General features: G+C 38.7%; 2 protein-coding genes and 2 long non-coding RNA genes across 4 annotated transcripts; 2 read left to right on the top strand and 2 right to left on the bottom strand.

Annotated features, from left to right (window-relative positions):
• The first annotated feature begins 46,333 nt into the window (after positions 1–46,333).
• On the top strand, positions 46,334–46,729 carry LOC118663594 (intraflagellar transport protein 20 homolog). The gene has a single exon (XM_036323385.1). It carries the CDS (start codon positions 46,334–46,336, stop codon positions 46,727–46,729), a length of 396 nt encoding a protein of 131 aa, XP_036179278.1.
• Positions 46,730–172,910: 126,181 nt separating this feature from the next.
• On the bottom strand, positions 172,911–450,815 carry LOC118664949. The gene is made up of 4 exons (XR_004970469.1): positions 450,676–450,815; positions 440,625–440,679; positions 419,224–419,288; positions 172,911–173,038 (listed from the first exon to the last, which is right to left on the bottom strand). It is a non-coding gene; the product is annotated as an uncharacterized LOC118664949 (long non-coding RNA).
• LOC118664948 (splicing regulator RBM11-like) lies at positions 375,423–376,294 on the top strand. Its single transcript, XM_036325701.1, is given in 2 exon segments — positions 375,423–375,762; positions 375,765–376,294. Coding segments are annotated over 2 exon segments (729 nt in total). The 5' UTR covers positions 375,423–375,489; the 3' UTR covers positions 376,221–376,294.
• Positions 450,816–555,862: 105,047 nt separating the features above from the next.
• Positions 555,863–562,596, bottom strand: LOC118663587. Its single transcript, XR_004970091.1, has 3 exons — positions 562,461–562,596; positions 561,978–562,119; positions 555,863–555,897 (listed from the first exon to the last, which is right to left on the bottom strand). It is a non-coding gene; the product is annotated as an uncharacterized LOC118663587 (long non-coding RNA).
• Between the last annotated feature and the right edge of the window lie 14,120 nt (positions 562,597–576,716).

Below are 576,716 nucleotides of genomic sequence, written 5' to 3'. Positions count from 1 at the left end.
GTACCTGTTAGCCTAGAAAATAATTTCTCATCAATGTATAGACAAGGAAGAAATTAGTTCTAGTCTTTTGTCTTTCTTGAGTGCTTGCTCTGTGGAAAGTAATTTACTAAAAGATGCGGTCTATGACTTCTTGGTCTCAAAGTAGCATGGGCTATAGTAGAAAAAGGGTCTGAGGGAAATGATGTGAAAAATGAAAAACAATTCATTCCACTTGAGAAAATTCAGAAAAAAAGGAGCCACATTTGACATGACAGTTGAGTAGATATTTGCTGGCACTGGACTGGGTACATCAACTTGGTACAGACCAGAACAGTGCTGAAATATATTATCCATCCCTACCTGGTTTTGTGCCTAACTGAATCCAATGATTTTCATGGGATCTGGAGCCTCCTGGCAAAGAACTTATGAATTTCAGCCCATTCATACATGGGGGTCAGGGATACCTGAACATGTATGGAGACCTATGGGGGTGGAGAAATGAGGACACAAGTACAGAAGGCTCAGGAGAGAATTCATCCAGCCTAAGCAAAGCAAAGCAAAGTTTTAGCTCAGTGAGCCAGAGTCTGCAATAGAGCCTGAAGGTCCTGTGGGAAAAGTGGCTTTAGGCATAAGTGCATTGTTTTTGTATCTGAAACCAGTTAGAATCAACCATCTGAGTAGTGTGTATGCTTTCTAGGAGAGGGAAGCATTGTATCTATTAATATTAAAATATTTGTAACACCTAGATGCTCAAGCCAGCTGGCTGTGGGAAAATGAGCAGAGCAGTGAGATCCAGGGGAAAAAAGGAGAGATGTGTGCTCAAGTAGACTGGAGAAAGGTGAGCATCGGAGGTGTCATAATTAGAGGTGACATTGATGCCAGCAGCAGCCAAAGGAAATGTTAGTGTCCTGGAAATGGGAAACTGCATGAGTAGGTGCCATGATGATGAGAAATTTCTTTCCAGAGGAAGGCACACAGCAATGCTTCAAGAAAAGATGCAAGAAGGAGCCTGGGCTGAGCACTGGAAGTTGGGCAACTAAGCATAACAATCGCCCAGGTCTGAGAAGTTTTTCAGAGTCAGGGACTTCTGTGCTAAACTGGGGGAGTCCTGGGCAAGTTGTTTGCCCTCACCAGAAGGATTTGTAAAAATATGTAATACCAGTGGAAACTAATACTTTATTGGAGGCAGATGACCTCAAATAATTGAGGGGCATGCGTGTGGCTGAGAGGCAGCCATTCTGCAGGTAGAAAATATCAAACTAATGAAGGCCAGATACACATGAAGTGTGACCTAATATATATAGTGTAAATTCTAGGATTATTGAGTTTCAAACACAATCTACCTTCAGTTTTCTTCTTCCAAAATATAAAAGTTGGTCCAGTGACTGGGCTGAGGATATACTTCTGTGGGACCAGAGTTGATGAATAGTATTATTACCTGACCATGAAAAACACTGGTCGAGAAACCAGGCCAAGACAGAATTGGTTAAGAAGACTAGAAGCCCAGTTGTTATGGGTAGGTGAGCATGAGGTCGAATCTGAAGCTGTGAAACCATGGATTCAAGATTGAGGACACAGAGATATGACCTTGACCTAGGGGAACAAGATAAATAGCAAACAGGTAGAAACCAATTGTCATAGAAGGAAGGGTCTGTCATGGGAAGAGTGTTGATAAATTACAGACTACCAGTTTTTATTTAAGTCTCTTTAAATAGGTCAGTAGTGGGTGGTAAATGAATAGGCTACCTTGATATAAAGAGCCAGAGGAAAATTCTGCAAGTACTAGCACAGTGTTAGGAATGTAATAGGCTCTTAGCAAGTAATGACTTTCTCTCTTCATTCTTCCTGAATATGAGGGAGAGCATAATATTTTCTTGAATTGGATGCCTTGCAACTAGCTGATCTGATTCTAATCCATTCTTCCTGCTGCTTCTAGAACTACCATGTTCTAAAAATAACATTCACCTTTTAAAAATCACTAGGTATTAATTGGAGTTTAAAGAGTAACACTCACTAAAAAAAATCAAACTTGTAAAAAAAAAAAGTGAGAGTAAAATGATGGTCATCAGGGGATAGGAGATGGGAAGAAAAGATTGATAGTATTTTTTAACATAATAAGTGGTAAATAAGCCATAAAGTCTAAAGCAAAGTATAAGGAGTATAGACAATAATATTGTGCTATAATTATAATTATATAATGTGATAAATATCACTGCAATGGCAATCATATTATAATACTAGTATGTAGATATAGCAAAGTAATGCTATATACTTTAAATTTATACAGTGTTATATGTTAATAAAATTAAGTTTAATGTAATTTTAAAATGAGAAAAAAAAATAAGATTCAAAATTTATAGCATTCAAACTTTTTAAAACTTGACCTCAGCCATAAGGAGTGAATCCAGCCACTCTGTGTCATGCACAGACATACCAACTCTCTCCTCTTTCAAAAATAAAAACCCCTGTCATATATTTAAAACACCCCATTGTGGGGAAAGAATAAATAAGGATGAAACAATGAAAAACAAACACAAATGAATAAACTTGACAAATAATATGGAACTTCTACATGAAGAAAACAAAAATACTACCAGGAGACCCAAAATACAAACAAATAAAATTAGAACCATATTCTTGTAAGAAATCAAATAATAATGCTAACCATTCATATTTTTATTTGGTCTATACATTTAATGTGATATCAAAACTATTTCATACATTGTTTTCTTACTGGATAAATTTAATACGAAAAAAATAAACAACAATGTCCAGGACACCATTGGCTTGATTATGGGAGGGGATAGTCCTACTACATATTAAAACACATTATAAAGCTAGAATAATTAAAAAAGTATGGTACTCTTACATATTAGACCAATCAATGGGATATCACAGAAATAGCAGAAATAGTGCCAAGTCTATATGAGATTTTAAGTATGTGGTAAATGTGACATTGGTGAGGAAATGATAGGTTGATTATTCAATAAATGCTGGACTACATGGGCAGTTACCTATAAAATAAAATTGGATTCATAGTTCACACCTAAATAAACTACAGATTTAAACATGAAATATGATCTGCTAAAAATATTGGTCAAAAACATGGAGAATAATTTTAAAAATTCTTTTTTAGTATGACACAAAGCCCAAAGGTAAAAGGAAAAGAATAAATTCCACCAGAAAGGTGGTTGAAATTTATATTAGAAAAACACAATAAGTAAAGTCATAAGACAAACATGAAATTCTGGGAAGCATTTGCTAATCTCATCACTTGAAAAATGGCTGCAAGCTCTATAAATCTGTAAGAAATGGGCTAACTGTTCAATAAATAAGCAGGCAAAGGAAATGAACAAAGAGTTCACAGAAAAGGAAATATAACTGGCTCTTAAACATATAAAAACCTGTTTGACATCACACATCACAAAAGCAATGTAAACCAAAACTACACGAGTCTTCATATTTTTCTCTGGGATTGGCAAAGGTCAAAAAGTTTGACCTGTCTTCTCATAATTCGCTAGCAGAAGTGTAACTTGGTATAACCTGTGTAAAGAAAAAAAAAAGGCAATCTGTATCAAATTCTATTGCTTAATAAATACCTCCCAGTTTACTAAAAGGAACACCTTGCAACACTCCTTTGACTGTCACCCAAGTCAATAGGTGTGATTTCCTTTGGCATTGCTTAATGACATACTAACAGGGGAGTCCGAGGTAGGGCAGGCTGGAGAGTTAGCCACGTGGGGAGCACCAGGAGGTATAATTGATGAGTTGAATTTTTCCGTCTTAATTCTGGCCACAGCATTTCATCAGCATCAACACATGGAGAATGCCAAATTTGTGTATCCTGACAGCCAATGCCAGATGAGTAGGGGTCATTGCAGGAACATGTTCCCTAACCATATTTAGAAACAAATTAAGACTAGTGACTTTGCATATAAAGTCATTACAAGATAAAAACAAAAGCAACCATAGGAAGGCTGTTCCTCACACGTGGACTTCAGAGCCCTGTGCTTCCATAGTTCAGTGCCATTTCCCCTGCTGCAGGTGCATGTGGTCCCTTTGCTCTTTTACAGCTTGACATCTTCGACTGAAGGCTGTGAACATTGCTCTAGCAGGAGGCCCAGTATTAGAATTGATCTTCAGTGGCTGTCTATTCCCTGGGGAAGGAAAGATATCATGCTTGCTACACAATTCAGAGGCATAACTAGAACACAAGGCTCTGTGCCTTTTCCCTAGACTCTGGAAGAATATGGTTTATTTATTAAGAGAAAAAGTTACTTTAGATAAATTGAATGTTTCTAATTCAATTTTTAAGTGTTGAATAATTCTATAATAATTACAAGCAATTTAGAATGATTACATTGTATTCAGTTACATTTATATATAAACCAGTGGAATCAATGGAAAGCAGAAGAGGGCAGGGTGGTTTTAAAAAGCCACAGAAATTGGATAGAGTCATAGGCACATTCAAATCTCTGTCCCCCAAAGTTGGGAGCAATGATTCATGCTGGAGGAACTACATCAATTATCAAATTTGAAGGGTGGGTAGAGACAAAAACATCAGCAACCCGGTGAGTGTGGAGAGAGGTTAACAAGGACCAAGGCAGAAGGCAGTGAGAACTGGGCCCAAACTTGACCAATTTGGAGCTCTTTTTGTGGCTGGCGTTGGTAGAGGGGTAAGATGTAGAATTGGAGCAGAGACCTTTGGCCTTGGGTCTTTCACTGTTCTCAAACATTGTACCATTCTATAAACTTCATCACTAACATCTGAAAAAATGAAGTAACAAAGCCCCGATCAACTTTGAACAGCCACAATCTATAACTCATTCACACCATTGACCATGATCTATTCTGACTTTTCATTGCTTCACCTCATTCTGAAAGACACTGAGGCAGAGCCAACCAAGATCAGTCATTCCTCTTTTGTATCTGTTTGCCCTTTAAGAAGTATCTAGAATTTCCTAGAGAGTGTAATGCCCAACAGAACTCCTGCCACAGCATTAAGAGCTAGACCTAGAACCCCTCAAGTTCTCCACAGTGTAGAATATTAAAAAGTGGAAACTTTTAGAAATTTCTCCATCTTCAGGGAAACTTCTGAATATCGGAGCTCTTTATTGCTAATTGCAAATGTCCATTCTACTACTCCAGGCACTACACTTGATAGATCATCTATCTCTGTGTCTATAAACTGGGGAGGACCATGTTTATAAGCCATAAAGAATATTTTTGTGCAGGCTACCTATAAATCCCTGAGAGAGGTGAGTCCTGATGGCTAGAATGGAAATGAGAAAGCACAGGGAGAAATGCTTCTGGTGAGAGAGACATGGAGCTCATAACCAAGTGACAATCAATAACGGTGAATGTACCAATGAGCATTTCTTGTTGCCTTAGCATGAATTATTCCTGCAGAGAGTGAAAGAAATGGTCTAGTTAGTACCATGTAGTATTAAATTAAAAAGGACATATGACATAATACAGACTTAAATGAATGAAGGTCAAACAAGCCTGGCTCCATGCATAGCTGATTTTGATACCCCTGGCTCTAAGACTGTGTGCTTAGCACTATTTAATTCACTCACTGCACGTTGCATTCCAGAGAACTATGCCAGAAATTCTTTTTAATAGCTGACAATCAGTATTTCTTTTTGGGATGGAGATGGAGGGTGAAATCTATTCAAGCAAATTCATCTTCCTTAACAAGCTATTAGCTGATGTCTGGGCCTTCGATTCTCCCTCGGATTTTAGACATTCTAAAGTGAAATTGACAGTTGCCCAAGTGGGAGTCCCCATCCCCCTTCCTCTGCAAAAGCCCTGTGGGTCACTTTGAATTTCCTTACTGCTGGCTAGTTCCACATGATGTTCTAGGAAACATCTTTCCTGCCACATCATGTTACCCCCTGCTCACATTTTGTGGCCACATTCAACAGTCGTTATTTCCTGGGGAAATAAATTCATCATAAGCCTCTTGCAATATACCTCCAGTCCATGACACATTTGGAATGGCATCTATTTATAGACTGACTATAAATAGACAGCAATTTACACTCAAATAGATGTAGAGGGAAATCTGGGGTTGTAAGAAAATTTCCATTCACTCAGTATGCAGTCTGTGTGATGACTGAATAACTATGTAACTGCCATTTGTTAAGGTCTCACCTTATGTAATTTCCACTCAGACACTCCTAATTTGTGTAGAGCCAAGGGAATGACTTAAGACAGGGTAATTAATCAGAGCGTAGCAACTTTGTGGGGGGGGGGGGAAACTATTTTATTTCTTTTCTTTTTAAAAAATGTCTGAATAGTGAGACCATATTTTTTCTCCTTTAGCCCCCCACCCCTGAGATTGCAGTCTTCTTATTAAATTAAAAACATTGAGGATGTGTTTTCCCTACTAAGAAAATATGATCTAAATCATAAACTGCATGCATACTTTGGTCACCCCTAAGAATCATAAATTAGTTTCAACCTGGGCTGGGTAATATGAGCTTGTGGTTTTGGGAATGGGAGAGAAGGCAGGTAATAGTCGATGGGGGACTTTGATTGTAGAGTCTACTAGTAATCACTTCTGTTCAAAAAAATTTCATCTAAAATGTGATTGTTTCATCTCTAAGCTTCCACAGGAATTTACAGTGATTAGTTCAAATGAATCAAAATTGCTAAGAATTGACTATTATGAGAAGAAATCTACAGAGAGTTTTATTAAACTAATGCAATGAATGCTGTTATTTAGCTCAAACAGAGAAGGGGAACATTTACTTAACGCAGTAGTTTCAGATAGAATTACGCACATATCTATCATGTGCATTTTTTTGTGTGTTGGAAGAATTAAAATGAAAAAAGAATTGCTCAAATGGTACTGAACCTAGTATCATCATGCCAAAAACATTTTGAGATCTTGTAGAACAGTACTTTTCAAATTGTAATGTTATGAATCACCAGGGGATCTTGTTAAACTGAAGATTCTGCTGGATTCAGATTTGCTGGTTTTGTACCAATGATGCTTTAAGTAGTGAAATTGTAGGGCATCTGGTTTATGATCATGAAAACTAATTACCACTGTATGGGGATAAGCTAGTGAATACTCTGTGCTGATTTATGTAATGCCATATAACTAGTAATATAATATAATCACTGATTTTTTTTTAAAAAGAAAATGGTTTAAAAAGGTAAAGAATGCCCAGCTGGTGTGGCTCAGTGGTTGAACACTGACCTATGAACCAAGAGGTCATGGTTCAATTCCCGGTCAGTGCATATGCCTGGATTTTGGGCTCGATCCCCAGTGTGGTGCTTGCAGGAAGCAGCCAATCAATGATTCTCTCTCCTTCTCTCTCTCTCTCTCTCTCTCTCTCTCTCTCTCTCTCTCTCTCTCTCTTCCTTTCTGAAATAAAGAAAAATATTTTTAAAATATTTTAAATAAATAAAATAAAAATTTAAAGCACTAGGACATAGCAGAGACTTGTGTTCTCAACTTGCCTCTACTACTAATAACAATTGCAAATATGTGTGCAGTACTTTACATTTTACAAAGTAATTTCCCATAGCTTATGTCACATAGTTTTATATTGATCTTCTCAACAACCCTATGAAGTAAGTCAAGCAGGCATTTTATTTTCATTTTCCTTATGAATATCCTGAAACTTAGAGTCGGTGTCATTTGTCCAATTTCACACTATTACTCAACAAGAAAGACACATATCAAACCAATATCTCTGATCTTAAGTTGAGTCTTCTTTCTACTAACAGTGATTTTGGGTGGATCACATAACTTCTCTAGTCCTCTCACTTATAAAATGGGTGATTCAGGTTCAACTAGATCAATGATCATCAGCCCTCATTCTGTGGCCAAATTACCCTGAGAATACGATAATAGTGGTGACTAGTCCCATCCCAGAGTAAGTAAACTAGTACCTCTAGAAGTGAAACCAGAATACCATTTATTTTACTCCAGGCTGATTCTGATGCCTACAGAAGATTGAGAACCAATAATATTAGATATCCATTAAAGCACCTTTAAGTGCAGGAATTATACCTTCTATAAAGATAGGTTTTGTCCCTACGTTCTCCAGGAAAATCTCAGTGGAACCTAGATAAATAAATATAAATAAGTCAATTGTTAAAAACATTAAATTATGATTTAACAAGCTTTTACTATTTCTTGTTGCACAGGCCTTGAAATTTTAGGTAGATTTTACTTGATACTTAAAAAAAATCACTTTTACTCAAGTGAATATTTTAGTTTACTCCCTGTATCCATACTTTATGCAAATCAGTATTTCTGAGTTTCCTATTTGTTCTTAGAACCTGGCTCTGAATATTTAGGATTTTTGAGGCTTTTTTTAAAAAAAATGTATTTTTTAGTGATTTCAGAGAGGAAGGGAGAAGGAGAGAGAGATAGAAACATCAATGATGAGAGAGAATTATTGATTGGCTGCCTCCTGCATGCCCTATATTGGGGAATGAGCCCTGATCGGGAATCAAACCCATGATTTCCTGATTCATAGGTCAACACTTAACCACTGAGCCACGCCAGCTGGGCTTGAGGCTTTCTTTGGAGTGGATTTCTAAACCCTTCTGATTGTGTTCTGGCATGACCCCTGCTTTCTCTTGTGTCTTTTGTGACCTCATGATGATTTGGACACAGAGTTTGCTTAATTAGTTACTAGATTACATAAGATTTCTGTGTCATAAATTGATCATGCAAATTTTAACCCTTCTAACAGTTAAAATTTCATTATTAAATTCACTAATATTAATTTTGGGAAGGTTCAGGTTGTTGGAAACAGATGGTTCTGTTTTATTGTATAGAATATTTTGCTTTTTATAATTGTCATAAGATCAAAAAGACATAATTGGTCAATGGTTTACTCTAGTAGATTCTGTTCTGCTGATTATTTTTCAAAGTTGAATAAACAGGAGGAAAATAAAGGCTTTGAACCCTTAGGAGGATCCAATGAGAATTTTGGCATTTCTGGGGTAATCCTTGAATGTTTGATCACCTGTAAGCTACCCCTTCTGGAAGCATCCTAAATCTATGTGATTTCACTGGGTCAATGATGAGTCTCCAAGGTCCTTTAAAGGGATCAGAGTTGGAAACCTAACAGAAATATAACTCATTTAATTTTGGTAGAGAAAATTCAAATATATAGTATCTTTGAATGGATATATTATAATCCATGTCTTGATTCCCAGACTTTCTGACTTGGATTTTATGTAACTAGACAGTTTATTCAGTAAGGAAATAAAATGGAGACTGCTCTAAAGAAGATCACAATATTGACTTATTAGGGGAGCAGGTGCAGAATGGTCTTTTTGACAGCAGATCATCAATACTAGTTCCTTGATTTTTAGCCGGATCTCCTAATCTTTATTACACCATATGTTTGAAGGTATTTATGGGGTCTAGAGATGTTTTTCTCATTCAGTTCTTCTGTGAGCTCTGTAGGCCCTGTGGAGAATTTGCTGGTTGTCATTATAAAATACATTTTTATTCACTCCCAGCAAAATACTCCTGTAACACCCCATTGCTTTTGTTAATGTCTAGATTTCCCCACTCATTTTTACAGTGCCTTTAATAACATCACTCCTAGACTCCATGGACCTCACAGTGAGAAGATTCTATTTTGTTTGGGAGATCCAGGTGTATTTCCTTCATCTCCTTCCCCAATAAACAGCTTTGTCTAAATCCAACTGTGCCTGGCCTCCCAGAAAACATTTGCCTACCATTGTTCTTGGGAGATGACTACTCTATTCACAAGATATTAGAAATTTCTTTTGCTACATTAACTCCCCTATTTGAATCTTGGAACTTTATTTTCTAGTGGCCTATTTATGTAACTTGTAAATGTTTCCCAACAGGGCAAAGTTTGGAGTAACCATCTGACATTAAATAATAAGTGTCAGGAAAGCAATTAGTCTCGTTTGGAATTAGTAATTTTTTATTTAACTTTCAAATATACCTTACAACACTATTAACTAAAGTCATCAGGTTGTACATTACATCCCTAGTACTTACTTATCTTACATGCTTTTGATAACCTTCGTTCAGTTCCTCCTCCCATCACCCCTTACTCTGGTATCCACAAATCTGATTTTTTATGCGTTTTTTTTAATTCCACATATAAGTAAGACCATATAGTGTTTTGTCTCTCTCAGTCTGACTTATTTCACCTAGCATGATGATGCCCTCAGGATCCATCTATGTTGTTGCACTCATAAACTATTTCAGAGTATTTCCTTTTCAGGAAAAGTCCTTAATAGAAATGGTACTGATAATGATGAGGGTGTTGCTGTTAATAGGTGCCAGCATATGCCACTTTCTCATCCAATTAGTAGGAGACTGTGTAATCATGTGCCAAATAGTAACCTTTCCTGAGCTGACACTGTGTCACCAATAATTTTACATAATTAGGTTATAAATAGTCCTCTAGTGGAATTAGGACAAAGAGTAAAGTTTAAAGGTATAGGAATATGTGCATAAAGTTCTTTCACAGAAATTAGTTCTAAACAAAAAGGAAGAAAGATAACTGGAGATATATATATATATATATGCCTAAGCGACCGTTCAACTCTTTGACCAGTAGCTATGACATGCACTGACCACCAGGGGGCAGACGCTCAATGCACAGGCATGAAAACATGGAACAGACTGATGAATCTCAGAGGGAAGGGGGAAGGGGAGAGGGTGGGAAGAGATTAACCAAAGATCTTATATGTATACTAGAGACCTGGTACATGGATTTGTGCACCGGTGGGGTCCCTCGGCCTGGCCTGTGGGGATCAGGCTGAAACCCGCAGTCTGACATCCCTCAGGGGTTCCAAATTGTGGGATAGCCCAAGCCAGGCCAAGGGACCCCACCTGAATCTGTGCACCGAGCCTCCGACATCCCCTGAGGGGACCCAGATTGCAAGAGGGTGCAGGCCAGGCCAAGGGACCCCACTGGTACATGAATCCGTGCATGGGGCCTCTAGTAAATATATAAGAAATGTGATTCTCAGAAGAAAATTATCAAGTCTATCTAGAATTCCTTTAATGAAGGGAATGAATGCTAGGCATGGAAAGGCATAGATTTTAGACTTCAGAGAATAGGTCCTGTCAATAAGAGTAACTTAATTTAGCCAAACTTTCTGACCCCAACACACAGAGGGAACAAGACATGAAAGCTAAGGTCCACGGTTTTACTGTGAGAGAAATCAGGAAATAAATGTTCCTCCCCTTCATCAGCTGCACTTTTGCTGGGACATCAGTTCTTGCTCAGGTTATAAAATGGATTGTTTTAAAACATTCTAATTTAGAGTGTGTATCTTCTTTTATTATTTTTTAAATCTTCTCTCTATGGAAATGCAGAGAAAAGTAAATCTTGGCGCAGTGTTGCAAAATTCTACAGAGAGGTTATTTAGCTGTTCCCATTTCTGCATCTCTAGGTAGCATAATAGACATCCATACAGGAGTTTTTGCAGTGGCAAGATGTGAATTCTGTATGAAATTTAAAGTGCCTCTCTGCACCGAGGGGAAAGAGCTGTTCCAGATAATCACTGCTGCCGGGTACTGGGAAGCAGATCAGCATCATGGAGCAATAGATGTGAGAGTGGTTTTCTGCGAGTCAAATGTGGAACAGAGCTTTTCTTCATCTACCAGCATGGCCTAGCCCCTCCCTCACAGGCCACTAACAATTCACTTAATTTTTCATAATGTACAAATATCTCCTCTAATGGGTGAGGCTCTTGTATGAAAGTTAGTTGTTTTACCTGAAAAGATTTTGTCCATTTCTGTCTTAGTTTGGGCTGCTATAGCAGAATATCATAGACCGGGTGGCTTATAAATAATGGAAATGTATTCCTCTCAGTCCTGAAGGCTGGGATATCCAAGACCAAGGTGCCAGCAGGTTCTGGTTCAAAGATGGCCATCTTCTCCCTCTGCCCTTACAGAGCAAGGGGCAAGAGAGTTCTTTGGGGTCTTTTTATAAAAGCACTAATCTCATTCATAAGGGCTTCACCCTCTTGACCTGATCATCTCCAAGAGACTCCACCACCTAATACCATCACCTTGGGGGTTAGAATTCCAGCATATGAATTGTGGGTCCAAATATTTAGTCTATAATAGTCCTAATTTCCTAAAAGCACCTAGCTGTCATTAAGGTCTTAACTTCAAATGTTTCTGAGGAGTCCATCATCCTAAACAAAGTTAAGTTCTTTTTTTGCATACAGTCATGTGTCTTACGTTTCTGTTTTAAGCAATTTACTCGATTTGTAAATAAATCATTATTCATATTACTTTTAATTTCTTGTATTTTGCTTCTGCCCAACAGTTAGGTGTCATGAGGGCAACATCTGGGTCTTATTTAACACCTGAACTACAATAAGTGCTCCACAAACATTTTGTAATGAAAATAGTTTAATGGCATTTACCAGCTCAGTGGCAGGCAGGGACCTGCTTCCTTGGCAGATGTGCAGTAAATGGAAGTAGAAAGAGGATTTGGTCTGAAATTGAATCTTTTGGGTTCAAGTTCTGGCTCTTCAACTGTAACATCATGACACTTCTTTTCAAACAGACAATTCCTGTTTTTAAAAATGATTTAGAAACTCTAATATGTAGGCAAGGCTTTTAAATTTTCTTTTCCTAATTTTTACTGAGGTATAATTGATAAATAAAATTATATGTAGGTATCATAAAAAATGTATACACACTGAATAATTCTAAAGGCAGTATTTATTAAAATACATTTCATTTTCAAAATGTAATAGAATCAGTTAGTAAAGTATATTTGAGTGTACAATGTGAAGTTTTGATGAACATAGATCTTGCAAAATGATTACTGCAGTCAAGTTAATTAACACAGGTACCACCTCACATATCTACCTCTCATTGTAAACTTTAATTTTAGAAAATGTCAAGTATATAATACAGTATTATTAACTCTAGTCACCATGCTGTACATTAGATATCAGAATTGATTCATATTGTGACTAAACATTTATACCCTTTGACCAATATCTCCCTAGGTCTCTTATGCCCCAACTCCTGGCAACTACCATTCTAATCTCTGTTTTTGTGAGTTTGACATTTTTTTAAGATTCAAGGGTTTACAATGGAAAATCATAGTATATCATGTAGTACAATATTGCCCATACAGGCAGTGACCTACACAGTTTGGCAAATATTTTTTAATGTTCCTAGTGTCACTGACTAAAATATAAGAAGAAATGATGAAATTTTGCTATCTTAAAAACTGACTAAAATGCTTAACAAAGAGATCATAATAGTCAAAAAAACCTTCAAAATTCACAGTAGCTTCTCGTTGCGCTTAACAAAATTTTAGAAAGAATGCTGCTTTTTTTTAGGAGGTTTTGAGCTTCTTTGTCTTCCTGGCTTGTTGTACACAACGCCAATACTGAAGCCAGAGATTAAAATTAGGTTTTATCTGAGATAACATGATGAATTTCATCTATTTCAAAAAAACAATTCTTCAGTATTGCATGCATTATTCTGTGTGAGATGGTAAAGAAGATAGTGAAGCCCTGGCCAGAGTGGCTCAGTGGTTGAGCATCGACCTATGAACCAGGAGGTCACAGTTCGATTCCCAGTCAGGGCACATGCCCAAGTTGTGGGCTCCATCCCCAATGTGTTGTGTACAGGAGGCGACCAATCAATGATTCTCTCTCACCATTGATGTTTCTATCTCTCTCTCCCTCTCCCTTCCTCTTTAAAATCCATATATATATATATATATATGTATATATATATATATATACATATATATATATATATGTATGTATATATGTATATACATATTTTTTGAAGAAGATAGTGAAAACATGTAACAGAAAATACTTTGAAAAATATCAATTTATAATAATGATACAGAAACAGCCATGAATTAGATAGAGGCTCCTTTGCTCTGCAAGATAATGAGCCCATCTCTGCCCATAGAGCAGCCTCGGAGAACTTTGCCGCCTCTGAGAGTGAAGATATTGCAATGGCATCGGTGGAAACCAGATGATATTGGGCTCCCAGCTCTAGAGACTAACCCGCCTTTTCTTTCCATCTGCTCTTGATCAGAACTTACTTGACAAATCTTGCTTCCTCACAGGATGCTATTTCAAGACAGTTTATCAGTTCAGCTGAAACAGGATTTGAAAATGATGGCTTTTGGGGAAAACACTTATCTGTTTGGTTTCATTCTGTGAGTGTCAAAAGTAATGAATTTGGTGGGCAGAGAATACATTCTCAAGTTCACATTTCCCACTGTTCTCTACTATTACTGCCCACAGCTTTATGCATTTGTTACCTGCCTTGTTCCTAAGCCAAGTATTGCTTTTCCTGAGAAATATACTCAATTTTAAGTGACTTTCTTTTATTTATTTATTTATTTATTGTTAATCCTCACCCAAGGATATTTTTGCATTGATTTTTTTTAAAGAGTAGAACTGAGGGGGATAGACAGAGAGAGAGAAATAGCGATATAAGAGAGACACATCAATTTGTTGCCTCTGGGACTGAGCCTGCAACCAAAATACGTATGTGGCCTTGACTGGAATCCAACTTGAGACCCTTCAACCCACAAGCTGACACTCTATCCACTGAGCCAAACCGGCTAGGGCAACAGTGACTTTCTATTAAAAGAGGGAAAAGCCTTAATCAAACGAGTGTAAATTAAAAGGCAGAAATAAATTTCAGTGGTTTATTGATTAGGTATGTATTTTTGACTTGAAATAACATTTTTATACTCAAACATCAATAATATGTCAGATCTAAAGAAATATTTTATGAAAATCTGAATGAATAGGATGTAGGAAGTCAAGCAACAATATAAGCTTAGACTCATTGCTTTTTGGTAGATTTATGAATAATAATGGACATTTATAAGCCACTTCAGAGATCATAAAAACATGAATGTTATTTTTATGTTTTTAAATATTTTATTTATTTAAAAATATTTTATTTAATTTATATATTTCATTTTGACAAAAATTTGTATGGCTTCAAAACTAATTTAGAGGATGGTGAACACACAGTACAATACACAGATGATGTGATGTAGAATTCTCTACCTGAAATCTATACAATTTTATTAACCAATGTCACCTCCAAAAATTCAAGAAAACAAAAGGAAAAAAGAAACTTAGAAACATCTGTATTCTGAGCCTAAAATTGGCAAGGGTTGCTATTTTGGTATATTTAATTCATTTTTATTAGTAAATTAAATATTTTAGTATTTTAACAACAACCATTTAGAAATTCATTTGCAACATGATTAATATGAAGCAGGCATCACAAATATAGCAGTATGCTAAAGGACAGGATTATTATTGTTAGATGAAAGCTCCCAGGGAAGACATGCTCCAGATCATAGACTGGCTTCGGGTTCCTTGGCAGATTGTAAGAGCTCCTGGAAGAGTTAGTAGTGGAGTTCTGATGAAGCTTGGGAGCATGAAGCTGTCTGGGTCAGGTCCATGGGGTGGGCTAAATACTGGACACCGGAAAGGAATCTGAGAAGGGAAGATGGGCTCCTCAGTATTTTTACCTTCTAACCTTTCCTTGACCCACCTCAAAAATCCTTAGGAAGATAAATATGTACAGCATAGGAAATACAGTCAATAATACTATGATAATTATGTATGGTGCCACATGGGTACTAGACTTATCAGGGTAACCACTTTATAAGGCATCTACACTAATAAAAGAGAAAAATGGTAATTGGCCTACAGCGCTACCCTTTTCATTGGCTAATCAGGGCTATATGCAAATTAACTGCCAACTAAGATGGCAGTTAACTGCCAACGAAGATGGCGGCTAATTTGCATATGTAGGCACAATGCAGGGAGGCGAAAGGGAAAGCAGGAAGAAGCCCCCTGCCACTGACAGTGATCCGAAACCCAGGGGGGAGCTAAGAGGTGGGGGGCCGTCTTTGCCCTGCCCCCCACCCATGATTGGAGAATCAGGTGCCTTTGCCACCATGGCCAGTGATAGCAGGAAGTAGGGGTGGAGCCAGCAATGGGAGCTGGGCACGGTCGAAGCTGGCAGTCCTGGGAGCTAGGGGTCCCTTGCCTGGGCCTAAAGCGGAGCCCACGATCTCGGGACCGCTGCAGCTGCGGGTCCCCGCTGCCCGGGCCGGATGCCTCGGCCAGAGGCGTTAGGCCTGGTCAGGGGCGGAGCCTGCAACCGCGGGGAGCTGGGGGTCCCCTACCCAGGCCTAATGCCTTGGCCAGAGGCGTTAGGCCTGGGCAGGGGCGGAGCCTGCAACCACGGGGAGCTGGGGATCCCCTGCCCAGGCCTGACACCTCTGCCGGAGGCCTCAGGCCTGGTCAAGGGGCCGATCTGGTGATTGGTGATCGGAGGGTGATGAGGGTCAACTCCTCTGGCCGAGGCATCAGGCCTGGGCGGGGGGCTGGGGGTCCCCTGCCCAGGCCTGATGCCTGGGCCAGAGGCATCAGGCCTGGGTGCGGGGCGGAGCCGGGGATTGGAGGGATATGGTGGTCCCCTTGCCCAGGCCTGAAGCCTGGGTCAGAGGCATCAGGCTTGGGCGGGGGGTGGAGCAAGCGATCAGAGGGAGATGGGGGTCCCCTGCCCAGGCATGATTCCTGGGCCAGAGGCCTCAGGCCTGGGCGGGGGTCAAAGCCAGTGATCTAGGGGAGATGGGGGTCCCCTGTCCAAGCCTGACACCTCTGGTGGAGGCGTCAGGCCTGGGCAAGGGGCCGATCAGGCGATCGGAGGGTGATGGGGGTCTACGCCTCTGGCCGAGGCATCAGGCCTGGGCAAGGGGCAGAGCCAGCAATCGGAGGGGTCTGGGGGTCACCTGCCCAGGCCTGATGCCTGGGCCAGGGGCATCAGGCCTGGGCTGGGGGCAGAACCAATGATGGGGGGAAATGAGGGTCCCCTGCCCAGGCCTGACGCCTCTGTCAGAGGCGTCAGGCCTGGGCAAGGGGCCAATCCTGCGATTGGAGGGTGATGGGGGTCAACGCCTGAGGGCTCACAGTATGTGAGAGGGGGCAGGGTGGGGTGAGGGACACTCCCCCCCACCCACACACACACCCAGTGCACGAATTTCGTGCACCAGGCCCCTAGTATTAATATCAAATCACTATGTTGTACACCTGACACTAATATAATACTGTATGTCAACCATAATTGAAAAGCAAATTTAAAAAAAGATAAATATGAGACATTTCTTTTGGGTCAAAGGAGTGCCCATGACTGATCCAGAAAGGAGGGTCTAGAATCGATAGCAGGACCTTCATCCCCATATGATGAGTGTAGATGAGAATCTGGATGAGGATCACGTTGATATTCTATCACCAAGTTTTAAAAACAATATGAACCCAGGCAAAAACCAGTGCACCATGTTTGTAACAGCTTTATTTATAATTGCCAAAACTTGGAAGCAGCCAAGATGTCTTTCAGTACATGAGTAGATAACTAAACTGTGGTACATGCAAACAATGTAAAATTATTCAGTCCTAAAAAGAAATGGGTTACCAAGCCATGAAAAGACAGGGAGGAACCTTTAGTGAAATAAGCCAATCTGAAAGGCTATGTACTGTATGGATCCAGCTATATGATATTCTAGAGAGAGGAAAATTATGGAAACAGTAAAAAGATCAGTGGTTACTGGAGGGTAGAAAGAGTGGAGTGTGATGAATAGGCAGAATACAGAGGATTTTTAGAGCAGTGAAAATAATCTGTCTGATATTATAATTATAGATATATGTCATCATACATTTGTTCGTACAACACCAGGAGTGAACCTTAAGGTAAACTATGGACTTGGAGTGATCATTGTGGCAATGTAGTTCATTCTTGATAACAAGCGTAGCACTCTGGTGAGTGATGCTGATCATGGGGAAGCTAGGCATGTGGGGGGGGGGGGGTATATGGGAAATCTCTGTATCTTTCTCATTTTTTGTTGTAAATGTAAAACTGCTCTTTTTAAAAAAGTCTTTTAAAATATATGAGTGATGAAAACAAAAGAGTGATGACAACCCTCTGTATGCACCCGTACTTCATTCACTCTGCCGTGAGGGATATTGATCAAGATTAATATCCCCATTTTCCAATGGAGAGACATGCTGTGGATGGTTCAGTGGTTTCCCTGGCATCGTGCACATGTTTGTGAATGCTGACTCCCTGACTGCCTTCCCAAGGCTCTGTATATCAGTGTGCACTGCGAATGCAGTTAGACACCACAGCCAGTTCTTCAAGGCAAGTCCATGACTGCAAATACTGTTTAAGATAATTGAATCACAGCCTTTCTTGGCATTTTGTTTTATTTAATTATTTAGTTATTTATCAAGACTTCATTATAAAAAGTGCCTTTTAGTATTTAATTTTGTCTTTGCATCACAAGTAACCTACGTTGTAGCACGCAATGACATTGAGTCTTCTTTGGTGGAGTGCTGACTTGCCTACATGGATCTTCATGTGTACAGAGCCAAGTTCACTCTGAGAACTGGGATGATCAGAAAACACACAAGTTGAGACTCAGGGTCAGGATGGCATTAGGGTGAGTTTAGGCATGAACTTCACTATCAACTGTAAATACAACAGGAAAATCAAGTTTTTAAAGAACAGGAACATGATTAAGATATGGAAAGCTCAAGCCAAGGAAAATATATTAACAGAACAGAAAGGCAATAGAAAATCACAGCAGTAATTTAGTAATCAGGGGCTGGAGCCGGGGCCTGCTGGGCTCTGGGATTGTATACAGCTAGGATTTGCCTCCTGCCGAGTAATGGGGACAGAAGAGCTCCATGTGCCTGCAGGAGACTAGTCAAGTAAATTGCATGAAACCCTGGGCAGGTGCAGGGCTCACTAGCCTATAAAACATGGTCAAAAGAAAGTTATGTGTACTGCCTGGGACTATGGCTTACGTAAACGTGCGTACCTGAAATGTCAAAGGATGCAGACCAAGTCTTATCCACAGGATCTAAAATGAAGCTACCCTACATTTATTGACTGGTTTTGAGAAAAGCCAGAACTTGAGCCATTATCTAAACAGGTGGGATCTCTGTGGCAACCAGAAAGCAGGTTCTCCAAGATTGGGGAAGGAGGGATGGAAAGAGGCTGATCCAGATGTGAGGCCTTTTCCCCAGGCAGAATCCTAGGGTTGTGACATGACCACATACAAATGAGTTCTTAGATAGGCTGTAGATATTTCTAGGTCTCCATCTGTATTATGGACATAGCAGAGAAGATCTTCCAGACCTTCAGAAGCCAAAAAGACAAAGGTGACCTTGAGATCAGTGGTAGATAATCAATATGGATGATGGACATCTCCAGAAATTCTGATGAATACTTTTGTCCCCACTCCCCTACACACCTTGCCTTGGAATGAGGTAAACCCCTTAGACACACTCTAATACAAAAGGAAGACTACAATTAGATTGACATTATTTTTTTGCTGCTCTGAGAAATTGTGAGTTTAAAATAGAAATTCTGTTGGATTACAGAAAAATGTTATCTCCCTGGCCTACTAAGAGTTATATCATATTCTAATCCAAACAATTCAGCCAAGGCTGTATTACTATGAGATTAGTGAAATGAACAGAGAATCCTAATGAGCTAACCAAGCAGGAGCACCAGTTGTCCAGCTAATCCATTCAAGGGCATTTCTGTCCTGGCTGGAGTTCTGCACCATTTATTGCTAGTTGTTGCTCTGGCTTAAACTTTGGGAAGAATACTTTGGTCTATGGGCTGGCCGAATTTTCCAGAGTAGCAGAAATTCTGGTTATGCCTCCCTTATGGGATCCCTTTTTGTTTTTTAGGGAACCATTTTTATTTATTTACTAGAGGCCCATTGCAGGACAATTCCTACAAGAATAGGGCTTCCTCAGGTCTATTCCTGCAAGAATAGGTTTCCTGTGGCTGGAGCGAAGCAGAGAAGGGAGTGAAGCCCACCGAGGCAGGCTTCGCTCCCTTCTCTGCTGCCTCAGCTCCACTCTCCTCTCCGCCGCTTCACTCCCTTCTGCAGTGCCTGGCTTCCTTCTATGCTGTCTGCAGTCTTCGCTCTGTGCCTTCGTATGCAAATTAACTGCCATCTTTGGTGGGTTAATTTACATACTTGCTCTGATTGGCTGGTGGGCATGTCAGAGGGATGGTCAATTTGCAAGTTTCTCTTTTATTAGTGTAGATTTATTTATTTGTTTGTTTGTTTTGCATTATATTTCCCAAGGACTCAGAGACTTCCTTCAGGTTAGCCCTTCTCTCATCATCTTTCCTGAGGTGGTATACTAGTAAGAAGAATAATCAACTTAAATACAAATCTGTGTTATTATGGACACTTTCCTTAGTACCTAAGTACTAGTAGCACTTTATTTATGAAAGCTGCAACTCAGATATAGCTGAGAGCTCTCTCTTCTAAGTCCCTTTGTCACCCTAAACATAAAAGATGCCAGGTATGAAACCCTTAAAGGGCCAATAATTTCCTGGGGTGCTCTTCTCATTTTAACAAAAAAGGAAGACACTGATTAAAGGCCACTAAGAAGACTTGACACAGTTTTCTACTTCACCTTTCAGCCTAAATCCAGAATCCCTCTGCCCATGTCCAAGTTTTCCCGGAAGAAAGACAACATTGTCCTCCTGAGGGGGCTTCGACAATTGTAATTTAACAAACCAGCAAGCAATATGAGGATCAAAGGCACGCAGTGAGACTTTTAAAAATCTCGAGTCACCACATGATCTCACTCATTCATGGATAACAGAGACCATTATAAACTTTTGAACAATAATAGATACAGAGGCAGAGCTGCCTCAAACAGATTGTCAAACTGCAGCGGGAAGACCGGGGAGGGTTGGGGGACAGGAGTTAGGGGGGTAAGAGATCAACCAAAGGATTTGTATGCATGCATATAAGCATAACCAATGGACATAAGACACTGGGGAATAGGGGAGGCTAGGGGACTGTCTAGGGCGGGGGGGGGGGGGGATGGACACATATGTAATACCCTTTGTATTACTTTAAGCAATAAAAAAAATAAAAAATAAAATAAAATAAATCAAAAAAAAATCTCGAGTCAACTTATATTTCCATTTTCATAGCAGAATGCTCAAATAATTAATGAGAAACAAATCTTTAACATATGTCAGAAGTTGAACTTTTAAGAAAAATAATTACCTTGTGTTTTTTACTTTTCCTTGTGCTGTTAACTCACCAGGGCAGAATCAACCTTTTTTTTTTAAATCCCTATATTCTGAAAAAGAATAAAAACAAAGCATTAGTGTATTTTTAAAGCCTGAGCAGGTGTGCATATGGGAGAGGGGAGCAAAATATTTTGCGTTTCAGGCTCAAAGAATGAATGTAAGTTCAATTGATCAGAAAGGTACGGGGTAAAGGCTGTTGTTGGAGTTGGGGCTACAATGAAAGTTTTTGCTTCCCTAGCTTGTCAGGTAGGGAGAAGGGTATCAGGTATTTGAATGGTCCATGTGCACCAGGGCATATCAGAAGTGAGCATGATGGACTGAAGACCAGAGGTCCAGTTCCAAATGTTCAGGAAGGGTGAGCCCTAAGATGCCTGGGCAGTCCTGGCAATGGAGAGGTATTCACCAAGAATGTCTGGTGTGAATGACTTGTCAAGTTTGGCAAGCAGGGGCAGAAAGCTGCATTTGGAAAAATAGATTTAGATTTAGGAAGATAAAGAAACATAAATATCTATGTGCAAATATATCTAGGATAAGCAGAAAATATTAAGTATACAGTTATGAATGTCTACTGATAAATTATATTTTTTTTCTGAAAATAAGATTTTATAGCTATAATTTTTATTTCCATGAAATGTTGATTTCTCAGCTTTCAGTTTCTTGGAAAAGTGGAGCTTTTTAGAGCTTAACATTTTATCTCTGATTTAACCTCCTTCATTCATACTTATTTTTATTTCTGTAATATTGTTTCTGTATGTATTTTAAAATCCTCATATTTCCTAAACATTTTTGAAGTCTTAAAATCGACTAATAAGCTATCCAGGGTAACCGCATGATCATAGTGTCTTCCATGCTAAAATCTTTATACATGTGTTTTTGTTGTTGTTGTTGTTAAATCTCACCCGAGGATATTTTTCCATTGATTTTTAGGAAGAGTGGAAGAGACAGGGAGAGACAGAAACATTGATGTGAGAGAAACACATGGATTGGTTGCCTCCTGCATGAGCCCCAACCAGAGCCCTGGCCCAGGAGGCGCCTGCAACCAAGGTATGTGTCCTGACTGGAATCGAACCTGGGACCCTTCGGTCCTCAGGCTGATGCTCTATCCATGGAGCCAAACCAGCTAGGACTCTTTATATGTGTTTTTTAAAAATTGATACCATGTCTCAAAATTGTAAAACTCTTAAAAGAAAACAAGGAAAAATCTTCATGACATTGATCTTAGCAATAATTTCTTGGGTTTGACACCAAAAGTACTGATAACAAAAGCAAAAGTAGATAGTGGGACTCCGTCAAACTAAAAAGCTTTTTACAACAAAGGAAACAACAACATGAAAAGACAGTTTCTAAATAAATTTAATATGATCCAGCAATCTTACGTCTAGGTACTTTCCCCAAGAATCAAAAGCAAGATCTCAAAGAGATATTTATACACTCCTATTCTTTGCAGCATTATTCACAATAGACAAGATGTGAAAACAACTTAAAAGTCCATCAACAGAAGAATGGATAAAGAAAATGCAATATGTACAAACAACAAATATTATTCAGCCTTAAAAAGAAGGAATTATTATCCTAGTTGACATGTATGAACCTTGAGGACATTAGGTGAATGATGAGCACCCATAAATGATATTGTTATGTTATTGGTTATATTCTATAATATTAATTTGACCAGTTACAAACAGACTACTTTGATAAAATATGGTATCAATTCCTAGCATCAATGTATTTGGGACACAACCCCATCATTGCAAGTAGTGGTCAGTCCTGCTCTTTATAATTATTGCCAACCTCATAAAAAGGTATCCAATTATTGCTTTATTTTTCTTTTTTTTACAATAATTAATATTGAGCACTTTAGCCCATATTTTCTGGATACTTTTATTTTTTCTTCTGTACATTGCCTATTTGTCTACAATGACAACTTTATCATAAGGTTGTTTGTCCTTTTTGACTCACTGGAAGAAGTTTTTCAAACAGTGAGTATAATAACTTTTTGTCATGTATTTTTACTGTAAACATTTTTTCAATGCCTTTTATTTTTCTTACAACCATTATAAGACAGAAATAAGGTATATTTCTGAATATCTACATATGTATTGGTTCTAGATGTACTGTCATAGCTAAAAAGAGCTCCCACCAGTAAGTTATCATACAAAATCTATTTGCTATAAACTACACAGTTCTATTTTGGCTTAAATTATTTTAATTATGTATTTTCACATTTCATAATCAATGTATGTGGTTTTCACATTTTCTATATGATGTGAAGAAGAAAATCAAGCTTTATTTTCTTTCCAGTGAAAAGTCATTTATTCTAGCAAAATTTATAAATCTTCCTTCTTCCAAGGATTTAAACTGCCATCTTTGTCACATATTGTTTTCATATCTACTTGATTCTATGTGCTAATTCTGAATCTGTTACAACAATCTACTAATCTCGTTCTAAGCCAATATCACTTGATTTTGAATTTAAGGCAATCATCTAGTTCATGTGGTATCAAAAAGCACATCCTTTCTTAGCATTCTTTCTTTCCTTCAATGCTCTTGGATATTTGAGGATGTTTACCTTTCCATGTTAACTCTGAATCAAAATTCTAAAATAATTGAATTCTGTGCATTTACTTATATTTTTGAAACAATACATTTAAAAGACAGCCAGCTCTTACAGGGCCTTGTAAATTTTTTCTTGAGGTCAATGAATGTTAAGTGCATTTGTTGAGATCCAAAAGGAAAATCTCTGAGAAACAGAGAAAAGACGGTCATATATAAAATTTAGAGTAACCACTTGTTTACAGGGTGAGGCGTGGTTGAAATAAAGGGGGCACGATCTGAGATAGGAAGCTCAGTAAAGCAGCTGTTGTTAATTTCAGGTGAAATAAAGGAAGAGAAAGTGGTCAAATGAGGGATACAATTATAAGGATAGATAAATGGTCAGATTTTAACGACAGTGGAACTCAGTTGAGCAGGGAATGAATGAAGCATTAAGATTTATAAATTTCATGACTTGATTACCACATCCTGTGATTAAAATGTAATGCAGCCCTGGCCAGGTAGCTCAGTTGATCACAGAATTGTCCCGATATGCCAAGGTTGTAGGTTCCACCCCTGACCAGGGCACAAACAAGAATCAATCAGTGAATACATAAATAAGTGGAAGAACAAATCGATGTTTCTCTCTCTCTCTTTCTCTCTAAAAAAATCAGCTAAAATGTAATACAATATCTGTACTCCATGACATATAATGTAACCACAAAGCACAAAATAATATGTCAATATATTTTTGACAGAATACGACATTCAAAAGGCAGAAAGCCAAATATCATAAATAAAATAAGTACAGTATGTAACCAAAATAATATAAAACAATATATAAAAAATTAAGAAAATATATGAAAGACTCCCATTAATGAAAGATAAAAATTTTTATTTTAATATCTAGTCCATTGTTTTACAGAAAATAATGAAATGTGACAATTTTAATATTTCCCATAATAATTTTTAAAAAAATTTTTATTGAGAGAAAGAGAGACACACAGAAAGGGAAAGAGAGAAACATCAACGTGAGAGAGAAACAGCAATCGATTGCCTCCTTTACACACCCCAAATGGGGATTAAACCTGAAACCTGGGTAGGTGCCTTGACCAGGAATTGAACTGCCACCTTTTGGTATATGGGACGATGCTCCAACCAACTGAGCCACACTGGCCAGGCCAGTAATACTTATTTTTAAAATATATTATTTCTTGGGCATTTTTTTAATGTGGCTGCCTCTGTGTTTAACAACTACAAGTTTTATTTCATTTACCCCTCACAGGCATCCTTTTAAGTAAGATGGCTATTAGTCTCCTCTTTTTAATTTATTTTCTTATGAGTTGAGGAAGCTGCCTCTTGCAATATAAATTACCTAATGAAAGTCATTTATGCACTAACAAGTGACAGAACCAGAACTAATGAGCAAGCTAACAGGGAATAACTTTCGCATTTCTTTTCTCTTGTGTTCCTCACTGTGCTGTGTACATATTCAGCACCAATGAATGTCAGTTAATAAATGCCATCTCTTGGTGCCTCCGAGAAGAGACCGCAATTACTGAAGGATAAAGAAAAGATATTTTTAAAAATACACAAAAGCAAAATACATTCTTTAGAAACTAAAAAAGTAAAACACAACATTATTTATAAGGCTGTGCACTTTAAAGAAGTCATAACTGCTATCATTAACAAAAGCATCTGAAAGCCAGTGGAGGTTCAAGGGAAATTTCATGATTATATACATATATAAAAATCTATGAACCTACACTGGTATTCATGTTTGAACTACCACTATCAGTAAAAATCATGCTCATTTTGGTCATAAAAAATTTAGTGATGAATCCATTGTTTTGTTTGGGGTGATTGGGTTCTGTGGAGAATGTGAAGTCAAAGAAATCGCAGCTCTTTCATTCATGATTTTTTGTGTAATTCTGAACGGCATTCAACCGGATGTTCTCCACTCTAAGTGAGCCTCCCAAATTGATTCTAATATTATGTTTAGTGATCTCTTTCTCCCTTTTCAATAAACATGGACGAAATTGATTTTAGGCAACTGAGTTATTCAGGGAAGCAAACGTGTTGAATATAGCAAAGAGTATGATCATAAGTCTGGGAAATTGAGACAATCATCCAGTTCAGACAAATTTACATGAAACAAGGCCCTATAGTCTGCCTTTGGATTAGAATGAGCTAAAAGTCGAAGTTGTGCAGATACTGTCAGCACAATTAGCATTTGGATTTTCAGTGGTCCAGTCCCCATGAGTAGTGCCAGCATCATTTAGGATGAGCCTGCTAGTCCATTGGTGTGAAAAATAGTTAACTGAAGAAGAGCAATTTCTCTTCTGTCTTTGACATGCAGTCACATACCTTCTCATACAGGATGATGGGTTTTGGGCAGGAGAGCAATAAGAGAAAAATGCTCCATGTTGAGGGTCTTTCAATTGGGTCAGCAGGTGGGAGAAAAGAAAAGGGATTGTTACAATACAGAGGGAACCAGGGATGGTGACAGAAGGATTCCAGACTCCATAGAATGGTTCTATACTTCAATTCCATCTCTGCCTCTTCTTAGCCAAAGAGCAAGTTTTTAAACCTAATTTAGATTCAGTTTCCCCATCAGAAAGTGGGGTTAAAACACAATACCTCAGAGAGTTATTGTAAAGAACATGCCAACACAGTACCTGCACATGTGCCAATAGCATTGGCCTCCCTTTCTCTTCGTTCTTCTTGCCGCCCCCTCATTACCCTTTTCTCACCAATTGATTATATTCTTGAAGCAAGAAAAATTACATTCAGAAGGTACCGTGTACATCATTTCTCTTTCTCTTGCTCTGTGGGCTGGCTTCTTTCTTTCTCAGCAAACTCTGCTCACATTCCCCTCCTCCATCTACTCTGTCATTTGCTACCAATGATATTTTCCAAAAATCGATCATCTCATGATAATCTTCTTGCCCTGGTCTCTATTCTCAACTAATCCTTTTTTTTTCAGATAAATTATTCAGTGCCACAATACAATAAAAAGTTTACATTTTGACCATGGCCTTTAGGAAATAATTCCTTAACTCAAAAGCTCTGAAGAGTACTGTCCTCCTTGCTCTTGCCTTCTGGGACTAGGAAAGCTTTGAAGTGTCAAGAGCATGCTTGTCAATTCCCAAATTCATAAGGCTGGGAAACTCCCAGCTGAAGAGGAAAGAACAGGAAGAGTGAATGGCATGTTTTCATGGCTGACAAATATTGAGGGTGCAAGATGGGAAAAGATCTAGAATAGCTATTAAGTGTTGGAAGCTCTAGCCTTCACTCTGCCCACATTTCACTGTGACCTGAGTAAGACAGTTTTCTTCCAAGAGAAAAAAATAGGTACATTTGGATTTAAGGATTCTTAAGAAAACAATATATGTTTTTATGATTCCATAAATAATGTTCTCAGGGATTAAATTTATCTTATATAAAAACAGAACTTGTCATTGTTTTAAACACTCTATAAAATTATGAACTTAGCCGAAACCGGTTTGGCTCAGTGGATAGAGCGTCGGCCTGCGGACTGAAAGGTCCCAGGTTCGATTCCGGTCAAGGGCATGTACCTGGGTTGCGGGCACATCTCCAGTAGGAGATGTGCAGGAGGCGGCTGATCGATGTTTCTCTCTCATCGATGTTTCTAACTCTCTATCTCTCTCCCTTCCTCTCTGTAAAAAATCAATAAAATATATATTTAAAAAAATTATGAACTTAACCTGCAGAATGGCTCTATAAAGTAGGCGCTATAATTATCTCAGTACAGATGAAGAAACTGAGGCCCTGAGAAGTGTAGTAACTTGACCTAAGTCACACAGCTTTTAGGAGGTGGAACCAGGATTAAAAAACACCAGGTTGGCTCCAGCATTTAACCACTATATGTAGCTGCACTTAAAAGAATGTATTTGTAAAGAGGGTATTTATATATATATATCTGTACTTGATTTTAGATATGTATTCTAATCACTTTGCTGTATGACCGTAAAAAGGAACGTATTTTGAGTCAATTCTGTCACCTGCCTACCACTTTTGTGTATGGAGCTGTGGCTGACCTTAGGTAATCATCAACTCTAAAGAGGAACATTTGTGATCTTTCGCTGTTCTAGTCATTCCATATCTCTGAGCCTCATTCTTCTTTGCTAAAAAGTGGGAGGAAGCTTAACATACAAAAAAATATTTAGCCTGTCTTTTCCAAGATGACACAGGTCAATTTGGGCTGATAGTTAAGTGCTTTTTTCAGCACAATCTTAGAGAGCAAAGCACATTTTAAAAATGTCTCTGAAATTAATTTTAATGGTAGATGTTTCTCCTTCAAAGAAACTCTTTTTTAAGGTTTTTCCATGAAGCAGACACACTGCTTGGCTTTTAACTCTTGGGAGAACGTTGCCCCCTATGTCAACAAGAACCAAGGTTATCCTGTCATAGTCATGTAGTGGCTCTCAATCAAGAACTTAACTTTAATGTGATCTTTAAATCCTTATACAGCATCCAAAGGAATTCTCTTGTTCTGCTCCTAAGCATGTTTAAAACATGACTATGAAAGAGAAGAGAGAGCATAGCATCATACAAGGACCCTGAGCTCAATATTATTACTTCAAGAACCTCTCTGACTCTCAATTTCCTGACTTTTAAAATTCTGAATAATGATCCTCACAACTCAAAGAGTTGCTCTGAGGAAGAGAAGGGATTACATATGTAAACAGTTTGGTGCAGTATCTGAAACATAGTCCAGTGATGCAGTAAATATTGATTTCTTTCTACTATCATCTGGGACTGACCAAGATTTGCATATATTGTTTATGCAATGGAATACCATGATTGGGCCCAGATTCTGCATCTATAACTTAGCTTTATTTTTTCCCATTTGTTATAACACTAGATTTTTTATTATCAAGTCAAGTTTTATTATCGAGCATCTACTATACTCTTCACTGTGCTATTTGCTGAAGAGAATATTAAATTTGTAAAATCCACCCTAGCTGGTTTGGCTTCATGGATAGAGCATTGGCCTGTGGACTGAAAGGTCCCAGGTTCAATTCCAGTCAAGGGCATGTACCTGGATTGCAGGCTCGATCCCTGGCCCTGGTTGGGGCTTGTGAGGAAGGCAACTAATCAGTGTAACTCACATTAATGTTTCTCTCTGTGTGCCTCTCTTACTCTCTTCCATTCTCTTTAAAAATCAATGGGGAAAAAATATCCTCAGGAGAGGATTAACAACAACAACAACAACAAAAATGTAAAATCCATGTAATACCCTAAAAGAGCCAAGAATCCTATTGAATAACAAGGTTACCACTTTCTGTTCACTCCCCATCCCTCACTGAAACGTACACACACACACACACACACACACACACACAAACACACACACCATAAATATCAGAGCACTGACTAGGGACACAGGTGATTTAGGAAAAAGAGTTGCGCAATGAGATAATGTGGAGTAGTTGATCTTGATTACAATGATTGGCAGTGTTTTCATCGAGAAAGTGGATTGTAACTTGAGCTTTGAAGGTTGGATTTGGAGGGGCAAAGAGGAGCAAGGGGAATCTTTAGATTAGAGAAACATCATCAGCTATAAATATGGAGACCAAAATATGCAGGATAGTATATAATCAAGAGGTTGAACAGAATAAAAGGGGTAGAGTCATAACTGAGAGGCATAGGGTCAAAGGTGTAAGAGAGAGAAGTTAGAAATAGATCCACTGGAGAAATAGTAGATCCCTTTGCTATGACATTCTTTGGGTTTTTAGGCTTTCATTCTGCAAATCTAGACTCAAATACAGAGGATTAATTTGGTAAATCGCAACATGAAGACTACATTTTGTGAAATGATGATTATATTACTAGGATTTCCTTTGGATACCTTCTGAATTTGGGAGGCATACTCCACCTGGTCATCCATTTGGTCTCCATGACTCCTCCATTTGCTTATACAGTCCTGTGGACACAACACTGTTTTAGTCTGGGAAAGTTGTTGGGATAGAATTGAGTTCAGCAGCATCTGAGAAAGTGGAGTCAACTGGGACATGGTCTTGGTTGCATTCTTAAAGGCTGAGGAGTCCCATGCTGTTCTTACAGCAATAATTTCTATTCAGTGGAGCAGAAAAGATGATGCCTGACTTTTCCTGCTACTAGGTGTGGAGACTGTATTCATTTCCTAGGGTTTCCATAACAAAGCACTACAACCAGATGGCTTAACACAACAGCAGTTTATTGTCTCACTGTTCTGGAGGCTACATGTCTGAAGTCAAGGTACTGACAGTGCCATACTCCTTCTGAAACTGTGGGGGAGCTTCCTGCCTTGACTTTAAAAAAAAAAAAAATATATATATATATATATATTATTGATTTTTTACAGAGAGGAAGGGAGGACAGAGAGTCAGAAACATCGATGAGAGAGAAACATCGATCAGCTGCCTCCTGCACACCCCCTACAGGGGATGTGCCTGCAACCAAGGTACATGACCTTGACCGGAACGATCCTGGGAACTTTCATTCTGCAGGCCGATGCTCTATCCACTGAGCCAAACCGGTTAGGGCCTGCCTTGAGTTTTTTTAATTTCTGGTGTTTGCCAGCAATACTTGGTGTTCCTTGGCTTGTAGATGCATCACTCCAGGCTCTGCCTCCATTGTCAGATGGCTCCCTTCTTCCTATATGCCTGTCTCTGTGACTCCTCTCTTATAAAGATACTATTCGCATTAGTTGGAGGACCCACCCTACTCCAGGATGACCTCATCATAACTTCAATATATCTGCAAAGATCCTATTTCTAAAAAAATTCACATTCACAGATACCAGGGGTAAGAACTTCAACAAAGCTATTCTGGGAGGCAAATTCCAACTCTTAACAGAGATCATTACCTAGAGATGGGAATGAGCCCTTTGTAGATAAATGCTTTACCTAACACAGCATGCTTTACTTAATGCTAAGGCATCCAGTGTTGCTTAAAAACTCTGAAACTTCCATCCTAAGCTCTCACTATTATTTTTATTTTAAAGAATGAGTTTTACTAATAAAGTATATTGCTAGAATAAAAAATGAACACATTTATATGCAGATTTAAACTTGTGCAACAGTTTCATATTCAATACCACATTTGACTCTCACAACAGAACTGTCCATCTAAAGTATTAATTATTTTTAAAGAGTTTAAACAGAACTTTTCTTGCACACCAGAATATGAAATATTTAAAAATAAAAACTCTAAGCAGGTCTGTACACATTGCTTTATCATCTTCATTATTGGCCTTGAAGAATATTCTCAAGTGTCTTAACACTGACTGCCTTACCCACCTGCCTCTTTCACAAATCCTTCCTGAAAAGAAAAGAGGAGCTGAATAGAGCAGGTTCAGATTGTCCTCCATAAATTTACCAATCCATGAAGCAAAACAAATGAGGCAGAGAGAAGCCAGAATTGTTACATTCTGTTCCCTTCACCTGGAGGGAAATATCAGAAGCAGTAAAGAAACATTTGCTCACAACATTTATTACCCACATCACTTTTCAGATTAGAAAAATGAGGCTCAAGGAGATAATACAATTTATTTAAGTTTTTTGGGCTATTTCCAAATTCTATAACTATATGCACCATAGTTGTCTTCTTTCTGTAATCATACTTTTTAAACATAACCTGGTCTCTTTACACTTATGGTATGGATTCTAACAGATGCAACTCTTATACCAGCAAAACCTGGTATGTCAGATGATATAATTAACTGATGGAAATTATGCTTTGCCATATTTTCACAGTCAAAATGTATCAGATTGGCATTCTGAACTGCATTTGAACTCTTTAGCACTAAAAATAACTCGCTGGAGAAGACAAACCCTTTATCTGAAGCACAAAAGTTGAATTTACTCATAAGAACTTAAGGATATTGAGTTGTCCCTTTAAAATAGGAATCTAAATGTAGCCAATGATCAATACTGATCCTCTGCATACTACAGTGATTTAGTCTCACTGGTTAGTAAGTTAGCAGTGATCTGAGGGTTGTTGGAACTTTGTGATGATCAAGGGCAAGAGCTCTCATAGCAATTTCTAAGAATTCGCTTTCTTTGCGTATGGATAGCTTCTTGTGAAGGTAGCCTGCTGTCTTCTGTAGATCATTCCTCTAACAGCTTCTGTGACCTCCCACCTTGCAGAAGTCCCCTTGTATAGGGGATTGTTCTCATTCCCATTTCAGCCCACTGCCCACAAGCATTTGGCCGTACCACTTTCTGCAGGTACCCACTTTTCTTAAAATGACCTCTTTTATCTTGCTGTCCTTGGCAATATATAAAAACTCACTGCTGGTTGAGGATTTAATCTTTGTGTTACACCGTCAGACCTGCCCACCAGACACAACATCATTATAAAATATCTTGCTGTCAAGAGGTAACATTTTATAGCTTCTTAAGTCTTTCCCAAAGTTCTATCTAGCATATTTGTTTGCCCTTGAAACTTTCAGTGAGTGATAAATATCATCCTAGAATAACCAGTCAACATGCAAATATCTCACCAGGCAAAGAGAAAATATCAGTTCACTCACTATGGGACCCATGATGTTAGGGGGTCACTGGTTCCTAAGATCTAAAATACAGGAATAGGGAAGGTGAGCGCAGACCTCCTAGGCTGGGCCTAGAGCTCTACACAGAATTCTGTCTCCTCTTTCTTTTTCCTCTTCTTCCTTCTTTTTCATTTTCACTATCTTTTTTTTTTTCCTTCTGGCTATAGTTGGAGGCGTTCACAGGATAAACATAAGCTAGGAACATAAATTCAGGTCTTCAGTAGATGAATTTTAAAATCACAAGGAACAAGGAAAAATGCCAGCAGAGGAAGACCCAAAACAGAGCTTGCAATTTCCAAAGGTTTTCAATTATGTTCTTACCAGTCTTAGCAGTTTCACTCACTGCCCCTACTAGTTTGCTATTGACTATATTTGAAGGCCATTTTTCTTATCATCATTTAAAAGGCTTTAAAAGGCAATCTCTTTGCCTCTGAAGATAATAATCCTAGTTGATTTTATAAAGAGCAGTACATTTTGTTTGCCTCATAGCATATTTAGATCCCTTATCCCATTTGACCCTCACATGACCCTTTATGGTAGGTAGGACAGGAAATTTTGTTCCAATGTTCCTAATAACACTTGGAGAAGCTAAGTGACTTATGTAAGGCTATGGAGCTAATAAGGACCACAGCTGCTCTTTGTTCAGTTCACACGCCATGTGTTCTAGGGACACTCGAGGGGATTCCCACACAGCTCTGTAAAGTGCTGTTAATGTCCAGATAAGCATCAAGGGAGCCATGGTCTCATAGATTGGTAGGGGTTTCTGTATCTGAGAGTCTGGAAGAGTCTGATACTTTGGGTAAAGCATGGTAGCACTGCTCATTTTTATAATCCTGCAACACCAGGTAATATCTGCAGCTGACCCACCCACACAGTGGGTTACTATAAAGCTACAACAGATAGTGGGTAATTAAATAATGTGATTTTTTTATATTTCTTGTTAAATACAAAAAAAGTGAAAAAATCAATATGTTACATATATTTAATGTTAGCTATTATGTAAGAAAAAAAAGGGCATTAAAATATTTTTTTCCTAATTTTTCAAAAACATAAAACACTATCACAGACAATACATGGAAAATAAACCAGAAACTAGTTTTTTATTATCATTACAGCATGTTTGAAAGTGAAGTAGAAGTGGTTAGAGCAAAGGCCTGTTACTCTTCTATCTTTTTATATAATTCTAATTTCAGAGTCCTGTTATTATTTTGTATTCTCAAAATATAAATAAATCAACAAAGATGTAGGGGAAAACTTAAATGGGATAGAAACAAACTCATAAACTTCATTATGTTTCAAATGAATAACATAACTACACTTAATGAGGGTGTAACAGTTCATTCAAAAGTTAACCTTTGAACATTGGCCCTGATCGCCCTGCTAGTCTCCCCACAGATCGGTCCTGATTGCCACCCAGGCCTAGGGACCCTACCCGTGCACAAATTTCATGCACCAGGCCTCTAGTAGTCAATAATATAGTATGTACTAGAGGCCCGGTGCATGAAAACTTGTGCACTAGGTGGGGGGTGGGGGGCGCTTCAGACCAGCCTGTGCCCTCTCACAGTCTAGGAGTCTTCAGGGGATGTCTGACTGATGGCTTTGGCCCACTCCTGGAGTGGGCCCACTCCAAGCCGCAGTCTGGCCTCCCTCTGCAGGAGGTGACTGAGCGGCCAGCCCCGCACCCTGCTGCCACCACAGCTGCCACTGGTGGCTTCCCTCTGAGGGAGGCAACTGAGTGGGTCGATCAGGGGATGGCGCCAGCCAGCGAGCGGTCGACCCTGTCACCCCCCCATCACCTGTCTGTGGCAGCTGGTCACCGCTTCCCCCCCATCACCATCCCCTCTCTCTGCCTGCTGGCACATGCTTTGGCTGGCCTGATGTCGCCTGTTTGCTGGCCCCACTCCCTGCCAACTGGTCATTCCACCTTTTAGTCGATTTGCATATTACACTTTTATTATATAGGATGGTGCCTGGTGACTACGTGAAATAACAGAGGGATCACTTTGTAAAGTGTATGATTGTCTAACCACTATGCTTTAGACATGAAATTTATACAAAATAATGTTGATGTAATTGAAAACAATAAAATTTAAAAAATAATAATGACATTAGATACATAAAAATAGAATACTAAGAATTCGATATATATTTATTTCATTTTCCCACAACTCTGTTATATATGTTGCTATTTGAGCTTTATAAACCTAAGTCCCATGATTAAAACTTGTGTATGTACTTACTTCTACTAAACTGTACACTTAAAAATGGTTAAGATGATAAATGTTATATTATGTGTATTTTACTATAATAAAAAAGAAAATTATAATTTGTCAATGATCACAGTAAGAATTGAGTTAGGGAAAAATTATCAACCTACTGGGTAATATTTGCTATGGAACAGGATTTACATATACTCAAAGTATCTTCTCAAAGGTTACTTATTAATTACAAGGGGAAAATTTAGTAACTTTGCCATGGAGTTCTGGCAGACATCCCCTTAACCAAGCCATTAAATTTACTGGCATTAATGGGACAAACCAAAATTATGTGACTCCAGGTATGATACACTAAGAAGGTCACTTCACCATTTTTATAATATTCCTGCCAAAAATGAGTTCCCTAAATCTTATCACAAGGAAGCATCAGCCAAGCCCAAACTGAGAGACATTCTAAAAAATAACTGTCCTGTACTTTTCAAAAATGTTAATTTATGTAAGGCAAAGAAATTCTGAAAAACAATGCCTGCTCCTGGGTTGGGTCCTGGAACAGCAATAAAGGACATTAATTCTGGAGATTGGTAAAATTTGAGTAAGATCTGTTAGTTATATCAGAGATTGTGCTACTACTGGTTACATTATTTAGCCAGTTGTTCTTTGGTTATATAAGAGAATATCTTGTTTGTAGAGAATGCATACCAAATATTTAGCAGTAAAATAGAATTATGACTGCAACATTCTTCCAAATTATTCAGGAAAAAATATTACCCACAAACACACATACACACACACACACACACACACACACACACACACACACAATGATGAATCAGTGTTACAAAATGCTAACAACTGCAAATGCTGGATGACAGTACTATACAGTTCATTGCACTATCCTTACAGCTTTTCTGTGAGACAAATTATTTGAATGCAGGAAGTTACAATAACACACCAAACGGAACAGATTAAGATGATATTGAAGCCTTCCAGAAAAGAGCACTCTTCTTTCACTCCAGGTTCCTAAAACTTGAGTTTTAGCCTCAAATACAGTACCCAGAAGTGAAAGGAAAAAACACACACTAATGCCTGGTGTGATGAGAAGGGTGAGATCATGCCCTGCCTCCTTAATCACTGCCTTTCTTCAGGCTATTTTATTAGGACTGGGAGAGAGCCAGCCTACTCTCAGATAGAGGTCTATTAAAGGCAGACTGGGTCTCAGAATTGCTTGCTCGTCAGCCTCCCACATCATGGTGGCCATGGCTCGTGACAGAGTTGGAAGCTGTATCAGCTGAAGGAGGATCTGATTGTTGTCTAATCACCCCATGTAATATTTACCGTGCCCTTCACTTGGTGCTCACTCGGGAGCCACCTGTTTATAATCACACAGTACAGACTGGGAAAGGTTGAGTCATGGTTTTCTATGAGAAATCTCAGTAGGCCAGCATGTTTAGAGGGCTATGTGTCTGGGGCTCTTTGTGCATTTTTTAAAAAAAATCTTTATTGTTGAAAGTATTACATATGTCCCTTTTTCCCCCATTGACCTCTCCCATCCTGCCCCTGCCCCCCAGGCCTTTACCACCCTATTGTCTGTGTCCATGGGTTATGCATATATGCATATGAGTTCATAGTTGATCTCTTCCCCCTCACCCCTACCTTGTCTTTGAGGTTTGACAGTCTGTTCGATGCTTCTATGTCTCTGGGTCTATTTTTGTTCATCTTTGAAGGCGCCCCAGAATTATCATAGTTCTAATACACAGAGACTACCTAAATAGGATCTATTGGGGCCTTGCCCCAGGCTGAGTTTTGGACCCTAAACCAGGACAAGATTAAGAGCTTTACCACTTTAAATGTTAAAGCTATAAAAGTATCCAGGCCACCTGGCCACCTGAGTGTATTTCAAAATGAAGACAAAATTATATTGTAAAATTAGACATCAAACCGAGCCCTAATGTTTTAAAGATTACCATGTTAATGCTTTTAATTTTAGTTATCAATCATTGCATAGTTAATTTTGTTACTTTATACGTGTGCCCATGCTCATCATTCACCTAAATTTTGGGTTAGGCTACCTGTTCATCAGACAGCATATACCACCTGGGAGCACACAGCTCCAGAGAAACGATTCTCCACACGGAGCTGGGGAAGGAAAGAATGCTGCTCATTTCTCTAAGATGTACCAGGATCATCTGGAGTGCTGCTTCAACCCAAACATGCCTTTCAGAGACCCTGATGCACACCAGCCAGCCAGATGACTATTTCCAGCCCGCCCACTCTCTGCTAACACTGCAAATTTGAAGCACTCTTATCAATGGGTTTACATGTGATTTCTCAGCTGTGTATATGCTAAAGGATAGGATGGATTGGGGGAAAGGTTTAGATGTGTTGTTCTAAAGACACTTCTTTAACGCCAGGGAGCGTGTAGCTGTGCGTTCTTAGAGAATAATTTCTTTGTGGGACTTCCAGTCAAGTCATAAAATATGACAATGCAGGTGATACCTGAGTGCTTTCAAAGAACCTGTATATAGAATAAAAGAAGGTGAGGCTGTTTAAGAGTCAGGATGCTTGGAAACAAAAGTGTATACCAGTACTTAGGCTTTAGTGATAAAACCCCTCTAAGTTCTCTCTGCCCAGTGCCAACCTTCTTCTACAGCCTATTGTTTCTGCCAGGCTTGTGCTTGGCCTTTGACCCCCAGTAACCCCAAGGCTGGCTTCCTGCCCCTTCTATGCCTATCCTGATTTTTAAGCTTGCATGGAAATATGGTTTTTGAAAATAGGAAATAAATGGCTAGACATTTACTAGGCTAAAGTTCATTATTTGTCTTTCTGAATAAGCACCCCTTAACCTGAAGTAAAAAAAAAAAAAAAAAAAGACAATTTCCCCTAAATTTCTTTGCATATTTTTCTTGATGTTAAATAAAGAATCCCATGGATATCCTTAAAGAATCCCATGGATATCCTCTTTTAGAAAACAGAAAATGTTGATAGTTACAATGGATATATATTAATGAAGACCATAGTTAACATTCCCATATCAATTAAAATAACTATTGATTATGATTATAGGCAGGGAGTTTCTATTAAATTCATTGATCAACTGATTCACTAGATTGTACTCTTTCAGATTTCTTTTTTTTTATTCTCTAAAGTTTTACTATGTCTCCTTTTTCCCTGATTGACAACCTCCCCCCCACCCCCTCACTGCCATTCCCACTCCTGAGGGCAAGCCCCCACCACACCAGTGTCCATGTCCATTGGTTATGCTAATATGCATGCAAACAAGTCCTTTGGTTGGTTTCTATCCTCCCACTTCTTCTGCCATTTGTCTCTGGATCTATTTTGGTTCATCAGTTTATGTTGATTATCATATCTCATATATGAGTGAGATCATGTGATATTTATCTTTCTCTAACTGAATTATTTCACTTAGCATAATGCTCTCCATGTCCATCCATGCTGTTGCAAATGGTAAAAGTTCCTTCTTTTTTACAGCAGCATAGTATCCCATTGTGTAGATGTGCCACAGTTTTTTAGTCCACTCATCTGCTGATGGGCACTTAGGCTGTTTCCAAATCTTAGCTATGGTAAATTATGCTGCTATGAACATAGGGGTGCATTTATCTTTTCTGATTGGTGTTTCTGGTTTCTTGGAATATAGTCCTAGAAGAGGGATTACTGGGTCAAATGGGAGTTCCATTTTTAACGTTTTTGAGGAAACTCCATACTGTCTTCCACAGTGGCTGCACCAGTCTGCATTCCCACCAGCAGTACACAAGGGTTCCTTTTTCTCCACATCCTTGCCAGCACTTGTCATTTGTTGATTTGTTGATGATAGCCATTCTGACAGGTGTGAGATGGTACTGCATTGTCGTTTTGATTTGCATCTCTCAGGTGATTAGTGACTTTGAGCATGTTTTCACTCTTCTTTCAAAAAGTGTTTATTTAGCTCTTTCAGATTTCATAACATTTTATCTTACTACCTAAACTCACAATGGTACAATGTTTTTTATTGTCTGTGACATTCTCTTTATCTGTAGTATTAAAATCATAAGTTCTGGAATAAGATTGATCTAAGATTATAGTATAAGTGAACTTGAGCTTTTGAATCTTCTGAACTTCTGTTTCCACTTCTGTAAAACAGTGGTAATAATACTTATTTGAAGATAAATATGATGATGTACATAAAGTATTTACACATTCTGAGGCCATAGAAAAATAATAAATGTTGCCCTACTTTGTAACATTATTAGTAAGTGGTGCTAATTAACTTTACAGTTAATATATAGTAATGTGTTGCTTTCCTTCCAGCCAATCTTTATCCCCACGTATGATATCTCCGCAATCCCCCATTGCCGTGCACGTAGTAGTTGTACAATATTTTTTTTTCATAATCATCAGCCCACAAACAAGGCCTTCCTTCACTTTTACTCTCTGTCTCTTCCAGTCCCTCCTCCTGAGTGAAATTGTTAATTAGCAGTGAAATGTCCAGAGTGGGGATTCAGAGAAGAGAAGCCCAGGGTTTGGGGTAAGACGTTGCAGAGGAGACATCCCCAAGTGATTCACAACTGGGCTTGTTTCTAATATGACTCAGCTTCTATTTTATTTATTGACTGAGCTAGGGTAAAATTCTACCTCAGGAGAAATACTTCAACTTTTAAGGATAAAGTGGTAGTATATATTTTTCCTTCAGCCTCAATATTAGACCTAAGGGGTAAATTCTATTTTCTACCGTGAAGAGAAGACAACAGAAGCTCTGCTGGCATGTCATAGATCATGGGCAATGTTTTTGCAAGTCTAGTATCTGTAGTCAGAGATTGAGGTCCAATTAGAGAATAAAACCACAAAAAAAAGAAGGATCTGAGAATTTTTGTTTGAATTAAACTGCCATGTAGTTGCTAGCAAAAGAAATTTAAATTCATATTTTAAAAGCCACCTAGTTAGATTTTTATTTAAAAGGAGGCAGAAAGAGATAGTGTTAAAGGCAGTTTGGCAACCTGCTATTTTTCTCCTATAAAGTCATAAAGCTTAATTCAAAAATTTCCTGGAATTTATAGTGCTGGAGGCTAAGCTAAAAATAATTTTCCCTCATTAGATCTGTAGTTTAACCTCTGAAATGGAAGGTTTCTAACAGCTGCATCAAGACTCCAACTCACAAAAGCACCATTCAAAGAGGAGAATAGAGGCGCCGCATCTATTAAATGACCCATAGAGAATTGAGGAGACAAAGAAGCCTATTTCTGCATCTTTCTGGGCCCAAGCATAGGGTTGCTGGGCTACTCCAGTGGATCACTTCTGTCAGCTCTGAAGGTATCATGTGCTAAATGAGCATGAAATTCTATCTGGGAGCAAAGCATTGGAAGTTAAACTTGACTACACAATGACAGAAATCAGAGAGGAAAGAAAGAAGCAGAAGGTATGCTCAGTAACCCCAGTAAAAATTAATAATCAGTTATTGTCTCCACATCATCTTTCCCAAACCCTGAACAAAGCTTTTATATTATGCCGGTAGAATGGAGAAAAACGAAGCTACAAAGATTTAAACCATAAGCGACTCTTGAAATCTGAGACTAAGGTAGAGGGTTGGGTTATATTCTTGAAATCAAGACTTCTGGATTTAAATTATATTTTTTCCTTATTTCATTATACAACAAGATAAATGCTTATTACATTATTCCAGTCTCTCCATTGTTATTGGAGAACATATTCTAATATTCTGTATTATCTTCTCGGTCATAGTTGTGATCATGTCACTAATAGGGAAAGAAGAGAAGAGGACCAATAGATGAGTTAAATTCAATCAATTCATTTGGGGTGCTGTAGAATAAGGGAATATAATATTTTGTGGATTAGACCATCCACAATTGTGAGAGCTTGTGAAAAAGTCTATGGAAAATGCCTCTGTGTTTGGTGGGAGCCTAAAAATTAACAGTCCACAGAATAAGTTGTTAGGAGGAAAACCTGGACATAAAATCCAGGAGAAGAGTGAGGGCAGATTGGAATCCATGAGGACATAATGGAGCTAGCATCTGTCTCAACACCTTCAACCTTGATGATGTGTACAAATTGTAGAAGACACTTGCTCCCTTGCACCTGGCCCGCAACTCAGAAAAACTGGAAGAGAGACCTAGTGGAAGCTGAGGGAGCTGTGGGTCCTTGTGCTGCCCTGCACCGACCAGGTGAGCCAGCAGATTGATAAGGACGTGTGTCATCTGAAAGAGCTCCTGGCCCTACGTTTCTGTTCAGAACAAAATGGCTGCTCCTTCACATCTGCCTCCCAAATATTATGGAGATTTCTTCTGGAGCCAACCATTCCATGAACCACATAAGCAAGGAGATCCCAGGACACCTACGTCTGGTTTAGCTACGTAGACACCATTTGAAAACCACCAAAACCCTGATTTATTCAATATCATGTTTTCCAGGCACTGTACCAACTTCTATCCCATTTATCTCATATTAAAATAGTCCTCTGAGAAAGTATTGCACCCTTGAGAAAACTGAAGTTCAGAGAGGTCAAGGAACTTCTCTAACATGTCTAGAAACTTGCAGAAATAAGATTCAAATTAAGAGCAAGTATTTTGATTTCAGTTAATGATTAGTTCTTATATTTGCCTTTATTAATATTGTACTATCCACAATTAAATCCTTTTTACACTCTGTATCAGTCAGGGTTGCAGCAGGAAGCACATGCCACACTCATCATCAGTCGTTAAAGAGAGTTCATTAAAGGAACTATTTAGAAAGGTTTGTCAGCAGGGATTAAGGAAATCAGTGAAGGATTGTAAATTCCCTGATACTAGCAATAGCAGAAAGCCATTTCAATCCCTAAATCTAAAGATGGAAGGACAGGAAGCAGTTATAGCTACCTGAAGGGGGTAGCAGTGTGGAGAAGCCCCCCAAACAGGAGCTGGAGCCTTTAGTAAAAGGAAACAGCTAACCTGTGGTGCTTAGAAAGAAGGGAACAGAGAGAATAAGTACCCTGACCCCACTATCTTTCAGCCTTCTTTTTCCTGTGCTCTCCATTCACTAACCTCTGTTCATTCAATCCAACTTGAAACCAATGAGCTAAGAAATCCTTTTATGCAATCAACAGAAGTCAGTATTCTGCGGGATGGATAGATCAGGTTGGAGGTTGATCCAGAGGAGCAAATGGAAAATATGTAGCATAACATTGATTATTCTAAGAGTAAAACATTAGTAAAGATTTTAGGAAAATATTTTGCTTTTACACAGACTCATAAGTACCCATCAAAATATTTTTCAAAGTAATGCCTAAACTTTTCTTAGATACTAGCTAATAAAACATTTCTATACTTTTCATAGTGGACTGTGTTTTTCAAAATTTGAATATACAATGAGCTGGTGATAAGCCCCAAATAAGGTCAAACCTTCACCAGAGTTTCAGCTTCTAGTGGAGATGGTTGGCAAGGGGTGTGGGCAAATTGACTGTGATCTCTGGGACCATGAGTAGATCTTCAAAGAACTTGCTTCTGTAATAAAACAACAAAGGGTGCTGCATGTGGTATGGCATTTCTCAGAGTAAAACTAAAGTGAACTTGGTTGTAGGCTGGGGAGGAGCCTGCAACCAAGGTACATGCCCTTTACTGTAAACAAAACAGGGACCTTTTGTTCTGCAGGCCAACACTCTATCCACTGAGCCAAACTGGCTAGGGCAGGAAACTGAAGCTTTTAAGTCTGGGTCCAGTATTTACTAGCTGAACAACTTGGGAAAAATTGTTGAACTTATTAAAACTTTTTTTTAAAGTAATGAAAAGTGAATGTTTCTTAAAAATTCTATGAAGTGATAAAATTTGTTATTCCATGAAAATTTATGGCTGTAAGTGCCTACATTATTAAATATGAAAGATTAAAAATAAATGACTTCAGTTCTCTGTTAAGAAATTAGACAATGACACATGATTATGATATAACAAATGGTTATAAACCAAAGTTAAGTAAGAAGAATTAATTGTTAGAAACAAAATCTGATATTAATGAAATTGGGGAAAATATTCCTTGGGGGCCTACTCATCTTTTTTCAGTCATATGCTCTATTTGTAGAATCTGACCCTGTTGGAAATATTTGAAGATGAAATTAGGGGTAACTTTAATGTATCGAGCATTGGCAAACCCAAACCCTTTGGATGGATCTAAGAGATGTTATTGTACTAATGGGCTGAATATTTTTTTCATGTGTTTATAATGTTTATCAGACAGGAATGCAGGCTAGGACTTTGTGCTGAAGAGACTACATTCATGTAGTATAACATAATTAATATAAGCTTTTAGCTCAAACTACTTAAGGTCAGACATAAATAGGCCTTTCTAGATTAGTTGATTCAAATTCTGTTCTTTCTATTTGATGTTTTGAAAAAGTCTTCAGGGATAGATGGGGAAACTGTGTGGGCCTTATGCTTGATGAATTTCTGTAATATGTGCCTGTGTGCGTGTGTGTGTGTGTGTGTGTGTGTGTGTGTGTGTGTGTGTGTGTTTATGCTTTAGTGCCTTCAAAACTCAACAAGCATATGCAGCATTGAGACAATGATTTAGTTGACTTATTCATCGCAAAGAAGAAATAGAAGCCCCCCTATTATAAATTTGATACATAGAGCTGAGGATAAAAAACGACCCAATGAATTCATTAAATACTCAAGGTAGATAGTCAAAAAAGGCCTGTGCCTATAGTGCTATCTCTGGGAATCATACTTCTTCAGAACTTAATGAATCTAGAGAGTTTTGAAAAACATGCTTTAATTTTATCTCAGAGTAGAAGCAGTGAATGATAGAAAGTAAAACAAATAAAACCAATTGATTTAGTGAAAGAAGATAATTCCTTAAAAATGGAAATATTAGAAGCCAAACTAATGGTCTATGAAAGGAAAAATGAATCTTATAGTTCGTGACAGACAGACATTGAAAGGGAAGAAGGAAGGAAAAAATTAGTTCAGACTTGAAAAAGGCAGACAAAAGATTGACATGAACTATCAAAGCAATGTTAGATGGGATTTTATAACATGGTTACTATAAATGGAGGTTGAATAATTGTCTCTCCCTAAAAGAACACACTCATGAAAGTTACAGAATTAGGGCACTAAGGAAAGTCACAGCAAATCAGAAATATGGCAATTCTGGAGAGCTAAGCAATGCAGTTCTAAAGCTGATGTTAGAAGCCTCCAGAATAAGGTTATCCACGTGAGGGAGTAAAGAATGACATGATTTGTTTGAACAGAATTAATTAATTTCATAGACCTTACTATGGGAGACTACAGATTTCAAAGTTGAAAGGAATATTTTAAAAACAAACACCTAACCCCCCTCCCCCCGAAAACAACAACAAATAACAACAGCAGCAACAACAACAAACAACAACAACAACAAGGGAAAGTAAAGAAAGGGCCTTGAGTTTCAGCAAACAATTTTGAGTTGTAGCTAAGTTCGAGGAGAAATGGAACCAAATGAAGAAGCATATTAAGCTGATAAAATTGAATTAGGACCTCTCTGAAAGGAACAGGAGAATAGACTGTCCTCTTGCCAAATGGGATATAGCAGAACAAATGCTACTACAGGCACATGACATCAATAGCTGAGCTAAGCAATTGAAGTAAGTGTCTTTGTGAGTTCGTGCCAGATGTATTACTCTTCAGGAGGTGACAGAAATACAGATTTTGGGAGCAACTTCAGATTTAGTTCAAGAATCTGTGAAGAGTGCTTCTCTAGTGGAAACAAATAAAGAGGTGATGGTAAGGTCCCCTAAAGAACTAGTTTTATAGACCTAACAATTCCAAATTAAATGACAGTGTCAGTAGGTACTGTAGCAACCAAGCAAAAATCCTTGCTCACTGGGGAAGGAAGAAGCCATCTGTATTAGTCAGGATGAGCTAGATTATGCAGTGCTAACGAATTAACTCCTGCATCTCAGTGCCTAAAACTAAAACAGTTGTATTAATAATACTAGTATACCATGGGACCCAGCTGGTGCATCTCAGTGGTTGAGCATTGACCCATGAACCAGGAGGCCACTGTTTGATTCCCAGTCAGGGCACATGCCTGGGTTGTAGGCTTGATCCCCAATAAGGGATCGTGCAGGAGGCAGCTGATCTATGATTCTCTCTCAAAATTGATGTTTCTATCTCTCGCTCCCTTCCTCTCTGAAATCAATAAAAGACATACTTTAAAATAATAATAATATACCATGGAAAGGGCCTTGTTTTTGACACAGACATTCAAGGAGCCTAGCTGTTGCTGGAGTTTTGGTGATATTGCACTGTGTCAGCCTGGGAAGGACTCACATCAGTTTTCATTGCCCGCATTTTCTTGGCCAGATCTAGTCACATGACTCCTCTTAACTACAAGGTAACTAGAAAGCATTAGTGTCCATGCCTTCAGGAAGGAGAAGAAAGTTCTGGTGAACACTGGGAACATTTGGCACATCATATTGTTAGGACCATCCCATACCAATGCAGCACTGGTGAGCCAGAATCACAGAACTTAAGGGGGAATGCCAATTAAGGAACTTTGAATATGGTGGATGGGAAATAAAAGACACATTAATAAATAATCCTGGTGATGAAGTCTATCAACACTACATATCCTCAAAAGGCACTCTCTGAAAAAGGAGAAAAATCCCCTCCACTCCCAACAGCCATACAGGTAAACACATTCTGCCAAAATGAACTCTTGACCAATTTAATTTAAATTTACAGATGATGGACTCTACCCAACTATCATAGATGACAGACATCATGCATGGGAAGGTGAAAATCAAGACCAGTCTCTGCTTTTCCCTCACCACCCAGTAATGAACCACTCCTCTGGCCTTTGTGAACATCCTGGATAAGGCTCAAAAAATGTAATTTTGCCCAGGATCAGGGCTTGATTCATTTTAAATAGTTTTATTGTTATGGTATTAGTGGCATAAACTCTTTGGATTCTTTAACAAATGAGACATGTAAAAGATTTTCAGCTGTACTAACTCAGTTGGGAGTGGCTAAAATAACCATGAACTTTTTAGGAGTGCTCACTTCAGACTGCAGCTTCTGAAGAAGTTAGGTCTATTGAGGCATAAAGAACTTTTTCGACTGAGATGGAACAGAATAAGGAAATAGGTAAAATGTTACATTTTCTTCAGTAATATGTCATAAGAGTAGTTGACTTCAGCCCAGCCAGCATCGCTCAATGGTTGAGCATCAACCTATGAACCAAGAGGTCACAATTCGATTCTTGGTCAGAGAACCTGCCCAGGTTGCAAGCTCGGTCCCCACTGGTGTGCAGGAAGCAGCCAATCAGTGATTCTCTCTCATCATTTATGTTTCTATCTCTCTCTCGCTCCCTCTCCCTTCCTCTCTGAAATCAATAAATATAAAAAAAGAGTAGTTGACTTCATATTACATCACATCAGATGGAACATATATTGTCAAGTATTTTAATAATTAGTGATGCTAAATTTGGTCACTTGTTTAAGGAGGTGGCAACCAAACTCCTTCATTATAAAAGTATTTTGCTCCATTGCAATTATTAAAGTAATCTGTGTGGTGATATTTTGGCAGTATGCATATATCCTATCTCATCAATTTTTGCCTCCTTTTAGTATCCTCTATCATCTTTTCCTGACAATTACTTTATTTCATATCCAAATGGTACTTTAAACATACTATCATAGTTTATTAGCTTTCACACTTTAGTTATTTTTAAAGTTTTATTTTCAACCGTTAATTAACTGTATTTCCTCATAAAAAGGCAGTGTTAATTATTTTTCTTCAAGATATATTCATGAGTGACGTTATGCGCACACAGGTCCTGTAGCCGTGGCAGCGGCTGAGGCTGGCAGGCCAGGTACTGCTGCTGTGGATTGAGAGAGAAGCTATATGCCAACCTCAGCCTGGGCTGCTGCCCGCCACCACTGCGGGGTCAGAAGCTATGGCCAAGGACATCCTGGGTGCTGGCTTGCACTTTGATGAGCTGAACAAGCTGCAGGTGTTGGACCCAGAGGTTACCCAGCAGACCATAGAGCTCAAGGAAGAGAGCAAGGACTTAGTGGACAAAATTGGCCAATTTCAGAAAATAGTTGGTGGTTTACTTGAGCTTGTTGACCAACTTGCAAAAGAAGCAGAAAATGAGAAGAGGAAGGCCACTGGTGCTTGCAATTTGCTCAAATCTATCATAAAACAGAGAGAAGCCCAACAGAGGCAACTCCAAGCACTAATAGCAGAAAAGAAAATGCAGCTCGAAAGGTATCGGGTTGAATATGAAGCTTTGTGTAAAGTAGAAGCAGAACAAAATGAATTTGTTGACCAATTTATTTTTCCGAAATGAACTGAAATTTCATGATATAGCAGGAGGGCAGAAAAACATAAAAAGCCTCTGTACTATTCCATTGACTTTGACTAATGACCCAGGTATATCATGTGAGATGGTATGTGAAGGATGCATCATCTCTGAAGGTAATAAAACACATCTAGGGGGAGAGGAAGGCTTGTTTCAGATGTCAGTGCATATCTGGTAAACACCCTGTGACCACGGTGGCCCAGGTTCTCACCTCTTGTATTTTCATTCTTAAATAAGCAGTCTGTAAATTTTGATTTTTTTTTTTGTAAATTCACAAAGCTTTGGAGGAAAAGGCAATAAATTATTGTTTTCAGGAGATGAAAGATGGCGGCGGTATAGGCAGACGCGTCCCAGGTCGTGTCCCTGAGCAAATGGAGTGAGCAGCTGAAACTAGTAACATCCACCCCGAATTGGCGAAATTCCTCAGCTGGCGAGACGGTTTGCAGCCGGGAAGAGCAGAACTCCCCTGGAAAGCAGATCCAAGCAACAGCAACCTCCTGAGCACCACACCCTCTGCTGAGGAACAGCAGCTGTACGTGAAACCTCGCCCCACCAGCCAGAAGAGCCACCACAGCTGTGAACAGCACCCACCAGAGGAGTTGCTGCCAACTGAAGAGCAGCTGCTACCGCAACCGCCCGAAGAGCAACCGCAGACCAAGAAGTCACTGCCACCAAGGGAGCAGCCACTGAACGACTCAACGTCTAGGTATGTCAGTGAGATCAAACATGGGTAGACAAAGAAACCCCCAAAGGAAAGAGAAGGAGGACTCTCCAGAAAAGCAGCTAAGTAATACAGAGGCATGCAACATGACAGAAAAAGAATTCAGAATAAGGGTCCTAGAGTGCATAAACCGGATGGAGGAAAAAATCGACAACCTCAGCAAGAAGCTAGAAGAAACAGATGAAAAAATCAACAACTTAAGTAAGACCCAAGTAGAAATGAAGAGTGATATAGCTGCAATGAAAAACTCCATTGAAAGTATCAACAGTAGACTAGGAGAAGCGGAGGACCGAATTAGTGATTTAGAAGACAAGGAAGCAAAACACACCCAAAACGTACTGCAATTGGAGAAAAAAATAAAAAGACAGGAGGAGAGCCTAAGGGAGCTTTGGGACAACATGAAACGAAACAACATACGAATAATAGGGGTACCAGAACAACAGAAGGATGAACAAGGATTAGAAAACCTATTAGAAGAAATAATATCAGAAAACTTCCCTGAGGTGGGGAAGAAAAAAGTCACACAAGCCCAGAGAGTCCCAAACAAGGTGAACCCAAAAAGACCCACACCAAGACACATCATAATTACCATGGCAAATGTTCAGGACAAAGAGAGAATCTTACAGGCTGCAAGAGAGAGACGGAAAGTTACATACAAGGGATCTCCCATTAGATTGTCAAATGATTTCTCAACAGAAACATATCAGGCCAGAAAAGAATGGACGGAAATTTACAAAGTGATGCAAAGCAAAGGACTGAATCCAAGAATACTCTATCCAGCAAGGCTATCATTCAAACTTGAAGGGGAAATAAGAAGCTTCACAGACAAAAAAAGGCTAAGGGAGTTTATCACCACCAAGCCAGCAATGCAAGGAATGCTAAAGGGACTGGTATAAAAATAAGAAATAAAAAGCTCAGAAAGAAAACAGCCACACAAAAACAGAAATGCCTACAAACAAGTACCTTTCAATAATAACTTTAAATGTAAACGGACTAAATGCTCCAAACAAAAGACATCGAGTGGCTGAATGGATAAAAAAACATGACCCATACATCTGCTGTCTACAAGAAACCCACCTCATTAGAAGGGACTCACACAGACTGAAAGTGAAAGGATGGAAAAATATCTTTCAGGCAAATGGAAAGGAAAAGAAAGCTGGGGTAGCAATACTTATATCGGACAAAATAGACCTCAAAGTGAAGGCCATAACAAGAGATAAGGAAGGCCACTTCAGAATACTAAAGGGATCAATACAACAAGAAGATATAATCCTGGTAAACATATATGCACCCAATGCAGGAGCACCCAAATTCATAAAAAAACTCCTGGAAGATATCAAAGGAGACATCGACAACAATACAATCATAGTAGGGGACTTTAATACACCACTGACAGCACTGGATAAGTCCTCTAGACAAATAATCAGCAAAGATACAGCAATCCTAAATGACTCACTAGATCAGATGGACTTAATAGACATCTTCAGAACACTTCACCCGAAAGCCAGGGAATATACATTCTACTCAAATGCTCATAGGACATATTCAAAAATAGACCATATATTGGGTCACAAGCAAAGTGTCCCCAAATTCAAGAAAATTGAAATCATAAAAAGCATTTTCGCAGACCACGATGGCATAATATTAGAAATAAACTACAATAAAAACAACCCAAAATACTCAAACACCTGGAAGCTGAATAGCATGCTATTAAATATTGATTGGGTTACCAATGAAATCAAAGAAAAAATTCGAAACATCCTGGAAACTAATGACAATGAAAACACAACAATCCAAAACCTATGGGACACAATGAAAGCAGTCCTGAGAGGGAAGTTTATAGCTCTACAGGCCTATCTCAAAAAACAAGAAAAAATGGTAGTAAATCATCTAACTCTACAACTCAAAGAATTAGAAAGAGAGCAACAAGAAAACCCCAGAGTGAGCAGAAGGAAGGAGATAATAAAGATTAGAGCAGAAATAAATGACATAGAGACCAAAAAAAACAATACAGAAAATCAATGAAACCAAGAGCTGGTTCTTTGAAAGGATAAACAAGATTGACAAACCTCTAGCCAGACTCACCAAGAAGCAAAGAGAGAGGACCCAAATAAACAAAATCAGAAACGATAGAGGCGAAATAACAACAGACCCCACAGAAATACAAATGATTGTTAAAAAATACTATGGACAGCTCTACTCCAACAAACTAGACAACCTGGAGGAAATGGACAAATTCCTAGAAAAATACAACATTCCAAAACTCAATCAGGAAGAATCTAAAAATCTCAACAGCCCAATAACTATGGAAGAAATTGAAGCAGTCATTAAAAAGCTTCCAACAAACAAAAGCCCAGGACCAGACGGCTTCACAGGGGAGTTTTACCAAACATTCAAGGAAGAACTAAAACCTATCCTCCTCAGACTACTACAAAAAATTCAAGAGGAAGGAACACTTCCAAGCTCATTCTATGAAGCCAGCATCACCCTAATACCAAAACCAGGTAAAGACAACACAATGAAAGAGAATTACAGGCCAATATCCCTCATGAACATAGATGCCAAAATCCTCAACAAAATCTTAGCAAATCGGATCCAGCAGTACATCAGAAAGATCATACACCATGACCAAGTAGGATTTATCCCAGGAATGCAAGGATGGTACAATATCCGCAAATCAATAAACGTGATACATCACATAAACAAATTGAAAGAAAAAAACCACATGGTCATATCAATTGATGCAGAAAAAGCATTTGACAAAATTCAACACCCATTTTTGATAAAAGCTCTCAGCAAGGTGGGAGTAGAAGGATCATACCTCAACATAATAAAAGCCATATATGACAGGCCCACAGCCAACATCATACTCAATGGACAAAAACTAACACCATTTCCCCTAAGAACAGGAACAAGACAGGGATGCCCCCTCTCACCACTCCTGTTCAACATAGTACTGGAAGTGTTAGCCATTGCAATTCGGCAAGAAGAAGAAATAAAAGGCATCCAAATTGGAAAAGAGGAAGTAAAACTGTCCTTATTTGCAGACGACATGATATTATACATACAAAACCCTAGATACTCTATCAAAAAGCTACTGGACTTAATACATGAATTTGGCAATGTAGCAGGATACAAAATTAACCCCAAGAAATCCGAGGCATTTCTATACACCAATAGTGAACTTTCAGAAAGAGAGATTATAAAAACAATCCCGTTTACCATCGCACCAAAAAAATTAAGCTACCTAGGAATAAACTTAACTAAAGAGGTAAAAGACCTCTACTCAGAAAACTACAGGACGTTGAAAAAAGATATAGAGGAAGACATAAACAGATGGAAGAACATACCGTGTTCATGGATTGGTAGAATCAACATCATTAAAATGTCCATACTACCCAAAGCAATCTATAAATTCAACGCACTTCCCATTAAAATACCAACGGCATACTTCAGAGATCTAGAACGAACTCTCCAAAAATTCATCTGGAATAAAAAAAGACCTCGAATAGCTGCAGCAATCCTGAAAAAGACCAAAGTAGGTGGGATCTCAATACCAGATATCAAGATGTATTACAAAGCCACTGTTCTCAAAACTGCCTGGTACTGGCACAAGAATAGGCATATAGATCAATGGAATAGAATAGAGAGCCCAGAAATCGGCCCGAACCAATATGCTCAATTAATATTTGACAAAGGAGGCAAGAACATACAATGGAGCCAAGATAGTCTCTTCAATAAATGGTGCTGGGAAAATTGGACAGATATATGCAAGAAAATGAAACTAGACCACCAACTTACACCATACACAAAAATAAACTCAAAATGGATAAAGGACTTAAATGTACGACAGGAAACCATAAAAATTCTAGAAGAATCCAAAGGCAACAAAATCTCAGACATGTGCCGAAGCAATTTCTTCACTGATACAGCTCCTAGGGCACTTGAAACGAAAGAGAAAATGAACAAATGGGACTACATCAAAATAAAAAGCTTCTGCACAGCAAAAGAAACCATGAACAAAACAACGAGAAAACCCACTGTGTGGGAAAACATATTTGCCAATGTCATATCTGATAAGGGCCTAATCTCCAAAATTTATAGGGAACTCATACAACTTAACAAAAGGAAGATAAACAATCCAATCAAAAAATGGGCAAAGGACCTAAATAGACACCTTTCAAAAGAGGACATTCAGAAAGCCAAGAGACATATGAAAACATGCTCAAAGTCACTAATCATCCGAGAGATGCAAATCAAAACAACAATGAGGTACCATCTCACACCTGTCAGACTGGCTATCATCAACAAATCAACAAACGACAAGTGCTGGAGAGGATGTGGAGAAAAAGGAACACTTGTGCACTGCTGGTGGGAATGCAGACTGGTGCAGCCACTATGGAAGACAGTATGGAGTTTCCTTAAAAAACTGAAAATGGAACTCCCATTTGACCCTGTGATCCCACTTCTAGGAATATATCCCAAGAAACCAGAAACACCAATCAGAAAGGATATATGCACCCCTATGTTCATAGCAGCACAATTCACCATAGCTAAGATCTGGAAACAGCCTAAGTGCCCATCAGTAGATGAATGGATTAGAAAACTGTGGTACATCTACACGATGGAATACTATGCTGCTCTAAAAAGGAAGGAACTCTTACCATTTGCAACGTCATGGATGGAACTGGAGAGCATTATGCTAAGTGAAATAAGCCAGTCAATGAAGGAAAAATACCACATGATCTCACTCATTCATGGATAATAGAGACCATTATAAACTTTTGAACAATAATAGATACAGAGGCAGAGCTGCCTCGAACAGATTGTCAAACTGCAGCAGGAAGGCCGGGGAGGGTTGCGGGGCAGGAGGTAGTGGGGTAAGAGATCAACTAAAGGACTTGTATGCATGCATAGAAGCATGGCCAGTGGACATAAGACATTGGGGGATAGGGGAGGCTAGGGGACTGTCTAGGGCGGGGGGATAAAATGGACACATATGTAATACCCTTTGTAATACTTTAAGCAATAAAAAAAAAAAGAAAAAAAATAATAAATTATTGTTTTCAAATGGCTTTAAAAAAACCTAGTCACATTTCTTTTAATTTTATTTTTTTATTTTTAGAGAGAGAAAGGGAGGGAGAGAAAGAAACATCAATATGAGAAACATCAATGGACCGTCTCCTGCACGCCCCTACCAGGGATCCAGCCCACAACCTGGATATGTGCTCTGACCTGGAATCGAACTGGCAACCTTTCAGTGCACAGGACGACACCCTATAAACTGAGCCACACTGGCCAGGGTTATTCTCATTTCTCTTAGAAAGTTAAAAAAGATAAGCATCTTATAAAAATTACCCATAATCTAGGGATAGTTTCTGTAAAACTTTTATTTACCTTTCCCAGATGTCCCACTATGTGTGTATGAGATGTGTGTGTGTAATTTCACATTTTCTTGTGTACTTTGGTCCCAGTAGCTGATGTTTCATAGTTGCTGTATCTCCAGTAGAGTTTTCCTCTGTTGACTTGTGCCTGCTAAAGAGAAGGCCTCCAAAGGTCAAGAACTAATTCAGCTAATGAGCTGTGAATATTGGTAGATTGACATTTCAAAGGGTGATGGCATTCAGTGATGCTCTAAAACTCACCATCTCTGTGAATTAATATGTGCGTGTGGGAAAATCTAAATTTTCCCTTATGCTAAACCACATTGGAATTTACTGATTTTCCTCATTTGCCTCTTCCCTATCTCTTTACCTCTCAGAGTCTTTTTCTTTTCTTTAACAAATGAGGAATTAAACTGTTGCTTTATTTGATTTGGTTAATAGACTCATTTCTAAATGTAAAAAATAGATACTTTATCATTTAAAGTACTTTACAATGTACAAAAATGTATAATTTTTAAGTTATGTATAAGTAGTCCTATACAGAGTGATATTTATCACACTTCCTCAAAGCATAACCAGCATTTTAAATTCACTATCAGCTAAATTAGATTTTCCATATTTGTGTGATCTTCATGTGTTGGTCTTTGTGCTCTGACTATAGTCTTAATCTGCCTTGTTTTGGGATTCTTGCTATAAGGCAACTGCTCTATAAATGGTTCGAACAGTTTATGCAGTAGCTCCTTGTCTAATAGAGAAAAAGTAAATGGTAGGTGTTAAAAGAAATGGTCTATTTGAAATATTAATTAACAAAGCAAATCTAAGAATTCTGTGTTTATGCCAGGGCAGACACATCGCATGTGACTGGAAGATGATTAGCAGAAGGCACGTTAGAGACCAGCTCTTTCAAGACCAGCCCCCATTTGATAAATGAGGAAATTAAAACTCAACAAGATAAACTAAATACCTCTTGTTACTAATGTTGCTAATAATAAAACAGAACTGTAATCTCATTTTCTTAATTCCCAGTTCAATAATATTTCCACTATACTACATTGGCAGCTCTAATTACAGTATCACAGGTCTGTCTTCTATTCTGTTTGCACCATTGGGAAATTTGGGCTATAAAACCAGCCATAGTCATTCATTTAACAACAAACTATTGTCAGATGGATTTGAAATTCCACCAAAGAAGACAGAAGAGGGACGGGGGAGAGAGTATGTGAAGTTCATGTAATAGGTGGCTGAAGAAGCAACCATTTGTACATTGTCTATGCATCTTTCCTGGAAATCTCAGTAGCTAATGATTTGATGACCAAAAAAAATGCAATATTCCCAGTACCGGATGAAAATAACCAGAATGAAAAATGGGATGGTAACGAAGTAGCCTTTTTAGAAAACATATTCACTAGGGGAGAGTCTGCAGCATGTTATCTATGGGGACTGCCCTAAAGCTAAATTTCAGCATAGTGCCTAGTAGATTCTGAGTTAAGCCATGTAACCAGATTCTACTTAATTTATCAATGAGACAACATCAAGACAGATAATTCATAGATAATCTCTGTTCCCCAAAATGTAAATGCTATTTGCTGCAACTTTATTTAAATTTCTTCCAAAATGCTACCATTGAAATTAATTTTTTAAAGCCAAAAAATCCAAACTTTATTTCTGCTCATTTAACCACAAATTTTCTTGAAACAAGGGGATGTTGTGATTATAAGGTTATACTGCAATAGTCATTATGGTTAGAGAACAAGTATGAACTAACTAATGATCCATTGCAGACTGAATAAAATAAAAGATTCAATCCTGAGAATCATAAACGAGAAAGAAAAATGAAAGTTACCACTGAGGGGAAAAGGAAATGTGTAAAAGTGCGTTCCATACGGTGCTGAAACACCTGGAATACAAGGTACTAACTCTGGTTGAACATCTGGATCCTGGACCTGTTCTGTGCCAAACGTCTGTACACTTCCCATTTGTGCAGCTGTTTTGGCATGTTCTGACAAGGAACTAAGTGTCTTCTCAAAGTATTACATTACAGATTCTTTTTTTTTTTCCTTCTAATTTTACCACGGAATGGAGAGATGATTGCTGCACACCCAAAGTGCTCTCTTTGGCTCTCCTGCCATGTTCCTCAGTTGTGATATGAGTGTTTTCAAGACGTGATGAACATGTGCTGTAAATGCAGTCTCCAGTCAGGGGGGAATCTGTGGGGGTTGTCTTTGTGCCTTATGGATGTATGGCTAAAATGAAGCTCAAGTGACAGTAAGCAACCTCTGAGGTGATCTTTAGCCATCCTCAATTATCACTCATTTTGTCTGGGAGGAAGAGGATGAGGAGAAGGAGAAAGGAGGAAGGTAGGGGAGGGGAGGAGAGGAAACAGATCCCATGAGAGTTTTTGTTCAACCTACAGAAGAATAATGAGTGAGACTGCATTGCCTAAAAGTCAGATTTTCAGAAAAGAAGGTTGGTTCAAGCAAAGACCTTAGAATCAGGGAATCTCAAGGTCCATTTGATCCAGCAGTGAATCACAACAATCAAGTGCAGGGTGTGTACTAAAGAGTAGGAACAGTGGGGCTCGTATTAGGCACAGATCATGCAGAAAACAGAGCCCACTCCAGTTCTTTAAGCAGCAAAGGATCTAATGTAGATAAATATGTGCTTACAAAATTATTGAGAGGGCTGAAGTAGCAGGAATCTTGGGTAGTATACATAAAGTTCAAGAACACACTGCCTTGGGAAAACTGAAATGCTGCCGTCACTGCGGGTACCACCACTTGACTGCCTTTGAACACCCAGACTTTGTGAATAGACCTTACACGGTAGAGTCTGTGCTCTGTAATTTCCTCTGAGCATTCATTCCCAGCCACTTCGATTGCCTGCACAACCAGCAGTGGCAGGATGACAACCTTTGCAATAATCTACATTCCGAATCTGGCACATGTGCATCTCATCAGTAGAAACTGTTTTGCAGCCAGAAGAGTAGTTACAGTAAGTCTAGGAAATGTGTTGATAGCCAGTCAGCCTCTGAATTAAAGGGAAGCATCCTGAAAGGCAGATGGAATAGGGGCTGACTGAGCCAGCATATAGCATCTACCTCAGAGCTCTAAGTATTTAAAGTTATGTGGCTTAGGGCTTGAATGCCAAACAAAAGGTGATAAGTAATATCACCATTCATGTACATCTGAGCAGCTGACAACCCCACCAGGACACAGCTTAGAGGCTGTGATCCTTTGTCCTTTGGCTTATCATTGAATTTAGCCAATGAGGTGCAAGCAGGAGGTTAGAGGGCAGGGAAATAGAAAAGTGGGGGTATTTATTTTCTTGGCTTCCTTCCTGCCCTGGCTCAGGCTGATACAGGCTGCCTTTCTTCAAGAGAGGGACATAGCTTCCATGGAGCAACCCTTCCTTAGAGCAGCAGGCCCCACCTTCCTCCAGTCCCCCTCCCTCTCCTTGCATCAGCAGTAGTAGTGACTTCCAGATGTTGTTAATCTGCCACCGTCTATTATCCCTAATTTGATTTCCTTTGCCCTGCCCACACCTTTGTAAACAATCCTTTCTCTTCAGTAATCTGTTCTGAATGAGCCATCTCATTCCTGCCCGTGCTCTGACCTCTATAATGTGCCTAATTGTTTCCCATAGCATTGTATGCTGTTTAATTAAATGCTTATCTATATTATAAAAGGCCTGTGGCCCTAATGCCGTAACCACCGAAGACCTGCGTGGGTGGGCGAGGTGCACGCTGGTGGGCGGGGCCACGCAATTTCACACGCTGGGCTTCTAGTATAACATAAGCATGTAACTGAGAGAAACAAAATGTAACCTCGTTTCTGTAACAAGCTGGGGACAATCAAAGGTCCTGGGTGAGGCAGCACACTTCTTTCTTCCTTTTGTTCTCCCAGTGTCTTCATGCAGCTCTCTGGGTGCCAGTCTCCACCCTCATCATTCACTGCATCACAGTGATCACCCCCCATGGCCCAGAGAGCCATGCTTCAATATTATAACAAGAGCAATGCTGTGCTCACACCTACTGAAGATTCACAAGACAAGACACTTCTAAGGGTTTTACAAGTATTAACCCAATTAATCCTTACAACAACCCTTGAGGTAAACACTGGTGTTGTTACCCATTTTTACAGATGAATACACTTGTGCCCAGGGCAGATAAGTAGGTTTTACAGTCACACCCTTAGAAATGGAGGAGTTGGGATTCCAACCCAGGTACTATGGCTCCAGGGTCTCTATTCTTTACCATTATGCTCTACTAACTCTTTTTTTTTTAAATGTGTACAACAGGATGATTTAATGTTCATATACATTGTGGAATAGTTACCACAGTCAAGTCAATTAATACATCCATCTTCTTACATAATTACCTTTCTTATGTGTGGTGAGAACACTTAATTTCAAGTATACGATATAGTACTACTAACCATAGTCAACCTGCTACACAATAGATCTCCAGAACTAATTCATCTTATAACTGAAAGCTTGTACCCTTTGATCAATGTCTCCCACTTCCCCCATCTCTCCAGCCCCTGCACCACCATTCTACTCTCTGGTTCCAGGAGTTTGACTTTCTTAGATTCCACATATAAGTAAAACCATACAGTATTTCTCTTTCTGTGTCTGGTGTTTTGCTTATGCTATACTAAGTCCTTTTTAAAAATGTATTCTTCAATTGCAATTGACATACAATGCTATAGTAGTTTCAGGTATATAACATAGTAGTTAGATATTTACATACCTTATGAAGTGATCATCTGGATAAAGCTAGTATCCATCTGCCATCATACATAGTTATTACAATATTACTGATTATATCCCTATGCTTTATATCCCAACGACTATTTTAATAACTGACAATTTTTGGTTCTTAATCCTTTCACCTTTTCACCCATCACCACTCCCCTACCCCCGACACACACACAATTTGGTGGTATACTAACTCTTACCATGAACATATTTATTTATAATTCCCTGTTTAAATTGTGTTTTTTATTTTTGAATTTTCAAAAATTATAGGCCCATAGTCTCAGGGAAAGCAACATGGAGAGATGTGTAGAATAATCTATCTCACTGTAACTTTTGAAAAGTCATCCAACCTCTGTGGCCCTAAATTGTTCACCTGCTAAGCAAAAGGGTGGCATTAAACCTATTAAGAAAAGAGAACAGGACTAAAGCATGCATAAGACAGTCAGTAGATAAGGATAAAGTTGAAGAAAATTAGTAGCGGATTATTCCATCTAAAGTAAGAAATTTAAGAGAAAATTAATGACACTAAAGAATTTCAAGTTAAATTAGAAACAGCAACATATAAAAACAGCAGTTCAGAAATTGGAATTTGACTTTAAGCATGATAGATAAAAATAATTTTTAAAAAATAAATAAAGAACTGGACAGACAATAGAGATCCAAAATATAATTAATGAGAACCAAACAAATGAAACACAGAAAATGTCCAAATTTATACACAGTTTCTCCAAATAAATAAAAAGAAGACAAAAACCTAGAAAATAAAAAGACTCATTGATTTCCAGAAAAGAATCAAACAAGTGTAGAAAATGAGTAAAATATATCCTCAGGTTCTTAAACTTCAAATAAAAAGAAACTTCAAAATAAAAGAATTCTGTAAGGGTGCAGAGGACAGAAGCTCCTATTATAGAAGAATATATAAATAATCAGATAAAACATGCCACTTTAAACATATAATTAAACAAGAAGAAAAATTAATAAATGCAACATTTTATTTAAAATTAAGGGGGAAAATACAATCCTATCTAATAAAGAGGGAATATGCTAATTGACCCTCACACCATCACAAAGATGGTGGCACCCACAGCCAATAAGGCGGAATATGCAAATTGACTGCCACACCATCACAAAGATGGCAGCACCCACAGCCACAAGATGGCAGCGCCCAGTCACTGCAGCCCTGCCAGGGTGGCAGGCATGAGGCAAGGCCAGGCCTGCCCCAGGTGGGCCCAGCCGCTCCATGCGCCTGCTTCCAGAGTCCCCAAGTCCCTTCAGCCCCCCAGCCACCCAGGGCAGGCCCAAGGCACAGGTAACCAGGGCTGGCCGAGGCTTGTGCTGCCGGCAGTGGCAGCAGCAAAGGTGTGATGGGGTGTCACCTTCCCCTGATTGCCAGGTCGCCTCCCGCCCCTGAGTGCTCCTGGACTGTGAGAGGGGGCAGGCCAGGCTGAGGGAACCCCCTCCAGTGCATGAATTTTCACGCACCAGGCCTCTAGTATAATTGAAAAAACCAATGGTATTAACTAAAAGTGTTTTGAAAAAAGTAGTGAACTATAGGTAATTGGTTATATAATCAATACATAGAAAATAATTTTTAAGAAAAAATATTAATATTAAAAACTATGGGTAACTTCTGTAATTTTAAATGATTTTTTTATTGACTTTAGAGAGGAAAGGAGAGGCAGAGAGAGATAGAAATATCAAAGATGAGAGAGAATCATTGATAGGCTGCCTCTTGCAGGACCCACACTAGTGATTAAACCCACAACTTAGCATGTGCCTGATGGAGAATCAAACCGTGACACCCTGATTCATAGGTGGATACTCAACCACTGAGCCACACCAGCCAGGCAGATTTTTAAACGTTTTAAAATGAATTTTATAAACTTCATTACAAAAATGAGTTCATTTTATAATAATAACAGAAGAAAATTATTTTAATAATACCATTTGCATATTTATGGTAAGACAAGTTTTTGGATCATGAAGACATACCTAGGATACCACTCATTGTATTGTGAAAATTTATTTATATTGTTGGAAAACTACATTCTTGTGGAAACTGGCTATAAAAGTCTAGCTCTGCAGACACAAGCCAACTGAAAACAAATGCTTCATACAATATTTGAGAACTTCTGTGTTCTAAAATGCCCTTAATGTACGTGTCTTGTTCTATACAGAATGTATGCAGTTGGAAATCTCAAAATTAATAGGTGTAATCTTATAAACAAAATGTCTCCTTAGAATTGGCTGATGAACTTGTCACTCATATCAGTGAGGAGAGTTTCTGACAAATGAGCATCATTTCTTTACCTGAAATACTGTTATGGAATGTTACTTGCCTGCTTGTTTCAAAGCGTTATTTTTTTTCTTTCTTTCTTTTTTTCTTTTTTTCTTTCTTTTTTCATTCTTTTTTTTTTTTTTTGTTGTTGTTAAAGGAAGGGAGAGGGATAGAGAGTTAGAAACATTGATGAGAGAGAAACATCGATCAGCTGCCTCCTGCACACCCCCTACTGGGGATGTGCCCGCAACCAACGTACATGCCCTTGACTGGAATCGAACCTGGGACCCTTCAGTCCACAGGCCGATGCTCTATCCACTGAGCCAAACCGGTTAGGGCTCAAAGCATTTTTAATTAGTCTTTCCCCCCCAGACCTTCTGAACTGTGGCTGTCAGTAAGTGATCACAATCACTGACAAAAACTGCCAGCTCTCAGCACTCATGCATGTACTTGTCAGCCCTCTCACCAGTGAATGGAGCACTTTAGCAGTCCATTTTGAGAGGACAATTTTTTTTTTATCTTTCCAGAATCAGTCTCCCATGCCCCATTTTCTTTAGGGAGCAACTTCTCCCTCACACCCAAGTGTTCCCTGGTAGGTTTAGCAATCTCCATGTATCATCCCCTGTCACCATAGAGACATTTCTAATTGTGGGTACATGACCAAAAACAAGCCATGGTAGCCTCCTTTTGGGATTTGTCCTAAGTTCCCTTTTCTCCCTGGAGATGGAATTATAAGAATAGGGGCTCTAAGTGAATAAAAAGACAACAGAGGGGGGAAGAGAAACCAGAGGAGAAGAAAGAGACATGGTGAAGCCAATTCTAATTCAGACAACCCCTAAAGCAGCATTGCTTCTTCCTATGATTATGCTAATCCAGAGCTAGTTTTCAAGAAACTACTTCTTATGTCTTAAAGTATTCATTCATTCAGTCAGTCAGTCAGTCAGTCAGTCAGTCAGTCAGTCACTGTTACAGTCGAGAGCTATTATTCTGTGTGTAATAGGTTTATTGAATGGGCTCGATCTGACAGGATAGATTCGCATTAACTTTTACTTTTTTCTTTTCTCTCACCATTAAACTTACTCTATGGACTTGCTCTTCTCTACATCCAGACAAAGACTTGGGCGGATCCAAAAGCCTTCCCAGTGACGATTAAATAATGAAGTGTCCAGTCCAAATTTAAAGCGGCTCCATGTTTGAGCTGATTCAGGTGTGAAAGCCTGCAATGGGCTAGTGGAAAGTAATTTGTTTTATTTTTTTCCATGCTTCATGTCTGACTGCCCATCTTTCTAACAGCTATTTCTGATACTGTCAGTGTTGGGTTAGAGAAGGATATGATTAAAGGGAAAAGTTGTGGTCTTAACCTGGCCATGCTTTAGACATATGATACTGGTATTTTTTGAAGATGAAAGCAACACAGTCAATACTTTTTGATGTTGTTGTTTGCGTTGTTTATATAGGTTTTTCAGAATGCTCTTTAGAATTTAGGTACTTCCACCCACATTTGCCTTCTTCTAGATTATGCCTCCTCAGCCTCCCTGATTCTGATTTCCTCATCAGCTTCTGTAAGTGCATATATTCTTGTTGAGGTCCCTCTGCTTCTTCAGGGCATTGTCTTGAGAGGTTCATTTTAAGACAAGCCCTGGCTGGTGCGGCTAAGTGGTTAGAGTGCTGGCCCATGCACCAAAGGGTCACGGGTTCCATACCCAGTCAAGGGCATGTGCCTCTGTTGGGGGTTTTGCTCCCCACCCCCACCCCCCGTTGAGGCATGTGTGGGAGACAACCAATTGATGTGTCTCTCTCACATTGATGTTTGTCTCTCTCCCCTCATTCCTCCCTCCCTTCCATTCTCTCTGAAAAGCAGTGAAAAAATAATCCTCAAGTGAGGATTAACAACAACAAAAAGACAAAAGCTGCCATTCCCTTCCAGGACACCTACACACACACACACACACACACACACACACACACACACGCACAGCCTTTGGTGGCAGTACAGTTACCACTCTGCTATATTTGCCAACAGGGACTGTTCCAGTCCCACCCTCTTACTTTTAGGTATTTGCAAGAAGTTTTACATATCAGCACAACTGCTCCCTAAACATCAAGGAGCTACATGATGAGAGGAGGCAAATGAAACCCAAAGACACTGCTGCATATGACAGTGCTTAGCAAGCTCACTGCGCTCCTGCAATCAATGTACAGCAATACACATAGAATAATGTTGTTTTGTTCAATGTCATCCTATCTAATAAAAGAGAAACATGGTAATTAGCCGTACATCTGCTACCCTTCCCATTGGCTAATCAGGGTGATATGCAAATTAACTGCCAGCCAAGATGGCCGCCGGCAGCCAGGCAGCTTGAAGCTAACATGAGGCTTGCTTGCTTCAGTGATGGAGGACTCCAACATTCCCCACCTGCCTTGCCAGCATCTGAGCTTGCAGTTTGAAACATTGTAACAAATATAGAAGCTAAACAAAACCCCAGAAACCTGCTTTCAGCCAGCTGGGATCTCAGAGCTGGAGTTGATACAGTGTTTTGATTATAGAACCCAAACAAACCAGATACCTGCTTTCAGCAGCAGAGGCCTCAGAGCTGGAGCCAGAGCTAAAGCTGGCCCAGAATAAAAGAAAAAAAAAAGAAAAAAAGGAGAGTTGGGAGCTTCAGTCACCCACAAGCCTGAAAACAGCCCTCAGCCCCTCACCCAGGCTGGCCAGGCACCCCAGTGGGGACCCCCACCCTGGTCCAGGACACCCTTCAGGGCAAACCAGCTGGCCCCCACTCATGCAGCAGGCCTCTATCCTATATAGTAAAAGGGTAATATGCCTCCCAGCACTGGGATCAGAGGAGCTGCGAGGCCTCCCGGCACCGGGATCAGCATGACAGAGGGCAGCGCCCAAACCCCCTGATCACCCTGTGGCTCTGTGTGTGACAGGGGGCGCGGCCACAACCTCCCTATCCGCCCTGCTCTGTTCGTGACAGCGGAAGGCGCCCCAACCCCCTGATCAGCCCTGCTCTGTGCCTGATAGGGGGGAGCTCCCCAACCCCCTGATTGCCCTGCGGCTCTGTGTGTGACAGGGTGCGGTGCCCCAACCCCCCGCCCCCCACAGGTTCTGCTCTCTGTGTGACAGGGTAGAGCCATAACCTCCCCATTGGCCCTGCCCTGAGTGTGAGAGTGGCAGTGCCCCAACCCCCTGATCGGCCCTGTTCTGTGGGTGATAGAGGGCGGTGCCCCAACCCCCCCCCCCCCCATGGGCCCTGCTCTGTGTGTGATGGGGTAGAGCCATAACCTCCCCATAGGCCCTGCCCTGAGTGTGACAGTGGTGGTGCCCCAACCCCCTGATAGGCCCTGCTCTGTGGGTGATAGAGGGCGGTGCCCCAACCCCCTGATCCGCCCTGCTCTGTGTGTGACAGGGGGGAGCTCCCCAACGCCCTAATTGGCCCTGCTCTGTGCGTGACAGAGGGTGGCGCCGCAGCCTCCCCATCGACCCTGCCTTGAGTGTGACAGGGGGCGGTGCCCCAACCCCCCAATCAGACCTACCCTGAGTGTAACTGAGGGTGGCATCACAACCTCCCAATCTGCCCTGCTCTGTGCATCACAGGGGGCAGCGCCCCAACTCCCCAATTGGCCCTGCTCTGAGCCCAACCAGGGGCTGCACCTAAGGATTGGGCCTGCCCTCTGCCACCCGGGAGCAGGCCTAAGCCAGCAGGTCGTTATCTCCCGAGGGGTCCCAGACTGCGAGAGGGCACAGGCCGGGCTGAAGGACCCCTCCTCCCCCCCCCCCCCCGGCCCGAGTGCACAAATATTTGTGCACCGAGCCTCTAGTTTCATTATAAAGTTGATGAGAAAAAAGTTATTGCTGGCAAGGACCACTGTCTATGTGGAGTGTGCTCATTCTCCTGATGTCTGCGTGGGCTTTCTCTGGGCTCTCCCGATCTTTGAAGAGGTAAGCTTACCTCTTCAAAGATCGGGGCCTTTATTCTTATATGCTTTGTCTTTGGTTGACTTGAACAATCTGGAAAAATAATATTTATTCTAATGGAATTTCATTTGATCAGTTCATTCAGGTGCAACAAGCCATGTCCTAACACTGCTTCTGGATTAAAATAGGAGAGAGAAGCAGGGGGACATAAGCAGTTCTTAGTAGCCAAAGAGCCCAACGTGATCATCTGAGGAACGAAAGCACTTGGCAATTGAGTGGCTCACAACAAGTACCCAGGTCAAGCTAATCACGTGGATTCTGCCCCAGATTCAGCCACTAAGGCATGTCGGTATGGGATGACTGTTCTACACTGGGGAATTGTTAGAAAGAAATCTGTTGGTTTTCAAACTGGAAGATTGAATTTTTTAAAAAAACAAACAACTTTTCCAATAGATTCCCTTTAACAGAGTGATGACCTAATTTATGTAGAGGAAGCCTGCATTGAAATCCACTTTTCCCCAAGAATCCCCACATTTTAATATGCATATGTCTCACTAACAGCTCCTTGAATGCTATCAACTTGATAAACCTATAACTGCTTTCTTCTTACAGTAAATGGCTTCTTGTTTCAAAGTGAAAGTCTCATTTCAACCTCACTGTTCATGAAATATTTCATGAACAAATGATAGAATAGAAAAACATTAAGTTTCAAACTATTAAACCTCCCAACCATGCCTGGTGTAAGAAAGATTGACTAATAATCCTTACGGTGCTTCTGGTGGAATTATTGAATAATTCAAATAGGAGATTACTTAAAGCAATGCTGCTGAAAGGAGGAGGCTGATGAGTGACTTGTTGATTCATTAGCCTGTGGTTTCTCCTTGCTGCATATGAAAATAGTGAAGCAAGAATGATGCTATTTTATAATCTCTGGAGGAGAGGTTCTTTTTTAGGAGATGTCACCCAAAGGCGTTAACAACTGGAGTTCTTTGCCTTGTTGTGTTGGTAGATTGCCTTGTGATAATTTCATTGTTAAAGAAACAAGTCATCACTCAAGATTTTATCAGAGGAAGGGCATGAAAGTTTGTGGAATTTTTGTCATCTCAACTATAGAAAGCCTCTGTGATGCCATTTGATGTTCCCATGTTCTCTACAAGGTTACCATCCTACTAATAACCGTGATTATCTTCTTCACATGCAACGTGTTTGCCATTTTTAAAGAACCTTCCTGAGCATTATTCTATTTAGCTTGCCTGCCTCCTTTTCAAAAGGGACCTCTGGCTCTAACTTCCAGTTACCCTTACAAAGTAGAGTTCAGGCATTTCCAACACTTTTCTACAGCTAGTTAAAAAGTAAAGGTGGTCTTTACTCTTGGCATGATCACGGCAGAACTGTTATTAGACATAGAGTGAGTTGTATGTATTATGAAAAGTCTTGCTGTGGTAGGACTCTCTTTTTATGACAAGTCAAGTCATAGCAAAACACTATTAAATGTTAGGGCTTTAGAGTTTTAAAAAACATTTCCTAAGTTCCTACTTACGGTAGGCACTGTGTTAAGTCCTTTAAAAAAAAAATACATTTTTATTGATTTCACAGAGGGAGAGGGAGAGAGAGACAGAAACATCAATGAGAGAGAATCATCGATTGGCTGCCTCCCACACGCCCCCTACTGGGGATCAAGCCCACAACCCAGGTATGTGCCCTTGACTGGAATTGAACTTGGGACCCTTCAGTCCGCAGGCCAACACTGTATCCACTGAGCCAAACCAGCTAGGGCTGTGTTAAGTCCTTTGAAATCATTATTTTATTAAGCTTCTCAAAAATCACATGAGGAAGATACTATTATTATTTTCATTTTCAAATGAGAAAACTGAAGACCACAACGAAATAAGTAGCATCTTCATTTAGAAGTGATTCAAGAATTATATAAATAAGAAAAGGAGGTTGCTTTCTGATGTTTTTAATATAAAACCAACACACAATGAATGAGAGCTGAGAATGTCTTGTCAAGAAAGAGTTGCTCTTGCCCTGGCTGGTTGTTCAGTGGTTAGAGTATTGGCCTGCGGAACAAGTCTTAGGTTCTATTCCAGTCAAGGGCACATAGCTCAGTTGCAGGTTCGATCCCTGGCCTGGTCAGGGCTCATGCAGGAGGCAATCAATCAATGTGTCACTCTCACATGGATGTTTTTCTCTCTCCCTTCCATTCTCTCTAAAAATCAATGGAAAAAATATCCATGGGTGAAGATTTAAAAAAAAAAAAGAGTTGCTCTTAGCAAGCAAAAAAACTGACTACTGACTGAAAACACCAACATTTGTGAGGGGAAAGAGATCAATCTGCCAGTAGGTTGCCCATAAAAGTTTAGTGATAGAAGCAAGTAAATGCAATATTTATAGTAACCCATCAACATTCTGAGGAAATGGAAAATTAGACAATGAAATGTAAGCATTCCAGTGTTTTTAACCAGACCACCCATGTTGTGGAGATGACTTTATTAAACTACATAAAACTCATGGTAATTACAATTCGGATTCTACAGAGCATTCTAATTATGATTTTTTTGTTTCCTGTGATGTCTGCCAGCAGAGATAAAATAAAAAGCACTCACATGCTTCAAACCGCAATTATGTTTTAAGCAGAAAATTAAGAAATTAGCATTCTGATTTTACCTGCCAGCATCGTACATTTTGTTAATGTGATTTTCCCTGAGAAAACGTATCTGCTCTCTCAGTTTAGTTTATTGAGCTAGTATGCTTGAGGGGTAAACGTTAAGCACTGCAAAGCTCACAAAGGTGAAAAATTAATGACTTCCAGATAAAATTTTCACTGGAAACTATGGAGAAGACATCCTGAAATTGTCTTCCCTACTGAATTCCTTTAAATAATAATATTTGAGTACCTAATATGTTCCAGGAATTGTGCCAGACACTCAACATGCGTTATTACTCATCTAAATTTCAGATGAACCCTGGTTGAAATGTGTTATACTATTATTTTATAAACAAAGAAATTCAATATTAGAAATATCAGGATGATTTAATTTCTTATGTCTTAAAGTACATCTGAGTTATGGTGCCTCAGTCCTACACTTCAAATCAATTATAGTTTCATCCTAACACTTTAGTGTTTCTCTGCTCTTCCAAACCACTGCATTCTCAAATCCATGAATCTGTCATAAAAATTTTGCCTTTGGTAAAAAAGTAAGAGGAAAAAAAGGTGGAGGAAATGATTAAAAATTATGCAGCAATTATAAGTACATTAGAAAAGTTATTTTAAATGTCAATAGCTGATGTAGGCAAGGAAGGACAAAGCTGATGTAGGATAGGCATGTGCAACTCACTGAGTCAGAGAGTCAGAATTGGTTAGTTTAGAGCCAAGAGAGATGATTATAAATATAATTAACATAATTAGAACTTCAAGGTTGTAAGTGATAAGATAGGGAGTGATAGTGAGTGATCAGTCCGGGAGATGACATACTATCAAGGCCACCAATATCGCTTGAAGGCTGGAGACACTGTTTTATGTGTATGAATAACTCAAAATTTATGGTTTTAAGATTTCAAAACCTGACCCCAAACCTTGGCATTCAAACTTGAAAGCTTATATAGTTGCAAAACTTTCTGAGAAAAATATTATGTTAGCAAGGGAATTGAAGTACACTTTTAAAAAGAGAAACATACGGTTTTGGTGTTTTTATGTGATACATCATTAGTAGAGCTACTAGTAGTTATATTTATAAAAAGTGATGACTTTTTTTGAAGAATGACAGTTATTTTACCACAGATATTGCTTGATGAGGAAATGGCTTTCTTGAGATTAGAAAATGGATTACCTATATGCAAAAATCAGATAAGAATATCTGCTTTCAAATACATATTAAGAATCCTACAACTTTTCCAAAACTTTGCCCAAATAATCTATCCTCTATTTTAAAGAAATAACCTCTGACATTGAAGAGAGTTTTAAACTCCAAGATGTCTATTATAACAGGGGGGGACTTTAAACCACTCACTGTAGAACAATAGTATAATAGTAACACAGTGGTGCTTAAGTTTGTTATTATGGCCTGTAAACTAGTGGAATAGAGAGTTTGAAGGAAGGACAGTTATTAGAAATCATTACAAAAGAGTGCTTGGGGATGAAGCTGGTAACAAACTAATCCTACGGAGAAAGCACCACATATCCCAGCCTTCACTCTGTAGGAAAGCCTTCAGGACAAAGAAAGGGGTAATTTTAAATCTGTCACTTGGGGATATTATCAGCTCTGTCTGTGTTCCCAGGAAGAGAATCATTAGTAAAAAACAAAACAAAACAAAAACACACAAAAAGGCTAATTTATCTCTTTAGCATCAGGGCACAGCCAACATTAGTATAGTGCAAGAAATGACACTCCTTTCCACTCTGTGTAGGTCACTCTCGTATTGATGGTGGCTTTACGGAATCCATGGTACACCCTGGTAGGCTACTTGTGCACCTGGGAAGAGGCAAAACTAGAAGTCACATCACGTAGTAGAAGCTATAGTATTTGCCAAAAAGCAGTGATGCCCTACAAATGTGAGGGAAATGTCCTCTATTCCTCCAAATATTCTGGAACCCAGTAGGAATGATGGTAGCACTGCCTGGTGAGCACCATGGTGGCCAGAGAATGCTAGTGCCCATGGCACTCACATGGATGCACTCAGATCCATGTTCATGAGAACATGTGGGATACTAGTGACCACTGGGGGACTCTCCAAAATACTTTCCAGGTTCTGGGGACTTACATAAGAAGGCCATGTCCTGAGCCAGTGAAAGTTGGATAAGTAGTGCAAATATGGTCCCATGTATACCCACAGGTCTTGAGAAACTGAGGTAACTGATATGTAAAAAATTATATATTCTTATGATTATATTAAAAATAATGTTCAGAAAGAACTTTATATAAAGGAAAAGACTTTTTGCAATCATATATGTAAACTAGAGGCCTGATGCACAAAATTCGTGCAAGAGTAGGCCTTCCTTCCCCCGCCTGCCGGCACCGGCTTCCTTCCGGCACCCGGGACCCAGGCTTCCCTCGCAGCCATGGATTCATCTGGACGGACATCCAGAAGGACGTCCAGTCTAATTAGCATATTATGCTTTTATTATTATAGAAGATATACAAGTACCTCTTGGTATGATTTTTTTGTATTGTTAATCCTCATTTGAAGATATTTTTCCAATAAATTTTTTAGAGAGAGTGGAAGGGAGAGGGAAAGACAGAGAGAGAGAGAAACATTGATGTGAGGGAGATACATCACCTGATTACTTCCTACACACTCCCCGATGGATTGAGCCTGCAACTGAAGTATATGCCATTGACCAGAAATGAACCCAAAACCCTTCAGTCTGTAGGCCAATGCTCTATTCACTGAGCCAAACTGGCCAAGGCTGATTTTTTCCTGCCTATAATTATGGCAGGCTAAAATGCTAAGTGGATTTTAACCATATCTAAAAGTTATAACCTAAAATATAGGCTTGTGGAGTACATGAAATTAACTTGGAATGGCTATATGTAGCTCACCAAATACTTTGTTATTTTGTACAGTATTATAACATCCATATTTTAAACATCTCAATGAGTAAAGTTCAGGAATTTGTTAATTTAATTATCTTAATTAATTTAATTGAGTTTTTTGGTGGGGGCTGAGGACTCCAAATGCTAATTAAATTTTTAAAGATAATTTGTTTATTTATTCAACATATCCTTATTATGTGATTAGCCACACTTGTTGTGGATGATGCAATAAATTTTTAAAAATTAGTATAATATCATATAGTAACAAATTTTCTGATAAAAAATAAAGTAAGGTGATAGAGAATTATAAGGATGGTCAGTGTAATCCTCTCTAAGAACAAGAAGATGCTTTTAAAATAATTTTTTTGTTTTTATTTAAACTTCAGCATGTTTATGCCAAATAGCTACCCTGAAAGCAAACAAATTTGGTTCTAGTAGTTCTTAGTTCTACAAGCTGAAGAACTAAAAGAGTTGAGAAAGTTTGAACTTCAGAAAGAAACATTGTGTATATCATGTGCATATGTCTATTTCAATATATATTTGAAAGCGTATGTAACAAATGAAACCAGCCATCCTGAAAAGCACAAAAAATCTATATTAAACCTTATATTCATGATCTAAGTGAACAACAAACTATCAGAAAAAAAATTAAGAAAATGATCCCATCTAAAATAACATCAAAAAGAATAACACTTAGGAATAAATATAACCAAGGACATGAAAGATCTATACATTGGAAACTGTAAGACATTGATGAAAGAAATTGAAAATGACACAAATATATGGAAAGGTATTCCATGCTCATGGATTGGAATTAATATTCCAAGTGATCTACCAATTTAGGGAAATCCCTATCAAATTAAACAGCAAAGGAAACCATAAACAAAATGAAAAAGCAACCTAGTGAATGGGAGAAATTATTGCCAACCACATATCCAATAAGGACTTAGTATCCAAAACACAATAGTAATTCATACAACTCAGTAACAAAAAGACAATTAGAAAATGGGCAAAGGATATGAATAGACATTTTTCCAAATAAATACATATGTTCATTTTGTACATAAGAAGGTGCTCAGCATTACTAATCATCAGGGAAATGCAAATCAAAACCACAATGAGATATCATCTCATAGTACTTTTTGGGATGTGAATTATCAAAAAGACAAAAAATAACAAAGCTGGCAATGATGTGGAGAAATGGGCACTCTTGTGCACTGTTGGTGACTATAGTTGATCACATTGTATCATTGTATTTGTTAAAGTGGTAGAATTTAAATGTTCACACACAAAAAAGTAAATGTGTGAGCTGATAGATGCATTAATTAACTCAATGGAGGAAACCCTTTCAATCTATATATATAAAAGCCTAAGTAACCATCACAACCGAACGGACGACCAAACAGGCTTCATGGGGAAACCAGGCCAGCAGGGGCGTTAGTGAGAGGCAACCAAACAACCGAACAGCAGGCTGTGTGGAGTGACCAGGCCAGCAGGGAGGTTAATGTGGGATGACCCAATGACGGAGCAGCAGGCTGTGTGGGATAACCAGGCCTGCAGGGGGGGCAGTGAGGGGTTACCAGGCCAGTGGGGGTGGCAGTTGGGGGTAACCAGGTCAGTGGGGGTGGCAGTTAGGGGCAACCAGGCTGGCGGGGGGGGGGGGCAGTAAGGGGCGACCAGACGAGCAGGAGGGGTAGTTAGGGCCAACTAAGCCAGCACGGGGGCGGGGGGGGGCAGTTAGGGGTTACCAGGCCAGCAGGGGGGGAAGTTAGGGGTGATCAGGCAGGCAAGCAGGTGAGTAGGTAGGAGACAGTGGTCCCAGATTGTGAGAGGGATGTCTGACTGCCGATTTAAATGGTCAGTAGGCCATCCCCCAAGGGGTCCCAGATTGGAGAGGGTACAGACTAGGCTGAGGAGACCCCCACCCCCATGCACAAATTTCATGCACCGGGCCTCTACTGTGTGTGTATACACACACACACACACACACACACACACACACACACACACACACACATTGAAGAAACATGTCTGAAATGTCCTAAATTTTGCTCAGATAACTGCTTAAATATTCATTATGAAAAAAAAAGGCTCTTATGAAGACACATGGAAGTGTTGTATAATGGAACAAATGTCTAGTGATCTTTCTGAAGAATTCTGTTCATTAAGCATAACTGAAGTTGCTGCCTGGCAGGGTGTTTGAGCAACAAAAGAGATGTTGGTTGTTTTCCAAGAAATGATGAAAAGGTCCATGGGCAGTGGTGTGCAGCCAATCATGAACATTTCTTCCCAAGAGCAAATTCTCCCTCCCTCCCTTCCTCCCTCCCTCCCTCTCTCCCTTTTTTCCCTCCCTCCGTCCTTCTTCAGTTGTTAAATGCTTACTAGTGCATCACCACCTATTGCTGCCAATTGGAAGCAGCAGGAGATTTTACTGGAATTGCATCTAAACTCAAATAAAGTATATGTAACTTCAGATATGGAGAGTCATGACATATATATTAAATCTTTGTGGACAGAAGTGACAAACAGTTGTTTCAAATATAAACTTCAAGTCAAATACACTCAGGAATATAACTTAGATTCAATGTCTATATCTGAAATGAAAAGAGGAGCCTAAAAGTATAAGCTATATCAATGGAATGCTCATATTAAAGTTTGGTATTAATTCAGTAAAGCCATAAAAATCCTTAATGGAGATAGTACATTAAAAAAAAAAAAAGGTAGAGAAGGTTGAAAATACATTAAAATAAAGGACAAGAGTGGAGAGGAATAAGCATTTGCTAGGTGTACAGGTTAATAATGATGGATTTTGTAATCAAAGAAAACACAATAATCTCTGTATATAAAAAGCCAGAGACCATAATGCCATAACAACGTAACTACCAGTTGCTATGATGCCCACTATGGCCAGCAAAATGACCCAATAAGGGGGTGGGATGGTCTGGCCAACCTCCCACAGCCCCTCCCCCCTGGCCAGCCTGCCCCTGATCAGATGCTCCCACCCTGATCAAGGGTGGGGCCAGCCAGCCAAACCCCCCTCCCTCAATCCCCCTCGCCAGCCCCACCGCTGATCCTGCCCCTGATCGCCCCCCGCACCTCAATAGGGAGCAGGCTGGCCGGTCAACCTCCTGCAGCCTCTTCCCCCAGCCAGCTGAGCCATCTATGTGACCCCACCACCCTATAGGCCTGCAGCTGTTCCCCCCACCCCCCACCAGCCCTGCCCCTGATCACCCCTCCACCCCAATAGAAGGCAGGGCTGGCTGACCAACCTCCTGCAGCCTCTCTTCCACCTGGCCCCACCCCAGATCACCCCCCCCCCCATCAGGGGCAGGGCCGGCCGGCCAACCACCCATGGTCCCTCCCCCAGGATGCTGGCTCCGGATTGGCACCCCGGCCAAACCCCACCCATGCACAAATTTGTGCACTGGGACTCTAGTTTCAAGAGAAACATCAAAAGTGCTTTATGCAAAGAAATGTCCATCACTAGCTACACATTACCCCCATCTTTCAGATAACTTGTGAATACCATCCCAATAGAACTTTTCTTGTTTTGAGGCAAATCACTCAGAGACCCAATTTTACACTTCTTCATATGTTTTGAAGTGCTGCTCAGAAAGTGTGTGTACCATTGATCAGAACAAGTGGTAATCTGAAGGAGCAAGGTCTGGTGAATACGGCAGGTGGGTTAATACTGCCCAGGCAAGATTTTTTAACATGTCTTTAACTGGTTTTGAAGTGTATGATGGTGCGTCATCATGAAGCAAAGTTACTTTGCCATGTCTTTTGGCCCATTCTGGTCATTTCACAATCAAAGCGTGGTTCAAATTGATTATTTGTTGTCAGAAGCGATCAGTATTAATGGTTTCACCTGGTTTTAGAAGCTCATAATACACCACACCTTCCTGATCCCACCAAACGCAGAGCATTGTCTTCTTTCCGAAGCAAGTTGGCCTTGCAGTCGATGTTGATGTTTGACGTGGATCAACCCATGATTTTGTGCATTTGGGATTCTCAAAATAAATCCACTTTTCATTGCCAATCACAATTCGATGCAAAAAAGTATTTTGTACCTTTGAAGCAACATTTTACTGATGACTTCTCCGTTTTCCATTTGTCTTTTGTGCAGTTGATCTGGAACCCATTTTCCTTCCTTTAAAATCTTTCCCATTGCTTGTAAATGGTCAGAAATTGTTTGTTGAGCAACGTTTAATCTTTCTGCAAGTTGTTTTTGAGTTTGACATGCATCTTCATCCAATAATGCTTTTAATTGTTGGTCTTCAAACTTTTTCGGTTGACTTGGACATTCTTTGTCTTCCACATGGAAATCATCACTTTTTAAAGCAGTTATACCAGCATTTACAAGTATCTTGAGATGGAGCATGTTCACCATAAGCTTCCTGAGGTATATGATAACTTTTCTTCAAAATAAAGTAATGAATTAAAACTTCCCGCAAATGCTCCTTTTTTGGCATGAAATTCGACATTTTTAAGCGTAAAAATATCTATTATGTTAACATCTTCAGCAAATTTGACATATGAAGTTTTGAAGCTTGCTATCAATACAACAAACTGGCATACATATCAAATCGCATATATATCAGCATTTGTGTAACTCCATCTATTGAAAAGAATCCACATTATTAACCGGTACACCTAGTATATGCCGCATATCACATCACTTTAATTTATCTGCTATTACTGATGAGCATCTTATTTGTCATTACTAATGGTAAATCCCACTTGCCACTCCATATTATAAGCATTGATCTGTAATTGAGTTGATTTTCCTGAGACAACTGTATGCACCGTGCTTCAGGGTGACTGACAGCAAGCATTAAATCACAAAAGTCTCTGGAAGAATAATAATTATGGCATAAAACAGAATTAGTTACAAAGGACAAGATATTTACTGTTCTGAATTATTATAATTATAGAAAATTATTGCAAATCTCACTATTTGTTTCTATTAAGTGTTCCAGATGGTTAATAATTATCTTAAGCAAGGTTGGCTAATGCTCCTAATATTAGGTATGAATAGATGAAGTCAGAATTATGCCTGTATCACAATTACATCTTTATTAAAGTTCATTAAAAACTTTAATAAAGATGTAACTGTGATACATACATAAAGTCACCCCATGTCTTACCTCTTATTTTTCCCAAATGTGTCAGCTGTTTACCTAGGACTATGGTTCCAGGGTTGGAAGCTTCTGTGAGCCTTCAGCCGTATCTGCATTTTTTATGATCGTTGCTCAGGGCACTAGCAACTGAAGGTAAAAATAAATACATTGCTCACATTCCTTTAGCTAAGGCTTCTCTGGATTTATGCAATAAATGGAACATAATGTATACAGTCTGGCTGCCACTTAGAAGGTGGATATGATCATCGCAGCCAAATTAATCACAGAACCTTCCCTCTGATGCATTTAATCTGAAGCTACTTTCAGCTGTCTGTTCACTCCAAATGAAACAAAGCATATAATTTGAATCCTTTATGTTAAAAAGATGGGGTTAAGTGGAGCTTTTTAGGATAGGCATTGTGATTCATTTAAAGAATCCGGAGGAAAGAAAAGGCAATCACCATTATGGCAAACACTATGCTAGTTATCCTATATAATAAAGAGCTAATATGCTAATTAGACCAGACAGGGGAATGACCTTCCGGAACAACCTCCGGAATGACCAGTGGGTGGAGGGTGGGGCCAGCCATGGTGGTCCTGGCTCCCCCCGCTTCCACAGAGGCAGCAGGAAAGGTGGTGGTGCAGGCCTGGTCCTGGCACCCCCCCACTTCTGTAGAGGCCCTCCCTTGGCCGGCCCAGTCCCCCATTGGGCAGGGGGTGGGGCCAGTGCTAAGGAGCAGTGAGTCCAGCTTCTGGCAACACACCCCACCACTGAGCCAGAAGCCAGGCTCATGACTAGTGAGCACAGCAGTGGTGGTGGGAGCCTCTCCCACCTCTGCGACAGGTGGGCAGGTGGTAAGGAGCCAGGACTGTAAGAGGACTGCAATAGGGATGTCTGAGTTGCCAACTTAGACCTCCTGAAGGGTCCCAGACTGCAAGAGGGCACAGGCTGGGCTGAGGGTGCCCCCCTCCAGTGCAGGAATTTTGTGCACCAGGCCTCTAGTTTTATATAATAAAATAACAACAACCACTTTGCTATAACCATGTTAGAAAGGTATTATTTTCTTGATTGTATAATTAGGAAATGTAATCAGAGATTATTTGACAGGACAGTGACAAAAGTAAAATTTATACTGACTGGCTTTCTATTTTTAATTTTTAAAATTTAAAGATCCATAGTCTTTTCATGCTGGAGGAAAGACTAGGAAAGTGATTGGCATGATAACAATTGTCTCCATATATTCCCCTACAGGATAAAAAGTAAGTGACATATGAAAACAACCCTGTGTCCCTTTTTTTTTTTCTCCTATTGTCTTTTTCATAAATCAAGAGGACCAGTTTCTCTTTGAACCTTCCTGAAACTCCTGTTTGTAAGAACTCAGTTATCTAGGGCAGAAGAATCTAAAGAGAAACTCCTTTTCAGAGCATAAAAGAAAATATCACCTTCATTTAGAAATGGTTTCCAGAAGATCCAAAAAACGTGTCTAAATGAGATTCAAAAGAGTAAGAGACTTCTCTTAGATGGCAATAGTCAATTTTCTATCTGTAGATTAACCAAAGGAACTGTAGCATGTGGGAAGAACAAATACAACAAAGTCAGAACTTGACTCAAATTGAGAGTCCATTACGTGTTGGGTGCACAATCTGTACATTTGGCTAAACTGTAATAATATCTACTTACAAGACATAGAATAAAATGATTGAGAAGGCAATGGTAGATGCTTGATAAATGTGTTTCCCATGATAATCAGAAAAGATAAGCCCTTCCATCCTATGAAGATAGTGGTTGCAGAAAAGACTGTTGTTAGAGACTAAATTAAGTTTTTTAAGCAGCCGGAGAAGTCGTCTATCTAACAGTCAGAGGACTCATTTATATCTTGAACAACCTGGTTTGATCAACCAGGATAGGCTACATTATGCCACAGTAACAACCCCCCTCCCCGCAAATTTCAGTGGCTTTGAACAACAAAGGCTTATGTATTGCACGTTTTATGTCTGTCAGTATTTGAGCAGGGCCTCAGCTCAATATCTCCTCACAGGCTGTTAGAGCAGCTACTGTTGTCAGTGTTCTGTGTGGCCATGGCAATGGAAAAGAGACAGCAAGGAAAACCATCCTCTGGCTTTTAAAATATTTCAATTCTAATGGCACTTGCCTCCTTTGCTTACATTTCCTTGGCTAAAACAAGTCTCATGTAGCCACATTCAACCACAGTGGGGCACGGAAGTTGAAGTCTACGTTAAGAAAGCTCGGAGCCAAGGAGTAGAATTAGTGACTGTAATACTGGCTGTACTTTTGATTTTATTATAATGAATAATATGTGCCTAAACTTGCTCTAAAATTTAAGAAGATTCATGACTTCCATAAATGATCATTTGTCGGGTATTTATCACTGAGGTTTCTATGGAACAATAGGCACAGTACCCAAAGCATTCACAATGTGTGATTCACCGACATGCTACGCTGGCTCCACTGAAACTTCCAATAGTCCCAATGGTTTGGCGAGAAAGAACATGTGGAAGAACATAATTAGCACAGCAGAGAGAACGTTTTGCTAATGAGACATGCACTTGAGAGCTGAGAGGTCACCCGCACTGCTCAGGAAGATTCACACATTCAGGCTGATGGGTGAAAATGGGGCAAGAGAAGCAGCAAGTTCATTAGTTGGGAATCCTCTGATCTGGTAGACATCTCACTGAGAGAAAGTCTCTATGTGGAGACCTCCAAATTTTAAAAGCATCTTTATTAGGAGCTGGAGAAGCAACAGGTAGCTGGATCTGTTGTGCCCTTAATTTTCCATATATCTATTTTGTTGCTTACAGAATGAAGGAAGAGTAGGACCCAAGGAAAGTGAGCTCAGTGTTTGTTGTCATTTCCAACAATTTTTGTATTTGGACCAACCTTTCTGGTCTGGCTTAGCTTACCATGTTTCCCCTTGAAACTATCCTGATTTAGACTCTTTGTTCAAAAATGAACTTTTCTTGCATTTTCTATTACTCTTGATTTTTCATTCAGTCATAAGCAATTTCTTCTTGTTTTTCAGCTTTATTGAGGTATAGTTAACAAAATTGTAATGTATTTAAAGTATACGTCATGGTGATTTATATATATATATATATATATATATATATATATATATATATATATATATATATATATACATATACAGTGTGGAAGGATTCTGCCCATCTAGTTAATTAAATCCATCACCTTGCACTTATCTTTTTTTCCTCTTTTTTTAAAAAAAATATATTTTTATTGATTTCAGAGAGGAAGGGAGAGGGAGATAGAAACATCAATGATGAGGGAGAATCATTGATTGGCTGTCCCCTGCATGCCCCACACTGGGGAATCCAGCCTGCAACCCAGGCATATGTCCTGACCAGGAATCAAACTGTGATCTTCTGGTTCACAGGTTGACACTAAACCTCTGATCCATGCCAAGAAGGCCTTTTCTCCCTCTTCTTTTTTCTTCTTTTTTTTGTGAGAACATTTAAGTTCTTTATTGGCAAATTTCAATTATACAATACAGTATTATCAACTATAGTCAACATATTTTACATTAGACCTTTAGATCTTATCTTACAGTTGAAATATTGTATGTTTTTATTAACCTCTACCTCTTTCCCCCATTCCCAGCCTACGTTTCTACTATCTGTTTCTATGATTTTTAATTCAGTTTTTTAGAATCCACATATAAGTGATACTATGCAGTAATTTTCTTTCTCTGCCTGGCTTGTTTCACTTAATACCCTCAAGTCCCATCCATGCTATCACAAATGGTAGAATTTCCTTTTTCTCATGGCTGAATAATATTTTATTCTATATGTTCTATATAATAAAAGCCTAATATGCTAAGTGTCCAGTTGACCAGTTGGCCGTTCAACCAGTCAAAGCATAATATGCTAATGATATGCTCAACTGCTCACTATGACATGCATTGACCACCAGGGGGAAGACGCTCCAACCAGTAGGTTAGCTTGCTGCTGGGGTCTGGCTGATCAGGACTAGAGCCCTGAGCCCTCCCACAGTGCCTCCCTGTTTGGCCAATCTCCTGCATCTCTCCCCGGCTCCAATCATGCACCTGTGGGGTCCCTCAGACTGGCCTGCGCCCTCTCGCAATCAGGAACTCCTTGGGGGGTGTCGGAGAGCCAGTTTTAACCCGATCCCATAGGGGGAGTGCTGCTCAGCCAGAAGCTGGACTCACAGCTGGCGAGCACAGTGGTGGTGGTGGGATCCTCTCCCACCTTTGCAGTAGTGCTAAAGATGTTTGACTGCCAACTTAGGCCCTCTCCATATATAGTTTTCCCTGGGGAGCAGGCCTAAGCCATCAGTCAGACATCCCCTGAGGGCTCCCGGACTGTGAGAGGATGCAGGCAAGGCTGAGGCTCCCCCAAGTGCACGAATTTCATGCACCATGCCTTATTTATCTATTCATTTGTTGATGGACACAGACACTTAGGTTGTTTTCATATCTTAGCTGTTGTGAAATATAGACAGTGACTTCTTTGCTTAAAATAAAAATTCCCTCAAATTAGAATAAATCTAGTTGCTTATTTAACACAGATGAATATGTCATCATGAGCAAAATTTATTGAGCTCATATCTGCCTTGAAGCTTTATCTTGTCTGCCAAAATATAAAAAAATAAATCAACTCTAACTCTAAAAAGCTGTGAGTAGCGTGGGCCTTGTTAAAGATTCCACAGGAGGTAAGGAAAAGGCTTTGCTTGCTACAAGGTAAAGTAAACAAAATCCTCATGAGATGTATATGTTCTTTTCTCAATGTTCCTTTCTATTTTGCAAACAAATGTATTTCCTATCTCTTTCTCACTCACCATTTTCATTAGTTTTCTAGGGTCACCATCCAAAATACCACAGGCTGAGAATCTTAAACAACAGAAATTTATTATCTCACAATTTTGTAAGCTAGAAGTCCAAGATCAAGGTGTCAACAGACTTGGTTTCTCCTGTGGCCTCTCCATTTGGCTTGCAGATTACAATTTTCTCACTGTGTCCTCACATGGCCCTTCCCCATGTGCCTGCATTTTTAATATCTCTTTTCTTATAAGGACTCTGGTCATCTATATATATAAAAGCCCAGCAACCAGAATGGCAGCATGACTAGAATGACCAGAACAACCAGTGGCTATGACGTGCACTGTGGCAGCCAACTAACCTGGGCCCCAATTGCCCCCCCTCTCTGGGCTGGCCTGGCTCCCAATTGACCCTCAAACCCTGATCAGGGCAGCGCTGGCTGACCAACCACCCGTGGCCCCGCCCCCAGCTGACCCCCCCATCTGCCCCCCCAACCCCAATCGGGGGTAGGGCCAGCTGGCTGACCTCACAGCCCCTCCCCCCACAAGCCCGGCCCAATGGGCCCCCATCAGGCCAGGCCAGCCGACTCCACCCGTGCATGAATTTGTGTACTGGCCTCTAGTATTGGATAAGGGCCCAACCCTATTGACCTCATTTTAATCAGATTACTTACTTAAAGAACTCGGCTCCAAATTCAGTTACATGGATAAGGTCCCTTCCATACGACCTGGTTTAACTTTGATTCCCTCTTTAAAGGACCTATCTCCAAATACCATTGCCTTCTTATGTGCTGAGGACTGGGATTCAAAGCATGAATTTTCAGGGGACACAATTTAGCCCATAACATTATCTTTCCAATCTTTTCTATGTTAAGAAATTCAGCTTTGAATTTGTCTTTCCATTCAGCAAAACAAAACCCCTACAATTAACCAAACACACCATCTTAATTAAGAAAGTTTATAAGAATCCATGGGTAGTTACCACAGTAAATCCTTGAAAGAAAAAAAAAAACCTGGCTTAAAATCCATATATAGTTTCCCAGGAGGACTCTTTGCATAGTCCCAGCTCCAAATCCAATAGATATATCAATAATGTTTACCCATCTTCCTAAGGTGGATGTCATTGCTAAGATTTTTTTTTCTTAGAGTTTTAAACTTCTCTGAAAAACATATTACTGTCTTTGGAAAGTCTATTAAAAGTTTTCTCTGCAAAGTATAGGTATAGAGAATCTTATATAATTATGAGCTAATATGCTAATTAGACCAGACGGCAGAATCACTTTTCAGAACAACCTTCCAGACCAGAGGACTTTCTGAAATGACCAGTGGGTGGGGCCATGGGGCCACGAGGCAGCCAGGGCTGTGATGGGCTGAGGCTGGGGTTGCGATGGGCCGAGGCAGTCGAGACTGCAAGGGCAGAGCCCCTTGCATAAATTTCCTGCATCGGGCCTCTAGTATAAATATAGTATTGTATGGATCTCTTTCAAATTAAGGTCTCAAATTCCCCTGTCCCTGATCTTTCTCCCTTTCTTTCAACCACTTATTGAATAAACCCCTAGAACTCCTTATATTACCTAGGAAATTTACCACCTTTAAAAATTCTTACTAGGTCCCATCATGATTCCCCTGGACTCTTAAAATCACCTCCTAGGTCAGTGATGGCGAACCTATGACACGCGTGTCAGAGGTGACACGCGAACTCATTTTTTTGGTTGATTTTTCTTTGTTAAATGGCATTTAAATATATAAAATAAATATCAAAAATATAAGTCTTTGTTTTACTATGGTTGCAAATATCAAAAAATTTCTATATGTGACACAGCACCAGAGTTAAGTTAGGGTTTTTCAAATGCTGACACGCCGAGCTCAAAAGGTTCGCCATCACTCTCCTAGGTGATGACCTCAGAATTCCAATCTTTTAATCCTCCAAATTATAACTTTACACTGTTGTTAGAACTTATTTCCTTAAACAAAAGTTAAACACTTCTGCTCAAAAAACTGCTGTCCATATTTATTAGAAAATAAACCAAAAAAACAATCAAACTATGCTGCATAAAATTCAAACCCCTCCAATATCTGACAAATCACTAATCGGCTGCCTCTTGCATGCCCCCACCAGGATGGATCCTGTAAGCTGAGCTTGTGCCCTGACCAGAAATCAAACTGTGACCCCTTGGATCATAGGTCGAGCCATGCTGGCCAAGCGACAATTTAATTTTTATTTCATTCTTAATTTAGCTAGATGTCATTGCACCATTCAAATTTGGTTCTATTATTACTAATCTATGCCTTCTTTCTGTGTTCTGGGCTTCTCTGCTCTGTACCTCAGCTTATGCCAGTGCTTCTTGAAGTGTGAGACAATGACTGTTCAACATCCCCCAGACACTTCCCTCAAGGTCATAATAATATTTAGATATCACTTGCCTTTCTAAACGGCTTTCTCACATGGGTGTAAAGGGGGAGTTTCCAGAGGCCTATAATAAGTTTATTATTTTATTTTAAACATAAACCAGTAAGTGAATGTTTTATAACCTTATCCATTTCCATATGTAATATGGAAATATTAATAAATATGATGCACATTTTTTTAAAAGCCCCTTTGGGTGCTAGGTAATTTTTCTAAGTGTGAAGTGCTTCCAGGACCTAAAAGTTTGAGGCCAGCTGACTAACACCATTCCCTCTCATTAAAATGTTTTTCCTTCTTTTTCTTGTTGCTGGAATTCTATATGCCCTTTAAAGATCAAATCAAATATTACTTCCCAACACTCTGATAAAGCTCCCTGCCACCCTTGACTATCTATTTACTTTATTGATCAGTTCTAGTGCACATACATAGTGATTTCAGAATTGTTTACCCATTTCTTTCTGGGAAACAACATTATCAATTACAGCATAGAGTGTGTGTAGAGTGGCTTCTGCCTTTAGTATGGCAGATCCATTCATTCCAAACTTACTTAGCTCAGCACTTTTACCGCCTCTTCTCTCAGTGAGGTGATTTCATACATCTGTAACAATTAGATTCTTTTGTCACAGTCTGCATTCCATCCTGAGACCCCTTAGCCTTCAAATAAATTGTTTAAACTGTATGGATTAAAATTTGTCAGTAGTATTGTAATATTTTATCAATTTTGACAAATGCATAGTGTCTTATACCCACTGTTACAGCATCATCTATAATAATAAAAGCATAATATGCTAATTAGACTGGACATCCTTCCAGACAATCTTCTGGATGAAGCCAGGGCTGTGAGGGAAGCCTGGGACTTGGGTGCCTGCCGGAGGCCAGAGGGAAGTCCGGGTTCCAGGTGCCAGAGGGAAGCCAGTGCCAGTAGCCAGGGGAAGGAAGGCCTACTCTTGCAAAAATTTTGTGCATCGGGCCTCTAGTACAGAATAATTTCACAGTGCTAAAAATCATCTCTGTGTTTCCACTATTCAACCCTCCCTCACAAACATACCACCTTGAACTCCTGGTGATCATGGATCTGTTTATCATCTCTATAGTTCTGCTTTTACCAAAATGTCATATAGACGGATCAGAATTCCTTTGTGTGGCTGTGCACAATTTGTTTTTCTGTTCATCTATTGAAGAAGGTCTTGCATGCCCCTATTTCTCAGGAAATTGTTAATAAAACTACCAAAAACATTTTCATGCAAGCTTTTGTGTAGACACAGATTTTAAAATTAGTTGCATTGATACCTAAGAGTACACTTGCTGGGCGGTATAGTAAGACTATACTTAGATTTGTAAGAAACTGTAGAACTATCTTCCACAATGGCTGCACCATTTGTATTTCTAACTACAATGAATTGGAGTTCCTGCTGCTCCACATCCTTACTAGCAATTAATATTGTCAGGTTTTTTCCTGTTTTATCTTTTTTTAAAAGTGTGTAGTGGTATCTCCATACATTTTTAATATATGTTCATTTTATAATCTTCATACATTTTAATATATGTTCCTTTTATTGTCATTTTATAGTTTTAACTTTTGAAAAGTATTGACAATGTTATTCTAGTCTTCCTTTGGTCTCTACATCCCTTTTATGAATGACATGATAAATAGTAACAATATGCAATTATATGATCTTTTGAAAAGAATATGAATATATACTATTTGTGTGATGTTGATATTAAGCTGTTTTTTTTTTCATATTCAGTTAACTCAAATAGTAGGTATATGGATTTAATTAAGGTGATTTTAGTTTGCTTTATTTTTGTCTGACATCTACCAGTTAGAAGAGGTGACAGTGAAGATTAATTCACTAAATCATTGGTATTGACTCATTTTATTTTCTTACAAAGTCTTAGAATAGTACATGCTCTACAAAATTATTGAAGTTGATGTGCTAAGTTGCTGCTGAATCTGAGATACTTGACAATAACAGAATAAAGAGAAAACTCAGTGTGCTTTGTGATTTGTGCTGAGATAAGTTCACATATTTCCATATCCCTTTCATTTCATATGCTATTTCAGATATATATAATTTGATAAAACACTGTAGAGGGCTTATAGATTCACTTGAAATACATATAGTTTAATTTATGGTGAAAATCATCAAGATATTATAGGTACACAAGAAGTTTTCAGGCTGATAATTATAGAATTAGGAAGATAGGTATTCAAATGGAGAGTGATTAGAGTAAACATGTTATTGAGGAAAGTAGGGTTAAGCCATTATGAGATTTACACGAAGCCCTCAGTCCTTTGATTAATGTTTCACTATTCCCTTATGAGCGTTAGCACTAAGATACGAATAAAGTAATTCTATAATTTTTTCACCAGAAGAGTCTGGGATGTATTTAATAAAATAAGCACAGTCTCAGGCTGCATTTGTTATAAAAATACTTTTTCAAAAGTTAACTACTTCTTAAGGAATTGGTCCATTATGATGCTAGGTAGGAGAGGGCAGGGTGATTATACTCAGTATGAGGCCAATCTGGCCAACATGTCCCAGTAAGACCAGCAAAGGCTGGCTCCATTTTTTTTACCTCCGCCTCAAACTCCTCAATACCTTGATAGTCTCTGCATCCTTTTCCTCTTGTTTGTTGAGCTGATTACACTTGAGTTATTATGTAAGCTGTTGAGTATCTATTTCAGCAGTTCTCAACCTGTGGGTCACGACCTCTTTGGTGGTCGAATGACCCTTTCACAGGGGTCGCCTAAGAACATCCTGCATATCAGATATTTACATTACAATTCATAACAGTAGCAACATTACAGTTATGAAGTAGCAACGAAAATAATTTTATGGTTGGGTCACAACATGAGGAACTGTATTTAAAGGGACAGGAGGTTGAGAACCACTGATCTATTTGATTTTAAACATCTTAATAATATGATAGTTATACCTTATAATTTATACATTATACCTCACATCTATCAAAAGCTGAAGAGAGAAAAAGGAATGCAATCTGTAACATTTGGGCTTTGTGCTCAGAGACAAGAGTTTGAATCATGCTCTGCTGCTCATTTTTCTTTTTCTTTTTTTGATTAATTAAATCTTTATTGTTCAGATTCTTACATTTATTCCTCTTTTTCCCCCCCATAACTCCCCTCCACCCAGCTCCCACCCCACCCACCTCCCTCACTCCCCACCCACTGTCCTCATCCATAGGTGCACGATTTTTGTCCAGTCTCTTCACACATCCCCCACACCCCTTTCCCCCGCAAGAATAGTCAGTCCACTCCCTTTCTATGCCCCTGATTCTATTATGATCACCAGTTCATTCTGTTCATCAGATTATTCACTTGATTTTCAGATTCACTTGTTGATAGAAGCGTATTTGTTGTTCATAATTTGTATCTTTACCATTTTCTTCTTCTTCCTCTTCTTAAAGGATACCTTTCAGCATTTCATATAATACTGGTTTGGTGGTGATGAACTCCTTTAGCTTTTTCTTATCTGTGAAGCTCTTTATCTGACCTTCGATTCTGAATGATAGCTTTGCTGGATAAAGTAATCTTGGTTGTAGGTTCTTGGCATTCATCACTTTGAATATTTCTTGCCATTCCCTTCTTGCCTGCAAAGTTTCTGTTGAGAAATCAGCTGACAGTCTTATGGGTACTCCCTTGCAGGTAACTGAGTTTCTTTCTCTTGCTGCTTTTAAGATTCTCTCTTTGTCTTTTGCTCTTGGCATTTTAATTATGATGTATCTTGGTGTGGTCCTCTTTGGATTCCTTTTGTTTGGGGTTCTCTGCGCTTCCTGGACTTGTATGTCTATTTCTTTCACCAGGTAGGGGAAGTTTTCTGTCATTATTTCTTCAAGTAGGTTTTCAATATCTTGCTCTCTCTCTTCTTCTGGCACCCCTATAATCTGGATGTTGGTACTCTTGAAGCTATCCCAGAGGCTCCTTACACTATCTTCGTATTTTTGGATTCTTTTTTCATTTTGCTTTTCTGGTTGGGTGTTTTTTGCTTCTTCGTATTTCAAATCGTTGACTTGATTCTTGCGATCCTCTAGTCTGCTGTTGGGAGTCTGTATAATATTCTTTATTTCAGTCAGTGTATGCTTAATTTCTAGTTGGTCCTTTATCACAACCTCGAGGGTCTCATTAGATTTCTTGTAGGACTCATTAAGTTTATCAGCAGTTTCTAGAAAATTCTTGAAAAACCTTAAAAGTGTGGTTTTGAGCTCTATATCCAGTAGTTTGCTTTCCTCCATTTCTGTCATTTGTGTCCTTTTTCTTTGTCTCCGCATTTTTTATGCTTCCCTGTGTTGATAAAGTGGTTTTCTGTGCTAAGTGTCCTCTAGGCCCCAGTGGTTCAGCCTCCCCAATTACCTGAGGAGGACACTCTTGGTGCACCCCCTTGTGGTCTTTGTGCACAGTCTTGTTGTAGTTAAGCCTTGATTGTTGTAAGTATCACTTGGGAGGAAATTGACCTCCAGGCCAATTGGCTGTGAGAATCAGCTGTGTCTGCAGTGGGAGAACGTCTGTGCTGGAGACACCCCTCCGGGGCAAGACTTGCTTCAATGGGGCTTTGGTGCTCACTGAGTCTGCCCCCTGAGTGTGTCCTTTATGGTTCCACGGAGCTGCAAACTGGATGGTCTCACCCTGACCTCTGGGTACACTGGCTCCTGGATCTCTAGGGTGGTGCTAATCTAGCCTCTGCCTTAGGCTATCCAGCAAAAGCCTCCTTGCAGGGCTTGGGTGGGGTGTGGCGGGTCCCACGGGATCAGCAGGGCGGGACTAGCAGTTATGGCTGCTCTCAGAGGCCCCACTGCTTCTCAGTGTCTTGGCAATTGCTGCTAGTCCCTCTGAGAGAAAGCTGCCCTTGAGTTCCAACTGATGCCAGACAGTCCCGTTTCTCCCGTATGAGTCTGGGTACCCAGAGACTTGCCTGGAACTGGAGCTCAGAGCCTGAGACTCCCTCCCGATTGAAAACGGCAACCGTGCCCTCAGCCGCCAGCCTGCTCTGCATGCGCCTCCACACCTTAGTATTTTGCTTCCGCACTGAGCCTCCTCTGAGTCTCGGTATGATTTCCTCTTTCCTTCTAGTTGTAGAATTTCCACTCAGCCAGCCTTCCTGTGGTTCTGGATGATGTTCATTCTGTCTTTTAGTTGTATTTTTGAAGTGGTTGTTGGAGGCAGCAAACTCCAGTGTTTACCTATGTCGCCATCTTGGTTTCTTCTCATTTTTCTTGAGAAAGTTATGTAACTCCTTAGAACTTCATTTTGTTCACCTGTAAAATGGAGATGGTAATATTTACCTAATTGAGTTTTCCTTAGAATTAAAATGGAAGGGTTAGATTTTTATAATCACTTAAAATAGATTCCCTTCTTCTCCTTTTTGATAATTACTCAGATTAATAATCTTAGTAGGTAGTAGTAATCATGAGACAAAATTGTTATAAATTGAATGTAATTAGAATTAGTACTTTGGTAAGGCATCAGTTTTTCTGATGATGGGGAAAGCACAGCAATGCAGCTCTACCCTCTCCATTCTGACTTTGAATGTGGATGTGATGCCTGGAGCTTCACTAGCCATATTTCAACCATGAGGGAAAGGTGAAGAGAATTCCAGAGATGCTGGTCTTGATATTGTTGATCTGCTGAATAAATGCCAATGAAGACCAGCAAAGGCTAGCTCCATATTTCCTACTACCTACCATCCTACATTTCTTAATAAGTAAGAAAAAATAAACTCATATTTATTTAAGCTCTTGCATTTTTGAGTGTCCTATTACTCACAGTTAGATGCATCCCTAGCCTATATTTTATCTATAAAAATCTATATATGAAAGCCTAAGCAACCATTGAGACTGAACGACTGGAATGACCAGAACAACCAGTTGCTATGACACTCACTGACCATCAGGGAGCAGACGCTCAATGCAGGAGCTGCCCCCTGGTGGTCAGTGTGCTCCCACAGGGGGAGCGCTGCTCAGCCAGAACCCTGCCTCACATCTGGCGAGCACAGTTGTGGCTATGAGATCCTCTCCTGACCCTGCAGCAGCTCTCCCAAACAACTGCGACAGGCACAGAAGGCCAGGATAAGCATAAGCGGTGTGGTGCCTGGCCCCAGCTCAGGCTCCTTCCTGGCCGCCTGCTACTTGGCACACTGTTATATCCCCATAGGGGTCCTAGATTGTGAGAGGAGACAGGCCAGGCTGAGGGACCCCCTCCCCCTGTGCACAAATCCATGAACCAAGCCTCTAGTCCTAATATATAAAAACTCTGGATCCATCACGACCAGAGGCTCAACCAATCAGAAGTCAATCCTGCAGTCAGCGCTGGGTTGCTGTGGTGACCCAGCACTGACTGCTGTGGCTGCAGGCATGGGGACCCAGCACTGACTGGTGAGGGGCTGCAAATAAGGCCTGGAGAGAGGCCTGAAGAGAGAAGCAGGGTCTGATACATAGCCTCTGTGGCAGCTGTTGATCAGCACTTGACTCTCTCTTTCTCTCCAGCAACTGTGCCTCCATTTCTCTCCAGGCCTCCACCAGGGCTGCTGATCAGCCCCATCTTTCTGATCAGGCCCTGTTGACAGGCCCAGAAATGCTGGTTGGCATAGAAACCAACCAATCATAACCAAATCTGGGTCAACTGTGAGGAGCCAATGGCTGCCTAGGAGGCAAAGCTTTTGACACTGACTGGCCTAGAAACTGACCAATCAGAACCAAATTGGCCAGCAGAGGAGGGCAGTTGGAGGCAAGATCAGGCCTGCAAAGGAAAGCAGTTGGGGGGTGAGATCAGGCCGGCAGGAGAGCAGTTGGGTGTTAATCAGGCTGGCAGGGGAGTGGTTAGGGGGTTATCACGCTGGCAGGCAGTAGCAGTTAGGGGCAATCAGGCAGGCAGGCAGGCGAGAGGTTAAGAGCCAGCAGTCCCAGATTGTGAGAGGGATATCCAACTGCCAGTGGGATCAGGCCTAAACCAGCAGTCAGACATCCCCTGAAGGGTCCCGGATTGGAGAAGGTGCAGGCTGGGAAAGGGACAACACCCCCCCCCCCCATGCACAAATTTTGTGCACCGGGCCACTAGTAGTTATAATAAAGAAAAGAAAAAATAAAATCAAGGATGGCTTCCTTAAGAAAGACACAGTTTAATTTGTTTTTGGATTTTAACTGGAAGTGTCCAGGTGGATAAGGGTAGAAAACTTTATCTGGACACATAAATACAAAACAGCACAATATATGAGCAGATGCTTCATTACATTAAAACAAAGACATTTTACATAGCTCCTTCTTGCCTCAGAAATTTCAGTATACATCTTACAGTTGAAAAGTAAGTGAAATAAATAAAACCTAATGTTTTTTACCCTCTTCCTAATGGCATTGGGCTCTTAGAAGAGCCATATTCAGTGAATATTACATCATTGATATTGGAAGAGTGCTCTGGAGAGAAACATTAAGAACCAGAAACTGTTGGTAAGGCCAATGGATGATTAGCTAAAATGTAAATGAGGGAAAATTAGTTAAGGGCCAGCTATAATCAATAGTTTAGAACGCATAATTGTAATGTTTACATATATACTATCAGTTCTTCCTGCATCAAAAACATAGCTAAATTTCTTATCTTAGTCTTCCACTGATCCCAGATATACCTTCAGAATCCTTATCAACACAGGACTTCAGCTCTTCACTATTTTCAATTAGAATTGCTATGTGAGGGAGAAAAAACTTACTTGCAATCAAGATCATGGGATATTATCATTAATCTGGGACTTGAAAATGAAAATCTCAGAGTAATGCTAAAATTTCAGGTCAATATAAAAACATAAGGAATGATTGGGGTAAAAGCAATCTTAATTTGGGAAAGATACAGTCTTTTGCTTTTGATAGTTATGAGTTTGAATTCTGGATGTTGGTCATAAGATTTATCTCTAAGTCTATACTCTCTAAAAATATGGGTTAAATACTTAACTAATAGATATATTTTAAGTTTAAATGAGTTCATTATACAGTATTTGTGATGATGATGAGGATGAGGCTGATGCTGATGATAATGATGAGTCTTGGAGTCTCCTGTGGTTGAATTCAAGGGGGAAAAAAAGTTGTGAATATCAGCCCTAATTGGTTTGGCTCAATGGATAGAGCGTCGGCCTGCGGACTGAAGGGTCCCGGGTTTGATTCTGGTCAAGGACATGTACCTTGGTTGCAGGCACATCCCCAGTAGGGCATGTGCAGGAGGCAGCTGATTGATGTTTCTCTCTCATCGATGTTTCTAACTCTCTATCCCTCTCCCTTCCTCTCTGTAAAAAATCAATAAAATATATTTTTTTTAAAAAAGTTGTGAATATCAAATGCGAATTTTATCAAATGGAAATTCTTGGGCCATTTCTAGTTCAGAATGGCATTTAAAAATATAGCTGAGAGTTACTCAAAAGAATGGCAAGACAGAAAAACAACTCAAAACTGCAAAACATAAATACCACGTTCTTTTCAAAAGACTGTTTTAAGGATAGAGTCACTGTCTTGAAAATGCATAGTTATTTTGCAGGAAAGGTTCAATGTGCCTTTCTTCACTCTGAATTTCTAACATTTACATTTTTTAGGTAGGCATATGACCAGCAATCCCTTCAACTTTCTTCAAACTTGTCCCACTCAGGGACAGAACCTGCTTTACAGTTTGTGTGCCTTTCTTTGAGAAAAGGGATGCAAAATTACAACTATAAAGTTAGATTTGGAAATGAATATCCATGTAAAATCAGAAAAGAAATCACAGTAAGTTACTGTAGACTAAATGGCTCAGGTCTCTTTTCCTTTAGGAAATTTCTTTAGGTGATTTGCAAGCAATTCTTAGAGATGCTTTCTGTGGCTACCTGACCTACCTACCTGAACACTGCACAACTCTGAGCAACTCCCAACTCTCACAGGGGCAGAAGCAAGTGGGGACACTTAAGTTTCATCAAGTTCACAGTAAATCCAACCCTGATTCTACTCCAAGTCATTCTAGGTCATATTGAACTAGCAAAGCAATAGCAAATTCAGTCCTTATTGCATTTTAAAGTGTTTCGTCCAGTACTATGCATTGACAACCAAATCTACAATAAATGCCTACTTTACTTTTCAGTAACTTAGTGCTCCTAGAAAAGTGGTTTTTAACACTAGCCTTGCTTCAGAATGATTCAGGGCACTGTTGAAAAACACCAGTGCCTGGGCCTCATTCCAAGAGATTCTGATTTAATTGGTCCTTGCTGGGGCCTAAGCATCAGTATTTAAAAGCTCTGTCATTCTAATGTGTAGGCAGAATTAAGACTCACTGGCCTAGGGAGTTGGAAGGTTTTAAAATATTTATTACATTTGGTTAATAAAATCTGCATCCTTACTGGGGCTTGAAAATTAAATATATGTCTTCATTTCAGAGTGCTGAAGGCATCAAACTATATCCAGATACTAAGTGCCCACTTAAGAATGTGCCAAGCAGAAGAGAGAGGAGGTGCAGAAAGGGAATTTGAAAATTTTCAACTTTCTTTTTCCTAGAAAAATAGGTATCAGACAAATAAGAGCATGATACACATTGATACACTTTTGTCGACTATAATAACAAGCCAAAAAAGGGAAAAAAAACTAAAAATAATTTTAAAAGAAAAGCACCAAGCAAGGTAAGGAATATGAGTAGATATTAAATATTCCTGGATGACTCAAAATTGCTGGTTGTAGCACATCTGTAGGTGGGTTTGTCTTTTTTTTTTCAGACATCAAATTAAAGATTCTGACAGCATGACATGTTATGACATGATAGGTTCTGTCATTTTGATTTTTCTTTCTTCCTTCTCTATCAGTTTTATTTAATAGCAAACATGAATTTTCCTGGACACTAATTGTAGCAATTATTAGTCAACAATTCAATCTACCAAGAGGAAGACAGAGTGGCAAAATAAATAAATAAAGCAAAACTATAATTCCATATAAGGTAAGAAAAAAAATCATTTGTCTCACACATTAAAAAAATTAAAAGTGTCAGCTTAGGGAAGAATTAAAATACCTCATATTTTTGAGGTTCAATAAAACTCCATTTAGCTCCAGAGTTCGCAAAGACTTAAAGAAAAAATGGTGTCTATACAGATCAAAATAAGTAGAGAGTCAAAAAAATAACCTAATTTGTCCCCCCCTTTTTTTATTTTTGCTCTGCAATCCCTTATTCCCCCCAAAATCTTACTCAGAAGCTCCATATGGAAAGCAGAAATAGTAGAGCTAGCCTAGGTGGAAAGAAAGTTGGAGAATTTCAGACAGAACTCTCAATGGGTTAGGGTGAAAGTGACTCATGACTTTTCTTTTATACTTTCAGCAACCCTTGTAACACATCATCAGAATACCAAGAGGGATGTGGAAAACAGTTTAAAAGCCACTAGTCCAGGAGATTCAGGTCTCAGGTTCTGTTGCTAACAGAAGAAAAAAAAAATTAAAGAGAACATGATCTTTTCCACTGGTATCAATAGATATGTGCAAATAGTGCTTTGTTTTGTTTTCTGACTTACTAATGTGCCAACTGTATGACTCTAAAATAAGCCATTGAAATTATTTTCATTGTAATTAGCTTGTTTATTAAATATCAACTAGAGGCCCAGTGCATGAAATTTGTGCATGGGAAGGGTCCCTAGGCCTGGCCAGTGGTCAGGGCTGATCAGGTTCCCCGCCTCCCCACCTCCCTGCCTCCTCCTTCCCTTGCTCCCTCAGCACCCCACTGCCGCTGGTCACCCGCCATGTTCTGCGCCACCCCCTGGTGGTCAGCGCACATCATATCGAGTGATTGAACTCCGGTCTCCTGGTCAAACTCCCGAGGGGACACTTTGCATATTAGCCATATATATATTAGAATGAGAGCAAAGGGGAGGCCAGACATTATAAGCATGTTCATTTAGGCAACTTCACCAGGAAGTTACAGCTTCATGCTCCCCAGGGAACCACCTGACCACTCCCTGTAGATCACTAGGGGAAAGGATTGAACAAAGGGGGAGATGGATGCATGGGAAGTCAAGTTGGGGCTTGTCTGTAAGTCTAGCTCGAGGGACAATGGATTGGCTACATCAGAAGCACACAAAGTGTAGAAGAACTAATCGGTTAGTTTGAAGAAGATCCTGGTTAAAATCTGCAGACAAAGAGTTCCCTTTTTCTTGTTCACCCTCTTTCACTCTTGTTCTCTCTTGGTCCATGACGAGCACTCCCCCATGTACTCGCGTGTTCTCTCTCCATAGGCATGTGAACTTAATTAGCTGCATGGGGACCCCACCCGCAATGGACTGCAGCTGGGAACACAAGCTAAGCTAGCCAACTCCTGAGGGGACTGGACTGGACTGGACTGGACTTCAATATGAAGCAGAAACTATGAGCAGTGGCATTCATGCTGGCCCTGCTGAAGACACAGTTGGACTTTTTCCATGGCGAGATGGACACAGATGGGACCTGGGATGTTTCATTTGTTTTTACTTTTCACAGTAACATTGGTTGTTACTTTTCACAGCATTTACCACCAGAATATAGATGCAACAGAAGGCAAAGGTGAATTAATAAGGCTAATAATTTGACAGAGAAGGAAGATTGTTATGGTTGCTATTTTAACTTTGTGATTGAAAAAACAAGTCATGAGAAGTAGAAAGAACTCTATTTTGTTGAACACTTACTGTTATGTGTCCAGTGCTTTTTATATCTGATCCTCTTTCACCCTCAAAAGTGCATCTGGCCCTGGTCGGTTTGGCTCAGTGGATAGAGCATCGGCCTGCAGACTGAAGGGTCCCGGGTTTGATTCCAGTCAAGGGCATGTACCTTGGTTGCGGGCACATCCCCTGTAGGAGGTGTGCAGGAGGCAGCTGGTGGATGTTTCTCTCTCATCGATGTTTCTAACTCTCTATCCCTCTCCCTTCCTCTCTGTAAAAAAAATCAATAAAATATTTTTTTTAAAAAGTGCATCTGGGCTATGGGCTCAGTGTTTTCATTTTGCAGGTAAGGGAGATGAGACCCTAAGAAGTGAAATGACCTTCCAGAAGTCACATAATCGTGTGGTGCAGGGCCTAAAGCCCTGCGATCATTAAGCCTATGCCTTTTCTCTTTGTGTCACACTCTTTCTCTAGATGTTTGGCTTTAGGGCCACACTATAAATTCAATGAAAAAAACAATGTTAAAGGTTTCTTTTATGTAAATGCAAATGTATGGAAAATTTAAAGTCAAGTAAATAACTGCAGTACTGATTGAGCCTGGAGCAACAAAAGGTTACCTGAGATCCTATGGTGAAGGGCTCTGAGGCTTCAGTCAGGAAACAAAAATGCAAGAAGGTCCTGGAAGACATGAAGAATTGCTGAAATAAGCCCAACCTCTGCACCAAAAAGGTCACCATAACATGGAAAGAAAACCACTTCTCATTAGAGGTATTACAATACTTCCTAAGCAGTTGACTTGTTTTTCACACTCCTTTCTAGGAAATAGCTCTAGAAGCACCAAAGTTGTTCTGATTCTAAATGCATTTATTCTAATAAAGCCACTTTTTAAATGAACTTGGAGAACAGTCAGTTCTGAGAGACAGAGCCTGCTCTGTGAACGCCCTGCAATTCACAACAAAGCCTAGCAGTAAATTGATCATTCAGAGAAGGTGTAAAAATAGAACCTTGGATCCTTCCTGGGCATTAGTACCAATTTTTTTTTTTCCTAAAGAAGAAAGGGACTTTCGGTTACTCATAGTTTCTCCATCGGCAGCTAAGTGGAGAAGCCTCTGGAATTGGATAAAAAGTTAAGTGATAGACACATACTTCTTTTACGTAGGTGGGTGCAGAATAGTTAACAGTCAACAATTAACTCACTAACAATGAGGGGATTTGTGGTCTCCACAGAGCAGTTCCTGTGCTTTGAGGGAAAAAGGAAAATTACTTTGACATTCCAAAGATATGTTATCATAGATGCAAAGACAATAGACAAGCTCAGTTAAGGTAAAGATTGACCTTTGTCAGGGAAGATATGGGCCTAGGACAGTGGTCGGCAAACTCATTAGTCAACACAGCCAAATATCAACAGTACAACGATTGAAATGTCTTTTGAGAGCCAAATTTTTTAAACTTAAGCTATATAGGTAGGTACATTGTTATTAACTTAATTAGGGCACTCCTAAGGCTTAGGAAGAGCCACACTCAAGGGGCCAAAGAGCCGCATGTGATTCGCGAGCCGCAGTTTGGGGACCACGGGCCTAGGACATGACTACCCCCACCCCACCCCACCTTAAACTGCTTTTAGTTTTAAAAATTTCAGACCATCCTTTGTGGTAACTTTAGGTTTCTGAGTTTTCAAGGCTGCCATGTAGGCCTTCCCTGAGCTTGTCAGGTTAGCATGTGGCACCTTTTCATCCACAATCTGACCCAGATTACTATATAAAGTATATTCTACATTTCCATCTCTTTGAGTCCTAAATAAAACTCCTTTATCTCTCTTGAATTTTCCTTAGGAGTAGGAATCTATCTTTATTTTAATTTTTTTAATATATGTTTTTTTATTGATTTCTGAGAGGAAGGGAGAGGGAGCGATAGAAACATCAATGATGAGAGAGAATCATTGATTGGCTTCTTCCTGCACGCCCCACGCTGGGGATGGAGACTGCAGCCTGGGCATGTGCCCCAACTGGGAATTGAACCGTGACCTCCCTCCTGGTTCACAGATCGGCGTTCAACCACTGAGCCATGCTAGCCGGGCTATCTTTATTTTATAGGTTCACTTTCACATTACTTTTTTTTTTTCTTTTTGGTTCCATTTTAAGCAGTTCATTCTCTTAAGATAACAGAGATAACAGAACCAATAATCCCCAAGGATATATCCCAAGTCAGGAGCAGAGGAAATTAGGAAATTTTTCCTGATTAATTTCAGTGAAAATGTCATTGTCATTCATATTGTTATTGAACTGCTGATTGACTCAAGCTTGTTAGATGCTTCATTTCTACTCTCAATCCACAGGAAATTATTTAACAAAGTGGAGAAGGAATGGCTTCCCAGAAGGAAATAGGTTTATTAAAGAGGGTTAGAATGAATGGATATTAGAACGCAAAAATAGATAGCAACAACATCATAGGCTTCTATAAAGCTTATATAACACACTATGTGTAAAATAGTCAGCACAATGTGTGGCACAGGGGGGTAACTGAGCCACTTAAATCACAGTATTACTTTTTTACAAGTGTACAATGTTTAAGTGTACTCCAATCTATTGTTAAGTCCCAACCACTCACATCAAAGACAAAAAGGTATGCTAAAATTGTGTCACAATGATAAGACATTAAGCCTTCCATGCACAAAGTGAGGTGGAAAAGATAAGTCTTGTGTGACCATGAAGAATGGCCCACCTGATTCTTCTTTTTCACACTTCTCTTTGGAATATCACACTCTTGTCTGTTTTCTCATGTGGCTGGTATAGTGAGAGGGGTCTGGGGTCCATTCTCCCTTCCTATCTTGGAATTCTGTCTTGGAAACTGAAACGACCCTCTTTACCCCAGGGAGATGCCTGGGGTAAAGAGGTCTGTGTCAGTCTGCTTGTCTTTCCTACTTAAGAGAAAATGTTCCTGTGGCTTCCAGATTGTCTCTTTCATTTGAGTAGGAGACTCTGTTGGGAAAAAGGAAAATTACTTTGACATTACAAAGATATGTTATCATAGATGCAAAAAGACAATAGACAAGCTCAGTTAAGGTAAAGATTGACCTTTGTCAGGGAAGATATGGGCCTAGGACAGTGGTCGGCAAACTCATAAAAGTGTACTCCAATCTATTGTTAAGTCCCAACCACTCACATCAAAGACAAAAAGGTATGCTAAAATTGTGTCACAATGATAAGGCATTAAGCCTTCCATGCACAAAGTGAGGTGGAAAAGATAAAAGTCTTGTGTGACCATGAAGAATGATCACATTTTCAGCTATAAGTATAGTATTCATACAACTGAAATGTCATTTTGGCCTCTCTTTTAGGTTTTCCGCATTTTTGAGACTGTGGTCATTATTCAGAAATTATAGATTTGTCCCTTATAGAAATGGCCATTTTGCTTCCATGGACACATTAAGATTCACACATCAAGCATGGAGGCAGACAATGGCTCTTTTCTTATGTTCTTGGGCTTTACTTTTAACTCCCCAGTTACTTTGTGGCCCCAGTGCTGATCCGAGCAAGTAAGGGAGGTCCTGGCAGTGTCTATCTGATTCCAGCCAATGAAATGAGGCAGGAAGATACTGTCTTGTAAACTTGAAATTTGCTGAGGGCAGGTCTTAAGTGTTCTCATCACATACAAAAAATAACTATGTGAGGTAATGGATATTTTAGTTAGCTTGATTATAGTAATCATTTTGCAATATACATGACTATCACATCATCATGTTGTACAACTTTATTTAATATGTAAAGTTTTATACCTTAATAAAACTGAAAAACAAACTGGAAATCAGGAGAATAGTTGCTATTTCATATGGTTGTCATGAAAATTAAATGAATTTATTTATATTAGTTTTCTATTGCTGCATAGCAAATTACTAAAAATTTAGCATCTGCAAACAGCACCTAGTTATTATTCACAGTTTTTGTAGGTCAGAGATACCACAAGGCTAAAATCAAACTGTAGGCAAAACTAAGTTAGAGTCTAAAGGTTCTGGGGGGAAATCTATTTCCAAATTTATTCTTGCTGCTGACAGAATTCGGTTTCCTTTTTATAGTGTTTGGGTCTGCATTTCCTTGCTGGCTACCATGTGAGGCCACTCAGCATCTACAAGCCACCCTATTTCTTTATGCAGACCTGCACCATCTCTAAGCCAACAATGGCACATCAAATACACCTCAAGCTTCAAGTCCTTAACTTCCTTCAGTTACCAGCCAGAGAGAACTTTCTGCTTTTAAAGGGTTCAGGTGATTGGGTCAGCATACCCAGAAAAGCTCTCTTTTTGAAGGCCAACTGTGCCATGTAGTTAATCACACGGGTAAAATCCATCAGATTTACAGTTCATGGGATCATGTCGGACATGTACCGGTACACAAGGGGATAGAAAATCTTGGGGACCATCCTAGACTTCCACTTACCATAGGATGCTTGTAATGCCCTTAGAAAATTCACCATTCACATAGGCACTTAAAAAGTATTTAATACGGCCCTACCCAGTTTGGCTCGGTGGATAGAGCATTGGCCTGCGGACTGAAAGGTCCCAGATTCAATTCCAGTCAAGGGCATGTACCTTGGTTGCGGGCACATCCCCAGTAGGAGGTGTGCAGGAGGCAGCTGGTCGATGTTTCTCTCTCATCGATGTTTCTAACTCTCTATCCCTCTCCCTTCCTCTCTGTAAAAAATTGATAAAATTTATTTTTAAAAAGTATTTGATATGTTATTTTATACATAAAGGCTCAATATACTCCATAATATACGGAATCATCAGAATTTGGGATGATCACTTTATAGTAAAACTGAAACTTACCTACATGTTTTCATTATTTTGTTAGGGAAAATTCTGAATGAAGACTAAAACCTTCAATGGAAGTTTCGCAAAGTTTAAGATATGGTCTAAAAGGCAACTTTACATAACAGACTCCAGAGTGGCTGGATGGATATTTTCAACCACGTGCATCTTCTGCCTCCTTCTGGTACTTTGGAGCATGGCATGAGCATATTTTTTCTTTCATAAGGGAGACGTCTTAAAAGGTGCTGATTTTCTGTATGAATATGGTAGAATCTTTGTTCGCCTTAATTGTAGAGTACTCGTTTAGAATTTGTAGTGTTACTAGCCACATTTATCTTAGGGAATATGTTTAAATATAAAGAGAATATGATTCCTTATGCAACTCATTTTCTTGGGTAGCCTGTGGCTAAAAGGCCCACCTGATTGTAGAATTGATTTACTCCTATTGCTATGGTGCCTATTTTAAGGCACATTGGCTGGGTAAATAAATGGGCATGGAATGGTTCAATCAACACAGTAGGCCCATTGGTCTTCAAGAGGGTAGTGAATGTCCAAAGAAAGTCAAGTCTTTTCAGAGAGGTTCAGAAACTTTCTGCAATGAAATTAAGTTTCATTCCCTCATAACTATTCTTGCAGTTATGATTTTCTATGTTGGCTCTGTTGGATGTAGGTGGATTTAAATAGCTAAATTTGCATAGCTGTCTCAAATCACTCCTTCCTGACATTTCAACCCAATGTATTTCTTTGTAATGTGATCATTGGATTACCCTTCCCTCAGTACCTTTTTCTCCTTTCCAATCTGAGATTAAGAATCCTTCAACATGTTAACTTCAAGCTCTAAAAGGAGACCTACCATAAAAGGGACATTGTCAAGATACTGTAATCACAGCACTACAAGAAAGGAAAACAACCTTGGATTCTCAAGTTCTCATCAGAAATGAGAAAACCAAGCATCAGAAATTAGTATGTGCCCTAACCACTTTGGCTCAGTGGATAGAGCGTTGGCCCGAGTACTGAAGAGTCCCAGGTTCAGTTCTGGTCAAGGGCACGTACCTTGGTTGTAGGCTCAATCCCCAGTAGGGGTTGTGTAGGAGGCAGCTGATCGATGTTTCTCTCTCATTGATGTTTCTAATTCTCCATCCCTCTCCCTTCCTCTCTGTAAAAAATCAATAAAATACATTTTTTTTTAAAAAAAATTAGGATGCTATGTCTCAGATCAAATAGCCAGTCATCCAGGATATTTCTCTCTGTTAAATTCTTTAACTTCCTTGGGTTCCGGTGGGCAGTTTTTGTTTTCTTTGTTTGTAGGTAACTGAGTTTATGCTCAGGCGCTGTCTCTTAATAGGTTCCTATTCATTGTATGGTCCTGACCATATTTTGGATCATTGCTCCTAAGGATTCAAAGAAGTTCAAGACAGATAATATCTACTTCCTTACAATCCAGTCTGGTTGTAAGGCTCTCAGCTGAAATATTCACTCCTTGTACCAGGAAGCCAGTGATTTGAAAGTACAGAGAAAATAGATGTGGGGTACAGGAGGAGGAGTCCACCTGGGGAAGAGGATCCCAAGGACAGTCCTTTTCATGAGATCTGTCTCTCTTAAGTAACTGCTACATTATCATGAAACTTTTTTCTTTGATTTCTTTCGAGGAATAGGCACCCTTAAGCAAATACCACTTTGTAATAAGTTTTCCTTTCTTCAGTCAACAGATTGTCCCCAACAGTGATCTGTGTGTTAACTGAAAAAGCCAATGTAAATTCATTAGGTTATAAGTAGTGTGTACTTACATTCCAGTCCCAGGATTTAAACATAAAGTGTGATGGGTGTGGTATGCCTATGAATATATTTATTATGTAGCAAGGGAATTTTAAGGGTGATAATCAGCTAACCTTAAGATAGGGAAATTATAATTCATTATCTGGTTAGGCTCAATGTAATCCAATGGACCCTTCAAAGTGGAAGAGGGAGGCAGAAGACTCAGTGAGAGAGAGAGAGGAAGTCGAAAATGAAGGATGAAAGATTTGAAGCATGAGAGGGACTCACCATTGCTGGCTTTGAGGACAAAGGCGGGCATAAGCCAAGGAAGGCAGGCAGCTTTCAGAAGATGAGAACTGCCCTGCCCCCATGACAGCCAGCAAGGAAACAGGGACCTCAGTGCTACAACTGCATGGAGCTGAATTCTGCCAGCGACTTAAATGATCCTGGAAGCAGACTGTTCCCTAGAGCCTTCAGTAAGGGACACAGCGCTGCAGGCATCTTGATTTGGACTTTGTAAGACTTGAGGCACAGAAGCAAGCTGAGCCTATCAGTCTCTGACCTGTAAAACTGTAGTGTTAAATGTGTGGTGAATCATTAAATAGGCTTAGAAAACAAATAGTCAGATTTCAGGGATTTCTCTTAAGGGGGTCAGTAGATTGCTTTTGTATGGGCATCCCTGTCGCTCCATGCTTAGCCTTACATGGTAAGGATCCGTATGTCCCATAGCTGGTTGTGTAAAAGGAAAGCATGGTGATTTGTTCTCTGGGAGATAGATGAAAGCACTGGATGCAAGCCTGGTCTCTGAATTTTCTTCCACCTCTGAAAATTGTTGTTCAGAGTGCGTTTTCCACCCCAAGCAGATAAGGACAAGCCCAGTTTCTAGGTCAATAACAAATTGTCCTTTTGATTCTGTCCCACTCCCCTCTGTTATCCACATATGCCAATCCCTTTGTGTATTGATTCTAACACCTCATGTTTGATCTTGGCTAAGAATCTTTTCTTTTTTCTCCTTGCAAATCTCAAGAAGAGAGGAAACATTTGGGCTTGATTGTGTTATACTCCATTACCTGAGACTGTGTCTTTGGGGAAAAGCCCAATTAGGCAGAAATTGAAAATTCTGATTATAATCTGAATCCAGAAAGTAAGTTCTTAATGAGATGGATAGACTCTATGGGCTGCTATGAATATAAATTGTTATAGTAGAGTGTATATACACAATATAATTGTGTTTAATCATTTGGGCAGCCATATAAATTAGGTATTAATATATTCACTTTTGTTTTTTAAAGTATTATTTATTCTCATTTTAATAATTAATAGACTTCCTTTTGTAAAGCTTTAGAATAACAGAAAAATTGAGCAGATAGGACAGGGTTCCATATATCCACCCCCTTTACCAACTCCCTTCCCATAGGAACACATCAGTTTCCTTATTATTAATTTACTAAAGGCCCAGTGCATGGGATTCATGCACTCAGGAGAGCAGGGGTGGGTGGTCCCTCAGGCTGGCCTGTGCCCTCTCACAGTCTGGAAGCCCTCTGGGAGCTGGCCTAAGCCATCAGTTGGACATCCTTAGTGCTGCTGTGGAGGTAGGAGAGGCTCCCACCACCGCCACTGCACTCACCAGGCTTGAGCCCAGCTTCTGGCTGAGTGTCTGCCCCCTGGTGGTCAGTGTGTGTCATAGCAACCAGCCATTCTGCCATTTGGTCTATTTGCATATTAGCCTTTTATTATATAGAATTTACTTATTGCATTAGTTATAATGAATCAATCAATATCAAAACATTGTCATTAACAAAAATCTTATTATACATTAGTGCTTACTCTTGCTTTGTACAGTTCTATGGGTTTAGACCAGCCATGGGCAAACTACGGCCTGCAGGCCGGATCCGGCCCGTTTGAAATGAATAAAACTATTGAAAAAAAAGACTGTACCCTTTTATGTAATGATGTTTACTTTGAATTTATATTAGTTCACACAAACACTCCATCCATGCTTTTGTTCCAGCCCTCCGGTCCAGTTTAAGAACCCATTGTGGCCCTCGAGTCAAAAAGTTTGCCCACCCCTGGTTTAGACAAATGAATAATGTCAAATGCATAATGATACTGCCATTATAGTATCATACAGAATTATTTCATCACCCAAATGATTCCTGTCCTTCATTGATCATTCTCTTCTCTTTCTCCAGCTGAACATTCTGACAACCACTGATATTTTAATTTTCTCTGTAGTTTTCCTTTTCCAAATGCTGTATAGTCAAAATCATGCATCATGTAACCTTTACAGACTGACTTCTTTCACGTGTAGCATGCATTTAACAGTTCCTTCACGTCTTTTCATGGCTTACTAGTTCATTTCTTACTATCATTGAACTAGAGCCCCAATGCAAAAAAATTGTGCATGGGAAGGGTCCCTAGACCTGGGCAACAATCAGGGCCAATCAGGGCCTTCCTGCTGCCAGCTAGAACCTCCCTTCCCCAGCTGCTGGTTGCTGGCCTGGGACTTCCTTCATTCTGCGCTGCCTCCTGGTGGTCAGCACACGTCATAGCAAGCGATTGAACTCCTGGTCTCCCGATCAAACTGCCGAGGGGACACTTTGCATATTAGGCTTTACATATATATATATAGGCTTTACATATATATATATATATATAGAGAGAGAGAGAGAGAGAGAGGAGAGAGAGAGAGAGAGAGAGAGAGGAGAGAGAGAGAGAGAGAGAGAGAGAGAGAGAGTAGAGGCCTGGTGCACAAAAATTTGTGCACTCGGGGGGGGGGGCGCATCCCTCAGCCCGGCCTGTGCCCTCTCTCAGTCTGGAACCCCTTGGGGGATGACCACCTTCTGGCTTAGGCCCACTCCCCAGGGGATTGGTCCTAAGCTGGCAGTCAGACATCCCCCTGGCAGCCCGGGAGCCTTCGGGGGATGTCTACTTGCCAGCGGGAAGCAGGCCTAAGCTGCAGTCGGACATCCTTAGCGCTGCTGAGGAGGCAGGAGAGGCTCCCACCACCACCACTGTACTGGCAGCTGTCAGCCTGGCTTGTGGCTGAGCAGAGCTCCCCCTGTGAGAGTGCACTGACCACCAGAGGACAGCTCCTGCATTGAGCATCTGCCCCCGGTGGTCAGTGTGTGTCATAGTGACCAGTCATTCCAAGTTGTTCTGCTGTTAGGGTCAATTTGCATATTGCCCTTTTATTATATAGGAGTGCCTGGCCAGCCTGGGTGAGGGGCTGATGGCTGTTTGTAGGCTGGCCACAGCCCCTTCAGGGTGGGGGTCCCTACTGCGATGCCTAGCCAGCCTGGGTGAGTGGCTGATGGCTGTTTGAAGGCTGGCCAACGCTCCTTCAAGGTAGGGGTCCCCACTGGGGTGCCTGGCCATCCTGGGTGAAGGGCTGAGGGCCATTTGCAGCCTGGCCACAGGCCCTTCAGGGTGGGGGGGTCCTGCTGGGGTGCCTGGCCAGTCTGGGTGAAGGGTTGAGGGCTGTTTTCAGGCTGGCTAAGCCCCCCAGCAGGGACCCTCACCCCATGAGGGTGTGACCAGCCTGGGTGAGGGTCTGGTGGCTGTTTTTTGGCTGGCCACAGCCCCCAGCCACCCAAGCTCCCAGTGGAGGATGGCTGGAAGCAGGTATCTGGGTTTTATTTATCTTCTATAATTGAAACTTTGTTTCCATGAGCGAAGGCCACAGCCAGCTCAGGGCAGGCGGGAAGCTTGGCTTCCTCCATCACCCGGGCAACCAAGCCTTCTGCTTGCTCCAGCTCCATGGCTGCCGGCCGCCATCTTGGTTGGGTTAATTTGCATATAGTCACTCTGATTGGCTGGTGGGTGTGGCATTGCAAAGTTACGGTCAATTAGCATCTTTGTCTGTTATTAGTGTAGATAGATACCCCATTGTATGGATATACCATAATTTGTATATCCATTCACCTATTGAAGCACATCTTAGTGTGCTTCCTGCTTGTGGCTATCTAAATAAAACTGCTATAAACATGTGTGCTCAGGTTTTTGTGTGGAGAATGTGGTTTGGGTGTGGACATTACCAGAGATGGCACTGCATTGTTGGGAGGAATGGTTTCTCATAGCAGCAGAGCTAAAAATTACATCTCAGTTGTTCAGACTTTAACATCTGTACTCATTCTACCAAACCATCCTTTTCCAAACTACTTTCCACACTAGTTCTGATGGTTATTTATGGTTACTACTTGGAAAGGCGAAGGGAGGAGGAATTTTTATATTCAAATAAGCTTTGTAGAGTTGGGTTAGATAAAGGTAAGCTGGCTTATTTTCAGCATGTTCATTTTCTAAGAAAAATATATATAGTGTACAATTTTTCTTAAACTTATATGGCCGTGGAGCTCCCTCAAAGAGTATTTCATGGGGCTAATGTTCCATGAAGTACTCTAGCAATCACTTCATTTGGACAAGGAGTTCTGGGTGCTCCAGTATGTAGAGTGTGGTTCAAAGGGGGGGAAAACAGTTTTTGTGGGCATGTGCCCTGGACCCTGGGGACCTCCTGACCTGTGAGAAGAGAATACAGTTGAAGGTGGGACAGAATGAGGTCTCCACATTGGGTTTAAAGCAGGGATCCCGCTTGTCTGGGTAAAGGGTATAGTTAACCTTGGTTGAGTACTTCCACTCTTCCAGCTTCACATCTTTTTAAACTCTCACAACACTGAAATTACATATTCTGTTAGTATTCCCACTTTATAAAGAAGAAAGTTATAGGTATGAGTAAGTTATTTGTTCAAGGCCACATTAGTAATAACTGATAGAACTGGAATTGGGGCCCAAGGTGTTTGGTTCCAGAGACTATACTTATAGATTTTATAAACTAAAAATTTAAGAGGCACTATCTAGTTTTCTATCAAATATCCAAATATAGTCACTAAAGAGCCAGGGATCCCATACTGGGTACAACTTAATATCATTGTAAAATGGGAATTCAGGAGTTTTGGTGTAAAAATCTAGTTTTTGATTTAAAGAAATTAGAGAATATAGCTTAGAAATTTTAATAATTATAGAAGAAATATTACCCTTACCTCTAGGGAGCATCTACATTAGAATCTGCACACATTAGAATCTTGTCTGTTGCTCTATTCTAAAACTCCTTTAACTTCTGAGTTTTCAGGTCAGTATTCACTTCAAAAGGCATTGTTTTGTCCACATCACCATTTCTGTGATACAGGAGCCACCTCATCTACAGAAACACTTTAAAGCAGTGTTTCCTATGGCCTATGCCACAGAGGATCCTTACAGGATGAGGATAGGCAACGTGCAGATGAGGAAGTCAGTGGCCAACATGCTGAGTTAAACAATGTTAAGGATGCTTTCTTATGTCAGGACTTTTTAGAGCCTTTACTATGATACTTTGCTATTTCAATCTCCTGAGAAGGAACAAAGAATAAAATATTTTCCAATAATGTTTGTAAGAGGAGTTGTTTTTTTTGTTTTTTTTTTACTTTATTTCTTACTAAATGATCTTTGTCAAAAAGTATGGGAAAATGTTTTTCTTTGTGGCAAAATGAACTTTCCTCTTAGCAGTACCATATATTTTCATCTTTATTTTTCAAAAGGAAAATGAATTGAAACTCAGTTGTAGCAGCTTTTAACATTGTGCCATAAGAGATCATTTGGCCTTGATTGCAAATGGTCCTGTTCTTAAACGATTTCTCTTATGGAGCCACTTTGGACTTGGGAAGTTGTTCTGCCTCCAGAGATATGAAGAAATGAAAGTTGCATTGGAAGCTATGATTGACAGATGCACTGAGAGCAGCAATTTGGGAATAATGCTCAACCACAGACTCTCTTTCAAGATGCCTCCATAACTGAGAGGTCAGAAGAGAAGGAAAGTAAAGGCATCATTTTACAGCCCTGCTGATGTATTCGAATCTGACTCTGTGCTATTTACATCCTAAGTGAATTGCAAATTTATTTACAGAAGCTACTGGGCACTTTACAATGTATTTTACTGCTTGCCAATATCATTGTTCATTTTCTGCAACTAGCTCTAGGAACTGGTTTAATAAAACCCAGCATCAATTCTCTTTCAAGTTAACTCATTGAGGTTATATCTGAAGTAGGCAAAGGTTTTTGAACCTTGTAAGAAGGATTCTCCCCTTTTAAATAAAAATCATTTATAGCATGTCAGAGGGATTATTAAATAGGAAGGGCAAACTGAAGCAGATAAAAGGTAGAAAGGAAATGCATTAGGACTTAGTCTTAAATATTTGTGTTTAATACCATCAGGCTTAAATAGTCTTAAATACCTTGCATGCATGTTCATTATCAATATGGAGTAGACCATAATCATTTTCTGCATCAGTTACTGGTGTGGGATGCCAAAGATCCATGATGTCTTCATTCTATGATTTTGCTCAAGCTTTAGCATAAACTGCCTTACACAAAGAGGCTGTGTGTGGAGACAAGTCACTTAGGTTCTCAATGAGTCAGCCTGGTTCTTCTCCCCTCCACTAACGAACATGAAGAGTGTGGGAGGCTGAATAATGCACCCCTTAATATATCCACAAGCTAATCCCTGGGGCCTGTGAAAGTTACTTTTTATTGAAAAACAGACTTTGCAGAAGTGATTAAATGAAGGGCTTTGAGATGGAGAGACTATGCTGGATTTTCTGGGCTGGCCTGGTGTTATCACTAAGGTCTCTGTAAGAGGGACATAGGGAATACATCCTATGGTTGATGTTGCTCAATGGTTGAGCATTGGCCCATGAAGGTCATGGTTAGATTCCTGGTTGAACATTCACCCATGAACCAGGAGGTCATGGTTAGATTCCTGGTTGAGGCACATACCCAGGTTGTGGGCTGATCCCTAGTAGGGCGTGCAGGAGGCAGGTGGTCAATGGTTCTCTTTCATCATTGATGTTTCTATCTCTCTCGCCCTCTCCTTTCTCTCTGAAATCAACTTTAAAAAAAAATGTAAAAAAGAGGGACACAGGAGTAACCAGGGTCAGAGGGGGAAGTGATGTGATGTTGGAATTAGATGCACTTTGGAGTCACAGCTGAAGAACACAGGTGGCCAACAAAAGTGGAAAAGGGAAAGGGGAAAAATTCCTCCCTCAGAGCCTCCAGACAGAACCAGCTCTGTCTACACCTTGATTTTAACCCAGAGAAACTGATTCAGACTTCTAAGTCTATTTTTAGGGCACTGGTAATTTTTTTGAAGGTTTTAAGTGAAAGACTGGCATGATAGGGATTATATTTTAAAACGAGAGGCCAGGTGCATGAAAATTCATGCACTGGAGGGGGGTCCCTCAGCCCGGCCTGCCCCCACTCACAGTCCGTGAGCCCTCGGGGCAGGAAGTGACCCAGCGATCAGGGGAAAGCAATGCCTCATCACAACTCTGCTGCTGCCACTGCTGACAGTGCAAGCCTTGGTCGGCCCTGGTTACCTGAGCCTCAGTGGCCCTGGGTAGCTGGGCAGCCGACATCCGAGGCTTGCCTGTGCCTTGGGCCGGGGGCAGCTGGCGGGCTGAGGGGACTGGGGGACTCCAGAGGCAGGCGTGTGGAGCAGCTGGGTCCACCTGGGGATGGGCCCGGCCTTTCCGTGCACCTGCCATCCCGGCAGGGCTAAGGGGACTGGGCACCACGATCTTGTGGCTGTGGGCTCCGCCATCTTTGCAACAGTGTGAGGGTCAATTAGCATATTCCCTCTTTATTAGATAGGATATTACTCTGGTTAACATATGGAGCATAGGTTGCAGGAGGTCCAGATATGTGGCTTTTGAAGTCCTCTGCATGAGAGATAAGGATGGCCCAGATGGTAATGGTAGCCATGAAGTTGGAAATACATGGGAACTTTTGCAATGTTTTTGGAGGTAGAGTCAAAGCATTTCCGGTGGATTGGATGGAGAGTGAGAGGATGAGAGAGAGATAATTATGGCTCCTACATGTTTGGATTAAGCAATAAGGAGAATGTTGGCTTCATATTTTTTTTTTTCTTTTTGAGATGGGAAGAGTGTGGGAAGTATCAGGTTTAGGGGAGGGAAATAGAGTTTTGTGGTAAAGTGTGAGGTAGACATCCAAAGGGGACTGTTGAGCAGGGCATTCTGTATATGTGCCTGAAGTTCACAGTATTGATATTTAATCTGTAAATAATAAGAATTTAGACACTTGTTCATGTATTTCATTGGGAACCAAGTTAAATAAATTCTTACTCTTACTAGACATTTTGCTGAGGTAGCGATAAGCTGACTCTAATGAGTTAGAAATTGTTTGTTTTAATTATTGTGTCCTTTAAGCATTACTTTTTTATTGTGTTTTTGTGGCACTGGTGGTTGTGGTATTTTCATTCTCCAAAGTGCTGCCTATTGTTGCAAAAAAAGCCTTTTGAAAAGCAGAAAACTAAGGCACACTAAGGCAGCTATTATTTAATTTCTGCTGCCACCTAGTGGCAGTATTTGAAATTAAAAAGTTAAACTTGAAAATCAAAATTGTGTTAGTACTAGTAGAACTCTACAGAGCAGCTACTTACTAGATCCCACCTCATTTTCCAGAGGAGGAAAGTAAGGCTCGGAGGAGGGCAGTGTCTTGTCCTAGGTCTCACCATTACAGGCTTGGACTCTGTCGCTGAAATCTCAGTTCAGGAGGTTTTGCCCTACAGGGCGCAGATGCTTCTCTCAGCTGGGGTGCTCGTCATAGGTCCTCCTTTGCCAGCTCTCTTTGAGATTATTTTTCTATTCTTTTACTCGAAAAGGGTCTTATTTCTAATTTCTGTTACTCCACTTTGATAGTCTTAGCTGCTGGTGACTAGAGATTCCTAGAGCTTAGTACCAAGTAGATTTCGATCAATGTTGTATTCTTATCAGTTACAGAACTAGTTTCTTAAGAGATGATGAATCAAATTGCCTTTTCATATTTATTTTAATGATTTCATAAAAAGATATATTTTAAAATACAGGTGTTGTTATTAGTTAGGTGTGGCAAGTTCAGCAGATCAGTAGACAGCTGCCATTGAAAAGACTGCTTGTTATACTCACAGATTCCAAGAGGGAGGGGCACACTCTGCCATGGGAGCCAGGAGGGAGCACCAGGTCAGTCAGGAGGCAGAGGGAGTGAGCATAAATGTAGGCAAGAGACTTTATTGTAGTTTCCCTGGGACGGAATGGGCAAGACAAGGTCAGAGGTTTAGAATTGCCCATTTTGAATAATTTCAGTGGGCTCTCGGGTATAGGAACCGTCCCTATGTATCTAGTGCTTGGAGCTGGGGTGATTAATGGTGTGTGCACATGTGTGTGTGTGTGTGTGTGTGTGCGTGTGTGTGTGTAATGGCCCTGACTCTAAATGCTTGACAAAGGAGGTGGCTGGGAGTTTGTGCTCTGGTTGGTTTGCACCTGAAAGGCATGCTCACAAGTAATTCACTTGCTACCTTGAGGAATTCACTAGCCCTGGGAGGGGCAGTCCCTCCAGAGTCAGCAAAGCCCCAGATGTCAAAGCATCAGAAACACTTGTTTAACATTAGGTTTCTCTCATGGGGACCTGGAATACATGGAAGCCACAATCATGATAATGCAAAGATAGATATGGCATGATGCCTCATCTTAAAGATGTCACAGTCTCCTCTGCTCGGGGTGTGTGCAGGAGGCAACCAATCGAGGTGTCTCTCTCACATTGATGTTTCTCTCTGTCTCTCCCTTCCTCCTTTCCACTCTCTCTAAAAATACGAAATAAAAAATACAAAATAAAAAATCAATGGAAAGATATCCTCAAGTGAGGATTAACAACAACAAAAAGAACTTCAGCTCCGCGTAGCCTGAGGAGAAGATGTGGGAGAAGGAAGGGTGCTGGGTGCAGACAGTGGTGAGCAAGCTGTACTAGCAGTGCTCACTGCTGTGCACTGGGGCTGGAGGACCAAGGGGACTCCATGCAGTGTAGCATGGAGGCCTGTAAACTGCCCCATTCCTCTCTCCACAGATTCAGTTAAAGAGGCTACCCAGCACCTCCATGGCTTTCAAGAGCGCTGACTACAGATTAACCAAAGAGCTTAAGCTTTACAAGGCTCCGGGGGCGTCGGGGGGTCAGGAGGAGAGGCTGGCTGGCCCTCGCTGTTAGATCTGCCTCTCCACCTCAACTGGGAGGAATTGCATACTGAACGGGTTTGGTTTTTCCTAGGGCACTTCTCTCCTACCTACCCATCTCCATCTTTTTCCGTGTTTTTTGAGGACTGGAGATGGTTCTGTAGAAATGAACGCAGTGCATATGGAAACAGGCTGTCTATTCAAAGCTTATGATAGCAAGGGAGTCAGCCACCATCACTGTCCCTGGCAGAGATCCCAATGCAGGCAGGGGAGTGGGAAAGCTTTATGAAGAAATAAACGGGGGATAGCTTTAGGTGTGCCTGATTCGTAGTGGTTGGCATGGGGAAGCTGGACCCAGGCTGACCAGATGAGGGGTCTCCTCATGTGATTGGTTTGGGGAGCACCTTTGGCTCTCTGAGAGTCCTCCCTGAACCCCTGGGAAGAGAAAGGGAATCAATGTATAGCCGGGGGTGGGGGGAGGCACTGGAGAGGGGAGGTGCTGGTCCTGACATGGATTTGACAGTCTTCAAAAGTGACAGCAAAGTGGCACCCCTTTTATGAAAAGCATTGTAGTGCTTCTTTTTTTTTTCCTTAAAAAGAACTCCGCTGGTTAAAAGTAATACACCACTGCCACTACCACTTGTTTAAGAGCTCTGTGGTTGGAATTGATATTTTTTCCCAGTACCATACACATAAAATAAAAGTGAGCCCATATAATCTAAAGAGAATTTACAGCAAATTCTTTAGCAATCAGGTCCCAAATTAAAATGTAAGTGAATTTATGACACTCCTGAAACAAATCCCAATTTTCCTCAGAGTGAAAGTCAAGAATGTGTGATGGCCAGCACAGCTCTACGGTCTTCCTGTGTCACCTCTTTGACCTCACGTCTTAGGTTCTCCCTCTCTCAGCCAGTTCCAGCCATGCTCACCTCCTGCTGGTCCTTAAGGCTCCAGGGTTTTCTCCACAGGCTAGCTTTTGTACTGACTGTTCCCTCTCCCTTTCCCCACAAATCCACATGGCCAACTTCTTCAGCCTCTGAGCCCGGGTCATCTTCTCTATGGGTACTGCTTGGACTATTCTATTGATAAACCTATTCACCTAATACAAGCTCCTCTTTTATAAATACCCTATCACCTTCTAATACTAGTAGATTATACAATTTACTTATTCATTTTGTGTGGGGGGTTTTTTGTTTTGCTTGTTTTTTTGTCTCCCTACTTCCTAACTCCTACCAGAATGGAAGCTCCACAAGGGCAGAAATCTAATTCTTCTTTTTAATATCTTTGTACTAGAGCTGGGTGCACAAAATTCTTGCACTTGGAGGAGGGGCGGTCCTTCAGCCTGGGCTGCGCCCTCTCGCAGTCCAGGAGCCCTAGGGGAATGTCCGACTTCCACGGAGGCGGGAGAGGCTACCGCCCCTGCCACTGTGCTCACCAGCCATGAGCCCGGCTTCTGGCTGAGTGGTGCTCCCCTTGTGGGAGTGTGCTGACCACCAGGGGGCAGCTCCTGCATTGGGCATCTGCCCCCCCCGGTGGTCAGTGCATGTCATAGCAACCAGTCATTCTGCCTTTGGGCTGAAATCAGCTCTCTGACATCCCCCGAGGGGTCCCAGATTCAAGAGGGCACAGGCTAGGCCAAGGGACCCCACTTGTACATGATCGGTCCAGGGAGGGATTTGGGAGGTTGGCTGGCTGGGGAGGGACTGCAGGAGGGCTCCAGGGCATGTCCAGTCCATCTCGCTCAATCCCGATCAGCTGGACCCCAGTAGCAAGCTAACTTACTGATTGGCGCATCTGCCCCCTGGTGGTCAGTGCACATCATAGCGAGCGGTTGAGTGACCTTAGCATATCATTAGCATATTATGCTTTGATTGGTTGAACAAATGACTGGATGACCAGACACTTGGCATATTAGGCTTTCATTATATAGGATTGATTTCAGAGAGGAAGGAAGAGAGAGAGAAGAAAGAAACATCAATGATGGGAGAGAATCCTTGATCAGTTGCCTCCTGCACACCCCCTACTAGAGATTGAACCCACAAGCTAGGCATGTGACCTGAATGGGAATTGAATCATGGCCTCCTGGTTCATACGCTGAAGGTCAATTACTGAGCCAAGCCGGCTGGGCTCTAATTCTTCTTTAGTCACTGATGTATGCCAAGGACTCAGAAGGGTGCCTCACCAGCAGCAGGTGTCTGATAAATATGTGTTGAAATGAAATGAGGTTTCGGATCCAGGGTATTTTCTATGACCCGCTGCCTGTACTGATAATGAGGATGACGGTGATACAAATCATCACAACAGTAGCTGAATACCCTCCGTTTGCATCCCATTTTTCCATAAATCGTCTAAGTAGGTCAGAAACTGTGCAGCTTGGCTCTGCCAGGTTATTTTTAAAATGCAAGCGATCCAACTGGAACACCAAGTGTTAATGGAGCAGAGCCTGGCTTTTGCAGCAACAAGCTATATAAACTCTGAAGCTACGAAATGAGGAGCAACACTCTCATTCTCGGGAGTTCTAGATACATTAGGAACCTGTAATTACCGACTCCATCTGCCCACTCTGTCTCGAGCTTAATTATGGATTTCAGAGGACCGTTTTTCATGTTTTCATGTTTTGTATATATAAATATTTAGCTACATCGCTTATCATTTTCTGCCTCCCTTTCCCTCTGCTTTTGCCATTTACCATCTCCTGAGCTATTTTTACTACCAAATGGCAATGTCTTTCCGCGGCATCAACATGAGAAGAACTGGAGCCAAGAAATTTAGCTCTACCCATGTCTCCACAGGATGTTTGAAGACGCTTCTCAAGTCCCAGACACGTCTGTACAAATGGTGGGGGAAGGGAAGGGCAGTTTTAGTATCTTTTTTGAATCAAAATATGCAAAAAAATGCAATCTCTACAGTTAATGTGCAGGTGCTTCCTGAGAGGGTGGAGGTGTGGATAAAATCAGAAAACAATGGGGTAAGTAATGTTTAATAGGATTCTTTACATTAGAATTTAGGATAGTCTTTAACATATGAATGTGCCTCTCTAAGGGGCGGAGAGCAGCAGACACTGTGTCCTAAAAAGACAAACTTTTGGGGGGGACAAGACACCTATTAGTATATCCCCCCAAATATTTTGGAAACAGGTGATCTAGTGAAATGTATTTTCTTTAATGACATAAGCATATAGAAGTATTGGTTGGTATTAGCTGGATCTGTAATAATTTCAATCTTCCTTTTACTCTAATAAAACACTAAGGAGAACTACAAATATAGGTTAAAGTGTGGTAAGAAAATATACAGAGAAATTAATTTCTAACTCCTTCTTCCTGAAAGACAGAAAAAAAAGAAAAAAGAAAAACAAAGGTGATTTTATTTTTCATTCTCTCCCATGGTCACCCTCCAGGCCAGCTCAGCCTTTATGCACTATTTCTTTAAATTCCTCTTTACACACCCTCAACAGCCTCCACCCATGTCTTGAAGGAAACTCCACCCAGGTCTGTGTTTAGAAAACTCAAGGACGGAGTTGTCCTGGCAGGCAGGGGTGTGTGCCAGTGCTTGGACATGGAAAGGAGCATCAAACCCAGGAGCAGTGGCTGGTGGCCCTAAAATCACTGAACCGTTGATCATTTAGTTTTGCGTGGGGAGAGAAGTGTGTTCAATAGGTGATGGAGATGAGTAGCTGCTTACATCCCTGCCCCACGTGAAGGCACAGCTGTGTCCTGTCCAGGTAAGGATGGGAGGGTACCTTACCCTATGTAGTAATAAAGGTAATAGATCTTACCCTCCCCAGTGGGTCAAGGGTAGAGGAAGTGGCATTAAACCTGGCTTAGGTAGAGAAACAGCTCTGGTTCCACCTTCAGGACTAGAAAATTCACATATAGGTAGACCAGAACACCACTGATTTCAAGTTAACTTTATTATTATTTTTTTTAATCCTCACCTAAGAATATTGTTTATTGATTTGAGAAAGAGAGGAACAAAGAGAGAGAGAGAGAGAGAGAGAGAGAGAGAGAGAGAGAGAGAGAGGTGACAGAGAAATATCGATCTGTTGCCTCCTGTAAGTGAAGTATGGCACTATCTGCTATGATCCTTAAAGTCCTCTGTAGTATTTGTAATATGATTTGTACAAAGACACTAATTTGGAATTCTAGGTCAGGATAATAAATATTAATCAGCAGCAGGAGTGGGATTCCTACTGCATTCCGTAATAGGGACATTAGTTACTGGCCTTGGGAGTCTAGTGGAGTTGGGTTGGCATGTCCCCTGGCCTAAGGGCATTAGTGTGAGAGGGGCCTGGGCACACCTGGCTGTGGAAACTAGTAGGGAGACGAACCAGAGGTGAGGTCCTGGTGGCAGGAACGTAAGAAGAGAGAATGATGCATAAACAATGTTTTTTCATCCAAAGATTATAAATGACTTGGGTAGTCATATATTCTGCACTACTTTTATGTTTAGGTATAATTATCATTTGCTATATTCTGATTTGAATACCTTTTCTAGAAAATGGATTTGTCTTATAATTTAGAACCTAGGAAAGCTATTTGCTATGTGCAGGAGCCTGATCCTAGAGTACAAGAAACATTCTTCTCATCTAACATGGGAATCAGAAAACAGCTCTGGCAAGGTAAAATATTTGGATTTTTTTTTCAAATATGTAAAACTGTTTTATAATGTAAAACATACCCCTAACATCCAAGGGTGATCATTACCACCCTGGGCTCCTGCCAGTTGGCTCCTCAGCAGGCTCCGGGGACAGTCAGGTCCCAGGTGGGCCTGAGTTGGAATGTCTGCAGGCAGCCACTCTCTAAGTCCAAGAGGGAGGCCCAGGTGCTGAAGCCAGAGCTGGAGTTGGAGAGCACTGATGGCCAGAGCATTTTTACAAAACCTCCTTCATTCGGATGTCTCTGTCCAGGTTCAGGGCCCCTTCAAGGAGAAGTCTGACTCCATCAGACAGTGATGCTGAATAGGTCTCACCTTAGCTGCCAACTCTCAGCTGGTGAGAGTGGCCCCTGGCAGGAAGGTGCTTAGTATTGTCCCAAGGCTCTCTCCGGCACAGCAGCAAAGTCTGCGGGCACAACACAGAAGGGGTTCAACAAAGACCAAGCTTTCTCTATCCATTATTTACTTTTGCTTTCAGAGAATCAGTGAGGCCCTGAGGAAAGGGTGTGAAGTTAGTAAGGGAGAGAAATTCGAAACCCAGACAGCCCTGTGAGCCAAGTCCTGCTGGTTCTGTGATCCTGGTGATGGTATCCTCTGGCCTCAGCTTCCACATTTGTAAAGGGGAACCACAATCCACCTCACTTGGCTTTTTAAGTGGATAAAGTGAAGCAATTCGTATCCTTGCTTTTTGCAAATTCCCAAAGCTAATAAATTGTTACTGCAACAGAGATAGCAGCTGAGGCTCCCTACCCATTGAAAGAAGGGATAAAATTGGCTCCAAAGTCAGTTCTCCATTCTGTGGAAAGTCAAACACTCCAAGGTTTTGTCACGTTCTGAAAAGTCGTATTTCTCCGCAGTTCTGGCTCTGGTTGCTGGCGTCTGCATCTTGCACCTGTTCCTCTGTTTCTGCTTTGTCATTGACTCAGATGGCAAAAGCAGCACCCATTTCGGGAGCCCTTTCTCACAAATTTATGCCGTAGGAGGCGGGCATGCACAGGAAACTTACTGGGGATGTGAGGGTACAAGGTCGGAGCTTACCATGACACACAGTAAATAATTTTAATATCAGTTTCAAGAGATACAATTTTTTGGCAATTACTCCAAATTTTAGCTCTCAATGCTCATCCGTTCACGTTCCCATTTCCTCTTGCCCTTCTTATTTCCTGCACATCTAAATGTTCGCTCTTCAGGATTTCATTTGTTGTTGTTGTTTATCCTCACCCTAGGATATTTTTTCCCGTTGATTTTTTAAAGAGAGAATTGAAAGGGGGGGGGGGGAGAGATGAGAGAAGAGAGAGAGAGAGAGAGAGAGAGAGAGAGAGAGAGAAAGAGAGAGAGAAATATCAATGTGAGAGACACATCGATCCGTTTGCCTCCTGCAATGATGGGGGCTGGGGATTGAACCTGCAACCCAGGTGCATGCCCTTGATCAAGAATCAAACCTGTAGCCTTTGGTGTGAGGCCCACACTCTACTGAGCCACAACGGCCAGGGCAAGATTTCACTTTTTATTCTTCATGTACTTCCTCCCATATAATCATCTTAATATTAAGGAGTAGCTTCTAGGCAGTTGGAAAGGGAAAATTCTTAGTCATGGGTTCCGGATATTTAGAGAGTCCTCTTTCAGACTTCTCTGGTTACATGGACCCTAGAAAACTGTAGCAAATAGTTGAAGGTGTGTGTATCTGTTTCCTCCTGAGAAGAGAATTTGTAGCTTTTAAAGGATTTTCAAGTGAATCTCTAGTCCAGTGAATTTCAATGCTATCTGGTTGTAAACATTATTATTATTTTAACTGTGTTTTTAAAATGCAGGAAATCACAACAAAGCCCTATTCAAGAGAGTAATCAAAGCATACAACTCTGTAACGTGTGTGAGAGGTAAGCCTCATCAATAAAGGTAAGACCGCACACAATTACTTGTGTCCGTGAAAAAGATAAAATGGAGCGTGGTTTCAATAAACTGGAAATCATTGTGGCTTCCCTTTAGGATTTATTTAAAGACTTATTTTCTTTGGGTGAGAAACATTTATTTGTGGAACATCTTAGTCAGTTTGGCTGCCCTGGCAAACTGTCAGGGACTAGGTGCATTATAAACAACAGAAATGTGCTTCTCGCAGTTTGAGAGGCTGGGAAGTACAAGTGCATGGTGCGGGCAGATTTGGTGTCTAGTGAGGACGTGCTTCCTCATTCTTAGGCCACGCTTTTGCTGTGTCCTCACAAGGCGAAAGAGGCAGGTTGTTCTCTTGGGTCTCTTTTGTAAAACATGAAAAATTTCCTCTTTGTGGACCCTCTCCCCAGTGCCATCACACTGGGGAGCAGGCTTCAAAGTCTGACTTTGGGGGGAACATAAACATTTAGACTACAGCATAGATCAATAAGTAATTGCAGAGTTTGAAGAAAGGGGAGAACAGTGGAATCAGTAATGTACCAGGTGCTCATATTTAAAATCTACCAGCCGAGACCGGTTTGGCTCAGTGGATAGAGCGTCGGCCTGCGGACTGAAAGGTCCCGGGTTCGATTCCGGTCGGGGGCATGTACCTGGGTTGCGGGCATATCCCCAGTGGGGGATGTGCAGGAGGCAGCTGGTCGATGTTTCTCTCTCATCGATGTTTCTAACTCTCTATCTCTCTCCCTTCCTCTCTGTAAAAAATCAATAAAATATATTAAAAAAAAAAAAATCTACCAGAAAGCAGTGTGTTACATGCTACAGGACAGAACATTTGGAGGCATGAGTTGTTGTGATCTAGAATAAGTCACCTTAACTCTCTGGGTCAGGGACCACCATCTGCAGGTTGACAAAGTACAAAGTAAATTAAGTGCCAATGATGATTTGAAATGAAAATAAAGTTCAACAGGAACATAGATTTTTATTTACATGGGACTTTGATGCAATTCGCAGAGGAGGTGGTACAGCTCTGCTCACCTACAAAGACACTGGGCTCTGAGGCAGAGTTGACATTTTGGCGCCTTCCATGAAAGCTTGCTGCTGGCTGCTCAATGCTCTATATCCAGGTTTCTTGGATAGATCATGAGCCCCACCTGAGCCTGAATTCCTGCATAGATCATGAACCCCTGAATTTTCCCTCTGGTTAACCTGTGGCTCAGTGGGTGAGCATCAACCTATGAACCAGGAGGTCACGGTTTGGGATGTTACATAACTGATGTTTCTATCTCTCTCGCCCTCTCCTTTCTTCTCTGAAATAAAAAAAAAATATATCCGGGACATCCCTCTCACAATCCTGGACCGCTGGCTCCTAATCACCCACCTGCCTGCCTGCCTGGTTGCCCCTAACTTCCCCCCCCCCCCGCCAGTCTGATTGCCCCCAACTACCTCTGGGTGCCAGCCTGATCACCCCTCACTGCCCCCCGCCCCTGCCAGCCTGATCACCTCCAACTGTACCCCCCACCCCCACCAGACTGGTTACATCTTACTGCCTCCCTGCCAGCCTGGTTGCCCCCAAATGCCCCCCTGCTGGCCTGGTCACCCCACGCAGCCTGCTTATTTAGTCATTTGGTCATCCCTCACTAACACCGCTACCGGCCTGGTCGTAGGCAGCCATATTGTGAGGCTGTGAGGGTGAATTTGCATATTATTTCTTTATTATATAGGACTAGAGGCCCGGTGCACAAAAATCTGTGCACTCGGAGGGGCGGGGAGGGTTCCACAGCCCAGCCTGTGCCCTCTCGCAGTCTGGGACCCCTCGGGAGATAACGACCTGCTGGCTTAGGCCTGCTCCTGGGTGGCAGAGGGAAGGCCCAATCCCTAGGTGCAGCCCCTGGTTGGGCTCAGAGCAGGGCCGAATGGGGAGTTGGGGCGCCTTCCCCTGTCATGCACAGAGCAGGGCAGACTGGGAGGTTGCGATGCCGCCCTCAGTCACACTCAGGGTAGGGCCGATTGGGGGGTTGGGGCACCGCCCCATCACACTCAAGGCAGGGTCGATGGGGAGGTTGCGGCGCCACCCCGTGTCACACACAGAGCAGGGCCCATCAGGGGGGTTGGGGCTCCATACCCTGTCACGCACAGAGCAGGGCCCATCAGGGGGGTTGGGGCTCCGTACCCTGTCATGCACAGAGCAGGGTCAATCAAGGGGTTGGGGAGCTCCCCCATCATGCACAGAGCAGGGCCGATCAGAGGGTTGAGGAGCTCCCCCCTGTCACTCACAGAGTAGGGCCAATAGGGGAATTGGGGCACTGCCCCCTGTCACACTCAGGGCGGGGCGGATCAGGGGGTTGGGGTGCTGCCCTCTATCACCCACAGAGCAGGGCCGATCAGGGGGTTGGGGCGCCGCCACTGTCACACTCAGGGCAGGGCCGATGGGGAGGTTATGGCTCTACCCCATCACACACAGAGCAGGGCTGATCAGGGGGTTGAGGTGCTGCACCCTGTCACACACAGAGCCGCAGGGCGATCAGGGGGTTGGGGAGTTCCCCCCATCAGGCACAGAGCAGGGCTGATCAGGGGGTTGGGGCGCCTTCCCCTGTCACGAACAGAGCAGGGCAGATAGGGAAGTTGTGGCCCCACCCCCTGTCACACACAGAGCCGCAGGGCGATCAGGGGGTTTGGGCGCTGCCCCCTGTCACACTGATCCCGGTGCCGGGAGGCCTCTCGGCTCCGCTGATCCTGGTGCTGGGAGGCATATTACCCTTTTACTATATAGGGTAGTGGCCTTGTGCATGGGTGGGGCTGGCTGGTTTGCCCTGAAGGGTGTCCTGGATCAGGGTGGGGGTCCCCACTGGGGTGCCTGGCCAGCCTGGGTGAAGGGATGATGGCTGTTTGCAGCTGGTCACACACCCTTCAGGGTGGGGGTCCCCACTGGGGTGCCTGGCCAGTCTGGGTGAGGGGCTGAGGGCTGTTTTCAGGCTGACTGAAGCTCCCAACTGCTCTTTTTTTTCTTTTTTTTTTTTTTTATTCTGGGCCAGCTTTAGCTCTGGCTCCAGCTCTGAGGCTTCTGCTGCTGAAAGAAGGTATCTGGTTTGTTTCAGTTCTATAATCGAAACACTGTATAACTCCAGCTCTGAGATCCCGGGCTCGCTGAAAGCAGGTTTCTGGGGTTTTGTTTAGCTCCTATATTTGTTACAATGTTTCTTAAACTGCAGGCTCAGAGACCGGCAAGGCAGGCGGGGAACATTGGTTTCCTCCATCACTGAAGCAAGCAAGCCTCATGTTAGTTTCAAGCTGCCTGGCTGCCGGCCGCCATCTTGGCTGGCAGTTAATTTGCATATCTCGCTGATTAGCCAATGGGAAGAGTAGCGGTCGTACGCCAATTACCATGTTTCTCTTTTATTAGATAGGATAATACAAATGACAATGTCCACATTCTCTTCCTGGGCAGTTTTAGAAAATTATTGTTAGCTGGGCACTTTATCAAACATGAGGAGTGGGGAGAAGCCTTGATTTTGGGGGGCTTGAGCATACAAATTATACTTTGGAGACTACATTTGTAGTAGTGTACCATGGCTAAGCTGCTTCTGCAGTCCAGCATAGGCACACCCAGGGAACCACAACAAAAAGGGTGAATATTTTCTCAGCATTCTAAACTGTGAGGCTCAATGCAATTTAGGAACTTTATATGGACACTAGGGGCCCAGTGCACAAAATTCATGCATGCGGGGGGGAGGGGTGTTGCTCAGCCCAGCCTGCACCCTTTCTAATCTGGGACCCCTCGAGAGATCGGGTCTAAACTGGCAGTCCGACATCCCTCTTGCAATTCAGGACCACTGGCTCCTAACCACTCACCTGCCTGCCTGCCTAATGCCCCCAACTGCCCTCCCCTACAGTCCTGGTCACCCCCAACAGCCCTCCCCTGCAGGCCAGTTTGCCCCCAACCACCAGCCTGATCTCGCCCCCAACTGCCTTCTCCTGCCATCCTGATCTCGCCCCTAACCCCCTGCCAGCCTGATCTTGCCCCTAACCCCCTGCCAGCCTGATCTCGCCCCTAACTGCTCTCTTCTACCAGCCTGATCTCACCTCTAACTGCCTCTGCCTTGGCCTCCACCACCATGGCTTTGTCCGGAAGGAAGTCGGATGTCCGGAAGACAGCCGGTTGACCCAGTCTAATTAGCATATTACCCTTTTATTAGTATAGATAGATTATATAGGATAGGATTGCTTAAATGGGGGGGAGCCTTTTTCACTAGTTGGATATGCTTTTGGCAAACAAAAATACATAACCCCTATATCTGGACTGATAGCCAGCCATATGCACTATACTGCCAAACCTGTTATTAAAAAATTGAACTGCTTTCTTACACCTTACACCAAACAGCTGTTTCCCTTAAAACCCCTCCTCAGCCCCCACCTTAGGTTCTGCCTTCGCATTTACCCAGATTAAGTTCTGATTGGTTGGTTCCTATGCCAATCAGTGTCAAAAGCTCCACCTCCTAGGCCGCCATTGAATCCTCTCAGTTCACCCAAATTTGGTTCTGATTGGTTGGTTTCTATGCCAGTCAGTGTCAAAAGCTCTGCCTCCTAGGCAACCATTGGCTCTTCTGGGAAATCCAGAATGGCCCCACTGACAGCTGTCTCTCTCTCCAGGCCTATCCCTGGGCTTGATATGCAGCCTCTGTGGCAGCTGCTGATCAGGCCCTCCCTCTCTCTCTCTGGGGCTATTTCCGGGCCTGATATGTAGCCTCCACAGCAGCTGCGGTTCAGGCCCTTCCTCTCTTGCTGCGCCCACCTTGCCCCGCCCACCCACCTGCCCACCAGCCACCAGCCTTGCTGTGATAGGAGCCTGTGGGCCATGGGGGAGGGACCGAGAGGTGCTTCATGCACTTTCTGGTGACCATTCATTTGATCGTTTTGGTCATCACAGCCATTGGCCTTTTATTATATAGATAGACTGTGACACAGAGAGGCCTGGGACCCTATGGTGTTGGCTTCCTTCCTAAATACCTGGTGAGACACCTATAGGAACAGAGAGATTGAAGGTGTACATGATGGGATGAAAATAAGATTCCAAAGGATTTAAAACATCTAACTTGTCAGTCTCTTTTGACTGCCTATGACACTTTGAGAGGAAGCTACTGTAAAAATGCTATTATGAACAACCTGATGTGGAATACTTCATCGGTTTGTTAACATGTGATTTAGGAAGGCCCACCCCTAACATTTAACAAGGTCAGAGGAATGAGTACTAAAAAAGACCAACATACCATATATCTAAATATTTTAAAGTCATAAACTAGGAACTATTAAAATAAAATACAGCCCTAACTGGTTTGGCTCAGTGGATAGAGCATCGACCTGTGGACTGAAGGGTCCCAAGTTCGATTCCAGTCAAGGGCATGTACCTTGGTTGTGGGCACATCCCCAGTGGGGGGTGTGCAGGAGGCAGCTGATTGATGTTTCTCCCTCGTCGATATTTCTAACTCTCCCTTCCTCTCTGTAAAAAATCAATAAAATATATTTTTTAAAAAATACAGTGAGCTGCTTTAGTGAACTTCCATAAATTAGGTGCACGCTAAGCAACATTGCCAAATAGAGCTTTGTAGCAACATCAAAGGCCAGATCCAAACTTAGAATTCTCAAATGTGTCTGTTATTCATCTGCACTTTCCTTTTCCTTCCAACTGCAGTTCCATCGCACTGAGTGGGGAATCTTGTCTGCACGTGTGTGGACACTCCAGCCCTCATGTCCAAGTCCTATTCATACTCCACCACAAACAGCCACCCCATCAATGATGGGGTCCATTCTTGGGCACAAGGACTTGAGAAGATGTACAAGCCCTGGGCCATTTGGGTGAAAAATTATTAGGTGGCAGTTACCAGGAATGTGGACCTGAGGACCTGTGGGAAGGGGGACCAATAGAAAGGATCAGAGACTCAAATAGGAGGAGGTTCAATTGCAGGCTCTGCTATATCTAAAGTGACACTGGGCATTTTTCTTAATTCTTCTGTTCTTCATTCTCCTCACCTACACAGTGATGTAATGATCACTATTAATGCTTATTATCATAGTGTTGTGGAGGGTATTAAATGACTTGGTGTCATATAGTAGCATCCCAGAAATAGTAGCTAATAATTATCATCATTACTATTAATCATCATCATTAAAATAGCATGTGTCTCATTCATTACTAGACACAGGTAGATTCAGTAAAGAGCGAGACAAGATTCTCGGAGGAATTCATAAGACCCAAGGATATCATGGAAGGTAGCTGAGAGAATACTATTTACACAAACCTTCAAGTGTTAGTCACTGACCAAAGCCAGAAAGCGAGGCAAGCTTCAAATATGTCTCTTCCACTAGGCAGTGGGGGGAAGGAGGGGTACAGACTACGTGGGGAGACAGAACCACAAACAGAGAATCAGAGCTACTGCAGAGCAGAGAGAAAGGAATGAATTAATACAGTGCTTCAGGAGTGCGGGAGCACAGAGGTAGGCCTCAGGTCAGTCTGCAGAAACTGGTGAAGAGTTCTTAAAACTGGCATTTTTGAGCCACACCATATAGTGTGTGCAGTCAAAAGGAACAGCGTGGCAAAAGTGTGGCAGTGGAAAGCAGACTGTTTGGAGAACGGAGGGTGGTTCTGTGGTTCATCTGAGGGCTGCATCTCCTAGTGTGTGGAGGACAGCACGGGAGGTGATTGGTGAGGGACAGGCTGGAATGGATTGTGGAGGTTCTATAGGCAATGCCAGCAAGTTTGGATTTTATTTTTGGGGTAATTGAAAGAGTTGTAGGCCATTGAGAGACAATAATCTTATCTGTGCTCTGGAAAAATCACACTATTGCACTTATGGAGAACAGAAAACCAACAGAGAAATTGGAAGCAAGAACCAGCAGGAGGCTAAGGCTAGAGGGCATGAATAGACGAACATAGGAAAGATTTGAAAAATATGAAGGAGATGCAATTAACAGGATTGGATTGAAGGACTAAAGGTATAGACAGAATTGGGGATGGCAGGGTTTTGGCTTGCGTGATGGGGTGAGTCACATATAATGTATTAAAAATGAAAAAAAAAATGACAGAGAGGAAGAAGATATAAGGGTAAGTGTAACCCTAGTCCTTTCCAGTGCACAAATATGGGAAATCAAGCAAGGATGTAAAGCAGAAGATTTGATATGAGCTTGCCCTATGTTTTCTCATTAAGCAAGTCTTACTGGGATGGTTGATGGTCCTTTAAACTGGTTAAGGTACAGATTTGGGTGTAGTAAGCCTAGTGAAGAATCTTAATAGGATTGCTTTCCACATAGAGGGAACACTGCTCAAGTCGCACTGCCTAGGGCCCTGTTATGGACAAGAGAGTAATAAGGGATGTTACTGGAGTCCTTATGTGGGAAAGACTACGGGTGCCAAGGAAGAGAGTTTCCACTTACTTAAGATGATGTCAAAATTAGATTTGTTAGTTGCAAACAATTGCATCCACACTGGTTAGTAAAAGTGGACCAGGGATTTATTAAGGAGAATGAGATAATTTACAGAATATCCAAGAGGTAAGAGAGCCAGATACTGAGCTCCAGAGTCAAAATCATTGCCCAAGCCAACTTTAGGTTAAGAGCATAACACGTGTTATATCCAAGACTGGAGACCACTGCCATTAACATCCATGAAGAATTAGGCTCATTCAGCATTTTGCTTTCCTGAAGTTCAATGTCCTAGACAGATGGCCTCCTGGAATATTTAATTCTCAATATCATGCACAAGTGAATTTATTGGTAGAGTCTAGATCAGATTTTTCTAGTTTCTTCCTTAGGGAAGGCCCATCTTATAATTTGGAAAATGCTAAAGAAATGGAGGATTTTCAAAGATGGTGAGTGGACTCAAATGAAAACATTGCCCTAGTATAGATCAGCAGAAGTCATATGATACCTATTGCACATCATTAATTTGTATGTGTTTTTTTTTAAATTGTCAATATAGTGAATGGAAAATAAAAGTCTATCTGAATCTTTGGCAAAATGAAGATTGAATCTACAAATGGGGGTTTCTTTGAATTGGGTAGCAGTATAGCCTGAAACAAGTCAGGAGTTGGAATTTAAATTTTCACTCCATCCATTAGTCATTGGGTCATCTTCATTGATTTCTTTATCGCATCTTCTTCATCTGGACGATGGGGACAATAACAGAAGTCTCTGCAGTGCTATTGTCAGAATGAAATGAAATAGTGCATGCGAAGTACCTAGAAGAGAATTACCAGGAGGCGGATCCTCAGGTTTCTTACTCAGGACTCTGCGCCTCTGATTTAGTTCCAGGATGATTTCCCATGACTGTGAACATCAAAAGCCCTGGTTTGGTCCCACCTCCTTTCTTTCAGCTTCCTGTCTCTAGGGACAACAATCAACCAGTTACGGGAGCCCAATTAGGCATGCACAACTCCTGCCTGTTTTATCTTAATCCTGCCAGTAATAGAACAGCAACAGAACAAGAGAGATTGTGAGTGAGGAGCACAGACGGTGCTCCCATTGATCTCAATTACTGTCATGCAATTGAGTCTTCTGTCGGACATCTAAATTTAATGCTTCCTTTTCCCTGAGGATCTGTCCCTCTTTGTTGCATTCTGTTGTATCCGTTGTTGGGTTGTTGGCCTGTTACCGTCCACATTGCACTCTTCATCAGAATGATGGGATTGTTTGCATTTACCTAGGATCTCCTCTCTGTGCTGTTTGCTTCCCAGATCCATACTCTAGTCTTCTGACATTCATATCCGAATCTTTCCCATTTTCTCTAGTTCAACACCTGGGCAAGAACTCTGCTGTGTTTTGGCATAAAGAATTGATTTCCATTTACGAGCAAGAAGACGATTTTTCAAAACCTAAACAAGATCTGTGTAGGCTTTGCCCAAAGGGTGGAAACATATTCTGAAGTGAATTATTTCCCTCTTTATTTGGGTGCAATTAGGAAAGTTAATGATGGGTAATTTTCAGCATGCATATGCTTTTGCTTTGCTGATTTATAAGTAGGCATAAACATAATTAGGTGTGCGTATGCATGCTCACACTTTAATGGGCCCTGCATCCCTGGTAATTAGGAGGCTCAGCGTGAGGTTTATGTGTCATTTTTCAGGCTAAGGTATAGAAAGCTTTTCAGATGGACTGTCCCCAGGAAATTCTATGGAAATGCAAGGTATATAGTTCTATGAGAAATAATGGCATCTTAGGATGCATTTACCATCTGTTTTTATTCTTAAATAGATTCAGTAGATTTAGAAAATGTGTCTTCCTAAAATAGGAGTTCCTTTTTTTAAAAAGTTGCAAATTTCTCTGTATTTACAAATCAATAGATTTGTAGTATTTTATTTTATTTTTAAAATATATTTTATTGATTTTTTACAGAGAGGAAGGGAGAGGGATAGAGTGTTAGAAACATTGATGAGAGAGAAACATCGACCAGCTGCCTCCTGCACACCCCCCACTGGGGATGTGCCCATAACCAAGGTACATGCCCTTGACTGGAATTGAACCTGGGACCCTTCAGTGCGCAGGCCAACGCTCTATCCACTGAGCCAAACCAGCTAGGGCAGATTTATAGTATTTTAGAATTTGAAGTACACAAGAGAGCATCCAGGATGAGGTTGCTACAGGTTCAATGAACTAAAGTGATTTTCCCAAGGTTACATATTTATTAGAAGTCTATCAATGGTTTACCTGAAGATGGAAGAAAGATAAATTTCGATTGCACATATGGCATCCTCACCTCCCTGGAATCTCAATTTTTAATTGAGGTGTTTCTCTTTTCCCATTTTATGATTGAACTCTCCTTTCAATCAGGCCTAAGATAGAAAAAATTCTGTTTCAGCTGTAAAAGATAAAATATAGTCAAATATCACTGTTATGAGAAGGGCTCATCTCTCCTTTAACACTCTGAAATACTTTGTTTTGTCTTTATATTTGCTGAAACCCTCTGCCTGACCTGACCTTCCAAGCCTAGTTGAATCGTAATGTTAATGTAAAAACATTCAAACCTGTAAAGAATTTTTGTGAGTTTATTTGATCCAAACTGTTGACAATTGCCGGGAAGCAGAATCTCAGTGGGTTGGGATAATGCTATGGAGAATGGTGGTTTTTCACCTTCTTTTATACATTCATTCAAAGCAGGTAGGTTACATGAAATCCATTGGTGATAGATGAGGGAGGCGGGAGAAAGCAAAGAGGGAAACCTCTGAGACTGGATAAAAAGTAAAATGATAGACACATACTTCTTTTACTTAGGTGGGTACAGGATAGTTAACAGTCAACAATTAACATGATAACAATAACAATGAAGGAATTTATGGTCTCTGTCCTGGCGCCCAGGCGCATTTGGTTGTGCCCTGAGGGATCTGGAAAAAAAAAAGGAAAGTTATAAGTTACCCTGACATTTCAATGATATGTTGTCCTAGATGCAAAAAGACAAAAGCTCAGTTAAGGTAAAGATGGGGACCTTGTTGGGGAAGATACCGGCCTAGGAGGTGACTACTCACCATAACTGCTTTTAGTTAAAGTTTAATTTCAGACCATCTTTTGTGGTTACTTTAGGTTTTTGAGTTTGCAAGACCGCCATACAGACCTTCCCTGAGCTTGTCAGGTTAGCATGTGGCCCTTTTCGACCACATTACCAATCCTTTCACACTTAAATCGATGTTTATCCAGAGTGACTACTGTTATGCCCAGAATTCAAGATCCTCAAGAAACCACGCCAGGGAGCCAGTCCGATGCAAAAGCAGAAGGTCCTTTATTGAGTTAGCTAACCCGACCCGGGCCTCCAGTCGACGCAGCGACCAGAAACCGAGTGCCACCCATGAGAAAATCAGGGCTTTAATAGTGAGGGGAGGGGAGCTGACTGTGGGCCCTGCCGATTGGCCAGGTGCAAGTCGGGTCTTGTTACACAGGATGTGGTCATCTCTATGGCGCGCACATCCCTTGCTTGTAAGATGGAGGGCATAGCCCTCGCCCTTTCAACTACCTCAGTCCTGGAACATTTGCTGATTACACTATTCAGTGAAACTCATTGAGAAGTGGCTCACTACTTTTTCCTGAATGGGCCTTATGAAAAATTGCTTGCTCTATTTTTCTTTTCATTTGGTATCTTTAGCTAGATTACAACCTCTCTGAGAGAAACTCTTGGGTCCATTCTCTATGACAGACACTGATTTTCACCTTTTTTGAAACTTCATAGCAGTCATATAAGGTGCTTATAACTACTGGCCCCATTTTTCTAAAGTGGAAATCATGGCTCAGAGAGGTCAACTAACTTGCCCAAGATCACACAGCTAAGTCAGGGATGGAGAGAGGTATCACAGCCAGAACCATTTGACTCCAGCACATTATGCTCTTGTATCACCGTCTTCCCACGCTTAGCATGGGACTTCCCTAGACTAAGCAGCTAAGTACACGCTTAGCAATTTGATTTGTTATTTATCCAGGAGCAGCAAAATACAGATAACTTCAAAGCCGTAATTCATACCAGCATTACCTCCTCTTTAGAGGTCGCTAAAAATTGCTGGCCATGTCAGCTCACTTCTGAGACTAGAAATGATTTTACCATTTTCTATAAAAATATTGAGATGTGCACAGGCACCAAACCAAAAGAGGTTGTTATATCCCATTTTCTAAAATTGCAGCAAAGAGAGTGAGCGCTCCCTTCAGATACCAAATTGTCTATTTTTGTGTGTGTGTTCTTTCTTTATTTTTATTTTTTTTTTAGTGTCATTTCAGCTCAGAAAAACTGGTTATCTTTCACAATAGATTTCCTCTGGCGGTAGAATGCTCTGAGCTCTGGATGTTGATGAGTTGGATGTTATCATTGTAGAAATAAGAAATGAGCAGGGCCATGGACTAGTGCAGAATAGGCTGGGTGATTTGGAGGCAGGATTTTTAGTGCTGCATCAGTAACAGGTCGTAAGTGCTGGGAGGTGTGATCCTATTGGATATTCTCTACATCACAGGATTTATCTCATTTCCATAGAGAATTTGAGCTTTTCACTTACTATATATAATTGGAGGGAACTGACCGAGTGGGGATACGTGGCACTGTCCCGAAGGATACACACCACATGTGCTTCAGATAACCGATAAGGAGTTAGCAGAAAGAAATAGGGTACAGCTGAAGGAGCACCAGGGTCAAATAAGGGATTTTCGCTTTTGAGTCAGGATAGGGGAGAAGTGTGGTGCATATTTGAAAGTAGAGGGAAGGAGCCTCAGATGATGGAGAGGCTGTTTCTTCTAATTATGGGCAAAATAATCCCTAAAACGCGGGAAATCCCTCAAAAGCCAAGGGGTAAATGAATCTAAGCCTCTCATGCAGTACTGGAGGAAATGCAAGCTACTATAATCCTTCTGAAAATAAATTTGGTAGCAGGTATTGAGTTAAATATGGTCAGATCCTTTGATCCAGTAATTTTATTTACAGGAAACTTGCCTACAGAAAGGAATAGAAAGGTGTGCTCAGATCTGTAGCCAAGGCTGTGCATTACATCAAAACTTAAGAGTAGTGAAAACTGGAACCAATCCAGATTCTTAAATGTGTGTATAACTAGTAAGTGGATGTCATTCATTTTTATGGAATATTGTGCTTTCAATATGGTTTAATGGCCTGGGAAAACTCTTGAATATTAAGTGACATAAATGTATTAAAAATGATATAGACAATGTGATTGGAACTATGATAAACACACATACAGTGAAGTAGAAGGGAAAAAGTTCATAGTAGTTTTCTCTGGCTTGTGTGATTATAGATGATAATTACATTCTTTAGTTTAGTTTCCTGTATTTTTTTATATTCATTTTATATTAAAATAATATTAGAAACATAGGCTTTAGTTCCAGTTCTGTTATTTTTTACATTTGAAGTTACTTAATCTTTCTTACATGCAGGGAGTTTATTCAGTCATTCACAGACTCCGATTTTATCCTCCCAGAGTATAAATTTCAAAGTCCTGGTTCAGCAATTTTGTGATTTAAAAGTCCGCCTATCCTCTTTCTACCGTGGTTCCTTCTTCTATAAAAAAAGAGTTAATAATAGTACCTATTTTGTTGGTGTATTAATGAAGTTAAATAATGTAATGAGTATACAGAACAGTGGCTGACATAGAATAATTCCTCAACATTCAATATTAACATGAATACATTTAAAACAGGTACATCTACCTCAGTGAGCTGTGGGAATTAAATGAATGCATTTTAAAACATCTCCACCAGGCTCTGACGCACTAGAGACCTTCAAGAAATGCACCCTTACCTTCATTCTCCTTTCTGCCCTGCCTTCCTCCTTTTTCCTTCCAGAGGGGCAAGCTCTCCAAACCAGCAGGCAGGAAGCCAGGTGTAGAGTGTGCTGCCACCTAGTGGACTACTATTGTTCACAAAGGCAGCCGGCTGTCTTTTTTTTCTTTTCTTTTTTTTTTTTTTGTAAATTTTTTTATTGATTAGAGAGGAAGGGAGAGGGAGAGAGAATCATTGATTGACTGCCTCCTGCTTGCCCCTTACTGGGGATCGAGCCCGCAACCTGGGTATGTGTCCTTGACTGGAATAGAACCTGGGACTCTTCAGTTCCACAGGCTCCTGCTCTATCCACTGAGCCAAACCGGCCAGGGCTCTTTTTAAGGCCTCAGGAAATCACATAAACCTATTTGTCACAGACACAGGATTTCTGCTGTCCTTGCCCTCTGCAAGATTGAGTTGCTTTTTCTTCCTAATGCTACTTTGTGGAAGGTTTTGATTTGTGAGGCAGCTGAGTCAGAACCAATTGTATTTCTTTGTAAAGGACGAGGAATGGAAAGCCACGTCAGTGTTCTTTAACCCACTCTTTGCAGAGAGTCCTGGTCAACCCAGGTGAAAAATGAACAAGATTCTGAACAAGGAGGGTGGCCACAGAGGCACCTCAGGCCCTGCTGGGGCACAAGGGCTCCAGAGAGGAGAGCTGCCCTTCTGGGTTTTCATCTTTTATCTGGACCTCTGAGGTGACAGGTGAACTTGTTTTCCCTCGACTCAGGGGAGAGGGCAGAGAAAGACAAGAGCAGTGCATAGCACTGTGCAGAATGGGCTTCTCCTCCCCGCTCCTTTGAAAAATACATTTGTATTGATTTCAGAGAGGAAGGGAGAGGGAGAAAGAGAGAGAGAATCATCAATGATGAGAGAAAATAATTGATCGGCTGCCTCCTGCATGCCTCCCACTGGGGACTGAGCCAGCAACTCAAGCATGTGCCCTGACCAGGAATCAAATCGTGACTTCCTGGTTCATAAGTCAATGCTCAACCACTGAGCTATGCTGGCTGGGCTCCTCTCCCCCTTTTTTTCTGGAATCTAAGGACTTGTTCAGGGTGGGCTAGCAACTGTGTCGGTTAGTAAAAAGTTCTCCCATCTCCAATGAACCCATTTCTCAATGTTGCATGGAGGGAAGCATGGGGCAGAGATGCAGCTGGACCTTAAATCCTGTCTTAGGCCCTCCTTAGTACTGTGACACTTGGGAACTTATTTCACATCTCTGGGCTCCAGTTTCTCCAATTTCAAGTTGAGAATTATAATGACCATGACATAACTTTTTAGGGTGTCATGAAATAATGTGCATGAACATGTGAGATAATAAAACCACAGGCCACAGTGTTTGATACCTGCTGGGATATATATATATATATATCGTGTTCCAGGGCTCCCAGAGTTTATCATTTGAATCAGCTTCTATGATTAAGTCATCAAGCCTAGAAAAGCAGCCCAGGCTCTGGGCTGCAGGTAGGCAAATTTAAAAGTGCCAATCAATTACTTGAGGTCCACTGTGGGTTATTCTTGGTTAACATGGTTGGCTAGGAATCAATGGACCTGGGCTCCAAGCCCAGTTCTTTCATTACCTCCCAGTGTGCCCTTGAGTAAGCATATACCTTAGTCATTTATTCCTGTGTCCAGAGAGATGAAGTGACTTGTTCAGTTTTACTTACCCTGTCGGGGCTAGATTTCAAACCCTTCACCTGTTTGATTCTAAATCCTGATCCACTGATTACAGATATTTTGAAGCCAAGTACCCATTTAAGTCACTTTGAAGATGAATGCCTGCCCACTCTGTCTATCATAGAGCTAGCCCTGCCAACACTAATACCTTCACACAGCTAAAAAATCAAGGCAGTTTTTAGAGAATTTGTTGGTTTAAAATGAGGTGATTCTAAAAGTTCAGAAATCGCCTACAACCTTTGAGTTTTGATCACTCTTTATTTGGGACTTTTCCTTTTGCATGCGTGTTCTGGGGTCAATATGGTTTAGTGATAGGTGAAAATTTGAACATTTACCTTCTCAACACTCTTGCATCTTCTCATTCCACTACCCTCGCCCCCACCTGTTCATATAGAACAGCTCACATTTATACATACCCTTTGCATTTTCTCCAAACAGTCATGGAATAGAAATTTAGAGTCATGAACGTGGCCTGAAGTCACTTACTGAACATGTAAGTCAGGAAAGCCACTTTACTCTTTGATCTTCAGTGTTTTCATCTACAAAGTGAGGATAATGTCATCCACACTGTACAGATTAAATCAATCCTGGGACAGGCATCCCAGTTTATGAGAAGTTGTTCTACTTTCAGTTCTAAGTGCTTCCAAGCAACCTCTAAACCAGTGGTTCTCAACCTTGGCTGCACATTAGAATCACCTGGGAATCTTTCTAAAATCCTGATTTCTGGGCCTCGTCCTCCGGAAATTCTGTTTCTTTGTTATGGGGTGGGGCCACAACATTAGTAACAAAGAAACAGAATTTCCGGAGGATGAGGTCCAGAAATCAGGATTTTAAAACGATTCCCAGGTGATTCTAATGTGCAGCCAAGGTTGAGAACCACTGCTCTAGACCTTGTTCTGAGGCCCCACGCTTTCTACCTTTTGAGGAATGGTAAACAAATTTGGGGTAGTAGATAATGTGTATGTTTAGTTTCTAGTAAAGCTGAATCTTCTAGATTTGCCTGTCCGGTTGTGGGTCTCTTGGGAAGCAGGTACACTGTGCAATCTACATGAAAGAGGTATATTGCCTCTTGAGTAATTTGTTGTATAATGATGCCACTTAATCTGAGTAAATTAAAATAGTTGTTGAGTGTGAGAAAAGCAAACCGCAATGGGTTGGGATTTACTTTTACATTGACTAGAGTTTAAAAATCATTTTGAGGGACGAAGAAGAGAAAACTGTAACACAGCGAAAGAGTCAGCCGTGATGTGGGAATACGGAGATGCAGCCACAGTAACATGCACACATACACATTCAAACAAATAAGGGGCTATTAAAGTCCTCATAAAAATGAAGATCTTATACCATTTAATGTTATACCATGTTAGGTTATAACAATAATACAAACTTAATCTAAAAAGTAATGAAAGCAAAACAGAAAAAATTCCAAGGATATGTAATCCATAATCCTATAACCGAAAGACAGCTTCTATTTACATGTTTGAGAATTTTCTTCAAATAATAAAGGGTTTTTATAAACATGCAAGCATAATTTGAGCTCAGGATTTAAAGACACAGAACCAGTGTCTTGCAGTAACTCATTTAAGAATGTTTTGCTCTCAATGTCTTTTTAAAATATCTTAAAAATAAAATATATATATTATTGATTTTTTACAGAGAGGAAGGGAGAAGAATAGAGAGTTAGAAACATCAATGAGAGAGAAACATTGATCAGCTGCCTCCTGCACACTACCTACTGGGTATGTGTCCGCAACCAAGTTACATGCCCTTGACCGGAATCAAACCTGGGACCCTTGAGTCCACAGGCCGACACTCTATCCACTGAGCCAAACCAGTTGGGGTGCTCTCAATGTCTTTTATAAATTCCTGCACAGCCCATTTGGTCTCAGAACAAGGTGAGTGTATCCAGAAAAGAGGGTATCTGATAGGCTTTCTGGTGCCTGACTCAGAGGACAGAAAAGGATGCCTGAAAGGCCTTAAGACTTATGAAGAATTCAGCATCTATTACAATGGAGGGGAGGAGGTCCTAACACTAACAAGCAATTCTCAGACCACAAAATTCAATGGAATTTTGACACTATCTGGAGATAGCATCACATTCCACAAGGTAAGGGCTCGGGTCCCACAACATTAGCTCTCTCTTCACCACCACCCCTCTCCCTCACACAAACACACTTTAGAGGCCTGTTGCAAGTCCAGGTTGTCACCTGTGCTTCTGAATGGCCAAGTATAGATTGAAGGTTTCAAGGACCCTCTCCTTGGCTTTGATTAATTTCATAGAGTGGTTCTCAGGGAACCATTTTGTTCACCAGATCGCTGGTTTATTATAAAAGGACGTTACTCAGAACAGCCAGATGAAAGAGATGCATAGGATAGAAGAAGGAATAGGAGGGATAAATGGAGAGAAAAAAAAAAAGTGAGCAAGGGCACAAGCTTCCAGGGTCTCCCCATGTGCACCACTCTCCCCACATTTCCATACATTCACCAACGCCAAAGCTCTTTCTCTGTCCTTTAGGATTTTATGTATGACTAGAGGGCTGGTGCACAAAATTCGTGCATGGTGGGAGTCCCCTCAGCCCAGCCTACATCCTCTCCAAACTGGGACCCCTCAGGACCTCAGGGATTGGGCCTAAACCATCAGTCAGACATCTTTCTCACAATCCTGGACTGCTGGCTCCTAAATGCTCACCTACCTCCTGCCTGGTGACCCCTAACTGCCTCCCCTGCTGGCCTGGTTGCCACTAACTGCACCGCCCCCCCCCCCCGCCAGCTTGATTGCCCCTAACTTCCCTCTCCTGCCGGCCTGGTTGCCCTATGCAGCCTTCTTGTTCAGTCCTTTGGTCCTCCCTCACTAATCCCCCTGCCGGCCTGGTTTTTAGGCAGCCATCTTGTGAGGGCATGGCAGTCAATTTGCATATTACCTCATTATTATATAGGATTCCTTACATATATAAAATCAGTAGCCATTGGTAATTGAACTCAATTTCCAGCCTTTCCCCATTCCCAAAGGTCAGGGGATGGGACTGAAAGTTCCAACCTTCTAATCACATGCTTCTTTATCTTGGCAACCAGCCCTATCCTTAGGTGAAGCCTAACTACCACCTCATTAACATAACAAAGGAACCTTTATCTCAGCACTCAGGAAAGTCCAAGGGTCTTCAAATTTTGGCCTTTTGAAGCATGGGGCACCCAAACTTGGGTTTGGTAACAGAATCTATTCACATGTATTTGTTGCTTTCATTCAAATTGATTCATCTTAAATGGTTGGAGAACGGGGATGAGAGTAAGATGAGGGGAAAGGACTAAAAAGAATCTATAAGCTGCTTTGGCAACCTCCAGCTGTTACCAGACCTCTTCTGCACCAGGGACTGATCCTACCAGGCAAAGTCTTGGACCATTCCAGTGTCAGGCAGCCTCCAGGTTCTTGACTCACCCCAGAAACTTCAAGGACGAGTCAGAATGAGAACAAAGCAAGTTTTACTTGGGTGGAGAAAAAGAAAGAGGCCAGAGAGCAGGTGCCACTGTGAATGAAGCAAAAAGTACATGCCTGAGTGGACCTGGGCCAGCTCACCAGTGAGTTGCACATGTGGTCAGTTATTTCTTGGGACTTTATGTGTTTCCAAGGAGTTGTCTCCAAACTTTGTGGCACCAAATTCTGACTCTATCTTCTCATTGGTGGGCTAGGGGGAGTGTCTTGTTTCTAATATGATCCATTTAGAAAGTGGCATGGCATTTGTCCTGCTTAGTCCCCCTTCTGCTTGTGGTGTCGATTTTCATTTTAATGAGGGTATAATGAGCTTTAGGGTCATTCTCTGGTCAATTGTTTTCTCCATCTTGGATTGTTCTGGATCTAACTTTTGTTATCTGTTCCCTGACTATGGTGATTTAAACCACCTGCTTTTAGGCATCTTCAATTAGGGAGGATAGAGTCTTGTGATTTATCAGCTGGCTGTTAATTGCTCAGCCATTCCAGTCCTTTGTTCAACCATTTGTCTCAGTTCCTGCATTCCACCTGCCTCACAACCATCTGAAGTTCAATAATTGTAAGAATGTGGTGCCTAGTTTCTTACTGGCACATCAGAATAAATTCAGAAAGAAAGAGAAACCATTTAACTTGTTAAAATTTAAGGTATTTTATTGCCCCTATAACATTAGAATCTGAAGTTTTCTAATCCAAACCTAAATCCAAAAGAGAAATATTTATAATGAGTTTTTAACCTTCGCAAAGTCAGTAACTTCTCATCTTTCAAATTCAAATTCACATCAACACACACAGTGATTACTCATACCCATGGGGTAAAGAGCAGGAAGGACAATCTATTGTAACCATCACCCTTTGTCTGGAAGGCCTAATGTCATGCTTTAATTTTCCAAAGATTCCCTGCCAGGCTACTTGTTATCCCATGCTAACTCTTAAAAAAATTGACATTCTTAATTTCGTATCCAGGAAACTTATTGTCCTAGTCTTCCTTTTATATAGATTGACATGCTGCTGTCCAAAGTGTGTTGAAAGACTGTTCAGCCGACATATTCTGAACCTTGGGTCAGGTAAAGGAGACCCTCTATTGCACGTGTCTGATCAATAAATCCATCTTGCCTTCAAGAATTTTGTCAGAGATGGGGAAAGTTAATTTCCAAGTCTGTTTCAAGAATTAAATCCCTGTGTACTTATTATTCTACTTCAACAAATTCAAGGAAGGTATCCAAGGATGGTTCTAAGAAAGCAGTATTGAGCATCAAGTCGAGAGTATGATATGCAATAAAGTTGAAGATGAGAAAGTCAGTGACGAGGCCACTACTCAGAAATTAAATAAGTTTGAGATTAGATCCTGAGGACAGTGAGTTGAGCCAGCAAAAGGAGTTTGTCTGTAAATCTATCCTGTTGTATGGGGTTTCACCAGGGGAAGCTTAGAAAGAGCTAGACAAGGATAAAACCAGGGACCTCCTCCTTTCCATAAGTGTGGGAGAAGACATTTCAGGCACATTTACTGCTCAAAGCCTACCTGGTAGTATAATCATTATGAAAGTCTTATCAAGGTCTCTCATCTCCAAGGCAGTGCAGAGCCTGGATCAGAGCTGTCCTTCATCTGGATGCGTTGGGAGGACTCTAAAAGGCAGCACAGGTGCCTCACATCCAGTCACATTAAAGTCCAGCCCTCCTGTGCCCTGTGTTTTAGTCCTAGTGACGAAGTTAACACTCGGCTCCTGGGAACATGACACCATTTTGTATACCATGCCTAAACCGAGGCCCAATTTTAATCCTCACCTCCAAACATATCCTGACAAGACTAAAGCCTGTTGTTGCCAATCCTATTTATTTCCCAAGTGGTACTCCTGTGATTTGTGCTCAGCAGTCTCCATGTTGCCTTCCAGATCCCCAGTGCTGAGTATATTATTTCTCCATGGCCATGGTCAACCCACTTGCAGGAACAGCTCTTTATTTTTCCAGTTTTCAGTAATGCCCATTCAAAGCTGGCTCTAGATCAGTGATGGCAAACCTTTTGAGCTTGGCGTGTCAGCATTTTGAAAAACCCTAACTTAACTCTGGTGCCATGTCACATATAGAAATATTTTTATATTTGCAACCATAGTAAAACAAAGACTTATATTTTTGATATTTATTTTATATATTTAAATGCCATTTAACAAAGAAAAATCAACCAAAAAAAGGAGTTCGTGTGTCACCTCTGACACACGTGTCATAGGTTTGCCATCACTGCTCTAGATGGACTCCCTGAGAGCTAGCTACTTTTCTCTTTCAGAGCTACCTGGGATGTTATTACCTGCCTTCCCCAGAACACAGATGTTGGAGGGGAATTCCCAGTGTAATTTACCTTACATCTTAAATATAGATACCTCTGTGTATTGGAGTATTGTTTTAGGATTGTCTCTATTGCAACACCCTCTGTAGTAGTCTAGGTTCTCCATAGACATAGAACTAATTATACATATATTAGAGGCCCAGTGCAGGAATTCATGCACCAGTGGGGTTCCTCGGCCTGGCCTGTGGGATCAGGCAGAAACCAGCTCTCCAACATCCCCAGAGGGGGCCTGGATTGCCAAGAGGGTGCAGGCCAGGCTGAGGGGCCCCAGTGGTGCATGATAGGGGCCAGGAAGAGATGCAGAAGGTTGGCCGGCTGGGGAGGGACTGCGGGAGGGCTCCAGAGCCTGTCCGGCCCATCTTGCTCAGTCTCAATTGGCCAGAACCCAGCAGCGAGCTAATCTACTGGTTGGAGCATTTTCCCCCTGGTGGTCAGTGCACGTCATAGCAACTAGTTGAGCAGCCTTAGAATATCATTAGCATATTATGTTTTGATTTGTTGAATGGCCGACAGGTCAACCGGACACTTAGCATATTAGGCTTTTATTATATCGGAGATATATATGTATATGTGTATACATATACATATATATCTCCTATATATCTCCATATATATATATGGAATTGACCCTTGTGGTGTGGTTATGGAAGCTGAGAAGTCCCAAATTCTGCAGCAAGCTGGAGACCCAGAAAGGCTAACAGTATAGTTCTAGTCCAAGTCCACATGCCAGGTAACCAGGAATGTCAATAGTGTAAGTTCCAGTCTCAGTTTGAGTCTAAAGGCAGGAGGAAACCAATGTGCCAGAGACAGTCTGATAGAATTTCCCGTCAGCTCTTTTCTTCTATTCCAGGCTTCCAGCAGACTGGATTAGGCCCACTCACCCTGCAGAGGGCAATCTGCTCTACTCTGTGAATTCAAATGTTAATCTCATCCAAAAACACCTCCCCAGACACACCCAGAATAATATCTAATCCGTTATGGGAGCCCCTCAGACCCAGTCAGGTTGACAGATAAAATCACCCTTTCCTCTTTTATTCTAGTGATCAAAATCATACCTTCCCCCACCATAATCACTAAACTCAGGGTCATCAACCTTAAATATGAAGCTCCAGGAGCAAACTTTCAATGCTCAGCCTTGGAGAAGAAGTTGTTTAAGGAGAAGAGGTCCTTTTGTTATTGTTTTATGGTTTCTGGTCTCCATCCCCTCAGATGTGTTCACTAGACACCCAGGGACCCTCTTACCAGACTCTTTCCCCACCTATCCCACAGCCCCCACCCCTGCCAGATCCATGGCATAGGTTTGGCTCCCTGTCTTCAGGTTCTACCCCTATGAGAGCCAGCTGCATTCTTACCTTATTCTTTGCTGAAAACAAATTCCCAAATACACTGTAGTAGCTACAACTGTCTTCTCCTGTGTATTCACTGTGCTTCCTGTGTGCTGTATTTTACCTATATCAGCATGCTAAATCCTACAAACAATTCTGTGAAAGACAATTTCTATTTTGCAGATATTACTGAAATGCAAAAGGATTACAAACTTGCTCAAGGCCACACAGCTATGAAAGGGAACACCACAGTTTAAGCACACCATCATTATGCATTGTCTTGCCTGCATCCTGCCTCCCCCAATTGTTTCCCAAAAGGCCGAGTAGCTGGCTCAAAAGAAAGTTTTCACCCCGTTTCAGTCTGGTAGCTCCAATAGATCCAGATACAGTGAGATTTTCCAAGCATTGGCATAAGCAGGAGGTTGAAAATCCGATGTGACTTCTCTGTGAGCAGTTAAGGGACTGTGTTCTATAGCATGCCATTCACATCCACTGCTCATCATCACAAACCTCCAGGCACACCGAAGGTCACCATGGAAAACACAGTTATTTTAAGAGAGGGCATTGTTCTCAGAAAGACACAGTAGGGCCACTGCAGAATGACTTTAACTCAGATCTATATTAGGAGATGAATTCTTCTTTCAGCTCAAATGACGCAGATTTGTTGGTTGGGCTGTGAGTAGGAAGTGAGGAGATAAAAAGTGGGGAGGCAAATACTCATTTTTATCCATCTCTTGCTCTCCTATTGATAGTTGCTTACTTCCCCTCTACTTGGTACACTCAAATTCCTTGCTTTGACCTGGCCTCCCATTTCATTCATTTGTCAAGGAATATTTCTCCATAGGGCAAACTTTTAAGGAGATTTGAAAACTATAAATAACAGGGGCAGAAAGAGCATATTGGGAACCAGCTATAATCATAAGCTCTGTTAACTGTGATTGTTTTGTTCTGATGAAAGAAGGCACATTCTCACGCGGAGTTGCACCTGAGACCTAGGAGCTCACCTGGAAATGCAGCCCATCCTTCCTTTCGGGGAGCTGCCCATTATCATGGAAAGATGAACAACCTTGTTGCAGAAACCAGAGTCGCCAAAGAGCCCTAGCTTCTGCAAATCCCCAGCCCGTATTACCTGTAACCATTTGGCATACTTTTTGACAATCTTTTTTTAATATATTTTATTGATATTTTACAGAGAGGAGGGGAGAGGGATAGAGAGTTAGAAACATCGATGAGAGAGAAACATCGATCAGCTGCCTCCTGCACACCTCCTGTTGGGGATGTGCCTGCAACCAAGGTACATGCCCTTGACCGGAATCGAACCTGGGACCTTTCAGTCTGCAGGCTGATGCTCTATCCAGTGAGCCAAACTGGTTAGGGCTCCTTTGACAATCTTTGTCCTTCTGCCTAATATAAGCAGCTGGCTTATGGTGGGGGGAGAGCAGATTTTTGTGGCTGACCTGCTGCTCTCCCATACTGCTGGCAGTATTAGAATAAATTCTCGTATTGATTCAACCCTGTCTCTGCTTAATTGGCCCAAGTAGTGACAGGTAGCCTGGACCCCTTGGTTGTCCAGTTACTTAATCACCTGCATAATGAAATGTTTTTGCAAAAGAGGCAACGTTTTGCTTGTCATGTATTCCTCCAAATAGGTGGTGGGAATATGTTAAAAGCACCTGCACCTTTGTCCTGAAATGTTGCTTTATGCTCAAACACTTTCTCTACTCCCATAATTAATGACCACCGAAGACCTGAAGATCTGGGGCCCCAAGGTGTAGGGGGGAAACTACCATGTACATAAATAATGAATAATATTTAGCAGTTGATTGAGCTAAGACCCATAACTCAATGGGTCTTAATCCTCTACTTTTCTATAGAAACATTATATATTCATCCTCTTGCCCTTTGGGAATGTTATATATTTCCATCTCTTGCCTTTCAGTTTGTTCATGTGACTTGGTTAGACAGTTGGTTTTTGGCAGATGTGTCATGAGTACAGGCTGGTATCCTGGCACTAGTGCCATCCCCATGAGAAGAGCAGGTCATGACAACTCGCTGGTCCCAGAATCCACAGAGGCCCATGGAGCAGAGCTGAAATGAATCTCCTAGATCCAGCTAGATCCAGCCCCATCCAGCCCCAGTTACTAGAATCCAGGCTTTGTGAAAATGCAGCATGAGACCTACAGCACATTTTCATTCCTTCTTTCAAGAAATAAATGTTCAGCCTGGCCAGTGTTGCTCAGTGGCTGGGCATCGACCTATGAACCAGGAGGTCACGGTTCGATTCCCGGTCAGACCACATGCCCGGGTTGCGGGCTCCATCCCCAGTTGGGGGTGTGCAGGAGGCAGCTGATCAATGATTCTCTCTCATCATTGATGTTTCTGTATCTCTCTCCCTCTGTTTTCTTCTCTGAAATCAATAAAAATATTTTTAAAAAAGAAAGAAAAGAAATAAATATTTATTTTTGCCAGACACCGAATTTGGCAGTGGTTTGTTATGTCACATTTTTATGAAAATAGCTGACAGATGTACAAATCAAATCAGGAATAAGAAAATCACTGGAAAGGAGCTCACAACACAGAGCTACATGATATGCAACATCTGGTTCTGCCAGTACTCACTACGTGCCAGCATGGTGCTGGTCTTTTTTTTAACTTTATTTTTATTATTGACATTGTTACAGATGCCCCCCTTCCCTCCCACTGTGCCCACCACACTGCTGTCTGTGTCTAGCGGTTATTTACGTTCTCTCATTTAGATTTTACAACTACCATGTGAGATAGGTGTATGCACTAAGTTTCTGAAGGTTTAGAGAAATGAAATGACTTTCTTAAGCCGCCCTGGTCAAGAGCTACACCTGAGTTTGAGAGTTTTTACTAGACCTGCTTCTGCTTTGTAAAAACATTTTTTCTTTTCTCGCCTTAGTCCTTTTGGTTGAATTTGTGCATATTTCCAAAGTAGGATGGAGAAAAATAGTAAGACTACTTTTAACATTGATTAAATTTAGTGGTTCACAGCTGATTCACATACTTCTCTTCCCCTTCCCGCTCCCCCCCTCCCCCCACCCCCATTGTCCATATTCTCACTTACAGATAAGGATGCTTGAAATTACTGTCATTTTATAGACTGGGAGACTGGTTCACCATGACTTTAATGTTCCCCTTTGACCTCACTAAACTTGAGACAAGTTTCTTCCTGACTTTAGGCCCCTACCTCTATTTTTAAAGGTTGTTTACTCTATAAAACTTGCAATGACGCATTCTTTCTCTGCTCCTTGGAGACGTAAATTTTCTCCTGGTCTTTGCCAGTTTTATGACCTACGGCTGTGCTGTCTTTTTCAAGGATGTGGGACCCATCCCTTTCAAATGTAATCATCAGTATTGAGCCCCTATCTCCCAGTCGCTGTGGGAGGGTATAAACCTGACTTCAATTAGCAAACACAGATGGTCTAATGACACTGATCAACCCTCCACCCCTCAAGTCCTCCAGTACTTTCCACTAGCTCTTGACCCCCATTGCAATAGTCTTAAGTGATGTCTTCCTTGCCTGTCCAACTCCACCTGGTACAGTTTTTCTTTGACTTGAATAAGGGAATATTTCCTTTAAGAACACACAGTAAATGATTGCCAGAGCTTAAATTCGGACACTTGGTTTCAAATACAATTCCTTCTTCTATCCTTTCCCTTCCACTTATGCTCATTTATCATGGAGATGTGGGTCTCTTGCCCCTTCTCCTTTTCTCTAGTCTAACCTTTTCATCATTGTGAACTTTTCATCATTTTTACTTGATTTGTGAGATTGGATGACGGAGACCAGGTTCAGAGCCTGGCTTTTCGATTGTGTAACAGAGGTTTGGCCTCGGGTCGTAGAGACTGTTAGTCTCAGAGGATTGCTTTGTTTAAAACTCTAGAAAATGCCCCAAAGCCTGTTATTTGAAACTCTAAAGTGGACTCCAAGATATTTTAATTAAACGTGCATTGTATGAAGCCAACCTTTGGCCACCTGTAAGTTCCATGCAGTTCTTGCAGCTTGTTCACCGGGATGAAATTTTCTCCTTTGCTCCACAAGATGGCAGTAGAGGTTAATGTTGAACCTCACCATACACTTCCCTTCAAAATCCCACAGTGGGGTTTTGTTCAGAATTGGCACTCAACTCTCCTCTTCTCCACATGCCCTCAGTCTCCTGCAAGCCGGGCTCTAAACATTTCTCACTTCCCCCTTTTCTGAACAAAACAAAAGCAGCCTCTTCAGTTCAAAAAGGACATTTATGAATGAAGATGTATACAATACCCCAGCTCCTTTGTAAAAGACCCCAGACACAGGAGGCTGGGGTTCAACTGCCCGCAAAACCACATGCGACGAAGCCTTGTTCTGGGGCTGGTGAGTAGTTGATTATAAATAGCAATGGTCAGTTACACACTGTCAGCAACCTGACCTAATCGCTGTTAATCAATGAAGTCATTGAAGTGTAACAGCCTCATTGGCAGAAGATTGGCCTGGGTCCAGGCTGGAAGGAAGCAGTCTTGTGAGTAGACGGGTGGTAATTATTTAATCAGGTCTGCGTGGCCTCCAGTAGATCCACTACCGAGAATGACTACAAAACCGTATCTGAGGTATCTTTCCTATCCTCAAGAAAGGTGAAGTAAGGCAAGTAAAATCTGTGACATTGGGACAATTGGGGACCGCTTGCAGACTTTAAGAAGCACAGAACAAGGCTATTCCTTGTACAAATAATTAGAACAACATTCATGCTACTCCTCAAAAGGGGGTAATTTTTAAAAAGCTACCTTTTCTTCTTACCTCTTTAAATAGTAAGGCAAGCTTTTCAGGTACATAGGTCTGGTATTACACTCTCCTGGGTGAAACAGCCACCTTACACCTTAAGCTTCTTCAATTCTCATAGTAATAAGTTTTCAAAACTGAGAATCAACCAAGAAAAAGGGAGGAAATAACTAGAAAGGTGTCTTTTGAGAGCCTTCTTTGTATTCTTCCCTGTATTCTTTATAATATTCCCTTTCCTTTAGTCCTTTTTAAAAATGGTACCATAAATTATTGAAAAGTGATTGCCACCTCTGCTCTCCATCTTCCAAGGTGCTCAGCACAGTTTTATGACAGGCTCTCTATAACTATGCATTGGTTAACTCCTTAACAAGCCTAAAACTTCATCAAGGCCAAAGCAAATACCAACGCTCTATAAAATCACTGCTCAGACTTCTTCAATACAATTGTAAAAAAAAAAAATTAAAAAAAATGGAATCTCCTAAAATTACCCTGGAAAGACCTAGAAATTGACTTAAAAAAGCAAAACAGTGATGTTTAACTTTAGCCTCTTTTTTTTTTTCAGGAAATAGAGGAACATTATTGGAGTATTATATGATAGAAGCAATTTTTCTAATATTATGTTACAAATCTCAACTGTGTGCCTTGTAGGCTTGAGGAAAATAATGTATTTTTGAGTGCAACTGGAGAGGTTTAACAAAGAAAGCCTTTTCTGGTCCCCATGGGGGGAAAATCGGCTTTAGACTGTTAGCAAACACATCTAAAAGTTCAATGAACTTCAGTTAGTTGCTATGCCAACCAGCAGAAGACCTGTCCAGATATGAATTGATCACACAAATAAAATCTCCCCGAAGATGATGCTTGTTTGGCTTACGGGCATAGTCTTTGTAACAACCCTTGAAAAAGCATAGGTCTGTCCATTTGGAGGATTTATTTGGGCCACAGTCCAAATTTCCTCAGTGTATTAAAAAATACTTACATTTTTTAAAATAAAAAATTGAACAGTTGTTTCTGGGGTGGGCAGTGGGGGGATGCTCCCCCCCCACCCCCCGCCTTTTTTCCTTTTTCAAGTGTAAAAGTAGCAAATACAGAGAGAGTTACACATAGATTCTGATTTTGAGAAAGAAAAATGGCTAAAACTAAGGCAGTAAATATTGGGGATGTTTTTTAATATCACCTTGTGATAAGAAGTCTGGCATTTACCTTCACTTCTTAATGCCATGCCTCCCACATCCTGCTGTGGATGGGGTCCCTAGGCATGCCATTTAAAAAGCCCCTGATGAATGTCTTTTGAAGAATTTTTTTCATAGGCTTTGCGTTTTGTGTGCTTCATATCCAGAGTGAACTGATTTGAGACTAAATAAATATGCAATTTGTGTAACATAGTAATTGACATCAACTTATAAGAAGAGGCTGGAGGAGAAAAAAAAAGATGCTATCATATTTTTTCCATTTATATTCCACTAGAGGCCCGGTGCATGACATTTGTGCCCTGTGTGTGTGTGTGTGTGTGTGTGTGTGTGTAGGAAGGTCCTCAGCCCAGCCTGAGCCCTCTCGCAGTCTTGGACCCCTTGGGGGATGTCAGACTGCTGTCCTTAGCGCTGCCGCCACCGCCGCTGCGCTCGCCAGCTATGAGTCCAGCTTCTGGCTGAGCAGTGCTCCCCCTGTGGGAATGCACTGAGCACCAGGGGGCAGCTCCTGCGTTGAGCATCTGCCTCTTGGTAGTCAGTGTGCATCATAGCCACAGGTCGTTCTGCCGTTTGGTTGATTTGCATATTAGCCTTTTATTATATAGAATTATTGTCCCCCTGGAAATTTAGTATAGGTGATTTTTCCCCTGTTGTTAGAATCCCTCTTCAGGCATATAAGGTGAGTCTAATCTAAGGAACAGAAAAGAATGCACCAAACATTTGGGAATTTTTATGACATATTATAGGTGTATTCACATCAATATATGTGCCTAGCAACACAAAAGTATGAAACAGAGTCAGCAAGCATTTATTATGTCTGTTTTGTATGTGACCTTGACCTACTTTAATTGAGCATCCCTGCATTTGTTCAGAAAACTTTTTAACTTTAATTTTCCAATGTGCATACTATGTTCACTTCTTGAATCCACACAAAAATTGGATTCTCTAATGTTGATCCTTGGTAATATTGGCAGGATTGACTTTTGTAAGAAGTACTGGTTTTTACCTCTGGATTGTCCTGCTCATTCCTAACTTCTGAATCTATACTTTACCTTGGCTAATTTTGCCCTTGGTCTCTTTGAGAGAGCCTTGAATTCCCCAATATACTATGAAATAGATATTATAAATACTAATGATATTAGATCAGGGTCTTCCTATAGTACAGATTAAAGAACAGATTCTTGACAATGGGTATAGGGACTAATGCAAATTCCCAGAGAAGGAATATTGACTATCTGAACTATGCACAAAGAAATTAATATTCAGTCTACCCAAATAAGAAAACAGCAAGCCGGCGGCCCGAGGGGGGGGGGGGCAGGGTGTATGGGAGATACCTGTAATATTATCAACAATAAAAATATATTTTAAAAATCATTAAAAATTTACATCAGAGGGAGAGAGAGAGAGAGAGAGAGAGAGAGAGAGAGAGAGAGAGAGAACAACAAGCCAAAAGTGAAGGGGTACTTTCCTTTCCAGTGGGGCTCTTTATGTCTAAAATCTCCTTTACCTTGTTGGTGCATCCATGACAAAGGTGCACCTGCCTGTAATATGATTAGCCTGTTTACCCTTGATGGTCAAAGTGGATCATATCTTCAACAGTAAAATCATGGGGCTGTTCTTCTTTGTTTCCTATCCCATGGGGATTAATACAACTCTCTGCAGCCTGAAATGAGTTGATGCTAGATTTATATCCCAAAGCAAGCCCAGATCAGGAATACAGAACCTTGCGCCTTTCTGCTTTTGAGCAATGGTTTATATTCAAGAACTGGCTTGGAAAGAAAAGGAGAAATATCTACATTAGCTAAATATTCACACAATTACATATTCCCTAGGTAGCTCCCTAAAAGCTGTGACTTAGAAAACCTGCAAATTGATGACAATTCTTAATCTGCCTTCTCTCTCTCTGCTCTATAATAATCCAGTGTTGCGCTATTGAAGGAAAGGAATCTTGAGTTACATGGTATGGTTTAAAAGTATTCCCAAATTAATAATTACAATTGTTTGGGATAAGTAATATATTATGTGTCAATAAAAAGGATCTGCTTTGTAGTTGCGAAGAGGTTGGCAGAAAGCAGGGTGGTGATGGCAGTCTCAGTGCTCTACTCCCAAACAGTTGAAGAACCATGCTATTCAGAAGATCCTCCTGAAGCAGTATTGATGTTTATACCATTCCCATAGCTCACGGGCCAGTCCTGGGAAACAATGTTTGCCATTACGTGTTATCTTCCCAAGAAAAATACATAGTCTTCTCATCACCCTCACCCAAAGGAAAAGAATGGTAAGGTGCGAAAGAGTCATTTTGTAGGAAATGAAACTTAAGGCTGAGGTGGAACAACTGGAGAGAGATGTCTGGATGATGAACAGAACCTACTGAGAAGCTGTGGAGCTGGTGGCCATTAGCGGAGAGCTAAAGGGACAGCAGTCATACTAATGACTGCTTTGGTTTTCCAAGTGCTCTGTGACGGCTTGGGGGTTTTGTTGAGGTGGTTCCTGTATCTCCCATGGGGTTTCATGGGGAATGAGGAAGAACAGGGGAGCTGATCTTACCCAACCTTCATTTTAATTAGAGCTGCTTTATTTTGATCCGTTTTATATATTGGGATTCTGTGAGGGAGTTCATTTGAAGAATTAGTTCTCCTTCAAAAAATAAAAGAATTACCAACAATAAAAACCTGTTGTGCAGTGGGGAGCTCTGAAAGAATGTTTGGGTCTTGTTAAGTCAGTAAAAGATACAAAAAGGGAGACTCTGGATTCCCCAGTCAGAGGTGTACAAAGTACAGTTTCTTAGTCAACAGCATCAGTATCTCTCAGGAAGTTGTTATAAATGCAAATTCTTGGACCCTACCTAGACCCACCCGAAGCAGAAATCCCAAGGGTAGGCCCCGGAAATCTGTATTTTAACAGGCCTCCAGTTGATTCTGATTCAAGCTCAAGTTTGAGAACTGCCATAGAACCTAACTTAGTTTACCAAGTCAAATAAATGAGGTAAAATGAACAGAAAGAAGCTATCAGTGCAGTTTCTAAGGAAAACCTGTTTCAAGTAGAGAAGACTGGTATCAGTTTCAGCGACAGGAAACTGCATCTATTCTTCCTACTCCTTAAATCCCACAAATATCATTTCAAAATATAGCACTATCCTTACAAGTTAAAGCCATTGAGCTCAACTTCAACAACCCAACCTCACCCAAAAGTGTTTATGTGAAAATGGGTAGAATTATGTAGGAGTCAAAAGTAAAGTCATCAGCAGATTTGAATTTTACTGGCCAGATGATATCTTAAATTTTATGGATTTGTTCTTTAAAACAACTTTATTTATAAATTCAACCCATCTAAGTCACTGGATGATAGGCCTCTTGGAATAGTGCTAGAGGAAGCTGTAGTCAGAGGGAATGAGGCAGAGGGAGAGGATGTCTGTTGCCTTCCCAGACTCAGTCATCTGCAGCTGGAGCTGTCTTCCTGAAATGAATGAGTCCTCTGTGTGAGGTTGTTCCCAGAGACAGGCAGATTCCACTGGAGTTACAAATGGGCTCTCTCTCAAGTCTAAACCCGGCTCTTCTCAACGTTTTACTTCAATGGCGTTACACCACTAGATGGCTCTAGAGCGTCTATCCTGCTTCTGAAAGGCTAGAGGTTTGAAAAAAACGGAGTGTACTCTGTGAGCCATCCCCAGACATCGTCCTCCGCTACTGACTCCCACTCAACCAAAAGTGATGTCTCATTTTCTCTCCTCCATCTTCCAAGAGCAGCCCAGTAATGGTGTCTCCAAAGGAAAAAAAAAATGAAAAGTGTCTCAGGCCAGGAAAGTGCTTGTCTTCTCCACATTTCAAGTGTTCAAACCCAGGCAGCTATGTGTATCCTGAAAGTGTGAAGCAACAGTCTGTTCTTAAATTTTACAGCCTTTCATAACTTAGGTGGTTGGGACCACCAAGGAATGCAAGAGCACCAAAACAGACCAAGGATCCCCAATGTGTGAGTCTTGCTTGACCTGGGAAGTCTTAAGATAAGTTGTTCAGCATGATCTTTACCCATGTTGCCCTTTTATATCCTTCCTAGAGGTGTGGCTGGTTAGAGTGAAAATTCGATTTGCTGTTTTGCTGAGTTTTAAAAATTATTGTAGTTATCCTCTTACATTTTTAATCTATGACGTGAACTCGGTTTCGTCTAGGCCCAGCTTTTTCTTCTATATTGATCTAACTTGATGACAATCCTTAAAGTGGGCAGTTGGGTTTACGGAAATCTCCCAGTGTGGTCATAAATTGTTTCCGGGGTGCACATTTGAACCAAGAGAAAAGCCACCACAAACTAAAATTTCTCTTCTAGATGTTTAAAAGAGAACTTGAACCAAGAGACAGAAAGCCTCAGTTCAGAAGGCAGAGGGATCTGGGGGTTGAAAAGTCACTGTGTGTCGAAGTAGAAGGCTCACAGACTAACCAAAGCCGTAAGTTGAAGTCATGGCGATGCTGATGCTATGAGCAAGCCGACAAAGTCAGTCTGCAGAGGAGAATGGAACACGTGTGAAGAAAATATCAGATAGGAGAGAAAATGTAGACTCAGAAGGATATACAGTGTAACTATTTGAAACATTCCCCATGGGCACTGCTTTATTTGCTTCTACCAAATTCTACATGTGATTCTCGAAGTCTTTTCAACCATTCCCGCTAATTGGCAAAGATCCTTGGACAGGTTCTTTGTTCCCTGCAAACAAAAATCAGCTCCACATACTAAATTTTTGATAGCTGAATTTACAAAATAGAGGGAATTTCTGACTTAAAAGAACCCTAAAACTTTCTGAGAAAAAATCGAGACAAACATGACTCAATTCTGGGAGAGGCTTAATATTCAGTTTCCACATAGGCAAATGGAAACTCTTTACAAAACTTAAAATAAGCCGACAAAGAATATAAGATAGACAAATAATTTTTTTTAAAAAAATCTATGGGAGGATTAATTAAAAGGGAAGTTGAGTTACCCCTCTTTTTTTCATGGCAAAGAAAAGCACATTAGTTCTTGGGCAGTAGAATTCAATTTAACTTCATTTTTCTGAGCATCAAGCAGCAAGAAACATTTTGAAAAAACTTTTTTTTCATCACAAATCAGCTCCACATACTAAATTTTTGATAGTTGAGTTTACAAAATAGAGAGAATTTCTGACTTAAAAGAACCCTAAAACTTTCTGAGAAAAAAAAAAAAGTTTTTTCAAAATGTTTCTTGCTGCTTGCTACTCATTTGGTACAACTTGCCAAGACAGTCCTTAGGCTTGTGGCCAGAAATGCACCCCACCTTTTCCCCATCGCTGTCCACAGTAATGCTACCTGTGGAGACCAAAGAACTGATTAAAAAGAAAATTCTGTCTCTAAATCCTTAGCCCCAGTAGATGATAGATGTTTGGTTCTTTGTCACCACCATCTCTGGAAGGGATGACAGAATTGGTCCTTAAATTGGGTCTCTGACATGGATTCTTATTATTCTCTACCCTCCCATAAGGGTGGAATTTTCTAAGTATCAATCAGAATTTTTTTTATGCTTTGACCTAAGTCACCTTACTTATGAGAAAAAATTTAATGAAATAAATAAAATACCTTAGTATGGCCCTCAAGGTCCTTGTTTAAAACCCTTTTTCTCTCTCCAACTTCCTCTCAGAATTCCGTTCTCTTCATTTCCTAATGCATATTTCGTGTGTGTGTGTTTATATGTGTGAATGTAAGTCTGGTACAGTGTGTCTATTTAGCATTGTATGGTTCCTGAAAAGCCTTATATTTTGGAAGCAAATATAAAAAACATTCAATTGAAGAATGTTTTATTATAATCAACAATCTCAGGGACACATCCATTTTTATGAATTGATGTTTTACTTGAAGGATGGAATGAGCATAAAATACATGACAAGCATACAACTGAAGGATGTAGGCAGTGGAGTTGGGAATTCTAGGCTAGTTCAAGGTTTTAGGGGAGACTTGGTCCTTATCAAGGTAAATTTAGATTCACATTCCTTCTATTTCCTGGATATCCTTGGTGTTTTTCCCAGTAACTACCAAAAATCTGCCCACCAGGATAACTTCAAACCATATGAAAAGCAGTATAGACATTGCCTGCAACTTATAAAAATTAAAAACATATATTTTCATTACTTTTATGAAAAAAATGCTCAAGGACAGTATTTTTAAAAATTGGAAAAACATAAGAACAAGGAAAAAGAATCCTCTTTGTTTTCATTCAATTATCTTGAGTTGAATTCATAAAAACTTAAGAGAGTATGTTAAATTTACTATTTTCCATGCTGTTTTCCTTTTATTTCATTTTGATCTATTAAGACTCCTTATTTAAAAAAATCATCAATAAAAGTACAGGTCTGTAGATAGTTATTCCCTCACCACCCTCAGAATTCAAATTTCATAAAAATTTCTTCCGCTGCCCCATACTTGAAGGTGCAATTTGGCATTTCCTCTTCTAAAAGCTCAGTGCCAATATCACTGTATGTCAGACACAGGTATTGTTGGATGCCTCCTTCCTTTTGGGAAATCCACCTCCTTTGACCTAGTTGGGCGAATTATGGCTTCACTATTCACTCTTCCTTTCAGTGCTTTTGGGATTTATAATGCTACATCAAACTACACGAGATCATATAAAGCTGCCAATGTTTGACAGATCTGTCATACAAAAATGTCAATTTCATGTGGTTCAACCTAATATAGCAATAACTAACATTTACTGGACTATTACTATATTTCAAACATTTTATAAATACTTTGTATACATTATTTGATTTAAATTCCTCATTTTACAAACTCGGAAGTTAAATATCAGAGAAGTTAAAATTAAACTATGCAAAGTCAAATCTCTATTAAGAGTGCCATGGAGATTTAAACCTAGATCCACCCACTCCAAAGTCCAAGCAGTTAACCATGACACTGTCTTTGTAGGGTGATTTCTGATATTTAAAAATGTTTTGACAATGTTTAGGATATCATTATTGAAAACTTCTTTCCAGGGGAAGCTATCAATAACTCAGATAAAAGTGATAATTTCACCAAAAATCTCCATGGTTCATTTAGGCAAAGCTGAATATAATGTGCTTTGAAGGAGCTATACTTAGATGAATATCCAGATGTTTCCAAACAGCTAACCAGTAAGTTGCAATTTTCACTTTTCATTGGAATGGTTTTTCATTTTGTAGATAAAATATTGTATGTGTTCCTAAAGCAATCTATTTTCTTAAAAACTCAGTGATCTAAAAACAGGGTTCAATACCTAACAACTGAAAACATACTGACTTCCCCTAGTTGTCACTGAAAGAGAATATAAATATCGGGGGAAAAGAACCATTTATACCGTATCACTTGCCTTCACAAATCATCCAAGAAATAAATGTGTCTTCTGCCTGCTAGAAGCATTTCAGAAGTCTTTAAAAGTCATTTTTAATTACTGAGGATGGGGTCTATATGTGGCTTTAATACCATTTTTTTTAAAGTGCGGAAACTGTAAGTTCAAAACCAAAATCAAATGTGCTTTGTAAGCTTTAGAACATGGGATTGTGCAGCCATCTGGCCCCCAGGCCATCTCTGCATATAAGACATTAATAACATTTTTAATTTAAGTAATAGATAAATCTGTTGCAAGTGCCTCAGCATCCATTCTCAACATTGCCTGCAGATCTGTTGATCCTAAATAATATGTTCAAGCTGTGGTAAGGTTATTGGTGTTCTGAAGCAATCTGGAAATACCAAGTTCTTATGCCAGGAAATGGGTCAAACTGTAATCTCTTCATGTTACTGTTTTGATTTTCAAAAATAGCTCTGTCCTTCACACACTAGGAGCCTCTACACTCTACCCTTCTCATGGATTTGATTACAGCTGCCATCCTGTGTTTCAATGAAAACTTTATTAAATATCTACTTTTAATTAACCTCTCTGGCACTGCAACATCTCCACAACCTCCATCTATTTTTAGCCTCTCAGAATAGTTTCACTTTTCTCCTTAAAGAGTCACTCTATATGTCATCCTCTAGTAATTATTATAGAAAATAGCACCATACTTGCTCAGCCAAGAGAAACAGCATGCGTGTTAGAGTCAGAGAGATTTACATTTGGATCTTAGCTCTGCCACCTGGGACTGTGTGAACCTGGGCAAGTTATACTCTTTTCTGACAACCTCATTGGTGAAATGGAGACCTCATGGGGCTGTTAGGAGGACCTCACTATAAAAGCAATATCGAGTGCCATCAGTGGCAATAATTAGCTTTAGATGCTAATTTCTTTCATTTCTGTCCAGTGTGTACACACATTTCCTAGAGAAATAGAAGAAATAATTCTGTCCTTTTATTCCCTTGTTTTCTTTACTTTTGGAAGAAGCTGGTATTTCTTCTGTCACTGATGAGCTGTTTCCTTTGAGAACTGTGCAAAGTCCATTTTGCCCAGTTCCATTTTTTTTAGAGATACAGATGCTTCTTTCTCATGTTATTTTCATGAGAGTGGGCCAAGCATATGCATGTTCTCCATAAGCATCTCTATCATTTGGATACCTGACAGCATTTGTAGCTTTCTTTTTGGCTTCTCTCCTCATGACACTGGTGGGAACTAAGGATCAGGATCCAGAGATGAGGAGGAACCACAACCCTCTGAAAAAGGAGGGCTATTGTCCAAGCAGCAAAATAAATTAAGAACCCTCGACTCTTTTGTTTTTTTTTTTTTAATAAATGACACAACAAAGTCTCTGGCCAATACCAGACTTGCCATATTCACATTTACTCCAGGGGTTTTTATAAAAATAGAAAGTAAGACCCAAGAGAGCAACCCAAGGAGCTCTTGATAGCTTAGAGGGAAGGGTTACTCTCAATTGCAGAAAGAAGATGGATATATCTAAAAAATGTCCCACACTGTTAGAATTTCAATTTGACCTTAAAATATTATCTTGCCCAGGTGAAGTGACTCAGTGGTTGAGCATCAACCTATGAACCAGGAGGTCTCAGTTTAATTACCTGTTGGGGCACATGCCCTGTTTGTGGGCTTGGTCCTAGGTGGGGAGCATGCAGGAGCCAACTGATCAGTGATTCTTTCTCATCATTGATCTTTCTATCTCTCTCTATCCCTGTCCCTTTCTCTCTGAAATAAAAAATCCTATCTAATAATAGAAAAGCATGGTAATTAACCATACCTCCGACACACTTCCCATTGGCTAATCAGGGTGATATGCAAATTAATGGCCAACCAAGATGGGGGCCGGCAGCCAGGCAGCTGAAGCGAACAGGAGGCTTGCTTGCTCCAGTGATGGAGGAAGACAAGGTTCCCTGCCTGCCGCTGCTGGGCTCTGAGGAGCACTCTAAGAAACATTGTTACAATTATAGAAGCTAAACAAATCCCAGAAACCTGCTTTCAGCCAGCCGGGCCTCAGAGTTGGAGCTGCAACTTTGTTTCAATTATAGAAGCCAAACAAACCCAGGTACCTGCTTTCAGCAGCCAAGGTCACAGAGCTGGAGCTGAGCCTCAGAGCTAAAGCTGGCTCTCAGTTCCAGTGACAGTCATAGAAGGTAAATAAATCCCAGAATAAAAAAAAAAGAAAAAAAGGAGAGGTTGGGAGCTTCAGTCGCCCGCCAGCCTGAAAATAGCCCTCAGCCCCTCACCCAGACTGGCCAGGCACCCCAGTGGAGACCCCCAACCCTGAAGGGGGTGTGACCAGCTGGAAACAGCCATCATCCCCTCATCCAGGCTGGCCAGGCACCCAAACGGGACCCCCACCCTGATCCGGGACACCCTTCAGGGCAAACCAGTAGGCCCCCGCCCATGCACCAGGCCTCTATCCTATATAGTAAAAGGGTAATATGCAAACTGACCCTAACAGCAGAAGGACTAGGAATGACTGGTCACTATGACACACACTGACCACCAGGGGGCAGACGCTCAATGCAGGAGCTGCCCTCTGGTGGTCAGGACGCTTTCACATGGGAAGAGCTCTGCTCAGCCACAAGCCAGGCTGATGGCTGCTAGTACAGCAGTGGTGGTGGGAGCCTCTCCTGCCTCCTCAGCAGCGCTAAGGATGTCCGACTGCAGTTTAGGCCTGCTCCCCGCTGGTAAGTGGACATCCCCAAGGGTTGCTGGGCTGCCAGAGGGATGTCTGATTGCCATCTTAGGCCCAATCCCCCGGGGAGCGGGCCTAAGCCAAAAGTGGTCATACCCTGAGAGGTCCCAGACTGTGAGAGGGCACAGGCCAGGCTGAGGGACCCCCTCCCCCCCGAGTGCACAAATTTTTGTGCACCGGGCCTCTAATATATATATATATATATATATATATATATATATATATATATATATTTAACAAAAAACACATTATCTTGAAAACTGCCTAGGAGTTGTTCCGAAGTAGTGATAAGGTTGAAGGATTAGCTGAAAGGGTACTCCCACCTAGGTGAGTTGTCTTATTGTTATGTTTGCAGAGCAAGCTATGCTCTTTTATTTATATGGTGGGCTACTGCCCAACTAGTTATAGGCCCAGTGGTGCAGTTAGAAATAGAATGCCAGAGTATCTATATCTGACATTATAAACAGTGATACATGTTAAGAAGAGCATTCTTAACTCTTGACATGATCTGTCCCCCAGCCACATTGAATAAATATACTGAGTCTGTGACTCTGATCTACTCTGATCAAGCAGATGTGTCATTTTAATGGACTGATTATGACTTCAAATTCAGTTTATAGCTCCATAAAACAGAAGGGCCATTAGAGTCCTGTCCCTTGCTTGCATCCGTGATGCTGTGTCCCTTTGAACTGTGTATTTGCAGGTTGAGTACTTAAATGTGAACAACCTCATAATAAGCAGAGTGTTCCTCATCAGTCTCCCAACCTGCATTTGTGGTTTCTGTCAATTTAGAAAGTGTGTTTATTTGAGCTCTCTATGGGAACCAATGGATAATATGGGTGATTATGCAGGGGCTCATTGGAGCCACTACTTGGTGTGTTGGCACTACCTTTCAAGATGGGTAGGTTCTGAAAAAAATCATCTGTGGGAAGAGCAGAATAAGCAACTAACAATATATCAAAGAGATGACACATTTGAAGGAGAGAGTGGGCGGTAAAGCTGGAAAGGGAGTGTAGTGATATCCTAGAAGGCCTTGAATATCAACCCAGGGGAAAAAAAAGAATTGATTTCATGATCTTGTCAATCAGAAGTCTCTGAAAGGTTAGTGAATATATATGGAGTCATCTGGTCTTAACGAAGAGAACAGAGCTGTGCTTTGGAAAAATAAACCCAGAATCATGGACGGGGTGGAGGGGGAACAACAACAACAAAAGCAGCTCATTTCATCTAGTAAGAGCGTAGCAATTTCTTATTCAAATGAGAGATTCTCATGTTGTTCTCCAAACTCATTTTATATTGATAGTACATACTTAAATGAAATGTAAGTCTTTGGAACAAACTTTTATTTCACTAAATACCTGTCAGGTACAGCTTATTTGCAAAGTCAGATGATTTATACACATAACGTACAAGAGACAAGAGTTGATAGAATTAGGCTTATTTTCATAGTTGTTTCCATGGTGTAGTAGTATTTAAAATTTTTGTTTTTGTTTTCTTCATCTTAAAGCTTCAGCTCTGCTAGGTAGCTTTAATATTTTTTCAAAATAGATGATTTGTAGGTTATTATTCAAATGATTTAATCAGTGGGTTGAATTGGCAGTTTTCGATATAGTAATTGCTTTAATGACTGGTTTTCAAACAAATACTTTGTTCAATAGCAAAATTGCATGAAAGGTATTATTGCCACTCCTATTATGTAAAGCCCTGACATAACAATCTAACATAATGACTCTCAGTTATGTCTTGGCGAGGACTGATGAGGTTGTGGGCTTGCTGGTGGATGCTGTGAGTCATAGATCTGCTTCAGAATGGAGCATAAGCCTGAAGATTTATCATTGGATCAAATACTGGTTGAGAATAACAGAGTTTCAAAGCTGCTCTTTAGATGGATTTGTTGATTATGAAGCTTATTTAAAAAGATTGTTTTGTTTCCCTCCACCCTCCTTGTCTCTTTTTCTATCTCTTTATTTGTTATGGCTACAACAGGCCTGGACAAATAGTAGACATTCATTAAATAAAGATATACTTAAAAACAAAAAGACTTCTCATCGTTTGTTAGGATGTGGGAAGAGGTGCCTGCTTCAAGGGGGACCTCTGCAGCCATGGCATGTCTTTAGTGTCCCTCAGACCTCATTCCTCAACTCCTATTCTCCCTTTACTTTAGGAAAAAAGGGGATGTGATTCATATTAATTAATTAAAATCCAGCTCTGGCACTTGAGTGATGAGATCATGGGCAAGTTGTTTCCCTTCTTTGAATATCACCTTATTTCATCCTTAAAATGGGATAATAACATGCCAGGGCTGAAATTCATATCTAATGGAATGAACATACATATATAGTACTCAGTTCAATGTCCTGGCTATAAAGGTACCCAACAGATAATTCAGTGTCTTAGTAAAACCATGTTTAAGACTAAAATATATGGGTCCCTGACTCTATATCTTTATTCCATTTTACATTCACAATTCACACTTAGAGCGTGAGATCAACCAGCCTTCTTCATCCAAAGGCGCTGACATTGTCGTAGATGTCCAGGTTGATCTACTCTAAAAATGGTCAGAAAGGCACAATACCCCAGATCTCCTCACATATACTAGATATTATTTTGTTATACCTAAAACTACATAAATAATCTGGTATTTCTGATGGCTTACCAAATGTTTGCTACTTCTCTCTATGAATGTTTAACAAATCATCCTGAGCCTCCTTCTCAGAAGCTTTTCATCAGAAGCATCTCTAGCGGTACAGGAAGAGAAGAGTCCCCCAGGTGACGTTACCTTGTGAAGAGTGTTGCCTATTTGTGCTTGGGTTGAAGTGGTGCTATTGCCACAGGGAGACAGAGATATTTACAGGACCTTATGGTGCATCCTCATCTCTTACAAACTTTAGGGTGCGGTCTATAATGGGTGGCCTGGTAATGGCCCAAACTACAGCCTTCCTATAGGCTTTACAAAGACTTGAAGGTTTCTTCCCATCACACCTAAAGACATTTCTCAGTCTTGTCTGTACATGAACATAATGCCATGCATTTTCCTTCATACCAAAATAATGTCATATGCCATTCTCAGAAATAAGTATCTACTCTCAGATGGCTCTGCAGAACTAGGGATGAGCATGTTCTCATTTTTGGCACATTTGTCATAAACTCAAAAGCATATGTTTCAAAGATGTAGTCTAGAACTTTGGGATTTGTGTTTTTGCCACACAAAATTGAGTGAGTCAATAGGAATCACACTCATCATTTAGGCATAAAAAGAATAAGAAGAAGCATTTATTGTGTTAAAACTAGATACCAAAATCAGTATTAAGTACCTAATGTGAATTACTTTGATTAATTTTCATATTAAGACCGAAAAGTACATTCCGTTTCCCCTGTTTTTCAGATGTGAAGATTGGGTTTCAAAGACATCAAGTCCATAACTTGTGAAGGGCTAACTTCAACCGAGGTCATTTAAATTCTAAAGCCCACAGTATAAAGCAACATTACAACTTCTGATTTCCATGAAGGTTGGGCAGAGTACACCGAGGCATCCTGTAAACTTCCCAACTCTGAGTCCATTCCCAACACACAGAGGGGGCTATGATGACTGTGTATTTCTATAGGGAGCCCTATAATTCAGGAGCCTTCCCAGGGTGTGGTTACATTGGTCTATGAGCAGTTACGTGGTTACTGGTCAGCTGGCTTGGCTAAGAACCTTCCTGTAGAATTCTCAGCCCAGAGTGCTGCAGCTGAAGGACTCCTCCCCAGCTACACAAAGGCAATTATTTCTAAACCAGCCCACTCACCTTAAACTCTTGTATGAACATAATAAAAGACAAAGGAATTTGAATTATCTACAGTACATCTGCAGAACTTGAGGAAACTTTGCCACAAGACAGAACAGACAAAGCCAACCCGAATCCCTGATTAAAAGTGATTTCTGCTTTAATTGAAATGATCGTGACAAGCAGGTGCCAGGTGAATTGGGTGAGCGTGGTGAGAGGCAACTATGAACGCCTTCACATCTGAGACCAGACTCATTTGTATTTATTTATTTCTCCTTGGTGGGGACAAAGGAAAGGAAGCATATATTGCAGAGTAATTTATTGAACCAATGAAAATGTCATGAAAACATTTCAGAATTGGACTGTGTGGGAGACAAACATGACTCGATTCTGGGAGAGGCTTAATATTCAGTTTCCACATAGGCAAATGGAAATTCTTTAAAAAACTTAAAATAAGCAGACAAAGAATATAAGATAGACAGATCATTTTTTTAAAAAAAAATCTATGGGAGGATTAATTAAAGGGGAAGTTGAGTTACCCCCCTTTTTTTTCATGGCAAAGAAAAGCACATTAATTCTTGGGCAGTAGAACTCAACTTAGCTTCATTTTTCTTAGCTTGAAGGGGTAATACAAACTATGAATAGCCACAGAAGTCATCTCATCTGACTCTCATTTTCTTTTTAAAAATAATTTTAAATTAGTTTTAGGTGTACAACCCAGTGATTAACCATTTATATAACTTATAAAATGATCACCTTGACAAATCTTGTACCCATCTGACACCGTACATAGGTATTACAATATTATTGACTATATTCTCTATGCTGTACTTTACATCCCCATCACTACTCTGTAACTACCAGTTTGTACTTCTTAATCCCTTCACCTTTTTCACCTATCTCCTAATGCCCCTCCCATCTGGCAACTGTGAAAATGTTTTCTGTATCTATGACTCTGTTTCTGTCCTGTTTGTTTGTTTATTTATATATATATATTTTAATATTTCACATATAAGTGAAATCATATGGCATTAGTCTTTCTCTGTCTGACTTATTTCACTCAGCACAATACCTTCCAGGTCCATCCATGTTGTTGCACATAGCGAGATTTCATTCTTTTTAATGCCTGAGTCATATAACATTACACATATGTATCACTTCTTTATCCATTTATCTATTGATGGACACTTAGGCTGCTCCTATATCTTTGACCCTGTCATTTAATAGAAGAGAAAATTGAGATTCCCAGAGGAAACAAGAGATGTGTTCATTTGTATAAATCTTGGTAAAATAAGGAGGAAAACATATTACATGGACTGAGCCAACTGAGATGATTTTTCCTGGATCACCATGGTGAATTTATATGTGCCCTGGTGTTCTTGCTATTCTTCAGTTAATTTGCCGCTTGGGAATTATGCTGCCTCATTGTGCACAATTCCATTGTTTCTCCAGTCTAAGAGACAAAGAGTAGCCAATCTGGATTAGTTATTTTTTGTTTTGTCTCATGTAGATTTAGAATCTGTATTCCTTATTTTACTACTTAATGTTTACAGGTTAATGACTTAGGATTTCATTGCTTTTGATGAAGCAGAAACACTGGAAGAGTAAGCATTAAGTTTCAATTAGAATATAATTATGATTATAGTTAATAGTTGGCATTTATTGAGGGTTTACTATGTTCTGGGCATTGTATCAAGTATATCATACATATTAATTATTTAAATCCTCACAGCAACTTTATAATGTACATGTGATTGTTCTCTGCATTTTGTAGTTAAGGGACCCAAGGCACAGAGAGGTTTGGCAACTTGGCCTCAGACACACAGCAGTTATTAATGGTAGTTCAATTTATGCAATTTTGCTGCAAAGCTTGCATTTTTAACAAGTTTTTTGTTTCTCCAGTGTGAACTCATTTTACAAAAGAAAATAAATGATATAAGAAATGAAATCACTTGCCAAGGACACAGAGCCAGGAAGTAGTGGGGCAGAGATACGAATGCTGATCTGTCTCTTAAACATAATGCTGATCATAAGCTACTAGGAGCATCTGATGTTGAAATAGAGTAGACAGAACAAAAGAGAGAAGCCAGCAAGATGCAAGGTGAGCCTCTACAAGATGTATTTTAACAGGAGTTTCTTCAAGTGAAGATATAGTTCTGGCATGGAAATTTAGTTCCAGATGTTGTTACTGGACCACCATTGCATTGTTATAGACTTGGGAAGGCACAAATAGGCTCTAATCTAACCTGAGTTCATTTAATTTTACAGGACAGGAGGTTCAGCATGTATCCCATCTTTATCTCAAGGGAAGGCCTGTGACCACCTGAATTCACAGATATAGGGCGAGCATGGCTGTCTCGGTTAAGAGCCAAGAAGTGTATGGGTTATTTTGACTCAGACAAACTGCTTCTTAATTTTCAAGCAATCTTCTATATTTCTATTTGCATAGGCCCAAGGCCCACAAGCCGAATCCCAGCTGCCTCAATCCAGGTGTAGTTCCACACGGCAGATGAGGCAGACCCAACATTTCACATTTATCTTAACTCTGTAGTTTCCAAGGAAACAGTGCAGTGAGGAGAGAGACACTGAGCTCCCAATTCTGTATCAGCCCAGGCCCAATTTAACCCTTTACACATAGGTAAGAAGCCCAAAGTAATAGCTAGGCACAGTGCTGGCACCTAGTAGGCATTCCAGAAATATATGAAAAATTAATAAATGCATATACTGGTGAATATCACATGCCTATTTTCATCTCAAAGTAACAGAACTCAAAGAACTGATTAAGAATTGATTAATGTAGTAGAGGGATATTTCTGGCAGTTGACTCAACTCTTGGTATCTCACAGGATAGTCTCACTTGTTATGTATATTAATCAAGACCAAATTCCAGATCAGAAGGTCTCTGGGTCACCAGGAAACTAAATCAAACAATAACAGAAAAAATTTACACTTAGTCAGTCATTCCCATCAATTTTTAAATTCTAGTGTTTCCTTATACATTTCTATACATGTAGAAGGCAATTAAAATCCTCAAATAACATTGCTTCATTCAATGTGTTCTCATTATAATGTTGATGAGATGTCATAGGAACTTCACTCTTGCTTCTGTCAATTAACCTATGGTAAAGCTGGTATCATTATACATCATTTCACTCCAAGTAGCAGAATCTATCGATGATGTTAAGTGAGGACTTATTGTATATCTTATTCTCTGAACAATATTGGAGTATTATTAGCAATTTATTCTTTTTAGGTCTCCTACTTTATGTAGAAAAAGTTAGTCACTTATTCATTAAGTCAATACTAGTAAATCCTTATTGGTTCCTTCAGTAAGCCAGGCACACTGCTATACCGCAGGGATGCAGAGATTAGCAAGACCATTCAGAGCCTCTGCCATCATGGGGCTTACTGTCTAGTGCAGCCGTGGGCAAACTATGGCCCGCAGGCTGGATCCGGCCTGTTTGAAATGAATAAAACTTAAAAAAAAAGACCGTACCCTTTTATGTAATGATGTTTACTTTGAATTTATATTAGTTCACACAAACACTCCATCCATGCTATTGTTCTGGCCCTCCGGTCCACTTTAAGAACCCATTGTGGCCCTCGAGTAAAAGAGTTTGCCCACCCCTGGTCTAGTGGGACAAAAATACATTAAATAAACATTCACACAATGATATTTACAATCCTTAAGGTTATAAGTGTCGTGAAAAAGGTTAGTGGGCATACAGGGCACGAACCAGGAGGATCTGGACTTGTCAGTTGTCAAGGAAGGGTGCCTGAGGAAGTACTACATCACCACATGTTGGAATTGCCACCATAATTAATACACTGGGGAGCATTCCAGGCTTGAGGAATAGCACACACAAAAGTCTTGTGGCAGGAGAGAAAATACAGTGCATTCACTAAAAGTCACTCATTATAATACGACATTGTAATTTATGTGTAGCACTTCTAAGATAATACATTTTACATGTAAAATTTCAATCATTCATTCAAGAGTTTATGTTTTCAATCGAGACCATACTATGTATCAAGCACTGTGCCAAGGACACAAGGATCAAACAAAATAGTACATTTCTTAAAAGCATATTATAATGGAAAATCAAACCAACACGGTGATGGTAACTATTGGGGATCATAGAAGCATAAATAAAAGGCAGATGATCCAGATGGTGAAATGTTAGTAAAGTCTAAGAGGAAGTGACATTTCAGTTGGGATGTGAATGTAGATTAAACACTCAGCATCAGAGAAGTTCCCCAAAACTCCTGCATAGGCTTGGGCAGAACCGTAATCTTTTTAAAAATATATATATTTATATTGATTTCAGAGAGGAAGGGAGAGGGAGAGATAGAACATCAATGATGACAGAAAATCATTGATTGGCTGGTTCCTGCATGCCCCCCATTGGGGATTGAGCCCACAACCTGGGCATGTGCCCTGACCGGGAATCTGACCATGACATTCTGGTTCATGGGTTGTTGCTCAACCCCTGAGCCATGTCAGTCAGGCCAGAACTCTACTCTTATTAACAGTATTTCAAACCACATTTTAGGTAGAACTTTTGATTGGATTTCCCCAGTGAATATTTTTATAAAGTTAATTTTATGAACGTAGTGTTGATTTTTGATAGCTTTAGGCTTGGCTAGAGATATTTTTCTTGTTTGGTCTCTAAAAAATGTAGCCTATAATTTTCTACTTACTGACACATTTCTAAAACACATTTCAATCCACATAAAGTCTTTTTAAAAAAGTCAAAACTTCATTTTGGAAATGTGGCCTGACTGCTGGTTAGTGGCCAAGCCAAGACTAGAACACTTGGTCAGGTGTTGCCACTGCCTGTCTTAACAGGAAAACAGAGGCCCCCTTGAAAGAATTGCTGTCAGCTGGGTCTTTTCTTTGAATCTCATAGAGACTGAAGTTCCTAGCTGAGATGTTACAAAGGATTTGCTGGAATGAACTTTGGTGAGATTTTCTTGGGAGAGATTTTGCAGCATATTTAATCAGGCGACCAAGAAACAACAGCTGCTTGTGTATGAAGCATCAGTAAAGCTGCTAAGATTTATATAATCTTTAGTGTGCAACAGATTGCTAGCATTTATAGGACAGTCAATGCATTCCTATGCTCATATGCAGTCATATATGCCGCCTCTCCCTCAGCCTCTGAACAGAGGGGCTTCCTAACAGGGATGTGCTTTGGAAAGAGATGGAATAAGGACTCGATGACAGAAGACTTGCTGATCAACTTCCTGGAATTTGGCCATAAAAACCTTTGCCCCAAAGAAGGCAATGATGGCTGTACCCACTTTTAATGGAAAACAAGTTATTTAATTTAGCCTATAGATGGGTTCACATCTATCCCTATAGCAGCAGATTCTTTCTGCATTGCTGTCAAATCAGTGTCAAAATATCTGTATGTTCTGATCTGAGTATGGGGACATGTTTAACTCTATGATTATTCTCCATCGCTTTAAAAAGCTGACGATTGTCAAATCTCACTGGTTCTAATTCTCCCCTAATAGCATCACTAACAAATTCACACAAAATAACTTTGAGATGTAGATTTGAAGAACCACAGCTGGGAAGGGATCTTAGAGATGATTCAGGCTACAGCCCACACTTCAACAAGGAGGTTGTTATGGTCCGCAGAGATGAAGCTACTGACAACAGCATGACACATTTCAGTGTTATTGACTCTTGGTCCAGTGCTTTCTCTACCATTTTCCAGTGTCTCAAACCTAAGTTCATCAGTCTGGCATTGAGATTATTAAGAAAATAGCTCCTCTTCCATTCTAATCTTATATTCTGTGGTTCCTCAATATATATCTCTCCTCCTCAAATAGGTCACTCTCATGTCCACCTTAAGGCTGCATTTATACAGCTTCCTTTTCTTTTTATTGACAGTTTTCCACCTGCTCCCCCATTCATTTCAAGATCAAAGTCAAAGCCCACCGACAATCATGAGCCGGAGTTGAAAATGAAAACTACTTCATCGTGAGCTTATAAGATATGTAAAGTGTGAGTCACCGCATGCCAGCAGTGGTTTTACATTGCTTATTAAAAGCAATATGATCGAGTGTAGCCAGGTGATTATACATTTTTATATTTAACTCTACCCTTTGCCCACTGGATATTATATATAAGTATATGAATAAGGACAGGCTCCGCTCTTCTGTACTAGTAAATAAATCCTGAATCTCGGTGATTTATTTCTCACTCATACCAAGTCCAAGGTGGGTTAGGGAGCCTTGAGGCTCAGAAACCTCTTATAAACAATGACTCAGGTATGAAGGTGGTTTCTGTCCTGTGACTCTGCCATCTTCATATGTGGTCTCCATGTTCGTTTAGAAGAGAAAAAGATGTGGAGGTGTCATACAAACTATAACGGCCTTGTCCGGAAAGTAGCCCTTTTCATTTCTGTTCATATTTCATTGGCTAGAACTGGTTGTATGACTCTGCCTGAATTCAATGCACCTGGGAACTAGAGTATTCCTGTGAACCAGGGAGGAAATGAGAACTGGATATGGGTGATCCCTAAAGATCTCTCTTGCAATAGTCATTTCACTTTGTTAATATGTCCCTGATTGTTTTGGTCACAAAAAATGTGAGATAATACATTGTAAAATGCTGGTATCTGGCACACTGAAGTTCAATAAATGATCATTGATCTAATTTCTTCTAAGAGAGCTTAGGACCCTATACATCTTTTCTTGTTTCTCTTTAGTACTGAGCACATGCCTTACTGAATATCACTAAGTTTGTGAATTAAAACAGGACCATCATCTGGGAATGCCTCCCTGGTGCCAATCCTTGACTTGGTCTCATCTTCTCTTCAAACTTCTGTTGCTTCTTTCCAAGACATGACATCTGATTTTGAGGTGCTCTACTTAATGACTGTTGTGCAGCCTTGTTTGTGGTGAAAAATATCTTCTTAAAACTGAGTACATAATTAGGCAGTTTCAGTATCTATGCATTTATTCTTAGCGGCTTACATTGGAAACCACAGTTTCAGGTGGGTTATTCTTTGTTTACAACATTGACGATAAATTCCCTAGGGTTGCAGTCTCCTAATTATGCTATCTTCTCTGTCCTTGTATTATACATACCTGGTACTATGCATGCTTTATGTTATATATGTCTATGTAATATCCCATCTATATATATAAAAGGCTAAGCAACTGTTACAACTAGTTGACCAATGCAGGAGCTACCCCCTGGTGGTCAGTGCACTCTCACAGCCAATCTTCTGTGGTTCTGCCCCCTGGCCAGCCCTGATTGGCCCCTCCCATATTCAGCCCCCTCCCTCCACTGGCCCTGATTGACCCCGATTGGGCCAGCCAGCCAACTTCCCATGATCTCTCCCCCGCTGGCCTGCCAGCCCTGATTGGGCCCTTCACATGCTCCCCAGCTGCCTCCCCACCTCAAGCCAGTCGGCCGGCCCCGAACACCCTGATAGAGACTGGGTGAAATGGCCCTAATTGGCCCTGATTGCCAGCCAGGCTGAGGGACCCCACCCGTGCATGAATTTGTGCACTGAGCCTCTAGTTAATTATAAATCCACTTCCTTGTACTAAATTTAAACTATCTACCTATATATATAAAAGCCAAGTAACCATAATGACCGGAATGAACGGTCATTATGATGCATACTGTGGCCGGCCAATTGGCCTAATTGGGGGTGGGGCTGGCTGGCCAACCTCCTGAGGCACCTCCCTCTGGCCAGCCATGCCCCCGATAGGCTGCCCCACCCCGATTGGGGGAAGGGCCGGCTGGCCAGACCCCACCTGTGCACGAATTCATGCACTGGGCTTCTAGTATTCAATAATAAATGGGGTCCCATTGACATGTATTCCTCGGTATAGTGATTCAGTTCGACCTAAAGTATAATGATAAGGGCAGAAAAGAAAATTTAAATTAAAAATTCACCAATAATTCCTCCATTCTGCTACAACTGTTTTACAATTATTAATAATTTTTAATTTTCCTTGTTTCCAGTTTCTATTTCTAAGAAGAAATAGCTTTACATTCTGATCAGAAAGGGGGAGTGGCTCATGGCGAACTTGGAATCCAAGGAAGTTAGAATAACACTGTGCTTATCGCTTCTCCTTTCCTTTCTTGCTGTCTTTCCTTTTCCATCTATGGATCCCACTTCATCCTTCTTTTGAGAAACTCTTCAGTTAGAGAAGGACTTGGAAATGTCCTGGCTCTTCCCTATCTCTAAAAGAGGGACTGAGTATCCATTTTAAGTGGAACCCTTCCTGGCCTTCACTTCATCTTTCTTTCCTCTTTTATCCTTTACTGCCATAATCTCCCTACCACTTTCTCCCTTTTCCCACTCATTTAAATTTTTCCTTTCTTCCTCAGCATCTATGCTTCAGACAACATAAAGCACAGCACCAAAGACTTATACTTCAGGTATTTTACTGTTACAGTATGGACTGAACACAAGTCCATTTGGAGGAAGTCATTCCTAGCCATGAAGGGATATATGTCTCCATTTGGGCCAACAGATAAGGACATTTTCTTAGCTTAGAGAAATTGCTCTGAGGCTTTTCAGGAAACACACCAAAATAAAAGACATTAACACAGGAAGTGTAGTGAGAAAAATTGCCAGTATTTCTGCAGAATAAAGAGCTCTTGGGCTTGAATCATATCAGTGAGCATCACATGGGTGCCCTCAGTTAAGAGTAGCTGAGAGGTAACTGATGGGTCATGCCAGAAACTGGGACTCTGAGCTGTGTCAACAAAGCCAGTGTAGTTTATTTCAACGTTTTTCTCTATGGGAAGGCTATTTGGTCCAGATTCTTCACGAACAGAGAATCCCTAAAGCACTTACAAAAATGACTCCTAATATTTCCTTAGAAATACTGTTGAGGGCAGGTGAAAGTTCTGCTGAGAATTTTCTGACTCTGACATTCAGAATTGCTTGACCTGATGGAAGGTTGCCCAACCTTTTGTGCTTCTGACTTTAGAGAAAACATTAAGCCTTCTCAATAAGGTGGATACCTACTTATTTCAATACCATAAATAACTCAGGTCACATGGTTCTCTGGAAGAGATCCCTCCAAAGGCTCTGAAAAGTGCATGCAGTCTCTTTACCAGATTCTGAAGGTTGCACATTATCTGGGCCCTTCTTACCTCACTAAACTCACCTGCCACCACTAGGTTCACTCTTTATGCACGCTGATTGAGGTGGCTTTCCAAGTAGGATGGCCAACTGACACCTGTTTTCCTGGACTTTTTGTTGTAGTATCTCTGGAATCCTCAGCCCAACAACAGGTCATTTCACTTCTAAGCCTTCTTGAAATGTTTCTTGTCCTTTCTCGGGGGCTTTGCATTTTTTATTCTCTCTGACTTGATTGGTATTCCCTCATATCTCCAGGTGTCATGTGCTCTCACTTTTTATGAACTTTCCTTCCTTACCAGGGTATCTTAGAATAGCCTTTGTTCCTGTCACTTGCTATCCCCCAGTTCTGCCCCATCTTGAACTTTGGAACACCCATTGCTATCTGAAGTTGTGCTCTCTTCATCTTTATTTGTGGATGGTTTCCTCTATCAGAAAACAAGTCCTACGACCTCAGAGAGTTAGTGTATTTCATTCACCTCTGTGTCCCTCGTGCCTAGAAAAGTGCTTTGAACTGAGTAGGTACTCAACAAATATTAGTTGAAAGAAAAAGTGAATAAAATTGAGAAGAAATATAATTTGCAATTTAGTAACAAAAATAGTTCCTTGTGCTAAATACTTCGTTGTAAATATGGATAAATTGTATACTTTGCAACGAATAGAGAACTAGACCTAGTCCACAGAACAATACGTACAACTCCTTAACAATTTCAGAATGTAAGGCATTCACACATTTCTTACATGTATTTTTTTTCTCCAAAGTATTTGTCATGCGAGTAGAATGAATGATCTTTATTGTATGGTATTTCTGAGATCATAAATGGCAAGAGTGAAGCCATATAAGGCTTTGATGGTGTACCCATCGTAGGTCACCCATTCTGAGTCATCTTTTGACCAGCAAGTGTAAAAAAATAAAAGTAAAAGAATAAATGAAAGCCATGCTAATTGTACATAGCTCACTGGGTAGAAGGGCCTGGAGGACAGGATTAGTGAAAAGAAAATTATATACGGATACTTTTGTACTAAGTGCCTTGGCAAATTTCCTTTCATTGCAAAGCTGGGATCCTGATAAATTGATTTTTAAAATGTGGTAATGGTAGTGATTAATCTCTTCCTCCCCATGGTCCACAGCACTGGGAGTATGCCTTTATCAGAGCACTTAATCTATCTTGAATGAGAGATACTGATGAGAGGGTCTCCCTCATCCAGTAGATTGTGCAGCCCAGAAAACCAACAGGGATCTGACTCACTGGGTTTTTATTTGTTGGTTTGTTTTTTAACATTATATGTATTTTTTGCTATGACAATTATAATTGAGAGGCTGTAAGTAGTCAGTAAAGGTTGGTTGAGTTGATAGGAGACATCAGAATCTATGAGAAAGAATGGCATCTTTATAAAAAAGAGAAGGATGCTTCTTATATGCCCCTCTTATTTTCTTTCGTCTCTCATTTGGAAAGAGATAAAAACAAAACAAAAAACATGAGCTTTTGAGCCTCTGGGTTCACAGGCAACATTCAAAAGAAAGTGGCAGGGGAGTTGAGTCATTCAATAAATGGCTTCAAAAAGTATTCACCTATTACCCTGGGGTGTATGATACATTGTCCTACATCTTTGTTGATATTCCATGTTGGCAATCTTTAAAACTTTTTTATTTGTTAGTCGTGTAAAAACATCCTCTCTCTCTCAGTTTGGAATTCCCTGATTATCCATAAGGTTAAGTCTCCTCACCTTTACTTGTCTTCATTTTTCTTTTTCTATAAGCTATATTTTCATATATTTTGTCCTCTGGAGGCTTGTCTTTTTTTTTTTAATGATTTGAAGGAACTCTATATATTCTGGATATTCATGCAAGAAGTTAATAGGAAGCTATGTTCGCCTATTTTAAAAAAAAATATTTGTATTCATTTTTATGAGAGTGGAGGGGTTAATTGATTTCTTAGACTTTCTTGATGCTGTAATTTTTTAAATATATATTTTATTTATTTTCCCTACAGACAGGAAGAGAGAGGGACAGAGAGTCAGAACCATCGATGAGAGAGAAACATAGATCAGCTGCCCCCCGCACACCTCCCACTGGGGATGTGCCCGCAACCAAGGTACATGCCCTCGAATGGAACCGAACCCGGGACCCTTCAGTCCACAGGCTGACGCTCCATCCACTGAGCCAAACCAGTCAGAGCTATTTTTTTTTTTTAACGAAGCTATTCTCTACTACAAAGTATATGATATTTTCCTACATTTTTTACAATATTTTAGCTCTTTGATCCATCAAAACTTTAACTTAATGTATGTCTGTAGTACAGTTTTACTTTTTAAATATTAAATAGCCAATTATTTGAAAATAATTTATTTAATAGTCAGACTTTTCCTAAGAGACTTGAAATACCATTCCTGTACTAAATATCATATATTTAACCTTTAGTAGAACATTTAGTAGGAGGGTAATGAATATATTTAAATATTTTTCTTCAATGTGAAGTTGAAATACATTGTCAAATCCTATGAAATTTTTTAATATTTTGATTAAAATCACAATTTCTTTGGGAAAATTTTTCTGTCTCTGATAATAAATCCTCTTGTTTATGAACTTGGTATGCTACTCACTTTATTTATGATGTCATGTTTGATATTTTTCTTCATGTAAGCCTTGAATCTTTCATATTAGGTGTATTTCTAGGCATTTTATTCTGTCTTTTCATATTCCAATTTGGGTCCATTTATGTCCATGAGTTTATTTTTATATTTGGTCACTTTTGAAATATATAAAATTGTTAGTTATATATATATATTTAGCAAGACTCTTTTTTCCTTACTGAATCTCTCATTAGTTCTTACATCTCTCTTTAGGTGACTTTCTGGATTTCATATGTACATAGATAATCGTATTACATGCAAATAGTCACTGTAGTCCTTTCTATTAATTATGGCTCATTTCTTTTCCTGGTCCTCTTGCTTTGACTTGGACATTCAATATATACTGAGGAGTAGCAGTGATAGCCAGCCAACTTGACCTGTCCCTGTCATTAGTGATAAAGTGCCACCTATTCAGTAATATTTATTGAACGCCTATGTGCCAGAAACTGTTCTAGTTACTATTTAAATAAAACAATAGAACTTTTATATATTAATGGAACTTCTATTCTCGTGGGAGCGATGCACAATGCATAATAAAAATAATAAATACATAAATTACATACAATGTTAGAAGGTGAAATTGCTATAGTTAGGGGAAAAGCAGCAGAGTAAATAAATCAGGAGGGGTGGGAGCATCAGGTGGTCTTGGGGTGGTGCAGGGTAAACCTCACTGGGAACTGATACTGAAAAGGATCCAAAGGTGGTAAGAGAGTTAGCCATGTCCGTATCTGGGGAAAGAGCATTCATTGCAGGTGGAGGAAATGCCAGGGTGGGATGGGCATGGTCCATTTGCAGAGCCGGCAGCAGGCCCATGTGGCTGGAGCAGAGTGAACAACGGAGAGAGAAGGAGATGAGTCAGGCAGGTCATGGGGGCAGACCACACAAAGCCACAAAGAGGAGGACTTTGGCTGTAATTTTGTGAGAGACGTGACAGTGTTTGGAGGGAATAGAGACATAATATGACTTACATTTTAAAAAGGCCACTCTGCGCTTTGAGGATTAGGTGATAGGGGAGAAAGGTATTATAAGATCAGGGAGACCACTGAGGAGATTATTTCAATAATGCAAGCAGAGACTTTGTAGGTTCAGGCCACAGTGGTGACAGTGAAAGTACGGAGAAGTAGCCGGAGTATGGATGTACAGTAGTCTTTCCTTATTCATGGTTTCTCTTGCTGCAGTTTTAGTTCAAAACACTAAATGGAAAATTCCACCTCAGTTCATGTCATTCCCTAGACACTGTATCATCTCACAACATCCCAAGAAACATATGTTATCATCATAATTAGCTAGTTATTAATATTAATAATAAAAAGAGAGCAAAGGGGAGGCCAGATATTATAAGCTTGGTTATCTGGGCAGCTTCAACAGGAAGCTATAGCTTCACGCTCCCCAGGAAACCACTGGTCCATTTCCCACTGGGGGAAGGGTTCGAACCAAGGGGGAGATGGACACATGCACAATGAAATTGGGGTGACATAGGGAAGATGCTTGCTTGTCAGTCTAATCTGGGAAAAAGATAACTAGCTAAAGGGGTGTGAAGCCACTGCAAGCAGGTGAAAACTTGAAGGGTCCATCAATTAATCTCCTAGTTATAATCCTCAAAGAGTTCTCTCTCTCTTCCTCCTCCCTTGAGTGCTTGGTCCTCTCTTGCCCTGTGACCCGCATTCACCCGCCATGTGGCCTTAAGCAGCTGCATGACCCATGGCTGTGAGGAACCTAAGCACAATGAACTGCAGCTGGGAACACAAGCTAAGCTAGCCAGTTGCTAGACTGGGCTGTACTTGAATATAGAGCGGAGACTGGGCAATGGCCTTCATTCTAGCCCTGCTGAGACAAGGCTGGACTTCTTCCATGGTGGGACAGAGGGAAATGGAATGTTGGAAACCCAGAGGCTTAAATCCACATAAATAAAGATTACTCATACTACCATGCAGGTCTCAGGCAATTCCATTTCTTGCAACATCACGAGAACGCCATTTCTACCAGTAACAGGTGGAGATGCAAAGGCACCCACTGGTAACAAGTACAGTACAATGAGATATTTTGAGAGAGACCACATAACTCTTTGACACTTATATTAAGTATATTGTTATAATTGCTCTATTATTACTAATTATTGTTAAACTCTTACTGTGCCTAATTTATAAACGTATGTATAGGAAAAACATAATATATATGTAGGGTTTGGTATTATTTGTGGGTTCATGCTTCCTTGGGGGGTCTTGGAACTTATTACATGTACTTTGAGGGTGGAGTGCACAGAAGTCTGCTGATTCAACAGTGAAATGTGGAAGAGAGGCCTCAAAGCTAGAATCCTATTGTCATTCCCCGCCCGTGCGACCCCCCTCCCGCCCCCAACTGAAGGCTGGAGTTTCAATCAGCTGAGATTATGTAAATCTGGAGATGTTCAGATTTTCATGTGGTTAACTTGTAATCATTGTGGAGAGCTCACAAAATTGTCAGGTAAGCAGTTGAATACATGGGTCTGGATTATAGCTGGGGATACAAAATTGGGAGTCATCAGTACAGCTGGTACTTAGAACTGCATGAATGGACTCTTCAAGGAAGTGCAGGTAGGAAAGCGAAGTGACCCTAGGAATGAGGTATGAAGCATTCTAATGAGCAAAAGGGACCAAGAGGAAGTGACCAGTGAGGTAGGAGGAAAACCAACAGATGTGGTATCCTGGAGCAAAATGAAGGAAATGTATCAGTGAGCAGGGAGATCAAGGGTGTCCAATATGTTTGATTTAAGACGTGTTGAAAATTTAAAATCCCCATTTCAAAAGAAACTTTACCTTTTTTCCCCACAGAAACTTCTCATGGCACAGAAAGTGCTGGCAGCCAGATGAAGACACCTGTCCCTCTCTGCCTGTGGAGTCATAAGCAGTCATTTTCCAACTTGGCAGTGATCCTCCGAGTGACATTTCCAACACCACCTAGAGGACCAGGAAGTTCAGTCAGGCTGCAGCGCCGGTGGGGGCCTGATCAAATCCCTCCTGGCAAATTTTTATTCAAGAAATAAGAGAAAATGGACGATCCTGGGCATACATCCCGAGATACTATAGAGAATTCTTTGGAGTTAACTGCTGATTACGCAAATAGGCAAAGTTTTCAAGCTTTGAATTCTTTGGATTGGGGGGGGGGGGATGCTTATTCCTTTTCTACTGTAACTACCCACACAGAATAAAGAAGAAATTAATTTTAATGATTCAAAACTCTCTCCTTTAGAAACATATTTTCTCCATTATATGAGTCTTTCAAATAATCAGATCCAAACATGGCTTCTAGTTCTCTCTCTTTTCATGGTGGCATAGCTTTCCTCTCTGAATTCTTTCCTTTCTCCCCTCCCTATTTCCTTCTTTCCTTTCTTCCTTCTTCCCTTCCTTTCTTCACTCCTTCTCTATCTTTTCTCTTCCTTTCTTCCTCCCACCCCCCAACAAATAATTAATGAATAAATGGAATATTCCAGATCTTTAGGATACATCAGTAAATTTTACAGACATGGTCCTTTCCTCATAGAAATTAGTCTGGTTGGAGGATCAGGCATTATATTAAAACTTAGACAAAGTGTTATAGAAAATGAAAATAGCCTATGTGAAGTCATAGAAAAATGAACCAAGTTATCTGTAATATATTCTAGTTTTAGACTCACATCCAGCAATTTTCCTGTTGGAATCCTATTCCCAAAGAAAAGGATATGCTGTTAAACACCACCAAACAGGTCGGTGATATAAATAAATAAACCAAATGTATTTTTGCCCTAAATATTAGATGACCTATAAGCCAAAAGAGCAAAAATGATGAACAATCCCCAAAGAGGCATTAACATGGCTACATTAAAAAACATCTGCTTCAATTTATATTATGTAAACATGATTCTATTCGGTCCAAAAAATTATTATTTGCACCCGTAATGCAGAAGTATACTTGTTAGGTTATAAGTTTGACTACCGTGATGGAGACTCAAAGCACCAGAAGCTTAAACATAGAAGTGTGATTTTCTTTCATCTAACAGTCTCAGTGTAAGCATACCAGAACTGGAGGGTGGCTCCATAGTGTTGGGGACACAATCTCTTTATAGCATGTTGCCCCTTGTTCCCAAGAATGTTGCCTTGATCTGCATGTTTCAAGATTACTTGTAAGGAAGGGGAAAGAAGTAGGAGAAAATTGTACCATTTCCCTATAAGAGGAACAATCCAGAAATTTCTTATGTGATTCCTGCTCTTAAATCAGTACTTAGATGAAATTTGCCACAAGGCCACATCTAAATTGGGAAATGCAGTCATTATACTGGGCAGGCATATGCCCAAGTGAAAAATATAAGAAAGGAAGAAAAAAAAGGCAGATACAGTCGGTCCTCCGTATCTGCGGGTTTCCTATCAGCTGATCCAAGCAATCTCGGATCAAAAATATTAAAAAAAAAAATCCCAGAAAGTTCCAAAAACCAAAAGCTGAATTTTCCACTGGCCTAACACTACACTGAATCCACGAGGATGAGATGCTATGTAGGCATACACTGCTTTGGCCTATATGCCGTAGCCTATTTTATATGAGGGACTTGAGCATTTTGGTATTGGGTGTTCCTAGAATCAATCCCCCACGAATACTGAGGGATGGCTTCCATTGGGGAAAGCTAACATTCACCACCACAATGAGAAAGGATGAAAGCACTCGGATAACCCAAAGGATACAAGAATGAGTGAGAGTAGGTTCCTGACCTCAGGGTGCCAGGATCCAATGGGTCGGCAGCGTAGACGTTGTAGAAGACAGACAATTTTGGGGGTTGAGAAGAGGTTATAAACTGAATCTGTTTGGGGAATTATCTTTATAGAAAAGGTAACAGCTGAGCTGGACACTGAAGCATGTGTCAGATTTCAATAGGAAGAAGGGGGTAAGGACCTTTCAGAAAGAGGAAACGATGTTTAGCAACTTCCTTAATGGATCTACATGTGCTTAATGTGCTTAGCTATATCCACACTTAGTCTGTAGTGAATTTATTCAATTGAGTCATGATATTTTAAAGGATAATCTTAGCTACAAGTTTCAGTCAGAGTAATCAGCTTATCCATCTTAATGTGAAAGTGAATTCTCCCAAGTTTTTGAATAACAACTAGTGCATTCCTGAGTGGTGAGTTCCCACTTAATTGACCTAACAGAAAAGATAAAGCTAAGATTCTTCTTAGAACCATTAATCCACAAAGTATGTAGCCATAAACATAACTTTTCCTTTTATATTCTAAAGACATCCTCAGAGTAAGGTAAACAGTGAAGCAGTATCTGTAAAATAATCCATCTCAAGAACATCACAACTTATGAAAATTGAATTAACGAAACTCTGGCAAGATGAGAACATAGTAGTCATAATTTTCATTAGTATACAATTAAATGTTTTTAAATGTATATTTTATATACATTGTTAGTTTACCCTTAACAAGTTTTTGATGTAGACACAGTTAGTATTGTTATTTCCAAATCTAAAAGACATTACAAAGTCAATATCAGATATGAAGATTTTCATAGACGAGATTCAAACTTATGACATAGAAAGGACATAATATATTCACTGTGTGGGAAAACAAAATGGCCTATTCCTGTTTTCCCTGGTGGAGGACAAAAATCAAAACTAAAGATAAAAAGTTAAATGCTGATCATCTAAATGTAGTCCACATTAACCCTTTCACAATCTGACCATACTAAAAGACATCTAAACTTTCTTTTGCTCTTATTAACATTGGTGAAAGAGTTATTTAAGCAAAACAATGTAGTTCCTGGGAATTCTAGAAAAGTGGGAACACTCTTTTGTCTCAATTTATCTATATAATTTTTTATAGGAATGGAATGCTAGAATATTCTGATATGAGATTTATCCTAGAATGATACAATTTAACAATTCATTCAATTGATCATAATATTTTAAAAATTGTGTTGATACAAAAGTCTATTGTTAGAAATGTAGTAATAATTAATTGAAACACTGTAAGGTCAGATTAATTACAGATGGCTATTTTGGTCAATTAGTTCAAAGTCTGAATTTAGAACATTTTAGTAAAATATATCTTCTTTAACATTTAGAAAATAACAATGTACAATCTAATTAGAAATACTGCTGGGTATATATTAAAAATGTTTTTAATTTGCAGCACATACAACCAATGCCTAAAGGGTTATTAAATCAATCTTCTATATTTTGATTTAAAATATCCATTTTCTCAGAAATCAATATTTTTCAGACTTGTAATCACTGAAAAGACAAACTTTAGTCAAGGCAAATGTTTATAATTTAAATTACTGGAATAAGTAAAGTTGTCATGTATATACATATATAATAATGCCTTTGAAGCATGTGTGATTTCTAGTGGTAATAGTTACTGTCATATGCTCCCCCACATACATCTCTACAAGTACATGTGTTTGTGTACATATACCAACTTCATGGCTACACTGAAATGTGGGTTTTATCATTCCCACTTACAGATGTCTGTGCTGAGGGTCAAAGAGGTTAAATGACTTGGCTGAATTTACACAGTTTATAAGTGAGGAAAACAAAATTAATCCCAGGTCTGTGTGATTTTAGAATCTCTGTCTTTTCTACTATATCACAATTTCTTCCTACATATGTGTGTGACTATTTTGAAGAAAAGCTGTACCCTCACAGGGAAATCTGGGTTGATTATAGTGTCATATTTCTTGAGTATTAATCACACAATTGTCTGAATTACAACTATTATTCTGTACTTTTTTTAGTTTTGCTTTTTCACTTCTCTGTGAAATACAATTTCACAATAAAATCGTAAACTACATATTGCATCTTTTAAAGCAAGATCTTTGTGAAAAAGCAACTTATAAATCAACTGGGTTTGGGAAATAATTGGCTCTTAAGTAAACAGGCAAGGGTCTCAATTTTATAGCAAGTCATTGCCTATGGGGAAAAAGCAGAATATTGTGGGAAGATCTCATTATGTTAACTGAGGAGATGGAGATAGGAAAAAAAAATTATTGATTGTCAATCAGATATAGCTTGGTGCCTAGGTGCATTGCTGGTCATTTGCTCCAAAAACAACCATTAACAGTAGTTATAAGAAGCCTGTCATTAGAGGATTTCAGTATATTTTTCACAACTAAGTGGCTTTATTTCGATTTACTTATAGATCTATCTTGATAATCAAGTCTAAATAGTTATTGAGGGAGCAAGGACTGAAGAGTAGAGAGTAGTCAAATAAAGTGACCGTGGTGGGCACTGGTCACTGGTCCCAAGGCATCCACACTGCATTCATTCCTTTCTGAGATTTTACCTACCAGCGACCCAAAAACCTATTATCTGGAGTGGCAAAGTGGGATTAAAACAACACCAATGGCAGAAATGTTGGCTGAAAAATGATGCCAAAGGAAAAACAGTCATCTGCATGTGGGCTGCCACTAACATGAGGGGGAATATATTGGTGGTTTGGGTAAATTATGTTCTATAACAAGCTCTGTGTCCAATCCTTGTGTCATATCAATTAACTTCCTAACACTTTGATTCTTCTTTATGTAAGAACAGGTGAGGATACTCTGAACAATGTAAAGATCTTTATGAACACTAAACATTGTTATTTTGGGATTACAATGCCCAATTTGCAGCCATTAACTACACCACAGCTTTTTTTCATTGAGTTTCATTTCACTTGGGACTTCAGTTTTATTGAAGACTAGGGGCTCAGCGTGAAAAATTCTGTGTGCGGTAGCCCGCCACTGCTCGCAGCCCCGCCCACCAGCCCGCTGCCCTACTGTGCTCAAAAATATACCTTCTCCCCCAGCATCAGAGACGGGCAGCAAAAAATAGAAAACATCCCTCCCTATTGTACATGGACCCTATATACAGGCCCACCTGGCCCAGACTGGGGGGATGCTTGGCACATTCTCAGATCCCTCCTCAGGGGCAGGAGGGGTGACTGGTGGCAGCACACGTGAGAGGGGACCTCCAAGTGACCACTCTGGTCCTGGCTACTGGTCCTGGCACTTTCGGGTCCTCGATTCCTTCCTGGTCCTGCCTGCAGCCCTGGTCCCCCAACCTGGCTCAGCCTCCCTCTCTCCATCCTGGCCTCAGATGGCCCTCTTTGATCCTGGGGACTCTGTCCTCCCCTCTAAGCTTGGAGGTCCTGAGGGAAGGTTATGGCTCCTCAGAGACTCCCCAGCAGCCCTATCACCTGTGTTCACACAGGGGGAGGGGTGCGTGTGGCAGAAGCAGCTGGATAAATGTGGGTGCAGGGGCAAGTCCTCCAGGGTCACTTGAACAGTTTGCTGATAATGCAGATCAGGGCTGCATTCTTGTCCTTAAGGCGCGGGTTGTCATCCCAGAGGTTGGACAGGCCCTTCAGGTCCTCTTTCAGCTCAGTGGTATGTGCTCCAGGGCCCTGCACTCAAATTTCTCCAGCTCTAGGAGGGCCAGCCTCTCTGCAAAGTGCTCCTGCATCTGCGTGGTACGCTCCAGCTCCACCTTGAGCTGTGCCAGCCGCAGCGTGGTTTCGGTCAGGGCCTCATAAAGTCTCTCGTTCTCAACACGTAGCTCTGCGTAGAGCTTCCTGAAGCCTCCCTCGGGCTCTTCTGATTCGGACTGGGGTTCTGGGTTGAGGGCTGCTGCCTCCGGTGGGAAGGGCTGGATTCTGGGCTGATGTCCACTGGCTTCGCTTCCTCCCTTCTCCACAGGCCCTCTGCTCTCCTTGCCAACTCTGCGGTGCTCCCTGGAGGCCTGTGGTTCCTCTCTCTACCCATCAGGTGCCTCTACTCTCTGGGCAGGGCCATCAGAATGCTCAACCCCAGGGACTCGAGGCTGCCAGGAAGGGTCCATGCTCTGTGCAGCCCGCTCTTGATCGGAATGAGAGAGTCCGATCAGGAGCAGGTCATGGGGGGGAGGGGCCTTGAGGTTGGCTGGCCCCACCCCCTGATTGGGCTGGTTTGCTGGCTACAGTGGGTGATGGTGGTTCACTGGAGGCAGCTGGGAGCCACCAGTGCCCACGGGAGGTGGGAGTAAGAGGCAGAAGTGAGCCACTGCCTCTTGCAGGAGGCAGAAAGGAACCCCCGGTGCCTGCAGGAGGCAGGAGCGAGCCACCGCCACCCTTAGGAGGTGGGAGCGAGCTTCCACCACCCACGGGAGGTGGGAAGGAGCCGTTGTGGCCCATGGGAGGTAGGAGGGAGCTCCCAGCGCCCACGGGAGTTGGGGGGAGGGACCAAGAGGTCAGAAGTTCAGCCCGTTCGCCAGTCAATGCCACCTCATGACGACAGCTCATTTGGTCGTTTTGGTCATCATGGGCCCTGGCTTTTTACATATTGGGACTAGAGGCCTGTTGCATGAAGAGATTTGTGCAATAGGCTTTCCCTTCCCTTGGCTGCTGGCACCAGTTTGCCTGTGGCACCCGGGACCCAGGCCTTTGCTCTGGCCGGGCTCCGGCTGCAGCCAGCCCTGGAGCCATCAGGCTTTGCTGCTCCAGCTCCAGGGCCGTCAGGCTTCGCTCCACCACTTGGAGTCTACGTATGCAAATTAACCGCCATCTTTGTTGGGTTAATTTGCATACTCTCCTGATTGGCTGGTTAGTGTAGCAAAGGTATGGACAATTTACATGTTTGTCTATTATTAGGTAAGATAATAAGGAAAATATGGCTTGCAGTATCTGACTTAGCTTTGGAGTAATCTTGCTGAAATGCACACACTGGTTAAAATAAAGAGTGGAAATCTAACACCTGAAAGCTAAATTTCTGATTGTGTATCCAGCCCATTTGATGCCATTGAGGTTTTCTGAGATTTAATTTGGGGAGAAAAATTTTGGATAAAAATCCATCATAATTTGTACTACAATCTCTACATCTCTGACCTATTCTTGTTCATAATTTTTCTTACTGGAATAGGATCAGTATTCATTACTTATTATTTCTCAGTGTATTCCAGAAAGGATGTAAATAGACTTCCCAGAATATAAAATGATGGGGGAAAAAATATGTAGCCACCACCTTAATTCTAACTGAAACAAATCTCTACAAAAGTGGTTATGTTGTTTTCCACTTTATTCTGACTCAGTGCCTATGGAGAATAACCTTGCACTATGACTAAGATGTGAAATAAAGTTTAGAAAGTTACTTGTTCAAAACACTGACAACTGGACAGTAAGCTGAGGCCATAAAGCAGAGATACCTGCAGAACAAATTTGCTTTCTGAATCAGAAACCAGCATCCAAATACACTGGGCCCTCTGAAGTATCTCGAATATTTACACAGTAATCAGACTTAGAAGCATCCTTATTTTTCCATTTTCCACTGATTTAGTCACTTATTGGCAACTTCATGAGCTCCAACAGAGGGTCAGGAACCCACCAAAGCAATTTGTGCTGAAATCACGGAGAATCAAGATGGGAAGACTTCATTGATGTGGCCAGTGCACGTCTGGGGAAGCAGACAGTTGGCCATGATGTACTTTCTATTCCCCTGTGCAACCTGGGTTCATATGCCTCCTGGGAGGCTAGCTGAATCACTTTCTTGGAAGGAGTCATCATTTTGGTAGACTTTCCTGCCAGGAAGTTTTCTTTTCAACCAACATTTTGTTTTCTTCATTTTCTGGTTAAGTCACATTTGATTATTGGGGGGGCGGGGGGATGCTGCACAAAGAGGCTGATATTTTTAATGGTTATCCCTTCTATATAGATCTCAGTTCAGATTTGGAATCATATTGGCTCTTCATGGACTCCAAACTATTTGCACACATTTTCTGGGTAGAATGTCTTTCCTTTAGTTTGGGACTTGAGAGTTGTCCTCTGGGAAATCAATTTCATTAGTCTTTTAAATGAAACCCAAGCTTTCTTGAACTTGGTACTGTTTCCTTAATGGGGTGGCCTTTGTGACAACAGACCCTGGGACTAACTGCCTGGTCATACATTAAAAGTCCCTTCTTACCTCTTGTACATCTCCATTATTGCTTTTGCTCCAGACATGCCCTTCGTTAGGATTTTCTATTCCTAAGGAACACCATCATAATTAATTTAAACAAATAAACCATTGGTAATAAATTGATAAGCCTTTTCACTATTAAAATGTTTCCAAGATGATGAATATTAATAAAACGGAAGATGATTCATGACTTTTGGATAGAAGCTCAGAGAAAGAGCAGAGAAGAAGAGCTAATCTATAGAGAGCTCCCACTGTGTGCCAAACATAGGGAACTGGGGAGAAAGTCCTTGACAGCCCCAAGGGATTGGGGATGTGGCAGTGAAGAAGACTGACAGAGTCCCATGTCATGTAATCCCTATGATAATTTAAGCTAGTTATTATTATCATTGTTCTCCATTCTCTCCATTTCATAGCTGAGAAAAATTAAGCCATTTGTGCAAGACCATTTATTTGAAATGGTAGGTTGGATCCCATATCTGCCTTATTCCAAAGACAGTTATTTCTGTTATATCACATAGTGTTGTGTCTCCTTTCACTTCTAGGTCAGCAAAGCTGGAATGGCCTATGTCTCTGACCTTCTATGGGTGCCACATGTTCATCCATATTAAAATTTCTTCATCTCCCCATATGCTTGGAGAAGCTCCTATGCAATCATTGTGCCCAGGTGTTGTGTGCTGCTCCTAGGTCCCTGGCTGTCTTGTGTTCCTTCCAACACTTCAGATTAGTCACAAAAGTAACACAAAAATTTTCAGGGGAAATCACTCCAGGATTTTGGATTTATATCTTAAGGATAAATCGTGGCTTATACTCTTTGCGAGGATGATTCAGAACACCCACTTCTACCAGCTCGAACAGAGATGAGGATTAGCTAGTAAGCACTGGTCAGCAAATGTGGATCTCTGGGCTCTACATCTAAGTGGGTGACTAGGAAAGCCCCTTCACTTCACTTAGTCTCAGATGATCTTGGGAATCTTTGATTACCTTGGGAATAATCCTACACATTCTCCTGTCTACCCCTGTGATCCTATACCTGAATCCATAATGCAGGAAGCTCAGTCAGAACATTTTATTGAGGCCAACAGATTTACCAAGTGACATGAAAGGAAACACAAAAAAGTAGAATAGAAATGGCATGGATGGAGATTCCTTATCATTTTGGCACAAAACTATCTCCTTTCCTTTTGCCTGGAGCTTTGCAAGCACAGCTCCCCTCCACAGCTCTTAAAGCAACAGCCCCTACCACGTCAGCCACTCTGGGATTGGGAACCAAAGAGGAAACAGAAGAAAATAGTTCTTGTGATTCCTCATTTGTTCTGGGTAAGAATATCTTCTGAACTAAGAACACATTTGGGCTTTTTGCTACCTTTGTCAATTTCATCACTTTGTTATTCAGTTATTGTGTGCATTTTTTTTGTATCATAAAAGACTTGGGTGAGGGGATTTTGTAAAATCAGGGACCTAGTTTTAATTTAAACCCAGTCAAATCAAATTTCTCAAAATAGAGATGTGTTTCTGCCAACATCTTTTTCTAACTTGGATTCTTTATTATGTGTAGAGAGAATGAAAAAAAAAAAATAGACCAGTTTGGTAAAACAGTCACGATCCCAGGTAGATAGAGAGGGATCAACTCTGCTTTCTCACTACAACACTCAAGTCTTCTTTCACATATATTATGAGAGGGAGAATTTACATAGGACTGGGAAGGGTTACCAGGAATTCGTTAGTGGATCTCAGTGCCTGCTTTAAATTGTTTTGCTTCAACATATGGAAAGCCATGGAAAATTTGGTTATATGTAGATAGAAACATAGACAAATACAAATGCATCTCTATGTATTTACCTACCTCTATCAGTCAAATAGTCAAAGAAAATGTGTTTCTGTTATAAAAGGCTTGGGCCAAATTTGTCACACTGAGGGCTTTTTTTGTTCTTTGAATCATCGCTGTCTGACTTGTGTGCAAATTATAAAACCCTAAAGAGTTAAACGTGTTTGTTTCACAGGAAATTGGAAGAAATTTATGTGCGCAAGTAAAGCTGAAAGGTCGAGTGTGTGACTCACATCTATTGACAGATGGAATGAGCATAACATAAGCAGACAGTGACTAGAAAACAAGCCGGTTGTGTGAAAGTATTTTTAGAGACTAATTTCTACCCAGCTGTGTCATCTATGAATGGGAGAAGTTTGAGAAAGTTACCTAGGGGTATCTGAGCTCAATCAGATGAAAGGTAAAGATACTGATTGGGATGAAACATTAACTTCGAACTTTGATGTACAAATGGAGCTGGTAGTTGAACTAATTTTCAGGGGTCTCTGGTCTCCTTAAATCTGTGTAGGCCTATGTCTATGGTGAAAGTGACACCATGTGACTATGTCATATAAGGAGATAAGTTTCTGCCTAGAAGCTCACTCTTAGAAGCCAGTCACAGGCTGTGAAGAGTAAGAAAGATGACATGGAAAAGCCACATGTAGCTCTTCTGACTGAGGCCACTGAGGTCCAGCCACAGCTGGCATCATTGTCCAGACTTGCGAATGGGGGAGCTCTTAGACGATTACAATCCTAGTCTTTGAGTAGCCTCAATTCTTTGAGTCTTTTCAGCTGAGACCTCAGACATAATCGAGCAGAGATAAGCCTGTGCCTTTTCCAAATTCCTCACCCACAGAATATAGGAGCATAATAAAAGAATTTTTGTTTAATACAATTGCATTTAGTTTTGTAGTTATGCAGCAATAACTGACTGTAACAACTGCCAACTTCAGTCTACTTTCAAAATATTACAAATTGCGAGGACTTCAAAAATAATACTGAGTGTGTAAGATAAGAATTACCATTTTGAATAAAACTTTAGGACTAGAGCATACATAACCTGACTAAGGCCCACCATTAATGATAAAATATTCCTTTTCAGATGTAAAATCTTCTCATTTGAATTATCCAATTATCTTGAAAGGACCTCATAGGTTTCCCAGAAAAATGAAATGATAGAGACAATGGGGCACATGTAATGTGTGGTGGAAGAGTTAATACATAGCCAGGTTTATTGCTAGAAATAAAATGTTTGTATATCCATGTGGTCCTGGTATGCACCTCTAAGAACAATCGGTTAATTCAAAATCAAGAAACTGTCTATATAGGTTTCAACACATAACCATTATTAACTTAATAATGGTGTGGGTTTGATTGTATAAGGACTTAGGCTGTGCCTGTCTTATTTTCAGCTACATGCTTAGTAACGAACACAATATATATTTATTGGATGAATGAGGAAAATATGGCTTGAAGCTACCCACAAACCATTCTTCCCTCTCCCCCAGCACTATCTTGTTCCTTCAAGGAAGTGGAACATAAATGAAATGCAAGTTTAATTATAAGAATGAAAATGCTTAATCATTTCTATGAGTATAAATGATTCTTAAAGAAAGAAGGGTATCTTTCTAAAAAGTGAGTAGGTTTTCTTAACGATAGCTCTATAAACACAAGTCTTACTTAATTTCAGTGGTTACTAGATTTATTTTACTTTATGTTACTTTGCTTGGTGTTATCTTCTCTATAAAAAGTAATCAATAAGCATCATTTTGACATCTACATATCCTCAGGAAAATAATCATAGCTTAATCCTTGTGACTCCAACATTTAACATTGCTACTTTATTTTTTAAAACATCATAAATTTGATAGTAATTTTGTATATAATGATTTATATGTATAAACATTCACTTTCAAAATGAACAGAAATCATAAAGCACTCTATTTTATTATTGCAGTATCTGTACAGCCTCTGGTGTTTTTAGCTCTTAATTCCCGCTATGCAAATATATTGTACTTTTTCTTTATGTTGAAGAATATTTTTGAATATGATGGGAAATATGAAAACACAAGATGTTGCATTACAGAAATACTCTATTTAAAGCATCTCTGTGGATTTAAATACTGTACTCACTGTACGGTTTGCATGTTAAAAACTCCTGCTTATAGCAACTGTACCAGGCTATTTTAACAACCGCATTTCCTTTTCCTTTTCCTTCCTGAGTCTTTGAGATACTTAGTATCGAGTATCAAATGATCTTTAAAAAGGGGTAAACAGAATAAGTCAATCAGAGAAAGATAAATACTATATGATTTCTCTTATATTTGAATTTAAATAATGATATAAATGAACAAACAAAACAAAAACAGATTCATATATACAGAGAACAGACTGATAGTTGCTAGAAGGGAGGTGGGTTGAGGGACTGAATATAAAAGGTGAAGAAATAAGAAGTACAGATTGGTAGCTACAAAACCATCACGGGGATGTAAAGTACTGTATAAGGAATATAGTCAATAATATTATAATAACTATGTATGGTGTCATGTGGGTACTGGAAATATTGGGAGAAACACTTTATAAACTATAACCATTATGCTGTACACCTGACATGAATACAAAATCATTTTGAATGTAAACTGTAATTAAAAAGCAAAACTTAAAGAAAGGGATGTGTGTACCTGACCCCAAGCAGCTTAATTTTAAAAGTAATTATCTGGCATTGCATGTTCAGATGCATGCTGACCTAATGCATATTTATAATTTGTATGGCATTGTTGAATGGAGGAAACTGCCTCATAAATTTCCCAGAATAGGTTAGTGGGAAAATAAACTTTCAAAATGGTACAGTATAAAAGTTCCATATATAACAGGGGAAGTGAATAACAAAAATATTCTGTTTCTAAAGGCCAGGGAGGTGGAAGATGAGCAGGACATAGGGAAGGACATGCTTTGAATAGTAGCTTACTTCTCTGAGGGAAAGTTTAACACCTCCCTAGATGTGGGAGGAGACAGATGATGGGGTGGCAGAGACTATAGGCATGCCTACCACCCCAGATAAGAGATGGGCTGTGGGACCTCAGGTCAGTAGGGGAGTTTGTGTGAGGGTCACCTCAGGACCACCTTACAGCAGCACTTTTAAGGAGGAAGATGGCTAGGACTGGAAGCTGACAATAGCACCATTGGTCATAAAAAATGACAGTCTTCAGTCTCCTCCATAGGTAAATCCCTGAAAGCAGATTGTTCCGAAATTAGTCAAACTGAAATCCCTGTATTTTACTGGTGGAAGTTTTGAGGCAATTAAAATCTAATTTAGAAGGGGAAAAAGGTATCTTTGCATCTTTTGATTGTGAACTAAATTTCATACTTGTTCATATATTCATACACATATCTACATCTATATCCCTCTGCAAATATGATACAGAGGTAGATAGGTAGATAGATAGATAGATAGATAGATAGATAGATAGATAGATAGATAGATAATAGATATCCCTGACCTTGGGTATTCAAAATGTAGGTCGTTATTACTTTAATGATTCTTCAGAACATAAAGTACATAAAATATTTCAGCTGATAAACCTGATCATTTTTCTTACTGTGGTTGCTAGTTCATTTTCACCACAACAAAACTACATGTCTTTAGATTCATTTTAATATAGAGTAAGGAATGCTACTTATTGCCAGCTCAACAGTCTCAAAGTAATTGTCCCTGTAATTTTATTGTTCTGAGGGAACTATAAGTCCTATAAAAGCTACCAATAAATTAAAATTTAAATATCATGTCAAATGTACAAACATAAGATCATTCTGATGATTAATATATGTATCATATTTCAGCATAGCATAAATATGTTTTTTAAACTCTGGTTTAGAGAAGAACTTAAAGACTTTTTTGTGTGTGATTTTTCCCCCTCACTAGAATGTCTTATATAGGAGTGAGTTGATATAAAATTATTCTACTTTTAAAGAGAATAAATTCTTCTTCACATTTCTAGATTGTTCAAAATGCAGGGACCCATTTTATAATAACAAACACTGACATTCTTCTACCTAGCTCCTTACAACTCTTACTTTTCGCATGTGCATTCTTCAAACACCGGAGGCTTTATGCACCCAAAATTGGGATTTCCACAGGTCAATTCCAAAATGAGCATTTCATAAATATAGATGCTCTTTTTCGGGGCAACAAAACAACTTGACCAGTTTCACCATCCTTTGCTATGGTGTCTCCAATTATTTAAATGCTTCACTCATGTTTTTCTCTTAAATTAAAAACAATTTACAAAGGAAGAAAGAAGGCTGAGGCTAGTGATAAAACTATAGTTTTCCTTAACCTGATGAAACAGAAACAAAGGTAATATGATTAGGCTTCTAGAAAGAGGTGCTTCTTTAGCCTCAATTCAACTCTCATTGAACTCAAGCTGGTTGCTGCTGACTATTCAGTTTTTTTTTTGAGGTGGGGGGGAAGACAAATGATAGCACATGTTTGAAAAAATGGTTGCTAAATGTTGAAGTAGAGATTCTACATTTTAACCTTATGGACATAGGAATTCTCTAATAATGTGTAAGTCTTTTACCCATTTGACGTTACCACGAGCTTTTGAGACATGGGAAAAATAGAAGCTGTGTTTCTCAATGTATCTTTCTTAACCTCATATGTGCAGTGTAGACAGCATGGGCTTGGAAGTCAGTAAATTACTTATCTGCAAGTCCTGACCCCTCTACTGATGGGTAACCTTGACCATCCTAGAGTGTCTCATACAAACTTTGCAAAGAGTTGTGAAGATGAAAGAAACATTTTAAAGTGGCCTCTGTGGTGCTTCCTTGTGGGTCAAAAACAGTATCCTCTTTGCACTTCAGTCTAACCTGTGTACCACTGTGTATAGGGTATCTTCCTTTTCCCTTTCTGCCTGTTTCAATGGTATACATTTTGAAGGGCTTTGAGATCACCCCATCTCAGTTTTAAAATACATGTCAGACTACACACACACACACACACACACACACACACACACACACATCTTATAAATGTATATATTTGTATATATATGAGATATATATTTTTGTTATTTATTTTTCCAGCTTTTTGAGATATAATTGACATATATAACATTCAGTAAGTAGAAGGTATCTAACATGTTGATTTGATACGCTTATATCTTGCAAAGGTACCTAACAGCTCTATAAGGTCAGAACATTAAAGATCTACTCTCTGAGCAACTTTCAAGAATACAATACGTTATTGCCAATTATAATCACTATGCTGCACATTAGATCCCCAAAACCCATTTGTCTTATAACTGGATATTTGTACTCTTTGATCAACAATATAGTTGTATTTTAAAAAAAATTATTCTTGAGATACTTACAACTTTGTCTATATACTCACCTTGATTCCCCCTTATAAACTTGATTCACCCTATTTCATTGTTATGTTTGAAAGTTGTATGTTTACTTAATTTATCTTACCAAAAAGGCTATTAGTTCTGTGAGGACAGTGACTGTGTCTTAGCCAATGACTTGTCTTAGGCACGTTGGCTGACTAAGCCAGCATTAAACATCGTAGTCAGACACTGCAGACAGCTCTTCAGGGACACAAGGACTTGCTTCAGGAGGTGGAGGAAAAGGTGTTCTGTGTACACAGACTGTTACTCACCCAATAGTAGTGATTTGGCCAGATGGGCATGTAGATCATTCCATGCATTCATTACTGAGGACTCCTTGGAGTGTGCTGACTATCATCTTGGGAATAGTTCTTCCCCAATCTAGATACCAACCAGGATAGCTCAGGAGAAAGAAAAGAAGGGCTAGAGGATGACTTGGCTAATTCAGTGGGGGAAAATTACAGTAAGAAAACCCTTTTCAAAAATTTTTAATTTCCTGCTTTATTTACCCACACAGCCAAATGTTCATAGGAGACGCTGCTACGAGGCCATTTCACCTGCACCATCCAGGGAGCTGGACAAGGAGGTAGGGACGTGAGTTTAGATCTTATTTTCCTATGACTCAGCCCCAACTCAACCTTGGCTTTTGTGGTGATGCCTGAGTGACTCATCTTTTTGGCACTGCTTTTTTAACTCCTGGGATCAGAAGAAGTGTCCTGTTTACATAGCCTCACATATGGATGCTCACTCGTTTTTGTTTTGTTTTGTTTTGTTTTGTTTTAAAGGAGATGGGAGATGTCTGCTTCATTGGTGCTAATCACTGACCGGAAAAATGACTTGGTTGTGCTCCCTCCCACTCAATGTCTTATCCTCTTTCTGTCAAGGAGCCAACCCTTGCCCATAGCTTTTCCCATCATCTCTCAAGGTAAAGTATTTCTTGTTCCCCTTCAGAGACAGTGATGAAAGCCCGAATTGTTGACATTAGCTCTTGTAGCCTGTTTTTAGTATATAACCATTTCCTAAGATATAGGAGTGGATTTTACCACAATTTCCAATTCCATAGACTGAACAGCTTATTTTTTTTTTTAAATGATTCTTAGGCTTCAATTCAGATGTCACATAAACTGGGGACCTCTCCTAAGGCAATATTCATCTGGAAATGAATAATAGGCTGGGGGTCTCTAAGGACAGCATCAGCAAAGACTCTAGTCAGAAAGTAATGAGAACCCCTCCCCCCCACACACAACGTGCTCTCCTGAAAGCCTTGGGAATGTACAGTGCCTTGCCCCCACACACAGCCGTGGGAACAGAAAGACAATGACAAGCAGAAAGGTACTCAGCGGCCCGCCCAGCTCTAGCTAACTGCCTCTGATCATTCTAGCTCAGCCTCATCCCACACTGGTCCATGGGGACTTGCTCCCTCTTGCAATGTCATTATTTGGGCCCCTTGTCGCAGCGTTTCTAAGGTAAAGAATAGCTTTCTCCCTGATGTTTTGGACAGGCTGTCCTGATTCAGCAGGAGAAATCTGAAAATCGTGATGTTTGTGCACTTCCTAATCCATTATTCAAATCCGTAGACACTCCTAGCATTCAGTGAGGAGCCTCCTCCCGCACCCTCTAGAGAGAATCCCTCATTCAAGTGACTGATGTAGAAATCAATCCTTTCACTCTTTTTAAAAGATGTCACTTCCCCCTCCCCTCTCGGCTTCCTTTGCATTCTGATGGTTGCCAACTGCAGTGCATAGAGGATATAACTTAAACAGCATGATGTGTTTGTGGCTATGGGATACCTTGACATTCAAAATCAACTCTCTGCCCTCCCCTCCCTCCACCACCCCACCCCACCGCTGCCATTAGTGGACCTTTAATAAAAATGCTCTTTCAAAATAAGAGAGTGCAAATGTTAATGACAGCCTGGTTTCAGTATTACAATCTGAGCAATAAAGCTACAAATTTGTGATCACACAGCAACTCTAAACAAACCCTGCATGGTAAAAGGAAAAAGGTTATTTATCAAAATCAGGTTTCTGATTAGTCTTCTCTGAGGATATCGCCCTCATAGAAGGCGGTACAATGTCATTGTCAGAGTGTTCACAGGCAGGTAAATCTCACACACACAGGCGCTCGCAGACATATGCACACAGATTTGGCAATTGCTAGGATACCGGCTGGTGTGCTTTAAAGAATTAAAAAACGAAGAAACGGGGAAACACAGTTACACTCCTACCTAGTCATCAAAAATACCACCTGCCTAATTAACGTGAAACCAGGGGGTGTGTTTCTTTGGTGTGAATCTAGAGTGAGCCATCTTTGTCTCCGCCAGCCCAGCTCCCACAGGAGAAGGACCCTGAGACCTGGAGTTAGAGCAGGCATAAACAAGACCTCCTGCTTAAAAATCAGTGCCAGGACTTTGTTTCCCTTCCCTGTACCCTGACCACTAGTGTTGCTGGAAAAGATTATACTTCTCTAAATAACTGATGGGCAGTCACATGACGGTGCCTTTGCAGACCTGCTGGTGCTTCCTCCCCGATTCATTTGTTCATATTTTTATTAGATGACCAGCTTTTGCTGGAGGAGTACTACCTGCTTAGCTAATAGTATTTCCTTTCTATCCTTTGCCGCCCCCCTCTCCTGGTGCAATAATTAAATGTCTTGCTCTTACTCCACTGACAAGCACTACTGAGAGCTGAATGGGCAGGGCACATGCTCTGCCTCGCTCGGGGCTACGCCCAAGGGAAGGAAAAGCTTACATGTAATATTTATTTTCTGAGTACAGAGAATTCTGTAGTTGGCTCTTCATTTCACACGCAAGGCTTTGTTGAAATAAAACAATCTTATTTTCTGCAGAGGGAAATGAAGACAGTGATAAGATTAGAATGTCATAATTATATCCACTCGATAAAGGGCTCCTTTGCAGTGATCTAGAGAAAACTGAAATGTAAATGTACAGGCTGCTTCGTGGAATGAACATGGGTCTAGTGAGAATGTGCAAAGTGAGGGAGTATGAGTGTAAAAACAGACACAAGCAGCCCTAGCCGGTTTGGCTCAGTGGATAGAGTGCTGGCCTGCAGATGGACTCTTCCCAGGTTCATTTCTGGTCAAGGGCACATGCCTGGGTTGCAGGCTTGATCCCCAGTAGGGGGCATGCAGGAGGCAGCCAAATCAATGATTCTCTCATCAATGATGTTTCTCTCTCTCACTTCCTCTCTGAAATCAAGAAAAATATTTTTAAAAGACTAAAAAAAAAAAAAAAAAGGCAGGCACCTGCATAGTCTTGTGCTTCATAAGCCACTGTGTATATTCGTCCGTTTTTGTAGCTGTGGGTTTATTCCCCCAATAGCAGCTGAATATCAGTGTCAGCTTGCTCAGCTAACTAGGTCCTGCTTATAAGGCTGAGTAGATGTATCATTATTTCTGTCACTAAATTTTTGCAATCAGATAATTCAATGCATTCCTTTTCTTTCATTCTTTTTAAGTGTTTCATCCACTTGACTATTAGTCAAACCTAAACCTAATGTAGAATTTTCTCATTTTTTATCCTAATATCTCGCCACAGCATTATCTTTCATATCTGATTGTGAATTTAATTCTGATCTAACCAGCTAATTTTGCTAACCAAAATTTTAAATTTTGAATATATATATATATATATATATATATATATATATATATATTTGGCACACACACGCCATACCCACACATACACACAATTCCCTGATTTTTTTCCCATACCATCAAAGTGGCTAAAAAATCACAGTTATGAACATTGTAAAATCACTTAGCTAAGTTAAGCATCTCTTTGTGGTAATTTTCTTCTCAGGAATTTTGCAAGCTCCCCTCTTCCCTGCATTTCTCTTGTCTTCTAGGCTGATTGGGAGGTGAGCTGTGTTTCTTACTAATCACATTTTCCATATTAACATTTCTTTTATTTAAAGGGAATAAAAACAGGATAGCAAAGACAAGGTCTTAAGGAAATTGGCCAGAAATGATATTTGAAAAGTTAAGCAATCACTTTAGAAATGGTTAAACAGCTAAGCCTGGCAATGGTGTAGGAAATGGGCAGTCTCATACCTTGCTAATGAGAATGGAAATTGTTACAGCATTTCTGAAGAAAAGCGTGGCATTATATTATCAGTGTATTTGAATTTGACTCAGCAATTCCTTCTCTAGGAATTAATGATAAAGGGGGAAAGGCCTTTTGGTATACAGAGACATGGCTATTAGAATCTTACAGTTTAATCTTAGAATCTTACAGTTTAATGCAATAATGAAAAGAAACTTAGTATCTAGCCACAGAAAATTAGTTATTTAAATTACAGCAGTTCCATATCATGCAACATTAGAGCCTTTGAAAATTATTCTATGAAAAATATGTGATGATATGGAAAGATAAATACAATATATCTTCCAGAAAAAAAGACTTTATCAGATAATATTGCTATTTAATCCTGTTTTGTTGGTACAAAAGGTTACATTCACATAAAGCATGTAATAAAATGATATAAGCCAAAACAAAATGTTAGTGATGGCTATTTTTCAATAATATATGTACAGATAATTTTTTCTTGTGTGTTTATACTTTTAAATTTCTAAATAAATAATTCATGTTACAATTATAATAATGAAATGTTATTTTTTGAAAAGTAACTAGTTGGATAGCAAAAACGGTTTATAAGTTTAGCTTTTTCAGACAATTATTTGTTATAATAGCAGAGTTGTCACTTTTTCATCATATGCATACATGTGATTATTTCAATTGCAGTAATTGTACTCTCTGCTACATAGCGTCACAATATATGAACATACATTTAAATGTATTATTTAAATAATAAAGGATAAAATAAAGATATAACATCATTTACTAGCACTTGACCTTAACTGGGCATTAGAGGTGCTCCACAAATATTGCATGTATTTATGTATATTTTTAAATTTGAAATAAATTTCTAAGTCCCCTGTCCCTTAAAAGAAGTGGCTGTAAAAGTTTACCAATTTCTTACAACTATTTTATATCCACTCATATAACTGTGAGTATATTTTTTAGATATAGCTTTCCATTTTATTTGCTCAGTGGTTAGCATCCCAAGCAATGGAAAATTTTATATAAGATTTGAAGACATGAAAACTTCCTATCCTGACTTAGGAAACAATATCCAATTTATAGTGTTTGGATTTATGGTTAATGTGGGATATGGTAAAGGTAGAGACTGAAGGAGGATCAGGAGGAGTTATATCATGTAGCTTTAGTAAGCCTTTCTGAATTTGACTCTTCTGAAGGTAATGGGTTTTAAGCATAGAGTCATAAGATCATATTTATGTTCTAGAAATTATCATTCTGCATATAGCAAGGAGAATCCTTTGATGACTGAACTGAGGAAAACCTAGAAGGCTATTAAGTAAATATAACTTAGAAATGAGGGGACCCATTTAAGGCAGAGTTAAAAGAAATGAATAATGATCTGCTTTTGCCTCCTTCTGATGTAAGGTGATGAAGGGGAAGAAGTTTAGTAATAATTGCAAGCTTTCAGGCTTAGATAAATAGCTTGGGTAGATGGGAAATTTTCTCATAGTCTAACTATTTTATAAATAAAAATTTAAAAAGGATTTAGGGTTGCATATCCTTTTGATTTTCTACTGCTCCTTGTGCTAATACCAAGAGGTGTGTAAATCCCACTGCCTACTTTTTCCATGAAGAAAGTTGTAAAGTAGGCCAACTGATTGCACAATGTTTGTGCTCCATAAAATATCTGGGACATCACTGCTTCTCTAAAAGCATGTGACATACCTCATTCACTTTAGCATGGTAGATACTCCAAACTTTCCCTGCTTCCCTCAAGTTGCTAACCCAGAATTTTTCAAATTGCTTTCCATATAATACAAATTTCACAGAATGCATTGAAACAAAAGGGTTCTGTGGTAAAGATAAGTTTGAGAAACAGTACATATGGTGACATGCATAATAACTTTTGGAGATATTCCTATGTTACAAATATTCGCTTATCCTAATGTCTTAGCAAGTCAACTTAATAGTCGGGAGTTTGGGGACATGATGTGGTTCTCAGTTCTTCATTTATAAATTAAGAAGAGTGAGGATTCTCCCACAAGGACTCCTTTCATTTATTTAGAAGATCTGGCTATACAGTATATGGTCGTCAACTATTGGCCACTTAAGCAACTCATTTCTTCTTCTGAGGCTTTAGTAATTTTATCAGTGAAACTAGGGAATGTGATCTTGAAGACTTGTGCTAGTTTCAGAAGTCCAAGAGAATAGCACAGAGAGACACGTCTTGATTATCAAGCATTCTCAACAGAAATAGCTTGTTCTTCAAGAAGACATTCAGCGATGTCCAGAGACATTGTGGACAATTGTCACTACAAGGGGTGGGGAGAGGATGGAGGATGCTACTGGCATCTAGTGGGTAGAGGACAAGGATGCTGCTAAACAGCCTACAGTGCACAAGGTAGTCCCAACAACAATTATTCAGCCCTCAATGTGAATACTGTTGAGGTTGAGAACCTCAGGTTAGAGGGCTCTGCATAGGGCATGTTGACAATGTCTAAAGCAAATTTGATTTAGCAAATCTGTAATAAATTCCTATTGGTGTAGTTTCCAAATCCAAGAAGATGGATGAATCTTGACTCCAGTTGGAGTTCAGTCCATTTCCAGGCTTTCTCTTCAAACAGCAGAGCTTCACTATCTGCCATCAGGAAGGCTGGGGGTAGTGTGTGAAGATATATTAACTGAGTCCTCTTTATGTTCTCATTAATTTGTGAATGAAGCAGATGGAAACCAACAAGGTAGAAAATGGTTGTAAATGTAAATGCCAATGTGCTTAATGATCCGGGGAAACAAGTTCAATTGGCGCTTGACAGATGAAAATTATTCTGCTGGTTGACCTGTCCACAGACACAGTGAGGCTGAGAGACTGTGGAAGACGGGCCAAATACCAAAACCAGATGAAGAATGACTTAATTAAATGGATGAAGGAAAATCCAGAGTAATGAATCAATCTCTGCTCATTCCCTGGTCTGGGAAGCAAATGTGGAGTTACTCTAAGCAGAACTTTCTTGGAAGAGCTACCGGCTTTGGATGTGTCTTCCAGCACAAGGACAAAGGACCTCTGTTTGAATTCTACCTTCACTAACCTCCAACTTCACTTTTCTCACCATAAAATGAGGTTAACTATGTGCAATATCACACAGGGTCATTGTAAATATTAAAGGATGTAATATATATAGAATGCAGCACTTTTCATGTCCCTGGCACCTAAGTAAGAATTAAGTAAATAATGTCTCACACAAACTAGGGGCCTGATCAACATTAGCTCTACCCTTCTCTCTTAGACACCTTGCTTCCTCAGGTCTCAAATTATTAATTAAAAAAATTTTTTTTTATTTATTTCAGAGAGGAAGGGAGAGGGAGAGATTGAAACAACAATGATGAGAGAGAATCATTGATCAGCTGCCTTTGCACGCCCCCTATGGGGGATAGAGCCCACAACCCGGGCATATGCCCTTGATCAAAATTGAACCTAGGACCCTTCAGTCCAAAAGCCGACAATCTATCCACTGAGCCAAACTGGCCAGGGTTCAAATTATTAATTTAAGATTTAGAAGATTTTCAGCCTTCTAAATTAAGCTAGAGTAAGTGACACATTGAAATACTGTCATTCATAGTCATTTTTATTTCATCTATTGAGGAATATATGCATTTTGTACACCTACAATGTATCTAAAAGATCTTTAGGAAACGATTGAAAAATAAATGTTTCTTAAATATAGTTCTTGAGCAATCTCAGGAACATGATTTTACAGCATTGTGTTGGCTGTACAGAGTAGTTTTGAAGTTCCACAGATGAAATATTAAATCCAATTCCACATTTAATTAATTATTGCAGATAATTCTTTATGGTCTTAAATTTTTCATTTGTAAATTATGGATAACATCTACATCAAAGTGTAATTTTCAACAAGTGTTCAACAACTATTAATTCCTTTTTTCTCCTCATGTCTAGATATTATTTAAAGCATGCTATAATAATTCTACCTACTTCAAGTACTCTACAAGATGGAAATCAATCTATAGCTGGGTTTATACTGCATCAATGTGACCAACTCATAGATTTGGTGAATCCAGAGATAGGACTAAACAAATCCAAAAATGAAGACAATGTATTTACTCAAGAGCCATTAATTATCTAACCATTTCCCATGCAGCCAGATGTTTTTAGCATCCTATTGACCCAGAGGAGCATTTTTAGTTTTGTTTAATATTGGGGATTTTTAGCCTTTCATTCACTTTATAACACTGGCATGAATGTGATTTCTTTTCTTTTTGAGACTTGAAAAAACCAACAAACCTGGAACTAAACAAATCAAGGGCCAAGTAAGTAAGTAGGTAAGTAAAGCCACATATAAACCAGCAGTATCCCACAAGAGAACCCCGCAGAATTCCAAATGCCTCATACGTGAGAACGAGAAAATACAGGGGGAAAGCTTTTAAATGTTTACATTATATTCCCTGAGTATCTTAACAAGCCCAGTTTATTCAGAGACAGAGGAAAGCATGATGTTTTAGACAATAGCAACCAAATACTGAAATATTGAATCATTGGAAACTTGAGAGAGTCTGCAAGGAGCCAGTGGTCCTATACTGGCCAACAAGAGAGGTGTAAAACAGACGATGGGACAGTTGCAATGAGCTTTTAGGGGAGCAAAGCACCAATTATGCCAGAGGAGGCCTAAAACACATCATGTGTAAATAGATCAGGTTTTTTGTTCTCTCCCTCTTTCTCTATTTTTCTCCCTTTCCCCCCTTTCTTTTCTAGTCTGAGGCTGGGAAGAGGGTACACAATCTGTCCCAGCATCTGTCACCCTGCCTCCCCTTTGTTCATTGTTTTTCTGTTTTCCTGTAACCTTGTGAGATGTAAAGCAGTTTTTGCATCCTTTCTCAATCCGGGAAATGATTTTTTTTTATGCACCCACTGTATTTATGTTAAGAATAGAGCCTCAGCAAGATGCCTTTACTTCCTATCTCTTCCCTCTTATTAGGACATATTGAGAATGAGATCGGGTAAGGATGGCTGTGCTCTGAATCACCAAATGGAGTTACATGACTTTAGAACCAAACAGATCTGGTTGGAAACTCTGACTTTATCACTTAATAGCTGTGTGATAAGCAACTTTCTTAACCAACCAGAGATTTGTTTTCATTGTCAGTCATCTGGTGGCAATAGTTCTTATGTCTCATTTTAGTATAAAGAATGAAAAAAAAAGAATGCAAATGGTCTTTCTTTGTACATATAATAAAGAAGATGTCTACTGAAATATGATCCTCTTTAACTGATAATAAGTGGCCAATATTTTATTTACTTTATTAAAATATATTTTTATTTATTTCAGAGAGGAGTGGAAAGGGAGAGAAAGATAAAATCATCAACAATGATAATCATTGATTGGCTGCCTCCTGAATGCCCCCTACAGGGGATCAAGCCTGCAACATAGGCATGTTCCCTTGACTGGAATCGAGCCCAGGACCCTCTAGTCCATAGGCTGACATTCTATCCACTGAGCTAAACCTGCTAGGGCTAAGTTTTTATCTTTAAGTAAATAAAAATGTTTTTATTTCAACTGATAGTAGAGCTGGTTTCTGAGGAGTTGAGAAAGTTAATGGCAATGGTATCTAGGTGTATAAACATTAAGGAATCAACAACCCAGGTATATTTATTTTTAGGTGACGTTACATGTCTTAGCATTTTATTATCTGTCTATGTTGGTTTGATTATCTGGCCTAAGTGGAGATGCAAGTCTTATTCTCTGTTTCAATTCTGCACACCCCTCCTTGAAAAAATTTCTACGGATGAATAGCAGATTTTCTTTAAATTAATTATGCTATCAATTGGCACAATATTACATTTGGGGGAAGGAAATGTCTTTGGCTAAGTGAGTTTGGATGTTGAACTGAGATTTTAGGGGCATAATACTAAAAGCTATTTTGAAGACTATATTTAAAGTTCTCTGTATAATAAATATACTTAAGATTTAGGAAGGAGAAGGTGAACAAGAAGAAATGTGAGAGTGTCCAGTGGAAACCAACAGCAAGACAGGTGGATAACCCTACAAATAAAGAGAGCCAATAACAAAATTTCTGGTGGTAGATTGATTGCAGGATGTCTATTAAAAAGAACTTAATATTTAATTTTAAATTCTTTTCATTGCTTAAGGGAAGCTCTTTAAGTCATGTCAAAACCTTAGTAACATCTTTTATGTACCCCATGCCTTTCCTCAGAGATTTGCACAAATATCACAATGGGGCTAATTTTTACATTTTAGTTGACATTAATAAAAAAGAAGTAAGAGATAACTCATGGAAGTGAAAGAATCCAAAAGAGTCACTGGCTAAAATATAGTCAATAGCATGAGAACTCCTGGAGAAGGCGTTAGAATTCTCAGACAGAATGAAATAGGGGTTCAAGTCATTTTAATTTAAAACTGGAAAACACAGAGAAACCCTTAGCTGGCATCCAAAACATAGACAAAATTCTTGAAAAGATGGTGCCCAATGGGGAGTGAATACTCCATATTCAGATGAAGAGATGTACAGTGGAAAGAGTCTTTTTTTATTTTCAACATTAAAACCACAAATCTAATAGAAATTATTATTTTCATAAAAAAGTAATTCAATGAGTCAGAAACATTGTTTTAACTCTGTCAAGTTCTTGAAAATTCACTAAATCTAAAGTCTTCTTTCAAAGGGGAATACCATTCCATACTGTCAAATGGGAATAATTATAATACATAAATCCAGGACTATGAACAAAATTATTTCTGTAAAATGTTTAGCATGATACCTGGCCTAGAGTAAAGGTTTAATAAGTTTTCATTTAGAAGAGATGGCCATTTTTAGTTTTGTCTTAACAAATGATATCCAAACCCATCTTACGGAGGAACTTGTACATATTTTAAATTATATCTTGATAACATTCTAGAAGTAGGAAATGAGATCTGTAGGACATGGGAGCCTCAAATAAACACAATTAGAGACTGTAGTGACAGAGTTGGATAATTCAGCAGCTCCATAAAGTCATCAGAGACCCAGATTTTTCCCATTTTTCTTCAAGGCAACCTCAGAATGTTTGCCATTTCCTTAGGTTACATAATGGTTATTACTTTTTATCAAATATTAAAACGCCCTTTTATGTTCCTACACCCGGAAAAGAGATCTGCACCCATTGTGTTTTCTTTGAAGCAACATTTAATTTAAATTGAAAAGTCTAATTATGAAAGTGTAATAACTGAAGAGTTTATTTTTTCATGTTAAAATGATTACTTTTTGGTGCCATTTATTCCAATTTGAAAACATGAGATTAAAACGTTTCTCTGTATCTATGAAACCTCCAAAATGTTACATCTCCTTTCCCAAAGCTGAAGGTCAAAATCAAGGAAATTATGTGTCTCATTCTCTGGAAATGACTAAATTTGGTTGTAACCCACGGCAGGAAGATTTTAATTCAGCGTCTTCTCAAGACAGCAAATGACAAGACAAAAACACAAAACAAAGAGCAACCTGACAGCGCATTGCTATTCACAGTAATAAGGCCAAAGGAACATCATAGGAAACACCCCTGCAGCTTAGTCAATGACCGGGCCTTGCACATAAGTCAAAGATTCGCTCAATTGCTCCAAATTAGGAATAACTGACGTCAAGAACTGGCTTGATTTCTTACTGGCTTCACACCCTGTTGCCTGCAGTGGCAAAGTAATAACAAATTCTGTCCCTCCCCATACACAAAATTTGTTATCCTTTTTCTACTTGTATGCTTCCCTAATTTATGCCAAAGGCAAACAAATACATCCAGAGAGACTTTGACAGCAAGGTCAATCTCCATGTTGATATTAGCTAGAGATGACAATAGCGAAGTAATTAATCTGGTATCATCCCATCCCTGTTCTCTACAGAACTTGGAATACATGGTGTCTTATATACTACCACAAAGGAAAAATAGTTATTTTATATAAAAGTGAGCCAAGAGCATATACCTTTAGTTCTTAGTTTCTTGATCTCTGGATTCTTTTGTAATAGAAATGCCCATATCTTTGGATATAGCAGCTATAAAAAAATGAAATAATTATTTCTACAATTTGAACTTTGGGAACAGTCTTTTAGTGATCACAAATGATGAGAATTGGGCAGGTTGGGTGAGGTCCACTGATTTTTGCATTAAGAAGGAAAGAATGATAGTTTTTAATTTTAAATATTTGTTCAAAATTGCATATGAGAATGAATGCTTTCTCCTTGTCCCACATGTAATACACAAGGAATAAATATATGTAAAAACACTAATTCCCACAATGATATATCACCTAACACTTCCAGAATGGTTATTATCAAAAAGACAACAAAGAACAAGTGCTTGTGAGGATGTGTATAAAAATGCAACTCTCATGCACTCTTGGTGAGGTGGTAAATTGGTGCAGCCACTAGAAAAACAGTATGGAGATTTCTCAAAAACTTAAAAAAAAGAATTACCATATGGTAATATGTCTACATATCCAAAGAAAACAAAAACACTAATTTGAAAAGTAGTATGTACTCCTATGTTCACTACAGCATTATTCACCATAGTCAAGATATGGCACCTAGGTGTCCACTGATAGATGAAGGATAAAGAAGGATACTAGTGCCTAACTGGTTTGGCTCAGTGGCTAAAGCATTGGCCTGTGGATTGAAGGGTCCCAGGTTCGATTCCAGTCAAAGGCATGTACCTTGGTTGCAGGCACATCCCCAGCAGGGAGTGTGCAGGAGGCAGCTGATCAATGTTTCTCTCTCATCGATGTTTCTAACTCTCTATCCCTCTCCCTTCCTCTCTGTAAAAAAAAATCAATAAAATATATTTTTTTTAAAAAAGAAAGATACTATTATATACATTACTCAGTCATAAAGAAATGAAATCTTGCCATTTGCAACACAGATGGGGCTAGAAGAAATTATGCTTAAGTGAAATAAGTAAGAGAGAAAGGGGAAGGGGATTAAGAGGTACAGATTTCTAGTTACAAAATAAGTCATGATAATATAATGTACAGCATAGGTTTATATAGCTAATAACTTTTTATGGTTACAAATGATGACTAGACTTATCACAGTGATCACTTCATAAGATATATAAATGTTAAATCACTAAGTTACACACCTAAATCTAATATAACATTGACTGTCAACTACAATTAAGAATAAACATATAAAATTTAAAAAATAAACTAAAAACCACTACCAATTTGACCTCCACAAACAATGGGTATGTAGTCAGGAATATCGCATGTTAGGGAAGAGAGACAGAATAATTCTGTATTTATTTTATAGTTATTTCTTTAATATTTTCTCAAATTGCTGACCAGTATTGACCACAATGGAGGAACATGTGTATTTTGTTCTTCAGAGTAGCAAGGAAAACTGTTTCAGGAGAGAAGTTGTTGTGAATTGAATGGAAATAGAGTAGTCCCTGTAAACCATCCAGTCATTTATCTTCTTACTTCCCACTTTCCACCTATGGAACTTAATTTAGAAGCCCAGAAATCTTATAATGGAATTTTTTAAAAAATATATATATTTTTATAGATTTCAGAGATAAAGGGAGAGGTAGAGAGAGAGATAGAAACATCAATGATGAGAGAGAATCATTGATTGGCTGTCTCCTGCACTCTCCCCGCCCCCCCCAACTGGGGATTGGACCCATAACCCAGACATGTGCTCTTGACCAGAATTGAACCTAGGACCGATGAATGCACAGGGTGACACTCTTATCTACTGAGCCAAACTAGCTAGGACTTATAATTGGATTTTTAAAAATATATTTATAAGGAAAATCATGTTCCATAATTTTTAAAAAAGTCTTAAAGAAGACTTTTTTGAGAAAAAGCAGGAGCTAGAACACAATCTTACTTGAGAGTGTGATGCAGTGCTTCTGAGAAACTTTCTAAAATAGAGCTTCTGGGATATCTATTAGTTGGAAAATGCTACCAACTTCATTCTCTATGTTTTCCATATGCTGATTATTGATACTCTCAAAACACTGAATGATTCCATGTTGTCAAACCAATTTGTGTTGCCATTATACGTGTCTTTTGTTTATACTCCTACCAAATTGTGAATTACTTGACAACAGATCTATCTTGTTTGTAGTTCTATATCCCCAAGTAACTACCATTCTGCATGAAACATAGCTAAATAATAAATATTTGTTGATTGAATATATGCTTGAATTAAAAGGGAAAAGTTTGATTATGTTAAACAGAACTTTCCTATTCTTGGAAGATTGGAAAGCCTTATATAACAGAAGTGGCAACCCTGTCAAAATCTTGACTAACCAGGGTGCACCATTGCCTTGCCAGAGAACAGAGTTAGAGTTTACAAACTGGTGGCCCACATGCCACAATTGGCCAACACACATGATTTGTTTGGCCTAGAGAAGGATTTTTAAAATTTCAAAATAGTTTCCAACATGTAAAAACTGTTATTTTTCACATTTGAAAGACCCAGATTTCCAACTTCTGGAGAAATCAGAGTAGCTGGCAGTTCTGGGCTACCTTTCTACACAGCATTAATTGTGGCGAGCCATGGGTACCAAACACTTAACATAGGTCATGAAACACTGAGTTCTCCACAACCTTCTGCTGGCAAGCACTCATTATTTTTCTAGGTTACCTCCCTGTTTACTATAGGCATCAGTTTGAAAATCCCTCAGGTAAAGACTGTATATCTTCGGTATATCTTACATAAAAAATGAAAAGTGGTAGTGGAGAAAGGAAGAAAAGAATGGAAGGACATTTTTTAATCCTGTTGTATCATTGAAAAGTCTAATCCAACATGTATTTGAACTGTTTTGTTTAGGGATATACATATACATATATATCCTATATAATAAAAGGCTAATATGCAAATTGCCCCCTTGGGAGCTTGACCAGGTGTTGAATTGTGTGCTATGACATGTGCTAACCACCAGGGGGTGTTGCGGAACATGGTGGGAGACCAGTGGTGGTGGCACTTGGGTGGTAAGGAAAGGAGGAGACAGCGGGCTGGGGAGGTAGGGAACCTGATCAGCCCTGATTGTTGGCCAGGCCTAGGGACCCTATCCTTGCACAAATTTCATGCACTGGGCCTCGAGTACACACACACACACACACACACACACACACACACACACACACACACATATATATATGTTCATTTCATTTCTCATTACTTCTAATTTAGTGAAGTTCTGTATATTTAGCTTGAGTTATACAGAAATCTTCTAGCTGGAGTTTCTACTCCCTGTTTCTTCCCTCTACAGCCTCTTGTATAAGATAGATCTTCCCAAAGTCCCTGAGAGATTTGCCATTGCTGACTTAACACATTGTTTGCGGGTAGTTTTTATCACACACTAACAGGTGGCGTGGGCCATTTTTGCTAATTTTTTGCTCAAATGGCAACGTTCAGTAAAATTACGATAACTTTAGTTTATGTATTTATACGTTACCCGCATTCTACCGCTAGTCTATAAAAAACGTATTAATACGTGTCTCGCGCTTTACTACACTGGGAGAACATATAAATACGTAAAACGTATAAATAAGTTTCCCGCATACAATGTGTTAATAACGTTTATAAAGGCTTGCTATTCAAGTTCTTTCGTAATCTGTCTTAAGTTAATGAATGACCAAACAAATAGCCAAACAAATAAATAAACATCTAAAAAACTTTGAGTCCCTATAGTCTGGGTGAGCTAGAATGGCAAGTTAGACTAAGTATTTTAACTTTTAAAAGTTTGACCCTCACATTTCATTGCTGATTTCCTAATTTTCAGTGATATAAGAAGATTGTTATAGAAAGGTTACATCTTTGTTGGCTTTTAACCTCTAGCTTAGATTTGATGCCTATTTGTGTGTGTGTATGAAGGTTTTGAACAGTTTGGAGGGTCTGCTGTCTCTACAGTATCAGATTAATTATTCACAGCTACTACAGGCACAGGACTATGTCACATAATTTTTTCAGAAGAAATTCTAGTTAGTAGGTAAAGACGGTTAAGTAAATAATACATATCAAACTTTGCTGGCAAAAGTTCAGCATAAAAAAGAAAATCTCAATAGTCAAGAATATTTAGTATCCTTGTTAACCAACTCCCTGATGTAAGGCAGGCTTAGCAAAGGGAGTATCAAAAGTAATATCATGAAAAGACAGAGTCTGATGTGTACATAATATAAGTCCTTCTAACAGTAAACTTATAACTGGCTACTTAGAATGCCAACTTAAGAATACATTTTAGACTTTGGAAGATCTTAGTCCAATATAAATATCCTAATAGATAGTTGAGCCAATTTTAATGATTAACAGATTATAAATGAATGGTTCATAAAAGAGGGATTGGTTTGGTTCAAAGGTATTTAAACATATTGGTCTTGACTGAAGTAACACTCAAGTTAGGAGGATGGGTATCATGAAGACAAGGGATATTTTATTTAAGGAATGCTACAAAGTGGAGAAAACCAGAAAGAATGCCAAAGGCAAGTCTGATTTTCCAATTTTATGCAAGTTAAGACTCCATAGGAAAGATAGTGTACCCAAAGGCTGTGGTGGTTTGCATGTAAGCAAGTTGATTTTTATCTTTCCTACTGTCTTTGCCTCACATAGACTTCAGTTACACAAAAAAGTAGATTCTATCTCTGTGAACTGAAAAATATTAATATTTTTAATAGAAATTTATTATTACTATTTTTTTCCTGGATTCATATATGAGCTCACATCTCACATATCTTGTTCTTTCCCTAACTTCCAAGTCATTTCTAATCATCCAGATAGAAGCCCATCATCACCTGAGTGCCTGCATTTTACAAAATGTGTATATAGTACACTCATGGTTCTTTCTGTTATTTATTTATTTATTTTTTTGCTGGAACTTTCCTGAAGACTAACAGAGAGCTTGGGGGATTTATCCTGAGTGATAAAATGGTTGCCTTTTAATCACAGATTCAAATGCTGCCCATTCTCTGGGGAAGGGCAAATCAACAGGAACAGATACCATTTCCATTCTACTCATTCCAGTTTTGACACAATGGTGCAGACATTTTTGACACAATGGTGCAGAATGCCCTAAATGTTAACCATTACCTCACCTTCTTTCGATATTAATGGTAGGAACAGCAGACTCCAATCTGTATTGAGCAATCTTTTGTGTAAACTAGGTTCCCACCCTCTTCAATAGGAGAGAGAAAAATCTTCATGTCTTACATTGCAATGGTCTTTCCTTAGAATTCTATCAGGTTCAACTCAATGCAAACCTATCTTTAAGATTTGAAATCAGCATGTAGAAACATAGTTATACTGCATTTGTAATTAAATCCAAGTGAAAAATCAAAGGACATGAATAAATTTGTGTAAGAAAATAAGACAATCCCACAGTCACGGGGATCTAATATGATAGTATGTCGGACATATTCTATTTTTGTCTTCCGTTTCTATTCTCCATACTTCCTCACCATGCTATATGCCCCAGGAGGCTAACCCTCATGGATTAAATCAGTGGATTCATTTGTCTTCTGGCTTTTGCTTGAGGTTAGCTAATAAGAAGTATAGGTGTGGGATTAGAGTATTGGAAGATACTATTGCCACTGGAATTACCTCTGCTTGTTTGCCATGGGATGGCTACATCCCTCTCCCCAAATAATATTTGTTAGATAATGGCTATCTTTATGCAATAAAAACTTTTCCTTCTATTAAGTTGTATGCACCTTTGTCTGATAACCTTGTCTTCATCTAGCTGTTTCATTGGAAAGTTATATAACAAACTAATAAATTACTCACCTGTAATGTCAAAATCCTTATGCTCAGTTAACGTTGGGAAGTCTCATTTTCTCAAGTGTAGAATTTAGGAGTAGGATGGAAGTTCTCTAGACCATCTAGCATTAAGATTATAGGGTTGTTGTTTACACCCTATGCATTCACCTAATATGAGCCCATGCACCATGCTAAAGCTATCAGACAAGAAGGACAAAGCCCGGGTATTACCATAAGAGTTTCTTATTACATGCAGAATACGAGGAAGAATTCCTGGGAACGTTTGTCTATTTTGGGGTATTATTTGGGGGGCTTGGGAACAGTTAGTTAAGGCCATTTCTTGGTGAGAGTTACTGTTGGACTTAACTTCACAGATATTTTTCAAACATACCAGATGAAATTAATTTGAGTGCATCATAATCCAATTTGATTATTACATTTTGGAGCCAGTGGCAAAATGTGCTATTTTATCAGAAAAAGATAGTCCAGGTTTTTTAGGAATTCATAGTAATCCTTGCTATAAAATTGGCTCATAAAGTTGGGTTTTGCATAGGTTACACAAATTTAATTTTATAATAAAGCATGATATTGGTCCTTTGCCTAAAATAGATATGCTACAAGATATGTTGGAAAACACTCAAGTTGTATTTATTGGTTTATGTAAAGATTTTGGCAAATGGTTTTTAATTAAAACAAAACAAAATAGCATTTGTGACATTGAAACACATTATAAGTATTTCCCTTTTAACTGAAAGGTTTAATTATGCCTTTCAAAAGTTGAATTTAAGCCGAATTTGTGGAAGTAGAGATGTTTCTTGATAATAGTATATTAGGAATAAAACCTTTTTCATAGTAATTTTAGGCAATAATTATTCTAGTATTGAAGCCCCTTCTATATTATTTCTGCTCAATAATTACATACTAAAAGTTTGTATTGGTCAAGATTGAAGAGAGTTCAAAACCAAATGTCCAGTGATTAATTCTTTTAGTGGAATACAGATGAATTTCTATAAAATCAATGCAGATTCAATGAAGAACGTAAGTTGATGATAATTTGATGCATGCCAATTTGCTCTTCTTGATTGGGACAAAAACATTGCGAAGGAAACATGAAGGAAATATACATACTTGCTGCTCTGGAGAAGTGTCTATACATGTTATTCAAGTGAGTAAATGTCTGTAAGATAAATACTTTATATTCTTATAAATTAAATAAGAATACATTTGTCATTTCCTAGCATCAATTTATCATATTCACTTCAGACTGGACTAATTGTTTGATCATGTTTTAAAACCAAAGCATAAATCCAACCATTTTTGGAGGCATATCTTATCCAAATTGACAATATTGGGCTCAGATTTAGACATATTTTTAGATATAATATCTTAAACCCCTTCTTCCACATTCTTGCCCAATTACCTTGGTCAGATTTCAGAAACTCCTTAAGCTTTAGTTACACCTTCTGTGAGATTGCCACATCAATAGTAGCTACTTGACAGAATATTCTGAAGTTTAATTAAGAAAATGTACATGAGCTCAAACAATCACAACACTTAGCACATTATAAATACAAAATATTGATTGTTGTTGCTCTTTTGTTCCTGTTAATCTGGTCCTAATAATAGAGACATATTTTTAGAAATTAAAAATGGCCATTACCTTACTAGTCTACAAAACCAAGATTATTAAAACTTTTTAGTAACTCAACATTTTATACTGAATAGAGTGGTTTTCTTACTTGCCAGGAGAAATGTAACATATTCTGTAATATATCTTAGGGGAAAATTAGTTTCAAGGGAAAGATCTGTCTTTTATGCATAAAGAAGTTCTGGCCAGCATTTGGGATCTTTGTAAAATGGGTTCGTATATCTTTAGCTAGGCTAAAGACTAGGGAAAATGTTAATAGCAAGCTGCAAGGTCATGGAAACTTCAGGATTTGTGCATCAATATGCAGAATGTTCCTAAAAGACAAACTTTGGTGTGTTCAGTTTTTAAGAGCAAGAAAAAATGTAAATATCTTTATACTTTGCAGTGGGCCTTGGGAATTTGATTTCTGCTGCTAGAAAAAGGTAGTGATAGGATTAGACTTTTCTCTATTGATCACTTTTGTTTAATTAGACTGCTCAAAAGATTCCTTCTCTATGAAGCTTTAGTATCCCTTAGGAGCCACTGAGGTTTCTAGAGAAAAATAAACTCGAGATGGTGTTAAGTAATTTACCTTAAATTCAGAAAGAATTAAAGAGCTCTATTGTGTAAAAATGAAAAAATATCATTATAGGAATAAAGTATTGATCTTCTAATTTTGGAAGGATTATAGGCATTTCAGATTTTGTTCCTTGAGTAGAGGGATAGCTAGATGATGCAATTCACATGAGCTTCTCTCATGAACAAAGAAAGCAGAGAAAGGAATAAACTTACTCTATTGCCTGTGCTGGGATCTGAGATATGTAATATTATCTCATTTAAACCTGTAAATGATCCTGTAGGGTAGCTCCTCTTGTTGTCACTGGAAGTTAGGCTCTACCATGAGATCATGTGGAAAGAATTCCAAGGACCCACTCATGAGAGTTGGGGTGTGGTGGCAAGGTTATTTATTTATGATGGCTGCCCCTGGGCTTCCAATATCTCATATCCCTCTGTCCTGCCATGGAGAATATATAATGGCAACATTAATACACTCAGAAGTGAAACCTTTATCACAGAATAATAAACTAGCAAATAAATACAGAATCCTGAAATCATCCTCAAATTTAGGAAGCCTAGTTGGCTGGAATTCTTTTTCTAAAACATGATGATCAACGAAGTCACATTTATTGCTAATTTTGAATTTTTAAAATTCTAATTTCATCATAGACATAATTTAAGTTTAAAAATCTTAAATGTTCAGAAAAGTTAAATGAAAAATTATGAACATTTGCTATCTTACCATTTCAGCAATAAGCATTGCTAATAGTTTAGTATATTTTATAATGCACTTTTAAATATATTTTTACAAAGAAGTTTCCATCATATTTATTTTTTATTAACTTAATTACATTTTAACCATTTCCCGGAAAAATAAAATATTTAAAAAAAATTTTTGTTGCAATTTGTCTCTTTTTTAGATCATTACATTCTCAACAACACAGAACTTACTCTGAATTGGTAAAACTATTCTTCTAAGGGCCAGACAGTATTGTCACTTATAATAGGATATGATGATAATGCCACCAAAGGGCAGTTTAGTTTTTACATATGAGCCTTTAAAAAAAATAATCTAATCGTTAGATTGTTTTTCATCTTAGCAACAGGGTGGATTCACCTAAGAAATATTAATTTTCACTCACAACTCCCATGAAGTATGAAAACAATTAAATTGTGGATAATAATTTCCATGATCATTTGAAATATCGCATAATTTAGTAATCAGGAAATAGTTTCTGGATTAAGTTGGGTACTATGAACTCATTCAAATAACAACCCACAGATATTTTCAGAACTGCATTCTGTCTAAAAGAGTTTTTTAGGCAATTATTTGATAGACTGCACTTCATTGAGACATCCAGAATGAAGTAACCATTATCAAGACAATTTAAGAGTTCCACTACTTTTTCCTACCTCACTCTAATTCTTTGCTCCATCCTGTGCCCAGGCTCTGCTTCTTGCAAGTAAAATATTAGAAATATTTCTAGAATTTCAGCACCTTTATATCGATTAAAAAAAAGTTCGAGTTTCTAATGAAAATATTTAGTTCTGCCTTGATTCTCAGATTGATTCTAGCCATGAGTTATGAAAACTGCTTTCGAGCAAAGTAAAATTAAATGCTGTAATATGTTATCCATGTATTTTTATGACACTGATCTCATTTCATCTTGCACTGTTGCTGTTTCCTCTAATTTTATCTTCCTGCTTGCCTGTGAGCTACTTTAAGGCAGCCCTGAAGTCTTAGTTACATGCTTATCCCTGACAGTGTTTTGCAATTAAGATAGCATTTGTTAAATTAATTGAGATCAGGGGAAGAAAACACATCACAAAAAAATAACTTAAATATATTCATGATTCTACATCTGGTCTTTAAGAGTGATTAACAGATCGACTCCATCTAAAAGCTCAACATTTAGCTTGCCAGATTTATTTCTTAAGATCCCTTCCACATTATTTTAATTAAAAACATAAACTACACCAACTTTTGAAAAAAGAATTTGAGAACATTTAAAATAAGACTGCTAATTATACTATATATGACTTTAACTTCCAATCATAATGAAGTTATAAAGATTGAATTTATTCTTGAAAACAGGAATACAACAGAGGAAATCAATGTCAATAAAAGCTGGTTCTTTGAAAAGATCAATGAAATAGATAAATCTTAAACCAGACTGATGAAAAACAAGCAAACAGACAAAGAAAACAAGTCCAATTACTACTATCAGAAATAAAAGAATAAGGCACTACATATAATGAACAACTTTCTGCCATATATAAAAGTAGACAAATTCCGTGAAAGATACAAATGATCAAATTTCATTAAAGAAAAAGGAGATAGAATAGTTTAATACTGTTTGAAATAAATTCGTAGTTTAAAACTTTTATATATAGAAAACTCTGGGGACAGATGGTTTCACTGGAGATTTTTCCCAGAATTTTAAGTAACTATTTCAATTTTATATAAATTCTTCCAGAAAAATAAAAAAGAAGACATTCCATTTACCTTATAAAGCCAGGACTTCCCTGATACATAAATTAGACAATGATATTACAAGAAAGTAAATCCACAGATCAGTATCTGTCACAATCCCAGACACAAAAATACTTCGCAAATTGAATTCAGCAATATAATAGTATGCTAACAAAATAAGGAAGAAACTATATGTATTTTCAATAAATGCAGAACTAGAATTTGTCAAATTCAATACCCTTTGCAATAATAATAAAAATCTCTCAAAGTCAGAATAATAGGAAGTTTTATAAAATTGTTTAAGGACATCTAGGAAAAATATATACCTAATACCATACTTAAAAGAATAGTTTCCTACAAGATCATAAATATAGCAAACTTAAAGTAATAACAACAACTAAGATTGTTTAGGAGGTCTTAGCCAATACAATAAATAAAGAAATAGAGATATTCAGATTAGAAAGTAAGAATAAAGTTATAATATGCAGAGATGACAATTGCCTATATAGAAGAAATCTACAAAAATGTTTCTAGAACTAAAAATATTTAACAAAGTTATAAGAGGTTATAATGGTACTGTATTCAAAATATATAAAGAGCTCATAAAATTAAAGAAGAAAGCAAGTGTGCAATTTAAAAAAATGGGTAAAAGATTCTAACATATACTTTAACAAAGAGGGTATAAAAAGTGGGAAAAAGATTCTAACAAATACTTTACCAAAGAGGGGATAACTAAGTGTATGAAAAAAGACTTAACATTGTTAGTGACTACAAAAATATAAATGAAAGCATAATGAGGTCTCATTGCACATTCTAGGATGACTTTTTTTAAAAAATTGACAGAAACAAGTGCTGAAATAGTTGTCCAAATCTGAAACTTCATAATTGCTGGTGGGAATGCAAAGTGTTATGGCCACTTGGAAAAATAATTTGACAGTTTCTTTCCTATATATTTAAATATACACCTACAAGATGACTTAGTAATTGCACTCCTAGGCATTTACCCAAGGGAAATGAAAATATTTGTCCACATAAAAATATGTGCTCAAGTGTTTATAGCAGCTTATTTATAATTGCCAAAAGCAACCTAAATACCCTACAACTGGTGAGTAGAAAAACAAATTATGATATATCCATACAGTGGATTACTACACAGCATTACGAATTTATTAACAACCAATATAAAAAAATGTCAAAATATCATAAAGATCAAAGCGAAAACCAGATACAAAAGATTGCATATTCTACAACTGCATTTATATATCATTTTAGACAAGTTAAATGGTAAGGACAGATCAGTGGTGGCTAGAGTTGGGTTTAGGGGTAGAGATCGGCTGTGGGAGTATAGTAAGGAAATCCTTTGGAGTGATGGAATATTCTGTATCTTGATTATGGTTATATGTCTATAAATATTTGCTGAAGTTTACTGTATTACATACATAAAGTTAAGAAATATTATCTTCTACAATTATACTCCTCTGAGATTATCTTAAAAACATCAAAAAGATTGATAAAGAATATTATCAGCCACCTCATCTAATAAAGTGACCATGATAGAACATAAAATTGATCTCTGAGCTTCTTAGCACCCAATGGAAAATAAAAAGCAAATTATGTTATTACCTAGTGTCTCCTATAAGACTGTATCTTACCCATGAAACTAAGTTATGAAAGAAATGTATCACATTAGTGTGTTCTTTAAACTATCTGGACAATTTTACATAAACATTCTTCATGCCATCTATTAACCCTTGATAAAAACAAAGGGTATATAATTAACAGATAACCTCCCACTTTTCCCAGTTCACTAGAGAACTGGAATAGCTTTGGATTCTTTAAGCTGCTGGAATTTCCAGAAGTAAATTTTGTCTCTGAACACATAGAGTGATCAGCGGGAAGTTATTCCTCAGAGTCTGTTCTAGGTGAGTATGTGACATAGTGTTTTTGGGTGCAATTCCATCTTTAATGAAGTGGCTTTCGTGTTTCTGACTATCAGAGGTAGCTGTGGAGTGTTCAGCACCAACTGTCCTCCCCGATTCATCTTGTGAATGGCAGAGTCTTAGGAAGGAGACCCCAACATGCACTTTCACACTCACACCAATTGCTCATTAAAAGAGGCTATTTCCAAGGTCAATCATATCTGAGTTTTGTCTGCTGAGGAAAGAGTTTCAAGCTTGATTAAGAGCCCCTGAATAAGACTCATAAAAATTATTGTGACAATTTTCAAGACAAAGAGCAAATTTTGTGCTACACTTGGATAATTGCTTCCACCTATGACCCTGATTTCATTAGTAAGCTCTACATAGGCCTCCTCTAATAGCCAGTTCTCTTGTCTTGTTCCAACCAGACATTGTCTTTGTTGGAAAGAAAAAGGAGGACCCAAGTTTGACCCTAACTTTCCTTTTCAAATTCCACTAGTTGGTTTTCAATTTATTGTCTATTTCTTATCACTTTGTGTAAATAAAATTAACCAAACAAATACTTTTCACTCTTGGGAGGAAATTTCACCTGTATTCTTTCTTGCACCTCTTGTTGTTCTGGCCTCTTTTCAGTTAGCATTCCTGAACAGTCACAGAATTATATGTAAAGTTGTGCTGTTGATTCCTGATTCCTGCATTTGGTAATTATGTGTTGAAATTCCTTGCTCTATGCTCTAGTCAAAGATAAATAAGAGCCAGCCCCAATCCCTGAGAACTTTGTAATACAGAAATGAAAATATACATGGAAATAAATTGTATACACACACACACACACACACACACACACACACACACGGTTCTATGTTTTTTTTAAGAATACTGACTAATGATAATAATAATTGGGGAGAAAATAAGAGGCAAAAATAATGATATTTGGATCTCCAACACACCAATGAAAAGTTTTATTTTTATCTGTTTACTATGCTGGTAAATACTTTTTGATAAAAATTTGTCTTGGCCGAAACCGGTTTGGCTCAGTGGATAGAGCGTCGGCCTGCGGACTGAAAGGTCCCAGGTTCGATTCTGGTCAAGGGCATGTACCTGGGTTGCGGGCACATCCCCAGTAGGAGATGTGCAGGAGGCAGCTGATCGATGTTTCTCTCTCATTGATGTTTCTATTTCTCTATCTCTCTCCCTTCCTGTCTGTAAAAAATCAATAAAATATATTTTAAAAAAAATTTGTCTTAAAAATGTTTTAGACACTTGGGTAGATGATAACTCCTACAAGTTCTAGTTTTGTTATGTTGCATACGGTTATGTCATTGAACAGAAGCATATTGGGCATAGCTGGCAGAGAAGTTGACTTTGGTTTTGAACATTATGACATCCAATAGCGTATTACTGTAGTGTAGAGGAATGTGCAATGAAGAATATCACTAGATATCCTAATACAATATTATTGAGGTGGTTTTTCCAGAAGTTCCCATGCCTTATCGTTGGGATGAGAACATAAATGGAGGTAATGGAAGATAATTACATCAAATCCAATGGAGGAAATGCTTTTATTCTGACTCCTCTTTTCTAATTATTGACACTTTGACCCCAAGCTCCCAAAGTAACTTAAGCACATGTCTGCCACAATTAGTCAATGTTTTAATCTTGTTAGTTGAAATTAACAAATTTATTATGATGCAAATAGAAAAGTAGAGGATGAAAAACAAAGGAATGGAAGAAACATTTGGAAATTAATCAGAATATGCATCTCATAATACCAAGGTACGAAAACACAGCCTTGGGGAATTTTGCAAGGGGTCAGGCTTATTCAGAAAATATTCTCACAAGAGAGGAATGAAGTGGTTTGTTCTCAAGTGATTTGGGAAAGAAGAGGTGGAGTGATGGGTAGGCTCTAAGATGCTGCCAACATTTCCAATGACTTTGTATATTAAACATTTACCAAGAATGGCCCTTCAGAGGAACCATTTGGAAATAGGGATTTAAGTAGGTTTCAATATTCAGCCATATGCATTTATTTTGTATAATATTGTTTAAGTCAAAATGAAATCTGAGTCCTCCTATATCACCTAGTAGTCATTTTTCCCAACCAGCGTGGCTCAGAGGTTGAGGGTCAACCTATGAAACAGGAGGTCAGGGGTTTGATTCCCAGTCAGGGTACATGCCCAGGTTGCAGGCTTGATCCCCAGTCGAGGGCGTGCAGAAGGCAGCTGATCAATGACTCTCTCTTATCATTGATGTTTCTATCTCTCTCTCTCTCCCTCTCTCTTCCTCTCTTAAATCAATACTATTTCAATATATATACATATATATTAAAAAACTGTACATTTTAAACAGGTGTACAGGGAGATATAGAGACACATGGATTGGTTGCTTCCTGCATGCACCCCGACTAGAGCCGGGAGCTTGCAGCCTATGTAAATGCCCTTGGCCAAAATCGAACCTGGGACCCTTTAGTTCACAGGCCAATGCTCTATCAACTGAGCCAAACTAGGCTAGTAGTCATTTTGTGATAGCAACAGTGGTGGCTTTAGACTATGACTGTATGTTAGAGTCACCTGGGGAGCTAAAACAAACCAATAAAAACACACACATAAAAATGTTCCTGGGCCCAACTCCAGAGCTTTGAGGTGCGCACAGCTCCCCAGGTACTGCTAATCTGCCACCAGGTTTGGAAACAACTGGCCACCAAAGCAACTCCTCCAGTGACTTATCAGAATGTGCCGGATGTTTGGCTGGTTTGGTTGCAGCTGCTCTCTATTTATTACTTCCACTGTTAATGACAAGGCAAAGATTCACCCAATTTTATTAGGGATTGGGGAGTAGGGAAGGCACAGATGGACAATCAACCTTTAAAACCTTTGGTGAGTTCCCTTCATGATTACAAACCTAAAAATCCAAATGCCAGCCCCATTAATACCTCCGCAATTCAGGCCAGTGAATATTTTGGTGTCTTATATGCACAGATGTGGCATGAAGCAAGCAGAGAGAACAGACTCAGACAGAAGGGATGTCTCATAGCCTTTTGAGACCTGGATTTTCATTTCCAAGGTTAGAGGCAATTTCCCTCAGTTGGCCCACTTCCTCCCAATCCAGATGACAGCTGATGCCCACTAACTTAGAACATGTTCTTTGATATCTGGCATTTGTGGAATGGATGTGATTGAAACAAAGACAATACAGCTACAAATGATTAAGTTATTAGTGGTATACTTCCTTTGGGAATTTTTTCTTTTTTGCAACAGGAAGAACAATGTCATCTTCCTCCTATTTAAATATGATCTGACACCCATAACTTCCATGATTTAATTTCCTACCACTCTCCCCCTCATGCTCCAGGTATACTGCCCTCCTTGCTATTTCTCAAACATGGTTATATCTCCATGTCTTTACATGTCTCCATTTAGAATTACTCCATCCTGATGCCTTTATCTTCAAGACTTTATCCTACCCCCTTCTTCGGATATCTCTGCTCAAAAGTCACCTTATTGGAGATTATTTCCTGGACAATACTATGTCAAATAGTAATTCACCATTCCTTTTCCCCATTACAGTGCTTTATTTTTCTCCTATTTTTACACTTATTATCATCTGACATGACAGGTATTTCATTGTTTTTCTCCTGATTATTTGTACTGGAATATTAGCCCCATAAGGGCAGGGACTTTGTGTATTTTCTTTACTGGCACATAGTACACATTCAATAAATATCTGTTACATGAATGAATGAATGAATTTATGTAGTTTTCAAACCATTGGAAATAATGACCTGTGACTGTGGTGGATTATTCTTTCTAAAAAATGGCCACCATAGCATTTTCCATCCTATACATTCTCCTTACAAGGTTTGGACACTCCTCCCATCAACAGCTAGGCTCTGAGTTCATTTCCTTGCATCTGATTGACAGAAGTGACACCATGTGACCTCCAGAGTTAGGTCATGAAAAGCAATACAGTTTCCACTAGGTTCTTTTGAGATGTTTGCATTTAGAACATAGCCGCATAGGGTGAGGAAGCCCAGTAAGCCCATGGAGAAGCTCACAGCTACAGGGATGCCTCAGATGACAGTCAGCACCAATTTGCCAACCATGAGAGTAAACCATGATGAAAGTAGATCCTCCAGCTCCAATTATGCCACTCCAGGTTATACCACTTGGAACAGGGAATAGATGTCCCTGCCAAACACTGGCAAAATATCAGGTTTATGAACAAAATAATCTATTAAAATAACTTTAAGATACTATGATTTAGGATATTTTTATATGAAAAAGGCTACTGATACAATGAGGGAACAAATATAAATGTAGGTAGAACAATATAAATCTTCACTATTTTACATTCACAAACACATATATCTCAGGAATATATTCAGGAATCTAGCTTTAGCAATATATATACACTCATATAGCCAGGGCTTTATATTCACCTTTTATATCTATAGTTCTATAAATAAAAATATGAATACAGTTGTATATGTTCTCTATATACTGAACACACACATATATGAAAAATCAACATGGCAGTTCCTCAAAAAATCAAAAATAGAATTACTGCATAATCCAGCAGTTCCATTTCTGAGTATATACCCCAAAGAATTGAAAGCAGAGACATGAATAGACATTTTTACATGCATTTTCATGACAGCATTATTCATAACAGTCAAAAGGTAAAAGAAATCCAAGTGTCCATCAACAGATGAAGAGGCAAACAAAATGTGATACACACACACACACACACACACACACACACACACACACACACTAGAGGCTCCGTGCATGAAATTTGTGCACGGGTGGGAGTGTGTGTCCCTCAACCCAGCCTGCACCCTCTCCAACCTGGGACCCCTCGAGGGATGTTCGACTGCCCATTTAGGCCCGATCCCATAAATGGGAAGTCAGACATCCCTCTCACAATCCAGGACTGCTGGCTCCCAACCACTTGCCTGCCTGCCTGTCTGATTGCCCCTAACTGCTTCTATCTGCCAGCCTGATCACTCCCTAACCACTCCCCTGCCAGACTGATTGACGCCTAACTGCTCCCCTGCCAACCTGATTGCCCCTAACTGCCCTCCCCTACCGGCCTGGTTGGCCCTAACTGTCCTCCCCTACAGGCCTGGTCACCCCCAACTGCCTTCCCCTGCAGGCCTGGTACCTCCAAATTGCCCTCCCCTGTAGGCCTGGTTGCTCCCAACTGCCCTGACCTACAGGACTGGTCACCCCCAACTGCCTTCCCCTGCAGGCCTGGTACCTCCAAACTGCCCACCGCTGCAGGCCTGGTTGCCCCTAACTGCCTTCCCCTACAGGCCTGGTCACCCCCAACTGTCCTCCCCTGCTGGCCCGGTCACTCCTAACTGCCCTTCGCTGACAGCCTGGTTGCCCCTAACTGCTCTGCCCTGCAGGTCTTCTCCCTCCCAACAGCCTTCCCCTGCAGGTCTGGTCCCCCCCAACTGCCCTCCCCTGCTGACCTGGTCGCCCCCAACTGTCCTCCCCTCTAGGCCTGGTCGCTCCCAACTGCCCTCCCCTTCTGGCCATATCACCCAAAACTGCCCTCCCCTGCTGGCCATCTTGTCCACATGGGGACGGCCATCTTGTGTGTTAGAGTGATGGTCAATTTGCATATTACCTCTTTATTATACAGGCTATTATATGAATACTAGAGGCCTGGTGCACAGAAATTTGTGCACTCGGGGGGGGGGGGGGGAGAGGAGGTCCCTTAGCCCGGCCTGTGCCCTCTTGCAGTCTGGGACCCCTCGGAAGATAATGACCTGCTGGCTTAGGCCTGATCCCGGGTGGCAGAGGACAGGCCCAATCCCTAGGCGCAACCCCTGGTTGGGCTCAGAGCAGGGCCGATTGGGGAGTTGGGGCGCTGCCCCCTGTCATGCACAGAGCACGGCGGATCAGGAGGTTGCCATGCCACCCTCAGTCATACTCAGGGTAGGGATGATTGGGGGGTTGGGGCACCGCCCCCTGTCACACTCAAGGCAGGGTCGATAGGGAGGTTGCGGCAACACCCCCTGTCACGCACAGAGAAGGGCCGATCAGGGGTTGGGGAGCTCCCGCCTGTCACGCACAGAGCAGGGCTGATCAAGGGATTGGGGAGCTCCCCCCTGTCACTCACAGAGCAGGGCCGATCAGGGGGTTGAGGAGCTCCCCCCTGTCACTCACAGTGTAGGGCCGATAGGGGAGTTGGGGCACCGCCCCCTGTCACACACAGAGCAGGGCAGATCAGGGGGTTGGGGTGCTGCCACTGTCACACTCAGGTCAGGGCTGATGAGGGGGTGGGGGGTTGGGGTGCCGCACCCTGTCACACACAGAGCCGCAGGGTGATCAGGGGGTTGGGGAGCTCCCCCGTCAGGAACAGAGCAGGGCGGAGAGGGAGGTTGTGGCCCCGCCCCCTGTCACACACAGAGCCGCAGGGCGATCAGGGGGTTTGGGCGCTGCCCCCTGTCAAGCTGATCCCAGTGCTGGGAGGCATATTACCCTTTTATTATATAGGATAGAAGCCTGGTGCACAGGTGAGGGCCAGCTGGTTTGCCCTGAAGGGTGTCCTGGATGAGGGTGGGGGTCCCCACTGGGGTGCCTGGCCAGTCTGGGTGAGGGGCTGAGGGCCATTTTCAGGGTGGCGGGTGACTGAAGCTCCCAACCTGTTCTTTTTTCCTTTTTTTTTTTTTTAATTCTGGTCCAGCTTTAGCTCTGAGGCTCGGCTCCAGCAATGAGACCTCCACTGCTGAAAGCAGGTTTCTGGCCTTTGTTTACCCTTCTGTATTTGAAACAATTTTGCGGTCCTGCTGGCTGAAGCCAGGTGTTTTGTTTAGCTTCTATATTTGTTACAGTGTTGCTTAGAGTGCAGCTGAGAGGCTGGCAAGGCAGGGGGGAACCTTGGCTTCTTCCCTCACTGAAGCAAGCAAGCCTCCCTGTTTGCGTCAGCTGCCTGGCTGCCGGTCACCATCTTGGCTGGCAGTTAATTTGCATATCTCCCTATTAGCCAATGGGAAGGGTAGTGGTTGTACGCTAATTGCCATGTTTCTCTTTTATTTTTTTTTTTTTATTTATTTTTTTTTTTATTGCTTAAAGTATTACAAAGGGTATTACATATGTGTCCATTTTATCCCCCCGCCCTAGACAGTCCCCTAGCCTCCCCTATCCCCCAATGTCTTATGTCCACTGGTTATGCTTCTATGCATGCATACAAGTCCTTTAGTTGATCTCTTACCCCCCTACCTCCTGCCCCGCAACCTTCCCCGGCCTTCCTGCTGCAGTTTGACAATCTGTTTGAGGCAGCTCTGCCTCTGTATCTATTATTGTTCAAAAGTTTATAATGGTCTCTATTATCCATGAATGAGTGAGATCATGTGGTATTTTTCCTTCATTGACTGGCTTATTTCACTTAGCATAATGCTCTCCAGTTCCATCCATGACGTTGCAAATGGTAAGAGTTCCTTCCTTTTTAGAGCAGCATAGTATTCCATCGTGTAGATGTACCACAGTTTTCTAATCCATTCATCTACTGATGGGCACTTAGGCTGTTTCCAGATCTTAGCTATGGTGAATTGTGCTGCTATGAACATAGGGGTGCATATATCCTTTCTGATTGGTGTTTCTGGTTTCTTGGGATATATTCCTAGAAGTGGGATCACAGGGTCAAATGGGAGTTCCATTTTCAGTTTTTTAAGGAAACTCCATACTGTCTTCCATAGTGGCTGCACCAGTCTGCATTCCCACCAGCAGTGCACAAGTGTTCCTTTTTCTCCACATCCTCTCCAGCACTTGTCGTTTCCTGATTTGTTGATGATAGCCAGTCTGACAGGTGTGAGATGGTACCTCATTGTTGTTTTGATTTGCATCTCTCGGATGATTAGTGACTTTGAGCATGTTTTCATATGTCTCTTGGCTTTCTGAATGTCCTCTTTTGAAAGGTGTCTATTTAGGTCCTTTGCCCATTTTTGATTGGATTGTTTATCTTCCTTTTGTTAAGTTGTATGAGTTCCCTATAAATTTTGGAGATTAGGCCCTTATCGGATATGACATTGGCAAATATGTTTTCCCACACAGTGGGTTTTCTCGTTGTTTTGTTGATGGTTTGTTTTGCTGTGCAGAAGCTTTTTATTTTGATGTAGTCCCATTTGTTCATTTTCTCTTTAGTTTCAAGTGCCCTAGGAGCTGTATCAGTGAAGAAATTGCTTCGGCATATGTCTGAGATTTTGTTGCCTTTGGATTCTTCTAGAATTTTTATAGTTTCCTGTCGTACATTTAAGTCCTTTATCCATTTTGAGTTTATTTTTGTGTATGGTGTAAGTTGGTGGTCTAGTTTCATTTTCTTGCATATATCTGTCCAATTTTCCCAGCACCATTTATTGAAGAGACTATCTTGGCTCCATTGTATGTTCTTGCCTCCTTTGTCAAATATTAATTGAGCATATTGGTTCGGGCCGATTTCTGGGCTCTCTATTCTATTCCATTGATCTATATGCCTATTCTTGTGCCAGTACCAGGCAGTTTTGAGAACAGTGGCTTTGTAATACATCTTGATATCTGGTATTGAGATCCCACCTACTTTGGTCTTTTTCAGGATTGCTGCAGCTATTCGAGGTCTTTTTTTATTCCAGATGAATTTTTGGAGAGTTCGTTCTAGATCTCTGAAGTATGCCGTTGGTATTTTAATGGGAAGTGCGTTGAATTTATAGATTGCTTTGGGTAGTATGGACATTTTAATGATGTTGATTCTGCCAATCCATGAACACGGTATGTTCTTCCATCTGTTTATGTCTTCCTCTATATCTTTTTTCAACGTCCTGTAGTTTTCTGAGTAGAGGTCTTTTACCTCTTTAGTTAAGTTTATTCCTAGGTAGCTTAATTTTTTTGGTGCGATGGTAAACGGGATTGTTTTTATAATCTCTCTTTCTGAAAGTTCACTATTGGTGTATAGAAATGCCTCGGATTTCTTGGGGTTAATTTTGTATCCTGCTACATTGCCAAATTCATGTATTAAGTCCAGTAGCTTTTTGATGGAGTCTCTAGGGTTTTGTATGTATAATATCATGTCGTCTGCAAATAAGGACAGTTTTACTTCCTCTTTTCCAATTTGGATGCCTTTTATTTCTTCTTCTTGCCGAATTGCAATGGCTAACACTTCCAGTACTATGTTGAACAGGAGTGGTGAGAGGGGGCATCCCTGTCTTGTTCCTGTTCTTAGGGGAAATGGTGTTAGTTTTTGTCCATTGAGTATGATGTTGGCTGTGGGCCTGTCATATATGGCTTTTATTATGTTGAGGTATGATCCTTCTACTCCCACCTTGCTGAGAGCTTTTATCAAAAATGGGTGTTGAATTTTGTCAAATGCTTTTTCTGCATCAATTGATATGACTATGTGGTTTTTTTCTTTCAATTTGTTTATGTGATGTATCACGTTTATTGATTTGCGGATATTGTACCATCCTTGCATCCCTGGGATAAATCCTACTTGGTCATGGTGTATGATCTTTCTGATGTACTGCTGGATCCGATTTGCTAAGATTTTGTTGAGGATTTTGGCATCTATGTTCATGAGGGATATTGGCCTGTAATTCTCTTTCATTGTGTTGTCTTTACCTGGTTTTGGTATTAGGGTGATGCTGGCTTCATAGAATGAGCTTGGAAGTGTTCCTTCCTCTTGAATTTTTTGTAGTAGTCTGAGGAGGATAGGTTTTAGTTCTTCCTTGAATGTTTGGTAAAACTCCCCTGTGAAGCCGTCTGGTCCTGGGCTTTTGTTTGCTGGAAGCTTTTTGATGACTGCTTCAATTTCTTCCATAGTTATTGGCCTGTTGAGATTTTTAGATTCTTCCTGATTGAGTTTTGGAATGTTGTATTTTTCTAGGAATTTGTCCATTTCCTCCAGGTTGTTTAGTTTGTTGGAGTAGAGCTGTCCATAGTATTTTTTAACAATCATTTGTATTTCTGTGGGGTCTGTTGTTATTTCGCCTCTATCGTTTCTGATTTTATTTATTTGGGTCCTCTCTCTTTGCTTCTTGGTGAGTCTGGCTAGAGGTTTGTCAATCTTGTTTATCCTTTCAAAGAACCAGCTCTTGGTTTCATTGATTTTCTGTATTTTTTTTTTGGTCTCTATGTCATTTATTTCTGCTCTAATCTTTATTATCTCCTTCCTTCTGCTCACTCTGGGGTTTTCTTGTTGCTCTCTTTCTAATTCTTTGAGTTGTAGAGTTAGCTGATTTACTACCATTTTTTCTTGTTTGTTGAGATAGGCCTGTAGAGCTATAAACTTCCCTCTCAGGACTGCTTTCATTGTGTCCCATAGGTTTTGGATTGTTGTGTTTTCATTGTCATTAGTTTCCAGGATGTTTCGAATTTCTTCTTTGATTTCATTGGTAACCCAATCAATATTTAATAGCATGCTATTCAGCTTCCAGGTGTTTGAGTATTTTGGGTTGTTTTTATTGTAGTTTATTTCTAATATTATGCCATCGTGGTCTGCGAAGACGCTTTTTATGATTTCAATTTTCTTGAATTTGGGGATACTTTGCTTGTGACCCAATATATGGTCTATTTTTGAATATGTCCTATGAGCATTTGAGTAGAATGTATATTCCCTGGCTTTCGGGTGAAGTGTTCTGAAGATGTCTATTAAGTCCATCTGATCTAGTGAGTCATTTAGGATTGCTGTATCTTTGCTGATTATTTGTCTAGAGGACTTATCCAGTGCTGTCAGTGGTGTATTAAAGTCCCCTACTATGATTGTATTGTTGTCGATGTCTCCTTTGATATCTTCCAGGAGTTTTTTTATGAATTTGGGTGCTCCTGCATTGGGTGCATATATGTTTACCAGGATTATATCTTCTTGTTGTATTGATCCCTTTAGTATTATGAAGTGGCCTTCCTTATCTCTTGTTATGGCCTTCACTTTGAGGTCTATTTTGTCCGATATAAGTATTGCTACCCCAGCTTTCTTTTCCTTTCCATTTGCCTGAAAGATATTTTTCCATCCTTTCACTTTCAGTCTGTGTGAGTCCCTTCTAATGAGGTGGGTTTCTTGTAGACAGCAGATGTATGGGTCATGTTTTTTTATCCATTCAGCCACTCGATGTCTTTTGTTTGGAGCATTTAGTCCGTTTACGTTTAAAGTTATTATTGAAAGGTAGTTGTTTGTAGGCATTTCTGTGTTTGTGTGGCTGTTTTCTTTCTGAGCTTTTTATTTCTTATTTTTATACCAGTCCCTTTAGCATTCCTTGCATTGCTGGCTTGGTGGTGATAAACTCCCTTAGCCTTTTTTTGTCTGTGAAGCTTCTTATTTCCCCTTCAAGTTTGAATGATAGCCTTGCTGGATAGAGTATTCTTGGATTCAGTCCTTTGCTTTGCATCACTTTGTAAATTTCCGTCCATTCTTTTCTGGCCTGATGTGTTTCTGTTGAGAAATCATTTGACAATCTAATGGGAGATCCCTTGTATGTAACTTTCCGTCTCTCTCTTGCAGCCTGTAAGATTCTCTCTTTGTCCTGAACATTTGCCATGGTAATTATGATGTGTCTTGGTGTGGGTCTTTTTGGGTTCACCTTGTTTGGGACTCTCTGGGCTTGTGTGACTTTTTTCTTCCCCACCTCAGGGAAGTTTTCTGATATTATTTCTTCTAATAGGTTTTCTAATCCTTGTTCATCCTTCTGTTGTTCTGGTACCCCTATTATTCGTATGTTGTTTCGTTTCATGTTGTCCCAAAGCTCCCTTAGGCTCTCCTCCTGTCTTTTCATTTTTTTCTCCAATTGCAGTACATTTTGGGTGTGTTTTGCTTCCTTGTCTTCTAAATCACTAATTCGGTCCTCCGCTTCTCCTAGTCTACTGTTGATACTTTCAATGGAGTTTTTCATTGCAGCTATATCACTCTTCATATCTTCTTGGGTCTTACTTAAGTTGTTGATTTTTTCATCTGTTTCTTCTAGCTTCTTCCATATGTTATCGATTTTTTCATCTGTTTCTTCTAGCTTCTTCCATATGTTATCAATTTTTTCATCTGTTTCTTCTTGCTTCTTGCTGAGGTTGTCGATTTTTTCCTCCATCCGGTTTATGCACTCTAGGACCCTTATTCTGAATTCTTTTTCTGTCATGTTGCATGCCTCTGTATTACTTAGGTGCTTTTCTGGAGAGTCCTCCTTCTCTTTCCTTTGGGGGTTTCTTTGTCTACCCATGTTTGATCTCACTGACATATCTAGACGTTGAGTCGTTCAGTGGCTGCTCCCTTGGTGGCAGTGACTCCTTGGTCTGCGGTTGCTCTTTGGGCGGTTGCGGTAGCAGCTGCTCTTCAGTTGGCAGCAACTCCTCTGGTGGGTGCTGTTCACAGCTGTGGTGGCTCTTCTGGCTGGTGGGGCGAGGTTTCACGTACAGCTGCTGTTCCTCAGCAGAGGGTGTGGTGCTCAGGAGGTTGCTGTTGCTTGGATCTGCTGTGTTGATTTAAAGGCACAAAATACAACACAACAAGGCACCACGTACCAGGCACTATACACAAATATATTCACGATATTAATAACCCCAAATAAAAGTGACCACCTGAATTAAGAGAATTAGGGGATAAGGAAGAAGGAAGAGAAAAAGAGAAAAGAGAAAAAAGAAAAGAAAATTAGGGACCAAAAAAAGGAGTGCAAAAATGAAAGTGGGAAAAAGGAGGGGGGAAAGTAAAAGCGAGAAAAGAAAGGAAAAGAAAAAAAAAGAGCGAAAAGAGAGAATGAAGTGGAAGAGGGGAAGAGACTTTTTATATGAGGAGAATGCTCCTATAGAACAGCCATTAATCCCAACCAATTCCAGCAACAGCTCCCTGGAGATAAATGCAAACTAGAAACAACCAATAATATAATGATGAAAATAGGATGGAGAACACTAATCCCAAAATAAAATAAAGAGAAAATAAAATGGCACTTTAAAAAAAATGGTAAAATGGTAGCAGTAATAATACTGGTTAAAAATAAGAAGGTAGTAATTAAAAGGGTAAAATCAGGTGATGGAAAAAAGAAGAAAAAAAAAAAAAAAAAAAAAAGAAGAAGAGGAAAAGAAAAAAAAAGAAAAAAAAAGAAAAAAAATTGGTTTCTTAGTTAAAAGGTGAAAAAAGAAAAAAAAAAAATATTGCAGTAGTGAAGGTCCTTCGGTTCTTCTATTCTTCAGTGTGGCTCGCCTTAGACCTTTCCAGGGGAGTTCTGCTCTTCCCGGCTGTAAACTGTCTCGCCAGCTGAGGAATTTCGCCAATTCGGAGTGGATGTTACTAGTTTCAGCTGCTCACTCCATTTGCTCAGGGACACGACCTGGGACGCGTCTGCCTATACCGCCGCCATCTTCCTGAATCCCATGTTTCTCTTTTATTGGATAGGATTATTCTGCTTTAAAAAAAAGGAAGGGAATTCTGACAAATGCTACAACATGGACAAGCCTTTTAGAAATTATACTAATTGAAATAAATTAGTCACAAAATGACAAATAGTGTATGATTCTACTCATTTGATGTACTTAGACTAGTCATAGAGACAGAAAGTTGAGTGGTAGATTACAGGATATGAAAGCAATAGTGAAGAGAGAACTATTGTTTAATTGATATGGAGTATAACTGGAAAATTGTTTAATTGCAAGATGAAAAAGTTCTAGAGATGGATGGTGGTAAGGTTGAACTACAATGGTGAATGTACTTCATGCCAGTGAACTGTACTAGTAAAAGTGATTAAAAGTGTAAAATTGATGTTAGGTATATTTCATACAATTAAAAAATATTACATGTAAACACAATCTATTTGTAGTGTAATGCACACCTCCTATGTGGTAAATACAGTACTTACACATGCATCTCTAATATAATGAATATAGTCACACATATTATCAGTATTTAAATATATTACAACTTTCAATGTTGTAATATATATAAATATATATAAATTCATAGTAACATTTTATGGTATTGACACATAGAACTCATGAATACCTCTCAAGTTTTTTATACATATACCTGTATACCTAGTGGTATATTCACACATACATTGTAATATCTACCACATAATCTATTTTCATTGTATGTAACATTACATATTATTGTAATTGAATATATCTCATATAAATTATGTATCAAGTATACCATACCATTTGCACATATCCATATAGAATTTGTATATACACAAAATACATACAAAAATATCCCAAGGATCAGCATAACTCTTTTTCAAAAGTGGAGACACACACACACACACAGACACACACACACACATATCACTAAGATCACATACAGTTTGGGTCGTGAAACTCTTTTCCTCTTGTAATTTGTGGTAACAGCCTCATTGTTTTATAATTTTAACTTGTGTAGTATAAATTTTTGGCCTTTGGTAAAAGGCTTTAATTTAATCAAAACCTTGGAGATTAAATAATTAAACCACCCACAATTTTTTATTACTAATTAGCCAGGGTGATGTGCCATTGTCATAGGATGCAGGCTCCCTAAATTTAGTGGTGTAATATTATATTGTTCACACACAAAAACAGCCTGGAGTCTCTGGGGATCAGCTGCACATCAGCGGGTGCGTTGTGGTTGAGCCCACCCTTCACCTATTAAAGGGGGTGCTCCTGGAGTTGTCAGCAGAAATCTGCTTTTTCTCTGGCTGCACAGAGCAACAAAAAAACCCTGCCATCCTTAACCCCTTGAGGGTCTCACGATAGCAACTCAGAGGAAGAGGATTCTCTTTTTCAGCTCTGGGCTGCTTGCCTGCCTGCTTGGCTGAAATAGAGTTCATCTCCCCCAGAGAGATAGCTGCGAACCACAGGCTCCTTCCCAATCCCTCCTTACAGGTTGGAGAAAGGGAGCCAACCTAGCATGTTTCCTTCTCTGTGTGCCAGGTCAGGTCTCTTTCTACTCTTCTCTGAGAAAAGAATAAATAAATAAAATTGCATAGCAAGATGTTTTCTAGGATCTCTGCTGCCATAGTCTACATATGCATATATCTGCCAAATATCAATATTAATCAGCACAGACACAAGATTCCACCTAATGCTCTTTGTCCAACACAGGCTCAGCCTTGAAGTGGCATCCTGCTGCACCTGCAAGTGTGAAGGGCTCTGGGAACAGTAGACACAGATTCAGAACTCAGCTTTGCCACTTACCTAGAGCTATGATTTTCTTATATTTTTTATTCTAGCTGTAATCTGTTTCCTCATTTATAAAATAGGACTTGTGAGCATGAAGTAGATTTCTACTAATTGCCCTTCCTGTTCCTCTTTCTATCACAGTGAGGTAGAGAAATATCTTTTTTTGTTATTCTCTTCTCTGTTTCTTCTCCCTCGAGATGGAGAAACTGGATTCTATTCCCCAACTGCTTTCAGAAACATTCAGTAGTTGAGAGAACCCTTGGTTACACAGGGTCAGTGGGAATTGTGACAATATTTGAGCCAAGAATAATCGTTTTGAAACATATTCTTAAGGGTCACAGGGACCTTGCTATAACTTGTAGAAATAAAGTTACTGAAGGTGTTTAAAAGCTAAGTATTTCTGGGTGCCAATTAGGCATTACCATTGGTGAAAGAATAAGATTGTTCAAGCTTTCTTTTGTTCCTGGATATTGGGAACATCATGGGAATGCTGGCCAAGAATGGACTGAAAGGGCACTGGAGTGAAAGGTAAGCTGGGAAGGGCAAAGTGGCATTAGTTTGCTTTTGTGTTTCCCCTCACATATTCCTATGCAGGTTCATCTGACTTCAGGAGTCTGCTGCCATAGTGCACTTCCTGGATACTCAAAGTTCCATCATGCTTACCATTACCCTTGGCAGTGAGCACTTGTGTCAACTTTCCCCACCCCTCCTGCACAAGTTGCCATTCAGTGAGCTGCTCTCTCAGCTTCTGATAAAACCTATCAGTGCTTCCATAGGAATGATTGCTAGATGATGAGTACCATCTCACAGACACTATTCTAAGCACTGGGGCTAAGTCCAGTGAGCTAGGTAATTGAGATATCTGGCCTCAGGGGTCTTTCATACTAAGAAAGAAATGATTCAAGAATAAGGAAAAGTGGAAAAAAAAAGGCCCCAAATAGGCACAGAAATCTTGAGAAAGAAGAACTAAGTTGGAGGTATCATACTACCTGATATCAAACTATACTACAAGGCTATGGTAATTGAAATACCATGGTAATGGCATAAAAAACATACATAAATGGAACAAAATAGAGAGAGAGCTCAGAAATAAACCCAGACACACATGGTCAATTAACCTATGACAAAGGAGGCAAAAATATACAATGGGATAAAGGCAATCTCTTCAATAAATGTGTTAGGAAAACTAGACAGACACATATTAAAAAAATGAAACTAGATCACTTTCTTATATGATAAACAAAAATAAACTAAAGAATGGATTAAATATTTAAATGTAAGACCCCAAATCGTGAAACTCCTAGAACAAAACATAGGAAGTAAAATCTTTGACATTGCTCTTAGTAATATATTTTTTGGGACAAGTCTCCTCAGGCATCAGGAAACAAAAGAAAAAAGAAACAAACAAGATTACATCAAACTGAAAAGCTTTTACATAGCAAAGGAAACCGTCAAGAAAGCGGAGACAACTTATTCAATGGGAGGATAGTCATTAAAGATACATCTGATAAGGTATTAATATCTAAATATATAAAGAACTCAAATGACAACACCAAAAAGACAAATAATCCAACTTAAAAATAGGCAGAGGACCTGAATAGACATTTCTCCAAAGAGGACAGATGGAAAATAAACATAAATATTTGCTCAATGTCACTAATCATCAGAGAAATGCAAATCAAACCCCAATGAGATGTCACCTCACACAAGTCAGAATGGCTACCATTCACAAAAATCAAGCAAGTGTTGCTGAGGATGTGAGAAAAGGAAACCCTTGTGCACTGTTGGTCGGATTGCAAACTGGTCCAGCCACTATGGAAAATATTAAGGAGGTTCCTGAAAAAAACTAAAACATAGAACTACCAAATGTCCCAGCAATCTCTCACTTTTGGGTATTTATCCAAGAAATCCAAAACTTATATTTTGAAAAGATATATGCATCCCTATGTTAATTGAAGCATTATTTACAATAGCCAAGATGTGGAAGCAATCTAAATATCCATCAATAGATGAGTGAATAAATAAGGTGTGCTACAATATATAAAATGGGGGTATTACTCAGCCATGAAAAATAATGAAATACTACCATTTCCAAAATCATCAAAATCATGGATGGACTTACAGATACTATACTAAGTGAAATAAGTGAGACAGAGAAAGACAAATACAATATAATTTCACTTATATGTGGAATCTGAAAAACAAATAAACAAAAAAGAGACATACTCATAGATTCAGAGGAGAAACTATGGTTATGAGGTGGTAGAGGGCTTGCAGTGGGGAGGCTGGGCGGAAAAACTGAAGGGGTTAGGAAATACTAATTGACAGTTACAAAATAGTCGTGGGGATGTAAAGTAAAGCATAGGGAATACAGTCAATAATATTATTATAACTAGGTATGGTTTCAAGGGTATTATAAATTATATAATTTTATAATCAATATGCTGTACCTATGAAACTAATATAATGTTTAATGTCAATTGTAATTGAAAATAAAAAATATAATAAAAAATAAAAGACATAAACCTGATGCTACAATACCATTACAGTACAAGAAGAAGGGGGGGGGAAAGGAAGAGAAAGGGCATTAGTAGAGATATTTGACATCTCTGACCCATAGATGATAGGAAGTTATGGTACGGTTTTAAGAACGGAAGTGGCATAGACATATTGCATTTCAGATAGATTACTCCTAGCAGCAATGGGGAGTACTTGAGACAAGGAGATCACTCTATACTACTATATCTTGGGCTAGAATGATGAACGTTTGGGCCACAGCCATGGATACAGAAAGGAAGCAATGATGCAAGAAAGAAGGCAAGGATTCAAGAAACACTTTAGATAAAGAAGCAACACATCTGAAATTCTAATTAATCAGAGGTGGAGGTTTTTATAAAGAACTAGAGGCCCAGTGCACGAAAATTCGTGCACTCGGCGGGAGGCAGGGGGGCCCTCAGCCCTGCTTGCACCTCTCACAGTCTGGGACACCTCAGGGGATATCCACCTGCAGGTTTAAGCCCACTCCTGGGGGAGCAGGCCTAAGCCATTAGTCAAACATCCTTAGTGCTGCTGTGGAGGCAGGAGAGGCTCCTGCCACTTCCATTGCACTGGCCAGGCATAAGCTGGCTTCTGGCCGAGTGGTGCTCCCCCTGTGGAAGTGCATTGACCACCAGGGGGCAGCTTCTGCATTGAGCGTCTGCCTCCTTGTAGTCAGTGCATGTCATTGTAATCAGTCGTTTCCGGTTGTTCTGCTATTAGGGTCAACTTGCATATTACCCTTATTATTATATAGGATTATTATATAGAATGATACTGGCTTAGGTGACTGAGGATGGTGATACCATATTCTAAGATAGATATGCAGGAAGGAAAACCTGTTTAAGGGGAAAAGAGGCATTCTGCTTTGAAAATGTTTTGAGCACCAGTGGGATCTTAAGTGGAAGTGTGTAGTGGCACCTAAGCACGAGGATGAGGAATCTAGACAAGTGGTTGGACATCCAGTGCATGCCAAAGGAATATTGAGCTCAAAATTTGTAAAATCTATTCAATATTTCAAAGACATGAGATAATAGAAATTTGGTATTACGGATCCAATATTTCTGTTAAAAATGCCTGTGTAGTGAGTAGAAAGCAATTATTTGAAATGCATTACAGTGTAATTATTAGTGGTAAGGCAGATCTCAACTATATACAAAGAAACTAGCAGAAGTTTCCTTTTAAAATTCTGTTCACGCTGTAACCGGTTTGGCTCAGTGGATAGAGCATCGGCCTGTGGACTGAAAAGATATATGCATCCCTATGTTAATTGAAGCTGGGTTCGATTCCAGTCAAGGACTTGTACCATGGTTGCGGGCACCCAACCCAGCTGTTAACTGGGTTCGATTCCAGTCAAGGGCATGTACCTTGGTTGCGGGCACATCTCCAGTAGGGAGTGTGCAGGAGGTAGCTGATTGATGTTTCTCTCTCATCGATGTTTCTAACTCTCTAACTCTCTCCCTTCATCTCTGTAAAAAATCAATAAAATATATTTTAAAAAATTCTGTTCACAAGGGTGGGGGTGCAAATGATAGAACAAGGATGACTCAGGAAAGACTTATCCCCATAACTAGCAAAGAAAATTTCGCACTGCAATTCCTGCTATTGCTGGAGCAAGGCTGTCATTTTATAGTCTGTCCTATCCCCCAAGATTTAGTGAAAATTTTCCTTGAAATTGTAGCAAATCCACATTTAGTGAGAGAGTATGGTATAGTGAAGAATGCCGTACTGGAGTCAGGAGAACTAGGTTTTAGAATTAGCTGTCAGCAGTGAAGCTCAAAGAACTGCAAAGTCTCTCTACAAGTACCAAGGATTTATACCTTGTAGGAACTGGGCCTTGGGTTGTCAATGAACAACTCATACTGATTGAATGACTTAATCTGAAGAACCTAGACCTTATTTCCTTCCTATGCTAAGAATTCTACTTTTCAAATCTATGATTTGACCGTGGGCATTGCTGCTTTTCCTAATCCAACTCTGTTTTGCCTACTTGGTCAACTAAACTTAATATGTGACTGCAATTTTTTTTAAAACAGTGCTCAAACTCTGCCTCTTTCTTCCCTGCTTCACAACTCCTAACCAAGTCCTGATAGCTCATAGAAGCCTTATCCTCTGTGTGGTCCTGTTAGCCACATTAGGGTCCAGCCTTGTATAACCCTTCCATTGTGACCCAGGGTAAGTTATATTGCCTTTATGAAGTATTTCTCATCTAAAAGATTTTTGACCCAGAATAATCTGAGATCTATTACAATCTGTCATCCTATGAGTCAAGGACAGAGGCAATAGCATCTGAGCTGACCTTTACAAGAGAAATTGAGTTTTGTCAGAAAGCAGAGGGATGCAATGATTTTACATGGAGAAACACTAGGTTGATAGGATGTAAGTAACAATGCAGAAATTATGATATGTAGGTGAGAGTCAGTGGGACTGGATGATTAAGCCTATATAAAGGATACATGCAAGATAAATGGAGGCATGAGGGCCTTGTGACTTGGAACACTAAAATTCCCAAAGATAAAATTAGGTACCAAAATTCCCATACCGACCCATCGTCAAGAATCCAAGAGGTCAAAGCCAAGAACTGCAGTAAAGAGAGGCCTGCTAACATATTTCCCACCAAATAAAGGCTTCTGTGGTCAAATAAGCCTGATAAACAGACATCCATCATCTCCGTCCTCCCTCCTGAAAATGCAGAATGCACGTTTACTTTTTAAAGACACAGAATTTCTAAAGTGAGGAAATTCATAAATTTTGTTTCACACAATATTTCCTAACAATTCCGACTTGGAAAAACATCTCTATATTCACTTGCATTTGGTCAACTAACACACTAGGGCGTGTGTTATTTTAGTGCAGTGGAGCGTCTACCCAAGGTTTAGGATCTTGGGCATCAGAAATGTTGAGAGGCAAAATCAGGTCTCAGGTGTTAGGAAGGAGAAGGGCCATTGTCGAGCTATTCAGGCCTTTCTTTCAAAGGCAACCCTTACAGATGGGAACCCACTCAAGTGAGTTTATTCCAAAATAAGATTTGATTCTATACCCTCATTCCTTCTGTCTTCCCAGTTAGGGAAATAGTGGCAGTAGTTGAGTACCCTGTGGATAAAAGGAACATGGCATCAGGTGTATAAATAAAGGGTTTATTGCATCTGAAGCGGCAGGTGGACTACAGATAAACACCTCGCAAGCCAACTTAGGTAGGTCAACAAGAGAGGCTGTTTTTTCAAAGTTGGGAAGTTTGCTGGCCTTTCTCTGTGCAATGCACTAGGATAACAAAATTGACTCACCGGGAGATGACGCACACAGCACGGGGAGTTTGAAAAGGCACTGCTTAACCTTGCTAAGAAATGCTGGTTTTAAGAACAGCTGGAATATTGCTTTCTGATCCTCGACCATCAACCCAGCAAAGACGAAAGAGGTTTTGATGGAGAACAAAAAAAAAAGACTCCATTGGGCAAATAAATCTAGTGAATATTGACAGCACTGGGGAAAACAACTTGACTTAAAATAATCCTTTTGTATGTAAGTAAAGGAGGCACCAGAGCTGCAGGAATCTGGAGATGTATGTTGTATAAAGAGACCATTTCAAAGTGGCTTTTTCCAATGGCATTTTAGGAAATATTTTTAATCTGCTCCTGTAAAATCTAGTATTCATGGTTTATCTCCGACAACTGAAACTGGCTGAAGCTGCACATTGTCATCTGGTAGCTTGAACATGAATAGGGATGACTTCTGTGTGTTTCATGAAATGTATGTAGTAAAAACAAACATAATAACAACCTCTGAGGACAAGCACTGAACTATTTTAGGGTGGGAGGGGGGCGTATAGATTGCTAAAAGATAAACATGCTGCCATAGATTTACTGAATCCATACTATGTACAGAACACTTGAACTGATTCAAAGGAAATAAATTAATCGAGAATTTAGTTTCTTAAGTTTGCGGTTGAAGCTGATGTCTGCAAGAAGCGGAAATCCACTTGAAATAGTTCAAACAAAGGGGGTTCATTGAAGGGAACACAGGAGAATACTGTATAACCCAAGGGTAAAAAACAATGTACAAATCAGCCTCCAGGAACTGGACAACTATTAGGAACAAAATAAGCACATCTCTCTATGGCCTCAGTTTCCCCATATGTATCTATTCCATTGTTTCTGTTCTCCTGTAACACTGGCAGATGCATGGCTTTATCTTATGGTATTGATTTCAGCCTCAGCTTCACATAAATGTTAGAGGATGAGTCATTTATGTCTCTCAGTTTAAATCCTCTCTTCAGAGAAAACCTGATGGTTGCTGGACAGAAAATAGAATGAAGAACTTTGGGCTCAGTGTGTATCTCTCTCCAGAAAGCAAGAACTGAGGTACAAGTGTGCCCCTATGTGATATGTATTCCTAGTCTTTCTTTGAGCTATGGAAATAGGTCTGAAAGGAGCCCCTGTGCACTGCTGGTGGGAATGCAGACTGGTGCAGCTGCTGTGGAAAACAGTATGGAGTTTCCTCAAAAAATTAAAAATGGAGCTCCCATTTGACCCAGTAATCCCACTTCTAGGAATATACCCCAGGAAATTGGAAACACCAATCAGAAAGAATATATGCACCCTTTTGCTCATAGCAGTACACTTTATAATAGCTAAGATTTGGAAACAGCCTAAGTGCCCATCAGCAGATGAATAGATTAAAAACCTGTGGCACATCTATTCAATGGAATACTACACTGTTGTAAAAAAAGAAAAACTCTTACTATTTGTAACAGCATGGGTGAACCTGGAGAGCATTATGCTAAGTGAAAAAACCCAGTCGGAGAAAGATAAATATCACATGATCTCACTCATTCCTGGAACATAATAACATAAACTGATGAACACAAATAGATCCAGAGACACAAAAGCATTGAACAGACCGTCAAACCTCAGGGGTAAGGCAGTGGAAGGTGGGAGGGTAAGAGATCAACCTAAGGACTTGTATGCATGCATATAAGCATAACCAATGGACACAGACAATAGGGGGGTGAGGGCCTGTGCTAGGGGGCGAGAGCAGTCAGGGAGAGGTCAACGGGGGAAAAAGGAGACATATGCAATACTTCCAACAATAAAGAATTTTTTTAAAAAGAAAGCAACTTAAAGCAAGATATAAAGAAAAAACAAAACAAAACAAAAAAGGGGAGATTTGGATGGGACAGATTATAGAAAATGTCTCTTATATGTAATCGTGAAAGCTTATATTTAGATGAGAAAAGAAGGCAAAAGATAGCAAGAAAATGCATGTGAATTGCTAAGTAACATAGATAATAACATCTTCTGGGTTGCAGATAAGAAATTTTAACCTTGGATTTGGAAAGGAAAATCCAGAGTTGGAAAAGTATAAGAACAGAATTTGGAACAGATGAAATGGTATGAGACTAGATATTCAGATGGTAATGGATAGTCTTAAGGGTAGGTATTGGTTCATTTTGTTACAAATATGTTTTGAAAAAGTTCTCTGATCTAGACAAAGCTATATATGAATCTTACATTTGTTCAAACTATTTATTGAAAATATATTGTGTGCCAGGCACCATTCTAAGTGTTAGAAATACATGGGCAAAACAAAGTCTTTGCCCCAGGGAGCTTACATTTTAGTAGAGGGAGACAGTATATAAAATTATAATTTTGCAGGTGTGGTTAAGTGGTATAGAATTGTTAGTTACATAAATAACATAAATATCAGCTTTATTTTATTTATTTATTTGATTGTTTGCCTCCTGCTGCGCCCCTTCTGGGGAATGAGCTTGAAAGCCAGGCATGTGCCCTGACTTGAACCAGTGACCTCTATGTGCATGGGACAATGCTCAACCCACTGGGCAAATGGGCCAGGGTCAGCTTTATTTTTCAAATAAGCTTCCTCCAGGAATCTGGAACCTTGATTATATATGGAAACCTGTGTTTGTATTCTCAGGTTTTCATAGGTGAGAGGATATTTTCTGAAAATTCCAGTAAGAAACAAAACTTAGAAAAAACTCAATAACCTTGCTGGCGCCATGCCTGTTCCTTCCCTCTCACTTAAACCAGACTCTGTAATCAGAACAGGGTACTATGACTGCCTGTCAATCTCTCTATAGTGTCTATAGACATGTGTGAATCTCTCATTGACTGGGTGTAGCTTGGAGGTTTCTCTCACTTACTCTATTTTACCAGACCCTTTAAATATTGGAGTACTCTATGGCTCAGTCCTGGGATCCCATTGCCTCTCTAATTGTACTCTTTCCATATGCAGGGAACATTACTATATTAGAGAAGGAAAATGCATCCACATGGGTTGGTAGAAATAAAATTAATTAAGGAGATTCCTTAATTAATATGAAATCCCATTCAGTTTGAGGGTATAAAATCTTGATGTTGGTGACTCCAGAATTTATACCTGTCCTTGTATGTCAGGCTGTACTCCTTTCTCCTCTACTGGCTGTTTTATAGGCATCCTAGACTTGAGTTTAAAATTGTACTCTTGAGATACCTCCTACTCCTGTTCCTTTCTTTTGTCTTCCTCATATCAATAAGCGGTCACACTTTCCGTTCAATTAGCTAGGCAAAATGAAGGATAAATCCTTGACTTCGACTTCACATGGTCTTTCTACTCACACTAAACGATTAGCAAGTCTTATTCACTGTACCTGCAAAATGTATCTTGAACCCAACCATTTCTATCCATCACTAATGCCCCATTCTATTCAAAGCCACACTCACCTCTTAAATGAAATATTGCTACAACTCTAATTATCCCCTCTCTTTCTTGTCTTATTATCCTCTATTCTATCTTTCTCACCATGCCAGAGTTATCATCAGATTATTTCATTGCTCTGAATATCTTGCTATGATATTCTGAGGACACTTCAGAAAGAAATACAAATCCTTTACCCTGGTTTACAAAGCCAGGCAGCATTTCTATCAGGTACACAGTATTGATCAGAAAGGAACATTACTGTATTAGAGAAGGAAAATACATCAACATGGGTTGGTAGAAATAAAATTAATTAAGGAGATTCCTGGGAAAATGCACGTTTGTGACTTATTTTAAAGGAGCTGAAAAAATAATAAAGAGTTGCAGGATGTTTATATTCTTCTCACCACAGAGTGAAGAATTACCAATTAAATCTGGGTTATCTGCAAAGGTTGAACTGCTCATGCGCCACATCCCGTTGCCTTGGTGATGGAGCACCTGCATAATGCTATTTATGCACTGAGTAGAAAAGCCACATGCAAATTCAAGGTGCATCAAAGCATAGTCTATATAGCTACACTTTTGAGTATATGGGAGAGTTTATAGAAAAAAAAAAGGTATGAAGAGGAAAATAATGTAATTTATAGGCTAACTGGGGCTTTAGCAGCATCCCACTGACCTTAGTCATAGGTACTGTAAATAAACTCAATCTTTTGAGCATCTCTGTGTGGTTCCACTCCTCTCCACTCTACTGTTGAATAAAATTAAACCTTTGAAGAAGTTAAGTAGGGAGTCAACAATTTTGTCTATGAGCTTGCATAGACATTAAGATTTTATTTCATACCCTTTTGAGGGTATGTATACCACTTATTGTCCAAACTGTGACACCACTGAATAAAAAAAAAGCGTGCTATGAAAGTTACATCAAGGCAACATGTATAAACTAGGACTATACTAGGGAAACTAGAACATATGAATGTCCCCCAATTTATTATCCTCTTAGATTACTATGTTTCAGCCCCCCTTGCTTTTATCTGATTCTTCTAACTTATCACATTCATTGCTATCTTGGTTCACTTAAATTCGCCTATCAAGATGGGCTTCACTGCCTGCCCAACCTAAAGTATGTTAAATCATTCTTCATCACATCAATTTCTTCATTATGTGCTTATTATATCTTGATTTATTTTCTTATTTATTTTATGGTATGTCTTCAACCTCTGAAATAAATACATTGAGGGCAGTGTCCCAGCTACCAGAGAGTAGGGATTAATTAAATGTTAATGTGTGTGTAATAAATGAATGAATAAAATCAAGCAGTTATCCTATTGGGTCATATTTAGAATGATAATTTTAATTAGTTCAGGAATTTCAGATTTAGTCCCAACACTCTTCAGTTTCAACTGCAAATATCCAGTCCTTCTCTCTCTCTCTCTCTCTCTCTCTCTCTCTCTCTCTCTCTCTCATTATGATTTTTGTTGTTGTTGTTGTTATTTCTGTTTGCCTAAAATTTGTCTGGAGTATTTTTTTAAGGAAGAACATGTTTGTCATCTTTCAAAGTTCTTGGGTTTTTTTTCTTTGCTTATTTTCCATTTTATTCCCAGATAAAATAAAGCTTAATTGGATATAAAAACTCACCTTGGGTTGCCTGACTGTCTTCTGGAGTTTAAATTTATGGAGTAAAAGTCTTTGTTCTTGGGCAACTTCAGTCTTTCTTCCACAGTATATACTCTTCCCTGCTCTCATTCCCATTCCCTGGCCTGAGTATTTGCAAGTGAATGTCTTTATTCTTGAACTTCAAAATATTCTTCTTTAGGCTATTTCTAGGTGTTTGTCTTAGTCAGTGTGGGCTGCTGTAACAGATTACCATATGGTGGGAGTATGCCGGGGTCCTGCCCCAGCAGGTCCAGGGGTCCCCAAAGGTGTAGACGGAGTCGGCGAAGAAGGAAGGACACGGAGACTGCGTTCAGTTGAGCAGCAGCCTAGCCAGGATCTCTAGCCAGGATCTCCAGCCAAGTTCTGGTCTGGATCTCCAGCGAAGTTCAGTTACCAGGTTCTAGTCAGGTTCTCTTGCCAATTTCTGTAGTCAGGTTCAGTCCAGGATCTTTTGCCATGTTCTCTCGCTAGGTTCTGTCTCTAGGTTCTGAGGCCAGTTTCTGTCCAGGATCTTTTGCCATGTTCTCTCCAGCGAAGTTCTTCTGTCTCTAGAGAACGTTCTGTGTAGGTTCTGTGCCTAGGTTCTGTCTCTCCGTTCTGTCTTCTAAGCTCTGTATTCTAAGTTCTGACTCTTGCTGTCTTATTACATCTGTATTTATACCAGTTGATTCAATCCTATCAATCTCTATTACAAAGGTTAGGGCATTTCTTATCTCCATTCCAGGGAGTAAAGATTATGTAGCTTAAGTATGATTGTTCGCAGTTAAAGTGATTAATTACCCACCTGGCACTAGTTAAGAGGTTTTATTCCCTCCCTAACTTCAGGGGAAAATCCCTACCTGGGGAAACAACCTTTCTCAGAGACCTTGGTTAAAACACATAGTGCCAAGAAGGTGAGCAAACATCTTAAGAACAGTATGCTATATATGCCAGGTCCCTTGAAACAGCAAGCATGGACCGGCTCCCGGCAGGAGTATGGCTCAGGGGTAGAGCATTTGACTGCAGAATACTACATGAGACTGAGTTACTTATGTATGACCCAATTTACTATTGCCCAGAGTTCTGGGGGTTTGGAAGTGTGAGATCAAGGTGCCATCACATTTGATGTCTGATGAAAGCCCACTTTCTGGTTCATAGGCCATTTTCTGTGTCCTCACATGGTGGAAGAGACAAAGGAAGCTTTCTGGCATAGGATAAGAACATGAATCCCATTTATGAAGGCTCTGTCCTTATGAGCCAATCACCTTCCAAAGGCTCTGTCTTCTGATACCATCAAATAAGAGGTTAGGATTTCAATATATAAATTGGATAGAAGAGGCACAGATAGTCAATCTATAGCAATATTGCTTATTTTACATGAATCTCTCAAATGGGTACCTATGATTTAGTACAATCTTTTTTGCCTTAGAAAAGTTGCATTCTTTTCCACTCCAATGTTCATTTAAACCATTTTTGTAAATATCGTATATTCTCCTCTTTTGAGGGATATTTTTTTCCACCTATTGAAGTTCTCTCTATTATGCCATTGCTATCTGTTATCTCAGTGCCATTTTCTTATTAATTTATTTAGTATTTTACCTCCTTATTTTGTGGGAGCTACATAGACTTGTTTTTTTTAAATATTTTTTATTGATTTCAGAAAGGAAGGGAGAGGGAGAGAGAGAGAGAGAAATATCAATGGTAAGAGGGAGTCGTTGATTGGCTGCCTCCTGCATGCCCCCTACTAGGGATGGAGCCTGCAACCCAGGCATGTGCCTTGACTGCAATTGAACCTGAGACCCTTCAGTCCACAGGCTGACATTTTATCCACTGAGTTAAACCCGCGAGGATATAGGGCCATAGACTTGTTATTCACATCATTTTTGTTCGGAACTGTTGATTCTGGACCTTAGATTTTCTAATGCTCATTTTAATCCTGTGAGTGAAATTTTAGCTTCTTTTTATAAGTCTCTTCTATTTTATTACCTGTTGCCCTCAGCTTTATCAGGAAGTCAGAAGAGCTGAGATCATATTCCAAAGAGGGTGGGAGTGGAATTGATACCTGGGGACCTAGAGGTTCTCCTGTGGGCTACTGTTTCCAGGAAGGTCAGGTAAGGCAGCACTTCAACTTCATTTCAAGGAAATGTTCATTAATTGATAATCAATGCACTTTGCCCTAAATATTTTTTTCCTCAGCTTAAAGTGCTTCACAACAGACATCATCCTTTAAAAGCTATGGACAATATTTAAAATGAATTTTATATGTCTCCCAATAGCTATTGGTAAGTTAAATACTATTTAAGTTGTTATAACTCTTAGTGGTCATAATTTTTGTTACACAAACACTTTGGTTACTTCTGTTAAATAAGTCATCCAAACAGCATTCATTAAAACAAACAAACAAACAACAACCCATCATGTGTTGTTGGTATCAGAGAATTCCTGTGCTAGATGCCTTAGAGATGCCTGCCCTCCAGGAGATTGCAACCTATTATGGAAGATAGTATAAGGATAACATTCCAGGACAGTATGTGACTCTTAAAATGAAACATACTCCATACAACAATTATATTCATCCCCATATCCCATTCAGCAATTTCTGCAGTGCCTGGAACAAAACTGGTGTTCTATAAGTTGCAGAATTTTGTCTATTTCTTTATGTCTAAGGACCTCATGTCAGCTCTGTGAGGCCAGAAAACTTACTTTTATTTTAATATCTTTGGCCTTTTCCAACTGTCAAATGACTAGGCACCTAGGAATTGCTTATTAGGTATCTGCTTATGGACTTAATGAACTCACAGTATGTAATCACTTTCCTAAGAAGATTATTCCGACTGCATTAGAGGTCTTCTAAGAAAGTCTGCCAAATTAGCACACCTGCTTCTGTGAGCTAAAAACCATGAAACACATGAATACATATTTTGTCTTTGTTATTTTTAAATATTAAGCTTAATCTGAAGGTTTTAATAATTAAAGAGCTATGGTGGCAAAACTAAAATATAGAAAACAATTGTCTTTGATATACAAGATCTAAGCACCAAATTTAGATAAAAGTGTTTGATGCTTCTGCCATTGCTAATCACAAAGATGGCTGTTAGGACAGTCTTGATGGTGGTGCTGATGAAGCAGGTGATGGCAACAATAGTTGTGATGGTGCTAGTGCTAAAATTATTAAAGGTGTAGCAATGCAGACAATGGTGAAGTATAGCTGCTAGATAATATTGCTGGCATAGCAAGGATGATAGTTATCATAATGCTACCAGGTAGTTGATTCAAGAATGATAGAGATGACGTGAAGGTGATGTAAATGGATGATGACAGTGACAATGAGGAAAGTGATGAATGCAGTGACTGCAACATTCCAGGACTTTGATGGGCAGAGTGGGCTCGATAACGTGTGTCTTATTTTTAGCCAGTAGGAACTAATATGTAATGGAAAGAGAAATATCATCAATGCTTTGGGATTAAATGAATCCTCTGGACTTTTGTATACTCCTTGAATCCAAAAAGGAACAAAATTACATTACATACTAAACAAGCAGTTTGTGCACTGAAACTTGAAATTGACTTTCCAAGAAAATGAATATAAGCCATTTCTTGCATGTATGTAATTCTGAGCAATGAACTTCAGAAATCTAGAAAAAAAATGTAATTAATGTAATTAACCCTCCAGTTTTTAACTGAATTGAGAAATTAAAAGGGAGTGACATATACTTAGTTGTATCTATGTTTAAAAATAAAGCATTCAGCTCTGGCTGGGTAGTTCAGTTGGTTGAAGCATCGTCCCAATATGCAAAGGTTGCGGGGTTTGATCCCCAGTCAGGGCACATACAAGAACTAACCAGTGAATGCAGAAAAAAATGGAACAATACATCAATGTTTCTCTCTCTCTCTCTCTCTCTCTCTCTCTCTCTCTCTCTCTCTTCCTTCCTTTCTCTCTCTCATATCAATAAATAAAAATTTAAAAATAAGTAAATAAATATAGCATTCAACAGATATTCATAATCTTAAGTCATCATTTTAGGCAACTAAAAGAACTTACAGATATTCACAATTAAGAGTCAATTCAATGAATTTAAAAAAGACAGTATAACATCTTAAATATGTAGCTGTTGCTTGAAAATGTTCAAGAGCTATAGGAAGTAAAAATGATAGTTGAGAGAGGCCAACAATCTATAATAATAAAAGTGTAATATGCAATCAACTGAACAACTGAACAGCAGAACAACCATCCAGACGACCTTCTGAACGACCATGTTAGAGACACATACTGGCGCCAGGCCAGCCAAGGTGCAATGTGATTGGTTGGGGGGCCTGCCATCACCCCACAATTGCCCCACAGAGGGAGGCCCAGGCCTAGGCTGCTGGCCAACAGGGCAATCAATGGAGGGCTCCGCAATTAACCCAAAGAGGAAGGCCCAGGCCACTCTCTGCGGGGCGATCGATTAGGGGCCTCCATGGAACCAGGAACCTGGGGTGTGTGACAGTGGATGTGGGCAGCACCAGGCCAAGGCACATGTGGGTGGGGGGTGGGGCCATAAGGCAGCAGGGGCCACGAGGCAGCTGGGGCTGCAAAGGCCTACCCTTGCACGAATTTCATGCATTGGGCCTCTAGTCCTATATAACAAAACACTAATATACAAACTGACCAAACGGCAGAACAACCAGTTGCTATAACGTGCACTGACCACTGGAGGCAGATGCTCAATGCAGGAGCTGCCAGCTGTTGGTTGGTGCACTCCCTCTGAAGCAGAGCTCACAGCTGGCAAGCGCAGAGGTAGTGGCAGGAGCCTCTCCTGCCTCCTAGGCAGCGCTAAGGAACAGTAAACCCAGCTTCTGGCTGGCAGTGCAGTGGCGGTGGCAGGAATCTCTTCCGCACCCAAGGCAGGCGGGCGGTAAGGAGTGAGGGGTCCTGAACTGCGAGAGCCCAGAACTGCAAGAGGGATGTCTGACTGCTGGTAGGCGGACATTCCCCAAGGGGTCCCCGACTGTGAGAGGGTGCAGACTGGGCTGAGGGAACCCCCCCCCCACCGCCCAGTATACAAATCTCATGCACCTGGCGTCTAGTGTAAATGTAAAATCAACCCTCTAAAGCAGTGGTCGCCAACCTTTCGGACCTCACGGACCACCAGTTGGCGACCGCTGCTCTAAAGTAAACTTGCTTCCATGAGAAATTACTGGCATCATTGAATGAATTTGGTTAAACATCTACTCTGCACACACCACTGCTTTAGGCACTCAAATAGAAACATGAGTTAAAAGAGTTCCTTTTAAAGGAAATGAAATAAACTTGGAGAAAGAAAACCCAAGGCATATAACATATATCATAAGGAAAGTGCTTTGGATTAAAAGTCAGATAAAATGGGTTTTGATTTCGGCTCTAATCAACCATGAAGAAAAATTATCTTAAATCTAGTCTTTGCTTCTTTTTTTACTACTTCATTCTCATGTCCACTGAGAAGGTGAAGTGGCCTATTTGATTCATAAATTTGGGATAAATTAATTTCTCTGGTCAGACTAGCTTTCCCCTTCTTCTTGGAAGCAAGTGTTCACAGAAAGCATAAGTTATCCACTTCTTCATGCTGTAGATTCTACCTGGCTGATTGGACATACCTGCCCCAGCACAATGCTAACTGAGACTATGTATAAAAATGCCTCATTCTTGGGTTGAGTATTAACAAGCCCACTGACCACCAGATTAAAACTACATACTCAAACTCAGCCTCTATGAGTTGTAAAAGTGATATTTTAATATCTATGTTTAATATTTTATGTCATCCTGATTTATTTCAAAATCTGGGTATGAAAAAGAAAACTCAAAATTCACTAGATGACATACCATAATATATATTACAATACATTATGATTTTAGTCCAGATAATTCTGCTTTATTAAAAAAGATAAAATGCATTACATAACTGCACAGTGCAGGTATTATGATATAAACTACTCCATTCAAGAAAAACCACTTGTCCAATGTATAAATCAAGCCTCTCCTTTGAGAGAAAATATTATCCAATAGGTTTAAGTGGTGATCAGTTCTGCAGGAGACGTTTGATAACATCTGTGTTATGTTTTTGCCATCATTGATAGCATGTACCTTAAGTTAGGGTATTGGGTAAAAAAAAAAGGAGATGTTGCTCTGAAATATATTTCCTTGACTCCATCTATGCAAATCAACACATCATGCAAAATACCATATGACCCAACTTAAAAGCAAGCTCTACTTGGAGACCTTTGAGCTTACAGAAAGATCATTAACCTTCTGAAAATACCCTACTTCCCCACTAGATTCACTAACCCAAAGCAGTTTCCTGACCTTTCAATATGTGTCCCAACGACTCTGATGATCTGTAAAGTAGACTAGAATCCTGTGGGAAGAATTTACTGGGGACACAATTATTTTCAATGCAATTCAACAAAATTAATTGTGTTTCTTCCATGTTTCATGAATAGCTCTGGGAAAACAGAGATAAGGAAAACATGGAATTTACTCTAAAGAGTCCAACAGTCTAAGAAATAAATACAAAAGGGAAGCACATGATTATAGTTGGTTCAATAAATGCAATAATAAGTATGCAGAAACTACAACAGGGGCATACAAAAGAATGACTTACTCTAAAGAGATTCATGTGTTGGACAAGAGAAAAGAAAGGCATTAGAAAACAAAGTAATTGGAATTGTAAATGCTGGCAGTGTATAAAACAATATGTTTTCAGAGAGTCACACATATTTTGGTATTGTTAAAATATAAAAAGAAAGAAAACAGATTTAGAGAGAATATCAAGTCCAGGTTATGAAAGGCATTGTTTGCAATATTAATAGACTTGTAACTTATTCTGTAATGAGGTAGAGGTATTTAGACATAGGATGAAGGCATATTTCTATTTTAGAAAGATCAATAGTAAGACAGAGTAGAGAATGGCTTGAATAAGGTAGAGACTATAAGGAGGAATACTAGTTATGTCTATTTAAATATTCCATGTGAAAACAGGCATGACTCCTCATAGAGGAAGAGGATTAAACTATGAGCTCTCTTTTAGGCAAAGTATGAATTCTGCAATAAAGGTAATGGCCTGGCCAGCGGTGCTCAGTGGTTGAGTGTCAACCTATGAACCAGAAGGCCATGGTTCAATTCCTGGTCAGGACAATTTTAAATAAAAATTTTTCCCTTTGTTTTCTCCATTAAAAATTATAACTATAATTTTACATTTTTAAAATATGAGTGAGAAGGGAAAAGGACAGGTCATCTCATGATTCTTTGTAAGAGGGTTGAAGCTGGGCTTGAAAACCAAACTAAACTAGAAGAAAATGTCACCACTAGCACGTCAGTGGAGTTCTACAGCAAAGACTCCAGCAATGAAGTAGTCAAACAATTACAGTTCCAATGTCAGTTTGTGATCATATCTGACCCATGATTTATGATTATCTGACTTGACATTTGTTCATCGTGACCTGGGACTTTTTAATAAGGAGCTTACCATAGCATCAGCTTCCAGAAAGTACCTAAAAATCATCCCTCTCGGTAGACTTTGGTTTCCAAAAGACCTGATGCAATTTTCTATCCTGAATCAACTTTTCAGGTAGACAACTTATACTCCATTTCTTGCCTCACCCTTGGAATTTGTTGCTGTCTGGGCAGTCATCTTCAGAATGCCCTGAATTGACCTGCTACCAGTTAGATTTCACCTCAAGACCATTCTCCCATCTAGTCATGACCTTCCTTGAAGTCATTATATTGATATTAAAATTATCATATCAAATTGTGATAATGTAATATTACAGCATATGAGGTTGTAATAATCATTACAGTGATATACAGGCAGTCTTCAGGTTACATCGGACTCAAGTTAAGTCATTTCTTGGTTATGTTGCCATCTCCCATTTACAATATTTATAAAAAAAAAGTTCCATCATGTTGACGTATGTACATATGTAATTTATGTTTTTTAATTATTTACTTACCACAAGTAAAGGTCAGGAATTGTTATCCTTCTTTTAAATTTCTTTTACTGTTTCACTTCATTACTGCTGTGTATGGGCTCCAAGTCAGTGATGTAGTTGCTTACGTTGGTGAGTACTGACTTCTGGCAAAAATCGAGTTACATCGTGCTGAAGGAATGAATCTCTGACGTAACCCAAGGGCTGTCTGTATAATATTTTAATAATATCACATTTTGGGGTTCGGTAGCTCTGATAAGATTACAAAACACAAGGTTTAGAATCAGACTTTTCAGAGGTGTATTACACACTGACTTATTTTAAGCTGTTGATTTTGTGCAGCCAAATCCTCACGAGGACAGACGTACAGAACTCAGGGAAATTTTATAAGGGGTGGGGGACTAGGGAGCTTAGCATATTTTCTGGCACACCTTAGTCATTCTTATGATCATTTTACCTAAAACCTCTTTCAAGTGGGATTAAAAAATATGTAACCACTATGTTAAATAATAAGAACATAAAGCATTTGCATTAGTACTATCCTATCTAATAAAAGAGAAACATGGTAATTATCGTACGACCGCTACCCTTCCCATTGGCTAATCAGGGAGATATGCAAATGAACTGCCAGCCAAGATGGCGGCCCGCAGCCAGGCAGCTTGAAACTAACATGAGGCTTGCTTGCTTCAGTGACAGAGGACTCCAACGTTCTCCGCCTGCCGCTGCCGGCCTCTGAGCCTGCAGTTTGAAACTTTGTAACAAATATAGAAGCTAAACAAAACCCCAGAAATCTGCTTTCAGCAAGCCGGGATTTCAGAGCTGGAGTTATACATTGTTTCGAATATAGAACCCAAACAAACCAGAGACCTGCTTTTAGAAGCAGAGACCTCAGAGCTGGAGCCAGAGCTAAAGCTGGCCTAGAATAAAAAAAAATAGAAAAAAAGGAGCAGTTGGGAGCTTCAGTCACACCGTCAGCCTAAAAACAGCCCTCAGCCCCTCACCCAGACTGGCCAGGCACACCATAGGGGACCCCCACCCTGAAAGGTGTGTGACCAGCTGCAAACAGCCATCATCCCCTTACCCAGGATGGCCAGGCACCCCAGTGGGGACCCCCACCCTGATCAAGGACATCCTTCAGGGCAAACCAGCCAGCCCCACCCATGCACCAGGCCTCTATCCTAAGTAAAAGGGTAATATTCCTCCCAGCACCAGGATCAGCGGAGCCGCGAGGCCTCCCAGCACCGGGATCAGCAGAGCCGAGAGGCCTCCCAGAACCAGGATCAGTGTGACAGGGGGCAGCGCCCAAACCCCCTGAACACCCTGTGGCTCTGTGTGTGACAGGGGGCGGGGCCACAACCTCCCTATCCGCCCTGCTCTGTTCGTGACAGGGGAAGGTGCCCCAATCTCCTGATCAGCCCTGCTCTGTGCCTGATACGGGGGAACTCCCCAACCCCCTGATCGCCCTGTGGCTCTGTGTGTGACAGGGTGCGGTGCCCCAACCCCCCACCCATGGGCCCTGCTCTGTGTGTGACAGGATAGAGCCATAACCTCCACATCGGCCCTGTCCTGAGTGTGAGAGTGGCGGCGCCCCAATCCCCTGATCAGCCATGCTCTGTGGATGATAGAGGGCAGCGCCTCAACCCCATGATCCGCCCTTCTATGTGTGTGACAGGGGGTGGTGCCCCAACTCCCCTATCGGCCTACTCTGTTAGTGACAGGGGGGAGCTCCTCAACCCCCTGATGGGTCCTGCTCTGTGCATGACAGAGGGGAGCTCCCCAACCCTCTGATCGACCCTGCTCTGTGCTTGACAGGGTATGGAGCCCCAACCTCCCTGATGGGCCTTGCTCTGTGCATGACAGGGGGCAGTGCCCCAAACCCCTGATTGGCCCTGCTCTGTGCGTGACAGGGGGTGGCGCCACAACCTCCCTATCGACCCTCCCTTGAGTGTGACAGGGGGCGGGGCCCCAACCCCCCAATAGGCCCTACCCTGAGTGTGATTGAGGGTGGGATCGCAACCTCCCAATCTGCCCTGCTCTGTGCATGACAGGGGGCGGCGCCCCAACTCCCTAATCGGCCCTGCTCTGAGCCCGACCAGGGGCTGCACCTAGGGATTGGGCCTGCCCTCTGCCACCCAGGAGCAGGCCTAAGCCAGCAGGGCATTATCTTGCGAGGAGTCCCAGACTGCAAGAGGGCACAGGCCGGGCTGAGGGACTCCGCTTCCCCCCTGAGTGCACAAATTTTTGTGCACCGGGCCTCTAGTGTTAAATAAAGCACCTGCATTATTACAGTATTTCATGCTATGCTGTATATCCCATTATTTTTGAATAATCTACTCCCAGATAGGATTTAAACAAAAGCAAGATACTCCATTTCAAGAACACTGTCCTATTTATCTTCATTTTTCTAAAGGCTTTGCAAACACTTCATATATTTAGAAACACGGTTGTTGACTGGGAAGAGGTGGCACCATTAGCTATAGGATTATGCCTTTCATATCATTCTTCATTTTCAGGACAATAGACACTTTATTAAGGTCACACTATTAAATCATATTGCAAAGGTGGGATAGGATTTTGAAAACTTTTTTCCACCTAATTGCAGAGGTAACTGGGGAAATACTAAGCACCTCTATTTGTTCACAGAGAAATGCTCAACTTTGCTAGGAGACTTGCAACTGGAAAGAGGAAATGTGACTTTCAACTGAAAGAGCCCTAGGAGACAACAAGAAAGGCAAAGATGACAAAGAAATACCAGCACAAGATTTGCCGGTATAAGCTCTTCTAAACCATTTCAGGAACATGACATATTTCCCTCTTCAAATTGGGATTTTTGGAAACTTTAGGGGTCTCTCTCTCTCTCTCTCTCTCTTTCTCTCTCCTTTGCTTGAGATCATCACTTTGATATTAACTCTGTTTTGACTTCCTGTTATGGGAAATTGGGAATTGAGAACCAATGTATGGAAAATTCTGGCTATAAAAAAGAGAAACTACAAATGGCCCCAGAGCCTTCCAAGTCCATAATGCTCAGAATGAGCATAAACAAGAAAGCAGCTTGAATGACAGCAAATGACTCACCGTGAGCACCTGGGACTTGTTTTGCAGTTCACCTGGCAGGTGCAATTATGTCAGCAAAGAATAGCATGAAGAAATGACCTATGAAGGCAGCTATGGGGTGTGGGAATTATGTGTGGAAACCTTATTAGATATCAGAAACAAAACTTCTAAAATAATAGTACAAGTGTAAAATAGCACCTCTGGATAATCTAATATAATAATAGAGGAATATGCAAATTGTCCAGGACACCATAATGTCACGACCTATCTACAAGTAGCAGAGAGCTACAAGAGGGCGGGGCAACAAGCGAGAACAGGGAGAGCTGCAGGAGGGTGGGGCAGAGGACAGAGAGCTACAGGAGGGTGGGGCAGTGGGCTACCAGTGGCGGAGAGCTACCAGCGGCAGTGGGCGGAGTGCCCAGCTGAGGCAAGTGGCAGCGAGCTACGCATTCGTGGGCAGGGCTACTAGTTGTAGCATAATATAATAGTTTTGGCAGGGAAATTTGAAAAGAGATACCAGATAAAATGGGAGCTGAAATTCCACATTCTTATAGGAATTTCATTTAATGTCCTGAGCCTTTTCCCATTTGAAAATCCTAGTTGTTTCATTGAATTAGAATTGGTTGCAATTGTGTTAGTTTGTATGTTATTTGTATTTATATCAGGAAACCCAAATATTCAGTTGACTTAAACAGTATGTTGTATGTATGCTACATAAAATACACTCCATGTTCTACGTGCACCCCCTGGTCGTCAGTGCATGTCGTAGTGACTGGTTGTTCAGTTGTACACTGTTTGGTCTATTTGCATATTAGCCTTTTATTACATAGGATAATAGTGCAAGTGTAAAATATCACCTCTGGATAATTGTAGCATAATATAATAGTGTTGGCAGGGAAATTTGAAAAGAGATACCAGATAAAATGGGAGCTGAAACTCCACATGCTTACAGGCATTTCATTTAACTTCCTGAGACTTCATATCCTGGCAAAGAAATGAAGCCAGCATTTTAGGAACTATTTCAGAGAGTTACCATGAAATTTAAAAGTGACCAAGGAAATGTTCAATATGCAGTACACATTTGATAAATGTTAATGTAATTTTCATTATTATTAAAAAATGAACTAAAATTACAGCCATTATTAGATGATATTTCAAATGGTTTCTCCTTTAATTTGTTAATAATAAGATGCTGACTATTCTATAAAATCCTAGGATATAATTGTTACAGAGAAAGGTATCTGGAGATACCATATCACACACCGTAGAACTCCACTTTCTGTGCCAGAAAGCCCAGTGTAAAGACACATGCATCAGTAAGTACCATCAGGATGCGAACCACATCTATGATTAGCATCTCAAGCTGCAATTTTAACACATGTTAAGTACTTAACTAATATTATCTAATTTAACGCTCACAAAAAATATTATAACATTTGTATTATTGTCTTCATTTCTATCTATTAGGAAAGTGAAACTCAGAGAAATATTTTACCCACACTAACAGAGCTGATAAGGGACAGAGAGGAATCAAGCCTGGTTTTATCTGATGCCACAAATAGTATCGTGTTATTTTTTTCTTGTTCCTGAGGAACTTTGCTTTCCTGTCAGGTTATTCCTGACCCAAAAGGCACTGATCAGAATACCTGTGATAGGTATTACATTAAAGATGTTCCAAAAATGTGACTAGTGTTGACATCTTGAAGGCACTTCACTTTTTAAGATGTTTTTGTTTTGTTTTTTTTTAATGTAGACTCCATCCCAGTTTCCACCCCCACCTCACCCCCAAGCTCTTTCATCTTTAATGAGATGGGATTCCCCTGTTTTATTTGTTCTTTTTCATAAGTTAAAAATTTGATATTGGCTTCAACATTTGAATGAGAATATTGTGAATCCCGCCCACATGCTTCACGTTTAATTCTATTGCGAGGGACTAATGGAATTGGAAAGTGAAAGAAATGATGTTGACAAATGTATGCAGAAGATCCCCATCTAGTCAGGTGGTCCCCTTCTGGGCAGAATGGCAGGCTAGTGGGGGTGTTGGAAGAATAGGTAAAATCGAATTCAATAGATTTTCTTTCACATTATAGAATTCAATCTCCAATACCAAGCCAAGTAAGCCACCCACACTATTTAATATTTTCCATCTGTTCAACTCTATAACTTTGAAAACAGTGACAACTGATGTATAAAGATTGTTTAATATATTAATATGAATTACAAATAATCTAGCAGTCAAGGCAAATTTTAAAGTAATATTGGCAGTGCTCCTAAGTGACTGAATTAGTTTTATAACTACTAGTATCAGGGACAACTTCTTCTCCTTGTCCTCTAAATGCTGTTCTCTTTTATTACCTTTCTAAACAGTCTTGATATTTGGTCTTCATTTTTATGGTTTTAATACAGGCCCGGTGCACGAAATTCATGCACTGGGGTATGTGTGTCCCTCAGCACAGCCTGAACCCCCTCCAATCTGGGACCCCTCGAGGGATGTCCGACTGACCATTTAGGCCCGATCCCAGTAGGGTCAGGCCTAAATGGGAAGTTGGACATCCCTCTCACAATCCAGGAGTGTTGGCTCCCAACCACTTGCCTGCCTGCCTGATTGCCCATAACTGCTTCTGTTTGCCAGCTTGTTCACTTCTTAACCACTCCGCTGTTGGCCTGGCCACCCCTAACTGCCCTCCCCTGCTAGCCTGTTCACCCCCAACTGTGCTCCCCTGACGGCCTGATCACTCCTAACTGCCCTCCCCTGATGGCCTGATAACCCACAAATGCTCTCTCCTGCTGGCCATCTTGTGGCGGCCATCTTGTGTCCACATGTGGGCGGCCATCTTGTGTGTTGGAGTGATGGTCAATTTGCATATTACTCTTTTATTAGATAGGATTATTTATGTCTTTTATTGAAAATCCTCTCAAAAATTTTTTGAAAGAGCCCTAGCGGGTCTGACTCAGTGCCTAGAGCAGCTGTGGGCAAACTACGGCCCGCGGGCCGGATCCGGCCTGTTTGAAATGAATAAAACTATTGAAAAAAATGACCGTACCCTTTTATGTAATGATGTTTACTTTGAATTTATATTAGTTCACACAAACACTCCATCCATGCTTTTGTTCCGGCCCTCTGGTCCAGTTTAAGAACCCATTGTGGCCCTCGAGTCAAAAAGTTTGCCCACCCCTGGCCTAGAATGTTGGCCTGGGCACCAAAGGGTCCAGGGTTTGATTCCGGTCAAGGGCACGTACCTTAGTTATAGGCTCTTCCCCCACCTGGGCCCTGGTCAGGGCTCGTGCAGGAGGCAATCAATCAATGTGTTTCTCTCACATTGATGTTTCTCTCTGTCTTTCCCTCTCTCTTCCATTCTCCCTAAAAGTCAATGGAAAATATCCTCTGGTGACGATTAAAAAAATTTTTTTGAAAGAAAGTTAAAAATATGAATGATTAATACTAGTAATATATTTTAGATGAGGATGAGCTCTAAACACAATTTATAATAATAAATGTAGAAATGTGGTTAAAGAATTAGTTCTACAAATTCTAAATAAAAGTGTTAATGACATAATGCCTCTTAAATTTAAAAGAATATCGATACAATATTTTATTCTTATAAAAGCTAAACATGTCACTTTCAGGACATTTACTTTTCAAAAAGCTTTTTAAATTTTAGAACAGTTTTAGATTTAAAAACAAATTGCAAAGACAATGCAAAGAGTTTCCATATAACAACCTATATCCAGTTTCTTCTATTATTCCTATCTTACATTTGTATAATACTTTTATTACAATTACTGAACCAATATTGATGCACTGCTATTATCTAAAGTCTTTTTTTTCAGATTTCCTTAGTTTTTAACTAATGTCCTTTTTCTATTCCAGGATCCCACCCAAGATACACATCACATTTAGAAGTTGTATGATATTCGACTCCTCTTGGCCATGGATTAGTATAGTTGATTTTTAATTGTAGAGAAATAGTTTCTTTTGAGACCACCTGGGAATCAAATAGCAAGTATTTTGAAGAGTTATATAGAAAAATCTAGCTCTTTTGGTCCTAACTGTTTCAGTGGTTTCTTTTGCTAATTAAGTCCAGATAAAGCTGGCCTCTACCTGTGTGACTTCCTTCGATTTATAGTTGAGGCTTTAGGGAATTGGTTCTCAGCTCTGCCTGCACATTAGTATTACCTGGGTAGCTTTGAAAAACAAGAATGCTTAGGTTCCACCCCAGATCAATCAAATCAGAATCTCTGAATGAGTGACCCAAGAATGGCACTGTGTTTGACACCTCCCTCGGTGATGCCAGCCAGTAGCTGAGATGGAGAACCACTGTTTTAGGAGTTGAGCCTTTCCTCCTCAAGTTACATAACTTTTCTGAGAATCAGTGTGAATCAGGTAGGCAGCTACTATTTGATCTCTTGCAGTATTGGAGCTAAGCTGTGGAAAAACTGGAAATCAATCTCTCTGGCATGTTAACGGAGACAATGTGTACATCAGAAAGGCACAGACCTAAGAGTCGGGAGACGTGGTTTTGTTCCTTCTGGGTGACTTTACCATTACTTCCCATAGTTATTGCTAAACAGAATTGGGCTAGATAATGTGTAAGATTATGTGTTAATTATTAGCATGAACATTCTAACTTAGTCATATTTAGTGTTATTATTCCCAAAGGTAGCAATAGTTGGGGGCGGAGTTAGGGGGGGAGATTCCTAATACTCAAACAAAATATTTAGAAAAGGAAGGAGACTAAGTACTCCTAATTTATTCTTTTTCTTTGGCTAAAGAAAATTTCCATTTATACCAACTGTAATTAGAAGATCTCCCTGTCTAGATGAATACTTGAATTTCTGAGAATGAAAGTCTACATGTAATTTAACACCAAAGAATTTAGTTTGTAATCACTTCTTATTAGTGAATCTTCTTAGCTGATGAAGAGTGATTGTTAGTTATAAACATTCCAATGGCTGGTGCTTGCGTGTGTGTGTGTGTGTGTGTGTGTGTGTGTTTGAAATATAATATGGTAGAAAGGAGGATTATTTATGTTTTCAATAGTTCATTGTGGGAGGGGAGTTTTCTTTATGCTACATATTCTAGCTTTTTAAAACATTTGGTAAACTGTTCTGAAATATTGGTAATTTTATTATTATTATTGATTTTAGAGAGAGAGGGAAGGAGAGGGAAAAGATTGATCAGCTATCTCCTGTATGGTCCCTACTGAGGATGGAGCCAGCAACTCAGGCATGTGCCCTTAACAGGAATGGAACAGGTGACCACTCAGTGCATGGGACGATGCTCAACCAACTAAGCCACAGCGGCCATGGTGAAATATTGGTAATTTTAATCCCTTAACCAATTCAATTAAATACAACATGAATTTATTGAGTAACAACGTATATATGTTACACCAGAACAAAAAATGGTGAAACAAGGGGAAATGTAGGTATTCATGGTATCATAATTATAAATAAGAACTGAAAAAAACAAACCACTGTCTAAAACCTGTATATGTTTCTAAACACTATAAAATCATACTACAGGTTTTAGAAACATATGTGTTTCTGCTTTATTTTTTAGGTATTGCATCAAGAGATACAGCCACAGCATCAAAGACTATGTGTGTGTCTGTATCTGTACTCATACACACACTCAATGACACATTTATATTTATGCAGCCACTGAGGTAAACATGTTATAATTTATTTTAATCAAAATGATAACCATATAAAATAATTATGGTTAATATTTTTTACAGATGAGGAAACTAAGCCCAGAGAATTGGCATGCCCTTATCTGAGTTGTCGGAAGTAGTCTAAAAATAATGTAAACATCAATACTATTTGATTCCAAAGCCCAGACAGTTGGTCATTATATTTACTATTACACTGTTTTTAAGAAAAGATTAAACAGTGTTAATTATTTGCCTTTTAATTTGGGAACCTACACAATAGTTAAATATTTCATACTTAAGAATGAAAGATAGCTAAAGTTCCCGTTGAAGACAGGAAATTAGTATATTACTAGGGAAATAAGGTTAATGGAGAGAGCTTACATTTGTATTTTAAAATAATTTAAAATTTAAATATTATTTACATAAAAACTGGAAAGAAAAGAAGTTAATATTAATATTTCAAATTCTGGATGGTGAGAATATGAATATATGTCATATTTTCTTTATATTTTTCTGCTTTCATTACAAGTATCAGAAAGTCATTCAAAACTTTAGAACATGCAAAAATAAGTGATTTATAGAATAGTCTGAGGAGGATAGGTTTTAGTTCTTCCTTAAATGTTTGGTAAAACTCCCCTGTGAAGCTGTCTGGCCCTGGGGTTTTGTTTGCTGGAAGCTTTTTGATGACTACTTCAATTTCTTCCATAGTTATTGACCTATTGAGATTTTTAGAATCTTCCTGATTAAGTTTTGGAAGGTTGTATTTTTCTAGGAATATTTTCATTTCCTCCAGGTTGTCTAGTTTGTTGGAATAGAGTTCTTCACAGTATTTTTTTATATACATATTTTATTGATTTTTTTTACAGGAGGAAGGGAGAGGGATAGAGAGTTAGAAACATCGATGAGAGAGAAACATTGATCAGCTGCCTCCTGCACACCTCCTACTGGGGATGTGCCCACAACCAAGGTACATGCCCTTGCCCGGAATCAAACTTAGGACCTTACAGTCCACAGGCCGATGCTCTGTCCACTGAGCTAAACTGGTCAGGGCTGTTCACAGTATTTTTAACAATCCTTTGTATTTCTGTGGGATCTGTTATTTCACCTCTTTCATTTCTGACTTTGTTTATTTGGGTCTAGGTGAGCCTGGTTAGAGGAATAAGTTATTTCTGAAAAATATATTAGAATTATGATTGTTAGTAACTAAACCTATTCAAGTCTCACTTTTTTTCTTTTGAGGGAACCAAGGCCCAGAGAGATCAATTACTTGTAGAAAGAAGTTCATTCTGTGCATTAACTCAGGAATGAAATGCAATCAAACACTACAAAGAAAATGAGAGGTGTCAATAACTTTGACTTGGCTCATTGTTGTTATTTGCATTTCTTTGAAAACTCAAGATGTTATTTGTTTTGTTGTTTACTGGTTTTGATTTTTTTCTTCAATGCTTTAAATGGAGACCAGGGATCATTTTATGAAATAGTAAAATCAACTCCAAGTTAGAAACAAATTCATCCCTTCAGAAATGTAAAGTCACACCTTGAAGAGTAAACAAGTTTGACTATTGCTAATGATTTAGGCAAATATTTCAAGATACTTCCTGGTATGCAGTTATGAGTTAATGGGGCTTTGGGTGTGGAGGGGTAAATCTGGGTGTGGTGATGATGCTGATGAAGTAGGTTGGAAGCTGGGGATGGATGGACAGTGCTGAGACTTCAGCTAGGAGGGACAGCAGGCCTGCTGACTAGGGGATACTCGGTAAGTGGGACAGAAGAATAACTGTTTAAGTGTCAAAAACATGTTGGAGCAGAACCATAAATACCAACCAGATTTTATGAGAGTTGAAACATTATACCTTTCTACCTGTTCTTGCCTAGTCTTTAGCAGTAGTTCTCAACCTCTGGCCCTTTAAATACAGTTCCTCATGTTGTGACCCAACCATAAAATTATTTTCGTTCCTATTTCATAACTGTAATGTTGATACTGTTATGAATCGTAATGTAAATATCTGATATGCAGGATGTATTTAGGCAACCCCTCTGAAAAGGTCGTTTGACCGCCGAAGGGGTCGCGACCCACAGGTTGAGAACCGCTGCTTTATAGGAATAAAAACTTCATAATTTCTATGCCAAATGCCACTTTAGTTGACCATTCAGAAAAAGTGAGACCTAATTGTGCCAGTTGTATTTATTTTGTCACTCTATAGCCATCTCTGAGGATGCTATCTGAAGGTTTCCTTACTCTAATAGTATAACCAGAGGAAAGCCCAGGACTCCTCTTAAAGTAGGGTTTTTTTTACTTTGTATTCAGAGATTGAATTGAGCAAACTATTCAACTCTGTGCTGAAATAATGAGAAATGAGCCCTCCTATGGCATATAAAAAGGAAAACATTACTTTCTTTTGATAATGTGAACTTAAGCCATCAATCACTGAGTTGTCTTCAGCAGTCTCTTTTAAAATGGGTCTTTGATAACAGTAAATAGGTATATTCACTACATTTTCTCGCAATTTTGGGAGTAGAAACTTAAGATGTTTGTTCCTCAAGGGGAAACTTCTAAGTTAAATAAAATTTAAAGTAATAATATAAAGAAATAAATTCAGGAGGAATTAACTACACAAGATGTACACCCTGCATTATCCCTTTCAACGTTACAGCACTGGAGACACCTGTGTTCTATGGCGCCCTCATCTGATTGCTTTCTGGCTCACCTCTACCATTCATCCTTGTCCCTCCAGAACAGTGGAGCAATTTCCAGCTTCTCTTTCAAACATGCTTATAATATTTTATAGAATTTTATTTTAACTGCTTCTACATCCTGAGAAACAGTCAGTGGTTGTATCAGACCCATAAGCTAGTTCACTAAATATTCATTTCTTACTACCTTCTTCCTTTCTTTCCTCTATGCAGAAGCTCAAAATTCCAGCACTTAATTTCCCAGTCTCCCTTAAGCTAAGCTACATGTGATAGTGTCGGTAAGAGGGTAAGAGTAAATCTGAGGAAGTGTCTTCTGGGAGTGATATCTTTTCCTGTTTATAAAAAGTAGGTAGAGATGTAGCTACTATGGTATTTAGTCTGCTTTTCTTTTTTCTCTCAGCCCAGAATATATATGTGATGTTTGGAGTTGTAAAGCCATCTAAGAAAATTAATGTGCGAAGAATGGGCCTTTTATGACATAAATGAAATTTTGCAACATCGCTGTATGCTTATTTTCAAACTTCCTATTATGTGAGAAAGTAAACCTCTATTTAACCCACCAAGTAATATTGTTTTTATTACTTACAGCTTGACATATTCCTGTTACAGTGGCTAACAATAGTACTACAAAATGGCCATTGAGGAGGTACCTGAAGTGGCTCTAATGGCCATTCAAGACAAAATGGCAAACTTTGTAAATATATGCCCTTCCTTCCCTCCCACATTCCACTGAACCACAATTAAAACACTCAAATGGGAATGAATACATAAAAGTTCTAAGAATAGAAAGAAGGTGTAAAATAACATAAGACAAGACAATTGGATAATTTCTACAAGAAAGTGATGTAAATCACATCAGAATGGAGGTAGCTGCATCTCCAACATCAACCAGGTAATAAGAATCCCAGAAGTGGAAGCTATTCTTTCCGCAGGACCTCATAAAGACTCCAGGTTTGGAGAAGGCAGGCACAGACATGGAGCACTGACTCCGAAATGGTATTCAGTGTAAGGAATTAAGAACTACATATAGAACAGTTGAGTCAGCTTTCCATGAACAGTCACTAAGCATACAAAGCTGGCAGTGAAAGAATGGGCTCTTCAAATCTCTGAGATTGGTTTTATAATAAATCATAGCATGTGGTATGGAATGGAGATCAAGTATTAGCATCTTTATAAAACTTCCTAGATTGTATAGCGCAGGGTTGAGAACCACTTATCTAGTGGTAAAGAGATGCTTAATCATATTTTATCATAAAATAAAATATACTGTTGATGGTGATAATTACCAGGTTTTATAGGGCTCTCTAGGCAAATTGGAAGTCAAAGGAACAGTTAAAAAAAAGACATCAGTGAGGCCCTTGTGCCTCAGTGGTTGAGTATCGACCTATGAACCAGGAGGTCACAGTTTGATTCCCAGTCAGGGCACATGACTAGGTTTTGAAATGATCCCCAGTAAGGGGTGTACAGGAGGCAGTCAATCAGTGATTCTCTCTCATCATTTATGTTTCTATCTCTCCCTATCCCTCCCCTTCTCTGAAACCAGTAAAAACATATTTTTAAAAAATGACATCTGAGCCATCTCCAACTACACCACTCTCCTATTCTTCATGACTTCATGTCTAGGGTCCTCAAAGTTCAAAAGAAATTGGGGTTGGGAGAAAATGCTCCTGAGGAAATAGCATATTTAAAGTCATACAAAGCAAAGAGAATGTGGCATACATAACTAGCTACCAGGCATTGGGTGTGGCTGGAGAGAGAATATGGTATATAAATGACATGGCAGGGGGAGTTACTGAAAAAGTTAATAGGCATTAGATCCTAAGAAATATCTGAGGAACTATGTAAGAATTTTTTAAATTATTCATGGGAATAACATTATTGGTTCTGAATTTTAGAGAAATCACTATGTCTACAGCATGAAAACATGGCGAGATCTGAGGCAATAAATTGTGGGGCTTTTGCAAATTGCCCTTAGGAGAAATAAAATGGCACGAAGTACAACAATTAGTGGAAGGAAGTATAAATTCCAAATAATTTAGGACAATTAGCCAGGCCTGATACACAATGGAATGAGGATGGGGGGAAGTGATCAACAAGAGCAGGGACACTTACAGGACATAATAGTAAATAAAAATTCAGTGAAAGATATTTAGAGTTCAGCTTTAAAAACACTGAATTTGAGATGCTATAAAAAAAATCCTTTTGAAGCAATGCTTTAGATTTTTTTCTCTCTGGTTAAAGGGATAATGGGTTGCCATATTCAGTCTCTGCTTGCTATCAAGAAGGGAATTTGTCTTTTGTCAACATTTCAAAAACATTAATAGATAACTTAGAAAATCCCCAAACTCTTCATTTTCTTTACTTTTAGGTCATTATTTGACACACGAATTCACCTGATGACCATAAAGTAGTGAAATTCACACAATCTCTTCTATCTACGCTGACCTCAGACATAGGTCAGCAGAGGTGTATTTTGAGGAGTAAGTAGCTCATTTTTGGGTCCCAAATACCTTCTTCAACTATGCCTTTATTACCATACTCCTTATATTCTCTTCAGAATTTGAAGGCAATGTTAAAACATAAATACTTCCTGGGATAATATAACTCATTAAGCCACTGTTAACCATTAATGCTCTGTACAAAAGACTTTGTCAGTTTAGTCAGAGAGTAAGTTGGCTTTGGGACTAGGAAAATAAATAAACTATTAAATTATCTGTCAGGAAAGTCTTTCTGACAAAAGTAATGGAATATACTGGTAATGATGGCTTGAACAACTGGGGGTTTATTGATCTCCCAGAACAAGAAATCTGGAGGCAATGAGCTTGCTGGCATTGACTCAGCTGCTCAACAATTTCATAAAGAACCCAGGCTCACCCAACCAGCATGACTCAGTGGTTGAGCTTCGACCTATGAAGCAAGCAGGAGGTCATGGTTTGATTCCCAGTCAGGGCACATGCCAGGTTGTGGGCTCAATCCCCATGGTGGGGAATGCGAGAGGCAGCTGATCAATGATTCTCTCTCATCACTGATGTTTCTATCTCGTTCTCCCCCTCTCATCCTCTCTAAAATAAAACATATAAAAACCCAGGTTCATTTCTATATTTTCTCTGCCAGACTTTGGTGGTTGGCTTTTCATCCTTCAATTACCGCTCCATAGTCAGAAGATGGTTGCCCAACTAGATTATATGACGAGAGGGAAGAAGATTGACTGTAATAAGTAGTTAGAAAGAGGTACAATTATGCTCTTTTTAAAAAAGAAAATATTTTCCAGAGACACCTTTAAAGAGGCCCTCTTACATTTTCATTGCCCAGAGTTGAGGTTGGGCCTCTCTTCCAAAATATTGATGATTTTGGCCTAATATCTGAATAAAATCTGGGTCTGTGAACAGGTAAATGTGGTAGGTGGAATTATTGTTGGGTAAAAACGGAAGGTTTTATTTAGACACCTGAATGTTTTAGACTCACTGTAAGAAAATATTTTTCATCGTCAAAGTCTTTTGCTTAATTTTGTTTCATGGGGGTAGGATTTGAAGGCACAGAAGGAAAGCTTTCTAGTTTTCTTATTGGTATCAGTTTCTAAAATGTGTACTCAAAAATGTGAATTTTAAATGTGTATCAAGGCAAAATTCTGTTCTTTCTTTGAAGAATTTGAAGGTTACTTAGCTGATCAAAATATGATTTTTTTAAAAAATATATTTTATTGATTTTTTTACAGAGAGGAAGGGAGAGGGAGAGGGATAGCGAGTTAGAAACATCGATGAGAGAGAAACATCAATTCAGCTGTCTATTGCACGCCCCCTAGTGGGGATGTGCCTGCAACCAAGGTACATGCCCTTGACCAGAATCGAACCTGGGACCCTTGAGTTCGCAGGCTGATGCTCTATCCGCTGAGTCAAACCAGCTAGGGCTAAAATATGATTTTTAAAAGGTATGTGGGGATGAATGTGATTTGAAAAAAAAAGAGAATTTACTTTAAATGAATGGGAACTAATAGTAGCTGAAGAATTCAGAGGGGGAATTACACCTACGAACTTTAATTGAGGGAGACACTTAGGTTAGGGGAATAACAAAACCCTCCTTCTACCTAATCTTAGAAATAAAAGGTGGTTGAAGGCATACAGTATGAGTACTGCTTGAATGGTGGCCTCTTTTGTTATAATCAGGGTGAGAAACCAAAAATGTCAGTGCACACTGGAAGCTACAATTCAGACTTTAAAACATAGCAACTAACAGTATTCTAAACCACAACGGTTGTGTCAAAGTGTCTCATGTCACACACTGCTCTATGGTTCCTCCCTTGCATTATTTGTGTATATTTTTCTGAGTCAGCTATAGCTTCACTTAGAGGAAAATATATAGCCTTATTTGCATGCATTAATAAAGCAAAGCTAAAGACCAATGATCTAGGCAGCTATCTCAAGAACTTAGAAGAATAACTGCAAATTAAATCCAAATAAATTTGAGCAAGCAAATAACATAAATGGAAGCATAAATTAATAAAATATAAAATAAATGCACACAAAAGGAACCATAGAAGTCCCAGAGTTGGATCTAAAACAATTTAAAATTGACAAAACCATTCTTTATCTGAACTATAAAAGTACTTTTGTATTGGAGACAGCACCTGAAGGATTCACAAGATCCAATAGTTTTTTTGTTGTTGTTGTTGTTTTTACATCAGGCTCATGGGACTATTAGCAATTCTCTGTAAGATTTCAGTATAGCACAATAAATAAAATATGGTCATGCTATCAAATAGTTGAGGCAGATCTCTCTGAAGTTTTCATTAAATCATTTCAGGACATAATGAAGTCTTAACTTACTGGGGCTTGTTGTCTTTTGGAAGTTTGCTCTTTTTCTTACATGGTCAGAGTACTGCAGAAATGTTAGATATAAATGAACATATTACTTCATTGGAAAACAATGGAATCTGGGAAGAATGTATACCTACTTTATTAAGACTCAATTCTTTCTCATGACTGGTATTTGGATTGTTAGTATTCTAATGCAAACAAAGGGAAATGTTTAGGCTACTAAATGAAGTTGGAGTGATACTGTCCTGAACAAAAGGTTGTGAGTTTAGAGAAAGGAGGAAGAAAATGCTATTGAAGGAGACTTTTGAGTTAGTCTCATGCACACAAACAGAAGAAAGCCGGAATGCACTTTTCTAACAAAGAACAAGGCCAGTTAATATCATATTCATTATTGCCTTGAAAAATGCCCTCATAGAGCATTATTAAATTATTGATGTAGTTGAAGATTAGCCATTCTTTTGAAGAATTCCTTGGGAATGCATTTTGCATCTAATTAATGAATTTTCAGAGAGAGCAATTCTTATTCGTTGGGTCAGCTAGTCCTCTTCAAATGGCTAACTTGCCAGCTTGTTAGAAGTAAGATGGTGGCATGATAAAGACTAAGCCAAAACTCCAACTATAAAGGGAGATTATCAATAGCATTACCTGATTTAGAAAATGGAAAAGCTGTAAGGAACCTGATGTAGGATCTTCCCTTAATCATCTCTGTATTATATTGTAGAAGTCACATGATCTGTTTTTATTTTAACAGAACTCAATTGAATTACATTAGATTGAACTGAATGAGGCTCTGGATCATGAGAGACAGCCTGAAAGTAAAGTCAGATTTTTGAAAATACACCAAATATGAAATGAGCCAGGAAGAAGTGATGTGTAGAAGGGTGGTGACACAAACTGGCCCATGACCAAACTGCCCCACTCCAAAGGCATAAAAATCAATGGAGGAAGAATGGATGGGATGAAAGACAAAGGCAATATCCAGAAATCACATAAACAGAGATGAATGATAAGGTGACTATCCTGTTCTCTCAACCCAGTGACCCTGTACATAGTTAGAACTCAATTAATATTAGCTGCTTGTTTATCCCGTGTTTTTTTTTAAAGCACGAGTGCAGATAATTAGTTTAAATAAATAGTCATTGAATCCTGCTATAGGCCAGACCATGCTTATGAGTTACATGCTCTATCTCAATTAAAACCCATAAGAAGCCAATATTTACTTATAATCTCCACTTGACAAAGACTGGAAAGTCTTAAAGAGATTGAAGAGACATTTCCAAAGTGGCACATGTAGGTGATGGTTCTGAATGAATGAATAGATAAATAATTAATAAATACAGGCTTATATAATCTAGTAAGCCTAATAGCTATTGTTTATCTATTTAGAGGAGATAAAAGCAGTAAAAACACTGGAAAAAACTTAAGTTTTCTTAAATCCTAAATTCTTATTCAAATGTCACTAGCCTGGCCTCCTTTTTGCTCTTGTTTATAATTTACATACTTAGCCAATTTTAATTTTTATAATAGTAAATATCCACCTTGTGTCTACAAAATAGTCTATAGGAAAGAGATGGCTTTTTTTTGTTGTTAATTAAGTAAGAAATAGCTACTCTAAGGACAGTGTTTAAGTGCTTCAGAGAATAATACTTATATATGTTTGTGTAATATGTATACCCTAGAGGCCTGATGAACGAAATTCATGCAAGGGGTTCGGCCCTCACAACTGCAGTGGCTTGCCTTGGCCCTTGCAGCCCCGGCTTCATCCGGAAGGCCTTCGGAAAGGTCTTTGGCTGTCTGGTCTAATTAGCATATTCCGCTTTTATAATTTGTGATAAATACATACACATATGTATGATAAGTGTACCCCTGCCCTGGTTTCAGCTTCCTTTAGCTCTCTATCTGGCTCCCTTCATTAGCTAACTCCACTAATTAGTACAAGTCTTTGGTAGCATTAATCTAATACTTGGAGAAACATGCCAACTAACAAGAACATCTCTGTAGAGAAGTCCCTTAGAATAGACTCTGGAGACAGACTACCTGTTTGAATGCTAGCTACACCACTTTACACCTTTGTAAACCTGGGCAAGTTTCTTACCTTCTCCAAGCCTCAGTTTCCTTCTCTGTAAAATAAGAAGAAAATACTTTTGATTTATCTGGCTGGTGTGCCTCAGTGGTTGAGCATCAACCTGTGAAACAGGAGGTCATGGCTTGATTCCTGGCCAGGGGACAGGCCCAGGTTGCAGGTTTGATTAAATCTATACATATAAAAGCCTAAGCAGCTGAACAACCAACCGAACAACCAGTAGACCAGTTGCTATGACATGCACTGACCACCAGAAGGCAGAAGCTCAATGAAGGAGCTGCCCCTGGTGGTCAGTGCGCTCCCACAGCAGGAGTGCTGCTCAGCTGACCAACACATCCCAGTGACCCACCAGCCCTGTGTCAGCCACTCACTCAGTAGTCCTGCAGGTACAATCTCCGGAGAACAGGCTCAGCACTGATGGACCAGCATCATCAGCACGATCCAGACAGCACTGCCAGGCTCCTGGAAGTTAGCCTTGGGCACCATGGTCACCTCCCCTCCCTAGATGCTCTGCAAGGAAGAAACGATATAAAAACAGACACCAGGGGGCTCCCGACAACCAGTGGGAACATCAGCAGTGATGAATCCGGATTCCTGGCTGGCCAGCAAGGGCATCCCACTGCCTGCCCAGAGGGCTAATCATGTCCTGGCACCCTACCCCTTCAGATGGGCACGAGACGCAGGGCTCATGGCTGGCAAGCGCCACTATGATGGTGCCAACCTCTCCTGATCAGGACTGACTGGGCAAGAGCCCGCAGCAAGCGCAGCAGGCCAGGATGAGTGGTAGTGGCCTGCAGGAGCGGCAGGTGGCATTGGACTGCCGGTTTCGGCCCAATCTCAGCAGGCCACACGGAGGGACCCCATCCGTGCACAAATTCGTGCACCAGGCTTCTAGTGTATATATAAATATAACTGACTTCAAGGTTATTTTTATGTAAACTAAATCAGTTATTATAAGTATCACTTAGAAAAATACACAGAAACCAAATTACATAAATGTTAATTGTCTTTTTTTAAAATTTCGTTCTCAACTTTTTGTCCTACAGAGTGGAGGTGTCCCAACTTTCTCTTTAAGGCATTCAGAAATTGTACCTTCAAAGAGGAAGATGGGGAATGGGAGAAGAGAAAAAAGAATATGAAACCGATAAGAGGTTAAGTTCTCCTTATTTCAATGATGGACTTGGCATCTGACCCATGTTTCACCTGAGAAACCTCTGACACACTGGCATTGGATTTCCCAGCAAATTAAATGTCTAATTCGCTCTCTGATACTAAAGTCCTGAAGTGCAAGAGGGCAGATTTAAGAAACTACAGTGACATAGGTTCCTTTGCCTTGGCGCCAACATAAGACAACAGCAATTTATGAGGAGAATAGAAATTCATTCCGACCCATGACTTTAAGTGACACTGTGCTTTCTCTCCTGGGGATGGAGTTTGGAATGCATAACAAATCTGAGATCCAGAGCAGCTTGCTAGCCCCTAATGTATATGAAATGGTAACAGTCAGGAGTCCTTAGAAATGAATCAGAAGGAGATATTGCTGTTGTTGTTCTGAGTTGTGGAAGCTTTGCTGGCATCACTTCCTGCAAAGCTGTTTCTGACCCAGATAGAGGCAGGCACCTGAATGTGGGGCAGGACACAGAACCTGGCAAGGCATTGGTACTAATCAGATCAATTAATTCAGTAAAGGTGCCACCTGACTACTGAGCTGTGTGGCAGGAAATGCATACAAATGCCACAGTGAAAACATGGCTTCCATTGATCACCTGCTTTCACAATGGAGATCCCTTGAGGCAGTCAAGGCTGCCTATGAAAGGACCTGTCACTGGCTAAGTGCTGCCTACTGTCCTTCAAGGGAGAAATCCGGGCCTCAGATTTACCTGAAGTATGAAACACTGTTAATTGCCCTCTCCTCTTATTAATCCAGTGTATGCCAGGAGCCAGAATTTTCCAATATCCTCCCTTCTGTTGGTCAGTCCTGGGCTACTACATAAATGTATTGCTTTAATAATGACCATGGGTAATGACTAGAGCAAGACTGACGTGACCTTGGTATGGGCCACACTACTCTTCATTACTTGCTTGAAAAGGAAAAAGAAATGCCACCAAGAATTAATCTTCATAAGCTTGGTTTAATGCTTGCGAGCAAGTTAGTGAGTCATTTTATGAATGGCTCCCACTTCAAATTAGGGCTCCTGTTTCCGCTTCCAATGAGCCTCTAGTATAACATCTAATATTGTTTCCTCTCAGCAATTGAAATGTACATCCCTGCTGGGTTGGTAAGAATAGAATTTCTTTCCGGAATTCTTTCTTCTTTCTGAAATGCTTCATTTTACTTTCCCCCAAAAGTAAAATAAAGTAATTTGTACCTAAAACTAGACAAAATTAACCTTATGGCTTGTTCTCCTTTCAGCTTATGACCTGATTGTTTGGTTCAGAAGGTAGCTCTCCCTCTCAGCCCCACTTCCCCTCTCTGTGCCTCTCCTCACTTTCTGCAGGAATAAAGGAAATGGCTTTCACATTAGCAAATGGGCTCAGGCATGAGAAACTGCTCAGGTTTAGAGCTCACAAAGGAGAGGGATAAGAAAAAAAGTTCTGGATCAATCTGTGGCTCAGTGCTCGAGCATCACCCTATGAACCAGGAGGTCACAGTTTGATTCCTGGTCAGGGCAAGAGGCAGATGATCAATGATTCTCTCTCATCATTGATGATTCTACCTCTCTCTACCTTTCCCTTCCTCTCTGAAATCAATAAAAGCATTTCTTTTAAAGAATAAAGGTTCTTGTATCAGGGCCCATGTCTCTCAAGCCATGAGTGTCACCTGATTACTATGTTCCTGGTGAGTGGTCGCTATCCTCAGCCTATCTGCATAGGCCAACAACTATGCCAGTTTGGCTTCTGAATTCTCTGCTCTGCTTTCTGTGCTCTTGAACATACAATGCATACGTAAAGGCTTTCCTCACCTTCCTTTCTGCCAAGGCAACAGTCCAATCTTGAAGTTAAAAATACTTGCTGCAAATCTGCCTCCCTTTGTACATAACAGACATTATTGAGTAAGACAATACTCTTTCCTGCTGACACAGAATCCTTCTCAACATAATATTTGGGGATGCTGGCACCAATTGCTTGGCATTGTTATGCAGGAAAAACCAAGAACCCCAAAAAGAAAACACTATATCTACGTTGTTCTAGGCTTGAGAAACCCAGGTTCCCCAACATTGCTTTTGGCAGAGGATAGGAGACAGAGAACACAGAAATTTAATGGGGTGAACCATGCCATGCCTGAGGGACCTTTCTTTTCTCTATACCTTTGTTAAGATATTGAGGGAGGGAAAGGGAACAAGGAAGGAACACACACAAGTCCCATAAGCAATTATGTATTAAATTTAAAAATTCATTCACAGTTGCCATGACAACACAAATACTGATGTTGTCCTTAATCTGACCATTATCACATTACATGCACAATACCAGAAGAAAAAGAAAGAATGCAAGGGGAGACAATTACCAGATAAGAATTTTATATATATAAATATTTGATATATTATTATTGACCAGAATTGCATCACATGACCACCCCTCACTGCTATGGGAACTGAAAAATATGTTGTGGACTTTTTTTTAAGCTAACACATAGGTGACCAAAACCCAGTGGGGGGTGGGGAGGGGCTCTGTTAATAAGAAAGGGAGAATAGATTTTGGTTGAGTAACTAACCATGTCTGCCATAGTCCATTTTAGTGCATGCTTTCATAATAATAACTGCCGCTTTTTCTTAGAATTTATCACAGACAAAATTATGTACTTATTTTCTTTGTCACCAGATCGTGAGCTCTAAGAGTCCTGAGTATGGCTTTGTTTCAGTGACCATTTCACTTCTAGGAACCAGCTCTATGTCTGTAACATAATCAGCACTCAAAATATATTTGTTAAAAATGAATAAATAACCCCTACACTTCCCCAGTTCAGGCAAGCAATATCTTACACCTGGTTTACTACATTTCTGCCTAACATCTCAATTAGTCTTGCTTTCACTCTATTGGCTGAGTGATTCCTCTAATATGATTTGTAACCATGTTAAACCACTCAATATATCTCCACTAGTTTAAGGATAAAGTCTGGATTCCTAAACATGGTCTACAAAAACTTTAATGACGTGGTACCTATATATCTTTCTTGCTTTATCCTAATCTTTTTCTTCTTCTCACTCTATTTCTATAGTACACTACTTTTCCATTCCTCAAAGGAGCCATACTCACTTTTTGTTGCTTGAGGTATAATTTACATATAATTAAATTTACATGATTTTTTTTATAGTTTTATGAAATTTGACAAAGGAATAGAGCATGTGACTAACACCATAATCGATGTATAGCACATTGCCATCCTCCAAAATTCCCTCATGACTCTTTGTTGTCAACCTCTGTCCCTGCCTCTCTAGTCCCTGGTGACCAACTAGTGGGTTTTTGTCTCTATAGTTTGCTTTTTTTTTTTTTTTAACAGAAAAACACATAAATAGATTCATACAGCATGGAGACTTTTGAGTCTGAATACTTTTACTTAGCATAATGTTTTTGAGATTCACTCATGTTGGAACACGTATCAGTGGTGTGTTCCTATTTATTTTATTGCTGAGCAGGATTTCATTGTATGGATGTACCACGGTTTACCCATTCACCAGTTAAAGAGCATTGTTCACCAATTAATTTGCATTGTTCAAGTTTGGGTAAGTTATGGATAAAGCTCTTATAAACATTCACATACAGATTTTTGTAGGAATATAGGTTATCATTGCACCTCAGAGTGGGATTACTAGATCATATAATAAGTGTACGTTTAACTTTACAAGAAACTGCTTTCCAAAGTGGATATTCCATTTTGCTTTTCCATGATAATTTTTTTAATGCTGGCCCTTTTGCTTGTCTAGCTATTACTCCACTTATCTCCTTCAGTCTTTCCCACTTATACTTTAGGTTTCAGCTTGGTGATTGCTTTCTTTGGGAAAGTCTTCCCTGATCCCAGGTCTGGATTGATTCATTTCCTATGTTCTGTCATACTATTATATATTTCCTTGATTAATGTTGCATAATCTGAAAGAATATAAAAATAATACTACGTAAGTCCCAACTTGAAATGAGCTTGCAAGATCAAAGATGCCAACATCCCTGACATTCAAAGGGATATGCTGTGCTAGTTTAGTAGACTTTACCAAGAAGGTAGCCCGTATCTATTTTTTCAACTGTGACTTAGCACTCATTCAAGGATACGTAAGAGAATGAATGTTAAAAGCCTGGTAGAGAAAATTACCTTAGAAATACAATTGAGAATGAGCCTACATACTCTGTTCTCTTGCGGACAAGAAAAAGGGTGCTTCCATTTCTGTTCTAACAAGAGAGAAGGGATTCAAGAAGACCATGAGCCAGCTTGATCGTTGTCCCTCATTCTAGTGGGAACACAGTAACTGGTGACAAATCCTTTGCTGGAAAGGCTTAAAATTGCAAGATTTTGACTAAATAGCTACTGTGATTGATGGTGAGAAAAGAAGTGAGTCCAATGGGGAAGTCATAGATATCTAGAATTTTTAGGGCAAAGGATGTGTATTTCTCATGGGCCAATTAGCATCTATATAATAGCCTCTGTGCACCCATCTTTAAAAGAATTGACAATGTGATTGCCTAGAAGGATACTGAGATCTAATGGAGTCTGTGTCAAGTGGAGTCTCCAGTCTAGTGCAGCAGTTCTTAACGTGTGGGTCACGACCCCTTTGGGGGTCAAATGACACTTTCACAGGGGTCGCCTAAGACCATCAGAAAACACATATATAATTACATATTGTTTTTGTGATTAATCACTACGCTTTAATGATGTTCAATTTGTAACAATGAAAAGACATCCTGCATATCAGATATTTACATTACGATTTATAACAGTAGTAAAATTACAGTTATGAAGTAGCAACGAAAATAATTTTATGGCTAGGGGTCACCACAACATGAGGAACTGTATTAAAGGGTCGTAGCATTAGGAAGGTTGAGGACCACTGCTCTAGTGTAAACACTGTCCACAGTATGGGAAGGGATGGTACAAGATCCCTTATATGATGATGGTCACCCACAAATGTACTCTAAAAGGAGATCAAATGCAGATCATGGCTTCTTAGCAGTTCAGGTCTTTCCACCCATTTGCCTCATTGTCCTTAGACAAACACCATCAAACTAGAAGAGATATCGATATGTAGTGAGTGAGAAAGGTGGGGTATTAGAGGAGAGGAAATGCTGGGAGGGGAATTAGAGGAGAGGAAATAAAAACAATAAATAATTTATTCAGCCCCTACATTTTTACATTCAGCTTGTGGTCAATTATTTACTACTATAGGTGTTGATGCAAACAAACATTTTGATGTATAGATCTCACTCCAAATTTCCTATCATTTTCTTACACAACATTCCTACATGTGAAGTAATCAGAACTCAAGGGTCTCACAATTTTAAGTCTCTTGAAACATAGTTTTTAAATTATAGCCCAGAAAGATTTATGGTTTACATTATCACTAGTAATTTATAAGGGTATATACTTTTATATGCCCTTTCCAACAAAAATAGTTTTAAGAAAAATCTGTTAAATTGATAAATACAAAGAGAAATTTCACTGTTGTTTTAATTTCAATCATTCATGGGACTAAATTCTGTGTATATTTATTTTCCACTTGTAGTTTTTTTTTTTCTAGATGATGTGTTGGTTAATATATGTTTATGTAATTTTTATAAAACAGAAAACTGTATTTTAAGCTCGTTGAGAATAACTAAAGAAAAAATGCACTTCATCTTTCTAGGCCATTTGATGTCTTGCTTATTTATTTCTGAGAAAAATTCATTTTCAAACACAAACAATTGTATTATTTATTGATCTTTCTTTAATGCATATTCCTCTTCCTTGTTGGTCCAGAAAATCAATTCAACCAATTAATGTGCTGGAGAATGGAGATAAAAAGTTGATGCTTCTGTATGGTAGCCCTTCCTGTCACTTGGAAATGCACTTTAAATGTTTCAAGAAACATTAGCATGAGTATATGAATGGACATCCCCAGAGAGGGAAAGAGAGAGGGAGGATAGGGGTGGAGGAAGAAGGAAGGACAATACCTAGATGCTCACATGGGTTGAGATGAGGGTAGAAGAAGTGGGGACCATTGTTACTTCAATGCTTCTCCTATTTACTTCAAGTTTGGCATTCAGGGAGCAGGAAGAAAGAAAGAAAAGTCTGTCTTTTCATTTCAGACACAACCGATTCTGAGATGGCTGATGCCAGTGTACTACGGGGAAACTACAATTATCTTGAATTTGATTGAATAAACAGGAAATAAAACAGGTTTTCTTGTGGGGAACTAGAGAGCAGAGGGAGAAATAGGAAGAAGCAACTTATCAACAATCTATTCTTCTCTATAGGGTACTGATCAAATGCTTCATTGCAACAAACTTGGCCTCAGCCCAGAGAGGTATTGAATCAAGAAGAAAATAAAAATAGTAATAACAAAAGTAGTAATAACCACATTTATCTGGTGTTTACTATGTTCCAGACATTGGTAAACAATTGCTCCACATCCGTTGTCTTATTTAATCTTATGTCAACCATGTAAGGTTAGTGTAATAATTATGCTAAGTTTGTAGAAGAGAAGACTAAGGTTTAGAGATGGTGAGTTACTTTCCTAAAATCACAATTAATAAATCTCAGAACTAGCATTTACATTATGATCATTTAAACTTTGGAGCCTGTTATTTTAAACCCTGGGCACACTGCTCCAGCCTGGGTCCCACCAGGCAAGGGTAGCCTCACATTGCCTTTCTTTATCCTTTCAAAACACCAAATCAGCCCCACCCCCAAACCCACCTTTGCAGCATTGTTCTGTATTTTCTTATTAATTTTCATCGGGGCTAACTACATAACGTGAGGGGCGAATGTAAAATGAAAATGCAGGGCACACTGGCCAGTGTGGTTCATTTGGTTGGTTATCATCCCATGCACAGAGGGGTTGCAGGCTTGATCCCCAATTGTATTTCCAAGGTAATTTTCTCTCCCAGTAAGGGGGGTGGTGGTGCAGGAGGCAGCCAATCCATGTTTCCCTCTCACATCGATGTTTCTCTCTAAGATAGGCTGACTTTCTAGAACTCAGATCGCTCCCAAATCTGAGAGTGATGGCATGGCCAAATACAAATAGCAGTCAGAAAGGAGAGAGAGAGAGAGAGAGAGAGAGAGAGAGAGAGAGAGAGAGAGAGAGAGAGAGAGATAAAGGAAGGAAGGAAGGAAGGAAGGAAGGAAGGAAGGAAGGAAGGGAGGGAGGGAGGGAGGGAGGGAGGGAGGGAGGGAGGGAGGGAGGAAGGAAGGAAGGAAGGGAAGGACTCCATCCATTTGGAGTTGCAGAAGCCAGCCTTTATTTGCCATGGTGGGGGGGGGGGGTGCCACCTCAAACCAAAGCAGATGGGTGACTCTCAAAAGATGACAACTTCTACATCAGAAGTTACTAGGTATATGGAAATAGAATGGGAATGAGTCCCCTGCTATATCATCAGCTGAATGAGACAGGGCTGGGGTGACTGCCCCCTTGCTTTGCACAGAGATCTTGCAAATGTGTACCCAAACTCGACCTTCAGGCAACCACAGGCAGGACCCTGCCAGGGGCAAAGTGATGGTTAAATACATACCTCTCCATCTCCAACTAATGTAACCAAGTCACCAACTTGGGAGGAGGAAAGAAGCAGTAGTAGGATGGAAACATAGAGGGGAAGCAGTGATGAGCCCAGTGCACCAGGCAACGCGGAACAGGTAACTGATAACCCAACCCAGAAAGGAAGTGGGAAGCAGGGCTGTGTGTAAGCTAGGCCTCCAAGTCCCCAGGGCATTTTCCATTGTCCTGTTATATTTCACTTACAAACATAAGCTCAAAGGTAAAATCATTACGTATTTCAAGATGGCAATTGGGAAGAGTTAACTCCCAAGCACAAGGATCTCCTGACCATGGGGGTCCTGTGCAATTATACTGCATGGCTGAACACTTAGGAAGCTGGCTGTGTTTTTCATTCTCTGAATTTAGTCAAAAAGGGAGTGAGAAAGCATGCCTTGTTTAAAGAGACTGTATATTGATCCTGTGCAGATTTGTTATTTTGGTGACAAGATTGTATAATGGTTAAAACTCTGAGTTTAGATATATACATATTCAGACATGGATTTGAGTCCCAAATCTTCATACCAGATGATTTGGGAGAAGATTTAAATCTCTCAAAATCAGTGTCTTTCCTTGTAAAAATGGGTTCAAGCACACCTCAAATTTTCAAGCAGTTTAAAAAGATAACTTATATAAATGATTCAACACAAAGCTCAGCATATACTATTGTAATGTGTGCAATCATTATTATTGGTATTTGTGATACATTCACATTTGGAAATTTAAGTGAAATATTAGTCAGTGAAAATGCTGTCTCCTGGCTAGTGTATTATCATAGAGGTACACTTACAATCTGGAGAAATTTAATCATCCCACTAAAAAATAATCATTGAGTAATAATAACTAAGTCCCAGGTACTCCCTGAGTACGTTTTGTTCATTATCTAATTCCATTCCCATAACAAGTTTTAAAGTGAGTATTGAGAAGATATCTTACAGATGAAGAAACTGAAGGTGAGGAAAGTTAAACAAATGGCCAAGATTTATTAGCTAATAAAAGAGCTAAGATCCAACCTCAGTCTCAATACAAAGTCTATGATTTTAACCCCGGTGTCATATCATCTGGCTTAGTGAATCTCAACCTTGGCTGCACATTTAAAATGTTTTGAAAAACACTGATACTGAGGACCCAACCTAGATTATTTTAAGAATTTTTATTATTTTATTATTTTATTTTATTTTATTTTATTTTATTTTATTTTATTTTATTTTATTAAGACTATTAAGGAGTGGGGGCCACAGGTGAAAAAAAAAAGTATATATATTAATGTGCTTCAGGTGATTCTCCTGTGCAGCCAAGGTTAAAAGCCAATTGATCTAGCCCTCACTGGTTTGGCTCAGTGGATAGAAAATTGGCCTGCGGACAGAGGGGTCCTCCTGGGTTAGATCCTGGTCAAGGGCACCTACTTCAGATGCAGGCTTCTGAGTGCAGGAGGCAACCAATCGATGTGTCTCTCTGTCTCTCCCTTTCTCATTCTCTCTAAAACAATCAATGGAAAATATCCTAGGGTGAAGATTAAAAATCAACAACAAAAACCCAAACTAATTTAGGTGTTAAATTGCATCCAGAAAGCTCTTACTTTTAATAAAGTATGCATTAACAGTATTTCATATTAACACACCATTTTGATATCATGGAGGGCAATGGGAACTCCAATCTATTCCTATACCTTCTTTTTTCTTTTATCTCAAGAGCATTTTAAGGGAAACACCAAAGAACAATCATTGTAAGAAATCAAAGTTATTCTTTTTTTGCAAAGGAAGAAAGAAATGTTATTGCCATGACCTTGAATAATCTTTTAGAGGTGGGTGTAGGAGTATAATTTATTCTTTCAAACTCAGAGAAGTAAAAGCTTCTGTTTATTGACCTGAAAGAATGTGTGGAAAACATAGGAAGAGGGGAAGGATTACTACACAACTTGGATAGAGAAATATCAGGGTGGGCGGATGTGGGATGATGGAAAAGGAGTGTGTCATGAATACTTCCTAAGTGGACCCCTGCCTCCTCCACATTTGTGTCATTTATAATGGGATGAATAGTGTTCAGATGTGTGCTCTGTGGCAAGTCCCTTAATCCAAACAAATGCAAGGCAGCCCAGAGAAAAGTATTACCCAAGGCCAGCACATGCAAACAGAGGCGTGTTGTTGATGACTTAAGCCCCAGTCCCAACTGCAAGGTAATTTTCCAGATAATTGCCTACGTTTTTTTCAGAAGCAGAGGGTTTATAAATAAAGTCAAGAGTCTCCCAAATGTTCCACCCATTACTTTTATTTTTCATTATACTTTCCTAGAATGGCATAAAATCCAGAGACTAGTGCTATGTACAAAGAGATACAGTCCATGGCTACCGAGGATGCTTCCATTAATTTAAAATAGGTACCATAGCCAATTTGGCTCAGTGGGGAGAAGGGTCCTGGGTTTGATTCTGGTCAAGGGCACACAACTTGGTTGTAATCTCCGCCCTGGCCTGGGCCTTAGTCGGGGTGTGTGCGGGAGGCTACCAATCAATGTGTTTCTCTCACATCGATATTTCTTCCTGTCTTTCCCTCTCTCTAAAAATCAATGAGCATATCCCCAGGTGAGGATTTAAAAAATAAAAATAAATAAAATAAAATAAAATAAAACAGGTAAAAAACCTGATCATGTCATGTCAAAGGTCATCAAGCCAAATAAAACCGTACTGTAAAACTGCCACCATTATATAATTTATGCATCTCCAAGTTAAGAAAAAAACCTGAAATGATAAGTGTGTTAGAGAATTAAGTACAAGTCTCCATAGATGTTGATTATGGATATCAGAACATATAGACTGCAACGGGAAAAGAATATATATACTAATAAAACGGTAATATGCTAATTAGACCGGGAGACCTTCTGGACAAAGCCATGGTGGCAGGGTGGAGGAAGAGGCAGGTTTGGGTGATCAGGCTGGCAGGGGGGCAGTTGGGGGCGAACAGGCCAGCAGGCAGAGTGGTTCGGGGCAATAAGGCAGGCAGGCAGGTGGGTAGTTAAGAGCCAGTGGTCCCGGATTGCAAGAGGGATGTCCAACGGCCGATTTAGGCTCAATCCCACCGAGGGGTCCCACCGAGGGGTCCCAGATTGGAGAGGGTGCAGGCCGGGCTGAGGGACACTCCCTTCCTGTGCACGAATTTCGTGCACCGGCCACTAGTATCTGTTATATAAAACAAAAGTTCCAAGTACATTGGAATTTTGTACTATAACAGCATTAAAAATGGGGCCTAATTCATGATAATATAAAAGGCATTCAAAAAAAAGCATAGGTTTTCAATCACAATTGGTTGAATTCAATTTTGATTTTTACACTATCAAAAATATATTCTTTGGCAAGTGACTTAGTGTATCAGAGTCTAATTTACTTGATCTGTACAATGGGAATAAGAATCATTGAAGTTTATAGATTATATCTGTGAAGCAGGAAATACAAGTTACCTATGAGTTATTCTATCAACGATGAGTATTATTCTATTATATTCTTATTGTTAGAAGTTAACCCACTCTCTTAATATTTTGTCAAGGGCCTGTAATTTCATGTCCTAGGGTTCAGCCATGCATTGCCCAATGTCTTTTGGAAGAATAAGGTATTACTCTCATAGAGAGTACCCACCAAGAAAGGACATGTGCTGGGGAAATTGGCCAAACAACAAAGTCAAGAAAAAGTTCCTATTAGAAGGTAAGGTCCAATGCCCAAGAAATATGGTAGTAACTAGATTCAATCCACACAAGTTATCAACAACAGTCTCAGAGCAGTGAGGTGGCTCAACAGGTAGGAAAAATAATGCTCAGAAGCTCACCAGAGCTGTTGGCTTCCTGTCTTTTAAAAGTAAGGTAAGTATTCCAAATCCAGATCCTAGGTAGATCCTAGGTAGGTTTGTAAGGATCAAAACCAAGAGGGGAGCCCATTTATATGGACTGAAGGATGACTTAGAATTCAAGAAGTGATACAATATTCCAACTTTCATACTCAGACGGAAGACTTTAGATACAGCAAAGATAACTTGATGCAGAATTGATCTTCCTGTTACTATTCAGGCATAATATTTACTCTTCCAAATGAGTCCACAGGAAAAGATATGGCATCTGCACTAGATAGATGAAGAAATTATAACTCAGTAGGGGCAAGGAGATTTCTCAAGGCCAGAGAAGCAGATAAGTGAGTTCCTGATCTGGTATTCAAATCCAGTTTTCTCTGGCTTTAAAAAAATGAACCGAGAGATAATGTGATATCCCTAAAAATAAAAAAAAGAAAGTAAACAACAATCAAAACTTCCATTTCAACTCAGACCGGTGCTGGCAGCAGGCGACAAGTTTGATCATAATTTGTGGGAAACCAGAAACTCAGACCCTGACATGGTATGATAGTTTGGTTTCTAACCCAAAGGACTTCAAAGTCATGCAGCTAAAATGTCTTGAACAGATTGATAGTAGTAGTTCCCATGATTTCCTGTCTCTCACCATTATTAGAGACCTCTGGAAACTCATGAATTCTAATAAAGTTTATATTTATGTAGTGTGTAACATTATAGTACATTTTGGTCACTGTGCTTCCCACCACAATATTTAAGACAAGTCTTGTCCTTGAAGCAGGGACTAGGGAAGATTCAAATATGGGTACATACACTAGATTACTTTCATTTCCGCATAAGTCGTTTGCTGATATTCATAGCACCAAGGGTTTATTTTACTTAGTCTTGCTGTTATTTCTGAGCTTTATTTAAGGAATCACTGGAAACAGATCCCTCCCTGCCTCACTGAAATTAATACCCCATGGCACCTCTGGCTCTTCTGCATGAGCTTTCAGATGTGTACAAATGCCCAGAGGGATAAGGTAGGGATTCTTCTCATTGTTCCATCAGAAAATATCAGGGAGGCACTTAATTCACTTGTTGGCAGAAAAAGCATCAGGTAGGAGGAGTTAAAAGCATTCATCATATTTGGGAAGTTTGAGGGTAGGGTGTTGCAGAGAGGAAATAGCCTTCCTGGCCTCCTAGCCATAATTCTCCCATTTAAAAAAAAAAAATTCTTAATAGGATTTTGGAAGAAGTGATGGGGTAAGAAAACAAAACCTTTTACCTAACTAAGCAGGACATGTTTGGTAAATGCTAAGGATAAACTCTCTTTAAATATTTCGTACCCATATTTTATGACGTGGAAATATTCACTCACTGTATTTACCATTCTCTTCTTCATCTTTGCTTGTTCAGAGCTAAATTCTTCATCCTAACTGAGATATTATTGAAGGAGCCATAATAAAATGCAATAGTTGTAATTTAAGTGGGTACCACCATGTAGTAGATTGTTCCCTCAAAAGCTCCCTCAACTTCTTATAGCGGCCTGAAATACTTAAACAAACACATTTGCCAAAATACTTAACTTTCAATCTCAGGAAAAAATCTTAATGATGGAGAATCTGGTCCAGCAGAAAAACTAAAGAGCAATAAAGAATCTCCTTTTTATGGTATATTAAGAGAGGTAAGATGGCACTTCCCACCAAACAATAATTTTATAAAGTAAGTGAGTCATAGTTTCTTTCTTTTAGGGAAAGATGCTTTCTCCATTTTAAAACTTATTGAAGATAGCTATTTTCAGTGGTAGAGAATTTACAGGAGATAAATTCTCCACTTTCCCATAGCGGTAAACTGGTAAAGGCCTCTTGAAATTACTGAGAACATCATCTACACAAATGCCGGGAATGCTATTTGTGTGTCTTTGTAGCTTGCAAATTTAATGAGGTTGATATCTGAAGAATACAATAGTGCTACTACAAAAATGAAAAAAATGTCAGAAAGAAATCTAGGTCCATTGCACGCCTAAGATTCCAAGACCCAAACAAAATTTTTCTTCCATATGATCACATGGAGTAAAAATGAGTCAATGTTTATTAGGATCTTTGTTTAAAAGACATCAAAGGGATGCTGACAATCTCACTTTTCACACTTCTCCCTATCGTCTGTGTAGACACAATATGTTCTACTTTCAGGAATCCTGGAGCATCTTATAAATTGTTGGTACTCCTCCTGGAATGTGGATTGTGTAGCTATTGGCCCTGGGTGTATAAACTGTGAATTAAGTGTCACTTGAATTGAAAATTATTTGAAGAAAGTACACATGATTCACTTCTAATGAATGCTTTCATACGTCTCTGCAAATGTATTCACCCAAAGACGTTCTCATAGAAGCAGGCCAAGAAATTATTCTTTCCTGTGATATTTTATCTTGCAATTTTTAAAGTCAAATAATTCACTAAAGCTAAGACATTTCCTTTTGTTTTTAAGTAGCACACAGAAATTTCCTGTGCCTGATTAAAATCTTACCAGGTAGCCAATGGAAATTAAAATATTTTCTATCCCCTTAAAACACATATTCCACAAAAGACAATGAAAACAATTGATAAAGATATAAAGAAATAAACTAAATGCTTTGTTATTCAAGAGATCTCAAGCAACTAATGTTCACCTTATCTCCTCGTACAAAGTGAATGCCATCCATTAGTTACTCAAATAAATATTCAGATTCTCACTCATTAGTTTAGTTTCAAGGATATAGTATTTTCTGATTAAAGAGAAACTATCAATTCTGTATACATCAAAGACTGAAAAACAATCAAACAAAAATAAGCTATACATCCTTGGTTCTTAGTATTCTGAACTCAGCTCAGAATACTAAGTGTTGTTGGCTGATGGTTATGTAACATTTCCAAAAACAGATTTTCATGCTGTGCCAAATTGTAGATATACATGCTAATAAGGGAAGTGAGGACTAATTTTTTTTTAAAAAAAAGTCAGTAGGAAATATTGACCAAAGGCCCTTGTGATCAGCCTTGTGTTGAAAAACCAAAATTTGGGAGAATTTTTTGGTCACATTGAAAATGGAGTAGCATCCAGAGCATTTGGTTATAATTGCAATTTTTCAAATGAAAAATGGTGAGGGTCTAGGTTTAATGCAGTGACATTTGCCGGAGGGGAAAATGGACCTAAAAAAACTCCCTATATAGCTGAAACTCTATTGTTGCTTAAATGGGGAGAAGAGGAGTATACAGGAGGCAAGCATCAAGAATGACATCAAGCCCTACCTAGTGTGGCTCAGTGGATGTAGCATCAGCCTGTGGACTGAAGGGTCCTGGGTTCAATTCTAGTCAAGGGCACATGGCAGGGTTGTGGGTTCGATCTCCAGTTGGGGGGCGTGCAGGAGGCAGCCAATCACTGATTCTCTCTCATCATTGATGTTTCTATCTCTCTCTCCCTCTTCCTTCCTCTCTGAAATCAATAAAAATATATTTTTAAGAAAATGACATCAAATGCTCTGATTTGAGATGCAGAATCAATAATTTTAAGAGAACAAGGGGCATAGAAAATAAGAGAAGCTTTATTTCAGAGGTACCAAATTTCAGATGCCTATAATTACTGGTAAAGGTAGTTGAATCAAACAGACAACTGGAACTCTTATTTGTGGAAAACCAAGTCTGGAATATAGTGAGAGGCACTCTTATTTCTCTTTTCCCTCCTTTCTACCTCAGGAAGTTGATAGGACAGTTTCAGAGGATAAATCTATCTACTACCCCTAATACCAGAGGAAGGTGAACTTATGGCTTCATTTTGACTCTAGATGCCTCAGGGCCTCTGTTAATGTTTCAGTTAGACTAGTGCAGGGCTCCACATTCAGGTTCATCGTCCCTTCTTCTGGATTTTAAAAAGCAAGGGGTACTTCCAGATCATATTCCTCAACCAATATTGCCAAACATGAATGCTTTAACAGACGTAGCCAGAGAAAGATTCAAGTCTTTTTACCTTGAGTTCTAAAAACCCAGGCACTTACTTTTATACTGTTATTGTCATAGTCTGAGAATTTTAAATGCCTAAATTCCAGTGTGGTGGAGTGGAAGAATACTAAATTAGTACTGAACTATTTTTGTTCTCAGCAATTTTACAAATAAACTGTGTTATAAAAATTTTGTTTTAGTATTTCCTTTCATTCCCCTCTCCCCCGACATGTACTTGAACTGCTAGGCACATAACTGTCTTTAGCTTACCCAATTTTTACAATGGTTTTGGTATCTAGTAATATTTTTAAAATCTGTGCTTTCTCTGATTATTTAGTTGTAGAATGATGTTTGTTTTTTTCTAGATATAATCTCAGGTACCTACTAGCTCCAATATCATAACTCTACAAAATACATAGATGTACAAGAAAACATTTTATGGGAAAGACACAAACTAATTCTATAGACATTTTCATTAAGGAAAGCATGTTTGTAATTCATGCAAAAGTTACTCATGAGCCTTGGGAAGAGAATTATCACCGAGCTTCATTTTGAAAAGACTTTATAGTGTTGGAGGTAAGATTTTAGAAAACCTTAGAAAAAGAGGAGAGAAGGTAAACATAAAGTAAAAGGTTATTCCAAGAATAGCAAATAGCATGAGAGAATATAAGTGAGGAAGGCATGGTAGCAAAGAGGGTAGGAGGTGAGAGTATAGAGGGAGCAGTAGGTTCTTTGTTCTTCCACACCTACTGCATGAAAATCTAAAAAGGCAGAAGAAGAGTAATGGGTGGGAAGGAAGAATGGACAATCACATAGATAATCTAGGGAAGCCCTTGAATTTTATCCTTAGAGACTGGGCAAAGAAACACAGATTTTATGGTCTTTACTAAGTTCAAAGACGAGGTAGGTTTTAAAGGAAGAACTTGGACATATGATTTGTTTGGGTAGTCGGAAGGAAAAAGCAGTTACAGGAAATATAGGAAGTCCAGACATTAGGGCATGCTCACAGCTCCACGTACAGAGAACATGAAGTAGGCTTCTCTTCCTTACGGAACTGGGATGCCATAGGGTACTAGGGAAAGGAGCTCAACTGTAGGAAAGGAATAGAGTTCTAACCGTGGGATAAAACTGGGTTAAAATAAGGTTATAAGAGACAGCTCTGAATGAGGAAAACGATTTTCTTGGGCCCCTTCATCTCTAAGGCCAGCCTGAGAGTTTGTTGGACATGCAAATTCTCAGGCCTCACTCCAGAACTTCTGAGCTGAAACTGTTTTGAGAAACACGCTCCTGAACTCCCTTGTTTACTTTTCTCACCTGTAAAACAGGACAATGGCTTCCTTAGAAAGTTGCTGGATTAAATGGAATAAGTTTTAAAATATTAGTAGGGTGCTTGTCATAGTAGATATAAGTAATTGGAAGGGAGTTAATGTATTAATATTAGGAATAAGAATATGCTAAGTGAAATAAGCCAGTCAGTGAAGGAAAAATACCACATGATCTCACTCATTCATGGATAATAGAGACCATTATAAACTTTTGAACAATAATAGATACAGAGGCAGAGCTACCTCAAACAGATTGTCAAACTGCAGCGGGAAGGCCGGGGAGGGTTGGGGGGCAGGAGGTAGGGGGGTAAGAGATCAACTAAAGGACTTGTATGCATGCATATAAGCATAACCAATGGACATAAGACACTGGGGGATAGGGGAGACTAGGGGACTGTCTAGGGCGGGGGGATAAAATGGACACATATGTAATACCCTTTGTAATACTTTAATCAGTAAATAAAAAAAAGAATATATATTGCATAATTATTTTTAAAGAAATATAAATGTTGTTGAAAAGACCAGCTAAATCCCACTTCAGAGAGGAGCATTTTAATTTCTAATTCATAAACAGAATTTGACCTTGCAGCTTATAGATTGTCTGCAATTAGGCCTACTTCTAATAGAAAATGGACAGGAAATGAATTTATTTTGAGTGGTGTCTAAGTTGTTGGAATTTTCCTGGAGGATTATTACATGAGGCTTCTGAATCATTTTAAGTATCAGTGATTAAGGAAAGGAATTGTGAGCAGAAACTCCAACTACAAGATTAATACCATTTTAATATGCAATGCAAATATTATGCTTCTGAAATAAAAGTGCAGACCTGCCCTTAATTACTCAAACCACCTCTTCCTGATACAGGAATAGGTCTTTTTCATTGCTTAGATTTAATTTATATCAATTATTCTTGATCAGGTATACAAGTAGGTTCAAAAGACCTTTAGGCCTGACAATGTTTTAATCAAACCGAAAACCTTTCTTGTTCTTCCAGCTACATTTCATAGAATTGCTGCACTCTTTCTCTCCAGTTCATTCTCATGTCTGCTTTTCTTAATGATCTAAATAAAGACAAAACAAGTATTTCAACATGACAGTCTCTATACTTGACCATATTACCAAAGAGAGCTGCAATTCTGATGCTCTTCCAAAGGAAAACAGGGCTAACAATGATCATAATCATTACTGACAATGGTGCTAATAACTTCAGTAATAACCTCCAATATTTATGGAATATTTTATTCCATCTTTTGAAATACCATCTTTTGGGGTATTCCCCTATTTTTACCTTTAGTGGGAAACCTCTCCTCTGAACTTTAGAGACATATATCCAACTGCCTACTCAACATCTCTAACTTGGATGTCTATAGGGTATCTCAGACCTAACCTGTCCAAAGAACTGGTTTCCTATAAAATACTGGCTGTCCTATAGCAGTCCAGCTTCATAAATGACACCTACAGTCTAAATACCAGTACAATGCTTTTTCCCCACATTCCATCCTATTTATCTGCAAGCCTTGTTATTTCTGTCAGTCTGACACTAGCAATCATGCTCTTCCCAAGTATGCAATTCTGCTTCACATGAGGAATAATTGTTGGTATCTTTCATGCCATTTAGATTTGGAAATAGTTTTCTAATTTTGATATGTATGGCACCCCGTGGAGCATGGGAATGTCTACTAGTCACAGTTTATAAAGTGGAAAACGTAACATATAATGTGTAAATAGTCAGCAATTGATGATAGGACAAGGATATGAAATTTATAATAATTTAGGCTTCAAAATTTCCTTTAGGCCCCAACTAATATATGTTTTGTGCCTATGCGTATAGTAAGAAAAGAGCAAATAAGTGCATGTGAATTCAACAACATTTTCCAATGGCAAGCATTTATTAAATACTTAATGCATGTCCAGTTCTATGCATCAAGAGAATGAAAATACAAAGATAAATAAGACAAGATATACGTCCTGAAGGAACTCTTATTCTAAGAAGAGACCTGGGGAAATAGTTTTAATAATCATGGAGTCAACCACACAAACTTACTGTGTAATTATCCAAAGCATCATTAACTGGTGGGTGGTTCCCATCAGGATGGAAATAAAGAAGGAAATAAAATTTATTTGGTAACTTAGCAAATCCAACTTCCATAAAGTCATGCCAAACATCACAGGACTTGTATTTACTAAATCTCCCACAGCTGCCCATGTTAAGAAAATGAGGAAGAGGGCCTTATATATGGCCAAGGAAGTGTGAAGTGTGTGTGTGTTTAATTCACATACCTGATGTAGCTACAAAATGTCATCTCACAGTGAAAAGATTTCCAGAACTGATCTTAAAATCTCTATCAGATTTATTTACAAGAGTGCCTGTGTATTTGGGTGATCCATCCTTTAAAGACATGAGCATTGCATTGAGTTATTCTAGTAAATAAAGTCAGCTACTGAGTGATATAGTGCTGGGAGCACTAAATTTGTGAGCTTTAATTCAAGAATGACATAGAAAAGATGAAGCACCAGAACACAAGCCAACTTTTGGAAGCTTTCTTATATACTCCATTGTGTTTAAATATAAATTTATTATCACTGACAAGAAAATGCTATCATCATGGACACAAAACACAACCACAATCCAAAGTCACAATTTATGTCAAATAAACATTTATCCATCAAGTATTTTTGGATTCTCTGACAGAGAGAAGGAATACAAAGATGAAAATACTTGGCCCAGGTCATCCAAATGTGAATAGGTTAGTGAGAAACACACTTTTGAACAATCCACACACATAATGTTTAGTAGGATGGGTGTAGGTACAGAATATTATAGATGAGAGTCTGCTTCAAACTTGCAGTGAAGCTGAGTTTGAAAAGTGGAAAACAGTTAAGCTAACAGACAAGAGACAGAGTAGGTAATCAGTGGGTGAGAAAGAGAACAGAATTTTTAAAGGCACAGGGTACTGGAAAATGTGCTCAGAGAGCAATTTCTCTGCTTCTTAACATCTGGTATTCTTTTTTAACTATTGCTTGATTATGATACTTAGCAGAACTTTTAGCCATTGGACAGTCAGAATGATTTGGTATGGTAAGCAGAATGGAATGGAATGGATTCTTGGTCCCTGACTATGTAGAGAAGGCTACAGTTTCAGTAGCAATATCTATTCTTTATCATAGTTATTATAAGAGACACTAATTCTTAGAAATATGATCTTTATAATTTTCATGGATATTTTAATCTAAATGACATAAAAAACAACAGTGAATAAAAAAATCTCTTAACTTATGTGCATTATATTAATTTATTTTTTAAGACCACAGATAATTATTGAGAACTTACCAGATACCAACCACTGTGCTAGACTGTGAAGATACAGAAATAAATGACACAGAGCCTCAGCCACCAAGACTCAATGTCTAGTGGGATTTTCAGACACATTTAATAGATATTTATAAAATAGTGTGATCAATGCAAGAATATAAGGAAAGGTAACAGGAACACAAACAAAGGTGATCTAACAAGAATGGGTGGATCTAGGGGGAACCAGGAAAATGTGACCTAGCTTTCAAATTATGAGGAAGTTGTTCTAGGCTACACAACAGCATAAGCATACAGAAGATGTAAAACATCATGGACTAATTGGGAAATTCCATATACAATTTGCTGTTCTGGTCTACCAGGTAGCCTTTCATGACTCACGATGTAGGTAATGACAACATTTATTTTCACTTTCAGTATTTTGTGTTCTTTCTGTCTTCACTGACAGCCTCCTCTCAGCCAAGTAGGAATGATTACATTGTGTTATATGGCTCTGGGCTCTTTAACATGTAATAAGGAAGAAATGCTGTTTGATACAGTTGAACAGCTGCTGTAAAGAACAAGATTAACAAATGAGTCAAATTGCGCTGCTGAGGGTTAGTTAATGTATTATATCAGTGTTAATTGAGGTATTATTAAAAGGCTGACTGTTGCCTCTCGTATTCCTAGAATTTACACATGCTCTTCATTAATCTTTACCCTCCCTGCGGGAAAAGTCACTGCACCTGTTCATCTTCATGAGCAGAAATACTGCCTGCCAGATAGCTAGTGTGTGGCTCTAGTCAGGCAGGATGACATGTGGCAGATCAAAGAGAAAATGCCCCTGTGTTTGATAGGGATTTCACTCTCCCCTCCTTCTGGTGATGCATGGGGGCCATTTCTTCTTGCTTATCTGAGCAGCATTGTAAGATGCATTCATTATGCCGAAACCGGTTTGGCTTAGTGGATAGAGCGTCGGCCTGCGGACTGAAAGGTCCCGGGTTTGATTCCGGAAAAGGGCATGTACCTGGGTTGCACACACATCCCCAGTAGGAGATGTGCAGGAGGCGGCTGATCAATGTTTCTCTCTCATCGATGTTTCTAACTCTCTATCTCTCTCCCTTTCTCTCTGTAAAAAATCAATAAAATATATTTAAAAAAAAGATGCATTCATTAAATTCCTTCCACCAGTGATGCCATCATCAATATCAAACTTACATTTTGTGTCACAGGCATCTTCTCCAAGATGTAGAATTTAAAATATGTGACAAGAGTACAAGTACTAGGAGAATGTCTCTATTTTACACCATTGAAAATATGGTTGAGCTGAGAATAGAATGAAAAAAGAGAAGTAAAATAGTGAAGCCATAGTACAGCATCATGTGCAAAGGATTATTGGAAGCATGGGAAACAGAATCTCTCTAGAGATGCCTGGAGATAAGATTTCAAAGCATTGAGGAGCAAAGTAAACAAAAATAACAGCCATACAGTGGCTATCATTTATGGAAAACCTACTCCATCGGGTACAGTGTTACGAACTTTGGATATTTTATTTCATTTAATCTTGTTGTTTTTTTGGTTGTTTTTTTAAAGAATAGGGACAAAGAACAGGTTAGTTTTTTTTTTTTTATTTTTTTTTGTTTTCTTGTTAATCCTCACCTGAGGATATTTTTTCCATTGATTTTTTTTAAGAGACAGTAGAAGGTAGGGATGGAGAGAGAGAGAGAGAGAGAGAGAGAGAGAGAGAGAGAGAGAGAGAGAGAGAGAGACATCGATGTGAGAAGACACATAGATTGGTTGCCTCCCGCAAGCACCCCAACCAAGGCTGGGGAACAAACCGGCAACCCAAGTACCTGCCCCTGACTGGGAATCAAACCTGAGACCCTTCAGTGCACAGGCCTACTCTCTATCACTGAGCCGCTCCAGCCAGGGCTATTTTAGTTCATCTTTATTGGCATTTATTTGAGGTACAATTATCCCCAGTTTATACTGGAAGAAACCCAAATTCCAATGATTAAATGACTTTCCCACTGTCCCACAGCTAGTAAGAGACAGAGCTGGATTCAAATGTAGATCCATCTACCTCCACAGACTATGCTCTTAGCCAATCTCTTGAATTGTTTATATGTTTGATAGCAACCAGTCACCAGCAAAATTCCAACTATCACTTTCAGTCCAGAAAAGTGACTGAGTTCTCAGGGATCAGAAACAACGATCAACTAGATAGGCTTCTGTGCCTACTGGTTTGTTAGGCCCGACCCTCAACTTTGTCATATCTGCTCAGAGGTGATCAGTCTTTGAGATCAGGGGGACTGATTTTCAAATTAAACTACCAAAGAACCACTATGCCTATTTAATAATATCTAATGTTAGATACGACTCTGCATCAGATCACAATGGTTCATTTCAGTGGAGCAGTATGTTTCTGTCCTGTAGATGCTATGCTGGAATCTAAATTAAAATTCGAAGGTTTATACATGATCAAGGACTCAGAGCAAAAGGAGTTGAATGACACTATCCATTTCCTCTACACTGTAGATACGTTCCAAGTAGACTGGAATGCAAATCAGGGAATAAGACCTCTCCCAGATCAATGGGAAACACTATGTTAAAAATTTTGCTTTGCCCCACTGGTGTGGCTCAGTGGTTGAGCATCGACCTATGAACCAAGAATCAGAGTTCAAGTCCTGGTCAGGGAACATGCTCGGGGTTGCGGCTTGATCCCAGTGTGGGGTGTGCAAGAGGCAGGCGATCAATGATTCTCATCATTGATGTTTCTATCTCTCCCTCTCTCTCTGAAATCAATAAAAAATATATACATTTTTTAAAATCTAGATTTTAGTGTTTATATTGGCCACTCCATCCTTTTTGAAAAGTTGTTGCTCTCAGAAACACACTCAGATTCTAATTGTATATTTGTGAAGTTGCATTCTAGTTATTATAATTATACTCAAATAACTGCATATTTATAAAGTATTATTAAAATGTGTTCCCTCCAAAGATATCCCACTCCATTCTCTTCTGGTTGAGTTTTAAAAATTATTCAGTGGAGGGGCCTCCAATGTTGTTTACCACTCATGCACTTCCAACTTTTCAAGAAAAAGTGGCCACCATTACATAAGGTGATGGGTTCAAGTTGAGCACTTGACTAGGCTCCTGACTGGTACCCATTAATTCTCTCTTTCTACTTGGAATTATTTTCTACATGTTAAAAAAAAGAATTATGAACTATTTGAAGGAGGGAAATTTTTTGGCATTTACCCAGATTTTTTTTTGATGATGTAAAATGGCACTTTTTCTGGGTAGTCAACATGTTAATGATGGTAGGATTAACAAGCAGCTTCAGAATTTATAGAATCCACACTTGGCTCTCTGGCCATCTCACTTATCATAGCCAACTTGGGATATGAGAAGATAAGATGACCATAAATGTAAAATATTAGAAAAATAATTTCCCTAGTCTCTCTTAAAATTCCAATGCCAAGGTTAACAGCAGTGTACTCCCTTACTAAGAGGAAACTATTCTACAGTTAAAACTAGGCTTCTTATACTTCAGACCTATTTTCACTTGATCAGTCCTGAATGAAAAGAAAGCGCAGCTGGTCACATCTCTACTCAATAGCCATGACAACCTCTCAGACTCCCTGAGCCGCCGGCTGTTTCTACATGACATCAAGAAAACATTTCAAAAGTATTTCAAAAACTTGGGGGAAATGGTGATTTTAGTAGGCCAGAGTTCTTCAATAATACAGCTATTGAAACTTTGGTTCAGATAATTATTTGTTGGGGGATCTGTTCTGGGCATTGTAGGATATTCAGCAATATTCCTGATACCAGTACTACTCTTCTATTTGTGACATCCACAAATGCCTTCAGCCATTGCCAAATGTCCCCTGGAGTCATAAAGCAGCCCAGCCCTATTTAGAACCATAGTGTTATTGTTTTGGGGGAGACTACTTAGTCACAATTGGTAAGGGACATGCATACATACCAGAAAGCATCTTGGTATCTTCAATTTTTCAGTTACATGTACCCAATATGAAATTATAGTTCTTAATAGATAGAAAACAACTTCATGGTTATCATCAAACTATTTCCAAGCCTGAAAAATAGCTTGTTTTCTCTGAGAAATTCATTGGGACGCCATGCTGGTAGGCATCTTCCATATAGACTGTGATTTCTTTGCATGCTTTGTGGCAGGTAGACTTCATGAAAAATTATTTCAAGAGTTTCAAGCAAACAATTTCTAGTCCAGACTTAGGAGTGTACACGCGTCTCCAGAGATATGCACACACACACACACACGCCCTCATGTCAGAGATGGGATATCTTAAAATCAATTCATCAGCCTCTTTTATTAGTTTCTTGTTGGCATGAAAACATAAAAACCCTATATATCCATATTAGCAGAGAAAGTAAGGGAGACTAACATTTGTTGGGCCCCTTCGATTTCATATGCTTTAAATATGTTAACTTATTTATTCTTCATATCAATGCTATTAAATCACTGTTATTATTCTAATTTCATTAATAGATGGAGAAATTAAGACTTATTAGATTTATGTGCATTGACTATGATGACACTGTCAGAAATGGCTAAGATATGAAAGCTATCCTAGGTCTGATTTTTAAACCATGGCTTTCTTCCTATAATATTATGGATCTATTCTCTTTAAAAAGTATTTTAAAAATTGCTAAAAACATTTCTTGAAGAGTCCCAGTTGTAAAGGAAAAACATTACATGAGATAAAAATCAAAATCACTTTGGCTTTCAAAAAATAATTCTTAAAATATAAAAAGAATATTTGCAGTTCTGAATAACAAAATGTACACAAATTTTTAAAAACTGAAATTTAGAAACATTTAAAATAGAAAATGAATTCTTAGCCAAAATGTGTGCTCCTGGAAAATTAAAAAAAAGGAACATAACCAAAAGGCATTGGAACTAAATCACTTCCTGAGCCATAATGAGCTTGGGTTTTTAATCAGACTAATGAGAAAAGATCTGTAATTCGGCACGGCTCATGAGTCACACCACAAAGTTTTCTCCCTATAGTTTCATGGCAGCTCTTGATGTATCATTCATTAGGTGCTGAAAAAGTAACATTTTCAAGAACACAATGAACTTCAGACAGACAGGAAAAACAGTGAGTGAGCAGCCCCTTGTTCTCCCTTCCAAACTGCCCTTTATTTCTTCAATCAGCTTGCCCTCACTCCCTCGTCTCTGAGCCGTGATTACTACCTCTGGCCTACATTAATCTGATGAATCACTGGTGGGTTTGCAAACCATGGTCCTTAAGACCATATAATAGAAGCGTAGGATAGTGTGAAAACTCCTTTAGGGTAGAAGGGGGTGAAGGGTTGGGGAGATAAAAATAAAATTAATTAACTCTCAGTTAGGTTCTTTGCCCCCTTACCAGGAGATCAAGAACACATATTTTTAAAATTCATTGCTATATTTCTTTGTACAGTGAGACCTCAAATGTTCCAAGTATGCATTATCTGTAGGTGGGAAAAACATGGGGATTGGTGGTCTGGAATTAAAAATCTACTACCCATGAGCAACTACCTTGCAGTTTAAAGATTGAGATATAAGTAGGCACTAAGGTGAAACAGGATCTAGGAAATCCAGGACACCTGGAGACTGAACCAGTAGGTCAAAGATACATCGAAAATAAAAGATAGGTACAAAAAAAAAGCTTCTGCACAGCAAAAGAAACCATCAACAAAACAACATGAAAGCCCACTGCATGGGAGAACATATTTGCCAATGTTATCACCGATAAGGGTTTAATCTCCAACATTTATAGGGAAGTCATAGAATTTAACAAAAGAAAGATAAACAATCCAATCAAAAAATGGGCAAAGGACCTAAATAGACATTTTTCAAAAGAGGACATTCAGAAAGCCAAGAGACGTATGAAAACATGCTCAAAGTCACTAATCATCCGAGAGATGCAAATCAAAACAACAATGAGGTACCACCTCACACCTGTCAGAATGGCTATCATCAACAAATCAACAAACGACAACTACTGGAGAGGATGTGGAGAAAAAGGAACACTCGTGCAGTGCTGTTGGGAATGAAGACTGGTGCAGCCAATATGGAAGACAGTATGGAGTTTCCTCAAAAAGTTAAAAATAGAACACCCATTTGACCCAGTGATCCCACTCCTAGGAGTATATCCCAAGAAACCAGAAACACCAATCAGAAAGGATATATGCACCCCTATGTTCATAGCAGCATAATTCACCATAGCTAAGATCTGGAAACAGCCTAAGTGCCCATCAGCAGATGAATGGATTAGAAAACTGCGGTAGATCTACACAATGGAATACTATGCTGCTGTAAAAAAGAAGGAATTCTTATCATTTGCAACGGCATGGATGGAACTGGAGAGCATTATGCTAAGTGAAATAAGCCAGCCAATGAAAGAAAAATACCACATGATCTCACTCATTTATGGATAATTAAGACCATTATAAAATGATGAACAAAAATAGATACAGAGGCAGAGCAACATTGAACAGACTGTCAAATTACAGCGGGAAGCCCGGGGAGGCTTGGGGGGGGTGGGTAAGAGATCAACCGAAGAACTTGTATGCATGTATATAAGCATAACCAATGGACACAAGACACTGGGGGGTATGGGAAGCTAGGGGAAGGTCAAAGGGGGAAAAAAGGAGAAATATATAATACTCTTTGTAATACTTTAAGCAATAAAACAATAAATAAATAAATAAATAAATAAATAAATAAATAAATAAATAAATAAATAAATAAGAGATACAACAGGAAAGCATGAGTCTGGAATTGGAAGATCTGAAGTGCTATCTGGGTCTGACACTTTTAATTGAGTGGCCATTGGAGTGAGTTTAAATTGCCCTAAACCGCAATTTCCCCATCTGTAAAATAGGGATAAGAATTCTATTTTACAGGTTTGTTTAGATAATACAATGCAATAAGGCACCTGAAAGTTAACTTTATTGTTCTTATACTTATGGCTATTATTTTGAAATTAAATTATATTGAGTAATAATCTAATAGGACACATACCCAGTCCTCATTATTTAGTTGACTTTTGGCTCCTTTACCAACGTTCACTTGTTTTTTAACCTCTACCTGTCTGATTCCTGGAGGAGTCCCACACCCGGTGGTAGTTGTAGAATGCACTCTCCTGAGTAATGAATGGATTTTCTGCTAGGTAGGCCTGGACAAAGATAACTGATTGACACTAACATTTCAACATTTGACCTAACCACAACCTTTTTTTCCTTGTTTTTCTTTGTTTTGTTTTTATTTATTTGTTAAGCAAATCCTTTATTTCATTGAAATGTTGGCTGCTGGCTTTGTTCTTTTATCTCAGGACTGCTGTTAGCTTAGCTGTAATTACAGCTCTGGACATTAGGGAGCAGCAGAATGCAAAGGAGCATTTTTGATCCTGGAAAAAGCTCCCTAGTCAAGTCCAGCTAAAGCAGGAGTCTGATCCACCTTGCCCCTCTGGGGACTCCCTGATTCCAAACTTACCTGACATGCCGGGAGAGTTTTGGAAACAGATACAGTCAATGAAGTCAGAAAATCCTAAGCTCTAAATCACTTTCAACCGTGTGATTTTAGGACGTACTTAATATCTTTGGGCTTTGGATTCCATTACTTAAGAGGATAGGATCATGGTATCTTCCAAGTACCACTTTGATATTTTTCTCAATTGCAAAACAACAAATATAGTGCCTGAGTCATAGAAGGCACTCAATAAATATTATTTTCCTCCCATAACTTTTTTACTATCACACTGTATTGACTTTTTAAATCTTTCATTCAGGTCCATCTAACTCAACTGAGTGAACTAGGGCTGCACCTAAACACAACTAGCTTACCAGTGAACCATCAACTGGATATACCTCCACTCCCAACTCTTACCTCTATAGACTTTGCACTTTCTCTGTACAGTTTGCACTTTCTCTATAATTAACTCTGACTGTGTTGTTGCTTGTAATAGTCTTGGATCAGAGATACAATGAATAGCAAGAAGACCAGTGTGATAAACAGGCTGTAATAGAGCCCCCAGTGGTTTCTACCTCTTGTTACTCAGAGCCCTGTGCAATGATGTCTCCTTGAGCAACTTGCTTCTAACCAATAGAATACAGCAACATTGAGGGGACATAAGTTCTGGACTTACATTACAAAAGATTGTGACTTTTATCTTGTTAGCAGATCCTCACTCCCTCACTTACTAGCCTCGATGAAAAAAGAGGCTTGTGAGAGAGGCCTGAGTGTCTAGGAACTGAGGGTAGCTTCTTGCCAAGAACCAACATGAAACTGATTTTCTCAGTCCAACAGCCTTTATGGAGCTACTAACTCCTCCCAATAGCCATGTAAGTTAGCTTGGAAGCAGATCCTCCCCCCTTCACCACCACCACCACCAAATGAGTCTTTAAATGACACCCCAGCACTAGCTAACAACTAGATTGATGCCTTGTGAGAGCCTCAAAACAGAGGGCCTAGCTAAGCTATGCCCAGATCCCTTACCTCCCAGAACTGCAAAGGTCAACTTTGTGTTATTTTAAGCTGGTAAATTTTGAGGTAGCTTGTTGCACAGCAATAGATAACTAATACAAGGAGTGAAAGCAGATGAGATGAGATCAGAGAGCATGTAGGAGTCACATCTTGTAGGGCCTAGTAGACCATAACAAATAAATTGATTTTTATTCTTAGAGCAATGGGAAACCACTGGGGATTTTTTCAGCATAAAAAAGGCATGATCTGATTTACATTTTAGCAAGATTACACTGGCTGCTATGAGGTGATTGGACTTTATGAGACTGTGTTAGTGATATTTTACGTCTTCCTACCAAAATTAAAACTGTTTACTCTTTCTTCAGAGAAAATGAAAGTACTCTTTGTCTCTTCAATCACGCTCATGAATTGGACAACTCTTGTTCACATGGAATGATCTACCTCATGATTGAAAATTCTAGCTTGGGAATTTTTGTAAATTATTTTTTTCAAGGTAAATCTAGATTTACATGCAGTTGTAAGGGATAATAAACGAAGATCCCATATACAATTCATCCAGTTTCTGTTAATGGTAGCAGCTTGAATAAATATGATACAATATCACAACAAGGAAATGAGTTTTGATACAATCCACTAATCTTATTCAAATTTTACTCAATTTGCATGCCTTCATTTGAATGTGTTTATGTTTAGCTCAATGCAATGTTATCACATGTATAAATTTTAATAATCATTACCACAGTCAAAATAAAGAATAGTTTAATAACTGCCAGGATTCTTTTTGATACTGTTTTATAACCACCCCCACTTATTCAGTGGTGAAAAACTGAAAGCTTTTCCTCTAAAATCAGGAAAAAAACAAGGATGTCCATTAGCCACTTTTATTCAGCATAATATTGGAATTCCTAGCCAGAGCAATCAGACAAGAGAAAGAAATAAAAGGCATCTAAATCGGAAATGAACTAAAAAAAGTGTCACTTTTTGCAGATGACATGATCCTTTATAAAGAAAAACCTGAACACTCCACCAAAAACTATTAGTAACAGTAAACACATACAATAAAGTTGCAGGATACAAAATCAATGTGAAAAACCCCACTGCATTCCTATATACTAACAATGACACTTCAGAAAAAGAAAAACAAAAAACAAAAAGAATAGAATAAATTTAACAAAGGATATGAAGGATCTATATTCTGAAAAAATACAAAGCATTATTAAAAGAGTTCAAAAAAGACACAATGAAATGGAAAGCAATCCTGTGTTTATGGATTGGAAGAATCAACATAGTTAAAATGTCCATATTATTCCAAGCAATATGCACATTTAATGCAACCCTTCTCAAAATCCCAATGACATTTTAAAAAAAATAAAATAAAATTGTCATATTTGTATACAACTACAAAAGATGCTGAATAGCCAAAGCAATCCTGAAAAAAAAAAAAAAAAAAAAGAATGGAGCCAGAGGTATGACACCACCAAACTTCAAATTATACTACAGAGCAATGATCATCAAAACAGTATGGTATTGACAGAAAAACAGCTTTATTTTGAGTGTTACTCAGCATAATTCCCTTGAAATCCATTACACTTATTGTGATATCAGGAGTCTATTTTTATTGCTGAGTAGAACTCCATGGTTTAAATGTACATGATTTGTTTAAACATTCACATGCTGAAGGGCCCCTGGATTGTTTTCAGTTGTAGGCTATTACAAATGAAGTTGTTATGAACATTCTAAACAGAAACCTGTGTGAATGTAGGTTTTCACTTCTCTGGAATAAATGACCTAAAATGCAATTGCTGGGCCATATGGAAGTTGCGTGTGTAATCTTATAAAAAATCACCAAACAATTTTCCAGACTGCCTATACCATTTTACATTCCCACCAGCAATGCATGATCCAGGTTTAATGTATCCTCATCATCGTGTAGTGTTATTATTTTTTATTTTTGCCATTTTAGTAGGTTTATAGAGATATCTCATTGTGTTTTTAAAGTACATTTTTCCACGAGCTAATGATGTTGAACATCTTTTTCATTAGTTTATATGCCATCTGTTTACCACCTTCACTAAGATGTTTGTCATGTATTTTACCCATTAACCAACTGGATTTCTCTCTCTCACCCTTTTTATTGCTGAGAGTTTTATTTTTTAATTCTTTATTGATAAAGTATTACATATGTCTTCTTTTTCCCCCATTGACCTCTCCCTGGCCATTCCCACCCCCCCCCTCAACACAAGCCCTCACCCCAACCCCTTAGTGTCTGTGTCCATTGGTAATGCTTATATGAATGCATACAAGTCCTTTGGTTGATCTCTTACCCCCCTCCCCCCCCTCATGAATTTTGAGTATTCTTTTTATTTTTCCAGGCACAACTACTTTCATATATGTAGTTTGCAAATATGATATAACAGTTTGTAGTTTTCATTCTCTTAAAAGGTTCCTTCACAGAGCAAACTTTTACAATTTAAAGTTAAAAAAAATCACAGTTTATCATGATTTTCTTTTTAATGATTATATTTTTTCTATCAAGTCTAAACACCCTGCCTAGCTTAAGATACCTATAAGATTCTCTCCTATAGATTTGATTTTTTTTTCTGAATGAATTTTAGTTTTACATTAAAGTCCATGATCCATGGGGAGTTAACTTTCATATAAGTGCAAAGTTTAGGGTGTGGTTTATTTTTGACTATGGATGTTCAATTGCTCCAGTCAGCACCAGCATCATGTGTTAAATGTCTATCCTTCCTCAACTGACTTGCTTTGGAACATTTTTTAAAAGTCAACTGGTAGATATCCACATGTAAAATTATAAAGGTAGCCTACTCCCTCGCACCATATGTAAAAACTAATTCAAAATGGATCATTACCCTAAATGTAAGAGTTAGAAATACAAAAATGTTAGAAGATAAGAATAAATCTTTATCATTTGACTTCGTTAGTTGACTGAAACTTGGACCCCACAATGGCCTATATTGCATAAAGTTGAGGTGTCAGACTTTCCTGGAATAATGTAGAGGACAAATTCTAAATGACTGGACAGAGAAAAATGTAATAGATTTTCATGTTCCCTGCATTCCCAAAGAGATTTCTGTTGATATTATCTTCACTGAGGCATTGAGAAAAATACAAGTGACAGAAGCACCAATATCCATAAAAGCTCTCTAATGGATGGATACTCACAATAAGGGCAAGTCAGACCCACATTATTGTAAAATATTATAAACTTTGAGTTGATTCTGTTATTCTCATTAATTCATAAGCTCCAATGCAGGTTTTTTATAATATCATCTAGACCTAGAAGCTACTAGAAAACTCAACTTGGCTCCTTAGAAAATAAGCCACAACTTTATTTCAAGCATGGGACTACTTCCTTGGAGTTTGCCATAAATTATAAAGGCTTATTTTCAAGCCCCTTTCCTCAATAAAAAATAAATATTTTTATATTTCTAATATGAAACTTCAAGTTTTCTAGCCAAGTTATTAAAAAGTAAATAATGAATGTTGTAAGTATTTCCAATGGTGCAGGTAAGCTTCTCTGCATCAAAAGATAATTTATCAAAATAGAAGGCAAATCTCTCAGGTGGAGATTATAGACAGGGAGAATTAAATGGGTGCTTGAGAAATGTTAGTAGCATGGCTGTTGTAGTTCAGTGGTTGAGCGACCACCTATGAACCTGGAGGTCACGGTTCGATTGCCAGTCAGGGCACATGCCTAGGTTGCAAGCTCGATCCCCAGTCGGGGGAGTGCAGGAGGCAGTGGATCGATGATTCTCTCTCATCATTGATGTTTCTATCTCTCCCTCTCTGAAATCAATAAAAATGTATATTGAAAATAATAATAAGAAGAAAAGAAATGATAATAGCATGGTTGGGCAATGGTGAAGCTCTTCGTTTATTGGTGATTGAAATGTCTTCATGGTTAAACTATTGAGTTCAAAACTTCATGAGTTTCTTCTGATGACTTCCCTCTGCACTGACTAACTTACCAAAGATTTGAAAGGAGTTTGGTATAACAAAGCAGCATGAGAAACGGAAAGTAAAATGACCTTGAAGAGAACCAGAAACAGATTTTTAATGTCCATAAAGGTTTGGCCATATATCAATTTCTGTGAACCACAATTCCTTCACCTGCTAAATGGAGTTAATAAAGAAAATCTGGTAGTATCAGAGTAGTAATTATTCAAGATAATATATCTATAGGTATATATTACATTATTAATAATAGGCTGGTATTGTCACCACCACCATCATCATCGCCATACCAAGTTGATACCTACAGCTATGAAATAATTCTTTTGTGTATAGTACCATTGGATTATTTCTCTCTAGTGCCTTACAATAATAAAAAATAATAACAGAAGTAACATCTACTACTATAATGACAGCAATAAGAACATTTATTGAGGGCTAGGCACTAGATACTATATCAAGTGGCATATATGTTTCATGTGTACTTCCCACAGCTTTATTTTACTTAAAGGGCAATTTGCCCAGGGTCTGACTTCAATAGATGGTAGTATATGACCATTTAATAGGAACATCTAGTGAGATAATAATCCATGATTGGATTCTCATAAATTTCCCTTTATTAAATCATTATGCATAAGCCAAAAAGAAGTTAGTTTTGCAAAGCAGTACACTATCCATAAAAAGCTACTGAGTTTCCCAAATAAATTAATCTACTTCTAACTCTGAATAACAATGTATGAATCAGGAAGAACCAAGTTTTATATTTTTAATTTTTTCAGTATTCTATTATACTGATCAAAATAAACATGAGCAGAACGATTTCTATTGGTTGTACATTCACTGAAAGAAATAATCTGATGTAACACTGTTAGGTTTGTGGTTTTTTTGTTTTTTTTTAAAGAAGGATATAAATGGAAATATATTTCTTTATCTTGCAAGGATATTTATATAATTTTACTTAAAATGGTTTTTTCTTTACCTGAAAAGAAAATCTGAAATCTTAGTTAAATTTCCCTTGGAAAAATAGTATAAATTTTTTCTTCTGTATATTCCAGAGTATTACTAAAATGATATGGGTGACTTGTTCTTCAGGAGGTTTACTGATTCTTCTCACATAGTAACATGTTATTCAGCTTTGTCTAAAGTGGCAGCTTGAGGATGGCTATCGAAATCAGACATTTTTGTTTTTTAATTTTTATATATTTTCCAGTTTTATTGAGATATAATTCGCATATAATGTTTTTTGCATTTAAGGATATGACATAATTTGATATATGCATATAGTGAAATTTCCATCATAAGCTTAATTAACAGCCATCATCTCACATAGCTACATTTATTTTTGGCTGTGATGAGAACTTTTAAGATCTACTCTCTTTGCAACTTTCAAATGTACAATATAGTCACTATGCTGTACATTACACACCTAGAATTTATTTATCTTTTAACTGGAAGTTTGTACCTTTTGACCACCTTTGCCCAATTTCCCCACCCCCAACACCTGTCTCTGGCACCAATCTGATCTCTCGTTCTATGAGTTTGTTTTGCAGATTCCACATATAAGTGAGGTCATACAGTATTTGTTTTTCTCCATCTGAAAACTATGATTTCAGTTTCAACACAGATTTAACCATTTCTCTGCTCTGTGACTTTGGGTAAATTCCTTAGTGTTTTATTTTCCTCATCTGTAAAATGGGGGTAACAAGTATACCCACTGATCAGGGCTATTGAGCTGATTAAAGATACATTATTTGCAAACTGCCTATCTTAGTGTGTGGTACATAGGCATGTAATAAAGATCATTTATATTTTTCTTCAATTCATAACTAAGCCTTCAGTATATCTCTTGAAAGTGGTATCTTGCTTAACAATAATCCAATTAGACTTCAGTTATAAAATATTTGTAAATTACCACTTTTCTTAGAAGAGAAGAAAGTGCTATCTTTCTCTACATTAGGCTTTAGTTATAAACTATTTGCAAATTCCCGCTACCTAAGTTATTCAATGAATACCCATGGCAATGCCTAATGGTATACATATTTCTCCTCAATTTTGTAGTTTAGGAAACCATATTCATTTGGTATTCAAAAAACACTTTAAAATTTACAAACTTATATTCCACCCTCAAGGTTCCAATCTTTGTCTACCCACCGTCTTTTTTATATCAAATGATGACAACCACATCCTTCCATTTGGTAAGTAAAATCAACACACAAATGCATTGGAAATGTCCCTGAATCTTCCCTTTTTACTATCTCCTACACTTAACTTCTCTCAAGAAATACAGTTTCTGTGCTTATAAAATACAGGGAGAATCTTACCACCTCCACTTTGACTATCTACCCTGTTGTGACCCACCACCAGCTTTCTCCTGGATTACTGCCATAGGCTTCACACCTGCATCCCTAAGTCTACTTCCAACCTACAGTAGCCAAACTATGCCTTATAAAATGTAAGTGCTATAAAGTCATAGATATGCACAAAGTCATCCAATGACTTCCTATTTTTCTCAGATTAAAACAAAGATAATTATGATAGCCTATATGACTCTCCATTATCTAGGCCCCTTTCTTTGCTATCTGGCCTCGTCTCTGGCTCACCGCATCAGCCATGCCCACCTCCACACTGTTCTTTATACTGCTTACTCTCACTTCTGGGAATTCTCTTCTCCAAAACGTCCACAAAGCCAAATCTTTTACTTCCTTCAAGTCTCTGCTTAAACCTTACTCTCTTAACAAGGACCATCTTCACCACCTCATATATTTCAAAGTGCCTAGTCTCCCCATTAATTTTTGTTTATTTTGTTCTCTGGTATGTTTTAAGTACTTATAGGAGAGTGCCTGGCACATAGTAGGTACTCATAAATATAATTGTTGGATGAATCTATGATTGTGCACATTTAGTCTTTTCTGATCACATCCAGCTTCCAGAAGAACACCACTCTCAGTGTAGTACTCATTAAGATATGTATGTTTAGGTAGTTTGGGATATCTTTATGTTTTAAGATAAACATAATTTGAAGTGCCAAGATGCCAATAACAGAGTCAACTTAGAATGCATCTTAAAATAATTATTGAGGACCAAAGGCTATTTCTGGAGAAGAGAATATTCACAGGAAGTGGAATCAATTCCAGTGCAGTAATATCCATCCTGTTCTCCTGCCCCAAAGGACTATCTGACTCATCTTCATTCAAAGGAGTCCACAGCTTCAAGGAAAAGGATTTTGTGTACGAGAGTAAAGCTGCAAGGCCCACTCTGTAGGATTCCACTCACACTGGGAAGCAGTTATATGCCATATTTCAGAACTTGAGTACCTATTATTTAGCTAGGTGGATTTGGGAACTGGGGAAAAGTTAACATGTTGTTTTCCTGTTCCAGCCAAGATTGCTGCGTTTGTTTGGAATGCCGTATGGATAGTGTAGTCATAAAACTTATCATGCAACTTAGGGCATTTTTGAAAAGAAAGCACTGTTAATAATGATGCCAGGATATAAAACAGGAATATTATCACCCTACTATGGGTATGAGGAATCCAACGCAGTAGTGCTATAAAAGGTCCTTGTCATTGTCCCCTCACTTTTTGTATCATTGGTTGGTCTGGTAGGTCCTAGGGGAAGGGTTGAAATGGTTCAGAAGCATTAAGAGATACTTAGAGAATTTGGAGTCTTGGGCTTTCTCTACCATATAGAAAAAGAACATCTACATCTTAGCAACCATACTGGCTGAATGTTTTCCCTGTGACTTTATATCTCAACTAGAGGCCTGGTGCACAAATTCGTACATTGTGGGGGGGTGGGGGGCTCTTCCTGGCCCGCCCTGATGGGGTGCTGGGCACTTTGGGCTAGAGGGCATAACCCCCAATTGGAGAGGGGGGTGATCGGGGGCAGGGCAAGCTGGGGGGGGGGGGGCATGGGTAGTTGGCCGGCTAGGCCTGCCCCTGGTGAAACTCCCAGTTGAACTCCAGGTCAAGGGGACGATTTGCATATTAGCCTTTTATTATATAGGATTTCCCTAGAAAGGCCCCATTGTATGGCTTATTATCACAGTTAATTATTAACTCCTCTTTTATTTTCAACTTTAATTATAAATTATTGCTACAATTAACTTCTTTGCAGAGCTGTTTGATATTTCATCCAAATATGTAAATGTTACAGGATCATTGGCATATGTGACTTGATGATTAAAAAGGGGAAAAAAATGTGGGGGTTCAAGGCCAGATTGCACCCATATGTTGTAGATTTGACAGTCTACCCAAAGTTACTTAAATAATGTGGTCAATTTCTCAGCTTAGTTCTGCTAAATCAATGTGATCTCTGCTAACAATCAAACTCATGCCATTTCCACTTCTTTATTTATTTTCTAAATTGTATTCCAACCATTTATTAGCTTTTAATTTAAATATTTGGGCTTAATTTTAATATAGCCATAAAACTATGAAGTTCTTGGCCAGTTTTATAACTCTTTGGTATTGATCAAACATGGCTATGCACAGAAAGACTTTTCCATGCCAGATCATTACCAAAATATATTTTACTTAATAAATCCTGTAAATAATCAGAAGTGGTTTGTAACTCTTTGTAAAGCCTTCTGGGAGCAGCATTTCTCTGTGTCTCCAGTGGATAGGGCCAAAGCCTTTCATCATGACTCTTGTATAATTATATGTTATTCTTTCATCATTATTTTTCCTCTTTTTTGATTTTAAGAACTTTACCTTTTTATTTACCTTACTTAAAACTTACCTTGTTAATCAAATAGATTTTATTAAACTTCCCAGCCACATTACATTCAAATCATTTATTATTTTGATGTAATTTGTATATTACATTTATGTAAATAATTTGATTTAAATTAAATATTTATATGATATTATAATAAATTATTGCTATTACCTATATTTTAATGAGACATGATATAAGTACTTGAGTTAAAACATAAGAAAATTTATATTAAAGGCCACAGGTGGTTGTTAAATTTCTTATTCTTTTGGACCAGTGAGCAAACATGCCTTCCTACAGTCCTCTGCACTGAAGAGTCTCTTTGGTCAGACATCTCAGCTGAAGTCTGCCTCCTTATTTTACAAGTTGTATGCTATTGAGCAAATAAATTAACTTACTTTGCTTTAGTTTCCTCTTCTATAAAATGGGAGAAATAATAATACCTTCTATGGTTGCAGTGAGGATTAACGAGTCACCTCACTCAGTGGTCATAGAATAGTGCCTGGCTCATAATAAGCACTTTATAAGTTTGAGTTTAAAAGTACTTAAAAAGGCAACATAGTTTACTATAATGTGGATGAGGTTAGCAATCTAATCATATGAATTTGAGTCCTTATCTGCATTTAATAGCTTTGTAACAATGAGGATGTGAAACCTCTCAGAATTTCTCTTTCTTTTCTTCCTTCCTTCCTTTCTTTTTTTCCTGTTTTCCTTCTTTCTTTTTTCTTTCTTTCCTGTCTCCCCCCTCTCTTTTTTTGTCAATAGAATAGGGACAATGACACCTGCGACAGAATAATGATATGACATTTGTGATCACTTATTTAAAAGCAATTATTAAGGTCTTAATTTTAGTTTTCAAAACCTGCACTTTTAGAATCATGGGAGTTAATAGGAGTTGGAATTTCTTTAGTATAATCCTCTGCAACAAAATCCTTCCAATTGCATGCTTTGATGGATCAATGACTCTCTGATCTGATGAAAAAAATTCAGCCATTTCCCTTAAAAGTCCATTTCAGCCGTGAAAACAGAATTGTCACATAACCAAGTTAGTGTTTTCAAACACTACATTGTCATGTATCAATGCTCATAAAAATCAGTCTGGAGAATGAACATTATCAATAACAAATTCAATAGAGCAAGATAATTTTTAAGAAGTATATACAATATAGTAGAGATAAGCATTTTCTTAAAAACATATATTTCTCTTGCCGAAACTGGCTCAGTGGATAGAGCGTCGGCCTGCGGACTGAAAGGTCCCAGGTTCGATTCCGGTCAAGGGCATGTACCTGGGTTGCGGGCATATCCCCAGTAGGAGATGTGTAGGAGGCAGCTGATCGATGTTTCTCTCTCATCGATGTTTCTAACTCTCTATCTCTCTCCCTTCCTCTCTGTAAAAAATCAATAAAATATATTTTAAGAAAAACATATTTCTCTCATTCATTTATATGTAAATACATAAACACATACACATATACATGTATTGATATATGTGTATGTATGCCTCTGACCCTGTATGTGTACGTGTATATAAAGATGTGGTCATTGGTCATGACAACATATATTTATATATGTACATGTGGTAGTATGCCCATGTCATAAGTGCTCATGATGGCAAATGTGTATCTTATGCAATGGGTTGAGGTCAAGGTTTTAAGGAGATGCTTTGGAATCTATTATCTCATCTAACTTTTTTCCCTCTTGAGATTTCCTTTCTTTATTTCCCCTAATTAAAGAAATAGTTTGTTTTTCACTGCCTCAGAAGAGAAGATATAACAGGGGGAAACTAAAAAATAATTTCAGAGTCTTTCTGGGTTTCGTTGTCCAAAAGCTGAAGTCCTTAAGACAATTTGGAAGACTGGCATGAAAAATTAAAGAAAGGTGAATTGGGCCAGAAACGGGGGAATAAGAGACAGGGGAGGGGAAAATTAGAAGAAAGCCAACATCCACTTCTCATTAGCTTCCCTGGAAAACAGTGACATCTGAAAGGGAAAACTGGTCAGTTGAAGCAGATGAAATCATGAGAGACTCACAGAAAGAGTCTCGAGTCCCAAAGTAGGGTAGAAGCAGAGCCAAAAGTGGCCACCAAGCTGACCATAGACATGGTGATTTCAGTGATTGCTTGTGCATCTAGAACATATAGCCTCTCTCATCTCCTACAAAGCCCTGGGGCTACACATGTGCTTCTGGTAATGATATATCCCAGGGAAGACTTCTTTGAAATTCCTTCCAGCCAGCAGTGTAAGGGCCTGAAATAGTGGCTATGTTGACTTATACATATGAGTTATATATTTGAACACTTGAATTTGAGGCTGAGGGTCTTCTCTGATTTATACCATTACAAACTTCTTGTTTTATTCCAAGGATATGTCTGGTTAGTGGTCTTGTGATTAAACGGTAGATCAAGGAAGGGTGTTTTAAAAAAATTCTGCTTCAAATAAAGGGGAAGTAATTATTCCTCTTGAAAAACTACTCTGTGTAGCTGTTTAGTCAGCTTCCGGATCCAACTCTAGAAAATTATGTCTATTCTTTAGCAATTCATTTAAGGTACATAAAGTCCCAAGGGATTTGCAAAAGTAACCATCTTTAGATAGCACAAGCCATGGACAGATAATCTTTGTGCATATTAAGAAATTAAGTGAGGGTTATAGTAACTGAAATAAAAAAAAGAGCAACAACTCATGCAAAATTTGTCTGTAATACCCTTATAATGTGTTCATCCTTTCTTTCCTCCATAATCGTTCATTCTGCCCAGTAGCAGAAAGAAGGAGGTATCAGGCACACTCAAAGGTTCTAGGTACAGGGAAATGATCTCTAAGGAAAATACCATCAATGACACAAACCATGGTCACTCAGGTCAGCATGCAGTGGTTTTAATCAATTGTGTAGTTAGAGAAAATATTCTCCATAAAATCATAGATATGGAGATTTCAGTGATTGCTCATAACACCTGACTTCTGACACCAAGTTTGGGGGATCCCCCCAAACCACACTCAAGTTTTATAACTTACTAGCAAAACTCACAGAGCTCACTGATAGCCATTGTATACATGGTTATGATAGGAAAGGGCACAGGTTAAAATTAACAAAAGGAAGAAATTCAGAGGGTAGAGTCTCGGACAGTTCCAAATGCTGAGATTCTTCTTGTCCTCTTCCTGAGAGCCATGGGCAGTGTTACCTCCTCCTGGCCATGACGTGTAAAAATACACAGAGAGTGCTGCCAACAAGGGAAGCTCTCCCAAGCCTTTGATGTCCAGCGTTTCCAATGGGTCGTAATCACATACCATCCACATGGCTGACTTTTAATATCTAGCCCAGTGGTTCACAACCTTCTGGCCCTTTAAATACAGTTCCTCATGTTGTGACCCAACCATAAAATTATTTTCGTTGCTACTTCATAACTGTAATGTTGCTACTGTTATGAATCGTAATGTAAATATCTGATATGCAGGATGGTCTTAGGCGACCCCTGTGAAAGGGTCGTTTGACCGCCAAAGGGAACGCAACCCACAGGATGAGAACCGCTACAGCCCCTCATGAACATTACGTGAATAGTCCCCAGTTTTCTTGGAGGTTGGAACTCATAATATCTGTCTCAAAGCTCTCATCATAAATCATGTCACTAGGTTATCTAGCAGCCAGATCCCCCAAGCAAATGAAGAATTCATCAGAGAGGACAATCCAGGAAACTAGAAATTTCCTCTCAGTGGCCAAAGATGGAGGCTAAACCTCTCTTTAAATGAGGTTAATTCTTCACTGCACAGGGCCAAGCATGGATTTCTGGTCAGCTGTCTGAGAACAACAGTCTCCATTGGACTTGGATGAAGGACACTGATGAGGAATAAGCCCATGAATGCTTTGGGGGGAAACAACTTCTATTGTTCTTCTCACTCTGATTGGTTATCCTGGCATGCTTTCTCCATGACAGGAGTATTCTAGAAAATTGTAAAGATCTGACAGGATCTTTTCAACAACTGAATTACACAGATGTGTGTGAACCAAGCAATTTGCTAATGCTAAAGATTAAACATAAATAAATAAGTGAAATGAGACCCAGAAATGAAAGTGGTCATTTCAGTAAAAGAAAAATAGCTAAACAGGTAATTTCAAAAGAATGGAGCAAGTTATGAATGGGATAACTTATATCCGTGTAATCACACAAAAGGGGAGCTCAATATATCCTGGCGATTTAGGGAAATCTTTCCTCAGATGACCCTTGAAGGATCTGGCACAAAGTGAACACAGCAGCAGCAGCAGTAGCATGATTAATGGTAATGAAAATAGTTCACAGCTATATAGAGTTATTATGTTGGACGCTATTCTAAGCCCCTTGAATAGATTAAAGCATTTAAATTATTCATTTAGGAGAAGTGGCAAAATCTATCCATGAACTCTGAGCCTTTGTTCCTTTCACTCACATCTTAAGGTAAAACTGTCTTCAAAGTTTATCATTTTTTTCTCAAAAGGAAGCCAGGGGAGCTTATACACATCTGATCCCAAAGGGAAGTGTGCCATTGGGCTGAAGATATTACTCAGCCCATGTGCGAGCAGAAAGGTCAGGGCTTTCAGAACTCGCTTGCATTTGTACAAACGGGAGAGCTTTTCCCAAGGCAGAACCAGCCTTATTCACAGACTCTCCTCCCTCTCACTATGAGGTAGGAAGCTGTGTTGGGTGCAATGACAAATCCTGGGCCTGAGTTTCACTCATCTTGCATGCAGTGCTCCCATTGAGGCCACTTATTCCGATTGACGTCAGCCGGAGCTCCGTGCACAGAATGTGCCACTCGGAATCTAGGGACATCGATCATCCCTCAGCTCACATCGCCATGACACCTACAGCCTCCAATTTATTCTAGGTTTAAAATTTTTTTTCCTTTTCCTTCTCTTCCGTCTCCTACTAAAAGAAGTAAATATTTTCTTCCTTCACAGACAAGATTTGAGCCTGTGCCTCATCATTGGAAAATTGAGACTATCCTTTTGTACTGATAATGGTTTTCAGAGTCTAGCTGCTGTGTAGAGGCAGGCAGGGCTGGAAAAAGTACCATACATCTCAGATTAAACGTTCCCTGAGCTGTGGCCTTTGAGTACACACAAATTCTTTTTCTGAGGACATGTAATTCTTGGTATGGAATTTTGTTAGCCCCATTCTGGAAGGGAAGGGAAAGGAAATTCATGAAACATCTATTCTATTCTGGGCATATTACACATATTATGACATATAAGTCAGCTAGCAACCAGGTGTGATCCCCTGCCTCCTCTTTTCCTGAGGAAAATTGGCAATATCTGGAAACATTTTGGGGGGGCTTAATCCTCACTTGAGGATATTTTTTTCCACTGATTATTTTAGAGAGAGTAGAAGGGAGGGGGAAAGACAGAGAGAAAAACATTTATGTGAGAGTGACACATCTATTGGTTGCCTTTTGTCGGGACCAGGGATTGAGCCTCCAACCGAGATACATGCCCTTGACTGGAATTGAACCTGAGACCCTTACACAGGTCGACGCTCCACTGAGAAAAATCGGCCAAGGCTATCAGGAGACATTTTTATCCATCACACCTGGGCGGTAGGTGCTATAGGCATTTAATGGATAGAGGCTAGTAAGGCAGCTGAACACTCTACAATAAATAGGATAGCACCTCACAGCAAAGAATTACCCAGTCTAAACTCTCAATAGTACCAAGAAAATGTTTATTAAATTCTTGCTATAACCAGGGGTGGGGAATGTCCAGCCCGTGGACCGTATAAGCCCCCAGAAATCATTTGGTCTGGCCTTGCCAAGGCATTAGGGGTGAGTTCAGTAAATGTTTGACCAAATATAGCAGGCGAAATTTTACGTTGATAATTTTATATGGCCCATGGATGATGCTGTAAATTATTCAAATGGCCCTGGGTAGAATCAAGGTACCCCACCTGAGCATAGTGTGGGCTGATTGAATATCAGAAACTCTACTGGACCCATCCAACATTCATCATCACAAAAGAACTGTGATGACTGACGTTTTATTTTAAAGATGAAGGCACACAGAGATTAACTTGTGCCATTAATATGCTAAGTGCCAGAACCGAAATGCCACTGCAGTTCTGGACATCTTCAAGGCTACACCTGTAAACCACAATGCAAGACTGCCCCCCTTTGTAAAGTGATGTGCAGGTGGACTTAAAAAATACATATGTGAGCTAGAGATACAATTCCAGAGACAGTGCTCCTATAAGTGGCAGTTGAGATCTTGGATGGATTTGAAGTAAGTGATAGATGATATTAATTAGGAATAAGTAAGAAAGAACCAGAGGTTCTGAGAACTTAGGACAAAGTCCCAGGGATGCACTAACATTTAAGCTTGACCCAAAAGCAATAAAAGAAGTGGCATGGAAGGCAAGGGGAGTATGGTGCCAAAGATGCAAAGGGAAAAGTTATAAAGTCATGCTAAGGTGTCAGATTTGTTTTCCACTAAGATAATGTCTTTTTTCACAGGCATGATTAGAATCTCTGCTGGGATTAGTCAACTGATCTAAGTCAACTGATCCTCCCCCAGAGGAGGTGATGTGGTATCCATCCTCTCCCTTCAGGCAGCTGCAACCATTCTAATGAAAACCTCGTTGATTAGGTGAACTGATGTGGATCAAGTCACCAACATATCATAGGCACTCAAAAATGGTACCTCTTTCCCCACCCACTGCCCCAAATAGAACTATAGCTGTGACAACAAGAACTTCAATCTTAAGTTATTGCTACTGTGAAAGTTACTTATTAAAATATTCATTGTACAGGTGTTGAAATTTGGATACAGATAAAGAACACTTTACAAAGTCTCAGAGTTAGTCAATGATCAACCATGCCTTTGAATTCAGACCTGTCCAGCCCCTTCCCCAATTCACAAACTATTCCCTCTTTAAGAAAGTGACATCCTGAAGAGATATCTGCACCTCCACGTTCACTGCAGCATTATTCACAATAGCTAAGCCATGAAAACAACCTAAGTGCCCATCAATGATTGAATAGATGTAGAAAATATTAAGAAGGAAATCCTTTCTTGAAGACATTATGCTAAGTGATATAAGTAACACAGAAAGACAAAGTGGGATCCTACTTTATGATCTTACTTATATGTGGAATCTAAAAAAAACTATAGAAACAAAACAGATTGTTGGTTGTCAGAGATGGGGGTTTGAGGTGGGGAATTGAGTGAAGGTTATAAAAAGGTACATATGTCTAGGTTATACAATGAATAATTCTGGGGAAGCAATGTACAGCATGATGACTACAGCTAATAACATTGTATTCTATATTTGAAAGTTGCTAAGACGGATCTTAAAAGTTCTCATCATAGGAAAACAATGTAACTATGTGAGGTGATGGATGTTAAACTTATTGTGGTGATCATTTCACAATATATGCATATATCAGACCAAATTGTATACCTTAAACTTATACAATGTTATATGTCAATAATATCTCAATAAAAACTGCAAAAAAATTAACAAGTGATATAATTTAACTTTCAAAACAAGCACCATTAGGTAGAAGAAAGCCCTGGTGTTATCAAGGGTTTAGAGACCCCAGTCACACCCTCCATCCTTCCATCATGGTCCCAAAGTTCAAACTCTAATTCTGAACGGGATTGGGCTCCTTCTCTTGGTTTTAGAGCAGGGATCCTCAACCTCAGCATGATTGACATTGACCTAGCTAATGCTTGGGGAACAGGGATGAGGGAACTGTCCTGTGCCTTATAGAATGTACCCTACAGTACCCCATACCCCCACCCGCCCCTGCCTGTTCTGACCAACAACTAGGTTTCTAGACTTCACCAAGCGATCCTTAGGGGACAAAATGCTCCCTGATTAAAAACGACATATTTAAATGTATGGCATTTCCACTCCAAGCATTAGTATTAAACTTGAGCTCTATGCCTGTGAGCTCTCTTCCTGTAGCCTGCATCTGCCTGTCCTCGGACCCTTGTCTGCACTCTCTCTGCCCACTCTGGCTATCCAGCCACCCATGTCTCCATGTATTAGAAGGGGCTGCCTCCGAGATCTAGATCCCCTTTCCCCTGGCTGATCTGACAGCTAAAACCTGGTCCTGATCCGGAGACCAGTGCCTTGCAAAGGAGCTTCCGTGCTGTGTAACGTTTGGAAAGGGCCTCATGCATCACCTTATTGTTTTGTAGGCCTTCGACGGTGCTCCTGGGAATGGCAGGAAGTGTGACTCATCCTGCTGTACTGCTGTAATATTAAAGAAAATAAATAACGGAACTGAGAAGGCATTGATTGAGGAAATGAGGCACGGGTGCGTGAGGCAGAGGCGATCCCACTGCACCGAGTCTAAGTAAATATCACCCAATTACTGGGAAGCAGAACTTAGGAAGGGAACTGCCATATCACAGTTTCCTGAATGAACTGCAGAGGAGCAGTCAGATGGCAGTGAATTCCCCCGGCAAGCCTTTTCCTCTGAGCTCCCTTTCTGAATAACAAGGAAGTACATGCAATCGGATTGTCATGGTTTGTTCTCTGTCTTAAGCAATCATGGTAATAACCAGACCTTATGTTTGTGCGGTGTTTTCTGCACAAACATAAGTCACGTCATTCTACTCACAAAGCAATTCTGTAGATGCCCAGCCAGGAGGAAGACAGTGCTCGGGGAGTGTCCACAGGTTTGAGACAGCAGAGCATCCTTGTGAGAACACAGTTCTCTGGGATCTGAAGACTGGGGTAAGAATAACAGCTCAGACCAACTCTAGAACCATAATCTTAAACTGCCAAACTTTAGCATTCTCCTCTGTACAGGGTGGACTCTAGCAATGCTACAAGGCAGTCAAACAAATCAGACCTATGATTGCTGAGCGCATCTATCTCACCATGGGCAAAAAGCTCTTAATAGTCATGGAAGAAACATTAACTCAGGATAATCTAAAATTATACAAGTATAAATAACTTGCTGGGTTGTGTTAGTAGTCAAGAGTAAAGACTTTAGAACCAAGTGACCAGGGTTTGATTCTAACTTGAAACTGTGCAAATTGAAATATGTTTTTTTAACCTCCCCATGCCTCGGTTTCCTTATCCATAAAATGAAAATGAGTGCTTTGAAGATTAAGTGGGATACCACATGAAACACACTGTCTCAGTGTTTGAGTCATCAGCATTAGGTTATGTTTTGTTTCAGGCTCAGATGCCTATTTTATTTTATTTTTTCTTAAAATGTTTAATTGATGTTTAGAGGGAAAAAAAAGAGAGAAGGAGAAAGAGAAAAATCAATGGGAGAGGGAAACATCAACTGGCTGCCTCTTGCATGCTCCCTACTGGGGAACAAGGAGGAATCCCAGACATGATGCCCTGACCATGAATTGAACTGTCAACCTCTCAGTGCATGGGACAATGCCCAACCAATGGAGCCACACCAGCCAGGGCCGGCTCTGATATTTATTTTCCTATTATTTTCATTTTGACTGATATGATTACTCAGAATTGACTTTAAGTACTATATTACTTTAAGGTAAATAACAGTGGTTGTTATTACAGAGATCTGAAGATCTCAATGTCTTAACACAGTTAAATGTCCTACTCATGTTATTTCAATGCATGTAATCAGTGTGTGTGTGTGTGTGTGTGTGTGTGTGTGTGTGTGTGTGTTGGAGTTTACTCCATCCAGATATGTAGAGACCAAATCTCCTCCCATGCTGTGCTCCTACCCTCTTCTAGGTCCTCATATTTCGCTCCTTTTGACAGATGAGGAAAGTATGGGCATCAGGCATGGGGATGTCTAAGTTGAACACATTGCTTTGGCTCTCATTTCATTGTACGGAAATCAATCAGATGTCTGCATATCACTCAAAGAAATCTGGACAATACAGTCTAGCTGTCCAGGTGCCCCATAAAATGAGACTTCAGATACTGGAGAGCACAAGATATCTCTGCCACAAGTCTTGAGTGACTTTGCTTTCCAGGAATAGGCTTTGTAAAGTGCTGCTTCACTCATGGGGCTGGTGAGCCATGCTGCTCTCTGGGCACTTTCTGCATAGACATCATTCTCCCATGATCATATGAGCAGTGCTTTATACTTCTGCAGCAGGACTATACCTCCTTCTGAATGGGGTGCAAATGGAAAACAACCTTCCCCCTGAATGGAATCCTAGCTTTCTTGACATATTCCACATGTTTAAGAGATCAACTGAGGGCATGACCCATGATGTGGACGTCCAGTGACATGTTAAAGACAGCACTTATTATGCTTTCAGAAGTTGAAAATTAGAGCCATGGCCACAGGTACAAGGTCAAGGTAGACCTCTAGCAAATAGCAGGCAAATGGAAATGAGTTGAATGTTAAAAAAAAAAAGCAAGATCAAAGAGTGAAAAGCTAAACATAAGTGTAGAGCCAGGAGAAAATACATAGACACAGCAGAAAAATAAAAGAACTGAGAAGAAGACACCTGAAAAGTTGTGCCATCAAGGGTGTGAAAGTGCAGGTGAAAGAAGCACTGGAACCTTTGCTGTTTCCTCACCCCAAAACACTTTTTAAAAATCAGATCTTTACAGAACCTAAAAGCACTTCCATTTTATAGCACATTATGAACACAATAATTTAAAAAGCTTAGTTAGTTTAGCACTAATTTTTCGTAGTGATGTTGCTACCTTCTATTCTTACCTACTCTACTCCAAAGAGTTTTGTTACAGTTTGACATCAGGCTCACCAGTCCCTCATTGCACCATTTTATCCTGTTCTTCCACCAGTCAGACATCTACCTGTCTATAGTCATGTGGTAGCATTTTCAGTTAATGATTTCTCCAAAATTAAGCATTTGAGATATTGAGATCTCAAAGGAAAGTATATTTTTCATATTGTAATGTATAACAGATAGGCCATTAAACTTGAGTGACAACATTAGTCTCTTCACACATTGCGGACCAGTAGTTTAATTGCTAGCTTTACCCAGTGGCCAGATAAGTTTCTATTAAATGAGTACAAAAAAAGTTTTACATAAATGTTAAAGGCACGCTTTAAAATTAAATGCCCATTGCATTTTGAAGTTATTAATTACATGTTCTTACAAGCTAATATCTTTTTAAAGTATGATATTTTGTAAAACACTGTGTAATATGAAACAAGAATTCTCATGATCTGTCTGCAGTGTGTTAATATATTCTCACTAGAGGCCCAGTGCATGAATTCGTGCACTGGTGGGGTCTGGCTGGCCCTCCCTGATTGGGGCAAGGCTGGAGCAGCAAACCAGGCCCCTTGAATAAGGTTTGCTGGCCCTTCCCCCAAAAGGGGGGCAGTCGGGGTGGGGACGGCCAGGAGAAGGGGCCGCAGGAGGTTGGCCGGCTGGCCCCGCCCCTGACCGGGTCAGTTGGCCAGCCGCCAGTGTGTGCTATAGAGACCAGTCATTCTCATTGTTCCAGTCTCTTGGCTTATATATATATAGATTTGCAAAGGGTTTTATTGAGGGACTTACAAATATGGGCGTTTGAATGGAAATAGAAGAAGCTATACTATCCAAATGCTTTGAAAGCAAACTGTATGCTCTGGAATTTTTATTTCTGCCTCTGTAGCCTGACTTTTCTAACCCTGTGCTGGAAACTGCCTTTGGCTCCTGTGTGATAGGATTACTATGGCTCATAAAGCTCTGTGTATGTTGTAATTGTGGCTAAATTCTATTTAGTGAGATTCTGCATCCCATTTTATTTCAGAGTATTTTAGAATTCCAAGTAGTGAATTGAAATGCTAAAGTAGCATTTTAGGTTACTATAAAGACTTGGGGTTTTACTGTGAGCAGATTGGGGGTGGGGTGGGGACGCAGGAGGTTTTCCCCATGGGAATGACATTATCTGAGTCACCTATTAAAACAATCCTTCAGGCTACTGTTCTGGAAAAAGACCCCAGTGGAGCGAGGGTCACAGCAAAGCGACTGCTAAGAAGGCTACTGCAACAATCCAGGAAGAGATGGGTTGTACCATGTGGTAGCAGTGGAAATGCTGAGAAATATATCCAGTGCAAAATACATTTAGAACATTCAGATTATTGATATATTTTGAAAGCAGAGCCATAGAGCACAAGGTAGATTACACATGGAGTAGGAGAGAAAGAAAAGAGACATTTAGGACTGCATGGTTTTTTAAATGGAGCCATTAACTACAATGGGGAAGGCAATCTGGTTTGGGGGTGTCAAGTTTGACATGCCTCTTAGGAAGGTAATAAGTCTTACAGAGTTCAGGAGAGTGCTTAGACCTGGAAAAGCAAATGTGGGTGTTCTCATAGACAGTGCATTCAAACCTTTGAAAGTCAGTCAAATAAGAAAGTGAGTGTATTTGATATTAAATGAGTTAGTAAACAAGAATGCCTTAGAACAGTGGTGGGCAAACTGCGTCTCACGAGCCACATGCAGCTGTTTGGCCCGTGGAGTGTGGCTCTTCCACAAAATACCACGTGTGGGTGTGCACATACAGTGCGATTGAAACTTTGTGGCCCATGCGCAAAAGTCGGTATTTTTTGGAAAAGCCACACTCAAGGGGCCAAAGAGCCCATGTGGCTCGCGAGCCGCAGTTTGCCGAGCCGCAGTTTGCTGACCACTGCCTTAGAATAATGGTATATGAAAGACATCTAATAAACTTTGTTATTATTATTATATTCCTTGAAGAGACACCTGTTTCAAAATTATTAGTTCTTATCAGATTATGGTCCTGATATTATCCTAATTAAATTCCTTTAAAAGCGGGAAGTTGATGAAACTATTGAAAAAGTTGTCTGGAAAATAAATCAACAGTGAACTAAGTTTGGACATTTAAGCTTACTGTATTGAAGAGTTTGAGGATGGTGGCCCCATAGCCACCTAACATTACCAAAACCAAAAACGGTGGAATTGGTTCAAGAGTGAACAGTAAAATAAAAGCAACATAGTAGATGGTCCCAAAATAGATGATAGGTCAATCTTTATATCTATATCAATTGGATACATGAAAAAATAATACATTGCAAACTAAAGTGGGAAGGGAAAATCTTGTCAATCAATTGTGTTGGGAAAATTGGCTAGCCTAAATTATCTATAATAATAAAAGTATAATATGCAAATTGATTGAACGACCAAATAGCCAACGACTGTCCGGATGACCACGCTATGACACGCACTGGCGCCAGGTCAGCCAAGGCAGGTGCAATGCGATTGCTTGAGGGGTGAAGGAGGCCCACCTTCGCCCCAAAATTGCCCCGCAGAGGGAGGCCCAGGTCACCCTTTGCAGGGCCATCGATCAGTCCCCAGGCCAATGCTCTATTCACTGAGCCAAACCAACTAGGGCACTACAACTTTATTTATAGTGTGTATATGTTCTTACATTGTATCAAGTGGATGGCTATTTGAAAGAATTTATAGGGAAAGACAGTTTCTAACTTGCTGAAAACACAAAGCCATGAGGAAATTCTTTTAGAAGGCACTAGTCCAGCCGTGGGCAAACTATGGCCCGCGGGCCGGATCCGGCCCGTTTGAAATGAATAAAACTAAAAAAAAAAAAAAGACCGTACCCTTTTATGTAATGATGTTTACTTTGAATTTATATTAGGTCACACAAACACTCCATCCATGCTTTTGTTCCGGCTCTCCGGTCCGGTTTTAAGAACCCATTGTGGCCCTCGAGTCAAAAAGTTTGCCCACCCCTGTCTAGTCAGTAATCACTACCATTCTCCATAACGGGTAACCAAAACTTCAAATTTTTTAAACCACTTGAGCCCCACTGACTTCCATTTCACTATATAAAAGTAGCTTGTCATTCCACATCATTGATAAACTCAAGATTGAGCTGATTTAGGATTACGCCTTGAATATGCAAGTTAATGTTAATCCATCTTATGTCTGTACTCTTTCCTTACAGTTTGGAATGTCATAAAAACAAAAGACTCCCAAAGGCACCCTATATTTTTATCTGCCAAATCTGGCAATCCTATGGTTCTCCCACCCTCCCCACCCCATCACCCTTTCTATTCCCCTGTAAAGCCCTACTCATATATTAAGACCCAACTAAAATAACATGCTTTGCATTCTTCCTTGAAATCCATATATAACATTTCTTCGGTAATATCATCACATTGAATATTCTGTATTTGCACAATTTTTAGTTGTTTATAAGTTTATATACCTAAAATATTCTGAGTCTTTGAATAAAAATACCAATTACCCAGAAGTTTTTTAAGCATTTACCTCCTCATGCAGGTATTTGGTAAACGAAAATTAGAGGTAATAAAATGTGGTAGGTAAAAATTCTAACATTTGATATCTGACCAGATTTTACAGTTCAGAACCTATTTTGCTATTACACCCTGTTACTTGATTTAGAAAGACTCATAAAATTCCATATTTAGCCGAAACCGGTTTGGCTCAGTGGATAGAGCGTCAGCCTGCGGACTGAGAGGTCCCGGGTTCGATTACTGTCAAGGGCATGTACCTGGGTTGCGGGCACATCCCCGGTGGGGGATGTGCAGGAGGCAGCTGATCAATGTTTCTCTCTCATCGATGTTTCTAACTCTCTCTATCTCTCTCCCTTCCTCTCTGTGAAAAATCAATAAAATATATTTTAAAAAAAAAATTCCATATTTAAATTTCCAGTAAAAGTATGCATATGTCTGCCTTACAGCTACTGTAATTTATTTATGTATTTGTATTGCAAGAAAGGCTAGATGAAATTGATACCAGCAGCCAATTCCAAAGTCAATAATATCAAAAGAACTCTTCAGTATCCTCACAGTTTAATATTGTTTTTTAAAAACTGTTTAATTTCTGAATTGTTCATCATTTTCAAAGGTCAGAACAGTCATTCCAATAGCAACGATGAGAACATAATGGAAGAATTTAATGAATGTATTCTTTCAAATTTATTTGGCAATATGAATTAAAACCAGCCACATTTCTTGACAAAGCATCTATACTAATAAAAGGGTGATATGCTAATTAGACTGGAAGACCTTTCAGACATCCTTCTGAAGAAAGCCGTGGTGGCAGGGCTGAGCCAGAGGCAGTTAGGGGCGATCAGGCCAGCCGGGGGGGGGGGGGGGGGGCAGTGGGGGTGAGCAGGTCGGCAAGGGAGCCAGTTGGGGACAAGCAGGCTGGTGGGGGGGGGGGGCAGTTGAGAGCGAGCAGGCTGGCAGGGGGGTTCAGTTAGGGGGCGAGCAGGCTGGCAGGGGGTGGCAGTTTGGGGTGATCAGGCCAGCAGGTGGGTGCAGTTGGGGGCAAGCAGGCCGGGGGGGGGCAGTTAGAGGCGATCAGGCCGGTGGGGGGGGGAAGAGTTGGGGATGAGCAGGCCTGAAGGGGGGGCAGTTGGAGGCGATCAGGCCGGTGGAGGGGGAGCAGTAGGGGATGAGCAGTCCTGAAGGGGGTCTGTTGGAGGCGATCGGGCAGGCTGGAGAGCGGTTAGGAGGCAGAGGTACCAGATTGTGAGAGGGATGTCCAACTGTTGGCAGTCAGACATCCCCTGAGGAGTCCCAGATTGGAGAGGGCGCAGGCCAGGCTGAGGGACATCCCCACCCTGGTACATGAATGAATTTTGTGCACTGGGCCATTAGACTTAAATAATTAGTATAATTTGATGCTTGAGTGAGGAGGCCTTGAAAAAAAGTTCTACTTAATTACTTAAGAATTTAAATTTTAAAAGTTATGTACTGAAACTAGTTATTCAGGGTGCAGTTGTATAATGAAGTAAATACTTGGATCTCTTGCAAGTTGTGAAAACATCATTAACAACTGTGCCATCTATATTCAACCACAAAGCGTTAGGGTTAGTTTTATGTGTGGGGGGTACACTTTACACAAGGGAGTATCATCTCAAATTCACAGTTGTGTGGGCAGAATGAAAGTGCTTAGAGTGTGTCCTTTTCCATCTGATTCTAGATTTAAAAGACTTTTTCCATTTGTTTAAGCCTGTTATCCCCACTTCGTTTTCAAAAGTCCTTATCACCTTTCTTTTCCCTTCTGTAGGCATACTCATCCTAGTGTACATCTGAGACATGAAGATAAAATTACGGAGATGGAAAGTACCCCACCATCAGCATTGCCGAATTCAGCCTTGGGGAGCTGCTTATGAAAAAAAATTGTGCATCCAGATGAATTTATTAAATGCAATGTTCACTCTTCCTACCTGAAAATTCACAATGAAGATTAATACATTAAAGCCTGTGAGACACTTTGCAATAAAAAACACAACTAATTTAACTTTAACCCAGAAATGCACAAAATTATTTTACACACTATTTTTATTACTGGCACTATTTAGACAATATTTAGGTTCTGTGGTTGAGTCTTAAATTGACTCTATTTGTAAATATACTTTAAAAGGATTAAATATTCCTCTAGTTCTTTCCTCATTTTAATGAATTTCAGGACTTCGCAATCCTTTTTCACCAGCTGAGTTAATTAGAGATAGATTCACAAGGCTGGCTAAATTAATTATCACTAAGGTAGATGAAAAAATGATCCTCCTAAGACAGATAAGGCTTATAACAGCAGTAAACAACTAGAATTATCTCTAATAAACATTATAAAAATATAGTTTCCCATAACAAATATTCTGTTTCTGCATTGTACTAAAATGTCTGTGCTCCCCCATGACCCCCCACCCCTAGCCACTCCAAAATTCATATGGTACAAGCCTGTTTCCCATGTGATGATATTTGGAGGTGGGGCCTTTGGGAGTTAATTAGGCCATGAGGGTGGAGCCCTCATGAGAGAGATTGGAGCCCTTATAAGCAGACACATGAGAGAGACGACTGCTCTCTCTTCACCATGTGAGGATACAGTAAGAAGACAGGCAAAGCAGAAAAGTGCTCTCACCAGACACCTGATCTGCTGGTTCCTTGATCTTAAAATTCCAGCCTCCAAAACTATGAGAAATAAATTTTTGTTCTTTAAGCCACCCACCCAGGCTATGATAATTTGTTATAGCTGATGGAACCTAGTAAAACAGTATCCTTAGTCTATAAGGTGACAAAATTAAATTTTTAAACTTACTTATCTATTAATTTCCTATCAATTAAGAGCTCAAACTACCTGTGTTTGAAAGACTTCCAGTTATTTAATTTTTTCATTTACAACCAGTTTAGCCTTAAGACTTCATATTTAGTTACCTCTTTATGCCATGGCTAAATTACATAATACGAGGCATATACATTTTCAGTTTCTACAAATCCTTATAACTCCCTACCAACATTTATTAGACACCCTCTTTGTTTCTGACAGACTGTCAGGTGCTGGAATATGACACTGAAGTAGATAATCTTTCTCATTATACAGTTTACGATCATGTAGAGAGCATAGAAATATCAACAATTACCAAATAAAATAAGCTTACAATTGTGGTAAATGCTCTGAAAACAAAATATATGGCTATGAGAAAAATTACAATACTAGGGGCTGTGACCTAGTCCAGGAGATCAGGAAATGTTTTTCTTGAGGAAACTGAGGGTGAGATGGGGGAAAATGAAAAAGGAATCAGAGAGAGAAGAGATAGAGATGACAGGTCCAGGTAGAGGCTGAACAAAATTCCAGGGCAAATGAAGCATAGTAAATCAGAGAAATTCAAGGAAGTCTAGGGAGACTACTATTTAGAGGCTGGGGTTGCTTAATGGGAGACTAAACTGAACAGATAATCAGGGGCCATCCCACAGGGCAGATCCTAAAATGTCTGTGTCTTTATTCTAAGAAAGACCAAAGAAGAAGCATTCTATTATTTTAAATAATGGTGTGAGATGATCAAATATGCATTTCAAAAATCTGCCATGCCTGCAATAGGAAGAAGATATTGGAGGAGGCCAGTGGTGAAAACACTTGTGATGTTATTGCAATTGTCTAAATGTTAAGGACTGAAAAATGCAATTTCTTTGTTTTAAAATGTATATACTTTCTTGATATGTAGAGAGATGCATAGTATGTAAATAAATGTGATTCTCTTAGCCAATCAGGTATTCATTCGTCTTCAAGATATCATGAGATCCTGTGACCAATAGCTTGAAATAGTATGTCTTTCTAAAAGAGTCTGGACAAAATATTTAGATGGATAATAATTATTATAGGATTTGTCATCATTCTTTGTATGCTACAGCTGAGCATTTAACTAAATCCTGTATGTGGGTTTTCTCATTTATTCTTTCAACAACTCTTTGAGTATCTATTAGTAATATGCCAACTTTATAGATGGGGCATTAATATTTAGAAAGTTAGGCAACTTGCTAAATACCCAATGAGGAAATAATGGAACTGGGATTTAATACTCTGACTTTGGAGCACTTCCTCATGGTTTTTTGTATTCTGACGAGGATTAAGATATTCCAAGCATATAGAAATATAAGAAATACCACACATGTTTGCGAAGTTTGCAGCAATCTGATGTAAGTAGGGAATATATTTTGGCAAAGGCAATTATGCTGTTTCTTTAAAAGACAAGAATTTATGAGAGAAGATCTCTCTTCTATGTTATTGAAATTCTGGTTTGTAAAACTAAAACTCAAGTGTACTGAAGCAATCCAAAGAGCTTGTTGAAACAAAGAAGAAACTGGTCACACAGATACTGTCCTCTTAAATAACTAGTAAATTAAAAAAAGACAGAATCCAGGCAACTATTTTAAAAACTATGTTTAGTTTATCGAAGTGTTCTCAATTCTAAAAATCCAGTATGGCTGGAAAAATCTTTCAGCTTTGTTAGTCTTGCCTCTTGCTTCTCCTAAATGGTCTTTATGCATTAACTCTAGTATCTATTTCTAATCAAGGACATCGAGTGATTATTCCAAACTTTATCCTAAGAATTGTTTTCTCAACAGGTATTTTCTTCATGATTCTATCAAACTTGGGAATATTTAGAAATTCTCCAGAAATGAACACTAAATAAATCTTATTATAATAGTCCAATTTATCTTGTCTGCATTGAGTATTAAATGAAACTTAGTTTTAGTCATTGCTCCACTCAAACAATTCAATTCCCTGTTACCTGGAGCTGTCACTGATGTAATAACTCTTGGTTGATCTCCTATCTGGCATTTCTCTCCTGCTGTAACTAGAACAATCTCATTGTGTTTATTTACATCTTACTTCTAGTTCCTACAACCCAGGTTTAATTGCCCCATAACCGGTTTATGTGTATTAGAAAGGACAAAACTTCTTGTTTTTATAATTTGCAATGTCCAGACTCATATAAATACAATGTGTTCTAAACAGAAGAAGCAGAAAGAAACTGTATGGATTAAGACTTTGAAAAAATATCACCTTAGGGGGGCAGATGATAAGATGGAGGCCATGCTCCATTCTCACTTATCTTCATGTGATCATTGTACCTTTGTGATCATTGCAATTCCTTTCTCTACCCCACGATAGGAACTTAAAGATCTGATTAGACAGCACAAACAGGACACTCTCATCTATAGAGTTAACAAATCCAACAACACAAAATATGCCCTCATTTCTGTTTTGGTTGTTGCACTACTTGCTCCCATTTTACTGATGAAGGCTATAGGTAACAGTTGGACATGGTAAATTTCCCAAGGAATCAGAAAAACAAACTGGAAATGCAAATTCTAACAATCTTGTCAGAAAAGCTAATTCCTTAAAGGAAGTTTTCCAAAATAATTTGGAAACTCAGTAGTTAGGCATATGAATGTGAATAAGTGTCCTAATATTTTACTGCTTTTTATTCCTTATGTCATTAATTTTTTTCCTTAAATTTAGCACTTTCTTCTGTTAATTCTCAACAGAAGCACCTGATCGTAATCCAAGTCTCTGCTAGCCACCCAATATCACAGCAAGGGGATGACCCAAGCTGCACTTTGGAGATTGGATAGGATTTCTATTGACAGGGAAAGAGAAGAGGTAAAAGAACTCATTTACTCAGTATTGCTATGAACAGAAAATAGTGGCAAGTAGGGAGCATCTGTACAGAGAGATGGTGAGATAGCATTTCGGTTGAAATTATGCTGAATTTCCTGTTATCAATTCAACATCACCACCACTGCTTTCAGAGATTTTGCATTACGTGTCAACAGAGCCATTAATGTGCTATTTGGTAGGTAGAAGACGAGGAGAGTCCATCAATCTTGGTAGCATTAGCAGGCTCACAGACAAAGGTTGAGAATCCTCAACAACTCCTCTTTTGGCTGCCTGAGTTAGCATTTGTGAATTTACTAGATGACCCTAAGAGTCCCAGGTCCCTCTGCAAACTCTTGATAACTATCTACTCTGGTGTGCAGGTGTAGACTGGTGGAGGAGGAATCTTAGGGATTCCCAGAAGCAGATCCTGAATCAGATTCAAATGCAAGTAGCTTAGTATGGTAGTAATCCCAGCAATCACCAATATAGGAGTGGAGGAAACAGGAAAGAAAAGAGAACAAAAAAGAATACGCTAGAGTATGTTAGCCCTGGGGGGTGACTGGAGCTCAATCTATTAGAAACTCAGAGTCAGTGTGGAACTTGAACTTCAAAGTTGATCTGCCTGAGGAATAAAGGAACAAGGATAATAGTATACCAACGCTCATTTGTCATGATTTGAAAGCTGCTCCTGAAAGACACCATTTTTTTTTTTTTGGTCTTATTTGGCCCATATGATTGGAAAGATTCATTTTGGTGCAATAGAAAGCTCTAGGGGTGGTTGAAAGTGATCTCTTTACCATTTTGGTAAGGCCACAGGGGATATAGCCTTACCATACTTACTTGTCAACGATCTATTTATCTATGATGCCCATCTTAAATAATCTTTGTGAAATCATCCCAAAGTTCTATTTGGCATTATGTTCTTATCTCTGCCCTCTTAGCACTTCTCTTAAAAATTGTTTCAACAGCCTGCCCAGTGTGGCTCAGTGATGAGTATTGACCTATAAACCAAGAGGTCACATTTAATTCCCGATCACAGCACATGCCCAGTTTGTGGGCTTGATTCCCAGTGTGGGGCGAGCAAGAGGCAGCGATCAATGTTTCTCTCTCATTATTGATGTTTCTGTCTCTCTCCCTCTCCCTCCCTCTCTGAAATCAACAAAATTATATTTTAAAAAATTGTTTCAACAGGTCAGACAATCTAATGGAGTAGTTGTAATGTGAACACCTTGAAGTCAAAGGTGGTGGAGACACTGCTTGACCTACCAGGTAATCTAGCACATTGTATGTGGGAAATGTATTTATACGTTTTACTTATTTATACGTTCTACCAGTGTAGTAGAGCGCAGGACACGTATTAATACGTTTTTTATAGACTAGTGGTAGAATGCGGGTAACGTATAAATACGTAAACTAAAGTTATCGTAATTTTACTGAACGTTGCCATTTGCGCAAAATATTAGCAAAAATGGCCCGCGCCACCTGTTAGCGCGCGATAAAAACTACCCGCAAACAATGTGCTAGTATAATACTTGCATGAAACACTGAGTTTGTTGAGTTGGAAGGACTTGATGAGGCAGTTTCAAGACAGAGATGTTTTAATCCCAGTTCCTATACTTAATAACCATATGTTTTAAGTTGGTAATTTAGCTCCTTAAAAATAAACTTTTTCTATGTAAAATAGGAAATATGCTATGTACTGCACAGCATTCTAATGATAAAAAGTCCTTTCTTATATCATATTCTCTTGTTCTTATTTGCTCTAGCAGGTGGAACCTCAGTCAATGGGGCAGGTTAAAGAAAATAATTCTGTACATGAGCCTAGAGCAGGGGTGGGCAAACTTTTTGACTCGAGGGCCACAATGGGTTCTTAAACTGGACCGGAGGGCCAAAACAAAAGCATGGATGGAGTGTTTGTGTGAACTAATATAAATTCAAAGTAAACATCATTACATAAAAGGGTACGGTCTTTTTTTTTTTTTTTTTTTTTAGTTTTATTCATTTCAAACGGGCCGTAGTTTGCCCACGGCTGGCCTAGAGGTTACACATAGGTCATGTTTAATGTTCAATTCTAACATTTTACAAAAGAGCACAATGCATACTTCCCAGGCCTCAGCCAGCCTTGCAGTAAACTTATGTCACTTGAATTAATGACGTTAGCTTCATAGTTTCAAAACAACTACTTTGGCTGTAGCCTTATTAGCAATTGTGCAATCTTCATTCTTTCCCATTCCAAACATTCCCTTGACTATTTCTGGTATGTGTCCTCCCTAAAGTCTGACACTGAAGGATGCTATCTATCTTACTACTGTATTATTAGTTTCTAAAAACACGGCCTAGGATGTTATAGGTATTTAATGAATACTGGCTCCTAAATGAATGACTAGGAGAAGGTGTCTGTATGTATATGTGTGTCCAGATGTCAAATATATATTCACATGGGCATCTGAAACATTTTTACTTACTAACCTAAATCTGCTACTAAAGATATTGCTGCTCCTACTAAAGATAAATACCTGAGCCTCAGCTCACACTAAACTTGCTAAAACTTAGAAGGATACTCTGAAACTATCGAATGATCTTTGAAAATGCTGTGGAAACAGTTCCATTCGAATAGGAATCAGGAGTGGATTTCTACCTCGTTAATTCCATTGCCACTAAGAGATGTTTCCCAGATATATCAGAGGTTAGAGCAATGGGAAATGCCTGACATAGCAAATGTACAATAAAATCGGATTTTGGTATTGAGCTGGAAGGTTATACAAGATGTCCAAAGACTCTATGGATTATTGCATTCTATATAATTCTAAATGTTTAATATGATCGTTAAACATTCCTAGACTGAAAATTTAATGAGGTAGATAAATGCAGTGAACACATTATCCAGCATGCTAATGAAAGTCCAGCAATTCAAGGTTTAAAATTGTCTAAGAGTTCACACTATGGTTAATTAGATCAAGTGTTGGATACATCCACAGTTGTGACATGCTTCTGACATTTGCTAAGATTTTTAAGGTAATGTAGACTTCTTTTTATGATAGGTAAATTTTGAATAATACCTACATTAAAGAACTATTGTAAAAGTTAAAAGTTACAATGTGAGTCCATGTTTCATATGGCTCTGAAATTGGAAATGCTCAGGAATAGGCAGTGTTTTTGTTTTATTTTGTTTATAATTAGAGAGACTTACAAGCTAAACCCCATGACAAAGGTGAAACTTTTGGCCATTAGAATGCCATCAAGGCATCTTCATTGTGTGTTTTCTACCTTTCGATCAAATAGATGAAACATTTGAATCCTGCACATGAGAAAGCAGATAGCCTTAATTAAGACAAAGCATTTAGGTGCATAGTAAGAACTCTGTTTGCTATCATCATCGTTAAAATATTTTATTTCATGTTTGACCTTTCAGACACAGATTTTTAAGAGAATAATTTGCTTCAAAGTCAATTTCTTAATTTGAAGAATGGCTGATTATTGCTTTTAAATAGGCCTGCTAATTTTTGAAAAAATTGGTTATATGTCTAAGGAAGAATTTTTTTTAATTCCTCATAATAATCAATGCCCAGAGACATATTTTTCTATCGTGCTAGTATTTCCTTCTAGTTCTGTTTATGTATTAATTTATGTGGTTATATTAATTAAAAATGTATTAGCAAAATATGGATATTTAAACAGATTTGTCTCCACTTTATTAATCATCTTTCATTCCATAAGCATCTTTCATAATATTAAATACTAGAGACCCAGTCCCTCAGCCAGGCCTGTGGCCTGCGCCCTCTCACAGTCTGGGAGCCCTCAGGGGATATCTGACTGTGGGTCTAAGCAGGCAGTTGGACATCCTTAGCACTGCCAGAGGCAGGAGAGGCTCCCACCCTGGCCGCTGCACTTGCCAGCCATGAGCCCGGTTTCTGGCTGAGCAGCACTCCCCCTGTGGGAGTGCACTGACCACCAGGGGGTACCTCCTCCATTGAGCATCTTTCCCCTAGTGGTCAGTATATGTCATAGTGACTGGTTGTTCCACCATTCAGTCAATTTGCATATTAGCCTTTTATTATATAGGATTTCTCAAAAGAGCACATTAGGTAGAACCTGCAGAGTATTCACACCTCAATAAACCATTATCCTACTAAAGGAATAGTATGTTGTTTCCAATGGTTTGTTACAATAAAACCAATGAAGGTATTATTTTCTGAACATAAATAATTGTTGCATACCTGATTATATTTTTAGGGTAAATTCTGTGAAATATAATTACTAGGGCAATTGATATGAAAGTTTTTAAAACCTCTTATCTTATTAAATTTCTCTCTAGAAATGTTTAAAACCCTAGCAGATCTCCATTTCAATTAAAATGAAGGCTCAAATCCTTATAAGGTCTACATATCTGGCCCACTGTTAAATCTCTGATTCGCCCTTCAGTACTTTCTCCCTCATTTATTTCACTGCAAGCAGGCTTCTTTACACAACAGACAGGGTCTAAGCTCTGAGAGCCTTTGTTCTAGCTAGTTCTTCCTTATGAATTAGCCTCCTCTCAGAAGTCTTGGAGCTACTATATATTCTACAATCTTTCCTCAAATCTCACTTCCTCAATGAAGTCCATCCTTAACATCTTATTTCTCCCTTCCTCAAAGTGCTCACTATATAGTTTAACTATATAGTGTGTTATTTTTTCTCGGTCTCTTCATTCTAAGAGCTAATACATATGTAAATCATATGATTCTTACCCTTTTCTATCTGAATTATTTTGCATAGTATGATGTTCTCAAGATCCATCCATAAGACAGAATTTTGGTGAGCAAAGTTTAATGTTAAATGAGTATATGCCTTAAAGAAAATCACTATCTTAATGAGGATACATTTGTTACATAAACCTACTATGATAGAACTGTAAAACCCTTAGTTCTGGACAAATGGGAACCCTACCCCAGCCACCAGTTTATATAGAAAGGAGCCACATAAATATATTCATTGCAGATGGGAACATACATACTGAAGGAGGCCCTGAGTAAAAGGATGAACCAAGTGTTCTTGGAGGACAGGTAGGAAGGAAAAGAACTGATTAAAAGGTTATAGAATGTTTCCAGAGGAGATTCTTGAAGTGAAAGAATCTCTTAGAATTCGGTCTCTTAGAATGAAGAGACCGAGAAAAAATAACACACTATATAGTTAAGACTAAATTCTGTCTTAAATACTGTTTTTTGTAACACACTTGGTGTAGTGTCTGAAATGCAAGAGACAAATAGCAATTATGTATCAAATAATTTCCAGAAATTGATCAAATAAGTAAATATCTCAAAGGCCAATGCAACATAAATCATCTTGGATGGGTAGAGAAAAACTGTTCCCTAAGAGCAACCATACTTAGAATATCAGAAAATTTCAGCCAAATATTTTCATGAAAATAAGGGTTAGGTTCTAAGGAACCTAACCCTTTGATTCACTTATGTATGCATTTTATCTATCGTAGTGCCTTAAACATTGTAGGTGCTGCATATTTGTTGAATAAATGAGCACACTAAGTATACTATCAGTAACTACAGTTGAGTCTATTATGTATTTTCAAAGATACATGCACCCCTATGTTCATTGCGGCATTATTCAAGTTGGCCAAGGCATGGAAACAACCAAAGATGTGGTACATATATGCAATGGTATACAACTCAGCCATAAAGAAAGATTAAATGTTGCCCTTTGCAACAACATGGATGGATCTTGAGAACATCATACTATGCAAAATAATTCAGATAGAAAAGGGTAAGAATCATATGATTTCATTCATATATGGGTTATAAAACTGAAAGCAACAAATGAAAAAATAAGAAAAACAAACAACAAAATTTCATAGACAAGAACAACAGCACAGTGGTTACCAGAGGCAAGGAGATTGGGGATCAGTAAAGGGTAAAGAGGATCAAATATATGGTGACAAAGAAGATTTGATTTTGGGTGGAGGAGCACACAATGCAATATGCAGTACAGATGATGTGTCATAGAAATGTCCTCTTGAAATCTATATAAACTTATTAACTAATGTCTTCCCCAGTAAATTTAATTAAAAATGAGTCTATTATGCAATACTCCCATTAACAATATATTTTCTGTCTTAAATACTGATTAACCCTTTCCCCCATTTTGCCAGTGTATTACTCTTTATTTCTGTATTATAAATGCTATTGAAAGATTACCTTACAAACCATCAAATTGGTTTTCTTTAAAATGTATTTTGGAATTTTCTGTTTTCAATGTTTCAAAAAAAATCTCATGTTGTTTATTGCTTTGTGTGTAACTATTTTCAATATTCCATATCTAAAATGCTTGCATTTTCACTTATACCCTCCTTTCAATAAGCTTTTTTTTTATCTTAGTCATGTTTTATCAAAGCTTTAATTTTATAAAATACCTACTTCTTTGACTATATTATAAAGCCAAAGCAAATTTTTTAAAGATTTATTTGTTTCTTGCATTTACAATTTTGTTCATAAAAAGCATTATGGAAGGAGTAGCATAATAATTAATCATAATAACTTTTGAAATTACAGTAGCTAAAAATAGCAACAATGCTTTTAATATCAACTTCTTTCACTTCAAGAATCTCCTCTGGAAACATTCTATAACCTTTTAATCAGTTCTTTTCCTTCCTACCTGTCCTCCAAGAACACTTGGTTCATCGTTTTACTCAGGGCCTCCTTCAGTATGTATGTTCCCATCTGCAATGAATATATTTATGTGGCTCCTTTCTATATAAACTGGTGGCTGGGGTAGGGTTCCCATTTGTCCAGAACTAAGGGTTTTACAGTTCTATCATAGTAGGTTTATGTAACAAATGTATCCTCATTAAGATAGTGATTTTCTTTAAGGCATATACTCATTTAACATTAAACTTTGCTCACCAAAATGTTAGAAATCTGTTTGTTTTTTGTAACACACTTGGTGTAGTGTCTGAAATGCAAGAGACAAATAGCAATTATTTATCAAATAATTTCCAGAAATTGATCAAATAAGTAAATATCTCAAAGGCCAATGCAACATAAATCATCTTGGATGGGTAGAGAAAAACTGTTCCCTAAGAGCAACCATACTTAGAATATCAGAAAATTTCAGCCAAATATTTTCATGAAAATCTTTTGATTCAAACTGAGATGGTTGCAACATCTATCCAAGAAATATTTTTGAATACCTAGTATGTTCCAGGCAATATTAGATGCTAAGAACTAATAGGATGTAGTGATGACCAAATTGAACACAGTCTTTTGCTTTCAGAGAGTTTATTTTCCAGCAATATAGCTATGCTTTCTGATTGAATCTCTTTTAAAATTGTTAGGATGAATACTTTAAACTGCTTTACCCCTTTGCCTCATATGAGATTAGTGAATACTTTAAAAAGAACTTCCTGTAATCAAATTTAACCTTTGGATTCAACAGAATAAGGACTTTGTCACTCAGGGCTAAGATATTAACATTACTTGATTAGTTAATCTTTGATTCTTGGTATTAAAAGGTCTAATTAATTTAGATGGATGAGAATCAGTCAATATGTTTATATACAGTAAAGACAAGTTGTGTGCCTGTCCACCTACACTGTCTTGAACAACTGCGTGTCTAACTAAATGAGAGCTCTGTGCCCCACTCCTAAGGTAATAAGAGAAGGAAGCTCACAACTTTTGAAAAACATTTGGTTGACAGTGCAAGGCTAGAGTCCTTCAAGGCTATCAGTCTAATAAGAAATGTCTGCCCTCGTATTCTGACTCAGCCATTCCGACAACCCCCAAAAGTCTCATCAAGTATTTTGGATTGTTTTTATATAAGCAGGAATCAATCAAGGAAAATTATATGTATCAGGTCATCATTCTCTCTTTTCTGTTTGCTATGTATTCACTTGCCATCTAGCACTCTTCTAATCCACTCCATTCACTGAAATAGTGTTTTAAAGTGCAAATATGTTAAGGTCACAGACCTTCCTGCTTCAAAATTCCTCAGTGACTTCCCAGTTCCCTCCAGATAAAATCTAAACTCTTTCCATTTTATGGTGTCACCATGAATTTACCTTGTTGATCTGCCTGTCTTTAGCTTTCAGCTTCCATTTTGAACTCCAGTAATTTTCAGTCTCGCCTGTCCCTGGAAACACCATGCTAACACCATTCCTATTCTCTCAAATCTTATATCCACTATTCTCTCTGCCTGGAAAATCCTTCACCTCTTGGCTTCTTTGCATGGAGTTTTTTCAGGTAACAGTTTAGATATAATTAAGGTCTGCAGAAAAGTGTCTTTTGACCTATGTATCCTCAGGTTCATCTCATTCCCCTCATTCACGCTCCCATAGCTCCTCTATTTTCTTCATCGTAATTCTTATCAACTTGAACTGCAATTGCCATACTACTTCTCTGCCATCCCAACTAGATTTTTATTCTGTCTTATTTGCACATAATTTCAGATTTTTGCCTCTTATAGATACATCCTTATTTGGTCCATCCTTATTCTAACCAGTGCACCCTTTTCATCTGATTTGCATAGTGGATTTTTGAATAAGATTGAATTTGAAAGACCAACCACAAAAATTTGCAATTTTCCCCAGCTAAGAAGAGTTTGCATCCCAAAGTCTTATCTCCTAACAGATTAAGAGAAATATATCCCTCCTTTTAATTATTTCTCTTTTTTTCTCTCTGTTCTTTATGGTAGCCAGTCTCTTTCCTACTAGTCTAGTTCTCTAAGACAGAATACGAGATTTATTCATCTTTTCACCTCTCAAAGTGTGTTCTTATTGTACCTATTCTGCTCGGAACAAATATTTGTTCAGTTTAATTGAACATAAAACAAGGGAACTATCAGCCCAATCTTTTATTACAAAAGATACTTAGGATGAGTCTCCAAGTTGATCCTCCAGATACAGTCTCCATGCTCTGGGTGTAGGGGTAGACCTCAATGGACTGCAGCAACAAGCTCCCTTAACCTCTGGTTTCTGGTTGGTTTTGATTAATGAGAGACCCTGACAAAAATGTCGGTTATACTTTATGTCATAAGGGCCAAGTTTTATCTCTAGTTTAATCATCTCCTTCGAACTCTAACTTCATATATCCAACCACCTATATGATATTTCCACTATGATATAGAAAAAGCAAAATTTGTGACCTTGACCCCAAACTTTATTTCAATGATTCCTCTTTCAATGTATGCTAACAATATATATTAACTTTTTGAAGCTTAAAGATGTCCTTTATACCTCCCTATATCTCATTCTATAAAAGTCATCCAGCCCTAACTGGTTTGGCTCAGTGGATAGAGCGTCGGCCTGCGGACTTAAGGGTCCCGGGTTCGATTCCAGTCAAGGGCATGTACCTTGGTTGTGGGCACATCCCCAGTGGCGGGTGTGCAGGAGGCAGCTGATTGATGTTTCCCTCTCATGGACATTCCTAACTCTCTATCCCTCTCCCTTCCTCTCTGTAAAAAATCAATAAAATATATTTTTTAAAAAGTCACCCATCTCCATTCAAGTTCTATAGATTTTATTTCCCAAATATGTTTTGAACCTGCTTATTTTTGCCCATCCTACTCCTCCATCCATACTTGAGTCAGAGTAAACTTTACAAAAAAAATCTTGTTATATAATGCCCTTTGTTTAAAGTACATGAATGGTTTCCCATTAGTCTTAGAATAAACCTTAATTCCCTATCATGGACACTTAAGCTTTCACCCTTTTCCGTCTACCCACACTGACCTTATTTTAGTGCCTTTTGTGATCCATGTTCCTTACTCCCAGTCAGATTTTGACATGTTATTCCTGCAGGCTTATGCAATATTCTTTTAGACAAGCTGTCCAAATTACCCTGGCTTATTCACGTTCCTTGATATATTCTTTCATATATCTTGTAAACTTGTTTCTTAACATTCGATTCATTCATCTGCCCATTCAACAATTATGGAGTTACTATGTTGTTGTGTTAGGCCTTGCTGATAAGACAATGAGTGATATAGACACATTTGTGTTCTCATTGAGTTTATATTCTAGCTTTCACAACTTGCAATTAGAGTTTACAGCTGTTTATAGTCATGTTAGATTAATGCCAGACTTCCTCAACAAACTGTTATCTCCAAGAGAACAGGGGCCTCATTTTCCTCTCTGTCACAATTACTTTGGCCATATCACACATTATTCCAAAACTAAGTGGCTTGAAATAATAATTGCCATTTCTTATCTTTCCTGGTTTCTGTGTTTGAACAAGGCAGAGTTCAGCCAAAGGATCAAACACTGAGGGCTTGTTATGTAAATCTAATTTACTCATTTTGGATTATTGAGACACTGGCTAGAAATCTCAGTACCAGTGTTCCTCGACCTCTGCATGTGGTCTTTAATCTTACATAGATTCTACCAATGAACTTGAAGATAGCTCTCTCACCTTATATGAGTTAGCCATAGGTGTCATGTTGTGTCACTTTTGTTGCATTTTGTTAATTGAGGTAGTTATAAAAGTTCGTTCAGGTTCAAAGTAGGGTTGCATACACCTGTCTCCCCATCTCAGTGGGTAAAGTGAGAGTTGTATATAGGAAGAGCATGTGAAATGGAATCACACACACACATATATATACACAAACACACACACACATTCATCTTTAGAAAATATAATTAAATATACTACTATAATCTTATTACCTAGCACTTACCTTATATATAAGTGCCTGTGAAATAATTATTAATGGAGAAATTAATGAATGAAACTAAGAAGAGGCTGAATCATGAAGTCTAGACTGTGAAATGTGCTATGTATAATTCATTCACTTATTCCCATATATTTTAAAGCTGCTTTTGGGAGTTATGACAGCTCAGTTTCTACTATATGTCAGCTTTTCTGTTATACAAAAGTATTGAAGCTTATGAAGTAGAGATAGGGGAAGAGATCATGAAAACTTCTTAAAGCAGCTTTATCCCAGTGAATTTGAGTTTAGGGACAACATATAGTTTAGTTCGTAATTGTGTCAGCTTCTCTTATTCTCATTCTACAGACCTAAGAGATCATGGCTTCCGGGAATGAGTGGGGGTTGAAAGCAGAACTTAATGCTAGTAAGTGGCATTTGGAATTGCCTTTGTCACTCAAGATTAGTTGAAACAAAGATGCATTCCACAGGAGAAGTCACCTGTTAACTATGGGATTTACAAGTGTCACTGAAACACTAGACAATGTCTGTTTCCTGTTGTAGAGGTGGAAGGGACAAAAACAAAATTGGCAGTTTCCACAACACTGAATTTAGAGTCAATTAGAGATAACCCTACTACAGAATTCAAACTATTTCTCAGATGTATTCTTTTTAGGCTTAATGTTGTGAGAATCAACATTAAAAAGAAAAGTGATTTTTACTGCAAGGCCTTTGCAACATTCCATATTTCTGACTGTAGAATATGTTTCTGTCTCTCGGTTATTGAAATTGTTATAATCCTATCAACTGGGTAAGTGGAGTTTTTTATATTTTGACAATGTTTACTTCTCCTGTCTTACTCATAGAACCAGTAGTGCCTGATGCTTTACAACAGTATGGTGATTGCCAAAGGGAAAGGAGAGGAGAAGATCAAGGAGGGATAAATGGTGATAGAAGACTTGACTTGGGGGGATGAACACATAATATACAGATGATGTATTATAGAATTGTACACCTGAACCCTATATAATTTTTTAAAATATATTTTATTGATTTTTTACAGAGAGGAAGGGAGAGGGATAGAAAGTTAGAAACATCAATGAGAGAGAAACATCGATCAGCTGCCTCCTGCACACTCCCCACTGGGATGTGCCCACAACCAAGGTACATGTCCCTGACCAGAATCGAACCTGGGACCCTTGAGTCTGCAGGCTGAAGCTCTATCCACTGAGCAAAACTGGTTAGGGCATGAACCCTATATAATTTTATTAACCAATGCTACCCCAATAAATTCAATTAAAAAGGAAATAATAGAGATGATGACTTAAAACTCAGTCGGAGTCAAAAAGAACTGAAACCCACATGGTTCTTCTGGTGATTATTGAAGCAGTCCAGTCTTTTTTTTTTTCTCTAATCCAAACAATTAATAATTGACTAAACATATCAAAGGTCAAAATTAAGTATTATAAGTCATTTTCTTCCTCTTTGCTTTTTGCAAACGCAGCAAGTATGGGGTAGGAAGCATTTCTCCTGTGTCAATACTGCCCAGCATCTCCTGGGCAAGCCTTATGGGTTTCTCATGCTTCTGTGAACAGAGATTCTCGATTCCAACAAAGTAAGTTAGAGCTCACTTAAAACCTAGAGGAGTTGACCCAGCCGATGTGACTCAGTGGTTGGGTTGGAGGTAGCTGATCAATGATTCTCTCTCATCATTGATGTTTCTCTCTCTCTCTGAAATCAATAAATATATATATTAAAAAAAAGGAGTCTCAATAAAAGTCAAATGGAGGAATATAACCAGGCCTCAGGAGGGCCTGGAAACAAGAACTGGGTGGTTGTTTCATCCGCTCCAACATTTATTTGTTTATGTCTGAAAATCTCCCTCCCTCCCTCTCTTCCAAGGCCAACTTTCATTCATAAATGTATGGATTTATTTATTTATTTTGAAGCATAGTAGATAAGAGGTGGAAAGATATGGCTTCCCTCTGACAATAAATAAATACAATCCAAAGGTCATTTTTAGGGTCACATAAAACTTAATTAGCTGTCTTTTAGTCCCCATTCCAAAACCCTGGGAGAGATAGATTCTTATCAGCTAGTCATATTTTTCAAATTACCACTAATTGGTTTTTCAATTTATTGAGTGAGTTTGTCAACTTACATTTTTAGAAATGAAAAATAGAATAGAATAAAATATCAGGCTCTAAGGCACAGAGTAGATGATATAAGATATGATTATGCATACTTGATACTGATGTAAAATGTATGGGAGGTACCAAAAAGTTTGAAAAACAATTTTGTAGACTAATTCTGAGATGCTTATTCCCACCTAATTGAACCATGTATACCTTCTTCAAAAAAGGAACTAAAACCCTTTTTTTTTTTTAACCTGGCTATAAGATTCAACCTCTGGGAAAGAGGGGTGTAGTGCAGGTTTTAAAGAGGAATATCACATGTAGACAGTGCAGAAATCCCCTGAGTCATCCTTTGCACCTGCTCACCACCTGCTCTCAAACCTGGCCTCCAGTATCCTCTGTGTGACCTTAGGCAACATCATTAACTCTCTGGACCTCACATATATTATATTTAAAACTAGATGCCCGTTGCAGGAAGATTCCTGCAAGAATAGGGCTTCCTCTGGCCTATTCCTGCAAGTATACGGCTTTCTGAGAATGGAACAAAGCAGAGAAGGTAGCGAAGCCCACCTAGGCAGGCTTCGCTCCCTTCTCCGCTGCCTCACTCCCTCCCTTCCCCGCTTAGCACTCGGCTCTGTCCCTTCTCTGCAGTTCTGCTCCCTTGCCAGGTCACAGATCCAGGGCCCAGGGCCCACAGGCAGCCTTGTGCACTGCCAGCCCTTCCTGCATTGTGCAAATTAGCCGCCATCTTTGTTGGTGTTAATTTGCATATCACGCTGTTTAGCCAATGGGAGGTGTGGCAAAGGTACAGTCAATTACCATGTTTGTCTATTATTAGATAGGATGGGATCTTAATGAAGTTTGTTTCATGTGCACCACTCCTACAGATGACAATGGGGACTTTTGCTTCTCAAGTGTTACAAAGATTATATCAAGACATCCTTATGCTGATTGTGCTCACTCTTTAATATGTCATCCTTTCCTTATTCCTTAGAATAAGTCCACTGATATTGGGTACCCTGAGATTCAGATATATTTAAAAGCTCCAACATTCGTTTAAGTAAAATTTACTTGAGTGAATTTGTTCTCAATTTCGCCACCCCATGGGCATTCCTTTGTTTTTAGCAGATTGGGCAGCTTATCCTCATGATTCAGGATATACCAGCATGACTGAATATGAGGCTGAACATAATACACAACTTTAGGTCCTCAAATAGAGATTCCCTGTTACCAAGGCGACAGTACAGAATAGACAGGGTCACTACTATGGGAGTACAATTGTGTAGTTACACAGGACCTTGACATCAGAAGGGTTTTGTACTTAGTTTAATGCTATGCTATCACTGTGTAGCAACTCTTAATACTTTTGTCTTTGAACCTGAGTTTTGAAAGTGAAGTACAATGGGACAATAGAGCAGAAAAGATTCATGTAATATGTGTGCTCCATATTCCTTGTCACCCCGTTTGCATATAGCATTCATTAGGTCCCATGAAAACAGAATTATTTCAATGGACTCAGAATGTGGAGTAATTCAGTGAGACATAAGTAAAACGTAAACCTGTTAAGTTTACAACAGAGTGAGCAGAGGTGCTGACAGCCCTAAGAGGCCACACTTCATTTGAACCGGAACTTGCTTCAAATCTAAAAAGAAGATAATGACCTTCTAAGAAACAAGAGTGACCAAGAAACACTATCGTATCTTTTTCAGTCATGTTACTTCCCTGTATCGGGCAACCACTTAGGCTCAAAATGACCACATAGAAAGAAAGGTAAATATGGAAAAACCCATAGTTCCTGTCCCCTTCTGTCTTTCCTTCTTCATCAGCAAGAGAGAAACAAGGATATGCATATATTAAGAAGTTAAAAAGTTCAGTGACTTTTGTGAAATGTTTCTGTTGTTCCAATAAGAACACAAAACATCTGAATGTATGAGTTACAAAATTCAAGTTATATAACTTCAGGGTTCCCACAAAAGAGTTATCCTCTTATAATTATATTTAAAATTGGTAATGACTTTGCAGAGAAGATGGTAGAGTAGGGAGATGCTTATCTCAACTCCTCCCAGGGACACACCAAAACTACAAGAAATATAGAGCAACCATCTGAGGATGACCTGAAGAGTAGCTAAAAGAATTACTACAACTGAGGCTATAAAAAAGACGCCACTGAGAGACAGGTAGGGGCACAGACAGGTCCGGTCCGGACTAACACCCCTGAGGTGGTGATTCACAAGTGGGAGAGATATAACAACCCCGCTGAGGAGTGAGGGATCCAAGCCCCACATAAGGCCCCTCAGTTCAGGGGACCTACACAGTGAAGAGCCCCCATAACATCTGGCTCTGAGAACCAGCAGGGTTTACCTGGTACATCTGAGAGAGCAGAACGGCTACGGGAAAACAGGCCTCCATTTTAAAGGACCCTGACACACAAACTCACTGGCTCTGAACTCCAGAGCAGATAGCAGTTTGAAAAGTGGCCAGGTCATAGCGAAAAAATTATTTTGACTAACTTTGGGCAGAGTGCTGAAGGGGTAGTGTCTCTCTTCAAATTTTATTGCATTGTTCCCTTGCCACTGAATCCCACCCCCACTATTTCTCACTTAAATTTCATGGGTGATGCGTTGGATGGCATTTCTCACAAAAGCTCCCTTGGGTATTCTAGATCACCTCTGCTGCAGACAAAGCTGCTAGAAACACATGCAAAACTCAGTTCCCCTCAGAGTTATTCTGAGAACTTAATTCATTTGAGACGTGAATGATGGCAAAGAACTTCATGCTACACTACGACTTATAAAGCAGAGAAAAACACTGAATTTCCTGTGATGACAGATCAGAGGAGAAGTCAATCAAAAACAGCATTATTGCATAGATGGCCAGACTATGACAACCCTCACACATCTCAGGCAATGATAGCTTTTCCCTCTTGATAGCGACAGTTTTCCTGAGGTGTGGCTAGAAGTGCAATGAGTCCAAAATAATGTGTGGGGCTGCAAAGAAGGGGATGGGAATGTTGATATTGAACCAAATGATGAGACTAAGGAGGCCCACAAGGAGAAAGCATATGGCCATGCATATGCATGGTGATTTGGATCAGGAGCACATGTGGTTAGATGACAGGATGGGATTGCTGAGGGAGAGCAGTCAGATTCAGTCCTAAAAACCACTTAGTCTTTACTGAGTGCTTCCCTGTGGTGGGAAAATAGCTCTCAATTATATGAAAATGGATTTCTTTACTTTTACAAGCTGGGGGATATCTGGATCTGAATATGAGTAACATAAAAATATCATGCCTTGCATTCATCCTGCAATGGAGAAATTGAGTTATATATATATTTTTTAAATCTTGATTGATTTTTGCCATCTAGGTTCTCTTTGACTGAGTGATTCCTCACAGGCCTTTAAAATGTTGATATTGATGAAGATGATGATATGCTTATTAATATTATTTGTCTAGCTAGACATCATCTTATATAAAATCTGCAGGAACAGAACATTACTGTTTGAGCATAACCACAAAGAAATCACATTGGTCTCAATATAGCATAGCAGTTTAGGTGAGAAACAAGGTCTATAACCTTTAATACATGTCATCTTGATGCTGCTTAGCCAATTTCTTGGTACATGATGGAACAAGAAAATATAGTGGGGTCTTTATAAAAAAAATAATTTGGTATCAATGATAATTATGATAGAACTTACTACTTATGAATGAATTGAAGTGATATAAGATGATATTGTGTACCTGATATAATTTAAAACATTATACTCTATCTGTAGCTCTAGAGCAGCGGTTCTCAACCTGGGGGTCGAAGGACCCTTTCTTAGGGGTCACCTAAGACCATCAGAAAACACATATATAATTACTTATTGTTTTTTGTGATTAATCACTATGCTTTAATTATGTTCAATTTGTAACAATGAAATTGGGGGTCACCACAACATGAGGAACTGTATTAAAGGGTCGGGGCATTAGGAAGGTTGAGAACCACTGCCTTAGAGTATCTGAGATCCAGAAAAAAGTTCAGGATGGCTAGAACATAGTCGATAGGCATAAATAAGTAGGAGTGTAACCCATATAGGAGAGATCACATAACAGGAATCAGACCATACAAGACTATAGGAATGTCTTTCAATTCCCCTTGACCTTACCTCATTTTGACATGTTATATATCTATATTTGCTTTGCCTTAACTCCATCCATTGTTTCATTGAGGACAAGCTATGTCTTACTGTTTCTAATGAAATCTAGATAGCAACCAGATTGTTTTATCCTTTGATATTTAAAAGAGTTTGGCTTGAACTACTCAAATATCAAGTAGTGGCCAAACCAATAAAGGTTGGAACACTTCAAAGATTTTTGTGAGTGAGGCACACCCACTGAATTAGTTTAATTTAAAAATCAATTAGTTGAATTTTAAAAATTTGAACACTTAGCAAAGAATATAAAGAAGAAAAGAAAAACCTCATAATTCCCATGTGATAATGATAAAAATGAAACATAAAATCAAGAGTTCCAATATAATGCTGTAGTGACTGGCTAAGCTTATCATGAATAAATAGGCTTTATATTAAAAAAATCTACCCCTTCTGCTGTAAATAGAAAAAACAGGAAACAAAGAAGGAATGCAGCGGTAAAGAACAAAAATGGCCACTAACAAGTTTCTATCAATAATAACTTTAAATGTAAATGGATTAAATTCCCCAGTCAAAAGGCATAGGGTAAATGAGTGAATAAGAAAACATGACCCATATATCTGCTGTCTGCAGGAAACCCACCTCAGAAAAAAAGACGCACACAGACTGATGGTGAAGGGATGAAAAAAAGTTTTTCAGGCCAATGGAAGTGAAAAAAAAGCCGGGGTAGCAATACTTATATCTGACAAATTAGATCTCAAAGTGAAGGACATAAAAAGAGATCAAGAAGGCCACTTCATAATACTAAAGGGAGCAGTACAACAAGAAGAAATAACTCTGGTAAATATATATGCACCCAATATAGGAGCACCCAAATACATAAGAAATCTTCTGGAGGAGATCAAGGGAGAGATTGACAGCAATACAATCATAGTAGGGGACCGTAACACCCCATTATCTCCACTGGACAAATCCTCTAAACAGAAACTCAGCAAAGAAACATCAATCCTAAATGACTCACTAGATCAGATGGAATTAATTGACATCTTCAGAACATTTCACCCCAAAGCCACAGAATATACATTCTCCTCAGGGGCACATTTGTCATCTTCAAAGATAGACCATATATTGGGTCACAGACAAAGTCTCTTCAAATTCAAGAAAATTGAAATCATATCAAGCATCTTCTCAGACCACAAAGGCATAAAACTGGAAATCAAATACAACAAAAACAATCCAAAAAAATCAAACACATGGAGACTAAATATCATGCTATTAAACAACGACTGGGTTACCAGTGAGATCAAAGAAGAAATAAAAAACATCATGGCAACAAATGACAATGAAAACACAACAATCCAAAACCTATGGGATACAGCAAAAGCAGTCTTGAGAGGGAAGTTCATAGCTCTACAAGCCTACTGCAAGAAACAAGAAACAATGAGAATAAATGACCTAACTCTACAACTCGAAGAGTTAGAAAGAGAGCAACAAAAAAGGCCCACTGTAACCAGAAGGAAGGAAATAACAAAGATCAGAGCGGAGATAAACGACATAGAGACCAAAAAAACAATACAAAAGATCAACAAAACCAAGAGCTGGTTCTTTGAAAGGATAAACAAGATTGATACACCTCTAGCCAGGCTCACCAAGAAACAAAAAGAGAGGACCCAAATAAACAAAATCAGAAATGAAAAAGGAGAAATAACAACAGACCCCATAGAAATACAAAGGATTGTTAGAAAATACTATGAACAACTCAACTCCAACACATTAGACAACCTGGAGGAAATGGACATATTCCTAGAAATATACAACCTTCCAAAACTTAACCAGGAAGAATCTAAAAATCTCAATAGGCCAATAACTATGGAGGAAATAGAAGCAGTAATCAAAAAGCTTCCAGCAAACAAAAGCCCGGGGCCAGATGGCTTCACAGGGGAGTTTTACCAAACATTCAAGGAAGACCTAAAACCTATCCTCCTCAGACTATGTCAAAAGATCCAAGAGGAAGGAACACTTCCCAGCTCATTCTATGAAGCCAACATCACCCTAATCCCAAAACCAGATAAAGACAATACAATGAAAGAGAATTATAGGCCAATATCCCTCATGAACATAGATGCCAAAATCCTCAACAAAATCCTAGCAAATCGGATCCAGCAGTACATCAAAAAGATCATACACCATGACCAAGTAGGATTTATCCCAGGGATGCAAGGATGGTACAATATCCACAAATCAATAAACGTGATGTATCACATAAACAAATTGAAAGAAAAAAACCACATGGTCATATCAATTGATGCAGAAAAAGCATTTGACAAAATCCAACACCCTTTCTTGATAAAAACTCTCAGGAAGATAGGAATTGAGGGATCATACCTCAACATAATAAAAGCCATATATGACAAACCCACAGCCAACATCATAATCAATGGGCAAAAACTAAAACCATTCCCCCTAAAAACAGGAACAAGACAGGGATGCCCCCTCTCACCACTCCTGTTCAACATAGTACTGGAAGTACTAGCCGTTGCGATCAGACAGGAAGAAGAAATAAAAGGCATCCAGATTGGAAAAGAAGAAGTAAAACTGTCCTTATTTGCAGATGACATGATACTGTATATACAGAACCCTAAAGACTCCATGAAAAAATTATTAGACTTAATAAATGAATTTGGCAATGTAGCAGGATACAAAATTAATGCTAAGAAATCCATGGCATTTCTTTACACCAATAGTGAACTTACAGAAAGTGAAACTACAGAAGCAATCCCATTTACCATTGCACCAAAAAAAATTAAAATACCTAGGAATAAACTTAACTAAGGAGGCAAAAGACATATATGCTGAAAACTACAGAACACTGAAAAAAGAGATAGAGGAAGACATAAACAGATGGAAGAATATACCATGTTCATGGATTGGTAGAATCAACATCATCAAAATGTCCATAATACCCAAAGCAATTTATAGATTCAATGCAATCCCCATTAAATTACCAACGGCATATTTCACAAATCTAGAACGAACGTTCCAAAAATTCATCTGGAATAAAAAAAGACCCCGAATAGCTGCAGCAATCCTGAGAAAGAACAAAGTAGGTGGGATCTCAATACCAGATTTCAAACTGTATTACAAAGCCACTGTTCTTAAAACAGTTTGGTACTGGCACAAGAACAGACATATAGATCAATGGAATAGAATAGAGACCCCAGAAATCAACCCAAACCACTATGCCCAATTAATATTAGACAAAGGAGGCAAGAGCATACAATGGAGTCAAGACAGTCTTTTCAATAAATGGTGTTGGGAAATTTGGACAGATACATGCAAAAGTATGAAACTAGATCACCAACTCACACCATACACAAAAATAAACTCAAAATGGATAAAAGACTTAAACATAAGACGGGAAACCATAAAAATACTAGAGGAATCCACAGACAGCGAAATCGCAAACATATGCCGAAGAAATTTCTTCTCTGATAATGCTCCTAGGGCAATGGAAACTAAAGAGAAAATAAACAAATGGGACTACATCAAAATAAAAAGCTTTTGCACAGCAAAGGAAACCATCAACAAAACAACAAGAAGGCCCACTACATAGGAGAACATATTTGCCAATGATACCACCGATAAGGGTTTAATTTCCAACATTTACAGGGATCTCATGAAACTTAACAAAAGGAAGATAAACAATCCAATAAAAAAATGGGCAATGGACCTAGATAGACATTTTTCGAAAGAGGACATACAGAAGGCTGAAAGACATATGAAAACCTGCTTAAAGCCACTAATTATACGAGAGATGCAAATCAAAACGACAATGCGTTATCATCTCACACCTGTCAGAATGGCTATCATCAACAAATCAACAAACAACAAGTGTTGGAGAGGATGTGGAGAAAAAGGAACCCTTCTGCACTGCTGGTGGGAATGCAGACTGGTGCAGCCACTGTGGAGAACAGTATGGAGCCATCTCAGAAGACTAAAAATGGAACACCCATTTGACCCAGTGATCCCACTTCTAGGAATATATCCCAAGAAACCTGAAACGCCAACCAGAAAGGATATATGCACCCCTATGTTCATAGCAGCACAATTCACCATAGCTAAGATTTGGAAACAGCCTAAGTGCCCATCAGCAGATGAGTGTATTAGAAAACTGTGGTACATATACACAATGGAATACTATGCTGCGGTAAAAAAAAAAGGAACTCTTGCCTTTTGCAACAGCATGGATGGAACTGGAGAGCATTATGCTAAGTGAAATAAGCCAGTCAGAGAAAGATAAATACCACATGATCTCACTCATTTGTGGATTATAGAGAACAACATAGACTGATGAAAAGGGACAGACCCAAAGACTGAGAAACAGTGATCAGGCTATCAATCCCCAGAAGGAAAGTAGGGGAGGGCGGGGGTAAGGGGAAGAGATCAACCGAAGGACTTGTATACATGTATATAAGCCAAACCAATGGACATGGACAACAGGGGGATGGGAGCATGAGTGTGTGTGTGGGGGGAGGTTGGGGGTTAATGGGGGGGATGAGGACATATTTGTAATACCTTAACTGATAATAATAAAAAAAATCTACCCTTTATATTAAATAAACATCACATATTGACTATAGTAAAAAAGAGTTTTCCAAATATTCAAGGAGCTGATACATGATCTCTATTTTATAAAAATAAAATGTTGAAGAGAATAGAAAAAAGTGAATATTTCCAAACTTATTTTATGAGTTTTGTATGTATGGACTTAGTGTTAAGGTACAAAAATGACTGTAAAAGAAAGCAAAAGTGTAGGCAAAACTAACTTACAAGCAAAATCCAAATTAAAATATTAAAAATTAAATTCAGATATATTAATTTAAAAAAATTCACAGCATGACCCAAAACTAATTAATGTAATTAGAAACACCAGTAGATTAAGAGAAGGTAAAATTCAATATAGTCATAAAAAAAATTTTAGCAAAGTAGAAATAAAGAAGTTTTTCTTAATCTGCTACATTCAATCCACAAAACTCACTAAAAACATGATAGTTAACATTTCACTTGGAATTCTAGCCAATGAATAACAAAGAAATACATATAATTATCTTTATCTAGGGATAGTTTAGTTTTCTACATAGTAGATTTGAAAAAATCTATACAAACATCATTGAAAACAAACAAAAAACCTAAGCAAGGTTATTCGTTGCATACAAGAACAATGCACACACACAAAAAACAAGTTTTTCCACTCAATAGTAATAAACAATTAAAAAAAAAACTTATCCTGAGCAAAAGTAAATGTCATAAGCCATTTTCTTCCATGGGAAAACACGTGTGTGTGTGTGTGTGTGTGTGTGTGTGTGTGTGTGTGTGTGTGCATTGAAGCTATAGACTAATTTGAACATATGTATGATATTAATTATTCCAAAGACAAGAATATTTAAGAACATTGCCTCTTATGTAATAATGAGGCATCTATTCTGATTGCCCTTTTAGTTTGAATCTGAAAGTCTGGGAAAATTCTTTGTATTGATTCTTTCATAATTTCCTTCTCATTGTTCTTTTCCTGGGTCACCTATTATTCATATGTTCTATTCCTTTTATCTTCTCTTTTATATCTTTAAAACATTTTTGCTCTAATTTTGAAAAAACTTTCTCAACTATATTTTCTAACACTTAAACTATACTTTTTATTTTATTCTCATAATTATAATTTCCAAGAATCCTTATCTGTTCACTGAAAAATCTTTTTCATATCATGTTTCACAGATGCATTATATTCTCCAATTGTATAGTAATTACAGTATTTTAGAAGTCCCCCCATAGTATCTTTCTCCATCAAGATGATTTCTCTGATTTGTTTTTTTCCATTTCTTGCTTGTCAAAAACTTTCCTCTCCTGTCTGAACATATTTGATTTTGTAGAAATGATTAAGAATTGGCAATTTAAACAGACTCATTGTACTTTACAGCATGATATAGATGTACCATTTGTTACTCTTTTCATCGGCTTATCAGACATCTTTAGAAGAGTCCTTCAATCTTCTTAATTTTGGTAAAAGGATTTGGTTACCAGCATCCTGGAGGTCAAATGGGGGTATAGATCTCAGGGTCTCTATTATCCTTCAGTATATACTGTTACCTAATCTTCCTCTTTTTTTTTCAGGAGGGTAACACTCATTTCAACTGTGCCTAGCATCTTCAATTCAAAGATGTTCTGAATTACTCTTACAAAATAGTAAATCCCTATACATTTAATGGGACAGAAAAAAAGGAGTCAGTCAACAGAGCAAAGGAAGGATAAGGATCTAAAAATCTCACTGCTCATCAAACAGCGTTAACCCAACCTTTCTCATTTTAGGCTTCTCTTCTCTCTTGGTTTATCAAGGGTACCCCCGTTCTTCCAATTCCTATGACTTTCATGTTTAGTCCGGTAAAAGGCTCACCCCAAGCTGTTCTCACTGCTAGATTGTAATTTTGCTCTGCCTAGTCCTTTAATTTGCTTATCAATCATCCTCTTGCTTACTGTCTTCCACATTTGTTTTCTATTCTCCATGTTCCTCTGTATTAATGACTTAAAAGGTTTGCCATAAAAAAAAAAAGAAAGGAAAGGAGGAAGGACATATGACAGTGATCTTACAAAAATGGTTTCTATTTTATGGTAATGAATGAGAGCACAATATAGCAAATAAGTCAGTTATCTTCAAATAATACAATAAATTAAATTCGAATTAAGAAGTGAAAATGATTTTTCAAAGAAATTTACAATCTGATTTATAACATCTTAATATGGCAAAATGCTAAAGCAATTTTTTTTAGAATTTCCTGACAAGATATGAAGATGCCATATTGCTAAAGAATTGGATAGTATTTGCTTTTTGTAGAGATAGAAAAGTAGACACTTTAAGCAGATCTGTAACCTTGGACACAAATTTATTTATAGATAGGATATTGCTGTATGACAAACATTCTGGCATTTCACTGCTAACATAACTACTGTTAAATTGTAAGAGTTTAAATTTAAAAATGTTAATTATATTAGTAATAAGAGCAAGATGTAATATAATCCATACAAATCAAGACCATTTATGGGGAAAAGTTCAGAAGGGAATACTAAATATTTTGTTTCGGGTACATACATATGTTGAAAAATTATGAAAACCTGCGTGAGAATACCATACCACTTCCAGATAGCGATTATTCTTCTCTGGAAAAAGTACAGGGTAATATCTAAGAAAACGTTGACCATATCTCAAAATTTATTTCTTTAAAAATTAGTAACTAAAGCAAATTTGAACATACAAACCTTTACAAAGCAAATAAATGAAAATAATAATAATTGAACTCCTGTTTTCTAGTTACAAGGCCCTTGCCCTTTCCATTCAGCCATAGTCCTATCACTTGAAGAGAGTCGTTCAGTCAGAAGCAGTGAGGAGTTTCCAGAGGCAAGTATAGCAGCCCCCTAAATATCCACTGTGTGTGGATATTAAAATACCAAGTCAGTTCAGAAAACGACTTGTTCACTATCATACATGAAAAAATATAACATTTATTAACTAAATGCATTTCATTGTTTTTTTTTCTGTTATATGGATCCTATTTAAAACAAAAAAAAATGATTCTCATTCTTTTGTAATTTATTTCATAAATCTCTCCAAAATTCTCTTTATCAGACTTTATGTCTGCTATCCTTATACGGCTTGTGTGTGTATCCATGAATCAAGTAGCAAATATCAGAAGCTGGGTACATCATTATTATGAGTTGCACATTCTAGGAAAACTGCTTCATTTTCAAGAAGTTGTTTAAACTACAAAAGGTTAATGGGGGAAAAGGGAAGATATATGTAATACTTTCAACAATAAAGATTTAATTTCAAAAAAAAAGAAACTGTCCCCCACGAGTCAGTACTTCCAAGAGGTTTTCAATGAATGGCATAAATAAGTCTTTTGAATTCTAATGCCTTCAAACTCTGCCAGAGAGAATGATTTATGTTTGATTTACAAAAAAAAAAAAAAATCAAAAAAAAATCATGATATCTTACAACATTATCCATTTCATTTCATTCATTATTCATTTAAAGAATTGAAACTGATTAATAAACTGTATGCTTGTGCATTCTCATTAACATGCTTGGGAAAGGGAGGATTGGTGGGCCTCATCTCCAATGAGATGTTCATACCTGCACAAGAAGGAAAAGCAAAACTGCTCACTTTACAGCCAATGAGATACAAAGCTTATCTTGCTGTTGTCAATTCTGTAAGTAACCATTACCAGCTATCTCTAAAGACATTGATTTACTTCATGTTTCCTTATACATTTAATGACCTCTGGATTTATACAGAATGTAGAATGCCCTTCTTGGCATGCTAGGGAATTTCACATCTATAAATCTTTACTCGTTGTAGTTAGGACATATTTATTTCTTCATCTGCATGATAAGTACTATGTCATCTTTAATGTCATACCACCCTCAAAAGATGGTAAAATATGCAACAGCATGCAATACTTCTGCTCATGCCAGCATAACACTATGACAAAAGAGAATTTCAAAGCATCTGAACTGTAAATGTTAAGTATTTAATAATAAAAGGGATTAGCATTAAACCCATGTGTGAGATGAAGCAGGTGCAATTATTTTCTACCCTTGTAATCAATGACAAAACATACAGAGCAGATTTAGGTTGTACTCAAGTACACAATTCCATGTTCTATAAAGTTGTATCAATAAATTATTTGTGGAATAAATGAATGAGCAATTAACAAAAAAGAGCATTAAAAATAAATCTATCATTTCCCCCCCATTAATTTTTAGAGAGTGTGGGAAAAAAAGAGAGGGAAGACACAAAGAGAGAAACATTAATATGAGAGAGACAAATCAATCGGGCCTGGTACCAAACCTGCAACCAAAGTACGTGCCCTTGACTAGAATCAAACCTGTGACCCTTCAGTCCAGAGGTCTACACTCTAGTCACTGAGCCAAATCTGCTGGAGCCATTGTTTTTTTTGTTGTCGTTGTTGTTTTTATAAATAAACATTTCCTACATTCCAGGATTGGTTGATTGACCCATTAAGTGATGTATCAAATTAGTTTCCTGGTCCTCTAATAACTGGGTGTAAAATGGCGGGCAAGACAAACAACATTATTTTCTTGCTTTATAGTTTAATAGGAGAAAAATAATTCATTAAAATTATGACAAGAGCTAAGAAACGTATGGTCATCTTTAAGCAAATACCGGAGTCACTTAACCAAGGTTGGGATAAAGACCTCTACATAGAAATAATATTAAAAAGTTTCCTTTAAAACAAGAGAGTAGTGAATCAGATTAAATGGTGTGGTTTTTTTCAGCTATATTTCTATGAAAATGGAATTGCTGATATATGTGTGCCAATTGAAAAAATTAATGCATAAGGTTAAATTTCATCCACTATAAAATTTTGAAAATTGCTAAACCTTTTTTTGCCTTTATCTGTGAAACCCTATAGTATAAGCTAGAAAACAAACAAGCAATGAAATAAAAATAATACAAATAGTACAAAAGATATCAAACAAATAGGAAGTATACCAGGGATACCCATAATCCTCCTCCCCAGATGCAACTGCTATTAACAGTGTCTTGCATATTTGCCCCCAAAAAGTTTGTGTCCATGAAATCATAAGTTTTATTTATGACTACAATTATATACACATATACAACTATGTGTATGTATCTATATATATAAAGAGGTAATATGCTAATTGGTCCTAACGGTATCACAGTCATGACTGCTAAGAAGGACACTGCCTGCGCATGCACGGCGGGGCATTGCTCCCGGAGATTGGGTGGAAGCGGGGAGAGGCTCCTGGAAGAGGCCTGTGCCCAGAAGAGCCCGTAGCACCCCCCTCATCAGTCCTTCACCACCCACCACTTGTACTCATAGCGCCCTGCCACTCACCTGCCTGAGGAAGGAGCACAGCACAGCAGGCAGGAGGTTTCATGCTCTCCTCTGGTGCCATGATGGGGCAGAGTAGCCACATTGCTCCAGAGACAGGACAGAAGCAGGGAGGTGCCCAGAGAAGGCTGGACCAGCCCGAGGTGACTCTAGGGACTGAGGACGGGGCTTAAAGAGGCCAGAGAAGGCCAGAGGGGTCGGGAGGTGGGGCCAGGTGCACTGGAGCTCTGCGTGGAGAGGTTTGGGTGTCAAGGCAGAGCAGTGGGTGGGTGGGCGGGCTGCACGATGGGTTTCTAATATATGTGTAACTGAGTGGCAATTTATTATTATGACCACCTGATGTATGTAGGCAAATTAACTATAATTTCACCCTGAAGTTGCTACAGGGCCAGACCATTATAAACAGGGAAGCAGGTTGTTTACCACGACAGTAGAAGTGAGTTTTTTCTGAAGACATGTGTAAATAACATGATTTAACAGCCTTTAAACATGGGATATATTTGAACATGAGTGGCCAGATTATTATGATCACCTGACGTTTATAGGCAAATTAGCCATACACTGCATGGTATGCGATATGGAAGCCGAAGGCCTGTTCGAACACCTTTGCTGTCTGCAGTTACCAAGATAAAACGTCTCCAATTCACACAGAAACACAAGGATTGGACAGTCGAGCCTTGGCAAAAAGTCACGTGGTCTGATGAATCACATTTCCAGTTGCATCATGCAGATGGCAGAGTGAGAATTTGGCGGAAACAGCATGAAAGCATGCACCCCACATGCATGAGTATGACCCTTCAAGCTGGTGGGGGCAGTGTTATGGTTTGGGGCATATTTTCATGGCATGATTTTCCTTTAATTTGTGTGGAACAACATCTGAATAGCACAACATGCCTAAGTATCGTTGCTGATCAAGTTCATCCTATCATGTTGATGGCATATCCCAATGGAGATGACTTCTTCCAACAAGACAATGTGCTCGTATTGAGCAGGAGTGGTTTCAAGAATATGAGGGCAACTTTACCTTGCTTAGGTGGCCCCCACCCACAATCACCAGATCTCAATCCAATTGAGCATTTGTGGGATGAAGTTAAAAGAGCCATCAGGCAGCAGGTTCCACAACCATCAAATCTCACAGAAACGTACAGTGCTATTCATCAGGCATGGTGTCAGATTCCTCACATCACCTTTCAGCATCTCGTGGAGTCAATGCCAAGAAAAATCACTGCAGTATTGAAGGCAAAAGGTGGCCCAACAAAGTACTGATGGTGTGGTCATAATAATTTGGCCACTCACATTCAAATATATCCCACGTTCAAAGGCTGTTAAATCATGTTGTTTACCCATGTCTTCAGAAAAAATCACTTCTACTGTCATGGTAAACAACCTGCTTCCCTATTTATAATGGTCTGGCGCTCTAGCAACTTCAGCACGAAATTATAGCTAATTTGCCTACAAACATCAGGTGGTCATAATAATCTGGCCACTCAGTGTATATGTATATGTATCTGTATCTGTATCATAATCTGTATCTGTATCTGTATCTGTATATGTATATATGTATAAACACACACACGTATATATAACTAAAGCAAAAATAATTATGGAATATATATTTTTATATGGATTGGATCTTGGGAAAGATACATTTGGTCATTGCCCTTTTTCATTTCACCATATGGCTATCCACACCATGTAGGAACCAAAAAGATTACTTTTTCTTTAAATTGTTTCTTCTTAGCTTCACATTTCCCATCCCTCCTTCTAAAATGGACTTAAAATATACCAAAATTTCATTTCTGAATCACTAACAGTCAACTGATATTTTCACCCTCCCCTTACAAAGAGGGCAGTTTGCCCATTTTGTTTTCAATATGTCACTAGTTTTGAGAATCTTCTTTCTCTCTCTTTCTCTTTGCCAAGAGAGAAAAGGAGGCAAGAATAGAAGGGATCACCAGACAAATCATTATGGAGATGGTTGTTTGTTTGTTTTTGAAACATCCTCTACAATCTTCTGACCTTTAAGTTTGTGTCAGGAAGCGCAATGTCTGACCAAGGAAGGAGAAATCTCTGCATCATCGCTTACATCCTTCTAAAAAATAATAATTTGATATAGTTCTATTACAATAGTTTTCTGTCCCTTAGTTGGCTTGACAAAGAAATTCTAACATGTCTACCTATTAGTCATATGGGCAATGAAAATTAGGGACTTTGGGGAGGGGTTTGCCAAAAGAAGATACTAATGTACACAATAATTTAAGGACTCTTCTGTTATTTCCTTTTTTAAAAAAAAAAAAAAAAAGGAGTGTTTTACAGTGACTACATTTCTTCTGGTCAGTCTGTGAAATTAGCCTAAGCATAAACTACTTTTGGAATGAGCAAGGTGGGCAGAGAAATAATGGAAAAACCTACAAAGGGTAATTCTGAAAATATGAGCAGTGGGCCAGCAATGAGACAGAACTGGGGAGTGTGGGGGAGCGGGTGGGTGGGCAGGCATCTTGGCCAGGGATGAGACAGAACATGAATCATGCCTAAGCTTGACAAAATTGACTACAAATAAATAATTGTCTCTTAAGCATAAGAAAAATCAAAGGGCAAAGGAAATTTTTTCAATGCCATAAATTAAATAGTCCCCCAGATTTAACTATCAGTAACAGCAATAATACATTGGATTTTCTTAGGATCCTTTTCCAAAATCATGCCATGTTCATACAAGTATGTAGAAATTTAGCCTCATGAAATTCTAGTGGATGTTACAGACCTATTTTAATTTTGCAGCTAAGAAAATGGGAGGGGCTATAGTTGGAAATCACTATGGTCACAACAACGACCTTTACTATACAACAGCAAAATGGTTTGCATACTCTGTGCAAAGCACTGATTTAAATTAAATTCTTCATGATCACGATCTCATTTAATATTTCAAATAATCCCATTAGCTTAGTATGATTCATTCCCTTGTAGGAAAAAAAAAAAAAGATGTTCAAAGTGGTTACAAACCTCACCTAGTGTGAGCAACTTCTAAGAGGTGAGGGTCAAATTTGAATCGAAATCTCTAATATTCTGAAACTTGATTGTTAACCACCACTGGAAAGTAGCGCCCCCACTGAATGCCCTATGTGATGATACACACTTTAGTTCACAGAGTGCACTGACCCACAGAACACTGATGTGGAGTCTGGGAGTCTGTAAGCGAGAAGCAGAGCGCCCCATGTTTTCTCAAAGCTGCTGCCACCTGCGACGATGGTCACACTGTGGAGGACAGGCTGCCATCCCTTCATCAGCACAGCGTGTCAGGCAAGATGGGTGGGGGCCGGCACAAGTGGTGGATGAAATGGAAGGTGGTGAGTCATGCTCTCATCTCAACATCTAAAAATAATCGCAGCATATTAAAAGAACACATTTCCTTCTATAAAAATGAATACTTTTTTAAAAAAAACTTACGTCTGTAACTTTCCATTTCCAAACAATATTCCATTGGCACTGAGATGTAGCCCTCGAAAATATTAACCATCATTGCCAGAAGCCAGGGAGCTAATTTAAATGGTGGCACCTACACAGGCCATGGATAACGCAGGCTGAGCAATCAGTTGGTTGCCAGGGTTGGCCTTTGAAATAACGTTAAGAGAAATGGGCATAGTTCAAAGGGCTTTCAGACACAGTTAGCATCTTTTGCCCACAGACTCTCTCACCGGCAGTCTTCAGGAGGTAAGGTAATTTTATCCTGCTCCATCAAAATCCATATCAAGCCTTCACATGTGTATGAAAGAGACGCAGACAGATTTCCCCATTCCTTGTAATCACAGCAATAAATCTGCCATTATTTAGGAACATCAAACCAGGGGTAGTTTTTGAAGAGGCATCAGAGGGACAAAGGAATATACCTGGGAGTATAAAAATACATCTAAGATCTGCATAGTGAATCACTGGTTATTTTTAAAAAGGAACCTGAATTGATCTGAATCAGTTATATATGCACTGCAGACATGGAAGTGATCTTGAATTTTTCACTGACAGCTGTGCAATCGGACAGAAAGAAAGAAGATGTGAAGTACCCAGTTTTTATCCCATATCCCATGATTAGTGGTCAAAAAATGCACTGATATTCTGACCAATTAAAGCCTCAAAAGAATAGTTTTACACCTGACACATCCCCAATTGGTAACTGTCAGAATGGCTGCATGGAAATGTTCAATTTAAAAAAAATGAAGGTATTTTAATGTGTGGAAAATGTCAGAACCTTGGGGAATAGATAGCAGGATGCAGATGTTTGTTAATTAAGTTTACAAAGGTAGTAAAATGATGAAGCCAGTATCTCATATACGTCGTTACTAAAGAAACAGCTGTTCCCCCCATTCTGACTCAATCTATACATGTCCCACCCCCACAATAGCTGTCACAATTTGAAAATATTTGCTTCAGTTATAAACTTTAATCAATCCAAGAAAAATCCACCAAAAAATGTTATCAATAATTCACACTAGAGAAAGTAATGGGTAATACAGGCAAATGTAGCCACAGGACCTGCTCAGTCCACAACTGTAGCAAAAAATGACTGGCCACTTATTGAATTTTTGCCCCACAGGTAGATAATCATTGTTTTTGTCACAGATCATTGCATTCATTTGGCGATTCAGGTTTTTATTGACTTCTATTCTGAGTTATCAGATTTCCATTTTCCTTTAGAAAAGTACAAGGAAACAGAGAAGTGTGAGTGAAGAGGGTTACAACCCAATTGCGAAAATGCAATGTCTCCTAGAACATACATTTTTGTGTGTGTTTTTTCAAATAAGAAAACGGAAAAATAAATAACATGCTGAAGATCACATTGTAGTGAGTAGCTCAACAGGGATTCAAGCCCAAGCATCATGGTTGTCATCACCACACCCTACCACCATTATCTAGGCATGAATGCGGAGCATGGGAACCATGGTGCCTCCATACTGCACTTACCTACACCACAGGACTATTGTGTCAATTTCAAGACACCATTAATTACTTGGAACATTGACCCATTTGAATACTCTCGAAAAGGAGACTATGGTGGTGAGAGACTGAAAGCCATTTCTTATTACTAATTCCACCCATGCTAACATTAGAAGCCATTTTAAAGGCAATCCAAAGAAACATGTGAGACTACTTTTAAAAGTATGGTATAACTCTTATCATCATCATAGTCATCATCATCATTGATAATTATCTTTTAAATATTTTATAGGTGAGTCATACTAATTACATATATCTTAATTTTAGCATTTTAGGTGAGATGATAATTATATAAAAGATGTTGATTAGCTTCAATTCTTAGGGTACAAATTCAAGCCATTACTTTGAGTATTCAAATTTTAGGGCTCAATTTTATTTTGGTCTAAAACCTGATTTTATTCCTTTTCTCACTGGATCCTTCCGTCCCATTCCAAGGCTCAAATTTGGTTACTTTTTTTTTTTTCACGGATAAAAGTGGGAATACTAACCTTTCCACCAAAGAAACTCATGCTAAGTGAGACAAGTCAGTCAGAAAAAATTAAGAACCATATGACTCCACTGATATGCGAGTATAAAACTGAAACTCAAGGACACAAACAGCAGTGTGGTAGTTGCCAGAGGGAATGCTGGGTGGTGGTGAATGGGACATACTATATGGTAACAGGAGAAAATTTGGCTTTTGGTAGTGGGTACACAGTGCAATATACAGAACTTACAACATAGAAACCCATACCTAAAACCTATATGATCATATTAACCAGTCAACCTAATAAATTTAATTAAAAAAAAAAAATTTAGCCATAACCGGTTTGGCTCAGTGGATAGAGCATCGGCCTGCAGACTGAAAGGTCCCAGGTTCGATTCCTGTCAAGGGCATTTACCTTGGTTGCAGGCACATTCCCAGTAGGAGGTGTGCAGGAGGCGGCTGATCAATGTTTCTCTCTCAATATGTCTCTCTCATTGATGTTTCTAACTCTCTATCTCTCTCCCTTCCTCGCTGTAAAAAATCAGTAAAATATATATTTAAAAAAATTTTTTTAAAGGAAACTCATGTTTAGCGTGGTGTTATTGTGAAATGGTGACATGGTGACTCCATGAAAACAGATCTCCAGTGACTACAGATAAGGTTCCGTTATTTTTTTTTTACTTTTTAAATGATGGCAGTGATTCAAGGGAATACTGCCAATGTAGGGAGACCTTCCAATACTTCCAAATAAAAACTGGAATTCCTGTAAGCATCTCAAAAATCTAGTAATTATTCATTCCTTCCTCCAAACTTTAAGCGTTTCCCAGTCTAGAAACTTGCACTATAATTCACCTAGTTGTTCAGATCAAAATTCCTGAAGACTTCATTGGCTCCTCTCTTTCCTTCATACCTCAGAGCCAATATGTCAGAAATCTTATTGACTTATCTTTGCAATTATTCAACTGTTTCTCATTTTCTCCACCATTTCCACACTAAGCCAAGAAAACATTTTTGCCTTGATTTCTACAACACCCTACTATTCCCTGCTTCTTTTTCCCACCCAGCTTATAGTATATTCTCCTCCATAATGCCACCAGCATCATGCTATTCTATGGTATGTCAGGTCATAGCATTATCCAGCTCTCATTCCTCCAGAGGCTTTCTATTACGCCAGAATTAGAAGACAGTATACTTACCATGACCTAAAGGAACCCAGGAATTCAATGTCAGTGATGGCATGACTCTTGCTCTTTTCCTACTCAGCTCTGATCCCTACAGTCTGCTCTTCACAGGTACCTCTGTCCACTCACCTCCAGATTAATCCAGCTCAGGGAAGGTAATGCCATGAGATTGGAGAACAGGAAAGAGAAAATCCAGAATATTTCTTCTCCAAGGTAACCTCATCAAGACACACTGGCTACACCTCCTCCATGGCCCCCTCTCCCACTCAAGGGGCTTTTCCTGGTCCTGGCTTCCAGGCTCTGGGCTCTGTAATTACCTACACCTCCCTTTGTCTATTTTCGCTAGGAGATAGTAGTTTCCTGCTGATACTAATCAATAGATTACTTCTTGGTCTTTTATTTGACTCTCATGTCCCTCCATCATCTACGCCAACTAATTCCCTGAGTTTATTTTATTTTGCTGTAAATACTTCTAGTGATTTCTGTTTTCTTGTTTAGACTATGACAATACAAGGGCTTAATAAAATAAATTTATGTCATGCTCAGGTCCCAGAAAAAAAAGGTTAGTAGAGGGGCCCTGCTTTAGCAAATACTCAAGTCCAAGATCTTTTGTTCTTGAAACTCCACCCTCATCCAAGTCTTTGTACTCTTCTCCATTCGGTGGTATATTGTGAGACATAGAAAGAAGGAGAGGTTGGGTAGAGTGATTGTATAAGTAAAGTCTGCAATTGTTTGGAATCTCTTTTAATCCTGTTCAACTGGCAAGAATTTAGTCTACCCACATGATGGGTGACTAATTGCAAGGAAAGCTGGCAAACATAATCTAGCTCTAAGACTGGGGGGAAAAAGGAGATAATGCAGGTGATGTTGAATATTAAAACACTTTCTTCTACAATATTCTAGGCACACTTCTCCTGCATCTCATGGCTAGACAAATGGTAACAAGGGCCATAAAAAAAGTGAAGGTGCTACTTTAGACAGCTGACTCAGGAAATATCATCAGATACCTGATAGAGTAATGGAGCAAACTGGGACACAGGGGAAGACAGTTCCACAAAGAGAATGTGAAACGCAAAGGCCCTGAGGCAGGAATATACTTGGTGTCTTCAAGAACCAGTAAGGAAAGTGTGCAGATGTCATCTACTTAATATTTAATTTTTTAAAAAAGAGCTCACTAAATCTTGTTTTCAATCTCTTTCACTACTTTGGGATCCAATAACTTTCTTCTAATTATGAAAGGCATTTATTTCCTGAAGTCAAAATTACATACCAAGACATATTCACAGAAATCTCACTTCCATTCCTTTCCATTCTGCTCTTTCCCCTTCTCCTACAGTAATCCTTTTCATGAGTTTTCTGTTTTGTTCAGCCACTGTGCATTTTTAAAAAGATAATCAAATATGTTGTTCATATACCTATAGATCTTTATGTATGTACATGTACATATATCAACATGTGTGTGCAGATATATGTATATATATTTTTCCCTTTCTTATACAAAAAATAGTATAATTAAATGTATCTATATTCTATCTATATAAAAGGCTAATATGCTAAGTGTCCATCCAGGTACTGACATCATGTAGCAACACCCAGCTTCCTCTCCCAGCAACTAGCCTCCTTGTAGTTTCTTCAGCCCAGGAACACAACTTGCTTTATAGCCAGGTGCAAACATTTTACACTTTAACTAAATGTCTGTGAAGCGTTTCCCCGTGCCTCATCTCATTTGATCCTCACAGAAGTGTGGGAGTAGGTAGATAGGAGACTCGGTGAAACCCCATTTTCTTTTCATTAATTGGAAATGAAGATTTAGAAAGCTTAGAAACTTGACCCAACTGAAAAGAAGAAATGGTGGACCTTGAAAATGACTTCAGGTTTTCTCACTGCGCAGAATATAGTCAAATAGTGCTACAGTTAAATATTTTACCCTTTGTTCTCCCTGTGTGATCTACAATAATAATCTGCTTCATGTTGATACTTACTGCTGTGTTGCTGACAATTACCTGAAAGAAAAGTTGGGGTGCTTCACTGGGCTGGAAAAAGTTTAGCTACATCAGAAAGCAGGTCTAATTAAGCAAGTTTATTCTATATCTATAAAAGACTAAGTTAACTCACACATGTGTGATACATATAAAGCTCTCGCTGGTGCCAATCACACACATGTGTTTCAATCTGTCATTGTTTGTGAATTTGGTTGACACTTCAATTATAGAGAAAGGGTGAATATTTCTTCTAATTAATTTCCTTTCAATGTGCATGAATTCGTGCACTGGGCCACTAGTAATTAAATAACAAACTAGGCTGGCAATCATTCCATGTCAGTGCAGAGATTCCTGTTCCTTTCCACAGCTCACTGCACTCCATTGTGTGGACAGAGCAGAGCATTCACTAAGATCCAAGATCCCTATTGCTGGTTATTGGCATTGCTGCTAAACTCAAAAGCCCAGTAGCCTGCTATAAGTCACTTGCTTTTCTCATTTTGTTTTATTTTCTTCAAAGCATGTATTCCTACTTCAGTTACCTTTTTTTTTTTTAAGAAATAGATTTTAGAGTGAGGAAGGGAGGAGAGGGGGATAGAAATATCCATGATAAGAATCATTGATTGGCTGCCTCCCACATGCCCCTACTCGGAATAGAGCCCACAACCCTGGCATGTGCCTTGACCATGAATTGAAATGTGGAACTTTCTACTTCATGGGTTGACACTCAACCATTGAGCCACTCTGATCGGGCTCCTTCAGTTATCTTAATCATTTATTTGCTTATTTTCTATCTTCCTCTCTGGCCTCTAAGTGCCATGAAGCCAGAACCGTGTTTGTTTTCCTAACTCCACATTACCTAGAACAGTGCCTGACACTCAGTAGAGCTCTTTTGCTAGATAAACGCTCTCGTTCTGCTCCTTTAAAGCACTCTATTGGTGGTTAATGCTTTTTGAAAAGGAAGATGCAGAAGTAGCAATTGTTGCAAAAGGAGTTGTTGCAAAGGAAGTGGTTTTTCATTTCATGGGTGGAAGAGAGATCTCCTACCAGACATAACTTAGCAACAAGCTCAGGCAGACAGTGTACAAAGTAGGAGGAGACCACTCAAGAAATGATAGAAGTCAAATATCTTAATAATTAAGAGCTTGGGCTTAATTTTAATTCTGTTGTTTACTAGCTACTCGTATATGTCTTTTGACAAATTACTTAACTTCTCTGACCTATGGATTCCTTATATATAAAAATAGAATAATATAATAACAACTTCCTCATGGAATTCTTATACGAATTAAACAGGATAATCCACATAAAGGGCCTAGTGCGGTGCTTGGCATAGAGTATGCTATTGATGAATATTAGCCATCACTATAATTATTATTAGAGGAAAAACAATGTTTAAGCCATTCTAGAATCTGAATAACACACTGAGAATATTACACTTTGCTGTTTGTTGAGTATATAGGTCCAGAGCGTAACTAGACATTAGCCTACATTTAGAGAACAGCAAATAAACCACAGAGATAGAAGCACTGCAGATTAAGAAACTGGTTCTACAATGAGACCTTCTTCATGATAGCCCTGTGCTCTTTATGATAACAAAACAGCAATCATAATAGCAGAACAACATAATAACAGCAAAACAACAATAACGGCCACTTTAGTGTTTGCTGGGCATAGCATGCTAGATGCTTAACATGCAATTTTACATGCTGCCTAAGGACATTTACAATTTCTTTTCAAATACCAGTGTTATTTGAAAGGCAGACCTGGTTAACCATTTACCCACTACTAACATAAAAATTGGACTCCTTCCCATACCCACCTAAATTGTAACCACAAAGGTTTATCTCAAGGGAACAGGAATGACAATGGTAGATTTTAATATTCAATAAGGAGAGAGGGATCTAGAAAAGTCTTCATAATGATGGCTGTTTTTACATCTCTGGAGGAAGTCCCAAGTGATGCTATATGAACTAGGAACCATAGGGCTCCAGGCCCTGCAGGGTGCTGGAATGTAATAGGGTGTCCATAGGAGAGGTTACAAGACATCCATGCTACAGCTTTATCTCCAGAGGTCACCAAAGCTGGATGTATATGCACTGCATTCAGGAAACCTTATTCCCATGTGTCTACTCTGTGACATTCTCTCTTAAAAGCAACATGGCACGAGATAAAAGAGTTTCTATGTCTGCAGTGTTTACATGGAACCTGCTAAAGCTGCAGTGTTTGATTTATATTTAATCACTAGATAAAAGTAGAGCTTGTAACTTCCAGTAGCTAGACAATGCCCAAGTGAAAACATTTAATGTGACTCACTCTTTAACGGTAAGGGGGAAACAAAGGATTTCTACTAGTCTGTAGACATGATGGTCTTGGAGTGAAACACTTTGGACACCCTGTTCTGATTACAAGAGGCCCACCTTCTCATCCATAGGCCCTGATGAGTAATGCATCCTCACTGAGGGAGAGGTGCTCAGCCTAGGCAGACAACACAGGCAACAAACAAAGGACACACAGCAAATGGGCTCCTTGTCCCTGATTGCAGTGACAGATTCTACCGCCCTCCTCTGCGTTTGTCAGGACTGCAGTTAGAACTGCAGAGTTCTAATGGCTTCTTTAAAACATTTCATTTAACATTGTTATGTTCAAATACTTAATTAAATGTTTGCTAGTAAACAGATGTCAGATGTTTAGAAATCTCACTTAATGTAATTAAAGCACATGTACTGTATGCTCAGACAAATGTGCCTTGGCTTTGAGAATTCTTTAGATACTCATCAAAATCCATATTTAGCATTCTAGTATCACTTTTTAAAGTAGTCTCTTCGTGGCAAGAAACTACTATCCATTGTTTTAATGTCTGCCTGGGAATAAGAAAAATAATTAGGGGGAATTGAAAAACATATGCAGCATGAGCATGGAAGTGTTGATTTTTGTCTCAATTCTCTGTGAGTGTTCTGTCTAGTCTCAGGTGTCTTTCCTGCCATTTCCTGAGTAATTTCACTAAGACTTTGCCTTGTAGTTGCAACAAATGGGTGGTACGTCATGTCAGAGGCCACATAATGTCAACATGCAATTTTACTGGTGTTAGCAACCTTGATCACTTAATTAAAGTGCTGTTTGTCAGGTTTTTCTATTCAGAAACTATTCTTTCTCCCTTTGTAACTAATAAATATCCTGAGGTAGACAATTTGAGTCCACAGAAATGCCCTGTATTTTTTCATACTATGTCACTTCAATCTTAGCATCCTTTGGTAAATCTTACCTGACAATCTATACTAATAATAGAGGAATATGCAAATTCCCTCATTCTTACTACTTTTTTGTTGAATTTCATATATGAGAGTGCTATCCCTTATTCTCAATTATTTACTCAATTATTTACTTATATCAGCATGGAAGCTTGAATATTTATTTTCTTCTATGGCATATAATCCTATATTGCTGTCATTAATTTTACTTTCCCAACTGTTTCAACTTTGGCCATTGGTAAATATGAGAGAGCTTTAGACACTGAGAGATCTTTCTGATTTGCACTGAAAGAAAAATATTAGAAGAGTTTTAAGAAAAGATTTTATTACACCTAAAATTGTAAGCCATTCTATAATCATTCATATATGAAAATAAAAGAAAAACATTGTTATATAAATTTCTCAAAATATATATACTCTAAGCTCTTTTTCTAAATCTATTACTCAGGTATTCTGAAAATAGCCGAAATAATTAATTTAAAAATGAGTTTTTCAGGATTGCATGAGCACTGAATAAATTGACAGCTAGTAAAAGGCATAATAATTTGAATAATCATTTTTAAAAAATAGTAATTTGTATTTGAATGAAAAAATAATCTACTGCATAATTCCAAACCTATAAGTGCAAAATTCCCTATCTTTCTTTGTGGAAAAGTCTAAAGATAACTATTTTGTTTTTAATGTGAAATTAGGTTAATAGAAACATAACAGTCTGTTAAGTAAACAGAAATATTGTCACCTGTACAATTAAAAACAAGTTTTACCACCCCAACTTCTGAAGATCATTTTTTTTAAATTTAAGAAATTAAAAAAAAGAAATCTTAGACAATGTAAAACAAAGGCACAAAACAAAATAGCAGAAAAACATAAATAAGCATATTTCTAAGACTAAACAAATAGGGACTTTCACGATGACAAAGCATAATTTTTTGAAGTAGATTAAACTACACTATGTCTTGCTTTCTTAATTATACAGGAGTTCTAAAAGAGAATAAAATTAGTAAAAAATAAGAGGATTGCTAAATGTGCATCAGAGAATAAGGTGCAAAAAAAACTCAATAGGTAAATTAGAATGTAAGGCAAGGGAAAGATGAAAAGCATTATAAATTCATGCTGCAGCAAAAGTAAAGAAGTAAGAGTAAATGAAATCACTAAAGACATAAAGAAAACATTTAAAATAGAGATACAAAGATAAAATTCCAAAAACACATCAGCAGCAAACATCTAGGAAACTATTATCTGCATATGATATAAAAATTACTCGAATATATTAGGTATATCTAACAGTGGTGTTGCCCCCAAATCAAACTTTCACAGAAGTTCCAAGTGTTTTATACTGATTTCAACACTCCCAAAATATCATATGTGTTGCATATGCATTTGTTTATTCTTTACTAGAACATATTGTCCCGGTTTAAAATAAAATGCCTAAAGTAGATCGAATAGGTGAAACCTACAACATATTGATGTACTCTTTTAAGTATTCGTGGAACACCCAGAAAAAAACTCATCACCTTTTAAAGGAAAACCTCAATAAATTCCACACAGATGTAAGTACTCCACCCAATAACAGTGAAATACATTTCCTGCTGACCCTGCTTTGTGACATGTCTGGGGTATGGCTTCAAATGGGAACTGCTAAAACTCACTGTCACTAGCAGAGTACTACAGTGTCCACTTTTACTTCTCTCTCTTGTCCTTGCACAAATACTAGCCCACCACATATTAACTTTTTCTCATGCTCTAAATTGTATTTGCTGTTGAGAATATCAATAGCTCCTTTAAATTTTGAAGCTTTTGTAGGGTTGTGCATTTATGAGGTGTTATTTGGATAATAAAAATACAAGAAATTCAGAAAGAAATGTAGAATTGTGAGACAAATGAACATAAAAGCCATGAGGTTTAAAAGTAAAGTTAGAAAGAGGAATCAGCTTGTTAAAAGGGAAATAACATCAACATGAAATTCATTAGTTATCAAAGAACTGAACATAAAAATGACATATTGATACGCAATCTTATCAAAATCTATAAATGGATACTCATGCTTCATTCATATAAATGAATGAGAATATTATAAACTTCTGGAATGCAACATGGAATACCTGTTATTTTAAAATATGCATATGCTAACAGTTATGCTAAATTCTTTAGACATACCCCATAATTGCTTAAGAACATTTCATTTATCATCCTATATAATAAAACCCTAATATGCAAATCAACCAAAAGGTGGAACAGCTGGTGGCTATGATGTGCACTGACCACCAGGGGGCAGATGCTCAGTGCATGAGCTGCCCCCTGGTGGTCAGTGAGCTCCCACAGGCAGCATACTGCTCGGCCAGAAGCCAGGCTCATGGCTAGCAAGCGCAGCAGAGGTGGCGGGAGCCTCTTCTGCCTCTGAAGCAGTGCAAAGACCCCTCAGGGGATGTCCACCTGCAGGCTTAGGCCCACTCCCTTGCCTAAGCCTGCAGGCAGACATCCCACAAGGGGTCCCAGGCTGCGAGAGGGTGAAGGCCAGGAGGATGGACCCCCTTGCTTAGTGCACGAATGTCATGCACCGGGCCTCTAGTCCATAATAATGATGAAAATGGAAATCACCTACATAGTCTTAAATAGAGAAACCATTGAATAACAGTGGTAGATACATGAATGGATTATTTATGTGGCTTTTAGAAACAATGAAAAGTTTCATGTGTGTTTACAAAGAAAGCTATCCATGATATTTATGATAAAAAAATAAAAAATATATTTAGTATTATACAGTACCACTATGTTAAAATTGAGCAAATACAATATATATAAACATATGTATATCAAAAAGGTGAAATAATATTCAAAAACTGTTCACAACATATATTTCAGAGAGGGAATAGTGAAGTTATAGGAAATTTCATAGTTTATATTTTGGATTTCTTTAATGTAATATAGTGTAGCTTTGTGTTATCTTTTTTTAAATATTTTTATTGATTTCAGAGAGGAAGGGAGAGGTAAAGAGAGATAGAAACATCAATGATGAGAGAGAATCATTGATTGGCTGAATCTTGCACGTCCCCCATTGGGGATTGAGCCAGCAACCCAAGCATGTGCCCTTGACCAGAATCAAAACCAGGATCAGGCTGACACTCTATCCACTGAGACAAACTGGCTAGGGCTTGTGTTATCTTTTTAAAAAATATTTTTTAATTGTCTTCAGAGAGAAAGGAAGAGGAAGAGAGAAATAGAAACATCAATGATGAGAGAGAATCATTGATAGGCTACCTCCTGAACACCCTCTATAGAGAACTGAGCCCACAACTGGGGCATGTGCCCTGACTAGGAATCAAACCTTGACCTCATGGTTCATAGGTCAATGCTCAAGCACTGAGCCACACTAATCAGGCTGTGTTTTCTTTTAAATCAGTAAGAATATAAAATTTACTTTGAAAGAAAGATCAAAGAAATTAATGCTCTAAAGTGTGTGTGTGAGGGGCGGGGGGAAACAATGTCAGTGAATTTATTCTCAAGAATATTCAGTAAGAAGAACTAGTCTTACCAGTCATGATGTCTAATGTGGTAGAGAAGAATTTTTTTTAAAATTCTGAATTAAAATATTGAAAACCTTCCCCCAGGTTCTGTATTGCCTGACTCCTTAAAGTTCCATAGATGTTGGCTTAGGTATCATTTCACAGAATCCTTCCCTGGTGATCCTGGTTAACTTAAGGACCATGATTTACTCTCTACCACAGGACCTGCATTAGTTCCTTCACCCCACTCATCAGTCTGTAGAATTATTTGTTTGTTTTCCAATCCATCTGATTCTATTTAAAATGGGAGTTTCAGTAGGGTGGGGATCTAGTTTGTCTTTTTTGTTTTTGTCTCTCAATGGTATAGTGCTTCTCACAAGACACAAAGTAAGCACTCAATATTAAAATAACAGAATGGATGAAGCCCTAGCTGATTTGGCTCAGTGGGTAGAGCGTCAGACTGTGGACTGACGAGTCCCAGGTTCGATTCTGGTCAAGGGCACATGCCCGGGTTGTGGGCTCGATTCTCAGTAGGGGGCGAGCAAGAGGCAGCCAATCAATGATTCTCTCTCATCATGGATGTTTCTATCTCTCTCCCTCTCTCCCTTCCTCTCTGAAATCAATAACAAGATATTAAAAAAAAAAGAATGGATGGATGGGTGAGCAAATGTTAAGGTGGAGGCATATGAGGATGTCAATAAATATGATGTCATCTTGGTAATGACACCACAATCAACCCAGTTGTCCAAACTAAAAACTTATGACTTCTGCTTATTTCCTCTTTCCCTGCTTTCCAAAGCCCAATCCATCAGTAAGTTTCTATCCTCAATATCCCTAAATCTCATCACTTTTCCCTGTCTCTCTCACTACCACCGTCATTGATGTCACCATCACTTCACAGCTCAAGTACTGCTAGAGCCCACTAATTCTTTTTTTTTTTTTTTGCTTAAAACCTTCCAAACACTTTTTTATAAATAAAATGTATATTCTTTACTTGGCCAACAAGGCTTTGTACAATATAGTTCTGCCTATGACTCCAAGAACATCATCACCTAACAGTCTCTTCTACATTCACCATATTCCAAGCCCCCTGGCCTCTGAGGATGAAGTGTCCAGAGCAGGGCCCTAAAATTACTTCTCAACCCTGTTTAGCCTCCATATGATCCTCCCTACATTGTAATATAACTTTCTCAATTATAAAGTCTCTTCTTTAATGTCACTTATTTAGTTATTTCTACATATCCTAACCAATATATCTAAAATTTTTGTGACATACAAAACCAAAAATATACTGGTACATATATACATACATGCAAAAAAAAATCCCCTCCTGTCCCATTCCCTTTCTAGCCCTTTGGCTAGGTTTATTTTCTGCACAGCATTTATTAATATAGTAGAGGCCCGATGCATGAAATTCATGTATGGGTAGGGTCCCTAGGCCTGGCCGGTGATCAGGGCCGATCTATGGGGCAACCGGCAGGGCAATCAGGGCCTTCCCCCTCTTTCCACCCCCCACACTGGCACCCACCTTGACTGGCCTGGAGCCTGCAGGCTGGGGGCAGCTCCTGCATTGAGCATCTGCTCCCTGGTGGTCAGTGCACATCACAGCGACCAGTCGTTTTGCTGTTCAGTCGATTTGCATATTAGGCTTTTATTATATAGGATAAAATTATTTATTAATGGGTTAACTTGTTTTGGACTACCAGATGTTTAGCTCCACAGGGTAAGAAACTGTCTTTCTTGTTAATCACCATATTCCCATAATCGAGATGATTTCTTGCTACAACTAGACAATCATTATTTGTTGAAAGAATGATGAAACAAAACTCTTCAGTTGGGAGTATTTTTACCACTTTAAAAGTTATTGTGCTTCTAGTCATATGAATTTTTCATATAGAGGTTAATATCAAAGAACAAATTTTAAAGCTCATCTCTTCAGAAATTCTGTTGTGTTGTTTTCTTAAACTAATAATTGCATCATTCTTCATCTCACTGCCCTTCTATTCCTTTGTGGGAAAGCTTTTTGTTACCTTTGCAATTAGGTCAAATGGCTCTCTTACACACTCTTAAAAGCATTATTTAACTTTCCATTTAGTGATTATCTGAGTTTCAATTTACCTAATTTTTAAAAGTGAAAACATTTTTTCCATGTCTGCATCCTCCACTAGATTATAGCTCCATGAGGATGGAGGTTATATCTATTTTGGCTTATCATTTAATCCTAAGTGTTTATCCTAATAATTGGCCTATTTTAGGCATTCAAAAATTTTTCTTTCAAAAACAAATCACCAACCCAGGTGTCTAGTATAAAATACATAAATATTTAAGTAGTATGTATCTATAATTTAGGATTAAACTATTACTCAACAATATAAATCATATACATATTATTAAATTAGCTGACCTTTGTTATCCTTTATTTTTCCCCAAAGTAGAACTCCCTCAGAGGGCACAAAATCTGATTAATTGAATGCCCCTTTTAGTTGAATTCTATATAATTAAGAATATTATATTATGCACATGCCGCTCATAAATGTAGAAGAAGGGATGAAGTAGTTTCTTCCTTCCATGTTGAATTCAATTTCTCTTATTGAGGTATGTAATGAGCTCCATTATTCACTTTACAAGAAATCTTTCATTATATCAACAAATAAAGAAACTTTCCTCTCTTCCCATCTCCTCCACATTCCTTTACAGTCACCAAATTTGATTCTGTAAGCATGCAAAAGGCTTTTAAAAGTCCAACAACTGACAAATATCTTCTTTGGTTCTATTATACCTAGGCATTTAAATATATTACATATCCAAAAATACAGTTTGTCTAAATGTGGCACTGGTGAAGGGTAGTTGGTTAAACATTATTCCTTTTAGCCTTCCTTTCACATTTAATGATTCATTCTTAGCAGTGTCAGCATTGACTATAGGAACGTAAATTTAAGTTCTCTCAAAAGGTTAAATATTTTGTCATTTACTGAAAGATTAAAGAAAACTAAAATCAGCTAGCAACACTCACTTTCTAGGTTGGTAACAGTTTTACTTGTACATGAGTTTTCACAACAAATTTAAAAATCTGAAATAGATATTTAATTTAAAATACTTTTTAAATTAAATATCTATTATCACATTTGTGATTTTAAAAATTTCAGCTTAGAAAGGGTTTATTAGCCCAGCCAGTATGATTCCGTTATTGAGCATTGACACATGAACAAGTAGATCATGGTTCAATTCATGGTCAGGGCACATATCCAGGTTTTGGGCTCAATCCCGTACTAGGGGACATGTAGGAGGCAGCCTATAAATGACTCTCTCTCATCATTGGTATTTCCATCTCTCTTTCTCTGCCTTCCTCGCTCTGAAATCAATAAAAACATATTTTTTTTTTTTTAAAAAAAAGAAAGAATCATCTTTTATAAGCATTTCTTTGGTCTACCCTGAGAAATAAACTTAATTAGAAAATACAAAAGTGTTTGTTTTATAGGTATAAGCTAATTGCAGAACTGTGTATAGTAGAAAAAAATAATTAAATTTAATTGTCCAAAGATATTGGAAATGACCAAGTAAGTACTCATGTTACAAAAGAAAATTGTGAGGTGTATCCTAAAATTTAGAAAATAAAAATCTTTATTTCCAAATTAAAACAGGAGTATATAAAGTCAACTTAAAAAGTCTCTTTAGTCTAAGATGAAAATTTAATTTGAACACAAATCTGAAGATTTTTTTCAAAAATACACACACACATCATTTTGATGTGTGTGTCTGTGTGTGTCTGTGTTTGCCTGTGTATGTGTTTGTGTTTGCCTGTATATGTGTGTTCATCTTAGCAAGGAAAGGGGGGAAATGTTGGAGATGAAAATGCAAACAGAGAAGAGAAAAAGGCAAAGAAAGGAAGTTGTGTGATTTTAACACATATCTAATACATACCAGGTCCAGAGCTCAGTACTGAAGTCACATGATAAATGGGAGAGATATGGTCCTTTGACCTCATGTACTCACTGCTTATGGCATCACCCCATCAAATTTACTTTTAAGTATCTATCTACTCAATAAATAACTGTATGTAATGGTTCAATTACAACTGAGACAACTGTCCAAAAGAGGCCTGAGTGCTGAGGGAGTTTACATATTAGTCAAATTTAACTATTGTCATCTGTATTTCAGAGAAGCTTCTGAGAAAATGACATTTTAAAGAAACCATGAGTGACAAATAAGAATTGAACTGACATAATGGGATGGAAACATTGGGAAAATGGCATTCTTGGTCAAGAGAATGGCACCTTCAAAGGCCATAATATTGCTAGGGGGTTGGTGAGCCCCTAGGTGGGAGAGGTAGGAAATGGAACAGAAGTGGGTAGGGACAAAGTTATCTAAACAGATGTTATATTTTATTACAACAGTGATGGGAAGCTACTATGGGGTTTTAAGCAAGGGAATGACAGTTTCCTTGGTTGGCAAATATTTAACCAAGGTGAGTGCCATGAGGCCATTGTTACCATCACGTAGCTAACTCTGATGGCTCAGAATCCATGCTCATTGGTCACACTTGACCACTTGACTCTCACAGGTACAGTGTTCATTGTAAAGTGATTAACAGGTTCTCTGGTTTCTACTGACTTGTCATTTTGACTCTGTGATCAAATAAAGCATTGTTGTCTTGAGTAGACTAGGTCTGCAGCGCCAGGTGGCACTGCCTAAGTGACCCCTTGCTTCAGGGGGCCATTTTTCAGTCAAGCTAAAATTACACATCTGCTCTGCAGAGCATTATGAAGCCACTAATGCATATGAAGTGCCCATGCACTGTATAAATAGCTATTTTAATATTAAGTTTAAAAAGAATATAGAGCTGCTAGTATGATTACATCATGCTTAAAAAAACAAATAAAAGGAAACACAAAGCTCATTAATAGTTACTATGATTCTATAGTTCCATCTGTTGTTAATCATGATTACATATTATATTTAGAAAAATAAACACATTAAGGAAACTATGTTTTTCAAAAAGGAAAAACATCTTTTCTCCTCTAGTACTTGCCAATACTTAGTTAAACAAGAGTTAAAATTCTGAATTCTCTTAGATTAAATGCTACCTCAAACTTTACTTTAAGATATGTAATTAAAAAATTATATTCTTTATATAAAAATTAATCTATCTATTGCAACTGATCATCTGAAGGATCCTCAGAATATAAACTAATATAACTACATTTCAAAATTAGGGACCGAGATTAGATATTTTTATTCATTTTTGTTCAACTTTTATCCTTGAAAAGTTCCCTTTCCCATTCTAAGTCAAAGAGTGTTATAAATACCTATTGAAAGTAGACTTTACATCCCCTTCTGAATGCTGACTCTTCGTTCTCCTTGAGGGCCAACAGTCTTAAAATTTTCTCATAAGCTCCTTGTTAGAAACTCTCTCTCCTCCCACAGTCCCTGGAGAGTGTGCAGGACCACAACTCCCCACCCATGGACCAAAAACAAATTATTTAAATTCACTTCATCTCAGTTTTCTGAACTGAAAATTGGGGATGATGATAGAATCTCCCTTATGAATTGAGGATCAAATTAAACGATCCATGTAGAGTGCATATATGATCTCCTACATATAATATTTATTCAATAAACTTTGGCAACCAGAGAAATAATTTCACAGGTTGTGTCAGGTTAGGTTTCCAAGGAAGTGGTCTCTGGGGGGGAGATTAACATGCAGGAAGTTTACTTGAAGACACTTTCGGGATCAGCACCTGTGGCGGGGAAGGGACAGGAAGGAAGCAGAATTGGGTGGAGAGAGTTGATTCATTCTCAACAAATGTCTCAGCTGTCCCCAAGAGGAAGCTGAAAGCCCTCCAGTATTATCCCACTTTGCAACAGGAGTCTGGGCCTCTAGCATAAAAATGTAACCAGTCATTGGATATAGGCTGTTTCTAGGGTGAGGCAGGGGCAGCTCTTTCTAGCCTAGGGAAATTTCTGGAGAGGATTCACAGTTAAGAGCTGTCAGCAGCCAATACACCCAGCAACTGGGGCTAAGTCCTTCAGTCCTGAAGAGGGATTAGGGCAGTTGATCACAGGATCTCTTCCAGTGGTTGAAGAGAAAGACAATATGTTCTGGTGTTTCTCTTTCCTCTGGATTCCTCTCTGAATTCATTTTTCCCACCAGGAACTGCATTACACTTTCCTCCCTATTAATCTCAACTAATTTCTCTTCTCCATTTCTTCCATGTATATGTTTCTGAACTTGTTTTGCTACCATAATTGACACATAATGCAGGGATTATTCGCCCTTTTAAAAATGTGTTAATCTTTTTAAAAATATTTTTTTTATTGATTTCAGAAAAGAAGAAAGAGGGAGAGAAACATCAGTTGGCTGTCTCCTGCATGCCCACTACTGAGGATCTAGCCCAAAACCTGAACAGGTGCCCTGACCAGGAAACCAACCATGACCTCCTGGTTCATAGGTTGATGCTCAATCACTGAGCCACACTGTCTGGACTAAAATGTGTTATTCTTAATATCTTCTCACCCTTTTTAACTAACTTGACAAACTGCTTGTGGATATCTAAAAATTATACATTGTCACTTGGAGGAAAATGTTTAAAATGTAGTTGAGATAGGTAGTTAAACATGTTTCCCTAAAGATTTTAATTTGATAATTTGTAATTTTTTTAATATCAGTGTAAGTTCTTTACATGGCCTGCTCCTTCCCAAAGGCACCCATGAAAATAACATGTGTCTCTGAACAGTTTCCTAGCTGAGGCAGGTTTTATTATGTGTCCCCAATTACAAGTATCTTCATCACATTGTGAAGAATCAGTGTTGTACAACAAATTTTCTATGAACAGTTACAATGTCTACAAATTATCTTTATTCCAGAACATCTCAAGGGTCCAGGCTGTTTGTATATGATAACGGCTCACTGAGATCCAAATGAAGAAAAATTAAAATAAATGAGTAGGAAAAGTATTGCTGTTGCACCATCAGTGTTTAAAAGGAATGTGTCACAACGCAAATGTAAGGATGTCTCTTTGGAAGAAAGATCCTCTCTAGTCAGATAAAGAAGCAGAAAAGGAGGAGGAGGAGAAGAAGAAGAAAAGAAGAGGGAGGGAGGAGAAGGGTGGAGCAGGAGGAGGAGGACAAAAGGAACATGATGTCCCAAGGGAGGTGTGAGTAGAAGCATCCTGATTTCCTGACTCTAAAAGAGACTGAGTAAAATTTTTAAAAGCGGCGTTTATGATATTAAGAATAGTTAACAAACAATTGGATAAATATCAAGATTTAAATATTTAAAAACACATAAATAAACTGCAATACTTTTTGTGTGCTGCAATTTAATTGAATGAGCTACAATTTTTAAATAGTGATGTGAAGGTCTTGGCAGGTAAAGATGCCAACTTTTGATATTTAAGACACTGAGTTTCTGAAGTCCCTCTCACCCATACTAAAGACATCAGCTTTAATTTCTTCTCAATTATCATTAGTTTTACGTTACATTTAAATGTTAGAGTATTATGACTGGATTTCATATCTACCCGAAAAAGGATATGTAAGTCAGGTCAATCCCAATAAATTCGAAGAAATACATAATGAGTTAAAGGCTATGTGATTGATTGCCGGAACCGGTTTGGCTCAGTGGATAGAGCATCGACCTGCGGACTGAAAGGTCCCAGGTTCGATTCCGGTCAAGGGCATGTACCTGGGTTGCGGGCACATCCCCAGTAGGAGATGTGCAGGAGGCAGCTGATCGATGTTCCTCTCTCATCGATGTTTCTAACTCTCTATCTCTCTCCCTTCCTCTCTGTAAAAAATCAATAAAATATATTAAAAAAAAGGCTATGTGATTGGAAAGTTCCAATATAGGAAACAGAAAAATGTGGAAGAGTGTTTACTATTGTGTCAATCACTCTTCAGGGCACAAGGAATATAGTGGTACTTTTTTAAAAAAAAAAAATAGTGGGATCTGAAAATGAGGCTAATGACAGGAGGCAATAGAGACAAAACGGTCTAAACGTATGCTTTTTTTTTTTTTTTAACCAAGTGGGAAATAGCAAATAAATAATATGCTTTCAGTGTTCAGGGAAAAAAGGAGCGATGACTTTGGAAGAGAATGATGTACTTGGCAGGACTTTCATTTGTAAGAGAAGAAAGTTTCTATCTCCACAGGTTTAAACAAAAAATAAAAATAGAACTTTAGTTTATTATGCATCAAAAACTTCTTATTGATATGGCTTTAGGAGCAGCTGAATCCAGGTGCTCAAAAGTCCTCATCAAGACTAAGACTAGCTCTCTTCACCTTTTGGCTATGCTGCGCTAGGTTCGGGCTTTGTGTTCAGACTGCATACTTCCTCTTGCTCGCAAAATAGATGGCGAGAGCTGCTACCTTGTATTACAATCTCTCAGCATCTGCATGAGAAGGAATACCTCCTTTCTGTTCTCTTCATCAGAAGCTCCCAGTGTATCAGAAGCTCTAAAATCTAAATGGACCAACTTGGGTCAAAGGCTCATCCCTGCACCAGTCCCTATAACCAGAGGGAAGCCATTCAATGTTTATCTGAATCCCATGGGCTGAGAATGCTGTAGTGGTACCTTCTCAAGGGGCAAATCAGGGTGCTGTAAGCAGAAAATGGAAACAAAAGAATATCTGTTTATTATCAAAGGTAAAAATAAAAGAATTCAAACTGAATTAAATGAAGGACATTGAAAAATAAAGGGAGATAAAAATTAAGTACATTTTTTTCCTAGTGTTGGCTCTCCATTTTTCACTCTAAAAAATAGATACAGAATTTTATAGGGGGGAAATATATCCAGATAACATTTATACCCTTTTTTCTTATTTCCTTTCTAACCAATTTATAGATTAAGTCCTACATAATGATACTTCGTATTTTGTATTGACGTTTTCATTGAACTGTATCGAAATTTTAAAGAAAGAAAGGACATATTCCAAATCTCCAAACAACAGCAATGAGTGGCATCTTACCTATGCCCACTTATGAATTGGGTTGGGGGTGATGTGGGAAAGCAGAGATAAGACCAGAGAGGCAAAAAGATGATAAGACATGAAAAATAATGAGAGATACTTGCTATTATCCTCAACTTTAGTCCACCTGAATGGATAAGAAGAAAAACAAAGCAACCACACAGTCTAATGTGCAAGAGGAAGTCATCAAAATCTTTCTTTATGATCGGTTGTAAGTTCATTTTCCCCCAATTACCTCTCTAATATGTGCTTAACCTGTTAAACAAAGTATCCTATGCAATTAAATGCTTCTGTTGCTAAGATGTCTGAAGCCACCCACAAGCCTAGACAGGGATTGACAATGCCTCCATTCAACCCTAATTTCATAGGCTTGTTGAGTTCAAATTATACAAGGCAAAAGTTTTTGATTCAGCTATGAAAAATGTGAACTATCTTGAAAACAATAGTTTATAAGTACTAACAAAGTAGGAACTGTTAAGAAAAAAGGGATTTATTATAATAATTGACCATATTCCACTTAGTATGAACATAGGTACCTCTAAGTCAGTGTGCCTTCACAAGAGCAGAGAAGAATTTATTTGTCTAAACTCTATCTGGCACAATTAAATGATTAAATTGGATGGGTAAGATAAAGAACAAATACACAGATAAACCTGTGGAACTGATTGTTATTATGGAAGACTGCAAGTCTGATATGAGAACAAAGTGTAGGTGGTGCCCAGTGATTCACTCCTAAAATAAATAGAGAACGAGCAAGAAATGACATTTATAACCCCAGATGCATGTACACCAATTTTCAGAGCATGGATAATAAAGTGAACTTGAGATTTGCAAACTACATGATATCTTTTATCAACTGATAAAATTATATCTATATTCATATGTATATATGTGTGTGTGTGTGTGTGTGTGTGTGTGTGTGTGTGTGTGTGTGTGTTGAGAATGATGTTCAGACTTATAAAAAAGCATAATGAACATTATCAGAAAGAGGGACTTTCCATTATGGGTAGTTGAATGAAGTATAGAAAAGCATTCATTGAGCTAAATGAGGCTACACTTCAGACTCCTAAATGTTTAAAATTACTGTACTGTTTTGACCATCATGGAAAAACTGGCTTGGTGCCACAAAGCTGTAAATAAAAGTGTTTTAATTTTATTTTATAAAGGACAGGAATTAACTATATACAAACTTTATACTTCTAAGCTTGAGGTGGGTCGTGAGCACAATTTTTTAAATAATTATTACAGAAATGAAACTCTCTTTTCGTGTCTTTTCTTTTCTTTCTTTGTTTTAAGAAGTAGCTACCACGGCCCCTTGCCCCGGCCGCGCCGGGAAGAGGCTAAAGAGGGCGGCGTGTGGGCATCTCCTCAGGCCTCCGCCCGGACCGGAGGGATGTTCCCTGCTCAGGAGGAGGCCGACAGGACGGTGTTTGTGGGGAATTTAGAGGCCCGAGTGCGGGAAGAAATCCTTTACGAGCTGTTCCTTCAGGCTGGGCCATTAACCAAAGTGACTATATGCAAAGACAGAGAAGGAAAGCCGAAGTCCTTTGGATTTGTCTGCTTTAAACACCCAGAATCAGTGTCTTATGCCATAGCTTTGCTGAATGGAATTCGTTTATATGGCAGACTGATTAATGTGCAGTATCGATTTGGTAGGTTTATCCAAGGAGTTCTCGCTCTTCTGAACCAACTAATCAAAGTTTTGAGAGCTGTGTTAAGATCAATTCACACAGCTACAGAAATGAAGAAGCCATGGGCAGTTCTTTCTTTCCCATGCAGTTCTTTCCAACTAATAATGCAGCTTTACCTCAAGAATATTTTTTCTTTCAGAAGATGCAGTGGCATGCATGTAATCCAGCGCTGCAGCTTCCATACTGTGAGATGACAGCACCACTTCCTAAGAACACAGCTATGCCTCCTTCACTAAACCATGTTCCACATCTAGAGGCTGGACCCAGCTCATATGAATGGACTCACCAACAACCACATGATCCTGACCTTTACCAAATTAATAAACGAAAGAGGCAAAAACAAACTAGTGATAGTGATAGTAGCACAGAAAACATTAGAGAAAGTGAATATAGCAAAAAGTTCCGAAAGTGTAAGAAGAAGAAAAGATATTAGTAGTACCTTCAAATTAATTTATCTACACTGGTCTTGATGCTTTTAAAAGGAAAAAGACAAAAAAAAAAAAAAAAGCCTGTATTCTACCAAGTGACAAATGTTATGGCTTTCTTATGTCTTAGATATGTATAACTAGTGGCCCAGTGCATGAAATTCGTGCACGGCGGGGGAATGTCTCATAGCCCGGCCTCCAATCTAGAACCCCTCAGGCCTAAAACGGCAGTCGGACATCCCTCTTGTAATCCGGGACTGCTGGCTCTTAACCACTCACCTACCTACCTACCTGATCGCCCCTAACCACTCTGCTGGCCTGCTCACCCCCAACTGCCCCCCCCCCCCCCCCGCTGGCCTGATCGCCCCCAACTGCTTTTCCCTGCCGGCCTCATGTCCCCAACTGCCCTCCCCTGCCGGCCTTATGGTCCCCAACTGCCCTCCCCTACCGGCCTCATGTCCCCAACTGCCCTCCCCGGCTGGCCTCATGGCCCTCAACTGCCTCCCCTGCTGGCCTGCTCTTCCCCAACTGCCCCCCTGCTAGCCTGATCGCCCCCAACTGCCCCCCCTGCTGGCCTGATTGACCCCAGCTGCCCCCCTTGCCGGCCTGCTTGCACCCAACTCCCCCCCCCCCGCCAGCCTGTTCACCCCCAGCTGGTCCCCCTGCCAGCCTGTTCACCCCCAACTGCCCCCCACCACCAGCCTGATAACCCCCAACTGCCCTCCCCTCCTGGCCTGGTCACCCCTAACCACCTCTGCCTCGGCCCTGCCACCATGGCTTTGGAAGGATGTCCGGAAGGTCTCCTGGTCTAATTAGCATATTATCCTTTTATTAGTATGGATAATATGGCATCTGATTTGCTATTGAAATTTTGTTTTCAATTACAAAAATTTAAAGATAATATACTACTTCTTGCTTTGGTAATGGTATTGCTAACACATTGTCAACAAGAAATATAATTTTGAGTGATATATTTTAATAGTGATAATGAAATTTCACTAAATGTCAATCAAAAGCCACTTATGAATAAGGCACCATGCTTTCCTAGAGTGTTGTCTATATGGAATGGTAGATTTTTCTGAGTGAAACTAGTACACATATTTAAGAGTTACGTGTTGTTGTTCCTAACAAAAATGGAATAAGCAAGCTTTAGTTTCCTTTGCTAATATCATTTTTTTATTTGTCAGTATGACATTTCTCAGCCTTATGCTCCTGCAGGTTTACTGTATTTCATAAAATGAGGATATATGGCAGTGATACCTAAGGAAAAATGATTAATATGGAGCTATTTTTTGCATCATTCCCGTTTTATACAGCTGTATATAAATATGAACATCTGCCTCTTCTCACTTATTATATTTCATGAAAATGAAAAAAAAAAAAAAAGAAGTAGCTACCACATTTCAGCACCTACTCTGTGCTAGGTTTGTGCTAATCCCTTGACATGAATTCCATCCTCACAATGAACAATGAGATACATATTCTGCAAATTTTATGCCACCCAAATTGGAAATTTTTCCCGAGGTCACCAAACTACAAATAGAAACTTTAAGTTTTCAAAATTTGTAAATTACAGGAACCTGGAGAAAGAACAAATACGTTGGATTACAGAATCAAGCTCTAAAAGAATGTATACTCATTAGTATGTCAAATGAGTAGATATTTTTAGACATTTTGTTTGTTAACAATCTTATTGTGGGTCAGTAGTGTTGACATGGCTGCTAAAAGTCAAAAGTCATACCGTAGGAGAACTATCTGAAGAGAGAGAGGTGGCATGCTTGCTTTTTCAGTATTTTCAGTTCCAAAATCTACACCTTGATATGGGATATATCTATCAGGATATTTCCCCTTGTCAATGACAGAAACTCCATATGCAAGAAAGGGAATTTTGGCTTCCAGAGTTGAGAAGAATTCTCGGGTAGCCTACCAATCTGGAGAAAGAATACCTGGAACCTTGACTTCAAAGGAGGCGGGGTGGATGTGCGCAAAGGGTGACACCTGCAATTATGTCAACATTAAAAATAGCTAAGATCTGGAAACAGCCTAAGTGCCCATCAGTAGATGAATGGATTAGAAAACTGTGGTACATCTACACGATGGAATACTATGCTGCTGTAAAAAAGAAGGAATTCTTACCATTTGCAACAGCATGGATGGAACTAGAGAGCATTATGCTAAGTGAAATAAGCCAGTCAATGAAGGAAAAATACCATATGATCTCACTCATTCATGGATAATAAAGACCATTATAAACTTATGAACAATAATAGATACAGAGGCAGAGCTGCCTCAAACTGATTGTCAAACTGCAGCGGGAAGGCCGGGAAGGGTTGGGGGGCAAAAGAGAGGGGGGTAAGAGATCAACCGAAGGACTTGTATGCATGCATATAAGCATAACCAATGGGCATAAGACACTGGGGGGTAGGGGAGGCCAGGGGATTGTCAAGGGCAGGGGGAAAAGAGGGGACACATATGTAATACCCTTTGTAATACTTTAAGCAATAAAACAATTTAAAAAATTTTAAAAATGAATGTAAAATAGGGTCTCAGAGCCACCAAATCTCTGTTTTCAATCTCTCATCTCTGCTTTTCACTGCTTCATGTTGCATGTTGGTCTTATCCTCTCCCATTTCATATAGGCCTTCACCACTGGCAGGGAGCATGACATGACCACTAAGAGTCTCATCTGGGGTGTTCCAGCTGAAGGAGAATGCTTCTCTTTGTCCAACACTCACAAATCAATCCCTGAGAAGAATTCTGTTTAGCCATGTTTTAGTTACATATAAAAACATTTTTACTGGCCACGAATGTCAGGGAGATAGGTTAATACTCTTGGCCATGACTTTGTCACATGAACACTTTGGTGGCCAGTGGCTGTACAGAATGTGGGGTAGAACAGTGTCTGATACTAGAGGAAAGCAAGTGGAAGAGTCAGCTGAGCACATCATCCCCAATATATTAACTTAGGATGTGTGCAGGCAGGAATAGGGAAAGGGAAGATAAAGAAAACTACACTCTGAAGGCCAGATGAAGACCCAGAGGCTGTTACCCTGAAAAAACAACAAAACCAAAGTTCTGAGAAGACAAAAGGATTGCTAACAAAGAAAAAGTAAACAAGTTCCATGTAGATCAAAGGACAGAATTTGAGCCATTTTCATTGGAAGTAAGATTTATTTTTAAGAAGATTTCAACTTTCTGATATTTTAACTTTCAAAGCTCAGAACAATATGTCTCTGGAAGAAATAAGAACCCTGTCACTTCCATTTTGCAAACATATGCCATTTTAATATCTGCCAGGAAAGTTGCAGATAGGTTATATATCAGGTGTGTGGTTGGACTAAATCACCTTAACAGGCAATGGGTGAAAACCTAGATTTTAAAGTCTGACGTAAGTATAAATCTAACCTTTGCCACTCATTACCTATGCAACCTTGGACAGATTGCCTACTCCTTCTTAGCCTCACTTTTGAAATGAAGATCATTATTGTGCATAGTGGAGATACCCTACACAGAACTTGTTCATAGATAGTGCTTAATAAATTATAGTTTATGTGTATAAATATGCATGTATGGTTGCACACACAAACACACACAAACACACACATCACTGAAATAGGGAAGCATGCCATACTCAAACCACAGATCATGGCTAAAAATACCTATAGGTTTGGAATGATAGAGAGACTGGGAGTGGAAGGGTAGCTGAGTGCATATGGTAAGAAAGATTCATGAAAACATATCAAGACTGCCTAGTATCTCAAAACTGTTTTAGAAGCCTAGCATCCTTATGGTAGATTTCAGAAGATTTAGATTAGTACATAGGGTTTGAACATGTATTTCAGGAGGACTGAATGAAATAATAAATGCAAAATTACTTAGAATAAATCCTAGTATCCAATATGCTCTCTTAGGTTTTCAGTGTTTAGATTAGAATATAGTGTGTTATAAATATACCCAAAAGCTGAGAACTTTGAATTAGATGATGATGCATATAATTGTACTAATTAAGCACACTTTGGGGTTAATGTGAGATTCCAGTGTTCAACGGCAAAGAACATTACATCAACCCTGTGAAGAATTCACAATGACAAGAGGAGTGGAAGGATAGCCACTTGGGTATTTTATGCAGCCTTGAAAATACAGTCCATCTGTTCTGAAGCAAAGTCCTATCTGTTCAATGGAAGGAAAACAGGGACAATCAATTTCTAGCATTTACCATGAGCCAAGCTATGATGTTAGGATCTCCACCAGTGTATCTCAACTTATATTGTGCATCTCAAATCATGTGGAGATCTTGTTATAATGAAGACTATGATTCAGAAAATCTGTGGAATGATACAACTTGAGTTGGGTTAAAGCTGGGCTGTGCACTCAGAGCTCTTCTCAATAAGCTTCCATGTGGTGGGATGCTAATGATCCTGACCATGAACTGTAGGTTGTGCACCACATATGATAGCACCTTCATTTTACACATGAAGTTGATGTTAGCTCAGAAGGCGTAGTGGTTCAATTGACACCTCTCAACTCTGTAGTAGATTCAAACTTGTAGTAGGGTAGTTACAAAACACCAGCTGGTTCTCCTACCTAATGATTTTTCCCATTCCTAGAAGTCAGTGAGCTGAAAATAATAATAGGATGAGGAAATATTTGACAGGAATTTTTAAATGTAGTGAACCCAATTATTTTTAAAGACGACTTTGAAATGCACCTTATATCATCTCAATGAGTTTGCGCTTTCTCCCTTTGCTCTTAGGAAAATCTATCCTTCTAATATGGTTGTTTCTTTTGAGTTGTTGTGGAATTTAAGAAAATTAAAAGGAAAAGTAATAATGACTTGAGAAAAACAGTGTGACAGAAGAAATTATGTTACTCTGAAGCCACCTAAGAAAAGGCATGGAGAATGTGATCTATACTTAGCATGACTTAATTTTCCCTGACTCCATGGCAGAGTAGAAGAGAGTGAAGTAACGGCTTTGTTCCCTACCTAGATGTTCAGTAGCTTACAGGGTTGCCAAGGTAACCATAACTTCAGTTAATATCAGAGTAAATAAGAACTAAAAAAAATCCCTGAAATTTCATTTTCAGTGTTACTGTGTCACTTGGGGTAATAGGAATAGAGGCTTTCCCTTTCCTCCCTCATCTCCCAACTGGTTTTTTCTACATCACTGCACCTAATGATTTGTTTTTCAGGAAAGAAAATTACAAACCAGAAACACTCAGATTTCTTTAACCTGGGCAAGCAACAGGTCCAAAGAAGATAGCACTCTGCCCACAAAAACGCTTCAGCAAGAAGTAATATGGAGGTAGCAAGATATCATGAGAAATAAAAGGGGGAAATGCAAGACCTGCAGACACACAATTAGGTAAATAAAATTCCAGATAAAAAATGTCAATTACTTCACTGTTTCTTACATTATGCAAATAGGCAGTAAGATGCAAAAACTAAAAATAAAATTGAGGGCAATAAGTATAATCCCTTAGATAGGTAAAGTAAAACTTTTTGGGGATTTGGTTTGGTTTGATCTAGTTTGGGTTTTGTATTTGTAACTCATAAACATCCCTCATGGCATAGCATTTGGTTTTCAGAAATATAGTTCTGCCCCACAGAAGGAAGTTATACCAAACTTATTAAAAGAATATGCTACTCTTCCTTCCATTAAAAATTAACAATCATGCCTGGCTGGAGTGGCTCAGTTGACTGAGCGACATCCTATTCATTGAAAGGTTGCCAGTTCGATTCCTGGACAGTGCACACACCTAGGTTGCGGGTTCGATCCCCAGTGGGGGGTGTGTATTGGAGGAAATTGATCGATGTTTCTCTCTCTCTCTCTTCCTGTCTCTAAGCATGTCCTAGGGCAGTGAACCTTTTGAGCTCCGCGTGTCAGCATTTTGAAAAACCCTAACTTAACTCTGGTGCCGTGTCACATATAGAAATTTTTTGATATTTGCAACCATAGTAAAACAAAGACTTATATTTTTGATATTTATTTTATATATTTAAATGCCATTTAACAAAGAAAAATCAACCCAAAAAAACGAGTTCGCGTGTCACCTCTGACACGCGTGTCATAGGTTCACCATCACTAGGACCTAGGGTGATAATTTAAAAAAATATATTATAATAGAAAATTTAGAGAATACAGAATAGCAGTACCTAAACCCATCGAGGTCAACGAAACAATTACAATATGTTGATTTGCATCTTTCCATTTGTTTTCTTTCTAAGCATTTTAACAGTTAAAATATATTCTTTACATATGGTTAAAACATGCTTTTTGCCTAAAAATGTAATACAGCATTTTTTATGTTGGAACTCTTCTCAAACATGCTTCATGTCAATCATAAGCATTGATGTTAATGTATTTAGCCATTTCCTTACTATTAGATAATTACATCATTTCAAAAATGTCCTTATTTTAAGCAAACACTGAACTGAACATCTCTGTATAGTCATTTCTCCATGTATTTGGGCTTTTTTTCTTTGTAAATATTTCTAGAAGTAGAATTACTGAGAATACATTAAGATTCCTGATAGGACCTACTTTTTTCCCATAATAATTTGTCATTTTATGCCCCATGGTTTTTTATTAAATGCGTAAGTGTGTAAAGTCTTTTTTAAAAAACATATGACTATTGATCTGGCCAGTGTTGCTCAGTAGGTTGAGCGTCAGCCCATGTTCTGAAAGGTTGTTGATTCAATTCCTGGTCAGGGCACGTGCCCAGGTTGTGGGTTTCATCCCAGGTCTGAGTGCATGCAGGAGGCAGCCAATCAATGTTTCTCTTTCACATCAATGTTTCTCTTTCTCTCCCTCTTCAAAATCAAAAAAACATATTTTAAAAACAAACAACAAATAGCATAGGACTATTGAGGCAGTTGAGGATAGTAGTAAATAGCCCTGATTTGCATTTGAATACATCTCAGCTCAAGAACATAGGAGTAAAAACCTTTAAATCTTTCTTCAGACCTTGCCACATATAGGCATGACTAGAGTTTATGACTGTAGGACCTAAAACTTTGCAATAAGGTCTATCAACTCCTTTTTATAAAGGTAAAAATAAAAGTCAAAATAAAAGGTTACAAAAGTGGTAAAATCTCCTGCCTCCCAGGTCAGCTGCTATTTTCAACACCCAGTGCTTAGGCTGTATGCTTGTGGACTTCAAATGCTGATTTTCTGATCTAACCTTCCACAAACTATTTGAAACAAATGCTTTATGTGATTTAGCTTTTAAGTTCACTAGGCTTTGATGAGATAAATAGTGCTTTCCTCTTGTCATGATGTCATTACCTACTCAATGTATTTTTCCCTCTTTTTTTTAGGAATCATGTCATGCACATTCAGGTCTCTAAATCCTATAATAGATGCTTTTTTTTTTTAACCTCATGCGTGCTCTACTGTGACCTTTTATCATAAAAGCCTGTTTGTTCACCTTCAGACAGCTCTCCACAGCTCATCACCCTGCTGGCTACAGCTAAACCATACAATTGTATGAATTTCAATATATAGAAAAAGATGAAAGATGGAAAAAGAGAAGAATAGATAATGGATCCATGGTAAGTCAAAGAATTAACAAAAAGGGTCAAATTACCTGGTGTTCAAACTAAAAGATATCAAAGAAGGAAAGCCAAGTACTAAAATAAGAGATAATAGAAGATGATTAGGGGGAGAAATCATAATAAAAGGGAGATAATAGTTTGTAACTGGGGAAAGAAGTTGTAAAGAACTAGAAATAAATGGGCAAGATAGAATTAAAGGTATAATAATGAGAACCGAAAAATAATAGTGGATGTAGTAAGGGATAAACCTGTCATATTATCCAGCAAAGATGTGAACAGAGGGAACTGTTCCTGTGGGAAGTTTCCAATGCTTCAGTCTGAGCAGCTATATTCAGATGTGGAGTGGATTCTTGGGGATATGAAAGCAAACTGGTGGAACACTAAAACTGGGTATTCATAATGGTGGCAAGTCAGTCTTGTCATTTTAAGCAACGGGATTCTAAGAAAAATCCTTAGGATTCTTTTTCCATAAAGAAGATGTATTCCATTTACAAATCTATATGTTTGTCTCTCAACTCATCTTATCAAAACTAGATATTCTGGATCATCATAAATTCTTCACTGGAATACCTGTCAAGTGTGTGTTTTTTCCTCTCAAATCATCTTTATTAGAACCGAGTGCCCTGAGTTTTTTGTCCATATTTGCCTCCTTCACTATTCCCTCAAAGCCACCACTCATGTGTTTTATTTGTATTTTATACTTGAATTTTGTTATTTTATTTTATTGTATGTACAAAGAGATAGCATTCTGGGGTCAGGTAGATGCCTTGAATGGCCTATTCATGGAAGTTCACCTAGTCCGACTTAATTAAAAGCCTATATCAGTGGTTCTCAACCTTCCTAATGCCGCGACCCTTTAATACAGTTCCTCATGTTGTGGTGTGACCCCCAATTTCATTGTTACAAATTGAACATAATTAAAGCATAGTGATTAATCACAAAAACAATATGTAATTATATATGTGTTTTCCGATGGCCTTAAGCGATCCCTGTGAAAAGGTCATTCGACCCCCAAAGGGATCACGACCCACAGATTGAGAACCTCTGGCCTATATCCTTCACATATCGATGAAAACACTGGCATAGAGGCCATAGTTTCAGATCAGACTAAGTATGTTTGAGCAGACATGGCAAAAATGAGAACCCTGGCCAAATTTCCTCAGCTGGCTCCAGTAGAGTTGCTGGTAACCCATCCGACTCTCTCTGAAGCAACAAGGCAAAAGGAAAGACTCATGTGCTTTATTTGAAAAAATAATTCTGACTGGATCCCATTAGTCATTTGAGTACACAGGTTTTATACTAGTAGTACAATTATATTTACAAAATTATCAAAATATACCCATAAAGCAATAATATAGCCTGCGTTTGTTCTGGGGATTTTTTTGTTTGTTTGTTTGTTTGTTTGTTTGTTTGTTTTTGTTTTTTGTAAATCCCAGAGGTATACAGGAATTGCTTTTGTTTTTATCAGACGTGGACTTTTTCAAAAAATAAAACAGATTTCAAATCTATCATTTTGTTTTGCAGCTCGGGGCATACTTGACCTATGCTGTAAAACTGATCCTGTTGGAATGGATTAACTGCATTTGAATGAGAAATCAGTGCAGTGTCCTAGAAGTATTAAACTCTGCCATGAATAAAATATATTCTTAGCTGTAGTGTAATGTATAAAGTTGGGAACATAATATCACTATACTCTGTGAATAAATAGATGAATAAATTAGTGAATTTATTATTACAAAATTTTACTCTTCCCAAATCTGGTCTCAATATATAACAGAATGGCTCTCATCAACAAATCAACAACCAACAAAAGTGCTGGCGAGAATGTGGAGAAAAAGGAACCCTTGTGCACTGCTGGTGGGAATGCAGACTTGTGCAGCCACTATGGAAAACTATAGAGTTTCCTCAAAAAATTAAAATGGGAACTCCCATTTGACCCAGTAATCCCACTTCTAGGAATATATCCCAAGAAAACAGAAACACTGATCAGAAAGGATATATGAACCCCTATGTTTATAGCAGCACAATTTACAATAGCTAAGATTTGGAAACAGCCTAGGTGCCCATCAGCAGATGAGTGGTTTAAAAAAAAAAAACTATGGCACATCTACCCAATGGAATACTGTAAAACAAATGCTGCTGTGAAAAAGAAAGAACTCTTACCATTTGCAACAACATGGATGGACCTGGATAGCATTATGCTAAGCGAAATAAGCCAGTTAGAGAAAGGTAAATATCCCGTAATCTCACTCTTTTGTGGAATATAGTGAACAACGTAAATTGATGAACAAACATAGATCCAGAGACATAGAAACATCAAACAGACTGTCAAACCTCAGAGGGAAGGCAGGGGAGAGCAGGAAGGACGTGGGTGAGAGATCAACCAAAGCACTTGTATGAATGCATATAAGCATATTCAATGGTCACAGTGAAAGGATATATAATGGAACCAATTTTGTCATAAGCTAATTGATATAAACAAACATTGAGTTCCTATAGCATCTCATCAATATTATAATGAAACAATGATGAACGAAATGGCGTTATTTGAGGACCTGCTCTATACTCCAACTCTTTGCACTTAGAACAGCCAGAGAGCATTCTACCTGACAGAATAGAATTGAACAATTAGAACTTTTGCAAGGTCTGTCACTTTGAGCAACGTGAATGACTTCAAGTGTACTGGATGAAGCATTCTACATTTTCAGTGGGACAAAGCCGAAATCCACAAGCAGAAACTTCTGCAGAACCCAATGCTGGGGTAGGAAAGCCTGAGCAGGAATGGACAAACTGCTGGAGGTTACGCATAGACAAATTGGAGAGGTTAAAAATCTAGGGGAAGCCAGTCATAGGCCCACATTCTCTTAAATGTTTTGCCTCTAGGAGTTTGTGGAGTTTCTCACAGTGAAATCAGGGGAAAATCCCCTCCTGCTCTGGCAGGTGGAGGGGAGAAAGAACCATTTTTGAAATACATCAGAGCATTCTGTTCGTAACAAGCCCTGCCCCAAGAAAAGACTAGCTAACCAGAGCCTGACTGACTTCGGAAAAGGGAAATAACCAACTCTAGCCAGCTTTACCCTTCCTGACCCACCTAAGGGGGTGAAGAAAAATGAGGGGCACTGCTGAAGTTCGCAGTCCAGGTTCCCTACAAAACTGAGACCTACCCAAAGGGCTATAGGCCACTTCTCCTCCCTGACACCTTTCCACCTCATTACTTAGGGTCTATTTACAGTGGCTCCGTTCACCCCATACACCATGTCTAGCTAGCTACCAAGAGGAAATTACAAGGCATACTAAAAGGGAAAAATAAAAACATAGTTTGAAGAGAAAGCATGAGAAGTAGGTTCAGATACCACAGGGATATAAATGATTATTGACTTCTTATAAGTAACCATGATAAATGATACCAGAAAGAAAATCTGATCTATAAGAAGTGAAGAGCATAGGACATTACAAACAAGTGGGTAAATATAAAAGATGAAGGTTTTTCTCTTGTAATTTATTTAAGAGATGATAGCTCAATTTTGAAAATGAAATGCATTTCAATAAATGTATTTCAATAACAAATGTATTTTATAAATGCCTTTATAATTATTCAAAGTGTGTATATACAATTTGGGGAGACACTATGTGTATATATAATAGGTGTTTATGTATAATGTATAATCATATATTATAGTTACATATTATTATATATGTATGTATGTATATGAAATCTCAGGTACAAACAATCCAACATGGGAAAATGGTATCTTAATTTATTCACATACATCAGGTATTTTTCCATCATACAAACCACAGAGGCTTTGCTCACATGGTTACTGTGACACAATCAAAGTCCCTTGGTATCTATTCTCCTTTCTACCTCACAATTCACATAAATATTAATGCCTCTTCATATCACGCATCACTCGCCTCCTCTTTGATGCTCACATGCCTCACCCATTGTGTGTGTCTAAGGAAACTCCTCACAGCATTCATTTGGAGTCGAGCACTTCCTTCTCTGTCCTATTTCCAAAAGTCCAAAGGGAAGCACCCAAATTATCAAAGATGCTGATTTCCCACCAACACTGACAAAGGTGTCTGCCACTGAGAGACAGTTCAGCCACCCAGGTGGGAAATATTGCCACAGAACAGACAGCTGCTCTCAATGCCAGAACAAACAGGTGCAGATTTTATTGACGCAACAGAAGTGAAATAAACAAGACAGAAAAGAGTTCCACTCACAAATACAGACTTATCAGACTAAAAGCAGGAAGTGGACTTTCAGAGTAAATTACTGTGTCCATTCCTAATCCTGCTCAAAGTCGAGCCTTCTGTCTCTCACCATATCCATGGCCTTATGCCATCTCTTATGCCATCTCTGTCCCTTAATAGTTCCATTGATATGAGGTCCTTTTCTGATAACAGAAAAATGCTTACGTAAGAAGAGGTATGTGTTTGTAAAAGCTATTCATTCTTATGGACTAGAGAGATGATGTGGTAAACTGGGGGGGGGGGGGGGGAAGGTCAGCATTTCATAGCATCTGTTATCAAGTGACAGAATCTATATCTTTACCCCTTCAATCTGGACTTGGCCTTGTGACTTGCTTTACCTAATGGGATATTAGCAAGCATGATTCACACAGAAGCTTGAGAAGTGCTTTTTTTCACTGGGACTCGCTATTTTTGGAACCCAGTTGCTGTGTGAAAAAGCCTGATGAAGACATGTAGCTTATTCACCCTAGCCAAAAGCCAGACATGGATAAGGCCGTGCAGGCTCAATCAACTCCGTGTATGATTCACAAGATGACTGCAGTGGTGAACCCAGGCAAGATAAATAGAATAGCTCAACTGAGACCGGTCCAAATTGTTTACTCACTGAGTCAGGAGCTAATAAATTATGTTTGCTGTGCTTGTTACACAGTAACATGTGACTGATACAGATGGCACAGCCAGCTCAAAGCTGCAGAGGTATTAGAGAAGGACCATTTGCTGCTGAGTTCTGAGTCATAATGCAGATCATACTTCTTGCCAGAGCAGTGACTTCATTCCTCCTGGCACTGAAGCTTACTCTAACTGTAGGAAGAAGACAAAAGGAGTTTGTGAAAACTGCCGAGCATTACCCACCACAACAAAGAAAATGTAGGCTGCAGTTTTATAACTTTTCACTTTGTTGTATGTTTATCTTAGGTTTATGTCTATATGTGTACCTGGCCCCAGATCTGACTTCAAAATAGGCATTTGCAAAGAGTGAATGGGTCAACCTCAGCAGGCTAAGAGATCAATGTGCCATTCATGCACCTTCCCTAAGAACCCACCACAGTTAAGTTTAACTCAAAGTAATTGCATATTGTTTCCAATGAACTCATTTTTAAAAGGGGAGAAATCTGCCAATGATAGGAAAAACCTATATAATATAAACAATTCTAGACAGAAAGGAGAGAAAGTAGAGATCCTAACTGAGTCAGGATCTAAACAGTGCCATTCAATCTCTCCTGTTCTTAACTAACTTGGGATCTTCCCAAAATGCAGATTTTGAGTCCCTGTATCTGGCCTCTGGTCTACAAGTTTGCATTCCAAACAAGCTCTCAAGAAATACCATGGCTGCCGGTCCAGGTCATACTTTGAGTAGCAAGGCACTAGAATCTCTCCTGGTCTTTGAACAGCATCAATAAGTTTGACAAGATTTATAATGTAACACTCAAACATTCATTATTGGATATTGAAAGTAACACTTAACTGGAAAAAGTATACTTAACACCCCCTTTTCACCTCAAATACAAGACTCAGTGAAAACTCCTGATATCTTTATTCCATATGTGATTTCAGTATGAGCATTTTTTCCCCCTCAGGGCTTTTTCCTATTAAAACCCAACTTCCTATGCTGTCTTTCTGGAAATGATGATCACTTGATAAAGTGATACTTGTGCAATATTGACATCAGAGATTGAGCCAGATGCCATGAAAAAAACTTCTGGTTGCTGTTTTCACTTTATTTTTACTTTAATTTTACCTTAAGGATATTTTCCCCTTGATATGTATTAGATAAAGGTTGACACTTTGGGAGAGAAAATGTTTCTAGTACTTGAATGTGACTCTATCTGCAAATCTACCACCTCTGGAAGCATCTAATGCCAAAGCTGTATCAATTTAAAATCTATACTATACAGGGCTTTCTTCCTATTTAGCTAATGTGTGCTTAGTTTAGAATAAATACTTTGCTAATTTAAACTCACAGATTTCAATTTTTTTTTTTTATCTTGCTGGAGGATATCAACATAGAAACACCAATACCTACTAGTCTTCTACTTTTTCTTGGGGACATCGTAAGGAAGTCTAATAATTTCCTTGAAATTTTAATTATTCTGAAACTCCTTCTTTGCATGCCAATAAGCACCATAGAAAAGAAGACCGATTGCTAGGCAATGAATGTCTCAATATAGGCACCGTGCATCTGCTCTCAAATCCTAAACTTTCCACTCCCTACCTGTGAGACCACAAGCAGCTTAGCCTTTCTTAAACTGGAGTTTCCTCATTTGTAGAAGGGAGGTAATAACATATCCCTCAAAGCTTTTAGTACACAGTAATTGATTTAAAACAAAACTGTAGTTATTTTCTCACTTTTCAACATTATATTGTTTGTGGCAACAGAGAATGAATCAACTTCCTCTTCGGTAAGACAGCATTTCCAGTCTTCATTCATTCATTTATTCATTCAAAAATATCCAGGGAACACTTAGATCTGGGCAATGCACCATATATGAAGGCTAAATATATGAATAGGAACAGTTTTATTTGCAGTTCAGTGGGGATATAGACGTATAAAGAAAAACTGTAACAGTGTTGTCTTAGTTTGGGTTATAGACTGAGTAGCTTGCTCAACAAACTTTATTTCTCATGGTTCTGGAGGTTGGATAGTCCAAGTTCAAGGTGCCGGGGGAATGAGTATCTGGTGAAGGCATTTTTCCTGGTTTTCAGATAGCTCTCTCCTTGCTGTATCTTCATGGGGTGGAAAGATAGAGGGCTCTGGTCTTTCCCTCCTCTTATAAAGGCACAAATCTCATCACAGGGGCTTTACTCTCATGAGCTCATCTAACCCTAACTGCCTCCCAAAGGCCTTATTCCCAAATGCCATGACAACTGCAGCCTTTTCTCCATGAAGACATAGAGTGATCACTGCCTTCTTTTCGAAAGTATACCAGCCACACATTAATAAAGTGAATGAGAAGGTCAACAGGAAACAGCATCAAGCTTACCGAAATGTCATGAATAATGCACGCTCTCTCTTTGTCAACATATGCGCATTTTCTTACCCCCAACCTTCTGTACCACTTCTCTAGTCCAGAATTCTTTCAGAGATTACTGCCAAGTCTCCTCCATGTCTCCGGGGAGTCCTTAAAAGCCCCTGGTCACAGAAGAGTTAATGGATGGGCTTGACATTATCCTAACACTCCCTCATCTTGAGGCTCATTTGAAATGAAATACTTTCTCCTCTTCTGGCTTTGAAAATCATTGTCAATTTGTTCTGCTTTCTTTTTTTTCCCATTTTGTAGTAATATGCCATCTTCCCACAGGCAATATACCCATCCAAGGTTTGTTCCTCTTCTCAGGTAAAACACGAGTTCAAAATACTTTCTTGTTTGTATCATCCTAAGAAAACATCAAATTATTTTGTCTTTTGCCTTCTAGACGCTCTTTATTCAAGCACCTCCCATATTTTCTAAACTACATTTAATTCCTTCCAACTTTAGGTTAGTTTCTGTGTTGTTGTTTTTTTAAATATGATCTCAATTCAAAACTCACCTTTGCAATAGATTATGTATACTTAATAATGACAAGTCAATTTTATCAAATTTCTAAATACTTGAACAAAATTCCCTTAAGATTTCCCTTATCAGAACATGGTAATCTTTGATGCTTTATATTTTCACAAAGATGAAAATATCCTCTAATAAAGTTCAATTATATCTTCTTTGCTATATGTTTCTCCAATATAACATAATTCTTTTCTACTAAGAATTTCTTCACATCTACATGTCTAATCATTTCACCATGGTTATCAGAATTACCCCCAAACCAACTGTTTTCTCAATGTCCCTGTTACTTTCCAAGAAAAGTTAAGCATTTACCATATCCTCTGCTTTTAGAGGAGTGACACATTCAGCTAAGTCCCACATTCCTACTATCCCTCACTTCTCTGATGCTGGTTTTGCAATCATTATTAGTAGAGCCTAGATCCTAGCACCTATCCAATCAGGCAGATTATAAACACTTCCTTAAAAATTCCATTCTTGCATCTTTTCATCCTGATTCTTGTGTGTGTATGTTACCTGTCATATTACTTTTAGTTGCTCAGATTTCCAAAGAGAGTTATGATATCAGTACTTGAAATGCTAGCTGTGAACTCACTCTCATTTTCTTCTTTCTTCCTTCCTTCCTTCCTTCCTTCTTCCTTCCTTCCTTCCTTCCTTCCTTCCTTCCTTCCTTCCTTCCTTCCTTCCTTCCTTCCTTCCTTTCTTCTTTCTCTTATTGTTAATCCTCCCCTGGGGATATTTTTCCCATTGATTTCTTTTTTTTGAGAGTGGAAGGAAGGAGGAGAGACAGACAGAAAGAAACATCCATGTGAGATTGGTTGCCTCCTGCACATGCGCTGACCAGGGCCAGGGACCGAGCCTGCAACTGTGGTACATGCCCTTGGCCATAATCGAAACCATAACCCTTCAGTAGGCAGGCCAATGCTCTAACCACAGAGCCAAACTAGGTAGGGCTCATTTTATTTCTTTAGGAATATCTTATTTCTTATGTTTTCTAATTTTCTGGACCCCTCTAAAAATCTCCATTGGAATAATAAGAAGAAACAACCTTCCATGTATTGATTTGTAATTACCCATGTCATTCATGTGGATTCAAAATGCCTTCTAATGAGCCTATCACTTGCCTCCTTAATCTCTTTTCTTTCTTAATTTCCAGCTTCTCTCCACTGTGAGCCTCTTATCCAATCTGCAAGAACTCATGTTGATAGCATATAGCATGTCCTTGATATGGTCCATTCACCACACTGATACCAGTGATGTATACATAGCCCAGACCATCTTGTAGTTACTTGTTATATCTTATGTCTTCTATTGAGTCTAAGTTCGAAAAGGATAAATGTCTAATTTTCACTTGAGTACCCTAAATAGCACCCAGCACATATTTCAGGTGCTTTATTAATATAAACTAAATTAATAAATAAGTCTGGAATAGCAGCCCTAACTTTTCCTGTCCCATTATCAAATCGACTGTATTAGAAGTGAACAATCAGTAGTTAAAACTTCATAGTGGTCACTTACTAATATTCACATGCATTGAATTCAGAAAACAGCAATCAGAATAATTTACTAAAACAACTGAATTGGACTCTATTACTGTGCTTCAAAGTAAAATATTAAGCCGAAATTTTTAATTGTTTCCTGTATTGAACGTCAACACAAATCTAGAGACCTAATCATGTTAACATCTCAACATATCAACAGTCAGATGGGGAGAGCTGCTTGAGTCATTTACTTTAGTCAATACTTAAATAGGAAGCTGACTCCTTAAAATGTACTCTTTCAATTTTCTGTTTGCATAATTAAAGCTATGGAAGAAGCTCATTTGCACTGTTTGTTTTCCCATGGTAGGTAGTTACCATGACAATGGTTATTGTTTGAGGATGATCAGGATATTAGTATGAGTATTATTCAGTGCAGAATTATCAGAGCAAGAGCCTATTCAATAAGTCAGTGCATCTGGGAAAGAAAAGTAACCATCCTGAGCTTTCCTTAAATGAGGTTTTTAAAATTACATTTTAGAAATAACGGAAACCTTTGTTTCTTTTCCCAGAAAGCACAGCATTACTAATTTATTCAAATGGCACAACACACCAGCTTAGATCAGGTAATGCCTAGGCTCTGTTCCATATAGAAGGACAACATCTCCTGTTCATGATAATTACCTGCTGTGACAATGTCACAAAAAGATTATTTCAACAGAAACTAAATTGATCACCAAGAAAAATTCACTTCTAGAATGCAGACTATAGGATTAGGAATGTGCTTACTTTTCCATAGTTAAATAATTCAATTCTGTAGAATGAAGTCCTTAACATGTAGCTGGTAACAAGATTAAAAACAATATCAACAACAACCAGGGGTTTCTGAGCCTTGTTCTGATTTTATACTTAGTAAATTTAAGCATGTTTTATAGAGGCTTAATTTAAGACTTCTACCCTCTAAATTGAGGAAGATTATTCTTAACCTATTCCACAGATTTTGTGCTACCCACAACATATGTTTAAAATTGTCAGTGACCACATCTTCTCTCACATCTTTGCCACTAATTTTATCTTCTCTTGTCAACAGGCAAAGCTGCCATTTATGGTTTTAAAAGAATTCCACTTACAATTACAGAAGGAAATGTACATCTAGAAAACACTGTGGTAACCCTACAATTTGGCTATCCTTGTTCAGTTAGGGCTTGTTACTAATTACATAATAGATCTTTATTCCATCAGGATGCAAACTTGGTCATGACAAAGAATACTGAATTCTAACTTATTTGCTCTTTGAAGTGCCTAGTTTCCAAAAGACATCTTTCTGCTGCTTCTTGAGTAGTTTATATTATTTCTATATTTCAACATAGCTGGTTATCTAGTCTCTTCCGGTTGCCGTTCTCAAACTGAACTACTTATAATTTTTGAATATAAATAATTTGAAGCAAAAGTATAAGAAAATGTTGAATCATTACTTTCAGATTACAAATATATGTTGTTGTGATACAAAGTAGAAATCAAATGTCAGTTAACTTTTAAACATAAAATTTGATTTCCAAGAGATGTCTATTTCTGATGGGTTTCATTGATCTCTGCTGCACCCCACTCCATCCTAGATGGACTTTCTCTGCCTCTCCCTCCAGTTAGAGATACTTTGGTTGTAAAATTAGAGACTTTGCCTCATCTGCTTAAAATTAATGATTTTGCTGTGACTTTCACATCATCCATCCAAAAAAATCTAAAGAACCAGTTAAAAAAATTAACTTTCCTTTCTGAAAATGAGGTGCCAGATTTGCTTCAGACTACAAACATTTTTTTTAAATGATAGTATCCTATTCTAGCAAAATGTGCATAAAAAAGATGAGCCTATAGAGTTCCAATAGAAATAAAGCCTGCTCGTTTTTAGAAGGTTATTGGGAAAGGAGTATCAAGAGTCTTAAAAATAGCCATTTATCTTGGTCCACTAATTCCATATTTAAGGATCTCACATATTTAAGAATTTTATTATTGAAAAATTCCTTTTCTCTCTCTCTTAGGGAAATAATTCTGAAATACAAAGAAAGACTTCTACACAAAGCATTCTTTCAAACATTGTTCCTGTATTAGAAAGACCTAGAAGTCTTACATTAGTCAAATAATTGAGTAAATTATGTTGAATTCATGTATTAGGACACTTTCCATGTGACAGAAAACCTAACTCAAGCTTACTCAAACTAATAAAAAATTCACACATTAATAAGAGAAGAAAGATATCTATTCACATAGCTGAAATCATCAACGAAATATCAGGAGGAGGCATAAGTATTAGGGAGCAAAAAGTACCTCTCTGGCCCAGCTGGTGTGGCTCAGTGGTTGACTCAGGAAGTCATGGTTCGATTCCCATTCAGGGCACATGGCCTGGTTGTGAGCTCAATCCCAAGTGGGGGACATGCAGGAGGCAGCCGATCAATGATTCTCCCTCATCATTAATGTTTCTACCTTTCTCTCTCCTTCCCTTCCTCTCTGAAATCAACTATATATATATATATATATATATATATATATAATTTTAAAGTACCTTTCTGTTCAGCTTTATTCAAGTGGCTTGGCCCCTCAAAGTGTCCACATGGCTGCCATTAGTACTAGGACCACCAGTCATTCAACTCCAGCATTAGAAATAAAAGGATCTCTTGTGGGTTTTATACGGGTTCTTGTTTTAATGAAGCATTCCTGAAGCGATTACTATGGCTAGCACAATTATTCTAATTGGCAAAACTTTGTGAAAGGCCTTGAATGAATCATTATAACAAGAGAGATTTTGTGGGTTTATTTAGTTAATTTTTTTGGTTTCTTTTGCTTTTGTTTCTCAAATCTGTGTTGTCTTGGGAAAGCATAATAACATTTCAAGAACTAGTTTCCCATCTATTAAATGAGAGATTTGAACCAGAAAGGTTTAGATCATTTTGAAAGCCTTTAACTGTAACCACCTATGATGCTAACAGTGTTGACTGTGGGATGACTTGTGACATAAAAACAATTCCTGGTTTCAAGATAAATTTAATAAACTTGAAGCATGTGCTCTGCTACCCAGAAAATCTTGCACAAATACCAGTTACTTAAAGGAACTATGCCCAGGGGGACAAGAACCAAGTTTTTTAAAAAACAAAGTGCTATAAAATATTGATTTAATTAGATTGGACCACAACATTTTTGGTGAAAAGAATTATGGGAACACCTGTCAAAGCCCAAGATAGACCCAATCTGTGGATTTTCTAGATGCTTATAAACAATAAAATAATCTCAGTAATCTTGCAATGTTATTCTTCAGATTGTGGGAATAGAACTGATGCCACTGTAATAACCTGGTTGTTATTTATCAGGAAAGGAGTAAAAGGAAAGAAGAAACAGTATAGGCATTTAACACTCCAAATCTGTTCCCTGCTCATTGATGGGGGAAGGGACTAGAAAAAGACAGTTCAAAGGCATGCCCAGTAAGGTCTGAGTGACATGGAGAAATGCTTGCCCCTCAATCACACCTGGAAATAGGTAATTGACCAGGATAAGCATGTCCATGGCAAGCCCTAGAAATCTAAATATATAAACCTCTAGACAAAGAAGCTTCCCTTTCTGTCTCTTGTATCCAGGGCACCAGGCCCTCTTGGGACTCCTGTTGCTGGGACAACCTCCCCTGTGCCCGTATGGTGCATGGCCATATTGGGCTCCCCACATGGACTAATGGACTTTAATCTGGCCTGAATGCTGAACCACACCCAGCTACAACATGAAAAATTACAGCCAGTATCAACTGCTGAACTCTTAGCAGCCCTTCTTTTAGGACTGGCTTATGGGGCCAGGGACTTTGGAAGCCAAGAAATGTAACTCCATGTCAATAAAGCCTGTTTCCATAGTCCATCCTCCCATGGGAGTCTTAGAAAATTCATTTTTCTGAAGATATCGCAAGAGCCTCATTCCCACTTGTGTCTGCGAAGTCTGGCCCTTTACTTCCTCTGGTGAATACAACTATTTGCAACTTGTGAAGCTTTTGATCTGGATTTTATGTTACATTCTTATATTGATTCATGTTTCCACACTTTGCTATGTAATTGGGGAGCTGAGCATTCACAATACAGCCAGGATAGAGATTTCTCTGTCCCTTCTAAACAGGAAATGTTAAAGTACAAATACGTAGTTAGGGTCCTATCCTTTGGATATAGAAGAATGAATGAGTTCCTGAGTGATGTGAAAACTTCATCTCAAGAAATTTTTTAAAAAGATTGTTCTCATTGTGCTAATAGTTGCTTTTCCCTCTATTGTCAGTGCACACAAAATCTTATAAATTTCCAGCAATGGGGGTACAGTAGGGTGTGAGAGAGTGGAGAAAGGGGGCAACTATAAAGGTATCTTTTTTATTCTAAAATTGACTAAGTAGCTTAATGTTTTGGTGCATCGTGTACTGTGCTTGATGTAGTACAGTTGGCACCTTTATTCCTTTTATGTTAGAGTATGTGATGTTTTATATAGTTATGTATCATGATTTCCCAAAAGTGGAGTTGAAGATATAAAAGGAAATGTCGCAAGTGAAAAATTACAGCCAGTATCAAATCTATGAGGGCCCAAGTTTTAGGAATGAGGGGTTCTTCACAAGCTTTTGGATGACAAATTACTCATCACATGTATACTACATATTTGGCAAATCTTTCTAGAATTTGTATTGGATAATTAGAAACCCTTATTAAAAAAGTCACTGTAGCTTATAAAATATTTAAAATAATTACATATTCTGAAATTACTTCATAAAGCACAGAGCAAAACCAGGAAGTTCCTGCATGAGTCATTCAATCCTAGACTCAAGTTTTGTTTTGTTTTGAGGTAAATGATTCTTCTTCACTCATTACAAGTTTTGATTAAGTTGGATGAATAAAGAATGTATTGTTAACCTATTGGCTTTGCCCTCAAACAAAATATTTACTTATCTATTTTTTTTTTTTTGGCATAGAAACAAGAGTAGACACAAATGCTTACAGATTTCATTCTACTGATGAGACACAGCATGACTAATCAAGAGATATATCACTTAGGGAAAAATTTTAGTGCAATATTTATAGGAAATTTTTACTTCTATTGGGATGTATACTTTGCCCCCTGCATTTAATGAGATTTTTTATTAAATGTATCTATAATGGAACACAGCTAATATTATACCAACTTATTAGCATTGACTTACCCAAATCAAGTTGGACTCTTTGAAGTAGCCATCTTACTATATAGGCTATACATTGATCTCAACAATATTGTTTATACAATGCCCCTGGGAGAAAAGAATGAGGAAGGAAAAGTAGGAAAAAGGGAGATATGTAGAATAGAGAAAAAGGGACAGGACCTTTTAAGGGCCTAATACATCCCTGGCAATACCAAATGACAACAATGTCAGTCTTGTTTTATAAATGAGAAAACTGAGTAAGGGGGTTTAAATAACTCCCTTTAAGTCATAGGGAGCCATTATCTAGTAACAAATGTTTACTCCAAATTCTAGTGGCTTAAAACAACAGTTGTATTTATTTGTTCACAGTTCTCTGGATTAGCTATTTGGGATGGGCTCAGTTGGGCAGATATTTGTCAGCTATGCCTGGGATCACTCATGAGGCTTGCCTGAGCTGAATGGTCTACTCTAGGGTAACTCATCCCATTTCATTGTTCAGGACGGCTGTTGGCCAAGCCACATATCTCCCGTAAGCTATCTTAAACCCTTTGATACAGTGGCCATATACTAAGAGAGCAAGCTCCAACAACAACCTACAAATGTTTTTCAAGACTCTGCTTGTGTTATGTTTGCTATAACAGTATCTAGTGTAAATCTTATCACATTAAGATTCAAATCCACATCTTTCTGATAACAATCCTGCTCTTTTCATTGTCTCACACAGTCTTTGCTGATTGTAGTGAGATAAACTACTTTCTAAGGAAATATTGCAGAGAACAAAGTCAGGAGGGATAGTATGCTTTGGCAGTAGTAAAAGCCTATCTTATTAAAGGTCTGCTGTTTTAAAAATATTTTAATATCCCTTGCCTTAGTCTGCTTTTGCTATGGCAACAAACAACTCCAATTATCTTAGCAGAATACAGTTATTACAATTCTCAGACTTCTCAGACTGTCATAGAAAGCCTGAAAGGTCAGTTTACATTTCAAGGAATCATGGTCTCCTTTAATTTATTCTGATAATCAATTCTCTTAAAAATTTTGTTGGCTCCGTGCCTGCCTATTTTATTCTAGTCACTTTCTTTGCCAGGAGCACATCAACAAATCTTTTTCTAGATTCCTCACTCTAAAACTCTGCTGTCCAGCCAGCCATTCATCACATATGGCTATTCAGCATTTGAAATGAACTACTCTGAACTGAGAAGTCCTATAAATGTAAAACACGCACATGCTTTTCAACACAAAAACATGGAAAATGTCTCCTTAATATTTTTAAATTGATTACATTGGAAATTGTATTATTTTGTGTGTGTATATTGGCTTAAGTAAAAGTTATTAAAATTAATAGAGTTATTGAAATTCATTTCACCTGTTTCTTTTTACTTTTTAAATTTGAGGTTAAAAAATTTTTAAATGCATATATGACTTACAGTACATTTCTTTTGGGCTCTGCTATCCTATCATTAATTTTGGTTGCTGCTAGATTGACATTATTTCTTGGGTCTTTCCTTTGAGAACTATTGTCCAATTGAAAGGATTATTTTCTGGTTCCATCTTAATCCAATAAGAGGTATAATGCCCTACCCTTGACTGGCTTTTTGCCTGAGACTATCTTAATTTGAGAACATTTTACTGGCAGATGAGAAAGCACTGCCCCTTTCAACAAATCAGTCAGTCTCAGATGTTGAAATTAGCTCTCTTCCTTCACCCTTGGCAATAGGCCAGTAATTTTTTTTTAAGTTCATTCTTCCTTATAATATCTAATCAAAATCAGCTAATAACAACCACTTATGCTATGAAATTCTGATCAATATCTTTGTCCAAACTCACAAGTTTATTAGATGGATTTTGTGCTTCCAATTTATTGCAGGCAAAGATTTTATCAAATATATTCCCAATTCATTGCCCGGCCAGGGTGGCTCAAAAATAATAACTTATTGCTCATGTGACATGAGAGCAATGGGTTCATGCAGCTCTGATCAATTCTCCTGGGCAAGACTGGATTTAATTAGTCTCCATGTTTCTTCTCATTCTGGAACACAGACTGACGGTGCAGCCACTACCTGAAACGCCATCCTCCCATGAAAAGGGCAGGAATAAAACAGACACACAGCCAAACTATGAAGGCACATTCAAAACTTCTGCTTATGTATGGCACATGCCTTTAGCCAAGGCATGTCATATGGCCAAGCTCAAAACCAATGCCTATAGATAAGGAATAATGGGTGAAGATGAAATATATAATTATGAATTAATAATTTTCTGAAAGAGTAATATGGTAGACTGAATTATCTTCAAAACCAATTTTCATACAACAGAAGAAAATCAGTATTCTTAAGAGTCCACCAAACATTCATTTTTAAACCAGTATTCTCTTGCCTAGTCAATCTCTCTATACATCTGGGAAGAATTTATCAACATGCACAAATAAAAAATAACTTTAGAAGATAAAAATTTGCTACCAATGACAATATTTCAAAGAATGTACCATAGACTGCAAGATCAATTACCCATCAACCCCCTCCAAAGAAAAGAAAAAGGTATATCTAACATGTTTTGAGCACTGGTGATGCCAATGCAAATTTAGCTTTCTTAAATTTAAAAGTTTAGCTCTATTAAAACATTCATTGTTTTGTTGTATACTTACATGATGTCTCACAAAACTCCTGGCTAACATTATTTTTGTGGCCAGGTTTTGAATATACCCAATTAATGCAGACTTTTCCTTTTCCTTATCTACTTCCTTTCTCTTTGACATCTACCTATTAATAAAGTAAAACCATATATATTTAAACTATAAATATCTGAACCTCATATAATTCAAGGTAATATTAATTATCTCAATATAAGATTGCTGTCCTCAATTAGAAAGATTAATCAATATTCTTTTCTCTTCTTCATTGTGTTCATGGAAAAACAGCATAATATTTTTCCTAGAATTGTCTGTAATACTTCACAATTTTTAAAAATGTTTATCATTTTTACTTTAAGATTTCAAACATAAAATATTAAAATACAAGAGTGTTATGCTTCATACATTGCTATTTTGTAAATGAAATAAAAATTATTCAGATCCAATTTCAAGACTGAAGATTTAGAAAATTAAAAATCTTTAATTAAAGGATTTTAAAAAATCTTTAAAAATCTTTAAAATCTTTAAAAATCATTAAAAATCTTTCTTATGACATTGCACCAAAGAATATATACAGATGGAAAATAAGGATCCCAAAACTTCTCCATATCACATGTTATCAGAGAAATGCAAATTAAAACAACTATGAGATGCTACCACACACCTATTAGAATGGCCAAAATCCAGAACTGATAATAGCAAATGCTGGTGAGGATGTGGAACAATCAGAACTTTCATGCATTACTGGTGGGAATACAAAATAATACAGCCACTTTGGAAGATAGTTTGGCAGTTTGTTACAAAACTAAACACACTCTTACCATACAATTCAATTCAGCAATTGAACTAAAAATTTACTCAAAAGAGTTGAAAACTTATGTGTACACACACACAATCTACAGATGTTTATAGCAGCTTTATTCATATTTGCCAAAATTTGGAAATAATCAGTATGTCCTTCAGTAAGTGAATGGATAAATAAACTTTGGTACATTCAGACAATGAAATATTATTATGTAAAAAAAAAAGATATGGAGAAAACTGAAATGCATTTTACTAAGTGAAAGAAGTCAATCTGAAAAGGCTACATACTGTATAGTTCCAACAACATGACATTCTAGAAAAGTCAACTATGAAAATAATAATAACATCAGTGATTGCCAAAGGCGTAGGGTTGCACAGATAAATAGGGTGAGCACAGAGGATTTTTAGGGCAGTGAAAATACTCTATTTGATACTATAGAGATAAAGATATCATGCATTTGCTTAAACCCAAAGAATTTATAACATCAAGAGTGAACCCTAATGTAAACGATACACTTTGAATGATTATGTTGTGTCAATTAAGTTCATTGTTTTTTAAATGTTTTGTTGATTTTAGAGAGAGAGGAAGGGAGATGGAGAAAGAGAGAAAAACATGAATATGAGAGAAAAACACCAACCAGTTGTCTCCCATAAGCACTCCGACCAGGAATTGAACCCACAACTTAAGTATGTGCTCTGACTGAGAATGGAACCAGCAACCTTTCTTTTTGGTGCACAAAACAATGCTCCAATCAACTGCACCACAGCAGTCAGGACTATAGTTTTTTCTTGATAAAAAAACAAAACAAACAAACAAAAGAAAACAAAAATAACCCTAGCCAGTTTGGCTCAGTGGATTGAGCATCGGCCTGCAGACTGAAGGGTCCGGGTTCAATCCCTGTCAGGGGCACATGCCCGGGTTGTAGGCTCAACCCCAGTGTGGGGCATGCAGGAGGCAGCCGATCAATGATTCTCTCTCATCATTGATATTTCTATTTCTCCCTCCTTCCCTTTCTCTAAAATCAATAAAAATATTTTTTTTAAAGTGTACCATTCTGGTGAGTTATGTTGATAATAGAGAAAACTGCATGTGTTGGGGCAGGGAGTATCTTTGAAATCTCAGTACTTCCCTCTCAATTTTGTGGTAAATCTCAAAAACGAAGCTAAAAAATAAAAACAATAACATGTTTTGTTATTTTTATTAACTTTAAGCCTGTGGACATCAAAATGCTGGTGAAGTTTTAGCCAAAAGGACCCTTATAGATATTTGGATAAAAATTAAAGTCTTAAGAAATCAAGTTATTTTATATCACCAAATATGAATACGTATCATTTACTGAGCTTTGACTATCTTCTAAGGCATTTGAATTGATTCATTCATGTAAATCCTATAGCACATAATTTCTAAATCCTCTGTTAGATTATGAAATTAACTCAAATATAGAAAAATGGAAATTACAAAAAGCTGAAAGAATATAACAAGAACCAAAAATTCACCACCTGGAAATCTCTTCTGATAACTTACTGGACAATATTGCACTTTTATGTATGCTTCATCCTTAATATAATATAGGCCTTCCTTACTGGGAGATCAGGTAAATATTCACCTACATCTTTCTTTAGCCATTTCATCATTTCATTTTTGCTTCATTTACCACTTTACTACATGTTATGGAAATAATGTTGGTATCCCCTCACCCTCCATATTCTGAAGTCCTACCACCCTATGTTACTGGGGATAGGGCCTATAAAGAGATGATAAAAGTTAGGTGAGGTATGAAGAATGGGGCCCTAATCTGATAGGGCCAGTGTCCTTATAAGAAGAGGAATAGCCTGGTTGGCATGGCTCAGTGATTGAGCCTTGACCTATGAACCAGGAGGTCACTGTTGGATTCCCTGTCAGGGCATATGCCTGGGTTGTGGGCCCTATCCCCAGTGTGGGGTGAGCAGGAGGCAGCGGATCAATGATTCTCTCTCATCATTGCTGTTTCTCTCTCTCTCTCCTCTCCCTTCCTCTCTGAAATCAATAATAAAAATATACTAAAAAAGAGAGAGAGAGAGAGAGAGAGAAGAAGAGGAAGAGATACCAGATTATGCTCTTTTCACCTTTTGAGGACACAGTGAGAAGGTAGCTGTTTATAAGCTAGAAAGGGGGTTCTAACCATAAAGTGAATTGTCCGGCACCCTGATATTGCACTTCCCAGCCTCAAGAACTGTGAGAGATAAATCTCTGTTGTGTAAGGCACCCAGTAGGTGGTTTTTTGTTATGGCAGCCCAAGCCAGCTAATATACTACATTTGTAATTTATTTTTATAATTAGCCATTTTCAAGGCATCATTTATTTAATAAGCCTTCCATTACTCCATGAATTTGGCTTGCCAACTTTTTAATGTTGCACACTTTTACATAAAAGAGAAGGCATTGTGAACCTTTCCATTTATTACTGCACCTAATACACCTTGCTTGAATTAGATTTGGTTGAAATTTACAAACACACACACACACACACACACACACACACACACACACATGCATGCACACTTCTGTTATTAGTTGGCACAATTAGGCGCTGTCACGGCCTCAATTTCCCTGGTTGTATGTGATTCAGATAAAATTTCCCCCCTTGAAACTAGAGGTCCAAGGCACCTTTTGAACAGTCATCCTCCAAAAAAATGACAACTATTCTGGGCTGCCAGCTACTTTGAAGATATTGTTCTTAAATGTAGTACAGAGCGTGTAAGTGAATAAGAGGAAATTTAAAAATCTATCTAAAACATCCAATTCTTCAAGCGCTGTTCTGGCTCCTCATCTAACTAGGATGTCCCCTGCAAGTGAAGCCAGCTTTCATCTAATTCTAGCCGAGATTTGACAGTCTCATCAGTTTTTTGATGACATTTCCTGTTTCTTCCATCAGGGAGGTCTTTTGCATGACAGACACTGCCTGGCTGGAGCCCTGAAGTTTTCTTCAGAACTTCAGCCTTCTGGTTTCCAGATGAGAACTCTTTTATATGCACATCAGCTCTCTGCCCAATGGATCTGTTGGAGGTGTTTCTTTTGTCCTGTTTAACTATTTTCATGCTCAGTGTCATTACTAGTACTCCCTGGAAATAGTCTCTCCCATTGCCCCACATCCCGCACTATTGGGCTCCATAATGACTTACAGAGAGGAGAGAAAGGAGACAGAGCCCCCCCTCCATGACTCGCATGATTTCAGAAGACATTTCTGGGAAAGACTGTAAAGCAAGAAAAAATGTCAACAGCTCCTTCTTCATCCTTCACCTGCTCCCTCTTGGAGGTTTCGTGGCTCTTCTGGGCAAGGGCTTGGGAATCATTCAAAGTTCTGAAAGAAGGAGTTAGGAATTCAGGGGCAATGTACCAGGTCCTTCTGACTGGGCGCATCTAAAGTGGTCAAGATGTCAGCTGGGGCTCTGTGATCTGAAACCCTGAGTGAGGCTGGAAGGTTGGCATCCAGGGTAGAACACTCTCATGGCTGGCAAGTTGGTACTAGTTCTTGGTGGGAGGCTCCTTTCTGTGTGGGAGGCTCCTTTCTCTGCACAGGGTTGCTTAAGGCTCTTCCATACATGGTGGCCAGGTTTCCCCTCAACACATGATCCAAGAGACCAAGAAGGAAGCTTCAGTGCCTTTTACGATGTTAGGAAGAAGTTGCAATTTCATTTGTGATCTCCCATCATTTCCATTGTATGTTAGATCACACAAGCTAGATGTGACTTAGTGTGGGAGAGAACTACACAAGAGTGTAAATACCAGCAGGTAAGATGGTTGGTGGCTATTTTGGAAGCTAGCTCCTACCGTGGCTTAGCACTGTTCCTAGCATAGGGAAGTCTTATACAATAATGGTTCATTTGATTAACATAAGATTATTTCATTGATCACATATGGGTTTACTATATGCTTTTAACAAGTTCCCTTCACTTTTTCTTTTTGTAAATGATCTATCCTTTATAACACCATAAAAATATAAATGTTCCTAAAACAATGTTTTCTTCCTAGCTTTCTTTATCAACACTAGTCTCAAATGCTCAATGGCATGTCAATGTCACCATTCTTAGCTGTCAGATGTCAAGTTTAGGAGGATTTCTATGGAAGCTCCTGTTAAATGTAGGATAAAAAACCCTATATTTTACTCAGTTAATGAAAATGTACTTTTGAAGATAGTTGGCTCTCTAGTATAAAATTATTTTGGGGGAAAAAATTAAGACAAAAGTGGATATTCTCTGAGTACATTTGACCCATACAAGTTTCTAGACTAGATATCAATAATTGCTGTGCTAATCAAAGAGATAAGAGGTCTATTTTTGTAATAGAGAAAAATGTGTACATTATTTTAATCAGTTTTAATTTTTAGTTTACTCTCCATCTGCTCAACTAAAGGAATAGATTAGGATAGATTATCTAGACATGTATATTTGCATGCACATTTTATATATATATATATATATATATATATATATATATATATATATATGTGAATTAAAGTTCATTCAAGAACATGTATTTTTCTATTTAGTAATATGTGGTGTGAGATGTCCTGAGAGTTTATTTCCAGCCTTATAATTATTTGGTAAAAGTATCTCTTAGAAGAAAAGAGATTGCCTTTAGTTCTTCCAAAGACTATCGCACTGTCAACTGCAGAGTTCCTTCTATACCTTCACCCAAGTCAGTTCCAGGGTTTCACTCCTCCATGAAGCCTTCCATGATTACTCCTGCCTAAGGCGATGTCTCCTTGCTGCAGGGTCCTGTCGTCATCATTGCTATTAGTACTGCTCATGGTATGTAACATTCAATGCATTGAATTGCCAGCTATGTTTTCTATGTATTTGTAAGTTATTCCAATTATATTATGAGATTCTTAAGTTGTTTTCTACTTATGAAATGAGTTGAAGAGAATAAAGGTCTTGGTACATACTAAATGTTCAATTAATCTTTGTCCTCTCTACTTGCCATGTGTTTCCTGACTAGACCACCAAATGCATAGCCATACATAAAAACATGGATTAAGTGTTTGCAAACTTATTGGAAGTCACAACATGACAGCCTCTATGTGAGTATATTAGATTACACTCTGTGTAAATGAAATCATCATGTACAATATTCACATTAACCCAAAGGTTCCAAATCAATCTCCCTACCTCAGAAAGCTAATGAGGGCATAAGGCAAGTGAGTGTGCTCTCTCTCAAACTCGACAGCTGTTTATATTCCACATACAACTTGACTTGTACATTCCACTGAGACTTTCTGACTGTTATGTGGCCCCGTTGAGATACATGTGGTTAGAAGAGCTGGTAAATATTGAGACCTATTCTCTAGTCTATGGGTAGAAAGCTAGACTTACACAGTTGTGAAGGTAGAGGCAGATGCAGACAAACACCCTATAGCCTTGAAAAGGAAGAGGGATAAATGTTTACTTATTTATGTATTTGTATTTGTCTTTCCTTTCTTCTGAAAACATAATGCTCTAGAACAGTGGTTCTCAACCTTCCTAATGCCGCGACCCTTTAATACAGTTTCTCATGTTGTGGTGACCCCCAACCATAAAATTATTTTCGTTGCTACTTCATAACTGTAATTTTGCTACTGTTATGAATCATAATATAAATAGCTGATATGCAGGATGTATTTTCATTGTTACAAATGGAACATAATTAAAGCATAGTGATTAATCACAAAAACAATATGTAATTATATGTGTGTTTTCCGACGGTCTTAGGCGACCCCTGTGAAAGAGTCGTTCTACCCCAAAGGGGCCGCGACCCACAGGTTGAGAACCACTGCTCTAGAACAAAGTCACAAAGTGGAAGCCCATGCGCTCCATCAGGCTGCAGATTTACTTTGGCCAGTGCAATGGCCATTTTTCTTTTAATTAAAAGACCATTGAAGAATAAGGAGAGTCACATAAAAGTCTCCTTTCCAGATACTCTAATTCTGACAATCTGCCAACATCAGCACTAATGCTCCATGGTGACCACAGGGTAGAGCTGAGTAGCAGAGGCCTTTGCCAGAAGAAGATTCATATAAAAAGCGCTGACAAATAAGGCAGTCTCTTAGAAGTAGATGTCATAAGAGTCTAAGGAGAATATTGTCACTTCAAGGCAGAGGAACAATTATAGTTTGTTAAAGAGATGGCATTGGGGTGGAACCTTAAAATTTTGCTTTGTATACTCCAGGGACTGTACCCTTAACTACTATTATGAGACATCTTAGGTTGGGTGCATAACAAAACATATTGCATTAGTAATTACAATGATGAATAGATTTGACATGTTCTTACAGAATCTTTGGGAAATTTTTTGTTAGCTTTGTGTGTGTACGTGTGTGTGTGTAAGAGGGTGCATATGTTGTTTGGTTAGACAATGTAATGAGAACTTAGATTGATTAAAACCTTTAACATTTATCACAATCATAACTTCTTAATGTTTAGAGCATGCATTTACTTAGCCCACTTAACACCAACAGCTTGTGTTTCCTCAAAACTACCTCACAGTGCTGTAGAATTAGGAGAGATTGATAAGATTTCCTTTCTCTGATTATCTCTCTCCCTTTATGAAAATAAGCTAATATTTTCTTAAGGATTTATTCTATACCAGGGACATTGCTAAGAGACTCAATTTTTTCAGTCACCCCAATGAGGTAGGATGATATTCTCATGGACAATCTCCCAGTGAGAGACTGGGATTCAGACGTTACTTGAAAAGCCCAGAGACAGAGCTTTAAAGTGACAGCATCATGATTTGAACCTGTCATTCCAGGAGGAGAGGCCATGCTTTTAACTACTCAATAGCATCAGTATTAAACTAATCCAAATAAAATATAATCCCCTACCAATCCTTCTAGAAAGAATCTACATTATCCTTGATAACCTATTCCAATGGAAACAAATCCTTCCACTAATTAATCCTTTACATTTTAATTAATGATTTCATATTATAATCTTCTCTAATTTAAGTGGTGACTAGGAGATTCTGGCTTTCCCTGTCTATTAAATAATCTTCCATTCTTCACATTACTGATCTGCACTAATTTATTACTTTGTTTAATATAGCACCATGGTTTGGTAGAAGAAGCGCTCATGTAAGACTCAGTGTAGTGACTGTGATCCAGGCAGTTCTAGGTTAAAATTCCATCTCCAAAATGTTCTAGTTCTTGTGACCTTGTACAAGGCATGTCGCCTCTCCTTTCTCTTTATCTAAAACAATAAATGGGCTATTACTACCTGCCTCATAGGATTGCATGAGAATTACATGAGATGATGGGAGTAATGAGCAAGGTGTTAGAGCAAAGATAGCTACCAGGCTCTGTGCTTTTCCTATGAAGTAGATATCATTAGCATCACTATTGCCATTTTTCAAGGGACAATTGGTAGAGCAGAGAGACTAAGCAAGTTGCATACTGTTATCAAGCTAGTAAGTAGGACAGCTAGAATTTAAACACAAGCAATCTGGGTGCTCTTAATCACGTGGTATGCCTAGGTCTTAAGTAGGTAGATTAATGATAGTAGCTTTCTAATCAGTAACAAGAGTAGGATTCAATTTAATGAATGTACTAGTAAATGTAGTCCATCTGCAGGAACATGTATTACCGACATACCTTCATCATCTGTAAATATTGCATTCCTTATTTATAAAATGAAAATCAGAGCACTCATATCCAAGGTAATGGTCTTAAATAATGCAAGTCTATAAATGAAATGCTGAAATATATTATGGAAACCAATATAATTGTTTTAATGGGTAAATTTATGTTTTATATTCTGCGTCAATAATAATTTGAAATATATTGATACCAATAAAAATATCAACACTCATTAAGCACTTAGTACTAAAATTTCTAAACACATTACATGGCTCATCTTATTTAATCCTAACAACAGCACAATAAACTAGTACGGCACAGTCACATATACACTTTTAACTTACTCCAAATAAAAAACATTTACTCAGAAAATAATAAATTAAAGTGATAGAGATGTTAAGAACATAAATGTAAAAATTATCTGCCCTTACTCTTAAAAGAAAAAAAAAAGAAAATCACTTAGTTTGAAAATACAGATCAGAACAAAATGCCAAATTTCACTGCTATCTCACAGTGTATTATATAGGGACTAAGTGGCATTAAAAAAAAAAAAGAAAAATGAAGTTGAATATATTAAAAATCTAGATAAGATTCACTGGAATAGCTCATAACAGAATTTTTTTTCGGCTGCATATTTAGAAAACTCAAAATAATCCAGAATAAATATGAAAGTTTAGCAAGGTTGACCATTTTCCCAAGTCGATTTTATTTCCAGACAAAAGCAAACATGTTAAAATGTAATTTTTAAAACTGCAAAAAAATGCACATGAGTGAATATAATAAAATAATTGGTACATATGAGTAAATCTAACCAATAGTATGCAAGGTCATTATGGAGAAAATCATAAAACTTCAGAGCAATAACAATAAAGAAGATTAAAAAAAACACAGATTTATTACTTTCTTGGACAGATTGACTAAATATCATAAGATATCAATTTTCCCTAGAATAATCTCTAGACAAAATGAAGTTCTAATAAAAATTTCAATGCATTTTCATGTAAATTAACAAGGCAACCAATTATTTTATAAAAGCATGGTCAAATTCAATAATAATTGGCAAAAATTAGACATTTTTGACAGCATCACAGCTTGCAAAGTTACAGAACACTGGAAACACTCACAAACTGTTGATGGAAATATAAATCAGTAATCCTTAATTTGGTACTTTCTTGTGATGTTTAACATTTGCATACCTTACTGCCCAGCAATTCTACCCTAGAGGTGCTTATGCATGGAAAGGAAATATACACTTGGAGAGGATATATACCAATTGAAACATGTATGATATGTCATAAAAGCACTGCTCATTAAAAACTGACAAAAATTCAGTAATTTAAAAATTAATTGACAGAAAAATAAATAAGCCAACTGTGAAATCAGCCCAATTCACTTCCCACTTTATATGACACTTTGCATAAAATCCAATACTTTTCCTTCTGGAAAATAGTTACAAAAGGCATCCCTCCTCTGGGCTGATGCTTGGACCTGGGCTGGCTTTCAGGCCCTACTCTCACTGGCTATCTGCATCCGATAACCTCATACATTCATACAGTGGCATTCCTCATATGAATGCCACTTATTCATTTAAAAGAAACTACAGTCACACATAGCAAAATGAACAGATCTTAAAAATTTGTTAGCTGAACAAAGTGTACAGCAGACAGCTATGAAATACATTATTTTAAATAATCTAAAAATATGCAGAACTAAAAAGTATGTTTAGGAATATGTACTTCCTAAAAATTATAAGAAAAATAAGAGGTTTATTAAAAGGAAAATGTAGAAGTTACCACCTCTACAAGGAGAAGAAATGTGAGCTGAGGACTGCAGAAAACTTCACCATCAATGGTAATGGTTTAATTTTTAAGTTTGGTTGTAGGTTATTGTAATGCTTCAAGCTTTACCTTCACACTGAATATAGTTTTGAATATGTCAAATTTTCAATTGATTGGGGGGAAAAAAGCTCTGACAAAAATACAATAAAGAGCATAAGAATAGTCCTAAAAGATATAAAATAGAGAAATCTGAAAAGACGGAATCACAGTATCCATCCCAAAGGTATTTTACAAATAGAGAGAAAATGGAAAAAAGAAACTAATACAATAAAACAACCTAAACAATTTCCATAGTAAAAAAAAAAAATTACCCTACATATTCAAAGCATCGAAACATAGATTGCTGAGAGAGGCAAATGTAAAACACTGTAACCCGTTATTGTGAAATTTAAGTACACTATGAATAAAGAGAAGCTACTGAAGATTTACAGTAGAGAAAGGAAGAGGGGAAATAAGTGAAGATTACACGTAATGGAGTGAGAATCAGCATTGAAATTCTCAGCAACACTGAATTCAAACTGAGAGCAAATGGTCTTGATTTGGAAACACATATAATCTGACTTTCAATCAAGTTGTGGGCAACATAACATTATTTACCTACAATGCATTCATTTTATTTTTATTTGAAGATATCTTTAAGCCAATTGAAAGGAATGTCAATAAAGTATAAGGGACCAAAAACAAAGGGTTCAAATTAGGACAGAAGAGAAGTCACTTCCCTGGATAGACAACTCTTTATCTATTATTAATGATCGTTCACTCTCTTCTCCCTAGGTGATGTTCCCTGGCTACCTGCTCACACAGCACACTGCGATTTTCCTTCATAGTAGTGATCACTATAATGAATAAATCATGATGGATGTAATTTTGGTAACTTGCCTGTCTTCTATGCTAGATATCAAGCTCCATGAGAGAGGGAACATGCTGCAGTTGTCACCTAGAATTGACCAATAATAAACATGCAAAAACATTTTTGAATAAATGAAAAAATGCCTTCAAGCATGTTCATAAAAACTGCTTCCAACCAAGCCTTGCCTTCAAACTTCAGCTAAGTTATTTTTCCTCCATTACCTATACTCTGGAACCAGTTATAATCGAAATATCTGTGAGTATGAAAGAGACCACATTAACATCTCTCTACCTCTTTCCTCCAATGCTCATCAGTTAGAAAATGAGTTATTAGAATATACCCAATCCCTCTTGTCCAATCTCAGTTTAGTCAACTATACCACTATCTACCCAATATGTTAACTTTCTTATCTCTCAGCAATGAAATCTTAGTTTCAGTCCCACCCCCTAAATCTGGTCTCAGAGTTTACTCATCAACTTCATAGTAGACACTCCTGTGTATTCATGCCACCTGCAGGTGGCCCACGTTTTAACTTAAGCTTCAGTTGAATGTACAGCTCCTGGTCACGTGATGGCATTCTGCCTCATGTGGATACCAAGTTTCTTAGCTTTCTAACTTAGGGCTTTCTCTGAAGCTGTGACTGCGGCTCAGTCCCCACCCAGAAGTTCCAGAGAGTTAACAACCACTGGGGCAAACTTCAAACCACAGGTAGCGGGAGCCCTCCACTGCCAGTCCTTTGAGAGCATTTTGAGGTACTAGTTACTTAATTCCTCAGTGGGCAGTAATGGGCCCCACTGGGCCAGAGCAATAATCTGCATTGACTTCTCTTCACCTGTTACATGTTTTGTGTATCTTCTACCTGGATTCCTTAGATCACTCTCCAATAATTTACCTGTAAAGTCAAGTCCCCATCTCAGGATTTGGTTCAGAGGATCCCAAATATGAACCCCTAATTAATCATTTTAGTGAATATGTTTCTGTTCATATTTTGTCACTTTTGCAAGATTTAACCTTACTTACCCATGTCCATAAAATTTTCTTATCTTGACTTTTCTCACATTGTTCTCCTGGTCTGTTCCTACTTGGCAGATTCCTCTTTTATTGGCTTCTAGTTTTCTCCTTAAAACTAAAGCACCTGTTCCAAAATCTCATTGTTTTATGTCCCATGAATTCTTCCTTCATGTTATCCATTCTCATGCACTCAGCAGTTGCCTTTCCATATTGATGACTATCAATCTACTCCTACAGTTCTTGTCTCTAGAGCTGCAGGCACATATTGCCTATGTGTATGACTGCTTAGATATCCCCAAGGGCATCTTTTAATATTGATGCCTATGACTCTATTCATTATATTTTCTTACCCAAAATATACTTCTCTTTCTTTGTTTTGGGGTCAATATCCTCCCATCATTTTCACACTCTTGTTTCTTCTTCTTCAATTACTATAGAAAGCAGCTCTACATTTCCATATGCCATGCATGTGTGCAAGCTGTGTCTGTAATCTGTAACATTCTTCTTGTGTCTCCTAGCTAATGCCTTCATCATCTCTTCACTGTACTATACAACAGTACTTCACTAGTCACACTGTTTAATGCATACAGAACACATTCATCAGAACTGTCTTTATTAAATGAAAACATAGTCATGAAAAATTTCTGCTTACAATTTTTAGATCATCCATTAGCACTTTTCCTTATCCAGGAATCTGGGGAAATAGTGCAGACATATAACACTGAATGGTTGGTCTAAGTGAGGCTGTTTGAGGAGCGCCCAATAAATGTGGTGTCTGAATGCTGATCTAAGAAAACTAGCAGGAGTAGTTACCTAGGACATTAGGCAGAAAGAAGCTTATCCCTGAATGAGCTATTTTTAACACAGCTGTCCCTAAGATATGGGATTTTTAAAGATACCTAATAAATTCTACATATTAGAAATATGAAAATCGTACTAATATAATTTCCATGTTCCTGTATGATTTAACAAGTGATAGTGTGATCCATTCCTTAGTATTACAGAATATCTCAGGAACAGAGTATTCTACATAAAATGATAAACTAGTAAAGAAACAAGACTGTAACTTTTCTTGCTTCCTCTGTACTAGAAAGAGATTTGTTTGACATACTTTCATTTATTTTTATTCAGCTCATTTCTAATCACAGCCCAAAGAAGGTAGTTAAAATAGGCCATTGATAGCGTAATAATGCTTATTTTCTCAATGATCTTTGGTAGGTGATAAAATGCTACATCCCTTCTAAAGGGAAAGGGCAGCTGCCTACAAAACAACAGTGATCTTCTAAGGTGCGAGCAAAAGAAAATGTATTGTGCAATAAATTTATGAATCAAGGAGTTATTTTAGGGCTACTGGGTGGCGTCAAATGTAATCTTTTGAAGGTCAGCAATTTCATGATCTTTGTTATTAGAAATTTCAAGGAGTATTGCAATACCTTACTCTGAATGATTTTTATGTAAATTATCTTGTTGGTCTTTCCAACTAAATTTAAAAAAAAAAAACACAAAGTTTACAACCATATTCACTGTTCTTCATCTTTGGAAGGTGCAGAGTTGACCACAGAACATAAGAGAATAGCCATCATTATTTAAGATTCACCAGAGATTCTAGGATAAAATTCAGTTTTCTTAAGATGGAAAAAAAGATGTTCAAAATCTGGCAATTAACTACCTTTCCAGGTTCATCTTCAGCATTATCAACACGTCACTCAATGTGGCATCCTGCAGAAACACACCCAAAGTCCGCCATACCTGGAAGGCCTCTTTGCATCAATGTGCTACTGCAGTGATGCCTTATGATTACTCATTCTGTGATGGGAAACTTCTATTCATTCTTCAAAGTGTAAGAAACACGTAACTCCTGCTATGGTCTCTTCTCAGTGACTCTTTAGGCAACATACAACTTTGTATGTTATCTACCTTAGATACAGTCCTATGCATACAAGTCAGATATGGTCATGTAGTCATGGCTCTCCATTTCTTCTAGAATCAGCTATGCAATCCCAGAAATGATTTTCAAGCACCTCTCCAGCTCAAACCACCTTCATCCTGACCATCCATTTGGAATTTCTTTCCATTCTTTGAATGTGCATGGTGTTGCTCAATTCTGTCTCACCTTAATTTAGTCATCCCCACAGGGCTCAAATTAAAGGTAAACCTTTTAAGAAGTTTCCCTTGATCCCTAAACTAGGTTAGGTCAATTTGCTCCCAATTTCCAATGGCCTTTTCAGTCTCTATTATAATGCTCTTCATTTATAATTGCTTGTTGGCTTTCTCTAGAGCAGTGGTTCTCAACCTTCCTAATGCCACGACCCTTTAATACAGTTCCTCATGTTGTGGTGACCCCCCCAATTTCATTGTTACAAATTGAACAGAATTAAAGCATAGTGATTAATCACAAAAACAATATGTAATTATATATGTGTTTTCCGATGGTCTTAGGCGACCCCTGTGAAAGGGTCGTTCGACAATTCAACAGTTACTGAAAACCTACTATGTGCCTGGCATCATCATAATTTCCAAGGATGCATAATATCATAAAACATAGCTCTGGTACTGAAGAAATTCAAAAAGTATGTAAGCAAGGGTGTAAATAAGTTTGCTGCCTAGTTAGACTTATTTTTCAAGGGTATATTTCTTTTCTTAATCCTCACCCAAGGATATTTTTTACATTGACTTTGTTTTGAGAGAGAGAGAGAGAGAGAGAGAGAGAGAGAGAGAGAGAGAGAGAGAGAAACAATGTGAGAGAGACACATGGACTGGTTGCACATGCCAAGACCAGGGCTGGAGATCGAACCTGCGACCCTTCAGTGTGAAGGCCAATGTTCTAACCACTACTGGTAAGTAAGTCTGGCCAGGGCTAAGGGTAGATTCTTGATCTAAGTCTGGCTAATATATATCCTTTCTTCCTACAGACCACAGTGATTGATTCAAAAATGGACATGTGATACAATAGCTTTTATCAAAGTAAATCCAAGAACCTGTCTAAGAGATACCAGAAAGGAAACACTTTCTCTCCTTGTGTTGGTCACAAACTTAGCATGCCTAGTGTTGCAGCCAGTGCCATAGCCACCTCATGAGACTAAGAAGATAAAGCAAAAGAAGAACACATATATACAATGGAAAACTACTCAAGCATAAGAAAAGATGAAATACTGCAATTTGTGACAACATGGATGGATCTTGAAAATATCATGCTAAGTGAAATGAATCAGATGGAAAAAGTTAAGAACCATATAATTTCACTCATATGTGGGACTGAAAACAACAAAGGAATAAATAATACAAACAAATAAGAACTCATAGACACAGACAACAGTATGGTGGTTACCAGGGGGAAGGAGATGGGAGGTGGGTAGCAAAAGGGGTCAAATATATGATGGTACAAAAAAATTAACTTTGGGTGGTATACACAATGCAATAAACAAATGATGTACTGTAGACTTGAAACTTATAGAAACTTATTAACCAATGTTACCCTAATAAATGTAAAAAAAAGTAATAACAGAACTGAGAGACAAAGAAAGACTATTTGAGCCCCCAAATAATTATGTATATGATATATTCCTGAATATTTCAGTTATGTGAGACAATACATTCCCTCTTATTAATGTAGTGTTGTTTATTATACCAAATTTGAGTTAGGCTTTCCCTCACATGCAATAGATTTTCTTATGAATTAACACAGAGTCACAGATAGGCAACATTTTAATTGCATCTTAATAGTTAAGGAGCAATTTGCAGGGAGGAAAATACTATCTATATTAACAAAAGGGTAATATGCTAATTAGACTGGAAGTTCTTCAGGACAAAGCCAAGGTGGCAAAGGCTGAGGCAGAGGAGGTTAGGGGCAATCAGGCCAGCAGGGGAGAGCAGTTTGGGGGTATTAGACTAGCAAGAGAGAGCAGTTAGGGGGCAATCAGGCTGGCAGGGAAGAGCAGTTAGGCAGATCAGGCTAGCAAGGGAGAACAGTTAGGGGGTATCACACCGGTAGGCAGAGGCAGTTAGGGGCGATCAGGCCTGCAGGGGAGAGCAATTAGGTGGGGGTCAGGCCAGCAAGACAGAGCAGTTAAGGGGCGATCAGGCCGGCGGAGGAAAGCAGTTTGTGGCAATCAGGCCAGCAGGGAAGAGTAGTTAGGGGGTGATCAGGCTGGCACGAAGAGGTGATTAGGCTGGCACGAAGAGGTGATTATGGGCGATCAGATAGGCAGCCACACGTGGTTAGGGGCATCAGGCTGGCAGGCCAGGGAACAGTTAGGGGGTGATCAGGCCAGCAAGCAGAAGTGGTTAGGGGTGATCTGGCTGGCAGGGAGGCAAGTGGTTTGGAGCCAGTCTCTGGCAATCCGGGACTACCTGCACAGATGGGGCCTAAACCAGTAGTCAGATACTCTCAAGGGATCCCAAATTGGAGAGGTTACAGGCCAGGCTGAGGGACACTCCCCCTTTCCCCCGCTGCCGCCTGTGCATGAATTTCATGCACTGGGCCTCTAATTAATAGTAGTAACATTGTTAATCTCTTATTTTTTCACAGTGCTGTGTCACGATTTTAAGTAATGTGCATGTATTAAGAAATAGCATGTGCAATGCTCAAAGGTATAAAAGAAACTGTGTTTGAGGTATATAGTGAGTAGCTCAGTGTCTTCAATAGGTTGTTTACTAGGAGAAGAAGGGGATCAAAAGACAAAGACAAGAAAGAAATACACCACTGCATCAACATTGCAAATAATTCCACATGAGATTCTAATAGCAACTCTGAGTCCATTTCTATGCAATAAAATATATAAATGTAGTTAATCAAGCCATTCAGAATTTCTAATAACTAAAGTTTTTCTTAAAAAATAAAACTTAATTGGATGCAGATTTCATTCATAAAAGCTCCAAATAGTGTGTTATAGCAGAATTCCAGGTAGGTTATTGACTTGTTCTAGGTAAAATTAGGCAACTTTAATATGAGTTAAAATGAAATGCAATTCTCAGCTGCAAATCTGTAACTGTTTCCACAGTACCCCATGTACCAACCAGTTTTGTTTTCTTTAATCTCCACAGACACAACAGCATAGGGTTAAAGAAGTATAGATTAGCACTCAATAAAAGTGTTCTTCTCAGCTCTATTACTTAATAACAGGTGACTCCCAGGTAGTAGCTTACTTTTACAGTCTCTTTTTCTCATCTATAACATGGGGATTAAATGTATCATTTTCTCCACAGGGTTACTTTGAAAATTAAATAAGAAAATATTTAGCACAATGTCAAAAATGCACATACTTTGTTCCTACCTAGTCATAACTACATACATGTTTTATAATAACAGTAGTGTACCTCTATCCTCTTCTCTTTATGTCCAAGTGATGTGAATATAATACATTTTCAGCAATACCTAAGTATAAGCCCACTTTGTCCTAGAACAGTGATGGCGAACCTATGACACGCGTGTCAGAGGTGACACACGAACTCATTTTTTTGGTTGATTTTTCTTTGTTAAATGGCATTTAAATATATAAAATAAATATCAAAAATATAAGTCTTTGTTTTACTATGGTTGCAAATATCAAAAAATTTTTATATGTGACACGGCACCAGAGTTAAGTTAGGGTTTTTCAAAATGCTGACACTCAAAATGCTAAGCTCAAAAGGTTCGCCATCACTGTCGTAGAATGTGATCATGTTTCTTTATTAGAGCGCATTTGAAGGTTGGGATAAGAGGGCTCAGATAAGTAGTAGGAACCAGAAACACATTAGATAATGTGTGTTTTTTTCTAAGTAGAAAGAAATGCAAAGTTGTATCTTATATTAAATTCATTTTTGAGAGCTATGAGAAATCTGATCATGATAAAATGTGAATTAACACTTGCTATCTGCAATAAATCTGATGTCAGTGCTGTAAAAATAAGGTTCTTTGTTGATTCGAAAGAGATCATCTCTATAGGGCCTTTGGTTAGCTCTGCTTGAAATGACCACCTGTGGTTCTCAAGCCTCTTCATCAGAGGCTTGTTTGAAGTAATGAATCAGATATGCATGGTTCCATTTCCAGAGCCAGATGAGGGGGAAACAAATTGGTTAACACCATGTTGGTGTGAGCTTGCCAAGTGGCAGGCCAACAGCTGGCCATGAAGAACAAACAGAAAGTCTGCAGACATAGAAGGCAAAGTAACTGACAGCTGAGGCACATTTGCACTGTGGATTGTTCCTTAGGCCCAAGGCCAGAAGTTAATCCCTTGATGGAGGAGCCACCTTTGGACTCTAAACTTTGCTCCAGTAAAGAGATGGGAAGCGAGAAACTTACTGTTCAGGAATGGCCATCAGATTGTTTCACTTCAGCTTTGGTTCATCTGGCTGGTGTTTGGGGACCTGGTGGGAAAATAAGGGGATAGAGCTATTTAATGAACCAGAAAGACTGGATGAGGAAGGAGGAAATGCAATACTTAAGATGCGGTGCAAGGATCTGAGCAAACAGTGATGAATCAGCAGGGAACCTTGAGGATAGAGATATTAGGCTCCTTACATTAGGGCCAAAGATTAGGCCTAACATACTCTAAAGACTTTTGTGATCCCAGATAGATTTAAAAACCAAAGAGTGAGATGAGAAGCAAGAAAGATACAGGAAACACAATAAAGAAACATGAAGAAAAGGGAGAGTCAGGCACATCATAAAATGATGCATTTACTCAACAAGTAAATGATACTCAAGTATCATCCTGCAATGACACTTGGAAGTCCTCAAGGCACACTACCTTATACCTAGCTCAGAATGTCTTATACACCTCAATCCCCTCTCAATCTTTGAACCTCTCCTGCCTGTGGGCTCTCTGACTGGCTAATGTAATGCAGGGTTCCCATACAAATATATGTATTAAATTTAGTTATTTTTTTCTTGCTAATCTGTCTCATGTCTGTTTGATTATTGGACCAGCAAGAAGAATCTCAAGGGTAGAGGAAATTTTTTTTTCCTTCCCCACACCCTAAATCAGACACTGGTGATAGAAAGGCAATTAAAATCTCCACCTTTGAGGAATTCATACTCCAGAGGCAAGAAAGGTGAGAAAACAGATAAGTTCAATGCAAAATGATGTGGGGCCAAGAGGTAAAGAGCAAAAAAACGGACTATTATAGGAAGTCATAGGACATCATATACACATAAAATGACAAGAAAATCTATGTTCCTCAGAGAAGTTCAAGAAAAATAAAATTAATAACTTGTGGATGATAATGCAGAGTCATGTGTTTTCAAAATATATCATGGAAGGATTTGCTTGTTTTAGACTGTGACAGATGCACAGTCAGGGAATAGACTAAAATCAGAATTCCTTTTAAATACAGTTTATTTTAAAATGTAAACCTGAAATGTATCCAAATATCACTTAATTTTCAGATTTTCAAAGGGTACCTTATTGTGGCATCCCCACATATGTTACATCAGGCAGCATCTGGCACAAGGAAGAGCCAGCAACAGTGCACTGTTTTAAAGGCTGCAGTTTAGAGAGGAAAACCTTTGCGACTAGCGCTAATCTGTCAGTAATTTGAGAATTAAAAAGTGAGGGCAATTTGATGTCTATGAGAGATGTAGTACCACTACCGAAACATAAGCATTAGTCACTTCAAACTATTTAAACTTTTGAATGCCCATTGTCATTTTCAAAGGGACAATAGTGAAAAAGAGCAAAGGCAGTAGCCCCCTCCAGGAGCTAACATGGTTTTCTTTTCTTCTGGCTCTGAATTATCAGGAGCAGTTGTCTTATTTTGGCTTGAACTGAAATCATTAAGATCCAAAGTATTTATTTTGGAAAGGAGAAATATCTGTAAAAGTTTAGTGTTTTTGAGCTCAGACAACACATTAGCCAATGTCATATTTACATTCTGACTGACTACCAGGTGTGTCAGCAGCACCTGCATTTAAAGCAAGGGTCCAGACCAAAGCCAGTTTGAGAAAAGAATTTTATGTAGAAAAGAAAGATAGTAAGCCTGATAAGAATCAGACATTTGTAAGGTCTAAATTTTAACATTAAATTTTAACCATCTGACATAAGATGAAGAGAAAAGAGGGCTTAAGAGGAAACAGTAAATCCATGTTGGAAGAGATAAATTTTCCAAAAAGTTGCACTGGTTAATTGGAGGTGAGTTGGGAGTGCTTTGATGTCTGGCACAGGCTCTGAGTTAGGAACAATAGAGAAGGCTCCTGCAGGTCCCAGGCACATTCTGCAGGGAGGTGTGGGAATCTGGGATCACTCGGCGAAGAGCCATAAGTGAATAGGGTGTCATCATGCTGGTGCCCTGAGTGATCAGAGAATTCTACTGGGGCTTCCACACTTGGTTTGCTCTTTGAAACTTGAGACTATTTCTGGAATGTACCAGCAGAGTGGTTAAGAACCGTGGTTCTTAACTCAGAAAAACCCAAGTGAGCGGCTAAGTCCTGGCTGTTTCCTCACTTGAAAAGCGATGATAGTAAGAGTATTTATTTCATAGGATTGTTGGAAACTTTCCATGAGCTAAAGTGGACAAAATGCAGCACAGATCAGTTCCACATCCCTCAAATAATATATGCTTTTATATTTCTTCTTCTTAATAATATTAGAAAAATATTTGAGCAGACTGGATGTTTTTCTGTGGGAAATGTGGGCATGGCCTTACTGCATTGTATTGGATATCATAACAATATTAACTGGATTTAACTTTGTCATATTAAATTAATATAGTTATTTAATAGGAAACCTAGTTTAGATAAAAGAATTATAACAACAAAATAATAACAATAACAGCTAATGTTTCAGAGCTTCATTATCACGCTTCCTCTGGAGAAATAGTCTACAGATAAAGAAAATGAAGTTCAAACAGGTGAAGTTCATTATCCAAGGCCATACAGCCACAGTGCAGTAGAGATGAGATCAAACCTAAGCCTTTAATACAGGTAAAATTTCCCTTACTTACTAATTCATTTATCAGTTATTGTACCAGTTGACTTTTGCTCTATAACAAATCTTCCTAAAACTTAAAGACTTAAAAAAAATACACACAAAACCACACATTTATGTTTTCTCATGATTTGGGGTTGGTGACACTTTCTTCTGGTCCGGATAACTGTCTCTGGGCTGCATGACTTCATATGGTCTCAAAAAGATGCAGTGTGTCCCTGGCTGGTTTGGCTCAGTTGATAGAAGGGACTCTGCAGATTGAAGGGTCCCAGGTTTGATTCCAGCCAAGGGCACATGCCTGTGTTGGGGTTTGATCCCCAATGGGAGGTATGCAGGAGACACCTGATCAATGATTCTCTCTCATCACTGACGTGTCTATTTCCCTCCCCCTCTCCCTTCCTCTCTGAAATTAAGAAAAATGGATTTCAAAACATTGGCAGTGTGGCCCCGGTTGTGTGGGTCAGTGGTTGAGTGCCGACCTCTGAACCAGGAGGTCGCAGTTTGATTCTCAGGCAGGGCATGTGCCCAGGTTGCGGGGAGTGCAGAAGGCTGCAGATTGATGTTCTCTCTCATCATCAATATCTCTATCTCTCTCTTCCTCTCCCTGCCTCTCTGAAATCAACAAAAAATATTTTATAAACATTGGAAGGGTAGCTGGTCTCGGAGGTCTCAGCTGAGATGATTCCTCTCTGCTCCACCATCAGTAGAGCGGCCTGGGCTTTCTCCCATGGCAGTCTCAGGGATCCAAGGAGCAGGAGTGAGCAAGCCCCCAAACACAAACGCTTTTCACACCTATGTGTGTGCTCTATTTCCCACTGTTTCAGTGGCTAAAACAGGCCATATGGCCAAGTTCAGAGTACCTGAGTATAGGAAGCAATGGACAAGTGAAAGTGGTGGCAGTAAACTTGCCAACATTTTAATATCTCTTAGCCCTGAGTGGTCAAAGTCCAGGTAATTTTTTTTTTTTTTACTTTTCTTCATTTCCAAAAATAATCATGTATTACTTTTATAATAATAAAATACACATTTCTGAAATGAGTTAAAAAATTGAACCAGGATTACTTCTGTCCTCATCTTATTGCTCTACTCATTCTTCCAATGTGATCTCATGAATTATTGTTCTTCAATTATGATTTACATGCCAATAATTCCCAAATCCATACTCTCAGCACAGTTCTCACATAAGCATTCCCAAACGGTCTCTCTGAATGCCTGCAGGACACATTGCCTTGGAAGGGTGCCGGTCTAGTATTTGAAAAATGAAAATGTGATTGTTACTCTTGCCCTTTCCTGCTTAAAGCCACTTCCAGGGTCTGACCTTGCCCCTCTCTTCCACCTTCCACTCACTCATTCTGTTATGCCTACAGGCAGTTTTCTTGCAGGATGCATTTGCATTTTTTTTTTTTTTGCCAGTTTTTCCAGAGCTGCAAGCTCTCTTTTGCCACAAGTTTTACTCATGCAGTTTCTCTTGTCTCAAGCCCCAGAAATACCTTTCTCTCCTTTGAATGGAAACTCATCTTTATGATCACAGCAAAAGGATTACTCTTCTAACCACTCAATGTAGGTTAGGTTCCCAAACTTCAGAACATTCATCTCAGGATGTCATTAGAAATTATGAGTTATTCCATTTCTCAACTCAAAGGCACTTCCCCCTGGAAGCCTTCCTTGACCATCCAAACATAGCTCATAAGCCCTTTTCATGTGTTTTGAGAGTACCTTAAACTTCATTTGCAATGCAACTTGTAATATAAATTGCATTGCACAAAATTTGTGCATGGGAGGGAAGGAGGTCTCTCAGCCCGGCCTGCACCCTCTTGTAATCTGAGACGCCTAGGGGGATGTCCAGCAGTCAGACATCCCCCTCACAATCCAGGACCACTAGCTCCTAACTGCTCATCTGCCTGCCTGCCTGATCACCTCTAACTGCTCACCTGCCTGCCTCATCACTCATAACCACCTCTGCCTACCTGCCTGATGCACCTAACCACTCTGCCTGCCTGCCTGATCACCCCTAAAACTTGCCTGCCTGCCTGATTGACCCTAACCACTCTACATGCATGCTCAATCGCCCCTAACCACTCTGTCTGCCTGCCTGATCGCCCAACCGCCACTGCCTGCCTGCCTGATGGCCCAACCGCCTCTGCCTGCCTGCCTGATTGCCCCTAACCACTTGCCTGTTTGCCTGATCACCGCTAACTGCTCACCTGCCTGCCTAATTGCCCATAAACACCTCTGCTTAGGCCCCCACTGCAGTGGCTTCATCCAGAAGGTCATTCGGCTGTTCAGTCTAATTAGCATATTATGCTTTTATTATTATAGATTATATTGTATTATACTAGAGGCCCGGTGCATGAAAACACATGCACTGGAGGGATGGGGGTCCCTCAGCCCAGCCTGCCCCCTCTCACAGTCTGGGAGCCATCAGGGGATGTCCTACTGATGGCTGAGGCTCATGGGAAGTGGGCCTAAGCTACAGTCTGGCCACAGAGGCTTGGAACAGGCGCCCCGTGTGTGTGTGGGTGTGTGTGTGTGTGTGTGTGTGTGTGTGTGTGTATCCACTGGGGGCTTGCCCCCTGCCACGCCAGGGAGTCTCGGAACAGGCGCCCCTCTGTGTTGATCTATCAGGCTCTGGCTGCGCCTGTGTATTTTTCACGCAGAATTGGGGCCATGCCCAGACCCTCCTCCTGAGCTGGTTGTGATGGTTATAGAGTCCCAACCTCATTTGCATATTACTTCTATATATATATATATGTGTGTATATATATATATATTACATATATTATATTATGTTCTGTTAAATTTTCTATATTTCCCCACTATACTCTGAAATTGGACTGAAAATAGGGACCATATTATTATTGTCCCCTAGTATTCCCACTCTTTAGGACAATGACTGACACATACATGTGAAATATTCACTAACTATTATTTTATTTGTTCAACTAAAATACATTCCTGATGAGCTATTTCAATTGAAGGGAACACTGACAAGGAAATTACCTGCATATGCTATATAAAATATTTTGTTTTTAATGCTTCGTATACTTTGGAGAATAGTCTATTTCTTACCTGTGTTGATGTAAGCAAAGCATGTCAAACTCAAAGGCTAATATGGGCCAAATAAACATGTTTTAGGTTTATGTGGGCCGCCAAAAAACAGAACCTTCAATTTTCATAGAAACGAAGGTTTGTTCCTATATAATAAAGAGGTAATATGCAAATTGACCATCATGCCCTTGCATAAGATGGCCACCCCAATGTGGTCAAAAGATGGCCGCCACAAGATGGCCAGCATGGGAAGGCAGTTGTGGGCAATCAGGCCAGCAGGGGAGGGAAGTTGGGGGGGAACAAATCTGCAGGGGAGGGTATTGGGGAGCAACCAGGCCAGCAAGGGAGGGCAGTTGGGAACAATCATGCCAGCAGGGGAGCAGTTAGGCATCGATCAGGCTGGCACGGGTGTGGTTAGATGGTGATCAGGCTGGCAGGCAGAAGCAGTGAGGGGTAATCAGGCAAGCAGGAAAGCGAGCAGTTGGGAGCCCCAGTCTTGGATTGTGAGAGGGGTATTCGACTGCCCTGTAGGATCAGGCCTAAACCAGCAGTTGGACATCCCCTGAGAGGTCCCAAATTGGAGAGGGTGCAGGCTGGGCTGAGGGACTCTCCCCTCTCCCCCCCCACCCCCCAGTGCACAAATTTTGTGCACTGGGCCTCGTGTGTGTGTGTGTGTGTGTGTGTGTGTGTGTGTGTGTGTGTGTATGATCTTTACAACCAAACAATAGGAACAACTGGAATGACCAGAATGATCGGTCGCTATGATGTGCACTGTCCAGCAGGGGGCAGACACTCAATGCAGGAGCTGCTCCCTGGTGGTCAGTGCACACCCATAGCCAACCTCCCCTGGCTGGCCAACCTCCTATGGTCCCTCCCCCTGGCTGGCAGGCCCCGATCGCCTGATCAGGGCTGGGCCCCAAGCTGAAACGGGGAACTGGAGGTGGGTTGCAGAGAACATGGCCCTTTCCCAGTGAGGCCGAGGGATCACTCCCTCAGTGGGGCTGGTGGCCAACCTCCCACAGTTCCCCGCCGCGGCCCTCCCTCTGGCCCGCAGGCCCCAATTGCCCTGGCCCCAATCAGACTGGCCCTGATCGGCACTGATCACCAGCTAGGCTTATGGACCCCACCCATGCACAAATTTCATGCACAGGGCCTCTAGTCATTAACATAAAATAATAGAACATTTTAATAAAAATTAATATTTTTTCTTGAACATTAACCTACCAGACACTGAATAACTGTACAGATTAATAGGCATAATGTAAATAAACCTATTTTTCTTGTTTTCTGAAAGTGAAATATTTCCTGTTGCATACAACGAACTTGTCAGTCCAAGACTAATGACGTGGCAATTGGCTGCTAAAATATTCACTGCTAATATTAGTGGAGAGAAATGGTGTGCCTGTGCATAAGGTGCATAAGGAAAATGAAGGCCACACAATTATAATAATCAGTCATTATTGAACATTGTAGTTCGTTATTAATAAGTAGGAGCCCAGCACGCAATTTGAAAGCATGCAGCACTGCCCACCCTCAAGTTGCCGATCTGGCCTTGCCTCCCTCTCCAGCCCTTGAAGCAGCTATAGCCGCTGCTAATCATGCCCTCCCCTAGTGCAGGCGTGTGGAGGACTCTGCTGTCCCACTCCTGAGGCACACAGAGTCCTCCTCCTGTCCAGTTGACCTGTTACGGCATCCTGGTTAATTAGCATATTTCTATATTTTTTATATATATATACATATACATATATATTATGTATAACAGAATATTATGAAAATTAAGTTATGAAATTTCTATTAAAATGTTTCTTTTATAATACCGTTATATTAGATGGGCCACAGAAATATTTATTGTGGGCCACATGTGGCTCGCGGGTCGTGAGTTTGACATGCTTGATGTAAGCTATTGTTAAATAGAATTCTACCAACAATATTGAGAATACAAGATTGAAGACCTTCAGGGTGATCAAGACTATATGAAGACTATGTGAGGAGATGGAGGGAACTCACATTATTAATTATAAAAGGCATGATTTCCCAGAGAACTCCAGAAAACAAACACAACTGAATTCTCAAGCATTTTGTTCTTCACATTTATAAGGAGCAATCAAAATAAGTTTATTGACACATATCTTCTATTCATTCATTTCAAAGACAAGATTAGATATTTTCCAAATAGTTTTATACAAGAGATAATTCCAAAATAAAAGAAACAATTCTGAAATTAAATAAAATTACACATACAGATATAAACTTGTGCTTATTAAACATATCTAGTTATATGGACCACCATATCTTAACAATACAAATAATTTGAAGCAATAAAAATATGTTAAAAATATTTTAGAATAACAGCCTTTACAGCTATTTATTAACACACAGTTAATCTGGAATGGTTGTGAAGCATTGTAGATGCTTTTACTTAAGGAAAACTTATTAGTAGGTTACTGATTCATAAGAGAATTAAGAATTATGTGTTCAGTAGGAATTTTTCCCCCCACAGTGGAATTAATAAATTAAATTGAAAATACTGTCCAAAAAATTTGCCTCTGGTGAGTATTTCTATCTAATTATAATGTAATGAAGCCCAGGGGCTTTGGAGGAAGTAAGGGTAAATTTTGGGAGTTCTTAATCTAAGTCTCATTTTTTTCTTATTTGCATAATAAAGACAACTCTGTCTATCTTGTAAGGAGATTGTGAGACTTATTCCTTCACTCAATTAATATTTATTGAGTGTCTATTGCATGATAAACGTAACTAGTGATGAACAAGATACACACAGGCTAATCTACTAAGCTTACCTCGTAAATGGAAAAAATTTTATTCGTGAAAGTATGTGACAAAGACCTGCATAGCAGTTTCCACATAATAAACACTCAAAAATGTAAAGCATTATTAATGTTGTTATTCCTTTCAAAGAAGTACTAGAGCATGGCAAGAGACTAAAGAAAACATGGGGGCTGTCAATGTAGTGGCATTCATGTTCACAGACACATTCACACACACAAATATATTTATACATATTCCAAGATTTCCAAATGCACAAACATGCCAAGGACTCTGCAATCGTTGGCATTTTAAAGGTATGAAATGCAATACAGTTTCTCTTAACACAGAAGGCTTAGGATTCAAACTAATTTAATAAAAATTTTAAATGAAGTTGGAATAGTCAGTGACTCATAGGTCAGAAGTGGGTGGCAAGTGACAGAAGGGAAGGCCTGGGGCAGAAAAGAGACTCTCAGTACCAGTTTCCCAATTGGAATGCTATGAGGTAGTATTTCTTGTTATTTTAACCTGTGGTTGATGCATAAGTCACATTTGCCTCCATTTTTATTCGTGAAAGTATTTATGTTTAGAGAATTTCTGAAAAGAAAACTTGTCATGTGCCCCCAGTATCAACTAAACTAAAGGCTAAATAATTTTTCCAAAGAATCAGTTTATGCTTAAAGATTCTTGAAGAATCTGCTGCCTCTTGCTTTACCAAGGACTATGTAATTTTTATAATTTAGCTTAATATCCAAGATGGCTATAAAGAACAAAGTCCCTTTGTCTTCATTTTAAGATGTTTTTTGATTGTCCTTAGTAGTTTGGAATTACAGAAAGCAAACAAGAAATATACTTTTAAAGCAATACAATATTAAATCAGTTTTTCATAGTTCTCCTCTGCTTTTCTCAGGATTATACCCATGACTATATTAATGTTTGAGCAAAAGTTCTCTGGGCTATCATTTCAATACAGAAATGTTGGCTGTCTTCTCATCTTTAATATAACTGTTGTAAATTGTATAAAATATATTTAAGGAACACAAAATATGTATTCCAATAATATTATCTATGCCTAATATCCTTCCTTATAATTCTTCAGAGGCTGAGTAATAAAAATATAATAGTAATACATAGTAAAATAAACCTCCTTGTTTAATCTGAATATATTGAACAAAAGCCTCACTTTTTTTCCAAACATAAAATCATAAATTAGCAATAAAAGTATGGAACAATATCCGTGGTCAGCTAATATGAGACTACATAAAATGTAGACAGGAACAATTAGAAAATATTTTTGCCATTCCTCTAATAAGGACAATAAAATGGGAGAGTGATATTATTGTTCCTCTTATAGTCTCCATACAGCACTCATTTCATCTAAAGAAATGGAAGGTAAACTCTACCTGAACTAATTTTGGCAATTTGGTTGTACAGATATGATATTATAAACATTTTGAAAAGAAATCAAAAGCAAATATAAATGTGGGTACATTTAGTATAAATCTACTGGATGAAGTGGTACCAATAACAGATATTACTATAATTAAGAAGGTCTGTGCATAGGAGGGCCTGGTATGTGGCACTCAGCTGACTAGATCCTGTACATGATTCACAGCTAGGATATTTATTCTTTGATATATACTGAACACTTGCTAAATGACAGACAGTACTAAGCACTGACTATATAGCAGGAAACATAACAGCAATGTCCTTATATACTGTGAGTCTGGCAAGACTGATGAGTAAACAGGAAATTGAAATTTAATGAGGTATGTACTCTAGTACAGGAAATGTAGGATTACATGAGGAAAATAAATAAGCTTAGTCCAGAAATAAGAAAAATGGTTTGTTGTACATTTGACAAGTTCAGATAGAAAATATGAGGACACAGCCCTACCCAGTTTGGCTCAGTGGATAGAGCATTGGCCTGTGGACTGAAAGGTCCCAGATTTGATTCCAGTAAAGGGCACATGCCAGGGTTGTAGGCTCAGTCCCCAGTTGGGGGCATGCGGGAGGCAGCCAATCAATGATTCTTTCTTGTCATTGATGTTTCTATCTTTCCCTCTCTCTCTCTTCCTCTCTGAAGTCAATAAAAATATATTTTAAAAAATAAAATATGAGAACACACATGTATCTGGGGCAGAAATTAGCAGTGAGTGTTTGAAGAGAAGATATTAACTAGGTAGAATGAGGTAAGCTTATCAGAATATTAACCAAAATCAAAAAATATGAACTTGCTATTGCAGGCAACTTAATGATGGGAGTAACAGGTTGAAAGTTTCATTTAATATAAGTAATAGGGTAATAATCCAATGATGGAGAAATAGTGAAATAGACAATAAAATCACTAAAAGCCTCAGCTCTTTACTTCAGTCAACAATGAGAAAGGGGGAAAAAAGAATCCCAGGGATTTTTCAAAAGAATCAAAAGACTGTGACATATTAGATGTTGTGAATGACAGAGAAAGAAGATTGAAAGGCGATTCTATGATTTGCGTTCAGGGGCCTAGAAATATGAGGAAGCTACTGTACACAATTTTATCTAGAAAGGAGGGCCCATTTGGAGACCAAAATTCTGAATTCACTTGGAAGGCACTGAATTTGCCTGTTATTCACAATTCAATTCAATCTAAACTATTGTTAGTTGAGAACAAGCACAGGAAGAATGCATGGAGGAGATCAGGCCTGAAGATGTCATTTGGGAATTACAGATTCAAAAAGTGGGAGGTCTCTACAGAAAAAAAAAAAAAGTGGGAGGTCTAAAATATCAAATATCTAAGTGAAGCCAAGAAGAATAAGAGTACAGGTACAGTTACTGGTTGTAGAGACAAAAATGTCACTCAAAATCTTTTGATAGTATTTTCAATAGGGTTGGAAGAAAGGGAAACTATTTTCCATTGTTAAATGGAGTGAGCAGCCCTAACTGGTGTTGCTCAGTGGATAGAGCGTCGGCCTGCAGACTGAAGGGTCCTAGGTTCGATTCCGGTCAAGGGCATGTATCTTGGTTGCAGGCACATCCCCAGTAGGGAGTGTTGCTGGAGGCAGCTGATCAATGTTTCTCTCTCATTGATGTTTCTAACTCTCTATCACTCTCCCTTCCTCTCTATAAAAAGTCAATAAAATATATTTTTAAAAAAATGGAGTGAGCAGATAAGAACTAGAAGTGATGAAGTCTTTTCAAGATTTTGATAATAAATGGAAAAATTAAAAAATAGCTAAAAGAAGTAGTAGGATTATGAAAAGGGTGCTGTTTTTTGGGGGGGATTTAAGTAAGTTTGGAAGCAACCTTTACATTAAAGAAAATTAGCGGGGCATCAAAGATACAAGTGGTGAATAAATTATAATGACCACCCTCAAGGAGCTCACAGCCCAATGGACTATTTTCCAAGGATCCTGAACAAAAATATGAGAGAATGTTAAGTTGAAGAAGAATAAATAAGAGAAAGTTTTCAGCAAAATTCAGTTTGTAGCGTGAGGAAGAGGCAATATTTTCACTAAGAATGAGGGGAGAAATGTAAGATTGTTAGATGTTTTGAGGAGAAAAGAAAAACTAAGTGAGAGAACAGCTTTGTGACATTTGAGAGGTGAATAAAAGGGTTGATGTGATGACAGACATGACTGTGCTGAAACTCCATAGAATGAGTCTATAATTGTCACACTCTTGTGCATTCTCTTTCATCAGCATTCCATGGTCTGACAGCCGAAACAATGGGTAAGCAATAAGGATACAGATGTGTGAAGAATGATGCTTGCAGAATAAGAAGCATCTTTGAAGATTATAAAGAGCATGTATTGATCTAAGGTCAACTATACATATAAATAAAAGTGTAGCAATCTTATCCCTGTAAGTGATGTGCCTTAAAGACTAATTATAGAGGAGGAATAATATCATTATTGCTAATCAGCATCAATAGTAATTATGGCAGGTATGACTGGTGGAAATGTCAATGGTTCATTACTAATATGAATCTGGCATATTACATAACCTAGAATTTGGGAAATAATAAAAATAGCTGTCAGCTATGTTTAAGAGATCATACTTATCCCCAGGCCAGTGTTGCACAATGGTTAAGCATCAACCTATGAACCAGGAGGTCATGGTTTGATTCCTGGTCAGGGCACATGCCTGGGTTGTGGGCTCAACCCCAGTGTGAGGCATGCGGAGGCAGCCAAGCAATGATTCTCTCTTATCACTGAAGTTTCTATTTCTCTCTTCCTCTCTCCTTTCATCTCTGAAATCAATAAAAATATATAATTTTAAAAGAGATCATACTTATTCTTTTTAATTGGATTTATTGGGGTGACATTGGTTCATAAAACCATACAGGTTTCAAATGTACAACTCAATAAAATATCTGCACACTGCATCATGCACCCATCACCCCAAGTACCAATTTTTGTTTAATGTCTTCCTTAGGTCTCACAGGGGAGCTGACTCCCTAACTAAAAACAGATGAAAATGACTAATTATCAAAAACTTAATATGAGCCCTGCTACCATAACTAGGCTTTTCCTCTAAATCCTGGCAGAAGGCCACAGCCAGAATCCTCAATGTCAAGATCAGAAGTAGGAAGAGTTCTTCCACTAACAAGGTCTCCTGATATTGAGGGACAGACTCACTGTTTCGACCCTGTTCACTCATGGAATATACTAGTACACAAAGCTCTACTCTTTAGGAAGAAGACATGAAGAATCTGGAGGGCAGAATAGAGTCCTGTTCTTGGTAGCTCTCTTAGTTAGACATGTTTGGTAGCAAAGAACAAAAGGGCAAAAATAAAGATAAAAGCACATGTTCTTGTTGGCGTGTAACAGTCAAATACATATTCATTTATGACCAAGAACTGGGAGTAGTTGGACATCATAGGTAACAGAAGATCTAAAAAATGCACTAATGGAAATTTCTTTCTCTCAAAAATATCTTCTATTTCTACTTCTTGCTGCGGTTCTGATTTTCTCCAGTGTTCCTTATCTCTCTGTTTTTCTGTATCCTGGAATATGGTCAACCATGAGTAGAGCACCAGCTCCATAGTTAATGCATTCACATTCTCACTGTAACTAGGAGAGATCATCTAAGTGGCTTCCAGGGTTGTAAACAGGGAGGTTCCTCCAATGGGGTTGGATGAGGAAAACATTTAGCATCTCCAGTCAAATAGCCCAGAACTTCACCAAAAATATGCAGTCGAGACTAAATAGAGCAGCTGACTCTACTAATAGTGTTTTGAACAGAAACATTCCTGAGCAGAGTCCACACAGCGTCAACCACAAGGTTTTCATACATGTACTGTACTGTATTTTAGGCTGGGCCAGAGAAACCAACTTTGGGTATTGCCCTGTTTTTTTCTGAGTTCTGATATAGAAATAACAATAATAAACTGGGAATATATGAGCTTAAAGACTCAATGCAGATCCCTTCTTGATATAGTAATACCTACTTTTTTGAACATTTTAATTTTCCAATCAAGTATTGTTTTGCATTTTAATAAAACCCTAATTAAGTCCCTTGCCTTTTCATGTATGGTAAGTTGAAGAAATAGAAAATATTGATTACCTTTCTACAGAAGAAACCAACAGAATACAGTAACATATACTCAAATAGTGCAAGCCTCTCCCTATGTCAGGGCTTCATTAACTTATTAATTGCTAATTTACACCTATTCATATAATTTTAAGCTCCTACCTAAAGCAGACTTATATTCAGCTATCTTCAAAGAGGGTATGACTTATTCTATAAAAGTTATTTATGCTTAAGAAAGCTTAAAAACTGCCACCACCTTCTCCCCTTTCTCTATCTTGATCCAAGCAAGGAGCCGGTTTTAAATTGGATCCTCACACTTGAGTCAGATCTTTACAGGAGAAACACAGCAAGACAGGAAAGTTGTCCTGTGTGAATCACATCTTCACCAATTGTGTTAACCTAGAAATATGGCGAAAAACGATTGTGTGCATCATATTGAAAATACAAGGTCAAATTCATTTAACAACTGATTTCAGAGAAATGTACTTTGTATTCTTTTAATGTCCTTGCTTTGCCTAGCATATTGCTCCAAGCAAGCAAGCAGCCATTAACAATGGCAGAAAAATTTTCTATATGTGAACATTTGGAATGTAACAGACTTGTTATAAGTTTAAAACCATATTCTACAGAGTGAGTTGTATACCCACAAAAGTCAAATGTTGAGACCCTAACCCCTAATTGTGACTGTAGTTGGAGATAGGGCTTTTAGGATGTAATTAATGTTAAATGAAGTCATATGGTTGAGTCTTAATTTGATAGGATTAGTGGATTTATAAGAAGAGGAAGAAAGAGAGAGATGCTCCCTTGCTCTCTCTGCAGGTATATATGTACCAAGGTCAAATTATATTATTAACTATATTATTAATATGTATAAATAATATAATTAATGATATAATTAATATATAATTAATAATATAAATATATTAGATTATATCATTAATTTATATACTACAAAGATGCAATTAATGTTTGTAAGAACACCGCTTAGAAGACAGCCACTAGGAAGAGGGTCTCCATTAGATCCCAACCATGCTGGCACCTGATCTTGAAGTCAATTACTCCAAAATCTCCAAACTAGATGCTCATCAATGAAGAGGAGAACTTTAAGCATAAAGGGAATTGTGAGTTTGCAAATTGTATGGTAGCCTTTAATTAATTAATCAACCAATCAATTTATCAATTATAAACATGTGCTACATGTGGCTGCTTTGTGGATACAGTTATTTTATTTTCTAGTAGTTGCAGAAGAAATGCTAAAATAGAGCTCCTAAGATAATTACATCTTGAACTGACACTTCATGGAAATAATTTTGATTTATGAGAAAACCCAACAGCTCTTAGGATAACCAAATTAATCATAAAGTGATTTTATTATGGTATGATTAAACATGAAGATGAAGTCATCATTATATTATTAATTTATATACTACAAAGATGCAATTAATGTTTGTGATTTTTTAATTTACAAGTTCCAAATACCAGTAAAGCCTGCTGCTAATTTGGGTTTTTGGTTTAGCACTTCGGTTGCTTCATTTTACATAATGCCCCTAACTTAATTCAGAAGAGAATTTCTAAATATTAACAGAGAGGTAATTTTAGAAATTTAATTAGTGATCCCTCCCACACCACTGATTAAGTTTGGGCTTTGCATCATTGATTTTCAAAAAATATATATATCTAAAATTCCATGAGCTAAAATGACTATGTAAATAAATAAAATTATTTGTTCATTATAGCATCTCTATATGGAATGTACTTCTCTTAAAATAAGTCAGGTTTCTCTCTGTTATTTGTTAATAAAATCGGGTTCTGGAGATATGTCTATGGGCAGTTTTAAATTGAATATTTCTTTCCAAACCTGCATGGTATTTTATCGAGGACTTATAATGTTACCTGAGAAATGCTGGATAAAAACATGAAAAATTTTATATTCTTTGGGATATTGAGGACATATAAATGTTTTCACATTTTCTTGAGCTATAAGCACTTTAGGTAGATAGTAACTCAATTTTTAATTCCTTTTATTAAAAAGAAATATTTTGAGCTTAGAAAGTTGAAAACTAATTACCCTATGGACATGTTAAGAAAGTGGAGATTACAATGTTGTTCCTAGATTGCCATTCAAAAGACAAAAAAGAGAAAGAATAGATTATATTATTCCTTTTATACATTCAAAAAATATTTATTGAGTATCCACTAAGTATTAGGCAATGTAGTAGCAACTGCAGATTCAATAATGATTAAAAACAGACTGGATTTCTATGGTTAGGGAACACATGGTATACTGGGGGAGGATGGCACTAATAAACTAATCATATAAATCAACACAAAACTGCAGATAGTGTACATTTTTTGAAAGAAAAATTATGTCTTATTCTGTGAGTACTTTGGTTTACAGGAACGGCATTGAATTATCCTGTAACTAAAAACAAAACAAAACAAAACAAACCTGAGCAAGGAAACTTCTCGGAACTGGAGCAATGAGAGGGAGCTTGTTGAATGATGGCATTTACCTTAATCTTAAATTTACCTTTATCCTAAAAGTAATATAAACAAGATTTGAAGGACTTTAAGTAAGTGAATCTAGAGGATGGATGGAATTAAATTTGTGTTTTGAAAATATGTGTAGCCTGAAGGATAGATTAATGGAAGAAAGTTTGGATATAGGCAGACCAGTCAAAAAGTTCTGTAAGTTCAAAGAAGGGGCCTTATTACACAGACTGGGCTGTTCATGATGAAGAAGAAATAGCAAGAAAATCAACAGAATTTGGTAGTGAATTGTATGTATGGAAACCGTAGAAGTAGATAAGAAATTATAATGTCAGTGTTAAGGTAGATAGAGAAAAAAATAATAACTACTCAGATTGTGGTGTGAAACTTCTCCAGTGTTAGTGCCAATGAGATAAGCACCCTGCAATGTGAAAAAACAATCTTCAATATTGATATTCTTAAACCTACAAGGATTCCAAATATCAGCACCCTTTTTTCGGCTCATTACAATGCTGCTTTGCTGTCTACAGAAGTCTTCTCCTTTCTGCAGTACCCATTTATAATTTTTGTCTCGGAATTCTCACTTAAGTTAAGTCTACTCCTGTAGAAGGTATTTCACTGCCTGAGTGAAAAGCCTTCCTAATTTGAAGGACATCACTTAGGACTTAACATTCATAAGGGGACTGACATTTCACCAGGGAAAGATAACCTTTGAATGCTGAAGATTTCAGGTTGCTAGGCAACCCAGCCAAGTAGACCAGAAACCCTTAGGAAATAGATTGTATGTCTTAACCTCCTCAAATGGTCACATTTCCAAGCATGACCTGAAAGCTATATATGTTTTTAAGGAAATTCTCTTTGTAAATATTCTAGGCCCCTTCTTAGCCAATAATGAGGAATTCTGATTGGAAATGTGAATCTACTTACAAACACTATGAAAGTAACACATTGACTTAAATAGATTTTCCAATATTTGAATCAACTTAAATTTGTAATTGAGATTCTCTTATCCTTTTAGTAATTGCTACCTAAATGATTTAAGGAATGATCTCAATTATTCTTATTCATATCATTTGAATGATCTATTTTCCAAACAGTCAAAAAAAGTAGGCCCTCAACAATTTTTATATGAATGGTTTGCGTAATGAAGAACTGTCCATGAATTCACAGAGACAAATTCTCACATTTATTTTGAAGTTGTTCAGTTTGACTTTTCCTCTCAAGACAAAGCCTCTTACAAAATCAGAGAAAATAATAAAACTGTCAGATGTCAAATTGCTTTTCATGTCAACCCATTCCCCAGTGTCCTTTTTCCCGAGTTTTGATTTCTTCTAAGAAAAAACTGAAGTATAAATTCAAAACAGAAAAGCTAAATTCTTATTGTAAGGTCTTCAACTATTTAAGTAAATATATAGAAATAAGTGTGTACTTTAGGTACAAACATTTTTTCCATTTGTCCCCCTTAAAAGAATAAGATGGAAGCAATTCTATTTATCCCAGATTTTTTATATCTGTTTCTTCATCTGAGAACACCCACCTCTGACAGTGTTGTTGAAAATGTCACTCCCAATATGATAGTTTCATTATTTTATCCATTGTCTGTGGGCTGGACAAACTAAACCTATTCTAAGTTTAAACAAACTTCAGCCTAAACTATTAGAGAAACCACCATTTTATAGTACAAAAAAATCTAATGAAAGATCTTAAGTAAGATATAAAATTACAAGGCCAATGATATTGACATTGAAATGCTAATATGCCTTTATTTTTTAATATATATTTTTATTGATTTCAAAGAGGAAGGGAGAGGGAGAGATGGGAACATCAGTGATGAGAGAGTATCACAGATTGGCTGCCTCCTGCATGCCCTCTACTGGGGATCAAGCCTGCAAATCAAGCATGTACCCTGACTGAGAATCAAACCCTAATCTCCTGGTTCATAGGTCAACACCCAGTGAGTGAGCCATGCAGGCCAGGCATGCCTTTACTCTAATATTAACTTTGATCCCATATTTTGAATCTTATGTGCACTTTTTTTCGCTTCTATTTGTTTCTTAAAGTTTTTTGTTTTATTTTGTTTTAGTAGCACATGACTTTCTGTAATTTTTTCTTTTTATATTGTTCTGTTGGGTGTCTATTTATTTTTTGTTTTACTTTTGAACCAAATGCTGGACTTATATATGTAGTAGAATAAGGTTTATACATTACAGATGGGAAATTTATATATGGAAACTAGAGGCCTGGTGCACAAAATTCATGCTTGGGAAGGGGGGGGGGGGGTGGGTCCCTCAGCCCAGCCTGCACTATCTCCAATCCGGGATCCCTCTCGCAATACAGAACCACTGGCTCTTAACCGCTCACCTGCCTGCCTGCCTGATACCCCTAACTGCTCCACTGCCGCCAGCCTGATCACCCTAACTGCTCTCCCCTCCTGGCCTGATCCCCCTAACTGCCTAACTGCTCTCTCCTGCCAGCCTGATCCCCCTAACTGATCTCCCCTTCTGGCCTGATTGCCCTAACTAGTTGTAGGAGTGGGCAAACTTTTTGACTCGAGGGCCACAATGGGTTCTTAAACTGGACCGGAGGGCCGGAATAAAAGCATGGATGGAGTGTTTGTGTGAACTAATATAAATTCAAAGTAAACATCATTACATAAAAGGGTACGGTCTTTTTTTTTTTTTTTTAGTTTTATTCATTTCAAACGAGCCAGATCCGGCCCACAGGCCGTAGTTTGCCCACGGCTGGTCTAACTGCTCCTCTCTGCCAGCCTGATACCCTTAACTGCCTATCTGCTCTCCCCTCCTGGCCTGATACCCCTAACTGCCTATCTGCTCTCCCCTCCTGTCCTGATCCCTCTAATTGCCTATCTGCTCTCCCTTCCTCTCCGCACCCTTCAGACCCCCAGCGCAGGTGTGCTAAGAGTTCTCCGCCACAGTTCAGCCCCTGTCCTGATTGGTCATTATGTGACGGTGTCCTGGCCAATTTGCATATTTCTCTATTATTAGTATAGATATGGAACAATTTGCTATTATTGTGATTACTAGTGGCCCAGTGCACGAAATTCGTGCACATTGAAAGGGAATTAATTAGAGGAAATATTTTAATGTTGCTATTTGCCCTTTCCCTATAATAAAAGTGTGAGAGATAAAAGGAAATGAGTACAATGTATATGAAAATAATACATAATTTTATTAATAAATAAACAATAATAAAATGATATAACAAAAAACTCATGATGTAAAAACAACACTGGCGGGACAACTGTTGCGGGAGATCTGGGCTGGCGGGGAGACTGCTGGCGGTCACAGTCGCCCCGGATCTCCCGGAGGGAGGGCCGGTTGGGTGCGTGACTGATGGCTGACAGCCCGGATCTCCCGGTGGGAGGGCCGGTTGGGGGCGTGACAGCTGGCGGACTGCCAGGGTCACACCCGCCAGCCCTGGGTCGGGTCGCACAGGGGTCGCCCGCCATCCAGGTCACAGATAGCAGGCCCGGATGGCGGTGGGGCAGGCAGAATGGCGCTGTCCCATCCTGCCTGCAGTATGCAAATTAGCCACCATCTTTGTTGGCGGTTAACCATCTTGGCTGGCAGTTAATTTGCATATCGCCCTGATTAGCCAATGGGAAGGGTAGCAGAGTGACACTAATTACCATGTTTCTCTTTTATTAGATAGGATAATTATAAATGAATAACAGTAGTAGCTACTGTTGCTTTTTCTAACACAGATTCTATGCTTTCCTTATTTCCTAAAATGGACTCCAACTGTAGATGATGATGACAATTCACCTGAATAACCATTTTCACTATCAGCTTGTGTTTGGATGTGCTCTTACTCTAAAATGGGCATTACTGTAATTGTTCTGCATGCACTGTCTATTTTATCTTCAAATTAATAATAATTGAATAGGTATTTTCATGCTGGCTTTACACATGGAGAAACTGGAGTTCAGGGAGCCTAACTGAATTGCCCCAAAGTCACCCAGGAGTAAATGGCAGAGTTTGAAATCAAATTCAGGTATGCCAAGTGTAACAGTTCATGTAACTGAGCATGAACTTGCATGATCTCCCTCTGTCTTCATCTCCTATATCCTATTTTTCCAATTGGCCCAGGAGCAGGGTCTGTGATAGTACAGTATTACCAGTGGAATGTCCAAAATGGAGTCAAAATCCCTCGGAGGCTTTGCTTCACCCCTCTCGAGAGTCCCCCTGGATCCTACGTGGCAAGACTCATCATCAGTGTCATGGGCTTACGAAACCCTTTCTAGCATATCTTTCTGTTCTTAAATATTTCACAAGAGGACACAGCCATCCCAGAGAGAGAGCAGGGAAGACAGTGAATGAATAACCTATATTTTATTAATTTAATCTGTATTATGTAAGTATTCATAAGTACTTTAGGGAAAAAAAAACACATAGAAGCCAAAAGAAAATACATTTTTAAATCATGTATAATGCTCTCTTTCTAGTCTATTCATTTTCATCTAATATCTTTAATGTAGTTATAATGCACATGGCCCTCTGGAAATGTACTAGTCTACTCCCACAAGCAATATATGAAGATGTTCATTTTTCAACACTTCACCCAAACTAGGCCTGGTTAATGGTATATTTTAAAACTATTTTATAGCAAGATACTTATGGGTATAAAGGAAGATTTAATATTGTGTTAGTGTTGAGATTATTCCATTTGAGTAAAGAAACAAGGCACGTTACTCACTGCCTGATGAAAGATAGATTTACTAAGAAATATTAAATTTTGGTAGATTATCATAAATGTTTGCTCTCTCAAAACGTTCTTAGATTACAGTTTCTAATAGCATCAGAAACTTCAGTTTTAATGACTTGAATGACATTTATTAACTTTCCTATTCTTAGTGAAAAATAAACCAGCATCATTTCATCGCCAAAAAAATAATTAATCTGCACCACAGTTCCTCTTTTGTGAGTCATCAAATGCCACCTACCTGTGACAAGTTACTGAGCCAGTAGAAGGGATTTTCCATCCTCTGCAATGGCTTGCTGACAAAAAAATGAAAAAAAAAAATTATAAAGTACACAAGTTAGTTTTACTTTCTCAAACATGGGATTTTATTTATTTAAAAGGTGGCTTATACTTGAAAAAGCTACATAAGAAATCTGTATCTTTGTTTTCTTTTCATACATATGGATCTATATCTATGATTAAAAGCCAGGCCAGATATTTTGCCTCAAAAAAGAAAAAGTCCACTCATGTAGTGCTTGAGTATTAATCAGTTGCTCAAGGGCAGTGAAAGAGTAAAAATGTTCTGTACCATGCACAAGGAAAACTATAATCTAATCTCAGTGTTCCTACATGTTCATGGATGATGCATATTCTGCCTCAGGCTCATCTACGTACCCAAGATCAGCACCAATATGTTCTTTGCCTAATTTGGCTTTGAGTCACTGCCATGAGATTATCCACAGTTTAGAACAAAATGATTCTTTTTTAGAATTCTGAGTAGCACTTTATTTTGATTTAAGATTCCATTTTTAGGGTCCATTGGAACACTTTTGCCCTAACTGTTAATTTAAGAAAAGTTAAAGTCCTCAAATAAAACAACAATGCTAAGAGAAAGAGTGTAAGGTACAAAGCTAAATTGAGGCTCCACCTCCTTGCACAGCACTTCATAGAGGTTTCTCATTCCGATGCCAGTGAGGATCCAGTTTAGGATTGGCTAAGGCTGAAAAAGGGTGTGACGTGGTTTATTTTGGTATGTCCTCTCTGGAAATTTCCTTCTTTTTTTTATCCTTTTTTAAAATCATTACAATTGGATATGCTGGATAACCTCTCCTCTTTTTCCTTCTTCATTCCTGTAACTCAAACTATATCCCCAGAGATGCAACCACCATCATACATCCAGAAGGACCAAATAATACAGAGTTAGGACAATAGGAGTTAAGTCAGCCTGAGTTCTTGATGATGTTAAGACATGTACATTCACAGCGTGGTTATCTTGTGATGAACATAAAGCCCTTACTTCTTTAAGCTACCACAACAGGGATTTTCTGTACTTGCACTGGAATGCATCATGGTATAAGGTCTGACTTCTAATCCTCTCTCTGAGATGATTTCCTGCATGTCCCAAGTCAGATATTTTGTCTCTGCTGTTCCTACATAACTTTGGCCATGTAGTTTAACAATAAGAAAGTTTTCCTTGAAGTGCAAAGCAAAAAGTACACAAATCAAAAGATATAATTGATGGCCTATTACAGAGTGAGCACAAACTTGGAATGAAGTCAAGAAATAAAACATTCGCAGAAACCCAGAGTGCCCCCTTGTGCCCCCTCCTAGTCACTACCCTCCCCTTCTCCAAAAGTAACCAGTACCTTACTGCAGCCATCATAATTTAGTCTTTCCTGTTTTAAACTTACATAAATATTATACACATGGTATATATTTTTTTGGGTCCATTGTCTTTAGAAAAATATTATATTTGTTAAATTCCCTCAGGTTGTTTTATCTAGCAATAATTCATTCATTTTAATTGTTGTTTAGCTTTGCATTGTATACATATACTAAAATTTATTTATCCAATCTACTGCTGATGAATATTAGACTGTTTCCAGACCTTGGTAATTAAGAGTAATACTTCTATAAACACTTGTGCATGGCTTTCAGTGCACATATGTAGAGATTTCTGTTAAGTATATACCTAGGAGAGGGATTGCTGGGTTATATGGTGCATATGTCAACTTTAAGTGTAATAACGAGCACTTTGTACAAATGGGTTCTTACCAGTAGTGCACGGTAATTTCAGCAGCTCTACATCTGTACTAATAGTTGGTATCTCAGTCAATTTTATTTTAGTCTTTCTTGTGGGTATGAAGTTACATTTCATAATAGTTTTAACCTTCACTTTCCTTAACTACAAATAAGAGTCAAAACATTTCTTATATGTCTTGATTATTTGGAAACCTTTTCATGTGTGTAACAAGTAACTGTTCAAGACTTTTGCCTTCTTAAGAGAGTATAAATGAGCTGTCTTTTTCTTGTTGATTTGGAGAAGTGATTATATATTCTGGATATGAACTCTTTTCAATTACCTGTAATATAATCTCTTCCACTTTGTGACCTACATTTTCACTCTGTTAATAATGATCCCAATTTTAAGGTAGTCTAACTTACTAATGCTCTTTAATGTTTAATATTTGTAATTCTATTTAGGAAGTAATTGATTATATCAAGGTCTGAAGTTTATTTTCTAGGAACCTTTTGATTTTACTATTCACATTGAGATCTACAATAATCCTAAACTTATATTTGTGTATAGGGTGAGGTAAAGTCAAGATAGATTTTTAAAAATGTAATATCCATGTATCATGGTTTCTTTATGATACAATATGTGACATCTTAAATTTGAGGCAATATTCTAAGAATCCATGTTATTTGCAACGGCAAAATACAGCACAGCGTAATAAAACTGATAAAAAATGTTGTGATGATAGAAGCTGATATATTTAAAAGAGACACATTAAGTTTTTAAACTATTAGAGAAGGATAAGAAATGACTTCAAAAATTAGAATGACAATAAATTATATACATCAATATGAATTCATGATTTTCAATAAATGTTCCCAGTTTTATTACCAAATTTAGTTTACAGTCCTCGGCCACAAAATGTTGATCCCTAATACTATTATTCACTAACATGAATGGACTCCATTGTTTAGGACAGGGAAATACAAAATGTGCCTAGAATAAATATCCTGCTCTTAGACAGCAAGAGTGCTTTCAAAAATATCTGGAATAGTCAGCCAGTGTGGCTCAGTGATTAAGCATTGATGAATCAGGAGTTCACAGTTCAATTCCCAATTAGGGCACATCAATGATTGCCCTAGGAGGCAGCCGATCAATGATTCTTTCTCATCATTGATGTTTCTCTCTCTCTCCCTTCCTCTCTGAAATCTTAAATCTTTTACAAATATCTGGACTAGCCCAGCTGGTTTGGCTGAGTGGATAGAGTGTCAGCCTGCGGACAGAAGGGTCCCAGGTTCAATTCTGGGTTCCATTCCGATCAAGGGCACATGCCTGGGTTTCATCCTCAATCCCCAGTAGGGGCTGTGCAGAAGGCAGCTGATCAATAATTTTTTCTCATCATTGATGTTTTATCTCTCACTCACTCCCTCTCCTTTCTTCCCTGAAATAAATAAAAATATATTTAAAAAATATGTATCAGGAATAGTGCTAAAAAGAACAAGATTCCCAGATAAAAGGATAAGATAAAAAAATAATAATTAGATTTCACCGAAGAAAGCTGCCTTTAAAATGCCATGGGTCTATAATATTACTCAAAAGGAATATAAAATAGATTATATACTAAATTCATGAATTTAAAAATATTTTAATGTTCAATATGGATAAGCCCAAATAATTTAAATACCATGTCTTCAAGTTTTTATCATTGCTTAAGTTGACTATCAAAAATATTAATATATGTTAAATAGTATGTATATTACATATAATATATTATGTATTATTTATATAAATATGTTTCTGTATCAATACACATAGCATATAAATGTTAACATATATATATTCAGAATTAACCAAACTAGGCTTCTATTTTTGTCAATTGTAGATAAAATTTTATTAAAATAAACTGGGTATCCAGGAATTTAAAAGAGTAGGAAGAAATAAAATACAAGGAGAAATTAATTTGAAGACTAAACATTATTTAAATCAGAGATTTTCAAAATGCAGTCCCCCAACCAGTAGCATCAACATCATCTGGGATTTGTGAAAATGCAAATTCTTAACATTTCCCTGTCCTACTAAAGTGAAACCTTTTCTGGAGATAAGTTTTGGCAATCTGCATTTTTTAAGCCCTCCCAATGAGTCCAATAAACATTAGAGTTTGAGAACCACTAATCTAATGAGACTACAGTCATGTGCCACTTAGTAACAGGGGAAGTTTTTGAGTAATGTGTCATTAGGCGATTTTGTCATCGTGTGAACATCATAGAGTGCACTTATACCAATCTAGGTGGTATAGCTTGCTATATACCTAGGCTATATGGCAAAGCCCAGCGATTTTCAACCTATGTGCCACAGCACACTGGTGTGCCACAAGAATTTTTAAAACTAGCAATGCCTGACTATGTAGTCAGGGACACTGGCCTCTTTTCCCTTAGATTGTCAAATTAAAAAAATGTCAACAGTCAATACAACAAGAGCTGTCTGGTGTGAATGAATCAAAATTAGGCCCATTTTTTTTGTCAGATTGGCAAAAAATATATTTTAGTCTATATCAATGTGTACTGTGAGATAAAAACAGTTAAAAATTGCTGGTATAGGCAAGAGAAAATGATGCAATCAAGAGACAGTAAACATGAGATATATGAGGCTGCTGCTGGCATGACACAGAATACTATTTTTTAATAAATATTATTATTTATTAAAATAACGATAAAAATATAGTGAATTCATAAACCAGTAAGTTTTATTATCATTATCAATTATGTACTGTCCAGAATTGTACATGCTGTGCTTTTATAGAACTAGCAGCTCAGTAGGTTTGTGTACACCAGTATCACCACAAGCAAATGAGTAATGCTTCGTGCTATGAAGTTTCAAGGACTACCACATTACTAGGCGATAGGAATTTTTCAATTCCATTATAATCTTATGCAATCATCACCATTTTTAAAAATGTTTTTATTGATTTCAGGGAGAGGGAAGGAAGGGAGAAAGAGATAGAAACATCAATGATGAGAGAGAATCATTAGATCGGCTGCCTCCTGTACCCTCCACCTACTGGGATTGAGCCCACAACCCTGGCATGTGCCCTGACAGGGAATCAAACTGTAACCACTTGGTTCATGGGATTGACCAAAATATTTTAATGTGGTGCATGACAGTATTTAAATCATTGCACAGTCTGAGCTTGCAATTGTGTTAGACACTTAGCACTGTCCCCGTATACAGAATGTCCCCCCAAAATATGTACACATATTTTGGAAAATGAAATGTATTTTAATAAAGCTGCCTTTATAATTATTCAAAGTATATGTACACAATTTGGGAGGGACACCATATATATCAGAGGTACTTGACTGGTTATAAACCAAATAAAGAATCTACATTTTCTCTACACCACTGAATTAGAGCAAATCATTTTTGAGACCTCACAGGACCCAAAAGTGCTACAGTGTGGATTGAAATCCTGGTGTGTCATAATATAAGACTGCACTTCACATGCTGGCATCTTTCTCTCTCAATATGCATTATAACTCTTCCTAAGAAGGCCAGGATAAAAGAAAGAAACTTGCCTAAGATAAGCTTCTACCATCATCTTAGGCTCTATACCAGCGGTTCTCAACCTGTGGGTCGAAACCCCTTTGGGGGTTGAACAACCCTTTCACAGGGGTCACCTAAGACCATCAGAAAACACATATATAATCACATATTGTTTTTGTGATTAATCACTATGCTTTAATTCTGTTCAATTTGTAACAATGAAAATACATCCTGCATCACAGATAATCACATTACGATTCATAACAGTAGCAACATTACAGTTATGAAGTAGCAACGAAAATAATTTTATGATTGGGGGTCACTACAACGTGAGGAACTGTATTAAAGGGTCGTGGTATTAGGAAGGTTGAGAACCACTGCTCTATACTATAGTACATATCAGTATCTCTTATCTTCAGATCTGCATATATGAAGGTGAGATGTGAAGGAGCTGAGGTCTAACAAGGGTAAATAGAGCACCCAAAGCCACGCAGCCAGCAAGGGCAGAGATGGGATCCTGGGCTAACTCTTCCTGAATCCATAGCCCATGTTCTTTCCACTGGAACACTGTTCCTCAGTACCATACACTTCTAATATGCACACCACATGTTCAATAAAGTTTATTGGGTGAATGGCGAGTGAAGGAATGACCTGAGTTTCCCTATTACTGCCTTTTCAGGGGCACTCTCAGTGGACTGGTTCCAGACAGCTCCCATTAACTGGAAAGACACTTTGACCAACATGATGTTCCACTTAACACAGGATGCAAGAAAAACACTGGGGTCACTGAGGAAGGTGACATCACTAAAATGTTTAGATCCTTGTAGAAGAAACATCTCAGTCCCCCCAAGGTATCAAATTGTTTCCTCGGTGCTCCCTGAAAACATTTAAACTGAATAAAAGATATAAAAGAAAGTTTATATCTTTCTTCAATGAATATGTAAATTTCAATACCTTAAAAAGCATAGTTTACTAGTCTGATGTGCTCATGGTTCATTCAATTTAGCTTACCTTCCAGATAGCTTTAAAAGAAAACTTAGAACTCAATTTAATTCTAAAATCATGTTAAAATTATATGGAATGGCCTCAGCAGCAGATGAATGCCATAGTAGCGAATGTTTCTTGGAGGAGTCATGGGGCAAGCAAGAGAAAGAAACCGATTAAGATGCCACAGACATTAGGAACTTGAAGAGCAGCAGGAATGGAAAACATGGGGGTGACATTTTAAAGCTGTGTGTGGAAGGCACGTGTACAAAATATTTTGTCAACAGGATTTCTGCATATACCTCTCACACACTGTTTAGGAAATTGACCCCAGAATAGAGATTCTCAATTTTTCTTTGTTCCCCCCTTGCAAGCTGTCTAGCCTATGTAATTAAAGTCCACCAGCAAAGTAGTACGCAGGTGCTGACAAAGCTAGGCATTTTCATTTCACTCAACTGCAGTTGTGAAAATAATCTCTCATCTGCCTCCTACAGCAATTTCCACCGCTGGTTTTTTACGAGGTTTCTCTGCCAGGTCTAGATGACATTCCCCCTCTCTTTTTCTGGTAGACATTCACTGTGTCCAAGCACATTTATTAATATTTGATCAAATGCATGGTAACATCTTGAACCTTTATTCTTGGTAATAATAGAAAATCATGGCAGAGGTCTCTAAAAGAACAAATTGTGAAGCAGAATCTGTTGTGAGATGCTAAGAATCGTTGATTTTCTCTTTATATCTTTACAAGTTTGTAACCCATAAGTCCCAAGTCATTACCACCACATGGGCACTTACAACATCATGTTAACACTCAGACCTCAAATTGCACATTAAATAGCTCAAATCTCATCATGTAAGATTCAAAACGTCTTCTGGACCAAACACACAAAACCCCCTCTGCAAATCTATCTCTCTTCTGCAATCTTGTTCTGTGGTCCCTTTTTACCTACGCTTTCAGTTACTGGCACTCAACCATGGTACAGAAACGTTAAATGGAAAATTCCATAAGTAAACAATTCATAAGTTTTCAGTTGAGCATCTTTCTGACTGCATGATCAAATCTCTTGTAATCCCATTCAGTCTAGCCTGGGATGTGAATCAGCCCTTTGTCCAGCTCATCCACACTGTACATACAATACAACAGATATGGTGTGAGAAAGAGACCACATTCACAGAACTTTCATGACAGTGCAACTGGCCCTTGAACACATGGGTTTGTACTTCATGGGTCCACCTACACGTGGACTTTTTTCAATTGACCCACACAGTTCAATTGACCCTCTCAGTTCAAACCTGTGTTGTTCAAGGAGCAACTCCATGGTGGGGAATCCATGCATGTGGAGGTCTGACTGCACTTAAATGCAATTTTTTTACTTCATGGGACTTCAGTTTCCTCAACCTCTACAATCTTTAAGGGTCAACTGTATATTGTTATAATTGTTCTATGTTATTATTGGTTGTTGTTGTTAATCTCTTACTGTGCCTAACTTACAAATTAAACTTTAAAGAAAAGAAACTGTCTTCATTTGCAGATGACCTGATCATATTGGTAGAAAATCTAAAACAGTCTACAGCAAGCTTTGAGAACTAATAAGTAAGCTTAGCTAGTTCTTATGAAATAAAGTTGTATTTCAAGACTGGAATAAAATTTTGCAAATTAAAACAAAAGTATCATTTATAATAGCCTCAGAAAAGGGCTGAAATACTTATCTAATAAAATGTGCCAAATTTGTATCCTGAAAATAATAAAACATTGATAAAAGAAATCAAAGAAGACCTAAACAAGTTGAAAAATTACATTGTGTTCATGGGTTTAAATACTTAATATTATTAAGATAGTAATTCTCCCCAAATTAATCTCTAGATTTAAAACAATCCCTTCCTTAGTGCCAGCAGAATTTTGTATACATTTTAAATATAATTAAAATAAAATCACAGAATAGCTAGAATATTTTTGAGAAAAGGAACAAGGTTATCTTGCTTCCAACAGTAATATATCAGAGTTCTAGTGGCTTTGTAATTCTTGCAAAGCGTGATTTCTAGCCTGTCTACAAAGCAAGAGTAGTCAAGATAGTGTAATACATGCAAAAAGGCAAATATCTAGATACATTAAACAGATAAAAAGCCAGACATAAACAAACACTTACGTGATCAATTAAATTTTTTAAAGATGACAAAACAATTCAATGAAGAGAGGATAATCTTTTCAACAAATCATGCTTTAATCATCTCCAATGACCCTTGACCCATACCTCACACCAAATACAAAATTTATTCCAAACTATATCATATACCTACATGTAAAATCTAAAATGGTTACAAAAAGGAGAAAAAAAACCTATGTGACTTTTACTAAAGCATAACTTTTTTACATATAAAAACATTATTTCTAAAAGAAAATATTGATAAATGATACTTAATCAAAATTTAACACTTTCATTCTTTGGAAGATATAGTTAAAATGAAAAGACAAAGGGGCAGACTATAAGATGATTTTTCTAAATCTATATCAAGTAAATGACTTGTAACAGGATATGTAAAGAATCTTGCCCAGCCGGCGTGGCTCAGTGGTTGAGCGACAACCCATGAACCAGGCCATCATGATTCGATTCCCGATCAGCCAATAAATGATTATCTCTTATCATTGATGTTTTTATCTCTCTCTCCCTCTCCCTTCCTCTCTGAAATATATATATTTCAAAAATATATATATATTTTTTTTAAGTAATCCTTACAATATAATTATAAGGAAACAAAACAAATGGGTAAAAGATTTGAACAGTCTTATCACAAAAGCACAAAAAAAAGGCATACAAATAGAAAATAAGCAGAAGAAAAAACTGATTGTACTGGAGTGGATGTGGAACTATTAGCACTTTGATACATTACTACTGGGAAGGCAAAATAATAGAGCCAATTTGAGACATGGTTCAGCAATTTTCTAAAAACTAAATATATAGTTTCCATACAACCTAGCCATCTTGCTCCTGGTATTTATACAAGACAAATGAAAACATATGTTTACCCAATATCTGTACATGAATATTTATAGCAGATTTATTCACAATCGCCAAAATCTAGGAACAACCAAATACTGCTCAATTGGTGAAGAGACTATCAGTGGTCAGCAAACTCATTAGTCAACAGAGCCAGATATCAACAGTACAACGATTGAAATTTCTTTTGAGAGCCAAATTTTTAAAACTTAAACTATATAGGTAGGTAAATTGTTATTAACTTAAATAGGGTACTCCTAAGGCTTAGAAAGAGCCACACTCAAGGGGCCAAAGAGCCACATGTGGCTCACGAGCCGCAGGTTGCTGACCATGGGACTAACAGATTGTGGTACCCTTACTAAGAAATACTACCTACTAATGATAAAAGATAAGCTACAGATATAGTCAAAGCATGATTGAGTCTAAATACATTATACTATTTGAAAGAAACCAGAGTTAAAGGACTATAAATTCATGATTCAATTTATATGGCATTCTAGAACAGGCAAAACTGTAGGTACAGAATCACATCACAGGTTGACAGGGGATAAGGTTAAGAAAAGAGATTGATGACACTGGGCCATAGGGGGAATTTTCATGGTGATAGGTATATTCTATATCTTGGCAGAGTGGTAACATCTGGCAATATGTTGTCAAACTCAGTAAGTATGCATATACTGTATAATGGATAAATATTTGTTTTATGTAAGTTATACCTCAATAAATCTGATTTTTTAAAATCTCTTTAAACAGCTATATAACGGGTCTTAGCTCACCTTACTTTTGATGACTTTAAGGCAAGGGGAATTTAATACAGCCTTCATCTCTCAATGTTCAGGAATTCCAAGACAAATTTGAGGCTGAACACTTGGAAAATACTTCTGCTCTTCCCTTTTGACTCTGTGTACTTTCCAAATGGATCTATTAAGAAAAAGTTTATTTTATTGAAAATATAAAATAACAAACTTAAAAAGAAAAAAAAAATAATAAGGCTGTTCCAAGAGACCTCTTAGGAGAATGACTCAAACATTTGGTCTAAGGCAGAGGTTCTCAACCTTCCTAATGCCGCGATCCTTTAATACAGTACCTCATGTTGTGGTGACCCTCAACCATAAAATTATTTTTGCTGCTACTTCATAATTAATGAAGCAAAATTACATTTTGCTACTGTAGACAATATGTAATTATATATGTGTTTTCTGATGGTCTTAGGAGACCCCTGTGAAAGGGTCGTTCGACCCCCAAAGGGGGTGCAACCCACAGGTTGAGAACCGCTAGTCTAAGGGAACTCAAAATTCAGAAGTCTGTGGTCAAGAAGTTGGTAATGAGGTGGTTGGTATCCCCACTTAGCACAGAGGTTAGTCTTACAATCAGGTGATTATAAATAAAAACTACATGACACCTCTCTCTTTGCAAAGAAATAGTGGCCCACACTTCAACATATGTACTGTAAATCTTAACCTAAAGTTCAAGGGTTAGCTCTGCTTATAATGAGAAAAAATTTTTGTAAAAAAATAATTCACTGGACGCCCTAGCTGGTTTGGCTCAGTGGATAGAAGATTGGCCTACAGACTAAAGGGTCCCGGGTTCAATTCCCGTCAAGGGCACGTGCCCGGGTTGTGGACTTGATCCCCAGTAGGGGACGTGCAGGAGGCAGCCAATCAATGATTCTCTCGCATCATTAATGTTTCTAACTCTCCCTCTCCCTTCCTCTCTGAAATCAATAAAAATATATATTACAAAAATAAAGTGATTCATTGGAATTAAATCTTCCTATGTGAATCACCACCAAATCTGAATGTCTAGCGTTTCAAATATACATAACATTGATATCATTTTTCTCCATTTGGATAAGATAATGTTGTGAGTAGTATGCTGTAACAACATCAGTATTTTTATAAGAGAAGCAAATATCTTATAGTCAACCTTTGGTAGGACAGCATCCATACTAAAACCAACTCAGTTCTTCCAAGATAAAACTTTTGTTTCTAGATTTGAAGAAGACCAAGCGCTAAATTTTCCCTGACACATTCTTGTTTTGGGCAATTATTTTCAACATAAAATAACTTATATGCATACATGCATAACCCATGGACACAGACAATAGTGCAATGCATACCTGGGGAGCAGGTACAGGTTGGAGGGAGTCAATGGAGGGAAAAAGCGAATATCTTTAATGCTTCCAACAATAAAGACAATTTTTAAAAAGCAACCTTTTCTTAAATTTTACCATCATTTAAAAATCTTACAATGCAATAACATAACATTTATTGGTGAAATCTGTTGACTCATCAACCTGTAGAGAAACTTGTTTTTCAGTATATTACACAAAATCTCTTTAATCTGCTGTGACATGTCATCAATATGTCAACTGACTGCACTGTTTGAGACCGGAGCCTTCAATTCCCTATATTGCATCCTGTCCAAACATTTTACTTACTATAATTTTACATGCTGACATTATTAGTTTCTCACCAGCTGTATGATTTTTCCTCTTCTGGGCAATAAGTTCAGTTACTATATAAATTGATTCCTGAGGCTTTCAACTGAACATGACTTCTTAAATACAAAACTGTATTCTGTTTTATGGATATGATAGCAATTTGCCCTGGCCAATGTGGCTCGGTTAGTTGGGTGTCATTGTTGTGTGCACTGAAAGGTAGCCAGTTTGACTCCTGGTCAGGGCACATGCGCAGGTTTCAGGCTCAAACCCTGGTAGGGCATGAGCAGGAGGCAGCTGATCAATGTTTCACTCTGACATTGATGTTTTCCTCTCTCTCCCTCTCCCTTTTTCTCTCTCTAAATGTACAGAAAATATCTTTTAAAAATAATATAATAGCTATTTAAATTAAGCAGTACTTTTATTTGTGAAATGATTGAGTTGAATTTAAAAGACTTTTAAGTTTTATTGGAACCTTTGCTACACATACTTGTTATGATTCTCCATCATTCATTGCATCATAATTGCCATTAGCCTAAAGTTCTCTTCCATGTCTTACCTCATCTTCAAGCAGCACTATGTTGAATAGCCAGACATATTTTTAACACACAGAGGCTAATCTCTCTCTCTCTCTCTCTCTCTCTCTCTCTCTATATATATATATATATATATATAGATAGATAGATAGATAGATAGATATAGATATATATATATCTATAGATATCTATAGATATATATATATATAGATAGATAGATATAGATAGATAGATAGATAGATAGATAGATAGATAGATAGATAGATAGATATGCAAATTAGGCAAGGGCACCATAACAGTCATGACCAGCTCAGGAGGAGAGGACTGGCGCGGGCCCAGAGCTTGAGAAAACAACAGACAGGACGGCCCACACCCAGCCCCAGAGCCGGAGAGAACAACACACAAGGGGCTGGCCCCCAGCCCCAGCCCCAGCCCCAGCCCGGTGACTGCGGCTGGGGCTGGAGCAGAGACACAAAACTGCAGGGGGACTGGTTTGATTCTGATCAAGGGCATGTACCTAGGTTGCAGGCTCCTCCCTGGTTGGGGCCCAGGTCAGGACTCACACAGGAGACAACCAATCAAAGTGTGCCTCTCATATTGATGTTTCTCTCTGTCTTTCCCTCTCTCTTCAACAATCTCTAAAAATCAATGGGAAAATATCCTCATGTGGGGATAAAAAAAAAAAAAAAGAAAGAAATGTCATATCCTATGAAAATGCCTAAAGAAAGTTGTCATATTTTTGTGGTGAAGGGACTGGAGTCTGTGTTGATGAAAACACCTTGGCGGTTGCAGCGGCCAGCAGTGGCAGCGGCAGCAGGGTGATAGAGGTAACGCCTTCCCCTGACCATCCTGGTTGCCTCCCACATAGGGAGGCCAGACTGCCCATGGGGAGCGGGCCTACTCCATCAGTAGGACATCCCCTGAGGGCTCCCAGACTGTGAGAGGGGGCAGGCTGGGCTGAGGGACATCCTCGCCACCCACCCCCCCAATGCATGAATTTCGTGCACCGGGCCTCTAGTAAGATATAAAATAGAAGGGCATAATAAATAAGTGAAACATAAAATTATAGAAACTGAAGTAAAATGTCATAATCCTCTTTGTATCAAGCTTACAAAAGCAAAATTCAGAAAAATGGCTAAGACCTGGTAGGGAAAATTTTCTTTTTTATGTTGAAAGTTTCCCTCAAATTTTATGTTACACTGGAAGAGTTTGTTCAGCCCTGTGAGTCAGTCTGCTGCACACAAGGAGGGAAGTAATTTAGAGGGAGAAACTGCTGTCATCATCATACTGTCCTACTCTCCCTCTAATGATCAGTGGTGTCCCCTATCTTGTGTCAGAAACTGAGAACAGATGCAACCAAACGAAAGGGCCCTTCTTACTGTGTAGCACAATACAAAACTGATACACAAAATAAAAGTGCTAATGGCACTGCTCAGTCAATATTCACTACTGGCAGAGTTATCCAAAACTTCAGAGCACCTAAAATTTAAATGAGAGTTTCACTAATAATGGTCTCCCAAAACACCCAGAAACATTTTGCAGAATCTCAACTGAAAAATTCTATTAAATCAATAAAATATTGCTTTATGGGTAACACAGAGACATTTTGAAATAAATTGCAAACCTGGAATTAGATGTCCATACTAATGGGATGTTGATATATGACTAACAGGAAGTTTAATTCAGTGGGTAAAATATAAATAATTTAATGAATAGTTCTGGCAAAACTGGCTAACAATTTGGAAGAAAAAAAATAACCTGTAATATCCTAAATACCACAAATAATACTCTACAATAAATTTCAGATAGATTAAATGGTTAACAGCAAAAAAAACAAACAAACAAAAAAACAAGACTTGCAAAGAACTCTAAGAAAGCATAATATCTAAGAATTAAGGAGTTGTTGTTGTTTTTTTTCCCTAATTGAAACCTAGAAGGTATGAAAAAAAACAGAATGGACAAATAAAATTTTTTATATGGGCAAACAATACCATTAAATAAGTTAAAAGAAGAGTAATTTTTCTAAAACTGTATAATGTAGATGATAGACCAGGGATTAATTTGTATGATATACACTAGCTCTTACAAGTTGGAAAAAAATTAATATAAAAATGTGCAAATCATAGTGGATCATTCACAGAAGAACAAATCCAAATGAATACAAATATGTTAAAATGTGCTCGATAACAATAACTGAAATGCAGATCTAAGTGAGAATTATGTGTCATCTAAATTTTAGAGTCTCGAGTTTGTTCTGATGGCAAATGATCTCATGTATTTTTATTGGGATTGTGAAGGACTACTTTTGGAAAGGAACTTAGTAACATGCACCCAAAAATAACTCTTATGGTAATCTACCCCAGGGAAAGAAAAATATCAACTCATAAAGACAATAAAGTCATGTGGATAAGGAAGTTTAGTCAGTCTTACTCACAGTGGCCAAGAACTGGAAGCAAAGTGATCGCCTATCAACAGAGGGATCGCTCGCTTGATAGTGGGGCTCCACACCATGCAATATTACACAATCCTTAAAAAATGGATTTAAACTGTTGTAGATAAAAATGTTTAACATATTTTAATGACTAAGAAAATGGACATACAAAAGAGTAACTAATAATATAGTTTTATTTTTATAACTCTAGCATTTAAATATCGTTATTTAATATCAATCAAAAAAAGAAAACAATGTATGGTGGGTATTAAGTATGTGTATGTATAAATGGGCATATAATAATGAAAAAATATACACATATACTTTATGTTATGAACCAAAGGACTTGCATGCATGCATATAAGCCTAACCAATGGACACAGACAACAGGGGGGTGAGTGCATGAGTGGGGGGACGGGGTATAGGGGAGATAAGGACACATATGTAATTCCTTAACCAATAAAGAATAAATACATAAATAAATAAATAAATAAATAAATAAATAAATAAATAAATAAAATATAGATACCTGAAAAGACTGCCCCCCCGCCATACATACACACACAGAAAACATATCTTGCTAGTGGGGGTTAAGTATGGTTATTTTTATGGTCACAAAGGAGGGTAGGAAATGTGCTGAAGACAAAAGAGGCACACTAAATCAATCAATCAATCAATCAATCAATCAGTCAATGTTATATTCTTAAAAATAACAGAAAGTCCCATAAGGGACATGAACAAAAAATTATATACATGGGAAAAATAGTAAATTAACTATAAAAATGTGAATTCTCACTAAATTAATTTTCAATTGCTATGTGATCCAATAAAATATAGTTAATATTGGAAATAAATAATATTATAATATTTTAAAGCATATATATATATATGTATATATATAACTTGTCATAAAGAGCCAGCAAATTCAGAAAAGAAAGATAATTACTGAGCACTTGCCCTATCACAACTTAAAATATAGTAGAAAGATAAAAATGTGTGGAATTAGCATATGAACAAAGGTAGATAAATAGAATAAGTGAGAATCCAAAAATAGACCTAATTACATAAGGAAATATAGTATATATGGCAAATATAGCATTTCAAATTAAAGAGTCAAGTAATTAATTTTTTATAAAATAGTGTTGCAACAAATGTGAAACCGTCTTTAAAAAATGAACTTGGATTCTAATGTCATCTCATCCAAGTAATGTCCAGATGTTGCAAATATTTAAATATGTAAAATGAGACCACAACGTCTAAAAGAAAAATATCTGAATATTTAAATTATACTCCTGCCCTAGGCGATTTGGCTCAGTGGATAGAGCACAGGTCTAGGACCAAAGGTCCAGGGTTGATTCCAGTCAAGGGCAGGTTCCTCAGTTGCAGCCTCCTCCCTGGCCTGGGTTCTGACTGGGGCTCATGCAGGAGGCAACCAATCGCTGTGTTTCTCTCACATTGATGTTTCTCACTGTCTTTCCCTCTCTCCCACTTTTCCTAAGAAATATCCTCAGGCAAGGATTAACAAAAAAAAAAAAATACCAAAAAAAGTATACTGTCAGAGTAGAAAATTCTTTAAAACATAACAGACATAAATTATTAAAATGGTTGATAAACTTAGCTCATGAAAAGTAAAAATTTGTAGATAGCTGACTAAAAAACATACATAGATGATAAATAAGTACATGAAAAAATTGCCCCATGCCATATGTATTATTTTTACTTTTGCAACTTATTTGTAAATTTGAAATTATTTTAAACAAAAAGATAAGACACAGTTTTCATTATAGTGTAGCAAAAGCACTCATATATTATGTAAAATTTGTTAATAACACTCACATTTTTAAATGCATATATCATTATATCCAATGATATCTAGGAACTTTTTTCCTATGAAATACTCCCCTATATATATAAGAAAGTATATACAAAAATATTTTCCCTTTATTAGTAAGCGTACAGAAAGAACGGAAACGAACACCTATCAATAGAAGATGGGCTAAGCGAATTACAGCACATACATACCATGGAATATAAAGAAGATGTTAAAAGTGTGAATTAAACATAGACTTATAAACATGAACTAATCTTCATCATATATTACTGTTGAAAAAATGCATTTCCATATACCTAATATAGACTTGTTTATTGTTAGAAAATCTTTAAATGGATACATATAAACTGGCAGTATTGTTTGCCTCTAGAGAGAACAAGATAAATGACTACTAAATGTAGGAAGAGACATTCCACAATATACAATTTTATATTGTTGTAACATATATTTTTAAATAAATATGGTAGAGAAAAATAGAAATATAAGAACATTTTTAAAGAATATTTTGGTTCTAATTTATTTAAAGAGCATTCATGCTTTGAAAAATATAAAGGTGAAAATGTTTACCCTCTATAAAAACATCATTTTTTAAATAGATAAACTTATGATGACACATCCAGATATCTTGCTATCAATAGTGTATGTATGAAAAGCAGACCTACAATTTGGAGAAATGTTTCTTCATCCTTCATGCAAGGCAGCAAAATACATGCATATGTAACATGTTTGCCCATACTCACCTTTGCCATGGCCATGAGAGAGACAGGCTAGCACAGATGCAGTGTTAGAATTCTTCGCAACACCCTCACCTATTGTGGTAGTTTGTATGCCTAATGCAGATAGAATGGATTTTAAAATACGACAAACTTCAGTTTGAATCCAGAGTCAGGATTTATAAGCTGTATGATATTGGCTAAATTAGTTAAGCTTCCTTTGTTACTTCTTGTGAAAAATAAAAAAAAAAACACACAAAGTGTTTACAGTAGCAGCTGGCATATATGTTCAATTATTAGTACATATCATTATCATTATTATTATTATTATTATTATTATTGGATATTTGCCATTGTCACTCTTATTGGTGACTGATTCTGGTCTAACAGCCAGCCTTTAGTACAAAATTCTAAAATTAACTGGCATGTATAGCTGTCTTAATGAACTGGTGGTGTGTGAGGATACTATTAAGTAAAAAGTAAAAGTCCTGCCCAGAAGGACTAACAGCAGTTAAATGAAAATAAATTGCAAACTACTTGAGGAACAAAAATGAATTCACCTGATAACAACAGGCTAGTCTCTCTGTCTTTCTGATAATTTCTAATCAAAATTGAAAACTCAGTTATCAGTAGTTTTGTGAGCACCTTTAGGCATGGGGGAAGTTATGAGTAATGATGTCCTGCATCATGCTATAATCTTACAGGCAAAATAACATGGTGGGGGGTCACCATTTGGGCCAAATGTATTTGTTTATCTTAATGATTGGAGAGATTTGCCACTACATCCAGAAAGCACTTGACAGTAAGTTCTTGAGGGTCAGTGCAATGTGTATCTCTACAACGTTAGATTTCTTGACATCTACCAAAATCAAGCACTTCATAAATATTCTTCAAATAAATATTTATTTAGTCAAGCTAGGGGAGCTCTCCTATGCTTCTCTGAAGAATGGAGTATCGATCAATAAGTCTGAAGTGGACTGAATGTGGGAGTGAGTCGTGATGTGGCCCTGATTCATGCAGCTACACATGTTTCTGCCTTTAAGTTCTGGTCAAATTAAAAACTATCCACTATGGGGTGAAATAAAATGTATGCTGGTATGAGAATCAATATTGCAGCTCTCATCAATTTATATTCCTTTGACTTGTTAAGAATCCCAAAGAGTAAAGCATCAGTGGATTATGGATGCCTGTGCATACTTTATCACCCACCCAAAACAAAACAAAACAAACAAACAAACAAAAAACCAACACAGTCTCTGAGACTTTAGTGAAGAAAAGACAGAGGAAAAAGCACTTGTAGCCAGCTAGATCTTGGCGCTGCCCCGCTGGTTTGGTTCAAGTAAAGAAGTGAAAACCTTTCTTTTCAAAATATTTTTATTGATTTCAGAAAGGAAGGGAGAGAGAGATAGAGAAATCAATTATGAGAGAGAATCATTGATCAGCTGCCTCCTGCACAGCCCACACTGGGGATCAAGCCAGCAACCGGGCATGTGCCCTGACCAGGAAATGAACCATGACCTCCTGATTCATAGGTCGATGTTCAACCACTGAGCCACACCAGCAAGGCTGAAAGCTATTCTTATCTCCCAATTTTGTATTTTCAAAATAACATATTATTTGACAAATTTTTCAGAGTTGCAATTGAGGATTCATTTGTTTAAATGATTGATTACTTATTTCTTTCACTGGGATCTAAGATTCATGAAATATTATTTCTTTATGGCATCTCCAGTGCCCAGCAGAGACTTCGGCATTGAATAGATATCAACAGATATTTTTAATGCATAAATTAATGAAAACGTGTGTTTTTTCTCTCTACTATATTTATGGATGTTTAGAATACCTGGACTGAGCATATAGTCACATGACCTTGACCAAGGTTAAAGATACAAGGTAGATAGTTACTCGCAGAATATGCTCTCAGACAGTCTATGGGGCATAGACTAAGCAGATATAATGTGGCCTCATTAGCTTCTGCTATTTCCAATTCATTTAACCGATCCAATTGAAAATGAAGCCCATGCGAGAAGAGACTATTGAGACTTCAAACCATCAGGTTGCTCCAGTTGCCCAGTAGATCCTCTTTATAGTCTTTGTATTAGGTGACTTTTGCATTTGATGTCTGGACCTCAAAGTAGACCACCGTTGCTACCAGTCCTTTCTTTCAGTCTCATAGGTTGAAATCTTTTGACTCACTTGAATCTTACTTTAAAAGCTGAGTGATCTTTTCTGGGGGCCTTCTCTGATCTCCTTTGTGACATCTCCTTTGTAACATACTAATAATCTACTTTTATCAAACCATGTATAAGGAATTGAATACATTAGTTAAATGAAACCAAGAAACTAAAATGAGAAAAATGGTCAGAGAACTTACAAGTAATTCAATCCCACTTTCATATTAAAGAGGAGAAAACACCATCCAAGTCGCAGATTAAGTTTGCTGCAGAGGTTGTCAATAAACCCAAATTTCTTGATACCAAGGGAAGAATGAACTCCATTCCAATAGGCTGCATCTTACTCTCACAATTCCTAATTGTAAATCATCTTAAAATTAATTTAAAACAAATATTTGCCATTAACTTGGGCAAGTACGAGACCTTTCCAGAACAATGGCTATTAGTGAGCAAAGTCTGGTAAGCTCTGAACTGAGAAAGTGCTGGTTTGGAGACACAATTTCACATCTCACTTTCCAAGTGCCCAAACTGTTGACTGAGTTCCAAAGTGAACAATCTCCTGGAGCTATTTTCATTTTGTACATTATGCAGAATTTGGTTGGTACCAGCCATTTTATTTATTTCCTTATGATTGTCACAACTGAACCCATAAAATGTGTAAAATATTAAAATATTTTACAGGTGACTTAATCTACCCAAAAAGAGGGTTTGAATACACAACACATTCTACCTGACCTTTATCAAATACCTTTCTGTCTCAATGTCTATCTTTGCCAACATTACTATTTTTACCTCTCTCTCTCTCTCTTTCTCTCTCTTTCTCTCTCTCTCTCTCTCTCTCTCTCTCTCTCTCTCTCTCTCTCTCCCTCTTTCTCTCCCTCTCGCACACTCACTCATACACACTCAAAACAACAAAAAATCCTATATAGATGGAAATGTGCCAAAATGTAAACAATAATTTATTCTGGTGATGGATGATTATTTTATTGTGCAATATGATTTTCTAAAATTTCTGTAATATAATTTTTCACTTTTTAAAAAGTAGTTAAAATAGTTGTTTTCAAAAGTGAATTGGATAAATGAGATGTATCCATTTCCATAAAATTTTGATTTGTTTGAGAGAAGTCCATAGTAAGTCGGTTTATAATATTTCAACAACTACTGTATTTAGTTTTCCACTTCTTTTACGTTATTAATAGCCATGTCAATTATTTGTCTTGTAACAGCTTTAAAAAAAACACAAATATAACTTCAAGAGCATCAAGAAAAATCTCTTGCATCTAACTCATACCTAAAATTAGCTCCCCTCTTATCTGTGGAAATGCTTAAAATTTCCACCATTATGAATTAAGTTCTTTGGAAATGCCCCTGGGAGAAATGAGTTTTCCTTTCCTGAGAAGCTAACACTTTCCAAGATAGCTTGGTGCTTCTCAACCAGGATGGCTTTGCCCCAGGGATCATTTGTCAATGTCTGAAGACATTTGTGACTGCCATGATGGGGGAGGGGTACTACTGACATCTAGTGAGTAGAAGCCAGAGATGCTGCTAAGCAACCTCTAATACACAGAACATCCTCCACACCTAAAACGTCAAAAGTGCAGATATTAAGAAACCCTGAATTATCTTAAATTACGGCTATGAGAAATACGCTTCTGTGGGACATGGACCAGGGTTCTAGTTTGAGGCTGGTAAAAAGACTGAAATGCAGAGTGGAAAGGGAAAACAAGATTCAGGAAGGCAAACCTTAATTAAAAACCCAGATTTTTTTCCTTCCACGAATTGGAAATGTGACTTTATATGGGTTACATAAGCCTCACTTTCACACCTGTTAAGTGGGAATAATAATTTTATTTTTTCTCATAATGAGGCTTGTTAACGTAAGAAACATTCAAACCTGTAAAGAATTTTTGTGAATTTATTTGAGCCAAACTGTCGACAATTGCCTAGAAGCAGATTCTCAACGTTTTGAGATAATGTTCTGGAGAATGGCAGTTTTTCACCTTCTTTTATACATTACAATCAAAAGAGGAGACTTACGTGGGTTACATGAACTCCATTGGTGATAGATTTGGGAGGCGGGAGAAAGCAAAGTGGGAAAACCTCTGGGACTGGATAAAAAGTAAAATGATAGACACCTACATCTTTTTTCTTAGGTGAGTGCAGGATAGTTGAAAGACAACAATTAACAAACAGCAATGAGGGAAACTGTGGTCTGCTATGGAGGGATCAGGTAAAAGGGAAATTACAAGTTACATTTCACTGGTATGTTATCTTAGATGAAAAAAGACAATAGACTCAGTAAAGATTGAAGTTGATCTTTGTCAGGAAAGATACCGACCTAGGACATGACTACCCACTGTACACTGCTTTTTAATTAAAAGGTTTTAATTTCAGACCATCCTTTGTGGTTACTTTGGGTCTCTGAGTTTGCAAGGCCACTACACAAGCCTCCTCTGAGTTAGGTGACTAGGTGGCCCCTTTTTGTCCACGGGCTTGTGAAAAAAATAAGGATCTGAAAAAATTCTGGAAACTAACTACAGTTAGTGAGCCTGCAATGAATAGTGATGGTGGTGGTGGTGGTGGTGGTGATGTCATTGACAGTGTCATGATGATAATGGTGATGATGATTTTCACCATGCCTTAAGTGTGCTAATTTTTATACCAATATGAGTTGCAGACCATCAAAAATAGAGATGGCAAGACTGCTTAGTTTTTAATCTCTCAAAAATTAAATTTATTCAATTTGTTATGTTTTGGTTGCAGGACTATAAAGAGAATTACTTAATACTCAAGAGAATAATTACCAAGAAGCAACCAAAAGAAACCTGTAGACAAAAACAAAACAAAACAAAACAAAAAAACGTAAGGATCCATCAGAAAGTAGACACAAAATGAGCCTACGACTCAGCATTGGATATTTCCACAGGAAAGTAATTCTGTAGGAAATAGGCCTCTGTGATCCATCTTCAGCATAGTCAACTTTTAACAGAAACAGTTACTGAATTTCCCCAGAGCAAGCAGAATATAGTGAGTAGGGGGAAAAAAAAATAAAAACAACCTGTATACGTGAACCACCATCACACTGGAAACCCCTGAGGCACCCAGGATGAAATACCGCACACCCACCTTAACTAGACAGGGGGAGATGGAGACAACTAGAAAAGACCTAGTCCATTTTTTGTTTTAATGGCCCAATAGGAGACAATAAGACCTCGGTGACATATGAGGACAACTATTAACCCCCATAGTACTCAGCCATTGAGGAACCAAGAGGAGGGACTCTCACATCCTAGGGATAAATAGCTTGTGACCACTGCTCCACATGTGCCTGTTCAACCAGACACCTGCTCTTACAAGAACGTATTAAAAGTTTCATTTTGATCATACCTCTGTCTCTGAGTCCGTTATTTGAATTTGGACAGGTGAAGATTTCTCACATTCTACCAGAAAACACTCTGCGGTAATAATAGCTATGGTAAATGTCATTCTAAAATAGGAATTAAGTGGAGATAGAAAATAGAGTTTCAGTGGAGTTTTCAAGGCAAGTTACAATTAACAATGACAGTCTACTACCCATTCTTAAGATGGTCTTTGGACTAATAAGCTCGCCTCATGGCTTTGTACAATCATTTCAGAACCTTTAGTACATTAAAGAACACTGCCATTTTCATTATGAGACTCCTTTGGCCGCTTCCAAGATACTTTTTGATACGAGCTCATTTTTATAATCCTGTGGATTCTCGTGTGAAGTTCAATGAGCCTGTCACTTAATGATGACCCTTGAGAGGATTTCAGGAAAAGTAATAGATTGAGCCAACTCTACCTGTCAGTCATCCATATTTTCTTTCAATATCTGCCCACTCAATTCCACCTCCAACTTGAAGGCTCTTGGGATACATTGCTCAAAAGGCTGTATTTCTCAATTGGTGCTGCAGTCTCCATATATGTACATCAACAAAGGTACAGCTCTATTTACATAATAGAATGGAAGTGTTTATACGGCAAACTTTATCATTTCATCATGCAGTCGACCTTCCTTGAACTGCTCATCTTGCTCTCATCCATTTAACTAAAATCTCTCCAGGTCTAAGGGCATCACAAGTCCTGCCTCTATTTCTCACCTAAATTATTGTTAGATATGCTGACTGCCCCATCCTTTTGTTGTTTCACAAAGTACACCATACATAGTGACATTTCTGGGCTGTAGTGGTCGTGTGCCCTGACAGTTACCACACAGTCTCTTAACAATACTGCCTGGTTTAAAAGTTCACTTTTGAGATGATTAAGGATACTTATTGAATTTGGGAAAATTACTTAAATTTTATTTGCCTCAGTTTCCTCATCTGTAAATAGGGATAATGGTACCATTGATCTCATACTGTGTGAAGGATTTTTAAAATGCCTGACACTTGAAAGAACCCAATTGTTAGCTTTCATGCCACTAATTTATTATTCCACTGAGTTTTTATTTGTTCATTTTTCTCCCCAGTTGTGTTGTAAGCCCAGAGGGACAAGGATAGCAGAAGCTATAGTGACAAGATAGAGTAAACCCTGAACCCATTGCTTACATGTATCCCAGTTTCCTCTCTGTTCTTATCACCTCAAGATTATTAATAGAATAAGGAAGTTAACAATTACCCATAGGTATTCAGAAAATTATCTAGACCAGAATATTACATAAACAATTATCCATTGGTTATTCAGAATATTATCTAGACCAGAATATTATATAGAGAATTATCCATAGGTTATTCATAATATTATCCAGTGCTTTTAAATTTACTTACATAATGTTTAAGTTATCGTTTATTGAGAGCTGCTTGATGTGGGATATGTGCTCATATGCATTATAACATTAACCTCCTGATTCTCACATTTACATTGTGGAATAAATACCATTTTATCTCCATTTTACAGAGGACGAAGCTAAGGTTCAGGGATGTCTAGGATTAAGATCACATAGCTCAAGGGCCAAAGCTAACAGTTAAATCCATCAATGTCAAATTTTAAAGACATACTCTCTGAACTCCTCTATTAAGATCCCCATTTCTCATTCATGCACTGTTGATGGTGATGAAGATTGGTACAGCCACTATGGAAAATGGTATGGAGGTTCCTCAAAAAATAAATAAAAAATGGAACTGCCTTACAACTCAGAGATTTCACTTCTGGGTATGTATCCAAAGAAAGCCAAGACTCTAATTCAAAAGAATATATGCACCACTGTTCATTGCAGCTTTCTTTACAATAGCCAAGATACGGAAGCAACCCAAATGCCCACCAATAGACAAGTGGGAAAAAGCTTGTAATTTATATATATAACTCAGCCATAAAAAATGGAATCCTACCATTTGTTACAGCATGAATGGATCCAAAAGGTATTATGTTAAGTGAAATAAGTCACACAAAGACAAATACCATATCATTTCACTTATATGTGGAATGTAAAGAGCAAAATAAATGAACAAACAAAATAGAAATAGATACATAGTTACAGAGATCAGAGTGATGGTTGCCACAGGGGAGGGGAGTTGGAGGACTGAGAAGAGATTAAGAAGTACAATTTGGTAGTTACAAAATAGTCATGGGATGTAAAGCACAGCATATTGACTTAGTAATGTTGTAATAACTATGTGTGATGTCAGGTGAGTATTTGAAATATCAGGGGAACGATTTTGTAAAGTATATAATTGTCTAATCACTATCCTGTACAACTGGAACTAGAACAAAATAATAATAATTACAGTTGAATGTCAACTGTAATTAAAATTTTAAAAATAAAATTTACAAAAAGTTCCCCTACTTTCTATTTATATACTTGCATTGAGTACATCAGATGTAGAATAAGTGTTTATGAACGATTATTATGCAAATGTTATTTATTTACTACTAGAGGCCTGGTGCACGACATTTGTGCATTGGGTGGGGGGGGGGGCAGGGGGGACCCTCATCCCGGCCTGTGCCCTCTTGCAGTCCAGGACCCCTTGGGGGATGTCCGTCTGCTGGCTTAGGCCCAGAGAGGCTCCCACCACCACCACTGCACTCACCAGCCATGAGCCTGGCTTCTGGCTGAGCGGCGCTCCCCTCTGTGGGAGCACACTGATCCCCCAGGGGCACCTCCTGCATTGAGCATCTGTCCCCTGGTGGTCAGTGTGCATTATAGCGACCAGTCATTCTACAGTTAGGTCAATTTGCATATTACCCTTTTAATATATAGGATAATATTCAGCAATCCAGAGCACTATGTTGGTATTTTTTTAATATTTGAAAATTAACTGGAAACAAGACTTCTATTAAGAGGCTTAATACAGGTTTCTTCAAATATGGAATGTTTGCCCCATATAAATATTCCTACATAGTACTTACAAATTAAAACCACTCATTTAAAATGAACATCTGAGCAAACATCAGTCTTACTGGAAGGAGCCTTTTGAAAGGGCCATAATGCACCAAAAAGCATAAGGAAAATGCTAAAAGCAATGGTTGCTTTGCTTAATGGAGCAAGTCAAAAGTGTTTATCGCTACTCTTAATAGTAGTCAGTAAAACAGTTTCCAGTAAAACTTAACTGAGAAAATAATTAATCCCATAATAACAGCATGCATGCAGGTCCAGCTCAAATAATAGCAGTGTGATAGCTTTAATTTGTACTTTAGTATGTATTGGGTGGGTGAATTGTACACACACTGAGGGAGACTTATTCCTTAGTCAATTTTATTATTCAGCAAAAAACTTGAAAATATAATATCATGTAGCCTAAAATACCAAATAATAATTTTTAGTCTAATTGCTACTGTAATCAATCATTCAATCAATATTTATTAACCACCTACTACTTTGTACCAGGTATATTGCTGCTTGGCTCTGAGGATCCAAATTAGAAATTGATGTAGTCCTTGTGTTCAAAGAGCTCAAGAAGAGTGGGGAAAATCAGCAGATAAATATTTTAATTACAATATGATGGAAGAAGTTCCATATGACATAGACTGCTGTGTGTGCCCAAAAGCCTATTTCATTTTCCTTCTGTGAATGTAGCTAGAGTACATTTCCTAGACTCCTGTGCAGCTAAGTATGGTCATGTGGCAAGTTCTTGCCAATGGAATCTGAAAACAAATCATATTTGACACTTCAAGACTGGCCCATAGAAACCATGCACAGGTGATATTCTCTCTCATTTCCTCACCTGCTGAAAAATAGAGAGACCTCTCAGGACCTCAAGGATAACAGAGCCACAAGATGAAAGTAGCAGGCATCACAGAAACTCTGCTCACCAGGCTGTCTGCCAAATACCCACAGTGAATGCTTACCTGAGTAAGAAGTAAATATCTATTGTCTAAAGCCATTGCTATTTGAGGATTATTTGTTATAACAGACTACTCTCATTAATGCCTACTCTCTGAAGAAAAGATGAGTACATGTACCAAAAACACACGCAAAAAAGGGAGTACATACTTCTTTTTTGGGCCACACTGAGGTGGTCACTTTCTGGATATTCAGGACCACTTTCCCTTTCCAATGGACAAGTTAAAAGTGACAGTCCTCCACATCTTTCAAAAGTCTTACGCAAAATGATACATGATTCTCTTTTGCTCTTTTTAGATCTGAACACTCTAGAACTAAGCACTTACACCTAAAAACTGTACTGGGAGAGTGATAAAATCATGGCTTACTGCGTGGTGGGCCCCTCCTAGCAAGTGCTTACATGAGATCATTGGAGTAGGTCACTGACTATAGGTTGTCATTTCTGGTGCTTCTGGTTGTGTTTTCCTGAGAAAAGAAACCATGTACACTCACACAAGGCACAGTCTATGTTAACATGATTCTGCTATTCCATAGTCTTCATAGTCAGAATTTACAATTTGGGGAATCTCTTGATGGAAGAATAATAATTGCCAAGAAACTTGTTGTTTATTTTAGATACTTCATCTGCTCTTTTTAGAAAGCTCAAATGAGTTTACATGCCATAATTTTCTTGAGCCCTCATCTCAACTTGCTCACCTTGCTATCCACCAATTCTAAACAATTATAGCATGATCTTTACCCAGCACTCATCAAGCCCACTCATTGAAAAACTCACCTTCAAAAATCTCAATAAATATCCTGATGACTTTGTCCTCCCCTCACTAAGAAGCTACTTACTAAGGCTATGAGGAGGGAGCCTCTCCCCACTGCAATAAGGAATAAGCTCAACTGTGTCTTATCACCAGGTTGCCTAGATCAGTGGTTCTCAACCTTCTGGCACTTTAAATACAGTTCCTCATGTTGTGACCCAACCATAAAATTATTTTCGTTGCTACTTCATAACTGTAATGCTGCTACTGTTATGAATCGCAATGTAAATATCTGATATGCAGGATGGTCTTAGGCGACTCCTGTGAAAGGGTCGTTCGACCAACAAAGGGGTTGCGACCCACAGGTTGAGAATCATTGGCCTAGATGGTCTATAACAAGTCACCACAAACTGATTGGCTATAAGAATAGAAATTTATTTTCTGACACTTCTGGAAGCTAGAACTCTGACATGAAGGTGGTGGCAGGGCCATGACCCTTCTGAAGGCTGAAGGAGAATATCTTTCTTTGATACTTCCTAGATCCTGGTAGTTGCCAGCAACTCTTGGCACTCTTTGGCTTGTGGCAGCAACACCAATCTCTCTACCTATGATGACACTAGATATTTGGATGAATGCCTAATCCAGCATGACCTAATTTTAACTTGACTGTACCTACAAAGACCCTATTTCTAAATAAGATTACATTTGCTGGGTCCAGGTAGACATGAATTTGAGAGGTGGGGGAGGCACTATTAAACCCAGGACTACGATATTTTGGAAAGCCAGAATTTGACTTCCCTCTTCCCCGTATAAGAGTGACTAAAATATCTTTTACTGTGGATAGAACCTCTTGTTTTTAAATTAGAGTTAAAATTCAGATGCCACTGGAGAGAAATACTGGTGCTTAAATTTGCATTAAGCTGTAAATGACTGGCATTACAGTCTTCCCAGAAAGCGAGATTTACAAAGGAGGATGGTGCTGAGAGAACAAGCGCAGAAAAGCATGCCCAAGGGAATTCTGTAACTATTACACAGACACATACACACACGCACACATGCACGCGCACACACTCATGCATGGGCATGCGTATAGACAACACCTTCCAAATTTGGCCATTGCTCTAGCTAGTTTGGCTCAGTGAATAGAGCCTTAGCCTGCGGACTGAAGGGTCCCAAGTTTGATTCCATTCAAGGGCACATGCTCAAATTGCGGACTCGGTCCCCAGTAAGGGGGCATGATTCTCTTTCATTGATGTTTCTATCTCTCTCTCCCTTTTCCTTTCTCCTTGAAATTAATAAAAAAATATTTTTTTAAACAGCTAATTTTTTTTTTTTTTAATTTGGCCAAAAGGACATACTAATTCTAGGACCAAAATTCTATCCCCTTTTGGCCTACTCCGCTGACTGAATTACTACCTTGAAAGATTGGTCATTTGAGACCAAGGCAATGTATCCTTAGAAGTCCAGCCTTTACATGTAAATACTTTGGAGAGAGATGACACATTAAGACATTGTACAACATTAACATTTTTGAGGGATTCTTTAACAGATAACCAGTTATCAAAACCATCAGTGTAAAATGACAGAGGTGGGCTTAACAATATAGAAACCCCCAGCATAGCTTCTTAGCTTCCTAGGGAAAGTTCTGAAGGAGAAAACCCTGATCACTGAAGTACAGGCAGGTATCCCTTAGAATTATAACATCACAAGGCAAATCAATAATTTATCAACATCAATGTATTTTTCTAACCAATGCCGAGTGCTATCTTTATTCATTACAAATCTTTCAATATTTTCTGAACTTTGCCATGAGCAGCATTGTTGCCTATTGAATTCCTGATATCTGTTTATGCTCCAGGTGCCTACCAAATTCAACTGAGAGGTCAAGCAAAACCCAATCTTCCAAAATCAAGAAGCCTTGTCAAATTAGCCCTCCCAATAAAGAAAAATGAACCTCCCTGCCCCCAGCTCCTTGATTAACACATTCTCTCATTCCACTACACAAAATTTCTGTTTCAAAATCGGATGCAACATTTATTAATGATTAATACCAGATTTACAGCTGATATTTCTAGTTTGTCTGAAAATTATCATTTTTTTCTTTTTAAATCGAAAACACATGCATTTCTCCAGAATTTTGAAAAGGCTGCTATTTTCCATAAGTTGTCAATGTTTGGTCATGTTTTTTTCTGAAAGTGTAGATAAAGAGTTTTATTTATTTCAAATATTGTTTTATTTCTGTGGTTATGTCTCTGGGTTATATATTTCATATATGTGAGCTTGGATATGAACTTCTTTCACATGACCAAAAAAAAAAAAAAAGAAATTATTCCACTTGACAAAAGAAAAAAGAAATTATAACTAACTTGACTTTTAATTCTCACTTTGGTATATTTATCTAAACATCTCTAATTAAAAAGAAATTCTTCTATTGCAAGATTTTAAAAATAACATAAGAATATACATAATTTATCACTATAATACATGCAATAAATATGTGTATGGATGTGCACAATTTATAATGTCTTGGAAGATGGAAATCGCCTATTTTGACTAAACAATTAGTGCGTAAGCATGTGAGCTCCATATTCAGACCACTTGAGTTCAAATAACAAACTAGCTGTTTTACTTTGGGCAAAATACTTAACTTCTCTGTGCCTCAGATGAGTGAGGATGTACTAAATCAATCTGTGCAAAGTGCTAGGAGCAGTGACTGAGTAAGTGTCCACTAAATGCTATCTATTAATAGTGTTGTTATTCTCTGAGTCAACAAAAAGGACAAACAAAATGTTCCCACCCTCAGTGTGCTTGAGGCCTGCTCAAGAAAGGCAACATAAAAGATAAGTAATCAATAATAAAAGATCTGATCTGCTATCAGACCTGAAAAGACTGATGTGAATCAAGGCTTCATTTTGAACTTTTGACTAGGATGAAGCCTTGACAAATGAGTGATTCAGCAAAGTGATTAGGAGAATAAAAAGCATGCAAGGCAAGAGTACATGGCATGGAAATCAACACGAAGGCCATGATGTGTACTGCTTTCCGTCAATGAGGAGACATATTTTCCTAGACTTTTCCAAGTAGACAGTCAAGACTGCTAATTGATAGCAGATCCCCATATAAATTAAACTGCCAATCAAATGCTGTCATTAAATTATATATTTAATCATCTTGCATATCAGCAACAAAATTATTTTTTATAAAGGTAAATCCAGCCACAACATTAACAGTGACATATGATTAATGATGTATAAAGTTAAGCATTCATGAATTCATTCATTCATTCATTCCTTTGTTCTGTTGTTTACTCAATAGCATTTATGTCCTAGAATAAGCAAAGCAGATGATACAGTATCTATATTTCAGAAGCTAGAGCAATGATTAAAACTGGGTTCTGTCCCCATGGAGCCCAAATTGCAGTGAAAGGAATTAAACTGACTTTTATTATTGTTCCATATTGAGAATAAGCAACACCATGGGAGAGAGACAGATCAAGTTCAATTGGAGCTCAGAAGTGGGAGAGGACACATCTGCCTGGGACAATCGGGGAAGATGATGAGTGGCACACAGACTTAGCCTTGAAAGTTATTCAAAAATGGTGGATGAGCCCAGCTGGTGTGGCTAGATGGTTGAGTGCCCTATGAACCAAGAGGTGATGGTTCAATTCCTGGTCAGGGCGCATGCCCAGGTTGAAGGCTCAGTCCCCAGTGGGGGGCACACTGGAGGCAGACAATGAATGATTCTGTCTCATCGTTGATATTTCTATCTCTCTTTCCCTCTCTGAAATCAATAAAAACATATTTTTAAAAAGTCTTTTTACATGGTGGATGATATATTCCAGAGTGAGAGACCGAATGGACAAATGAACTGTTGGGCAGCAGTTCAGTACAGCTACAGCAAGGCTTTCCAGAACACATTTCCTGGAATGGAATGCTTTCCTTGGGAAGTTAGGAGGTATGTAAAAAGGGCATCTATGATTCACTAAGTTTGAAAAACATTTGGTTAAACAAAATGGAACCAGCCTCCTTATTAAAAGATTTCTCAGAACTTTTAATATGGTAATTTGCATTATAAATCCTTAAGAGGGTAATGTATTATAAAGCCATTAATAAACTTATTTTACTCTGGAATTCACTTCCTTCCCAGAATATTTAACTAGGCTAATATTCAGTGAATATACATTGTAAAGTACTTGGTTAAAGAGATGGAAAATGCTTAGGGGATCTGATGGCAAAAGACTTAGAGAATCAAGCTCATGAATTCTGGCCTTTACTTGTTAAGTTTCAGAAAATCAAATCAGTATAAGGGAAGCCAATGTTTGCTTCTATAAATTGATTCATTATAGTGTGTATTCAAAACAGCACTGGTCAATTGGGAGTCATTCTATACTAAAGCATACTAGCCAGAGGAAAATTGAGAGAAATTTGCCAGTATAAAACCTGTGATATTCAAAAGATCATGAGCCAACATTTTCATATGAGTGGGACAACAATATGTTTTAGAGATTACAAACAGAATAAATCTGAATGAGCAGAATTTTTTATGTCTCTGCATCCCAGCCTTTTATTTCTACATTTATGCCCTGTTGACAGACAAATAAAATACGATAATATAGTATATGAAAAAGGATTTTCAGTTCTGTAGCAAAACATGCTCTGTAGAAATCTAACTTATTGGTATTTGCTTTTATTATTATTTTCCTAATATACCACTAATCTGTCTATAAAAGCAAAGCAATGGATTCTAGCCTTTGATATACATACCTAACTACAAGGAATTATAAAACTTAGAAGCTGAAGTCAGTCATCTTTGGCTTTCAGAATGCTTTAAGAATAAAGGACCAAAGAGGTTTGAGCTCCTTAAAAGAAAGATGCAACATGCTTAGCTCACATTAAAAATAAAAAAGTAAAAACTTGGAAAATTAAATTGGTTTAAGAGGAATTTTCCCCCCAGGAGAATCTATTTACTCAGCATCTACTTTCATTGCTCTCACACTCCATGAGTCATCAGGAAGTAACACAAAGTCACACAAGAACACAGAGTCCTCCTGGGATTTTGAAACAAATGGATTTGAAACTGCTCAGTTGATCCTACCTAGAGGATGATATATACACGAATTCAACATAAGGAGAGCTTGATCAGTGCAATTAAATGTAAGCATTGCACCTGTGGAACCTGGAACATGATGCCGCAGTGTGATGTATGAGGCCAGAGTGGGTGGATTTCATTAATTCAAAGCCTTATTATCTTGCATCTTTGCCATATGTGGTTGATGTTTACTACCATTTTAATGCTGCTTACAAATAAGGTACCAATGAAATTAGGAACATATTTCTGAAGTTTCCATAAATGTACTGAGTGCCTACTATGTGCCAATTATAATATGAGCCACTAGGAAGTCAAAATTGAGTGAGATTCAATCCAGTTTCTCTAAAAGTCAACTCAAACTCAGTATAACAAGTCTTTTTCTAGAAGCAAGCACAGGGCCTATGAGGAGCTCATGGGAGACACACTATGCCATCTCAGAATTTGGAAGAGATGATTTTTAAGTGACTTCTGAAGGACTAGAAAGATTTAGCTGGGCATAGCTTGGAGCAGACCTGGGAGGTAGCAGAAGCCAAGGTCCCGGACCCAGATAAGGACCCAACTTATTAGAAGAGGTACAAGTAATCTGCCCGACTGTTCTGCTCATTCTGATGATTCAGAGTTCTATTCTATGAGATTGAGATAAAGAAACATGTGAAGTGGTATGTATTTAATAATGAGATAAGGAATTTGCATTTAGACAAATCCAGTGACCCATGCATGTTAAAGTACCCCTTCAATGGTTAAATACTCTAGACCAGTGGTCAGCAAACTCATTAGTCCAGTGGTCGGCAAACTGCGGCTCGCGAGCCACATGTGGCTCTTTGGCTTCTTGAGTGTGGCCTTAGGAGTACCCTAATTAAGTTAATAACAATGTACCTACCTATATAGTTTAAGTTTAAAAAATTTGGCTCTCAAAAGAAATTTCAATCGTTGTACTGTTGATATTTGGCTCTGTTGACTAATGAGTTTGCTGACCACTGCATTAGTCAACAGAGTCAAATATCAACAGTACAACAATTGAAATTTCTTTTGAGAGCCCAATTTTTTAAACTTAAACTGTATAGGTAGGTACATTCAACTTTAAATTCAACTTTAAACTCACAGTTTTCGTCTTCCGTTTTTCTTTGCTTCTTCTTTGTAGCCATGTCAAATAGGGCACCTAAAAAAATGTTTCATTTTATAATAATAAAGCCACCAACACAAAAGAATTACAATTCTTAAATTGATGACAAAAATACCTGTAGGATTTGCAACTGGTTGGAAAAATTCAGGTAACTTTATGCTTAGTGTAGGTACTTTTGTCGCCCGTGCACAATTTGAGGATGCAACTAGCACTAACCACTGCACATGAGACTGCTGACTCACTGGCTCACTCAACTGGTGCATGAATCGCACGCACCTCCCCCGCGCTGCGTATCCCACGGCCAGCCTGCACCGTGTCTCCTGCCTCCCGACTGACCGACACCCCGCCACTTCTTCAAAACAGACTCGCCCAGGCCAAAAACCTACTTCTGTGCATGGGCCACGAAGTTTCAATCGCACTGTACGTGCTCGCCCGCACGTGGTATTTTGTGGAAGAGCCACACTCAAGGGGCCAAAGAGCCACATGTGGCTCATGAGCCGTGGTTTACCAACCACTGCTCTAGACACAGGGAGATCCCAGAACATAGAGATCTGCTCATTATAATTTGGTAGAATAGAATTATGTCAAGGAGACAGATGTATCACCAAGCATAGTACATAGAGTGAAAAGTAGAAAAAATTAAGGGATGGATACAACCTGGATTTAAGAAACAAGAGGAAAAAATCGACAAAGGAAAGCCGAGAAAGAGCAACCATAAAAGTTGGTAGGTGGAAAATATGGGTCATGGAAATCAGGTTACAAGAAGAGGGCATGGTCAAGAGTGAAAACTGTTGCAGAGACATTTAGATGAAGATTAAGTAAGGGGAAGAGATCAACCGAAGGACTTGTATACACGTATATAAGCCAAACCAATGGACATGGACAACAGGGGGATGGGAGCATGAGTGTGCAGGGCGGGGGGGGGGGAGAGGTTGGGGGTTAATGGGGGGGATGAGGACACATTTGTAATACCTTAACTAATAATAAAAAAAAAGAGAGAGAGAATAGCAATATTAAAAAAAAAAGAAATATTAAATGAATTCAATGAACAAGAGATCACTGGTGACTTTATAGGTTTACAATGAACATAAAAATGCAAAATGACAAACAACCCTCAAATTGTTGGCTTAAACAACATTAATTCATACTGATCTGCATGTTGCTGGAAGATCAGCTGATCTAGTCTGAACTCAGCTGGAGCGATTCTGCTTATCCCCTTCCTCGAGCCATGATGCTAGTCCAGAAACATTATTTTCATGGTATTATCAGGGGTCAAGAGGATAAACCCAATCACATAAACACTTCCAAGCATTTAGTCTTCTAACACCCAGTAACATTTCATTGACCAAAGCAAGTAACATGGTTGAATCCTAAGTCAAAGGGAGGGGACATATACTCTGCTCCTTGGTTAAAGTCACAGAGCAAAGACCTGGATACAGGGAGCGGAGTAGCTTTAGGGCCACTGAAGTAATCTATTGCAATCTGCCTTTCTAGACACAATTTTTACATCCTTCTCACATGCAAAATATGCTTAGCCCCATCAGAGGAACCACAAAATTTTCACTCAGTTATTCATTAAACTCTACCAGGATCTTGTGATCTTATATATCAGGTTCATTTGTGACTTCTCTTGATCTGGAGACATTATCAAAAAAGATAAGTTATCTATCCTACACAAACCAACATACAAGAGTAAAACAGGTGCAAGATAAGAACAATAAACACTTCTATTTAAGGGAGAGAGAGAGGGAGGGAGAGAGAGACAGAGAGGCAGAGAGAGAGAGAGAGACAGAGAGAGATGAGATGGCAGCCATTGAAACACCACAATTCTAAAATCACACTCAAAGATGTCCTCCAATTCTCTTACTCTTGGGACAGGGAAAGTTTATCAGGCACTAGTAGACTCTCTGGGAATGACTCCCAGTAATTGTTCTCTCACCAGAGCTCTGTCTGTCCATGCTCTGAACTCTGAAGCAGCTTTTTTTTTGTAACCACACAGACATTTCATTTCTTTAATATGAACTTTTCTCATTTCCTTCCTTTTGATTCAAACTGGCCTCATCCAGCACCCTGACTCACCCACCTCTCTCTCCCACTCCCTTAATCATTAAGCCCTCAGGACAATATGATTCTGGTCAGCATCAAGTAATCTTAGGAACATAGTCCCAGGTCTGTTGACCACTGAGACAAGTTTCAAACCAAAGATAACATCTAGGCCTCAGTTGATTTTTAGGTTCAGACCCAGAAAAATCAAATGACCCCAACAACCACACCCTTGCCGAATCAGACAGAATGATGCCATGGCTGACATCAGGAACAGATGCAAGGATCAACTACTCCCTACCCTAGCCCTAATCAATCAATAGAGACCATGATCTTAACTCCATCATGATTAATGACTTTTCCCCTTTATGTAACCCATCTCCCAGAAACCATGGTGGAGCCAGGTCTTTGAGTACAGCCTCACCTATGAATCTGGATTTGATGCCATTTCCTTAAAGAATAAACCTTACTCTCTTGGTTGTTAACTCCTGTTTATATTTAATTGGGCTTTTATGCATACAGATGAACAAACCCCTTTAGTTCAGTAACATTTCCCATCACATCCCCTTGGCTACTTATGGGGAGAGCTGTGAAAATATGGTTTTTCTTGTGGCTGAGCAACTTCCTGCCTGTAAAAGCTGGGGTCCAATGATCTTCTTACATTTTGAACAGTCTCAGAATCTTTTAGTCCAGAATAGTAACAAATGTGGTAATTGAGTTCTTTAAAACCTTTAGTGGATTTGTCTACCAGAGTTGTCTAATAGCACTTTATATAATGACAAAAATATACTTTATCTGTACTATGTATACCAGTAAGCACGTGGCTATTGATTAGTTAAAATGTATTTAGTATGACTGTTAACTAAATATATAATTATAATAATTTTAATAGACACGTGTGGCTATTGGCTACCATGTAGGACAAAATGGCTAAGACTTAATTATGTATTTTGGGAACATTAGTTCTGTCGTGGGGTCATAGCCTTAATCCTCCTAAAAGCTCTTTGGTCCAACAAGAAGACTATAAAAGGTAATACTATAATTTTTTTTTTTTAGAGTTCTTATCAAAGATCTATAGACTTTGACTATAGACCTATAGAATCTGTGTCATAACCTTTAGTTGTTCTTTGATTGGGGGCCTTATACATATCAGCTATACCCTGAAGATTTTATCTTCACCCTCAGGATTTACCAGAATTGAAGATTCTTTTGCTGTCTGGAGAAGGTGGAGATAAGAGCTGCTTTTATTTTCCAACCGAGCAGAATATGAACTCTATATTTCTTCTAAAGTTTGCTTATTATTTGCTCAATACTTTCCTAAGTTCATGTCTTACTTTTTGAAAAACACCATATCAAATACAAGTAAAAATCAAACAAACAGCAACAACAACAAAAAAAACACCAGAATATACCTTCAATATTTTTCTAAGAGCTCTACTTGCCCAAGAACAAAAAATCATTTAAGTACATTCTCTAACTTCCCAGTTACTATAACCAACGGTTTTACTAATTTGGTAAAAAATGCTATTTTTCCTGTTGGAACTTGCTACAGTTTTAAATAACTGGCACATCAGCAAGATGATCAGTTTATGAGGAACTTGATGAAAGTTGGTTAATTTGATTTCAATTGTGAAATGTGGATGTTGCATAAATGGGTAATTGTGTATAAAGGCTTGTTCTTGAACTTCTTTTTAAGAAAATACTCTTAGAACACAGATAATTATTTTATTCTTACCAGTGACCTTAACAAAAGCATTACAATTATGTTCATACAATCACTAGATGACATTAAATTGAATATGGTTGCCTATAACACAGGATAAAAGAAAGATAATTCAATTGAACATGTGATTAATTAGAAAAATAGTCCATCAGAGAAAGAATAAAAGGCACTAGGGATAATTGTTAGCATTTGTACTGAAGGGCTTAAAGCCATCAGAGGAAGTCTGGTTAGACATAAGTATAGCATAAACGATGGGATTATCAAAGTGGTGACAAGCAGAAAGAGAACCAGTGCTGTTTGGTTGCTTCTTCATTATTATCAATTATTAATTGATTATAATAGATAATTAATGATAATAAGTAATAATATTGATGGCATAAATATAAGAGAGGAACTTCAAATAATAAAGCTGACTTGTAGACTAGCTTAGATTAGAGATGAAGTTAACAGGCAATACCATTACATTGGCATTCATATTTGATGTTGCCGCTTGCTTTCATTTATATTATAGCTGCCTATTCAGCTGGACAAGGAGGTTCTTAAGAGAATGAGCTGAATTATCTATTTTTTCACATATCTAAATATACTTATTTAGAGCTAAAGAATATAAGATACATAGTAAAGAAAGAGATGAGAACAAGATGCATCCTTTTTTTTAATATTATGAAAAGGAAAATAAAAAGATCAAGACTGCTTACCAAAAGCAGGGCTCTTTTCAGATTCCCATTAGTGTCTGCATGGGATTCAGCCAATGGAATATTTAATATTAATTTTATTTCTTAAGAGAGCTATGGATTTTTTTCATAGGGAAATAGTACAAGTGTGAATATGCTGCCTACATTTGGTACTTTTTTCCTGCAAGAAGGTATCTATTGCCAGTAAATGGCTGTCATGAGCTGCCTTCATTTCTGAGAAACAGGAGAGATGCCCTAGCCCAATGCCTTCATATTCTGGAAGCTGCTGATCTAATGTCAAATCCAACGGGGGCCTTATTATTAACACTCATCACGTTTGGTTTTCATTTATTTATGCTAATTTATTCCATGGCCTGTTGTTCATCTTTTCAAGATAGATTATTTCTAGTGACTGATAAGGGTTGGAAAACAGAGGAAGAAAAAAATCAGTTATCACATACGTCTTAGGCCACACAAAGTGGTGGCCAGGGAGAGCCATTATGTAGCAGTACAACACAGTGAGTGCTTGGCATAAGCATACTTTATGTTTCTTGATTTAACTATTCTCATGCAAGCCCAAAGATCCCTGACAGGTTATCAGTGATAATTTTTCCAAACATGTAAATTCAAATCATGGGCTCTGTGAAACTGGTAAGAAATAAAGAAAGTCATTTACTATGCTACTCACTCAGTGTTGAGCTATAGTATCTGTTTAAAAGGGCAAAAGAATGCATATTAATTCATTTATAAATAGAGGTTACCAAAAGTATTTATCTAACGAATATTTATTAAGAACCTGTGATGGGCTAAAAAGGATAGTTTTCCTAGCATGTACAAAACTGACATGATCTCTGGCATTCTATTATTAATAATAGCTGATATCTACTAAATGCTTACAACATGCCTGACGCCATTCTAAATATTTTGTTTATAATAATTTATTTTATCTCCATAACTACTCAAGAGGCAGGTGGCTCTTATCATCTCTATTTTAAAAATAAGGAAACTGAGGCCCAGAATAAATAATTTGCTCCAAATCACTCATCTACCGATCTAGGTAAAAGATAAAGTCAAAGAGATAATGCAGACCAAATAATGAGATGTAAACAACATTGTGAAGATTTGGGCTTTCATCTATTTCACAAAATGTCACTGCATTTTTAACAGGACATCATCCTAGCTGCTTTGATGAGTGTAGCCTGAACAGAAACAAGAGTGGAAAGAGACTTTTTGAGAAAACAAGTGAGATAATGTAGAATGGTTAAGCATAAAAGCAGTGAAGTTGGTGAGTGGATGTCAGACTTGGGGCAAATTTTAAAGGTAGGCTCAAAAGCTTATTGATATTGGATGTGGACTTTCGGAGGGGTATCAGGAAAAAATGGTCCAAGCAGATGGAGTTACTATTAACTGGATTAGAAGAACTGTGGGGGGAAAAAACTAAGAGTTTGGTTTTGGTCATGACAAAGTTGACATGCCTGTTGGACATCTGCATAATGAATTAGCATTTGAATCTATGAGTCTGGAAGGTCAGGAAAGAGGCCTGAAGTATAGATTTAAATTTTGGAATCATCCTCATATGGATCATGAGCCTGGATGACATTAACAATAAAGCATGTTCAGATTTAAAAAAAAAAAAAAATGGAGCCCAAAGATTGAGCCCAGAAAAGTTTACCTTAACAAAGTAAGGAAGATGCCCTAGCCAGTTTGGCACAGTGGATAGAGCATTGGCCTGCAGACCAAAGAGTCTCAGATATGATTCTGGTCAAGAGCACGTACCTTGGTTACAGGCTCCTCCCTGGCCCTGGCCCTGGCCCTGGACTGGTTGGAGCTCATACAGGAGGCAACCAATTAATGTATTTCTCTCATATCGATGTTTCTCTCTGTCTTTCCCTCTCTCTTCCACTTTCCCTTAAAAAAAAATCAACGCAAAAATATCCTTGGAGGAGGATTAACCAAGAAGAAAGGAAGGAAGGAAGGAAGGAAGGAAGGAAGGAAGGAAGGAAGGAAGGAAGGAAGGAAGGAAGGAAGGAAGGAAGGAAGGAAAGGAGGAAGGGAAGAAACCAAGAGCCTAAGCTCATTTTAAATATATGAGTTAGTGTTTATTTTGAAAGAAGTATAAGTAATGAAATTATTTGAAGATATTTAAGGGGATAAAATAAATTTATTTTTAGGGCTATGATATAATTCCCTCAAAAAAGCTGAGCAACTCATTATCAGGAAATACGAAGAATTAAATACCCCAAGAGAATCCAACAAAGAGGTTTCAAGACTTTCTTTCTATAACTCTACCAGTTGTATAACTCAACTCTTTGAGAACCAAACTTCCAAAAATCCTAAACTATGACTGGCTCAGGTTACCCAAAAGTGTCTATCCCTTCTCCAATCAGTAATAGCCAAGGCCATGTTGTAAAATCATGGTTATCAGCAAAATGCTGTCAGTTTCTAGAGAAGAATTATAAATTTGGTAAAAAATTCTTATAAAAGTACTTGAAAATATGTTTTGACATTCAGATATGTTGGTTTAGATATTTAAATATATTAGCAATTTTCAATGGTTATTATAATCATCTTTCCCATTACTGGTCCAAGGATAAACAATTCAGAGTTTGACTTAATGAGATTTCCCTAATGCCTGTCTCTTGACAATTCATAGCAAACCATCAATAACGCTATGAAGCTAAATTTTAGTCCCTTAAATACATTATTTTATTAAGGTATGTAACTTATTGGACCCTCTTTCACTTAGATCTTTCATTAAATATATAAATCCCTTAGTTTTCTCAATTCCAAAGACAAAAGATTCTTGACTACCCAGACCCATTACAAATGAATAGGCAATATGAGAAAGAGGGAAATACTAGTGTAGGAAGCTAAAACTTAAACTTTATTTCTGGTTCTGTCACTAGCCAACCATAAAACCCTTCTCAAAATATTTAACACTTTATATCTCATTTTTTTCATCTCTATGGACAATATTGAATTTTCTCAGAAATAACAAATTGTTTTATCTCATGCCAACTCCAGGTGATGCTATACTGAGAAGAGCTCTGAGGTCATATATGAGATCTGTTGGAAAGGCAGCATTAACTTGATCAGTTAATGAGCACTGCTGTGCATGTTGGAGGGATTAGACCTGATCTGGCAAGGTATTTTGCTAGGCACTTGCCATGCAGGAACTAGATGGTCTCATCATTTAAAATGCATTTATTGAGTATGTGCCAATGCCTGGCACTGCATCAGGCAAGGAGGAAGATACAGATGGATTAATCAGGTATGGTTCCTTATATGGGTCAAAGTCATTTTTTAGCAAGCATGGTAAGAGTTTCTAAAGTTTATTCAAGCTCTAATGCTGTATGAATTTGCGATTTCTCTGCAGGTAAAATAGGTGGATATTGCAGATAAATTCTTTATTCCCTTACTTACTTACATTAACACTATCTCTAATATACACAGGGACAGCTACATAGAGACAGACAGCCTGGTGGCTGGGTGGTGGCTCTGTGGGCAGGAATGACAAGCAAAAATCACACTGCAAAACCAATCAAAGGAAGACAGAATTGCTTCCACAGCCTCCTGGGGCAGACCTCAACTCTGACTGCCCACACCACCAATGCAGTAACCCTAAAATTGCTGCCTTTCTACAATGTGTGTGGCTGCCATCAAACCAGACACTCTAGAATGGATTTTGCATAATTCCTGTTCCTGCACTACTAGTTTCTTATTTAAAGTTTAAAGTGGGCTTCTCTAAGGGTAGGTGGGAAGATCATAAACAGACTCTGCATTAGCTGCAAGGAAAATGGTATCTTCAGTTCCCATAATGGGCTCTGATTACCTGGGAGAATCCCAAATTTCCCTTCCCCTTCCTCCTCAATCAGTATTTTCCTGCCTGGCACTGTGCTCTCAGATATACATATATATATTCAATTAAAGTGCTATTGTTTAGACATCAATTTCCTATAAAGTTAGCATGAATCAGAATCCCAAATGTGATTTCTTAGATACAAAAAACAATTGGGTTTGTAAGTGTGTAATGCCCAAACTCTGATGTAGAGCAACTTTATCAGGGAAAGGTAGTGCCTTGTAGAATCTCTTGGCAGTCATCCAGCTGGACTTCCAGTAACACCTCTGTATCACCACATGCTAGAGAGCGTTTTCCCTTTTTCAGACTTCAAAACTAGGAGGTGTCAGGTGTTGTTGAATGAAACCAGCTAGTGCCATTGACATACTTGCTATCTTGTAAATTGGAAACACTCAACCACTTTGCCTACCAGAGAAACTTACCTGGTAAGCCATGAGAAGCAGTTTATTCCTTCTCAGTAGCATGATATAGGTTCCCCTATGCAGTTTTCTTCTATTTGTCTCCTCTAAGTAGCTCAATGCCTGTTTTCTCTGCTTCCTATTTAGTCAGCAGTAATTGCCAGAATAATTTCTAAAGCGCTGCATCAAGAGTATCCATCTCCAACACTGAAATTTTCCTGGGGCTCCATGTTCACCCGGTGAATTAGGTAAAACCTCCCAAAGTGGGATGTAAGGGCTCTTATAATTTGGCCTCTGTCATCATCTCAAAAGTACCTCCCTCCATTTCTCCCCATACTTTTCCTCCTGCACGTCCTCACCATTCTTCTCTTACCTGGAATTCCCTCTATGCTTCTGTTTAACTCTCAATCCTTCCACCTCCTGCCTACAGGAATCCTTTAAAAAGAACTTCCTTAGGCTTTCAACTAGAATTACTTTCTTCCTCTTTTACAAAAACATAGACCTATGTACTTTTTTTCAAGTATTGTTCACATTCAATATTATTCTGTGTTAGTTTCAGGTGTACAACATAGTGGTTAGACAATCATATACTTTACAGAGTGGTCCCCCTGATATTTCAAGTATCCCCCTAACCCCTAAATAGCTATTATAATATTATATTATTTCCTCCCCATTGACCTCTTCCTGGCCACTCCCACACTCCCCTCCCCCAGCACTCAAACCCTAGTGTCTTTGTCCATTGGTAACACTTATATGCAGGCATACAAGTACTTTGGACGATCTCTTATGTACTTTTAAAAATTGTTCTGATTTACATAGACAAATGTGTGGATTATAGAAGTTAAACTTAGTGAGTTTTGACCCAGGCCACTACGACCCTCATTGAAGCATAGATAGTTTCTACCATACCAGAACATATCCTCATGCCTCTTTCCAGCAAGAATCTCTGTCTCAGAGGTGACCATTGTTACGACTACTATCACAATGGCTTTGCCTACTATAAAACATCTTATAAATGAAATCATACAGTATGTACTCTGTTGTGCCTGTTGTTGTTGTTTTTTTCCCACTCAGAATGACATTTTGAGATTCTTTTATGTGATTACTGGGTGCAACAATAGTTTGTTTCTTTTTATTGCTGAGTCCTATCCCATTGTGTGAATATAACGCAATATCTTCATTCTTTTTCTAATTCCAATGTTTCATGTATTTATTTGTCCACTACCTCAATCCATCAAAAAAATGAGTCATAACATCACTTATACCTTTCTTCTGAACCATTACAATGATCTTGGAATTGTCTTATTTCCTTTCTGTATTGGATTCTCTGTTGAAGGAAGGAAATAAGAAAAAAGGACATTTATTTCATTCCTGCTATATTCTCGGTGCTGTGCTAGGGTACCTCATTTAATCCTCAGCACACCACAATGAGGTAGACATTATTGTATTTTACAAATAAGAAAACTGAGGCTCTAAGGTACTAAGTGATCTGCCTTGGGTTAGACTTTAAGCTGAAGAAGCAGAATTTGGATACTCCTGTCATGCTTTAAACCCTATGAAAAAATCCTGCTATTGTGCCTAGTTATTCATTGAAATGAGGGATACATTTTGTAAATGTCCTTGAAAAGATCCAGTAAGATGCATTAGAAAAGATAAATAATCAGTAAAGCAAAATTACACAGCAAACACATGTGAAAAATTGTCTCACTAACCAGCACTACTCAGTTGGATGATGCGCTACAAAGTCATGGCCATCAGTATTCCCAGACCTGAGCAATCTTTGGGTGCTACTATTTATGTTATTGTTATTATAGTTATTTGCCAGATTCCATGTACTGAACCTTCCATAATTTCAAATCCTTCTTCAGCACCATCCTTTTGAGACACTTCTATAGAATACAGAAGAAATAATATGAATTTACATTTTGGAAATTTTGTACACATTTCACTTGCATTCACTTACTATCTCTGTGAGCCTGCATAAATCACTTAACCTCTCTAGACCTAATAAACGAGAAAAGAAATAAACAAGATTATCTCAGATGAAAATAACATTAAAAGTAAAATTAAGAGGACGATGTGATTCATATTGAAAATGGGCAGGGGAACATCAGAACAGGTGGTCTGGAAAAGCCACATTTGAAAAGTGATGGTTGAGAACTAAATGATGAGCAAGTGTCCAGCTATGTGCAAATCTGGAGAGTGGGTCCTCTAGGCAGAGAGAAAATCAAGTACAGGAGTCATGAGGTGAGAATGAGATTCCATATTCAAGAAAAGGAAACACATGCCAACATGGTTGAAGAAGAGTATAAGGCCGAAACCGGTTTGGCTCAGTGGATAGAGCGTCGGCCTGCGGACTGAAAGGTCCCGGGTTCGATTCCGGTCAAGGGCATGTGCCTGGGTTGCGGACACATCCCCAGTGGGAGATGTGCAGGAGGCGGCAGATTGATGTTTCTCTCTCATCGATGTTTCTAACTCTCTATCTCTCTCCCTTCCTCTCTGTAAAAAAATCAATAAAATATATTTAAAAAAAAAAAAGAAGAGTATAAGAAGGAAGGAAGCTTTGAAAAGGAGTATAGATTTTAATTTTATTGGGATGAGACTTCATTGGAGCCTTTTAGAAGGGAAGTGACCTAATTTAATTTGCATATAAAATCTTTATGATTGCTTAGGTGGCAATGGATTTTTTTAAAAATATATATTTTTTTAATTTTTTTTTAATTGATTTTTTACAGAGAGGAAGGGAGAGAGAGTTAGAAACATCAATGAGAGAGAAACATCGATCAGCTGCCTCCTGCACGCTCCCCACTGGGGATGTGCCCGCAAACAAGGTACATGCCCTACACTGGAATCGAACCTGGGACCCTTGAGTCCGCAGGCCAGCGCTCTATCCACTGAGCCAAACCGGTTAGGGCTGGCAATGGATTTTAATGGGGCAAGTGCAAAGTCAGGAAAACCAGTTGGGAGCTTCTTCCAGGATCCTAGCAATAAAGATCTATTTTGGATACAGGTGGTAGAGATCAGAAAAGTGGACTGAGGTATTTTAAAAACAGAATTTGTTGACAGATTAGATGTAGGTGTGATATAAAGGAAAAAGCCAATGAGATTCTTTTGTTTGGGGCTTGAATAACTAGGTGTTATCACTTGCTAAAATGGAGAAGACAAGAGGAGAAACCGGTTTATGCGGAGAGGGAAAGGAAGAGTTTGTTTTGGCCATTCCCAGTGGAGATACCAAGTAAGTGGTTGGCTCTGCGTGTTTGTAACCAAGTAGACAAGCCAGAATAGGAAGTTTTTAAATTGGGACGGCAACTACCCAGCAAATGATGGTTAAAACCACAAGGACAGATTAGATCACCTAGGAAACAGTGCAAAAGGCAAAGTAGAAGAACCTAGTGCTAAGCCAAGGGGGAACCCAATGGTTAAAGGTTGGATAGAAGAGGATATTGCCAAGGAAGCAGAGAAGGTGCCATCAGAAAGGCTCCTGCGAAACCAGAGAGTTGTGATAGCACAGTGATAAGAAAAAACAGTATTTGAAAGAGAATGGTGTGGTCACTATGTCAATGGGTGCCGAGAAACCCTACAGAACAGCTGAAAAATGGCATTGAATTTGGCTGTGTGATTGCTGGCTTTTCAAAAATGAGTCAGCAGGGTGCGGAAAGTGAAGAGGTAGGGAATGACGCCCAGGCAGAGTGCACTGAGAAGAGAATGGGACACGAGGAAGTAGAGATATGAATAATCTATACATTCTGATGAGAAGGAGAACAGAGAAATTGAGTAGGATCTAGCCCTAGCCGCTAGATTAGTGAAAATGTTTTTTTATTTGTTTGTTTGCATGTTATTTGAGATAGGAGATAAATCCTATTGGTTGCTACTATTTATATTGTGATTATTATGTGAGAGGTTCCCTTCTAAATGCATTTTCTGATTTTACTTTCAATCCTCCCAAAATCCCTATGAGGTAAATAATATTATAATCCTCAGTTTATAAATGAGGGGAGACAGAGAGAGGTGAAATAATGTGCTTCACCCAGCACTGAAATCAAGGCAGCCTAACTCCAGAGTTTAGAATTTTATTTACTTATCTTTTAAATTCTTTATTGTTTAAAGTATTACATATGAATCCTTTCCCCCCCCCATTAGCCTCTCCCCCCTTGTTCCCACTTCCCCCCGCCAGCACATGCCCTCGCCTCCCCCTATTGACTGTGTCCGTGGGTTATGCTTATATGCACGCATACAAGTCCTTTGGTTGATCTCTCACCCACCCGCTTCTGCACACCCTGCCTCTGCTATGAATTGTCCCTCACTCTGCTAGTCTGCCTAACACATGTATTGTTATGCTGATGATATCAGCCAATTGCCAGAATAAGAGAATAACATGTCAGAAACCAAATCTTTAAGAAGGCAAGATTGAAGAAACTCAAAAGCAAAATGGTACAGATAACGAAGGGTCTCCTCACATCACAGGGAAGGAGAGGGCATGGATCTGGAGACTTTGGTGTGGGAATGTGAAAGCATTACCAGAGGCACATTTCCTTCTCACTAAACTATGAAGTGAGGTCTTCTAGATCTTTCCTACTAAACCATTAAGAAAAAGGAGTGCTTGTGTTTTGATCCTAGAGAAAAAATAGAAAACAAGGAGAACCCCAAAGAGAACCCCAGGGAAGCAGAGAAGGGTCAGTTTGGCAGGGTTGAGTGCCCCTTGAGACTGATGATCATGAATTTAAAGTGAACTTGCTGGTTGTGTGTTTTTCTCCAGAGCTATATCTGCTTGGGGACAAACAAAAATGGTTGGGTTTATCTAAGTGAGGCTTAATCAAGCATGTAAAATAGAGAAAGACTGGAATACATAAGTTAGTAGTGTTAAGTGCCCCAGGGGCAGATGCTCATATGAAGTTTTGGGTCAAAGATGCTTATTCTGAATCAGCCCTTGTGAAAGGAAGAGAAAGGATTGAGGATTCAGCAGAGAGAGAGTTAATCTGAAATGTAGAAACAAGAAGAAATTTGGTCAACCTGGTCAGGAGCTCTGATACTGATATTTGCTACCAGGGCCCTAGCTACCTTTGATATACTTACTTGCCTTGCTCGGTCAATAGATAAGAACTGCCCCAGCATGGTGAGATTTCAGGTGAGGTGATTCTGCAGTTGGTGCCAAATCTGAAGGAGCTGAGAGCATGATCTGCCTAGTGATAGCACTCCCTACCCCGGTCAGCGCGTCCTTCCAGAAAGGGGGATCTGGACAGCCCATCTCTGTGTCTATTAGGGAGCACATGAGTGAAAGAAAGGGTAGCTACAATAATAAAGAATTCAAGGCCGATAAGGAGAGAAGCAGAGCTATGAGAGAGCGGTTCCTTTTTCATATTATACAGAGCGTGGTGTGGAAGGAATGGTGTAAAAGGTATCAAATAGGTCTGAACAGTCCCAACTGAGACGGATTAAGCCCATCCTCAACATTAGTTTGAAAATAATCTCCAATCTCAATCTGCAACCCTGAGGCAGTCTTAGACACTCAGACACACTTTTGCATATTACCACCTTCCGCACACACACGTTTGGTTTGTTATCCAAACCCCCACTAAATACTCTGAACATGGGATGTTCCCTTTATCATGAGAGGTGAGAGCTACTTAAGTTTAAGGAAGATATCACTTGCCTGGATGACTTAAATGTGATCCTGGAACTAATTAAAGGGACAAATGAGTTAGCCTCCTAAACAATCTCACGTTCTGGCGATATTTATGACTGCACTTGATGTTTGTGATTGTACACAAGTCTAAGGAAGTAGAATAAAGCATTAGTTTGAAGATGATTTAATTGTCAATTTGGACTCACACTTAGAGGGCAGAGTAAATCAGAATATAATATCAAGAAAGCCTTTCACTTCCCTGCCACAGAATAGTGGGTGATAGAATATCCATAATATCATGCCCTCGTCCTTACAAGGATTTCGGTCCCCTTGAAAGAGACTCCTGGTTAGAGACCTCATCTAATTTCTGCCAACTCTTCCCTCCACCTCACTGCAAACATTGTGACTGTGTCATCTAGTAACAAGAGGTATAATATGCTCCGGTACCCTCTTTATTTTCGGGAAATTACATGGCTGGAAGCAATAGCTTTGGTTGCTAACAAAAGACTGTTTCATCTTTGCAAGAGCTTTGCACTCAAGCAAAAAAGAATTATTGTAATGACAAATTTAACAGCCTGGGCTATTAGCAGCTAAGTTGAAACCAAGTCTTTACCCTAGTTACTATGTTTAGGCTTGAAAATGAAAATATCATTTCAAGATGGGATAGAAATGCTCACCAGGCTTCTCACACAGGAAAGAAACAGTTGCTGAAAAGAGTTGGAATTGGTTATAAATACAATGCAATTATTCTATTGAAAACATTGGCTAGAGGAGTATTTTCTAAAGATAGAAACCAAATAGGCTGAAACTACTTCAGTGAGATTTCTCCTCCCCTCCCCCCGCACCCATGCAGACTCCAACAACCCCCAACACACACACATACAACCAAATGGAAGAAATTTAATATTCTTAATCAATCAATTCCTGACAAGTATTTATCACTGAACACCTGCTCACTACTCAGAGATAGGAAGCATGCTGAATTAGGAGCTGGGATACTCCTGCTACTGCCACATTTGCGACCTTGAAGAAGCCCCACTTGAACTTCTTTTCTCACCTATATATTACAGTCCCTTCTGATCTAAAATTTTATAATACTCCCATTCGAATTAAAAAAAAAGTCATCTCTGGCATTTCTGCATGTGAGTCTAATAGCTATATACGCTTTGCAGAATGAGCAAAGAGTCTATTCAGCCAAGGTGGGAAGAAAGTCAGGAAGACAGAGAACCAACAATTTGGGGTGTTTGCTTTGTGCCAGACATGACCCTAGGCGCTTTACAAACCTAGGTCTCCTCTCATCCTCTCTAAAACCCCATGAGATTATATTCACTATCAGATGGACCAAAAAGAAAGGTCAGATTGTCAGAACACTAACCATGGACCCTACGAGAGCACTGGAATCCCAGGCAGGGTCACGTTGATAGTATGATTCAAAGCCTCGCCTTATGTTCTTTGTCACACACACCAAACTTCCCCCTACTTGTAGAGTAAATTAAGCCATGAGAACTCCACAGGAGAAATTCATTTTTTTCTGTTTTACTCTTTCAAGATATCTCCTTTCATAATGAGACATTTCAAAATTGAAAATGTAGCATCTATTTGAGTCAGCCTGAGCTGGAATTATAACTCTCTGATAATTCCTTTAGGAAATCTGAGCCCCAGTGTCCTATCTGTATAGTGAAGAGAACAACACTGTCTTACATTTCTGTGAGAATTTAATGAGCTCACGTGTGTTAAGTATTCTCTTCTCTTCCTCTTTTCTATGGCCAACATAGTAATTCTCTAACATAAATTAATTGCCAGCACACAATATGGGAATATGATGTGAGGACAAATTCCCAGTCCCTGTGGACATAAAATAGAGGTTATGGAGAAAGCACTCATGTAACATGAGCACTAACTTGTTACCATATCCCAATTTATGTGAGAAGTAATGCCCACCCACTAGTCCATTTATACGCCTGCCTCTCCCAGCCTCCTTGTAGTTAGACTGAGGTAGTTAACTTGTCCTAATTTGTAGATCTTCCAGTTAGGTCCATTCCAACCGATAGGCCAGAAACAGAAGTGACTTGGTCACTTTGGACCAGGGCATTTAGAAGTAGGTGTGCGTGTTCCACATTTTCTCTTTCCCTATCAAGGCAGCCAGCTGGAAATAAGGCACCGACATAAGCCAGCAGAGCCTCTTTCAACCTGGGTCACTGAGTGACTGACTCTGAGGAGGAATGTTCCTTACCAGCGACATCAGCAATACAAGGTACCATGACCTGCTCTACCCTGACAATACCCTGATCCAACAACGGAAGCCTGTACAGGATGAAGAAGGGCAGAGATGAGGTTTTTCTGCCTGCATCGTCTAATCCCATCTGGAGAGTCTTCCTAGAAGGTACTCTTGTTTCTGTTTTGAAAGATAAATAGTATGTTCACCAAGGAGCCCTTGGAGCCCTGGGAATGAAAGAAATAGGACTGTCTTTCATTATAAACAGAGACAACAGCACAAGGAAAGGCAAGCACTGTGAGTCTGCATGACACAGAGAATTGCAAGTAACAGTTATGTCTGAAGTATGGCTAAGTCTGTACCTTAGTATTGTGAGGGGAGCCCAAGTGAGAAATTCCATCTCACAGATGTGTGTATTTCCAATCCCCTTGAGAGTAGAGGAGAAAGGAAGAGAAAACCCTGATAGGGATGAAGTCCCAATGAAGACATTCTACATCTATGTGATAGTTTTGCCTCAGGTTGGCCCTGATTAAAAACAGGAGAAAGTTCAATTTCATCACTGGTGTTTATCGGTGCTGATTCCAGGTAAACTTGCAACACCCATTCATCCCCACTCCAAGTGCTTTTCAAGCTAAAGCTGCCAATTATCCACAATGGCTTCCTAGTATGAAATGTCCATATTCCACTTGGGGCTCCCTTATCCCATAAAACTCATTTAATGCACGAGCTTAATTACGTAGAGATAGATCAAGGGCCTTAGAGGCGAAAGGCTAACGAGGGTATTAAATTCTGAACCACTTAACAGCTGCCCCATCACTTGGCAGAACTGTATTTTAAAATAGTGTTGGAAATATATTTAAACTGAAATAAATAAAACATATTTTCCTGTAAATGATGCCAAGTCCTGCCAATTAAACTCAGATCTATTTATAAAAAAAAATCTTTAGCTCTCAACAAATCCTGGCTGCTTTTTCCCACTAAAAGCAATTCTGAGCATTCGTGCTCGCACTCTTTCCCTGTATCATTATGCCGTGTTCCTCTTGTTAATATTTAAAGCTTCTGAAACTGTTTTTCCCATATGCTTTTGAACTAGAATGAAAAACTGAAGTTCTCCATTTTTATGAAGCCTTGTTTAAAAAAAAAATAATCTCATGTGTTGCTTATTAAGGGAAGATATCACTAATATCCACAGGCATAAAGGCTTTTAACTAAATAACAAAAGAAGACTTGGTAGAAAGTCATTCATCTTTATCATATTGTACTAGTCCCCATGAAACTTGATTAATAATGATCAAACAATGATCATAATTTTTGAATATGATATGACAGGTGCTTTTCTAAGCACTTTACATATACATACTATTTTATTGTATTCTCACAACTACTGTACAACTATTTTTCACATAAAGACACTGAGTTTCAGTGATTAAAGACACTTGCCCAAGATTTCAGTATTTTAGGTACCTGAGCAAGAATTTATACCCACATCTGTCTGACATCAGTTGAAATCACTACACTATTCAACCTTTAAATTTTATAGGTGGTTTAACCAGATATGATATTTGAAAACACAAAACATATACAGTGTATTAGATTAGCTGTTGTAGATTCAATGAAAAATGACTACTCTATTATTTGAATCACAAGGCCCCGTTTATGGGGTGAAATCATTAAGTAATAAAATCAGAACTATCTTCTCTGAGTAGGGAGACAGATACATTCATACGGGAGATTTTAAGGCGATTGAATGATGAGAGAGTGGGGATGCCAGCTGGAATTTAACGTATTGGGGCTCAGAAATGGCTGGGCATCTTTGGGAACTTGTTGGGAAAGCCCTAACCAAAGTTAATTTTCAGGAGCTGCTTCCTGAAAAGCAAGGCACAAAAAGGTGAGCCCAATAAAAATAACCCACAGTTATCAAAGGAGGGAAGCAAATCTGACTATAACATAACTGCTTCTTAGATTTGTCTCCAAGCACAGCCCTCTCCTTAGACTCACTGCTCAGGCCTATTGAGAATGTGGTTGTGAAGTGGAAGACGGGATGTAGGTTCTGTGTAAAATATGACAGTCTTGTTTTACCTAAAATAAGTCCTGCCTCTTTTTAATCAACTCCCCACTGCAGCCCACAACTGTGATAAAGACACTTATCCCACTCACCTCCAGTTTTTAATACGTTACTCTCAGAATGAAGACATCAGCCCTTACTAAGGCATGCTCTGGCGTTTATAGATGTCTCATCCCCAGGTTGCACCATTCTCTTCCTGACTTTCTATACTGTAGTCATGTGAGATTTCTTCAGATCCTGAGATGCCCTAGGTTCCAGCTGCTGCAATCTTTGGACAGTTCCTTCTGCTGTTATCATCTACCGTTTATTCCCACTCTACCCATCCCCACTTCACCTCATTTGCTTTTACTGATCCTTTAAATATCACAGTAGCCTCTTCCTTCCCTTTAGAGTTCTTTCCACAATTATACTTGTGTGTGTCATTATTGCAGTGGCTCTCAACCTTCTGGCCCTTTAAATACAGTTCCTCGTGTTGTGACCCAACCATAAAATTATTTTCAGCCGAAACTGGTTTGGCTCAGTGGATAGAGCGTCGGCCTGCAGACTGAAAGGTCCCAGGTTCGATTCCAGTCAAGGGCATGTACCTTGGTTGCGGGCACATCCCCAGTAGGGAGTGTGCAGGAGGTAGCTGATCGATGTCTCTCTCTCTCATCAATGTTTCTAACTCTATCTTTCTCCTTTCCTCTCTGTAAAAAATCAATAAAATACATTTTTAAAAAAAATTATTTTCGTTGCTACTTCATAAACTGTAATTTTGCTACTGTTATGAATCGTAATGTAAATATCTGATATGCAGGATGGTCTTAGGCGACCCCTGTGAAAGGGTCATTCGACCGCCAAAGGGGTCGCGACCCACAGGTTGAGAACCACTGCATTACTGGAATTTATTTCAGTAGAGTCTGTTTCTTCTACTAACTAAGGTGGCTGTTTTTGCTCACTATTTCATACTCACACCAAGCATCTTGCCTTAATGAGTCAATGTTCCAAATGGACCTTGGTACTCAAGAATCACTGCTTTAGAAACTTCTAACAAGATATACCACACTAGAATGAGAGATATTCCTCCGTCCTTCACAGGAGAAAACCATGCAGGCCAGTGATCACTTTTTGTATACCACCAGAGCATGAGATGGTCAAGAGCAGGCTATGCCCTGCAGCCTCACACTGGAGAACTCTGCAGAAGCCAGAAGGTTCCTGGAAGTGTCTGGCAAATGCAGAGACATAGAAATGGGGCCTAGCAAGTGGAATATCAGAGGCACCGAACTGATGACACAGTTATTTTCCTGAACATATCTGAGACACCTTCTGAGAACTCCCACAATGGAACTCTCTAGGTTTTGAAATAAAGTAAAAAGATTGAGGTTCATCTATTTAATATTTCAAGAGGAGTGGGCATGTCACTTGCCCCATGAATCTAGCTCTATTAAAGGGAAAAAGGCAGTCATTGCTGACTCATGGCCAGATTAGAGCGTAGGTGCTGGTTCTTTGCTCATAAATCACTTTATTTAGGGAAACTAGATGAAAATGTGCTTTAGAATTTCTACATTTAGCATTTGGTCCTATCTCTAGTTTTATTTCTTAATTACTATTCTGTATTTGTTAATGTGCTTCATTACTCACTGAGCCTCGATATTTTGAATAATACGTTGCTGCTGATCTAGTTTATTGACATAATCCTAAACCTGTCTATCTGTCTATGACTTGGAAACCACATTAGTTAATGTATCAACTTTGCAAGACTCTAAAGGTTTAGGATATCAGGTATATTACCCTAAATTTGCTTCTTAGATTAATGTAGTATGATTTCTCCCCATATTTCTTTTTCAAGCAACAATTTTGAATGTTCTTGGCTAAAGTTTGCTACAAAGGAGCCAGAGTGTGTGCTGGACCCCCAGGATTCCCCTTTGCTGAGATAACACAATGGGAGATGAAGGCCCCAACCCTTCTGTTCCTTTTCTTTGTCCTTTAAATTATTACCAACTTTTGTTGTTCATCTTTCAAAAGTGCTTTTGTGAGCCTTTCACATTGTGCTCATCTCTCCCCATGTCCTTAATCCCAGCAACTTCAGCTGGGCCTAAAAAATCTTGCTGGCTAATGTACCCAGAATGTTAATATAGTTCTAATATTCAGAGACTTGGTGACTCATGACCAATCCATTTACTTTCAGCTCTTGTTCCTTTAGTTGGAAACTGATGAATTAAAAACGCATTACATGTGAATTCTGGAGACAGTGACAACCTTCTGTTAGGTGCCATAAAATCCCTCCGTGGTCTTATTTTTAGTGATGTTTCCAACCTTTTCTTCCTCCAGCCCACTTCCTTAATCCCCCAATTTTTGCCAGGACCTTTGCATTTTCTTGTCTCTCCGCTGAGTTATCTAATTCATCCCCATAAAATCTGTATTTTCTGTGTAGGTCTCATGAAAGAAAGCTCTGTAGGTTCCATACTGGGCATCCTCATCTGATGTGCCACAGAAATTCAAGTCAACACCTTTCAAGTTCAATCCATCATTCCCCAAACCACAACCAGTGTCTTTCCCACATTTGTTATTTCAGTGAGCATCACTAAGTCTGCCCAGTTCTCCAAGATTCTTTTTTCCCCTCTCCTCAATTGACTTTAACATCCTGCCATTTTAACATTTGTATCTTTTTCTTTCTTCCTTATCTCCATTTTTCTCCTGCTCCTTCCTATCTCCAGTCTTTTATCATCTCCCCATGAAAGTTTTATAAGATGCTCAAAAGATTTCTCCCCAAACCTATACATACTTTGTTCAGTCTATTCTTCTTGATGCTTTTGAAAAATTTTTTCTAAAGTGAAAAGTATAATTATACCATTTCCTGTTTAAAATTCTTTTATAGCCCCTGAACACACTAAGGAGAAAAAACAAACAAACTCAAACACATTAACATAGCACTCAGTGCTCTTCCAGATCTGACCCTTGTCCAATAGCTTCCTCTATGTCCAATCCCCTCCATTCGAGATGGACTCCACCACTTTGAACAAATGTCATTTTTCTGCAAGCCCCATGCTCTCCCTTTACACACAACATTTTCTTTGCTTCTAAAAAACATTCACTCCTTTTTTTGTCTAAGTCAGTTCTATTCAGTCCTCAAGATCTAGCTGTGCTATTGCTTTTTCCAGAAAGATTTTTCTGTTCCCCCGCACTTCCATCAGATTGGCTTATGTCTGTCTCTCTTCTACCATAGCAGCCAGCATAAGTTACAATATTTTATCACAAAATCATCTGGATATGTGTCTGAATTTAAATTATAGAACATTATCTACCAATGCAAATACTAGGACTTAAATTGTCTTTAAGTCAAATCTTTCCCAATGACTTTGATAAAAGGTGTTAGTGCCTTCCTTCTAATTTATAAATTATCTGATGTCAGTTGCTTATTTTTTTTAAGATTTTTTAGTTGATTTTTAGAGAGAGAAAGGGAGAGAGAAAACCACCAATGTGAGAGTGAGACATTGACTGGGAATAAAACCGGCAAACTTTTGGTACATGGGACAACTCTCCAACCAACTGACCCACACCAGTCAGGACAAGTCAGTTGCTTATTACTGGAAATGGCTTTTGTCTATTTTAGCAGTCCAACAACTTCCTGCTTTGTCTAGACTCTGTGTTCTACCCATGCTTTGGTGGTAGGTGGGAAAAATGGCTTCCTGAGTGTCTATGAAAAAAAAATCTTCCCGGGCGGCGGGGGGGAAAGGGGGGGCGGCGGCGAGGGAAATGACTCTGAGATCATCATTTGGTTCAGATCCATTTTATTCATGTGAAAACATGTTTAAGCCCTGACCAGTTGGCTCAGTTAGTTAGAGCATCATCCGTACACCAAAACGTTGCAGATTCCATTACAGGTCAGGGCACATACCTAGGCTGTGGGTTTGATCCCCAGTTGGAGCACAACCAATCGATAGTTTATCTCTCTCTCTTTTTCTATCTCTCTCCTTTCTTTTCTAATTTCAATTTAAAAAACCCCACACATATCCTCCAGTGAGGATGAAGAAGAAAAGAATCACTTTTAATTCTCCTTTTGGAATGCATGTATTAAAAAATAAGAATATCAGAGTTAGGATACATAGTGTATATAACACATTGCGGTTTAATGGGGATTTTCCCCCCTCTAGTGATACTGTGATCTAACATGATCCTATGGTACATGTGTTAAAGTTGTACAAACTTTTATTTATCATGAGAACAAAAATATTTTCAAGTGCCAATCATGTGATCCTAAGAAGAATTCTCATAGGCAGTGAGAGAATCTAAAATGATATCCTTTTAATGTCCAGCGTGTTTGATACCAACAATCACTAAATAAACCCAAAACAGACTGTGATTTTTAAAAATGGTATCTCAGTAACTTCTCTTTCAAAACATTTTTTTTTTTTTGGTCTGAGCTGTGAGGAAACCAAGTTCTGAAGGACACTAACATAATCAATTAATGAGCTAATAATTTTCCAAACCACCTATTTTTTTCCCCTGGAGATATTATATAACCAATTGAGAACAAATTCCCTTCCAAAATTATAGGTCACCTTAGATTTTTTGGTAAAAGGAAAGATAAATATTAAATATAATCTTTCATAGTCACAAAACAGAATGTGTACAGTTTTCTGCAGTCCATTGTCAAGACAGTAAAAGTCGGTAAAAATAAAAACGTTATCTACTTCCATTGAGTTTGGGCTTTAGAGTCAAGAAAAATGGATTTGAATCAGGGTTTTGCTACTTATTAGTTTTAAAACTAAAGAGGTTACTTAACTTCTGTGAATTTCATCTATGAAATGAAGATGACAGCTGCATATACAACCTTAAAATGCTTTCTGTCTTTAAGATTATTGGAAACTATGTATATAAAACACACAGCATAGTGCCTGGTATATATCAAATACTCATTAATGAATGCATGGCAGTATTCAGGGACAGAATTCTTTCAGGTGTCAGCTGTGTTGAAATATGACTGCTATCCTTTCTGCTACTGTAACATACCTTTCTAAATTACCACAGTTGCATGAACCATTTCTAAAGTGATTTTTTTTTCTAAATACATCTGAACACACAAAAATGACTAAAGGTTTATAATTCCAAAACCATTCTGTATTCCCCTCCTCTAAGGAATTTAGGCATTTATACTGTATTTGCCCAAATAATGAAATTCTCATATCTCAATTTTTAGGCCAATCGTTAAGTAGGGTAGGTTAAAGCTAAATTGAAAAGCAAAGTTTATAATGCCTCCATTGATTTCCTGAGAACCCAGACAGTATAACCTCATTAAGGATGAAAATGAAATGCTTTGATCACATTGGTTCAGACATGTTCTTTTACTACACACACACACACACACACACACACACACACACACACACACACACGAGAAAAATAAGCATTTAGACAAAAAGGAGAGAAATTAAGGTCTACTAATCTCAATTGTGGCCTTCTATTCCAGCCATAAATTTTCTGTGACTTCTTCAAAAGATCAAGAAAGCTTAGAAACATTCATTATACAGTGGTATATGCATGTATTATCTGCTAAATATGTCAAATGCTAACATTTCACCGTATCTGTTCTCTCTCTCTCTCTCTCTCTCTCGTTAGGTTACAGGTAAGGACTCACCTTTTTATATTCCTTTCTCCCCAAGAATAACAATATTTTTGAAATAAATAAGATTATTTCATCCATGTACTCATTCAACAAATATTTAATAAATGCCTACTGTGTACTAGAAATTATTCCAGATATTTGGAATACATCAGTGAACTACAAAGTCAAAGACTGCTGACCTTCCACAGCTCATGTAGAGAAAGATGAGGCAGATTACAACCAACAAACATAATTCACTAATAAGTACATCTTATATTATGTGAGAGTGAGCAAGGCTGTGAAAAAATGAAACAATGGAGCAGAATAAGAAAGACTGGGAACTGGGAAGGGGATTGTGAATTGAAAGGTGACATTAGAGCAAAGAGCAAAAATTTGAAAGAGTAAGGAAGTGAGCTTAATGGATATTTAGATATAATACTTTCCTGGCAGAGGAAATAGGCAAAATAGAGACCTTAGAGGAATTTCCCGTTCATGATAACAACACAGGAGGCTCCTGAACTCACCTCCTGCCATGGACACACAGAATCTACAGTTACACACAGAGCAATTTTCCCTGAATGAAATCCAGACACTAGCTGAGTGACTCCTACACATATGGCAAACCCACATCACCCACATCAAAATGGTAAAGAAAGGCTGAGACACTCGCCATAAATCCCACCCCCAGCCCCCAGCATTGCACCACACAATTAGGAGGGACCTCCCACCGCCTAGCTTCCCTGTCTGCTGCATTCTCTGCAGAAGCAAAGGGTTCGCATCCCACATCAAGCTCCCCATCTTTTAAGACTCCCAGAGGAGGGGCAGGCCCCAGAACACCTAGCTTTGAAAGCCAACAGGGCTTGTGTCCAGGAGACCCAAAGGCTGCGTAGCAAACAAAGAAAGAGTTCTTAAGGAGCTCACCAGGACTTGCTGTGGCTACCCCTTCAGAACTCAGAGCAGAAAGGGCAGGCAAAAATGCCCATATCTCTCTTCCCCTGTCCCCAAAGAGGCCTATTTGCATACTGCCACTAGAGGGTCAGCTTCTAACTTAACAAGGGGCTAACTTGTGTCTAGGGCAGTGATGGCGAACCTATGACACACGTGTCAGAGGTGACACGCAAACTCATTTTTTTTTTGGTTGGCTTTTCTTTCTTAAATGGCATTTAAATATATAAAATAAATATCAAAAATATACGTCTTGTTTTACTATGGTTGCAAATATCAAAAAATTTCTCTATGTGACACGGCACCAGAGTTAAGTTAGGGTTTTTCAAAATGCTGACACGCAGAGCTCAAAAGGTTCTCCATCACTGGTCTAGGGGGTGACTGCAATCCTCCCCAGAGAACAAGAAAACCAGTAGACACCATTCCGCCTTCTCACTTGAGCCCACTCCAAATCGCCAATAACTCCCCAGGAAGGAGCTTGAACACTTGTCTGATGGTTGAGCTTCTGTGGGTGCTGCCCAAAGGATGTGTCCCAAACAAAGGGTCAAAGAAGAAATCAAATCAAATAAAAAAACATATCTTCAGACAAATGGAAATGGAAATACAACATAAAAATGTATGAAATGCAGTAAAAGTATTTCTAAGTGAAAAGTTTATAGTGATAAGCACCTATATTAAGAAAAAGAAAGTTTTCAAATAAAAACTCTAACCTTGCCCTACAAGGAACTTGGTAAAAAAGAACTAACCAAACCCAAAGTTAGGAGAATGAATGAAATAACAACCCTACGTTTGCAACAACATAGATAGAACTTGAGGGCATTATACTAGTTAAATAAGCCAGACATAGACAAATGTTGCATAGTATCACTTATATGTGCAATCTAAAAAAAAATTATATCAAATTCAGAAACAGACAATAGAAAAGTGGTTACAAGGGGCTGAGAGGTGAGGGACATAGGGAGAGATTGATATAAGGTACAAACTTTTAGCTCTAAAATGAATAAGGTCTGAGAATCTAATGTATAACATGATACTATAATTGGTAACCAAGTGTAATATAATTGAAATTTGCTAAAAGAGAAGAACTTAAATGTCTTGAAAAACAAACAAAGAAAAAACCCAAAGGCAAATTTTACCTTGCACGTTTTGAGAACTGCGAACTGGGGCTGCAGCAGAGGGCGCAAAGGTTTTCAGTTAGAAAATGAAGTCGGAGAGATGATAGTTTAATCATATGCAAGCCTTTCAAGCCATTGCTAGGACTTACTCTTAGAGAAATGGGGAGCAACTGGAGGGTTCTGAGCGGAAACAGCACCTCATCTGATTTATGTTTTAAAAGGACCATTGTGACGTTAGGAATAGACTGAGAGATAGTGAGGGTGGAAGTGGGAAGACCAATTAGGAGGAAATTGAAATAATTAAGAGATGATAGTGTCTTAGCCAGTGAGGGGAGTAAAAGTTGCTGAATAATGAATACATTTACTAGTAGAAGGCATAGCTAAGAGATTTCCCTATTGAAAGGGGGTTGGATGTGAGGAAAAGAGGAAATAGAATGACTCGCAAGACACAGGCCTGAAAAACTAGAACTTTGTATGTGTTCTCATGATTTTCAAATTTTACTTTTTCTAGCAATATGTGTTTTTTTTTTAAATAACCGTCATTGTTTTATAGGATTTTAAAAAGGTTTATTAATGGAATAATATTTCTTTTTTGGCTTTATATTATATATTTTTTTATTTTGTTGTTGTTGTTGTTGATTTCAGAGAGGAAGGGAGAGGGAGAGATAGAAACATCCATGAGAATCATTAATCAACTGCCTCCTGCAGGCCCCCTACTGGGGACCAAGCCCGCAACCCAGGCATGTGCCCTTAACCGGAATCAAACCCGGGACCCTTCAGTCCGCAGGCCAATTCTCTGTCCACTGAGCCAAACCGGCTAGGGCTATGTTAAATTTTTTTTTAATTTACCCACATTGATCTATGTAGCTCATTTATTAATATAACTGTTCTATGGTATTTCCCTGTATGACTACACCACACTTTTTACATAATTTTCCTATGAAGAGGTACTCTGGTTATGTCTTCTTTTTCACTGTGACAAACACTGGCATCATATTGCTTGTATGTATCTCCTTGTGCATACATATAAGAGTGTGTCAAATAAGACATCAAAAATTGGAACTGCTATATATGCATATCTTACAGCTTCGTTGAGTAATTCCAAATTAATTTCCACATTCAATATACCACCATGTAAGGCAAGCATGTCAAACTCACGGCCCACACAAATATTTTTGTGGCCCAGCCAATATAACGGTATATAAGAAACATTTTAATAAAAACTTTGTAACTTAACTTTTACAATATCCTGTTATACATAATTATTAATAACAAACTACAACGTTCGCTAATGACTGATTACTACAATCGTGTTGGATGAATTTCCCTTACGTGCCTTATGCACAGGCGCGCCATTTCTCTCCACTAATACAAGCAGCAAATATTTTAGCAGCCAACTGCCTCGTCATTAGTCTTGGACTGACTTGCTGGTGTGTGCAACAGGAAATATTTCGCTTTTGGAGAACAAGCAAAATAGGTTTATTTGCATTAAGCTTATTAATTTGTTCAATTATTCACTGTCTGGTAAGTTAATGTTCAAGAAAAAATATTAATTTTTATTAAAATGTTCTATTACTTTATGTTAACGATTACTCATGGCCTTTGTATTCAGCATGTCTCTATCAAAATAAACCTATGTTTTTATGAAAATTGAAGCTTTTGTGTTTTTGCGGCCTACATAAACTTAAAACTTGTTTATTTGGCCCGTGTTAGCCTTTGAGTTTGACATGCTTGATGTAAGAGTTCTCATTTTCCCACACACATATAAAAGCTTGATGTTTTCAGGTCTAATTTTTTGCCAATATTATAAGTGGAAAATATTTTAATGTGCATTTTTATAATTATTAGTGAGATTAACCATCTTTCATTTATATATGTATGTATGTATTTTATTGTGTTTTGAAGGGAGAAGGAGAAAGAGAAATATAAACATTGATGTGAGAGAGTAGAATATTCATCAGCTGCCTCCTACCGGGAATCGAGCCTGCAACCTGCAACCTGCAACCATATGACCAGGGCTTAACCATCTTTTAATATATATGTGATTGTTTTAGGTTCCATCTTCTATAAATTTCAGGTTTTTATCTTTTGCCATTTTTTTCTATTCTATTGTACTGGTTAATCTTTTTCATATTGATTTCTGGAAACTCTTTAAATAATATATAAAACTGATATTCATAACAGTCTATGGCTTTCCAGATAAGGTTTTCATTTCAATGTGATTAAATTTATTGCTTTCTTTATTGTCATATTTTTTGTATAAGTATATGCACATATGTGTGTATATTTTAATGAGCATTTTCCTAATATAATGTCATAAAGGGGTTCTCTAATTTTTCTCTAAATTTATATATATTTCTTTTTCTGATTTAGGCCCTAAATCCTCACTCAAAATTTATTTTCATGTATGTTGTGATATAAATGTCTAATTTTATATATATTTTTAAAATATATTTTATTGATTTTTTACAGAGAGGAAGGGAGAGAGATAGAGAGTTAGAAACATCGATGAGAGAGAAACATCAATCAGCTGCCTCCTGCACATCTCCTACTGGGGATGTGCCCGCAACACAGGTACATGCCCTTGACCAGAATCGAACCCGGGACCTTTCAGTCTGCAGGCCGATGCTCTATCCACTGAGCCAAACCGGTTTTGGCAAATTTTATATTTTATAATACGATCAAATTTAACCAACATTTTTTTGTTGAAAATCTCATTATTTCATTATTGATACATAGTACCTCCTGTCAAATATAAAATTCCCTCATCATTTAAGTGAAATTTTATACATGCAGGCTTTGCCTCTTTGTCTTTTGCTCAATATTATGATTTTAAGATTTATCCACATTGTTAACTAAAGCAGTTGTGTGTGTTTTTGTCACTGTTCCATGGTTTTTTCATTTATGATTATACCACAGTGTATCTATCCATCCTATTTTGATGGGGTTTAATGTTTTTTCCAGTTTCTGTGTATTAGAAATAATGTTATGACTTTGAACTTTCTTATACATCCCCTATGTTGCACATACGTATATATTTACCTAAGAATAGAAATGCTAGGTTGTAAAATATACAAATGTTCAACTTTATTGGCTGCTACCAATTTTTCAAAATGCTGATACTCCCCACAGCAGTGTATCAGAGATTCAGATTTTCCACATGTCATCAAAATAATATTGCTAAGAATTATTTTAAACACACCATTGAAAGAAATTAAAGATCAAAATAAAAGGAAAAAATCCCATCTTCATGTATCAGAAGATTTAATATTGTTATGATAGCAATATTTCCAAAATTGATCTATAGAATCAATGCAACCTCCAGAACTTCAGTTAACTTTTTTGTAGAAAATGACAAGGTGATCCTAAAATTTCTATGAAAACTCAAGGAAGAAGAGACAAAACAATCTTGAAAAAGAACAACAAAATTGGAAGATTCAAATGCTGTCAGTTCAAAGACTCAAAGAGGGCACTGTTTTTAGACTTTGCTCCTGTTATTTGAGCATTTATGATTTAATTTGCTATGCCCTGATTTCACTCCACGAATTATCATATTATAGTAAATGCATTATATCACATGTGCTTACTAACTAGAAATGTATCGGTTAGAAGATGACAACCTATATATTATTTTGAAACTATGAACTTAAGATTTGCTGAAGACAAATTAGAATAATTAATCACATTATCATATGCCACTCAGATAGGCAAGAACAAGACTGCAATAAAAGGAAAGATGGGATCCAGTTACAAATTTGTAATTTAGGTGAAAATCAGATACCTGTTGAGCAACATTCAGATTTCAAACGTGACTCAGTATCATTTTACTCCCTTAATTGGACAACATCATTATAAAGTGTTAGTAAGCAGGCAAACTAGTATTTTTTTTAAAATATATATTTTATTGATTTTTTACAGAGAGGAAGGGAGAGAGATAGAGAGTTAGAAACATCGATGCGAGAGAAACATCGATTAGCTGCCTCCTGCACATCTCCTACTGGGGATGTGCCCGCAACCCAGGTACATGCCCTTGACCGGAATCGAACCCGGGACCTCTCAGTCCGCAGGCCTACGCTCTATCCACTGAGCCAAACCGGTTTCGTCCAAACTAGTATTGAAGAAAATATATTGCCACTAGCAGCTTGGTTGTCTTTACGTCTAAAATATGGTACTCCAGGGAACACAATCATTGTTGCCCTTCATGAATCTAGTAAATTATCATATCTTATCTCATTTTTTTCATCTTTTCTTTCATGACTTTTAAATGTCTTTTCTTTCTTTTTCACCCGCCAAACATGTGCCTAACATGCTGCAAGCAACTGATCAAGGCATTTTTCTCACCAGAATAATCAGTCCATAAATACTTCTGAACTCTTCACCTCCTTCGTTCATTATTAAGACCACTGCCAGATTTATACCAGAAAAAACTATTTATCCCTCCTTGATTCTATAACATCCCATATAATGTATAATTTGTTATCCTTTAGTGCAGTAATTTGAATATTTGTAGAGATATCTACAAGGGACTTTTTAATTGGACTTTAAACTTTCTGAAACTGGGATGGGACACTTACATTTTAAATATTCTTAAATAGTCTACTGCAGTGTACTGTGGATATTCTCAGAATACTTAATTCCTGTTGCCAAAGAATTCCAATCATGGGATTAAGATTAGACATATGGAACAATCAGAAGATAAAAATACTAATTTAGAACGTTCTTGTGGTATCAAGAATACATTTTGAGAGTTTAGTAAAGGAAACCCTCATAATAATATATTTGATCCTCTATGGATTAGTAGGATGGTGAAGAGAAAAACAGGAAGATACAGCAATAAAGAAAAGAGCATATCTAGGTGCTTCTCATTGGTGCATTAATGTTTTTATTGGGGAATAGTGAAAAGCATCACTGGATAAGGGCAAGTGAGTCTACTTTATAAAAGACCTTGGTATTTAAAATTATTACATTATGTGAAAGGTGTAAAAGTATCGCCTAGTTCTCCATGACAGAGCCACTCTCAATTTCCCACTAAGAATATAGTCCTATACATTCATGGACTTTTATAAGGTTTTTTTAAATAGCCTATAACATTGAAATATGCTAATCAAAAATAGCTTGAAATGCAAGAAGAAAATAATTGGATCTCTGAAATAGAATTTAACATTGCTCTCTCCTCAATTACCAGAGAAACTATTTTAAAATATATATAAGGGCACAGAGAATTTAAATAATAAATTAACAATATTAAATCAAAGCATATGTATCGCATTTTGCACCGTAAAAATATAAAGTGCAGGATGTCAACAGGATGGCAAAATAGGAAGCCCCTGATTCTCCTTTCCCCAAGGAGCCACCTACTCAACAACACATGGACCGAATCCCTCTGAGAGATTCCCATAAACCAGTGAGGAGGTTCATGCATCCCAGATGAGGACCAAATTAGCTGTATCCAAACTGGTAGAAAGATCCGGGCCACTCACTTACCACAGTCGCTCTCCTTGGCTCAGTGTGGCACCATCAGAAGACTTAAGAGTTCCTGGCTTCTCCCTGGGGAGGAAAGAAGACTGAAATATACTTTCAGGGAACGAGGCTGCCCAAGGGACTGATTCTGTTTTGCCTGAATCTAAGCACTAACAGGAAAAGATGTCAGCTTGGGAGCTGCCCAGAACAAAGGTGGCAATTTGGACTAGCCGCACACTTGCTAGCCAAAGTCCCTCCCCCCAGCTCAGCATATAATGAGCAGAAAGAAATCCTCAACTCCCAGCTTTTCCCTGAGGAGGGGAATGTGCCGGCTGTACCCATTGTTTTAGCTTTTCAGAGGGCAGTCCAAGGAACTGGTTTTTGTTTGCCTATGAAGACAGCTAATGGGGCCCAGCATGCTCTACGTGCCTGGGGCCACAGAAAAGGAAAGAGAACTGGGAGGCTTGCTGCTGCTCCCCCCAGGGGTCCAGCACTCAAAGCGAATAGTGCTCTGAGGCCTCTCCCTTGAAGAAAGGTCAAGAGCTGTATGCATGCACATAAGCATAAGCAATGGACACACACACTAGGGGGGTAGGGCATATGCTGGGGGATGGGAGTGGCCAGGGAGAGGTCAATGGGGGGAAAAGGAGACATAGGTGTGATACTATATGTAATTCTTTAAACAATAAAACATCTTAAAAAAAAAAAAAAAAGGTCAAGAGTAAAACTTGTACCCAGTGTCCCTGACTTCAAAAACATATTACAAAGCTCCAATAATTAAAAGGCATGCATGGTACTGGCTTAAAAACATACATATAGATCAATGAAACAGGAATCGGGACAAAGGACCTGAGCCAAAGTCATATAGCACACCCTTCGGGCTGCAAAAGAGCTCTTGCCCTTCCTGAGAAATCCCACACTCTACCCACCTGGGCCAGGTCCCAGCCCAGGTCCACTGGGACATCCCTGACTGTGTTCAAAGGACAGAATATATCCTGGTAAAGGAGACTGGGTGAAGGAGCCAGCTCCCCATCACTGCTAGATGGGCTGGGTCAGAAACAGAAGCTCTGTCTTTGAAGGAAAACCGGCCAGGAACAGGCAGAGATGGTTTCCTAGACAACTTTTAGATAACCTCACAGCTTCCAGAAAACCAGCTGGACCTGTGTTCGAGTTGCTACAGCTTTGGATCTTTACAGACGTCAGACTGGGTGAAAGATCAGACGGAGGCCTAAAACCAGGACTACAGGCTTTATTAGAGGAGAAGCACCTGCCGGGCTGCCTCACAAGGGGAGGACAGCAACACGTGCAGGGGTGGGCACGCCTTTTGAGGGGCAGAATGGGAAGGGGTGGGGGGCTTAGTGTACTCGGCACATGCTGATTGGCGGCTTACTGCATTGTCCATATAGGACAAGGGCTTAGGGTATTTGGCAGGTGTGGATTGGTGGTCCAATGTATAGTCCATATAAGGTACCTGGTTAGTCACTCAGGTATTTCTGGGCTGCAGGTTATGTCATACTCCACCCACCAGTTGGGAGAAGGGAGGATCTATCACTGGGACCCTGGGGTTCCCAGCCACAAGTCGCCTTGGCTACCTCAGGCTCTTTGGAAGGTTAGAGATTTGCAGCCCTGCATGCACAGTTCACTCCCTTGTTTGGCTTCTGGCGATTTTCCCAGGCTCCATGTTTGGGCCAAAACATATCCTTCACACCTGTCTGGGCCTCTGGTGAGGTGCTGCTGGGCTGTGACTCATAATGAGGGGGATGGGGGTGGAGTGAGGGGGGAGGGTTAGTCCAGAAGCCCACCAGCAATGGACCAAACTCGGTTTGAATGAGTCTGAGAGGAAAGATCTTCGGCCCGTGTGCACTCAGATGTTTCTCATCCTAGCACTCCCCTGCCACATGGTAGATTAAAAAAGAAAACAAACAGGATTTTTGGGCAAGGGGACAAGATACAAAGACTTCCGTTCAATTCAATGTAATCCTCAAATCCCAATCTTACAAATAGAGCTAATCATTTTCTTGCCTGATACCTCTGCATCATTTAATATAATCATTAGTAGAATTGTTGAGTGACTTTAACGTGCCAGACACTGTGATAAGAGCTTTATATACATTTTTGTATTTTGTTCTCATGACAATAATTTGAATCAGATTATATCACTTTCTTTATTTTTAATATAGGAATCTGTGGTATGAATCCATAATCAAGACAGCAGCTTTCTTTATAGGGTCTCCTTCTTATAAAGGAAAACACCAGCAGAGGTGAGAGGAAGGCCACACACCTTTCTCAAGAGGTTCTGACATCAATAAGGAGGTCAGAGTGGAAGGCTATGAGAATAAATATTTTCTGGGCACCTACTAACTACCTTCTGGAAACAACAAGAAATAGCAAAAGTTTGGGGTGGGGTGATCAGTGTTAGAACTTCTATGGAGCAAGTTCCTCCTGATCAGCAGACATCAACCTTTAGATTGCTAATATTAATAAATCTTAAATCATGCACAGGAGCTGTGGAGATAAAGAACATTCACTTTATATTAGAAAAATTATCAAAGACTATATTGCAAAAAAAACTAGAAGGAAAAGAACACATTTCCCCCCTTCAGGTGATGGCAAGAAGACATTTGATAAAAAATTAAGCACCTTCTCCTGATTAAAACTCTTAGAAAGTTATGAAAATAATATTTAGTTATAAACATAATATCATAAACTAATACTGATGAAACAGGAATTTTAGGGGTAAAATGGGACAGGTTTAGGAAATTTTAAAAATTTTGGAAATTAAGAGGATCATGGAGGAAGCACAGGGCTGCAGAGCAGCAGAAGGTATATTTCCATAGAATAGGGGAAGCTGAAAAGCTGCAACAGGTACATTTCCATAGAATGAGGGAGCTGGGAACAGCAAAATGTCTATATTTACAAAATAAAGGGAAGGAAGCCCTTCATCCAGAAGGAGAAGAAGAAAGCCCAGAGGGAATAGGAAAACAATAAGGAAGGAGGGGGAAAGAGCCTCACATGTCCCCTGGGAGGGTCAACCTTTGAGCCCAGGAGTTACTATAGTAACCAGGCTAAGGGAATACTGACCAATCAGATGGGATAGCAGAGCACCAGAATTTTACCCTTAATAAACCATAGGGAAAAGGAACTCAGTAGGAGCCTTTTCCCCCTCCCTACTTGGGAGTCCATTCTGTGGGACTCTTTCCCTCTCCCCATGTGGGAGTCTGTACTTGTTCTTCAATAAATCTCCACCTTTGCTATATCACTTTCTGTCCGTGGATTCATTCTGTGATTCCAGTGGACAAAGAATCCAGGTTTCAGTCCAAAAATTCCGCTTCACTGACATGATACTTAAGGACACACTGGAGTCATTCCTACTAACATCAAAAGCAAGACAATATAGCAGACTGTTTCCATTGCTAGTTCTTATTTTTCTGGAAGTCCTATCTAAATCTAATAAGATGTTAAAAAGAAAAGGGTAGTATAATTACCATAATGTGAAGAATATAAGATTATGTGCCTAGAAATGTCAAGAAAATAAACTGGAAATTTCAAGACTCAGTGAGAGTTGAGCTAATAAAACTATTTTAAAATGAACAAATATCTACATTTTTACACAAAACAATGGTAACCAGTTTAGAAATGCCAAAGAGAATCTTTTGAGTTAGAATAGCTGTAAAAATAAATGATCTAGAAACATCACACAGAAGAAAACAGGGTGGAGCAAAAGTAGATTTACAGTTGTGAGTATGGGAAACAGAGTTTACTCTTGTATTATTATTTATTAATTATCGTATTATTTTCTGAAAGGACAAAGCAGAAACATACTCCCCTCCCTCTCCCCTATCTTGCCTTGTAGGGCTGGGCCCTCAGCCCAAGCCCCCTCCTTTTCTGAGTGACCACAAGAATGCCGGTATTGACCTAACTTCCCCAACCACCACCTGAATGGACCAATGAAGCTCCAGGAATGCAGCTGAGGTCCTGATAAGGCTATAGTGGGGGATGGCCCAAGCCTCAGAATGTGCTGGTCACTTCCTGACCTTTGTGCTGTAAGACCCTGATGAAAAACCCTGACCTAAATGACCAGTCTCTGTAACCCACGTCACCCCCTAAGCCCACCCAAATAACTAGCCCTATATAACCTTTGTTCTCCTGGATCACGCTCTCTCGCCTTACCGCTGCGTCGGACAGAGGCTGGGAGCCAAACCTAGGTTTGTTTAATAAAATTAATAAAGACTCCTTGCTTTTGCATCGGAAGAGGCTCCCTGGTGGTGGATTATTGGGGACCCCGAACTCTGGGCATAACATTTTCCATATAAACAACTATAAACTTACTTTTGCCCCCACTTTATATGTAAGACCTTCATGTAGAAGGCTAAAAAACTTTCCAGAGATATATGAGGATTTCACATTTAAATATGGAATGCAGTTATATTTAACATATTGATACTTTCCATGTTTTCTATGACTAGACAAAATTTTTATAATAAAGGAAAGGTAATAAGTATAATAAAGAGAAAAAAAAAAGGCTGAATGAGACACAGTTGTGATCCACTGGGTACTTTGCCAAAAATGAATGATGAAGCCCTGACCGGTTTGGCTCAGTGAATAGAGCATCAGCCTGCAGACTCAAGGGTCCCAGGTTCAATTCCAGTCAGGGGCATGTACCTTGGTTGTGGGCACATCCCCAGTAGGGGATGTGCAGGAGGCAGGTGATTGATGTTTCTAACTCTTTATCTCTCTCCCTTCCTCTCTGTAAAAAATCAATAAAATAGATTTAAAAAAAATGAATGATGAACATAAAAAATGATGTAAGGGGTATGTGAGGTGGATCGAAGGGGAAAGAGACCAGAATCAGAAGGACTGGCAAGAATACTGCAATGGCAACAACTAAGAAAGAGAGGAAAAAGTGAAAAGGAAAAACATCTTTGAGAAAGAATTCACTGGATTTAAAAAATAGAATAAAGAAACTGAATGGAAGAAGAATCTATGAAGACCAGAAGTATCTATGCTGTTCATGTAGATATGTAAGTTAACTAAAATAGTAGCAGTGCTTGGAATGCAAACCTAATGCAGCAAGTAAAAAAAGCATTTAAAGTAGACAAGAATGTGGCCGTATGATAGTGATCATGAGAAAAGAGGGGTTGTATATTCAAATATTGTAAGTTTCAAAAGAGAAGGGAAGAAAGAATTGTGATAAGACAAATATGATGATTATTGTTCAATTTTTTAAAAAAGCACACGATTCTATTATTTCAAAGAATATAACAACATTTTAATAGGATGAACTTAAGAGGAAACACATTAGGATTACAGTTGAAAAATGAAGTCACCATGTGACCCTGAACAATTTTAAGTCTAAAAAGTGAGTCTGTCTTGTAATTCTGTTGGATTGGAAGCTTCTTGTGGAATGAGGGCAATTCTATTTGGACTTCATAACTTCTACAGTCTATACTGCAGTGCTAGGTTTCTTTCTGAAACAAAATGAAGAAAACCTGGCAACGCAAAGCCCCACACAGTTATAAAATCTGTGAGTCATCACAGCAGATATGCACAAAGTTATTTAGCACAGGTGTTTCTGAAGTTGGGACACATTTAGGGAGTTCGAAGTACCTATGGTTTTCAAACTCTTACTTCTCCCGGTGTGATTCTGTGCTAATGTTAGTACACAAAGATATAACATTAAATATGCCATATTTCTAGGTGACTCATTAGCTGCTAGGAATTTGTTACAGGAGAGCCAGAACTTCCAAACAGATCTACATTTATTTGGCAATTTCTATAATTATACTTATGTATTTAAAGAAAATTCCAGAGAATATGAAATTACATGGAAATCACATGAGTGGATAAATAGTTTATACACAACATATTATTTTGATATACTCCAATCACTGAAAGTAGAAACTCTTTTGTCTAAAATATATACCTATCTTTGCACTTAGGTGATACTGTAACTATTAACAGCCAAATCTGACTTCTTCACTATACTGAAAGACCCTTGGTATAGAGACCATGCTTCATTCATTTCTATATTATTGTTTACTAAAACAGTGTCTTGCTATAGTAAGCATTCATTTAATTTTTCTTAACTGAGTGGATGAATTAATCAAGTTGATAATTTAAAAGTTGTATTATTATGAAGCAATTACAAATCTTATCTAACAAAAAAGTAATATGCAAATTGACCATCACTCCAACACACAAGATGGCCACCCCCGTGTAGACCCCAGATGGCCGCCACAAGACGGCTGGCAGGGGCGGGCAGTTGTGGGAGATCAGGCCTGCAGGGAAGGGCAGTTGGGAGGGACCAGGCCTGAAAGGGACAGCAGTTGGAGGCGATCAGGCCTGCGGGGGGGGGGGGGGGCAGTTAGGGGTGACTGGGCTGGCAGAGGAGGGCAGTTGGGGGAACCAGGCCTGCAGGGGAGGACAGTTGGGGGCAATTGGGCTGGCAGGGGAGCAGTTAGGCATTGATCAGGTTGGCAGGAAGAAGCAGTTAGGGGCAATCAGTCAGGCAGGCAGGCGAGCGGTTGGGAGCCAGCAGTCTTGGATTGTGAGAGGGATGTCCGACTGCCCGTTTAGGCCCGATCCCAATCCCGGGGTCCCAGATTGGAGACGGTGCAGGCTGGGCTGAGGGACACACACCCCCTGCACTAATTTCATGCACCAGGCCTCTAGTAATTCAATAAGAACCTTCAAAATGAACTATATTAACTATTCAATTTGCTAAAAAGTGGGAGTTTGATTAAAGAGTTTTATGGTTCCCACATCATTTTATTTTACAAATATGTAAAAATAATCATTTGGTTTGAACTCTAATTTAGAAATTTCTATTATATACCATTTTCTTGCCTTCAAATCTCAGAGCAAGAGCAATATGTTGAAGGTATGTACTTAATTATTTTGTATCTACAAATTTTGTAGACTACCAGAATTCACTATTCTCCACATCACTTTTAGATGCAAAACACGTGAGGTAGAGATATAAATTGTAAGGAGATTTGAGTGTTTTTATGCTATATAAACCAAGAATTTTATGGAAGCAATTGTATCAAATTTTTGTAAATCTAAATTTTCTTCTATCACTTAATGAACTCTTCTTCAAAACATATTGCCAAAACAATACAAACACACACACATATACACACACGCGCACACACATGCACACACGCACACACACAATAAAATACAGAATGAGTTAAATTAGAAAAAGAATTATGTTTTTTTGTTGTTGGGTTTTTGGGTGTTTTTTTTTGTTTTTTGGTACTTATAGCTCTCTGAATAAATTTGAGGTCCATATGCACAGAATGGAGTACTTGAGGTTAAAATTCAGTTCAGCTCAATAAACATTTATTCAGCACCCATATGGGACAGTTCTGTGTTGGCTACCATCGTCTGCAAAAATGCAAGTCCTCTTGGATCTCAAAGTCCACTGAAAAAAATCAGGCATATGTATTACAATTAAAGCTAGTTAGTTAACATAAAATGCTCTATCTCTGTTACTATGAAAAGTTGTTTAATCTATAATACTTGATTTCTTCATTTGCAATATAAGGGAAGTGATAGAATCTATTCCAGACATTGTTCTGAGAATATAATAAGATACTGTATATAAAACTTTTAGCCTTGGATATTAAAGTCACTCAACAATTCAATTACTAGTAATTACTTCAAATAGTCCAGAGAGAGGTATCATGGACAAGAAAATGATTAGCTCTGTTTGTAGGATTAGGGTTTAATAGTTTAATAATTAATGGAAGAAGTGATAAATTCATAAGAGATGAAGCAATCATAGAGACCTAAGTACAAACATTGGTTTTACCACTTACTAGCTGTGAGGTTTTTCTGAGAATGTTATCTGACATGTAAAATAAAAATTATAACATATTAGAAGCCTGTTGCACGAAATTTGTGCACTGGGGGAGAGGGGGGGTTGTCCCTCAGCCCAGCCTGTACCCGCTCCAATCTAGGAACCCTCAAGGGATGTCCAACTGCCAGTTCAGGCCCGATCCCTGTGTAAATTGAGATTTACAAAAATTTGATACAATTGCTTCCACAGGGATCGGGCCTAAATGAGCATTTGGACATCCCTCTCACAATCCAGGACTGCTGGCTCCCAACCACTCACCTGCCTGCCTACCTGATTTCCCCTAACCTCTTCTGCCTGTCAGCCTGATCACCCCTAACCACTCCCCTGCCAGCCTAATTGATGCCTAACTGCTCCCCTGCTGGCCCGATTGCCCCCAACTGCCCTTCCTGCCAGCCTAAACTCACCCCCAAGTGCCCTCCCCTGCCTGCCGGCCTGATCTCGCTCCTAACTGTCCTCCCCTGCCAGCCTGATCATGCCTAATGGCCTCTGCGTTGGCCCTCACCAAGATGGCTTTGTCCGGAAGGAAGTCGGACATCTGGAAGATGGCTAGTCGACCCGGTCTATCTTTTATTATTATAGGTAGATTATATAGGATAGGATTGCTTAAATGGGGAGGGAGAGTCTTTTTCAGCAGGAGGAGATGGCTCTTGGCAGACAAAAACACACAATCCCTATATCTGGACTGAAAGCCAGCCATATGCACTATACTGCCAAAGCGGTCCCAGATTAGGTTCTGATTGGTCGGTTTCTATGCTAGTCAGCATCAAAAGCTCCGCCTCCTAGGCAGCCATTGACTCCTGGCACTTCACCCAGGTTAGGTTCTGATTGGTTGGTTTTCATGCCAGTCAGCATCAAAAGCTCCGCCTCCTAGGCAGCCATTGGCTCCTGGCACTTCACCCAGATTTGGTTCTGATTGGTCAGCTTCTACGCCAGTCAGCATCTCTGGGCCTATCTCTGGGCCTGATCAAAGAGGTGGGGCTGATCAGCAGTCTCAGGGAGGCCCAGATAGAAACAGAGGCACAGCTGCTGGTGAAGCCTAGAGAGAAAGAGAGAGGCAACAGCTGATCAACAGCTGTGACAGAGGCTGTGGATCAGACCGTGTCTCCGGGCCTGATCTGTAGCCCCCTCTGCAGTCAGTGCTGGGTTGCTGGCCAGCACTGGCTGGAGTCAGTGCTGGGTCACCACACAACCCAGCACTGACTTCCGGTGTTTGGTCGACCCTGCGGTTGTTAGGGGCCATGGCTCTTTATATATATAGATATCTCATAGGGCTGTAGTGAGAATTAAATGAGACAATATATGTGAAAATATTGCCTGACACATAGCAAGCATTGACAAGAAGGAAAGAAGGGAGGCAGGGCAGGAGAAAGGGAGGGAGGAAAAGAATAAATAATTTCTGGAGTGTTGAATCAGTCATCTATAACTCTGCAGAAAATCACTGGAAAATGTAGTGACTTAAAGCATGTATTATTTCACCAGAAACCAGGTCACAGCCTAAATGGGTTCTCTAGTTCTGCTCACAAGAGAGAACAATTTATAGGTATTGACTGAGTCTGTGGTCCTCGCAAAGCCCAACCAGGGAAGGATCCACTTCCAAGATCACTCGCGTGGCTGTTGGCAGGACTTAGTTCTTCCCTGGATATTGGACTGAAAACCTCAGTTCCTTGATGGCTGATGGCTGTCAGCCACCCCTAGTTCCTTGCCAAGTGGGCTTCTCCCTAGGACAGCTCGCAACGTGACAACTTGCTTCATCAGAAAGAAGAGCCAGGAAAAGAGGCAGAGAGCGAGAACAAGATGGAAGTCACTGGCTTTCTAAACCTGATTTCATTACTTTTGCTGTATTGTATCCAGCCCACACACAAGGTAAGAGGAGGAGGAGGAGGAAATTACATAAGAACATAAGGATTGAATATCAGAACTCAGGGGTGATATGGGGAGCCAGTTTAGAGGTGCTAAGTACAGGTGTTCATACTGATGGAGGACATTCATAAATATAGAGGTTAGGTGCATAGATTATAGAAGCCATACTATCTGTATTCAATCATGTTCTATTCCTGACTAAATTATCATCCAGAACAAGTTATAACCTTTCTATTCTTCTGTAAAAGTAAAACAAAATAATTCCTACATCAGGAGTAGATAAATTAATACACGAAAAGCATTTCGACAGTTAGCCTTTGTTGTTGTCATCATCATCTCAGTTGTCTTAATTGCAGAAAGTAAAGGCAACATGCACCAAGTTACAGAATAACAGAAAATAAAGGAGAAAAATTCTCAAGTTTCATGTAACACATCTCCCCGGAGCATCTTGGGAAGACCTGTGATCTAGATCAGATTGTTAGTTTGAACCAAGCCCCATAAATTGGGGCCTGTGTTATGTTCTGTTGCAACAGGAAGTCACATGGGGGCAAGGAGACAAAACTTCCCCACCGCCTAGTGCTGGAATGAGCTAGATGTCACCATCACTTTCCTGGTGATTCCTCTGCACCTGGACTTTTAATTAAATAAACCAAACCAGAATATGGATCCTCCCGACCTCTCCCTCAAAACAGAAAACCTAGAAATGTGGGCGAAGCAGTTGCAGTTTGTACAAATGGTAAAAGCTGTTTTTGCAGTGAATTTGATACATGTTTTATCACAGCAGAGAAATCGTGTTATTTCCAGGCCCTCTCCTTATTGCTAGTAAGCCTCACAGAATTACAACCAGTGAAATTCTTCCCTTTTCTCTTGGGTGGTAATGACTTTCCCAGAGGAAAGGGGATGTTCTCACTACATACTAATTCAAATATTTTAGCATGTTGTGGCATAACATTTTTAATTGTTTAATCAAAAAGGTGTCTTATATACTTAAAAATCTAGAGATAGATTTTGTGTTTGCTAGCAGGGACTTATATAGGTAAAGGGCTCTTCAGATGAAACAGCCCGATGCTCTCATTTTTAAAATGAGGTGAGGCCAGAGGACTAGGAAACACCCAATTAACACAATCATTGGCCTATAATGGAGAGTAGTGCACATACTTACAGTGATCATGTCAGTACTATGCCAGGTGCTTGGCCAGATCCTTCCTAGTTTTATCTCACTTAAATCTCACACCAATTATTATTACTATTATTATTATTATTATTATTATTATTATTATCCTCATTATGAAGAACCAAGATAGGAAATATTTATCCATTCTTTTTATTAATATGTTTGAGCACTTTCTCTATGCCACTGTGTGAGGCATTAGATTTAGGGTATCAAGACAACAGACCTAGTTTCTGCCCTCAAAGAGTTTTTTTAGTGTAGGGATTAGGAAGGTAAATAAGCACATAAACCAATAAATATGCTCATTAAAATAGCAATAAGTAAAGAAAGAACCGAGAGAGCTGAGATTAAGACTAAGGGAGGGAAGGCAATCAACCTGAAATAGGTCTCTCTAAATAAATAGAAATACTGAGTCTGGAAAGATGGGAATTAGATAGGAGAAGAGGTGTGGTGGGTGTTACCAAAGAGGAAATCTCTAGAAAGGACAAAGGACCTAAGACAGGAAAGAATCTGACTGTTCAAAGAACTGGGAAAAATGAAAAGTGGGCCGAAACCGGTTTGGCTCAGTGGATAGAGCGTCAGCCTGTGGACTGAGAGGTCCCGGGTTCGATTCCGGTCAAGGGCATGTACCTGGGTTGCGGGCACATCCCCGGTGGGGGATGTGCAAGAGGCAGCTGATCGATGTTTCTCTCTCATCAATGTTTCTAGCTCTCTCTATCTCTCTCCCTTCCTCTCTGTGAAGGGTCAATGAAATATATTTTAAAAAAAAATGAAAAGTGGGTAAAAGGACCATAATCCTAAAAGTCTGAGAGTTCATAAAAGTCTACCTGAAAAGCTTAAGTGGTAACAGCAATCCTAACAACCATCTTCACCTTTGAAATTGACCATGAAGAGACACAGAGCCCTTTATGCTATTTCCTCATGAACACAAATTCCTAACATCAAGAGGAAACCTTAAAGTAGAAAGGGCATTCCTTCTACACATCTCCAAGGAAGACTACAAGAGAGCTGGAAACAACAGCAGAACCACCTCCTATCCTCTCCCCGAGGCACTGCCTGCTGAAGGAAATGCTGGCTCCCCAAAATCCAAAGCTGGAACAATTGCTTTATTTTATTTTTCTGATGCTTCAGTGGCAGTTCTAGCTACAAGAGTCAGTCAGTCTTGTCTTAGGGTTGAAGAGAGGAGAAAATAAATAGTTCTTGACTATGGATTATATGCCTATGCTTATTTTCCTTGTAGCATACAAAGAAATAGTTCTTATTTTATCTCGTTTTTAATCCTTACCTGAAGATATGTTTTTATTGCTTTGAGAGAGAGAGAAAAGAAGAGAGAGGAGGGTGGGGAGAAAGAGAGAGAGGAAAACATCAATGTGAGAGAGAAACATTGATTAGTTGCCTCCTGTACACCCCCCCAATCAGGAATTGAACCAGCAACCTATTGGTGTAAGGGACCATACTCCAACCAACTGAGCCACCTGGCCAGGACAAAGATATAGGTCTTTTAAAATGTAGATCAGAAATATAAGGTCTTTTTTTTAATTCAAACTCACAAAAATTTAAATACATGCCTAATTTAGTCCAGATTATATTTTTTTATATCTTCTCAATATAATTTGCATGTTCTGAGGTAAAATATGGGGCAGAGTGGCAGAGTTTGTAGGATGAATGGAGGAGGATTTCACTGCATATTATGATACACAAGTAGCCTTCAATTTAGAAATTCCATAGTTGAGCACATTACCAAGAGCGGGTCAGTGACAGATGCTATTCCACCTAATTGGCTGACAGCTGGACACATTCTGATATATCCTGATCATTGGGGGTGAGTATACCTGAGCAGCCATAGATAAAATGTAGAGAAACTCTGTGCTCTAATTTAGCATTTAAATAAAGGCTCCCTAAATTGCAATCTGTAAGCAAAGGCAGATACAACAAATCTCTCAGGATGGCCTCTGGTGTAGGCAAACAATCTGGCACCGAATGAAAACACCCCCATACATCCCACATTTGTGTGCTGAGTCAAAATGCTAGAGGAGGATAAATTCCTGCCCAGCAGACTCTGGGGCTCCGGGTTTGCTTTCAGAGATCATTTTGTGAGGTGCTCACCCAATTCTCCTTTTCGACACTAATGGGCAGATTGCCTTACAAGTGCAAATCATTATCAAAATAGACCAGGGATTTGACAGTATCTTTCATCAGCAATTTCAAATGCACTAGCTGGATGCTGTGGTAAAATGAAGCAACCTGTTCCTACAAGCAGGTGAGCTGAGCTACAAGTGAGCTCCTGGAAAAGGCAAGCATAAATGAGGCCCACAGTTCTCTGAACTGAAGAAAGATCTCAATGCAGAAAGTTATTACTTTTCTCCATTCCCCCAAGCATTCTTAAAATTTAGATTTTTTCCCCTCTCCTTTCACTTTCTTGCTCGTTTAAAAATAATGACAGAATAAGAGTGTTAGATTTAAATACCTCTTAAAAAGTTATGTAAGTAGTTGGCATTATAGAAATGCCCAGTTGAACTTTTCAGGTAAAAATAATAATAATTTAAAAAGAACAACTAACATTTCTGAACCCTATAATGTGCCAAGCCACTGTGCTATGGAATTTATGTATGAGTCTGGATATAAAATGAAAGGTTTACTATAGTTTGAGAATTTGGGCTAATATTACACATGTACAGATCAGGACAAGGTGTCCCTCTGCATTCTGAGAACAGAAGTAAGGGGGGGATATTAAACAGTCACCCTAGGTGCCCTAGATGTGCTATACCAGCCCTTCAACCTTCCTCCTCTCACTTTGTCCAAGTCATATAGGGTCAGATGGAGGAGTTGCAGGTCTTGTGGTGAGTGTGTCTACTTCTTGTCCCTAGTGATGTACAGGAGGTATGTGGTTCTATAATGCCCACAAGCCAAGAGACACCGAGTACAAAGATGAAAAACTCACAGACATCTAGAATGCCTGGGAAAAGAAAAGGCAGACAACTTTCTTCAAAGCTGGATGTTTGATAACCTAGAATAACCCATAGACGCAGCTCCGTCTTGAAAGTACAGTGTGGGAGAAACATCTTAATATCATGGCAGGTATTTTCTAGAAGGTTGTCCTAAATCCAGATTGCACCTGCTTTCCATCAGAAGATTCTGAGGGTGGAGGATGACTGGAGTGCAAGAGGAGAGGATGCAACAGAATGGTTGTGCACGTCCACATTTGTCATGGAAAAAATGGAGTCTCTTTGGGCCAGATGGATTTCACAGAAGATAACAGCTTGAGCCACATTATTGAGGCTACTCAAGACAAAGGGATTTTATCATAGAGTGAACTACTAGGACAAGGGGCAGACTGGTGAGTAGATGTGACAGTCCAGCTGTAGAATGTACCATTTATATCAGCAATTGTTCAGTGGGGAAGTCTATGGGGGGAATTCAACCAACGCACACATTTGTGTCTTACAAAAGCATAAGCATTTAAACATTTGTCAAAATAGAGGAAATGGCAGATAGTATAAGCCAAAAGAGAACTTCAAACAGGAAAAGAAAAATAAAACTGACTTTGACCATTTGTTTCCTCTTCTTTTTTTTTTTAATATATTTTATTGATTTTTTACAGAGAGGAAGAGAGAGAGACAGAGAGTCAGAAACATCGATGAGAGAGAAACATTGATCAGCTGCCCCCTGCACATCCCCCACCGGGGAAGTGCCCACCACCCAGGTACATGCCCCTGACCGGAACCGAACCCGGGACCCTTCAGTCCGCAGGCCGACGCTCTATCCACTGAGCCAAACCGGTTTCGGCTGTTTCCTCTTCTTAACCCCAGAGAAGTTGAAGGGTGAAAAAGGAGGGAAGTGGAGTAGAAAAATATTGAGGAATACTAAAGGAGAAATCATGCTATATCCCCAATTTAGATGAAATGGAATTGATCAGGGATCGCTCTAGGGTTCACACTAAAATCCTTGTGATTCCCAAGTCTAAAGGAAACCTTCTTATAAATACACAAAATTTTATCTTTAAGACCAACATGAAATTCATTCTTATTAAGATGATGTAAAGCCATAAAGTCTTTTGTAAATATTGTTGGAATAAGGGGAGTACAATAGAGCATGTTTGAAGGAAACAGAAAAATAAAATAGTTTCCTGATTGAACCATACCATGTTCTGCCGGCTCAATAAATCGGGCATGTTTATTTCCTACGACATCCCTGCTACATAGTGTTGAGGGTGATAAAGCCATTCATTCAAGATCACATGCTCTGTCAGTGATTGCTCTAGGGTTCGCACTAAAATCCTTGTGATTCCCAAGTCTCTTCTCTCTTCATTACACAATGAAATCTGTAAAATAAATAAAACCTGAAATATCTAGAATTTAGGCTTATGGGAGCAAGTGATTAAGAGATTTATTAAGAAAAAGTAAACAAGAAAAATCATAAGGAGCTTATGCATCATGTAATAAGATTTTATTTTGTCCTCATCTTATTCTTTTAATAAAACAGGGATGGAGATTTGACAGGTGGACTGAGAATGGGGACAGGAAGAGAGACAGATTAGATGTGGTAGAAAGTGGGGGGGACATTCCAAGAAGCACAGGCAGCAAAAGAGCAAGAGAGACATGTAGGATTCCCTCTCCACATGCTCTTCCCTTCTAACTGAAAGGCCATTCCCCCTACCTTCACTCATCACACCCCAAGTTCATATTTACAGTGAAGATTTTCTGACCTTGCCGATCAGAGTTAGGACTTCTCTCTCTGATTTCATAGTTCATAGGATTTTACTTTAAACCACATTGTTTTTCTTTAGTTTTATGTCCCCTTCTATGTCTTCACTTCAGATCCTATTTAAACAGTAGTGACCATTATTCTTTCTGTCTTTGAATATGCTGTACGTAGCAGAGCATCTGACACATAGTGGACTTAGGGAATATAACAATGGATGGGTTGGGATAGAGTAGGGGGAAGACATTGACTGTCAAACCTCAGAGGGAAGGCAGTGGAGGAGGGGGTGGAGTATACCTGAGCAGGGGAGGAGATCAATCAAAGGACTTGTATGCATGCATATAAGCATTACCAATGGACACAGACACTAGAGGGGTGAGGGCATGTGCTGGGGGGGGGTGGGAGTGGCCAAGGAGAGATCAATGGAGAAAAAATTAATATTGTAATAGCTATGCATGGGCTGGTGGAGGGGGTACTTGAAATATCAGGGGAACCACTCTGTAAAATATATGATTGTCACTCTACACACACACACATACAAAATAAAATAAAATGAAAAAATTACTGAGGCAATAAAATTCAGCTATGAGAAGCAAAATCTCCTTTAAGAAAGAATTCAAAACCAATGAACTCGCCCTGACTGGTTTGGCTCAGTGGATAGAGCGTCAGCCTGCGGACTCAAGAGTCCCAGGTTCGATTCCAGTCAAGGGCATGTACCTTGGTTGCGGGCACGTCCCCAGTGGGGAGTGTGCAGGAGGCAGCTGATCGATGTTTCTCTCTCATCAATGTTTCTAACTCTCTATCCCTCTCTCTTCCTCTCTGTAAAAAATCAATAAAATATAATAAAAAACAATGAATTCAAAATATATTATAGACAGAGCAGATATGTTTTTTAAAAAGAGGTAGATGAGGTTTAGTTGGTTGATTTGTTGATAGATTAATGTTTTCAAATCATAAAGTAACGGAGCACCTGCACACATTCTGAAGCATAGATGATGTGGTCTTCTCGGTCAAGATAAATTTAAATTGAAAATACTCTGCATGTGAATATGTTAATTTATATGCAATTAAATGGTGTAGCAGACAGAATAATGTCCTTTCCCAAAGATATTCATGACTTCATCCCCTAGACTTGTCAATATGTTATAGCAAGGGGGGTGGGGGCGTGTGTGACTGAATTTGCAGATGGAATTAAGGTTGTTAATTAACTGACCATAAAATAAAGAGTATCCTGAATTATCCACGTGTAACCAAGATAACCACAAGAGTCCTTTAAAGTGGAAGAGGATGGTAGAAAAGGAAGTCAAGGTCAGAGAAACTTGAAGGTGTTGTGCTGAGCACGTTGACTATTGAGGATGGGTCTAGGAATCAAGGAATACATACAGCCTCAAGCGAAAAGAGCAAAGAAACAAAATTTCCCCTAAAGCCTCCAGAAGGAAGCAGCCCTGATGACACCATGGTTTTGACTCAGTCCCATGTCAGACTTCTGACCTCTAGAACTGAAAGATAATAAATTTGTGTTGTTTTAAGCCAATTAGTAGTAATTTGGTACAGCAGCAATAAAAAACTAACAGATGTAAAGTCCACATCAATGTATTTGAATAGTAATGTTTGATAAGAAATCTAAAGACCAAGAAATAGTCATATCCTATATTACTGATTGATTTGCAAAGTTAATGATGTAGAAGAATCTGAAGCTTTAAAAAGTGTTTGTACTTCACGAGACTCTGTGTGTGTGTGTGTGTGTGTGTGTGTGTGTGTGTGTGTGTGTTCTCAATGATTGGGCATGGCCAATCCAGACTCCTCCTCTCTTCCTTATCTATAGCACTGAATCTGAACATGAGAAGCTAGTTATGCTGATTCCAGATAATGGTGTCCTTTGCCTTGAGGTACACGCAGTCATGTATTCACTTGCTGTTTATGGATAATGCTTTCATTATCCCCAAGTCAAAATCTATATTTTTAACTGAACATCAAAGCCATTTTCTATGACTAGGATTTTTCTTTGTTTTTCTGTAGGAAACAATTCCTGGAATAATTGGAATCCATTGTATATATACATATAAATGGCCAGAGATGTCTACAAATTACATCATGCTTTATTACCATTTATATGAAGCTAAATGTATTGGCCTACTCCCCTTCCATTCTAAGGACATGTGTCCAATGAAACTTGAGGAAAAATAGCAAAATAGAGCATATCTTGATACAAGTACACAACTCGGTCCAGGCTCTCTTTTCCATATGAAAAGGGAAGCCTAGGGAAACTAAAGGGACATCATTGCTTCTGCCACAACATCTACGCACCTACTAAATGTTTCTATTTTTTCTGATTGCCTAATATCCAAACTATCCCAGCACAACGAGGATATCCTGACAAAAATCTGCTGAGAACACATGCACAAAAACATCTTTTATTCAGTATCTCACGGATGTCATTTTAAGCCCTCAGTGATATTTCTTATTGTCATTATAGGCCTCTGAGGACATTTGCTCTTACTCTAGACAGTAACCTATAACATACTGTCATGGTTCAGGTTGGTTTGTGGTCCTGTTGGGAAGCCTTATTAATTATGTAGGTTCCAGAAATGACCTGAGCAATTATTTGTCCCATTCCTGTCTCTCACTTCCCACACATGGCCACTCTTTAATCCCATAAACATCTAGAATGTGCAAGTTACAACTCTCCATCTTTTTCCACCAGTGAAAAATGCATTATTTTAAAATGTTAGTATCTTCTAACCCAGTGCCCACATTCATTCTATGTACAATAAATGGTGAACCCTCAGAGAGTACCTGTTCTAGAGTTTGTGGTAAGGGAACAGTTTTGTGACAGCTAAATCTATGAGAACATTTTCTCTAATATGCCTCTGACCTTTACAGTGAGACAGGCATTTTGGTGGTAATGAAATCCTTAGTCTCTATTGGCAGGAAAAGCATCCACAAATGACAATTTTTATCACATAGTAAATTGTCCCAAATGCAACAAAGCTAGTAGTACTTTTGTCAAGTAGAAGTCTCAGATCTGAGCTTAAGCTGCCAATAAAACTTTTAAAAAAATCAAATAAATAAAGTAAAAACAGCAAAGCCATCCTTGGCACATACTTAGTTTTATGCCATCTCCTCTGAAGTGCAAATACTGAAAGATGCTTTATGCCAAAAGAAACTGCTCCCTTGCCATGAATGGAAGCTCAGCATAACAAATTCCGTTGCCTTCATAAGGGCCTCTATAAGTTTCCAGGGAAAAGAAGTCCATATGGTAAATATATCTCTATCTTTGTCTCCCTCACTGCACTTTATACTGTAGTTATTTATATACATGTCTTATCTCCCCTGCTAACCTTCACCTTTCTTTTTGGACTAAGAACCTAAAGTGTCAGAAAAATAAGTTTGGGTAGTATGCTTAAGAGACTCACTTTCAGCCGAAACCGGTTTGGCTCAGTGGATAGAGCGTCGGCCTGCGGACTGAGAGGTGGTCCCAGGTTCGATTCCGGTCAGGGGCATGTACCTGGGTTGTGGGCATATCCCCGGTGGGGGATGTGCAGAAGGCAGCTGATCGATGATTCTCTCTCATCGATGTTTCTAGCTCTCTGTCTCTCTCCCTTCCTCTCTGTAAAAAATCAATAAAATATATTTTAAAAAAAAGAGAGAGACTCACTTTCAAGACTATGATGAACAGTTTACTGAGCACCTAACCTTTGGGAAATCATTATGGCTTTTGAGCCTCACTTTGCCCTGTTTCTGTTATAGGTCACCTTAATCAGAATTGGGGGAGATAGCCCAGCCGGTGTGGCTCCGTGGTTGAGCTTCTTTCTACCTATAAACCAGGACATCACAGTTTGATTCCTGGTCAAGGCACATCCTCTGGATTGTAGGCTCAATCCTCAGTAGGGAGCATGCAGGACACAGCCAATTGATGATTATCTCTTATCATGGATGTTTCTATCTCTCTCTCTCCCTCTTCCTTCCTCTCTGAAATCAGTAAAAATATATTTTAAAAAATTGGGGGAGGTACTCTGGAGTCTCTTACCACTTGATGATTTGCATTCACTTTACATCAGAATATCTTGCCTTAACTTTTAATGGTTGGTGTATATAATACATACTCTGCTAATGCTACTGGACATAGGAGAAGACCCAGTAATAGCTTTTATATGGAATAATTCAACATCAATGAAAACCTGAATTCCTTAGTACTTTAGGGTTTATGCTGGTGGCCGAGGTGCCGAGTCTTAATGGAGTGAGTGTCAGAGTCTTAGAGTCTGGGAACAAGTGTCTCTAATATAGCAGCAGACATCCCAGTGACAGGCCTTTAGCCCTCCTACTTCCAGTCATAATAGTGATAGGACACAGTTAAAACTTGGAGAAGACAAAGGAATGTTACAATGAGAGTTGTTCAAATTGTTCTTGCAGTTATTTTATGTATTTATGCTTTGTTCAAAATTGAATAAAGGGGAAACCTGAACTTAGTTCCTGTGGTTCAAGGGGAAACCTTAACTTAGTTCTTATGGTTCAACTGACTGATAATAAAATTGCTTTAGTCTCATAAGCCAGGGAGGACTGTGCCTTTACTACCTACCTTCTATTTCCCCAAAAGGCCCCTTTTCCTGGTATTGTCATCCATGTAAAATATGCATAAAAATATCTATGTACAGAGTTTTGTTTTGTGGAGCAGTTGAACTAAGGTTTGATTAAAAAATATGGCTTATAAATTATTAAGTGCAAAATAAATTTATAAGAAAAGTTTTATATTTGTTCCTGTTTCTCTCATAGTGCTTCATATCTAAATAGTTCTTTGATATGTTGGGTAAATAAATGAACAGATATATACAAATGCTGTTTATTCTTTTCTTATACAACTAGCATTTTCACACACCATAGCATTCATCGTCATTTAATTACCTTAATTATCCATTCCTTGACCAGGATACCTAATTAGGTTAGGTTCTCTGTTTTAAATGTTGTCATAGCAACCTGAATTTTCCCTTTCTAGCACTTTACAGAAATCTAATGAATTACTTTGTTAAATTCATCAGTTTGATAATTAGCTTTCCTACTAGATTGTTAGTACCCTGAGTGCAAAAATCATGTTTACCTTGTTACGACTAATAAGGTCACAATATATTGTTAAGTATTTATTGAATACATAAATACATATACAATTTGATCCTGTGCAAAGTAGTAAAAAAGTAAATATGATATGTTGCTTTTATGTCTGTTTATGGATTTTATTAGTCTTTTAAGTCCAGTTAATGCATTTGCACTTAACAAGATGTTCTCCATGAAATCTTAGTAGCAGAAAAGTTAACCTCCTAGCATGGCACATACATCTTCATGAATATGTCCTCAACTAACTTCTTCAAAGTTTGATTTCCATCAGCCCTCTAATTTGTTAGCCATGCTCGACAGACTATTGTTTATTCTTGAAATATTTCATACTGTTTTGTACTTTAGTAAATTATTTCAAATTCTTTGTGGAATGAGGAGTGTAAATAAACCAGTGAAGTTATTTAGAAAAATCCTTGATGCCCTTGCTAGGTGTTTTCCTCTGTTTCCCACCCTCCTTCTCTTTATTAACCTCAAACATCTAGCTCCAATACCCTCTTCTCTGTGGAAGCTGTGCCCAGTATTTAGCCCACATCGCCCTGGAAAACCATGCAGAATGAATCCGCACTTTCCATATTTCCATGGCACTAAGATGCTTCTATATCTCATCACATCATAGTATGTTCCATTGTTTCTCTCTCTCTCTCTCTCTCTCTCTCTCTCTCTCTCTCTCTCTCTCTCTCTCTCTCTCTCTCTCTCTCTCTCTCTTTCTCTTTCTCTCTCTCTCTCAGAAGCCCATCAAACAGGAATTTTTTCATCCACCACCATAGTACACACAGGACCTAGCACAGTTTGGCATATAACCAATACTTAGTAAATTATTGGGGCACCGTCATCCATCCAGTACTAGAACCAGACACTTCTATGGTTAAGGCCTCTTTTTTCCTTATCCCTATCTGCTTCAGCAAATCCAATCATTCTTCCTCCAGAACAGACCTTTAGTCTTTCCTCCACTCTGCATCCTGCCTCCATCCTGATGCAGGCAAACATTGCCTCTCACAGAAAATACTGCAATTGTCTCTTTATTAGTCTCTCCATGCCCACTTCTGCCTCTTCCAACCCATTCTCCGCACAGCAGCCCATTCACTTTCCTGAATGACGCCTCTTTACTTAGAATAAAGTAAAATTCTTTGCATAACCCGACCCTTACATTCTGCTCCAATATCCTCAGTGCTCACTGAAGTCCGGTGGCACTGGCTTTCTGTTGGCTCCTAGAATAGGTCAACTTTTTCTCTCTTAATGACTTTTCCCCTTTTGTTCACTCTGCTGGAGTGTCTCGTCCCCTGGCTATTTGCATCTTTAGATTCTTCTCATCCATCACATACTAACTAAAGGTCATCTGAGAGAGGAATTCCTGACCACACCACCTAAATCAGATCCCCCTGTTAAGAACATGAACTCTGGAGCAAACCAAGCAAAGTTTAAGTCTCAGGTCTGCCACTGACTCCATGGGAAACACTGAACGATTTTTAAATCTGTCAGCCCCTTAGTTTCCTCATGAATATGCTAATAGAAATATTGTAAGAAAGATGTATTGATTTACTTCAAATGCTTAGAATTCACTTACATTGCGTGAAACAGTACAGTTTAATACTTTTGTTGGAAAAAAAGCATGGCATATTATAAGTACTCAGTGATTATTAACTATTAGTATTTATCATCATGTTCTATGTGCTTAAAAACATTCATAGCCTATGATTATTAGATTTGATTACTATTAGCATTTATCACGACCTATATGGTGTTCTCTCTTACTGAATTGGTCAAACTGGACAGAGCATTTTCTTCTTTGTGTTTCTACTGGACATGCCCAAACTTGGTTCACAGTACCTATATGACTTGATAGTATTTCTTTCCTCATTTAGACCAAGGCATCTTGTAGCCTTATGCATCACAGAGGTTTTATAAACATTTGTGGAATAAAAGACAAAGCCAATGAACTCTGATATAAGGAACATTCTAGCATAGGCTTCTGTTTTAGTGACATGTTGCTGAGTAGCAATATTACCACAAATTTATCAGTTCAAAAGACATACTTCCATCTAGAACAGAGGTTCTCAACCTGTGGGTCGCGACCCCTTTGGGGGTCGAAGGACCCTTTCACAGGGGTCGCCTAAGACCATCAGAAAACACATATATAATTACATATTATTTTTGTGATTAATCACTATGCTTTAATTATGTTCAATTTGTAACAATGAAAATACATCCTGCATATCAGATATTTACATTACGATTCATAACAGTAGCAACATTACAGTTATGAAGTAGCAACGAAAATAATTTTATGGTTGCGGGTCACCACAACATGAGGAACTATATTAAAGGGTCTCAGCATTAGGAAGGTTGAGAATCACTGATCTAGATGTTTCTTTGGGTCAGGACCTCAGGCAGAGCTTATCTGGGTCTTCTGCTTTGGGGGCTCACAAAGCAGCAATCAAGGAACCAGTCAGGTTGGTGTTTACTCTGAGGCTCAAATAGGAAAGATCTGATCCCAAGTTCATAGGATTGTTAGCAGAATTGCATTCCTTGCAGGCTGTCGGATGGGCTACCTCAAGGTTCTTGCTGGATGTCAGCTAAAAGCTGACTTAAATCCCTTGTCATGGGACCCTCTCCATTGGGCAGCTCAGAGCATGACAGCTTGCTTCTTCAAAGCCAGCAAGAAACAACAAAAATGTCTCCTCAAGATGGACATTACAATCTTCTGTAATGTAATCATGCTCACTCACACAACCATATACATCCCTTCCCCTTTGCCATAGTCTATTGGTTAGAAGCAAGTCATGTCCTGCACAAACTCAAGAGAAAGGATTATACAAGGATGTGGACTCCGGGAGGTAGGAAACATGGGACCACCTGCAGACTGTCTATCACAGTCTCCCTCGGCAAGGAACATCATGGGACAGAGGAGGCAATTCTGGAGTCTGAATAATCCAACCTAATGAATCTAAATCCAGTCAAAACAGAGATATCCCCAAAACAAACAAGTTAAGAGTTTTATATGCTGCTCATATTTATGCAGATAATCGTGCTTAATTTAGATACAAACATAATGCAGTTTTCATTTCTTAGTGTGATTGGGGACATTATTATTATGTAATCATGGTTTTCTTCATATAGTTCTCTATTAATTTATGATTATTTCATATAAATTTTACATTTACTATTCATAATTATGTTTTCAATTTAATTTCTAGTTCCAGGAGTAGAGCTATAAGCATGTGCTTTTCTCCCTTAAATAGTGAGTTTTTTTACAGAGAGTACTAACCAAGTTCATATCCAAGAAAAAGAATTATTTGGCTCCTCCTTAATGAGTCCAAAGAGTTCAGAAGTGGCCTGGCATTTTAGTGATGGACCACCAAGACACGAGAAACTCACACCCCTTGTAAATATGCAGGTACATGCTAGTCCCGATCATTCCTTTCAAGCAAAACGTTTGTACCTACATGCAAACTGCTGTGTGATAAGCTGCAACTGCCAGTTTTTTTAATACTCAAGTCCAAGGACTTTTAATAAATTCAGGAAAGAATCGGATGACTAAATAAAGCAAACTTTTGCTAAGATGAGGTATTTTCTTAGGAGAGTAGATTTCAGATTCGGGACTTTGAAAAAGATATTTGTCCCCAGGATTCTCTTAGCAGGCAAGCACCAAGTTAAATATCCCTCCAGGTATTATCGAAAATAGAAATAAACCCCAAATAGTTCCAAAAGATTGTAGTTTGAATATATTCTGAGGATGACCAACACCAGATAAAGTGTGTGTGATACAGGATGTCCTAAAAATGTATATGCACTTTGAATGATTACAAAGTCAGTGCTTATTAACATACAGTTCATTTTTAAAATTTAAAGGCATCTACAGAAATGAATAATTTTGGGGGTATGTTTTCAAATTGATGACTGTTCTGGTCCAGGCACTGCTGATAACTCAATGCAATGGAATCACAAACATCAAGAATCATTTTGCTCTGTATTTGTGCGCCCTCAATTCATCGACTGTTGCTGGTTTTGTACCATAAACTTTATCTTTTATGTGTCCCCATAAAAAAACGTCTAGTGGCACTCTAGGATAAACTTTTCTTTATTCAAAGTTTAGTCTGCCTTCATCCATTATTTCAAATCAGTTGAATCTGAAAAGGAATGAAAATTAAATGAGTTGTCAGCTGTTAAAGTTTGTATACATTTTGGGGGGACACCCTAAATACACTTATGCATATGCTTACTGGTAATTTAAAAATCTTGATTCCATCTAGATATACCATGTTAAAATTAATAAACTTTTTCATGATGTGGAAGCCACTTTAAACATTCACAGATTTCCTCCCTTAGTTCCCTGGATATTTGAGTGATGTTTACATAAAAAATGTGTAGTTGAAACTGCGCTGGGCTTAGAAAAAGAAGGCCTGGATTTGACTTCCAACTCTTCCACAAAGTGGTCTTCTGATTTTTCAAACTCCTCTGAAAGGTAGAGAGAAATGATTGAACTTGGTAAACCTCAAAGGCCATTTTTCGCACTAGAAGGCCATGGATACATTTTCTATCAAAAATGATCTCGGAAGTCCTGCACACTCATCTTTTGAAATATGTAAATATTTATGAGACTTCACAAGGTGTCCCACACACATTTAAAAACTATTTATTTGATGAATTCCATGACTCATACTTGCAGTAACAAAACGGTAATAAAAAATCTTTTTACTTACTTATTTACTTTTACTTTATTTCCCCCCAAGTACATTTTCCTTCCTGGATACTGGCTAACCCTTCAAATAAAGTATCCTAAAAAGAGTTTTCCTTATAATCAGCTCAGAAACACTTTTGGCTTTGTATTCTTTGGAGCAGAGCTGACGTGGATTATTATGTTTTGTTTTCCTCTCCTCAAGGCCATTCCAGTAGAATTCAGCAGAGAGTAACCAGGGATGCTCATGTGAGTGGGTGCTGCCTTGGCCTTCCTATTGTGGAATATCAAAATATGCTCTATTCTTAGGAATAAAGACAGCTTAGAAATAAAGGTGCACAAAAGGCTTCTTATTAATGTATTAAAAAGCATTCTACTTCATCCCCTAAAAATTAAAAACAGCCTTTTTTCATGTACTTGTCATCTGCTTCAGAACCTAAAGCCAAATAGCAGAACTTGACACAGAGCCAGAGAAAATTAGTCCTACTAATTGAATGACCTTTGACATACAGAAGAAGAGCAGTGTTTGATGCTCAATTTATAAACGAGAAAATTATATGCACCACCTGTGAGGAAACATGACCTGATTCCTATTCTAAGGTGACTTTGATTGTATATTTCCAAACAAAATAAAAACCACTAATTGATACACAGCAAAATTGCTCTTGCCTCAAATAAATAGCATGACTAGCAAGTGAGACTTAAAAATACTGAAATGCTCTACCCTCAAGGTAAATATGAAAGATTAAGTAATTTTGAGAAAATGAGTACCATTTCCTAAGAACATTGACTTCACAGGGTCTAAATAAAATATAATAAGTCTTTATATTTAGGGTGGTCAAACACCTTATTTTAAACCTCTTAAGTGCACACCCCTTTTCACCCCAAATGTGCCTATGTTTGAGTGCCAGAGAATAGGACCAGCATATTTATAGATGTCAAGGTTACAAAACACTCTCAGGCATTGATTAGAATACTTCTGTTTTCATGAACTATTATTAATTTTTCCATTGTCAATCTTTAAATAGAGCAGCACAGATTGTCAAAATTATTCATCCAGGTACCCACAGGGAGAACCTACTCATGAATATGGAAATGGAAGATTACTATTGTGGGTCCAACCCGAGATCTTCCTGGTCCAGGATTGTTCCTGTCATTGATGGGGAGGCACAAGTTGCAAACTGGCAGCCCATGGGCTAAAAAAATCCCATACTTTTTGTGAGGCTTTGAGCATTTTAAAAATGGCAGAGTTCATATAAAAATATAAAGTTTCAGCTTTTCTTGAAAAAGCCAAATATCTGGCAACATTGACCCAAATTCCCACAGGGCAAGAATAGGCAGGACCTACATAGCAGCTGCTGCCTGTGTACAAGGTGGTTTCTGGCAGATGACAGTCCCTTGTCATTATCCCACACCCAAGCTTCTCCATTCATTAAATTACCTGTCGCTCCCATGGGCAATTGATTTTGCTACTTTGGGGTTAGAAAATGAGAGTAATTGTTGCCACAGTATTTGCCTCCTAGTCTAATATTCCAGTTTTTCTTCCTATATTTACCAGGCTTTAGACCTTTTAATGGCTTCTCTTTATTTTATTTTTAATGGTTTTCCTCTAAAGGAAAGGGGGTGTTCTTTAGGCCTTTATTTGATGTCAGTTTATTCTCCTCACTTTCCCTAGAGAAACCTAATCACCCCTTATGGCCTCAATTTCTTGTGGATATGTATGTACATCACAGACTTATCTGTTCCCTTCTGATTTCCAGGACAATATATTCAACTGTATACATGCCATTTCCATTGTAATATCCTATAGGTACACAAACAGAATAGGTCTAAAAAGTCATTATCCTTTTTTATAAAGCCTGTATTTTTTTCCCCAGAATTTCCCATTTTAGTGACTACATTATATTCTACCTAAAATAAATTTCCTTTACTTCACTTTTCATGTTCATGTGAATCTACAACCATATATTTATTTTTCCATTTCCAGTCAAGCCTATTTATATTTTTCTTTTTTTAAATTTAATTTTATTTTCTTAACCAATACCCTTACTACTTGTCAATTGGATTACTGAACTAGTATTTTACATAGCTGTTTCCCCTGTATGTAATATTTTTACCGTCTAATCCAGCCTTGACATTCCACCAGATTGACATTTTTTCCCAAATCACAGATATGATGGTTTTATTCCTCAACTTGATTCACTGAATTCAGAATGAAAGTCAATTTCTCTATAGTTAGCCTCATAGCCTCTCTTGCCATATAAAATAGTTCCCTGGGATGATTAGGCCCCAGAAGCTATGAATATGTACCTTGCATGGCAAAAGGAACTTTGCCAATGTGATAAAGGAAGACTATCTTTGCCTTTGATTGTGATATGGTCTCCTCCCTTCTCCACAGAGACAACTGCCACCTTCCCTTGAAGTCTCAGCTCAAAAGCACCTACAGGTAGCCCTACCACCTTGCCCGTTTTGAGTGAGGTGTTATTCTCTATACTAGAGGCTCGGTGCATGAAATTGTGCATGGGTTGGGTCTGGCCAGCCCACCCGGATCAGGGCCAATTGGGTGGGACCAGCTTGGGGGAGAGGTCGCCTCCTGGTTGAACTCCCAGTGGATTTCCTGGTGGAGGGGACAATTTGCATATTAGCCTTTTATTATATAGGATATTTCTGCAGTAGAATGCATATCGTTATCATTGTATACTCTGAGGTTTGCTTGTTTAGATATGACTTTCCAACTGGACTCTAAAGGTCTTAGAAGACAAGAATGGTATCTTTTTCATATTTGCACTTAAAATATTTACCACAGTCCTTGTCACATAGTAAGGACTCAATACTGATAAATATTTTTGCAGGATTAATTAGTAGCCATTTTAATATTAAATGTTAAGTATAATGGTCTTTGAAAATTGATGAATCTTAAATGATTATGCTATTTAATGAAGTCAAGTAGCCTGTTTTCTGAAAATTCTAGCTTATTGAGCACTCTCTTTTTGAAAAATTTTCTAAAATATTTTATTTTACATTTTAGGAGTGGAGTGATACCTTTGCTAATGTAATAAGATTTGCCAATAACATTGATGGGCCCCCTCTATATGCCATTTCATAGACATAAACCTTATAACCACTCTCAGCTCTTGTCTTTTAGCTAAATAGCCCTAACTAGTTTATGTTCACCTGTTGATTCTGGCCTTAGAGTGATTATAACACCCTCATCCTTGGACTGTGAACTTTATCTAATGGAATTTTTTCTTTATCCAAAATATAAAATAATAAACTTATGTAGGCTGCAGTAAAAATTGCTTTGTGTTTTCACTGCTTTGTAAAATAAAAACCTAAAATATGAGAATAGGGATGTGGTCATCTGAGCACATTTTTCACAAAAAATGCTTTGAAAAACGTTGCTCAATTTTGATTCAGCCATAAACTTTAACAAATGTTTATTTTCCTCCTTAATTAAAGTTATTATCATGGTTTTCCTTTAACCTTATAATATTTATAATCAAGCATTTGTTGTCTTGGGTCTCTTACTATATTTAGATAACAACTATACCCTAAGTAGGCATGTTTCTGCCAATAAAATTGATAATTAACAAACATCAGATCTCATAGTAGCCTTGGTGAGCAAGTATGTGAGTGGAAGGAGAGAAAGATGAAAGGGTGTCAAGAGATTTGTCCAAATTTTCCATCTGTTATTTAAATTGATGCTATTTAGCTTTTCAAGATAACATGAACTAACTATCTCTTAATCCAAGCCTGGTATTGTAGGCTAACTAACCTACCCTGCTCCAAAATGTCCATATTCTAATCCCCAGAAACTATGAATATGTACCTTGCATGGCAAAAGGAACTTTGCATATGTGATAAAAGAAGACTATCTTTGATTATCCAGGTGGACCCAGTGTAATTACAAGGATCTTTATAAGAAGGAGGCAGGGGGGTCAGACAGAGTGAAGACCATGAGACAATGAAAGCAAAGGTCTGAATGATACACTTTGAAGATGTAGGAAGGGTACACAAGCCCAGGAAGGCAGCTGATCTCTAGCAGGTGGAAAAGGCCAGGAAACAGATTCTCCCCTTGAGCCTCCAGAAGGAGCCAGCCTGTAGATACTGTCTTGATCCTAGTGAAATTAATTTCATACTTCTGTCCTCTGGAGTTTTAAGAGAAATAAATTTGTGTTGTGTTAAGCACTAATTTTGGGGTAATATTTGCAACAACAGTAAACAAATTAATATAGCCTCCTTTTCCTTAAGAAGTGCATTGAAATAAAACTTGTCTAACTTGAAATTTGGTATAAAAATATAGCCCAGACAGCATGGCTCAGTGGTTGAACATTGACCTATGAACCAGGAGTTCAGGGTTCGATTCCTGGTCAGGTCACATGCCTGGGTTGTGGGCTCAATCCCCAGTAGGGAGGCAGCCAATCAGTGATTCTCTTTCATCATTGATGTTTCTATCTCTCTCTCCCTCCCTCTCTCTGAAATCAATATCTAATCTAATAAAAGAGAAACATGCAAATTGACTGTACCTCCACTACTCCCACAAGCCATGCCCACCAGCCAATCAGGAGTGAATATGCAAATTAACCCAACTAAGATGGCGGTGGCCATGGAGCTGGAATGACCAGGAGGCTTGGGTTGCCCCTGGCAATGGAGGAAGCCGAGCTTACTGCCTGCCCTGCCAGCCCTGAGCTCTGCTCAAGGCTACAAAGTTTCAATTATAGAAGATAAATAAATCCCGGATACCTGCTTCCAGCCCACGCCTGTGGCCAGCCTGAAAATGTCCATCAGCCCCTCACCCAGGCTGGCCGGCACCCCAGTGGGAACCCCTACCCTGAAGGGGGCATGGCCAGCCTGAAAATGGCCCTCAGCCTCTCACCCAGGCTGGCCAGGCACCCAAGCGGGACCCCCACCATGATCCGGGACACCCTTCAGGGAAAAACAGTCAGCCCCCACCCATGCACCAGGCCTTTATCCTATATAGTAAAAGGGTAATATGCAAATTGACCCTAACAGCAGAACGACTAGGAATGACTGGTCACTATGACACACACTGACCACCAGGGGGCAGACGATCAATACAGGAAATACAGGAGCTTCCCCCAGTGGTCAGTGCACTCCCACAGGGGAAGCTCTGCTCAGCCACAAGCCAGGTTGATGGCTAACAGTACAGCGGTGGTGGTTGGAGCCTCTCCCGCCTCCTCAGCAGCACTAAGGATGTCTGACTGCAGCTTAGGCCTGCTTCCTGCTGGCAAGTGAACATCCCCAAGGGCTCCTGGGCTGCCAGAGGGATGTCTGACTGCCAGCTTAGGCCCGATCTCCCAGGGAGCGGGCCTAAGCCAGCAGGTGGACATCCCCCAAGGGGTCCCAGACTGCGAGAGGGCACAGGCCGGGCTGAGGGACCCCCCGAGTGCACAAATTTTTGTGCACCCAGCCTCTAATATATATATATATATATATATATTATATGTAATATATATATATTTATAGTATATACTACTTAGAATGATACTATGATCTTATTTTAATTAAATGTGACTTAACTAAAGTGTCATTGAGTGGATAATAACATAGGTGACGTATGATAATATAGCAATTCAAAGCAATATCATGTAGAATATATAGATATATTTTGAAGTGAAAATTGGTGTGTTCTATGCTTGGCTTCACTACTTACTAGATTAATGACATTGTGGAAGTTATTTGCTTTCTGTAAGCCTCAATTTTTTTCATGTATAAAACTAAGACATTAATTGCCTTCTAGTAATGTTGCAGGAATTAAGTTATAATGAGAGTTTAAATATACATAGTACATTTTATGTGTCAAAGAGTTTTTTAAGCACTTTCTATCTATGAACTTAGTATTTATAAAACTCTATCAAGTAGCTGCTATTATTATTCCTATTTTACAGAAAAATACACTGAGGTATTTAGTAACTTGTCCAAGGTCACACAACTAATAATTGGCACAGAGAGGATTTTAAACGAGAGTCTGGTACCATATTCCATGCTATTAACCACTGAATTAACCCTAGCCCTGTGCCCGTAGAGCATAACTAGCTCCATTATTAAAGCTCCTTGTGTCTGAACTTAAGAGTTATTTATTTATTTTTTTACTTAAACTCAGATTAAGGAAAATATTTCCAGAATGACAGAGGTGTTTGAATAATATCTGCTAAATTAAGTTCTAAGGTCCTTACAGGTTCAATGAGTCTATGCGATGCCTAGCGTGAGTCCCCAAAGGAAGTGAGTGGTCAAAATTCTTGCACTAAGAAGACAAAATGAAACTCCTGTGTGTCCAGATGTTTTGATGAACTGACCACTTCTACCTCTTCAAGACTATGGAATCTGTAATTAAACTACCCAGGAGAAACAGTTTTTAATAAAGATTATTAAAAAATATTATTGTTTCCAAAGATAAAAATGATTGTCATTGAAAAAAAAATGCTTGGTCATGAATTCATTCCAACTTGTCGCTTCTGGAAATGTATTTATTATAACACAAATGAAAGGTTTCACTTCAGTATAATTGTGCAAGGAAAAATACAACTACCCTTAAAAGGTCTTAATAGGATTTTTAACATTTTAATTTTATTTTCAAAGGAACTCAGAGAGTATTTCTAAAGAAAGCCATAAAATGTTTCCCATTCTACCCATGGCATTTGCATTTTCAGAGTGGCACTTTATTTAGCCCTCAGTGTTCGTATTAATTTTCAGTGCTATGAGCAAGCATGTCAGTGTATATTAACACCTGATCTATAAAGGGAACGCTGAGGCCTTGCTCAATGTATTAGTCACCGCACCTTGGGAATGCTATTGTGCCTCTGCGGTTGGCTTCAATGCGGAAGGATGTGCATGCTTTGATTCCTAATGAAACATGCATATAATCAAATTTCTCAACAAGAACCCTGAATCTTCAACAACTTTTCCCAAGCTCAGAAGGATTTTTCAGGGCATATTCTGATTCTTTTTGTTATTTTTGATTTTTAATCACCAGTGGTCTGTGATATCACTTCCCAAATAGACTGCTGGAAAGAGAATTATAATGTCAAGGATAGAGGTCTTTCCTAAAAGCTTTTTATGTTTAGCACCTTTATCAAGACCTTCAAACCTGACATTTCCTAAGGTTTCAGTTTCACAAATCAGAACTTAAAACTTCAGTTGCGTTTATTTGCCTCTCTCACCTCCCAAGTTGTAAGTTACTACTAAGGGTAAATACTGTTCCATATTTATCTTTGTAGCCTAAGCACTAAGTACAGAAGGTAGTAGCACCATAAAGTCACTCAACAAACATGATCAGACTGAAATGAAGAAGCCAGTATATTAGTCATTGGTTTATATTTTTCCAGCCTGATAAATGTTCAGATGTTTCCAGCCTAAATATATTCGTAAGTTTTTCTCAACACTGACATCTTTTGGGTTCATTCAGTTCCTTCTCTTTTTCTTTTTACTATCAAATTCCTGAAAAGAGTAGTCAGTATTTTTTGTTCTCTTTTCTTCAAAATGTGTTCAACACTTAGCTCCTGCCAACTGTTTCCACCTCTTATTTTTTACTAAATTTTTTTACCAAAGTTTATTTTTTTTAAATACATTTTATTGATTTTTTAACAGAGGGGAAGGGAGAGGACTAGAGAGCTAGAAACATCGATGAGAGAGAAACACTGATCAGCTGCCTCCTGCACACCCCCTATTGGGGATGTGCCCCCAACCAAGGTACATGCCCTTGACCGGAATTGAACCTGGGACCCTTCAGTTCACAGGCCGACGCTCTATCCACTGAGCCAAACCAGTTAGGGTCCAAAGTTTATTAATGACCTCCAATTTGATCATTTCCACTTCTGAATAATCACTTTTTAGCATTTTAAACTCTTAGGCACACACATTTCTCTTGGAACTATTTCTTCTTGGTTCTTGACAACCTTGGGCATGGCTGTATCATTGACTGCAATGAATGCTTCAGAATATGTATATAATTCTGAATTATTAGTTCATAAATTTCTTCAACAAACATTGATCACATATTTTTCCAGGTGCTACGTTAGGTGGTGAGAATACAGAGATGAGTAAAACATGGTCTCCTCACCACTGTGGGCAACCACATTGGCATATACAACATATTGAAAAAAGTGGCTAAGGAGTATCACTGACTGGTACTTGATGTGTTTGTGTAAGTAAGTCCTAGGTTTAGTGGATGACCATTTGTAACACAATACTGCTAAGGGACTCATATTTCCCAACATGACATTGGTTCAGCCCAGATAAGTTTAAATATACTATTTCTGTTTATTTGTTTTATATGAACATTAAATTCTCATACCAATGAAATAAAGAGGTGGGTTCGAAACAGATTTGAGTGGGAAGGGGAAGGCACTCATTAATTGTGAAGATCACTCTAAACATCTATCTATCTATCTATCATCTGTCATCTATCTATCCATCATGTAGCTATCCCTTCTTGGGGGTAATGTCTTCCTTCACAAAGTTCTGAATATAAAGAATTTCAAAACTTCCTTCTACTATTCTTTCATTTTCTTCACCTTTGTACCAAATAGATTTGCTGTCTCCACTGGGTTATTAGATTCTGTAGATGAGTTCACTTAAAAATGTATCAAAAGACAGGAATTTAAATATATCATAAACTTTATTTATATATCCTCAGTCTATTAATGTAGTGGCTCATATTCTAGATGGAAGATGGACATATTGGTATTTTATCTTCTTTGCACATTTGTCTGTGTATGAATTTATTTATATACCTTTACTATTAGATGTCTTGAATTAAAACAAAAATGAATATTATATAGTAATTAACATTTGCAGGTTAATTTTTGATTGATGCTGTCAATGACAATGATGGTTAACCCTAAAACAAAGCCTCATAAATTTTTATTATATATCATCTCATTTGTTCACTTCTTCCATAAAAACTGCCCAATTACTTTGTTTCCAAGTGTTATTTCTCTCCTGTGACTTCATAGCACAGAATGTTTATAACTCATCAGTAACAACCATCTTTACTCAGTTTACTTCAAACCAGGATATTCAAAACAATCATTCTTTGTCAGTTTTAAGTAATGGAGTTTGCTAGGCATTGTGGGGAATGTGGATTGATCAATTAAGAAGTAAAGTGGCATATTTATAAAAATTTAATAAGATATATTATAAATATGCTATAAAATATACAAAAGGAACACTCAATAAGAAGGACACAGAGGAATCAAAATATAAAATACAGTCACTGTACATACAATATTTCAATTGCCTGAGAGCTTTAGTCCATGCAGTCATAAGTAATTCGTTCATTTGAAATTTGGACTGGCTAAAATTTATGATATCTAAGACTACTCAGATGCTGTCCCTTTTTAAGGGGTACTTTTTTGAATACATAGCTAAGTTCGCACCAAATATAGCTGACCTTATAAGCAGCCAGTTCACAGGCTGGCAAGGGTCTTCTAAATGATTGGGAATATAGTGCCACTTAAATTATAGCTGCTAAAGGAGCTAATTGAAACTTTTATAAGTGGATGATAAAAATACTAAGACAAATAGAAAAAGGAGAGAGTAGGTGATGGGTCAAATTGGTCAGGTTCTTTGCAGGAGTCCTGCAGAAGAGAAGGTGCTGAGATAGCCTACCCCCCAGGGCTGTTTTGTATCCTAACTGACTTTCTAGTTCCCAAACCACTTTCTAGTCCCCTTCTATGGCAAGGGTGGGGAACCTTTTTTCTTCCAAGGGCCATTTATAAAATCATTCGCTTAATCTAATTCACTTAATATAAATTTGTGTTGCTATGAAAAAAGCTCCTAGATTTATTGAATTTCAAGTCCCACCTGCGGTTGCCTTGACAGGGTCAGACTAAATGATTTCTCGTGTCTTATACAGCCCACAGCCCAATGTTCCCCACCCCTGTTCTATAGCATGGCTATTTCTTTCTTTTTTAAAAAATGTTTTTTTAATTGATTTCAGAGAGGAATAGAAAGGGAGAGAGAGAGATAGGAACATCAATGATGAGAGAGAATTATTGACTGGCTGCCTCCTGCACACCCCCCACTGGGGATTGAGCCTGCAACCCAGACATATGCCCCAACCTGGAATCAGACTGTGACCTCCTGGTTCATAGGTAAATGCTCAACCACTGAGCAATGTTAGCTGGGGCACATGGCATGGCTATTTCCAGAATCCTCTAGGCATGATCCTCTGGGAGACTCTTCTGCTTTTATTTCCACATGCATATACTGAAAAATCCTCTAGCATTTTAGGTTTAACAAGTGATTTGGTTTCTTGACTTAAAGGATCTAACACACACAAACAGATATACACATATACACAGACATGCACTCATACATTAAAATGTACACACCCAGTCCTACACCAATTACTTAATCCAAAGAATAACAATTAGAAAATTCACAAGTATCCTACCTAATAAAAGAGAAACATGGTAATTAGCCGTACATCCGCTACCCTTCCCATTGGCTAATCAGGGCAATATGCAAATTAACTACCAGCCAAGATGGCGGCCGGCAGCCAGGCAGCTTGAAGCGAACATGAGGCTTGCTTGCTTCAGTAACTGGAGGAATCCAACGTTCCCTGCCTGCCGCTGCAGGCCTCTGAGCTTGCAGTTTGAAACATTGTTACAAATATAGAAGCTAAACAAAACCCCAGAAACCTGCTTTCAGCCAGCCGGGATCTCAGAGCTGGAGTTGAAACAGTGTTTTGATTATAGAACCGAAACAAACCAGATACCTGCTTTCAGCAGTGGAGGCCTAAGAGCTAGAGGCAAGCCTCAGAGCTAAAGCTGGCCCAGAATTAAAAAAAAAGAAAAAAAGAAAAAAAGGAGTGGTTGGAAGCTTCAGTCACCAGCCAGCCTGAAAACAGTCCTCAGCCCCTCACCCAGACTGGCCAGGCACCCCAGTGGGGACCCCCACCCTGAAGGGTGTGTGACCAGCTGCAAACAGCCATCATCCCCTCATCCAGGCTGGCCAGGCACCCTAGTGGGGACTCCCACCCTGATCCAGGACACCCTTCAGGGCAAACCAGCCAGCCCCACCCATGCACCAGGCCTCTACCCTATATAGTAAAAGGGTAATATGCCTCCCAGCACTGGGTAAGTGGAGCCGCGAGGCCTCCCAGCACCAGGATCAGCATGACAGGGGGCAGCGCCCAAACCCCCTGATCACCCTGCGGCTCTGTCTGTGACAGGGGGCAGGGCCACAATCTCCCTATCTGCCCTGCTCTGTTCATGACAGGGGAAAGTGCCCCAACCCCCTGATCAGCCCTGCTCTGTGCCTGATAGGGGGGAGCTCCCCAACCCCCTGATCGCCCTGCGGCTCTGTGTGTGACAGGGTGCGGCACCCCAACCCCCTGATCGGCTCTGCTCTGTGTGTGACAGGGTGCAGCGCCCCAACCCCCCGCCCACGGGCCCTGCTCTGTGTGTGACGGGGTAGAGCCATAACCTCCCCATTGGCCCTGCCCTGAGTGTGAGAGTGGTGGCGCCCCAAACCCCTGATCAGCCCTGCTCTGTGGGTGATAGAGGGTGGCGCCCCAAACCCCCTCCACTGGCCCTGCTCTGTGTGTGATGGGGTAGAGCCATAACCTCTGCATCGGCCCGGCCCTGAGTGTGACAGTGGCGGCGCCCCACCCCCCTGATCGGCCCTGCTCTGTGGGTGATAGAGGGTGGCGCCCCAACCCCCTGATCCGCCCTGCTGTGTGAGTGACTGGGGGAGCTCCCCAACCCCCTGATGGGCCCTGCTCTGTGCATGACAGGGTATGGAGCCCCAACCCCCCTGATGGGCCCTGCTCTGTGCCTGACAGGGGGCAGCGCCCCAACCCCCTGATTGGCCCTGCTCTGTGCATGACAGGGGGTGACGCCACAATCTCCCCATCGACCCTGCCTTGAGTGTGACAGGGGGCAGTGCCCCAACCCCCCAATCAGCCCTACCCAGAGCGTGACTGAGGGTGGCATCACAACCTCCCGATCCGCCCTGCTCTGTGCATGACAGGGGGCGGCGCCCCAACTCCCCAATCGGCCTTGCTCTGAGCCCGACCAGGGGCTGCACCTAGGGATTGGGGCTGCCCTCTGCCACCCGGAAGCAGGCCTAAGCCAGCAGGTCGTTATCTCCCAAGGGGTCCCAGACTGCGAGAGGGCACAGCCGGGCTGAGGGACCCCGATCCCCCCAAGTGCACAAATTTTTGTGCACCAGGCCTCTAGTATATCTATATATCTATATATCTATATATCTATATATCTATATGTATCAATATATGTATATATAGACAGATATATATAGATATAGATGATAGATATAGATATAGATATGATATAGATATAGATATAGATATGATATAGATATAGATATAGATATAGATATAGATATAGATATAGATATAGATATAGATATAGATATAGATATAGATATAGATATAGATATAGACATATAGATATGGCTAATATGCTAAGTATATGACCATCAGACTGGTCATTATGACGCTCACTGACCACCTGGGTCAGACACTCAATGCAGGAGCTGCCAAGCTGCACTGACTCGGCAGCAGCGGTTCTCGGGTGATGCATCCCAAAACCAGAGAGGAGAGAGAGCCCAATTCCTTGCGTGGCTGCACAATTCCACCTTTGGCCATGAGTTATGTTGTTGCTGGGGCACTGTTGGCCCTGAATCTGGTTTACTTCACACTTGCATTTGCATTCCACACCCTGTACCACAGCAACTTTGCAGAGTGCCTTCTCACACTCTGGGACCACTCAGGGGATGTCAGAAAGCTGGTTTTGGCTTGATCCCTGCAGGCCAGGCCAAGGGACCCAACTTGCCAGAGTGACCCCGCTCACTCTGCAGATGCCAGAGAGAGATGGCGGGAGGTTGGCTCCAGGGTGTATCCAGCCCATCTCACTCAGTCCTGCAGCCACCTTCTAATTAATTTCCTTTCAATGTGCACGAATCTGTGCACTGGGCCACTGGTAGCATATAAGAAGACAGAAAAACATTTTAAAAAGACATAACCACTAAAAAAATGTTATTACATGATACTAAATGTAAAGAACATACCTCTCCCTGTGGTATAACCATAGACATTTACAACCACATTTTTAATCACCAAGGAAAATGTAACTTATGGTTATTTGTATGGTTACAAGGAATGGAGAAGTATCTGTATACTACTTCAGCTAGAATGCCATCAAACTATCATAAAATTAATAATACTCTAGTACTTAAAATAATAAACAGTGCTTACAATTTTAGAGGATATCCCCTAAATTTTCCAGGAAAAAAGGGTTTAATGTATTCCCTTGGAAATTATCTTATAATATCATTTTGAATGTTTGCTCATCTCTTATGTATTCAGTGGGCACTATTTATACCTTCGCTCTCTGAAATGGATTTTGAGCTCTCTGGACAGGAACTATTTTATATATTTGCATCATTCCTCTTGAGGAGAAAGTATAGCAACATTTTTTAAATATTCTCTTACAGAGATATAAAACCATAAAATACTTATTTAAAGCACGCAGCTCTGAAATACACTCTAGCTCAAATATAACAGAAAATACTTTTTAATCATTGGATTATGCCTGTTCATTGTCAGTGACATGGAGATGAGACTGGGAAATAGAACATCATTAAGTCAATGACTTAGATGAGGGATAATAATTTGCATTTGCAGTGCAGAGCACATTTCATTCATGAAGAGGATGAGTAACTAGATTTGTTTTCCTTCTCCATAAATTACTAGAATTCAAGTGGCATAGTAATTACGAGTGGACTGATTGCTTTCCATGTTTGTAGCCTTGATTTTCAGAGCTGCTTATAGCATTTAATCTAGAACTTATGCAAGCTCCCCAATTTTGTTTTCAATGATGCTTTCCATGCTTTGAAAAATCCAACTTTCAATCAATTGTACAGTAAAGGTATCACCTAGGTGGCTTGTTTATGTGTAGTTTAGGCTAGACTTTTGAGGGCCTGGGTGTTTAAAATATCACCCAGAGAGGACCTTATTAGGTAAGGTCCTCTCTACCTTCTTAGTATACAATAGGGAATGGGTGAAATTAGAATATGAAAAGAGACAGGAACTGGGTCATCTATAGATAGGCAACCCCTTTTATAATCCAAAAGCATTTTCCAAAAGCAATTAGAACATTTCTAAATTTTGAAGAAAAATCAAATGTGTTGATTTTTCAAGGTAGTTGTATGCTTAAAAGATATCTGTGAACCTCTGCCAGTTTCCCTCTGTATATTTTAGCAAAACTTCAGTTTGTATACCAAATGTTGCAAACATTTTTGGTTTGGGGTTCTCTAGGGTCAATCAGATAGCATTATAAAACATATAATCAAAAGTGGCATAAAGTGAGGTTCACCCACAGAAGGATATAATCATTGCTTGATGCTCTTTTTTCTCAAAATATTTCTTAGCATCTCTGAAAAATAAAGAGCAGCGATGGGAAGATTTGTTTAAATTTCCACTGGACTTCCTTCACTATAATGTTACTTTCACATATGTTATTCTATATATTATGATTGAAAAATACATTAATACAGAAACAATTGTTTTACTAACATAGAGCATCTTGCCAGGAGTATTTCTCATTGTTTTCTTTCTCTATCTCCAAATATATTACACATAATTGATCCCTTTTACAGAAATAGTATTTTCATCCCTGAAGTCTGAGATAGTTATTTTAATAGCTCTGTGATCTGCTGATATCAGTTAAAGTCTTGATTAAAAAATAAATCTAAAGATGAAGACCTAAACTTGAATTTTTAAAAATCATTGCAAGATAATTTAATCTCTTAACTTCATATTAAAAAAATGCATGTTTTACATTTCTCTATCTTTTAAGCTTCAATGAAAAAAGAGTAATACTTAGTCTGGGAGAACAATATTTAAAAATAAAATTCATGGCAATATGACAATAGCTTGAATTAAGCAGCATTAACATTACTAAATGGTGATGATTATATGTTAGTTTTTAAAATGTGTCATACGTAAGAAATCACCCAAAACAAAATTAGAGAAAGTGAAACTGCAATTTTTCTCTTTAATAAAACTAAAACAAATTTGTAATTCCCAATATATTTTTATGTAAAAAAAAGGTTGTTCCTGGCCGGTGTGGCTCAGTGGTTGAGTGTCGACCTATGAACTAGGAGGTCATGGTTGGATTACCAGTCAGGGCACATACCCAGGCTGTGGGCTTGATCCCCAGTGGGGGTGTGTAGGAGGCAGCCAATCAATGATTCTCTCTCATTATTGATGTTTCTATTTCTCCCTCTCCCTTCCTCTTTGAAATCAATTAAATATATATATTTTAAAGGTTTGCAAATACAATGAAGATCAAACAGAAAACTACCTGTGGCTACAGATTTCAGGGGGGCAGGGGGAAGTTATCAGAACACAAATCTCCAAAGTAGATGACATATTATGAAGGGACAAAACAGATGAGACTCATTTTACACAGCAGGAATGAAGTTTACCCAGTCGGCACTGAAATCCCCACGAAACTTCATTTGGCTAAAAACCTAAAGCGTAAGGACGTGGCCTGAAAGAGAACTCACAGCTACTCTTACTATATACCCAAAATAGTGTCCATAAAGCGGAGGACAGATACTCCAAGAGCACAGCTAACAATACCTTTGGACGTAGGTGAAATAAAAGCTTAAAGAATGCACTCCTGCTCTGTCATGGAGAAATCTGAGAAACAACAGCATCGAGAGATGATTATATCCTCTTGTAGGTGAAACCTTAACTTATACCACTTTTACATATATGTTTATAATGCCATCTGACTGACCCCAGAGAACCCCAAATCCAAAAGGTCGTCAGTTTTTGAAATACAAAGTTAAGTTTGGGTGACATATACATTACATCTGATACCACACTAGTACAAAGGTTCATAGGAGACTACTATGTACAATTATATGACAACAAGTTGAATAAACTGGAAGAAATACATAAATTTCTTGAAACATACCACCTGCCAAGATTGAATCATAAATAAATAGAAAATCTGAACAGACAAATAATGAGTAAAGAGGTTAAACCATAATCAAAGACCTCCCAACAAAGAAAAGTCCAGGACCAGATGGCTACATTGGTGAAGTTTACCAAACATTTAAAGGAAAATTAATGCCCACCCTTTTCAAAATCTCCCAAAATCTTTATATTTCTTCAGTTGCCCTGCTACCAAAGCCAGATAAGGACACTGCAAGAAAATAAAACTAAAGCCAAAATATCTGTGAACACAGATTTCAAATTCTCTACAAAATACAATACTATATTGTATAATTGAAAATTGCTGAGAGTAGAACTTCAATGTTCTCACCACAACAATAACAAAAACATGGTAATTACATGAAGTGAAGAAAGTGGTATCTAATCTTATTGTGGTTTTCATTTCGCAATATATATCAAAATATCACTTTGTCCACCTTAAACTTAACAATGTTATATGTCAATTATCTATCTATATAATCAAAGCCCAGCGACTATTACGGCGGAATGACTAGAACGACTGGTCAACCAGTCGATATGATGCACACTGACCACCAGGGGCCAGATGTTCAATGCAGAAGGAGGGGGAGGGGGGAGCAGTGAGGCCTGGAGGTGCACGCTATGGCCCAGGGATCACAGCCTGACTCCGCCACCCTGGGAAGAACGACTCCAGGAAGGAAAGGCCTCCCCAGGCCCTGCCCAGCCCGGCTGGCACACTGCAGGCTCACCAGTGACATGCAAGAAGCAAAGCCCCTAAAACTCCAAAGCCGGTTGCACCAACAGCTGCTCCCTGTCCAGCTCCATGGTGGACACAGCGCTGCTGGGCCGCCTCAGCTCCAACTTCCAGCTTCTGGCTTCCTGCCCACCCCTTCATATACTATGTGTACTTGGGGCATGGTTTTGGTCTCCCTGGCCAATAGCTCTGCAGCACAGCTAGAGAGTGGCAGGACACAGCCTCTAGGGCTGGCTGGGCATTGGTTTGGCTGCTGACTGACATCCATGTGCAGTTACACTGTGTGTTTACATTTGTAGGGAAGCAGGGCAGCCCACTCCTGCCGCAGGCCTCACCTTCTAGGCTAAGAAAGGCCTGATAATCTCCATGTTTCTCCTCCCATCTGGAATCAAAACCTCTTAGGGATGAATAATCCCAGCAATGGCCCCAACACACGCTCAGTATCACTGTCACAGGCATTCCCGTCATTGCAGCCCATTCCTCAGCCGCAGTGCCCTGCTCCACCCACTGCCACTCCTCACCTGTCACCCCGTGAGGACCACCTTATGTTATCCTATCTGAAATGTGAGCAAGATCTCAAATGGCCCCCTGTCATAGCTCCCTTGCCCTACTCTTCTTCCTCTAAAAACCTTGCATTTTAAAAATATGTATTTGATTGATTTCGGAGAGGGAAATAGAGATAGAAACATCAATGATGATAGAGAATTATTGATTGGCTGCCTCCTGCACATTCCAAACCAGGGATTGAAACCTCCCCCAGCCCCTCCACCACCCCTCCCCCAGCCAGCAGGTCCCCACCCCCACCCCCGTGGTGGTGCAGCAGCAAGGGAAGGACAAAGGGGGAGGCAGGAAACTGCGGGGTGATGGGGTGGTGAGAGCAGTATTGACATCTGGCGTCTGTTTCTTCCGTGCCCAGCCAGGCAACTGTCACCTCCTCTCCCGACCCTGCTGGGGCCTTTGGGCCCCAATTGGCCTGGCCCTGATTGGTCCCAATCAGCTGCCAGGCCTAGGGACCCCACCCATGTACGAATTTTGTGCACCGGGCTTCTAGTATCTCAATAAAGCTGGAGGGAAAAGATTAATACACCACAATCAGCGGCATGGGAGTTACTCTAGGAAAGCAAAAATGAACCAGTAATTGGAAATCTGATTATGCATTTCAGTATACTGATACATTTTAAAAGGATATCATAAAAGCATCATCGTATATGTTAAAAATACACTTGATATGCTTAAAATGTTGTCTTGAGATTTAATAAAAAGTAAATAGGACACTTTAATCTTATTCCCAAAACAAAGATCATATTTGCTGGTAAGGCTCTGGTATTATTCTTAAAGTTCAGGCAGAAGAAATGTTGCCTTGTATTATTTCATATTATTTTATATGAAATTTAAAAAAATACAATGTGTTGTTAACATGGGTTATTTGTAATGGAGAGATACTGAGGAATAGTAAAGACAAAAAATGGGGGAAATGAGCCAAGTAAAGAGAATTTTTTTTAATTTACAAGAAAGATAGATATGATTATATTTATGCATTTATATATCAGCATCTCTAGGTGTATGCATACACATAATCAAATTAAGCAATCCTTAAACAATAATAATAATAGCCACAAACATGGCTATTGTGTTTGCAGCAATGTTTCTCAAATTAAATTAGTGAAAGGCTAATGTTTTTACTTTCAATTTATCAGCATTAGATAATTCTTTAAATACAATAAAAATGAATTTTAAAATTATATCAGAACTTCAGTGGATGTCACAAACATGTCAAATTGCTCTGAGAGTTTCTAGTGGTTTTTAATTTTTATTCTTATCTCATTGCAGACCATTACCAGTCCATGGACTATTTTATACAAAAAAAGACTAAAAATAAAGCAAAAGCATTCTCTCTTCCTGAACAGAAAGACTCAGCTTCAAAATGACACTAATTCTCTTTTAGTAAATCAATAAATATAAAATCACCAAAAGATACCAATAGTTTTTAGAACTATATAGATTCTAAAATTCATATTAAATAATGAACCAACAAATTTTGTCAAAAATAAATGTAAGAAGAACTATGACTAGTAATTTGGACATATTTTAGAGCTACAATAATTAAAATTGTACAATTATGCCAAATAAATAAGTTAAAAAAATCAATGGGACATCATAGAAGTTCAAATATAGTCTTAAACAAATTTAGAAATTAAGTGTATGATAAAGATGGCATTTCATATAGGGGAATAACAAATGGATTACATGAAAATTTGTGTTGCAAAAAATAGACTGATTAAAAAATAGCTCGAATGTGTACATCAATTACAGAAAATATTTTTATATTTTCATGTAAAATATAAGGCCATAACTATAATAAAACATGGCATTTAAAAAATAATCTCAGAGTGGAAGAGGTTGTTCTATGTACAGTACATCAATCAGGAGATGATAAAAGAAAAGAGTGGTAAGTTTTACCATACTTTTAAAATGTGTACAGTAAAAACAAACACCTTAACCAAAATTAGAAGGCAAATTGAAAAGCAGGAAAAAAAATGCAACTCACATCACAAAGGTTTCAATTATTTCATACATACTACATGATTCCTAAAAATCAATACAAAAAATAACAACAATATAATGGAAAGTATAATCAAATGCTATTAACATTTTATAGGAAAGGATATGCAAATAAATCTTAAATATATTAAAATATACTCATATTTACCCTTCAAAAATAAATGTAAATTAAAGCAATAGTAAATTACCATTTTGGTCTCTGGAAAAGATCAAATAGTTTAATAAGGCACTGTGTTAAAGAGGGTGAGAAAATCAAGCACTCTCATTAATTGTTAATGAAAATATATAGCATTGTATAAGTAGGTTGTCAATATTTATTAAAATTTTAAAAACTCACATACTCTGCACCTAAACTTGTATGTTTAAAAAGCCAATAGGCAGAATCCCACAAGGTACAAATAATATTATATAAGATATATTTATTGAAATATTTTTATCATGAAACTATTTGGAGAAATAAAATCCCTTACACAGGGAATTAATTAAATTAATAAGGTTACATCTATGCAATAGAATACTATATAACTATTAAAAAGAATTAAAGACTCTTTCTATATATCTATATGGAATGATATAAAAAATATATTGCTCAGTGATAAAGCAATGTGAAAAACATATTCAGAGAGTGCTAAAATTTGTGTCTTACAATATGTGCACACATATTTAATATATGCTAATCTATACATAAAATATATCTGAACAGATTCCATAAAAATAATATGAGGGGGTGGAAATAGTGTAGCCTAAAAAAGGGGATGGAAGAGAAACTTAATTGTATACACTTTTACAACTTTTGGATTTTTGCAACGTATATTTGCATTAATAATTTTTTGAAAAAACAATTTATTAAAATATATAAAACAAAATCATATAAAATATATAAAATAAAAGTAATAATACTATAGGAAAACTTTATCAAATAATATAAATTAACATTCTCTCTTAAGTGGGTAGTTTCCTCATCTCTAATAATTTAGATCCCTGTGAACACTTCCAACTATAAAAGTTCATGGGAATGTCATGGAATGTTCTTGAGAATGATACATGTACATTATATTTTTGGAAACCAAACAATATGTAATATGTCAAGGGAGCTATACTTATTTTCTTATTGTGTTTTGCAAATGTAAGGCAAGGCAGTCAAATGCAATAAAGACTAAAGTGAGTGAAAATTAAGATTAAAAATTGCAGCCCTGTGCTTTGTGTTGTTCACCCAGAATTTTTAGTTCATTAAGCTCTAAGAGAAACACTATGCATCTTTTCAGACACTTGAATTAAAAGGGTTTATTTGGACATGACCCAAGTGTAAGTTACCAATATTATATATCTGTTGAAAAAAATGAATAAATGTGTGGGTCACAGATAAATGGATTTTGAAGATGAAAGGAAAGCTAATGAGTTGAATCAAAGAGCAGCGTGAAGAGGACATTCAGGATCAGGATTCTGCCTCCCTCCTGGCCCTTGGGGACAAACCTCAAGTCTTTTCCAAGCCTTTCAATTATTTTAATCATTTCTGTATGTTATTAGGACCAAGTCCACATTTCTTAACACGGCATTCAATAGGACCAGTGCTTACTTCTGGAAACTCATTTCATGTCACTCTTCTCCAATTCACACCTCAGCCATTTTAAACTTCTAGTTTCTTGAATGTACCAAGTTCTCAATTCCTTCTGGATCTTTGAACTTATTTTTTCCTGTGCTGACCCTCAACTCACTAACACACTTTACTTCTCTGAGGCTTATTCTACATTTTGGTCTCATTTAATATGTATGTGTGTGGATAGATAGATAGATAGATAGATAGATAGATAGATAGATAGATTTCAGAGAGGAAGGAAGAGGGAGAGAGAGAAACACCAATGTTGAGAGATAATCATTGATCGGCTACCTCCCTCACACCCCCTATCAAGCCGGCAACCCAGGTATGTGCCTTGACCAGAAATCGAACCATGACCTCCTGGTTCATAAGTTGTTGCTCAACCACTGAACCACAGCAGCCAGACCATTTTGGTCTCAATTTTAATGTCACTTTATCCATGAGGCCTTCCTGATCCCCTAAGCTACTCAAGGTCTCCATGCCCTGTGTCCTCATCCATAACATTATTATACCTCTGATTCTAATACCACAATTTAATTCAAGTATCATATAGTCATCTTTCCTCTCCACTAGGCTGTCAGTTCCATGAGCATGTCAGACTCATTTATTATTTTTACTTCAAAATCTAATGTGTCTGTCACTATCCTTTTCAAAATTGCTGCCCCTAACACACACACACACACACACACACACACACACACACACACACACACACACACACTATCCCACTTTCTTTCCTTAATTTTCTCCAGAACTTTTTTTCCATTTAACTTATTGTATTTTAACTTCTTCATTTCATCATCTGTCTTCCCCTACCGTTACAAAACTACACAGGGCAGGAATTTTTCTCCATTTTCATCATTGCTCTGTCTCCAGAGACTAGTACAGGGTTTGGCACATAACAGACACCCAATAAATATTTCCTAATTGAAAAAATAAGTAAATAAATGATGATAGGTGTTAATTTTTTTAAAAATGTGTTGTAAATCAATGCATCATACCAACAGTCAGGTTTATAACTTAAGATGAGTTTGTTTAGATCTTTAAACATAACAAGTACCTTATTCCAACTTAATCAAAAGCTAGGCGCTCCTTGAGAGCTAAAAGGTAGTTAGTGCCACTCCATATCTTCACCTGTTTCTCCTTAAGGTCACAGCTTTGTTCTTATTTCTTTTTAAACACCAGAACAGTTCTTTGCATATATTATACAAGATGCTCAGTACCAGTATCATGAAAAATATAGACTCACTAATGCATTGATTTGCCATTGTTATTAATTCTAAGAGCTACTGACATAGAATGATTGCCTGTAGGATAGTTTGGTTAGAGAGAAGATAATTCTAAACTTTGGCCCTAGCTAAAAGATCCTTTGACCTTTCAACTCATGTCCTTATAATTTCCACACAAACACTGGAGAGATTAATAATAACATAAGACTAATTTTGATTGTAAACAGTTAGGAATACATAATAGTAAACATCCTACTGGAGGTTGCAAATCATGTTGAAATTCAAGCGTGTTTCCACTGACTGGTGAAAAAAAAATAGGGAAAGAATTTGATTCTAAACTACCACACCGGGCACAGTAAGGATTCTTGCTTGATGATTTAACCATTTTTTATTGGATACTGAAAAGAGAGCATAAATCACCAGAACCCCAATATGGATTGTTGCCGGGAGCCGGTCCATCCTTGCTGTTTCAAGGGACCTGGCATATATGGCATACTGTTCTTAATATGTTTGCTCACCTTCTTGGCACTATGTGTTTTAACCAAGGTCTCTGAGAAAGGTTGTTTCCCCAGGTAGGGATTTTCCCCTGAAGTTAGGGAGGGAATAAAACCCCTTAACTAAGTGCCAGGTGGGTAATTAATCACTTTAACTACGAACAATCATGCTTAAGCTACATAATCTTTACTCCCTGGAATGGAGATAAGAAACGCCCTAACCTTTAGAATAGAGATTGATAGGATTGAAATCAACTGGTATAAATACAGATGTAACAAGACAACAACACACAGAACCTAGACACAGAACCTAGACACAGAACCTACACAGAACCTAGAGACAGAAGAACTTTGCTGGAGAGAACATGGCAAAAGATCCTGGACAGAAACTGGACACAGAACCTAGAGACAGAACCTAGAGAGAGAACATGGCAAAAGAACCTAGAGACAGAACCTGGCTACAGAACCTGCATAGAACATGGCAAGAGAACCTGACTAGAACCTGGTGACTGAACCTGGCTGGAGAACCTGGACAGAACCTAGAGACAGAACCTAGCAAGAGAACATGGACACAGAACCTGGCTGGAGATCTTAACCAGAACTTTGCCGGAGATCCTGACCAGAACTTGGCTAGAGATACTGGCTAGGCTGCTGATCAACTGAACGCAGCCTCTGTGTCATTCCTTCTTCACCGACTCGGTCCACACCTTTGGGGACCCCTGGACCTGCTGGGGTTGGACCCCAGCAGATTGTCTTCTCAGAAGAAGTCTGAAAAAGAGTTATTTTTTCACATATCCTTATCATAATCAGCTAGAGTCTAACTCATCCCAAGGTTCCAGACACCATCTTTCTTTTTATTTGTTGTCCTTCTGAGAAGCAGAAGGGAGTTCAAGTTACTAACTACAGGTCAAAATTTGCTTTATCTACTATTAACATAGAACATCATTCTCTCCATGCTTTCCTGTATTGATGTAGGCAGTCCCAGCAAGGGACAAGTTAAGAGAATACGTTTCTGTGAGACACCTCTGCCTCCTGCTGCCTCTATTTTAGAAGTCGGTGGATTTCACAGACTTGACCAGAGTTAACAGAAAGCTTTCAATATATGCTTGCTATACTTATTTCGGAAGGAAAAATTTAGATAGAATTTAAACTGAATTTTCAGGATAAAATATTCACAAAGATACTGACTTCTAGAAAAAAACACATTACATGTTTTTTGTCACATCGAAAGGGTGCTGTTGAACTGAAAATGATGAGCTGTTTTGCATGACTCTTATTCTTGATCATTTTAATTTGTCAAACCAAAGGAAATTCTTAACCAGTAGTTATTCAAAACCAGCTGCCATAGGAACTATTGTGACCCTATTCCAACTTTTGCAGGGAACACTGTCACTCTACGTTGAATCTGGGTATTGGGATTTGAATGCAAAGCCAATGTTATTACATACTTAGTTACGAACTAGCACTTTCTGTCAACTTCTCCTAAATTGGTTCCTAAGTTGCAACAATTGAAATAATTGACATCATAACACCAGACCAAAAAAACTCCAGAACTGCATAAACAGCACATTTATGTACCCCCAAACACTATCACATTACTGAAATATGATAAAAACAAAAAAGCATTTTCATAAGTACAGATGTGATATATAATTTAGGCACAATCTCTCTGACCATAGATTACCATGCATTGCTATTCCTCCCAAACATGTCTCTGGCCAGTTTTCCCCAGAAAACCATTTCCAAGGCACAAAGAGAAGAGAAATATGACAAATGCATCCATGCATATACTAGTATATGTGCATGCACTAACTCTGAAAGGGGACCAAGTAACACCATCAAAACAGATAAAAATTCTGGGGGAAACTCTACATGGAGACACTCACCAGGAAAAGCGAACGGTGTGCTGTTAGAAGTAGCCTGAAGGTGGAGGAGAGAAAACATGAATCAATTGGCCCTGGGATGCAGAATAAGATATATCTTGGAATGTTAGGACCTAGAGCAAAATATCTCAAAGAACTTATATTCTAATAGCAAATTGGCCTCTAGTTTCCTACCAAGATAATATTATGCATCTTAAATGTTATGAGGCTTCATCCCTCTCTCTTTGAGATACTTTTGGTCTCATTTTCCTCTTTTACTCTTCAATGCCACAACAAATGCACAGGTCAGATTAATCCCAAACAAAGTGAGAACTTACTTTTTTTGTGATAGTTTAAAATTCGCTGATATGAAGCTTTCATAGATGTTTTAATTGAAGAAAAAAAAACACGCAAAGAAACTAATGCCTAAAGCTACAATAATAAAAACCAAAAAGTCCAAAGTCAATTTTCTTTAAAACTATGATAAAGCTATCAGAAGCCCTTTGCAGTACATCTAGGATGCAATCTATTCCTTGACAAGTAGGCAGATCTAAGGAATTCCTAGAGATTATTCCTTGAGGTAGGCAAACCAGTCCTGGATTAGTGGTGAGGCGAATACAAGCAAGGGCAGGAGCTATAATTTTCTCCTTAAAAATTCACCCCAAGCCTTAACATACTGAAACAACAAAGATTATTTCTCATGATTCTGAGAATTAACTGGGCAGTTTATAGTGGGGCAGCTCAGATAGGGCTGAAAGGTATTGAAAGGCCTCACTGACATTGTTGACGATTCACAAGATGTTAACAAGAGTGATGGAACTAAGGTGTCTCTCATTATCTAGAAGGCTAGTGTAGACTAATTCACATGGTCGTGGGCTTGGTCTTTCCAAGAGCAGCAAAGCTCAAGCACTTATCAAACCTCTGTTTGCATTATTTTGATAAGAACCCTTAGGCCAAAGCAAGACATGTGGCCTACCCAGATTCAAGGTGTAGAGAAATAGACTCTACCTCTCTTGAAGAAAGAAGTTGCAAAATTGCATTGTTAAAGGGCATGCATACAGGAATGAGAAAATGTGTGGTCTTTTTGTAATCCACCACAGGTACAGAGGGAGGTTAGCTTGTGAACCTAACTTTGTTCTAGGGACCCTTCAGAAAGCTAGTGCCCCTAATTTGTTTTATAAGACTTTTTGTCGTTTCATGGACCCAAATATTTTCCTTGGGCCCTAGCCAGTTTGGCTCAGTGGATAGAGCGTTGTCCTGCAGACTGAAGGATCCTAGGTTCAATTCTGGTCAAGGGCACATGCCTGGGTTGCAGGTTTAATCCCCAGTAAGGGGTGTGCAGGAGGCAGCCAGTCAATGATTCTCTCTCATCATTGATGTTCCTATCTCTCTCCCTCTCCTTTCCTCTCTAAAATCAATAAAGATAAATATTTTTTTAAAGTGCCACATTTATAAAATACATATATATATATATTTTCCTTGGATTAGAAAGATATTTTCCTGGCATGATTCAAGGACATATTAGAAATTATTATCATTCCAAAAGGAAACTCTGATGTGCAGATGAATACAAACACAGCCCAGAGTTACAGGGAAGACAATGGAAACCTACTGGGTGGAGAAGGGATGCTGTAGTCATTGGAGACCAGCAATTTCTGCAAACTATAGTCATTCCATCTGGTGTTACTTGTCCTAAATTGCACATCCATCTAGTCTGAATAGTAGCTTGAGATATTTTTAAAGATCTCCAAATACAAAATACATACTATTAAACATATTAGTAAATGAAAATGGTACTAAATAAATATGTTGTACTTGGTCACAATAGCTAAACTTGCCATTATGTTTAGTAGCATAGCCTAGAAAATTCTAGGATAGATTTTTTTTGAGCGGTTTTAGATCCTGTTTTCTATAAACTTTAAAAGACTACTTAAATAGTAGTTCCTTTACCATTAACAACATAGATTGTGGCTAACAGTAATTTCTTTACCATAAGCAATATAATATTACATTTATATATATCATCAATAATATAATTCATCACTTAAGCTTCAGACCAATATCTTACTTTTTATTATTCAAAGAATAGTCTTTGTGAGCTGAGGACTTTCTCGGATTAATGGCAGGGGATGACCAGCACATTCCACAATGGAGCAAAGTGTTCTTTTAACATCTCAACGTTCATAATACAAGCCATTCAAGTTTAAAAATATTTTCTTCCTCTTTAATCAGATATTACAGGATTAGCTACTTTATAATTCCATTCCCACATGATCTAGGTTCTTTCTAATTTTCTAAAACAATTCAACTAATAATACTTCTTAGTCCTGGAACTTTAAAGAATGTTAACACTTTAAGGAAATATAATTAACCTCTAGTTCAGAGATATTTACAAGGTTTAATCTCATTTTCCAACTCTAATAATTTAGTAGTTGCTGCCAGAGCACTCTATGAAGGATTCTGAGGTCATATCTCCAGAGGAAGGAATACAGTGATTGATTAGTGATGTCTGCTATGGAAACCAGAGGAAAGACCATGCAAATAACATTTACTTCCCATTCCGGCTCTACAAGAAATTTGTCATCTTAAAAATATTTTATTGAGTTTATTGGGATTATAATGGTTACTAAAATTATATAGATTTCAAGTGTACCTATAATACATCATCTGTATATTGTATTGTGTGTTCACCGCCCAAACTCAAGTCTCCTTCCATCACCATTTATCCTCCCTTTACCCACTTCTATCTGCCTCCATCCCCCTTCCCCTCTGGTAATTGTCTGTGTCTATGAAGGGTTTTTCTTGCTTAATTCCTTCACTTATTTCATACAGCACCCCCCCCCCCCAACCCTGTTGCCCCTGACATTATAAAGACTGAGGAAGAGAGGACAAAGGACTTTTCCAAGGTCTCACAGTTCTTAATGATAAAGTCCAGTCTAAAAACCCATCATGACTTCCAAGCCAATACTTATGTGGAGTAGCATTTGTCAATTTTGGCTGACCTCATTACTTCTGACTGTTTTTATTAGTTTTCCACTGTGTGCCAACATAATAAGAAGATAATTCCCAGTGCTTGTCTACTATTGCTGCTTCTATCTCAAACTACAGAAGCTGGGACCTTCCTCTACACTCTTGGCTGGATCACAGAACAAGCCAGTAGGTAAGATTTGTTGATAAGGCATTGGTTCTGGACCTCTGAACCTTGGACCAGTAATGAAAAGAATGAGGAAATGTAAGGGGAATCAGATGATTCCAACCAAAGCAAGAGCCCAGGGACCAGATAATGGCTATACCATGACTTTGACTGCACATCCTGCAGCCTAGACTCAACTCCCCATTGTCTAAGCCTCAGACTGCCAGCCAATTGTCAATTATGGGCATCCTTGCCATCTTTTGGTTAAGGCCAGAGATGGTTTTTGTTGCTTCAAATCAGGAGCCATGGTTCATTGTTTTATTCAGCCCCACAGCTGTGAGCAAGTATTAGTGATATAATTTTTTCCTCAGTGAAATTATACATTTATATTTATAACCCCCAAATTGAATGAAATATATTCCACTGAAAAATATGGTCCTTTGGCAATTAAAAACATCTGCCACTGTGTTACCTCAGATGACTTGAACCAGTACAATTATTACATGATATTGGCTTCAAATTTCATCAACATTATATTATCTATCTATATATACAAGCCTAAGCAACCATTATGACTGGTACTATGATGCGCACTGACCACCAGGGGGCAGACGCTCAATGCAAGTGCACTCCCACAGCCAACTTCCTGTGGCCAGCCAATCTCCAGTGGTCCTCTCCTCCTGCTCCCACCGCGCCCCCCACCCCGGCGCCCCCCCTCGTCCCCCAGCCGACCACAATTGTCCCCAATTGCCAGCAGGCCAAGGGACCCCACCCGTGCACGAATTTGTACACCAGGCCTCTAGTTCTTTCAATAATAATCATGAAAAAAGCAAAAATTAAATAACTGGATTGAAAGAAAGACTTTAATGAGAACTGCCTGGGGAAAACTCCCTCACTTTTCCCAACCCCATCTATGTCCAGAATATATCACATCTGCTAACTATAGGTTGTAAAGAACATATTTCTAAGATTAAAGGGTGGTTTACAGACCTCTGTTCATGTAAGATGTAGCAAACCCATAAAAGTCTTGCTACATACCAAGTCTCCACTAATGTGTCTTTGGCAAATATTCTACTCTTAAGCCCTGGTTTATTTATCTTCTGTCAGGGAGAAAAGGTAAGAGGACATGCTGTCCTAGAGACTCATAATACTCTTCCATCAGCTGGCTTGGAGGCCAGCTCACGGAGTATATATTCCTCTTTTTTTGGCTATTTACATTAAGACTCCATTATAAAAAAATTCTTCCTTTAGTCTTTCTGTCTCCATTAATGAAAAATGCTACATTAAGAAAATTCTACTTGCTTTTCCTTCCTGTTTCATATAGAGACCCATATATAATCTGCAAAGCAGTCTGAAAAGAATGGCACAAGTAGTCAAAATATTTACATATTTCTCTTTAAAATATCTCATAGGAAGATTTAACAGGCATAGGAAGCTATGACAAGCATGTTCACTTATCTGAAGAAAAATACTTTGAGCCAATTTCCTGGCACTGAGAGGAAAGCTAGTGAAGTGACATCTCCCTTTGTGGAATGCAATGATTAAGCCAATGAGTTGTGCTTTACCGTCATCTCCTGGGAGGTCAGTTTGATATGGAGCCGTTTTCAGTAATGCTTAATATACTACACCTGAAATGACAGAACCTGTCACTAATATCAGGAATTTAATCAGGGATTAACATGGAAGTTAAAACAAAAACGAAAGGAGAAAAAAACAAAATAAGTAAATGAACAAAAAAAACCCAGCACCACTAACAAAAAATATTGTATGAGAATGGAGTGATATATATGAATAATTCCACATGAAACTGAGAAAACAGTGAGTGCTTAAATGCTAAGAAAATCCATACATTTCAAGATGTGAAATGAGGTGACTCAAAACAGGGCTTTATATAGTGTTTTAACTATAGATTAAATGTAGTTTTTTTTCTTCTTCTCTTGAATTGTAAGAGAAACAACTGGAGAATGCTGCCATGATCCCGTGCAGGATTACTCTCCTAGAAGGAGAAGAATGGACCTAGCTGGTATGGCTCAGTGGATAAAGCATCGGCCTGTGGATCAAAGGCTCTCAGGTTCTATTCCGGTCAAGGGCACATATCTCAGTGGCAGGCTCCTCCCCGGCCCAGGCCCTGGTCAGAGGTTGTGCAGGAGGCAACCAATTGATGTGTTTCTTTCACATAGATGTTTCTCTCTGTCTTTCCCTCTCTCATACTCTTTCCCTAAAAAAAAAAAAAAAAAAAAAAAAAAATCATTGGAAAAATATCCTTGGGTGAGGCTTAAACAAAAAAAGGAAGGAAGGAAGGAAGGAAGGAAGGAAGGAAGGAAGGAAGGAAGGAAGGAAGGAAGGAAGGAAGGAAGGAAGGAAGGAAGGAAGGAAAGAAGGAAGAAAGAAAGAAAGAAAGAAAGAAAGAAAGAAAGAAAGAAAGAAAGAAAGAAAGAAAGGAAGAAAGAAAGAAGGTGTGGATTTATTGACTCCAAGTGGCAAATGCCCAGGCTCAGAACTGTCTACTTCTGACTTCTGAGAGCAACAAGTTCTAATTTTCCAAGCCGTAGAGAAGCCTCATAGATTCTCCTATACTGAAGTCATCAGCATTTCACATCAGAGAGTATGTTGAAGGGTGTAAAATGATAAATACTGGGCATCCGGAAGACTGCATTCCAGCCCGAATTCCTAACCCATCACGATAACCTGAACTTAACCTCTAAGTTCCACTCTTCCTTACCTGGCAATTGAAGAAAATTCTTTATTTCAGAAGTGCAGTGAGTAAAAAGTTGATAGCATGTGCAAAGTACTATAATTTGGAAAGGGATGTTAACTTGGAATAACAATGCTGGATCACTTCCCATTGTGCCAAATAAGCTGGCTACCACAACCTCTCCTCTTCCCTTACTGGTAATAGGCTCCCTTGTGAGCAGCTCTGATCACAGAGATTTCACTCTAATTTATAGTAAATGGCTCAGCGTTGGCATGCATAGGCAATACTTGTCAAAAAGGATTTCAATTACCTCATAAATTCTACCTTTGGAAAATATTCAAACCAAGACTTTCTTTCACATTCTTCACCACTTCCACTCACACAGAATAAGATGTCAAGTCAGGTCTCCTAGAAGACCCAGTTCTGGATGTTCAGCTCTTAGTATTGATTCCCTGTCAATAAAAAAAAAAAAAAGACTGTGGTCAAGTGAGTCAGGGCTTCCGTCCTAACCTGACTGTTCAGGAGTTAAAACCTGCCCATTCCAAAAGGACTGACCTGACTTGATGGCAGTTGCCAATTTTCGTCTTTAATTTAACTTGTTTTCCAAGGCATTTTTTAAACCATATGGAATTGGCACCACATTTTTTTAAATTTAATTTTTTCTCCTCAGTTGAGAGATATTTGGTAAAATGTGTGTTGTTGTTGTTTTAATAAAAAGGGAGATAAAAAAGTAATGTGGTGGAATTTAAAAAAAAATGATGGAAAAGAGATGATCATATTTCTCTTAACTTACCTTGCTTATACTTCTCCATTCTGCCCCAGAAATAAGATGTATGAACTATCCTGGGCTGTAAAAGAGAGCTAAGATTCAAACCCAGTCAGTCTGAATCCTGAGCCGGAGTCTCACCCACAATGGGATCCTGCCTCTTTGTTTTTGTTTTCAGTAAGGAAGCTTGTGCCCAACAAGAAAAATGATCGGATCCCTTGGCTCTGTGAGTGATCTCCTGCTACAGTGGTTTTATCACACTACCCTGATGGGCTGCCACTAGAGAAACAAAATTACCTAATTGCCTAGCCATCTGTAGTTAAAAGTGACATTAAATCCTTGTGGCTAAAATTAGCCCACAGAGTGTGTTCATAATGGTTATGGAGCAAAGACAGAAAACAAAGCCAAAAATAAAAACCAATGAAAAAACGAAGTGTGGAGGCTTTAGAGTAACTTTATACTCAGGGTATCAAAGATCCCTTGGAATAAAATATTCCTATGGGCACCACACAGGTTTGCATCTATAAAATGGGAAATGCTGTGAGGATCCAATAACATGTGTTAGCCCTTAGACTGAGACAGAGTAAAAAATGGTTGTTACTTTCTTTCGTTCCTTTATTATTTTTCATTTCTATTCATTTTCACTTATTTTCCTTCACACATTTCCTCCCTTTCTCCCTTCCTCCCTCTCTCCCTTCCTTCCCCTTTTCTTCCTTCCTTCCTTCCTTCCTTCCTTCCTTCCTTCCTTCCTTCCTTCCTTCCTTCCTTTTTGCCTTCCTCCCTCCTTCTCTGTACTCCTCCTTCGCCTTCTTACCTTCCTTACTCTTATTCTTTATTTCAAATCACCATCTAGTAACTCTTCCATTTCCCTGAATAGTCTTTTGTCATTGCAACTCATAATAAAGTTTTAGTGACAAAAACATAAGGAACAGTCACTAATTATAAGAACTGTTGGTAATTGTTCACAGGACTACCAGGTGATCTAGGAAAAATTGTGACGATCTACTCTCATTGTAAAGCTCAGAATCATGGTCAACATTGAGCTATATCCATAAACGGTTTCTACTGTAAAATATCCCAGGATCTCAAGATATCAGTATTTGTAATACCATACCCCCACTCCACCACCGAAGGACACTGGTAAACAATGTAATGAAATTATTATTTAATAGAGAATTTCAACAGTGTTATAATTTTAAACTTCAGGGTTAAAGGGCATCAATATAGGAATGTATCCTCAAAACCTGGACCAACTAAATAGTAGGTCAGAGCCAGAGAAAAATATACAGTCAGTCTGAGAGGTCCTCTTTTTACTTTAATTTTATATATGCATTTTATATTGAAAAAAACCCTACTTTTATTATATGCTATCCTCCTAGTTTTATACATACTTATTTAATGACCCTTCAATATACATTATATTTATATCTTATTAACATATGCACAATATTATTAGTAAGAAAGAATTTTCACAAAATTAATCTTTGCAAGTTTGAAACAGTTTTGATCCCAAAAGAAATTGTAAGTTATCTATTTTTTTTTGCTTCTGTCCATTAGCTGTTTGTCATATGAATGAAAGTATGAAGCAAATAATTAATGTACTCATGTACCATCTCCTTGGGAGTGTAAGGGTTAAGAAAAAATTGATTACAAATAAATGAGATCTATGACAAAGGCAGAGGAGTAAGGTGACCAGCCCCCCTAGTTAATCAGCATATAAATTAATATTGCTTCCAAACAAAAAGTAGAACAGGGAGCACTGTCATCAATAATCTGCTATGCCAAGACATTCTCCAGGACAAATACTAATGAATACAACCAGAGAGTAGCTGGATGAGTAATACATATACATTTTTTAAAAGTAAAAGAAAAAGTCTATAGATTTTTACTGTGTAAACTAAACATATTTTGAATATCATATTATCATCAACACTAGTGTTATAAGAATTGATGATCATTTACAAAGCACCTACAGAGTGTCTCACACTATGCAAAGAACTTTCCATATGCTTTCTCTAATTTTTACATTCATCTTGCAAGGTATTATTCCCTCCATTTCACAGTTCCAGCACAACTGAACCTCCCAGAGTATAAGTGCTGCACATGTGAATCTGTGAAAACAAACTTAGGTCTCTCCAATTTCAAAGGCTAAACCCTTTCCTCGATAAAAAGACTGAAAATAGTTTTTCAAAAACATATCATTTTAATGATATAGGTTGTGTTTTTATAATCCTGGTACTCATTGATAATTATCTTTGGTATATTTCAGAAGATACACATATTTTTTTTCTAGAAAGTTCCATATAGTCTTTTAACCTCAAAGCTTTTGAAGTGTTCTAAAAATGACCTTCCATAAAAAGATCAGACAACTGAAGGACATAAATGGTCATGTGAGGTAAAGACAAATTCTAAGAGGATGAATTTTCTGAGGAGATCATTAACTACTATAAGGGCTTTGAATTTTATTCTGAGTGGGATGAGAAGGTATTAGAGGGTTTTTAGTGGGAGAGAGACATGATGTGACATATATCTTAACATTGTGCATTTCAAATTAGACTGTAGGAGCTAAGGGCAAAAATAGGTAGAATACTGTAGGGTCTATTATAATAATTCAAACAAGAGATAATGGTGATTGGACCAAGATGGCAGCAGTAGAGAAAGTGAGAAATATTTATATTCTAGATGTATTTTGAATTAAGGGCCGAGAGGGGATATAGGAGATAGAGGGAACCTAAGGGTGACTCCAAGTTCTTTTCCGATCAACTGAAGGGGTGATGTTGCCATTGAGTGAAATAAGGAAAACTGAGTAGAGAAGGTGTGCAGGTGCGGAAAGATCAGGAACTGAGTTTGAATATGCCGTCCAAGCAGAGATATCAAAGGCAAAGGAAAGAGTTAGTTACAGCCCTAGCTGGTTTGGCTCAGTGGATAGAGCATCTGCCTGCAACCAAAGGGTCCTGGGTTCGATTCCAGTCAAGGGTACATACCTTGGTTGCAGGCTCCTCCCCAGCCTGGAAATGCCAAGTAATTAATATTTGTCTATATTTTTCCATGCATGATTTTTGTATAATATGGACTATTCATGGACATTTGCAGTATATTTTCTGTTGAGGGCACCATACATCCATTCATCCAACAAATATTAATTGGGTGCATACTATTCCTAAGCTCTGTTGTAGCTGCTGGGTGTGTAAAGGTGAATAAAGCAGACTTGCCCTCTCTCTGTTCTCATGGAATACATTCAGTTGAGAGATATGAACATTAAATAAAGAAGATGGTAACAAATTCTAGGAAGAGCCGTGGAACAATGGGATGTGATAGCAACAAGTGGCTCTTTAGATTGGGGTGGTCAGGAAAGATCTTTGAAGAGGTGGTGTTCAACCCGCATCCTGAATCATAAGCAACAGCCAGCTGGAATGAGTGGGACTCAGTGTCTTGGCGAAGGACAGAGACAAAACAGGGGTTTAGTGATATGATACCTTGGAAATGTTTGGGAAATCCACAGGTGTTTGAGTCTAATCTCATGTGTACTTTGAGCCCCTCTTTTCAGAAGCATCACTAAAAGAAAAATGCCCAGAGCGACATTTTTTAAAGTTTGGAATCTTCTTTAACAGAAGAGCATGAAGAACTACTAGTAACTTGAAAGGGAGACGTAGCTTTCTGCAGAGGAAAAGAGATGAAGCCATCAGGTTTTTATTGTACAAGATGAGCTTCATAGGTGAATTTGATACTTGCTACATCCCCCGCATGCCTGAATGAAATAAATGAGAAATGCAGGAGATGAAGGTACAAATCCAATTTCCTTTTTGCAACAACACAGAGTCAGTAAGTCTTTGCTGCTTTCTTCATTTGAAAACTCATCCATATTTTATCTCCCTTCATAAGCAATGTTTAGATAAAGCCAGTGAATAATGGGCTTGAAAGGAAATTTTAAAGGTCACCTTGCTTCAGGGCAAGACTGCCTTCATGCCCACCCAAGAAGCAGTCTTCTCTTGTGTCAGGTTTTGTTTTGGATGATGTTTATTTTTTCCAGGGGGGAGTGGGGCAAAGAGGAGAGTGATGAAGAGCGTGCTTGCCTTAAAAGCACAAGCAGAGTTATTTTTAATGTAGGTGCCTTCCCCTCCCTGTAATGCCAGGGGCAGAGTATTCTCCAAACGCCTTATACACTTACTTTCGGCTCTAAATGTATTTGTGCAAATCTCATGAATCATCAAGGCTTTTGAAAATATTTATAGGGAGAGAAACTCTACCCTTTTCATTAGAGTGAGTAAAACTCACATTTGTATCTCGCTATTGTTTAAGGAGAACAATGGATGGGTGGATGAAAGAGAATGTCAGCTGGATCAACAAACAGCTGTTCCAACAAGAAGTCCTGCTATCCTATACAGCAGAGCCGTATTCATTGCTGCTTTCCATGGAGTCTCTAAAGATGCTCGATCAGTACACAGTACCCTGTTTAACTGAAATGAGGCTTTCACCACGTTGGCCGCTTCCCCTCCAGAAAGAACGCTGGTGGGCCTTTCGAGCTTGCTTTATTTGATCTCTGCAGAAGACTCTACCATCTTCCAAGACAAAATATTCTAGTGTCTTCTTCTTTAAATGACCTAATTGAAACGTCTGCAGTTGCAGCATAACCCAGTGTCCTCCTCTCCAGGCTCAGATGGAAGCAGGGACTCTCATTTTGCATATAAATGTATATCTCTTATAATACTCATATCCTCTTGCAATATTATTTTCTCCAAGCTAAAGAAATTAAATATCTTCTGAAGGTAGAATGGTATTCAGTGAAGGTTAAAGAGGTTAAACTCAGTTCTGGATGAGAATCTTGGCTCAACCATTGATTAACTGTATGGGCAACTTATTTATATAATTGTGAAACCAATTTACTCAACTTTCTCAAAGGTTGTGAGAATCAAAGGTGACAGTGCATAAAAATCATTTATAACAACATGCCTAATATATATTATGACAAGTTTTATCATTGACTATCCACCATTTTTTCCCTTATCAATAGAAGTTTTCCAAGTTTTTATCTGCTGATAAAGTCATAGAATATAAATATAGGTTCAGTTATCTAAGAACTGAAAGATATCTCCATTAGTTTACCTATCTAAATACTTCCTATTAATTTATGTATTTAAACACTTCATTAACAATAAAGTATGAATATTTTGAATTCATATTTGCTAATGAACAAAAATTACCCACAAATCCTTTTTTGGGTGAATCTTCTCAAACCTTATAGCATATATTCAGAGATTATTTTTCTTTTCTTTACATAGCAATTATAAACAGTATTAAATCATATGATCATGTTTCTCAAATTCTTAAGGCATTTAAAATATAAATCTTTTTCTATTGTCTACAATAATAATGCTCGTCAGCATTCTGTCATCCAAATGATAAATGAAAAGCAGTAGAGCCATTGTAAATACCAGTTTCAGGGGTAGAACACAATATATCCTATGCACACAATGCCTGAAAATATATTCTCAAAAACCAAGTTTTCTTGTACTTATCAGTATGCCACAACTTTTTATTTTTGTTTTAATTTCACCTATAATATGCCAGGCACCGTGGCAAGAAACTTGAATGACATATTCTGGTTGATTTTAACTTAAAGACGATGGAAACAAATGCAAGCATGTAAGTTATAACACTACTTGGCAAATGTTAAAGCAGATGAACAAGCAAAGTGTCAGGAGACAGTTGAGATGGGATACTTGAGGTAGTCTAGATATAGTATGGTATCATAGGTTTATTAGCCACAGACTCAAGGCTATCAATTCACATCTGTGTGGTTGTCAGTCTCCTCATTTGTAAAGTGGAGATCTTATATCAGGAAAATTACAGAATTGAGGTTTCAGGGTCTGTTATGAAGTCCCTTTCTTCCTAGAGATCACAAGTCTCTGATAACAGAGGGGAATTTCAAACAGCTTTTATCCTTAGTGTTTTATTCAAGATCATCTGAGTCTGTAGTTTCTGACCTTACGATCAAGTGCAAATTCTCTACCATGGTTTAACAGCTCTCCACTGGCGCCTTCAGTGTATCTCTCGTGCCTTATTATTCAGTACCTTCCCCAAATGAAGAAGGAGGCAAAAGCACTCTCATCAAATAAGAACACATGCAAATAAAGTCTCAGAGACATGAAAAAATCATGACCTATTAAGGAATATTTGGAAGTTGGCGGTATCTAGGCAAGATGGGAGCCATGTGAAGAGCAGCAGGAGATGGCCCCAAAAAAGTGAGATTAAATGCCAAGATAAAGAAGAAGACCGTGGTATAGGCAACAGAAAACTAAAGGAGGAATTCAATTCCCCAGTTTTCTTTTGTTTGGGACAGAAGCAAGAACTCATGAGATTTTTTTTTGGAAGATCACTCTGATGGTGATGAAGAAGGTGGATGGGAAGGGTTAATAGGTCAAGGCCAAAAGATCAGATAGTCAACTATGGAAGAATTTCTTGGAAAGCATGACAAAAGCCTGATAAAAGTCTAAATTAAATTAATCTCCTAAACACAGGGTCAAATAATAAAGTGTTTTGGCAATAATGTGCAACCACCATATTAATTTTATAATCTGCCACAAGAACATGTCTTAGAATACAGAACTGGGAGGGACCAGAGAATATGATGCCTCTACTTTCCCATTGGCATGTTTTGGGTTTATTGTTGACTGCCTCAATTCACTGTCCACATTTCCAAAGATGATACATAATCAGATTAAATCTGTTTTTAAGAACCCTTGTAACTATTACATTAACTTGGAGAGCTCTTTTCCATCCATCTCTTGACAATGAGACAGAATCCCATTACACTATAACCCTCAACTCAATCTTAAATGCCCTGCACTTTGCCAGCAAATTGCCTTTATAAACATTCATAAACCAACACTGAGTTTAACCCCGTTGCAGTCTATTGTGGCGGCGCTGTCATTCTTTCAGAGTGGATGACTATTACACACCATGGGACTCCAGAACCCGGGGCTGCTCTTGGATAAAGAAACATAACCTAAAGTCTGCTGTATTCAAGGCTCTGTCAGCTGCTGATAAAGCTAAGAGGATATAAAGATCATCACAGCCATTTCACTCCCCCTGAGGTAATAGTCAAACATTATCTAACAATAGGCTACTGGGATTAGATGGTAGATGGCTTGCTGAGATGGTCCATCTTAGCCCTGGCGCAGTCAGTATCCCCTTCGGCAGCCCAGCTCCAGTGGTGTCAGAACATTGCATGAGTCTATTAACATTCATCAAGATATTTACCAGTTGCTATCTATTAAAATAAAAGCCTTCTTTTTTAACCTTTCCCTCTATTTACCTGACATTTTCTCCCAATAAAGTAGCTATGCACTCCGCAGGAACAAATGTCAATTTAACATTTTTCCACTCCTAACCTTCATGACAGCTATAGATGTTTGACAGCATGTAACTTAAACATTTCAGCAGAGCTTAGAATGTTTTCTCGAGAAGCAATTGGGAGTGGAAAGGAAACAACACAGTTTTCAGTAATCAATCTGTACCTAACTCCCTGCACCTCTTGCTCTGTTTTCCCCTTCCTCTTCTGGGATGTTACCATGGTGGCAAATTACAGGGGGTGTGCGCGCTGCTGTTTGCAATTAAAAAGAAAGTATATACCTATTATGGAAAATCTAGCAGAAAATATAGACAAGTAGAAAGAGCTCAAGAAAAAAACCAACTTTCTAGTAAGTCCATAATCACCATTTTCCATACAGTATTTTTTTCCTATGAATAAAAAATTTGGAATTTTGCTGGATTTTCTATTTGTTTGGTTTTTAGTATGTTTATATCAGTTGTATTCATACCAGCTTGTGACACTCAAGAATCTTTTGGTTAAAGTGATAAAAATACAAATTGAATTAGCATAAGAAAAAAGGACTAGGAAAAAAAGTAGAAGAAAGCATATTCATATAACTTAGAAGGACAGGATAGATCAGATGTTTTTCTCAATTATTACAAATAGGAAACATTCAATAATATGGCAAGAAGAGAGAGTTTTGAGGGCCTCCCAGGATAGGACCTCAGAGTAATGGGGGACATGATGGCTTCCGGAGAAGGACTCTGGTTGACCCTGGATCAGTCGCTATGTTGGGGCAGATCCCTATCCCCCTGAGAACTATAAGAAGTTGGGGAAGGTCAATTTCCCGAAGGAAATGGAGCTGCTGTTTTTAAATGCACAACTAGGAAGCATGGTGAATAGTCAAAAGAAAAGAGGAGTATCTAAGAACCACTAATCTCCCATGAAGTTTGAACATTAGGGAATTTTCTATATTTAAAGTTATATAAGACTAACATATAGAAGTAGAATTATAATTCAAAGAGTATAGTTCATATTAAGACCAACAGTACACACTCCCTGACATCACTGAAATGCTATATTAATGGTTGCAGTTTTCTGATGCTGGCTGAACCAGCTGGTTTATTTGGGTATTAATTTTCCAGTGGTCTGCTTCTATCAACTCATGTATTTACAGTTGTTAGCACTAAGCCCAGTGCCTTGCATATGATATGCATTCAACAAATGTTTCTCAATGAGGAACAAGAAGAGGCTGATGCTGAGAGTCCAGGGATTTTCTTAATTAATCTGTATTTAGGATGGAGGCATGAAGGGGAAATTCATTTTGTACACAAGCAGGGCACTGAAGACAGATGACTGGGAGAGGACAGTACCTCACCTCATTCATTAAAGCAGTGATTTCCAACTGGTGAGCCGCAAGAATTTTTAAAACATGCAATATCTGACTAGTCAGGGGCACTGGCCTCTTTTCCCTCAGACTGTCAAATAAAAACATGACAACAGTCAACACAATAGCCATCCAGTGTAAATAAATCAAAATTATACCTATATTTTTGTCTGTCAGCAAAGAGTATAATGTATTTTTGCGGTGTGCCGCAGAATTCTAGTAATTAGTGTACATGTGCCATGAGATGAAAAAGGTTGAAAATCACTGCATTAAAGTAGAAAGGGTAACTTGAGTTTCACCTGCCTGTCTGCAGGACCTTAAACTGCATCATGTCCAAAGAAGATTAAGCAAACCAGTACTTATGGAAAGAAGCCACTTGGAAAGAGTTCTAGCGTAGCTTCTTTACCCCCGGCAAGGATTGGTTTCCTTGCTCAATCCACAGAGCTAAGAACCTGCCATGGCTGCTTCTCAGGCTGCTATAAGGAATGAAGAGCCTAAAAGATGAAGAAGTTCTTCAAAAATTGTAAAACTGAACAAATTATTCTTGCCATTTTTATTGCAAGTTCAGAGGAGTTGCTCTTAAATGATCTGACATGGTAGATCTCTTTGTAGAGCTCAAGTTATAATCTCTCTCCCCCCCACCCCCCAAACAAAAACAGTACATACTTTCAAAATAATTATATACAGTTTCAGGGAGTTTCTGAAAGTCCAAAATTCAGGGGTGCATGGATCACAAGTTGAGAATTTGGGGCTTCACCTATTATAATACTTTAAAATTATAAGTGTCAAAAAGTCCACAAAATTATATTGTCTTATATACCCATCACTGATGTTTTTAAAATATTAACTTTGGGACATATTTACAGCAGGTATTTTGTCAAGAAACATACGACTACATATAGCCATATCTAAATGCACCACTTCATTCTAGAGTGTTTTGTGCAAGCAAAATCTAAATAGTTCTCCCTGCTCACAACTCATTTGCCCTGTAGTCAGACAGGCACACAGACACACACAGGCAGGCAGACAGATACACACACACACACACACACACACACACACACACACACACACATAAGAAGCAAATAGGATGTGGTAGTTATGGATGATTATAAAGAAGGGAGCTCACTGGGGAAGTGAAAGGCATCCAGAAAATCACCTGGAGGAGACTTCAATCGAGGTGATTTTTAACAAAGGACCAAGACATGTGGTAAGAGATGTCTGGCCCACAAGGCAAGTCAGAAAACATATGTTCCCCTTTGTGGCCAGGTACTGTGCTAGGTCATGGACACACAGTATAAATAAATTAGACATGTTTGTTCATCTTAAGAAGCTCCTGCTATGGAGGAAAAATATTAAATAAAGAATGTGATAAGATAGAATCTGGTACTTTTTCTGGGTGGGTGCAAAAAAATGTTTTCCAGAGAAAGTGTCCTTTGAGATTGGTGTTGAAGTGCGAATAGAATATAAGTAGAGATAATAGCATTTGAAAAGAAACAGCGATCTGAAACAGTATGCTCCTATTACTGGAACATAATGGGGATACATGGCAAATGAGGCCAGAGTCAGAAAATGCACCTAAAGTGCTTTTCCTTTTATCATCTTGAAGATAAAATCCAAAGTTCCTGGAGGATAAGAATAACCAAATGTTTTATTTAAAAACAAAAAGATTCCCAGCCCTCACACCCCAAGGTTCTCATTCAGAAGATGGGCAGGATGCTTTACTGTTTACTATTATCCTGGGGGATTATTATTTCAGTCAAGTTTAGAAAATAATTCTGGAAGTAACAAATATTCAGTGAGGGGTTTGAAGCTGTGAAAAGGAATAATCAGTCCTGAGATTAGGAATCATTCCTTTGATGGCAGAGTGGACTCTTATTAGATGAAGTTTGAAGCAGGAAAATGTGACGATGGCCCATAGTAACTCGTCACAAGATGCAATAGCTTTTTTTTATTTAGCTCAATCTTTGTTTCATTTATTCTTGCTTTATTTCAGTGAAGATAATCAAAGCTCAACACCTCACATCTCATTTCCTTTTCTGACTTCCTTTGACTTTCAAAGACTTAGCCTGTTTCCTAAAACCTTGCTCTTAAGCACTATTTGCCTTAGTTTATGCTTTGGTTTCCTCGGGTCTTCTTCACATATACCCAGTTCTGGAGCCCCGTAGGAGATGCAAGAACTTATTTACAACACTAGGCCAATTTCTTAGTAATGCCTGCACTCTTAATGACTCAACATTCTGCTTACGTTCACTACTTAAACAGCTAAACAAAAAGGGTAACTCACAGTCAACCAACCCTGTCAGTTATTCATGCAACAAATGTTGCTTGCTTGACCATTATGTGCTGCGCACTATACTAGGTACTTGATACACAAAGATGAACACAAATAGAGGATTATGCCTTTCTGGAGTCCAGAGTATAGGAGTCGGGGGATGCATGAAATACACAAAGTTGCCAAAAACGCACTTACTTTCAGAATAGAAGGAATTAAAATATTTTGGGAGCACGGAGGATGGAATGACCTAATGCTAATCTGCTGGGGTCAAGAAAAGTTTCACAGAGAAGGTGACATTGAAAGTGAAGCAATTCCAGAAAGTTTCCAAGCTAAAGGAGATGTGGTGGGGGAAGGGGAGCAATGTACACTCAGTGTTCTCGGGCATATTTGGGTTTACCTTCTTCCATTTTAGTTTAGCCCTGATCCCTACACACTCACAGTCTTCTATCCTTTTTGCTTCATAGTTTTAAGTTACAGCGAGGTAGGACTACAAATTTCCCTGGGTTTAAACCAGGAGAGTTATACACACTTGCCCAGGTTCCTGTGAATATTCTGTAGCTATTGTCTGAACCTAGCTTTGGAAACCAAACCTGAAACCAGATCATTTTCCTACGGTTTCAAGTTTCACCATCAGCAATTCACAGGATAGCAGGCCCAATTCATGTATAATATAAGCAGGTGTAAAATTTCAGCCGCAAGTCACTATAGACATATGTTGGACGGGCCTTGAACTTGGCGTCACCAAAATGACTTGAGCCTCCACAGAGAAAATACTTCCATTTGTCATCCCTGCGAAGTGTTCTCTCCTCCAATACATCCCTACCAACCACTGGTCTGACTATGGAAATAACACTTCCTGGTTTGCAAAGCTCAGACAACAGATGTACCGTCTCCAAACTGACAGCCTGGTATGTTGAGGCATCACGGTGGCCAGCCACAAAGCTTAGTGAAAACTAACATAGCGTTTTAGAATAATGGGGGATGATGAAATGGATCTGCAATGAGGACTTAATATGTGATTTTAAAAACCACTGACATATGAGGAAACTTTCCAACTTACAACAGTGCGGAAAGTAATGCAATAATATGTTTCATTGGAAAGTACTTCAGGATGTATTAATGTAAGCACTTAGCAAGTCTCTCAAACATATCATTCTGCAAGGAGCATATAGATTTTTTTTCAGACATATCCATTTCCACTTAGATTGTGATCTAGCTGATTGCTCTAAATGCAGAGGAACTTCTACAAGCCCTTTTAATTTATGTACATTAAATTCAAATCTCTTAATCCCATCTTGTTTTGATATTTTTAATTGGGGAAAAACCCCAAACACTTGAAACACTATATTTCTTCATATAAGCTGTGTGCATTAGCCTGATTCTGAAAGTATCTTTCCTTTTTGAATCATCACAAAACAGACATTGAACACTATATTCTTTCCCTGATTCTCCGGAGAGCTCAATTTACTTTAAATTCAAAAGCGCAAAAGATTCCATCCGATAATAAATCCAGAGTTAACCTGGAAAGACTTAGGTTTAACTAGTCTCCTTGGCAATGCTTGTGCTCAGCTGTTCTGACATAGGAAGCAACATGTGAGAGCCAAATAGAGAAACGGAAGGCAAGGCCCAGGGAAGAAAAGGAAAAGAGAAGAAATGCAAGAAAGGAAAAGGAAGCAGAAAGGGGGAAAGGCGTGTTTGCTTAAATAAACATAACAGGATGGTGTAGTAAACTTTAGACGTTTCATCAAGGCTAACTCAGGTGAGTTTGGAAATCAGACCGACAGGCAAACAAAAAGTGAGAAAAGGTTGCAATTGTAAAAGTACACATAGATTTATCATCAACGGGCAGAGCCTCCTGAGAAAGTGAACAGGGAGGCATGGCTCCTTCCCATTGCAATGGTCCATTAGCAGAACTCACACTGAGAGGAGAGGCCGCCCTGAAGGAGGCAGCAGAGCCCCGCAGGAGCCCGCTTGCAGCAGCAAAAGGAAAGGCGCTTACTTCAGAGTTACCTGCTTGGGTGAACACCCAAATCACCTAAATGTAGAAATACTTATGCCTGGTCACTAATCTGAAGATCTAATTCTCAATTTAAAATGCAGACCGTTCCCAAAACTCTTATCACATGACTGTGTGTGTGTGTGTGTGTGTGTGTGTGTGTGTGTACAACACCTACAGCAATTCTCTCACTAGCCACAGTTACAAACACTTCTTCACCTTTGGCCTTCATAATATCCATAATTTTCATTAGTGCCACTGCAGTCCTCCTGCAGATCCACACCAGCCCCTGGATACCATGAAATGTTTAAGTCTTTGTCCGTAGGTGTATTTGTTTCCTAGGGCTGCTGTAACAAACTGTCACAAACTGGGTGGCTTGGAGCAGCAGAAATGTATTGTCTCACAGCTCAGGGAGCCTGGCAACCTGAGATCAAGGTATTGGCAGGGTTGGATCCTCTGACAGATGTGAGGGAGGCTCTGTTCCATGACTCTCTCCTAGCTTCTGTTGGTTTGCTGGCGATCTTTACATTCCTTGGCTCCTGGCAACTCCAATCTTCACATGGTGCTCTCCCTATGTGTCTGTCTCTGTGTCCAAATTTCTCCTTCTATAAGGACACAGTCACATTGGATTAGGGCCCACACCAACAACCTCATCTTAACTTCATCATCTGCAAAGACCCTTTTTCCAAATAATGTCACATTCACAGATATTGAGGGGCATAATTCAACCCCAAACAGTAGTTCCTTATTTACTTAGGCAGCAAGTGTTTATGGTTCAAAGTCTATAAGCTAGGAACTGTCCTAGGCAATGAGTGTGCCAAAATTAATAAGACAATTTCAAGATAGCGGAATTTTCTGTAAGATATTGATATTAATGTATATATATGAATAATGAACACATGATACTCCTGAGAAGTAGCTTTTTCATGAATCCATTCATTGATCATTTCTATCATGTAGAATACTGTTAGGGGCCACATATAAAGTGATACAAGGCATAGTTCCTGCCTTCAGGATGCTTATACTCTAGCAAAGAACACACACACACACACACACACACACACACACACACACACACACACACACAAATACTGACTAACTCATGCTAGAAGAGAGGAAAGTGTGTGTGTGGGAGCTGAAGCAGAGGGAGTCACAAACTGCTTTCAAGAGGAGAGGATACTTAAAATATGTATTGAAAGCTGGGTTAGGGGACAAAGGATTAAGGATGGTCTAGGCATTAAAAAAAAAGCATGTGGCAAAGCAAGGAGACAAGAAAAAACCAGGAAATATATTTTGTTCCCTACTTATAG

The sequence above is a fragment of the Myotis myotis genome, unplaced genomic scaffold, assembly GCF_014108235.1.
Source record: "Myotis myotis isolate mMyoMyo1 unplaced genomic scaffold, mMyoMyo1.p scaffold_m19_p_10, whole genome shotgun sequence".
NCBI classification, from domain to species: Eukaryota; Metazoa; Chordata; class Mammalia; order Chiroptera; family Vespertilionidae; genus Myotis; species Myotis myotis.
The sequence above is the reverse complement of the archived record's forward strand: the minus strand, read 5'-3'. Positions and strand labels throughout refer to the sequence as shown.

Excerpts from the sequence above, each read along its gene's own strand:
- LOC118663594 (XM_036323385.1), top strand. The coding sequence starts at position 46,334 with ATGGCCAAGGACATCCTGGGTGCTGGCTTGCACTTTGATGAGCTGAAC.